At 40.9% G+C, this 576,716-nt stretch overlaps 4 protein-coding genes and 2 long non-coding RNA genes across 13 annotated transcripts; 3 read left to right on the top strand and 3 right to left on the bottom strand.

Moving 5' to 3' along the window:
* The first annotated feature begins 103,509 nt into the window (after positions 1 to 103,509).
* Positions 103,510 to 439,964, top strand: AFF2 (AF4/FMR2 family member 2). 8 transcript variants are annotated; one of them, XM_032124430.1, is made up of 22 exons: positions 103,510 to 103,692; positions 189,062 to 189,182; positions 195,772 to 196,662; positions 282,468 to 282,512; positions 304,481 to 304,567; positions 307,569 to 307,605; positions 307,857 to 307,908; positions 342,861 to 342,912; positions 358,828 to 358,865; positions 398,536 to 398,695; positions 399,212 to 400,231; positions 402,393 to 402,517; positions 408,286 to 408,520; positions 410,408 to 410,547; positions 411,093 to 411,156; positions 414,506 to 414,642; positions 417,886 to 417,957; positions 418,316 to 418,409; positions 421,137 to 421,184; positions 421,689 to 421,738; positions 426,032 to 426,246; positions 430,715 to 439,964. In XM_032124430.1, the coding sequence occupies exons 1-22, from the start codon at positions 103,646 to 103,648 to the stop codon at positions 430,834 to 430,836; spliced, it is 3,852 nt and encodes a 1,283-aa protein (XP_031980321.1). In that variant the 5' UTR covers positions 103,510 to 103,645; the 3' UTR covers positions 430,837 to 439,964. The 8 variants fall into 8 exon arrangements, with proteins under 8 accessions (XP_031980321.1, XP_031980322.1, XP_031980320.1 ...); XM_032124431.1 differs by having other exon boundaries at positions 398,533 to 398,695; positions 402,396 to 402,517; XM_032124429.1 differs by having other exon boundaries at positions 398,533 to 398,695.
* A 51,536-nt stretch (positions 439,965 to 491,500) lies between these two features.
* Positions 491,501 to 495,156, bottom strand: LOC116450767. Its single transcript, XR_004242970.1, has 4 exons — positions 494,958 to 495,156; positions 494,385 to 494,444; positions 493,108 to 493,489; positions 491,501 to 492,054 (listed from the first exon to the last, which is right to left on the bottom strand). It is a non-coding gene; the product is annotated as an uncharacterized LOC116450767 (long non-coding RNA).
* An 11,738-nt stretch (positions 495,157 to 506,894) lies between these two features.
* On the top strand, positions 506,895 to 526,962 carry LOC116451247. The gene is made up of 2 exons (XR_004243148.1): positions 506,895 to 506,984; positions 525,230 to 526,962. It is a non-coding gene; the product is annotated as an uncharacterized LOC116451247 (long non-coding RNA).
* Positions 526,963 to 532,448: 5,486 nt separating this feature from the next.
* IDS (iduronate 2-sulfatase) lies at positions 532,449 to 541,053 on the bottom strand. Its single transcript, XM_032124193.1, has 9 exons — positions 540,864 to 541,053; positions 540,031 to 540,167; positions 538,890 to 539,067; positions 537,938 to 538,026; positions 536,612 to 536,812; positions 535,846 to 536,016; positions 535,134 to 535,260; positions 533,439 to 533,612; positions 532,449 to 533,074 (listed from the first exon to the last, which is right to left on the bottom strand). The coding sequence occupies exons 1-9, from the start codon at positions 540,976 to 540,978 to the stop codon at positions 532,572 to 532,574; spliced, it is 1,695 nt and encodes a 564-aa protein (XP_031980084.1). The 5' UTR covers positions 540,979 to 541,053; the 3' UTR covers positions 532,449 to 532,571.
* Positions 541,054 to 555,047: 13,994 nt separating this feature from the next.
* TMEM185A (transmembrane protein 185A) lies at positions 555,048 to 564,497 on the top strand. The gene is made up of 7 exons (XM_032123710.1): positions 555,048 to 555,216; positions 557,535 to 557,711; positions 558,493 to 558,700; positions 561,319 to 561,402; positions 562,273 to 562,449; positions 562,776 to 562,899; positions 563,411 to 564,497. Exons 1-7 carry the CDS (start codon positions 555,179 to 555,181, stop codon positions 563,653 to 563,655), a joined length of 1,053 nt encoding a protein of 350 aa, XP_031979601.1. The 5' UTR covers positions 555,048 to 555,178; the 3' UTR covers positions 563,656 to 564,497.
* A 1,465-nt stretch (positions 564,498 to 565,962) lies between these two features.
* On the bottom strand, positions 565,963 to 568,934 carry LOC116450843 (protein CXorf40A-like). The gene is made up of 3 exons (XM_032123711.1): positions 568,845 to 568,934; positions 568,210 to 568,498; positions 565,963 to 566,481 (listed from the first exon to the last, which is right to left on the bottom strand). Exons 2-3 carry the CDS (start codon positions 568,460 to 568,462, stop codon positions 566,264 to 566,266), a joined length of 471 nt encoding a protein of 156 aa, XP_031979602.1. The 5' UTR covers positions 568,463 to 568,498; positions 568,845 to 568,934; the 3' UTR covers positions 565,963 to 566,263.
* Between the last annotated feature and the right edge of the window lie 7,782 nt (positions 568,935 to 576,716).

Raw genomic sequence — 576,716 nt, 5'->3', positions numbered from 1 at the left:
GACAAGGAAAAGTTAATTCCTCGTTCTAACATGGGGTGCATTGACAGCTGATATTTTAACTTATATTTCTCAGATACCAAAGTGGTAACTTTAAATAATGACAGAGCTCAGTTTGAAGGAAGGAGCTCTTACGGTCTCTATGAAAAATTGTCAGAAGCAAGGAAACTTGAGAGCCTGGGGAAAAGCAGTAATTGGGGTGCTCTTGACCCATTGTTTTGATGTCACAGTAAGTGACCCAGGTCAAGCTTTTGAGTAGTGGATAAGCATGGCATGTAACTGTTATGGTGATCCTCATTCAGAGCAGTCCTAGAATGCTATAATGAGTATGTTTAAACCATGAAAATCTGGGGTTGGGGCACATCAGCGAAAGACCAGGCTGTGCAAGCTGGAAAGGAGGAGAAGGAAGTTCATGGGAAAAATGACTTTGTGAAAAATAGCATGGAACCTTTCACTAGAATGCAACAGAATGTTATTCATATTTTCCCTTTGCAATTTATTTTAGATATATATGAACTTACTAAAAGTCTGTCACACAACTGCTACAAACATTTATCTTATTTTTCAATCTATAAGCTTAATTGGTTATTCATTTTGGTTTGGAGTTTTTTTGTAAACATAACTACAATTAATCATAACTCATCAGCACAGCTAGCTAGAAAACAAAAGGTTAACAGCAAATTCTGTTTTACTGGTTAAAGATGCTGCTATAGCAGCATTTGCTCAAATGGTTGTTTTACACATGCAGTGGCATCATCCAGTTTAAATCCTGCTGTGTTTCTTTGCCAACAACTGCTAGTGAACATTTGCCCACCTTCCCTGCTGCTAAGTAGTATCAGGATTAGATGCAGGGAGGCGAACAGGCTTACAACTTCATCTGTTGGCACCACAGGAATGCAGGAGCAGAACAGCATGGCAACAGGGAAAACTTTCAAAATCATCAATTTTAAGGTCTTGCCTCAAAATGACTATTTCCTGGCTGGGGGTGGAGGGGAGAATGGGGGGTGTGAGGATAGCTTTCCCCAAATGTGCAAGGAAAAAAAAAAAAGAAAAAGCAGCAAGAAAATATTTCTCAGATAAAGACATGATGGGTGTTTATTTATTATGCAACCTACCAGGCATGTGAATCCCTCCAAAACTGTATTGGGAAGTAGATTTTGACATGGGAGGACTGCCTGTCAAGAAAACACTGAACTTATCCTGCTCTGTTGGGAATAAAAATTTAGGGAGCTTTAATACATCTTGGACTTTTTGAAGATGATGGATAGCTTGCAGCAACAGGCATTTTCCTCCCCTCACCAAAGGATGCCACTTTTCCCTCAGTACTTAGCAAAAGTCTCTTTGAATGACATGATTATAGAGAATCACATTCTGAGCAGAGACTGGTAGAGACAGACAGCTGGGTTTTCTGAGCATTTATATTGGCCTCTGCCTGTGCTTAAAAACAACTGAACCCCTACATTTCTTATCTCTAAGGCTGGGCGCCTCTCTGACCTTTTCAACCACCTGTCTGTGCTTATGGGCAGAGCAGGAATGTAATGTGCCAAATGGCCAGAAGACAGGAAAAGGTGCCTCCTTCCACTGAATGCCTCTGCTGGAAGGTCTCACTGTGCTGGTTAGATCCAAACGTGTTCTACACTGGAGGAGCTGGGCTGCACCCCCTTTCCCAGCAGAGCTTTCCCAGCTGGCTGGCAGCAGGGAGTTGAGCTGGGAAGTGGGGTAGCAAGCAGATATTGCTTTTTAACGATAAACATAGCTTTAATGGCTCCTCTTAGGTTTTTAAAGTAGCAGAGTACAGAGTTAAACAAAGAAATAATCTGTCTCACATCCTCTCTTTTCTCGTTGTTTGTCCTCTGTACACACGTGGTAGGCATCTCTGTTATTAACTCTGAGTTTGAGTCTCCTGTGATTTGTCTGATGGTAGTGATACCTGTTCTTTATAGTATTTCACCTCCCCTGCTCAAACAATGCTCAGCTATGGCACCAAACAATCAATTTAAATTGTGCATTAGCAACTACAAAGTAATCAGGATTTTTTTTTTTTTTCTCATATTAAAATAGATGGTGACAAACTAGGCTGACAGCTCCAAAGCAGCTGTTATGGTCTGAAGTAACAGTGGTGTGCATTAAAGTGCTATTGACCACATATTTATCCAATAGACCTAACAGCTCTAAATTAGCTGTTATGATCTATCAGTTAAGTAATATATACTGTTAAGAATGCCAGGATAAACCCTAAGGAATTATTGTTACCTACTGCAGCAATTTTCATATTCTTATTCTTCAACAAACTTTTTTTCTTAGAACAATTGCTTTTCTATTTGCTTAATGCTGTTAATAAGAAGCATACATCCCATACTGAATGACATGCTTTGAGTTAGGAAAGTCTGCAGAAAATACTGTGGTAGGTTTAAAACATCATCTGTAAATGGGTTAGAGTTCTTACAGCATGAATCTCACATTTATGCAATTATTTGGAACAGCAGCAAGATGCATTAACAAATAACTGAATTTTCCTTGTTTTATGATTGTATCTTTACCATCCAGAGGATTGTTCAGTTTACTGTGATCTTCTCGTGGGTTGATATTCAGGGCAGGATGTTCAGGTCCTAGCCCAAGTATTGTGAGTAGTGCAGCTCCCCTGCCCCTTACCTGCCCCAGCTGCTTTGCTGTTTCAGCACTACTTCTAGTTTTAGAGCTGATCTGGTGCTACCTGCAAGACCAGTCCTTTGGGTTTCCAAACCTTTTGATCATGTGCCCCTATCAGGAAAATGTTTTTGAGCATGCACCCACACTACTACACCCTCTAAATTATAAATGTATTATATACCTTATAAAATACACACACAAAATTAAAAAAGGATGAGATAAAAATGGAATAAACACTGGGGGTTGTTTTTATTTTCATTTTAATGGTGTAAAAACCATTTTCTCCCTTCCAGTGAATTGTCTTGTGTACCCCCTTGAGTGCAAGCACCCCGCTTAGGAGACCATTGCATTAGTGTAGTACAAGGACAGACCTCACTTTCCCTTATTTAAATATAGTCTTCTGTGCTGCAATTCTGTCTCCATTTTTGCTTCTCCCCACATAGACATCCCAGTCGTGTAGGAAACAACGACCAATGAGACAAGTAAATTACTTTTTCTCCCCCATTCACTCTTCACCTTGTTATTAAGCCAGTTACAGATATAGCAACTTAATGACCACTATGAACAAGATAGGTAAATCATAATTATTCTGAGTACATCATGTAGTCAGACTGCTTTAGTAAGCCCCTGTAATCTGTACTGAAATTTGGGGTTACTCATCATTACAGGGTAGGGAAGGTGTTATCTGGTCCTGCCCTGAAGTTCCATATGCAGTCAGCTTCAGAGTCTCATAATTTGCTTCTCTGCTTCTTTATTTTAAGGAAATTTTGCTCATGCTTCCCCGTTAGTGGGGATGGGACGTGCCTGAGCCAGGTCTCATGCTGGCACACATCAAACATCCCTCCAGCCAGTGCCTTTCACATCCACACCTGGCTGGTAATTGTCTTCCAGGGTGTGAACTAGATTTTGACCCTGCATTGGCCTCCTCCTAGCTGTCACTTCCTGGGCTCAGTGACTCCAGGGAAATGAAAGTACTCAGGCCAGGGGTTTATGTCACAGGCTGAAGTGAAGGGAGGTAGAGCTTTCTCTACAGACAAGGCTCCTGAAGGGTCAAAGCTCTTAGGCCTGTTTTACTCATAGTTATTGCTGTTGAGCAAGGAGACAATTCTGTCAGTCTGCCTGAGTTTAGCCTCAGAGGAAAGAGTAATTATTTCTTCATTCAGTCAAACAACCAGCTGAAAAGGGTTTCAGGTCCTTTCAGATTTGATTGTCTCCTTACAAATGCTATGCACCTGTTGACAGCAGTGTAGGCAAAACCTACTATTAGTAGATTTCTCTGGGTTCGTGATGGGCTCCTCCTTGTCTCAGAAGGTTTGTTGTAAAAAAGTATGTTATATAAAAGTATTCTTGGAAGAAGAGGTTTTAAGAAATAGTTTGGAGGAAGAGATTGAGATTGCTGCCTGGAAGGTGTTTTCCAGCAGCCATTTGCTGACTGATCCAGGTGAAGATGATAAAGCTGATTATTAGGCCACTGCACCTGGGTGAAAGGAAGGCAAAAAACAAGGTAGGAGAGTAGAAACAGCATGGATTGTGCAGGGAGGGTAAGGTAAGACAAATAATAAAAGGTGGCAGTGTTGAGGAATACATTTAGTGCAGGTAGCTTGAGGTGAGCTGTTTCTGTGTTATTGCACTGTGAATAAATTCCTTGATGGAATGAGGCATCTGAGACTCTGCTATGGGAACCCTGGGGGCGAGCTGGTAAGGAAACCTGCTGTGACTGTGGGGGAGTCAAGAGGGGACCTGTTGGGTCACTGGAGCTGCCACTGGACTGGGAAGGAGCTGTGGTCCCAGCAGTGAGAATAGAGCTGGTTCTTTTGCTCAGTGATTAGAGGGGGGGGGTGGGGAAGGAGAGTAAACGGAATGAGCTTATATTGCTTGGCTTAGCCATGCACTTCCTTCTGATGGCTTTATTCCTTGTGGTGGTAGCTTGGTGCTTGCTTTATCCCTTTCCCAGAGAGGAAAGGGCAGCTTGGTTAGTGCCAGCTGGTTTATGTGGCCTCCTAGACAGAGTAGGCAACCGAGGGAAGAGTGAGAGAACCCCCCCTTGGTGGAGGATGTGTCTGGGGAGGAGGTGTATGTGGATGACAGAAGGTGGGCTGCTGTTGGATTGGCTCTTGTGCAGGGGAGTTCTCTTGGCTTGCTTGTGTGGAAGGGTGGAGCATTCAGTCTACCTTACAGAGAGCTCTCTCATGGCTAAAAAGAGAGTGCTGGTTGTGTATCTAGAGAGCAGTGAGCAGATTTGAGGGGGCTTGGAGTCCTGCTCTTGGTTCCCTTTTGTCAGCTAGTGAGCTCTGTGATGGATCACAAACCAGTTTGTGACTACAGCAAAGCAGGATTGGAAAAGTCAGCTGTTCTCATCTGACCCAGGGTTTCTTACAGTTTCTCTAAATGGCTTTCCAAGACACCTGGTACTTTCTTGATTGTGATGTGGTACTAAAATCTATTAAGAGGACATCTGAAAGGTGTAATATGAGGAGAGGAAGAAGTATTTGTATTTCTATCATAATCCAAGCAAAAATAATACTTAGTAGATAGAGGTTTGTGAAAATCTGCTAGTGCTGTTAGTCATTACCATCAACTCCTCTGTTTAAAATGATGGGGTCTGGGCTCTGAGACCACAAGGGTCTGTGTTCAAACAACTTGACCACTATCATCCTGAGATATTAGATGAAGGACATATGTTGTTGCAGAATTTAACTGGGAGATGGGCTTGTCAAGATTATATTTGCATATGATTCCACAGGAAAAAAAAGTGTAGGCTATCAAAGCTGCTGCAATTAGGGTTTGGCTCTCAATCCAAAATATTTATGAATTGACACTGGTGTTGTAAGTCTCTAATGAACCATTCATTCACAAGTTTGAGTACTAAAAAAATATCATTTACAGAAGAAATAAGTTATGAAGAAATCAACTTTCATATAAGAAACCCTGGAAAACAAGACCACAAATGACAAAACATAGTATTTAGAGCCCAGATGGCTGCATAAAATAAATAGCCATTTCCCTGGTGGAAGCATAGGCAATTTGGCTGTGTGAAGCTACAATTCCAGCAGAGATCCTTGAAACAGATGTTAATATTGCTTGTGCATGGAAACTTTACTAAAATGCAAGATGTTCAGGTAACATGAATGTAATAACTGATGACCTCGAATTTCTTTGTCTGTAGGAAATATGCACTTAAAACCATAAAGTGGCCATTGTAGAGCCTGGAATGTAAATATCTGTATACATGTTACAATGAGCTTAAGTATGTGGCTGCCTAAAAGATTTGAGACATTTGGTAATTTTCCTTTTGCTGCTGTAACTGGTATCCCAGTGAAATATTTTAAACCAATAAGAAAAATTCAAGCTGAACATGAACATAGATGGATAGGCATAGATGGATATAAAGGTATACTGTCTTTGACTGTCTAGAGAAGAAACAAGAATCCAAACACCTTCTTCATGTCACATTAACTTTAAAACTGCCCTGCATTAATGTGTTGTCTTCATCAAGTCTGCATTATCATTTGTGATGTACCTGGTCAGGCTAAGTAAGCCTCTAATTTTAATAGAAGCCAGCCCTACTGATCTTTCTCTGGTGGTTACATCCTTGACTTAAGCTTAGCCTGAGAAATATGACTGATGGAATACATATTCTGGAGGCAATTCTCAGAGTTTCTCAGTGGAATGTGTTCTCTTCATAGAGTAAGAAAGAAAAGTGGCAAAAATGGAATTATTTTGAAAAAATTATGGTTCCAGTTCTGCGTCAAAAGCTCTCGTGTTGTTTTGGCACAAGACTCCCCTGAGTGGCAGCAGCAAGGCACATCTCTTATGGCTTGCACTTGCGTAACCCTCTGCTGCTTGTTCCACTGGAATCCTGTTCCATGGACACCCTAAATATAGAACTTACACAATGATTTAGTGTGTCCCTGGGTCGCTAAAGGGAGTGCTGTCAGCAGCTCTGGTGCATACAAGATCAGGGAGCAAGGGCCTTGTTTTGGAGCAGTAACGAGCTGCAGAGGTTACAACACCACTGAACAAAGACTACATTAATGCTGCTGGGACTAAGGAAAAGATTGACATTTACTCCATGAATTCTGGGTGAGCTGTCCCGAGATCAGTGGGTAGTGATGAAGCCTGAGAACAGGCTGTTTCCCCCCTTCCCCTGTTTGATCCAGAAGCAGAGGTTCTGAGCAGAGCACTTTGAGCAATAGCCAGTGGGCAGAGCACATACCTAGACTATGAGAGATTAGCATCCAGTTCTTTCTCAGCCTGAGGTGATTCACCCCCCACCAGGGTGTTCCAAACTATGGGTGTTCTAGGGAAATCTGTCATTTGCACAGCTGTGCTCAGAATCCGGTGAGGAAATACCAGAGCTCATTGCAGTGGGGTCAGGATTAGTGGTAGTGTCGTTAAAATACAGCCTACTACGAGGCTGAGTCAGTAAGAATTTAGTGTTCTTGGATGTGAGGGACCACTGTTGACACAGGAAGTCGTGGTATCCATGTCAGTGTCTCAGCACGCTCATTGTCATGATGTCTGAGCTTTCTGGTAACCTCCCAAGATTTGGGCTGATTTCAAGGTCCCCAAAGTGAAGCAAATGCAAAGCATATAGCAGCTGTCTGGGTAAAACAAGAAATGTCCCTCTCTTCTCAAAAAGAATAATATGAAATTCTAGATCCAAATTTTGATTCTCCTATATTGGAACAATTTCAGTAGAAGACAGTTTTGTCTTTACTATGTGGTTCAGAGCAACAGATTTATTACTCAGGTGTGTTTACTGACTTCAAGATACCCCAGTAGTCTCCCACATCAGACTAAGTTAAATTAGGAAAAGGAAAGAGAGAAAATACCCTATAAAGATTAAGGGTGAAAGGACCTTAATGCTTGAGGAGAGATGAACAGGGTATGTAAGGGGTTGTTGCAACCCCCACTGCAAGGGATTTGACAGCGTGTGGCAGAGAGCTGCTGTTTGCTGGATGGTGTTGGAACTGCTCAGCTAGAAACCATGTCCTCAATTGTTTGTGTTGAGCAGCCTCTCCCTTGAACAGGCAGCAGACATGTGCTCTCTTGATAAAGGGGGCTCTGGAACCTCTCCCCAGCCTTACACCTGGTTCTGAGTGATGTCATTGTACAGCTCAGTGGCACAAGTGGGATCTGAAAGAATACCACTTATTGCAAGAGTAAAAACCCTTTGTCTTCCAAGGATCGGTGTCTCTTGGTTAGAGTGGGGGAAAGGGGATAGAGCACTGTAATTCAGAATCCTAAATCATTCACTTGGCTGCTCTCCTTCTGAGTCGTTCCATCTCTGCTACATTTTCCCCATTTGTAATAACAGACATATGCCTATGCAGGAAACTGATATCTTCAGCTAAAAGTCTAGTATAAAATATATATTTTCTAAGAAAGCATCAGAAATCTTTCCAAAAAGAAATAGCTTTACTTCATGCTAAATTGCAGTGCCTCTACTGTCATGATACTGCTTCTCCACCACACCTAAGTTAGCTGAGTCAACAAGCTGAACACTGCACATCCCAGTATTAATTTCAGCAATCTTGACACCTCTGTATCATACTGTTACACTTCTTAACTCAGCTGTCAGCATGCAGTGAATGTGGCAGTACTGTCAGCTCACACAGAATAGGGCTTAGTATCTCAAGGAGACTGTTTGGTACACTCACTCAGAGAAATTTCATTTTCACGTGCTTTCTACATTTACAGTAACAGTGGGCCAGGTTTGCCACTCTTATATGTTAATGTCTAGTGCTAATACTGTGTTAAACAAACATGTACTTGCTGATTCTTCCTCTCTAAAGAGTCCCTTTGTTTGATACAGAACCAAAAAGTCATTCCTTCAGTTTTAGAGGAAACATGCATCTATTTATAACTCTTTCAGCTGGGACACCTGTTAGTCTGACCAATGAGACAGTAAAATCAGACCCAAATTGCTTTATTCAGTAAAGATAAGTAGATAAAATCACAGAAAATAAAGTCACAGCAGAGTAAATTCTTGTTCTGTTCACAGCTGTTTAATGGAATTGCCTCTTGTGAAAGCCACAGCTGCTCCAGGGGGCTCTGGAGCTGCAGCAAGGCTTGGTCTAAGCATCCAGGGCTGCCTTCAAAAGTGACCTTAATTGGAACATGCACCTACAACTAGGCCAGGCTACTGAGCATTGACCAAACCACCCTGGTGCCCTTTGGTTGGAAGCTCAGCTGAGGGCTTTGGGTGCAAAGGGCTGTTTGCTGGCAGATGCTGTCTCTCAGGCTGTAGTAGATCTTGTGCAATTTTCTGTATTCTGCCCCTTAAGGAGCATCAGTACATTCCCCTGCTGCCAGTGAGCAGTGTCCTTACAGTTTGGCAGAGCTTTGCAAAGCAGGCTCTTTGCTTGGTGTGTGAGTGCTATTGGCATCTTGTGTCTGCAGTAATGGGCTCGCATCTTTGCAGGTTCAGTCGCTTGTTAGACATGGATCCAATTCTCCAATTTGTGAGCATTCTCAGGAGTTAAACAGGCTTTTTTTCCCCTGTACTCACTTGGCTTCTACTTTGAAACTCCACCTTCAGCTTATGCCATACACAAAAGGACTCCATTTTCCATTTCTAGATGAGACAATAAACCCCCTTATCTTGCAGGGAAATTGGGAAAATAAGTCAATTGGTGTATTGGAAATGGTCTGACACTGCACTGGAAAACACAGGAACAATGCTGCTTTAGAACTTGGACTAAATAGTATGCAAAAAGTAAGGGTCTAGACCAGTAATGAACAGTGACGGAAGGAGAAATTATTGAATCGTTGCTCATTTAGTGAACGTGATTCCTGCTGTGCACTGGATGAAATTGGCCCTGTGGGGAAAATAGAAAGACAAGGATAATTCTTACAAAAAGAGGAATGACTTACAGTTGCAGAAAGAAGCTTTTATTTAGCATTTCCTCACTCTTGAGTGATAAGTGTGGCCATCCAAAAACATTTCTGAAAATGGCGTGTGGGTATTTGATTTGGGTGATTTTCCAGCTTTTGAAAGAGAATTGACTATAAAGCAATTCTCTCCTGAGGCATTGTCCTAATACCTGCTGGAGGTGCAAGGTGCTTAAAAGTGCTGAAATGCCTAAACCCACAGAGATCTCCCACACTCCAGCTAAGGGAAGCTGCCCAGATGGTGTTTATCACCTTCTGCATGGGTACATATTGGGGGAGATATGAGCTTTGTCACGAGCAAATGGAGCTTTTAACCTGGTGGATGCAGGAGCCCATAGGGGAAGTCACTAGATCTGGGTGGACACTCAACAGAGTCCCCATCCTGGTTCTTTCTCACTTTTAGATTGGTGCAATCAAGGAATGAAGCTGAAAGACTTGACTATCCTTTTATGAATAAATTGGTTTGTGGAAAGCAGAGTGGATTTTAACTTCCTAAATGCCAATGGATTTTCATAGGGACAGCACAAAGCAGCCTTCTCTTAGATTCCAAACCATATACAAAATGTGTTTTGTAATGAAGTGGCTTCATTTGGAATTTTTTTTTTTAATGTTGAAGAAGAAATTGCTAGTTTTTTTACAGGTTAAATTGTTTATTTCCCCTTATTTCATCTTTGGAAAATGCAGCGCTTTGGCTGAAATTCTCTAAAATGCTCACTGTGAAAACTTCAGCCCAAATAGTTATAATTGAGATAAATTGTAAACAATTGAATGCAGGATCTTCTAATGAGAGGTATCAAGGAATATTAATAATAGATATTATTTCCAGCCAAGCTTGTAATAATACATGATAGGATATTTAAGGTAAAGAGATGCAAGCACAAAGTGAGGCACATGTATGTACTCATCTTTTACATTTTAATGGAACTAATTAATGAGGCTGGCATGCGTTTGAAAATGCTTTAATTTATTCTTTGATTAAAAAGTAGAAGTCTCTCATTAGTGCAAAAATATCTTTTCTGAGTTACGCTTCTGGAGTGTATAAAACAGATCAGTGCTGATATAAACTGGGAATTTCAAAATTATTGTTTACACTGCATACTATTTCTGCATCATTCATTGTGGATTTACATCGTAATTAGTTTGCTCTGTTTTCCCTGCAGTGAGCTTGACTTGAAATGGGAAACTCCTTTGGATTTAACTATTGCACCTGATTGCTTTTTTATTTTCATACTTTGGCCATAAGACATGTATGTTATTTTTTATTTCTTTGAGAAGGAGTTAAAAAAAACCAAAACACTTCTTTATTTGATTTAGCAAATTATTTCTTTTCAGTTTTGCTCAGTTTTAGGTAAGGTGACCTTTGCATTTGTGGAATAGTATTTTGATTATAAAACACTGCTTTGGCTAGCTCACAGGCTTTTTTGCATGTACCTTAATTATATTATTCCCCTGAAGACCTCATTTGGGGAAAAAGGATCTACTGCAGCAGTTTCTCTTTAATACCAGGTTCTGTAATTAGTATCTTCCTTCTACTTACGATTTGGATAAAACATTAATGGATATTAAATACCGTGTGTGTGTAGGGCTGGGGGTGTTCCCAGCTGAAGCTGAGTTCATGGCAGTACCAGGGGATGGCTCTGCAGGGGGACTGTAGTTGCACCTTTGGATAAATGTGTGATTCTGATACTTCTCTGTCTTGCTTTAATGGATGAAACTCTCCCCAGGCTAGAGGGTTTATGAGGACTTTACATTGCTAAAACATCCTTGAGCTAAAGCTAGAATCCTGATAGCTTTTGAGAATTTGATCTAGATAGTAAAAAATGTGTGTTACATAGGCCCAGGGAAGCCCTGTCGCTCCTGTGCCAGCCCCCTGCCCTTCTGCAGGTTGTCCCTCCCCTGTGGCTGGAGCAGGAATGTCCCTGGTCCGGGCAGGGCTGTCCCAGCCCTTCTCACCAGCCCTCACCTTTCCTTCACACCTGACACCTGCAAAGCAGCAGGGGAGGGAGGTCGGGGTGCAGGCTGAGGGGTTCCTGCTCTCTGCCAGCTGCCCAGTTCTGTGTGTTGTCCTCTCCTTTATCCATTGAAGCCAGCAGGGAAGTGAGGAGGAGGAGGATGGTGTGCTGACAGCTCCAGAGCGCCGAGCTCCGCCTCAGAGCAGCTGCGACTGCTGAAACCCAGCAATGGATTGTTGCTTTCAGGCTGTCCTTTTTCAGCTTTCTGCTACAGAAAGTTCAGACTCTGAAGTGAATTTACAGCCTTCCTCACCCTTACCTACCCCTGTTTTGTGGCTGGGAAGATGATTGCAAGAAAGGGGGAAGATTTTCCTTCTAGAAAGGCAGGATAAGATCCAGAGCATCTTGTAGGCTGAGCAGAACAGATGGGAAGCATACTGCTTTGCCCTCCTCAGCAGGTTAGAATCTGGTGGCTTGTGTATGAGATTTAATGTGGATATGAATAAATAATAGAGAGAAGTGAAAGAAATATTTGCTCAAAAAGGAGTTTACAGAATGATATGCTCTACTGATAAATCAGTCCAAAAATACCTCCTTGTCAAGACTCATTTTTCAGCTCTTTTGACAGCAGCAAGTGTCCCAATTTGAAAGACTCTCTGTGGATTTCAATCCCACTATTCCTCCCTGTCCCAGCAATGTTACATATCCCAGTTTCCTAATACAGGGCTCTTTCTCACATAAGGAAAATAAATTAGCAATTTAGAAAGGCTGACCAGAGACCACTCATCGAAGAGGAGTCCAGAGTTGTGTGAGTGGCAGCACTATCTTACAAATTCTATAAATATTGGTGTCAGCCCATGCACATCTTCCTTGGATTTTGCTTTTTTTTTTCTCCCTATATTATACACCAACATGGGTAGCAAAATATGAAAAAGAGGAGACAGCCGAGATTAGGGGCTGGAAACATTTTCACAGCAGTATCTTGTCAGCTTTCCAGCACACTCTGACTTATCGAGATCCAAACACTCACAGCTGGTGCATATTTTAATGCCAAATGACTGGCATGGCTGAAATTGGAATTCACAGTCTCTCAATGCACCGTACTAGTGCATTTAGTCAGCACATTGCTTTTGTGTGACTCTTTTAAAGTTAAGTTACATTTCAATGAGGGTATTTTTATGGAGGCACTGTGAACTTGCACGGAAGAGTGTGCAGCTTGGTGTGCCAAGTGGTTCTATGTCTGATTAAAATTAGAAGTAAAACAACATGAAAAACCCTTCTAATTTACTGCCCTAAAATTGTCAATTAGAGCAGTGCCAAGCAGTCTGGCAAGAGCTCCTGTTCTTCCAAAAGGCAGAAGAGCAGTGCCAACTCTGAAGCAAAGGAAAAGGAGGAAATATTTGTCAACTCTATCCAATAACTGGTCACGTAATAATTGGGCAGTAAATTCTCCAACCTGAGTTGTTTGGCTGATGGTTGGAACAATGCCTGTTTGGGGGGTGGGGAAAGTTGGAGTTTGCTTAGAGGTTTTTTGGGTTTCATCTTTTACTTCCTTTTATTTTTTGTGGGGATTTTTTTTTTTTGGTTTTGGGGTTTTTTTTTAGTTTGGTCTTATTTTGAGGGTTTATTTAGTTTTTAAATCTTTTCATCAGTGCATTCTTTTTCATTGGAATTGTGATAGGTTGCTGTGTGACTCTGTGCTGAGATGAATGTTCTACACTGCCATGTTTCCTGAGCAGCTCAGTAAATAATGTTGCATTGTCTATGAAATTTGAAATAACCATCAATTTCCCACATTGACACTAGAGGAAGGGTTTGGGGACAAGCTGCTTTGGCAGGGTGATAGCTGCTGTATATCCATCCTCTAAAATTCAGTGGCCAGAAACATAAATTGTGGCCTCCCAGTACCTGAAGGGAAACTACAAGATGGAAAGGGACTATTTACAAAGCATGAAGCAACAGGACAAGGGGGAACAGCTTCAAACTGAACAGAGAGTAGGTTTAGATTGGATATTAAGAAAAAAGTATTTTCTGTGAGGGTAGTGAGGCCCTGGCACAGGTTGCCCAGAGAAGCTGTGGCTGCCCCATCCCTGGAAGTGTTCAAGGCCAAGCTGCACGGAGCTCTGAGCTCTGGGATAGCGGAAGGTGTGCACGGCAAGAGGGTTAGAACAAGGTGATCTTTAAGGTCCCTTCCAAAGCAAACTTTTCTATAATTCCATGACTTCCCTTTTAGGAAGCGCATTTCAGGTCTGTAGTAAGACCTTGCCTTGACTCTGGGCCCCTGAACACGGACAAGAGTCCCACTGTGGGGTCATGGACCATGGCCCAAGGGGTCCTGCAGCACAGCTCTGGAGATTGTCAGCTGTAGGGGGCTCCTTTGGTATCATCCTTCTAACAGTATTGCTGGAAAGGGTTGTTACATGCAATGCTGTGGTGTTTGGAGGGAGCCTTTCACAGATTTAGAAGGTCCCAGACACTGTCTAAATTATTCTAAAGTCATGGAGCAACTCAGATTTTGTTCATTAACATTCTTGCTAGACTATGAAATGAATTGAATCCAATTCAATGGAAGCAAGATCCCGAAATGAGAGATACTTTTGAACTCTGCAATTCTACAAGAGTTTTCTTCATGCGTTCCTTATGTTTGCAAACAATTATCACACTTGAATAATTTGACACAGAAGCTGGAAACAGATCATTACTTCTATTATGCCCCAGATTGTGTAGAACTCTATTTTTTGACCTGCTATATTTGCTTTTCTTTTTTTAGTTTTTAAAATTTTGTTTCCAATCCTAGATTTCAGTTCCTCTTAATGACTACTTAATGACTACTACTAGATTCAGGCTTTAAGGATGAACGAAACAAAATATATTGCATGTACCAATGTTAAAAACTGGTTAATGAACCATCCCAGCAAAAAAAATTGGGGCTGGAGGAGGTGGGTGGAACCACAATACTGAAGGTAAATTATGACTCTATCAAGAGCAGAGTTAAGTCTGGGAAGTTATTGAAGAACATGTGGAAAAGAAAATAAGCAACAGGTGGCACAGGACACAAAGAAGAACAACAGAGGTATCTGGGCCAATGCTTTCACATGCTGTGCTGAACAGGGTGACTAATCCCTGGCATTAACTTCTTTCCCTTCCCGTGTAAATCTGTGCCAGGAAAGAAAAAGATGTTTGAAAGAGGGGCAGGGTGATATGGTAAAACTCTGACGAGTAAGTGGGAAGTAGAGACAAAGGGAAAGGACTTCAACTTGTCCCACAATAGTAATTGGGGTTTGTTTTGGTTTGTGAGGTTGGGTTTTTTCTGGGAGGCTGGTCTGAGAAAATGAGAACCAGAGCAGCTGGCATTTGTGCCTGGTGTGTGTCAAGAGCTCTTGCCTCAAGAACTAGAGAGGTTCAAAGCTGGGACCTCAGCACAGCCTGAAGTCTGACTACTTGTAAAGAAAAACAAACCACAGTGTCCAGTTTTCGCTCCCTGAGGTTCAGTGCATGTGCACCTCACAGAGGTCTTAAGAGGAGTTTCACCACCTTAAAGAAGCAAGATCAGAATGTGTATTTTACTGCTATTATCAAACATGATACCTATGGCATAGGGAAATGGCAGTGCTGCAGTATGGGGTACCTGGCCTCTGTTGCACGTTTAGACTGGTGCCTCCCAGTGTTATGGGACAACTTGTTAAGGTATGAAATTGTGAGAAGAAAACAATTAATTACTTTGCATCCAGTAGTTGTAGCAAAGCTATCATAAAGACATCTTTGGCACTCAAGAAAAGCTGAAGTAGCACAAGGACTGAATTGTCCCCGTTCTCCACTTGCAGCCTGCATGCTTTGCCTCTTGCAAGTCCCATCCTGCATGAGTGCAGAAAGAATTCTCTCCGTTCAAAAGGCCAAGCCCCTACTAAATAGCCTGGGTCAGCTGTGTGTTTGTGTCCCAAGTTCAGTGGGAGCAGTATTAAGGGCATGATGGGCCAATTAAAAGGTTTTGGCTTAAACATTTGCATTTTACTCTTTATTTCAGATTCATGTTGCCTTCTCAAGCCCCCCCATTCCTGCATCAATTCAAAGACAGAATATGTGCCAACTGTAGTTCTTTATATGTCTCTGGAATTGCAGATATTTAATGAGTTTTAACATAATTTATTACCAGTAGAGAGCAGTCTGAGATTAGAATTAATATCAGACATTGCATGAAGAAAATACCATGGTTGAGCCATCCATACAATACATATTGAAGAATTGAACTTCTTAATTTTTAAGCATACATCATGTGTATTTGTAAAAGTTGCTTATTTTTGCCAATTTGGTCTTTAAAGAGCAAACATTTGAAAAGTTTGTATATAGCATAAAGTGAAGGAAGAAGTGGTAGTGTTCTTTACAGTTTGAATTTTAAAGGTGTGACTGGAGGTAACATTTCTGTCTCTGCCTTACCTTGTTCAAAAGCAGATCTGCTGTAAACAGTATTTGTGGTTCATGGTTTTCCTTAGTTTCTGAGCTTGAAACTTTCCTTGATGAACAGTGTGTAGGACATTATATTGTTGCCTTCATTTCAATTTATTTACATTGTTTTTAATAGTTTTCAAGTTACAAACATGAAGTCTGTTTTTCATCAGTAGCATCCTACAGAGTATTTCACTCATACTGCTGAAAGATGAACGAAATAAGAATCATTGCCAAAATCAATAAACTGAATTATTGACTTTCAATCCTGTCCTGTTTAGAAGGCATTAATCTACATGCTAAATCGTGTCATCATTGCAATTCTGTTCATCTTGCAGTTTTCATCATTTTTTGGACCATGCCTTCTAGTTACACTAGTTTTTTGGGGGTTTTGGCCTTGGGGGTTTTGGGTTTTTGGGGGTTTTTCTTTGTGCTGTAAGGGCCTGTCTTCAAATCCTGTCTTGTTTTGTTGTTTCACCCTATAAGATAGTCAATGCTCTAATTTTACTGCGTTATCCAGCAAACGTATGCAGCTGTTAAAGGTAGATCTCCAAAATCTCTAACTCCTGAGTGGAGTTTTTCTGGAGGCAGCAGCAGCAGCGTACCTAGCCATATCCAGAGAAAGATCTGCTTGTGATGTACAGTAAGTATGCTTGTGTGCCTGGAACGGGATCTAAACAGATTTGGATTTATTTTTGTTGGATTTGATTTTTTTTTTTTTTTTTTTTTTTTTTTTTTTTTTTTTTTTTGGTTAGGTTCCCACTCTCTTAAGACTGAACCTCACTTCTTGTGCACTTTTCTTGTGGTTGCATGGATGGACATCTTGTGCCAGATGGGGATGAGCTCTCCTGCTCTGTCTCATGAATCGTGGGCATGGAAGTGCAGGGTTCTACTTAACCCACCTGCTCCCTGCACAGGGCAGAGCAAGCCCGTGAAGCTCAAGTGCAGTTCAGTCTTTTCACGTAAGCCTCTTACGTGTTCAAAACAGAAATCAGTGCATGACTGAGAGGTTCATATGTGGCTGGTCAGGTGGTTCAGCAGAAGAAAGCGTGTAAGAGCAGAGCCGAATGCAGTGTTAACACCTGTCTCTGGAGAGATGAAAGAGTAGGTGTGTCCTGTGTACAATCATTACTGTAGGAACAAAGAAGCATGACCCATCCTTCCAAATGTCTAATCCAAGTCAGCTCCTTTCATCACAGCCTTTTAAGAACTCTCCAACAAAGTTCAGTTTGCTTTCAACGCCACCAAACATCAATAGGCCCATGTGGGTCTACAGGAATCTTTCTAGGCATAAAAACTTACTGATAACACATCTTCATTTACATGGAATCATTTAGCCCTTAAAGCCATGGGAGGTGTGTATGGCCTGATGAGGAGCCCTGCACAGCTGTGTTTGCAAGACTTGGTGGGATAAAGTGAGGTCAGCACCTTTTATTCACAGACTTGGTGATGTTGAATTGGTAAGGGAAATCAATCCCAAATAAGAGTTTGATTTGTGCTTTGGTTGTCTATAGAACCCCAGTGCACCAGTTTGAGGAATAGCATAGATTAGAGGTGTGTTGAACTGTTATTCACTTACTTTTGCAGGCTTCTAGGAAGCCCACTTGGGAAGTGGCTTAATTTCAAGGGGGTAATGAAGAGAAGTTCTAAAAGAGCACAGTTATAATGGAAAGAGAACACAAAAGTTAAGGGAACTAACCTGGCTTTGGTTTCAGGTTGAATCAGAATTCAACATTTATCCCCGCCATCATTTTTTACTTTATTACTGTATACCAAGGATGCACAGTGCTTGGGTTTTTGTCTGTGTTAAATTGATACAAACTTGAGGTGGCAAGACCTTTTTGTCTTACTGCCAAAAGTACTGCTGAGGCAGAGATACACTAAAAATTTTATAAATTTGAACTGTGTCCATCATCTTGCACTACTGTGCTTATTAGCCTTTAGTCAGAAAATGGTTTCATCGCAGTTTTTTTTTACAGAATGTGCTTGGTATGCCATTTTTTAAAAATCTATAACAGAGGATTAAATAGTTAATCACCAACCATTTGACTCCAATATTCTTGTTTATATATATTAGTTGGTTTTCCTATTTGAATGATATAAATAGCCAAGGCAGAGACCCAGCTTGCAAGAGCCTATCTGGGTCTTTATCACTGAACAGAAGCTGTCACTTCATGGGTGCGGTTCACTTGTTTCTTTCATGTATTTCTTGCTCCAGCGTCAGCCAAGGCTCATCCCATGAGAACTTGTGGTTGCTGTTTTTCTCAGTGCTTCCTTATCTCAGGTTCCAGGGTTGGCTTTTTTTAGCTCTCTTGTTGTGTTGCAATCTCTCCACAGACTCCCTGAAATACGGTGCAATAGGGCAGTTGGCGGGCATTGTTTGACTCGGATACGTTTTACCTCTCTGGTTTTGTGAGGGAATTGATAATTAAAGATGAGAGGCTTATTGCTGCAGCATAATGTAGGAATACTTTGGAATCAGAAGGCAAGCATCACAGCACTCAAGAGGAAATGAAAGTTCAGTAATGTCCGCATTATTAATCACTTGCATTGTTTCTCTGTGACAAAAACAATCTGTATTTTCGACAGCTGTGCATGAATATTCACATTAAAAAAATAAATGTATTCTTTTAACAGTTTCCTCTTAATGGCACTGTTAGGAATTCCTGTATAAGAATTTCATTTGAGGAAAAAATACTTACATCTAAATTCTTCAACAATAAAATAAGAATATCTCTTTAAAAAGATTTGCCTAAATGTTATGTGTAATCGGTAGAATATAAATTCTTGGAGATAGAGATTGCCTTTTATTCTGTACTAGTAAGGTACCTAGAACAATAGTGTCATTGTAAGTGACTGTAGTTGAATAGGTATTGAAAACTAATATTTCAACAGCCACAGTACTCAAAATGTGTTTTGAAAGATGATATATAACAGCTCTATTGCAAGTCTGTAGTTGGTAAACAATATAAAAATAAAAAATATGACACTTCTCTTGCCTCTCCTGTGCCCACATAGTCAAAGAAAACATAAAACCCTAAACCTAGGGAAAACAGCATTACACAATATTCTGCTAACAAGAAATAGTGCGTAGTAACTTGGCTTTATCCTTGTGTATGCGCATCCTAATCCAGCCCTCAGTTAAGGCTGAATGTGACACTTCCTCACTTGTAAAACAACACTGAAGTGTGTTTAGCATCGTTTTATTTTAAATATGGACTAGAAATAGGGCATGTAAACCCAAGGGTGGTGGCAGAAATTGCTGTTCGGGGGGCTGGATACCAGAAACAGTTTTGGGGATGGGGCAGTGGACCGGGATGTCCATCCCCTGCTCAGGGATGTGCCTGTGGCTGAAGGCAGTCAGCTCCTCTGCTGCCTGTACCCCTTTGGGGTCAGCATCTCCTTTGCAGGTCACAACATGCAACGGGGAGAAAAGCAGAGGAGGAAGGGGAAGGCAGTTATGAGGTTTCTGCCATGGTGCATGCTCCTTTTCCTCTATGTACCCACCTGAACAGTGTGAGCAGAAGCATTGGTTATCTTGAGAGATCGTGTCAGGTCTGAGCAGAAGCACAGCTGCTCCATGCAGCCTGCTCCTCTGGCAGCATGGAGAAAATCCAGGAAGGAACACATGCTGGATTTACTGTAGCAGTTTCCTCACTTCCCTTCTGTAATATCTGTCCTTGTAAACGATGGCCAGCCTCTTTCACGGGCAATTGGCCTCAAGGGAGCTGCTTGTCTCTGGGGAATTGCATCTGTTTCCTTCATCTCTCTCCAACTCACACTCATCTATTTGCATGCCAATCAGTTTTTCCTCTTTGAGGGATATTGTCTTTAAGGACTGCCCTTTTGTGTATGGCCCTTCCCCCTTCCTCTGGCCATACAGCGTTCCCCACATGCATACTTTCTCCTTCCTTCCTAAGGAGTTTCCCTAAACAATGAATAGAAACAGGAAGCCACTTACGGCCTCTTTTCCCTTCCCTTTCACTGAAAAGCATTAGGGCTTTTTACACAGTGACCTTGAAGTAGCCTTCCTTTCCCAGCTCAAACTGGTAGTGGTGATTGATGTTCTTTTGAGGGGGGGGGCAAAGGCAAAGAGGAGGTGAAATAATAAAAATGAAATAAAAAAAAGAAAAAGAGAAAAGAAAATCTGCCCAGACTGAGGAATTCAGAGATGAAAAGACAGGGGAGGGAAAAAAAAAAAAATTCCAACCCAAAAATGCAAGGAACCCAGTTCACCTGTATAGGCTTGAATGTCTCTGAATAGCTACCCCATGGAGGTGTGATTGCTCTGTATTATGCTCTGTAGGTCAGAGTCACTGGGTGACTGAGAGCTTGCAGTCAGATGCCTGGGGCTTCCTCTTCCCACAAAAGCAGTAGGGAAAGAAACAAGGATTTTTTATGAAACCAGAAAATTACAGTTTTTTTCTATAGGCTTATCTTAAAATGTTACTCCTATCAGCATCAATGGAAGAGGCTTGAGTAAATTATGGCCATTTTCAGGAGTGCACACTTATCCAAAGGTGTTCAGCTTCACTTTTTCCTTGAGTTCCTGCTGACAAAACTGCACTGTGTAATGGCTGAGTGTCAATCACCAGTGGACGCTGCCGTGTTCAGCAGAAAGTACTGAGCAGCCCTGAGAGGGGGTGTTTAAAACATGAGCAGCCTCAAGGAATAACCAGTGTGTGTTGCTTGTTCCGATTTTGACTTTGATTTTCTACTTTATTTACTTGTTAATTTTCCCCTCTAAAATACACTATTTAAAAACACGTTTAATAGAATACCTGATTAAAGGTTAAGGTAATAAGCACATTATAGAGTTTCAGAGCATGTCAAGTATCAACATATAAGTCAGGTAGTTCACTGTGTCTTTGAAACACTAGAAAATTATTTCCCTTAGACAGGTGAGGACAATGCTGACTAAATGACTTGCCAGAGTCCTCCAGTGTGTCCAGGTGAACTGTCTCCCGAGCTTGCCTCATAATCAGTTCATCGCCTTGGCATGAATATCTATTAAATAGAGTGTTTTCCATTTCCTACAATGTCATTTGCATTTTTCTGCTCTCATTGAGTTGTGTTCGTTTATCCTCTTTTTTTTCCAGTCTTACAAAAATGTGCTTTGCTGGGTCTGGCTGATGCTTTGATGGCTCCCATCCCCTTTCCTGCAAACAGGTGCATTCTGGAAGCAAGCAAAGAAGGAATAGTCTTTTTTGCTCCCAAAACCACAGAGATACAAAATCAACTGCCAAAAACATGTTTGCAAGTAAAATGAACTTCTTCCTTGTTTTTGCTGTTCCTGACCTGATTCCATACTGGTTTTATTAATTTACTTTGGATTCTTGACTCATCTGCTGTTAAGTCCCAGCTCTTCCATAAATGAGCTCTGGCTGACCCTGCTAAGCTCCTACTGGACATGGCTGTCTGCAAATCTCGGAGCAGCACCCTGGAGCTAAAATAAGGCAGGATGGGAGCTCTGATTATCTTCCTGAACTTAAATACAATCTGGTCTGTTCACATGCCTGTTACTAGCGTGAAGAATTTATTTCAATTACTGAAACTGGCTCCTTTTGAAATACAAGGAACATTTATGTTTGTCATGAGACACCCTTTTCTCTTCCCACTAAGCATTTTTGAAACCCGCTTCATTATGCGAGCTCTGTGGAGAACCCTTTGGAGAACAATTATGTGTTATCTAAGGTATCATGACAAATGCTGGATACAATAACTCCTAACTCACAGAAAGCATGAATGCTGCCTTTCTTGATGCCTCACATTTCTTGCAGCTTTACATCCAGATGGATTTCCTCATTGTCACTGCACGTTAAGTTCAAACCCGTAGGGATTTTTCCATTAGACACTTAACTCTTTCTGAGTCAGTTCAGCAGGTATTTCCCTCCTGCAGCTTCCTCTGTTCCACTGGAGGGGTTTGTCCTTCATCACTGCTGTTAATTCAGATTCTTTATGTGGGATCCAAACCAAACAATGTTCTTCCCATTCTAGCAAATGTACTCTCATGGAGATTCTTATCTGAAACCAATGGTAAGCAGACCTCTCAGCATTTTGCAGATTAATGAATTTGTCTTCCCAGTGTCCCCCAGAGGCAAGGAAGCTTTGCACAAAAAAAAAAAAAGAGAATCTGGGAATCCAGTGAGATTAATGGATTTAGCAAAGTTTACAAGAGAGGCAGTGGCACAGAGGTGGGAAGCTCTGACTTAGCTCAGAGTCCTGTCCTCACATTAGGAGTCGCCTTGCCAGGAAAAACTGCTGTTTCTGTTCTTAGGAGTAAATTTGCTATTTAGCCTGGAATACATCCCACATGGCTTCTTACAGAGGAAAATAAGAAACTATCCATTCCCAAAGAAATAGATCATTTAAGGAAATAGCAAATACAGAACACAAGAGGAGATGTCTTTATATTTACAGGTGTCCAGGAGAGAAGATGGGGAGGGGAGGATGTCCCAGTCCATGCGTTCCTCTTGCAAGCAGACTCATAATAATGAACAAAAGTTCAGGTCCCCTGCAGTAGGAAGAGCTGCCTATATGGAAGTTAACTGAGCTACTGGTTTCTGTTTCAGACTGGTATACATTGGACCAAGCACTGTGAGCAGGTGTAATACCTTCCCCAGAATATTTTTTTCTTGATGTGGATGATAAGACTGAATTTTGCTGCTATTCTGTGTACCTTTGCACTACTGGAATGGGTATGCTGGAAAGATTTCTTGTGTTTGTCCCAGGTAGATGTGCAAGTAAATCAGAAAAGATTCTTGAACTAATACAGAGAAGCAGAGTGTTTATTGCTCATACATGACTGAGCATGTTTTACTCTCACAGATTTGAAAAGGTTTTTTAATGGAAAGGGACTCTGTTTTATCAGTTCTCAGCTACTACTGTGTTGAATACAGTTTTGTATTCAGAGATGAAAAGAAAGGGGAAAAAAAAAAAAAGAAAAATTTAGTATTTAGTATTTTCCATCTAGGAAAGGAATCCGGGGTTCAAACTTAACTCTGGCTACAGTCTGTTCTGGCCTGCCAACACATATTGTGACCCTCCTTAATTACACTAAATTTTTTCTTTTTGAGGGCTGAGGCAGCTCAGGAACACCATTGCTTTCCATGAAGGCAGGATTAGGCCCAAGTGGTGCCATTTACTTTGTGGTGATTTTGAAATGACCTTTTCAAATTCATCCAATTAATGAAATTTATTTCAACTTATCCTGTATCGCTGATTGAAGTGAAGAACTTTATTTTTGCCTCGAAGGTGGAATATGTACTGAACAGTCTTTGCCGAAAGCTTTAATCAAATTTGGGTAGGACTGCCTTTCTTCTGTACTACCAGAATTCTGTGGGGTTTTTTTTCTTTTTAACCTTCCAAATGACCTCTTTTGCTTTTAACTTTTTGTCATTTTTGGGGGAAATGCCTGGAAATTCTTGATGCAGGTTTCTATGCCATACACTGGGCCATCTTTGCAAAGACAGAAATCTGTCAAGCAAATTAAAGACTACACTGAATTAAAAGATAGAATTTAGAAATTAGTTATGTAATATTTAATTCTTTTTTTTGCAATTGGCCAACTGTGAAGAAGTAAAATTTCTCTATGCTTGGGCTATAAAATAAGTGACACTTGCTCTCTAGACTCTACAAGTAACTGCTCTAGCAATAGTAATGTTTTCCTGCCAGATGCAGCACACTTAAATCAAGTATGTTTTTATAGTAGTAAATATCAAGTCTGTTAACTTTCCTGAAATGTAGATATGGAGGTAGGAACCCTTATTTGAAGATACCATTAAGTTCCCCTGGTTTGTTCATCTTGTTAAGATTTATCAGGAGCAAATGAGGCCTGTGTTCAGAGGCAATTGCTTTATTTCCTGTGCCAGAGGCAGCTTCTTTGATGCTAGATGAGGTCACTTACGGTGTTGTTTCTGTCATCATCCCACACAGCTTTGCATGAGCAACTTCTGCAATATTAATCTCTTTTGGAGCTCTTTCAACATTTAGGTTTTAGGTAGTCTTTATGCAAAATGAATTCTTCTTCCATTTATATAATTCCTGTACTTCTTTCTTATGCCAGGGATGCAAACCACCCTCACGCCCCACAGTCTCTGTATTCTCCAAATTTACTAATTCTTCTACTATTTTTTTTCCTCAGATTTTTTTGTAATATTTTTCTTGGGAGCTTTGCTTAGTTTAGTCAGCTTGCCAGACTCTGTTCCAGCCTATTTTAGTGTCAACCTGATCCATATGGAGCTTTCATTTACTAGTTGTGCTGTCCAGCACTGTTAATTTCTCAACCACAGCTTGCCCTGTTTTCCACTGAGATCATAGATTTTATTTTTTTTCATCAAGTCCATCTTGCAATGAGGTACTAGGGTACTTTGCCTCCAGCTGTCTTGTGGCTTGTCACTATATCCTACTGTTACTTCCTCTAAAAAAGGCACAAACTGTATTGTGGCTCTTGTGTTGGAGTGACAAGCAGGAAAAGAGCGCAAGTATTAACTTTCATTTTATATTCCCCTTCAGTTTTGCCTCCCTGATGTTTCTTTCTCTTTGTGGCTCATTCTTCACCTGTGTTGCTCAGTATTTTAGTTTTTCCAAACATGTCTCACGACAGGAATGAAAAATGTGTTTTCTGAGCAAGGCCGCAGCTGAACCCTTCTGTGCAGACACCGCCTGAACCACTGAACACGCGGCACAATGACTGCCCATCCTTCTCCTCTGCTCCGGTTCGGCCCGTGCCCCTTGCAGGGAGGCTTGTGCGGGCAGGGCTGGTGGCGATGGCACGGCTGGTGGCGATGGCGATGGCACGGCTGGTGGCGGTGGCAGGGCTGGTGGCAATGGCACGACTGGTGGCAGTGGCAGGGCTGGTGGCTGCGGCTGGTGGCGATGGCACGGCTGGTGGCGGTGGCAGGGCTGGTGGCGGTGGCAGGGCTGGTGGCTGCAGCTGGTGGCGGTGGCAGGGCTGGTGGCGATAGCACGGCTGGTGGCGGTGGCAATGGCACCGCTGGTGGCGGTGACAATGGCAGGGCTGGTGGCAGTGGCAAGGCTGGTGGCCGTGGCAATGGCACGACTGGTGGCAGTGGCAGGGCTGGTGGCTGCGGCTGGTGGCGGTGGCAGGGCTGGTGGCGGTGGCACGGCTGGTGGCTGCAGCTGGTGGCGGTGGCAGGGCTGGTGGCGATAGCACGGCTGGTGGCGGTGGCAATGGCACCGCTGGTGGCGGTGACAATGGCAGGGCTGGTGGCGGTGGCAAGGCTGGTGGCCGTGGCAATGGCAGGGCTGGTGGCAATGGCAGGGCTGGTGGCGGTGGCAGGGCTGGTGGCGGTGGCGGTGGCAGGGCTGGTGGCGGTGGCAGGGCTGGTGGCGGTGGCAGGGCTGGTGGCGATGGCAGGGCTGGTGGCAGTGGCACGGCTGGTGGCGGTGGCGATGGCAGGGCTGGTGGCGGTGGCGATGGCACGGCTGGTGGCGGTGGCGATGGCAGGGCTGGTGGCGATGGCAGGGCTGGTGGCGGTGGCAGGGCTGGTGGCAATGGCACGGCTGGTGGCGGTGACAATGGCAGGGCTGGTGGCGGTGGCAGGGCTGGTGGCGGTGGCAGGGCTGGTGGCGGTGGCGGTGGCAGGGCTGGTGGCGGTGGCAGGGCTGGTGGCGGTGGCAGGGCTGGTGGCAATGGCACGGCTGGTGGCGGTGGCACGGCCTTGGCCAGGTGCGGGGCTGGCCCTGGCGCACGGGAGGATTGCGCGGCGTCCCCGCCGCCCGGGCGGTGCGCGGAGCTGGCCGAGGTGCTGAACCCGGGAACATCCCGGGAATATCCCAGGAACATCCCGGGAAAGGGGCTACCGGCGCTTTTCAAATCAAGTTTTCTTACTCTTCATGCAGAAAAAGAGCAGGTGATGTATTAGACACTGTACTTGAAAATATTTCTCACAACCAGTTTTCAGAGTTGGTGAAGTGACAGGGGGGTTGTTTATTTGTTTGTTTCCAAAAGGATGAATCTTTAAACCTTTCTAAGCACGTAAGGTTAGTGAGAGTGTGCAGCATCTTAACTGACTGTGAAACTTATCTAATCAGTTTCTTTCAGGAAAAATTTATTATATATTTGGTGCCTTATTCTTTTTTCAAGTATTAGGAGACTATTTGTACTAATATAAACCTATCTGTAGAAAACAGAAACCTAATAGAGAATATTGAGCTGGATCTTCTCTTACTCTGCAAAGCAGCCCTTCCATCACACCTAAGTAGAATTCTGCGACCTTGTATATGCCTAAGGCCACAAAATAATTCCGTAATACTTTGGAACAAGAATTTAGTATCCCGAAGTCTGTAGAATATTCAGAAAGACATTGATCCATTGTTCCTGGATGTGCTGTATAACTGGACTTTTCAATCCAAGAAGTTAAAAACCAGCTTGCCAGCATTCCATTTAGACATCTCCCAGCTGGCCTGAGAGGTGACTGTTTATTACACTGATCTTGCATGGAGCTGTGATGGTGACAGAAGGGTGGTGCAATGACCTCCTCGTCTAGCAGTGGTGCCAGTGGAGTTAGGACACCTCTATTTCACCCCCACCTTGGGTAACGCTGCCCAATTACTTTAAAATATGCCACCTGTGACCACAGTGCATCAGTAGCAAAATGGGAAATAAAAGCCTGACTCTGAGATTCTTCTGCTTTACTAATTGCATTTTCACTTCATAATAAAGAATGTACGTGAGGGAGCTGTAATTTTCCCAGTCTAGCCAACAATTTTTTATTCTTGATGAGTGTATTTATTCAGCTACGATTCTGTCCTGAGCTTTTGTAATTTTATTTATTGCTATGCTTATTTGTAAAAATGAGAAAATCAATAGAGCATTGGGGGAAGGGAGGGAAAGGAAAAGAAAAAAAATCACTCAGAGGCACTACAATAAATTTGCTGCAGGATAAAAAACTCCAGAGACAAAAAGTAGATAAAATCCTGATGATAAAGACTGAAGGCAAAATCTGAATCATTCATTGATTCATCATGTCTTTTCTTCAGCATTTGTAGAGCCAAACAAATAAGATAAAGGGAAGAGATAATCCCAGTAGCCTAATGAGAATTTTAGTGTCACCATAAAGACCTATCTTCTGAGGGCTGAACACAGAGATGTGCTCTATAGATTTGTATTTAATAATGAGCTAGAGGGTGTTGTGGACTCACCTGGGCATTAGATTAGCTCAGCTGTCTTTTGAAGCTTCATCAGTTGTAGTGTGAGCTAACTCCACCCTCCTATTTTGTTTGGGGTTTATGATTTTTAAGCCTTATTTGTTTTAGAAATGAGGTGATGTGACCATGTGGTAGAATTCTCCTTCTATCCTCTTTCTATTATCTGGTTTTATTGATTATTTTAATGAAGCAGAATAGAAAATCAGCAATCTCCATGAGCCATGGTTACAAGTTTAATGAAAGTAGATAGTGAAGAAGACCATGATGATTATCCTACTTAAAACAAGACCTGGATTCTGGGTTTCAATGACACATTTTCCAGAAAGAAGCAGCATGTGACTGCCCCATTCCTCTATGAGATTGTTTTAGTTACAGTTTATGTCTGCCTAAGATGACAAATCCACAGGAAGCCAGCTGGCTTTAGCTCTGCTAAAGGAACAGTTACAGCACTCTTTAGGAAGGTTGCACGTGTGTGTTATTTTTCTTTGTTGTGTAAGAAAAGAGTTTGTATTTTTTTCATTTTTTTAAGACTAGGTTGTCATTTAGGGAGTCATAGTTTTCAAGAAGGCCAAAAGTCAGTATCTATTCATACATGTAGCTTTTGATTCCATTTCACTGAGCAGACATGCGTGGTCATCACTGTAGTAGACAATCCTTGCAGCCTGCAGAGACAGCCAAAGTAAAGAGGAAAGGATGGGCTCCAAGCCGTATAACCACTATGGAAACTGGCAAGGTTCTGTTGGTGTTTATTGTTTGCAATGGACCACTGCCAAGTTACAGTTTCTTCTTGTGAACAAAACAAGAAATGGAATTTTTTCCCTGGCTGATGCAGAAGTGAGACTTTCCAAGATGAAAAGGGCTGAGGATACTTGACTGAAGTTCTCCACACTGTAAACCTTTTAAACCCTTCCTTAGCTCTTCTATTGCTGTTCTGCTGCTTTCACTCCCTTGCAGAGCAGATTTTATTCCAAGTCGTCACAGAGTATCTTTTAGGTGCTTGAAATGTTTTAATGGGCACTGCTGAGCAACACCAGTAAGCAGAAATGTCATCAGATGCTGCCATGCTGGCCTTACTGTGAACTGCTGTCTCCTCTGAGGCCCTGACCCAAGGGAGTGTGAAAGAAAGGCATATCAGTTTCTCTAGAAAGGCTACTGTTTTGTATAGAATAGTTAATAACATTGAGCAAACCTCTTAGTCTCCCAAGGATTTCTTTTTTTCTTTACTCTCAGCATATTCTTTTTCTCATTATCTGTGCTTGGCTTTTATATAATAAACTGTTACTAGTTTAGGGACTGGATCTAAAAAGACTGCTTATTTTCCTTGCCTATGCACCCTGATTCTACAGCTGAACCAAAGCTCTTACTTTCCACTAAATTTAAATTGGATTTTTATTCAACAGCCAAATAATTTAGAGGGTTTCTCTAATCTCTGCTACTCTGGCTCATTAGTGCAAAAGAATTGTCACTTCCACTCACCCTCATTGAAAAAACAGCCTTTAGTAACTTTGCATATAGCTTGAAGGCTGCTTTTGTTCCCCAAAATTAGTTTACGTTTAGCCTATATTAGTTATTCCCCTAGATACTGTGTCCCAGGCAGCTCGGTATTCAAGAGTCCTTGCAAATACAGAAGAATAACACCAAAGACTTGCTACAAAGACCTCATTGTAAGACTAAAAGGATTTCCTGTGAATAAGAGCTACACATGGACTTAACACTGCTGGGAGCAAGAACATACAAGGAGAAACTAACTACATAGTGAAGCCAAGACATTACTGGTTTTTAATGATTTCTTTGTAGATAGAGAGAAGAGGTCTTTTCCCAAGGAGCTCATGATAATGCAGCGTAGCCAAGAACACAAAGGAGAATGGTGTATAGAAGGAAAAAAGCAAGCCTTGAAGGAAGAGAGGAAGCTCTGGGCCTTCTTCTCCACCTTTCTGTTCTTTTCTACTCATTTAGATGAGGTGTGAATGTAACTGATAGGCAATGCACACTGCCTCTTCTGCAGACAGGGATTCCAATGGGATATAATGATTTCTCAGTCCTGCATTAGGGTGCTGGTTCAAAGGGGTAGCAGAGCACAACTTAAAGGGACATCATTCTCAAGGCATACGCCATAGGACAGCTCACTACAGCACACAATGGATCCCTGTAAGGAGCCTCTATTGCCAGACCTGCATGGAAGGTGGTGTGTAATCTACACAAACTTCATCTTAAGATATAAAGGAGTGGTCATGATAGAGGAAAGCAGTAGAAACTCAAGATGTTGATTGTGTTGAGCCAAACTTACAAATGTATTAAAAAACAAACAATAAAGTGATTTATCTAAAGCATTTTTTCCTCACAAGTGTTCTCCTACCTTGGATAGCTTTAAATAAACCCACGTTTTTATCAGGAGTGAACTTCATTGTTATCATACCTCAGTGCAAGATAGGAGTAACTTCAGCCTGAAAATACATAAGGAACAAGAGATTTGGGGGTCAGTTTTCCTATATTGAATATAAATACATTTATGCAATTTGAGAAAGAATTAATATACGGTTCAATGCATCTCAGATGGTGGAGGAAGGAAAGGAGTGGATGGAAATGCACTTTCTGTAGTGCTTTAAAGATTAAATAAGAGTTAGGATTGTCTGCTCTATGCAATCTGCTCTGAGTTTATTTGCTCAGTTGCATGACTAAGGTTGGCCAAGGGATGGTTTCTTAACCAGAGAGTATCCAGGAGTAGTCTTTTGATTCTGGAGTGTGACAGGATCTGATACTCATTTTACTGAATACAGACACAGAGCAGTGGACTTGTTTGTGCAACCCTCACCTCTTCTCTTTGCAACAAAATATGACAGGGTTTTGCTGCAGACCAAAAAGCTTACCTATCTCTGACCACAAGCAGTAGGGGATGCTTAGGAGGAGGATGAGAACAACTGCTCTACTCTCACTTTCATCAGTGTACAGCTTAGAAACTCCACAGAAGAGGACAGTGTCTACTATCCCGGACTATGATCACCTCTCCTTTGCCGTTCCACAGCATCCTCACCTCAGGTTTGTCTCTAGCACATGTTTGGTTGGAGCTAACTCTGGAAGTGGCATTGGAGCATTTCTGCAGTGTACAGATGCCAGCTTTGTGTCTGTACAAGGCATTTATTCTGGGCTGTACTTCACCAGCTGGTGGAGAAATTATCATGGTATTTAGAAAGGAAGAGAAGCTCTGAGGATGACTTCTCTGTCAGCTTAAGGGCAGGACTGTCAGGCCTTTTTCATACCTTTTGGTTCTTTTCTGTTTTATCTAATGACACCATGCTCATGTTTTCCCTTCCCTAAAGCTTCAGTGATGAATCTTGTAGCTGTTGGACCGATGTGATTACATGCTGAACCACACTGATGTAATCTTGCTCTTTCTCTTTCCTTGACCTTTCCACCTCTTTCCTCCATGCATTCAGCCTCTCATTTTTATAAGAAAAACCAAAAGCTGCTCATACTCTAATCATAGTGACCTTGGAGTCTCAGTTGGTGAGAAGCTACCTCATTTTGCATTCTAAGCCATAATTAGTGTCAGTCAATGTCAATGGCATGAGAAACAGCTACAAGCAAGAAAGGTCAGAGACTGGCTGTTCCTGCAGCCGAGCACACAGTGGGATAGGTGGGTGTCCACTAACAGAAATTTGTGTCTATGAGTAATCTAACAGGATACTCGACCTCACCATGTAGTTGCCAGGTACAATTTCAGATCATAGTTTTTTCACGTTACAGTATTAGTTTTGATAACCATGCAGAGACAGATGGCATTTTGTCGGCTTTCCAAAGCAGAGGAATAATTTGCCGAGCTGTAGCTAGTGTAATGAGAAGCCAAGTAAGTTGAAGATGAGGTAAAACCAAAGCATCTGTCGGTCCTTGTGTGCCAGCTTTTAGATGCTGCATACAAACTAATATTTCCACACAAAAAAAAGTAGTGACTGTTGCAGATTTGTGTAAAAAAAGATGGCATTTGATAACAATGCCACAACAGATGTCGTTGAGTCCATGCTTGATTTTTACTACTGCTCTGTGCATTTTTGGAAGAGATAGTTGCTCTGCACAGCTTGTATGGAGTATGTTCATTATAAAATTTTATTTTTCAGGAAACAATGAGATGGAAATTTTGTAGCTAATCTGATATTGTCCTTCTTTATCATGCTTCCTTAGTGGTTAGGGAGGAAGAGTTTATTCTTGTTTGATTCTTTTTCAATCTCTTTTATGTGAGAGAAGTGTCTATACCTATAACTATATACTCTATATAATATAAAAATCTTAAAAGAGACTTCTCTATTAAAATACAATGGAAAATTTGAGGTTACTTGCATTATCCAATATTATATTTTTCAGCATGTGTCATGGAAAATGTGTAACTATATCTTCCCTATTCAAAGAAATCCTTCTCTTCACCTTAATCCTATTCTTTCTCATCTTCTTTGATGAGAGAGAACAATGTTTCAAAAGTCCCCCTTTAAGAGCAAAGCTTGTAAAAAGAAACCCATGGAATACTATAGCCTACTTGACTCATTCTCCTTGGCAATAGATGTGGCAACTTAATAAAAGCAGCTTCTATCTAGGTCAAAATTACTTAAAGCATGCATAGTTCACCTAAAATATATATGTTTTTACTAAATACCTGCTATTATGTGGTATTCTCTGCACAGTCTGCATTGGGTGTTGGGAGTCTGAGGGGCCCAGTGGGAGTGAATGAAGGGGGGCATGTACTCCTCAAAGGTGTGAACCTGACAAGGGCTAAACATTTATGTCCAAGCCTTTCTCAGAAGTAGAAACAGCAGGTCCATGGGTCAGTGCAAGGAAGGCTGAGGAGAGAGAAACAGCCCTTGGGAGAGAGAAGAGAGGGGAAGGCAGATCCCCCAGGAGCCAGAGCATCCTGCTGCAGGCCTGGGTGTAAACTTCAAAGGGATCTAAAGCTAAACAGCTGCTTGTTTTTATTGCGCTTCTGCTGGGTTTTGTTTCCTGGTTGCGAATAGTGGTGCAAATGTTGCTTTACTGGGTGCAGGGGTGGGAGGAGGGAACGCAGGTGTAGCTTTGTGTTCAGCTGGATGTCTTGTTCCCAGGGAGAAGCACTGACATGCTCCTGCCAAAGCCTATTGGTAGGACTGAACCACAGCCAAGAGCTAGCAGTCCAGTTTGAGGCAAAAATGACAACAGGTAAAATGGACAGGGGTTGAATCTGAGGGGCAAAGATACAACGTGTTGATTATAGAAGGACAGAGCAGTGGTTGATTGATTCTTTTTACTACCTGGAGCCCCAAAGCAAGGAAGAGTGAAACTCTGAGATTATAAAGTGCTTTCACCATGGGTTAGCAGATGCTCTCAGCCAAGGGAGTACTCTTAGACCTTGCCAATTCTTCAAAACACTTTCCTCTGCCAACCGGCATTACCTCTGCCTTAGCCACGCTGAACTGAAGTCTCACATGTTTTCATCCAGTACCAGATTTTTGCCAAGTATTGTAAGAGCAGACATTTTTCTCACAGTAGATTAAATTCACTGACTTTCTCTCCATTTCATAGCATTCAAAGGGTGTTTACAACACAGAGTTAGGGGCTGAAATTGCCATATTTTGTACAATTATCATAGAGTTTTAATTGATTATCCTAATGGAGATTGCTATTTTCAAAATGTTGCTGTCTCTCTGGCTTTATAGTGCATGTTGCAGACAGCTGATGCCTTATAACTCTTACACATTCTGTTTTCATTGTATGTTTCCTTATGAGTTTGAAAAATTATCCAAGGGCTTGGAGTATTAAAGGCAAACCTTTTTAAGGACTGTGTTCAGTATCAAATGTTAGTACACAGAAAGCGTGCAAGAATGGACTAAATACACTTGTGCTACATGAAGGGAGAAAAACAGCATCTAATATTTTACTTCTGCACCTGTACAGGAAAACCAGGCTCATTCAGTATTCTTTATTGTGCTTGAATGTTCATTTATTCAATACCATCTGCAAGAGCTTTGCTTCCTCCCAGATACTCCACACAAAACCCTTCATTCAATAAAATTAATGCTGATAATATCTTTGGATCCTATCCTTGGAGACAGTTTGGATTTCTTTGTATGAAATAGTTTTAAATGTCTGTAAAAGGCTAGAAATCCCAACAGCTTAGAATATTTGTGTCTTTGCAATGTGAAAACCAGAGCTTAATGGGAAGATGAGTAGGGGTGTTCATGGAGGTCTGGAGGAAGAAATAGTGCTGTGTGTTGAGACACTGCCAACTAATGCTCTGCTCCCAGTCTGTCCAAGGACTTCTTGCAGAATGTTCAACTTTTTTTTCCTCTTTGATCTCCCTATGTTGTGTGGGTTTGTGTGCATACGTTTACTTGGGAAGTGGCTTATCTTTTTCTTTATGGCACAATGAGAGGCTTAAAAAACCACTGAAGGTTCTGAAAGACTTGGATCCAACAGAAAGACCATGACAGCACAATAACAAAGCACACTGTAACCTCTGTCTTTCAGGAATTGTCAACGTTGCAGGTTAGTTTTAAACATAAATAACTAAAGACATAAGGGAAAAGGCAGCCAAATCAACTTATCCTGCTGAAAATAAGTGGTAATAATTGGACTCTTGAATACAAAAATTGTAATAAATCAAAATACAGATTTAAAATTTGCAAGTTTAATTGGAATATTTTTAGTAGATAAGAAGATGAGCACCAAATATCATACTTTAAATTTGGTATCATTAAAGATGATCCAAGAAGCTAATACATTTTTTCTGCATCACTTTCTTTAAGTACTATTTTGCTTTAATGCTGAGCATAATAGATGACTATGATTGTGGTATATCATTTGTTAGAATAATGTTCTGATGAGCCACTTGTACAGTGTCAGCTTGAAGTAGATTTAATCCTTTTTCTTGAACTATCTCCTATTCATCTGCATGTTCTCTGTGCTGTGTTTTCCACTGACCCCTGTTTGCTAATGATACTTTTTATTAGTGCCAGTTAGAATAAATTGGTCTGTTAGGTTTAGAGCAAAGATGTTAATAATGTTTTCAACCTCAATGCAATGAACATCACACAAATCACTCCGCACCCTTCAAGATACAGGGGCACTTCAATCCATGTGGTTTTTGTAATTTGTGTGTCTGGTGCAATATTTTATAAAAATACTATTCATAAACCATTTGGGCACCTAGGATGCATTATTTCCTCTTTTGGGTGATGAATTTCTGTTAGAGGAGCATCTTTTGCAGCAAGGACTAGTTAAGAAAAAACAAACAGCAAATAACCCAAAGATGATAGAATGAGCTCCAGTGGTCTTCCTTCGCTTCAGCAGGTGCTTGTACTGTGACCAAACACTGACACAAGGAAAGAGAGTCAAATCTAGTGCTCTCTGTTCACATATTCAGGAAGTTGAGCAGTAAAATGAGAATGAGGACTGGGTCTACATCTTGCATCACTCTACTAAACACAGCAAAGTTACTGTGTGTTGGTAGAAATGCATATCTAGCATAAAAATTCTTCTCATGTCTGGTATTTCTTTTCCCAGTAGACTAAACTGCTTTTATGGCACTATGGGGAGGTGCCATTGCACCTGACAGCTAATCAGTTAATGGTCTGAAGGACCAGAGGAAAGCAGTAAGCTCTTTCAAAGCACTGGACCTAGTTGTCAGCTCTTGTAAATTGGCATTAGCTGAGTTATTTTTTTTCAGTGATGTCTGATCTATAGGTTGCAGTTCTACTGTTTAGAAATGTTCCCATTACCGTTTTTTTCAGTTTGGGGTGTAGCTCATGGCTCTCAAATGAAATGTATTTAGCTGGGGAGGTGGCTGAGTTCTGCCATCTCCTTTCTCCTCTACGTCTCTCACTCTGGGGGTTGAGCTCAGTGTACTGTCTCTCTGGCTCACCATTCTTGCCATGATTCATTTTCCCTCCTGGTAGGACCATGATCTCCCAAACACAGAGGATACTTTTCATATTTTCAGAGTTACCTTAGGCCTAAGAATTGTATAGGTGTGCACTTCATGTTCATTACCCTGGGATGACCCAGAAACACATCCTTGTGGCAAGGAAGGCCAAGAGCAATGGCCTGGACTGCACAAGGCAAAGCAATGCCAGCAGCTCCAGGGAGATGATCTTCCCATCTACTCAGCCCTGGCAAGGCCACATCTGGAGTGCTGTGTCCAGGTCTGGCCTCCCCAGTACAAGACACACTGGACTGACCCAGCAAAGGACCATGAAGATGATTAAGGGATTGGAGCATCTGTCATAGGAGGAGAGGCCAAAAGAGTTGGTCCTGCATCTTGGAGAAGAGGAAGATCAGGAGGAACTTACCAGTCTGTGGGAATGCCTGATGGTGGAGTAAAGAAGCCAGAACCAGATTCTTCTCAGTGGTGCCCAGTGACAGGACAAGAGGCAATGGGCACAAACAGAAACACAGGATATTCCATCTGAACATAAGCAAAACTTTTTTATTGTGGGGGTGGTCAGACACACAGAACAGATTGCTCAGAGAAACTGCAGAGTCTCCATCGTTGGAGATACTCAAAACCCAACTGGACACAGCCTGCTCTAGCTGAGCCCACTCTGAACAGCAGGTGGGACTGGCTGATCTCCCGAGGTGTCTTCCCACCTCAGCTGTCCTGTGATGAGACCTCAGACCTTGCTACTTTTAGCTTGCTGCAAATTCAGTACTGGATCTCCGGCATCTATCTGCTCTCTTGCCCATCTGCTAGAATGGCATTGTGCCCACTCAGAAGGTGCTATGCCAGTTTCAACAAGGCACAGGTGCCAACCAAACATAGATTTAGAAAGATACCCTGCACAAGATCCTCCTGGTAGTAAGTAATGCCAAATTAGGCCCACATGCTTCATTACGAGGGATCACATCTGTTGAGGCCTGTGGGCATTGTACCATCAATTACAGCCTTTATCCTCTCATTCTCTTTCCTGAAAGCTTTAGTGAATGGAAAGCAAAATTTATGAGCCAATCAAGTGTCTTGAGAAAATGTGGGTTTTTCCCTAGTGATCTCTGTCTTGAAATCTCAAAATTCAAGCTGCTAGTGTTTATTTCCCTCTGTTAGACATAATTCAGTATACACTAGATTTGCTTGTGAAGGCAATAGAAGAAAAAACACTGAAAAACATATTCTTTCTTGTCACTTAATACCATGAGAGAAGGATTGTATGCAATTCATTTGATACTTGTTAGACCCCGAAGAATTATTTGGACTGGTACCTTCATTTAGTAGAAGAAAATGCATCAATTTGGTTGTTGTGCATTCTCGAGCTTCACTTTGGCATTTAAAAGATCACAAGCCTCTGTTGGCCACTGTTTTGTCTATGTTGTGTGGGACCTGGAGATGTTATATTGCTCAACACACTCTATGAGAAGAATTCATGACCCAGAAAAAATTATTAAAAGCTATTAAGCCCTCTTGCTTCAAGAACGTTGGTCCTGTGTGGATAAAGAAAGGTGGTAAAGTGCTGACTGAGTGCTGCCTGCTCACTCAGGAGCAGTTACCTGTGCCTGTGGCAGTCCAAGGGATATTAATTAGTCCTTCATGTCACGTCAGCTGGCTTTGGAGTTTGCTATGCCAGGAAGAGTCTTCTCACTGTTGACCCTGAGTCATCCTGACCTCTGCTCAGGAGGTTTCTTTCAGGATCTCCCTAAACTACAGCATGTGATTTGCTATCAGTGAAATGTTTTAGGAAAGACTGAGAAACGCCAGAGCATTCATAATGTCAGAGCAGGGGTAAAGAAAGCAATGCAACAAACTGTCTAGAGCAGAACAGTCAAGGTAACTGAGTAGGACTGACAGCCTGGACAATGCACAGGGTCTCGTGGTTTACCTTAGGCTGTAGCTGAGGGGAGGTGGGCGCTGCTTTGCACCTGTCTACACCTCATATCTCACCTGATGAGAATTGGCTTGCATTAATTGGCAGTCAGTTTGAGTTACACCAGCCTTAAAGCACAAGCCCCAACACAGCCCTGCAATGTGTCGGTGTGTTCTTGTCCCTGGTTGAGTCAGGAAGTTTGCAAGGTTAGGCAGCCCTGCCTCAGCTCTGGCAGCACGGGGGGCTGCTGGAGGTTCAGATGCTGAGCTCTGACACGTTGTTCTATCCGTGCCTCCTGCTGCTCCGGCTGATGGGCAAACCAGCTGTAGCAACCCCGGAATGTAAAGCATCATAATTCTGATGGTGTTTATCCCGTTCTTACATCATTAAGAGAAATATGTTCTAAAACACTGGCAAGTCCTGCAGACTGGTTTTATTCTCATAATGATCCAAATATTGATATCCAAAGAGTCCGTTGTTTATGCACCATTAGGTATTCGGCTTGTGGCATTTTCCCACATCTTTCCATCCAAACCTGGGGAACACATGCTGTCATATGGTTTGCCTATTCTTTAAGAGTTAAAACAATAAAAATAGCACAGCAGGATCTTGTCCATAAACAATGGAAACATTGCTCTAAATTCAGTACTATTTCTGTTTTTATTATGTGATCGCTTCTTTGTTGTTAATTACTTGCCCTACTTAATTCATTCATTATACTCGAAAGCTTTGAGATTAAACCCCCAGGCAGGATAGCTTCATATGAATCCTTTCTTTTTTATCTGTTCCAACTTAGATTAAGTCTAGGTCCTGTTTAATGAGGTGCCACTTGCTGGCTTTTCATGCAGAAAGAATTCCTCATACTCAGCGGTATGTATATACCATATAAATTATAAAATATTGTACTTTTTTTTTCTGAATTTCTAACTAATATGTCCTGCAGAAAACACTGTTATTACAAGTTCCCTGGGATATGGGTGGTCAGCTACTTCTGATTTGAATTTTCTTTTTTTTCCTTTCAGTAATGAACCTTGCTGTTCATTTTTCAGTTATTTCAGGGTTTTATTTAAATTATGCCATTTCATAGCAATATTAATGGCAGTGATAAGACTTCTTTGTCTATGTTTGCAACTTACTAAGTCAATTATTGGAATGCCTTCACCTGCCATACAAATGTTAACAACCTGCCTATGCCTGGCAATGTTTGGTGTTTATGGATTAGCAGGGCCAATGTGGTATAGACATGGAGAGTTTATGGTCAACAGCAGCTCAGGGAGTGTGATGAGGCTCTCACCTCACAGTCTGAGGGGAGAAGTACTTTAATATGACCATGTTGACTTGGGTTAGGCTTTGTCATGCAACAGAGGTTGGAGTTTGTACCTCTGCATCTTTACTGAACTGTCTTTGTTGCACCACTCTGTCCCATGGATAAGAAACCCATTCCATATTGGCAGACTCCTGATACTCATGGCACTTCCTCCAGGTTCATGGAACTGCTTGTTCTGATCCAATTTTGTCTGGTAATTCCATGCTGCACTCATATCTGTGGTTTTGGCTTTTTCACATTCTTTCCAACACCAAAAAACTGTTTGGTTGAGAATGCCTCACACGTGTCAGCCCCTGTGTCTGTGCTCTCACATGTTGCAGGTGGCAGGTTTTGTTATGCTTACCATGAGTGTTTATATATATATGTACAGGGAGAGTCTGGCTACAGTGCCAAATACCCACTTTCTGAAAATTTGGGAGGTACCTGTTTTCACCCGTTTTTGTTTCAAGACAAGGAATGAGAAAACAAAGCCATAGTTCAGCTATTTTTGTGAAAGCCTGCTGCAGATAAGTGGTAGGTTAGTGGTGAAAGAGCAGCTTTGTCCTGCTGAGAGGAAGTCATCACAAATAACCTCTATCATGAAACAGCTTCTAAAATGCTTTTTTTCCAAAATTTAAGACTGAACACCTCACAGAAATGGGAGGCAGCAATGATGTTCATCCAGAACAAATCATGTTCCATGGTCTCTTCAGAGTTTTTGTCCTTGCCTTGCTTTTGCCTGCTGAGTTTAAGGAGTTTGGTTACCTTGCTCCAAGATCAAGCTGCTCTTGAAATGTTATTCCAGTTGTATCATTTATGTTGAACAAAGCATTATTTATGCTGAACTAGTTATGTTGTAAGCCAATTTAGGCAGGGATTTTTTTATGCAGTTTTTGAAAGTTTCTTCCCATTTATAGAGAAGACAAGCTGTAATCCTCAGCCTGAGTTTCTGGTGACTCTTGAATATTTCACCTGCACTAATGCAATCATTCATTCAAGGTCTGGGATTTAGGCCTTTCTCCAGTGCTGGTTAACTCTGCTCTCTTGTGAAGCTCTTGCAAGAACCCTTCTCAACACCTGGTGTAAATGAAAATTGTGGTTTGCTCTGTGTGCCCCTTCTCTCTTGTCTTGTCATGCTCCCTGATGCAAAGTTTTTGATTATTTCAGCTTAAGGACAGTTGAGAGTCCAGTGTTAAAGAATTTATATACAATAAAAATAAGAAGCAACGAGCTGATAGAGTTTTCTTTTAACTCTGATTCAGACTAGTTCTGCAGATAGGAAATGTTTTTATTGTTAGCAGTACTGCTACTGATATTCAAAGGTAGAATCAACATAAAGCTCCATATTGAAGATTAATATTCAGGAGGAATAGGAAAAGGGCTTTTTTTTTTTTCAGTTCTGTAGGTGACTGATTTTGAGAACAGTGATGGATACTTAGATGGGAGAGAATGGAAGGAACAGAGTTTAAGTACACCTAAATATTTGGTGTAAGCAATGGCTTACAATTTATTCTTTCTTCTGAAGGAAGTCAAAAGAAGTCAATACTAATCACTGCAGGAAGGATATTTGACTCAGAGAGAATAGTAGGTTTAAGCATTTTTTTGTTAATGCTTCTTAGAATCTAATGTTAAATAACTCCTTAATAGTAAATTTTTATATATATGAAAAATATGCAGAAGAAGCAGATGACTCAACATAGATAAAAATGGAATAATTTTACATTTCTGAAATACCTATGGGTAGTCAAAAATTATAAATGCAAGTATTGGTACATAAATATCATCTCTAATAGGTGATCGACAGCTCTCTGCTTTGTGAATCAATAAAAAAAAATTTCTCTATAGGCATGTATTTAAAAAGTACAAAGTAAAAAATGAATTAACCTGTTGTTTTCCTTGCTTCTGCTCTCTGTTGCTAGGCTGTACCACTTATCACCTGTGAGACATCCAGATCTGGAACAGAAATAATAAAGGGAATTGCAACACTTTCAGTTCAAGGTACCAGTGGTGTTTCACAGTAGGCTTGCCCCCCACAGCCAGCTTTAGAGAGGAGATCCGGAGATTTTCAGCTGCATAGTGTGATGTTATCAAATATTTTGAACTGTAATCTTGCAATTACTATTAATGTTGCATTAAAAGATTATTTAATGAAGGAGATCATGCAGAGAACAAGCAATATAATGGCTCCAAGCAGCTTGCCTCCCACATACCTGGAAAAACTCCCTGCTGCTACAGAGGGAGGAAGAACAGTTAGTGCCAGTTCTAAACAATAGGTTTCACACTGTATCTGTTAAGACCTGTTGCTTTTGGCAACAAAAACTGACTCAAAGGCATAAATTTAAATTTTAAAAAGTGGTGTTTGGTGATTAAAGACAAACACAGAATATTCTAGCTTCTGCTGTGCATTGTTTAGCATTCAAAGGCAGTTGTGGAGGTGTTGGCTGTCTGGGTGTTCCTCTCCACCGTGTATTGTTTAACCTCTCTGTGCATTTCAGGACCAGATCATGTTCTGACAAAAGTGTGGGTAATCCAGAAGCAGATGCACTTGCTCTGGTGTAAAACTTGTTGGACTAACTTAGGAGTTTTGGCTTCAGCTGTGCTTCAGAACTGAAATGCCTTTCATATTGTAAATTTATGTGGCTGTTGCTGTGGTTCTCTGTTGGCAGGACCCTCATGTAGCAGATCTCCCTGAGGTATCTCTGAAGATGCTGCCTGGCACTTCCTTCAGCCTTTGCTTCATGTGGCTGTTTTTCTTTTTCCCACACTGAAAGCTGAGGGAAGTGTGATGATGTTAATGTGAGGCTAAATCCTGACAAGCCGCTGGTTGCACAGGGAGTCCTGGATTGCAGATACTTTCAGAAAGTGGTCCACTTTAAAGAACATGTGAAACACATGCACATTACACAAATTACAGCTATGATGGTCTAAGGACACAAGCAGGTTAAGATTTGGAGGAAAACAGCTCTTTATTTTTTAATTTTTTAAAAATTCTCCAGTACAGGAAAATTGGACAAGTTTTCCATACAAAACCTTCCTTGTTTCATGCTTTGTAGATGAACAGAAGGAAAATCCTCGATGCTGTTCCAGCCTCCAATGAACCTGGAGTTAGAGCACACCATCATGTTTCTGGCTTAGCAATCCCCTTGCAGAGGGCTGTGTCTGAAGTAGTGTGTTGTGCTCTAACCCCAGGTGCCAGGGGTTTTTTTTCTGTAAACTGAAGAACCAGGCTGTGATGATGTAAATGTCCTCATACACTGATTGAATTCTTACTGCCTTGCTTGTCAGTACCTTACTCCATCAAGTCTGATCAGATATCTGCAAAATGGTGCCACAACAGTGGGGTTAAGGGACTATCCAGTTTTGGATACCCATTCCTTTGTGTTTTGGACCAGTGGGATTTTGGGTGATTAATATCTGGAGTTTCTTCATCTTCACAATAGAAGATCACTCTGTCCTGACTTTATCTATTCTCTTGCATTGTGGAATTTGGGCACAGGGTGACTGAAATGGCACATTTCATTCTGTATGTGAGAAAGGCCAGGGATTTAACCGGCCTTTTATTCTTCACCTGGAGGAAAACTGGACCTGCTCTGCTGCAGTGCAAATACCCAGTAGCAGCTGTAACCCAAGACCTAGTCTGGATTTCACCCTCCCAGACCTCAGTGGGTTGCTGGTAAGCACTCATCCTGTACAGAATTAATAGGAAAAGTCAATAAAAAGTAAGCACTTTAACCTCTGTTTTTCTGCACTTTTCTCGTTAATCTTGTATTCGGTTCACTGTGAGCGAAGGCCATGTGTGTAAAGCTATTGACACAAATTTATTACCATGAAAAAGAAAATCCTACCTCTGACAAAATCTAATTGTTAGACTGGAGGTATGAGTGTTCATATGAATTTCTATACATCTTTAAAGTTCAGTGTTTCCATCCAATTCATTAAACCGTGAGCCTGCTTTCCTCTCATCTTTATTTGTAATTGCATTTACGAACCATGAATAATTAGAAATAATATTTGAAACAAAGGCCTTTGGGGCTATATTAATCAAGGAGAAAAGTGTTACTCATGATATTTTATGGGATAAGTGCAATTATCAATAGAAGATTATTCCTGTAGCACTAGTCTTTTTTTTATTTATTTATTTTAAGGACTCGTGGTCACATTAGAAATACAGTATTTTGTAGGAAAAGAATAATATTTTCTCACTGCACAATGTATTCCTAAAATTAAAGTAATATTGTGTTTAGCCTCATAATGTCTTTGGGGGAAAGATTGGTTTAATTCAACTCCTATTATATATGAGAAAGTTGCCTAAGTGATTTTCAGGGCATATGGCCTAGGAATGGAACTGCATGTCTTGAATGAGTTCCAGCAAATTTCATGTGCTCTTCTTTTACTGCATCTTTGTTGTTACAGAGGAAAAATTAATTCAGTCTCTCAAGAAAGTAACTGTGAGTAGATTGAAAGAGTGCCTGTCTCCTCCTCTCTAGTCATGATTTTCTAGGGTATCTGCATTCCACTGGGCATTGAAGTCTTCAAAAACAGCCACAAATTCATGAGCACATGAGGGAGTTTTCCTGAGAAATGGCCAAACCTTTGGAATACTTGCTAGAGAGAGAAAAATATGATCATGAATTTCAATATATTGAAAAATATAACCCAATTTCTTTTTGATTATTCTCTTCTACGACACATTTTTCTCAACAAACCGCTGCTGGTCATGTGTTGTCTTCATTCTTTTTCTTACCTTTGTAGATTAAACAAATGGAACAGAGTAAGTGGAAAGGAGCAGGATACTGTAGAAAAAAATAGAAATACATAGAGAAAGAGATGATTGCAGAAGCAACCTGTCCCTGAACAACAGTTTTCACCATCTGTTTATCAATTCTCAAACTGAAGCAGAACACATGAAATACATAGGCAAGAGCAGAGAGGTCCTTTGTGGGAGGTGCTACACTCAGCAGGAGCCTTTCAAATACACTCCTCTTTCTTTTTGTTCTGAGCTTCAGAAGCTAAACGTTTGGGTTTACAGATCTACAACCAGCATTTTAGGGAGTGTATGATACTGCAGTATTTCTTCTGCTTATCAGCTCAGCCAGGAGGAATAGTTGGGCTTTTTACATGACTGTCTCCACTGCATTCAGCTTCTGGACACTGATGTACTTTGTTTCTAAGCCCCATCCAGTCTCTTAAATGCTTTTACAAATTAAGCTTGAATGCAAGCTTCCACCAGTATCTGAAGTGCAACTTATTATTCCTAATGATCCCTCCTTCTTTTGAAATGCCACTCAACTTCTCTTTACTGGAACCATTAAATATAGCTAAACTAAATAAATAAATGAGAAGACTATTTCTGGCATGCAACCTTGACAAATTTATCCCTTATATTTCAACAGTTTTTCAGTTGGCAATGAAATGCTCATCTCTGTACCTCATTATGAAACTTCGTGACGTTTCTTTTAACACTGCTGGTGGTGACGTTACTGGGAAGCTGTGTTAACTAATGACTGTTACATTTATAATTTATTCTAAGCAATCTAAACTGTTGTTGGAAAATAGTGAGCGTCTTCTGAAGCTTTATGAATATAGTTGCAGGTATATGAATAATTTGTAACCATATATTCACTGATTAGACAAAAATAATGGAAGTCTTGATACTAGTTGTCACTGGAGCGGTACCTGTGAAAAATCTCACTTTCTTTTTGAACCAGTTGGGATATAGACAGTAATTTTCCATGAGTGTTCAACAGAAATCCTGCTTCATAGTAAAGTGCATCTTCTCCCACTCCAAAAGAAGCAGTATGTAACCTTTCTTCAATTCCTTAAATAAAAATATGCTAATCAGATGTTAATTAATTTCATTAAAATTTAAGAGGAAACATGTAATTATAGTACACAGGTGCAAAATTATTAGCCAAATTTTCAGTATTATCTACAACTTGAAAACTGAACCTCTCATCATTATTTATTATTGACGACCATGCAGTACTTGGATGCTTCCGGTTTACATCATGTAGTAGTGAATAAGGAAAAGCCCTACATTCTGCTGGTATTTTAATCACCCTTCTTTATTTTAATCTGCGATCAGGCTGTGTCCTCTGTTTTACACAGAGACTTTGTTCTCAGTTTTTATCCTGAAGATTTGTGGAGATGAGATGCGTAACTCCCAGCTACTACTGGAAATAGAGCATAGCTTGGAAAGTGAACTTCTCCAAGTTCTCGACTGTGTTGTTATGCCAAAACAGAATATTTGGCACCATTTAAATTCAGGCACACTGAAACAGGAATCTGATCTTTATACAGGAGTTCAGATATACAGGTTTAAGGGAAGCTGCTTTGGCTTCTTCAGGAAGTCCAGCTGCCCAAATGCTATACTTCGGTCACCAGTGAGATAGTCCAACTGCACAGAGCAGGAAAGGTTTAAGGATGGTGTAAAACTAAGCACCACTGAAGCTTAGGAACACATTGTCACTACTGCCCTCTGCCCATGTCTGTAGAAGATTTAAGCAGGTGAGAGGACATGAACAGCATAGACACCTGAGCAGTCCCACTCCCTGCTTTTAGCATTCTCTGAAATCCACAGATAGGCTTCTTCTGCAAACAGTTGAAATTAATTCCAGTACAGTCATTAAAAATAACGTGAACCAGGTCTGCTTGAAAAAATTCATCTACCTGGACTCAGCATAACCCTGAAGTGATGTTATTTATTCATGTTCTGAGGATTTTATACCCATGCAGCAGAGTGGAGAATCATAGACAAGCTTATTTTCCTTGACTTAGCATGTCTTGCACCTTTCTGTAAAAGAGTGAACATCTGGAGAATCACTGGCTGTGAGTGTGGCAAGTTTGCAAATGTACATATTCAAACCAAAACCTGAAACTTTCATTTCTTCCAACATAGTTTTTGGAAAGATCTCCGCACTTCTAAGTGGAGTTTCTTGTAATCTTTATTTTGGTGCAGTCAGTAAATGTGCTTGTTTTCCCTTTGTAAATGGGTAAATAGCTGTAAGAGCCAGGAAATGCTGCTCCAGTGCTTCTTCTTTCCATTGACATGCTCTGTGCAGCTTCTGCTTTCTGTGCAAACTTCCCTGCTGGCCTCTGAGATTTACCTGAGGGAGTACAGTCCTGGTGGTATCCAGACAGAGTTGCCTTTTAAACATGCATACTGTAATGCAACATTTAGTTTTTCTGAGAAAGTGAGTCAAATTTTGCATGAGAAGGGTTGTGTTAGAATCAGCCTAAAACTGCACTTTGGTCTCTTCTCTGCAGTCCTAGAAGAAATTGTGAGAGTTTAGGGTAAACTTTGGCATATAATATTGACCAGTCTGTTTGCTGATATTTCTTTGCCTTATTATTTCAGAACCCGAGGCCCACAATGTGTCTGTGCTTTTTTTTGTTAAGTCTGTCAAAAAAAAATTAAGAGCTGATTTTTGCCCCTCTCATAGCTCACTTGTAAGATTTCTTTTGTTTCTCCTACTCTTTCTTCATCACTGCAATAGCCCAAGGTGCATTTAATTGCAACCTAAGTACCTTGCATTCCCCTTGCACGCATTAAAGAGTAAATTCTGAGTGATTGGACATAACTGGTACTTATCGTAATAAATAGCATATTCATCTCTTCCACAGTCAGACAATTTCATACTGTGCAACTTCTCTGCCTTCTGAAATGTCACCACTTAAACTGCAGCATGATTTTCCCATGAGGACACATTGAAAAGGCCTTTCCTGAAGCACAGCTTGGAAATGTAACCTGTAATGTTATATTTAAACCAATTTTATAGCACTCAAAAATTGGATGAACAAGTACAATGCCCACATAGTAGAGACAATGTATTCTTTTTATTTTTATTTTTTTCCTAGAAACTGGTCCTGGTTTTAATAAATTTTGAATTTGATTTTTATTTTGTAGTCACTTGCCTGCTTTGTGAAAGCATTTCTCTGTTATTAGGCTTTGCAGCTGCAGAAATAGTTACTTTCAGATATCTCTCTGAGATTATAAACATCAGAGCAAAAACTCAGGTACTGCACATCATTTCCTAACCTTGACCTAAACAGCACCTAAGTCATCCTCAAGTTTGTTGGATCATGACTTTTCAGGAGAAAGCTGCTCTTATACTGGTGAAAGATGATGAGGTGTTTGTTTTACAAAGAACTCTGTGAAGATGGAGAAAGGGGAAAATGAATAATCATGTTTAATCTGAAATGTGTTTGATGCATTTGTTTCAGTTTTTAAGTGAACCACACAGCAATGTGTCTGCAGGTACCCAGCAGAGCAGAACTGTCCTGAAAAGCCTCCATTCTTATTCCAGTATTTCATAAATCCCAGAGAAACTACCGGAAACAGTTTGGAAATACTCACTAGGAGGAAAACAAATTACGAATTAATTAAAAAACACATATTGAATTAAAAATACAAATTGGCCAATTTCTGTCAGTTTTGAACATGGTCATTAAAAGGATCAGCACCAGAACCCCCAGCATGGCCACTGATGTTCCTCAGGGACACCAGAGGAGAAGCTGGCACAACTTGGGCAAAAACATGACATCAGCCCCTGCCAAGTAAGGCCAGTGGGAAATCTCTCTTGAAATGCCTAGAGAATGTTGGATCATGCCAATAAAAAATTTCAGTCCAGAGCTATTCATCATATGCAGGGCTTCTTAATGGATTTGAGTCTATTTCTCCTGTGTAATAAAATACAGAAAGCACAGACTTTTCAATTATTTTTGTAATTAATGAAATGGAGCCACCATATTATTTTTCTGTAGCACCAAAATGGAAGAATGAATCTGCTTTCTCTGCAGTATTTATAAGTTTTCAACTGGATTAATGATTAGGACACAAAAATAGGACTAAGTTTGGACTCATCTGTCAGCTTGTTGGTTTGGGTTCTGAGGGAAAGGAAATTTGGCATTTTATAAAACCATACATGACATTGCTCTTTTTCCCTATTTGAAGATGAGTACCATGTCATGTTACACACAATAATAAGAGAAAAAGTTGTGTATTTGTTACACAAGTTACATAGCTTCCAAGGGCATGGCTAAATCACTGGTGGTCTTTTATCAACACTAAATTCTCCAAAATTTAGAGACCTACAAAGGACAAAACTGTTTGTATATGGGTTAGATTACCAGTATTCCCAAACTGCTGTAAATCCACATGCCAGAACTGGCAGCTGGTTTGTACCTCTGAACCCACCACTGCACAGAAAATCCTGCCCTGGCAGCTGGCCTGCACCAAGGGGCTGTGACCTGGGGTCACTGGTGTGGCCTGACCCAAAGAGCCACCCACTGAAGATCACTGCAGTGTCACCTTGGGGTGTAGTTTGTGTCACACCGAGTGCTGCCAGTGCAGCACAGAGTCACTCGTGTGAACCTGAGAGGCTGAACATCCTGGAGGAATGCCAGGCTGGAGCTGGCTCCTGTTTTGCCTGTTTCCTTGGGTAGGTTGGAGTTCTTCATGCTTGACCTCTCACATTAAGTTTCTCTCTCCTCAATAAAACCTGGGGATAAGTCAGATTAATGACTTTGGTCTGTTTGTCCATTTTTGACAGGAAGCAATTATAGCTGGTGAATAATACGTTGTGTCCTATGTGTGCTTTTACTCTGTGTTTATGGTTACCAAAGGAGATTTCCTCTCCACACACTTCCTTTCACTGAAGGAAGAACAGCCTGATGTGCAGTTACTCCTTGCTGGTTTAGTCATTTAACTGCTGCAATATAGCACTTATTTATTTTATCTGGGTTTATTCCTTCTCTCCTCTGTTCTGATAGCTGAATACCTTCAGTTGTGTGGTTATGTTTCATTAACTGACATTCAAGCTGTAAGTGTTCATGGCTTTAATGGAGAATCCAGTACTGAATACAAAAGGGGCCTGTGATTTCCTTAGGGGCTGGGAGAATTTCGAGATAGCAGAGAGCTTCATGCAGGAATTTGTAGGAACTGTTGTCTAGCCCAAGGGCTGGAAGTGGGTCTGCATAACCATGAGGTAAAAATCAGGGGTGGGGTTCCAGAAACACTAGATCCTACTCAAAGCAAGAGGTATTTATACTTTTAAGGCTCTATCTGCCATGAAACCCATGCAGCTTTGGCCGCATGACATTGACCCTGAATTAGTGTGCCTTGAGCTGACACTGAGCACCCACAGCTACAAAGCTTCTAAGCACCCATCAGTGGCTCATTCACAAGGATTGTGATGGTGCATGCTGTGTTCTCTTACACTCTTGGGAATCTTACAATCTCTTGTAAAGTCCATGGAAACCGCAACCCAAAATTTCCAAAGGTTCCTAGGACTGCCACACTCATACTCTCACACATGCAGTCAGATGAGCAGAGGTTTGCACTGTATCAGATTTTATTATCCACACTAGTGACGCAATAATCAATAACTATCTCAGCAACGTGGTGCTTAATTAACCTAGGACAGTGCTCCTTTCTGTACCTTCCCAGGCCCTTCCAGGGAGCACATTGTCCACGGGGATGTGGGGCACCTACTGCTGCTAAACCTGCTCTGTGGAGCCCAGGACCTGCCAAGGCAGGTGGGTGCATGAACACACCTCTGTGCCTGTGCAAATGACCACTGTGTGTGCATCCACAGTCACACATGGCACACACGAGTCTTTGTTCAACAGTGCAAACAGCCCAGCCAGAATTTCAGCGACTGCACCAGTGGCTGTAATTTAAACAACAGGCTCCAACCTCTTCAGTCTCTACTGGATGGATTTTTGTTTCCCTGCCTATGCATAGGTCAGCCAACCCGTGATAAAAGCAGTAGTTTGTTAATTCATCCACTCCAACCTGCCTTGCCTGAATGCTGTAAACAGTGCTGAAAACAGCGGTAAGAGTTTAAATTACACTGGTTGAAAATCCACTTCTGCAAATTACTGGGAGTCTTTTAAACAGATAAATAATATTTCTCCTAAGTGCAAATCTGCACTCCGGAGACAGAAAAGGAAGAGTGTAAAAATATGTAGGTCTGATTTTGTTTTCAGTGTCACCCTTAGAAAAATTTCTGTGGCAAAATTCTAAAGCAGCTCGATGCCAACAGTCTGCATCAAGTGTGCTGTATTTGAAGCAATTGAGCTAATGTTTGAGATTCTGACAATCGGAAAAATAGGTTGGCATAATTATATTAAGATATCTGAGAGTGTCATGTACTTTGCAAGACTGAATTTTAAACTGTTGATTTAAATTAATGAAGATTCAAGAGTTTATAATTTGTTTATTTATTGAAATCAAATGCAGTCCGTGTTTCTAACTAATTGAAAAGTATACTTGTGATAGAGAAAGTATTTAATTTGGGCAGGCAAGCTACCAGACTTCCAAATAAAGATGATGAATTGCAAATTCTCAATCTTAATCCCTGTAGGCTGACAGTTACCCCTCTAAAAGCAGCATTTGAGTGATATACTATAGCTGGTAATAGCACACAGCTGCAGAGTAGGAAATCCCATTGATATTTTGCAAAGCTTTTGTTTTGCTTCATTCATTTATTTTTCAAAATGATACTTTCCTTATTTAGAATAAAGAACTTTTTTTTTTTTTGTCATTGTGAGTAGACTAGACCTTTAAAAAGCAGTTAGTTTGACATATGTAAAAATGCCTGGGCTCAGCTCTGGATTTACTTTGCTTGCATGTATCATTTTCAGAAGCACAAGCGCATGTGTGATTTTGCAACCTCTTCCCCCCTCCAAGAGTAAGGAACACATCTCTGTTATACATTCCAACATTCAGCATACAAGATTGAATGTAAAAAAGATTTTTTTCTCTCTCTAATGTATAAAGCATGTGTCCAACAACAGCAGCAAAATCAGTGCCAGAAGAAGCAGTCCATAGGGAAGCAGTAATTTGTGTGTCTGCACATTATTCTGTGTCTATGCACATATTAACCCTGGTATACAGTAAATTGTGTTACCATGGCAGCCCTCACATGGAAAGTTATATGCTAGTAGGGTATCTCTAACAACCACCAATGGGGAATATGCATGTTCTGGCAAATGAAGAAGGGTGTAGTTTCTTTCTGTGAGGAAACAATACACTATAATTAAGGATGGGAAAACCAGGTTGCAGAAATGATGAAAAAAACATAACATTTGCCCCAAATGTAAAAAGTAAAAAACAAAAAGCCCTCAGAATTCCCTCTCTCCCTTTTCTGATCCATCAGCACCACCATGACTACCAAGAGCTGGAGTACTGTAGTCTTTGCTCAGACAAAGCTTCCCTTAAAATCCTGTCTTATGGTTTTCATTCCATATACTTTTCATTGAGGCTTTTACAGGGCACTTTGCTTACATTAGTTTTTGTGTCCAATTTTGAGATTGAACTTCTTTCTTTATGATGAAGCTGGTTTGTCAAGGGTGAGCTGCTACAGTTCATCAACACTGCATGCTATCATATGCTGTGTTATATTTTTAGTTGTATATACAACTTTGCCAAACTTCAGCTTTATGGCTGACATTTTGAAGCAGATGCTATTTCCCTGAGTTGTTTCCTTTTTTAAAAATGCTTAAACAAAAAAAAGGCTCAACCACTTAGAGGAGTCAGATTAGAGGAAAAATACTTTTTGACCCCATTAGAAATTTTTTGACCATTCTTCTGGAACATTTAGCACCTGCTGGTTTGAATTGGAGTCTCAACATTAGTGATACACAGATGATAGCATCACTCAAAGAGAAAGTACAACAGAAATGAGAAACCATGTCAGTGTTTTACGATACAAAACTCAGCACTGAGTAAAGGGTCAGCAGATTGTGTGAGTCATCAGTGGTTTGGAAAGAAGAGAAGAAAAGAGACATGATGAGATAGACCCTCCCAAGAGCTACAGGCTTGTTGTATTGGCTGAAGTTTAGTGGGAAAGCGGCGCTCCTGTCAGCTGGTGTACTACATAATAATGTTAACACCACTACAAACAGGTTGTGGTTTATTGCTTCAATTTCTTATGTACTGGCAAGAGAATTAAGAAGATTGATGCATTAGGATCTTAGATCTCAGTCAAATTAGGTGACTAAGAGGGTGATGAAAAAAATGCTTGTTCTTTGAAGGAGCACAACTCCATCAGAAATTTGTTACATCCTAGCATCAGGCCATTTGATGAGCTGCTGATTTAACAGCACACTTAGCAGGCAGTAGTTACATTGAAAGGGGCAACTACTTAATCAGTGCTTTAAAGATATTATGTTCAGAGTGATTTAAAGGGATATTGTGCTTTAGTAAGTGTGCCGTGAGTATGAATATTTTCTGCATGAAGTGAATGCAAAAATGAGGTTGTGCAAGTGTCATTTATATTGTCAGCTTTTTTTATTTGGACATATGTTGAAAAAAGAAAAAGCAACTAAATACTAAACAAATACTAGCATTTTGAAAATATACTTACTGGAAGGGAATAGCCATCAGTGGAGGAGAACAGGGAAAGAAAATAGCAGCTATCACATTCCATGGATTTCTGGAGTAGAGGAAGAGAGAAAATAATGAAGTATTGTAAAATAGAGGAGAAATATTAGGAGTAAAGTGAACAAAGTGCTTGGTTTCCACCATGGGAGTCCTGTGGCCTTAAGCTGAGATGGGGGAGATTCAGATTAGATATTAGATATTAGAAAAAAAAATTTGGTTTGGGTGGTCAGGTACTGGAATAGGTTGCTCAGGTAGATGGTGGGGTCACCACGTCTGGAGGTGTGTACAAGGTGTCTGCATCTGGCTCTGGGTGATGTGGTTTAGGTGTTACAGTGGTGGTGCTGGATGGATGGTTGGACTGGATGATCTTGAAGGTCTCTTCCAACCTTGATGATCCTGTGACTTGGGAGATCTCCCTCATCACCATGAATGTATCCAGGAATGCTCACTGCCTCTCAATTCCTGCCTTCTGTAACAAGTGGCTCGAGGAATAAACCCTATTTACCTTCCCAAACAAGGGCAAAGCTTGCTGCAGAGGGACCTGTCAGCACTTTGAGATCTGATGCTGGATTTTGTGTCTGATAAATATCTGTGGGAAATCAGCATGGGAACTGCTTCCTGAAGCCTCACGGAGAGCATTCAAAATAACAAACATGGGAAAAAGTGAGGCAGCAGTATCAGTGTATTTGGAATATCTGATACTGTAGGATGGCTGAGGTAAAGGGTGTTTTATGCCAAGTGACAGATCCAAGGCTGACATGACTACAGATTTACACAGTTAAATTTTGGGTTGGTGACTGTACTCTGTAGCTCACCCGCCTCAGTTTACCAAGGTGTGCAGATTAGAGCTCCTTCATTCCCTAGGGCCCACATGTCCAAGGCTCTGATTTAAGTCCCCACAACATGCTGCACTTATCCACCTTTGTGCTGCAGTTATCCACCCTCACGCTGCAATTACCCACCTTCGTGCTGCCTGGTGCTTCCCAGTAATAGCTGCTCACTGCTGGGACACTCTGCTGCAGAGAGCAGAGCCTGGGGCCAGCCCCAGGGTCCTACAGGTACCTGTGGTACTCTGGCAGCCCAGGCTGATGGAGTGGAGCTTTTCCTCAGCACCGAATTCACCAAATTTTGAAAATAGCCATATCTTTAAGGTCCACCACAGAAAGCATAAATATAAAGGAGGGAAAATAAAAACAGGTTTTGGTTAGGGCAGGGGAGCTATTCATTTTGTTGGGGAGAAAATGAGGCAAGGCAGAGTCATTAGCAGGGCTCCTTATGAAAGCAGGAGTTGCTTGGGAAATTGCAGTGCCATTGACCAGAATACATGGAGCACAGAAGGGAGATATAATAAGAGGAAAGCAGTTATGCACCTAAGCCCTGAAATGTAGCATTACATCCATCCTGAGAGGTAATCATTCCTGTCATTACTAAGCTGCAGGATCACTCAGTCCTAGCATGGTAGAAATCCAGGAGCTCAACACATCAGTCAGGTAGCTTTTCATAACTCTCTGCTTCTATGGCTCAGCTGGAGTTCAAAAAAAGCCTCAGATAGTGGCAATCACTCTTATGGCTGCTAACAAAGCTTGTAAGTAATAACTCATAAACCTTCTTAATTGAAATAAATTAAATTTTATCTTCATTACTGCTTTGCAGAGTTATCTGAAAGTGCATTGGTTCTTGTTCAGAGCCTGATGCATTGGTACTTGCACTTGTGGCTCTGGAACAGAAATTCTGAGAACAAATGATGTATGTTATTACACAGAGATCTATCTTCTTTTTAGTGGCCACTGGTGTCCCCCCCAGTTGCCACACTCGTGGTTCGTAGTTTTTGTGTATGATCTGTATTACACAGCTGAGCCACGTGTGTGCAACCTGTGTGACAGAGGCAGCAGGTGTGACACTGCCAGAGAGAGGGTGGCAGCTGTGAGACGTGGTGGCTGCCTGAGCATGGCACAAGGATGTGTCTGCACCTGAGATGGGCAGCAGAACAGAAATCCTCAGGGTGAGGGTTTGACCTCCATACTGTCTCTGCACAGCCACTAATGACTTTACCAGTCTTACTCTTTGAAATTATGTCTTGTTCACTGCCATAGAAACCATTCAAATTATTCCTAGTACTGCCTTACAGAAGCAGGACATGATATACTGGCTTGGAGAAAAGGTCCTGCACTCTATCTGTGAAGCAGCCAGCGAAACAGGAAAGTAAATGTTTGAGTTATTTACCACAAAGTTTGACAAAATGCAGAACCTTCTGACATCCTTAGAGGATAAAAAACTCTGAAAATCCCTGCCAAAAAGACAGTCTTGGAGAACAAGATGGAAAATCATATGTTTCGCTGAAAGATTCAAAGTAAAACTGTGACAGAAAAGATACTGCACAGTGGTGCAAATAATTGAGGATTTCTCCCAAAAGATGCATAGGTTCTTAAAAATAGCTTGAATTACTGTGATGACCTTAAGATTACTGGCACCACAGAGTCATAGACTTGCCCCCATTCATTTCTGTGTCCAGTCTTTGCTCTCATATTGTCTGACAGCACATCCCAGAACAGATATACTTACAGAATTCAAATGCTGAGGAATTCATTCCAGCTGTGGATATACAGCCATATCTCTTCATTGTCACTATTTATTACCAAAATTATAAAAACTTCTTTCCTCTCTATGTGAAAACCTAATTTCTGTGTTTCCATTAAAGTCTTTTTCCCTAATAAGGATTATTCTTCCTTACTTAGAAAGCATGAGTGAATCATCCAGTGACCTTCTGTGGCGTAACCTAAACAGACAGAGTTTCTGGAGCACCCAACAGCAGGATGGGTTCTGCAGTCCTGAAATCTTTGCAAAAATGTTTCTGGAACATTTCTAGCTTGTCAACAAGCTCCTGAAATGTGTGGATTGAATACTTAGAATTTTACACTCTGTCAGAGGGCAATTTACTAATTTCCTATTTTATGTCATGTTCTCAGAGGAAGCATTAATGAATATCCAGGCTGTATCTATCCTTATCTGCTGGGATGCATGGAGTACAGCTCAGTTTCCCAGTCAGCAGAACATACAGGTCAGGCAGGCATCTGCTCCAAACACCTGCACCCCAAAACATCTGCCCTCAGGAACCAGATGTGCCTGCTCATCTGGTGGTAGACACAGAGTGCCTGTTCTTTTTTGAGGGAGACTCCTGTCCATCTTACGCCATGCACTAGGGAGTTCATTTACTTTTTCCTTTCTGCTTTGTAGATTGAGAATACTAAAATCACTGCTCACCTGGAGAAGGAAATGGTACTGAACCTCATCCCTATAAATGTGTTCCATCTTGGATGCTTGTCATGACTGCACATAGCTTTAGAGGGCCTGACCATCTGTGGAAGCTGGGGATCTGAAGTCTTAATAATGCTTTGTAAAGGCAAAGATGGGCACCTCAGAAGGGTGTTCACTGAGCAAAAGTTCCTTATGCCAGCCCTCAACTGAGACCATCAAGAATGTGTCTGAGCTCCCCAAGGTGATGGGAGGCACTCTGTGCTTCAAGCAAGTCCTATATAATTTTATTATTCTATCCTTTCCAAAACCAATCTAATGTAAAATGTCTGAAAGATGTTGGGAGTGCAGACTAAAAGCCCTCCCCCTGTTTAAGGTATCTGAGTCACGTATGTTTCAGTTTTCTTCCTTTGGAACAGAAAATTGGAAATATTTTCCTGCACAGAGGTGCAAGTTCAGTTTTAAGAGTGGGGAGTCCCAGAGGCCAGAAGAGAAACTCTGTTTCCTGAAAGGCTGTTTAGTCTGGACCTCCTGCATGCCATGCCAGAGGCTGAGCAGAACCAGTGTAGGCAAGAGGGACACCACCACCCAGCTGAAGGAGAGCTGCCCTCTCTGCTGGACTTTTGTGTGCAACTCATTTGCACCTGTACACACTCAGCTTGGGTTGGGTGTCTGCCTCCAGCTCCTGCAGTGATTTGGACTGTGATCTGACAGTCCAAGTTGGAGAGCCCCTGAGCAGACGAGGCACCAACTTACTCTGATCTTCTGGGAGGGCAACACTTCTTGACAGGCAAGTTGAATGCCTACAGACTTTAGAAATGCAAATTTAGATATCTGGGGACTCCAGCTAGGCTTTATGTAGGACGTTTTAGGAATTATGCTCTTCTACATAAGTGCCTAAATTCCACGCATGTTCCACTTCAGGCTTATTAGTCCCTCTGTGGATTTAGGCCTGGGAAAATAAAAGGCAGGATGCAAGAACCACTAGACTGTACTTAATAACGAATCTCTGAGCAGAGAACACACAGGCTTTGGTTTGAGGTCCAGCCAAAATTGGAGTAAAATAAGAAGAGAAAATACATGTCTTTGGGGATTGCAAATCAGCAAATTGGTGCTGAAGAGAAAGAGAGCAATAGAAGAAGCAGCTGAGAGAGAGGAGAAACCAGTGACCTAAAGAAAATTGTCCATTCTCTCAAAATCATTACCAACATTCTCTACAAGTGTGGGCTATTAAAATACACACACTCAAAGATGTTCCTTTTTGTTTGGTTTGGTAGCGATCTTGAAATTGCAATTTTTATGCATGATGAATGCCTAGTTAGAAACCACCTTGTGACGCTGAAATACTTCACACCTGGATTTCATATATATTTCTTTATACAGCTGCTTTCCACCAGAATAGCTAATGAGGTGAAAACTTGGAACCTCCTCTCCAGTAAGTTTTATATTGTGCAAGGAAGGGAGTTTCCCAATTCAGTGGAAAGAGGGGCTATGGTCACGGCAAGGTCACAAGCAATCTTCACCCACTGTTTGGAATGAAGCAGTTATAATCCGACCACAAATGCCCAGCTAAAGTTTTCCATCTGGAAATGGTCATCCATAGTGCATTTTTACCCACTCTATACTGTTCCTGAACATTGTTGCCTTCAACTATGGCAGTAGCCTGCTTGTGCTGAATTGGGGCTGGGAACATCCAAATCAAGGGTGACCTTCCCACCAACCCCACGTCCTTTAGTCTTTTCAGTCTAGTGAAATAATAATAATAATAATAATAATAATAGTAATAATGTAATCATCAGACTAAGAGCTGTGTTCTCACTTTGTGGAAGCTCAGGCTGATGTTCCAGTTCACACTGAACAACGCTTTAAGCTACAAATGAACTTGAATGAGGGTAATTGTACAGAAAGCGATTACTCAGAAGCCCTGTGGGACAGCCACCATCTCTCTGCTGTGTTTGCATAACACTTAGAGGCACCAAGGTCCAAGGCTCCTCTGGGGGATCACCATCTGTGCTGAGATAAACTCTAACTAATCTCTGAGGCTGAATGCCATCAGCACTGTAGAGTCTGTTTTCTCTCTTGATTTCTCCTCCACCATTTATTCAAAGATCTTAAGCAAAAGCAGGGAGAGTAACAAACACAAGGTTATACGGGAGAATTCTCCATGGTTTTTTGGAGGTGTTGATGCAAAGGGAAGGGGGGATCATCTTTAGCACTATGCTTTCAATCCTCTAATTTTTCTGCCATTGGCAGAAACCTAAGAGAACCTAAGATAGCTGGGCAACTCTTTCCTTTCATGACTCTGAAATTTAAGAGATCAGAAAAAAATATTAGAGAAATAGTTTCATTTCTAAGTTGTAAGAAACAAGCAGTAATATCAAAGATGTTTCAAGAAATAAAATGCTAGTTGTCTTGGTCACTGGAGAATAATTTAAAATTTATTTTGTTTTATGATGGCTTACTGTCATGTGGTTTTCAGTGACTGAATGGCTTTTTATGAGAAATTCTGCATTTTTTTCCAACAACAATGCCACATTTTATTCCTTTTAACCAATAAAGAGGAGTATGAATATTAGAGGCATTGACTCCTTTCTGTGTTCAGTGTACTCCTACTGTTCGCTTTGTAACTCTTCTAACTCTTATGGTCATAGATCCATGCCATAATGCCAGGATACTGTGAAATTCAAATTCATAGGAGTTCCATGGTTGTCCTCATAAATTCGAGGTATGGCTGTATGCACATATTCTAGGGAGAACTGGAACTGAATTGCTTGGGGTGCTGAACAAATGTGGGAAAGATGATTCCTCATCCTTTATTATGGGATTATCTAAAGAGGAAATAGAAATACTTTCTTACGATTAAAATGACCAACAGACCAACAAAGTTTAAATCTTAGATATTGTGTTTCACTGCTGATCCTCAAAATAAAACATTGTAAACAAGTTAATATATACACATATTGTCAAGTTAATTCAATTGAATAATTGGAGAAAATCAGTCTGTTTACATATGCTCTATGAACAGAAAGTGAAGCTGTATTAAATCATGTAAATTATTCTCTGTGAGCTGTTTACTCTTTTCCAGTAATGATGTTATTTGTCACCCCAAGCCCCTGTATGTGGATGTAAACCAAAGCACATGTTAGAAAAAGGAAATAACTACACACAACATGAGCTTTTCCTCTCTAGAGAAGTCTAGTGCTGCCCATTTACTTTGTGGCCTTAATTAAGCAGTGATTTATGCTTATTTGGAGAGCTAAAGATAATTACTACCTTTTCCAAAGTGAACTGGCTATCCCTTTGACCCCAGTATTTTAGCCAAAGAACATTGCAGGGAGTACAGTTCTTTTTTAATGCAAAAGGAAAAGCGCTATTTTCTGTTCTTGTCTTGGGTAAGCTTTGCTCCTGAGGACAAGACTCCTTCCCCCTGCCAGGTGGGTTTCCTGGCTCCTGTCAGACACAACAGAAGGAGAAGGTGCTTCAGGATGATACCTTCTTAAGGTGAAGGAAGATCTGTGTAGAGACTGCCCACCTTTCAAGAGGGGAGAGAAGGAACATCCCAGTGGGTATCTGGTGCTTCTGCCATGTGTTTGGTTGGCTATGAGGGCAGACAGAGACTGCACACGGAATGTCCTTACAAATGGCTTTCACATTTCTTTAAAGTTGAGCATTAGTAACTCCTACAAAGAAACCTCATTAAGCCTCTTTTCCATTTCCATTGTTGGATTTATTTTTTTCATTAATGCACAGGTGTGTTAGTGTCTCAATTTTATGGCAAGAAGGAATGAGAAAAAGATTATGGGCAAGCTTTCTGCCACCATCTCTGCCCATCTGTTGCCTGCTGTCGGCAAGAAAATAAACTTCTCTCACATACAATCCTTTTCTTTTTCCTCATTCTTTTCCTTTGTTGTTTTCCATATTGACATGATGTGAGGCCCTACAATGGCTATCTCCAAAACTGTTGAGCTCCCTGCCTTATCTTGATTTACATTACATGCAGTTAGGTGCGTTTTATTTTAAAACAGCTGTCTGGAGAGATTTAGCCACCTCCAGCTGGCTTCATGCTTCAAATAAAATATGGCAGATACCTGGGCTAGTGATCTGATGGCACATTTTATCATTCCAACGGGCATTTCCTGTCCTGATAACAAACAACTTCACAAGTGCCATCATGCCACTGAGAGTGATGAAAAAATTAATTTGATTCTGATCAAAACAATGGATTGGGGTTTAGTATGACAATAATAATAAGCAGGTTAATTGACTTCTGGGTATCTTAGAGAGTCACGAGAAATCTTTGTGCTTGATATTTTACTCCAGTGTGTGGTTTGTGTGCTCCCCTCCACAGCAGCACCTGCTTGCATTTCTGAAGTGCTGTGCTGACAGTCTAAGAAAACACCTCTTTTCAAAAGCACCTTGGGAGATTTCAAACGCTGTGATAAAACAACTGTGGGATAGAAATTAGAAATCATACCCTAAGTACCCAACTAGGGGTGCTTGAAAAACCATGGAGGTCTGTGTGTATGTATGTGGTATCATTAGAAACTATTTGGATACCTTCCTGATTTTTTTTAAAGTTCTGCATTCCTCATTGTATTCTGGAACAAACAAATGGGAGCAAGAGCAACAGATCCCATCCACAGTTAGGGAAATGCCGGATGCAGCCCCATCTCACATAAGCAGGGGATGCTAATTGCATTTTACAAGCAATTAGAGGAACTTCTGGAGTTTCCACGTGCACTTTGTGATTTGGCAGCATGGCAGAATCGGAGAGATTTTAATGTTAGTGCTGAAAGATTGTAAAATCATGCCTTGCGATGTAGAAAATGGAAGTTCCTTTGAAAGCTGCATTAATGAGCTCATTTTACTAAACTTCATTAAACCAGCCATATAATCTGTGCAAACTTACTCTGCTTCTCAATTACATGGAAATGGAGTGTGCTCTGACGAGTTAGGAGCCAGTGGCCATTACTGATTGTGTCATGCCAGGTAGGCTAAGCTATTGCAGATGTCTTCTTTTATGATTTTTTTTAAGCTGTAGGTGAAGAATTTGGCTGAAAAAGGTGGCACGTGGCTGAGGGTGGATAAAAGACCTGTGGGACACGGGGCTGTTGCATGTGTGGGCTGTGAGGCACAGCAGCACCACGTTTGGGCTGGTGCTTGAGCTGGTTCACAGGGCACGGCCTGTATGGGTAAAGGTGCAAGTGGGCCATGCACAGGGATATTTCCAGTTCTCATCAGAAATGAGCTTAAACCTGTAAAGGGATTAGGAAGATCCTCAGAGAGGGTGGGCATGAGTCAATATATCACCTAGAAAAAAAAAAATGAGCAAAACTTCTATTTAGCTGAATACACTGCTGTTTATCTTCTTCCTACCCTGTAACCTCTGCTATTGTCTCCTGGTGTTTTGGACAAGGGATGGGGTGGTGTCTGCACTGTGCATCCCTGTGCAGGAGAATCATGGTCCCACAGATGCTGTTCTCTGCTTTATGGGGGACTGTATGGGGTAGATGATTTACAAGAAACATTTTATTTCATTTCACATCCTTGAGAGATGACAATCTATCAAATCCAAAATGTTTTGGAAAGAAATCCAGTTTTATGGAATTTCAGAACCCAAAACATTCCTGCCAAAATATATCCTTACAACTGAAGACCTTCTATTGTGAAATTTGAGGGATTTACTTAAACTGAAGTAGAATGGAGTAACAGGAAAAGATGGAAACCAAAATATTGAATTAACCTGTACCAGCTTTATGGTTTTCAGTTAGCAAAAAATTCTGGCAATTAAACTTTTCATCCCATTTGAGGGATTTATTTGAAACCTGTGACATGGGAAATATTGGAAAGAAAACACTGAAAAAATCAGGTGCCTTGTGATGTGTTCCAGCCCTAACCCTATTGGTTAGCCAGACGAAATCTGTGCCTTGCACTTTTGGATGGACTATTGTTCAATTATCTGTTTATTCAAGCTCTATTCCAAACCTATTGTATGTATTAATCACTAATCAGCTAATCCAAATGTCAGGAGCAGATGTGGCTTGCTTGCCTGCTTTCCCTTTTACTGTATCAACATGTCCTTCGAGTGTCCTGGTGTTTTTCTTTTCATTATGTACCCGTTGTGCCTTATTCTGTCTTGTGGGACACAATGTACTGTAACAATTAACACCAGAACATCAAAGCTGACTCAGCTTTTATTGGTGAGGGGATCATAATGTAAGTGGTAAAACAGCACTTCTGGGATACCAAAGATCTCCTCGAATCCCAGTCAGTGAAATCAGGGGACATAAAATAGAGCTGATGACTTGTCCCTTTTCTCATTTTAATGTGACTTAAATAAAAATTGTAAATCTGATACAAGTGCTACAAAATATATAAAATTTAAAAATTACTCAATGGGCATAAAGTAGTTAGAGTATCTAAAAACCAAGTTATTGGTTTAGAGATCCTAACCTAAGACACTCAAAAGGGAGGCAGCTTTTAGACAGAGTTAAGCATCTGTCCATCTAAAACTTTGCTGTCACTACAGTGCTGAAATGATCTGTGCCCTGACCGTGGTTAGAGAAATTGCAGAGTGGCAGATGACTGACAGTCCTGGTGGCTACCCCTGCACCAAACCATGGGTAGATTTACCAGAACACCTCTAGCCAAAACAAATGACATATTCGGGTATGGCCAATGTAGTAATGCAGCCTCCCTGTGGAGGGCTATAGTTCCTATGCTGCATATGGTCTGACTATATCCTGAAAACATGCTGTACATGGAGTTTGGTCTGATGCAAACGTTGGGAAGAGAGCATCTGCTGAGGTTATGTAAATGAACTGGCTATGCCTGTTTTGCCTGCGTGGAGAGTGAGTGGTTTGAGGCATTATTTCCAGAGGAAAGGTCATGTCTTACTGAGAGTTTGCACACAAGAATGCCTTTAAGGACTATCTGCAAAGCTCTGTGTGTTGTTCTAGAAGCCCAGGAGATGCACAACATTATAGCCATATGTTGTGGCATTATTCATAGCAATAATGTTAGGACAGTGACAGCAAAATGGCTTTGGAAACACCACAAGGCCACCAGGACGAGGGGAAACACACAATATTTGAATAGGGACATTTTCAAATCCTTTTAAAACCAGGTTCCTGCAGCTGGCTCTATGCACAGAAGATATTTGGGAAGGCTGTTTGGGGAAAAGAGGTGGGACAGAAAGACTGAGAGCTGGCTCTCAGGGTAGGATGGCAGAAATGAGGCAACAGCAACTCTTTCTTAAATCATTGCAAGGTTTGCTCTGGGCCTGGCACAGACTGCTGTATGAAATGGGGAAACTGTAACTGGTTTGTGCTATTCCCCCAGGCCTCCAGGCTGAGCAGATCTTGTTCAGAAAAGGTTCTCGTCGAAGGCAGTAATTATCTGGTAATTAAATGATGCTATTGCATATGGTAGATTTCCAAAGCTGGATTGTCCTGGATTAATGTAAGCTTGTAAATGAAGAAGGTGAGCAAAATCTTGCAATAAAACTTCCATGCACTTTTTTCTATGTGCCTTCTATAATATAAAGCCAATGTTAAATGAAACTGGAAAGTGAAACTATCAGCTATTTGGCAGTGTTTCAGGCGAGAAATACTTTTCAAAACTAAATTATATTATAAACGTGAAACATCTTTTCTGAGTGTCTGTGTTCAAGGAAAAACAATAGCTGTAAAGCTAATAGCAATTGCATAAGAGGCAAAACAGCATGTTCAGTGTGAGTAAACTTCAGAAGCTGATGTGTTAGATATAGTGGTTGAGGAGTGTCAATAAGATATTAAAATCCATCAGGAAATTCCTTCTCCATCTGCAATTTTTCCAAAGCCCTCCTGGAATTAGTTTTTTTCTTTTGCAGCAGCAATAGCAGAAGCACTTGCATAGGTTAGTCTACAGACCAAGACATGTTAAGATCCAGGCTAGCAATTATTTTTTAACACAGAATGTAAATTTTCTCAGGGCAGTGAGATGTTCAAAGACTGGCCTCAACCTGCCAATAGAGCATTTTTGGGTGGTTTCTAATTTTTACTTACTGCAGAAAGCAAGTACAATTTACATTAAGAATGCATATTATATTTCCTTTTGTTTCCTTCCCAGTAAACAGTGCATCCCAACTGAATCTTCCAATTTTTTTTTCTTTCTTTTTACATTTTTGTGTTTGTTTGGTTGGTTTTTTACTATTTGTAACTATGCTTCTTTTGCCACCCTGAAATATTGACATGATTTCCAACACCATTGGATCATTATTTTGAAAAAATCTGGGTACAGAAATAAAGTACTGTTCTGAAGGTTCTGAAGGTCTGATATAAAGTGCTGAAGGTCTGAATCAGTGGAAAATTCTGTTCCAGTCCAAGGACAGAGATGAAAGGTTTTTTTTCCCCAAGGCCCGAAGCCTCTCAGTGATGGGTCAGTTCTAGAGATGAGTCACTGGGGTTGAGCAAGGGCTGACCAAAGTACAGCCAAATCATGCTGCTGATGCAAAAGTGTGTAGGGAGTGATGACAATTTGGGTTAAGAAATGAAGAATGAACTATTCTCTAATCCAATTTTATTCCCAAAGAGCAACACTAAATATAAACTAAAAACTTTCTCAAGAGGTTTATTCTGCTGTTCCTATCCAAAACAAAGTAGATATGTTGCTACTGAATAAAACCTCTCTTTTTTCTACATTCTCCAGCTCAGTTTTAGTTTCCCAATCTTTCCCGATTTCTGAACCCCTTGTTCAGAAAACATATAATTTCTTTAGGTGTTGGCCACAGTTGTTTTGTTCCTTATCATCTGTGGAGCACAATCCTACTTCAAAGAGGTAAAAAGGTCCTCTGCAAGACATGGGGTGCATTCTTGCAGTTTCCTCTCTGTCATCATGCACAATTTATGAAGGCCTGGGTTTTTTGCAGACTGATGTGATGGAATAGGGAATATGGGGAGGTTTTCAGAGTATTCAGCGAAGTCAGTGCCCATGGCCCCCAGCCTTAAAGGCACCTGTTGATAACCCACGTTGGCTGCACCAAGTGGGGAAATGGGGTGAAGGCAGAAGTCCTGAACCCTGCTCCCTCCAGATCACAAAACTCCATCAAAAGTCTAAAATCAAATTAAATGCACTTCCCTTCTATATTCAAATTCTTGTCCACTTGAATTGCAATGGCAATGGATTGGTTGTCCTTTTACTCAAAGATCTTGTTAAAAGTCAAAATCCATGTCTTATGTATCAGAACACTTGAAGGTGGATACTCCTCAAAAAATACTTACCCAGCGCTGGTAGGAGCAGAGGTCAGAGGACTCCAGAAGAGCTTCCCTACCCATCCAGAGGGGTGGAGAGAAGAGGGTGGGATGTGGATTGTAAAGAGGAGGGAGATTTGATTCATGCTCAACCCTCTGTCAGAGAAATGATGTTTTCCCTGGAGATTTAGGGAGATGAATTAAACTCTCTGCATACCTTACTTCATTTTAAGACTACTTCCTGATAGTCTATTTTGGCTTGAAGAGTGAATCTGTACAATTAATTCTGCTGCAATATTTTTTGTTGTTCTATTTTCACTAGTGTAGCTTTAAAAATCTAGCCCTGTGATAAATAACAGCTCAGTAAGCCCTGAGCTCCCTGTCAGTGAATCTCTTTTAGTGCCATCTGATTCATTTCTAAGGCTCCAGTTTCTCATTGTGGCTTATTATTACATTTTACTGTTCTGAAAGATGATGTAGGTAATTGTACTGGTCCCTTAGCTAACTATAGATTTTTTTAAATTTCTTAATAATAATGAAATTGCCATAGATACCTTCTAATGTTTTTCTTCAGAAACAAACATTTAAGTAGAAGTTCACACAAAGTAATCCGGGGCTGCCCTGTGGCAACAATTATAATTAAAATATAGCTGTTTGATTATATAATTGAAATTTCTTCCAGTTGATTAGCTTGGATCCTTTCCACAGCCATACCCCTGTTTTTGAATAACTCAGCCTTTGTACACTGTGCTGCAGGAACATTACTGCAGTCATGGGCTGAAAAATACCTGCCTGTTTCAACCCACAGGTAAAGGAAACACTTGAATGTAAGAAGAATCAAATAAAATCTGCTTTGTGTGTAATTAGATGGCTGCACAGCTGTGCTAGAAATATAGGGCCAGTGCTTTAAAAAAACAAAGCAGTGAAGAGCAAAGCTTGGATCTCTCCACTCCACTGATGACCAGTCCAGCAACATGCTCAGGGAGTTATGCTCACCCTTGCTCATGGGTGTTTTTTACTCCTGTGTATATTTATCATCAGTAGAGGTCTAGAGATAACCCTCAGAGCTCATCTTGTCCATTACTGTACCCAAACGGCAGAAAATATGGGCTGCCTGGCCTTTTTTCTGTCTGTCCTGAGAACACTGGTACGATGTAGTATGGCATGGCACGGCATGGGATGCTCCCTGCAAGAGAGCCAGAGAGAGCATCTGCTTTGTGCATCCCAGGGAGGTTTAGGGAATGGAAAAACACAAGTTTATTCACCTCTGGGAAGACTGAGGCATTGCTGGCAGTGGAGCCCAAGTGGACATTACATTCCCCCTCAACAGCTGCGTGGTGAAAGCATTTAAGGTTTATATTTAGGGGCCTGAATATAACTCACCCCAAATCATCCCCTCGAGTAGCACCAAGGGGCAACTGGTGCTTTTACCACAGTATAAGTGAGCTCAGAAGCTGTGAAAGGACGCAGCATGAAGAAAGTAACCGATTATTTAATTTACAGAGTTTGCAATCAAATCAGGCTTATCTGGTAGTAGAAACACAGAGCAGCTCTAAATATTGCTAGAAATGCACACAAAGAATAAAAATAAAATTGACAGTATAATTACAGCTTCCCTTTATGATTCCATCAACATTATTTAAGCGCATATGAACCTGTGCTTTTACAAAAAAAGCTTTATAAAAATCCCAAATTCTATTGAAATTTGGAAAAGAAAAGAAAAGTCAAATTCTATGTTTTGATCATTTTATCCTGAATACAGACAGTCTTATTGTAGTTCACTGCATACAAAACATGACATTGAATTAAAGCACTGGTTAATGATTTCTTAATTTAGTGACAATCATATAAACAGAAAAGTTGGAGCTTAAATAAAGAACTGTGGAACAAGTTTCAATTCAGGTTGAAAGCTAATGAATTGAAATGTCAAGTCAATCATTTAAAAAAATTAGAATTCAATAGTTTAAAATCATTTAATCATTTTTATAATTATTTTGTGACATGGAAGGAGCAAAGGGTCAAAATATAAAACTGCAAGCATATTTCGGCTAATGTGAATATTGGAATGAATGGTTTAGTTGCATTTCACCTGGAGTACATTAGTAACTTTCACAATGATTATTTTTCTTGCTTTCAAGAAAATTAAATAATCAACCAGCCAAGACAGTTCTAAAATAAGCAATTGACCCGTCACAGTACAGATGGATTGATTATTCTATAGTCTTCATTTCACTTCACTAAATACATACCCGAGCAGACTTTCACAGGTGTCTAAAGGTTAGCTCAGATGTTTTGAGCCCCAGCCTCAAGGCTGTGAGTACATTCAGCTCCCAGTGAACTTTATAAAAGTGAACCAGAGCTGCTGAAGCACAACCCTCACTCACCTCCAGACAGCGGGCACTACATGGCACCCCGGTGGGGTGGGACAGGAAGAATGTGTCAGGAGCCCCTAAGTCCTTTGCTTTGGAAATACAAATATTAACAGCCTTCCTAGGAAGTACAGAAATTCCAAACTGCTGCAAGAGTCACCAGGTTGCTTATTTTGTGGTTACTATCTTCTAAATATGAGGGGTGATTAATGGAGGAATGAAAGGGTTGGCTAATCTTCAGTGCAGAGCATGGAAGGAAAACCACGTCAGCAGGCTGGGCAGCCCTCAGGTGCTGATGGCTTCCTCGTGCTCCACTCAGTAAGAGATGAAGCTCTATATTTAGAGAGGACATGGATACCACTGCAAAACTTCTGGAAGCTTATTTGTGCTCTGCCAGAAGCGTGGGGGTAACATATTCTTGGTAGGTGCCTGTACAAGAAGAGAGGGTCAGCCACAGAGGGATATGCTTGGTCTGTGCTCTGCGTGCAGAACATCCAGGGAATTCAGAAAGAGCTCTTTGTGGGGCTGCTTGTCCAGATGAGGTTTTTGCTTGTTAGGGTTCTCTGTGTCCTCCAGTATTTAGAGAATAAACACTACAGAACATCAAAACCATGCTTTGGTTTCGTTCTGCGTGGGTTTTTTTAGGAAAAAGAAAATGAGATTGTTTCCTGAGTAATATGATTTCTGACTGCAGTGCTTAGTGCTGGTGGTGATATGGGTTTTTCTTAATAGTGGAGAGCAGAGAAAATAGCATGGTTGATTCCTAGGTACTGTGTGATAGAATTAAGAATACAATGACACAAAATATTTGTCCTTAAAGATGATTGGGTAAAGCCAGACTGGTAGCATCAGTACGAAAGCACAGGAAAGCAGAAATGACCAGCTGAGACAGCAAACAAGATGAACAATCTGAGAAAGTCTATCAGATACCATTCCACGTGACATCCCGACCCCAAGACAGTCTCCAGTGTCACAGAAGAGAATTAAATTCTATTGTACAAACCCACACTGACCAATAGTCCCAGAACAGCTTGTATTTGTCTTGCTGTGGTCAGTTTTGGTAATTTGTGTATCCTCCACAAATGCTTGTGCTATGTGAGAGCTTACAGACTGCACTCAGGAATGACAGGAATTACAGATGGAAAGGAACTGTTAACCTTGGCCCCACAGGACTGCTCTCCACTTCATATTTTAATGCAATGTGCAGTTGGCCCATTCCAGATGATCTGCTATAGATGTTACTGTCACTTTCCCTCTTAGTCAGAAGAGCTCATCAATGACAATGGGATAGATTATGTTGCTGCCAATACCAGCAGCAATAGGAGAAATGCCTGCTGAAAATCTGCACCACGACTCTATAGGTTCTTTTGAAGGAAAACGACTTAATTATAGGGCTAGAAAATTACCATGCAATAATTAATATTCTCGGTATTTACACTTAGGAAAGTGATTGTAACGCATAAAATACAGTATTAAATTGGAATTAGCTACACTTATTTCAGTTACTAATATAGCACCCTCCACACCACCTCTTGTGCGACCTTTCCAACATCTGTTTGAAAAAATGAAACCAAATCAGCCCACGGTTTCTGCATGATCTAATTGTAAATCTCCAGTAACTTCTTGGGCTCTATCCAAAACAACATGAGTTTCAATTTTTTCCAGTTTTTCCTTATGCTGGGAAGTCAACCACCCATGTTATTACTGGGAAACATGACCCTGTGTTATGTTCCCTCACTAAGGTCCTTGAGTCAATAATCCCAGCAGTGCCTCAGCGTTTTTAGAAGTCCTGTTCTCTTCTTTCAACATGCCTTACTCTCGACACAGTGCCAAATGTTGCAACAAGTTTTTAGAGGTGCCAGTGTTATGATAATTAATGCTAAGAGAGTCGTAGAAAGGTCGTAAAAGCTCATACCTCAAAGTTTCAAACACTTTCCCACTCGTAGAGATTAAGATGAGCCCATTGAGGGGGACTTAATTGTTCTCTTTTTGCCAGAACTGAGATTTCTTATGGCTTTATCCAAGGGATCTGGTTCTGGCTGCTATCAGAGACAGGAAACCAGACTAGGTGGACTCTAGCTCTGATCTCATCTAGCAATTCGGATGCTGGGAAATAAAAAAAAAGGGGGAGACAGGCTTGTTCTGTCCCTAGCTTGTGTTTTTTATTCCCACAAGCACAGAGATGGCCACGGCAGCTGCTTCCATGGAAGGGAAAGGGGGCAGAGCAAAGTTGTACCAGGTCATTGAGATTTCCAACCCAAAACTTCCAGTTTCACTTCAAAGTGTGCAGACCAGTACTTCTGAATTCCCCTTTTGGCCACATGTTTTGCATGTTTAAAAGGTTTCGCTCAGAAGACAGCAACCAGAAGTAATTCCATGAGAAAACAAACCCTGACTGCATTTTGTGCAAGTCAAGATCCTGTGCCCCTTTTCCTCACCTGTAGCTGTGATGCCCCTTCTCTAAAGCCCACAGAATCTGCCAAGACTGGAGTTAGAGAAATATTCTCTCATCAGGAGTTTGCTGCCTTCAGAAATGGGCTTAACATACACTTTGTGTTTGTTTTTACCTTTAGTGCCTGTCTAGCCCTGGATCAAGCCCCAGAGCAGATCCTGGTGAGGTTGCTGCCCTTCTCAGGGCCTTTTTCAATAAGAAAGTGCCCAACATGTTGTACCAGCCTCTGGCAGCATCAGTGTGGAGGGACCCTCCATCATAGGCTGAGGGGGGTTAATCTCTTTGGAAGACTTTCATTTTATTACAGAGTGAGTTCCAACAGTTTTTCAGCATTGAGAAAGAGGTTGTGACCCTCTGACAAAATTTTGGCTGCAAAATGAAATTTCCTCTCCATGCAGGAAACCACTGGAGAGAATATTTCTATAATACTTCCATTCAAATAAATCCAGGTATTCCAGTAATTGTATGGTCTCCAGTAAAAATATCAAATAAACCTGTCATAGATTTTTCTCCCAGATGCTCAGATACAGTCTCCTTTCACTGTGTAACACAGCCTGCAATGCCAAGGGACATCCAAGGTTATGCTCCTGTGGTTCAGGCTCCATGGCTTGTCCTGGAAGGAGACAATGGTTTCACTATGCTCCAGGGGCTGCACCTCGGCACTGCTCCTGCCTGCCCACTAAACGAGGTCAGAGCAGCTCTCTCTGCTAATATCTTGGGTAACACAGCCTCTGGGAAAGAGCAGTTTGAACGTGAAGCAATCAAAGCTCATCACTGTACAATTTATTAACTTGCTTTGTAAGGGAAAACCAGCACGGCACAGAAAAGGTGCGCTCTGGAAGGAACACACAGCAGCCACAACACTGTAACTATCTAATAAAATGTTTGTGCTGTTGGAAAGGTTTGCTGCAGAGGAAGATAAAAGACAAAGATCAATAAAATGTAAAAACCTTTACTGGGAAGCCTTCTGTCTTAAGAGGAGAGAGGTCTGCTTAGCCGGGGTGCGGAGGGCGCGTGTTCTCATGGCCGCCTTTGTACCGAGCCTCAGACCCGGCTGCCTTTGCTCCCTTCAGGTCCACAAAAGCTTGTCTTCACCCATGCCAAGGTCTTCCAGTGTCACACCCTGATAGAGCTCTCTTTGATACAGAAGCATTTAACTGACTGTTGGTCATTTACTTCAATTTGCCTCCACAGCAAACCTCTCCACTCACCCACCCACGCGCAAAAGGGCACTTTCAGCCTTTTACATGCAGCTCACAGCCTCAGCACAGCACCACAGTCTCAAGCCCCCCAAATATTTTAAACAAACCACAGATGAAACACTAACACAAGTAGTAAATCTCAAAGACAGCTCAGTGATAGTATGTGCTGCTTTAGCTATGACATACAGTAGCTTAAAAAATTAGAATTAGTTACAAATAGTAGATTTCTCACACTGCCAGACTGTATCATTTATCTTACATAATTTACTATATCATTTTCTCTTATAAACAGCTCAGAAGCCAAGACTCGGTTAAAAACAAAACAAAACAAAAACCAGAAATGGATTTAATATTTAACTGTTCCCTGGGGACCAAACTCATTCCTGATAGAAGTGAATGAGTTTGACCTACTCTGGGCAGTTCCCATCAGCTTTACTAAACTTTCCTCAGGGCTGGGCTCCACCTAATCTATTTTTCAGCTCCTCTCTGGATGAGATCCTGTTAAAATTAGAGTACCTTGACCTCCACTGGCAAGAGACAAAAGCCCAGCGTATTTTTCATACTAATTGGCATAGCCATAATGACTTTCATTTCAATGCAAGCACTTTGGAAATATGAATTGATGGGTAGCAAAGTTCATTGATTAGCACTTGTGTACAGGCACCTTTCCTCCTGGTACAGGTTTTGCACATAATCACTCAGTGGTAACCAGCACTTACTTATCAAAGAGAAATCCAGAAACATATGGCTGAACATCTACATGCAGGAAACATTTACCCAACCACATACTTGAGCATTAATTTTACATACAGGAAGAGGTATTTCCCTTTTGATGGTGATAGTTCCTGTAACAAAGAGATGGAATGGTCTGAACAGTTTATACTATTTATTATTATGAAATGGGCAGGAGAAATTGAGTGACCTTCTGGGTTAATAAGAATTTTGAGCAATGGTTTCATTGAGATATAATTCAGTGTTCAGGAGGCATAAGTCTTACACTTTAATTAATAATATATAGATATTTTAGAATAACATTTTAGGAGTATTAAATCTATTATCACAATAAGACACTTCAGTGTGTGAACTAGTGTGAATTAATTCACACCTAGCTGTATGGATGGCTCTTAGCCCTTTGGCCCCATACTTGACAATATGTTAGGCTTGAATTAATGCACTGTAATTCGCAGCTTGTCATGTCTTTCTGCTGAAGCATATCCCTGGAGTGGCTTCACCAATATACAGGCTGGCTTCACACTTTCTCATAGAAGAATGGCTTCAGCTCCTCCCAGTCACAGCTACTCCCCAAAGCTGTGACCTCTGAGAAAGGCATCACACATCCCACTGCCATCAGCTGCTGTTCCCCATTCACAGAACTGCTGCTCCTGCCTGAACAGCCTCGGTGCTCAGGAGCAGGGCTTCCTGCAAAAAAACCCAGATTACATTCTGCTTCCTTGCTTCCAACATGGACAGGCTGCTTGGGAAACTACAGACTCATTGAGGCATCGGACTGAACCTGGAGTGGGGCTGTGGAATGAAATGCTATATTGCATCAGCACAGGTCTGGCAAATCTGAGGGCTCACAGGCAGGAGAGAATAAGATTTCTCCTCCATTCTTGCTGAACAGAAATAATTTTGAATAAACCAGCCAAGACAACCAGTGACTCATCCACTGCAGGAATTGCTCAAGAGAACTTCATTTTATTGTGTGGGAAAATACTACCCCTCTAAAATTGCTACAGACTGCAGCATCTTGATTTATCCTCGTTCTAGAAGCACAAGTGTTATTTTTTTGCATCCACCTGAATGGTGGCCTCACATAACCTGCTTCATTTTTTGCTTGTTCATTTGTTTGGTTGGTTGTGCTTCAGATGCAGTTGATTCTATTTGACATTCCCAATTTGGAGCTTTATATGGAAATATCAGAGTTGCTCCTGCACTCCAAAAGAGTAGAAAAGCTCCCAGTTTTGTAGTGTGTCCTCAGAAAAACAGCTGAGGCAGTGAAGTTTGAGAAGGAAAAAAGAAGAGAAAGAAAACATGTAAAAGCAAAGAGCTTGATAGGTGTGGTGATAAATCTGAATAAATAAATGAGAGTTGCTGCAAGACACGGAGGTAGCAGTTTTGCTGAGCTGTGTTGGAAGAAAGCCCTGATTGTGTGCCAAAGCAAGAGAGCAGCTGTGAAATGCTGGGTGTGGGTACTCAGCAGTAATCTGGTTTAACCCTGTACATAATGATATAATGCAGTGTCCAGTGCTAAAGCACACTAAGTAGGTGCCACCCAGGCATAAAATATGCATAACCTGTTTCTTTCCTTCTGCACTAATCCACATGAAGACAGTATTCATTCTTCTGTCCATCTCAGGAGCCATGGGAAAGTAATGCTGAAGTGTTGGTGTGATCAGAACCTCTCTCTGCACCAGGTCACAGGGCTGTGTCCTTTCCTGGTGCTCTTCTCAACACTGCCATCTCACAGATCACCAAAGCTACCCTTCAGTAACAGAGTGAAGACAGCCAGAAAGTTGTAAAATAAAACTACAACAACACAGTTTATTGAGCTGCAAATTCTACAGAAATATGCGTTTTACCAGAAAAAAAAAAAAAAACAACTCAGTGGAATTATTCAAATATAAGAGCATTCCCAAGGTTTTCTGCTCTGGTTTTTGTTTTTTTTCCAGTTGTTAAAATCTGTTTTGAAATGTTGGTCTCCAAAATAATTTATCAGCACCTTAATATAGATGGTTTTATTTTTCCTCAGCTGGCATTGATGTCACCTGTTCAGAAAATAAAGACCTATTTTGTTAACAAAATTAAGTACATATTTAGAAAGATGGTATCAGGTATTTTACTTTGAAAATGTTGTCAGTGTTGTTTTTGTTTCAAGGCACACCTCTGCTAATGCAGCATGCATATACAAAAGCTGATAAGTGACTATATACATCATGTCTGAATATATACACAAGTTCAATATTTCTACTTACAGGGTAAAGTAATGGAGTCGGTCTGATCTGAGAGAGGTTCTGCATGTAATTTCAGGGAATCTATGTTTAATTTAATAGGTCATGTATCTGTCTCAAGTGGGGATTACAGTATCTGGTTTAAAGTGATCTACAGTATCAGGCTTATTATGTAGCTTTTATTTTTAGCAAGGAATGGATTTAACAGTTGACAGTCCTACTTAAGTATGAAATACATCAAATTTACAACCCAGGCCAGCCTGCTGGCTGTATTATGCACACCAGCTTACAAACAACCTTGGGACTTCCACTCGCTGGGTAGTTAGGGGCAGTGGGAAGTGGCAGGCTGGAGGCATAAAACCATCAGGATCCTGCAGCAACCTGAGCTGATCTATGGAGCAGTATTGTTGGTGAGGTTGTAAAGCTGATTGGAGGACGGGTTGATCACTGCACTGGGAAAAGTTATGGAGCAAAACAGGGCAGAGGGAATCCAGAGTGAAAAATAGTTCATGCTTGAATGCCTTGAAAAAGTGTATCGTGCACTCTGCTTTATGCCTGATACAGCCAGAGCTGGGCTGCAGTGAAGGAGAGAAAAACAAACAAGCAATAAAGAAATAACATGGGCATAAGACTTCTGAGGGCTGAAGGAGAATGTAAAAATGGTTGCAAGGCACATCAGGGCAGAGGGAGAGTTTTCATATGATACTGTTGTTCTCAGCTGCAATGTTGAAATTATTTGGATACAGCAAGAGATCAAAAGATTATAATATTTCCTGTGATGATTGGCCACTCCCTGGATCTCTCCTTGTCTGTACCTGTCTATTCTTCACTACATCCATCAAGGTAGCTGGTTTCCAGCTAGAAACCAGTAGCAGGAAGTTGAGTGCTGGTACAGTTTTAGCATAATGAGATGACTTTCATTTTGCTTGTGTAATAAGAGTGGCAGAACAGAGGTAAGTCATAAAGTGCTCATCTGTATTCTAATTAACTCAACTTTTGCTTCTGGCCTGGTCTGAAGGTTTTGTTGGCACAGGAATGAATGCTCTCAGGTGCAGAGAGAGAGGAGTGTAATATCTAGTCATCATAATTGCACCAGTGAAAGCTGCTATATAAACAGAATTATTCTGCTAAAATTGCACTTCTTCTAGGAAGCCTATCCTATTCTACTTCTGCAAGTGGCTTTACTGGAGTGATGTGAAACTTTCCTTGTGTGGCTTGGCCACATGAAGACTGCTGTGCCAGGGCTGAGCAACTCTAGCTTGCCTGTATGAGCAAAAGGCTTCCATAGCAGACATCACTTTGGTCACTAGGATAAAGTTTAGGATTTTTCCCCTTTATTTTAACTCATTTATATCTAGCTGAAAAATCAATATCTCATGATGAGAAATAGAGCTATAAAATTTCTAATAAATCCATTTTCAAGTGCAAGTTCTGCTCCTGAGAAGGATTTTGTAACAGAGTCATCACACAGTTCCATGTCTATCACTGAAAAAATATTCTTCATTTGCAATTAAAATTTAGCTTTTCTAGTTGCCAGCTATAGTAGCTCTCTACCCATCCCAGCCAGGGTCAGCCTTCTTCACACATCCTTTCCAGCCACAATAACCTTCCAAGTTGCATTCTGCCCTGCCTTAAATGGATTTGCACACAGATGCACTGAAATAGTGAGAATGGATGGGGCACAATCTCATCTTTCACACCAGTTTTGTACAAAAGGGAGTAAACCTGCTTCAGGTGCTTCAATTCTTTGGTTTTTAAGATTTATTCACTTACATATTTATTCAGGCCCAGTCTCTCCTTGGCATTGACTCTTTGAGACACCACAGTACAAGGAGACCACTATTTCCATGAGGTGGTCATTTTGACAGGGTCAATAATGGGAACAACCAAAATCTGTCTTTAGTCTTCTTCTGGTGCTCTCTGAAAGGATACAGCCCTGAACTAAACTCCAGTTTCCCAGCCACTGCACAGCATGTTGGTTGTTTCTCTAGGCAAGGGGGCATACTGGTGGAAGGAGGACACTGCCAAGCAGATGATGTCCAGGAAAGTTTAATTGGCTCCCCACAGGTCCTATACTTCCAATATCGCTTTTGTGATAAATCCAAAATGTCGCTTGTTAAATAACCCGAGACCTTTCTTGTAATCACCCAGGATTACATTAGAACATTAGATCAGACATAATTGGACTGTCCCATGCAGACATAATTTTGAGGTAAAAATAAAAAAAAATAATCAGACAGTAGTGTATTGCATGTAATGAGAAATTTATTGCAGTTCCAAAAATATCTTCACTGAAAGTATAAAAGAATTTATAGGGTAATTTTTTTCCTGAATATAAAAAGAACTAACTAGAGTGTTTTAATCTGCAGCCACTGAAGTACGCACTCTTTGTGACACAAAGGGTTTGCTTTTACTAACAGCAATTAGATCTTAAGTCACCTGTAGAAGGTAATATTCAAATGTTCTGTTCTTCACTGGCCTTAACTCTTTAAATAACACTTTCTACTTGATCTTGAAATAGCACCAACATTACGGAATCACAAAATCACTGAATGACTTAGATTGGAAAAGACCTTTGAGGTCATCAAGTCCAACCCATGACCTAACAACTCCTCATCACGTAAACCTGGACTGAGTGCCATGTCCAGTCTTTTTTAAACATGTCAAGGGATGGCGACTCCACCACCTCCCTGGGCAGAGGATTCATTGGCTTGGATATTTTGACATATAATAAACCTCACCACTGATCTCTCAAATGAAGGGCTTAGAATTAAACTGGAATCTGCTGAACTGAGATGTATAAAAACACTAATTTCCTTTCTGTAAAGTTTATTATTATTTATAGTCAAATACATTCACCATTAGACTTCTCTGCTGCAAAAGAGATTGAGAAAAGGCAGAACTACTAACAGCATTGCCACTTTCCTGGAAATTTATGTTGTGTAGGTATGTTCAGAGAAGTTTTTTACAGAGATGTGCCACCCGAGAAAAGGAGGAGAATGATTAGGAAACTACCCGGCCAGACAGACATTGTGCCCCCAGGGCAACCCCGCCAGCCGCGCGCGTGCACAGGATGTGGGCGAGTCACAAAGCCCTGGCAGGATGCTGGGGCCGTGTCAGCCCCGCGGTGCTTCCTCGCCAGGCTGTCCCTGGTGGCACCGCTCCCCTCGGCCAGGCACAGCAGCGGGGCGGCCACTGCGATGCTGAGAGGGTTCACCCTCCCTCACAGAGGCTGTCCTGGTGCGGTTATGCCGTCTCACAGCTGTAAAACTAATCCATGTGCAGGAGGTTTTGCTTAAAATCTGTTGAACATTAAGCGTGAGCTTGACATTTTTGTAACTGGCCAGTGCCTGCCTTCAAACAGTTTTGTGCTTATATGGCTCACAGAGAAAATTTGTGCTTCAGGGGGAGTACTGACACTTGAGTCTTTTTCTCATGCTTTCTCTTTTTGGTGTGCTTTGCTTAAGTTTTAAATGAGGTGGTTTGGAACTTCTGGAAGTACTTTTATCTGTGTTTTACAGTCTGAAGGTTACTAAATGCATGCACTTCATATTTATATCATAAAAAAATCTAATAACCTTGTGTTATTATCATTTATTCCAGCTTGACATAAATCAGGAGCCAAACAAAAGGGAGGACAGATTTTTTAGTGTTTAACTAGGTTGCTTCACATTGCTTGACATTCTCCACGACTTTATTTAAAGGCTTCCCTCCAGCTTTGACAGGCAGCAGTTTAATATATACGTGCACACACACATACGTATGTACGTATTCATTTGAATTTGGGCTCTTCCCGTCCAGTCTCTGGTAATCATGATATGTGTCTGGAGAGATGAACTGTCTAAAAAATAATAAATAAGAGGCCATGAGAATTGAAAGCCACTGTTCAGGTTCATCTAGAAAGAAATTAAGCAAATCAAGTTCGGGTTTATGAAAGGAAGCAAATTACCCTGGGGTCTCCACACACTGGACTGACTTGACATATTTAATTATTTTGCAGGTTCCTGCCCTTCTAAAGAAAATTGCACCACTTTTACTACAGCCACCTGGGGAGGTGACAACGAGGTTATCAAGCAGTCTAGAACTGCTGTAACAGCTCCTTAAATACACTCAGCCAGGGAGGGCTCCTCGAGTCAATGACACCTCCCTATACCCACGAATTAAAGCCCAGCTGGCCGTGAACCATCCCATCGCTGATGAAAGCCTCAGCTTTTCACAGGTGTGAGAGGGAAGGAGGGAGGGAGGGAGGGAAGTGCTTCCTGAGGAGATAAAGGAAGAAGAGGTGGCCGGGAGCCAGCAGTGGGAGAAGCTGTGGATCATTCCAAATGTGCCTTCCAAGTGGCGGTGGGCTGGCGTGGGGGCCACCTCTGCCTGCCCCGCCAGTGCTGTGGCTGCTGCTCTGGTATGCTGGGAATGCCGCGTTCCCAGAGGTATGCAAAGGAGATGACTCAACACCGTGCCGATCATGACCCTACAAGCAGCTTGGGGATTTGGTCTTGATGGTGAGCTGATTATTATTTTATCTCTTACCAAACAGCATAATTCACAGCAGTCTAATGTTTGCATGTTTTTCTTGTAAGCCACTCTTGCTATTTCATTAGTAGCTGTGCTAAAAGAGAAAAGTGCCTTTCCCCCCGCAAAACTATTTACTCTCTTTCATGCAGACTGCTCCCAGCCTTTCCACCTCTCCACAGAACCCCGAGCCCTCTTGAAGGGTTGTATTTCTGTAATCACTGCACAATCCATTTCAGCTGGATGCAGCAAACCATCTTTGATTTCAATTCCCCCTGAAGTGACTTAACTAGGCTCCCAGTTGAGAAAACACTTTGAGAGGTGTCTGGAGTGGTTTTCTGAGCTCAGCCACCCAGATGAGAAAGCCAAATTTAAAGACGTTTGTGAGTGTGCACAGTGTGCCCTCACAAGCCCACAGTCACCAGCTGCAGTGAGGGGTTGATTGCCAACCTCTGTGTGTGTGTGTCACTACTGGGGGCTCTGAAGCATATCCCCCACTGTCTGCTTAGGTTCTGACCTTTCCTTTGCCACGAATTTGGCTGAAGTAAATATGTAAGCAAATATGTTATTGATGCATCTGGTCTTTGCACAGTTACCTGGAGTGAAATGAAGATCCTGGTTATTTAAGGGTTTGATTGTGATACAGATTTTTGTGGGTGTTTTCAAGTTGTGACCTAAGGTGTTACCTGAAGCAATGCGAACATGGCCACTCAGGTAGTGACCCACTTACCTTGCTTCAAGGAGAGGAAGTGATTAGACCTGTGTGTTCTCAGGCTGTCCAGGCTTCACTGTCACATTTCTCCTGCCTTCTGTTAGTGATGCTGATAAAATCATGACACCCTCTGTGAGTGTCCACACTGATAAATAGCACTTGATAGTTATTTTGGCAATATTTACTAGCATCCAAGGCTAGGTAATTTTCAGCAGCAATGTCCCTGTCCTGCCATGTGCTTTGGTGTAAGACAGAGTGGGGTTTTTGCTGCAGTTCTTGCCTGTTTTCTCAGTTCTGCAGCACAAGCAATAATAGTTCACAATTTTACATCTGAATGCAGGCTGAGAAACTGCCAGCTGAAGTACACATGACAGGGTCTCTACACAAGGAGGAATGGTGACAAAGCATAGTCACCAACTTTTGCTGGTCAACACACTTCTGGTAGAGCCAGGCTGTGAGCACAACTTTTGGATCACTGTTGTTTTGATGGAGCTTTCAGAGTCTCAAACTGCACTGGGACACTGCATATTTTGTGGGCAGAACTGTACTTTTCTTGGCTTTGCCTGGATTTTAAATGTTAAGGTCACTTTTTAAAAGCATGCAAAAACTCTCAGCCAACCTATCCAAAGGTAATCTGCTTATATGAGTATATATATAGAAATACTTTTTCTGAAGGCAAGTGGTAGTGTCCAAGCAGAACCAACAGTTTTAAACAACCTTAAGTATCTCAGGAAAGTCCTCAAAATTCTGTCTCTCTTGTGGAATGGAAGCTGCCTTCACCCCAGGGCCTGTATCTTGGCAAGCCATGGGGTTTGCTGTTGAGCACAGTTGAAGTCTGCAGTTTGAAAAGACTCACCCAAGTCTGCACAGTGGGAGATGTACAGGTACAACAAGCTCAGAAAAGTGTGAGCAGGATTGCCAGGGTAGCAAGGGGATTAACAAGAGGATTCAACAGGGCTGTTCGTTTTGGGCCATGAACACCAGGTGCAGCAAAAGGAGGACTCTTGGCCTACAGAACATGTGTTGTTATTACCAGTAATGATAATCCATTATACTGTCCTGAGGACAGGCCAAATCCTGCCCACCCTCATCTTGTGATGAGAAACAATAACTGACAGCAGAGAAAAAGGCATGGTATGTGCTGCATTCTTAATGGGAACATCATTTGGCTGAGTGACACTCAGCTGCTCCTGAAGGATTTGGAAAGCAATGCTGTGAATGTGCTGAGCGCCAGCGAGGGTGCAAAGAGGAAGCTCCTTCTGAAAACTGAGCTCCTCTTTGCCACCTTCTTCAAATGGCTGACTCACATTTCATTTGGTCTTTGAGGAGTATTTCTGCATTTGCTTCTTTAAAAGTAAAACCACAAAAGTAGTAAAATACTTGTATCTCATCAGTAAGATCCATATTCTGCTCAATTTGCTCTTTCAACTAGTCCCTAAAACTTAGTATTTACTGCATGCCCTATGAAATGTGTTTAAACTGTTCCCTTGGTTTTGGAGGGGTTTTTGTTCTTAACATTGCATATTTTTACAGCCACAGCTTGTGCCAGTTACTAGGCGTTCCTACTTTACTCACAAATGAGACTTTCAAATTCTTTACCAAATTGTGCAATACACATTCTTTGAGACACTGAGTTAGCATTTAAAAAAAAATTTGGCAGTGGAAAGACTGTTATAGTTGTGTGACAAAATTCAGATTGGAAGGAAATAGCTCACAAAAGCATGAATTAAACATCTAATTAAAAGTGTTAAGTCTCATTTTAATTTTTTTAAAACACCAAAGACAGAAAAGCAGCTGCTTTCCTGAAGAATGTGGTATGATAGGATCCAGTCAAGTATGAACACAGAACTGATGCAGAGTGCTCAAGGAAACATATTTATGGAAAATGTGGGGTTTTGGGATCTTCAAAAACATGATTTATCACAAAGTAGATGTTTGTAAGGACTGCTTATGCAATGGGTTCTGAAATAGGAGTGGCAGAATGGTATTTTTCCTAACTTGTGGTGAACAAATACATATTTAATTATCTTCATTTTTTCAATTAGTGATGACACCCATGCATAATTTTGCACCATGCCTCTAGTTTTGGACTGAAGAGTTCATAGGGGTCTGGCATAAATTAAGTGACTACTTTGAAGATATGTGGTTGTCTCAGCTCAGGGTTGTAGCATCCTGCAAGCAGTGGTTTGAAAGTGTTGAGAAATAATTTGGCTTATTCTCCTGTTAGAATTTGAAGCAAGAAGAAAAATTATATGAAAACCCCTGTAATTTTAGAAGAATAATTTTTAAATATATTTTCTTGAAAAGAATATACAGTGTGACCTAGGGTTGTTATCTATTGTTCAGTAATGTAACTGGACAGTCTAATATTTGCTCTATGAGTATAAAAATTAGAACACTAAATTGCTTGGGCCATTTCATGTGATTGTGGGGAAAAAAATCTCTGCTTAATTACAATTGTAATTCAAAATGTATTTTAAAATATTAAAAAGTTATCTGCATTTGCAAGACTCAATCTAACCAGAAAAAAAAAAGTGTACTTGTAACCCTCCCTGAGGGCTGTATTCTGCCAGGTTCAGAGAGATGAGCAGTGGAACTGTGTGAAATGCAGCTCTCTCCTTGTTTCAGCTCCAAACTGCAAAAAGCCAACCAGTCCACCCTGGACAGAATCCAGGTGCTTCTGCAAGTTGAAAGACTAGACTTGGATCTGCCCTCTAAAGTGGTTTTACACTGGAGCAACTGGAATGGAGCTCCTGATTTATACCAGTTGCTAAGAATTAAGAAATGGGCTGTTGAAATCAAAGAATCTTTCTTTTCAAGCCCACTCTGAGGTAGGGATGGCCCCTGTGCAGAGTTTCCTGCTGAAATAACTAGTGCTTCTAAGGCAGCAGCACCAGCAAAGGGCTGTGCAAGGCTTTGGTGAGAGCCAAAGCGCACATGCAGACTTACATGGGTGCTGCTGTACTTGTGTGTGGTCTTTCTGTGCAGTACGAAATTTCTATTTTTATTTGAGAATGCTGTGTTGGAGAGACTAAAGAAGTTTGTCACTAAAATGCTGGGCAGGTTGTTGGCACATCTGAGGGACACAGTTTGATCTCAGTTTGGAGGAATGCATAAGCTTATTTTGCTTTTATGTGATGAGAACTTGCAAGGCTTTGCTTTTTACTTTTCGAAAATAGCTGGGGTCCGATTAACTGCACATCAATTGGTGCACAATTGCCACAGTAGCTCCATGTGAATTTCATTCTGTGTTTGCAGGTACCGAAACCCAACAGGGCAGGTTCTTGGTTTATGCCTTGCGTGTCTGAAAAGCGGTGACCAACAGAGAAACCACACAGTGGAACTGTTCTGCCCCAGTTCCTCCTCCTCCCCAAGACAGTGATGCAGCTACCTATGGCTGAGTGTTCCCACGTGTGGCTTGGGGAATCAAGCAGAGCAATACATGAATTTCAATAAGTGTGCCCCCCTTTCAGGCACAGTCCCACGTGCCTTTCTCAATTTTTTTTTCTGGTTACGACAATTAATGTGCATGGGGTGTGTGAAGCCACGAGCAGCCAGAATATGGGGGTAATTTAGCACTGCAGACACGGCTCTCATAGACAAGCCTGTCAGACAGAGACTCAAATTCAGTTCTTCTGTTATGAAGTTCCTAGTCAGTAGTCTGCACAGGTAGAAATATGTGCATTAAAATGCATTTAACATTACCGTGGGTCATTCTTTATAAATACTCTGATCAGGTCTAGGTCTGTAAAGGTTGCCTTATGGTGTAGCCAGGGAATCATCATGCATGCCTTGGAGAGAGAGGAGGGGAGGACAGTGTTCTAAGAAAAATCAATGAAATATTTAAGTAGGAAAAAGTAATTTTGTCTCTTTGATTTCATCTGGTAGCAACTGAAAATACACTTTAGAAGCCTTTAAAGTACATCTAATTTCTCTTTCACTGTCAAAAAAGAAATTTCTCTGGCTATTCATAAATACAAGAGCAGTATGAAGTGGTTACTCATTTATTCAATATGGTATTGTACAACACTGTTCTAAAGTAAGGGGTTTTAAAGGGGCTGGAAATACAAAGCATTGAAGCATAGCAATGGTAATATTAATTTGCAGAAGGCAGCTGTATATGACTGTAACAACTGAAAACAGGACAGGTGAAATGGCTTGGATAACAAGATCATTAGCTTATAAACTGAACTTTCCTCCCCCTCTCCCTCACCCCCTCAAAAAAAAAACCCAACCAAAAATCTTCAGTGAAACAGAATCTTCTGAAATTAAAAAATCAAACAATAACCAAGAGAGGGAAGGGAGAGGAGAATTGGCTAAGGCGGGGCTGGAGAAAGGAGTAACACTTATTTCTGGCAGAATGAACATGTGCTTCTCATGTCCCCATCACCAGCAACACAAGTAAATGACTGGTAAAATGAGATTGCTGCAACAGTTCATAAAATGATGATTTCTGCGGACTGACTGTATTTGATGAAGTTGACCTATACACTTTTGTGTTCATGAAGTAAGATCACCCTGATAATCCTGCCTTTTCTCCACATGAATATACAAAGACCAATGATTAGTCACAGTTATTGAAACCACACAGAATTTAAAAAAAACCAAACTAACAAAACAAAAAAAACCACCCCACACAAAAAAAGCCCAACCAAAACCCCAGAATCAAATTTAGGCCAATCTGCTTTAAGTTCTCATGTGTCTGTAGCTCTGCATTTTGTCTTGGTTGTTACCCAGAGAATGTTACTCATAAATTGCATGGCATTTGTGAGCAGGGTATTAGTTTTGTTAGGAGTTGCATACCTCATCAGAATTTCATTTGTTTTATTTGAAGTCCCATTTGTAATTAAGAAGAATGGGAGCAAACTAACTAGAAACAGCATCAGTGCAGGCACTACTGTTTAAGTAACAACCAAATCTTTACAGCGCTCTCCAGGCATTTTGTATCTGTTCAAAAAAAGGTGCCACAGAAGACTAGGTACCATTTGGCCCTCTTTTCATGTAAATTGAGTTCATCTGACGATTGTGGCTATTAATATATTTTTAATTGAGTATATGTTGACTAGGCCAGAAGAGAGAAGTTTGCAGAAATGCTACAGGCAGCCTTGTCTCCAAAGAGCATAGACCAGGAAAAGAGAAAAATTGGTGGCATAAGTTTTGTAACATAGATACATTTTGAAGTAGAACATAAAATTCAGGGCAGGATCATAAAAGCAAAAGTTTCTACGGCATTGTCTTGCTCGGGCTGTTCCAAAGAGAGCAGTGTAAGTGCTGGCCTGGCATGGAGAGCAAAGCTGCCCAGAAGAATTTGCCAGCACTTTGTCTTTTGTCTTAGTGCTTTAGTTTGTTCCCCAGCAGTAGCACCTTGTGCTGGCCCCTGCCTTCAAGCATATAGAAATATGAATATCCTTTAAATGGAGTATGGGGGGCAAGAGCTACTTAAATTAACCCTGATCCAAAGGTGTGTGGAGTCACTGGGCCAAACCCAGCCCCAGCTCCAGCAGTGAAACACTAGCCCCACGGGACTGTGCTGCCAGAGTGCTTTGTCACAGCTGATAAACTTTAATGAGCACTGATGGGACACCTCACACACGTGGCTCATCCCCCTGGATCAGGGTTCCCTGTGCCAGTCTGGGCTCCTCTACTTTGATGTGCATTGCATGGTGCAAGTACATCTGAGGTCAGGCTTTACCCCTGTGAATAAACTTGTGAAGGATTTCTCTCTAGTCATTCTGCTTCAGGAACTATTTCAGTCTGCTCAAAGAGAGTTAAATATGTGGCATATTGAACTTTTGTACCAATATATTTAAAAATAAAATCTTGATAACCATTTGTTATCTGTGTTCTTGGTCTTATACACCATGAAGACGTTACTTTTATTACTTTTTAAAGTGTCTTTTATTTTTATAACTGTACTTGACTGAGTAATTTTGGTTTTTAAACCATGAGAGTTTTATATGATTATATTTTCCACCCTACAAAAGAGAGGTTTGGTTGTCTCACACAGTATAAAATAAAATTACAGCTAGGGCCACCCCAAAACATTGGTTCTTGTTATGTTTGCTTTGGATTATAGGAAAAGCAAAATTCCTGGTGAGATGAGGAGAGGGTTGACCTTATCTCTGGGTGTAGGGGATTTCCCCTGTATCAGGTGGAGGAAGAAGATTGCTAGGTGGAAGGTGTTTGTACCACAAAAGCTGAAAGATAAGCAAGGAAGCACTCTCTCTCTCCAGTGAAATAAAAATTCACCCTAATCGTTTAAAAATAAGGCTGCAAGTGTGGAAATAAAGGATAAGTGCTCATAGCAGAGTCTTAAGGTCCAAGGATACAATTGTGACAGACATACCATAAGAGTAGGGAAAATTATAATAAGCAGGACAAAAACCCCATAGTTTTTCCTTATAAAATGCTCATTTATTCCTGAACCCTCCCACAGTAATACTGGGGACATCATACCTTGGTTTAATTTCCTAAATGGATGGACTTGCTTTCTGGATAAGAGAGTGCTAAAAAAGGCATGTTTCAAACTAGAACTGGTCCAATAACTCTTAGGAAATAAATCGACCTGTAACACAAATGAAGCCTTGGACTAAGTCTCAGCATATGTGAATAAATGTCCTCCCTCAGTGTTGGGTGACTGCCTCCAAAATTCTGCAAGTTTTGGAAGCAATTTGGTCTAGGAAGTTGGTTCTAGCTCTGTGGGAGGAGACAAGTGAGGTAAATGAGTTGGTATCATTCTTACAAGGGAAGTGTTTATCCAAAGGATAACTTCTACCTTTCACTACTGGAGAGTTGATCATGCTGGAGGAATACTGATACAGCTACAAAGGGGGTCAGGGTGGAGTGTTCGGTTGTGTTCAACACTGAATATAGGATAAAACTGAAAATTAATGATTTGCTATGAATTGTACGGCCCAAAATCAGAATAGTGTGAAATAGTGGTACTCGGGATACTGAAGTGGGATTTGGAAGAAGTAGAAAACTCCAGCAATTAAATAAAACATAACTAAGTAGAAGAGTGCTGTGTTGATGTAAAGAATAACTTCTAAATTGCCACAATATTTTAAGTGAGAACAGGCCCATTAACAAAGGGAGGGAAAAACCTCCTGGTTTGTCAATTAATTCCTGAACTATGGGATTTTTAATGAGGAAAAAAAAGGGACTGAACTTGAAGATGGAATGAGGATAAGGAAGGAAAGTATTTTTATCACTGTGGAGCTGCTCTATATCTACAGCAGAAAAGTAGTTTCAATTTTATACCGTTTGCTGTTTGTTGCCTGGGCAGTACTAGTTCAAATACAGTCATATCTGCGCTTCTTTGGTCTTTTATAAAGTGTTAGAATTCCAATTGATGCTTCTGATCTTAAAAAAAGTCTTGTTACTTTTTCTCAGTCAAACTCTTTGTCCTCCTGGAACTGATTTGTCCCCTCTGATTCTGTAGTGTTAGATACAAATCTCCTGCATATCATTTGTGGCCTCTAATTATCCCTGGGTTAATCTGCCTCGTAAAGGGAGGCCATCTCGGTTACCCAGCCCAGTCTGCATGGAACAGAAAATCTGTTTGTGTTGGTCCCTTGGGGCACTGCAGGCAGGAGGTGCCTGAGCCCTGCAGGTGAGGGGATCTCCCCACAGGACACAGGAATTTGCAGCAGCAGCTCTTGTGCCCAATTCACCCCACTCTCTGTCCCAGGCAGATGCACACCCATGCACTGTCACCCACCGCTGGCATTTTACTACTCTGTGCCTCTATTCTGGTCCCAGATGGCAGAAGGCAACGTAAATGAGTTGTTAATTTTATCCCATGTTATGTGATTGTGCAGCTAAAGAATTTCTTCACTGGAGATACCACGAGCTAAAGGTCCTTTTGAGCTCCTCCTTTGCCATGAGCTGAATTTTAACACTATGCTTGGTATTTTTTAATCTGTGCAATAACTGATGGATTGGTTCTGGATAAGGCTATGTGGGGAGAAGCCACTTGCAATTAAAAAAGCTTCAAGATGTTGCTGCGATGTAAACAAGTCACCTTGCAAAAGATTGGTTTTCTTCCCTACAATTCTAACCTGGAAAATATTACCTGGGTTTGGTTTTCATATATTTATCCATTAACTATTTTTCAATGTAATAATTTCCTAAAGTAATAATATGGTAATATTTGTGCAATTAACAACAGAAACATACAAAGTGACACAGCAGTACTTGTCATAATGGTTAAATACAATTTGGCATCTCTGCTGGTTCTGTGCACTCTATGATGGGTAAAGGTAGGCATGAAGTTATAAAAGCAGTAAGTTGATTTGCACTTTGTCACAAAAGCTTTTTCTTTGTGAGTGTGGCATCTTACAAGTGGAGTCATAAAAACTACACATTTTGTACTGTGAAAATGGTGACTGTGACTTTGCATTGCCACCAGTCGTGTCAGTAGCTTCCTCTCCCTAGAAGCAAAGAATTAAGCAGGTTACTTGTAAAGTCAATCAAAATTAATTAACAAATTACAAATTAATCAATAACACCCCAAAAAGTCTTGTCGTGACCTCAGTTACTTGTTTAAGCATAAACAAGCTAATCGGCTACATTTCCTGTCTAGAAATAAGATCATTGCCAATTAACTTAGGACTTAATTAACTCTCTAAGGTACTGAACTTTAGATACATCATAAACTGTGTCTTAATGTTATTATTAGTTATTGCAATGACTCGAGTACATTCTTGATTTATTATTATTGTTATATAACTATTACATTTACACTTATGATGCTATTAAAAAAACCCAAAGCCTTCAATATTACATTAAAGTTACTGCCACATAAAGGACAGAGGCATTAAATAAAAGTGGAATTAAGCAGGATGCCATAAGTTTACATTGGAAACCCACCAGTCCAGCTTCTGTTCTTTGCTGGGAGGCACCAGCATAAGAGATTATACATTTAAAGGTATCAATTTTCCTTTGCCCAGCTAAAATTACTCTTTATTTCTGGTCATGAGCTATTGGATTTGCCATCCCTGTGGTAGCTGGGAGAAGTCACAGTATTAGCACCAATCTGATCCTTACCTTCTTTTGAAGATCCTTCCTGCTTGTCTCTTTTATAACAAAACTTGGGACAATCTTAATTTTTTTTTTCTTCTGTCATGATATCCCAGCAATTTCTTTTTTTCCCTGACATCTCAGTGACCCGGTTTCCTTCTTTTGCTTCTCTTTCTGTCTTAATAACTTCAAGCTGCTTGTTTTCCAAGGCTGAGAAGAATTTGTTCCCTGTTTGCCAAGAATAAACAGTCCAGCAGAACAAGTGATGTGTCTGCTGAACAGAAGAGAGAAAAAGTCGGATCAGCAGAGACATTTAAATCTGTTCCTTTGCTCAAAGTGGATGTTAACGTTAGTTTGGCAGCATATGATAAATGTCTCCAGAACATGGAGTATCTGGAAATAAACCTACACTGGAAGTGATATGCAAGTGTCACTATTGCCTTGCAGGCTGGCAATAACACCACCAGCACGCATCCTTGGTAAATGGGCATTTTGTCTTCTTTACGACCCTAAAAAAGTCGCCGCGAAAATATTCCAATCTTTTATTTCAGAAATACTGTCACCTTGTCTATAAGTCAAACCCTTTTTTGGTGCCTTTATTCACTCTTTACACCAGAACAGTACAATCTCGTCTTCACCTGTGGCTTTGCCACAGTTTTAGCTGGCATCTAGGCTTTGGCCTCTTTACCATTTTATGACTAAGATGGACAAAAGAGGCTAGGAAAGCCAGTGTACCTTTTGGCACTGATTATATTTACACCAAGAGTCGGCTAAAAGAAATATTTTGTTTTATGAAAGAATCATTTCAGCTTTAAGAAAAGCTCACATCTCCCATCTGTATTTCTTTGTGGGTTTGGGTTGGTTTGGGGTTTTTTTTTTGTTTTGTTTGCTGTGTCCAAACTTAGGAAGTAAAACAATCTGGTATTTGCTTCAAATCCGGCAACCTAGACATAGGTGGATTTAGGATTTGAAGGACTTGTTTTGAGAGAGGAACAGGCTCACAGAGAACCGTTTGATAGGCTTGACCCCACTGCTTTACAGTGTCTGAGGATCAGGAGCTTCCTTGTCCAACACACTCCTGGGGTACCTGTTTTGTGACTGACAGTGACACAGGCATATCCATGGCAATGTTGCCACAGGTGAACTGAAGCCTCTGCATTGCCCATCCCCTGGTCCTAGGCTGGAGCTACACCTAAGATCTAGAACTCCACAGCATTCCAGACAGTGCTATATATATTAAATACTTCATGCACACATTTTCCTTTAATTCATGTCTAGATTGGTCATGTAATATTTTATCTGGACCTAAGAATAGGCTCCTTACAATAAAGAGGGTGTCTACCCAGGGAAGAGGATTTGGCACAATCTGCCAAATATAACAGGTGAGCTATTGTTTCTAAAAAGGCTAAAGCAATCCAAAATGAGGTATTTGTGTCCTAGAATAGAAATATCCACCCTGGGAGTATCCTTTCTGGAAGTTAGCCTGGAATAATGCTCTGAGGGCTCACCCCTTTCTGTTGTCTCATGGGTTCTTTCTTCAAAATGTGAAGCAGTCAACACAAACCTAGCACTACACATAGATATGTTCTTGATTATATTAGCATGCAGTCTCTTCTCAGTTTCTCTTGGACTCACTACTGAACACTGTTTCACAAAGCTCCTGGTGTTACCCAAATTCACTTATTGAGTATGTTTTCCACAGAGGCCATACTGTTATTTCTTTGTAGGAAAAGAGCAGGGAGTGAAGAATGTATTTTCCTTTTCAGATGTAGTTCTAAGTGCCAAAGATAAATGGCTAATTAGAGTAATATTATTGTGGGACAAATGGATCACTTCTCACATGCATGTCTGCCTTGGTTTGTATGTATGGGCTTGTTAGCAGAAACAGGGCTGGGAGAAGACTAAGAACTGGTGGTGCTCATGCAGAACACGTTCTTTAGTACTATGACTCTTCTAGGTCGTTTGCCCCTTCTTCATCTAACTCTGAGGTAACTGTGTCCATGCTAATGTCCAGGATCCTGTCAGCCTCTGTTCTCATTCTCTGTGGTTCAGCTGCTGCTTTGCCTCTCCTTGGCCCCAACACTGGGCTGAGCAGGGAAGCAGCTTCTGGACTGGTTTGTCCATGGTTCTTGATGTCCAGGGAGAAAATGATGATGTTACTGCTATTGCTGGGTAGTGCAGAAGTATTAATATCTTTACAGGCATGAAAGTATTGAGTTATGCCCAGGCATTTGCTGATGATGTATTTGTTCACAGACATGCAAAGAGCCTGTTCAGAGATGGAACAGGCTGCATCTACTCTGCCTCCCTTTCCTGTGATTTAAAGGACACTCCTAATCATGACTTTATTATGCCTGCCACACACTGCTTATATGTCTGAAAGGAGCTTGGCTGAGAGTACTGACATTTCTTAATGATATTTTGATCATTTTTCTGTAAATTATACTATTAGGAAACATGCCATGAGGAATAGAGGAGAAGGAATGGAGAATTTTAGTTTCAGCCAAACTTAGATGGGTAAACTTAGCCACAGCCCTGGGTGCTCAAGGTTTTTCTAAGATGCGCTGAAGATATTAGGGGCCGCGTTTGAAACTTCTGCTGAATTTAAATAAACTTTGGGTTAGACCCTTGGATACTTAACAATTTTTTTTTAATATAGACTGTCACCATACTACTTTTGTAGTTTTCAGCTCACCACGTTCTCATAGCCTCACGAGCAGAATAATGTCACCACTGCTGCAGCTCATGAGCGATTATTGTGTTGGGTACAGCAGCACAGAGTTTGGAGATTAACCTCCCCACACTGAGTGAGGAGGGAGACAGCCTCTGATGGGAGGTCAGGCTGGTGGCAATTAATGGCTTTTTCATCATATTCAAGTGCTTTGGTCTATTCTGGTAGCTGGTGGCTTAGGCAGGAAAGATTAAATTTCTGGGAGATAAAATACAAGGGAGGGAGAAGAAAAGGGGAGGAAAAATATGAAATGTGTGACACATTGCAATGATGTAGTTATCTTGGCAGTTCATGAATGACACAGCAAATCCCAGACACCACAGTGTTGATTCTGTGGGCTGTGATACAGACTCCTCATGTTCAGCCTACCCAGATCAGAGGATCTATCATCAGTAATTGTCACAGACAAGCCAAATCTGTTAAAAACAGTCTAACATCAATGCAAGGTAGGATTGGAGCTTGCAGCAGTTTTGGAAGGTTTGTTTTATTTGTATTTTGGTCCATGATGTGTGAAACTGCATGGACCTGAATCTGGGGATCTGTTCAGATTCACCTCTCCTACCCAGTGGTATTTAATCATGGTGCAAAGGGACTTCTCTCTATAAGGGAGAGAAATCTCCACTGACAGAAACAGCTTTGCAAGTTGGAAGGAAACAACTATAAGAGGGTCCTTTATCAATAACACATACTGGATGTTTGCAAAACCACAACCCTTTCTGAAATAAGTCAAGATAATCTTTCAAAACCTCCTTCAGCATTCACCCTGAGACTGGGATTTTATTGTTAACCTAATAAAATGGTCTTTTGTTTTCATGACATGATTTACAGGGAAAACTGCACAACCTCACTGGGTTTTTGGTTGCAGCCTGCATGGCCAAGTCCTCATTGCTTCCAGCTCTTGGGAAGCAGGCACAGCCTGATCAAACATACTAGCCCATACTGCAGCTCCACTTCTGATTACATTGTGGGTCAGCACTTAGAATAGGAGATAGTTTGTTTTACCTGGTGTGTTCCTAAATGAAGCAGGAAAAATTTAATTCTTGACATTTAAGTTCTACTTCCAGATGCTTTTAGAGAACTATCTAGCCCAGACAATGTTATCAAAGTCATGTCCACTTAATGGCATTTAATTTAGCCACTTTCTTCCCTCCATAAGAAAATACTAAAGCTCTCCATTTCTCCCATAAGCACGTTTTTGCAGAGTTCAATTCCAAACTATAAACCACAAAAAGCTACAGCCAACTGCAAATCTAAGGAGCAGCTGGGAAATACAAAATAACTTCTAAATTTCCTGAGGGATAACATAAGCAGGGATATCACACCTGCAATTGTTCTGTCCCAAGTCAATGTACATATTGCCATTTGCAAGTAGTAGTTCAGCCCTTCTGATTCAAAATTCTTTAGTCAAGCAGACCACACATGCATAAATTGAGGTTACAGGAAACAAATATTGCCTCTCCATTTTTGCCCCTCTAAAATCTTCAAATATTTCAGATACATTTAAAATGGAGCTTAGCAGAATTCATACCATTATTGGTGACTAGAGCCAAGCAATCAATCTTAGAATCATCCCTGGAGTGCACATGGAGTGCATTTCCTTGCACATGGGTGCTTTCAGAAAGCAAGTAAATTACCTGTTTAGTGAGATTAAAGTGAGTTGATGTACTAACCTGCAAACTATAATTTAAGGAGTCAAAAGCCATTCTCTCCCCACCCCCTTGCACAGAAATTAACAACTCCAGTAGCATAATGATTTTTTGTACTGCTGCTCTCTCTCCAGTAAAATATACTTTATTACTATTTGGAGGCTTTATCCCTTTATGACAACCAGTATCAAGAGTAATATTACGCCAATAACTTGGTTTGCTAAGTATTAATACAAGGGAAATTATGCTAAGAGCACTGTGTGAGTTTAATTGCAATTCACACTTTAATATTTTGATGCAGCTGTAAAAATGTAGAATAAGAAACATTACAATTCTATTAGATACTAATAAATTGTGTTGTGGAGGAGGATATGAGCTGTACTTGCCATAATGAAGCACATTCTACTTCCCATCTCTGTTTTGATACTGCATGTGCATGATTTCATAGAAAGGTTCAGCAAAGGTTCTACAGAACAAGTTAGAAATGAATGCAGGGTTGTATATTTTTATATCAAATAATCTGAAACAAAGTGAAAATAATGTAAATCATCTTGCTTATGAAGTGTTTATGTCACGCACTTCATTTTCTTTATGTAGAATGTGAGATTGTTTAGAATGAATCCTATTAGTTTTATTTTTTTTTCTTCTTTTCTAAGCTTAAGATTTCCAGGTTTAGATGCATTAAATAAAATGGCATTCTGTGAAATATTCAGAGATTCATCCCCTTCCATTTTTTCCTAATAGAAATGACATTTTTAAACTGCTGTGCTTTTCTCTGCTCCTTCTATTTATAGATGTGAGATGCACTGTGGTAGCAATGCTTCCATGTAGCTGAATCATAGATTTGTTTAGGTTGAAAAAGACCTTTGGGATCATTGAGTCTGAATGTTACCCAAACACTGCCAAGCCCACCACTAAACTATGTCCCCAAGGGGGGGATCTACACATCTTGTAAATACCACCAGTGATGCCACCACTTCCCTGGGCAGCCTGTTCAAGGCTTGACAGCCCTTTCAGTGAAGAAATCTCTCCTAATATCCAATCTAACATCTCTCCTGGCACAACCTGAGGCTCTTTCTCCTTGCCCTATTGCTTGATCTGATGTTCAGACTGAAATACGTAGAACTTTGTGATTTCAGGCAAATCACTCAAGCTCTTCTTAGCTTTTGTTTCAGTAGCTAGGAGTTAGAAATAAAAGTCACCATCCACAGGATACATTTCTGATTATATAAGGGCATTACTTGTATCCATTTTCCTCCTAGATTACTCTATTTTCAGAGAAGTGTGTGTATTGGTGGGAAAGACCCCACTTCCAGTTACACACAGGGAACACAGTCCACAGTAGTAACATCTTCCTTAATTTATCAGTCACAAGGACAAGATAGCCACAAGTTATTTTGGTGCCAGCACTTTGGGACTCCTGACAGCAATCCCAGACTTCATGGAAATCTAAAGACCCAGCTCATATCCCCACAGAGGAGAGCAGAGCACCACTTGAACAGATCTGCTGACCAGCTACATGCAGCTGATATTAAATAGTGGTTTACTCTGAGTTTTTCTTTGAATGTATGTGAACCGTGTGCAGGCAGGGGATGATGCAAGAGTGTGGGCTAATTTGTTCTCCTTTATGAAGTACATATTCAGAGTGAAACCAGGGCTGGTCATAGCCACGTGTACCTTTTCTTATCAGGTTTGACTTTCAAAGGGCAGTGTAGTTTTCCACTGGCTTCAGTGAATTTTTTTTTTTTTTTTTTTTTTTTTAGGAGGTGAGAACAATTTAAACACATTTGTACACCACATTGTCAGCCTGAGTATTCTTATTTGCAAGTTACATCCTTTAACATTGCCTGGCTTGCAACACCTTGCCTTTTCCTCTCCAAATTCTCCTGCCTCTCCTGATCTGGGTATTTTGTTGCACCTGGTTCTCTGCCTTCTGCCTGCACTCTCAGGCTGAGCACAGCTGACTGCACGTTTCTCTCATTCTCAAATCCAAACCCATCCATGTGTCTTGAATGAGCAACTTACATAGGGATCTTCTCAATTAAAATGTTCACAGAGTCATTAAACTAACTGATGGTGGAAACTTCAGTAGAAATGATGCTGTAATGAGACAAGCTTTCATCATCTTGCTGAGGAAAACATATTTCACTTGATTCAGATAAATTATATGCCCCCACATATTATGATCAATATTTTAGCAAGAGTTAGCATTTAACTATGTCATTTTTGAGTAATGAATAATCATGTCGAGTATGTGAAAAATGAGTAATGACAGATATCACTGGACTGGTACGTTTCCTGCTTCTCAGAATGATGTTTAAATTTTTACAAAAATGTTGTATAAAGGATTCAATGACTTCAACTTGTTCCTTCTAATGGGTATCTATCATTTAACACTGTGACTGCTCTTGAAGTACAGGTTAGCATAACTAATTTTAAAATATGTTCAAATAAGTCTATATTGTGACAGAGGAAAATGGAACCCAGTTGTCAGGAAACGTATGTAATAAAACTGGATTTCAGAAATTGAAGACCTCTGAAATGATTCTCTTCTTGCATAGTAGCAGTAGTACCCAGTAGTATTTGGCTTTGCTACTATAAGAAATGTGAAAGGTATAAAGTACTTTTATCAGGAAAAATATCTAAAATAAATAAAGATTTTTAAATAACGTGTAGAAAACTACAGCAGCTGTCCTGACCCAAGTATGTTTTAATTTGTTTAGTTACTTGTGTCTGCTTACCGTATTGTGTCTCTTTTTTGTATACCGTTCCCAAAGGCTCCTGCACTGATTTTTAAAACTTTTATGCTTGAAACTACATTCTTGAAACTACATTCACAAACCAGGACCAAAGGAACTGTTTTGATTTTCTTCTAAAAATGCCAGTGCAGTTTCAAGCACCTACTTAAGAAAATCTTTACCTCTTGTAAGGGCTGTTGAATGAACCATCAGCAAATGTGTACAGGTCTTAGAAAGATCAGGAAGCATTTGTCACTGTAATCCAAAAAGAAACCTCTCTATGCACAGGATACTAATTTTTTCCTCAGTCAAATAATCAGTCTCTTGATTACACTAGTCTGCGGTTGACTTTTTTTCCCTCCCAACAATGATCTGTTACGCAGTTTTAAGGTTGCAATTGGGGTGATAGATACTGTTCTATATTTTTGATACCCTAATGCTATAGTTGGCAGTTCTGCTCTTGATTGACTTTTTTTTTTTTAATGATGTCTACCAGGAGCCTGAAACTAATTCGCACGTATGACCATTGACATGGTGACTTGCTCTTGTAACTGGGTGTAGTGGTGCAATATTGTTCTTCTACCTTTTAAAAAACACATAAATATGGTATACTCATGAATACTATGTTTCAGTTGCATTAAAGATATACATCATTGGCCTCAATTTTTATTTCTGGGTCTTTAAAACTCAAACAGAGTGAACAAGCAACATAAAGGTCTGTGATCACTTAGGTCAATTCTTCTATCAGCTGCTCTGTGGTGGTTTGCACTGTTACCTGTAACAGGCTCTGTTTAGTTTTAGTCACCTGTAATGTAAGGAGAGTCATCTATTCCTAACAGGGTGGACAATAGGCTTTTAAGGTGTTGCCTCAGTGTAGCTGGCTGTAAGGTTTCCTTTCAATATTTAGCTATTTTAGCATAGTTCGGATAACTTCCTAATGTTTCCATAATTTCATGGAAGAATAACGTCAAGGAGATCAGCTATAATCTTGTCATTATATTTACATAAATACTATTCTGCTTTTAAACTCCTTGCCAAGTGTGGCTTTTTCACTCAAAGTGAAATTCTCCCTTTGTCAATATCAGTGTTTTCCTTAGGGATGAAACAGCTAATAATCTATACTATATAATAGGAAAATTCACATTAATACTATCACAAGGATGATGATTACTGACTCTTACAGCACCAGTTTTCCACACTGACAGAATGACATTCTAAAATGCATTTTCCTAAATTAGGTCATTTAAATCAGTTCAATATGTAAGTCACGGTAGCAAATTTTTCACTTGGCAGCTCTTCATTATGTAGCTTGGATTAATTCTGATTTAAGAATTCTGTTTGGTTATTCACTTTTTTCCTCAAAACTTAATTTTCAATAAATGTGGTGACATCACAAAATGGCAAAACATCATTTGGTGCCACCCCCCTCTTCTATGAAATTATCTTCGTGGAGATAATTTCATGAGGCACAGTCACTGTAAGCGGCAGAATCACAAGTGAACAAGGTAAGTGACTAGGCAGTAATTTTTTCATCAGGAATGAGAGAAAAAAAAAAAAAGGCCAAGTGGGAGTGGAATTGCACCCCAGGCCCAATGAAGGGAGTAAATGGAAGTTATACTACTCACTTTTGGAAATAGATTTTAAGAGCATAAGTCATTTAACCACTTTTAAAGACTTTACTCTGGGGTGCCTCAGTGCTAGAGCTGTGCAAACACATGGTAAAAGACAGTCCATGCCCCAGTGAGCTTAATGCCCTTCTTGGTTTCCCCCCGGCAATGCCATTATGCTCCAGCCCTCTTCTCTTGTGCAGGATGAAGGCCTTGCCTCCTCCTCCTGATTATTTTAGCAGACCTCTGGTTAGAGCATGGAACGAACCCTCCAGACTCTGCCGTCAGCACTACAATCCTTTCAAAGCTCACCTGGCAGGTTTCCCAGAAAAGCAAGACACGGTCGTTCAAGCTGGTTGCCAGGAAAAAGACTGAATAATACTCATTCTAGCTATTTGTTTGGGATACTGGTTCTCACTTTATGAAATAAATATGCCAGACATTCATCTCTTGAATGAAAAGAAATTGCTGCAATGGTTTTACACTGTTCTCAGCAGAACCTTTCCAAGATCTGTCAAAGGCCTTTGACAGACCATCTCAGATGCTCCAATCCTGATGCTATTTCTGTATTGAGTACCAGTTTCACCAGGTCCTCCAGGGCTCACAAGGAGTGCAAATGGGGAGTTCTCTGCTCTTGTCTTCTAAGTGGGCCTGAATGTCTTCTTTAATCAGAACTGGGTTTTGTTTCTTGTAAGAAGTTGGGAGGGTATGAACACCCAAACCCACTGCTGATCATGCAGTGTTTGAGTTTGTCAAATGGGTATGTGGGCAGATAGCCTAAAAGTGTATTCTATACCATAACATTTGTCACATCATAGCAAACTAGGACGTAATATGTCTATAGGATCTATCCATTAATGGCCAAAGTATTTGGAGGACTGGCTGTGTCTGCCCATAGAAAGCTGACACTTCTGTTTTTCTTGCAACTGACCCAAGTCTATTGTCTCCCCCCTGCCCCCCAATGCACCTGTAAAATGCTCCCAAAATACTGTGAAATTGATCAGATTTGTGAACAAAACCAGCAGGTATGTATTTGTGAAAACACAAGGATCCTGCAATTAATTTGACATAATTTATGAATGCTTTTTTACTAGAACCAAAACATTTAGTAAGTACTTACCTAACTCTTCTTGGGGGAAAGTCTTTTCTCACAAGTTTCAGTTTTGTCTGACCTCTTCACTGTACACATGGACTATTTTATATATGTTGATAGTATTTGCCCTTTTTAGTGCTTTGTATTTATCATCAAATTCATTTGTTTGGTATTAAACATCTAGACAAATACCCAAGTTGTTGTTTGAATTATGTTTGTCCCTCACTGTTAATCCCAAACAGCTACGGGATCTGCTCTGAACATGTTTGCTAGAGATACCATGTTCTAATGTTAGTAGAAGACAAGAAAGTCTTATTTCCCTAATATAGGGTGACAAAACTGAGATTGAAAGGGATGAACATAACAGAGTGATCTTATCAGAATAACAGAAGAAAGGGGGGAAAGAGAAAGGAAACAAGAGATCAGCTTTTGTTGTCTGATATTCCACCTCTGTGCTAATGCTATGTTCCATATATTATTCTTTTTGTTTCCTTCATAAAAATGAAGCTTTGCCTAGTGTTATGTTTCTGTAAAGTGCATTAGAGACTATCATCATAAAAATCACTGAAGACAAGACAGTACTTCAGCAGCTTATATATAGACATCATTGCTCTAAAGTGCTTCTGCCTTTTGAAAGCAACATGGCAGAAAGCAGGAAACTTGATGTGAAAAGCCTTTTTACCATGCTTTTGCACTTCAATTCTCTGGCTGCGTTTGTGTTTCAAAGTTGGTTTGGTAGTTTTGTTTTACACTGTGTGTTACCTTTAGTTCCACTCATAAGGATCATGTGGTCATGCAATTGGTTAAAAAGCTGCTACAGGGATTGTTTCTGTGTGCCAGGTTAGGAGATGGTGAGGGCCATGCTAAAGCTCTAAGTAATTGGTTTGGTTAAAGGGAAGGACTGCAACACATGGTCAACTCTTCAACTACTCCCTATGACCCATCGTTCACTATCAGTTGGTAAGCATTAAATAAAGTTTTGTTCCTTAAATCTTAGAAGAAGATAGCTGCTTTAAATTCTTCAAAACAAAGCATTGCTCATGAATTTCAAAACAAGAAAAAAAGAAATGAAAAGGGTGGGGGATGGATGGCTGAGAAAGATCAAACTGTGATGATTCTAATTAATTAATGAAATGTCTACTTGAAAGTCAAGGTGGTTTTGATTTTTTTTTTTTTTATCATAAAGCCTCTGTACTTTTGGCCAGCAGTGGCCTCCAAATTCCAGGTTCTGTGATTCTCTCTTTTGCTTTTCACAGTGATTTGCATCTCCTTTTCAGTAGATCTTTTTGGTTACTTGTTTCTGAAATTACTTTATTGTAGCCTTTGACTACAGTCCCTGTCTTGACTAGTTTTGAAAGTTTAGACTATCCTGACTATTTTAGGAGCTGCCTGGCTAATGTGACAGTAATAAATAGGAATCTCATTATTGTTGCCTTTTTCCGTCTTCATTTTTTCGATGGTGGCAAAACATCAAGTGGAGCTGTGCCTTGGCCAGGTAGGGTCACAGTGCCATAGTCCAAACACCACAATGCTTCTAGCAGGACTGCTGAGTTATCAGTGTGCATCTCCTGAAAGCATTAGTTTGCAACCTGTATCAGGGAGGACTTTCTCACCACCTGAACGGCATTCCTGGGGCTTTTGGTGACACGTGGTCAAGAAGTGAAGAGGTACCAATAGAGGGAATTGAAAACCCCTATGGCCAATTCACATCCAATCATTGTGGGACCTTAAAATATCCACTGTGAGCCTTATAGAGTTAGAGTGTGGTGAAACTCAGTGTGTCCTGGCAGGCAGCTGTGGACACATCCTAACATATGTAAAAGCTTGCCATTGTGAACTCCACTACAACAAAAATGCCAAAATGCCACGTTTCCCAATGAAGTCTGGAGAAACTTACTGAAGGAATGATTATTCAGCAGGACATGAAATATTCCCCTTTCTTACAGTAAGAATACTTTATCAATATATTTCTAGAAGTTATTATTGGCTTAAATTAATCTTGTTTCATAAAATAGGAGTAGCAACTCTAATAAGAATAGTTCTGCACAGTTAAATCACTCAGGCAGTATGGAGTTGATAATTACAATTAAGTTGGCAGGAAAATAAAGATTGCCTATACATACACACTTGAAATTGAGTAACAACATGCTTTCAGTAACTAAAATCCTTATGTACTTCCAAAGACAAAATTTAGCCATAGAGGCAGAACATGATGGGTTCCTACTTTATATCTGCACATTGCAATGGTGATTTTTTTGTGATATAGCAGCTTTAGAATACATAAGATTTATGCCAACTCCTGCCTGTTCTCACAGAGTGGAGCTAAATGTTCTTGTGCCTACCTTCAAACAGATGCTAATGTTAACTTAATTTCCAATGTATTAATGTAATCTGTGTGCTTTATCTAAGGTGTAAGTTTGTTCTCTATACATGTTTAGTGCTGTATGAATGAGGCACAGAAAGAAAAATCAATCATTGCTTCACAGAGAAATATGAACTCTGTTAGTTTCATTTTTCACACTGTGAAAATGACTTGACCTTCCTTTCCTCAGAAATCCAAATATCTCCAATCTGTATTCATAGCTGGGCACAAATTTTCCATTAACATTTTCTGGCTAGAAAACTGTGATTTCATTATTCTTGTTTTGGGGGAAAATAAGGTTTTCTTTGGATCAAACGGAGTGTCCTCAGCAGAAAAGGTTTCCGTGCTGTCTCACAAGGGGTGCAATTCACTTAACTTTTGCCTCTGAGGCTGTGGACTGCCGGCTTCAGCCTGTCTCACCTGACCCACCATGGACAGTCTCATCTCTCCTCTTTTAGGAGCAGGGACATTGGGGCAGGTGGTGGCAGCTGCAGCCCAGCCTTTGGAGCACTATACAGGCCCTTGTTACTAGCTGACATTTTCCTCATTGCCTTTGTATGTTCCTTTGCATACAGAGTACAAATGTACTTTGGTAATGAGATTATCGAGCGATGTAGGTAGGTTTGAAAGAGAAAGGATGAGGCTGGGATGTCCCTTCCCTGCTTCAAACCCTCTTCCCCACTGTTTGCTGCTGAACCTGCTGAAGCAAGTGGGAAGTCCGACTTTTGGTGCAACCTCAGCAGCTCCGATAGCTGCACAGTGTTGTGAGTCCACCCATGCCTCGGCCGCAGCAGCCACCAGAGGGGTCTAGGCATTTGTGCCTTCATCAGAGGGACACTCCAGCAGGACTCCTCCTTCTCCTCAGACCCTAAATGGGGACAACCGCCCAAGCCACCCACGAGGAGCAGCTCGCCGGGAAGCCGGCTCTGGGCTTGTCGAGCAGGCCGGGCAGGGCCAGGCCGGTGGAATGGCAGCAGGTCTCCTGCCTGCAGCCTCGTCGGCAAAACCCGAGCCTGGCCCGTGCTGAGCCAGCATTCCCCTTTGTAGTACGCTGCGGGGCCGGGCCGCAGTGCACAGGGCCAGGAGGCCTTGCTGATCTTATTATCCCCGTTCTGAGCTGTTGCAGGTGCTGGGAACCGCAGTTGTATTTTCCACTATAACTGTAAAAGAGGTCACGCCGAGGGCAGCTGAATTTTCTATTCCTGGCAGTTCGGGTAAATGAACCCTTTGCTGTGTGGCGCCGCAGCTGCGGCAGCCTCACGCTCGTGCTTGCCCCTGAGCTGGGGCCTTGTAGGGGGTGCTGGATCCCTGTGCCAGCCGGCGGGCACCGGGGGAATGGTTACACCCCGACAGGTCCCCGCAGCCCTTCGCTCCTGTGGGCCAGGTCTCGGTGAGCAGGGCCAGCTCGAGCTCCACTGCTGTGTGTCCAGGTCATGTGTAGCCAAGCGTGGCCCTGGCAGCAGTGCTGCTGTGTCCCTGGGCAGAGGGCTCGGGAAAGCACTGTCCCTCCACCCCTATGGCAACAGATGTGTGTCCGGCACAGGGCTCCAGTGGAGCGTGGGCTGGGTGTCCACAGTGGTGGCATTCAGGTGCATCCTTGGGGGTTTGAAACCAACTGCAAAAAGCTATTTGAAACTGACTGTAAAAAGCTGCTTCATTCACAAACTTTGTCACACAGCTGAGGGCACAGAGTGCTTGGGGAGCTCCAGGTACCAAACATGCAACTCCTTGAGGAGATGGATTTCCTCTGCTATTGCACTTCATGGGGACAGCAAATTTGCTTGGTGATGAAGGACCTCCCACCCCTTTGCTGGAATGATTTCTGAAAGCCTTTTAAAGGTCTATTTTGTGCATCTTTTCTGAAGAATTGAAAAGGGTTTGCTTTAAGAAAGTGAAGGTGCTTATACCTGGGAAGTGATTTTTCTTTCTGCTGGGTAAGAGCCCTTGGGCTGTTGCAGACTGCTTTGGTGCAGGGGTGACTGGCTGGCAGCCAAAAGACCCTCTGAGAAAACAGGAAGCAGGACTGCCACCTTCTGCAAGTCCCAGTGCTTTTAGTACGTTGTTTGAGTTTAATGGTTGAAGGTCAAGGTACTGAAAATAGGCAAGATATTGAACTAAAGTGATTAGATGACCAACTAGGCTTTTACTTTTGTTAATAGTAAGTGTTTGTTAAAAACCCCTCTCTGTACCTGTATCTGGAGAAACACTGTGAAAACGTGACTCCACCTCCCATGTTGGTCTATTGGTACTGGCCACAAATTATGATTTTGAATGGCGCCTTTAAAACCAACAACGATGCTAAAATAAGAAACAGAGAAGAGAGGGGCCCAACTCATGATGCTTTAAAGCTTGAGGGCCAGAGTAGTGTGTTTGAGTCAGTGGTGAAAACAGAGAGGCAAGAAAGGAAATGCTGTGTGCACCTGCGTGCCCTAGCAGGGAGAGGAGCGGTGCTTTGGGGTTTGCTGGGTGTGAGCGTGGACTGTGAGCAGCACAGCCTTGCCTGAGCTCCCTCCCTTTGGAGGCCCACACGACACATGACGCAAATAGGAATCTTGCAGTGAAGCCCAAATCAAGATGAAGTCTGTCATGTTTGACTTCCACTGATAACAGTGCCACAGCTTTTCCTCAGCAATGTTTTTAACCCAACAGTACTTACGAAACAATTGAGTACTCCTTAGGAAAGCAAAAAATTGTGGAGTACATTAGCTGCTCTGCTAGTGATGTAATTTATAATCTTAGATTTGTTTCTTAATTCTCAGGAAGCCCATGAAGCTGTTTTTGCTAGACGATTCATTGGAGCCTTGTCTTTAGTGGCAGAGCTGGCTGCTGGGACCAGCTGCATGAGTCTCCTGGGGCTGGACACGGCTCAGGAGATGGGACCCCACCAAAGTAAGGGTCATTTCAAACTTCATCAGGTCCTCAAGACTTGCTGGCGTGCAGGGAAGTTCAGGCTGTGACTGGTTCTGTGGAAAACTGGAGTAAAAATGAAGATGGCTTTGGTCTTGTCTTTGCAATAGCAATGAATGCACTTGTTTGCTCAGTGGGAATATGTATTTGGGATTTTATAAATATAAAATGGATGTGAAAAATCATAAGATATTGGTTACTGTTTAGAAGGCAGTTTGGATATGAAAGTGTGAATCTGGGCAGAGAATAATAATTTCATTTAGGAGATGGAGGGAGCAGTGGGCCCCTTTCTACTTCTGGGTATGGGGCAGCTTGTGACTTGGGCTTTGCTTTTCCCTGGGATTGATGGGGGAGTGGGGAGGGCTCTGCAGGGGGCTCTGGGATGCCCCTGTACTCACTGATGCCTGCAAGTCAGCTGTGCCACTACCCATCATTCTTTAAGCAGGTGGGCAGCAGGAAGGGTCATCATCCCAGCGGGACAGCAGGGTGTGCTCCCCTGGATCCAGACCTCACAAGACTCGGGAGGGCCTTTTTTATCCAGCCCTCCCTGGTTGCCCGGGCCTGACTCTGCTCTGACCCTTCCCTGCCATCCTGGATCTCCCAGCGCAGCTGACCCAGAGCTCTGGCCGTGCCAAGTCCGTGCAGGCAGGTTTGTCCACACGCAGGAGCTGGCTCTGGCAATTAAATTATAGGATTATAGGTTCTTGGGATTATTTTTCATTTATTTTTTTTAACTCGCTCCCCTATTCCCCCATCTCTTTCCCCCTCTCCGACCCCAGCCAGGCCTCTCCAGGTCTCTCGCAGGCGCGAAGCCGCGCCGCTCCGCGCGTCCCCGCTGTTCCTCCTTCCAGCTAAACGTCCCCGCGCTCCCGGCGGGAGCTCGCGGCTCCGCCGGATCCCGGCGGTGCTGCCGCGGCGGCTCCATGCCGCGGCTTCGGGCCGCCCCGGCTCCTCCCCTCGCGGTGTGCGAGGCAGCCTGCCTGCCCGCCCGTCTGTGTGTGTGTGCGCCGGGCCGCCGCCGCCGCCGTGCTGCCTCTCCCAGCCGGGCACAGCCGCGCCGCGCTGCTGGCGGCGGCGGCGGCGCTCCGCCACCCCGGGCGGCTCCGCGCGGCCCCGCGGCAGCCGCCGCTCCCCGCGGCGCCGCTGCCCATGCGGGCCGGGCAGCAATAGCCGCGCCGGCTCGGCTCGGCTCGGCGGGGCGGGGCGGGGAGGGGGCATCACTTCTCTGAGTCTCCCCACCACATCGTTATGGACCTATTCGACTTTTTCAGGGACTGGGACTTAGAGCAGCAGTGGTAGGTTTTTTCGGGTGGTTTTTTTTTTTTTTGTTTTGTTTTTTTTTTTTTTTTTTTGGTTTTGGTTTCTTCCCCCCCACCACCTCCCCCCCCCCCCCCCGTCTCTCCACCCCTCTCCTTCTTCCAGCTGCCTCCTTCCTACCCTTCCCTGCTCGCTCCCCCGGTGCCGTAGCCTTTGTTGAGGGGCGAAGCAGCCGGTGCCCGCGGGCAGCGGGGCCGGCCGGGGCAGCCGCCGCCGGTGCCGGCCGGCTCCAGCCACGCTCCGCAGCCGCGCCGCCGGCCCCGGCTGGGGAGCAGCGCTCGGAGCACGGCGGCGGGGGGCGAAGTTGGCCCGCAGGGGAACGCCGAGAGGTGCCGGGTGCCGGCTGCGATCAGCGGCGGCAGCCCCCTCCCGAGCAGGGGCGGCGATGTTCCCCGGGATCGCGGCTTTGCTTATGTTGTGTTTACTGCTGTCACTGACAATGTTCCTTTCACGGGGAGAACTGCAACTGTAGTTTTGCTGTGTGGCACAGTTCGGCTGTAGCCCAGATCGGTGTGGGGGCTTCTGTTGCTGGTTTTGCTGGTTTCCTATTCTAGATGAAGCGTTATTGAAGTTAGTTTTGGAAGTGGGAAGATCAGTACCCGTGGTATTATAACAGGTCTTTTTTTCCTGCCCGCCTCTGCATCATTTTTCTTTTCTTTCTTTCCATTTCTTTTAAGAGTGGAATTTTAGGTTTATGTTGCTCTGCAAATAGGTGCACCTTAAAAAGGTCGGTGCATCTGTTTAAGTGCATTGTAAACTTGTTATCAAAGTGAACGTTAAGGAATTTTTGATGGGTGATAAGTAGCTAGGAAAGTTAGAATTTGGGTAGGTATTTAGTCACTTCCCTGGCTGGTTAATGAGATTATGCTTATTCTTTGGCTGGTTTTATTGGTTCTTTCTTTACTTTTCAATTTAGCAAATATAATTCCTTAACTATGCATGGGGAAATTCAGGGGTTGGGTACTGCTTTGTTAAATGCTTTTAGGCTGGAGTGCAGTTTGCCAAGGAAGAAAGAGACTAAAATACTGTATTTTGTGATCCTAATCTCTAAATGCCACACAGATATGTGTATGCATGAGCATTTGGACTTCGTGTTTTGCAGAGGGTTTACTTTACTTTGTTGATAATATAAAGGTATGTCTAGGAATAGAGTAATATATCTTGTTAATAACTATCATTTTGCCAAACACGGTCTAACAGCTATACTTGCAAATCCATGGTAATCAGAACCAAATACCTGTCACGTTCCGTTTTACAGCAATTGGGAGTAAATCCTTGCAACCATAAATTACACTATATCAATATTAATCTGTAAGCAGGCGTTTTGGATCATGTGCTTGTTTTATCAGCTCTGCATAATCCATTGTATTACATCTTTTTAATAATCATGCTGTTGTTATTTAAAAGTAATAATCACAATAAAATTAGTGCTCAATTAAATATTATGCTTCTACCACACTATCTTTACTCTGCTACACTAATTTATTTTGCAGACAACTGATAACCACCGTATTACCACTCAAATAATATTTGCATACAATTTGCCTAATTTATAATGTGGGTAACATCATTAATTTAATAGAAGCTGTTACAACCCAATATGTGGGTGTAGTTCAAATACTAAGGACATTATAGGTATTGAGTTTTAGTGTTTGCTTAATAACTTACGTTCATTTGACTATGGTTTTATGTGGATTTAGAGATGGGCATCAGAAAGAAGGGAATTCTTTGCCTCAGTTTTTCCATAAAATATGAGCGTGTTGCCCCTCATTCTAGAAATTTCATTTGGATTTTTTTGTACTGTGAAATGTATTGTTTTTAGTGGTTCTAGGGGTCATGAGGAGAGAACATTTTTACTTTGACTGTTTCAAACAGTTTGATATCTGCTCAAACTCTATGTGGCACAGGCATTCACGCACACTGCAGGGATCAAGTTGCATTTACCTTTTAATAATCCAATTAGTATATGCGAGTGCATATATAATATGTGGGTGCATAATCTACTTGTCTACACAAATGTGACATGTATTTTATTATACTTGTAAATATTTTTGTCTCTGACAAGTAGTTGCGTAGCTTACAGAGAGTTGAATTTAGCTCATCTGTCCACAAACATGTGTATGTATGTAGTATGTTACACATACATCATCGCTACACACCCAGAAATATGCATGCTCATCCATCAAGATTTATTTATTTTGTCTGTGTATCCAATATGGTGTGGTTGCTTCATAATATTTGCAAATAGGTATATATAACATGATGTGTGAATTGCTGCTTCGTATTTTGAAGCTGCCCTCCTTCTGCCTGTAAGCTGGCCTTTGTAAAACGTGTTTCACAAGCATTTATAAGGCAATTAGGGACCCTCTTCTGCATTCCTTGCAAACCCAAAACTTCTGCTAATCTGTGCTGTAATTGCCAAGAAGGCAAGCTCAGGCCTACTGTGTGTGTGGGTGTTTGTATTATCTGTATGCAAAGTACAACAGAAACATCGTTAGCCTGAGAAATATATTAAAAAATATTTACAGCTTGAGCAGAATTTTTTTTTTAATCTGATGAAAAGGTGTAAAGGTAAACTTTCTCTACCTTGCCTTTATACCAGGAAATGACTTCGCAAAAGTTTTTGGTTGATGGGAAAAATATGGCTAATTTCCCCCACCTCCAGTGGAGGTACATTTTTGTGTCACTTCTTGAAACATATTTTATCAAGAGCTGTGATTGTTACAGCGTGCAGTGCCACTACACATGTGCTGAAATTCTCACCTGGCCTTCCAGATGATTAGTGGGAGCTTTGTCTTGATACAAACTGCAGAATCAGCCCTTTAGTTTCTCATGTTAGGAGAGATCACAGTAGTACAAGAATGAGGTGCTTCATTGAACCTTCATCAAGAATGTGATTAGGAGGGTAGCTGGGAGTTGTTGGGTTTTTTGTTAACACTGGGGTAGAAAAATAAGGCCACGAATATCCCTGTGGATGTTTTGCCAGACTTGAAAAAACTGAAAAATACCCAAAACAATTTAAATGAATGTAAACTCAGGACGAGACGAAAGGGCCAAAGCTGAAGTCTGCTATGATTCCTGGATGAATAAGAAGTGTTCACCTGGGCTTGCATTTAATATGAGCCATTCTATGAAGGAGAAAGGAAGGGAGATGGATATAATGAAAAGCTTGAATGCCTGTGTGCACCAAGGGGACCACTTGCTGTTAAAAATCAAATTTCATCTTTTAAATCACTTTCCATGCTTGTCTGTGGTAACCAAGTAAATGAAATCTTGCTGTGTCCTGGGACCATGTGGCTAGATTTGAACCTGCTTATGGAGTAAGGTGGTGTCATTAATCAGCAGCTGGGAAACAACAAAACCAACAAAGACCCAAGCACCCCGAATATATACTCCTCACTGGCACAAAGGCAGAGAAAGTCTTGGTTTATGTTATATTTATTGTCATAGGTATTAATATTTTTAAGTCCTCCAATCTTTAAAAAAGTGGAAGTTGAGAAAATACTTAGCGGAGAAATACATATTGAGGTATGTAAATCAAAACCTGGCAAGGGGAAAGAAGATGAGTAGGTAACAGTATCATCTTAGCTGTGTGGTTGTGATGAGGAAGACTTCTCCCTGCAGAGAAACAAGCCTCTTGCTTTTTCTCTTCTTTATACTATGTATCACAACTAGCCTAATTACAGCCAAACCAGCAAACTGCCAGTTATACAGGAAGAGGCTTAAACTCACTAAACTGTTATATAAATAGAAAGTTCAAAGGTCTGTTTGTGGCTGACAAAGCCGAGAACAGGCCATCTGTGGGCCAGGTTCCTCTCCTGTGTGAATGCAGAAACACACTGCATGCCACAGCAGCGTGCTCTTTCAGCATTGTCCTCAACCTGGAGGGTGTGATCCTGCTCTCCAGACAAAGGTGAACTGTTTCAGTTCCAGCCCTGGCTATTTCCCCCTCTTCACCCACCTTCCCGCTTCCCTCTTTGCCTTGTGCCCCTGCAGAAGACCTTCTCAGTTATGATTCCTTCACCAGGGTCTGTAATAATTCACTAAATGAAAAATCTTCTGAGCGTGTGTTGCGTTTCTGATGGGAATGTATGAAAGAGTAGATAGGTCTCTGTGAATTAGATTTAATTTTTATTTTTTATTTTAAATTTTTTAGGAGGTGATGGTGAGAGCATTAGTGTAGGATGAAGTCGCATTTTGAATGGATTTCTGTAAGGTTTTTCTCCCCTCCATTTCTTCTCCCTAAGAAGTATTACAGTTGAATTGCCGTTACTTTTTGGATTTGTATTACAGACATCCGCGAGTAATTATTTGAGAATGTTTCATTTTCAATTTGCTTTGAAAGTGTAAATGGATAGATTGTGTGGCTGCTGGTGGGTGTGTGAGGGGGATTAGATGCTGTCAAAACAAGCAGCTGAAGAAGACCAAAAATAGTCTTGGGCCAAAACCTGTACTTGAAGTACATCCTGATTTAGTAATTCTTCCCTGGCTGATATTGAACTCCATGGAGTGTAAATCTTAAAAGAATTTGGCTGTTTGCAAACATTAAGCTCACATCTATCCTATGAGGCAAAATTACTATCAGTTTAACAGCATTTGAATTGTTTTGCTAATGATTCATTCAAGAATTTAATGACTTTTAAAATATACAAATTGGGATGGAGAGTAGATACTTCAGATACTGTTCAGCTATTCTGAAGCCAGGCAGAACTTAAGAGCATTTAAGCAGTTTGTACATGAATGCCAATTATATTGTTTGGGCTTTTCTTTCCTAGTAAAAGATGGTACTATGATGCAGGTCCTTCAGTAAGGCAAAATTATTCCTTTTGTCTGACAAGAGTACTTCTGAAACCTGGAATTTACTAAATAATTTAAGTGGAAAATGTGACATTCTGTAAAGTATTAAGTTAGATATACTAAATGGTCTTTGAAAAAATGGATGGACACTGCTGGTCTTTTTGTGCTTCTTAGGAATGAGACAACATGCTCTAGCATTGTGGAAGGGGTGTTGTGATGCTTTTTGTGTTACGAGGCCCAAAGTTTGTTTTTATATGGGTAAAGAAAAATGCCCAAGGTGGTGAGATGGGATAAAATTTGCTCTAAACTTAGAAAAAGCGCGTGGGCCTTAATTTAGCAGGGCCTTTAGACAGTTATGTAGTTTTAAGCGCACAAGTGGTCCCATTAAAACAACTCTGATTTCAAGTTAAGTTTCACCAAACTGGGTTTTTGATCACTCCCAAAATCCTCAATGTGTTTTACTAATGACTAAACCCCAGTTTTTGATATATTTGGTAATAAAAGCTGATGTTATTTTTGACTGTATAGTACACATCCATTTCCCTGAAATCTATAGCAGCTTTATGTGATTTCACAAATAACTGGGCAGCCAGAAAGAATGCAAATATTAAATCTCATTTTAAAAAAATCTAGAGGAATTATAGAAAACATTTTATGCCTTAAACTCATGAAGTGTTTAGAATAAGCACCTAAACAGACAGACCCTATCCTGTATTTTCCCTGTCCCTTTAGTTTGAGGTAATGGAATTATTTTTGTGTCAAGGGCTTGAAGGGTTTGGCTCCCGGATACCTGTTAAATATGTATAGTCAATAAATACCATAAAGGACCTGTGTCTTCCTCCAGCTTGGGCCTGAGTCAGTAGCCAGTGATGCCAGTGGAGGTGCTCCCAGTTGACCTGAGAGGGTCCCTGATTTGCCCATTTTGGCCAAAAGGCAGACTTCTTTAAATGTGGAGCAACTCTCTAATGACCAGGATCAGCAAGGCAGTCTGCACATGCCTAATGCTATGCATATGGAAAAACTCCTCAGAGCCCAATTCTGAACCTGTCCAATTCAAATTTACAGCCTTTCTTTTACAGAAAGGAAAGAAAAATGGAGAGGAAAGCTTGAATCTCTTCTCTTGATTGCAGTTAACAGAATGGATTTTCTAAGGCCATCAAACATCTATTAACACTGAAAACTGAGAATGTGCCACAATTCTTGGGTTTGCAATTTTGCAAATTCTTTCTTAAGCGTTGAAAAAGAAGACAGTATACCAAGTAAGATATCAAGTTAGTATAACCTTCCAGACCACTCATAATATAACATGGTCAGGAAGTTACAACAGTGACTCTAAAAAGACAGCTCTTTCATCCTTTTATTGTTACCGAATGTTCTGTGTTGATGCTTTGTAACCAAAATATTTATTTAAATTGTTCTAATAGCTTTGGTCGGAGGTCAGAAGGTACATTACTCCTGACTAATGGACAACTGTAGAGATTAAAAAATGAGAGGAAGGATAGCAGTGTGTGTGTCAGTAGATTTTAAGATCCATCTTGAATAACTTCTGATGAGACAGTTGTTTGACCAAAGATTCTCACGAAGGGCATATGATGTTAAACCTTCATTTGTGAGCAAATTGTGAGGGAATGAGCTGGTGGGCTTGTTTTCAAATACACTGTCCCGGAGTCCAGTCTCACAGAAACTTCATAAAAATTGTATATTGCTGCTGAATTTCAACAGGACTGCTGTTGAGTGCAATCAGTTTGATGGGTTTACAAGGTTGGGCTCATAGTGCTGAAAAAGTAATGTGGAGCTAGAGAGCTGAGGTGAGGGAATAACCCAAAACTTCCTGCAGTTAACTTCCCAGTTGTTACAAACTGTTTTATCATGAAGAGACTATTTCTCAACTTGTACATGGCAGATCAACACCATAAATTGTTACGACTTTTAAACAAAGGTCTAGTCAGTAGTTTCTTCAGAAAAATGTTATATCGCACTTTAATAACATTTTATGAATGTATTCAAACCAAGCCACTGAGAGAAGAAAACTCCTACCTGGGAAATGTTTTCCTTGTGACTTCAGCTGTTGATCTGTGTCTTTTTACTGGGGATTATCATTGAGTCTGTATTTCATGTGATTTGGTAATGGTGAGTTTTAAGGACAGCTGGAGATGATACCACAACTGGAAACTGATTTTCCTTGTAGGTGGAGAAAAGAATAGGGAATGCCATTTACTATGTGTGGTGTGTAAGACTTGTTTAGTGAGGAGCTGTAGTCAGCAGTTCAGATTCCTGACTCACATGCTGCATGGTGCTACCAGTTATAGTAAGACATGAATAACCCACTCATAATTATATGTAGTTATAGGGATGGGGTATTAACAACCAGCAAAGAAGAAAACAAGATAGAGCACCAAGTTAAAAATCACTCAGTTGTTCCTTTGACAAGTATTATAATAGCTATTTTTGTATGCTGTGGGTGTACATGGTGTTGTGGAATGAGTAAATTCTGTAGCTCTACATTGCCAGTGCCTCGGGCTCAAACCTGCAGATGACTTAACTACTGAGACTAGTGCTTTTTCCATTTGGCACTTTATTTACATGGACTGTTGTCAGGATTCAATTGTAGCTCAGAAGTTTTCTCAGACATCCAGGTGTAGGCTCTTTTGATAGGTGATGGTATCTGCATCCTGCAAAGTGATAGACACCTGAAAGTGACACTGGGTAAAAGCAGAGCAGTCCTTGGTGGCTTATGATCCATGCTGAGAAGGTGGCTTCATAATGGAATGTTTTTTACTTAAAATATTTTTATGTCTGAGAGTAAAAGTATATTATGTAAGTCTACTTGTTTTTTTTTTTTTTGTCCTTTATTACTGGTTTAGGTCAAGATTTCTCTTGTGAGGAAAAAAGCATACAACTGTCAGTAGAGAAAGCAAATGCAAAGCTTTAAATATAAACCATCATTAAAGTTTCCAGTTCCTATTTATTTCAGTCTCATGTCATGAGGGAAACTAATGCAGCATTTAGGTGAGTCTGTTTCTATGCTGCTGTCAGTAGCCATGCTCGTATTTGAGAATCCTGCCTTGGAACAATGTATGTCTGTTGGTTATGAACCTCTTTGTCTGCATAGATGCCAGAGTCAGAGATGTTTTCAGAAGGTTGCACATGCTTTAGGTCCCTGTCCTGAACTCTCAGGTGAGACCCCCGTAGCTTGGGGGGCAGCCAGTTCATGTATGAAAACTTTGGGCTGCTCTTTTGAATGTGGGAGTGATTTTTCTTCCAGTTTCTTTCCTGTAGAACAATGGAGTGACATTCTTCCTGGTGTTTCCTATGAAGAATAATGATGAGGAATTATCTTCTCTGTCTACAAGTGTTTAAAAACTCATTAGTTAGGGTCCCTGAAAGAGTTCCAATACAAGTCAGTGGGTGTGGTGAAGCCAGTTGTAATGGGAAGCGGACTGGGCCCTGGGGCTGGTGGTCAGCAGGGAGGCAGAGCTGTAAAGAATACTGTGCATATGCTATAGTAAGCATTTTCATAGATCTCCTCTGTGGGAGAGGACAATGGCTTTGGAGCTCATATTTACTCAAAAAGCAGCCCTTTGATTTTCATGGCTTTCTGCTTGGTTGCACATTGGAAAGCCCATTTGTCTTCACCAAGCCTTTGAAGAGGGGTAGGTGAAGTGATTGAGGCATTGGCCAGTGGCTGACGGGTAGCGGTTGCTTGGAGAAGGAACTAAGTTGCATTGCTTTTTTTGGTAATACTTGAAAGAGTTGTTGTCATTTTTAAGTTTGTGAAATCAGGGTGAATATATATTTTTAGGAATAGAACATGGATTCTCTCACTCGTGCTGTGGCTAGCTACTTTACTGCCTTTGGAAAGTCACTTGGGTGTCTGTCAAAGTGAAGCAATGGTATTTACTTCTGTGGTAATTTGCCTTTTTTTTTTTTTTTTTTGTTCAAGTGCAAAGCATGAGAGAGAAGGGCCAGCTGTGTAGTTACCTTTATCTGGTCTTTCTGCTCACTTTTTCATCCTCCTGGGTGTCAGCTGGGAACTGCTTTTGACATTTTCTGTACTCTGAACTTCAGTCTAGCTATATAGTCCTTCACTGGCTTGCTTGTACAGCATTACCCACAAGAAAAGTAAAACATTGTTTTCTATGGCATAGCTGATGCACAGAGATCCTTGTGTTGGATGCAACATTTGTGCTGATGAGATCAGACACATGTTTAGAAAAACGGGCTGATATTTCTAACCACAGACGCTTCAACCAATATTGATTTATGTCTTTGCTTTACCTCCTTTTGTGAAGTGAGAGGCATAACATCTCCGATTTTTACTGGTAGACTGAGGCATTTTTTCAGAGAAGTCATTGTCATTACACCTTCTTATTTAGTGAGGAATGGGAAGAGAGAAGTGACTTTGCAGAAGGACTTGTCGTTGGTCAGGAATGCAGTTGAGTTCCACTTCACTGCTTGCCAACTCTGATGGGCATATTTTCCTATTCTGTGGGGGTGTGATGAGGTTAAGTCCCTTAATGTTTATGAATGTTTACAGCGATGGAGGAAGACAGAAACCTAGGCAGATATATTAGTAGGGGAAAGGCAAGCCTGTAAAGAGAAATGGTGGGATTTGGGCAGAGCATATCTGCAAGAGAAGGTAATCAAAGGAGAGAAACTCTTCTGAAGGGGAGAATTTATTTACAGTGTGTATACTTCATGTAATTTGCCCTGCTAGTATAGCTGAACAGTGAAGGCTATGGACCTTTTGGAGACAGAACCATCTTGTTACTCCAGAAGACTTGTCATTTACCAGATCTTGTTGCAAAGCTTTGTATATGCAGCTGTAGCTTAAGTAAACGTCGTATCTTGGATGGTTCACTGAATAGTACATCCACAGTTTTTCAGAAGCATTGTTGCTCTTTGAGCCAGCTGCCGTTGTTTCTAGCAGATCGCTGCTGCTTTGTTGGTTAACCCTGGGCATGAGTTTTCTTCACATATGTTATTAGACTGAGCGTATTTTCTATTTATACCACTTGGGGATACAAATTACTGTGTTGCGTTCAGGAAGCACAAGGAAGAGTACATCCTTGTGATTGGAAAAAAAAAAGAATATGGGGCAAAATTTTATTCTGAGGTCCTTTCTTTCAAGGTTCAAGGGAAAACAGGCAGTGAAAACAATTAGTGGTCTTTATTTTTATGTCCCTGAAAAGTAGGAGGTATTTTTATATATGTGTTTTAATAGACTGTGTTGGTGGAATTTGGTTTTGAAATTAACAATGTGCCTTTGAAGAAGGGAATGAATTTTGATGAAATCCTGTGTATCACTTTTAGGCAATTAGGGAGATGATTAGTGTTGTACATATTTGGATGCATTGTCTTTGTGGCTTTGATAGTTGTCTGTGGGCCAGTAAATTTGCACTAGCGGGCTGAGCTGGAGGGCACTGCAGCTGGTTGAAGTTTTTCATTGATTTAGTAAACTCTAAACCATAGTTAGCCACAGCTTCCCTTTCTTTCTCATTCCATTTTGGGAGCAGATGACCTTTACCTACTCTGTGGTAGAGCTCCAGAAATATTATGCAATCTACTGCTATGTTTTTGTTACTGCTCAGTCTTTCCTTCTCTCTTTAAAGAGCCCTTGCCCAAACTGACTGGTTTTTAGTGTGCCTGTGGAGGGATCATAGATAGGGAATATAATTAGAGAGTTTTGATAGGGGTGTAGGGAAATACCTGTGTGCTCATTCAGAATCATAAGCTCCATCAGCAGGGCACTGAGCATGTTTGGATCGTAGACCATGACTAGGTGTTACCCTCATCAGGTTAATGAATAATACTCTTCCCTGTCACTTCACTCTGCTGTTTCTTTCCCCATTGCCCAAGACAAGCTGTTGTGTGAGAATTTTGCCTGGTTGTAGACTGCTCATGAATCTTGCAGTACATGACATGCAGACATCTAACAAACATGAGTAGAAACTGCATAAAATACACAGACATAACACAGAAGTTACATGTTTGAAAACACATTAGAGCTCCACAAATAACCTGATATCTAGGAGGCTTTTTTCCTCCCATATATCTATAACCAAAAATATTCTGCTAGCTGCATTTCAACCAGATAAGGGTTATTTTAGATTTTTTAATGATTCTCGCTTGTGTAAACTCACACATCTGCCTGCAAATTCAACTTCAATGATAAAAGGTCTCATCAAAAAATTGAGGCAGGCTAGAATGTTTGGTTAAGATTTAATATCTTTCTAACTAATTATAACGCAGTGTCAATATGTGCTCTGATATCTGTGGAAAGAAAAGGAACATAAAAAGATACAGTTCCATTGTACTGGGTCTTTTGTAAACAATTAATGGTTAGGTGGATGTCTGAAGCAAGGGTGCGAGAGAATAGATAAACCTGTTCTAAAGGGCTTGAAAAGTTGAAGTGAATTCTAAATGTAGATTAGGAACAAATGATGACAGCCAAGCCAGCATTACCTCAGTTGATTAATTTATAAGGATGCTGGTCAATGATTTTAACCAACAGCTATGCATAGTAGAATCCTAATGGGATCTGTCTGTTAAGATTACATAAAGTAGAGCATTTGATTTATTTCATAGCTTTCCAATGCTCTACTTTAACTTCATACAAATAATGCATTAGTCACACTGGATAAGATGGCGTATTGAATAAAGTTGTGATTTTGTCTGCTGCTTATAATCTGATTTTATAAAGGATTAAATCTGTTTTAGTAGTTTATTCATATCATAAAAGAGATTGTCGGTTGAATGAAATCTTTACATCTGCCACTTTCTATCTCATTAGAAAAGACAGTACCATAAAGTTCCTCGTTTCCTCCCAGTCTGTTTTATCCCCTGGTGTGTCTGAGTGTGTATATCTTCTGTACATGTTTGTATATTATAATGTCAGTGTGTTCTCAAAGTTGTGGTTAAGAATGCGTCACAGCTTCAGAGGGATAATACCAGGGGCTGTAAATGTTCTGGCCAAGAACATACCCAGCCAGGAACAAATGGGGATGTGAGCAAAGGGTGACAGTCAAAAATCTGAAAGTGATGGCTTGTAGCAGCATGGCCAGGTGTGAGCGTGGCAGAATTCAGCAGGTACTCGAGTACGCCCAGCCCTTCACTGTGGGTGTGCCTGCGCCAGTGGGCACTGAGCGTGTGCTTAACGATGAGCGGGTGTTGACTTAAGGCTGATTCAAGAGGATGTGAAGGCTGGGCATTCCTCTGGACTTAAATGTGGATTGTCACTTGTGATCAACTGTCATTCATCTGTCACACTTCCACTGCTTTTAAAAACACTCTTCTAGTTCAGATGCATGGTTGTTGGTTTTATTAAGTTAGTGTTTAATGGAAAGTTACAAATCTAGGCATTTTTTTTATCCATTGTTGCCGGGGGGGTTGGTTTATTGTTTGTGTATTTTTTTTCCTTTTGTTTAAATGTGTGTCACTGGCAGGATGCTGCTGTTACAACTAGCAGTTGTTTCCATGTAGATCTTCAAAAAGTAGTATCAGTAGATGATCTTTCCATAGATGTTTTCTTATTTGTATTTAAGGATCTTGCCATTTTTATTTAATCCTGTTAAGTGTTTAGGGCCAGACTTGGTCTTCTGAACATGAGGTTGTCTTGGATTCTGATGTTGAACAGAAGGTACTATCCAGCTTTTTCAATTGTCTTTTTAGTCAAGGCAGATTCTGAGGATCTCAGTTCCCCCTTCTGAGGACTTGCTGAGGGTGAAACGTCTTCATTCACATTTTCATTTATTGATACACTTTTTAGTTTTACTGGCTCTGGCATTTAAATCTTGGCTTCTTTGCCCACGTACTTTGATTTGGTAGGAGTATTTTGATACAAAACGTGTGGTCAGGCTCCTCTCTAGGTCAGGGATCCTCCTGCGAGCTTTGGTTGCAGATGCAGCAGGAGCCCTGGGGCAAGCAGGGGGCTCATGCTGGACTCTGCCCTCGCAGCAGCCCTTGGGCTGCCAAAGAGTTAACACAGAACTATATCCCTTTGACTTCCAGTGAAGGACTGGGCCTGTCTCTGACTCCAGCAAGGTTCTTGAACAAGACTTTAGGACTCACATATTGTTCATCGTGCTTCGTTTTAGGAGAAATGACAGCGGGGCTTAGCTCTGCTCCACACTGGCCGTTGTCTCTGCAGCAGTGCTGTGCTCACTGTTGAGCCCTGCAGTCACAGCTGAGTCATTTTGTGCTTAAATCAGGTTCGTTACTGAAATTGAGGGAAAAGCTCTGTACTTCTCACGGAAGTGATTTTGGTCGCGCTGCGTTCCCATGATGCAGAATGGTCCTGAGAAGGGCAGTAATGTTTGCTGAGGTGGAGAGTTTCTGGAGCCCGACCTGGGGAGTGTGCACAGGTTAGTTTGCTGAGGGCAAGATAGGGGACACTTTACCCAAATGGAAACTTTCTCAGCTAAATGTTAACGTCCTCTGCTGCAGGTTTAGCTACACACATGAAGCAGCTCTAGTATCTGTGATGTTGCTTTAAAACTGGGTAGTCATGAGAAGCAGACACAGCTCCAGCAGCTCTGGGGAAAGTTGACATTGCAGGGAGCCTTCCACACCCACCCTCCTTCACATCAAACCTGGACTGCTGGAGGTGTCATCCTGGAGCTGGACATGGCTGGAGTCCACATCCATTGCTGCTGTCAGAGAATGTCCAAATCTGGCACCTTCTGTGTGCACAACTATTTTATATGGAAGTATTTGTCAGCTTCCTCATGTATGTAGTAGCATAATTTTAGGGGTGAAAAGCATGTGCTGGTTATGTATTGTTCTAGTTGTTATTCAAGAATGGGAGCTGATGCTGGACCCACAGTCTGGTAACACATTGAGGACTAATGTCATCTTCCAGCCCCCAGTTAAAAAATTATCCTGTGAGATGGTTACAGCAGTAAGACACAGCTTAAGTATTTAAATACGAAAGAGCAGTGCCACACTGTTCATTTTCAGTGAGGAGTACTGACTGTATCTCTAATAAACAGACAACGGCCTTTTATGAGAGATTCTTGTTGTATTTTATTTGGCAGCTGTCTTAATAGGAATTCTTCAATAGTATTTATTGTATTTTGTGCTGGTAGGGGTGAGAGCCAAAGCGGAATCTGAGCAGTTTTACTTGCTTTACTCATGAACAATAAGAAAATATTGCTGTATTAATTACTTTTGTGCTTTATTGGCAAAAATAAAGAGATCCTATAATATGAAATTGCCAATATAAGAAAGGCTTTGATTTTCTCATTAGCACAGGATATTTTGCATCTGTTCTGGTTCACAAGTGCATTGTCGGCACTTAAATAATAATAATGACTCAGTAATGAATAAGAATAACAACAAATAAGCATGTGAGTATTCAGGCAGTCAGGCACCCTCCGGTGTTCATCAGTAGGTTGGTATCGGAGGTCTTGCAAAATGAGCTGTTCCCATATGCCCATTCAGATTTTCTTAGATCATTGCACAGCCTGGAGATTCATTTCGCTGCTGACATGGCTGGGTTATATACAAGCACTTTTTTCATTGTATGTCAGTAGTAAAGTGCTAAAGTTGAAATGGGAAATGTTTCTTCCACTTACAAACATTTAACTCTCCATTTTTCCTCTGTTCATTTTTTCTTTTCTATTTTTTTTGTGTGTGAATAGAGTCTTAAGTATCTCATTGTTTTGAATTTGTGAAAATACCAGAGCACTGGATTGTTCTGCCCGTCTTTCAGGTATGTTCTCAAAAGCATATGCTGGAAACACCTTCACTACAGTTCAACTCAGCTTGTATTAAATTATGTAGGTACTCTTACAAAAACAGAGAATGTTAAACTAATGTTTGCAGTCTATCTTGAATGTTAAAAAGCCCAGGAATCTAAAATTAAGGTTCAGTTTCTGATTTGACTCTTGGTTTATAGCACTGTCTCACCTTCTATAAAGTCTCTTGCCTGCCTGTAGAATATGCCACACAGTGCAATTTATGGATTTCATTTTTCTCCAGGTCTTATCTAATATTGAATAGTTAAGAACAGTGATAAGTGAAGGATAGCACAATACTCCCTTTATTGTTAAAGCAGTGGCTAATTTTGTCAAAGTATATTAACTTTTAGCCTTATTCTCAGAATAATTTGGACTAATGATGTGGCTTCATGGTTATGAGTTTAAGAGAAAAGGAAAATGCTCAGTTCAAGTTGGGGGAAAAAAACCCAGCAATTATGGTTTGAGTTACTATTTTCTTAAAACACTATGCACTGTAAATTATACCCTTATGACCCTGCAGCTCAAGAGGGTCACAAAACAATTGTGTATGTGTATAAACAGTGATCTGGAATTTGACAATTCTTGTTATGAATGGCAGGCAAGAGGGCATCTTCTGTGTGAAGAGTCTAAATTTTACCTGTCCATTAATGCTGTTAGAGGACTACCTTAAAACAAATTACCAAAAAGTGGCCTTATTGACTGCTCCAAGTGATACTTGCTTAAAGAAGTCTTCATGTGTTAAAGTACATTTCAGCAATATCTTTGAAGCAAAGGAAAGCAAAAGTTTTTTTTTTTTTTTTTTTTCCTTGTTGATTAAAATTATTTTTGGTCCAACACCCCTTAACTATTCATGGTAAAAATAAACAGGGAAGAATAAAAAAAAAAAAAAAGCAAAGCAAAACACGCAAAAAAAATCCTCCTCCTACAATTAAAACAGTTTAGCCTTGGATAAGCCAAAAGAAGTTGGTAAAGCAAGTAGTTTAATAGCACACGACCTGTGAAGTACCTAAAGTGATCTGTGAATGGAAGCTACCCTAAGTCTGCTTCTTGTCACAGTAATTTGTCTGGTTTAAGAGCAGAGTAAGTGGGTCTCCTTGGCAGTACAAGAGCAAGCAGATCACTAGGTGAGATCAAATAGGAGTCTCTGGTGGTAACAACTGAAGTACAACAAAGCTCTTTTTTGACACCATTTCTACTGCTGTTACTTCTCTTAATAAGTGTGCTAATTATCATGAACCTGATAAAGCTTATATTAATTGACTGAACTAAATGTAAATTCTGGTTAAATAGAGAATAGTTCAGTAGACTTGACAGGTGCTGATTTGCTTAAGTGCTATGTTCCGAGTGATGGCAAGTTTCAAAACAAAATAAATATCTGTATTCTAACTCTTGAATTTTGGGGAGGCTTAAAATGTTCAGGTTTTACTCCTAAAATAGAAAAACTTAGTTTCCAGAATATCTTCTGCCTTCCTTCCCTGTCATGTGAAGCTTTATGTGAGGACAGTCAGTTCTTAGAGTTTTTGTACTGCAGTGAAATCCCTCTGTAGCCATTTTTTGTGTTTGCATGGCATAGAATAGTGTGGCCTGTTTGTTTCCTGACATTATTACAGTAGTAAATGCTGGAAAATGAATAGCAACAACAGCCAGTGTGATGGCTGTAGGGTAGATGTGGAGTTCCAGGCAGAGGGTGCCCTGCTTTGGGTAGAACATTTTGGGCAGATCATCTCGCTCTGCTTCACTCTACATGTTTGCAAAATGGGCACTGTAGTGTACTGCTTGGCTTTAGAGGACCTTTAGGAGCTTGTAGCTGTGAAGCTACATAAAGACCTCTCAAAGAGCTTTCATATGTCCAAGCAAAACTGTATCAGCATTAAAGCGTTCTTCCTTTACCTGGGAGGAGGGAATTCACAGTTTAAGTGCTCAGTATTATAAGTGGAGACATGGAAATGGACATGGAAGAAGCAAACATGATACCGCTTAGTGACAAATGTCACAGACATTCTTGGGAATGCTGGAATATTTATGGTATATTTTATGTATACCATAATTAGACATTGCCATTAGTACACACAACCTCTTCATTTTAATTGTCGGGAAAGCTGTCACACAGTAACACACTGTAGGAACAATCAGCTTTTATCATTTCACAGCTACATTTTATTACTTTGTAAGATGTTTTAATTCTTTTTCCCCTTCTCCCTACACATGTTCATGTGTAATGCAAGTGGCTCTGGAAACTGGTGTCCTCTGCCTATCAAGTGGCCCTGGCAGAACAAGGTTCTTCCTCTGTGCTCAGGTCTGGCCACTTCCAGAAGGAAGCTGGGGAATCCCTTTTTCCTTTACTTGATGCCCAGTGTCATCTCAATCATGCTTCTAGGGACTGACTTCTGTATTCATTCTTGCTAGATAATATTTTCCTTCCCGAAACACTCCCAAAGCAATCTTCCACCAACCCAGCAAAAGGCAAATGTATCATGAGACTTGTGCAGTGTCTTAGGACTCTGTAATCTCACAGAGAATGGGGCTGGAGTGGTACCTCAGCGTTGATTTTGATGCACGTGGGATAAAAATAGCTGAGTGGTTTTCTGCCCGTGCATGCCACCTGTTCCAGTGAAAAGAGGAAGCCTTAACTGCTTCTAATGGTCATGAAACTAGCTGCTCTTTACTGAGACATACAGGTGCAAATAACCCCCTATTTGAAAGTACATAAGGTAATAAATTGACTGCTGATAAATTAGAATGCAGCTGCACTTCTTTGCAGGGGTGAGGGTCGTTTATTTCTCTGTGTGTCCCCTTCTCTATTAATGCAGGGTAATTATCACACTTTAGTTTGGATTGCAAGATCATCACATGCTTTCATTGCAGGCAGTGCTTTATTGAAACTATCCTGCATTATGTCTACAAAGGTTGAAAAAAAGAAGGGGGGAAGTATAATTACTTCCTGCCTGAGGAACATGCTGCAGGGCTTTTTTTTTTTCCTTTTTTTTTTTCTTTTTTTTTTGTTTTTTTTTTTTTTAAGTTTTTAGTTTTGTATTCACTAATTTACTGTTTGTTCTAGAGCAGCAGTGAGTGGGAGTTAAACTTTAAGTGCACATTTGGCTCTTTAAAAAGACATTTAGTGTACAATTACTGCTGTTTACCATCTTATAATTGTTGTGTGTTTAGGCTTAGTCAGGCTTAGGAAGATGGGTGTCTGTAATCTTTGAGGGCTACAACTCCCTGTCCTAGTTTTTGGAAAAGAGAAAGTAATTATAGATATTGAGATAGATACGTGTTGGACAGATACAGAGATAACATAACACTTTGTGCTGTGATGTTTTAGTGATTAGTGTAAAATTATCACACAGAGAGATTGTGGTGAAAGATGCTGTATGTGGCTGTAGTTTCAGTTAGTGATATCTGAATGTGATACTCAAATTGGGTCTGAGAGTCAGGACTGCTTGTCATGGAGTCCCCAGATTTGCTCCTCTGTACTTACACAGGTGCACAGTTTGCAAAAACTGGGCTTAAGAAAGGGGCTGTATTTGTAGTAACAACTGTACGTTACACCACATCAGAGTAAAACAAACTGCAGTCATGCCTCGATTGGCAGCCTGGCGAACAGGGGTGTCAGCACCTGTCCAGTGGCAGGGCAAATATCTCCATCAGCCTTTTTTGGTTGACATCTTTGTTAGATAGGAAATAGCAGAAACATGGATAACTGTATATCTGGGAAGACCCAGATCTGCAACAGGAGCTCGACAGCGCTTAAAGTGTAGTTTATGGGAGCAGCCAAGAGTTGGAAGGTGCGGGTCTCCCAGTTTGAAGTCCATCACAGGAAGAACAATTGAATGTTTCAATCTGCTATGTAGCTTGTTGCTCAGTAAAACTGGTTGTCTTTTTGATAATGCATGCACAAAGCACTGGAGAAATATGGGTGAATCCAGGTGTAAAATACTTAGACAGTAGTATTTCCATTGTAGAGTTACTGAGATATGGTCTTTGTGGCTTGGCAAGTGATAGTCTGCTGACATACATTGTCTGGATTTTCTTCACAAGGAAATGCATCTGTGAGGAACAGGCTGAGATGGGTGTTCAATGCCTGCAGTGAAAGTATAAATTAAGTTATGTGGGTTGATCTTCCTTTGAACTTGAGTGGAAAAAGCAGTTGTGTGAAAACAAAATGTGGCAAATATGTAACTGAAAATGCTGTAGTACTTGAAAGGCATGAGAGAAAGGTAGCTAAAAAGCATCATAAGCTAAAACAGTATCTTCTTCCTTTAATTCAGTTTTGTGACCCACTGTAATTAGAGGACACAGCTCCACTGTTTCTCTTGAAACAGGAGAATATTATTGGATTTCAGGGTAGTCATCTGAAATTTTTCACTTACAAATAAAATTAATGTTTTCAGCTTTATTTGTCAGAAATGTTTTTGAATTACAGGTGCTCTAGAGAAACAAATCTGTTTGAGGGCTATTTTGTAGCTGAAAGCCTTTGAGAAAATGTTCCTATCATTCAAAAAAGATCTGAAGCTCTGAGTAGGTATTGTGACTGTCATATTAACTTTCAAACTTAAAATGCAAAGGACAACTAATCCTTCCTCCTTGGTAGAAGTCATATGCTGCTTTTTAACTTTCTTCACTGTGTTTTATTTTTAATGTAATTTTAATGAAAAGGTGGATCTGGCATTATAAAGTGGTTGTTTGTTGCTTCTCTTCTGATGTCAGAGTGATAGCAGTTCCAGCAGTGTTACTTTTTTTTTTTGAATAATATTATATATATTCTGCACTTAAACTTTGATCTTGTGTTTAGTCCTACGAGTTGAAATCCATGACACTTTCTTTGGGCTTTATCTGTAGCCTTTTAAAATCAACTGATACTTTTTTAACAGGCTATAATAGTCTCTGGATTGAGACCACAGAGCTTGAGCACTTGGGTGTTACAAAGGTGGAATACTGGGAGGGAGGTGGTGAAGATCAAATCCACCCTCCCATTTAAAGGGTGGAGATAAAGCCTGATACAGTACCCCACCTCTCCTTGATAAGGCTGCTCTGGCTGTGTTAATGCTGCTCCTTCTCACCGTGTTGAACTTCACCCACTGACATTAAATCCTCTCTCATAAGTGATTGGTGTACAAGCCTACTCTGTGATTTCCAGGCGTGTCAAGGGATTTAGCCGTACAAGCTTTTTCTTGTATTTGAAATGCAACTTTTTGATAGTAATAGGAAGCATGGATCAAAATGTATGATTCATCCTTCTTTGTACCCATAAAATCCTGTAACAATAGCCAAGCTAATTAATATAGTTAATTAATTTGTTCATAATAACTAGTAGAAAAAAAACCGACCACCCACAAACCAGAAGTCCTACTTACAAAAAAAAAAAAAAGTGCGGTTTTTTTATATGAATCCAGTTGGGTTTTTTTAAGACTGAACATTTATATGGGAAAATACATTCTTCGGCAAAATATAAAATTTCAGCAATTTTATGTCAGTACTGGTGGAAATTTTTTTAATTTAGAAAAGGATCATTTTTGCCAGTGGAGGAGGAAAATAGTTTTGCTTTAAGAAATAAATCTGAGCATCTCTTAATAAACACTAGCTTTACTGTGGTTTTTATCTGTATGTGCTTTCATAAAAGGTTCTTTTTAGTGCAATGCACATTTGGTTAAATCCTGCAATACCTTAATGCCTTTCATGCTAGTGCATCCCAAGGCACTTTACAATCTGTAAAGTTAACATTAGAAATGCAGCACATAAAATTCCCTAAGACAATCCTTTTTAAAATGCTGAATAAAACATCTTAACTGTTAAGTTTGGATTAAATGGCCCAGCAGTTGGTGCATTTTTTCTTTCTGTGGAAAATATGTTTGAAACAAATGACTGAAATGAATAAAGGCTCTGTAAATAATATGACTTCAAATGATATTCGTGAAGGCCAAAATCTGCCATTCTGCAGGAGGAAGTCTAGACATGTACAAAGTTCAGCTCTGTTAATTAAGAGGGAGCAATAGGCTGCAGTGAGTCAGAGCAATTTTATAATCCAAATGCTGCTAAAAGGGGCTCTTGTCAACCTCAAAATCTTACTTGTTTTGTAATCACTGGGTTAGGGAGACTTGCTGGCTGAGGAGATACATGTCTCTCTTAGGCTTGAATGCAGTCCAGCCTGGTAGTGACCAGAAGCTGTTGCCATCAGATAACTGTTTGTTAGGCTATGCAAAATAATTGTAGTCTCCAAACAGTTCCCAATGTCAGCGTCAAGAAAAACCCACCCCCATGCTTGGCACTAATTATTGCCCTCACTGGCAGCCCTGGTGAGGAGGCCAAGGCTTGACTGTTGTTTCCCCTTTCAGTGCTTGCAGTGGTCCTGCTGAGTGTGTGTGTGTCTGGTTTGTGGTTAAACGGTGTTCGCTCTGCTTTCTGCAGGGCTGCCAGCCCCGTATCTTTTATGAGTACTGATTTTTATCGTTATGAAAACAAGATCCTTCATCGTCTTCTCACTCCACCTTAAGGTCTGCTGCAACCTGATTTTTTTATATTGATGCATTTTTTTATAAAAACAAGAAACCCAACAAACCAGCAGAACAAAATAAAAGCTGTGGCAGGTATGAATTTGTTGTGCAGGATAAGGTGAGGCCAGAAAGAATCAGTGCTTTTAAAACCTTATTTTTTTCCAAACTAAAAGAAATAAAATGTACTCTGAAAAATAAAAAACAAGAATAACAGCCAGCTGATAGCAGTGGAATACATAAGAGAAAGAAAAAAACCAGGATTATGCAGCCTCAGAAAGAGCCAACAGATGTTCAGGGCGGGTTAGAAAAACAACATGATCAACGGTATGAAAGCTGTGACAGATCTAAACAAAACCCCAAAATAGATGCAATTCTAGAATAGGCCTGAAAAAGAGAAATCATTATAGGCTTTCCTCAGCACAGGCGCTGGTCTCTGATAAAACAAGATTGAAACTTCTCAAAAAGGATATTTATACTGACGTGGGTTTGCAACTTCATTGCTAGAGACTTCTTGCGCACCTCTGCCAGCGGGTAAATTGGAAACAGGCTAAAAATGAGCAGTCTGTTCCTGAGGCAGCAGAGGTGCCTGAAGTAAGAACTAATGCTGGCCCTGTAACAGAATGGCATGTTTTTTAGGAATGGAGAGCATAATTGCTGTATCACTTAAAAGAATTTTTTTTTTCATTTTACTAGACAACTTGAGGTGGAAGCAAGTCCACACAGACCACACAGTCGTATACAGTGGCCTCTTGCCCTTGGTACAGAAAGGTGTGTTCCTGAAGTAAAGGAAATGTGAAATGTGGGTGCAGCCAGGTCTGTGTGATGAAGAATGATGATGCGGATGCCTTAGCGGGGCAGGAGTCCACTGGGGAGCCGAATGTGGGTGGAGATGGAGCAGCTCTTTTTCAGGAAACCTGCGTTTTTGGGGGGCTTGTCTGCTGCCTACCCCAAAGTGAGCCCATGGTTGCTGGGTCCAGCCCAGGCTTCCTGCCCATGACTGTAAAGTGCTATTGTGAAAAGGCAAGTGTGTATGGATCTGGTTAAGTTCTCTAAATTTTAGTAAGATGGAATATTGCTCTATCTTTATCATAACGTTGGAGAAGCACCAGAACAAAGTACCTTGACCGCACGTTGTGGGAAGGACAGGATTTGGGTGCCGGTGTGTGGACAGACCCCGTGGCACGGGTGCCATGTCAGGTGAGGCTGCCCAGGCTCACAACAGCCTTCCCTGGGCACCAGGAAACCCTCTTGAAATGCTAATTGTTGAATCTACATTAATTTGTATAAATTATGCAAATCAGCAGTTGTGCACCGCTGTGGTTTAGGTGGTTCTCGTGCTGTACTTACAGCTTCATGTTGGGCTGACACAGGTTTTATTCACAACAATAAATGGTTTTGCTGTAGAGTGTTTGGAAAGCAGCTGTTGGTGGTACTTGGGTTTGTGGACCACTGCCCCTGGCTGCTCTCCTTGCTCTCTGGTGATGTTCAGCCTCTTCCTGTGGTGGCATGAAGAGAGGAGCTGAACTCGGGGCATATGTTTCCAGAAAGAATCCAGCTCTGGCTTGTCAGTGAAAAGGTTAAAGACTTTGACACGAGATAATTACAAAAGGAAAATGAATCTTTTCTTGGATCAAAAATTATTGTGTAAAAGAGTGTGTAAATTATGGTGTGCGAGTTAAGTAATGGCTTTTATACTGAAATCTGGAATTACTGTGATGAAGGAGTTGGTGTCAAACTGGTAATTTATTTCATTTTGGTTTCTCAAATCTGCAATGAATTTAGGAAATTCAAATTTATAGCAAGTGGGTTTTTGTAAGAATTCCTCTGCAAGCATGAGGATACTTTATGGTACTTCCATAGAGGTCATATTCATACCATTATTCTAGCTGGTACTTCCACTTAGAAAATTCCCATGTATGATTTGTTCCACTGGCTTCTGGAAGTGAATTTTTCAAACTTTAAGTGTTACTACCTCATTTAACTTATATCACTGCTCTTCAGTCTTTTAACAGGGATATGGTGATGAGCATAATGCAGTATTTTGCTAATGAACCATAAAACCTTCCAAGTTCTGTTTACTTTTTTTTTTTTCCAGTGGAAGGTTTGGGCTTTGGTAAATTTCTTTCCAAGCCATGCATAAGTGTAGTTTTTGTTACTGCACTAGAGTGCTAAGAGCTCAGTTTGAAGTTTCTCTGGACCAAAACTAAAGTTCTCAAAAATGTATTTTGGGATATTAAGTCAGATTAAATATGAAGGCTCAATTTTATTCCCAGTGGAGGATGGTTATGAAGTGGTTATAAGGATAATTCACCTGCGAGTCACAATACTTCATACAGAAAAGGACTGTTGATGCTGCAGAGCACATAGTCTACCTTGTGCTAAATCAAAACCTGGGGTGCAGAGTCTTTCTCTGTTTGTTTAAAGAACGAAATGAGCAGGCTATATATCTGCTGTATCTAAACCGTGCCCTTTTGTAAACAGAGTGGCTATTTTTGAAGCCTGAGCAGGATGTTTCTGGTGAAGGGATAATGCAGATGGATCCTTGCGTGCACACAGGCGCACTCCCTGTTTATCACTTGGGGAAGGGGCTGTGCTATCGTTCATTTAACTGGCAATTCTTTTGTGGAGTCAGTATCATTTCCTAGGAAAATTGGCTAAAGGAATTGTTTCAAAGACAATAGATGTTTTGAACTGGCCTAATTACTTACTCAACAGCCAATAACTTTGGGAATTGTTTTCTATGTGAATTCTAGATACAAATTGGGATATCTTTCCATTTGTTTAAAAAAGATTAAGCCAATAGGAGAAAAAAGGATCTTTACCCATTTTCACTGAGCAGTGAAGTTTGAATATACAGCTTGCAATTGAAACTATTTTTTTTCCAAAGCCTTTGAGGGCTGTTTCTCAGTCTAGTGTAAACAATTTATTGTTAAAGTCCTAGAATATTTGCATTTTAATTAAAGACAATTTTAATTAAATACAAAACTTTAATCAGAAAAGCAGAGTTTAGGCAGATAGTGTACTTGCATGCTAAGCAAGCTTACTCTGAGGGGACCTCTACTCTGTGTAAAACTGGTTTCTGCGGTAGTTTAAGCAGGAAAGTTGTAAATGCATCTTCCTTGCCTAACTTACCTACAAATTGTAATCTCCCTCCTGCATCTTTTAACTGCAGTAAATATTCTTCCTACAGGCAATTAAATGAAAGAGGGGGTGATGCAGAAAACTTAAAGGGGCAGTGAGTAGGAAAAAGTTCACATGGAACTCCTAAGGATGCCTCTAAAAGTAAATGTTAAAATTACTGTTGCATATTATGAATGCTCTGTATCAATTATGTGTTCAATTTTTTTTTTTTTTTTTTTTTTTTTTTTTGAAGCATAGGCAATTCTGAGTCCATTTAATGTTAGATTATAAGTGTGATACCTGGATTGCCTGGGCCTGGTGATGTTATAATGCTGATGCTAGAACAGCATCTGGAGTTAATATCCATCGGTTTTGCCCTGTTTTCTATCCCAGTCATAGAACTAATTAGGGCCCTAACATGTATTAGAGAAAGTTGCAGCCTGCAACAAGTACATTCTGAGGTCTGACAGGCAGACATATTTTTGGAGTTTTCCTCCTTTATTCTGCTGGGAATTTGCTTAGGCCAAGGCAGCACACCTGGACAGTGGGAGTAAATCCTTCCTCAGTGAGCTATGAACTAATCTGAGAAATACAGTGGTAGCTGTCTCTTACAGCTTTTGGGTTGTGGTTGTTTTATGAGTTGGTTTTTATACATAAGGTTTTCTTAACCTAAGGTAGACAAGAAGCAGATCTTCTGTACCCCTTCTGTCTGTCTGTTGGAATTCACTTAATTCTTTGTAAAATAACGACTAAGAACTGAAATGATAAATAGAGGATATTTCATGTTTACCCATAGCTGCATATTTTGAAAGCAGTACTTCTCATTAAAGTCTCATCATTGGCAAACTGCTCATAAAAAAAAAAAAAAAATTAGAATACAGGTATCACTCAAGATCTGTTTAGGACTGAGACTTCTGCTGTGATTTAGTATAATATTGGCATTGTGTTTTAACTCGAAATGGATATATAGCATGCATACAGAATTATTTTCTCTTAGGCCTACAGTTACTTGTGGTAATGGCAAAGCAGTTAATATATTACCTTTGCTAACAGGAAAAGTGGTGCATATAAATATTTTTAGTCAATAATGTATTTTTAAAAAGGTTTCTCAGTGGGATCAGATTTATGTTGTCAGAAAAATTTATTCCGCTGACAAGTGCGGATGCCCAGCACGTCGTGTGTGCGGAGATTTACAAAGCAGTTTCTTCCTGGACGTCAGTTGGATGTGGTTATGGCAGGGTTATGTAGAGAATTGGGGAATCAGTCCAGGAATCCTTTAGTGCAAAATCCTGCTTTAGATTGGTATGATCCAATAAAGCTCTGCCTCTACATGTCCATAGCAGTTTCTGGTAGCGTTAGATACTGGGGTCAAGAAGGGGCAGAGCACTGGAGTCAGGATCTGTGGCGTGGATCTGAGAATAGAATCTTGCCTGAAGCATTTGAGATTTTCCTTGTATATTAAACGGCCCATTTTCCTCCCCCTGTTACTTGTGTGTTGCTGCCAGCTGCAGTTCAGCAAGGTAGAAGTTGGAGCTTGCTCCTTTGGGTTCCACAGATAAAAAGTAGAGAATAGTAGTACTTGCACATTAGACTTTGCCAAATGTGCATGTTTCAACCACTGTTATTAAAGAGCCCGCATATTATTTGTTGTAAAAAATATGTTTATAGTGAGGAAAATATGCTTGAACAGAGATTTCATTTTGCACAGAGTGGCCAAACCATATAATGAGTAAAAAAAGCACAGTGCTGCTTAAATCCAGTTTAAAACTAATGATCACAAAATAATTTAAATTCAACTACTTCGAAAATTAAAAGCCTTTAACATGTTTTTAAAAAGTCATAATTCCCATTTGTTTTTACAGTGCTAAGATCAGTTTGTGAACTTGTTGCGTCAGGCTTGATATCTTTTGATGGAGCTATATTCAGTTACGCTGAATTTTTTCCAAAAATTTTAATTGGCTGAATGGAATTTCTTCTCCCAAGATAGAGGTAGCTAAAGCTAAGGAGGATTTTAGCTGCTTAATTGGCCTGGTTTGTGAAATGATTTGGTAGAGGGGATGTTATGAAAAATGTGATACATCTGTGGTGATTTTGAGGTAACCCATCAGTTTTATCAAATAAAGAGCCAGAAATTGGGGGGTTTTTTTGATGTATAGGTGTAAAGTAAGCTGTATTTTTTCCCTCCTTCATTTTATGTCCATTTTGAGTAATTCTACTTATCTAATCAGCATAAAATGTGCACTGCAGTTAAATAGCACTGCATGATTATACCTGATGATACACTTCTTTTTTAAAGGAAAAAGAATCTAATAACAGGATTCCGTATTGATTGTGCTGCTAATTCTGCCTCGTAGCCCAGACTGGCAGAAGGCAGGTAGCTGAATTGTATTTAACGGTTTTATTGTGATGTGACTAAGATGGATGTGACATGGTCCTCTATTATTCGTTTGAGAGTGTGGACACTAATGAAGCCATTAGCTGAGCTAAGGCAAGTGAAGAAAATAGGGAAATTACCATTATTCTGAAGCCATTAAGTTGTAATCTGCCACTTTCTCTCCTTACTCAAAAAGGCATCTTCTTTTTAAGGCCTCCCTGACTGTCCTTTAAAGATTCATTAATTCATTAACTTTCCAAAGGAGATGGAGGAAACACAATTGAAATTTTAATCAGCTCAGTGTGTCATATTATTAACATTTTGAGTGTATCTGTATTCACTGTTGCACCACATCAGGTTAAGGTTAAATAAACTACATTACAGCAAATAATGTTCTGTTTCATACTGTAAAACATAAAATGTTGAAGGCAGAAATTGGTTTCATGGTTAAATTAAATTACAATACAGAGCTCATATTATAAATATTGTCATTCAAATGTATGTTCTTTGGAGGAAATGCAATACTATCACCATGTTATTAACATTAATATTTTCAAAATATCCACAATTAGTCTAGTCTGTGTGAAAGGTTATATAAAGCACTAAAAAATTTTATAAATGTCTGCTTTTACTATGTTCGCACTTATGATCGATGCTTTTATTTTATCTTTTATAGAATGAGTGACTTATTTTAATGTCTCTCTCCAAATGGGTCATTTAGACATTAAATACAATTACAACTGCAAATTTTTCTGTTCGTTATTACTTTCATTTAGATGCTGTGTAGTGCTATTTTTATCTATCCCTACTTTCTTAGAAAAAAAAATTCCCTTTTGCCTCAGATGTACTGGAGCATCCTGGAGCACAGTGGTGGAGCAGCTTCTGGCCTGTGCTGTTGGACCTGATTGAGAGACAGCTCAAAATCCATGAGTGCTCTTTCTTAAAAATCAAAATGCCCCAAATGTACAGAGGGAGTGAGTGCCAGTCTGAGCATGGGATCACTCTATTTGATTCCAGATAAGATAACAAGAACTTTTTTCTGGGGACAGAAAAAAGCTTGTTTTGGGCTTTCCAGTAGTGGTTTTATTAATGCCTCAATTTAAAGAAGCCTGAGGTACAGGGACTTTCTGGGAGGTGTGTGTTTGAAGGGCTTGCTTGAAACCCTTTGTTGCAGGGCTAGGACTTGCACATGCACAAGGGTACAGTGGAAAAAGTGTGGGAGCAATAAACAGGGATGCCACAGCCTGCAGGTTGGAGCTAAGATGAGGCACGAAGACAAAGGGGGAGGGTACTGGAGGCCTGAATATGCTGTTACTTCTGTGAACTTGAAAGTTCCTTTCTGGGTTCAGCAAATTTCTTCCTCTTGTTCCTCTAAGTTTATGCTTGGAAACACTTTCCGTTCGGCTTTGGATTGTTTTGCCCTTGTGCTGTATCACACAATTTCTAACAGTAGTATAACAAAGCCTGCAAGCTTGATGTTAGTATTTATGCTAGGCAGGCAAGCCTGGTATAAATCTGAGGTGTTTTTCTTTTCTTTTTTTTTTTTTTCCTAGCTGTGATAGTGTCAGTTTGATATATCACCTTTCATGTTGTGTTTGTACTTGAGGTCAGGAAACTTCTGAGTTGTGCGTATCATCAGCATTGTAAATACAAAGTAGCCTTTGGCACCTTAGTGTGGTGCCTTGCAGTGGATTTGTCAAAACAAAACAAAATCCCCTCTTTTGTTTTCCCCTGGAGTCAATTACACTGAGGATGAAGCAGTTAGTGACACCCAGGATAGCAGCTGAAGCATTGCAGGCTAACCTGCTTATCAGAAGTGCTGGCATTGGTATTTTCTAGTATCACTGGCCAACTTTGCTGGTCCATTGAGAACCTCTGCTTTCAGCAGGACTTGCAAAACTCACTAAAACTTCTTTGCACATTTTTGAACTTCCAAAAAATACCCACCTAAATAAACTGATTCTGCTGTGTCAGTGCTGGCAGTCCCTGGGGGCAGGACCTCCCCCCTTCTGCCTCTGAAGAAACCCTTTGATCAGGGTCATGGATCGGTGGTTGTGCCCTCCAGCCCTGTCCTGCGTGCCCTGCTCCAGGGACATGGGGAGGCATGTGTCAGCCCCATGCCATTCCCTGCCCCATAGCTCTGGGGACGTGCTGCACTTTTATCTGGGATACACTGTCCATAAACAGGCCCTGAGTGTGTGCTAGGGAGAGTTCTTGGGCTTTAGAGATCTCGTATATAGCTCTGTAAATGTATGCACACACCTTTGTAGCTGCTGGTATTGTGTGCTGTATATGTATACATATATGTATATGGATAATATCCATATATGCATTATGTATACATATGCATGGTGTAGGGCATGTATATTATTTATCATGTGTGTACAGTATATCTGTATGTTCTTAAGATGCTTCTTTGCAGCATCACACAGGATGGGAGTTGCAGCTGCTTTCTCCACACAACTGGAAAATGGGCTGGTGATCTGTGGTTTTCCAAGCTTCAGTATAGCCATGTCATAGTAATTTAGCAGCAGTTGGTTTTCTGTGTCTCAGATTTCAAAATGCCCTCTCCTATGCTTAAGTATATATAACTGGGTAACATGAAATAATGCAAGTAGGCCTATTTCTGAACAAAGCTTTTGCTATTGTGAAGGAAAAGTTTGTTTTTGCTCCCTTCTGAGATAGGTCAGCTCATTAATTTTGTTGCAGCTGCAGTGGCATAGGAAATGTGGCTCAGGTGTTCCCATATTGCTGTTGCATGTCAGATTCAGGCTGGCTTTTGTGAGTAGGATTAGATTTTAGCTGTGTTCTGAAAAAAAAAAATCCAATGGAGAAAAATGAGCTGCATGCCTCCAAAGCAGGAGAATGTAAATCATGTATTGTTGTTTTGAAGATAAGTAGATGTTCATTAAACATCAGTAGGTTAAAAAACTACTGTTGGCTTGGGATGGGGTTTCCAGATCTGTCTGCTGACAAGTACGGTTTGGGACCCAGTCACATCTACTGTGATGTGCTTTGCTTTTCTTCCCATCTCCTTTTGCTGGCTGGAGATTTACATAATATATTTGAGTACAGTAAAAGGTCCAGACATCCTGGCCAACAAACAAAACATGCTCTATAGTTAATACTGCCTCAAATTTCTCATAACTGGTCTGTGATAATTCCAGTCACAAATAACCCCAGGAAGCTTTGAGATAGACTTTGTCATATGGTTATGAGTTCTTTTGTAAATAAAGCAAATCCTCAGGAGTGAGTGTGAGGAATGGTTGATCCTGAAAAATGAGGAATGGGAGTGTGTTTTGAAGCTGGGTAAAAAACCCCACATGTTGTTATTTATTTATTTGCATCCATTACTCTGCACTTCTCCAAGCACTGAAACTCGACCAGAACACAAGAACTTATTGCAGATCTGCAAAGTCCTGTACAGTGGGGACTGTTCTTAGTTATTGCTATCAGCAGCAATAAATGTAATAAACATAAACCTCTCATGACAGCTTCATACATTGCTCAATCTGTGACTTCTCCAGCAGCCAGAAAATAGATGAACTTTGCAGGGGGCCCGAAAAGGGGTTATCAGCAAACTCTGGATCTGTAGACTTGAGGAAAAGATCAGGTTTCAATGTCCATGTTCTTCGTGGAAAATACTGTCATCAGGATCTTTGAAGTTTTGGGGGGACTCTGATCATAATCGTTGCTGTCTTCCTAATGAGGAATAGGACTGACAAGATCCAAACAAGCAGAAGTTTTAGGAGCTAAACCCAGTGTCTAAAAGCCTATATCAAAATTAGCCAGCCACTCATACAGACTGGATGGAACATCAGCAGCACTTTGGAAATAGTTAGTCCCAGGAGAGAAACACCGGTATCTATTTTGAGGTGGAAACCACAAAGCATGGCTGTATCTGAAAAAAATCTGTGACAGCTTTCCTGAGTCTTATCCTAAGATCCTTAGGGAAGCTCATACCGTGTATGTTCAAGTGGTGTTTTCCTATTGACCCCCACCATTCCTGACTGTGCTTCAACATCCTTTGATAAAAGGGAGATTCTGGGGTTTGGTTTTTTTCCCCTCTTCCCTTAAGCGTATCCAAGCAGGGATCAGTGCTGTGCCCTGAGTCCCCCGAGTATACTGAAGTTATGAACTGCACTCCTTGTGAACTTGGTTTGAGATGGAAATGTGTGTGAATAAACAATGTGTATGATTCAATTCTCCCTCTCGTGGTCAGATGGGGCCCTTCTCACAGCCTTCAAGCACAGACATATTAGATGTGTCTGTTTGATGTAACTTGCATCTTTTGGAAGCCTCCCATGGTCATAGTACAACCAGGATTTAGTGGGGAAGTTACTGATAGTTCTTGAAATACATATATTGACTTTTTGCCACACCGTGAGTGGACAGATTGGAGATGTGAACTGAGCTGCAACATTCCGTGGAATTGTATTAACCTCTCTTGTACACACCTCCCGTAAGCGTTTCTAATTTGTCTCTGTTTAGGTGTTAAAGTGCTTCTGAAACATAGCTCCGTTTATCATCCTGCTGGCACTCCTGTTGACTCCAGTGGGTGATACAGTGTGAGCTCTGTTGCTTTTCAAGGATGTTGCAGTGTCGTTGACTTTGACAGGAGCACTCCTCGAAAAAAAGGAGAGGAGGATTTACCTCTCTGTTATAAATCCCACTGTTTGGTAAGAAAAGTCCTGAGGATTTTATTCAATGATATTTAAGTCTCCCCAGAAGGAACAAAAGCCTACTTAAGAAAAGAATTGCACAAATGTACAGGATTAAGCATTCTAAAATCAATTCTTAATTATTGTTTAATTGATTTCAGATATAAAAAAGAAACAGAGAAGAAGAAAAATTTTAAATGTATTCTTTACACAGGGCTTAACAGCCATTTTCTGTCAAAGTAGATGTTAGAACAATACCAAAATTCTGTCATGAACAAAGCCCCTGTACACCAACATGCCTTTTGTTTGGTTTTATCGCTGAGGAGCAGGAGTTTTACTTTATTAGTTTTTCCGATTTATGTCACAAATATTTTCTGTCTCATGCATCATTTTTAGTGCTGTTTACACTTATTTTCATCCACTAGCATGCAAAAATAATTGCCACTCTTTAGAGCTCCTGTTAAATTCTGAAGCAATAAGTTTAATTGCTTATTATGTATTTCTAAGTAGTTGGTTTCCTCTAAGAATTGGCTAAAGATTTTCCTTGCACAGATCTTGACTCAAAGATTGTCCTAAAGCTAGAAAATATTGATTAGCTTTTGTTTGGCCCCTATGGAGAGCACCTTATCTCTAGGACTGGGTTTTGTGACTATGAGAATTGACAGAATTCAGATTTAACCAGGTGAAGTCTGTCACGGTCAGTAAAATGTTAAAGAATCACTGTAATAAAATATGATATTAATCTTGTGAATTTGTTTTTTTTTTTAATCAAAAAAGAGATTTTTGGGGAGTTCACGCTTATTGAAGTAATTCATGCTAATTGTCTCATCTGCTTAGTATGTCATTTGTCTCCTATGAATATCAATGCCTACATCCATTTAATCTAAAATAATTAATACCCAAACAATTAATAACGAGAGATAGAATCTGAATTAAAAAGAACTTTAGAAGACTTTAAAATAAATCAATAATTTTTAAGACTGAATGTAAATATTGCGTTACATCTCAAATTATGTTATCAGAAAAATTTTATGAACAACTAATACAAGATTATATGCATCTTTTTGCTAGCATGTGAATATTATTATTGTATATTGTGGCAGGTCAGGGATCAGATTTCTGAACCATAGTTCAGGCCTTGTGCAAGCTTAGTAAAAGTCTGCAGCTGAGCAGCCCAGGCTATTTCAGTGGAGTGCGTGGCTGCCTCGCTGATGTCAGCAGGGAGATAGGTGCCTTTGAAGAGTGATTCAGCAGCTCTCGGTGCTGACTAATCACTAGATTTAGCCACTAGCAAATGCAGGATACACGATGATGTCTGAGCTCCTGCCTTTTAGGGCTGGCATACGGCTCTGACTCAGGGTTGTATCTGCCCACTAATGATCTGGTGCCTACAGCCCTCTTCTGATGTGAGATATCTGAGCCCATCTTGTCTCCTTGAAGGCAGCAAAACCCTCAAAAAACATTGCTGCCATAATAGTACTTTGTGGCTTTACTGTAATAACCTGGTGACAGAGAAAGCATGACTTTGGGAGTCTCAGCACCCTGAGAGGACGGAGGCTGCTGCTCTTGCCAGCAAGAGGGTATCCTGGAGGAACCAGCCTCTATACACCTGCCTGAAGATGAGCTACAACACAACCAAAAATGCAGCAGTCACAGCACCAGAAGTAAGTTTGATCCTGTAGCTTTGTGGCCTGGGATTCACCTGGGGAGGGTGGTTGGGTCTTTGGTCGGAAGTGTTTGTGTTTTCTAGCTGGTAGGAATGGGACAAAATAACCAGGATTCCTACTTCTTGTCTTGGCTGACAGATGTGATCTGCTGTTGTGCCGTGGGAGTGAACAGATTGCCACTGAGGGGCAACAGGACCTGGGTGACCATGGCTTCCACACCATGGTGGGGTGCTTTGCGTCCCAAGCACTTATTGCTTCCCATTGTCATTGGCTGCTTTTGGTTTTAGCAGATCTTTCGTGCTGCTGAGGAAAGAATGTTAGAAACGTGAAGTGGATTGAGTAGATGTGGAGGCATTAGCTGAGGACCTATCACTGGCTGTCAAAACCTGCTGTGCTCACCTGTCCTCTCAGGCACACTTGTGACCTGGTGATGTGGAGGGTTAACCAGGTGTGACTAGTGATGGAACATCACCTGGCACACAATTTAACCACCTTGTCTTTTGCTGTTGACATCTTTCTTCAGTCAACAGGGGACAGTACACCCTTGGTCACTTCTTTGTGAATGTTTTAGGACATTGGCCTTTCCCATTCTCAAAGGATGTTCTTTCTCAGCAGCTTTCTGGTGGTCTAGACTTCAGAGGATTACCCCACCTAGCAAATTGGTGGACTCTGTGTCTGTACTGTGGATGTTAAATTTAATTTTCCTAACTACAGGTGTGCCTACAGGCTGTAACAGAGCTGGCAGAGTTTGGCCATTCCAGTTCAGTAGCAATAGCCTGATGTGCTGCTGCTGCCTGGCACAGAGGACATGGTCATGTTGGTAGCTGTTACAGTGATTTTATATGTGGTTGTCTGAGCCAGAGGTAGTTTGGATTTCCAAAGGTGAGAGTTGGAAAGCTTGAAAAGACAAAGGGAATAATGAACATTGGATATTCATGTAAGCACCTATAAAATATCACAGCCTGGACACTGTCAATTGTAGATGTGTTTGTTCATTGACTTTACATCTGACACATACATGACAAATACTGTCCTGCCTTCTGGTGTTACCCCAGCCATGCATTTGTTCTGTCTGCCTTGTGCTGCTACTGGCTTTAGGATGTCATGTTGTGAATCAGATCAGCTGAATGGTCCTGCTCATTCTCTTTTGTGGGGGTGGGAATGGGAGGGAGGGAAATTGCTTTGCAGCCAGATTAATTTCCTGGTCTATCTGCCTGTGCAGTTGCATGAATGCCACTGCCAACACAAGGAGGGGAGCAAAATTGTTGCTAAATTAAAATGTTTCTGGACTGCCATCTTTAGATATGAAAGAATAAGTATGATTACTTTGTTAATGTTACTTTGCTCTAGGTTTTGACACACCGTGGGTTAGGACCATATGCCTGTAATCATTATTCATTCTTGAAATGTAGAACAGTTATCAGGCATGTTTTGTGGCTTCTCCCAGTATGTATGTATGTGGATGTGTACTGCAGTCCTCTTTGTTTACTGGATGAAATACATTTATTGATGGAAAAATATAACTTGACTTTACAGCACATCAACCTTTAGTGTGAATGATTGCTTGGTGGTGTTTGTGTCTTTTAAACACGTGCTTCTGAAGATGTTTTGTCTAATTCTCACTGTTGCAACTCTGCAAAGGGTGAAGGTGCAGAACAACTCTGTGGTCAGTGCTGGCTCAGTGGCCACAGCTTCTCATCTGGTCATTGACTTTTCCTCTGTATTTTTTCAAAAATACATTTAAAATAAATTTACCCAGCTCTACACTGAAGAGTCTAAGAGTTCTACAAAGTGATCTACATGAATTTATCATACCAGTTCCATGTTAAAGTCACAACTATAGGAATCCTGCTATAGAATTCTGACTGGTCTTTAATCAGTGGCCTGCATATGAAAAGTAAAGAATAAGTAATTCTGGTATATATATTTTAATTCGGTAAACATATTCATAGTAGCTTGCTCACTGAAGCAGACAATTGCTTCAAATACAGCTTTTGTTGAAGTAAAGTGAATATATTCTGGATAAATTTATATCCATTATAAATTAGTAGCTTCAGACAGATATTGTGAAATTCCTTCTGTTCCCATATTTTCTTAGTTTATTAAGACATTATAACTTCAGTGGATGTGGGAGGCATTAGGAGAGAAATCTGAAATGCCTGTGAATAAACAGGTTTCCAGACAGGATGCATTTTTTTTCTTTCCTTGTAATGCATATTTCAAGGTATTAATTCACAAAGTACTTAATAACTTTGTGAATGCAGTTGGTGTTTTATATGCAAGATTCCACTTCCTTCCTTTTTTTAAGTCTTTTACACAAAATTCACTCAGTTTACGTGTGTCTCTTCATAAATACCAATAATGCTTTAATTTATGGGTGTTTGCTGTTGGGCTTTGTTTAAATGAGTTCTGTCCAAAAGGAATCAGAGCCTTGTATTCTTGCAGAAATGAATAAACCACATGACGTGAATTTTCATACAACCCATTTCAAACCTGGAGTTTTCAGGGTATAATTTAGATATTGCATTGGTGGTTTATGACCATATAAAGTGGAGGTGTGTAGGTAGGAGGTTAGATGGATGTACTTGTAAATGGCTAGAAGCAAGGAGGCTGAGTATGGTCTCCAGCAGTGCATTTTTCAGCTCACAGTTTCACATCTCTATCCTAAGGCATTAGATGTTACTAATTCTCCAAGAGCCAAAGATTTGTTTTACAGAAGAAGATTCTGATTTCATTAAGATATTGCTTCAAGACCTAATGTTACTTTAGCAAATCATGCCACTGGAAATGTACATGATTGGAAATAAACTGCGTGTTATCTGAGAAACAGAGAAAGAGCCTCACAGTTTGGAATGATCCTGCAGAAGCAGTGTTTAGCGTAATGACAGTACACTTAGATTAATTATAGCGCTGCTTGCAGGCGCCACTATACACTTAGTGTTGTGTCAGCACTTTTGCTGTTAACCCTGTGTTGCAAAAATTTGTAATTTGGCTCTAAAAAGTGAAGAAATCATCTGGTTTGAATTCAGGCCTTGTGCTGCATGCACTGAATCAACTTCTAGTTAGGGCCTGAATTTTATTTTTGTATCCTTAGCTCTCCGAAGTGTATAGCTGTAGAAATAATCATATCTGTTTAACATTGTGTATGTTTTCCGCTCTGCCCACTTCTGATGGAGAACTTAATTTTAGTAAATGCCTAGATTGTGTTGTGATCACTTCAGATGGTCTGAAATAAAGCGCTGAGATATTTAACCTTGAAAGCTGGAAGGTGCAAGTGTTAAGCCACCATTTCACTACTGAGTAGATGAGTTAAATTTGGCTTAATGTGTGTTTATATGATTATCTGCAATGGCTCTGAAGGATTGTTAAGGTCTGAAATAAGCCTTGATCATGGCTTAAAAGGCTGTTTACACACAAAAAAAATTAGAAATTCTCTACAGAAGCTATTATAATTAGTTATGTAAACACTGCAGAGTGGTTTTTTAAAATAAACACTGAAATACACTATAGGCAAAGAAGTGACAGTGAAATTAAGTAACTTTTTGACTAAGTCATCAGAATGCTCTTTATCCTTATTTTACTGTTGAGAAGACAGTAATAAATGCTGAGCAAATAAACTTGCTTGTACCTAGAACACGTTATCCTGCAAATACAGAAATCTTGACACATTTTTTCTAGCAGTTCTTAGCCTCTTATCCTCTCTTGTTTCTAATTTCCACTCCTAGATTGTATTTTACTTTTTTCTGAGTAGTGCTGGCAAGTGGCTCTTATCAAGAACAAATGATGCTGTAAATCAGGACCAAAATCAATGCTGCTGTGGCGTTGTAATAGCAAGATGCGGTTGTGTGGGCCTGAGTGTTTTACCTGCCTCTGAAGCCAAGAGTGAGGCCCTGGGTAGTGTTCCAACCCTTGGCTTCTAATTTACTGGCAAGTATATATATACAGCTGTTCTGTCTCAGTCTTAGAGTGGTGATATCAATATTAAACTCCTGTTTTAATATGCCTTTTCTCGTAATGCAAACAGTAAAAAGCAAGTGGGCATTCATATTCAAGTAGAATTGCATAGGAATACAGAAAGCACTTAATCCCTCCACCCTTAATACTACTAGAGTAGAATTTAAGATTGGCAGGGCTGGCTGAGCTGCCTGGCAGCACGTATTGGCTCCCTTCTCCTTTGGAGCACACGTTCTCTGTAGGTGCAAAGGACAGTGGGTGTTCCAGAGGCAGGATGGGTTCTGTCGGTTGGAGGAAGGTTTATTTGCCCAAAGCATCAGGGTCCTTAACATCATGGCTGGCCATTTTCGGCTGTAGTTACTGCTCTTCTCTGTGATAGGTGGTAGTATAAACAAGGAATGATTTGTGCCGCTGGAATAAGGCCATGTGTGTTATGCCAAATATAAAATGAGAGGGCTGATATGAGTGCCTCTTGGACATGTCTTTCATTACCCTTTACGCTTCTCTTTCCTAATAGAATTTGGAGGAACCAAACACATGCTGTATGCAGGGTTTTATTAGAGTGCTTTGCCTCGGGCCCTTAACTCCTTTAGCTGGTCATTACCTGACCAGTAAAGACCTCTAAACGGGTCATTAATGCTTAAGTAATAAACTGTTTCACAAGACTGTCTAGTACAAAACCTCTTTTATCATTTTTACAGTTACTGTTTTATAGATAAATCAATGACCAACAACTGGATATTCTTGTTTTGCTATATAATCTTGTAATAGCAGCCACAGCAAACAGGCAGAGGGTTCTGTCACGAGAGCTAGAGGTAGCCATGCACAGGTGCAGCCTGGAGTTGTATGTAGGGTAAACCAGGAGTAAGGTAAAGAAGGGAAGGCATGTTCTGCTGTTCCCAAAACGAAGTATATCACTGCATCTGCTTCTAAAGTTTTTGGGATTTTTATGTTGATATTTTTTTCTCCTTCTAGAAGTTGTATAATTTCAATAAGGTGGCTTTTCTTCCCCCACTGCCGTATTAAGGACACGTAGGCCTCAATATAGTCTAATGTTGGCAAAGAGAGTTTCTGTACTTTCACAGAGATTTCTGAACTAACAGTTAGTTACTAACATAAGTCTTGCACTCTTCCACACCCTGTATCTGTTCACTTTGAGTTTAGCATATATTAAATTCTTTCTAGGTATGACAGTAATAGTTAGCTGTGGCATATGTTTCTTCTGGTCCTTAGCATGAAATTTTCAGCCTCCCCCCGCTTTGACCAATACATCCCTTAAAATAAGTGTCTGTGCAGGAAGCTCTACAGAGCTGTTTCTCTTGGAGAGACAGAAGGAGAAAATGCATAGTAGGTACCATACCATTTTTTGGCAGATCACCAGGCATTCGATATTTCCATTCTTATGAATATCAGTGTATCATTGATGGACTGCTGAGTGCTGGAAAAAGCAATCCAGTCATATACTTATTTTCTTATGTTAACCTTTGAGGAGTGCCAGTCTGTGCTGGGACTGTTGGGTTTTTTTGTTTGATTTTTGGCTTTGGTTTTTTCTCTTCCTTTTTTTTTTTTTTGGTCATAAATATTACTAAGTGAAATGAATGCTGAAAATGGTTCTTTATAGACACAGAACATTTTTCTATGGTGAAATGGAAGAAAACCTCTGCAAATTTATGACTTCTAGTGTGATTAGTGCCTATGGAGCAAACACTTCATAATTGTTTTTCCAAGAAATTGAAAATGTTAGTTATGGGGCAAGTTCTCTCTGGCAATGTGAAACAATTAATATTGAACAGCTGTTTCTATGATAGACTGTTTTGCAAAAAATATAACATTGGCATTTTTTTTATTCATTACTTCTGTGTTGAATTAGTTTTGCATTTGTAGCTGCCATGTTGAATCTAACAAGAAAAAATAGATTAAAAAACATGAGACAAGTTATTTACTGAAAGAAACAATAACATAAGTGCATTTTTTTCCCTTTTTCCTTGAGAAAAAACATCTTTTTGAGCAATAGCCTTAACAGGACCCGCCAAGGGCTTTGAGGTGACTTCAGCCCTGCACATTGTTGTGCTAGACTCTCAAAGCTGATGCTGAAAGTCATAACATTATATATAGTGGTATGAGGATTGTGTGCTGACTTAGAGTTTAAGTAGGGAGGAATCTGACACAGCACTTTGTTCAGTTTACAACTCTCATAATATTCTTAGCACCTGCAGAAGGATTTTAATTCATTTAAAGCAAAAGAGGCTAACATAGGGATTGTAAAACAAATAACACTTCAGAGATTGCAGCTCCACGATTGTCCCATTCTTATCTTTGCTGATAATCTGACAGTGCTGGTGTGGTAGCAACAGTCACAAACCCAGTATTTGTACTGAATTCTTCCTTCAGATGTGTGGACAGAAGCTGTCCTGGGTGTCGCTTTACTGTGTTAGTAAGACATCAGGAATCAATTTGGTCCCATCTGCAATTGCCTGATATAATCAACCTCTATTCTGTTTAGCTCAACTTGCTACCTACAGTAAGTGATTTGTATGTGCATGAATATTAAGCTTCCCAAGTAAACGTGTGAGTAAATATGAATTGACAATAAAAGAAAGTTATTTGTGTGCGCTGAAAATGAGTGCTCATTGTTGTTTTTATAAAACAGCATTAAATTGTATCATCATGGTGTGAATAATGATTATTGCTTCCTTTATTTTGTGATAGGAGAGAACAGTAGATCCCAAATAACATCTCTGTATTACTCCTTTCACTTCTGGCTACTGTTGTCTATTTGTTGTAAAGATTTTCTTCTCTAATTTTTTAAAGTCAAACCCATGTTAGAGCTCAACAGCCCTTATTTTTTTTTATATGACTGACTGCAAGTATATTTGCGTAATGATTGCAACAAGGCAGATAGAATATTTACAAGCCATAGCAATTCCTGTGCAAATGCAGTCTCCAGAGAAGGGCGCAATAACAAAGCAAGCAAACATCACAGTTCTCTAAATAAGAAGTTTCAGGCATTGGGGTGGTGACTCACAACGTGGATGGGAACCCTGGAGTTTCAGAGTAATTTATGGGGATGCTGAGGAGATGGATTTCATTTAAATACAGTAACTGCTGAAATATTTCTAAGTTAAAAAGTCAACTAGTGGTTAAGTAAATATCCTCTTGACCCCTTTTAACTCTTGTGATGTACCGTTGTTTTAAACTATTTACTTTGAAATGCTTGAGTCATAAAATGACCCAGGAGAGATGGATTGACCACAGATAGTTAATGCATAGGACTGAGTTGCTTAAAATTTAAACCTCATGCCCATTTTTTATCTAATCTCTTGTTCTTTAATTGGATGAATTAGGTTAGAAATGGAGGGCTGTAGAGTCTAAAAAATAAAAAAAAAAACAACTTAGAAAAAATTGGTTTCACACAGTCTGCAAAAAGCATTAGGGGAAAAATTTAGAAAAGAACAGAGGTTCCTTCTTGTTTCTATAGAAACCAATAGTGATCAGGAGGGGAGAGGATTTCTTTCAAGTGTACGTTTTAGTGAGGCTGGCTCAGCAGCTCAGCGCTCGGGAGGGCCAGTGTGAAAACCCCAGAGCTCCTGTGGGTTGTGATGTGGTGTCCCTGGGCCTGTGGAACCAGCTGGAACGGGGATCACACATCTCTGGGAGCCCTGGCTGGCACTGAGTGGGTGCAGGGAGCCTTTGCAGTGCCATGTCCCCAGGGAGTGCAGACTGGCAGGAGGCTCTGGAGCTGAGCGCGGCCGCTGCCACTGAACTCGCACGAATCCCATCACAACGAGGGGGAGAGGACAAAAGAGGGGGAAAGACTGAAGGAGAAATGTGCTGCCCTGTGTCAGAATTAACTATGCTAATTGCTTTGAAGTAATAATCTCCTTTGGTTTTATCGTGACAGAATCATGGCCACTGAAATAGCATGTGTTCAAAGCATTGCAGCCAGGACTCAGTGACTTGGCATTTGAATCGTGATGATCTTCTTAGTGTACTGCATAATACATAATGCCCTCCACAACAAAATTATATTCTTAATTATGTTCTGTTTTCCTGATGTTATCTAAGTGTTGCCATAGAGAACAGATCAGGGAAGCATTTGAAAACCAAATTTTAAAGCAAATCTAGGTCTTAATCAATACTGTACCTTTAAAATAATTGCAGGATTCCTCTAAATGAAGTTCAGGTCACATGCAATGTCAAAAATAATACAGTTTCAATTTGCTGCAACCTGACAGATCCAAGGAGTGACTGAGGAATATCTAGTAACTGGCAAAGACACCTCTGTTTGACATCTACTTTCGCATTTAAACAATGGAGCACTGTATATTGGCATCTGAATGTATTAGCTGGTGGCGATCCAAATCCTAGTATGAATTTCGATGGTTTTCCTTTCTGTTTATAAATACATGGTCTTGATAACAAGGGAACATTTACTGCAATCTTGCTCTGCAGTTGTCAGAGCAGAATGAATCATTTTGAAACATAAACCCCCTCAGATCTCAAAAATATCAAGAAAAACATAAAACATAAGGGAAAAGGATTATAAAATACAAATGAAAAAGGTTTTTAACATATTTAGAGGCCTATGGGCTGTAAACACAGTAGATTATCATTAATGAAACTCTCTGCCAAGTACACAAACCACAGTTCGGTAGCAGCTGTTAAGCAAGCATTGTTCAAAGCTGGATAATCCCTTGAACATTATACTTCGTGGCTCTGTACCTCTTCCTATTAGTAATCAGATAATTGCCTTGCATTTTCTGTTACACATTTTTCTTTTAAAATTCAGTTTCATTCCTCTTTATGTCAAAAGGCTTTATCTTGCAATGATCACTTAGGCAAAAATCCTGCAGAGGTTGACAGGCAGGGCTGTGATATTCTTTATTTTTGGGAAGTCTGGTCTCATACAATTCAGCCCTGTGGTGTTACTTTGGCTTCACAGTGGTGAAATAGAGGTGAAGCCTGCTCTACAAATAAGATGCTTGAATTCTATTGTAACTCAGTTGCTACTTTTTCCTATAAAATGGGCTCTTCTAAATAATTTGGGAATTAATTTAAAATACTTTCTACTAGTGTTTTTTATTTTAAAAAAAGTTTGCTTTTGCGTGTTGGGAGAAGAAGGAGAAGGGTGAGAGACCTTCTGATTCCATTTATCCAAAAGTTCAGGCCTCATAAGAAGGCCAGGACATCATATGTAAGTATCTTGCAGAAAGAAATTTGGAAATGATGGCAACTATTTTTTTCCAGCATTAAAATATTCTTAAGTCATTATAGTACAGAAATAGTGAGCTGTAGCCGTGGTAATTGTGAGTTCCCTTGAGCTCCATTGGCTATTAGGGTTGAACCGAGAGAGTAGCTTATCTTGCACTTCTGGAATTTCTCACAACCCTACAACAAAGCACTATTGATTTTTCTCAGCTGGGCAGGAGGGGAGGAGGGATTGAAGAAGGTCATATGTAAATGTGCTATGTGTGATAAACAGCTGGACCAAATATTACTGAGTCTAGAACCCAAAGAATGCTAAGTAAATCCATTTTATAACCCCTGAATTCAGCATTTGCTGAGTCCTTTCAGTTCACATATGGTGTCCCTGCACTGGAGTGTTCGGCCTCACAATATTTACTGACATGGGCCATTCAATTTAAAGCCAGCACATCTCTTTGATGGGCACTGGCTTCACGAGCTGTTGGCACCAACTTTCTTTGTCCAAGATCGAGTTCCAATCCCCAAAATCAAAGCAGATGGAGACATAATTCAGAGAGCAAGAACTATGATTCATCCTTAAACCTGCAGGGTTGCAGGGACTGTTTCTGTCTAGTACTTAAAATTATTTTACATCACATGGCAAAAGCAGAGGTTTGAGAGATGGTGTCATACCCCCCCATGGGCAAGGCATAATGGATATTTTCCAGCTAACATATTTCTGTGGATGTATAAGAAGAAGAAATTGACTTTTTTTTCTTTCCCCTAAATTGCAACATTTTGTTTTCAAGAGAATCCAGTGCTTTCTGTTCATTGCAGAAGCAATATTATTAAACGCCAGTCGGCAGGAAAAATTAGAAAAAGGATGGCCTGAAAGACAAGAAGAAATGCATTTTCCTCCCATTTCCCAAAAATAAATTACCAATGAGGCAGGAGCTGTCTTTAGGCAAGGTTTCAGGAGGCAGATTAGATAGCAAAATTATTTCCTTGTTCTAGTGAGAGGCAGTTTTCATTGAAGACAGGAATTTAGGCGTATTTCTAAGGGAAAAGGTCTTGCAGCAAAACTGCAAATTGGGCAGCACTGAGGTAACTCATTGATCCTCCCAGCAAAGTAATGCCAATTAAAAAGGCATCTGTAACGAACAAAAAGTACAGATTCACTCATCTCAGTTACTGTGAAAGGAAGACATATACGAAACAATATTATTATTCTCAAGTGCAGCTAAAAGGTTTGGAGAAAGTGTTCCTTGGTTGCTTTGTTGTAAGAAGCCCTACTCTGTGCAGAGTATCTGCTGACCAGTTTCTCATAGCATTCACTTCTAGGATATTCTAGAAAAAATGGCTCAGCAAAGATTCTAACTTTTGGATTAATTTACTGACATTAGGATGTTAACATTGTGGATTTCCAGCAAAGCACTTTGACCTCTGTAAGGAGGTTTTCTCAGTAGCAGTTTCTGTACCCTGTTTGGATACAGCCACCTGGGGCTTCCTGGAGTGATCCGTGGCATCAGCTGAAAGATTTTCTTGCCCTTAATCATCTTTAAAGTTGCATAAAACTCTTTCAATGTATTGGCAGTTGTGTATTGGTTTGGAATTACATTTCTGAATGCATCAGAATCTGCCAAACTGTCTCAGGAGTGCTGCTACCCAGGAAGGCCAGGCAGTCTGTGATGAACTGCACACTGCTAGAGGGTATAGTGTGCCGGTGGGATGTAGGGGTTGAGGGAGCCTGCAGGTAACTCTTGGCTGCAGAAGATCAGGTCCAGTGCTAATAACACTGAACAGTATCTTCTGTTGCTCGAGGTAATGGCCAACTGCAAAGGTTACCCTGTGATCTGATGCTTTCATTTTAACTTACAAGAGCGTATTAGTCATAGATGGTCTCTAAAGTTCAGATAGAAAGGAATTCTAATATTTGGGTGTTGAGAGCGGATTTGAGAATGAGCCACTTTGCATCCATAGTTCTGAATTATTGGAATTTTGCCTTCCGTACAAGTGCAAAGGGAGGAAGAGGGGTGGTAAATGGGGAAGCAAGAAACTGGGACAAGGGTCAGATCCCTTAACTATTTCCATTGTAGAAAAGAGTAGACTAAAGGATTGAACAGTGGCTTCCATCCCCGCCTCCTCCTTCTGTTTACCTGACTATATATTGGAATAAAAACTTGTTTGTGAGAAGTCTAAAACACAGCTGACCTGGCTGCGAGGCAAACAGAGTCTGAGACTTTTCTTATATTTTAAAAGAAAACAAACCCCAACTGCTCACAGTTCCCCTCGAGTGGAGTCCAGGAATGCCTTCAGCATTTGACTCCAGATGATGGAAGGCTCACAGCTTTGACTGGAACCCAGTCATTGTGATTTGGGCTGTAGGTTTTGGGTGAAATGAAAGGATTGAAATATCGTTGTCTTATTTGAGGGGGAAAACCCATCATTCTTGTCATTGTCCAAATGCAGGGACTTTGAGCATAGGGTTTTTATGAAAGGATTATTCAAATAAGATAAATTGACTTCCATACTGGAGAGAATTGGCAAAAGTGAGTAGCTGTTATTGAATAGAGTAGAACATAAACTTTGGAAGTAGAAATGAAGAAAGTCCACAGTAAAAGTAACATGCTGTTAATAGGAAGCTGAATTTATTAAAAAACAGAACAACAAAGCTATGGAAAAAATAAATCTGAAAGGAAATGGGGAGAAGCAGTGCTTTCCTACTACTTTGCCCCCTTCGTTCTGTGTTTTAATTTAGTAAAGCAGTCATAAACATTGCTAAACAGTCAAAAAATTAAATGTTGCTGTATAATTTATGGTGGTTACAGGATACATGAGAGTGCACTTTAATTAGCAAATTGCATGTTTATTTTATTTGCTTAGCATATAATTTAGATTGGATAAATGCGCTTTGACTGGCTATGGCACCTAGGTATCCTCATTTGGTATAATTTTTAATCACATTGTTTTGGAATTTTATTGCAACATTATACAGTTGATATAACAGTGCACAATTAAGTATGCTCAGTTCACACCTTGCTCTTGAGGAAATTACTTTTTATCTGTATTTGGATGGAGCACTTTATATGGCAAGTGAGAACTTGGGAGTAATAAAGAAAGCTCACTGTGGGCGCTAGAGCTGCAATCTGAATAGTAAATAATAGTAGTAATGATGGTGCCCTGTTAGTGAAATGTGTTTGGGAGGAAGATTTAAAACAAACCCCTGAAAATAGGCAACTGGAAATGATCATTGTATGTAGTAGTGTATTGGCTGTATCATAACAATGTCTTGATGCCAGAGCTGAACTGAGGGAGGGGTGAGGATTGTGCTCGGTGCTGTACACAGCCTGAGGGGGAAAGATCTTCATCCAGCAAACGTGAGCAGACGTGGAGAGAGGGTGAGTAGGTAGATAGAGTATGTGAGAGATCTCAGACAAAACTGCCGTCTCAGTCTTGGGTCTTGCTTCTGCACCTCCACTGTGCTGTGGCCCACGTCAGGATGCTGACCAGCCTGGACAATGGGATGGGCTGTAAAGATGAACTGTAAAGAGACAGGACATGGGGGAGAGGTAGGCTCAGGCATGGTGGGTGTTCCTGTGATTCTGAGACTTGAAAATATTTCTGCACTTCTTGGTTTGTTTACTATTGTGTATTTGATCATGCTCAGGGAGTGTCAGTCAGGGATGTGTTCATGGTGTTGTGACCTCGATAGGCTTTGAATCTGGAGCTTTGTTTTCCCTGTTGTTCACTTCACTTTTTTTATGTGGTGACAGGGCTAAAAGAAGGCTGTATCCATGCTTTGGGGAAATTCAAATTTACCTTACCAGTTAAATCCCCGCTTTAGGTAAAGGAGCGGCAGCATGTGCAGCAGAGATGCTGTAGATGTTACTGGAGAATGTAATAGAGCCGAACTTGAAGGTTCTGGAAAGAAAAAATAAATGCATTTTCTTTAGCAGAAAAATATTCCTTGAGCATATAATCATTAAAAAAAGAATATTATTTTTGCAGCTAAAATATGGAAGGAACAGGGAGTGTTTAATTGAGATCTAGAATGTATCTTGGCAGTCTCATTTTCTATAGTAGTTTGACTTACAAAACTCTTCAGAAAAGCCCTCATTTTCTCTTACATCCTATGGACTTTTTCCATAAGGGCTGCCTGGGTCTTACATATATGCCAATTGGAGATCCCAGGCGACTCTGTGTCGGCAAAATTGACGCTGGGCCAGATTATGCTTTCAGTCACATAGGTATAAATCTGGGGTAACTCCATTGTTCTGCTCCCACTAGAAGAGGATCTGGCCCACTTTCCTCTCTTCTCTGCCTGTGGGTAATTGGCCCCGTAATGCGCCAGTGCTGCTGTGGTGCGATTGGCACTGATCGCTCCGCTGTGACAGGACGTCGGCGGTGGTATGTACTGCTCCAGCACTGACATTCCTTACTTTGTTACAGCGTGTTTTGATAATGTTATCTGTAAAGAATGTTCCTTGCACTGATTATGGTTATTAAAATATACAGAGATCAACAGATATGGCAAACAGCTGCTTAGTCACAGCTGATGTGAGAAATTTGATTTAATGTAAGTCTCACCATTTGAAACTATATCCTCTAGAAAAACACAGGCGATTAATCCCTCCTGCATGCAAGCTAGTTGACTTTGTTTAAAATAGGATTATATCAGGATGATAAACAGGGACTAGAATTAAAGCACCTTTTTGAAGATTGCGGAAACAGAGAAGAAAAAACACAGAGGAGAGTTTTTCTGGTTTGGGGGTTTTGTTTTGTTTTGTTTTTTTCTTTTTGTACTGATGCACTGGAGTGTTTGGATAATATTTATGGGACCTATCATGCAGATGTCATAGTGCTGTAAGAAAATATCTGTGGTATTTAGAGCCAGCGATGCAGTCCTTTTAAATATCCATATTGCTCTATAAAGGCAGACAGTGCTTCCCAGCATTCCTTATGGAACACAGGGAGAATGGCATGGACCTCTTGAATAATTAATATGGTTTTCAGAGCAGTAGTCATGGAAACCCAGGCAGTGTCACATATATGGATTTTAGGAATTAGGCACGTTTTGAATTGCACATTTAGCCAAAAAAGAGCATGCTGTAAATCTGAAGATCCAGAAGCATTTTCTCAGTGAGTCTCTTGTTTACACTGACAAATACATGTATCTTATGTATTTTTTGATTTAAATAATATTTGGATTCCTAAAAATTATATGATAGCTATGTAAAGGGCTGTTAAAGGCACTAACTGCCATAAGTCATCTTTTAGATGGTTTACTCTTTTCTTCTTTTTTTTTTCTTTTCTTTTCATCCTAGACCCCTGAAGTTATTAGGATGTAGGTTTTAAACTGTATGGCCAATTGCTGTTCACTTAAAGGACCACAGCTTTACCACTAAAGTTGCTAGGCCCTTTCTATTAGTTCAGTTGTGTGGCTTTTTTATCTGTTTCAAAAAATGTCTCTTCAGGATCAATATCGTCATTACCTTGGGTGTGTATGTGGAAGAAGTCAACCAGGCAGCAGTGAAAAGCTATCATCCAGTCCTCAGTAATATTGTACGTGTAAAGAATAAAAATACATGGAAGTTATTTATAGACCATAAACCCTCTGGTTTCATAAACCATTTTATACTATTATTTGCCCAAGTCTACAGAGTCTCTCCTGAGTTCACAGCAAGCTCAAAAGCCTGTTTTTTATTTCTGGCTGTTTGAATTGGGAAATTAATTAGAAATACACTTAGCAATTTATGGACATGAAAAAGCCATTTGGCCCAGTAAGCCTGCTTTCTTTTACCTTTTTTAATCCTCATTTTGTTTTGTCGCTCTCTTTCAATCTACTCTCTACTAATAAAGATATCAATCTGTTTCATAAACTCATTGAGACTTTGTGGCAATAATATTACTTGGCAGCATAATATGGCATGTTCATTACTCTCTAAGCAAAATGATTTTTCTTTACATTTTGTGATCCAGATTCCTCAATTAGATGCACGCTTGCAGCTTTCATTGAAATCAATGGGACTTTTATAGCTGTCACTGATAGCAGATACTGGCTCTTTATTTCCAAATGTGAAATGATGGCCACAGTTTTGGCCTTCTTTTATTTCAACTGGTAATGAACAGGTTCTCCCCCTCTCCCACATCTCTGTGCTATATGAAAATTTTTCCTAATCTGAAATGAAATATTTCCGTTCAGTGGTTTCAAAGTTATCTCTTTCCTAGCAAGAATAAATTCAATCACTTTGGCCTGTCTTGACGTGAGGTCTTTAAGTACCCAAGGTTAGTCAAGGTTTCTGAAGTTGTACCCCCTCTACAGTAAAATTAACTTATCTGTGTGATGCTTAAAATTGTGGACAGTATTCCAGTTGTGAAGTAGTTATTAGAGAAATCACCTTGCTTTCTATGATTTGTATTGCAGCCCTTGGTTGGTGCATTTCTGTGTCCTTGTTGCTGTTTCTTTTACTGCAGCCATACACAGAACAAATGGCTTCAGAGATTTTTCTACACTAAGCTCTAAATACCTTCCCAGTTGCTCTGAGCACTCTTTGCCTGTTTCTTTTCATGTGTATTCCCTCTTTCCTGGCTTATTATGCTACAACACTCCCAGCTAAGTTGTCCACCTGTAGACCTTTAAAAAGATGTATGTTAGTAATAGCAATTGTAATAAAATCAAGAAGACCAACTCAGAAGGGTTGGATATCAGCTACCTGTTGGAATCCTCTTGTAATTCCCCCAGGACTGTCAGGACTCAACCCCAGAAATCCCCTGCAGTTGATAATCTTCTCAGCTGTAGTCTTTGTTGGGAAGAGTCACAGGGAGTTAATTAAAATGCTGAGACTTTTAGAGAGATCAGAGAAGTTAAAGGAGAACAAGAATGTGGTCCAGGACTGTAGCTGCATGCAGGACAATTTACTGGTGACTAAAATTGACATTCCCATAAAACTCCCAGCTCAAGTTACATGGGAATTATAACCACCTGAAGAGCTTGTCTTCACAGCATGTTTGGCTCTCCTTACTTTTTTGCTGCCTTTCAGGTAGGAGTCCAGTATTTTGGTGCTACATACCTTCCTTTTTCCATTGTGAACGGAGACGTTCATGGAACCAGTACTGTCCTAAACTCTTTCCGTCGTGGAGTTGTTTTGCTTCCCCAGTCATAGAAGAGGTCTAAGTTCATGACAACTTCCACAAAAATCCAACTGTCTTCTGGTTTTAATGCAGAAAGTTATTTAGCAGTTTAGTTTCTCCTCACAGAACTATACATATATTTTTATGTACAGAGACACACACAAACACTTAATATTATAGTCTCAAGAAATTGATGCTGCTGTCATATCTGCAAGTAATCTGCAGCACCATCATTGCCGTGACCTTTCAGACCACTGAATGTAAATCAGATCCTTTCCCTCTGGTGGGCTCTGTGGCACACTGAAATTGCTCACAGATTGTGTTCGAACGGTGCCTATCAAGTGAGATGACAATGCAGGAAGCAGTTCTGGTTGCACTGGCACATTTCCAGTGCTACACCAACTGCAGTGTTTTACAGTGCAGTCTGTGGTTTGTCGAGGAAAGTGTCTGTGCACCTCTGTTTGCTGTCACGTGCCTGCTCAGAGCCATTGTGTTCTCCCTGACTTCTACCCCCTGCTGATGGAAATCCCTATTCTTGGTCTTAAGCCATCAGATCTTTGAAAATATTATTAGCTTTGTGGATTTGGGGTTTTTAGATCGATGTTTACAATGACATCGTACCAGGTAATGGAAGATACTTCACATACAGTATTAAGCAAAATTTTCATCCTGTACTTACATAGATATTTTGAAGTCCAGGCAAATGTTTTAACACATGAAAATTCTAAGTGGGATGCAATGCCAGGCTCATGGGAAGAAGGCAGTATGAAACAAGGCAAGTGCAGAGTAGCAGGGTAGTACTGGAAATTCTCCTTGTGGCTTTTAAATCACTGTCTCCTAGCATGATTATGTGGAAAAATGTGAGTGCCTTAGGTTCTCCTCTGCAGAAAGCAAAGTGACCGTGACCACAGCTTTCGTTCATTGCTAAAGAAAGGCTATGATTATAGAGAGGGAATAAGAGGATCAATAAATATGATTTCCACAGAAATTGGTAGGTAGATGAATGAAGAGCACTGTTTTTTAGTTTATCCACTGTTACTTCGCATGTGACTGTAACAGCAGCAGTCTTATCATATCTTGCCTTTGGTAGACCTTTCAACTTCATAATTTGTCAGTTTTCAGCAAAAGATCAAACAACGGGGTAAATAATTGTGTAAGCCAATCTAGTTTTGACCTCTAGGGCTTTGATGATCCGAGCACTCAAACGGGACAGGGGGCTTGAACTGTAACTCTTATAATGATGTTCACCATCTTGGGCTTTCTCCAGGATCCCTCTCTCCTCTCAGACGTGCAGTGGAGAAAATCAGGTAGGACACTTATAGTCCATCCCTTTTCTCGTTCTCTGAAATTCTACATTTAAGTGGATGTGGCTGCAGGAATATCAAGACTTAACACATTTGTTTCTGGCTTAACAGAAGAAAAGATGTGTTTGTTTGGGTATCTTGGTGTTCCTAGTATGTTTTCATCTTCTGCCCAGAATTGTGTAAAAGGGGCTGGTATGAAGCTAGATTAAAGAGGCTCAAAGCACAGCTGATCTGGCTTTTAATACATTGTCAGTAGAAGAAGCTGTCTGAATGCTGCTGAGGGCTTTAGATCTTGGTTCCATCAGCTCACAGAGGAGATCAGGTGAGCCACTGTACCTCATAGAGTGAAAGAAGCTGAAACCATGGTTCTTTGCCACATATCTACATGGCACGAGGCCAGTTAAGAGCTGAAATAGGTTGGTATTAACGGCAGGGAAGTCTGGAAATGCTCTAATCATACCTCTCCCAGCAGGGCTCTTAGTGCAATGACAGGATGATCGTCTTGTCAGACTTTGAGAACTTTCTTCTTTAAACACACAGAAAATGGGGGGGCTGAAAAGGGGAGGAGGGAGAGGGGAAGGCAGAAAAAGCTTTAACTCTGCTGATGTGGCTTCTTTAATTTGCTGTCAGTGATGCCACTGATGTTAATTCTGGCAGGGTTAATTATGAGAAATTAAAAAGCCGCTCAGAACAGACTGTACCCTTCGTACTCCAATAAAGAGGCAGCTCTGGCGTGAGAAAATTTCTTCATTAATATATATCCCCAAAGGGCTACTGTGTTCAGCTTTTGGAATATGAATCATAAACTCCCAGGGACCCTGCAGGAAGCAGGGGAGATAGGATTCAGAGGAGATTGACTGTGTTACTTTTACTGCTTCAGGAGAACGACACTCAGGCTGGCAGGAAATCACCATGCCAGTGACATTTGGAAAGAAAAATTTATTAATTTGCATGTTGGCATGTTACAAGTTTTGAAATATGGTTTTAAATGTGTTCTGTGCAGCCCCTGCTGTATAAATGTTCGGTGTGTCAGTCTGTAATACATGCAGCTGTTAACACGGAGCTTAGCATAAGCATTGTAATTGTTTACCATTTAGTATTTTGCAGAAATGGCTTTAGGGCATGCATTTATTTCTCAGGAAAATTTCTCTGGCGTCTCACAAACTAGGCAGTATATACCCTTAACCTAATACGTTATACTAAATGGCAGTGTGGTTATACCACATGCATTGTAGAAAGTAAACTGCAAAGAATACCACATACAAATTGTGCAGCTCTAAAATACAACTGAAAAAAAGAGTATATCCCAAAACAATAATCTATAATTTATATTAGTATAACTTGGCAAAGCTACATTGCCAAGAAAATGTAAGTGCAAATGGAGTTAGATAATAGTGAAATACCTCAGTGATGTTAACTTTCAGCAGAAATAAAGCCCTATTGTTAGAAAACTATGTGCTTAAACCATTTGCAGTGTAACTCTGATGCTGACAGGGTGCTCCAAAGTGCTGGTGCAATTTTGAAGTCTCTTCCCAGGAAACATATTACGGTCTGTAAGTCATTACTACATAGAAAGGAGCTAGACAAAGTTAGTTTACAGTACAGAGGTCTAAAAAGAGGCCAGAGAATTAATTTTCATAAGAAAAACATGTATTTTTTGCCTCCTCTAACAGCAGTGAAGCACTGATATACAGTGTGTAACCTTTCACTCAAGAACCTCAACAGTGTTCAGAAACATTAATTAATTAGCCTTAATAGCAGCTGCAGTCCATGGGTGTTATTTTGAAATGTGTTGTAAATGGTCATTCAGAGGACTGAAGAAATGCAGTTGAGATGGACCACTAAGAAAAATGAAACATTACTTAGAGCAATTTGAGAGTGCTTGGGAACAACCTCATAGGAGTTGTTATTTCAGCAGATTGCCTTTTCGGGCAGGCTGCATTGAATATTCCTGTTGCAATTAACAACTTTGGGCAGGAATGGTCTGGAATAGAATGTTAGAACCTGTGGGTAACTTCTGCACATCTGCAGTTCCAGAGTGCTGGGATCTCTTTTTTGACAACTTAACCCTGCCTATGGATACCATATTTTTCTAGATGCTTTGTTAATGTGGAGCTAGAGGTACAGGTAGACAACATGACACATACAAGGCACAATGTGATGTGGTACTGTTGTGGCTGAGGAACAAAGTCACAAAACCTGATGGCCATTTTTTTTGTTCTAGCTCTGGAATACTACTTTGTACCGATGTAACCAAACATCTGCTATCAAAACTAGGGGAAAGATTAGGTATGTGCTATAAAAATGGCATTTCCTTTGCCACTGAAAAATGACTTTAACATTTCCAGGAATAAAGACCTCCTTTGTTTTCTCTGATTCTAATCCCTGTCTCCAATTTCACCTTAGAAGTGTATGTCCCTCCCAAACTCTGAATCCCTGCTGTCACCAGCTGTGCATTTCTTGGCAGAAACCTACTTATCAATGTTAAGGATGAACTTTGAGGCTCATTGAATCATTCATTGTAATCACCATGTAACAAACATAACATTTCAGCAAGATTTCTAATTACCTTTTGACTGCTTTTTTCATAATGCCCAGTTGCTGTTGGAATGGCTCTCATGACATACACAGAAATAACATTAGACTGTAAATCTTACTTAGACTGGAGCAGTGGAAGGAAGAAAAAAATGTAGAAGGGGAGAAGGTCGTTCTTATAATTAGTGTAATACATCAACATGCTGGGAAACTGAAATGGGAGAAGTTGTTAGAAATGGAAATTTGACTGAAAGCGAAAGTTCATCTGTGAGTCTCTTCTTCCCCCTTTCCCTACTGTTACCTTACCTCCAAAGCAACCTTTCTGACAGCTCCAGCGTATGCTGTTCTCACAGGCTCGATCTGCAACCCAATCCATGGGCAGGATGAGCTGCTTGTACCCTCCTGAAGGAGGACTGCTTTAAAATATTCACACAGGAGACATGGGCTGTGTTCTCAAATGACTCCAAACCGCTGCTTCCCAAGCCCTGAGGGGCACAAAGCAGCTGGCCAGTGCAGGGCTGGGTTGTGCAGCTGTGTCTTCACTGCTTCCCATTCAGGTCTGCATTGATCAATTAGAGAGCCCTGTTTGTGCCCAGTCCTTGCTAATTGGTGACCAATGGACACCTAGAGGTTCCCAGCATTAAAGGGAGGACGAGCAGCCTGTATGAGTCTGAGATCCATGGTGAGGGTGGTCAAAATCTAGTCAGAAGTGCTAATCCTTATGTACACACAGTATCAATTGGGAATCAATATACAGGCTACTGGAATTGGCAATGGCTGTCCTAAAACCCTTTCAAAATCTTTTCATTTCTAATAGTCTGTCCCAGACATCAGGATATTATCTAGGCAAAGATCATGAAAACTGCCCTGTTTTCAACTGAGTTTTTCATCTAAAATGCAGCTCACTCACAACTTGTTACTGTCTAAAGAGAATGCTAACGCTGCCACATTTCCTCATTAGCTTTGCATAAGACAGACTCCTGTGTCACAGCTGATGGAGCCTTTATGAGCCTTTTAGCCAAATGACTGATGTTTCCCTCGTTATGTCAGATCTGAGGGCACTGCTGGCATCTTTCTTTATTCGCTGTCTAACACCATCAATCGAGCAGCTGCCATGCACCCATGATCAGGCTGATTATTAAAATGTGCTCAGGAGGCTGCTGACACCAATTTTCTTTCATCTGAAGAGGCCAATATACACTGGCTCAAGCCGACAGTTATGTACATGTAATATTTAGTGTAGGAACCAGCAGGTGAGACTGAGGCTAATTCCACAGAATCTGGATCCAGTCCATTGAGATTACCACGAAGACCTTATAGAAACAATGATGATGTTTGCTCTGTATTTTTTTTTTTACTCTTCTTTTATAAATAGGGAATTGTTCTTTTTGTTGGGGAGAACTTTCTCTAAAACACAACCCTTCCTCTTACACCCAGTGTCCCTGCTGATGAGGGGTCATAGTCATTGAAGAGCTTGTTAAACCTGAGTCTTGCTAGAACCAGGCTCTTGTGGGATTGCTCACCCCTAAGGTTTATCACAGCAGTTTTGCTCTGCTGTCTCTTCCTTCACTGATATGTCAGCCTCTTTCAAAGGGAGACAGCTCTTGCCTTCTTTCTGATGATGATAGTGAAAAAAGCCTTCTGCAAACAGCGTAGTTCAGAGCCATGGACTGACCTGGCATGTCAGGGATTCGTCAGGAGCTCAGGCTCACCTGGAGTTTCCCTGCCAACAGCAAACACAGCTTGGCTGCATGTTTAGTTGTGTGGCTGTTAATCACTTCTGCCTTTGGAGTCTCTAATCTTGGATATTCTTAATATGCAAAGAGTAAGTTCAAATCTTTATTTCTAGTGCACTTGTCATTTTGATATTTAAGGATGACTTGTGATGGCTTGATTGACTGTGGGGTTTTTTTTAATCTCAAGGCCATATGTTTTTTAAAGAAGTATTTGAAGTTTAATGGTTATCAGATGTAGTTACATCTTAGTACAGCAATGTGGTTCCGTGTGACTACAAGGTATAGCCAAATGTGTGTCATATTGAGATTCTGTATATAGGCTCATGTAGATACTAGCACAGGAGAGAAGAAGGGGAAAAACCTTTGCAGATGTTAAACAAACCAGGCTGCAGAGCAAGGAGGGCTATCATTGACTCTCACCAAGTTCTTCTTGGAAAAAGTGGGGCAGAAGTTTTGTGCTCAGCTGTGGTGGATCCCCTCCTCTTGCCTTTGTCCTGCCCCAGTCTGTTAATATGCCCAGACCTCCCTTGCTCTTACCTGCCTTTCTGATAGACCAGTGTGCTTCAGAAATGGCTTCTGCCTTTGTGAGACTGTGTGTTCTCTCCAGATGCTGCAGAGTTTAGACCCAGTCCATAAGTTGGCTGGAGAGGAATTCTAGGAGCAGTTCCTCCCTCAGTTTGAGTAATTTTATACTGCCTGAACTGTATCCCACCCTATAAATACATGCATTTTTCCACAATTCCGTTTGTTGCTTTTTTTTTTTCTCAAAGAAAGAAAAAGTATTACTCTGCCTGTGTTCCTAGGGGATGGGGAACCCTCACAGGCCCCATGATTATCAAAACCACCCTTAAACTCATAATACTGCTAATTAGCTACACAGTACTGCTAAGCAGTTAACACTTTTATTGTCTGTTTCAAGCTCACACCCAAGAGGTTATTTCTCTTGAAAAAAGCCCTCTCCTTAGGGGGAGACCAGAAAGGACCAGATGAGTGACTGAATTAACAAGGTGCTGAGAGTGAAGCCCCAAGTTACTCTGAAACCTGGTTTGTTCCTGTGAACCAGGAGGAGGGTTTGCTGTGAGAGAGTATAGGGACTTGTCATAAAGATGACAATTGCAAAAAGAAGAATGTTTGATTATGGTCCTAAATCTCCAAACAACTGTGTGTCTGTGGTGCCTTTATGACAGTCATTTTGCGTGGCTGAGTGTGCGTGTGTGTCTGTGTGATGTGTGTGCAGAAAATTCAGGCCATGGTCCTGTGCGGTTTTTTAAACTTTTATTCTGTGAATGCTTACAGAATCAATCCAAATTCTAATTGCATGATATTCTATGGCATTAAGAGAATATGCTTTACGTGGCCCACCTGCTAGTGTAACTAATTAACAGCCATTCTCATTAATTACATTGATCAGGATCATAAAATAATTTCAAATTGCTGAACATGATCAACAGGAGTGAAATGGTTTCACTTTAATCCCTTAATGATTTTTTCATTATTAATCAAACAAAATATGTAGTTATTTGATCAATTTTTTCTTCTTGGAACTGCAACTCAGGGCAATTACAGCAGACATAAAGTTGGTGCAAACAGAACTACATCTCATCCGGTAGCTAATTAAGCAGTAAGACACAATAGGGTAGGGGGATGTGTGTGTTAGGAGAAAATCACTCCCCTGAGGATTTAAAAAAAAATAAATGAGGACCTTTGCTCCCTCAGGAGTCTGATTATCTTCATACAACCACATCCCTGCGATTGCCTTCTTGCTAGCAGGAAGTTCCGTAAGATTTTATACAAAACTGAATTGAAGGGGTGGGAAATCTTGCCAGAGTCTGAGGAGAGAAATGGTGAGCTACACTCTCAGCATCTAGCTGGAAGACTCACCAAATCAGAAGTCATTTACATCTTGGAAATATCAAGTCACCAGCTTTTCTCAGTAAAACCAGCGTTCGCTGCCTGTTCTTTGGATGTTGTATAGATCTCTCTTTTGACGGTACGTAGCTCTTTTTTGATGTGCAAACAAATCTGGCCTTTGGTCACATTGGCTTCAGATAAAACCTGAACTCTGGCAATTGAACTGTGATGTTAAATATTGGTAGATAAGCTATAAAGAAGCTTTGTTATATGTATGTGCACAAAAGAACATACGAATCAAAAAAATGTTTACAGTTATGTTTGCCGTAATTTACTATGATGTTATTGGTCCTCATTATCCCCAATTACTGACATGTTAAGAGTGTTTTGCATGGTCACAGAGCTAGAATGGTTTATAGCAATTATTTGGTATATTTATTTTTTATATATATATATTATATAAATAGATATAAAAAAAATATATTTATATTTATTTCCATTATATAGTAATTCACAGATAGTAAATAAATAAATATATATATGAAGATGGCATTATTTCTGATAGTTCTGTGCACATGAGCAGAGTTGCCCAGACTTGGAGACTTCAGGTATCTCCTAAAGATTAGCCTCTCCCCTCATGGAGAAACATGCCTACTGATCCTGGCCGTACCTGGAGCAGGTGAGGTGGGCTGCTATTGCTCTCCATGTACGCCAAGGAGAGAAGGGGACGTGATGGATGACATTGTTACTGGACCTGGATGCCCAGGCAAGTCAGTAATTTGTTTCTGTAGAAAAGTTACCGGGCAAACATTTTGTTCTGAAGGCTTGGAGATTTTTCCCTGTTTCGATCGCTTGCGGTTGGACTTACTGCGGCTTACCCAGCTACAGAAATATAATAGCATAGTCTGTCATGGTAATGCTTTCTGTGTGGTCATAAAGATCTACAGTATTTAACCTAGTTTTGCATGAAATAACTAGATTTAGATCAATCACCGTCATTTTGTAGAAGGGAGAGAGAATATTAACTTGGTCTGGGAATGTGATTAATTCCAATTTGCTATTTTCAAAGATAAGCGATGCTCACAATCCTGTTAATTAAAAAATTTGGATTTTTTCATTTTACTTCATGCACGATTTTTTAATGAAATAAGTTTGTCTTTCTTATTATGACTGATGCCTGGCTCACCATGCCACAGGCTTCCTGAAGGAAAAGTAGTGTGTACTTGTTGTGACCCTATGAAATGAAGATAAATGGTTTCATGCAAGATACATTATGGGCTTTATGACATGCATAAATATACAGTAGATTTTATCCTTTCCATAAAAATGTTCTTAGATTTCTAATATTGTGTTTTAATGCAGTTTTGTTAACAGGATGACAAATAGTGAAAATATGTAGGTATTAAAATAGGATCCCAGATTTGTGTGCTGTTCATTCAACTGTCAGCAATTGCTGCTTCTCAAAGAGCAGTCTGACTTTGACCTTGCTAAATATTCATTTCATGTCTCCAGCATTGCTTGATTAAGTCAGGCAACTTTCTGTGTGTAGCTATACTTGGCATGAGTCTGACTGCCATGTGGAAACACTTTTTTGATCAAGGTTAGGAATGAGCAAGACCTTGTTAAAAACTAAACAAGCACTGGAGTTAGGAGATTTGCATGATCTAGAAACACTGGTTTCTTATGAGAACTATTGGTTTCACATCTTATCTTTAGTGCACAGCAGTTGTCAGGCCTGCATTATATGTTAGAAGAGGAAATGTCAGTTATTAACATTTTTATTAAGTGGCCTCACTAGGAATACAAAATGACCTTTAAACTAAAAACCACAAAAAAGAGGAGGGAAAATAAAACAGATTTACTTTCTAATTGGCTTTAGTAATTTTTATTGAGAGTGTTTGGCGTTTGGATATTACGTCTTGCTTACGCTACTAAACTTGGCTAATATTAAAAGCAATGATGACAAAACCAATAATAATTCTTAAAAAAAGTTGTACTGTGCTGTGAGTGTGTATGGAGGGGTTGTGTGTAGAGTTTATTTTCTGCCAGTGTCCACATTGCTCAGTCATGACCTCTGAAGCCCTGATTGAAAACCACTGTTGCTGACAGGCCATCCTGTGCTTAAGTGTAAGTCACCCATTAATTGATAGGCTGTGGGATGAATTCCGAATGGGCAGAAAGTTGTGCAGCTGGTACTCTGCAGTACTCAGTGGAGTCACACTACCTGACATGAGCTTAGCGTCTGATCCTGTATCTTATTTGGAAGATGTTACAGCAAAAAGTGCATTTTTGATATTGGATTGTCTAATTATTGTACTTAACTCAAGAAGGCAACAGAGTGTAGGAATGTTTGTACCTGTAAATATCCAGGTGTTTTGCCCTTTTGAAGTAAGCAGTAGTCAGAGTTGATAAATGTCTTGGCTGGAATTTAGCAACACAATGAACCTCTGTATAGATATCCCACATGGTATCAATTGAAGCTCCATTTAAGACTTAATCGTTGGCCCATACAAGCAGAGGAAAGCTTGGCTAGACAGATGGAAAGAGCTGCTTTAAGAAGGGATCAGAAAAGGCATTGCTACTCGGCTGGCCTAAATCCACTAATCTGATGTTATTATTAGCGATAAGGAGCAGCGACCAGGATAAAATCTCATTCTCTGCAAATGTCATTTAAATAGGACTCTGATATTTTCCAGTCAAGTAGACAGGCTTTAGTCAAATAGTGAGCACTTTATTTGTAAATGCAGGAGGAAAAGAAAAGCTTTAGTTCAGCAAGTTCTTAAGATGTCAGCTTACCAGTATTGATTAATCGTTCAGCAGTGGCAGCTGCTTCTTTATTAAAAGCGTAGCTCTCCATACAAAAGATATCAGATGTAGGAAATGTTTGTTGACAATTTACCTTTTCTCACAATGTGGCAAGAGCTCAGTCTGTTACACATTCCCCTGCTTTCTGGCCCCGCAGCTCAGATAATACCCATGAAGGAATGTATTAGTCCATCTGCACGGGGTAGATTGCGGCAGCTGGACTCCGCTGCAAATGTCATTCTGTTTGAAACAGACCTGCAGCACTGCTTCCCAGCATGGGAATTAATTCATGGAGAGCCAGTCCTGCTTAGGAAAAACCTTTAGTTTGGCTGTGTATGGATGTGTTTGGAGTGTACACAAAAATATGGCCTGATGAAGCCAGAGCGAAGAATGAGACAAATGCCTGAATTTCACACAGTGAGGGATATAAATTGAGTGCATCACTGTCTGTTTGCATTTTGAGTGGTTTAAAACCTTTGATTCCACCAACTGCTGAAACAAATGGTTGGTGTGGTAATTTGTCACACCGTACAGGGAGCTGGATGTGTTTATGGACATAGGGAGCTCTTTACAGGAGGATATTCCAAAATGAGCATTTTCTTCTATGTCTTTGAGTAAATTTCTCCTTGGACTTAGGACATGGCTTCTCTTACTGAATTTATATTGTCTGATCCTGTGAACTCTCTCCATGGAAGAATATAGGCAATTGAATGCATTTCAAGCTGAAATGATTCACCTTTGGGGTCCCCCCTTTGTTGTTTAGTGCAAGGGAAACCTGTGTGTTTAGTGTAGACTGCTGCCACCTCATTTCTTGAATGTATTTCTAATGAACTAATGAAGTTGAATGCACTATTAACTGCTGGTGGAAAAGTGGAAGCAAATATTGTACAGAGTGCCAGAGCACAAGCCAGGCTTATCCTATTGCTTATATCTTCTTTTCTTGCCAGAGCTGGAGAAAGAAAGAGTTGCTTTCCAAGGGTTTATAAGGGATCTTAACTCCCATCAGCATACATAATGTCTTTTATTATAATTTAAGTATAGTTAATAACCAAATATTATTCTGGGAATTTGAATAGTTTCTTTGCTGTACACCACCCTTGGCTGAATCTTGTGTCTCCTGGTTCCTCTTTTTGGCTTCCTCTTTCAATCTGAGCTCTCCTGCCATGTTCCTCAGAAGTAAGGAAATTTGACCGATACCCTGTGAATTTGGTCTCAGCTTTCATGGAGGTAGGGGAATTAAATTGGATTAAAACTGATAAACTGTTGCCTCACCTCCAGCAAATACATAGCTGTAGAAAGAAAAAAAGAAAGATGCTTTTAAATCCTTGTAATTGTTGAATGCTGAGCACTCCTGGTCTTGGATTAGTATCCAGGGTTTTTTGGATGTCGAAGATATCTCAGGCTTGTGCATCTTGGTAAGAACATGAGCATATGAGGTGCAGTTGAAACTGTTCAGTGTCTGAGCTGTGGCTGAATAAACCCATTAGGGACTTACCCAAATCTGCACTGTCACTCCCAAGTCCTTGGGACACAATAACTTAATTGATACCTGTCCTTTTCATTTATATTATTTTCCTTCATACAGCAAGCCAGCTTCTAGTAGATGTTAGATGCATGAGCTTACTCCCTGAAAAACTGATTCATAGTTTCTAAGAGCGTCTGTTCAAACAAAAATCAAAATTAGTTTTTGAGCTCTTTGAGGTGTTCACCTGTGACTAATTGTCCTAAATAGTTTTGCAGTAGTTCACAAAATATCTTTAATTATTCCCTGATGCAGTAACTGAAAATTTTCATCCTGCAATAGTATTTATTCTGTGTTTTCAAAAAATGAATCATCTATGTCAAGCACTCAAGCAGACCAGGTTTCATTTGTCTTCCCTTGTTACTGAGACCGTGATACTCTGTCTCAAATGCCTGCAGGTATAGTTTGGGCTTTAGGTGTTCTGAATGAGCAATTTATGGAGTCATCCAGCAGTAAATTCACCCATTGACCTTTGTTCATGCCGTCCGACTATTTATGGTTAAGAACCCAACTGGGGCGATCTGGTGGATAGTGTATATAACTGTGGTGTGTCAGGCAGTTCTTCTCATTTAGAAATTGAGAGTCATTTGTAAATGGTGTTTGGAAAATGGTACCTTTTATGCTTACTAACTCTCCTTACTAACCTGTTATAGAGCAATCAATAGGTGACACTACTGTATCTTTTTGTCCAAGATTTATATTTTAAAAAGAAGAATACTGAAATGTCAACAAAACTATTCATGACTGATATTATACTAAATTGAATAAGCAGTTCATTAGAGTTGACTATTTCTTTGGTTCTTTCAGTTACTTATAGTTACTGTAAGAAGTAACTTAAGTTCCCACCTGTAAGTCACAGTGAGGTAAAACATCTAATTGTCTTTATAGGGAAGCTGGTAGGATTTGAGGGCCTTCAGCTGTATTTGAATGATGTAATGTATAAAATGAACTAATCACTTGATCAGGACAATAGTATTCAGGGCAAAATTCTGTTATCTGGTATACTTGGTATTCCTTTGTTACTGCAGTACGTGCCCACAGGTGACTGAGGGCAGCTTGTGGTCTCTTGTTTTAGCAGGAGTAAGACGTAAGTAAGTCAGCTTGATAACCAACCCCCCCCTCTGAATTTAACTCCTAAAAGAAACAGATAGTTTAATTTTTCAAGAGCAGTCATTCATGACAGTCACCTGTTTTTAAGTATTGGATATTGTGAGTACTGGGATAAGGAAATGGAGAAGGAGGAGGGAAGTGCAACAGTAAGGTATTTGCCCACCATTTTTATGTGGCAGTCCCAGATACCACACCTCACTCACCTTTAGTAACTGACAAGTCAAAAATTACTGAAGTTTGGAGAGCCTTTTTTTCCTTTAATTAAGAAACAATGTTTAAAATAAAACAGTGTGAGGGACGTGTTTTATTGCCTTGGGCACAATCTGACAAATATTCTGCCAGCAGTGTCACTTCCTAATGGGTGGTGCTCCATAGTGTCCAGAAGGAAATTACTGCAGGCTTGGACTGCAGAGGGATCCTTTGCAACCTGTGCTGATGGATTTTAAAGACACAATTGTGCATTATTTTCTGAAACATATCTCAAACATAAGATGGTTTTGGTGCTAGCTCCTAGGGACTACAGGAATGCAAATTGAGAGTGCTGTATTTATAAAATAAACATAGGTGCTGGTCTGAAGCTGTCTGCTAGAGTAAAAATGAATTTTAAATTACATATGCCTGAGGCTTTACCTTACTTGCCGTGGGCAAGGCAGATCCTCCAGCCATGGCACTGTATGCACAACTATGCTACTAACAAAACACTGCTGTGGGAATAACTGAACCTATACATTTTGTAAAGCTTTTTCTCCTGCTGAAAATATATTACCAGATTTTTTTTTTTTGCCATCTTTCCTGCATTTTCACTCTGTCATGCTCAAGTTAATGCAGAGTTAAACACGAGGCTGAACTTCCACTCTGGCTGAAAGTGGTGCTCTGCTAATGCCATCTATGAATCTGAAGCTATGAGCCAGATTAATGGAAATGAGATGTTCCACTTTTCCAGCAGCCCTAAAAGTGATTCCCTGCTTGGCGGGCTGAGTGCAGAGACTTGCTTTCTGCTCAGTATAATTATTGACTCCAACCAGAGCAGCAGCACTTGAAAATACCAGTTTCCAGAATCAAAATATCAGCCCAGTCTTGCACACCCTGGTTTTTATTTTTCTTGGAGCTCTTTGGTGATGCTTGTATTTTTAAGAGGAGGATATAAAACGCATATGTTCTTTACACAGATTTTTAATCAGTAGTTGTGTGTGGAAGCTTGTAAGCAGGAAAAAAACCCCAAATCTTTAAGGGTTTTTGTTTTTCCTGACATGCTTTCCAATGCCTGGTAGGAAGTGTCTCTGCTTAACTGGAAATGTGCTGCAGACTAGAGCTGTTGGCTTGAGTGGGATAGCACAAGTGAGCCAGGGCAAGTTCAGGTCTCTTTTTTGTTACTTGTGCCCCTGCTTCCTAGGAATATAAAATGTCTTTTGGCAATGGTAATTTCAAATGATGAAACTAACACTGGAGAGTTTAGTATTTACAAAAACTCAGTAAAATAAAGAGCTCCAGAGATTTGATTCCTAAGTCCTGAAAGCAAGTATAAAAACCTCCCACATCCATGAATGTATGTTGAGCAGAAATGAAACATTTAGATTTTGCTTCTCTTTTTCTATTTGTGCCTTTAGGGGGCTGTAGTAGAAATGGAATACATAATGTATTGACAGGAGATATATATTCCACATGTGAGTACCGCTCTGAATCCTCTTGGCTTTGCTGTTTCTGAATCATCATGTCTTTCCTCAGTGGAGAGATAAATATGACATTCACTTCAACCCATTTAGCCCATTATTCATTTATATAAAGCAGGACCAATTAAGACATTCTTTTGTGTATTTGCACATTCTACATATGGAGCAAACGGGAGTTAAAAATATCTGTTGCAGCAAATGTGCTGGATGCTCTCTGAATACTGAACACGTTACTCCTGCAACTCCTTCGAGCTGTAAACTGACATTTGGGAGCTGCTGAAACACACCAACAGACACTTGTTTGCTTTGGTGTTTGCTCTGTTCCTGGATAAGATTCATACCCACTCACTTTTCTAAAAAGTGCATTCCTCTCCACTTTCCCAGCTGCCTGCAAGTGAGTATAGGCACAGCTCTTCAGCCATGGACAGAGGCAGAGGTGACCAAAGAGTTTCCAAGGTAGATGTCCCTGTGCCAGGAGGGATCTGTATTAGGTAGCGCTGGTGTATCAGAATGAATTATTTTACTGGCATAGCTGCTTTCTTTCAGAACATGTGTTTTGACTTCTTGCTCAATCTCTGAGAGTTTGAGAAGAGAATGAAGTTAAAATAAAATAATATAAAAACCCCAAGAAATTCCTGCTATCGCAGACTTAAGGAAATAAGCCAAAATATACATTTTCAATTCCAACAGCATTTCTGAATGGTATAAGACTCTGTTGGCTTAAGTGTTTCTTGGCACAAAATGCTGATTATATATGTCTCAAGGAGACAAACAGCATGTTCATACAAAAGTCTCAATCCCTAAAACACAATAACATGTGGTTGCCACTAAAGATTTGCTGTCGAAATAGATAAGGAAAGTTCTTCTGGATTACAATATGGGGCTTTACATTGAAAAGCTTTGTTTTGCATTAAAAGGTAGTTTGTGGCATTGTGAAGTGATGAAATGGTATGCAGCATAATACAGTTTGAATGGAGCGGAAATATGGTAAGATATAAACTGGTTTGATGGTATTTTTCCTAGCAACTCAGTAAAATTTAACTATTGCATTGCTGTCTGAAACAAGTCATTCCAGTCCTAACTGAGGAAGATGTGGTGCTGTGCAAAGCTTTTCCACAAGGCCTCGTGTACCAGCGCTGTGGCCCAGTTGCAGATGGGGACCTGCTGGTTTTGCAGAAGGGGCTGCCTGGGAAAAGGCAGTGGAATGGCCCAATCTATATTTTGGTGGATTATATTATGCTTATATGAATAACTGCTGTCTTGTAGATTAATATGACAGTGGTAGATTCAAGTGCATCATTTTGTATCTTTTGTGTCTGCTAGGCTGTTTTGTGTGGTTTTTTTTTTACCTAAGATCCTTTCCAAATCTCCTTCTGTATCATGGCGTAGAACTTCAGCATCTTCCCGTGCACAAGTTTGTGAATGTCACTGTCAATGTATGCTGGAAACTTCTGGTCTGGTGGTTTTGTTGTGTTTCTGTGATGTTGTCGAGGAGTTGGATGAGGCCATTTATAAACAAGTCTGAGTTTCTCTGCAGCTCAGGCCAGGAGTGCATCCTTGGGGCTGCTTGGCTTGAGGCTTCATATTTCATCCTTTCTACCTGGGCCTGTGCCAAACCCTCTGTGCTGTAATGTACCTTTAAGAAAGATTTCCAATGCCTGTTTAAAATCTGCACATGGCCGTGAATCCCCCACTTTTTAGTTAAGTTGTTAAAACTGTTATTATTTTGTTATCATTGAAAATTGATGCTGCATAAACTAGTTTGAATTTGACTGGCTTCAGCTTCCAAGCACTGGATCTCATTACACCCTTTTCTGCTAGATTAAATACCCATCTGCTCTCTGCAATCTCTTTCCTGTGTAAGTATTCATAGTCTGTGATCAGGTTGCCTCTTAACCTTCTCCTTTATGAACCAAATAGGCTGAGCTGTAGTCTCTCCTTGTAAGGCAAGTTTTTCCAGGCGCTCTAATCGCTCTTGTAGCTCTTGTCTGAATCCTTTCCAAGTGTTAGAGGAGGTAAGGAATAAACCAGCTAAGCAGGGGAGGCCCACTTTTGTTTGATTGAGCAGTTCGGTGTAAGGAATTGTTCGGTCCTATTGAGAAGATTGAGAGGTACATCACGACGAAGAAGGAAAACAAAGCAGCATGTTTCATTTGGCAAATGGAGGGGAATCCGTGGCTCTCTGTCAAGCATCGCTTTTTTAAGCAGCCCTGTCTTCTCAGTCATTAGCAGAAATTCCAGCTAAACTGTAGCTGCTTTTCCTTCTTGGTGCCTCAGTCATACATATTTGCCATCATGCTCCAGTTTCGAACTGTGTGGATAAGGTCTCATGTCCTCTGATGTCTGGGGTAAAGTTTCCATGCTTTGTCTAATGCCAAAATTAGCACTAAAATGACTGTGAGAGGTTCCCAGTAGAAGCATCTTAATAATGGCACAGTTTAAAATTTTTTAAGGGCTATTCTAAAATAATATCTATTATTTGTAACTTTAAATATATGTAATAGACACCCTATCTGCTTTTGTAAAATAAAGCATCTTTATGCATAGCTTAGCTGGTTTATTAATAGGGCTTTTCTGTACAACTTTAGGGTGCAACTGTCGTAACAAATAATAGTATATATAATATATATAATTTGATATAACTATAAACCAGTGAGTTGAGGAAATATCCAATTCCCTTTTTCTGATTCACGTTTTCTAAATAGAAAAATAACTGCCTGTAGGCAGATGTGGCTATATCCTCATGCCATACAATTAAATAATTTTTAATAATACTTTTATCATATAATGTTCATCAGTATGAACAACAAACGTGAATAATTGAAGATCTTAGTGAGGTCTCCATGTTGATTGTCTTGCCAGTGGTTTGTTTGTGCTGAGTATTTGGGATTCAATGGAAATACGGAGTGACGGTGTTCTGATTTAATGCTGCTCACATTTAAACATGGTACATAGTTAGGATGAAGCTTGAATTATTGAAGAATCAGAACAACTAATCCTTGATAAAATCAGAATACTTTAAAAAGTTTAAGTGAATACTTTGTCCTTCAGATTATATGACTTGAAAATAAAAGTATGCAAAAGGATTTAATAAAACATAGGCTATCCTGCGTGAGAGCTCTCTCAAGGCTTTTCAAGGAGTAAATGGTTACCATTACCAGAGGTAATGTACTTCATTTGCTTTCCTAAGAAGCTACTTTGATATTAAGAGAAACTCCTGAGCTAGGATTGGAATTTAAACTCCTGAAGGGTATTTCATCTTCTGCCCTAACGTACCAGTTTGATTCTGAGGTCAGCTCTATTACTGGCATCAAACTGGCTTTAATAATTTCAGTGTTATTTCCCAATTTTTAATTCTTTTTTTTTTTTTTTTGTTTCTGCAGCATCAGTAACAATTTTTAGCCATTATGTGCTGTGGTTACAGTGTAGCTGGTGATGGCTCTGTTCAGAGTTTCCCATTAAAAAAAATCCTACATGTATTAATATTTTTCTCCCTTACTAGTTCTGCATTTTAAGTGCAAAATTTTTTATTGTAAATAGGAAGGTATAGTAGCTATTTCTCTTTCATTACACAGCTATAGTTGGCTCCCTAGAGTACTTCTCTGAGCAGAATTTCTCAAGGGAACAGTACTACATGGGTATTTTGAGGGCGAAGAGATTCCCCTCACCTCCCTTCTCAATAGTGATTCAGTGGAAATATCTGTGTAAAGAAGGTAATACATATCTGGGTGTGTTTGATTAAAAATCATTTATTCTTCTGTGTAACAGTTTGTATTTTGGTGTGATTTTGATAAGTACTGTCTCTTTGCAAAATAAAGCCATCCTTTGACTGTAGTAGGGCCTGATTTAGTGTTTGCTGAGGTCAACAAAGAGCTCCCACTTCATTTTTGAGGGATTTGGTTCTGATGCACAAAGAGGGATAGCTGATCCACAAGACTGTTCAGCTGTGCTTGGGATAGAAAGAATAGAAACTGCACACTGGAATATGGTACTTACCTTTAGGCACCTGGAGATGATGACCCAATGGAACTGGAAACAAATACATTTTTGCCATTTTTGCCGTTTCAATTCCTATGTTGTATGAGAAAGTTGTAGCCCATTATACTCACTGCTTAATCTTTGAGCTGCTTTTTCCTCCTTGCTTTAAAATGCTGCACCAGTTCCAATACAAAAGATCCCTGTTTGCCTCCTGGGTTTCACAAGCACTTGCATGTATGATCTTTACATGCTATGTTTCTTCTAAATTTTCCCCTTTGGTAGCCTTTGTGGTGGGAAGTGTGAAGTGTAAGGTGAGGGCTCTCAAGGAACTGGTGCAGTGTAAACACATCTTCACATATATACCTGCTTAGAAATTTGGCTCAGATGAACCAAAAACACCCTCAGCAAAGACACCCTCTTTGGTGTTTTATACCAAGCCTTGTGTTGACAAGTGAAGGTATGAACACTGTACATAAACATTACCTCTCCTTCCCTTGCTTTTGGCACGAAGAAATGCCATTGTTTTAATATATAAAATTCTTCTGTTTGGCATGGTAGGCGAGTTTGATTTTGGGGCAAGGTTATGGCTCCTTTTTGTTACAGGTATGCATTGATCTCATTTATTTATAGGTGCAAAACAGAGACTGGAATTTCATCAGGGGCCAAATCCCCCTCAATTTGTTTAATTGGACTTGCTGTATGCAAAGGAATGGCAGGCAAATGCATTAAGTATTCATATTGCACGCTGGTTTCTTAGGTAAAAATAAAAACTATTCTACTCTATCATGGTCAAGTAAAAGATAAGAAAATTTACTTCCAGTTGATGAGTGAGGGATTACATTCTGACCTGCGTGTTGGTTGGTGCTGATCAGTTACTTGGCAGACAGCAGGGAAGCTCCAGTATTTCGTGTTGTATGCTACTGCACAAATAATAATACTACTTCCAGTTCTCACAAATTATGATTATTACCCAACTGCTGATGACTGTTCTGTTTTCTTAGTCTTCCCTGGAAAGCTCTTTTTTGCTGCCATAGGTCTCTGCATGCTTCCCTGCAATCCTGCTGCTCTCCAGTAGGATTCTGTCAGTGTTTGCTGGATTACCGGGATAATTTGCTTTCCTGGCATGTTTTTCTTGTCCGTGAGGACAGACTGCTCAAAAGAAGAGAGACCTAACCTGGCGCATCAAGATGCAGAAACCAGTAACTATCATTAGTTGGGAGTTAAACCCTCCCGGTGCTGAACTCGCAGTCTGCAGGAGCAGCAAGATTGATGTATCTGTTGCTGGTTTAACATGCCAGCCTAGCCTGATTCCAAGCTGAGTTGTAGTGTTATTATCCTTCAGTGACAGATATGTGCCATGATGGTGATCTTTGACCTGCATAAAATAAGTCAAAGGAACAAAGCAAAACTTCAAAGACCACGAGTGTGCCCAGCACTTTCAAGCTTATGAGAACAAACTGTTAGCGTGAGTATTGCAGAGATTTAATAATTTCATCTCTACCTTAGCATGTTTTTGTAATTAGAAATCAGACAGTCAAATTTAGAGGTTGAATTTCTTTTTCTCTCTTTTCTTTTTCTCTCTTTTCTTTTTCTCTCTTTTCTTTTTCTCTCTTTTCTTTTTCTCTCTTTTCTTTTTCTCAGCAATCAATCCTATGCCTTGATTTTCTTTTAACATTTTGCATATCATATACTCTGATTTATCACAAAAAATGCATGTTGCATATGCAACTAGTAAAGAGCACTTATGGTCCTGCTTTTGACAGAACAAGTCATTTGAGCCAGCTGCAGTAAAATTTTCCTGATTTGGATTAATGAGCAGGAGAGTGATTGCAAATTCAAGAATTTTCTGATGTAGGGAGCCTGGAAACAGCTATAAAACACAGAACAAGTGCACCCTATAATGTACTTCGTTTATTTATTTTGTACCATAAGGATAGTTTTGTTTTAATTATTTATGATAATAAACTTGTAAATAAGGCATTCTGCTATATTTTGTAATGATAATGAAACTTGAGTGATGCAGGGCCTCTCCACAGCATCCTGGTATTAAACATCTCTTGCAAACAGATTAAGGAGTTGGTCATGTGCGGTTTTAGGAGCTGGTTTGTTACTTAAGTAGGGGTTAAAACCTTGTTTTCTCTTTCTCTCTTATCTTTCCCCTCCCTTCCAGTTAAGGGGCCTAATGCTGTTTCATCTATCAGAAATAGCCACTGTTACAAAGAAGCTCTTAATTTAGGCTCAGTATCCTGCACCTTTTAATGGATGAGAGCTCAATGAAAGCATCTTAACATTTCCAGACATTCTCAGCAAACTTATAGTGAGTGTCACAAATCTGCTCTTGGACTGCTTTTATTATCATGCTCAGTGTAACAAGGAGGAGTCGGAAATACAATTAAAATGGCCTTTGCAGGTCACCTGTAAAATCTTTATGTGCAAATTATGGCAGGTGCAGCTCAGAGGCTCTACAGTAGTTCATTTCTAATGGCGTGACTTCTTTCCTCTCACTGGTGATCTATTTAAGCAAAAGTTATTGAAGCAAAAGGCATTTCCTGGGGAATTAATGATTGTGTGGGAGGAGTTGATAACCGAAAGTAGAAGTGAGGGCCATCTATCCCAGCCCATCATTAGTCTCCAGAAAATGCCTTGTAAATCAGATCACTGATTTACTGATTTTTTTTCTTTTTAATATTTTTGACTGTTCAATTTCCTTTTTTTTTTTTAAGAGAAAAAGATAAAGAGCATTACCAATTTGCTGTCTGTGTTTTTAACGATGCTCAGATACTGTGCTTATATTTATTTAATCTGTTTTAACCTGGTAGATTGATGATGTACTAAGCAGTGCTTAAAAACTTGACAAATAATAATAATGTATGGACCATTTATCCAGAATTAATGCCTCTCTTCTAGCCACTCGGAGTACTTTTGCATTTGTTAGTATTTTATTAATTTGATATTTATTAGCCTCCTGAGTGCTAAAATTGAAGTGTTACTTTGCTGTTGGTGATAATGCAACTAAAAAGTGAAAACCACTAAATAGAGTATTTATGGGAACATTCAGTTTATGTTTAAACCCTTGCAACATGAAGAGGGGGGTTATGTTTTCTGGTAGGTATTGCAAATAGAGATGCTGTAATACCAACTCCTTATCATTGAAAAGGGAGGTTAATTGAGCTGTAGGTACCAGGACTAAGACATGGGCAATAGGAAATGGTTCCAATCCTGCTGCTGCCACTGATGAATCCTGTGGCCATGAACCAGCCCTTTAATTTCTCCATGCCTCAGTTTCTCAATGCTTGTTGCTAATGGCAATTAACTGCTTAACTAGTGTTTGCATATTGTTTTGAACTAGTAGCTGTTAGGAGAGCCTTTGTTGCCAAATTTGTAAATATTAACAACGGAAAAAAATGGGGGATTTATCTGACAGCTTCCAGGTTTGGTTTCCGTCGTTTGGTGTGACACACAGTCCCAGTTTCTCCCTTTGGCTGATGATTTCTGTCAGCATTATGAGATGGAGGCCTGTAAAATATTAAATCTTATAGATCAGATCTGACTAAAAAATCCTATTTAGACTAATACTCTGATGTGATTGTGTTGTAATCCAGTGAATTAACAGGACGATTTTTAAAAAGTAAGCTATGTTTTATTCAGGGAAATACTTAACCAGAATCTGTGCAGAATTGAGGAGTGTAGTTGGTACAGTTTCCTTAAGAGGGTTTATCCTTGTTGAGCTGACCTGACAGAAACCCATGAGATCAGTAAGAATTGATACACTTTGCTCTCCATAAGGGCAACTGAGATATGGAGGGACCAAGACTATTTCTGTTCAGGTAGTGAAGCACTGACGCATGGGAGAAAAGAATCCAAGGAGCCATATGAGCAGATGCTTTTATATTTATAGAGTATATTCTTCCTGATATTAATTTGGTACAATACCAGTTAAAAGAACATAAAGCTGTAGTTCTGTCTTATGACTGCTCCTTAATGTGTTTAATATCTGGCCAGCAATAGTGAAGAAATCCACACGGCTGCAGCCAGATGACCTCCTTGAAGCTGAAATAATTAATTCAGATGTTTAAATCATCAGAATAAGCAAAGGTAGATGTGAAATGAGGCTATACATTCCCCTCAGAGGAAAGAGTGAACTTTCTAGCTGGTGTTTGACTTCACATTAGGCTCAGTTCATTCTGCTCCTTTCCTCAGCTCTGTCAGGGCTCGTGGTCTGATGTTGGCATCATGGCTCAGGGTCAGGCTGGATCTGTCAGAGCCCTTGGTTTTGTCTCTTGGGATTGTCTGAACAACTGGTGGGTGTTACATGGCTATAAAATCCACTCTGTAGGATTGTTTTCTTGAGCAGATGTTACACTGGCTTTAGAGCTGTAATTATTCTTTATTTATGTCTGGTTGCTTGAAACTGGCATTTAAAGAATGACAGGTTCTGTGGTAATATAGAAATGAGGGGGGTTGAATTACATATACAGTGTGTTAAGTTAATGTGAGGAGAATAATCCACATTGTGAAAATGAGAGAATCCTTCCTAGACCGACAGAAAAACGCTTTTTTTTTTTTAGGCTTTCGGTGTAGCAATGCAAGACTTTCAAGTGGAAAATTGTTAGTTTACTATAATGAATTGAAACGTGAAAAAAACAAATATTTAGTTAATTGCCTCATAAATCTGTCTGTTACTATCAGTGAAATTAAATTGATAAACAGTTCTTTAAAATTAATTTCCACATGGCAATGTGCAGATTTTATTTTATTCAAACCCTATTAGATATTTGTATGAAAGAAAACATAAATTTAAAGGGTGTGTGTGACAAAACACACATTTCCTACCATGGGTTCTGAGGTTTTAATACATTTGGCGTAATGAGGAGAACTCAACATTTGTTATTTTCAAAGGCAATACCAGCTGAAAATTGAAGTACATCATATCCTTGTGATTGTATCATGTCATTTGCTGTCAATACAGCTGAACTTGGAGTCCTTTTGCTGCTGGGGTCAGAGGGCCGGGCACAGGATGCTTGAAGGTCTCATGTGGGTTTGGGCTCCTGCCAGGGCTGAAAGTGCTGCAGGAGCCCGAGGGGAAGGTGGGATCTCTCAGGAGGACTATGAAGCTTATTTCTGGTGCTGAGAGGAGGAGTTTGGTGTTCTGTGGTCCTGTATTGCCTCCACAACCACAACTTTTCCCAATCCTGAGCCTGCTGTAGTAGCTCTCGCAGGCCCTTGTTATGAAAGGAGGTGGGAAGCTGAGTGCTCTTGTACTTTAATCACCTAATGACATTATGCCCTGTGCAGTATCAGTTTGTCAAAGTAAGTGGGGCACTACACAAAATTAAATCATTTGATATACTCCATCCTTCCAGCAAATGTAATAAGAACATCCTTTCTGACCTCTCCCAGTGACATTCAGCAGGAGAAAACTTGTCTCACGGTGTATGACCCAGTGTTCTGGAAAGGCACATAAAGATAATTCCTCCTTGCTATGTGGTGGTGTTAGATAGTCTTAAATTTCAACTTGGTAGTTGTCATCTCAGAGCTCAGAGGTGGATGAATGGTTGCAAGTTACAGCTGGTCTTAGGGTAAAGTTTAATGTCTGAGAGCTGGGACTCCTCAGTTTTCTTTCCTTAGCCATCTCTTCTTGAATGACTGTCATCACCTGGCTTAAATTTTCATTCCCTCAGTTGTTTTGCTTGACAATAGTTGCTCCATCCCAGAGGTGTAATTGGGCATGGCTTGATCTGATTCCTAAAGTGCTTTAAGATCCCCAAAGAAACCAGCTTCAGGGACAAAATATTAGTGATAACAGTGACCTGTAAGACTTCAGAGGAAGGAGGTTGCAAACACATTTTCATTTAACTTTAATAATACTTTAATAATCAAAAGAAGAAATGTAATGTTTAATATTTAAACAAAATTGCATTCCCTTTCTTCTCATGTTAAGTGAATATTAAAGCAGGATGGAAGCTAGTTTACATATTTTTACACTAGACTATTTTATTATTAAATAGTGAAATGCGCTGGAGTTGGCCAGCCTCCAATGAATATGATTCAACTTACATTGCATTTTAATCTGTGCATGTTACATAGTATAATATTTCTATTAGACAAATGGTTGATGGTAGTGAATTAAAAAAGGATGCACTTTTGTTAAGTATCCCATTGTGTTCATGTTGTAAAAATAAGTGATACTCATTTGCTGATTGACAGCAGAAGGGACAGAAATAGGTTTCTGGAGTGCAAATAACTGTAATTTAGGATGCAGTAACCCCTGTGTCTGGTCTTAAAAGTGCAGGGTATTGTTAATGCTGGGGAATGTGCACATGGGATTCTCCAGAGACTAAAGAGCACAGGAGCTTCCTCTCTCTTTGCCTGTGGTGCCCCCCAAAAACACCTGTGAATTCTCTTCTCACGTGTTCAGTACAACAGAATCTTTTTTAAGCAGTGACATTTTTGGACCTGATGTGAGTAGTAAACCTCATTCGAGTTAAGACAGTAATTTTCAGATGAGTTGTGCAACTCCTTGCCACAGCATATTCTGTTTGAGAGCATTCTTTGGAGAAGAGTCTTCTAGAAGTGCTAAATATAAATATTCCAGGTCCTCTGTACTTAACACACAGCTTCATGTGCCCAAATTTTCTCAGGGCCATGGCAGTATTTTGGGGAGTGCTTTGCCCTGTTCCCAGGGGCTTTACTGGGCCTGGGGCCTGGTGCCTGTTGTCAGAGGCAGGATGGGTTAAACAGACCTCCTTCTGGGAGTCTGGCCTTAAGTGGCCTTGTTTTCTTCGTTGTGATATTTCAGTCATTCATGAAGTCAGTTATAGATGTGAGGTTTCAAACACATTGAAAACATAATGGGGGAAACAGATACAGTTTCTGCTTGTCTCTGGGGAGCTGCAGTACTGGGATAATCATTTGCATCACACCCACCTTAAAAATTCAAGTAATTTCAGACATGAGGTTGTAGTTTTAGCCAGTCTAAATAACATTTTTGTTATGATTTTACTCTGTCTAAAGAAGTATTTTACAATATTAAGTGCTCATTTTTAGCTTGCAACTCCCAGAGCGTATTTCAAACTTGTGTAACACCTACATGCCATATCCCTAATTACACAGCATTCCCTTGTCGAGTTAAATTTAAGGGTGTTGTTTTTTTCAGGGATCATGTTACATTTGGTTTACTTTTTCTCTGTGACAGGGTCTGTGATCTGCTGCTTGGTGTGTGTGTGTGTGTCTGTGTCAGTGCTTATTGTGGTATCGAGGCAAATTTGATTATTCCCCTGTCACTTAGTTGAGGTTTCATGTGCACAATCTGTGACATCACTAAAACAAAACAAATATGTATATGTGTATATAATTGCTCTTTAGTTCAAGGTGATAATGGTTTGTGGGGTAGATTAGGAAACTTATTTGGTATCTCACTTGATTTTTTTTTTTTTAAAGAAATTCTCAAATTTCATTTATTTACCTTTGTCAACCAGGAAATCTCTGCTGTCAATATCTATTGTACGCAATGACCATGGGAGTTCTGTATCTCTGGCATGTGCTGATTTGTACTTAGGAGTCTTTAAACTCTTGACAGTGGATAAAAAAAATCTCTGTTTAGCATGAGGAATATAACAGAAAATCTAGTTTATACCATGAAGTGGCTGCGGCTTAGAGCTGGCTGTGTTTTGAGACCTGGCTTTTTTGTCATTATTAAATGGCTTGGTCCCATCCAGCCCTCATTGAATTCACTGGGAAAATTGCCAGTAGCATCAGTTGAAGTTGAACTATGCCCTTAGAGAGGATGTAAACCTCAGCAATGCTGATGAACTTTGTGCTGGTTTGGTGAAATTATTTTGTCGTACTGTATCCAGTGTTTATAAATGAGGAATAAACATTATATGTTTGCTGAAGGGATGAACAGTATTTGTTATAGATTATCTCCCTCACTAGAAGCCAAGGATGATGATAATCCATTGACCTGCTGACTCTGAATATCGTTAGGAAAAATAAGCACAAAATATTATTATTCTCTTTTAAGCTACGTATTGAGGAAGTATACTTACAGCTTTTTACCGGCTAGGCTCATAGTTCAATGCCTTAGAAAGCCTCAGGCAGCCTAGAGAGGTAGCACAGGCAATCCAGCATTTCAGTAGCTCTAAAAGTGGCAAAATGGTAGCTGCAAATCTAATACCACCAGCAGAAGCAAAGAGGGTGATATATAGCTTTCAGCTTGCCTAATTTCCAGTTAGAAGCTTTCAAAAAGAAACAGATGACAAGATGTTTGCAGAAAGAGCACAAGCCAAAGAGGGCAGGCCCCCTCTCGGGTCCTTCTTTTATTGGGAGAAGGGGAAAGGGGCGGGCTGGGGGCGGACCCGGGGTGACCGGCCAATCAGACACTGCTGTTAAAGAGTTTGAGTTACATTTGGTTTTGCCCTCTTGGAACAAAGGGGTTCTGAGCGCATGGCAGAGGCAAGTGTCTTGGAGGGGGAGGGGAAGCTCAGAACAGGCAGCAACAATGTATAACAGGCACCTTGTTTCTGTGAAGCTTTTTAAGGTTTGGCGGAAGAAGGTTGAAAATTCGGAGCTTGAAATGTTCTAGGTTCTTTCCATCCTGATGAGCACTAGGTCTTGTGAAGCTGAAAGATCACTGCATCTCCTGCAATTTGGTAGTGCCCAAGATGAGCAATATATTTCACAACAGCATTGAAAAGCGGATGGAGGTGGACTTGAATTTAAATTGAGAGCACCTTGCATTTATTTGATCATCTCTGTCCTTTCCTCTGGTTCTACTAAAACACATGGAGGCAATTATATAGGGTTTCAACTGAGAGAAGAATAATTTATGTAAAAGATAATTTCTTTGGCCAGACAATGTCTAAATAACAAGCAATTAAATTATATTAGGCTCACAGTACTATTTTTTGTGCACTGCAGCCTCAATCAGCCTGTACGTGTGCACTGCACACCAAGACCTGCGTGAACTTCTCCCTCAGTCTAAAATTGATGAATGAAATAGTCATCCTACTGAATTCTTAATTTTCCTGTGGTGGTATTCTTCAGCACACGTTAAGTTTAAGAACATGTGGTTAAAGAGCTGCACAGCATGTGAAAATACTCAAGGGAGCAGAGGTGCCTGGTAGTAAATGAATGCATTTGTTAGAGCTGTAGCAGCACACAGAAGCATTTCTGCGATAAAATACCCAAGCAGTTGATTCTGCTGATTCATCTGTCCCCAAAGGTTGTGTTAATCAGTGATTGTTTTCTGACTCTTTTAAAAGACTAGATTTATTTCTGTCTATTCTGCCATCTCTTGCATATCATTGCCAAAGTTTCAAGCAAATACAAACATGTAGATTCCATTTTTAAGGAAGCATCCTACAGGTCCCCAGGAAGTTTTGAGTTGCAGTATTAAAATTAAAAAAAATTATATTTACAAGAAAAGATACAGACAAAACTGGAGTTCCAAAATGGTTTTCAGCTCAGGTGTAAGAATGCAATCTGTACATACTAAGTGTTAAGTTAAAGATTTTGAGTTTCTAGATATTAAAATGCATTTTAATCTTTGAAAATGGTACATGTACAAAAATAAATGGACATTTTCAAGAAATGTTTCACAATTTGAGGTGTTCAGGTGAAGGAAAAACAGACTGTAACAAGCACTGTCAGAAGATTTTTATTGATTCAAATTAATGTTATGTCTTGGGAGTAATATATGTAAAATATACTCTTTGTAGCAGTGTTATGCCACATTTGCTATTAATGTGTATGAAGAATAATGCACAGCATGCAACTAAACAAAACTGTATTCATCTGTAGTACATTAATACAGAGTGCTGGTGCTGATGGGCATGTGAAGTATGATGGCAGCTAGGAAGTTGTTAGGAGATATCTCTGAAATATAGTCCATGCTTTGGCAAAGGCTTAATGGCTTCACTGCCTTCAATGAAATCATAACAAAACCCCCGATCCAAAAAACATTTAGAAATCTGTTATGTTCTGTTAAACTCAGGCAATGAAACTGAGAGTTAAGGTTTCCTATTTTCTTTCCTATTCAACCCCTTTGTAGTAATCAGTCCTCTTACAGTCACAGCACATTACCCATTTAATAAACCTTCCTAATCCAGCCCTAGTGTCCTGAATGTAATTCATTTGATGCCAAAAATGCTCTTTAATTTCACATTTATGTAAGTTTGTTAGAGTTTATCAGTGGTTTATTGCAAGTCATAATTAGAACAGTGGATTCCAGGTGTTTCTGGAAAGTTGATATCAACACCTTAATGTGCATTCATTTATTTAAAGAAAAAAAAATACAACAAAAATAACCCCATAATGTTATCTTAACTAGCTCTTTTCTTTATGAATCCGATGTTTACTCTGAGAAATACCACATGTTGGAAAGCTATTTTATGTGACTGATGTTCTAATGACTGTTTGTCTTTTTTATGTTCTTCTGAAGATGTGGTTATAACCATTTTTCTCTTTAGGTTCCTTTTTTTCCCCTTCTTTTTCTTTCAGTTTTGCTTTTGTTTCTCATACCACAAATTTGAACTGACAAGAAGACTGTAATAGGACTCCAAAACATACCTTGAACACACATTGTTAAGCAAATTACAATTGCTGATGTCATTTACACGTGTTGCCTTTCAAAGGATGAACATGTTCATTTAATTTGCTTTTTAAATATCCATAACAGTGTCCCCAAGCATTTTAATAAAACAGAAACAGTTAATTATTGCCAAATAAGGGTACCCAAATATAGTGATCTGCAGCTTGCATTTAAATGTCTTTGACAGCACTTCTCCCTTGAAGAGAAAATTGTGTAAATTGCCAGTTATTATATTTTTTTAATAAATAAGTCTTGACTCTGTTTCTCTTTGCTTCCCCACCCCTCTGCAATACAGTTCAACAACCATACTTTCAGTGGGACCATTTCTATTACAGAGTGATTGAGCTCTGATTTACACATCAATTACCCAACTTCATGGAGATTTTCATGCTCCCCTAGCTGACATCAATGAAGCATAACTGCGTAAGCGCTTTATTTCATCCCAGTTTTTGATAACTCAGACTGATAACTAATCATATTGAAAGACAATGTGCTACGATACAGGAAACAATAAATGCTCCCCTTTGAAACCTCATCCGTTCTTTATATGCTTACTATTCAGGAGCTTATCTCTGCCATCCATTCCCCCACAATCGTTCCTTCCAAATTCATGGTCAGGAAAGGTTTGGGGCTGCACAATACTAAAAACAGGAGAAAACTGATGTAAAAATAACATTTTCTAGGTACTTGGTATGTGTGGGAATAACTAAAAAGAATGAGGAATATGACAAATACTAGCCAAACCCTTAGCTTACATTTCCATAATTCGTCCAGGGGTCTCTTGGGCATTATTTTCTTTGGAGGCTTCCATCTTCTGTATTCTCTATTAAATGGGCTACAGGAATGGCATTGTTTGTAATGCAAATTGTGAAGAGATTTAGGTTACATGGATAGATAACCACTGACCATCTCAAGTGTTTCTCTGCAGAACTGTTGAACATCAAAGTCAGAATATTCTATATTTTAAAATAAATCATTTATCTTGAAGTGCACTGATAGATATGTTCTGTGCAAGATACTCTCAGTAACTATTCATGTTATGAAAAGGAAGACAGCATTAAAGTAAATGTTAAATATGAAAGATACTAAGAACTTGTAAAGCTCTTCTATCATGGCTTAATTTTTCCCTGTCAAGTGGGAAAATTACCAGGACAAAGATGTAAGCTCAATGGTGATAAACAGAGGAAGAGGAATTTTGCTATTTTAAGTGTGGTAGTGCTTATATTGTTTATCATTAGTGAAACAAAGACTTCAGATCAGCAGGGAAGATATGTTAAGTTGGCCATATTTCTGCTTAAATATCAGATTTTGAAATTCCTCTCATTTACTTAATACATTTTATGACCTGCGATGAAATTTAAGACCTGAGGCTGCTTTTTCCTTTTTTCTTTTCTTCCCCCCCCCCCCCCCCCCCCCATTTGGAATGAATGCATTAAAATACCAGTGTTTATACTGGGAGAATCTGCATAGATGGAGGAAAGCAGTTTTTCTTCCTTTGTACAGTGCTGTGGTACTCTGCTTTTACATGAAATCAATGGAGTTACGGTGAGATAAAACTGGAGTTATGTACAGGTGAACTCCCATTGTAATGTATTTGTTAGAGGTAGTCTTTCACCTAGTTTGATTGCCAGGTGAAATGCTTTTTGCCTTACTTTTTAAAGGAGAACTGCACAGGTGTGGAAAAGCAAGTATGTGTTTTAAACATGGGGGATATCCTTGTTGACCTGAGTTGGATTTCTCAGGTAAGTTAAATACACTCATGAATGGATTTTGATTTGGGATGTTTGATACCTTGTGCAGGCAGGCATATGAGTTGGTTTTCAAGGAAGCCCGATTTCTGAGTTTACTTCTCTAACTTCCTGAGTGCTTGTGGGCAAAGTGAAAACTATGAAGCAACAACCTTGGGAAAGGACTTTCAGTTCTCAAATTTGTATAATTTTATATCCACTGTGTCTTAATTTAGAAGCTCGTGTTTATTTCTTGCTTCCACAAATTACAAACATTTCAGTTTGAGAACGTCTTTCATCATTTAGGCATATCTGATATTTTAAGGGGGGGTGGAACTAGTGCAGGGAAATGTTTCATTTGATCGTAGTGTGTGTTTTTGTGAATTGAGACATGTTATTGAGAACAGCAACTACGTCTTCCTTAACTTGTGGATAAATGCTGGCTTTTTTGAACGTCATTCATTTATCCTCATGGATGTATTCTGTCACTGCTATAAAGCCTCTCTGCTCCTGCTTTTTTATTGATTCTTCCCCTATCAGGCTCTTGTTTTGACTGAACCAACAGAACTGCATTCTGTTCTCATTCATGATTTGTCTGCAACATGAGGTGTTTGATCATTTTTCTCTCTTCGACTTTTTCTTAATATCACAGAGACTACTCCCTGAAACTTGTCTGGTCTGACTTCTTTCTTCTGCTCCTTCTTCAGTCTTTCAGGCTCTTTCCTAGTCTTCTGCACTTTGGGAGACTTCGGTGACTTTAGTTAGCACAACTTTGAAAATAAACCCCAAACGCTAGGGCTCAGCCTTTAGCTGGTGCTCTCATTTCATCAGCTTCCCTTTAACTCTTCCCTATAACCTCTTACTTTGTTGCAGTCTGTCCTAAAAGGTTTTTTCTTTTTCCTCCAGATCTTTTGCACCGCATCCTCTCATTTTCACCGCAGATGACTGCGCTGTACTTTCCAGTGCCCCAAATTTTATTCTCCCTCTAGTTTTCCTTTTTGTAGCCAGCTCTCATCTGACTTTCATCTCGTATCACCAGATCCGCATTTTTAGCTTCCAGTCCAAAACCTACGTGCATGTCTGTTATCTTTTGCCTTGCTACAACCTCCTGCCTCAGCCACCTCCTCCTCTTCTCTGTTCTCCAGGGATTGGGCCAGATTGTCCCTGCAGCCGTTGTGGGCTGCAGTGGGGGTGAAGGTGCAGCTCTGCCGTCCACACTGACACCCTGCAGGCTCACACTGTGGCCTGAGCACCTGGCCTGTCACAGGGCATCAGCTCACCGCTGTCCCTTAGGGTGCTGTAGCTGAGAAGAATGACAAATGGATGTATGTTGCTCTGATTGCAAAGCATTAAATACCAAATGCTGTTACTGAAAATGCATTTGCAGCCTGCCCCCAATGTTAACGTACCAAAACAACAATACAGTTGTAGTTGCTATTCTTTCTGCCATATGCAGCACGCTGGTAATTTGTAGGTTGGTGGTCTCATGTGCTCCTGTACTATTCTTACTGCTCGCCATTCCTGATTTTCTCAGATCTATATACAGACTTGCCCATTCAAATTCAATTATTAATCTAATAAGTGGTAACAAAACAGTCGAGCTCATGTATCCAAACCGCATTGTCATGTAACAGTCGTGTCTAGGGAACTGTCCTCTCGGATATAGTGAATATTGTGACCTACAGCTGTTTTCTTCTAAATCTCTTTTTAAAAAATGTTTACAAAAGTCTGTATTGTGATATCCTGCTCTCCTGGCTTTAGAGGAGTCATAGGAAGTATTTTTCATACTAGTGAGAGAGACTGAACTCTGGTGTTCCTCACAGTATCTGACTATAGTTTTCACTGACACCTTCACCACTAATCACATATCTGTATTTCACAGAACATTAGTTAAGCTGAAAATTAAACATAAGTCGCAGAGATTGCATTGTGGCCACATTAAAAATTTCTGGAGAGCATCCCATTAGATTCTCAGTGCACTGGAGCCTCAAGATCTAATCAGCATCTCTCTTTGAATTACAGCATAAATTGTTATCCTAATCTGTGTACAATCTTACAATATTTGACTTCCCATAGCCACAATCAGTGCCATGTCAAGCATTCTCATAGCAAAAGTACATTTGCAGAGAAAGAAGCCAAGTAATGGACCTGACAGGATGAACAACCACTTCCTTTTGCATAGATACTTCCTTTGCTTTGCCATGTGACTCTGCCAGTGGAAAATTTGAAATGCAGAATGCAGCTTTAATTTATTCTCTTTTGTGTTCTCACAAGAGAATATGTGAGAGTGAGATTTGGATTGAAGCAGAGGTAGCAATTTACTTAGGGTTTTGCTTGTGTTGTAACATGGATTCTCACAGTTTTGTAGTCTGTAAACATAGTTGGGGTCTAGGGCTTGAGGTGTGCCTTTGCACTCACCTCTTGGGTGCCTGAAATAGAAATCTTTCATACACACAATAAAAGAGAAATACCTTCACTATGTTGTGTTGGAAAATACTGTATTTTCAAACTTTTAATGTTAACATTCCAAACACTGTGTTAAGTTACTGCCTTTTAAAGTGATTATGCCACTTTGAGTTATGCCAATGCTGTTTTCATAATTTTTGAATTTGTGGTTTTGTAATGTGTCATAAAGCATATCTTAGTAGTCATAGGGTCTTTGCTGCTTTTTCTCAGATAGGATATGGTATAATGCCTCACTTGGTTTCCTAAATACTTTGCATGCTTGTGACCTTAGCTGGCTTTTAGATAACAAAATTCTGGAACCTCACATGAAGGGTGAGATGTGTTGTGTGCTGTACTCTCTGATCTCTGTGTTCAGTGGCCAGATTCAGTTTGATTTGAATGTGTCCAGGATTTCACCCTGAAACCCCAGGCCAAGGAGGCCATTGGGAAGCTGTAAAATGCAGCTCGAAGTTTCATGAATAATTCTTTCTGAAGTGAATGCTGGCAGTCCTGGGATGGGACTGCTCCCATAGCAAAGATTACTTATGCAGGATATAAAATCTTGCTTAGACTAGATCTGTGAGACTGGGCTTATAACTCCACCATGACCCGATCTTGCTGAACAGTCTATGGGTCAAACTGCCAAAGAAATCTCTGGAAAGATCCCCCATGAGAGGGATAAATACAGTGTGTTCCTACTGCTCCTGGGCTGGATTATTTCTGGGTTAACCCCACCCCTGACTCCAGAAAAGCTGTGGGGAGAGGTGGAATCAGCCTTGGCCTCATCTTTGGGTACCAGTTTGGGAGACAGCTTGCATTCACTTACTCCCATACTTGTGGATTATAATCTTGATTTAGTATATGAAAGGAAGGGATACTCATTCCCCCCTTCACCTTTTAGTGAACAGGTTGCCTGTGATTTACAGTGTTACGTCAGCAATGTGGTCATGTGTAGAATAGTAAAGTGACTGTCCTTACAACAATTTCTCTTCTGTCTCCCTCAGGAATCCAGGAAACAGTACTATACCTTCTGCAGAAATACAGCATTGATTATAACAGTGTTCTGGAGCTTGCTTTTGGTGTTAGTGATGTCAGTACATCAGGAGGTGTTATAAACAAGTAAATTAAATAAAACAAAACATGGTGTATTTTCATCCTTCTGATTTGTAGAAGGAAAATGTAGATGGAAATCATTCAGCTCAGCCTATGTAGGTGGCTTTGCATTCAGTTTACAAGCCATAATCAAGCCTTATTCAATCCAAGTCTGAGTGATCTTGAATTGCTTAAACCAATTATTAATTCATATTTTTTATTTAGAAATATCATTGTGGCATGTCTTTTTTTTTTTTCTTTATTTCCCTGTACAAAAACAAATGTATAAGTGTAAAGCTACATGGAGTCATCAGGCAACAGACATATGCTTTCCTGTGCTCTCCACAGGGCTTGCAGGTTCAAACACAACCTGCCTGAATCATAAGAACTTTAATTGAGTAGATAAAGAGGTCCTCATAATTATAAACTGCAGTAGGTATAACAAGAGGCTAAATACATAGCTGTGGTTTTAATTAGCTGGTGCTTCAAATTAGTAATTGTGGTTTCACTCAGAAATCAGTGACTTTATACACTGTTAAAGCCTCATCACTGTGCAGTTCATTCCTCATTATATCTCTCGGTGTGAAGCTTTCAATACAACATCATGCTGAGCTAAAAAGGCAAAAGTTGTAGCTATTTGGTTATCTTCCAAGTGCAGTGGAGCTCTATGGAGATTTAATTCATTCTTGCCAGAGATAGGAGAATTAACTGTTCTTTGTTACAGCTGTAATATGTGTGTTTGTATGTAAGCATCTGTACATACAGGCTGTGTGTTGGATGTGTGCATGTATGGCCAGGATCTATCAGGGAGATAGTGCTTACTGCAGATAACATCAGGGCATGCACCGAATCTGCTATTCAAATTGTCATCTGGAATTCGGCAGCTAATTAACTGACACAAAGCAGAGCCAAAAGCCTTGTAACAAATCAGATGCGGGTTGAAAGCACAGAAGTGTCCCTTAATGCTTGTCACATGAGAGGTTGTCAGTGCAAGTTGAAGTATGCATCTTTTCCTTTCCTCTTTCCTTTGCTATTTTTCCCTCTCCTTCAGGGTTTTAATTATATCTCTTCCCTCAGAGGAGCAGGAGGTAGTTTGCAGAGCCAAGAGACCAAAGTACTTCAGTGCTATTCAGGGGAGAAGTGAGTGTGGTCTCTCAGCCTGTCATCTAGGTCTGGCAGGTGCACAAAGTAAGCTGACACACAGATAAGTGCCACTCACCATTGCTACCCTGAGAAGCTAGATCCTTTTCTGTGTTTGTGTGTAGAGTTATCTGATACTGGAATCAACCATCCTAAAATCTCTTCCAGCAGCCTGCTGCTACAAAAACACTTCTTAACCCCTCCTTGACATCTACAATGAAGCCGTACATAAATTTTAACAAGAAGTGGGACAGAATTAGGTGGTCTAAATCACACAAGGCTGAACTGGGATGGATGTTTAGTGTAATGGATTTGTAGATGTTGCTGTGCTTCCTTGCCTTCACATTTGCTTTCCCTGCACAGACACATGCTTTGTGGGCACACGTTTGTGTGTGTGTGTGCAGGTGCACAGGTGTTTACAGACTGTTAGTACAAGGATGTCAGAATGTATTTTATTCTTCTGCATAATGCTCTGTTAATTTGTAAACAATATTTGCATTGTTTCATTGAAACACTTTCCAATGGGCATGTCCTACTGCCCAATTTTGTGTAGTTTTATGGTTCCGTATTTAAATTTGGGAAAATTATTCAGTGGCTGTTTCTTTCAGAATTATCCTCGGGAGTTGCATTATTTCTGATGTTTTGTTGTCATTACTGATAGTAATAAACGTGTAACAAAATTATGGGGAAAATAATGTGTTGTCATTTTTATCTTTCTTCAGTCACTATGAGCAAGACCGGAGTGCACTTAAGAGGAAGGAATGGGAGAGGAGAAACCAGGAAGTCCAGCAAGATGAAGATCTCTTTGCTTCAGGTTTTAACCTCTTTGGGGAGCCCTACAAGGTAAATTACATTGTTATGTTCTGCATTTTCAGAATGTCTTATACAAATACAAATAAAGCTTCTCATCACCTCTAAGAAATTGAAGTATTGCATCTGCCTTGGTGCTTACACTCTTGAATACACTGATTATCCAAATCAGCATATGGCACCAGACCAAACTGAATGTGCTGCCCAGGTTGCTTTGGCAAAATGAGGAATTTTGGTTACAGTCCAGCTTAAGATTTCTTCCTCTAAACACACAGCAAAGTCCTGCAGTAGAAGTATGTGCAGCTGATATTTCTACAAGTGGGTTTGTACCTACAAAGCTAGCACTAAGTTATTTTATTTTTAAGAAGAAAATATAACTGAGTTGTTAAAACCAATGTCCTCTCTATAAATAAAGAGTCCATAATCTCTCTTGTGCAATCATAACCATCCAAAGAAGTCTTTTGGGAGACTGAATCTTTGGGGAGCATAACAAGGTTATGAAAGGGACTTTTGTTACAAGTCCTATTCTCTCTAAGGAGCTTTGCTGCCTGAGATTTTCATCACCAAGGGATGTCCCCCTTTATGATTTCTGCTGCTTTGATTTTCAGTAAGACATTCCCTAAAGAATTCATCAGAATGTAAATTTCCATCTCTCTTTCTCCTCCCAATCAGTGACATCCATTGAAAGGCTACCACTTCATCTTTCCATTTTACATTGTTAGTAGCTGTAAGGGAGGATGAGGGCTCTTTGAAAATCACCCAAAAAGGAGGAGAAAAGACTGTCATTATTATCAAATGGTGTCTAATAATTGTAGACCACAAAACTGTGACGGATGCACTCGACTTCAGGCTGTACTTTGGTTCAGGCTGGCTGAGGAGCAACAGGCCTTTCTTCCTTGGCGTGAACTTGCCAGCTGGAAAGCCCCTGGCTCATGTTCAAGGGAGTGAAGGTATCTTGACAGGTATTTTAAAAGGTGGTTTTGAAACCCAAAAGCGGAAGATAACCAAAGTACAGAACAAGATATCAAAGCTAAAGTGAAGACATCCATCTTGTCTATTCTGTTGATTAGCAGCCAACTACTTTACCCTGTAAATACTGCCACCAGAATGGGCCCAATTTGGTCTCTCCCTGAAGTGCAGCTGGACTGCACCCCAGGTGGCCCTCTGCTTGAGCTGGGATGCTTCTCAGGGGTAAAGATTCCTTCCTTACCCAAGGCAGAAAGATCCCTTACCCGTGACAGATAGTTGGTAGGTGATTGATACCATGATAAATTAATTCTGTGGAACATTACCAGTCCATGTAGCTAATCAATATTATTGTAAATAATATTGTATGGATAATTCCATTAGACTAATGCAAATGGTCATTTGGATTTCAGGAAGTAGACCAGTATGCAAAACAGTGCAAAATTTTGTGTCAAGAACTAAAATCATACACCACCAATATCTATTGTATAATAAGCATGACAGTATCTGATTTTAGATCTGGTTAGTGTGTATGTATTTACACCAAGTGTACACAGAGCATGTGTTGTTTTTTTTCTTTCAAAAATTGAAGAACTAAAAAGCAAAAATTTAGCCAATTATCCTGGTGGTCTTTCTGGGCAATTTTCTTTTAATTCCTTTTCACCTACTTGGCAGAGAAGTTTGTAAACTTTGTGTGATTAAGCAAAACATAATACATTACCTCCATAAAAAAAGCATTATAATTATAAATTGTGAAAGATAAAAATTGAGAGGAAATTGCATGCAAAAATAGTTAAATAGCTAGTAGTTAAATCTGTCTTAAATTTGAAAAAACAGGTAGCAAAACTGAATAGGAAAGCTAGGTCTTGCCTACACTTTACACTATGAGGAAAAAAGGGATAAAGTGATAGACCACTATTTCCTTTTTAAGTTCTGCATTGCTAAGACCCAGCCACAGTATAGTTTCCTAGGCACTAATAAAAGCTGAATCTAACTCTTAGTGGATATGTAGTGATTTGTATTCTTAAATAAGTGCAAAACTAAATTTAGGGTTTTGTTTGCATTTATTCTAAAACAAAATGAAGAGACCCTGACGTGAGAACAAATATCCTGCACGTGCAGTTTGAATTTCTTCTCTGAGACGAACAGATGTTTCTGTGTTCATGAGACTCGAGGCCTTGCGCGCACAAGAAGCTGAACTTGTTTCTTCTGGTCACACTCAGGGGGAGCAGAGTGAGGTAAAACACTGCCCAGCAAAGTGTTTTGGCCTGTGATGGGCACAAGGTCCCCATCCTCACTGGGCTGGCTCTGCTAATGAGCGTCAGCTCTCGGTACAGCTGGTACATTTCTGAAAGATCTGGGGGCATGAGCTAGCATGGAGACTGCAGTGACAAAGAAGAGGTTGGGAATAGCAGGTCTCAGGAAATCGGAAACATCTCTTTTCTCTTTCTTTTATTCCCAGACCTACTGTCCTTACTTGTTTATCATTTCTTCCTCATTTGCTTCAGCAGTATCCAGAGGAGGGACTGTCAGGGTAGGGAATACCACCACTGCTGTTACTGAAGTTTTAAAGACTGAACAATTGGCAGCTGTTTGAAGATTGCACTAAGGTTGGGGATATTAAAAGTTATACAAAGACAGGAGCTCAGATTTTCTCATGGAGCCTACTGCCATTGTGTATCATGAGATGTGTGGAGTGTCTGCCTTCATCTGTCGTTTCTCTGCTCTAGCCTAGCTGTTACAGCCTCTTTCTTTCCCTCTGTCAAATAAAACATAGGTGTTCATTATAGTTTTGGACAAATGTGTGTTTCTACATTGATTCTTTGTAGTTTATGTGTGTGTGCACTTACATGAAAAGAGATACTTATTTCTGTGGGTGTATAAAATATATTTTTCCATGCTTGTTAAAAGATAAACATCTCCTTTTGAAGCTCCACTGTCTCATGTAGGAAAACAACACCTTTGACAAAGCAATGACATCCAGCATTATTTTGGGAAGGTCAGGCAGCAAGGGCTGTGTTGCTCTTTAATGCATGTGGGTTGCAGGTCCTGCCTTCGAACCCTGGTGCAACCTGCTCATGCTTGATTTTGCAGAAGGGATCAGAGAAGGGCCTGCAGTGTAACAGCAACAGACATTTGAAAAAGCAATATTGGAGTTTTCCTGAGAGAAACTGTAATTTTACTACTGAATTGTTGATATCTTTTAATGTTTTGAATTAGTTAAGAGTTTCAGAGATGAGTATTTTAAAAGAAAACAGTAGGAGTATTTTTGCTACTTTTCAAAGGAATTGCCTCAGAGGAGTTTAACTTAAGAAAGAGAACCCAGTGGGCATCATTTCCATTGCGGAGCCTTTGGTGAACATTAAATCGTTTCTCTTTTTCAGGTAAAGTCCCTCCATGCTTTTCAAGCTTAGCATAAAAAAGATCTCAGCTTCTAATCTGTGGAGGTTAGTTTAACTATGAGGCATAAGGAAGTGAATGAATTATGAAACCTCAAGTTTCACGCAAATTTTCACAAAACACTTGTAAATGGGGCCTATAAGTTTGAGTGCTTTAGTTCTTTTCTTTGAAAAACTATAATGCAATAGCTAGCTAGCAAATTAGTCTTCCAGTAGGATTCTATTACAGATAGCTTTTGAAAGAAATAGAAGCAAATGCAGGAAGATGTGCATTTCCTAAATTAACAGAAGCCTAGAATGAGGGGGAATGCTACTAGCCATGAGTCATAAACCAGGCATATAATTTATGCCTTGGAATACTGAAAATGCTGCATTTCCTTGATAGCAACAAAATTGTGATTCAGCATGCTGTTCAAAAAATAAGATGTACAGCGGTTTTCTTTAAGAAATCAGCCAATTATCTGGAATATGAAGGTAGAAATTGTCCCCAGTCTGGAAGTAACAAAGAGCAAGCAGAAATTATGACTGGATTTTGTGTTTCTCTTGCTGGTATCCAGGCTTGTCAAGAATTCTGTGCTTCTCGTGAAAGCCCTGAATTTGTTGTGGAAATAAAGTAAAAACATTAATGTTATGCCTTATGTCTTAAATGCAGATAGAACAGTGCACTACATGCCTGAGCTCATTCAGGTTGTAATGCCCAAGTCTGGTCTTAGTTGTGTGTGCTCTAGTTTTATTTAAGCGTAAGCCAAATTACCATTCATAATGGTTTTTTTGCTTTGCAGTCTGGTCCAGAGGCTGCTGAAAAGGGTAATTATCCTTCCATTGACTTCAATAGCCATTGGATATGAGCTTTAGTGTACTTAAAATACACTAAGGGTGTTTAAAATAATTTAATCTCCATGGCTTTCAGTAAATATATTTTTATTAATGTTCCCAGTAAGAGACTATGAATAATAATACCTAACATTTATACAATGTCTTTTATCCCCAGGATGTGAACATTAGGCATAAAAAAGAGTTAATATCAAGCAAGGTTATATTTATCATCATGTGACATGTAAAAGAAAATAAGTTGAGAGAATTAGGTACCTCCAACATAAAATTATAGAAAAGATCTACTTTCAAATTAAAATATTTTCTCTGTGAGGATCTAGACAAGCCATGTAGTGTGCTGGGATGCTGGTGTTACAGTGATGATTTGTTGTCAGTACCTTTTTTTTTTTTTTTTTTTTTTTTTAAATTGTGCGTTCTGGAAAGTAAGCTAAATGCACCCTGGAAGTGCAGCTGAACCACAGAGGTGAAGGTTGGTGGTCAGGCTCTTTTTGATAATGTTATTTCCCATGTTCTATCCCATAAGGAGTTAAAGTGTTTGGGCAAGGAGGAAACAGAACAAGTATGTAAGTGTTTAGACTTCGAATCATAATTCCTGCTGGGCCCTTAAGCACAATGGAATCTCCTTGTTTTAAATTTGGGGGTTGAACAGAGAGAGCCTGGTTTTGGCTGCTGCCCAAACAGCTCATTGTGCAACTCAGTTGAAGGAGACTGCTCATATACAAAGAGCTTATTCTTGGCTTAGCTAGAATATAATTTTTGCCACTAAAATGACCAACCTAGGGACTTAGTTAGTGAACAAAAGTGATTCGTGGTTCTCCACAACTGGGATTATTAACTGTGTCACTTAGGAGCACAGGCAAAATGTATAGAGACGGGAACAACATTGAACAGTTAATTTTTAAATCACTGCCTCAGTGCAGTGCTAATATATGTTACAATCCCTGAGAATGAGCAAAAGGAAATTTGCATTTATTATCTTCTTTTTTTTTAACATTTTTTATGGCATGTTCAGTACTCTTCTCATCCTCTGACTAGTTCAGCAGTGGGTAATATAAGTAGATATTTCAGGAGAAATCCATGCATGAATTTTTTTCATCACTCAGACTTCTCCTTAATACTTGAGGAAAATGGGATCAGGGGCCCAGTAGGATCCCTCACCAAGGACTGTGACGCTCTCTAACCAAGCACAAGCTCATAATGCTAATTTTCCCTGTCTTTATGGCATGATGTTAAGGCACCATTGGACTGTGGCACTCTTTGTTTTATTGAGTGAAAAAACACCTCCAAACAGAAGTAGAGCTGGCTGTATCATGACATAACTTTGTCATTTAATTCCAGATTGTAGAAACGAACCATCTGCTTGAACAGGAACTGTAGTTTGGCTGTTTTTATCCTTTGAGTCTTGTAAAGCCGTAAGCATGGGGAATAAGATGTTTTAGTTCTCTGCTGGTCATTTCAGTGGAACAGAAAGGTCAGTAGGAAGGCTGGTGTTTTGGGTCTCTGTGGGGTGAGTTAGAATAGGAAGAGAAAGGAAATCAGCTGTGTATTAATTATAGCTTCCAGCTTATTTGTCCAGCTTTTTACAAGTGAAAGGGAAAAGGAAAAAGAAACTTCATGCTTCAAAAGGAAAAGTATAATAGCAGTGAAACAAAGATGAGTCAGTATTTATTTAATAACTACTGGAAATCAAAGAAAATCAGGATTAAGAAATACAACCAGCCTACAGACAGCGGAAGAGTCCCGATGCTTAAGAATGTGGCAATCATGTCTGTTTATGTTCTATGAGAAAACATTTTTGTATGATCTTTTACTTGAACCTATCATTGCGTTTGGTAGAAGCTTTTTCTTCTCTGGATTCAGATGGTAGATACTTCAGGTCAAACTGTACTTTCTGTGGAAAAGTAATTGAAGTAAAACTGGAGTGAAGAGTTTGGTGCTCTTACAGACTACCCAGCTTCTATTTATGACTGTGGGTCAAGGGGCTGATAGAGCAATAACATACTTACATCAACTTGTCTGATTGCAATTCAAATGTTCAGTAGCCAGTAATTGTACGTTCTCGTTTTGCACAATATGAAATGTAAAAGCCCAACATCTCAGACGTAAACCCAGCTTATTTTGCGCCTAACATCCATAACTGATGCAATTTAAACACTTCTCTGAGAGCATATTTAAGAAAATGGGAAGCAGTAGACAAGTGTTACTGATGCAAGCCTGTTTCAAGAGGTTCTTTGAACACAGTTATTGATAGGTTTGTCTTACATAACATATGCAAAATGTAATTGAAATTTAATTAAATGTCAGCATGACACCATTAAACAGCTAACATTTGCCATCTTCTAAGACAACTATTCTGAGCAGTAACTTGTAAATCAGGAATTTACTCACGCTTTTCTTGTCTTTTTTTTTTTTTGATATTTTAGACAAATAAAGGCGATGCCCTTGCAAACCGTGTCCAGAACACATTGGGAAATTATGATGAGATGAAGGATCTGTTAACCAACCACTCCAACCAGAGCCACCTTGTAGGAATCCCAAAGAATTCTGTCCCACAGACACCCATTGACAAAAATGAACAGAACTTTTTCCCAGAACCGAGAAACAGGATGATCCCATCTCATCAGATCAGCGGTAACACATCAACATCAATGCCTCCGCCTTCTTCATTGTCATCTAATTCTACTTTGCTACACAGTCACCAGAGCAGCAGGAAGTCGAGGACAGACTGGTCACGCAGTGGTCACAACTCTAGTGGGGCCCAACCAAGCCAATCCAGTGGTCAGCAGAGTCGGACAAAGCACAGCTCTTCTCATGACCAGTCACAGGGCAGGTATGAAGATCTCTATAATTGCCAGAGTGAACAGCATAAAAGTGGGGGAACTGAGGAAGCAAATCCTATGGCAACATCTTCACATTCAAGGAGGCACACTCATGCAAAGTCAGCACCTGGAGAACACACTTACAAAGAAAACAGTCATTCGAAGTCACCCACAGAGCTTGAGTTTGTAGGCCATGGTCCGGGATCTCCACTTCCTTCCACTTCTTTGTTAACTGCAAACAATGGTCTTTCGACTCAGAATTTCCCACCAGGACTTCACTGTAAAAACAGCATGGTCCAGCAAAAGCCTACAGCTTATGTCAGGCCTATGGACGGTCAGGACCAGGTACCCAATGACTCACCTGAACTGAAACCCCCAATAGAAATTGAGAGTGGATATGGAAATCAGTCCTTTGGAACACTGCTGGAAGGAAAAGTGAACACACCTAGTTCGAAGAACAAAGTACCAAAGCTCAACATTCCTCCTGTTAGTGAAGTAAGTGGTTTAAAATATCTTCTCTCTAGTACTGCTTGAGTATTACATTCACTAAATATTTTTCTCTAGAAATACGCAGTTGCATTCCCTGGAATTACAGTGTAAAACATTCCTTCTTCTAGAATGTGCATGACTTCTTTCGGCAGTTTGTTGTGATAGTCCCAGTAGCGATATTTAAAGTAGTTTTTAAAGCACAGTTTGGAACACTAACATTTCTGGTTTATGATTAATATTAAAAGGCTAGATCTCTGTTGGGTGTAATATATGTATACCAGCTATACTGGTTCTGGACAGGGAACTCTTAATATCTCAGTTCATCTGCAATTTTCACTCTTGAATTCTCAGTTAGGAGGTAGTTTGATAGACAGATAGCTGTTTTAAACTCTAAGGAAAAATGGCAGTGTTCAAATTTCAGTGGTACTAAACCGTCCTTCCAGTAAGGAGTTTATTTGCAGAGTTTGCTAAATTCTTTTTTTTTTTTCTTTTTATTGGAATTAATGTGACTTAAATTGTGAATAATGCTTATGAAAATGTGTCCCATTGAAGCTTTTATGCATTTTGAAGAGCTCTTAATACTGGGATGCAGTCCCAATCTCTGCAACCAACAGTTTAAGCTGTTGAATTTTGTATTGCTGGTCAGTACAGTAGTCCTGTGAGGAACATTTTAGTTGGTTCATATTTGTGTCCATTCCAAGCACAAATGTATAATAAGGATACAGATTGAACTATTTGTACTCTATATATTTTTTCTCTTAGCCTGAGTTTCTCTAAACCAGTAACCTTTGCAAGGTAGGTGTACAGTGTACATATGAGCAGAATTGCAGGATGTGTTTTTTATAGCTTTCTGTTTTCCCAAAAATATTTCCCTGCTTGGTAATATTTTTGTCCTAGGAATGAGGAGCAATGCATTCTTAAACCACTTTATTAGAAAAGGTCAGCTTTTTCTATTGGAATAATTGTTTCAAGCCAATAATTTGTTTGACTATTTAAAAACTTGATGTTATTTATTAACATTCCAGGCAGCAACAAAGACTGATGTGTTTTGCAGTAGAGCTTGGAATAATTTTCTGGGAACCGCATCTGAAAACAGTAAAAGGCCTATTTATATCAAGTGGAAGCTGAGGGTTGCTTGCAGATGGTGTTTTATTAGAAAATGTATTTGTTAATAAACGTAGCTTTCTGCAAGATTACTTTACAGATGTTTCTGTTTATTTTTACCTTGGGTTAAAAATCTGCTGGTGTAGATGACTTCAGAGTCTGCTGCGATTTGTCGCTAGCATTGTTTGGCAAGTAAATAATTGCATGCAAAGGAAATAATGATGTTGCAAAAGCAAATACTTTTTTTCACTCTTGCCATCTATTAATGCTGTGAGTCAATAGAGGCACTTTAAACTGCAGCATTAATGCGAAGTATTTTTGGAAATAAAATGTACCTTTTGCAGTTTGTGTCAACTGTTAAGAATGCATTTTTAATTTCTTTATTTTTGAGTGAAATCCGGGCACTATGAAATCTATTGAGTTGTTAGCAGTGTTGTTTGGGCGCAGAATTTCACCCACACTCTTCTTGCATACCTCTAGGAACCTCTGAGGTGAACGGTTGTGCTTGGAAAGATTCCTAGTTTGCAAAGATGAAAAATTGCATTATGAATTTGTTGCTACTTCAGTTTATGTCCTGTATAGTGAAAAGTATAGGTGTATAATTAATTTCATTTATATTCAGATAAACAGTAAACTCTAGGCAATTTAGAAATGAACATAGATAATAATCTTAAAGCAGTCTGCATTTTGAGAGTGAATAATAATTTGAAGAGGGAAAGAAAACCCAAAGCTTTGACAAAATAACTTTCCTTTCTGAGACAGAACACAGGACAATAGCCAGACTGATGGATCTTTTACAGGCAAATCTCTTCCTGAGTTTGGAGGGTTGGATTTTTTTGCCCGTGTCAGAAGTGTGAACTTTGGCCCTCTGTGTTTTTCCACAGATGTGTATCCTGAATTTGATTTACCTTGCATTTAGCTATAAAACTCCTTCCAATCCAACATTGTAGATAACTGGTTTAGTTTAAGCTTAATCAGAACTGACAGTGCACACCTGTGAAACCCATAACCTTTTCAGAATGACTGCAGTGAGTGGCTCCGTTGTAATCTTTATACAATTGATGTGGAGGCTTACGATCCTTTGGTGGTGCTTATCAATTTATGAACCTTCCCAAGCCACTTCGAGCCATAGTGATCTGCTTGAAACAATTTTGCTCCTACTCCACAGGTTTCCATCATAACACTGTTCCAGGTGCTGGTGGTGATCTTCTCCAAGCTAGCAGTAGGAGAGTTACTTTTTTGGGGCATTTCTCCATGATTTGTTCTGTGGTTTTCCTGTATATCCGAGTCTGTTTTTTCAAGTTGCTGACTGTATGCAGATAAATGGCACACCAAAAGGTTCATAGTGATTCTCTCAAAATTTTGCTTGCTCTTAAAATGAGGAATTCTGTAAAGAAGTAAAATTCTTAGGTGATGGTCCTGCAATAATGGCACCCATTAGGGCATGCAGTGTTGGAAAAGAAAAAGACAGTTCTTGCTATCTTATGGAGAGACAATGGAATAAGTAACCAAATATTTGAAGAAGCAGATTTAAAAGAAGTGCTCAGACTGATGTGGAAATATGGTGTCATTTATCACAGCTTAATGGAATAGGATGTTGAGTGCCCTGGAAGCATTCTGCCATGTGTAAGGAAGTGATCAATTTTATAACATAATTTGTGTCACTTGAGGTGTTGCTCTAAGAATCTTTGCTCGTTTGCTGGGCCCAATTCTGCCATCAGAGGTGCCCATCCATCTTTCAGCTCCTCTGCAGCAGACAACATTGTTAATGCCTTGCTGCTGGCGTGTCTCTGCCGGGCGATGGATCGTGGGTTAGTGATTTCCGAGGTCATAGAGATTCACAGTAAGTTCACAGAGACCCACCAGGTTGGGTCAGGAGGTAGAGTTAGCAGCTCTTACACACCTGTGGACTAATCCTTGCCTCTTGAGTGGGTGCTGCTGTGTGATTTCCAGACCTTGGCTCACCCCCTCAGAGCCTGTGCAGACCTGACTGCACCATGCGTGGCCATTTCTGGTAGAGAAATAGAGGTACCAGAGCTTCTGTAGATTTTTAGTTATATCATGGAAGTTTTTCTTTGTGCTTTTGTGATCCTATTGATTTCTTTTACCTTTTTGCTTTGTTTTTCATATCAGTACTGTTTTCTAAGGGTGAAGGTAAAACATTTCATGGTTCAGTGCCTTGAGCAAAACCCAGTGTAACCACTAGTGCCCAGGCCTGGCAGCCCCCGAGGTTCAGAAGTTGTGGAGCAGATCTTTATGAACTGGGAAGCCATAGGGCTATTGTGTGAATTCCTGAGGCACATGAAGAAATGCACCAGATCTCATGACATGGAGTTGATAGCAATGGCCTTGGAGCTAAAACTGGGAGAGAAAATGATAGAAAGCCTCAAGCTGCAAATGTTATTTCCTGTTCCCTTCCTATTGACTCTCGTCTCTTCGGTATGTATTACATGCATACTTACATGCACACATGTATATGTTAATTTTGAGATTGCATTTAACATGTGATAAATTGTGGCAAGCCTGGAATACTTCACAGAGCTTTTGTATTATGCAGAATTCCACCTACTTAAATCCTATGATGGCAGATGATTGTTACTTACCACTTGAAGAGAGCTGCATAGTTAAATCCTATGCATTTCTTAAAAAAAGTAGATGTTAGAGACCACAATAACAGCTGATCCTCTCTCTGCTGCTTTAAAATCCAGAATCTTGATACATGTATGTATATTTAAACCTCTAGGAATCAGATGCTTACAAATTATTTCAAATTTACTAACGCAGCAGGTGACAGCTGAAAGCAAGCCTGTGCTTTTCAGACTGGGCTCAAGCACAAATTACTGAGAGCACTGAGTAAAGCAGAGGGTTTTAAGGTCTGTGGGAACATCAGAAGCTGCATTCCTGGAAAACCTTACGCCCAGTTCCCCAGAACAATGCATGGATTTCCAGTAAATGTTTAGGGATGGGGAATCAAGAGCAATTGAGATGATTTTTGATTCTCAAGGCAAAGTTTTTAAAGCTCACTACAGAATTGGCCTCATGTTCCTGCAAAGTAGCAAATGCTCATGTATGAAATTTTCCCAAAAATACAAAGCTAGGAGCAAAGCCAAAAGGCCTACGACATCTATGTCACCACCCACTTAAGGCATAAAAAATTGAGAACTTCTATTTTCACTTTACTTCTAGGAAAATATTTTGACGGGTTCAGTATACTGCAAAGTGATAAGCTTCTGTTACGTGTTTCAAATCATTCTGTTATCGCTGCATGTATTGATTTGCTCGGTGCTTTCTGAGCTAGCTATAAAAAAGGCTGTTCTCCTTCTGCATTAAAGAGCAAGAAAAATTGACAGGTAGATAACCATATTGATTGAACCTAAATAGTAAATGCAAGAGGCTTATATATGACTTATAAAACTCTTTGGAGGAACCAAAGCCAGCATAATATCTTTTTTTTTTTTTTAATTAAATAGAAAGTAGATGCCTTTAACCAGCCCCACCCCTTTTTGATATACATGCTACTCTAGTTGCCAACTGTAGTACATTACCATAGTTCTGGGCAAATCACTTTTTTCAAATGCCAGCTTCAGCTGTCCCCCAGACTTTGAGCTTGGAAGAAGAATGGACTGAATCACGCATTAAGATGAAATCCCTTTGCTTGGTTCATATTTCAAAAGTCTGAGGCCAGAAACAAACCCAAAGAGCAGTATTTCTTGCAGTATTAGAGGTTACAGCCATATGTTTTTAATTTGTAAATACTGTGAGAAGTAATGTTCTTATGATACTTCTAAATGAAGACCATATGACACCACTCGACTGAAGACTTCTTATTGTGGCCTTTTGAAGGCTACTGTCCAATGGTCTGGACAATGGCTAGCAAAGCTGTTTTGCAGGGACAGCAGGAGGACAGCTTGTCTATTTTAAATCAAACATAAATAAGCATATTTAGGGCCTGATTTTGAACCACTGTGACCAGTGGGATGTTTGCATTTCAGAACAGGGCACTTAGAGTCGCTTGAATAAGTGTGGCTAAAAGAACTGACCATGTGTGTTTGGTTTGGAGAAAGAAGGGTTAGGTTGCTTCTTTCCCATTGTGCATTTGTTAGTGGGTTTTTGTTTTGTAAGCTACTCCTAATTTTGACTTGCTGTGAGGAAGAAAAAAAGTCTGAGTGAAGTTAGAGTTAACTCTGTGAAGAGTCAGACCTGTGGTGTCTTGAAGAGTGATTTATTTTTTTTAAAAACCTTTTTGAAATTCCCAGTACCAGAGTAATTGCTTGTCTCATTTGGTGTCTTATGAAATGTCACAAAGTAAAATGACCTCAAAGGCTTTGGGGAGAACAGTAGAAGTATTTGTTTGGCTTGAGCAAAGATGTGAAGGCATCATTCAAAGGCTGCAGGGGGACTGTAGGGTGTCATATTCATAACTTTGGTAATAAATTTGGTGTATGACTATGGAAGAGTCACTTTTTTAAGGAAAATATCACAAGCTGTGTAAAACCAGCATTAAGTCTTGTGTTATCTTAATGTTGACTGTTAATGTACCTTTTGAATAATAACCAGGAGTTGGTAGAGCTAATTTTTCAGCACCTTGTATCCATCCATCTGACATGCAAATGCATAAGGAAGGATGTTCTTGGATCTTGGTAGTCTGCTTAGTTGTCAGCTAACAAGGGCATTCTTTTAGGACCAACCTAGCAGGTGGAACAAAGTTGAAGCCTTTACACTATTTTTTTAATACTTTTCTGGAACATAACCTACTTTAATAAAAAAACTCTCTCTGAACAGTGAAATAAGCAATGCTCATGTAAGAAAAGATGGAAAAATGCCATTTTCATGTATTTGAATGTTTCATGATGTGTGTTTTCACTCTGGGCTGTGATCAGCCCTCAAGTGAACAGAATGCATGCTTCTTTCTGAGGACAGGATGGGCAGATACTCAGGTATCAGCATTTGGCCTTCTGTACTACAATGAATGGCCATTTGTATACTTTACCTTAATCTATGTTAAATTTTATTTTATCTGATGCAACCTCTAAAGTAACACACAGCTACTTTGAAAAAAAACCTACCTACATATTCACTGCTCATTCCTGTCATAACTTTCAGATATTTTTTTCACAAGCCTTATTCTTCATAGAGAAGCTAAGGTTTTAAATAGTCTGAGAACACCGAAGTCACATGTTTTTTCAAGTGCAGGCAGGAGAGTGTGCACACATTTCTGCATGGGCAGTGACAGCTGTTGTGAGTCATTACTGGGACTGAACCTGGGGCTTCTCAGGACAGCTTCTGCTTCTTGAACAAGAGCAGGGACTCTCCCTAGAAGCTATAATTTACTTTCTCTCAGTGCCGCTCATTTGGTGAATATGATGAAAACATTGCATCCAAGACACACCTGTTAAATGTGTAAAAAGAAGCATAAAGAAAATCAGTGGGTGTAAATGCAGACTTGGAGAAGAAAGTTTTAATCCTGATGAAAATGTTAGTCAAGTAGAAAATTAGACTGTGGTATCTGGTAGGTGCAGATCAGTAAGGAGCAACTGGAATGCTCTCTTGCAAATGCCAGGAATCCGGACAGCTGAATGGTGTAGAATGTGATTGGGTATTGTAGACAGAGTAGGAAATCAAACATAAAACTTCAAATGTTACATGAGCAGTTGAGACAGAAATACAGCTAGCGAAAGGCAAAGGAGGAGGGACAGCACCATATCTTAGAAGATGAGTGAAGATTTACAGAGAATATTGCAATAGATAAAACCCAGGAAAATAATCAGAAGAAATGCTTACATAGGTGAGGAGGACACAAAGGAGATGTAGGTGTGATGTGAACATACAGTGCATTCTGATTTGTCTTTCAGTAGGAACATGCTGACCATAGAGCAGAGGATGTACAGTGGGTGTAAGCACAGCGAAACTGGACTCACCTTATGGGAGAGAGGAACTACAGTACTCAGGTGTGGTCACCTTTCTGGTGGAGATCACAAGAACAGAAGTGCTTAACTGCTCTTAAGCTGATCAGACTCCATCTCATGAAAAGCTGGATCAATACTCAGGTCACTGCTCCCTGGTCCCAGGCAGCCTCTCCTGCTTTCTCTCCCGAATTCTCACAGGTGTGAGGTGCTTACTCACATGCACACCTCAGGGTGTTTTCTGTGCTTCAGTTTGTTGACATGCAGAATTACACTTGGATTTTAAACCATTGCAACAACACAGCATGAATCATTTTTATAACATACCTTCAAAATGTGAAAATCAGAGGAGGTCTTACATGAGCATTTCTGGTGTTATGGCCAGAGCCACCCCACTATAAGCTGTAGTCTCTGATTCAAGTATGGAAAAGCATTTAGGAGCTGCAAGTGAAAACATCATATGGGAATACTTTAATAAAAAAAACCCACAGTGAAAGAAAGTTGAACATAAAACTTGGCAATGCTCCATGAACTGCAGATATAGGTTAGAGTTATTTAGTTGGCAGGAGATTGCTGGTGTATTAGCAATGTTGGGGAAAAAATCTAATTTCTGTATTTTGGCTTGTGCAGTAAAGAAATTCCTCCCACATAAATATGTTCATTTCACCTTCTGGGAAGTAAAGAAAGGAAACTGTAGCTGCAGTCTGTTATTTAATCTTCCTGAAATTAGCATTTGGTGCTCAGGAAGATTGAAAGATTTAATGCCAATGCCTTCCTCAAAAGAAAGAAATGACACACCACATATGCTTTAGCACTGGTTAGACTGTTAAATGGAATTAATCAAAATCCATGTTAAAATATTTCCATGTGTTAATTAGCAACAGTTTGGAACATTAAAATACATATTGGCTTGGGAATAAATTAGTGAAGAAATATCAGATTGAGTTTGTGGGTTTTTAATTGCAACATAATATACTGTGTGTTTTAGAAAGGTAAATGTAAATACACTCCTCTGAAACACTGTGGCAATGTGCATTTAAAAATTGGGCAATGAACCAATCTAAAACAGGCTTTTGTTATGGCAGAGAGATACCATTTCCCATTTTAAAAAAAACATTGGATTGTTCCGTCATATAATAAAGCGAGAGAAAAGCAGTTTAGAAATTCTAAGAGTTTCATCTCAGGCCAAAAGAAATTTTAAAATCTCCCCTTTGAAAATCAGTGTGATGTAGCAAATACCAACACCAGGTCTCCTGTTGTGAGTAGAGAAATTCACTTCTGCCTTTCTCTTCCTGCTGGGTCATTGCAAAGTTTGTTTTCCATTCTCTCATACTGAGTCTTAAGAGCAGCAGAATAGCATAAATTTAGGTAAGTATGTAAATGGAACAAACAGTATTCATACTATTAAATTAGTACACACAAGGCAGGTAGAGAAACCTATTATATCATTATAGATACCAAACTCCTAACTGATAAGAGGCCATGGTTGGCCCACAGAGTATCCATTCCTTTTCCGAGGGAGGGAATGACTGTTCTTTTTCACGACAAAAGAGCATATAGAAACCACCTCCAACAGGTTTCTTGGAGTTGCATTTTAGGTTTGATCGCCCACAGTCCCATTAGTGGGGATGATTTTGTGTATGGGCAGTGCAGGAAAGTTAGAAAAGGCATGTGGTGATTTTCATTTTTTCGATGGGTGCTGCTCACCTAGCTATTTGTCCTGTAACACTGAGCTTAAAGAAAAGGTCTTGGGGAGCCAAGGGAGGAAAAGGCAAGATAAGTACAGATTCTGTCACTTTCCAGGCTAATGAGCCTATTTTTGCTTGGATTCACAACGATCTCTGAGAGAAGTCAGCGATCATAGGTCTAAGCCTCAATCCCCATTAATACTGCCAATTAATACTGCCAGTCTAAACATATTTCAGTTGATACATGCTGCTTTCCCTTGCACACGTCAGAATAATTTCCCTTTGTTATATCCCCCAGATGTGTAAACTCGTTGGGTTATGTTTCACTGAACTGCAAGCTGTGATGCTTAAATCCACAAGACAAGCTGGAAATTACTTCTGCTGTTTGTAAATACCCAGGCATCCATTTACATTTGCCAGTATTTTAAATATAAACATTGAGATAATTCTTTCTTAAATATGTTAAAACACTAATATATACTTTGTAAACTTAGAAAATCATAAGGATCCTCAGGTGGCCTGGGGGAGTCAGGATTTGGATTTTCTTACTTACGAGTTCACCCTGAATGAAGGCTTCACATCCTGGTCAGTAACCTTAACTCAGTTTAATCCTTTTTGATGTCAAGAAATCTAACCTTCATGTCACCAGAAACTAGAAACTTCCCCTAAAAATATAATTTGTACTAGCATATGCTACTTACACTTGAACATGGTTAATTTTGAACCTCTCTTTGCATCCAGGAGTAGCTTTCTTAAGCGGCTTCCTTGTGAAGAAAAACTTCACAGTTTATTTTGCATTGGAATAAAGAGAGATTGTAACATCTTTCCTTCCCGCCAACACATGCACTTACACATTGACATGAAATATGGCACAAATTTAGCTAGGGAAATACTAAAAAGGGTACTTTTTATTCCAAACAATTATCCTAGCAGCCACATCATTTGCTCCACAGTCCCGTGATCACGAAGGTCACCATTTAACATGGGTTCATGGCAAGCACCACGCACTGTGGTGTCATGGACCACAAATGGTTTGCAGATCCGAAGTTTGGAAATCAGGGATTTCGAGCTTTGCCAGTATTTCTGAGAGCAAAACTTGGCCATTAAAGTTTCCTGAAGTCTGTGGAGTGACAATAGCCAGTAAGCGGATATACATTGCCTGTGCCAATGGTTAACATTTTTTCGTTGTCATGAATTATTTCTTTCACTACCAGATAGAAAATGACTGGGCAGAGTGGAATGGAGGCAGGGCTGCATTCAGCCAGTTTCTGCATACTGAATACAAAGAAGTATGTTTAAATCCCACTATATTTTACATACAAGTGCTATTGCTTTTTCCCTTCCATGTAGTGATAAACTGGTTCTTGTCAGTTCCTTGACACACAAAATATCCAATTCACTGTGCTAAAGCTAAAGAAAATAAACCAGACTGAGAAGCAGATCCTTCTCTGTGGGGTATCGAGGTGATGGTGAAATACAGCCAGGCTAGACCTGTCCTGCCCTTTTGTGACGGTATTGCTGTGGGTAATCCCAGCAATTCCATATGAGGACTAAGGTTTTCCAATTTTGATTAGAAGAAGTTAAATTGGATCATAAATGATCAGTCTGAATACGACTTATTTAGGACTGAAAGCAAGAGTAGGATGTAGAGAATTATTGCTCTTCAGAGGAGAAGAAAAATTAAAATTTGCAAATGCTGTTTTCGTAAACACGTTTTATTAAGATGTAACTGCACCTGCATTTCATCAAGAAACTTGTTTGCTACAGTTTTTAATATACTTTGATATATTAAATATATTTGATTTATTTTGATAATAATGGGATTTTTTCTGCTTTTATTAGAATTCTACATGCTGTAAGTCCCTAATCCCAAGTATCAGATTCTGTGAGAGATGACCTGTTTACTTATAATTTTCATCCCCCTTTTTCAGAGCCAGTGTTTTAGCTATAATGAAGACTTCAGATAAGCAACCAGGTTTCAGATGCTAAATGGTTTAACTAAATCAGGAATATCCTATTACTATTGACTTTGCTTGGTTGCAAGAGCCAGGTGCTAGAAAGAAAAATACTGCCTTTCTGTTAGCATTTTAGTTTTTCTGAGGAGCACACTTTGCAAACAAATCTGAGCTTCCCCAGTTGCTGGTTTTTGGTTCATTGAGGAGTGGTCTCTGAATATGTGAAATAAAGTTCTTTTGGTTGAAAGGAAAACAAGAGATGTTCTGCAGGGGTGCCAATAACATGCTCCAGCTGCTCTCTGGTGCTCAGGAGGAGTCACACTAGTGCCACACAGCCCCTTCTCCCTCCTCCTTTCCCCCAAGACATGCACCCTGTGTTCTATGGCTTCTTGGCACCGACTCTCTCCTCAGATTGACTTCTGCCATGCTGCATTTCTTACTAGTGGAGATGCAGCTTCCTTCTCTGGCCCTGGGACAGGTAGTGAGTGTCTTGGGATAAATTACTTGTCCTAGTAGTAGAGAAAGGGCACCTGAATTCTACAGCTTCCCTGTAAGAGCCAGAAATGCCTGTATCAGCAGGTGACAGGAATGGAGAGGACTCTGCCTTCTCCTCACCATGGCCTGCACTCTCCAGCTCTTTGAGAAGGGAAAACTTCTGTGAGTGCTAGAGGCAGCTTCCAAAACTAAGCACCTTCAGAGGGAACTGATCTTTACAGCCAAGCATGGAAGATTTTCCATGACAAATCTCAGATGGGGTTTCAGAAGTGGGTGCTCAGAACAATTCTCTGTGTTTTTGGCTGGTCCAGTCATTTTGGTTTCTAGGGCAAGGCAGATGGCAGGTCACTGAAGGATAGAAGGGAACAGGGAGAGGGATTTCCCCTTTATTAGCCACAATAAATATGTTTGTTCAAGAACAAATAGCTGAAATAAGACAAGCAGCTCTGATGCTGAAGAAAAGGCTGTTTGTATCAAATACATAGGAAATACTGTTCCCAGATGAACCACTGTAAGGATTGTCCTTTAATGAAGCCAAGTTCACTTGGGATCCTGTGGAAAGGCCTTGTATTTTATTTGTTTTCCTATTAGCTAACACAGGGTGCTATATGATGAGATGTGATTGTGGGCACCTGTTTCTTCAAAGTACTGGAAGGAAAATTGTCTTCTGCACTGTATTAACTTGAGCTTTTGTGGACTTCCTGGAGGATTATTTTTCTGGCAGTGATTCACCAATTTGTGTTCTTTGTGTGCATATGTATAAATCCAAAATTATAGCTAAGCAGTACATAGACAGTCAGGTGAGCACTTAAAATACAGAGGTTTGAAAGGTTTTTCCTGGTACAGTGCTATGATTTCACAATAGATCACACATGATAAAAGTGGGAAGGAATTACAGATTTTGTTGCTTTGTCTCCTGTGACATGGAGCTACATGGAGATCTTCACTGCATCTGGTTTCTGGTTTTGGCCCTGAATAGATGAATATCACAGCCCCTAACAATTGTCATTTCTGGTCCTTCCACCAGAAATTAGACCCAAGGGAAGCAGTTTTCAGCTGAATGTTCTCTGTTCTGTTCAATGCTTAAATTTACTGGCATTGCTTGCCTGTCCCTTGCTGAGTGGGATCATACAGTTACTTCTTAAATTCTTTTTTGTTCCCACAACTACTTTCCTACTTAGTCCCTTTCCAAACAAGGCAAGATCCCTTTTGCCCACAGTGTTGATGTCCCATTACTCTTGGGACTTACTGTTTCCCCTGTTTCACTCTTACATACCATCAGATGCAGATTGCAAATAGCTGGGGTGTTGTGCCAGCAGCACAACATGTATGCTGTTGTCACAGAAAAGTCTGAAAATTTTAAGTGAGTGCTTTGTACCTGAGAAGCAATCTAATACCTTCTGTTAGGAAGCTTTGAGTGAACAAGCTGCTCTTAAACCTTGAGGTGATTATAATACATGTGTATGAGGTGTGGAGCCAAAGCTTCTGTATTTATGTGCATAAGAGAAGGTATTCAAATGTGTTCTCCCACCATTTTTCGTGTATTTTTAGTGGTGATGGCTGGACTTTGCATATGGATTATTGTAATCCTACATCCTTGTAGCAAAGTCTCACCTTGGATTGAGTGTCACATTGGGCAAAGAACATAGGAGATATTTTGGAACAGTTTTCCTTCATGAATGATTCTTTCTCTCTACTCTGAGAAAGGGGGGGGAAAAAAGCCACAGGACTGCATTTACCACAGCGTTGTGTTTGAGCTAATAAACTGTGCTGGGAGCCTCAGCTCAGGCTTACACTTTATTTTTTCTAGCCTGAAACACAGACTGACATATCTCAGGTCTGCCCACAATAGACAGCACAAATATTCCTTGAAAGGATTCCAAAAGTTTCAAGGCCTGGATAGCTGTGGCAGGAGTTTGTGTATTTAAAAAGATGTGCCATATAGGATGTGTATAAAGGTACTTGAAAATTAAACAAAATATGCACACAGCTCTGTTGAGATTTTGGGAAAAAAATTGGTAAATTGCAGAATTCATTTGAAAAGACAAAACACCAATCTACAACAACAAGAAAAAAGAAAACAGCCCATATTCAGAAACAATGAAAAGCCACCAGTGTCATTTTGCATGTGGCTGTTATGCAAGGCTCCACAGGGATTACCTTTATCACTGGGCTCTCCAAGTTGCTGCATCTTGCGTAACACACTTGCACAACAAGCACCACTTCACAGGAGCAGGTTTAGAGCCAGGGCAGTACTCACTGCCACTGACATTGGCTGCAGTGTTTTGTGAGAATGCTCTGAGCCATTCCAACACTAAGGGTAGAAAATGGAGTAAAGGAGACTGCTGGGGAAAAAGGAGAAAACTAACCCACTACATATCAGTCTTGTACAACTAAAAGAGATACAAGTATTTATTTCAAAATCTGGTGTCTATGCGTATTAGTTTTACCAAAAAGGAAAAATTAATTCATTTTCTCCTGGAGGATCTGTTTGTCTTCCTGCCAAAGTCAGTGTAATTTTTATTTTTGGCTTCATGGAAGCAATTTTTGAAAACAACTTTTAGCCCTTTAGAGTTAAGCTTAATAGATCAAAAGTATTCTGCATGTTCCCCACTCTCATACGTAAGGTTAACAGATAAAAAAGTGTTCTCCACTTCCCTCCTCTCTTACATCTATACCTTCTCCATATTATGCCAAACAGTGAGATCCAGCAATGAATCTACTCTTCTGCAAAGATATTATTTATAAGTACCAAATTACAAACCCACAGTTGCTTACAGAAAACTTGTCATTGTGTTCAGTAGTGGTTGAATCAAGACCTGTAAAAATAAATTCAGAAAGGACCATTCTAAAATTAGCACATACCAATGATGACTGCATTACAGAGTGGACTGGACTATTTATGCTATCCTCTTATGTAGCACTTCAAAACACAATTTCCACTGAAACAAGCTCTTGGGAAAATAAATGGAGAAGTTTCCAAATACTATCACTGTTTCAGTATTCATACATAATAAACCCAGCTTCTGTAAATAACTCATTTTATCTGTCAAACATTGTAGGCACATATGCCACATTTACTGTCACTGGGGTCGTAAATAAACAATGTATCTGTCTACACATTACTTATGTCTGGAGGAAATGAACAAGTACACATGAAGAACAGTGTAGAACGTATTGTAATTGTATAATAAATAGTTGGTGTTGCTATTGCTAATTATTTTAATTACATCTGGACTTAAAAATACAGTTCATAATTCAATGCAGGATGCAAAAGGGTAATACTCAAACAAAATTAAGTACCTATTTGTTAAATGCATATCTACACTCACTCAAGTACAACTTTGGACTTGAGACATTTTGTCTCTTTATTGTGAACAGAACAACAGAAAATAGCTCCCTCCAAACTGCACAAGCAGCACTTGGATCCAGGCGGTAACTGATGCTCTAATGATGCTTGACTTTGTAATTGGAATCTTCTTGAAAGGGCATTTGCAGATTTTCAATCCCATCATGATCAGTGGTGTTCTCTATGTATACCCATATAGAATTTATGTTTGGGTTTAGAGTGTAGGCCCTGACTCTGGTTTACTTTGTATCAATGAGCCAGACTTGTCACAATGGACTCTCCTTTCTGACAGTGTTTGCAAGTTTCTGGTTAAGTTTGTACAGTGCTGCTTGTTTGTGATCACATTTAGGCACCAGAGATAGAAGGAGACTTCTAATGAGATGCCAAAATATCAGGAGTCTGCCTTTGCCCACTGGACTATCTTGGTGGCTAAGATATGTTCTGTACACTTTTAATTTTGCCTTCTGTAGGCAGCATTGTCACTTAAAAGACCAATTTCTGAGCCTATCTTAGAATTATTTGTTTCTTGATATGTGCTAGAAAACAGGCAAATCCAAACCCAAAACTCAGATTCCCTTCAGCCCCTTCTAAATGTATTGTACTTTTGCTAGGGAAAAAAAAAGTTCATCAACCAATTAGGTATGGATAGGGGTAACACATTTGATTTATGATAGAGTAAAATTAAGCTCTGAGCCAAAGTGATAGTAGACCTTGTATTTATATTGTTAGATCATATTTTCATTATTAATTATAGAGTTATGATCTAATGTCTGTACTAACCACTCATACTGCAAGAGAGACAATGTTATAAAACAAAACAAAAGCCTTTATAAATTTTGTTGATTGGCTAAAATACACCTTTTTTATTAATAGTCTTTTACCTAAGCTAATGAGCCAGAATATTAAGATTTAAGACATTAGTGCTATTAATGTAATAGCTAATGATGATAAAATTCAGCCCTTAGGTATTTCCATGGATCTCTTGGTAACTTATGAACGAGCAGAGCTTGACCCTACTTGCTTTGCTGAAACACCAAAACACCGCAATAAAGGACTAAGGTAGATTTAATCCTGGGATGATTAAGTCACAAGGTAGCTGTGTCATTGAAAAGAAACAGATTTACTTCTGTCTGCCATTTATGTGGCAAGAATCTATTGTGTGCATCAGTGCTATTTTCCTCTGACATTGTTAAATATCTGATAAGTTGTTTTCTGACATGCATAACATTGCAAGTGGAGTGCCAGAAAGCATGCACATGTGATCTGTAAGGATCTGGATTATAACAGCATTGCAATGAGAAGAATTCCAGTGCAGGCATGTCTTGTTAACAGCCCTTCCATAAGTGCTTAAGTTCAAATTAACTGTTCTGAAACCCAAATTAGAGTCAAATCTGATGTGAGCCAATTTACTCTGCACAACAATCATGGGCAATGAAAAGTGTTCTGCTAGATTGCTGTTTAAATCGGATCACTATAGCTCCCTCGGTGGGAAAGGAGTGCAGGATAACAATGGCCAGCAGCTAAATGTAATTTAATTATTGGGTTTACATATTGGTTAGTTCTTGCATTGTTTAAAAAGAAACATTTTCCAGCCAGGTGTACAATGTCTGGCCAATGTTAGAAATCATTATAAAAAGCTGGAAGAATAATAGACTGCTGATCTAACACATTTAAATTAAGCAGGGTCTGATCGTTGAATGTTGAAGGGTGGGGAGTTCATTTCCATCGAGGGCTGACATTTTGTCCTCTTTGTGTATTGCATCGTTAGTGGTATAATACATGCAGAAATATGATGATGAAAGGCCTGAAGACTCAGTTTGAAAATACAGCTTCGTTAGGGCTGAAATATCTGTTGTTTCACACAGTTTTTCTGGTTGAAATCACGTGGTGAATTGGAGACCCTCCATTTAATATTTACAAACCAAACAAAAATCTAATAAGATGTCAGCCCAACTTTATCTTTCAGCTGTCCTAGACTGTCTCATAACTGAAAGACACTACAGGTTGCTGAGTGTAAGGTGGAGAAGGGTGTCACTGTACTAATACTGCACTTTTTTCTCCAAGTTCCTTCTTTTGCATCGTAACAGCAAAATTCCATATCACATCCTTGTTTGATATGAAATTGCTTGATAAGGTGTGATGACACATTCATTTTATGTTAGCAGCATAATTTAACTGCTCCATTTTTTTAAACCATTTGCAAAAGTGCCTGAAATGTGTGCCTTATAAAATAGGGTCATTACAGCTATGGTTGAATTGGCATTTCAGTAATAAACCCTTTGTGGAGGGCTAGATGTTAATGCAGAACTTCTATCATTATAAATACGAATCCGTCAGCAACAATATGGAGTGACTTCAGTAAATGGACCTGGGAAAACCTGAATGATGGCACTGTGGCTCTCAAAGCCCTGACATCATGCCACCAAAATGTTTGCTAGGGTGATACAAGTGGAGAACATGATTGGTTGGTTGAGGGAGGAATGCTGCTCATGGATCAGGCAGCACCCTTGGCCAGGAGTGGCTGGCACTCCTGTGTTTGGAAGGCAGAAGGCTGAATTGCTGTCCTCTAAACGTAGCCCCAGTCTGTGCCTGTATTTCATACAGGCACCAAAGCCCATCTCAGTTTGTGCCTCTGTGGCATCAGGGATCCAGCCCTCTGTCTTTACTCAAGTAAAGCCTACTGCAATAAAAATGAGTGTCTCCCAGTAAAATTGATACAGCCCTTTGTGCTCTCTTTCAGGAGAATGTTTTTCATACTGTGCTGAGAATAGCAGTCTCTGGATTGCATATAGAGAACTGAACAAAATGATTTGTGTGCCAGAGCTTCTTGTCTCATTATTTTCCTGCCCTTTTTTTTTTTCAAGGAAGTTGCTTCAGCTGTGCTTCTCTGAGGGATAAAAGGCATCCCCATGGTAAACTGAGAGCATCTGCTGTTGCTCAGAGAAGGCTAAATGCAGATCTGAGATTTGGATTTGGAGTAGGTTAGTGGTCACATGAAGAATCCTTCCAGGTGCAGCTGTCTGAGAGCAGAACCTCATGTATAGTCGCAAATACATTTCCCTCCTCTTTTCCCTGAGATAAGGGATGGAAAGAACAGTTGCCTCAGCTTCACCACCAAAGCTAAGTCCTTAAGGAATTTAAATATTTGCACTGACTTAGATCTTGTCAGAATTTAGACTTTTGGAGGTCCATCTTTGGAGGAGTACCTGTTACAAGTCCAGGAGGGGTGCCAGCATGGCTGGAGATGTAAACACAAGCTCACAAAAGATTTGACTACACAGGTGGGGTGGAGAGAGAGGGTGGCTGTGGATCCTGCCTGTAACAGGGCATGAATAACACAGGTGATAGACATGGTACAAATGCTGCCTCTGGTAATTAGTACCACAGATAAACACTTGCCAGTAATCACATAGTTTATTTTGTCCTTAGGAGATGGAGCTCCCTTTCTGCACCTCCACTAATTCTGTTTTACAGTCTGACCATGACACCAGCTGGTAAACTCAAAAAAAAAAAAAAAAAAAAAGCTTTTACTGCTGAGCTTTTTCTGTCTACTTGTCATTTAGTAGTACCTTTTGTAATCTGTGCCATAGTCTTCTGTGTTCTGTAGTATGATCCCATAGAACTGGTCATGTAATTTCTTTGGTAGAGGCCTTTTCTGTTTGTAGGCTTAATGATTTTCTGCATCTTTGTCAGGCAATGGCATTACCTTCAGTTGAAAAACCACCAATAAAATGAATTTCTGCTGTGTGATAAATTTTGTGTCACTTAGTATGTTGGACAAAAGGGGACATTTATGAATGTTCATAAGGAAAGTCCATTCTCTACTGTATGTCCATTACAAAATGGAATTATAGAATCTGGTCTGATTATACACTCTATTATTTATAGAAATTTTGGCTTTAAAATATCAGTCTTTTGTTATTAGCAAGGCTCTTGTGGTGGAAGCACATACCAGGTACCAGGTGAAAAAGCAAAAGACATTTCTCAATTTCAGTTCATTTTGTTTAAATTTAGAACAGTTTTGGATAGCTTTTTAAATGTTTATTCACACAATAGGCATGTAAGTTATATCTGCCTTCATGGTCTATTTACTTTTTAGGTCAGATTTGACACATGTATGTGTTATTTCAGGAGTGTAATCACTCAACTTGTTGCTGGTTTCAGGGAATTCTTTTATGCTCGGGTCCTTGTGAATTGTGTTAAATGGCTAAAAGATTAATTTATTGTGGACAGTAAACAAATAGATTGATGGATATTATGCTTCTAATTAAACAGGTTGAATCAGGGAGTTGATTCTTTATGTTTCTGACTGAAAGGCCGAATGTTCCAAGTGTTTGAGCCAGCCCTCGTATCTTAAATTTTAAGAAGCTGAAATTAGTGGGGTCCTTCTAATGCTGGTGAAGATCTGCCTGACCTCTGAGGTATTAGCAGTTTGTGAGTCGATATTATTGAAACCTGTACCTTAAATGAAGTAATTTTCCATGTTGAAAGGGAACAGGGCATTTCCAAAATTATAATATTGTAGTATGTATATGCAAAATCTATAGGTGTTCTTGATGAATAACAATGCACTGTGACAGCAAAGAATCAACACAGAAAAATTAGGTCACAGCAGCTTGCTTGCTCTTTACACTGTCATGGTTGATTGGTTATTCTTATCACCCTTTGTTTAAAATCATTTCAGAATTAATTGGCGTTCATTAACGCAAGTCTTTGTAGCAGAATTGCAGAAACAGTCATTAATGTAGCTAATAAACATAAAAAAGAAAAAAGGATCCTATTACCAGGTCCCTACAGGCTGTTAACTAACATTTTGAATAAGAATACATAAACATAAATTAAACATTTTTACAAACTGCTAAGGATGTGGGAATTTAGCATGGTGGTCTGTAGCAATGCTTTGAACCAATTTGTTACATTATGTCGATTTTTTAAGGTTTCTGCTGTAAACATAGCAGTGCTGATGAGCTTAGATTTTCAGTGCAGTCATGCAGGTTTCTTAAGAGGTCTGTCTGCCTCCACCAGCTACTACATATGAGGCCCTGATCCTTCTCCCCTGAGTTCAGTGAGTGTTTTTCTTGTGGAATGTAGATGTTCAGGTTTCTTTTGTGATGTTTTGAGAAGAAACAGAGCAAACTTAGAAGCCAGAAGTTTTGGTTGAGGGCCCAAGAGCAGATACTGACTGGTGCAGTCATCATCTGCTTCATTTGTGTGGCCAAAGGTTGTTTGCTGACTTAAAGGGTGCTCTGTCATGTAATCTCCATGTTCGTTTGAGCTAGACTCAACTCAGTAAAATGCACTCTAAATTTAGTTGCGTGTTAATTACAGGATTTCCCTCGTTTGTGCTGTTGGGCTGATTTGGCGGAGGATGCCATTTAGAATCTCTTAAACAACCACCCCCCAGCCTTTTTTTTCTAATGGATCTCCCAAGTTAAGGGTCAGTAATGGTTGAGAGCAAGTGATGTAGGAAAAGTCACCTGTGCCCTTGCACACGTGGGAGGAGCAGGGGTGCAATGGTGTGTGCACAGCTCTCGGTCTTGGAGGGTGTTCCTGCCTGAACCCATGTCTGTCTGTGGGGATGCAGCAGTGCTCTGGCTCAGGATCCAGGGCTGGGCTGTTTGAGGAAGACGGGCTTGTCCCCGTGCTCCCAGATACTTCTTACCCAAAACAGAGCAAGAGGATGCTTACACTGCCTACTTTACATGGAAGGGAGCTGTGTTTCCTCCAAGGGTGATGAGGGCAGCCAGGGCGCTGAGCAGCAGAGGCTCCCAGCACAAGCCTTGACTGGCTCTTTGGGATCTCCTTCCACCTGCACAGTAGCTGCTCACACTGCCCATGGCTGGGCAGCAGAGCTGGGAGAGGGGCCAGGCTGGCCACATTCGTCTGGGCTGGCACAGCTTCCTTGTGGGCACCCTTCTGTCCCCTGGAGAGTCTGTGGGACATCTGAGTCCCTGATTTGCAGGCATGATGAGGTTCCTTAGCAGCCAAGTGAGCGTGGCCTGGGAACAAGTGAACAGAAATACCAAATTATTTATCCTGAAGTGTTGTAGACATTGAAATGGAGCCCTAGTGAGGGGCAATTGGAAAATGTGTCCCCTACTATTTAATTTTCTAATGTCTTTGCTGCAGCTTACTGGATATAAAGAGGGCAATTTGTAGATGAAGCACCAAAGCTAGTTAGTTGGTATATATTGAGGGCACTGTAATGGTTGAGCAGTATTGACTGATGCACTTTTAACTTTGTGTAAATGCAGTCTCCATGCAAATGCAGCCCTGGCATACACAGTAAGTTACAAAAACATTTCAGCTACAAAATCAACGAGACAAATATATTGCTTTGTATGTCTGACTTTTGATACACGGTGTCTATATACATTCTGACATACGCAGAGAAACATGAAGGCTTGCCAGTGATCCATATACATTGCTTTTTATAGCATACCATTTAAAAGAATTCAAGCCTTAAGTAGGATACAATTGGTAAGGGGACAAAACATATATTTACCCCTGCAATTAAAATATAATAACAGAAAGACTAAAAATTGTTTTAGTCTAACTTTTGTTTATTGACTAGAACATATAAATGGCTTTAGGCACTACTAAACAATAAAAAAAATGTGGCTCACTATTGGGTCTTTTATCCATTTTAATTTATTTTGATGCTGCATGCAGTTTCTGAATATCTTTTGTGGGTTGTAATAAAATAGCCGCAGTGCAATTTTGCATGTATGTCAAGCGGTGCGTGACCTGATATGCAAATTTAATACCAAGGTGCCAAAACTGAATTCATAATGTTTCACATCTACAGAGCTGTTTAAGGCAGTTTAGAAATCAATGAATATGTAATATGAAGGTGATAAGACCTAAATAAAAACCTTATTTATCTACTATGAAAAGTATTTATACACAGAATATTTAGCACAAGCAGAAAATGGACAGAGTTTCCAATTATATGGTTTGCATAAACAAATGTTGAACCATGTGCTTAGAATAGATAATAGCACAGCTAGTTCCTTTGCATTATACTTTAGAAATGTTTACAGATGTCTCTCTCTTAGTGTATATATAAAATGAAATACTAAACTGAAGCAGCTTTTGAAGAAAACCTCTTTGAGGTCTCTTATTTATTTTTAATTTACAGTATATGGGGTGCTTCATTACAGGTTTCTGTTACTAGTGTTCAGGTTATTAAAGATCAGTGAAATAAGATACAGTTTTGTGAAGTCTTGTAGTTTATGGTGAAATAAGGGACATAAATTTAACTGGTAATAAATAAGAATCAAATGTTTTCCATCTGCTTACCTTTAAAAGCAGAGAAGATCCAATTTTGGAAGCATTTAGACTTTTGAGCTCTTTTCCTGCATTGATGAACTGATTATTATTTTGTCTAAAATGTTAATCTAATAAAGTTTCAGGAGTTTACCAAATGATACTGAGTTAGATTGGCCTTTCACTCACCATGTATGTGCTGTGCAGATAGACTGGGAATCCAAGTCTTGATTGATGGCAATCAGTCCCAGCTATACCACTGAAAATATATACTGTCACCCCAAGGAGGAAGAGGGAGTGTGTGTTTGATTGGCTGGCAGCGTTGTTTTACAGCACCCTGCCAGTCAGCACAGACAGACATTTATATCTCTTGGCTTGAAATAAGTTGCTACAGTAATGACTACCAATGTGTTGAGCAATCAAGAAAAATGTAGGGGTGCAGTAGATTTTGAAAAATGTCCATCATGCCATATTGTGTACTGCTGGTATTTGGAAGTGATTTTTGTGTTCACCTTGCTAGAGGCCAAGGTCCATTGTGGGAAAAGTCAGAGTATTAGACTGACAGATGAAATAATGATTTGAAATAGATAGTAATTAATCTTTGTTCTTGTGTAAAAAACTAGAGAAAACTCAGCCCCAGGAGAGTATGCTTTTTTCCCCACTCCTGACCATAAACCAGCTCAGGTATAGTTTTCCACTCTTGGTCAACAGCCTGTTGGCTTAGTCTTGAACCTCAACAGGGGTTTAAAGTTCTAAATAAATGTAAACATTTTTGCTGTCTGATCAGATACAGATGAGCAGAACTAGGAGGTGGATAATAATGAAGAAGATCTTAGGTTTTGTCCCTTGTGTGGCTACTACCCCGTGAAATTGCTGCCTCCCTCTGAGAAATGAGTGGTGGGGTCATTTTTTGTTTCTGCATGAAGGATTGTCTATGTTTCATCAGGAAGTGCTAGAACCATTCATTTTTATGAAGCTTTCTTTGGCTTTTGCCACTATTTATTAAAAAGAACTTGTATGAAAATCTAGTAGCCAGCATACTGTGTGTTGTACTTTTCTGGGAAGAGCCTCAGGTTAATTCTCTCTACAAAAGATGCTGCACTAACGTTCCTCAACTGAGAGCATCGGGCTGCGTTCCTGACGGGGAGAACATCCGAGTTTCCCTCGCTCAGAGATGCCCCATAAGAGGATAATTTTAAAAGGATACATATGGATCCTTCGTAAGGAAATGGAAAGATCCCTGAGGCACCCCTCACAAAACTCTCTTTGCATTGTCTTCATGGTCCTGGGGAGCGCTGAGCTCTCATAGGAGACCACGTCCTTTCTGGTCCTAAAAGAAGCCTGCAGCTTAGGGCTACATTCACATGAACCCTGGAGTGGTACTGTGGAGAGATCTGCCTTCCTCCTCGGTGTGCTTGTTGGAACTGTGCAGCTGTGTTCCCCTCTGCTTGTCACACAGAGCTGCTGGAGGGGCTGAAAGGCCAAAACTTAAGAACTGATACAGTAAATAAATGAAATGGAATATATGTGGTTGAGTAAACCACTGAAATGGAATGTACTGGTTTTTTTTCAAATTGAAGTAAAACACATTTAATTCTCAGATAGAAATATTTCTAGTTCTTAAATCTTTTTTTGGAACATAATATCATAGTATTTGTGAATTTATATATAATATTAATGGACATTGTATTGGTTTTCTGAGAATTTTTATTTTGATCTTGGCTGTGTTTTTCCCTTTCTGATTTTTGGGGTTTTTTTGAAAGCAAAATTGTAGTTCCTAACCAAGTCACAGAGCACAAAATGATGACATAGGAAGCAGTTTGGGTTATTTTTCTCCAGAATTGTCATTTCCCTTTGCAGCCTCTTTCACAGTTTGGAGAACAGCAGGAAGAGTTAGTGGTGCAGAAGGACCTGGATGGGGCAGGAGACCACTACTTGTCTTTGTGCAAAGTCTGGCTTCCCACCAGAGTCTCTGGGCTATAATAGAGGCTTGAGCTTTAACTGTTTGTTCCTGGGTTCGTCTTTGAGGTTAGATGAAAACTCCGTTCTCATACCAAAACAGAGTGGCTTTGCACTGACCTGAGCACTACAGCAGCTGTGTTATGTGTGGCTTTGAAGTTTTCCTATATTTTGGACAAGCAGTTGGACGTGGTCATCAGTGCAATGACTGATGAGTCAGTGCCTCTAAAAATATGTGTGAAGTCTTAGTCCATAAGGGAGAGCTGGGACCTTATCTGATACTTGTGATCTGACACTTGGCTTCCCTTGGGGTTTCTTCTTGTGCAGAGAGGTATAATGCACCCTTTATACTGATGCTGGCATAGAGACTTGAGCCACCAGCTCAGGGAAGCCTGTGCTCAGAAAATACCTTTCTGTAGGTTCATTGTGTCATCCTGGATTCTTGTCCACTTCATTATTCAGCAGTATCTAAACTAAAAATTAGGAAGACTGAACTATTCCTAAAACTGGGAGTATTTTTGGGTTACAGATTTGTTTAGTGACAGTTTTGCTGCTTTGGAGAACATCCATCCAGAATAACTGTATTAATAAAGAAATAATTCAGTACTTAAAAACATCTTTTTCCTGGCAGCTTAAATGTCTTTATTTGTGATTTTCCTGTCTGTGTCTTTTAATCAGTGTCATGCTGTGAAATCTGCTATTTTTGCCATGACCAACCCATGAAATTTGTCATTGCTGTTTCTGTGATTTGTATGGGACTTGCTTTATGATTAACAAGCAAAATTCACAAGGGTGTGTTTTATTTGCATGGATCTCATATCTCAAAAAAATGCATGGCCTCTCAGTCTGGCCCCCAAACTAGACTGTAGACACAAGGCTTAATGTTTCTAATATTAATAGAAAGTTATTTCTGGTGATCTCTGAAAGTACTTATTAGATTAGGCAATGAGGTGCTGTCAGTGGAGCTTACCTGAAATGCTTGAGTTCATCACCTTTGTTTTGCAGCTTGTATTTACTCAGGTGTGGAGGGAAGCAGCACAAGAAGCTCTCTGCTGCTTGAACAGGATTCAGACACTTCAAGTGCGTGTCACACAGCAGAGCAGATTCACTGTAACAGGCTCAGCTAAGGGTTGAATCCCCAGTGTGGAGTGCAGAATCTGTAGGAGAAAGCAAGGTTTTTACTACTTGATATATAGTGATTGTACAGTGAGTTATATGATACATAGTGGGGTTTTTTTTTGCACTGAAGCACTGTCTTACGAGTCTTTTGGCCCAGCAAAAGATAAGCTTAGTTTAACAGTTAAATGATACTTTGACATTTATTAAAAAAACCCAACAGGCTTGGCTTCATTTTAAGTGTGTGGTCAGAATGAATTAATTTGCCCTTACTGGAAGAATACTTAACATAATGGATTCATGTGGTATCCATGTGCTTGTCACGTGTTCTTTTTTATACACATCCCTCTAATTCCATTTCAATGCCACTCTAATTTAGCATTAGTTAATGGACTCCACATAAAGGTTGCTCATTTTTTATCTGGATTCTCCAGCTGAATTTCTGGTTTTTAAAACTGCTAAGCTGATGAGGAGAGCATTAAATATTAATAGCAGCACTTTGAAAAATTAGCAGAATTATCTTCCTTTTTGTCTGTTGATTCCCTTTTACTGCTTTAAAAGTTAACAGGCAAAACAATAAGGAATAGAGATTAGTCATGGCAAATGAAATACGTAGTTGGAGGATAGTATGCACATACCTACATGCACCAGTCATGAGTGTCTCCTGGGCAGCATGGGGAGATGTGCAGATCACCAGGGGTGGGCATGGTGGAACAAGAGCGAACAGAGTCACCAGTTCAATGGATCAGAGGTGCTTATATTGGGAACTCACCTCTCCATGCTTTCTGTAGCTGACAGAAGTCAGCACTTCCTGAGGATGAATTAGGAGCCTTTCTGCCCAAATTGTATGAGTTCATTTCTGGAGACACCAGCTTACCCTGGACACCCAGCTAACACTAAAGTGAGTGGTAGGAATGTCTCCTAATATAGAAAATCCACAGAGATCCATAGGAGTTATGCAGTTTAATTTCGCTTAATCTAGGTTTCACTCAGCGGCTGAGGACCTGAAATTCTTGAGAGGACTTTGACTTCACTAGGATTTAGCATAGGTTGGACGGGCCCCCGGTGTGGTGTGAGACAGCCCAACACAAGCCAAGGTAGAAAAGTTCCATTATGATAGTCAGTCAGGAAAAGAAAATACTTCAATGAGTAAATTGGCTCCAGTTTTTTATTATCTATTATTTATTATCTCATAAAAAGGCTTTATCCAGTAAGGCTGTAGCGGAGTTTTCATAGGGAGTTTGAAACAAAAGTGGCTTCATGTCAAATTTATGCTGGAAAGGTCAACATTAGTTTACATCAAAGGTTTGGGTTGTTGAGAAACAATAACATAAGGTCATAATTTCAGCTTGTTTGAAGAGCTGCAATGAGCTGTTTGCCAGAGATTCGATCTCTGGTAAACAGGCCCCTCTAGGCTCACTTGGAAAAGCTTGCAAATGCACGGATGCTCTTTGCCCATTTGGTTCAGGATGAATAGCAAGCCTGAAAGCTGCCATTGTTTATATACAGAATTTGGTTCTTGTTTCTTTTCTTTTTTTCTTTCTTTTTTTTTTTTTTTATTTCATCTTGAGTGAAATCACTTAGAGACAAACAAAAAGATGATGGAAGGTGGAGAGGAGGGAGAGGAAAGGGTCGTGACATTTAAACCCCAGCTTAATCTGGCTTTACAAGAGCACGGTGCAGCTGAAAGTTGCAATAAAAGTTGTTGATCCTACGGGGCTTTTTTAAAATACATGTTATAAAATACAGACTGGAGCCCCTTTACATCAGGTTGAGAATGGGTCAGAATTGAAAGCTTCCCACCACAGGGGAGGAGGAAGGCCTTGCTTAGCTGAGGGAAGGTTCTCTGAAGTGCCAGGCTGGCACCTCTTCCCAGAGCTGGGATGAGCCAGCTTGGTCTTTTCTGGAGGCTGCCCTGGACTGCTTGGTGTGGGCTGGTGTACCATGGCCAGTGGTCATTCTTTTTTGGGAGGGGTAGTGTACCTGTTTTGCAGCACCTTTGCCTCTCTGTGCCACTGCTCATGGGTTGGTGGAATGGGTGACCTGACTGCTCAGGTAGGAGCAGGTGAAGGCTTTCTTTAAGGCTTTCTTTACATGGTCAAGGTCTCTCACCATCCCCTGAAGAGTAATATTTCCCTCCCCACCTTTCAATTGCTTGGAGACCATTGAAATGTTTGAAGAACCTTAGCACAAATACTGCAGCTGTTTGTCGGGCTTTAGGAGTCCATGTGGCCTTGCACATTTGGTTATTGGAGTGATGTAATTTCCATTCCTTCACACACATGGAAGCTATAATATCTCATTACAGATGGAGGAGTCCAGTGATTGACACACAAAAAAAGAAGCTTTTCTAATTCCATGCTGTTTAGTTTAAGAACCACCTTTAAAAAAGGAAACAAGAACAATAGACTCGCGATGCTATCTTTAACTCTGAGTGAACTTTGTGAGCCTCATTTATTGGGGTAGAATATTGGGCCTCTGGGGCTTGTTGAAGTCTTAGAGTCCCTTAGGGTCAAGTGACAGACCTTATATTGGGAGTAACCAGTAATTACCCAAATCCTTTGAGTACTGTTACTCACAGTTCTGATTTTTACTCTAACATTGCTAGTGGTACTAATTTTCAAGTTTCTTCACAGACTTCTATTCATTACCCCTTAGTGATGTGCTAATTAGAGCAGCCAAATGCTACAAATGAGTCTGTGTTTGCGATTTTTCAAGGACTGGAGTCTAATCATTTTCTCCACCACTATAAAGATGTCATGAGGTAATGTGTAAAGTTATGCTGTGGGAAACCAAACAGAGAGAGAGGGAGATAAAGCATTTAAGGGTGTCTGATTTACCTCCTTTGAATACAGTCATGCTCATGCACTCTGGGTTGGAATGGCTGGTGTGCACAGGGTGCTCTGTAGCCTTGTACTTTCCGTTGCATCAGTGGTTTTCCCCTCCTAAGAAAGAGGCATACTTTAATACTCATAAACATCTATTTAATCATTTGAGTCTGGAAAGTGGCACCTCCAGAAAAGTTCCACACAAATGTCTGTTTTTCAGAATAGGCAATAAACAAAGTCTGCTGCGAGTCTGCCAAAACCCAAGGTCCACCTAACTAGACAAAAATCTATGAATAGAGAAATGCCCAAAGAAAATACATGGATTCGGTCTCTCTTCCTCTAAAATACCTTCTACAGTAAAGCAAAAACAGTCTATTTTCTTTCACAAACAAGCATTCCAAAGCAGAGACACTTCTCTTGCAAGCCTGGCACAAGTTTGGAAGCAACTGAGTACAGTATAGCAGCTCTGTGACACGTGGCCGTTCCATCAGCCTCTGGAAAGCATAGGCTTAGGAAATTCTGCTATGTAAAGTTAGATTTAAATTCTAGCAGTGTCCTTCATCCCAGCAGATTTTAGTCACTTAAAATACTGAGTATTTCGTCCAGAGTTAGATTGTCTTAGGGTGAGAAGTGTAGGTGAAAGATCTCACCTGTGTTGTCAGTGTAGCTTGAGACTACATTTCAGTGTACGCTGACCTGGTACTGTAACTTCCAGTAAGGGTTTAAAGTTTTAGGTGAGTTTATTCATAGGAAGTAGCAGTATCTTTCAATAGTGCAGATACCTGTTCTGCATGAAGAAGGTTGGTGGGATCTGGCCCCCAAGAAGCTAAGCACTCACACTTTGTTAGTGGGTTTGTCTGTGCTTGATCTAATGGCACAGAGCAGCTCTGTATATGTGTTAAGTTTAGAATTCTTTAGTAGAGAAGTGAGCCTATGCCTCAGCACAGCGTGCAGACTTCCCATTTAATGCCATGGGAGGCTTGCCCTCAGTGCATTTACCCCATCCTAGAGCATCACACACACGCAAAACAGATACAAAAATGAAACTATTTACTCATCCAATCAAGGACTGAGCAAAACCCTTTTGAAAAAAAGTCATCTTGCTTATCTGGAATGTATTGGAAAAAATCGCTGTCTTCAGCAATTCAGGATTGAAAACTTGCCTCTCCATTGCCCTTTTCTGTATGTTTCTTGATGCTTTATAAAAGGGTTCCAAATCTGTTCTGTAACACTATTTGACTAGATCTATGATGATGTATGCCAGAACATGTCAAAATAATTGTGTGGTGACTATTCTGGGTTAAGAAGAATCATATTTAATGTTACTAATTTTCACATTATTTCACCCATAAAAATCTTTCTAGCAGCAAAAGTTTTATTGCACTGTAATTCAGAGTCTCTAATTTATTCATGGAATAAATGTTTCATGTAATGAATTTTCTAGTAAATGTATTCTGAAATTCATGCAGAAGCAGGACCACTGTAAAACTGCACACATTTATGCTAGAAGAGATGGATTCCCCCCATTGGAAAGTTTGGAGGGCAAATTGTGTTGCTTTCTACCCTTAATTCGTCTTTTTTGCCCTAGTTTCATCTTTTATTAAGGTTTTGTTAAACTCTTAACAGCTTTTTTGTCAAAATACTGCCAGGTAAAGTGTAAGTTAGGTTTTGAGTTGGTTTATTCATGCAGTGCTTTGCACTAACAGAATATTTTAAGCCTGATGTTTTTCTTGATCATGAGGCCTAACCACATTTTTAGTGTTTATTCTGAATTGTCTTTGTTCCTGTTTCACATCGTGGCACTCACAGGTCACAGGAGAGAGAGGTCTTGAAAGCTCATATTAGTGTTGCTAGAGTAAGGCCCTCTGTTACAGATATGCTGAGTGTTTAAAGAGGAGGCAGGGAAGAGCTCTGTAGAGACTGATTTTACAGTCTTTTGCTGATGTCCTGGGTTTTTCATGCTAAAAATGGCACCTCTGTGGAGTAACAGGTGCAGAGCAGCACACAGATCTTAAGGAGATGAGCACAAATAGTGTTAGTGCCCTTAGGTTTTTCCCTGAGTCATGTGAACTCACTTGACTAAACTGCCTCTTGCTGTGTAGACCAGGTAAACCCAGTGTTTCCAGCAATCTAAAAACTTCACACTATTACAGCAGAGAAGTAACAGATGTTTCTCAAGTGCATCACCTGTTGGCACCAGGCAAAATTCCTTACCTGAGAGATTGAGACTCTCAGGTATTACTAAAAAGGCAGCTGTAACTGTGTTGGGCTGCATAGGTGAAAAAAGGTGTGGGTAAACCTGCTCTTTAATAATAAAATTATGTCACAGGGGCACTTATCCTCAAACTTAGTAAGTTTCAGGGACAAATTCACTGCCAATAAAAGTGTCTATTAACAATTTTCAGCAAAGTAGATCTACACTACTGCCGTGTCATATAAAATACACACAGTGATCATCACTGACACAGTCATTAACTAGTTACCTCTCTGGACAGAAGTAATACCCATGTATTTTTGACTCTAGGTATGACAAAATACTGAATTTTTAAATGTTCTCTATTTAATAGGGTTAAAAATAATAAAGAATCCAGATCCTAAACTGGAGTCAATCAATGTCAATGATACTAGTTGAGTTTATCAAAAAGTCTACAGTCCACTATTCCCAATTAGATACAGTGCTGCACCATAGTCTACAAAATGGTCAAGGCAAACGTTAGGAGTAATCAGAAGAAAGAAGTATCACCAGTCTCTGTGGTGAATGGAAGGGACATCTGTAATGTGGATGGGTATAGTCTCCTGATGTCTTTTCTTTAAGGCTGCTTCTTAAATAAATGAGGTAACCTTAGCCCATTCCAGGGCTCTGCTGTAATATTCTTTTTAGGGTATGGAAATCTTAGATGTGAATCTCTGAGTGACCAAATGCATAGCAGCAGATATTAAACTGCTGCAGTCTAATTGATATATGCTGCCATCAGTTCTGACCCAGGTAATAGCACAGCTAAAACAATTTCAAGTGGGTCGAAACATCCCTGGAGTACTTACTGCAGTGATATAAAAATCTTGAAGCAATGTGTCTTAAGTCCTGTAAATCACGTTAGACTTAATGAAAACTCTGCAAGAGTATTCTGTATCCATAATGCATTCAGCTGCAGTCTGTTGACATTTTGTGTCGGATTTTAAGAATTATGTAAACTCTTGATGATGTGCTATAGCTGATAGGATTGGAAAATAGGAATTGCTTTTTAATGGTTCATTTTTGTGGAGATCCTAGTACTTGCAAAGGAAATTCCTGAGATCCAATGTATTTCATCCCAATGTTTTGATTTCTTTTGCCCAGAGGAATTTTTCCTTATGAAAACTTTGAAACCAGAGATGTGTCTGTTGTGTACACAATATCTGTTTCAGCTGGTTTGATGCAATTGAGTCAGACCAACTTCACACTCATGTTGCTTCAGTACATAAAATTTATCTGCCTTATATTTACCAGTGAGCTATAAATGTTGTCCTTTGAAAGGGAAGTTGCTAGATAATGGCAAGAGAGAGATAACAGGTGAGACTGCAAACACATAGGCACACATTCTTGCTTCCATGTGCACACATAAATCCTTTTGATGTTAATGAGGACAACATTGATGTAGAGAGGAAAGCAGGCAGGACTCCATAATAAAAGTTATGCAATGTGAAGCACGTAAAACACCATATCAGACTTTCTGATTTCACATGTTTTTCTTACCATTATTACTGTGCTTAAAATACAGAAAAGTCTTCATCTCTTGTAAATTAGGGTTGTGCTATGGGTTTTCCTAATTTATCCTTCCACAGTTTTTAGCAGTAGGCTCTTGCTGCTGGAAGAGAAGCAAATTCTGCTGTTATTGCAGAATGCATCTGAAATAGTTGATTTCACCAATACCAGTTCCCTGGTGTTGGTGAAATCAACTGGTATTGGTATTATTTTTTTCCATAGTTTCAGAGCTGTGTGATTGAGAGGTGTACTCCACCCTAATGCACACTTCTATCTCATGTATTTGGGTACACTGCACAATTTCAAATGCTTATTTTGGGAGGCAAGGGAACAATCTAAGGGATTATAAAAAGAGCTTCAGTTTTACAGAAAACGTTCAGTAATTTTGGAATTAAAGTTGGACTTCCTCTAATTAAACCACACAGACCAATAATAATTTTGGAAAATGTGGTTTGCAGTGCCAGTCATCCTACACTGCTTTTGCAACCAACCATTTATCAAACTGGATTTTGTCACTGACACACACTTGGAAAAAAAATGGGGAAAAAAATAAAAGGAAAAGAAAAAAACCCAAGACAAAACCCAAGAAAACCATGAGACTGGCATCATTATCATGACATTTTAAAATGTAATAAGTTCTTATGTGCTCCTATTTGCTTTCTGGTTTCCAAACGAATAAGAATAACATTCTGAAGCTTTTCTTCGGGACTATGTAAGCTAGAAAACTCTTAAATAAATTGAAACTGTGTTCTTCATGTGAATAAATGATGTAGTAGCTTAGGCTTTAGGTGAAACACCAAATGTCTCAGAACTCTGTGTAAATCTGGTGGGCTATCACTGTTTCTTCAAAGTTGGTAGATTTATTCTAATTTTTTCTAGGTGAAGGTGAATACCTTTAAAAAAAATGTCATTGCTATCTTAAAAATAAAGTTCCTTACTCCTGCAGTCAAACTGATAGCAAATAGATTCTGCTTGATTCCATAACTAAGGTGTTTTGTTTTATAAAGGGTCTCAGAATGCATCTTTTTTTCTTTGATTACCTCAATCTTAATGAGCGTCGTTGTTGTTTTACTCTGTAACTCAAAGGTGTTGTACACTGAGCTGTTCTAAAGGGAATGGACATGCATGTACATGGAGAGGAAGGTGTGGAAAGAATCTGCTATTTAATGGAAAAAAACATTCTGGGTATAAAGCTTTCCAGTGCTATAAATATTAAGGTTCATAAAACCAGACCCTGCACTGGGTTCCTCAGTGTCTCACTGAGCTTCGTTTTTAGGACCATTATGCCAGTATTCCACATAACTCTGACTTCTTGTCAGTAGCAGTTTTGCTCTCGAGCTCTGCTTATGAACTATAAAGGACATGGCCCTGGCTTTGCCTCATTGCATCTGGAAAGGTCAGAAGAGGGGAGCAGAAGCAGCAGAGCCCTCGGTGTTGCAATGCAAGAGGGGGCACACCACAGATACCTACTGACCTTGTGAAGACTGTGAGATGCTGACAGCTCCCACCACTCCATGCTGTCTGGAATTTCTCCTCTGTGTAGGCTTTATTGTCCTACTGCCTTCATTACTGCTAGTTGAGTTGGTAAAAAGTCTTGAGCTACCAGTGGTGTGCCAGCTACATCAGAGAGAGCACAGGTCACTTTGGTTCTCCTGGGTCAGTGCGAGCTGAGCTCCGCTGGCTTCCGGCTCTTGCACTGCTGTGGCCAGAGCCTGGCTTGGGCTCTGCTGCTTCTCCCTGGGCAGGACCATGGCTGTCCTTCAGCTGGTGGCTCTCCTTAGGTGACATCCTGCACTGCTCTGGCTCAGGCAATGAGTTCTGCATGGAATGGTGTGTGTGTGTGGCACCAGGGGGAACTTACGGCACTGGGTCTTCTCCTTGAGTCTGTGCCCAGCTGCGATTGTAGTAATGAGACAGCCATTATTTGGAAACAAAAGTACATTTTGTTTTAATAGTATGTGAAAGTGGTTAGAAAGAGAAGGATGTAGAACAATCCACATGCATTTCCATCTAACCATGGGGCTGTTTATCCCTTTGCAGCAATCCAGGCTGGCCTAATGCCTTTCATCACTTTCTGTATATGTAAAAGTCAATACAGAAATCTGATTCCCCTGAGCAGTTACCACTCTGAAGGGAAATCTTCCTTCTAATCAGCAGTGGTTTCATGTTCCTGGCCATTCTGGGAGAAACCTGTCAAGTGTGCTTACTAGAGATAGAACTGTGGGATCTCAGCACATCAGTGCTGTGTGGCCATGGCTGACCTTGAGCACTTTCCTTTCTTCTTTGCTTCTCCTGTGTGTTGACATCACCTTACACAACCTGAATTGGCATGTTCATACTGTAAAATTGCAACTGAACAATCTGGTCAACTTATAAAATCCTTTGCATTTCCCTCAGGTTTAGGTACTCAGTAGCTGTTCTTGGGTAATCAGGCCTTCTTTGAAAATCTGCCCAGCATCACCAGTGAAATGGATTGATGCTGAATGTGTTTGAAAATCTGACCCTTATGAGAAGGCCCTGGAGTAGAGGCATTCTGTGGTAGGGTGTTGAGGTGGTCCAGACCCAGGTCACAGTGTGAGCACAGCTGTATTCCGTAGTACTGTCTACAGAGCACCTGATTGATTAAGCACTGAGTTTTATAGTTTCTGGTTCAAGCCAATTAAAGGATCCATCCCAAGTACAGTTAGATGTGAGAGATGTCAACAGCTATGGTAGAATACATGTCTGAAAGCAGTGAGACTTTCTGCATAAATGCCACCATTTTAGATCTTAGTCAGTCAACACTGTTGATAGCTAAGGTTGCTCTCCAGGTATTTCTTGCCAAAGGCAGCTGGGCTCATTAATTAATAGCAGGGTTTTACAAATCCTTCAGTCATTGCCTTCTTAGCTGTTCTCTTATCCAGAGAACATCACTTCTGCCTTTTCTGCCCTGAGTCCCTGCCAGGCTTACAGTGGGGTCACCTGGTGGGAACTGATCAAAACGAGTGGAGGCAACCAAAATCTCCCTCCCCATAGATGCAGAAAAATGGTTTGAACATGTTGGGGGTAGGGGTAGTTACTGTCTCAAAGCAGAGTAAAGCTGTACTCTCTTCCCTCACTTGGTAAATCCTGTGGAATATAATCACCATCCAGAAGAGTAAATCCTCCCTAAAGCCCATTCCAAAAGAAGTCAGTCACACTCAGACACTGTAAACACTAACCTCCTTATCCCAACGTTCTCTATGTACCCCCTCCACATCTCTGTCCTCTTCTCTGCTCATGATATCCGGTTTTATCTTTCCTGTTACATCACTCCCACAACACTTTTTTAATCATCTGGCCACTATCACATTACACTTAATAAATGAACAAGATCTAATACAAAAATCCCTCCAAACCAGATGACTTAATACTCTTTTATGCTTAACTCTTTTTTTTTATTCCACAGATGTGTTGCAAACACTCATGAGCGTTCTGTAGTAGATGAAATGTTTTTAGCAAAGATAGTTGAAAATAGATGTAATTTATATAAGCTATTTAAGTTCATTTCTGTTTGATGAAGTACTGTACATCCTGTCTTCATTGGAAAAAGAGAGAAAATTGCTATTTTTGTGTGCCGAAAAGGACAAACCCCACTAAGTTATGAGCCTAGTTTAACGTGTGTGTCTAAGGTTAGGAGATGTTCTTAGGGCAGTCCATGTCAGAGCTGGGACAGGCACCACTAATCATAGCCACAATATTCCCTTTTATCTAAAAGACCCTGTTTTCAGGGGCAAAATGAATCACCTTCAGGAGTGCAAGTTCAGCTCTGTGGGAGCCACAGGCCCCTGACTGAGCCTCTGTTTTGTTCTGCTTTCATGTTTCCTGACACAGCTCTGCCTTCTCGTGTGTGTTTTGTACCTCATGCAAAGTTGAAATTGCTTTTGGTAGTTCTTTGCCCTGCAGAGTTCCCGTGCCCAGATGGGATTCCCGTCCCTAAAGCCGAACCTTGGCCTTTAATAGATGGATCTGCTATTCCATCTCCCCTGCAGGATCTTGCAGTTGGGCTCTGTGGCCGTTTCTGACCTATTTTCTTTCATCATAGAATCATAGAATATGCTGAGTTGGAAGGGACCCATCAGGGTCATCAGAGTCCAACTCCTGGACTTCATGCAGCTTCCCCTCATGAGGATGTTGGAAATCTCAGTGAGGCTCCCCTCAGTCTCCTTCTCTCCAGGCTGAACTGACCAAGTGCCCTCAGCTGCTCCTCACACAGCTTCTCCTGCAGACCCTGCACCATCCTCGTGGCCTCCTCTGGACGCTCTCTAACAGCTTGATGTCAGTAGCTTGTGCACCCTCCCAGTGCTTTCTCTCTGTGAACACTCTGCCTTTTAACTTTTCTTTCCACAGGTGCCCCCAGCTGAGCAGGACACCCTGGAGGCACATCTGTGCAGCCCAGTTCAGTGTCAGCCAGCTGTGCCTGATGCAGACAGGGGCCAGGGGAGGTGCTGGGTGCTGTACAGGGGTGTGAGCCCTGTGCTTGGCCTGGGCTGATGTGCCTGCTGCTCCAGTGAGCTGATTCACACAGGTGGCATTAGCAGGCATCTCTCCATCCTCTTTAACTGTTCTCTGTAGATACACCACATCAACAGCTCAGGTGATTCTCAGTGTTAATTCCAACTTGTCAACCCTTACAGTTTCATCCCATAAAGGGTATAAAATGAAACATGACATGATGGAACTTTTGGCCCGAAATAGATACAAAGAGAAGGCCCCAAAACACTAAAACTACCAATGAACCCTATGTGGACATGTTGTGTGGGCTGTGACATATCACCTGTGCTATGGGAAATAAGTCATTAATGAGGAGATGCCTAGGAGAGAGCAATAATAAGGATTTCTGAGCAGGATTTTGATAGAGCTATAATAGGAGATTAAAAAGCCCCCCAATAATCCCCTTTATTTACTCACAAAAATATTATTGCTTTCATTTTTAAGCAAGAGGATTGTCATTTATGTGAAGCTCACAAATATTCACTGTCTTAGGTTTCCCTGGGAGGTCCTTATATTTGTGTGTTATTTGCTAAAATAGACATGAATTTTCAATTCTCAAATTGCAATTTGTTCACCCCAAAACATTCTACAGAATATGTAAGATTTCTAAATTGAAATAGTAATGACCCTTGTGTGACTGTGAAAGATTAAGCTCTGGGCTTTGAACACACCAGAGGCTTAAAAACACTGGTAAGTAGCTATAGCTTTAGGTGATTAAGAGAGAGAGGTTGAACTTTGCATCTGGTGTAGCTGCCATAAAGCTTTCCTGGAAAATGCAAACCAAATTACCCGAATACTGGAAAATTGCATTTGAAAATAATAACGGTTTCATTTAGTTTTATCATCAAGACTGACAGCTGGAGGAGACTCGGTCTATTGCTGAACCCCCAAATCAACAAGTTTTTTCTCATGACACACACAGGGGTGGGAGAAACTGCTCATTTAAGAACAGTAAACAGCCACTGCTGTGAATTTCTAATCCTTTCATTAAGTCGTGCTCTCTGATTGCTGGTTACATTCACTTTCTTTTAATTCACTATCTCTTCAATTATAATAATTGAAAACACGTTAGGACCAAGAAAGAGAATGGAAAAAGCTAAGTAGACAATCACCTTGTAAACATCTTGTGATGGTGATGGCTATTTAACAGGAACGTTCAGTACCAACTGAGGCACAGGCGAGCTTATCCAAGCAAATCAATGCAAGTTAATCTTTCAGTGTCAGCTGGCTGAGTTTTGGACTAGTGATGAATGCCTTGACTGGAAAGATGAAATGCTGGAATGCCAGGCACTGCTCTGACAGCTACAGATGGTGCCAATTACTGCCAGTAGAGCCTGTCCTGCTGTGAGCCCAAGATGTCTGATTTGTGGTCACAGAAAAATGAAAAAGAGGTTTCCCAGCTGGGCCTGTCACCTGTCCTATATTGCTCTGTAGCAAAAATGGTATTTGTGTTCTAAAATCAAATTTCTTTGTATATTTATGCTAATGATCCCACCATGCTAATTGCCAGACATATGCCTTGGAAAGATGCAGTCACTATCACAAAGCAGAATTTTCCTTTTTCTGGTTTAAAATAAATTTCAGAAATTATAGAAAAGTTAGAATAAAATGCAGTGTCGAAATAAAGGGGAAGGAGGTGAAAGGAGGAGGAGTAAGCAATTCAATAGAGCAGGCAGACATTCTGTGCTTAATTTTTCTGCATGCAGTTGAAAGGGATTTACAGGCTGTAAATCAGAACAGGATCTAGCCCATGGTCTCCAGTCTTGCCATAGTGAGCTTGAATGTTAATATAAGCCTTTATTTTTCCTTTGTACATTTGAGCCTTTTTGTGTTTGTTTTTCATGTGCCGTCTTATTCCATCCCTACCCAAACTATACAAATTGTCATTTATTGCACTTTCACATTATTTCCTGCCTCTGTGATATTTAAAAGGATTAGTCTAGACATCTGTGATCTGTAATTGGCTTTTTCCATGAAAGGGGATCAGCTGTAAGAACTTAAGCAACCCAGACTTATTTTACTTGTGATACTTGAAAGCCTTCTGGACAGAGCACCTTTGCTGCAATGATTTAACACCAGGTTTGCTCAGTGTGCAAATGCAGCTTCAGTCAGTCCTTTGCCATTGAATCCACTGTGATTTTATCCACCTGAAAATAGCCCATGTGTTTTAATTAAAATATATATTGAAATAACTGGTTCCAGGTTTGTCTTTCTTTAGCATTGTGCTGTGAAAGGGGACCCTATAGAATACTCTAACTCTGAAATATATTTCCATTCTGCTTTTATTTATATATTAAATTAACAATAGCATGGTAATTATCCTTATTGGAGCATGAAATACAAATCTGCCTCTTTTTCCCCTGTCCTTGGAACTCATCTACCACAGTGTGCCTAATTGTTAAGAGCTTGTAGGTGGGGGTGTTGGGGAGCAGACAGCCTATTTCCATTTTATTAGATTCAACCTTTGCTAACGAAGCTATTTTTCCCTCAACTTCAAACACAAATGTTTAAGCAAATTTTAGAATTCATTTAACAATAGTAGTAAATCAGTAGACAAACTGTACTATAAAAATAACTCTTACAGCAGCTGTGGGATGGAGCCGGCCAAAGTACCTTTAGGTCCTGGCTTGAATCAGGGAGTATTTGCTGCTCTCAGATAAGCACTCAATTGCCAGTTGTAATTCCACCATATAACTTGGAAGAACTGGCCCTGTGTGTTCCTGATAGCTGTGAATAATAAATTATAAGCTTTCAAGTGATTGTTTCTTTAAATTTTTAGGAATTAAATCGTGATGATAAAATGAGAGATGGGAAGACACCACAAATTCCCTTAATTTTTGTCATTTTACGTTCTGTCAAGCAATGAGGAAGGTGAAAACACCTGGCAAGTCTGGGAAGTCTTTCAGTATGTCCATTAATTGCTGTAGCTTTCACGTGCCTGTTTGTCTGAGTGTGCCATCTTTTATTTTTCACTGGGTTTGCTTTCCCCTGCCTGTAACTGTTAAAATCAAACATACAGGTTTTTCTGCCAAAGGTCTCAGTTTCTGACAGAGCTTCTTCTTTTAGCACATACCAGTGAAGTCACTTGCCATGGTTGCCTTATTCTGTGTAGGTTGCCTGTATTTAAGGACATTATCATTAGTATAAATGCAAAGGAAGTTTGCTGGAAGAACCACATAAAAGCCATTATCTGAGTGGGTAATATCCATAGGCTCATTCTCAGGTACAGCTATGGGGATCATAGATTTGATAGCATAAAATAAAAAGTCTCCCAGGTTCCCCTTTTATCAGCGAAGTGAAGGTGGTGAAGCAGAGATGTGCTGCCTTGGGGGCTTTGTCCTGCAGCCCTCGGTGCCAAGGCTGTGCTGTGGCTGTGGGTGTGTGGCACAGGTGAGCTCAGGGCAGTGCTCACCTGGCTGCTGCCAACCTCTCCTTGCCACCGTGTTTGCTCTGCTCTACCCTGAATTATGTAACAGTTAAGCCCATATATATAGGGTTTGCTGCCAAGGGCCTCAGCTTCTTGTAGATAATATTTTGGGTGTTTCCTGAACCGCTTTTTCATTTCCTGACTGCTGGGAGAAGAAGGCTATAACGAGTGAAAGCCACAGCGGTGCCCTCCCCCCACCGAGTACAGCATTTTTCAGGGGGCAGATACACTGTTTTGTGTAACATTCAACCTGGGGAGATACTTAACCACTTTGCCTGAGTTCAGCATGTCTAATACTTGGCACAAATCGGTATATTCGTGTTTCATTCAGCTTGGATAACAGCCAGCATAGAGACTCTATTTTCATTTTTGAATTTCACTTGGCAGATCCTTAAAAGTCACTGGAGAACTTTGCCTGGCTAATAAAAAGCAACTTTTTTTATTGAAAACTAATTATTTTTTCAGCTCCATGTGCCAGCTGTTTAAAAACGTTGTGGTCACGTTAGCGCATACTTTAATTACAGAGTTCTAGAAAAATGCAGATCCTATTGTGAAATGTTCCTCACAGCAGCTGATAAGCCACTTATTTTTGGCCACATCCAAGCTGTTAAAATACACAGATAGCTTTTGCGACTATAATTAAGTATCATTTAACACTAAATGCAGAAATACCAGGATAAAACATCTACCTGTTTCGGGTGGGAAATTAAGTTTAAGGCTAGAAGAACCAAGCTTCTGGGTATATGGAAGATGTGGTTAATGCTGAGTGAGGTTTTCAGAAACACTCAGGACTTTCCAAGTCACTGGGAACACCAGGCTCAAGGTGTGTTTGAAATTTCTTTTATCCCTATGCATCCTTAGGCACCTAAATGCTTTTGAAAATCAGGCGTGGAAAGACTCCTGGGATGTTGTAATGGGCCCTGCTGGCTCAGGACACAGCGCTTGGCTTGGGAGGAGCTGGGCCAGGAGTGCAGTGCCACAGACCTCAGTGCCACAGACCTTGGCAGTTGTGTCCCTGACATTGTTTCGGTCCCTGAAAGAATAAGGCGGGAAGAAGAGGATCAGCAGGGAGGACAAGTGCTACATGAACCCAAGCAGGAGGTCTGTTCTCCTTTGAAGTGAGCAGTGAGGGGATGGTGGGAGTTGTGTCCCTCCATGCAGCTGCAAATCCCAGCTTTCCTGCATTCACCCTTGCCGTGTGACCTGGCCTCCTCTGTGCAGGAAGTGTTTCTTCCAGCATTCTGTGTCGTATGAGGCTTCATCTTTCATAGTGCCAGCGTTTGCAGAGCATTTGGCCTGCCAGATGCTGCTTCAAATTAAGGATGGTTTTGAGCCAAAATCTGTGGTTCAAACACCTTCTAACTTTGGGAAAGTTTGTATCCCAGTTTTATGGCTTTGCTCTATCCCTGCTTCATTTCAATCTTACCTAGTTACAGTTTTTATATTCTCCTGCAATCAGAAGCTGCAAAGAAATGTAACAGGAACAGAGTGGGTGGATGTTTCATGGGAGAACAGTAAAACTTTGCCTGGCTGGAGGCATGCTCAGTTTCCTTGGTCAATTTATTGGACATATAAAAAGGATTATTCAATGGACAAGAACAGTCCTGCATCCCTACCTTTCCTACACTCTATTTCTGGTCATACCTTTCATATAAAAATAAAGTACTTTTTGCTATTATTTGATTCATTCCTGTAAAAACTAATCTGTTGCATATATATATAACCAGAATTTTTATAAAAGTATATAAACACTAAGGGAAAATGGCAGAACAGATGGCAAGTAATAAAGCCATTTAAAGGTATTTGCTGGACATGCAAATACCAGACATGTATGTTTCTCCTCCATAGCTTTTTAAATTACTCACTGAGCTTGTTTGGATTCCATCTGACATAATTTTTCCTCTCACTGTTTTGAAATAGATTGACAATGTGTTTCACCTACATTCCCACATTTTAAGTGTAAGCATGTAGTAATAGAGTATGTTATCACAGCAAACTGTAGGTACAGTATTTGGTTATATTAATTTATATCTCGTTTGTGTCATTATAGATAACTGTAGCTGTTATAAGCAGCCTGTCCTAGAAATAAACAAAATGGAAATATCAAATCTTTCTAAACATGTGAATTTCAAAACCATTTATTTGACCACAAAATGTATCAGAATAATGCATCTAAAGATGTCTTAAAAACAAAAAAAACCCAAACTAGAGTGGCTGTTTTGATACCGTGTAATTTGACATTTTCTCCTGTGAAGTGGTGAAAACCAAGGAGATGAACCAGTTTAAGGTGAAGAGGGAAGAAACAAAAAATACATTTTAATGAGACATTTACAAATTGTTCAGCACAAAGAGAGGCACATTAGCTAGCACTTTGTCACTGTAAATATTGCACATGTTGTTCGTCTGAGTTTGTCCTGGAGCATTATTAGAGCAAAATACACAAACATACAGCCAAATCTTTTTGTGTTGATATTAATGCCGTTGACTCAATCAGGCTTGAGCAGGGAATCCAGATCTGCCCTACAATCAAATAGTCATTAGAGGCCAAGACTAACTGTTGCAGTGATTAATTCCATGCAGACACCAGTGCTGGTGTGGTAGGTACCACTTGGCTGGTGGTGGGTTTTGCCTCAACAAACAGCCAACACCAAAATCCAGTGGAGCTGCAACCCACAGTAGGTGATGACTGTGGATTCCCTGTGTGCCTTACCTGGCCCAGGACACTGTAAGCAGGAGAGAAAGCAGCCGGGCATCCAGCAGCCACACTCCCACCTGCACAGCACCGGCACCTCGCACACCCGGACACTGGCTGCTCTTGTCCAAGGCGAATTTTCCTCTACTGCTTGTCAGATGTCCCAGGCCTGTTACCTTGGGCAGATAGACCCCATGTCCGTGACTCTATTCATTTATTTCACCATCCTTCCACACTTCATTACCAGATATTTTAGTTAAACAGCAGGAGCATAACATATTTTGTTGTTGTTCCTATCACCATCAGGCCCCTTTGCCTATTTCTCTCATGGCTGTACTGGTTCAACAGGATTTGAGCAGTGTTGGAAAATGTACAGGCATAAGCAGGGAACCAGGAGTGAGGATGGAGGATCTGGTGGTTGCTTGCCTGGCTGCATTTGGCGTGACTGAGTACTCTGTAATGTGGTACAGGGAACCTGTGGTCCTTGCTTTGGGGTGAGCTTCCTCGTGAGGTTTCTCAGGGGGTGCCTGTCCATGAAGTCCTGCGGTGGATGTCCTGCAGGCAACATCACCAGCTTCCCCATGGTAGGTGGCAAAGCTCCAGCTGAGTTTCACAGGGGTGAGAAAGGTCATTAAGAGGAAACATAACGTCTTTGTTGTGTTCCTTTTTATCAGACACCCATAGTTTCATGACGGCTACCAAAACCAGCGTACTCCTGGATGTTTCAAGAGCCCTATTTCCCTCCACAGATTTTGCCAGGAAGCAGGGGGTTTTTAATTCATGCTATGTTTAAAAAATGCAGTTGAGCAAAAAGTTATTATTTTCTTAAAACTCAGAATCATTCTTTATAAATTAGAAATGTTTGATTTTTTGGGGCTGCAAGGCATTTTTGGAAAGCTGCCAACTTCTTAATGTATCAGTGTGTATGTATGCACTCACTACCACCAGTGAATGTAATTAATGTTTGAAAATTGTGGCTTTCAGTCTCACAAGCATAAAGAAATGTTTTAATTTGACAGTATGGCTGACAAAATACTAATTTGTTTTGGGACAGACCCTTACCTACTTGCAATGGAGACAAGTGAAAGAGGAAGGAAAGCCTTTCCAGAGTTTACAGCATGAATAAATATCAGATTGGAACCTGTATTCAAAAAAAATCCACATCCATTATAATATGCATTTGTAATATTAGCAATTTCCAGTAGTAAAATTTGCTAAAACACTTATGGTACAATTAACTATTAGGGAAGAAAAATAAAATTAAGGACAGCCTTTGAGAAACATTTGCTTCTTTTATTTAAGGCATTTTGGTGTGCCCAGGAAATATAAATGTATATTTCATTTGTAGCACAATGAACCAAAGCTGTGTAAGTGCAAACAGAGAAAAATACAAATTTTGTGAGAAAGATATGATGGACTGTTTTTAGGAGGCAAGGTAATTGTAAAAGATCTATCTGGGCTAATGTGACTGCTTTATATTTTTGTCATGCCTTTGTAACACTGAAGATCATTAGGAACTGTCTCCAGGGAAAGGGACCTGTGTCTAAAATCAGTTTGGGCCCATTATCTTCAGTAAGAGACCGTCTATACCCCAGGCATCCTGAATCCTCTATTTACTGGGGGAGGAAGCACGTTATGTAATGGGTATAAGTACAGTGGGACCCCACATTTCTAGAGCTCATTAATTTGAATGGTTCGGAGAGTTGAACGTCAGTCTCTTGGTACCTCTGCTGTGCCTGCTGCTCCTGCTGCTCTGTGGGGCTTTTGTGTTTCCTGCCCTTGCTTCAGTTATTGTTTCTTCTGTTTTGTCTTCTCCTGAAACACTCATTGACCATGAAAAATCTTCAGTACTCAACTTAAAGGCTGTGTCCTGGCACACGCAGGAGCCATGGGATGAACTTTGGCAACAGCGTCCCCAGGTTTTGCTGTTAATGAGGTTCCTCTGCTGTTGGGTGCATTACATGAGGAGAGGCTGGAGCCCAGAGTGGCACATCCCTTCCTGCTATGAGCAGCCAACAAGCTGCTTTAGGTGTTGACTTTGAGGTTACCAACAGCCTAATTTGTTACGTGTTCGCAGGGCCAAGTTTCTTCCTTTGCAGTAAGCTATCCTTAAATACATTATTTTTAAGCTATTCCTCTAAGCACAGTTGTAATGTTAAAATAATGTAATCCACAGATATGCTCTAATGTATTCTGAAGTAAAATATTACTATGAAATGCTAGCAGAAATGTAAAATCCACATTTTTGAGGTATTATTTAAAAATTCATATAGCATCTGAGGCTATTTCCCCTCCCTCAAAATAGAATTTAGATGTGCAAACAAAACAAGAGCTAGAGGTGACTGTTAAAGGTATGCTTTTCAACTCTCTGTTAGGAATTTTGTGGTTTACAAACAGCTGAAAATGTCTTCTGCTTTTCTTTTGAGTCTGTAAACACTATGAATTAGCAAGTAAAAAACGTAGTGGTCCCCTGTTCACTAATCCAGATCTGTAAGAATTGGCACAGTGTTATAGAATCAACATTTAAAAAACATAAACTTTGAAAGACTTCTTTTTTACAATCTGACTATATTGCTTTATGTGCCTCTAAACAGCTTTAATAGCTGTGGAAATAGACCTTTCAATGTCACGATGTCTTTAAATCCTACTGGTTACGTCATCTGGCACGTTTCATGAAGGTGTAGATAACATGAAGCACACGAGCTTTATAATGACTGTACAAATATGTACAAATGATACAACTTGAGATCACACAGAAATTATAGGTATAAGCACTAGCTAGATGTTATCTCTAGTCCAAAAATTACCCTAAATCTGGTCAAATAGTTATTCACCAGAAGTACAATAAATAACTCCTGGGTTTATCTGTTACAAAGATCTCTTCTGAGGTCATCTGTGCAGATGTCTGTGCTTTCTCTTGTAATTTGATGACTGTGTCTTCATAGGAAGGTCCAGGGAAGCCTTCAGTGCCCTTCTGACAGGTGCTGAGGAACTGCAGGATTAGTGGAGCTTCAGTAAATTGAAATGTCAGTGATGTTGCTAAATTCATTTGCCCCCTAAACAAAAAGAAATTACCAAGATAAAAAGTATGCCTCTAGATCAGTTTAATGCTGGATTATTCTTTCACACAATGATATTTTTTTCTTTAATTCCTCATCCAGATGATGCTGATACTAGCAAAATGAGAATAAATAGATCTAGGTGTCCACATGCTAGGCAGGCATATCCTCATATGATTTTTATAATTTTAATTAAACTGCTAAAATAGATACGCGTGTTTGACCAGGTCATAGGGTACAGTCCAGCAAGTATCTGGGTTCTGGTTTGTCAGCACCCAAGGTTCTATGTTAAATGCCACCCAGTTTTTGGATTATTAAGCTAGTCTGCTCTAAAAAATGTGTTGTGAAAGACATAGCAGCCCAAAAGGACATTTTGATTTCAGTAGCAGCATGTCTATCAGAAATGTGAAGTCCGATCTTTACAATTCAGTGCTCTGAGCTGATTTCTTTTTCTTCTCAAAGAAACTGAGGCTCAGTAACTTCCATTTCTCTTCCTTAGCTTTCAGTTCAAGTCTAAATAAAACCCAAAACTGATCTCTTTGGACTTATTCCATGCTACTGACCTCATGTCCATCTGCTCACATACCCTCTCTCAGCATGGTCACCTCCCTGTGACAGTTTTCCCTCTTGTGTATGAGCTGGTGCAGTGAAGAGAGGTCATTTTTCCTCTTACCCTACAAGTGGGGAACCTGGTCTATCCACCCCCTTCGACTACAGAACAAGATCATTTCTTCAAACACCATCGTAGTTTTTTTGTTTGCGGCTATTTCTACTTTCCCCCCTTTCTTTCCATAGTGTGTTTGTGAGATTGTGTCTTCTAAATACAATATGAAACAAAATGTATAGTAATGTTGTAAAGAAAGCTGCTACTTGAATGAGGTGCTTCCCAAGGAGTAACAATATTTGTTGAGCAGATGTTATTTAATTCTAAATAATGGAAACCATTTAGTGTCCTTCAAAATCATCATGAGGGCAGTAGACAGGAATAAAGAAAAAATCAGCAGAGACATAACAGCTGGAGAATTTCTTCCCCTCTCCCTCCATCCCCTGAATAGTAGCTATTGCAGATGTTTCAAAATGGCCGAGGTGCTGTTCAGGAGAAAATCTCCACAGCTTTCTGCACCATGTGAAGCCATGCAACTGGCTCCTGCACCCTGCTGAGCTATTCAGTAGAAAGCTCAGCTGGGTCATGGAGTTCCTGCCAAGGGGCCAGAGGGCAATTCCTGTAGAGAGCATCAAAATCAGGGCAGGAAACTCTACTCCCTGCGCTCCTCTGAGTGTAATGCAAAATGTCCCACAATGGGCAGTTTTGTTTTTATTAGACAGAAATGCTTCTCTGTGCCAGCAGATCATCAGTTAGGTAATTTAGCAGGTATGGTTACACTTCGTTTACCAAGCTTATAAAAAAAAAAAAAAAGTTTTGTTCCCTGCCATGGATCAGAGGAAAGGCAATATGCATTATTTTTACTTTAAGAAGCTTTTAAAATATTTAAACTGCAGAGCTGATTGGCAGCTTTCTGCCAGCCAGATACTTGCATGCTTTCCTGCACAGGTATTTGTGAAATCTGGAACTGTTGGCCTGTTTTCCTAAGACATACTCCGAGGCTCTGTGGTTGTGTCTAGCTCTATCTGATAGAGAGGGATCAGAAAGTTCTGTAAAATAAACTGAGCCTGGTAGCTGGAGTGATTTATGTCAGGAGTCCCATAAGATTGGTTGGATCTGGTTACCCTCAGTGTCCATACACCAGCTGATTTTGCAAAGCTTAACTTGGTTGCCTGCAATAAGCAATATATTTACAAACCAACTTCATACCTGCTGTCCTCTGTTCAGGAGTCTGACATGTGAATGTAAAGAAGTCATAATACAAATTTGTGAAACCAGCTTTGTGTGGGGACCTTTTGGTTCTCCTGCAACTGTGAAGCATCTCCAAGCTATAATGAAATGCATCATATTTAGCAATGTCTTTTATGTTAGAGGGCAGTACTGAAATAACACATATTTTCACATCCCTAACTGCAGGATCACAAAATACCTCTTCAATTAAGAAATGGTAGAGGAGCTATAATGTAAGAAATATCAATCTTTAGGAGATAGTGTCAGAAGAAATGGCTGCTTTATTAGCAAAAGTTTGATGATACTACAGCCACTCAAGTAGAATATTCATGTACTTTAGATCTATTCTTAATTAATTCTTGAATACTTGACAGGCTTTTTCATTTAAAATTCTGTTTTCCCTCTTTGAATATCTGTCCTTGTTTGTGCATTGGTACTTGAGTTTCTTACAGCTCAGCCTAACCTTTCTTTCTGAGACTTTTTCTTTTTTTGAATGAATACTTTATATCATCGGACTCTCACGCAGAAGTTCCAATGTGGTTTGAAAGTAAAATAAGAAACTGATGTTACTTTACAGCAGAGAACAGCACTTCTGACACAGTGAGTGTCATTGCATCAGCCAGACTAGAGTCCAGGTTATTTTCATATTATGAAAAAATTGTTAAGCCTGGACAACTGAGATTATGCTACCAAGTCAGTTTTACGATAGTCTGAGGATACTGTTTGCAAATGATGGTGGAAGAACCAGTTTAGGTAAGATGAAAAATGGACCTAATGCAACCCTTTTTTGATGGCTGAAGAAATTAAAGTTCTTTTTGCTTAATTTTCCTAAGGGATAGATGAGGTGCTGTCAGACCCTCTGGAAAGCCTCACAGACTGGAGCAGTTGTGTGATGTCTTTGGTAGCGCACATTTGGTGTTAGCCAGGGGTACTGCACGGGCCCTGTCTGCCCAGCATGAGTGCGGGGTGCTGGGCTGTTCTGCTGTGCGAGGACTGTGGGCCACAAACCCAGCCCTTGGCATTCCCACAGCTTGTGGAACAACTTGTTCTGGTTGGAAAAAAAAATGTATTTTGAACAAAGAAAGGACCTCCATTCAAAAATAATGGAAAACCCAGGCTGGATGTTTTTCCTAAACACCATTTCTCTTCTGTCTTGTGTCTCTGTTCAGGTGTGCATACATGGATCCCTTGTGTTCCTTGGGCAAGGTGTCCTTCACTGTAGATTCAGGGATCCCAACACAAAATGAGGGCGGCTGGGGATGGGGCATTTGCATTGCTGAGCTCCACCCCCTAATTTAGAGGCTAAATTAGGGAGAGTCTCCTTTGCTCCCATGGATCAGTATCAACAGAGATAGGCATCTCTACAGTGTGAACTGGAGCAGTTAATTCAACTCCTTATCCAAATTCTTCCCAGGAGGGGCCTCTCTCTTCCTACAACTCTCTAGGGAAGGTGGGGAGGCTCAGTCACATCCCAGCTTCATTCCTAAACCAGCAAACCTTTGGTAACGTGGCCCCAGGGTAAGCTCTTCGTGATCATTTAGAACAGAATTAGTTGACTTGGAACCCTAAAAGGTGACAGTTTGATTTCCTGATTTGTTCTTCCAAAGACAGGGAAATTTCCCTAATACTTCTTACTGAGTCTCCCAGCTTGTTGTTTATGGCTTTTGCTGTCATTTTCATTAACAGCAAATTGTTCAATATGATGCTAAACTGAGCTATATTAGATCAGCTAGAAATCTTTGTAGGCTCTCAAAGCATGGGCATTACATATTCAAAACAGGACCTAATGTTTCAGAGATTCATATTCTACTATAATTATATGGTTCAATGCAAGTGATTATATCTCTTCTTCAGTATCGGACTGAAAAGTTTTGGTTTGCTGGCTTCCTCATAATTTACTGCTGAGGCATAATAGGCCAGTCTTGCGGAAAAAAAGATGATAAATGACGCTGGCAAGGATTCATAGATTTATTAAATTTCTATCAAACAGTGCAACAAAAAAAATCTGCTTAAGTTAGAAATGGGCTCAAATTTTTTAATCAAAATTCATGAGTCCTGATGCTTGGTTCAGTAGGTCCAAGGAAGGCTTGAATTGAGGACTGATTAAAGAAAATAAAAGGCTTATTTGAAGTAATTTTTCAATGACGGCTTTTAATTGGATGTTAAATCAAATTCTTATCTGCTTTTCTGCAGATAGCACATTATATAAAATACAGTTAGTGGCACTACCACTGTAACTGATACACTGAATAACAATTGACTTCTTACTTTACACCAAGAGGATAGAAGGACTGCTGTTGTCAACCTGTCAGAAATTAACTATGTAAATTAATGCTTAAGTATATGAATATGAATATGATTTACAAGAGGCTCTGAGTGCTGTCAGTAAAAGTACTGATTTCTTTCCCCTCCAAGGTTAACAATTACTCGCTGACCTTTACAAATTTAGGCTATATTTTTTCTTTTATAACTGATATGATGTTCCAGAGATCTCAATAATGCTGAAATAATCTGAAGTAATCTGTCATGTACCAAAAGAAGTATCGTACTAATACCTATTATATTTCATGTGTATAAGGCAATACATTGCTGAAGATAATAGACTTATTATTTAGTTTGATGGTTACAGTAACTGTGAAATTTGTTGCTTGCTTTCTTTTCAGACTGAGTGGTAGGGTAGCACTCTTTATTATGGGGATGTATTCCTAATACTGTCAATTAATTCTGTAATGTTTTACTGCTGCGAGTAACATCTGATTTCTTGGGCTTAGGAAAAAAATCCCTCTATCTCACCTAGATCAACCAGGACCCATAAAGAGAAGTAGAATATGCTGTAGAATTTATGCAGTCCAGAGTGTGCAAGAAAGAGGAAAACCAGAAAGGATTAAGCCTCAATGTTACACTTAGTTTTTCTTCAGTAGAAGTGCATATGTGTGGGTTTTCTCTGCTGGAGTTTGCATCGTGCTCAGTATAATCACTGTGCTGAACATTATGATTATTTGTACCACTGGAATTCACATCTCGTTCTTATGTATTCCCCTGCCTGTTCCTCCACAGAAGTGTTCCCACAGGAAATGAAACTCCATATTAGGATATCCTCCATAAGATTTTGTTTTAAATTCAGAGAAACTGTCCTGCAAAACCAGATCCAAAGCTTCTCTGAACAATTAAACTTTACTATGTATAACAGCATTTTTCCACAAAGAGGCAGTATCGAACACAAGGCAGTGTATCTGAATTACAGGATTCCCAGACCCAGCATGGAAAACTAGTCTCTCCTCATGGTTTCCATGTGGTTTCTCATGTTCCCCCCATCTCAGATATCCAGCACACTGGGATCCCAAACCTCTGTGCTTGGAACAAGAGTACTAGGAAAGGAAAGCACACTGTAAAATTGCTGCATGCTAAAATGAGGTTAAGCGATTGCAACTTCTCCCAGTGCCTCGTAAAATGGACCCCCTGAGTGGAGACAAACCATCTTCAAAAGATTCTGAAATTTGGTTCGGATAATCGTCAAGAAATTCAGCTTTTTCAAAGCTTTGAAGTCCCTTATTAGTCATGCCCCAGAGCACATGGAGCTTCAGTGGCTTGTGGGCTCCTATAGGTACTTCACACATTGCGGGTGGAACAGATCTCCCGCCTGGCCTGGCAATAATGGGAGAGCCACCGTGCCCTGGGCAGGTCCGGGTGGCTCTGACAGTGCTGGGCATGAGAGAAGAACCCAGCTTGTTTCCATCAGGGATGACCACGGATGGCTCTCCCTGCTCCCTGTCAGCACCAGCCCCTCTCGTGTCAGCCCACAAGGGATGGCTCAGAGGAGCAGGTGGGAAGGTCCTCCCTGAGCGGGGACACTGCTCCCGTTTGGGAGTCCCTGATTTCATTACTGCCTCAACCACCTGGCTCAATCCTCAGTGCTGGGCTGAATCTGGGCTTCACTGCTCCTGAGAGAGAGGTTTGTCATGAGAGTAGCTTGCATTTGATTTTAAATGTTCTCCTCACATGTCTTCCTGTATCATGAAAATGCCATTTAATGTTTGTGTTCACTAACTGCGAAGTGTGAACTTTATTTTTGAGACAAATTCTTAGCATTTTACTACTTCCAAGGTTTCTGCATTACAGTGCATGATAGAGATGCCCTATTTTGTTATGTGTAGATGAAATTTGGGCTCCCTGTAGCACTTCTGGCAGGTTTCCTATGTTCTGCTTTAAATTCCAGGCTGTTTCTCAACTGGTGCAAATTAAGCTGTGCCGGCTTAAACTGCACAGAACTCTGACACCTTAGCGGGAGCAGGCCTGAGTTTGCATAATTGGAAGGGGGCCTTGGTCATTGTCCCTGTAAAATAACATAAATATATGGATATGTGAGTCAAGTTACTTGTGGGAGGTAAATGAATATCAGAGAAGACCCTTTCAAGGTACAAAGGTGGATGCAATTTTTCACTTAATCTTTATGGTAACAAAATTCATCTTCTGGCCAAATCTGTATTATTTTGTAAATACCCCAATAAATACTGGCAGCAGTTCATGGGGATTTTTTCTTCTAACAGCCTGGAAGACAAATAGTATGTTGCTCAACCAGATACGGTTCTAATTATAGCGTTTGCATTATACTGTTTTAATTGTCCTCTTAAATGCAGTTTTTGACATCCTGCCAAGAACTTCTCAATGATTTCTTCATTGAATAGAGGACTTTTAGTCATCCACTACATTTCTTAAGGCCATAATTTTCAACAGCATTAAAACCCACTTTTTCTTCCTTGCCTTGTGCTGCAGTTAATATCATTCATCTCAAGAACAATTGTCCTGTCACACGTTTACCTGGGAAGCACAGTCTCCTTTTTTCTATTAATCCACAAAAGGTAGTTCAGGGAATGGGTAGCTCTGCCATCTTGTTTGGCTTACATCAGGGAGGTGGTGGAGAGTTAGCTTTTTGCTCCTGGGATAATAAGGATTTAATAAATAGGAAAATGATGGAATTCATTCATTTCCACAGTTTTCATACTATGCATTTTTAATTATATTTCTTTGTATGCAGAACTTATGGAAAATACTGTTTACTTCTGTTTTATTTTAAAAAGCTGCTTTAGGGTGGCAGTATTTTAAATTCTCCAGGAAAAACTGTGAGTAGAAACTATTTCACTTGTTGTTTTAGCTCTGTGGTTGCTTTGTAGTCCATGCTTTTCGCACAGAAAATTACACACTATGGGGTAAATTTTAAGTGTGGTTATAAATTGCCAGAGTAAACTGCTACTGCAAATAATAAGCATGAATTTAAGAGGTAACTCAGTAGTTCAGAGCAGGGGGCAAGGCTGTAGAATTAGGAAGAGGCATTTAAGGTCATTCAGAAGCGATCAACCTTTGTCAGTCCCAGATACTTTTGTTGTGTGTTTTTCTTTCCCCTCAAAATATATTTAGGAAGTAGGGGCAGCATGTCAGTGTTCTTCCCATTACATTTGCATCAGTCCAGAGGTTCTCCCCTGAACAGAAGTGGCTGCTGAGTTATGGCTTTACAGAGAGCACCACAGAACACTAGATTTTATCTTTTCATACAAATTGACTAATGCATTTGCTGAAGTTTCAATTATTATTAATCTGTTTATGTCCTCAAAGCCCAAACATTTGCAAGATGAAAAAATGTGTGTTAGCCCCCTCTCCAATCAAACACTTGACATAAAAGCTTAACTTGGACTATTCAAGCAGTTGAATTGAAGTGAACTATGTTTTTGTTAGACGTCTACAGGTACTTGCCAAATCAAGGTCCTAATGTAGAATCCACATTTGTTGGAAAGAGCACTCAAGCTTGTGTTTAAATGCCTTCCTAAATCAAGACCTTGTTTCCAAATAATGTATTTTCTAACAGATAAGCCCCAACAAATTCTAATGGCCATTCTGATCAGGCAAGAGCTCAGCTAATCAGGTCTGCAGCAGAAGGTAGCAAGTATCCTGAAGGAGCTCCCACTGCTCATTTTTTAATGATGTTTATAATGATTCAGAGATATTTCAGTGTAAAAATGTACATTATAAAGTTATGGTAGACATTTTTACTAATGTGTTCCTTTTAATCACCACTTCAATCACTTTATTGCATGCTCTCCAGGAAAGCACATGCAGCCAATATTCATCTGCAGATGGATACAGTCCAGCCCATTTCAATAAAAGTCATTCATTTATTTAGGAGTATTTGGGCTTTTAGGTAAAATCTTACAATCCAAATCCTTTCTGTCTCCACAGTATGCAGAATATTTTTCTGGTAGCAATAAATATCTGATGTTTTTAAAATATTAACTAGACCAAAATTAGTAGGTAAATTTGGCTATTACAAACTGTTGCTGCAGTGCCTCTTACTGTCTGTTGTTGTTTGATAACAGAAGTACTGCTGCAGTGATATTGTAAAGTGTTTGCACACACACACATCTCCAGCTGGATTATTGCAGCAATGAACAATTAATTGGAGTTTGATCACTGAAATTCATTAATTGTAGCCTAATTTGCCACTAGTGAAAGCTGACAGAAATCTGTGAGATCAGCATAGTTCTGGCATTTTATGCCAACAGTGGATTTGACCCATTATCTTTTCTTGTTAAAGCTTTATTTCTTTTGAAGTAGTTGTATCCTTTGTCCGTAGTTAATTATGATATTAAATTGCAGAGGAATGTTTCCATTTTCTCCAACTGCCTAATCTGAGCCTTTGGTCTGACACATCAGATTAGTCGAGATTTAAACCAATGACCTCCTGGCTCTGGATAATGTCATGTTGGTTCCTATACAAAATAACAGGGCTGTCCCTGTTCAGGTTACACTAAATCACAAGCTGATGAGAGGTGACGGGTTCTGCAGCAACTCTGAATCACATGTTGTTTGATTTCTGCTTCTCTGGGCCAAATTCCTCCAGATAAAAGGTACAGAAGGTCACCCCCTGTCCAGAAACACTGTGCTGAGATCACAGCAATATTACAGCAGTATATTCTTGTTTTGGCAAGTAAAGCAGCAACATTCTTATAAATGAAAACAACTGAAAAACTGTATACCAGCACCAACCCAAACAATATTTTGTGTGCATCCTTTCTTTAATTTATAAATGAAATAGTACGAAGTGGTGAGATGTTTCATAAAAACACTCTTAGGCTTAGTTTTTCTCTATGCCATAGAATAGCCAGAGGATGCTGTAAATATATTCAGAAGACAATAGCCAGTCAGAAGTACTTACATGCCAATTTGCAGCTGTGACATGCTCAGAAGTCAGCCTCTAAGACAGCAGTTGGCACAGATCAAGTGGGAAGTCTAAATGTCAGTGAGTGGTAAGTGTCTAAATCTCGATCTCTCAAGTTTTTAGACTGTTTATCTGAGTGGTTGCCCCTTGAAGTGGACAGAAATGTCAGGAGAAAACTGTTCAAAGAGATGTTGCACCACTGAGCTGTTGCATAACGGCATTGTTGAGTCTTGGCTGTGGCTATAAAATTGCCATAAGTATTTTTAAAAGTGTTTTTTTACTATTCAACAAAAATTAAATTTTTTAGCTTTCTAATGAATCCTAGAAATTGTATGTTTTTAAAATTATATGCAATCATCTGTTCTTTGTGAGTCGTACAGCAGAGAGGTGTGCACAGGTCTTCCTGTGGAGAGGGAAGGGAAATGAGTTCTGGGAGGAGACAGCAGCTTGGAGGATGAGCTACAGACAGACTTTGCATGGAAAGCCAAACTTCTGCAACTGCAGAGCAGGACCTGCTACAACACGTGCATGCTTCAGTGAAGCCTTCAAAGCCTTCAAGTCTTGCTAGTAAAACTTGTTAAGAAAGGAGAGGTTCATGTCGGTGGTTGTGTGCTAGGTATCAAGGCTTTGATTCCATGGGGCAGTATCACCCAAATGTCAGTGAAGCTGTTGGATACTGTTAAGGTTGCTCTCAGTTTTGTGAAAGCAGTGGGGTAAAAGACTGTTTACCAGCCCTATAAGGAGTAGCACTGGAATTTGAACAGTTTATGTCAGAAACCTTTCTGAGCTGTGCCTAGAGACCTGACTCTGCAGCCAGCTAGCCCTCACTTCTGATGGTTTTGGTGGAAACCCATGTCATTCTAGGATGCGAATGCAAGCAAGGTTAGACACAGTGGGCTTTGGAATATTTGAATCACCTCTTTGCCAGAACATACTCTGTTGCTGCCTCCCGAAGAGCTTTGTCAGAAGACATGGCCACTGGGTCACATCCCTTTTTCCTCAAACCCAGGACTAGTCTGTGTTTTTGAAGTATTCCCTTAGTGCAGGCCTCACAAAACTCAGTATTTAAATAGTTTTAGGTGCTTGTAAGGGTGAGACTTCGCTCCAAGTCTGGACTAATCCAGCAGAATTACCCACTCACTATTTCTGTTACCTTCTTACTGGGACGTCCACACAGCATGGATGTGCTCAATGATAGAAATCTCTCTAGACTATTCCTAAAACCTTGACTTCAGACAGGAAAGTATCAAGGAGATCTGTTCCATGTTAGTCAGAGATAGAATGATTTTTCTGTCCTTGATAAATCTCCTATTCTGCCTACGAGGTACTATTCAGTATTTTTGGTGTGCTCAGGTTCAAAGCCCATAAAGGTCATGTTTCCTTAGGAGTACAGAGAGCAATTAGGGCAACAAGTTTTATTTCATTTGATAAAAGTTCACATACTTTAATAGTCAAGTAATAATTACAGTAATTCATGCATTAGTCATCTAAAATATTAATTCATTTGGCACAGTCCTAGCGTACACTGTCATAACAGTGCCTGACAGGACTAGCTGAAATCCTGTAGTTACCTTTTTAAATACCAAAGAATTTCTTCATTGTTGTGATAAAATACAGATGCGCCCTCAAATGAAACTTGCATGGTGAGCAGAAATAGAATATATAATTAGAACAAAGAGGGCTTAAATCAAATTAATCTTTATCTGACAGGAACATTTACATTTACATCACTGAGTGCAAAGTCATAGCCAAAATTGAAATTAGAAACAGATAATTATGATAAGAGAGGACACTTACACTGACTTTTCTCATGCATAATTGGAAAGCACACAAAATGCACTGCTTGTTATAATTAGAATTAGTGTTAAAAATACACCACTTTTGATGAATGCTGGTTTGTTGCAATAAAAAGTCGCTTAAATACTTGTCTGGTAGAAGCACAAGTTGATTCTGATTAGAAGACCATAAAGAGGGCAGATGGTTTACTATATTTTCAAAAACAATAGTAATAGAACAGACTTGGCGACACTAATTCTAGTGTGTTGTAGATCTTTGAATGTGCAGGTTTTTTCATGCAAGGCCTAAGTCCTGCTCCCTATGTCCCAGGGAAGAAGTATGTTGCTGCAAGAAAAAAAAAAAAAAAAGAACCAACCCAAAAAACCCAAAAAACCAAAAGCAAACTAGCTTGAAGCCATGGAGGGTGTCAGTATCAGAACAAAAATCAACACTGAAAATTATAATTCACCGGTGTTCAACTACACCCTTGCTCTGCAGATCACTCATCCTTTTAGGAATGGTTGAAAATTGGAAGGCTGGGTTTTCAGGTGCTGTAAATCCAATATGACTCGCTTGACATTCTCAAATGTGACTAATTTAACAGGCAGCTGAGGATCAGAGCCTGTGTATATATAATACTATGGATAGACTCACATTTATGGTGTTTGGAAACAGCACTATAATTGCCCCCAGCTGTAAAAAAAAAAATCCAGATGTTTAAATTTTTACATTTCAAAAGAAGTATAGCTGGAGCTCTAATGATGTTTGTCTGCTTAACACCTCCCTGGCACAAGGGAAGCTGTTTCCACGACATTAAGGATGATGGGAAGAGCTGGGATGTGAAGTTCAGCCTTTGGGTGGATTCTCTCAGGCTGTGAGCAGTTCCTCCTTTGGCTTTCACTTGCAACTTTTATTAATGAAACAGATCCAGAGGGTCTCTGGGAATTCACCACCACAATAGTTTAGCATGCTGTCAGAAAGTAGCTTGTCAGATGGCTCTATTGTACTGGGATGTGATTTTTAGTAACATGTAGGATTAGGGAAGCGATTCATGTATTGAGCACTGTTGAAAAGAAGGGTAATTTGAGGTAGCAGAAAGGATTTTCAATGCCAAAACAATAATGATAATTCATCCTGTGGTAAGGAATTGTTATGACACGTTTTCTATTATTAATTTGGTTAGAGGGTCTAGGTTAAATGACTACAGTCGATTAAAAGATATATAGATAGAAAAGCTTTATGTATTTATTACCTGCTTAAAGAAAAGGGAATTTATCTGAGCAAATTACAACATGGAAGAGTGCACAACTGTGATTTAATGAGCTGCCTTTACATGAACATCTGGAATTACTATTCTTATAATGATTATTATTTTACATAAAAACAAAATAGTGACAAATATAAATGAGAAGGGAGTTTTTTATGTTAGCTGTAACAAAAATAACCATGTGGCTAAAACAAATATAAACTGTAGCATTTCTATGGGCCCTGTGCTGCCATAACTGCTGTAAATTAGTGCTTTTTCTCCTGAGGAGTGTCCTACTTAAATCAGGGAGTGCAAAGACACTTGGTGCAGAGTTTGTACAATGTAGTCCCTAAATGATAAATATGAGCTGTGGTAATTTTTGAAGAACACTTTGCTAAAGGAAATAATCTAGCAACTTGGAATTTCATTCAGCTGATGCCATAGGATGGTTTGTTGGAGATCAACTCAAAGTATACACAGTGGTATTAGCTCTCTGAGTCTGGCTTTTGTCAGGCACAGTGAAGCATAGTCCGGGCACTGCTCATCTGTGTAAAACCAAAATTTATTCTTGCATATATACTATTTGTCCAAAGCCTAAAAATGGCCACATGTAAATTTATATAGCTGCATGAAGAAGGGCTGTTCTTTCAATTAATTCTCATTTCCCTACATTTTTTTCCAATTACAGAACTTCACTGTAGCTATAAAACTTGAGTTAAGTCTATGCCTAGGTAGACTTGCTTGTGAAACTAATCAGTTAATTTTCAATGTGTTTTATTGTTACATTGAATAGAGATTTAGAGTGATTGTGAAGTCTTTAGTGTAGAACAGAACAGTAGAGACAATAGGATCATTCTGATGAAACAGTCATCTTGCAGCTTTCTAAAGTGTGAGCCTGGTTACAGATGAGACCCAAAATGCAGATGTCCTTAGGCCAGCAAGAGTTCATTGACCAGAATGGTCTATTAAATGCCTAGTTTTCTTTAAAGCACAACCCTTATTTGTTGACTCTTGAAATTAACCTTGCCTCAAACACATATTTTAAGATACTCTATAAAGAGCTGAGGAAGATAAGACAAATTTAAATGACACACAACTAGAGCAAGCATGAATGTTAAACCAAAGCATTCTTCTTTTTCTCTCTCACTGGCTTTGCCCTGTGCAATAAACTATTGTGAACACATTTCTTTTTAGTTGGAAAACAGGACAAACATCCACTAGGTTAATTTAATACCTAATTAAAATCCCTTAAGGATAAATTATATGAATCTTTGTTACAGTATTTCACAAATCAAATTAGGGACTCAACATTAATAGATTTTGATTGACACATCTGATATTAAACACCAGTGTCTCTATGGACATTAGCTCTTCCTCATTAAGCAAATTATAAAATTTCACTTCTTGATCAGAAAAAGAGTCTGTTTTGTCTTTTTTGAATGGAAGCAAGGGCAGATCTTTAGCTGACATAAATCAGCCCATCTCTATTGAAGCTGACTTGAGGCAGAGGTAAACTGGAGAACTTGACAGCAACTCTTTTGAAGGAATTCATTGAACAGGAGAAAAGTACGAGGGATTGCCACTGTAACACATGTCCCTGCTTGGGCAGGACAGGGACTCCATTTGGTAGAGGATGGTGAGGAACCATCCAGCAATTGAGCACTCTTGTGGTATGGATGGAAAGCTTTGTGCTCCAAATCTCTTGAGTTCAACTCAGAGGCTTGAACCTCTTTGTTGAGCATGTTGGAACTGCTCTTCTCTGTGCAGGATAATTAAAGGTCAGCTGGGGCTGGAAATTTGAAATTAGTTGCCCAACTTGTAAGAGACTATTTTGGCATCATGACTGGTCTGGTGTGAATGTGAAGGAGAAACTTTCTTGGCTTTGTTCTGTGAAACTTGGATATGTTTGATTCTTAACTTCTGTAGAAAGGCACTTCAACAACACTTTGAGGAAAAAAAAGAAAAGCAGAAGAATTAATAGCAATCAGAGCTCCTTTCAGAAAAGTGAATCTTGTTTAGATGCTACCTACTGGTTTGTGGAACTAAAGCCTGAAAGCCATGAATCTATTAAGGAGAAAAGATGACATAGGTAGGGAGAGAATCAATACCTAATTTCTTCTCTGGAATTGCTTAAGAAAAAGAAGGAACACAGAGGATCGTGTTGCTATCATCATAACCATTTGAAGTGTGTTTTTCTTAAAAGCCATGTATGCAGATACAGATATGCATAGGGAAACAAACAATAGATACTGGATTTGTTAAGCCTTTGTTTGTTGGACCTCTGAGTTACACAAATTGTTTCCTTGAAGAAAATTATTTTTGTTTTGATTTAGTGTTTGCCCAACAGTCTCACCTCTGTGATGATTATGAAGGTGACTTACTCCCTTAGGAATAATGTCTTATATGACACCTGATGTGTCTTACAAATTAAGGTAGATAAGTGAGCAATTTATCTCTGCAGATATCTCTGCAGAATCATTTCACTTTACTGACCAATGCTTTAAACTTCTCCTGCACTGGGTGGGAGGCTTCTCAATTTCTTTTGCTGTGAGCAACATACCGGTTAACCCAAAACAAATTTATATGATAGATGAGACTAATTCTCCAAAAAGGAGCTCGGCCTCACACCTGCTGCAGACAGGTTTGTGGCCAACCTTCCTTGACAGAGCTGGTATGAATTCAGATTCAGCAAAGAGACTGGAACATCTCTGTGCCTCCTTTAATGACTGTTATTTTTAGAACAGTTAAAAGCCTGCTATGCAGCGTGAAGGATATAAAGGAATATGGAGTATGTTAGATAAGAATAAAAATGTAATAACTCTGAAGGAGACAGAGGTGGGTCTTTGTCTGTTACCCGTAAAACTGCCTAGTCCAGAAAGTATCTGTATATAGATGTTTTTTTCTCAAAGTGTATGCTCTTTCTCTGATGGATACCTTAATCAAATCATATTTTTAATAATGTAAATATATTTAAAGATTAAATGCTTTGGCCCTGGGTCTTTACCTAAATGTGTGGATTTTACACCATTAACTCTGGTGACTTAGTGTGGGTTTCTCATGATTTATTCCTGTGTTGCACAGGTTTTTTTCTGTGCCCCCTTCAGGGGTGAGACCCTTCACAGTGGTCATCGGGCTTAACTCTGTTGAAGTGACTGCAGTTAGAACCATGGACACAGCAGCTCCATAAATCAGAAATGCATCTGCTTCCCACACTGGGACAGTCTTCAGCACTGAGGTGAAACTGTTTACAAGGCATCAGTGTTTCTGCCTCAGTTCTGTACACCTGTATGAAGGCAATACTTCTCTTTAAAAATTTGCAAGTTTAATTACAGACTCAGTCCTACTGGGATTGCCAGGAAAGAGCTCTGGTGACTTCCATGTAATTACTTCTGAGTAGACCTCTGGTGCAAGTGAAAGCAGAATCAAGCCCAATGTAACCTAAAAGGTTATCTGGAGTGATCCCTAAGGAGCCAAAAAGGAGAGGCATTCTGAGAAACCTCTGTGATACCTGTGTGTTTTAGCATGTGACATAAAGCAGATTTTTTTCAACCCATTTGTTGCAGTGAGTACAAATGAGGCAAAATATAATCTAAACTGGTTCAATGAGGTCCTTCAAGTATTAGAGGTGCTTACTGAAAATGAAGTGGTTTAAATCAATCAAGAGGAACATCACTCACAAGTTAGTCACAGGTAACGAAAGTTGCATGCTAATTTTCTGTTTAATAACTTCAAGCTAATGTTAGAAAATGTCACAAAAAAAGAACTTCAGAACATTTACAAGATTTTTATTTGTCTGTATAGACAGCTGGGTCAGATCTTGATCATCCAATGCAGATTTACCCTACTAAGCATCAGGTACTTTGTGTAAGATGACAGACTAATGACATTATAAAAGGACCAGTAAAACAGCAGGGTAATGATGCTCTTCTTGGATTTTCTTTCTTATTTTGTGTCATATTTGCTATTTAACTGTTCATATATGGTGTGTTCTTCTGCATAATTTTGAGGAGACATTTGTGTGTGTCCTTTGCATACGTGTGTCAAGTAACATGTGTGTGGATGGTAAGAAGACAGTAACATGGCAGGAATGAAAAGGATAGATTTCATGTTTATTTGAAAAGGACACCTGCAGAATTCATGCTAGATTGGCCATTGCCATGAGCCTGTTGGCCCTACAAATGTGTTTTTTGACCCATAATAGGTTACAGCTTGATTTAATAGGTCACATTTCACTGCCTTTATGGACACCTTTACATCTTCTTTTCAGGGTAATTATCTTTACACACATCTGATGTGGCACTGTAATTGACTCCTGCTTTTGTATGGCTATAGGTTAATGAACCAAACTGATAATTTCTTTAAAGAGAATAAATCACTTGTGTATTGTTTTTGAAGTGATAGTGAACCTGTATGTTTAGAGGGCTGCTTTTGATTTAGCAAGAACACTCTGCAGAGAGGCAGCCACCATCTGGGGCTCTCTGCTGCACAGTGCACAATGCACAGAAGTGTGCTGGAATGGTATCCCTGTCTCCAGCAGGCTAGATCCTGCAGGGATAATACCCCTTAGAGCTCATCTGAAGTAAGTAAAATGATGGCAGTCCACATCCACATGGATGCTGATCTGAAGACTGGCTGGGAAAAAGACCCTCTAAAAACCAGGAATTCATTTAAAAAAAAAGATCACAGCACTCCTAACAAGCCCCAAATACATGCCTTTTATTCCAAAGCCAACATTTTTCCTCAAAATATGCACCAATGTGAGTTCATTCATTTTTCAGTTCCTCATGTAGTAAAGTGTGCAGTTTGCCGTTTCGACACTGGTTTGTTTTCATACAATTTGAAAGGAGTCTTTGATTAACAGCAATCATTAGGCATGGTTTCATAGCAGTTTTAAAAATCTGTTTGAACAGTGGAAGCACCCGAGCAGGAAATGCCAAGTTTGCAGGTGCCTTTAGCACTTTTCAGAATTTTAATGGACACTGCACAAGTCATGACACTTTTTTTTTTTTTTTTTTTTTGCTATGCCCTGTACAGAATCCAGAAAATCCTATTTGTTTTCTTATAAGAGAAGAAGGTGGTATTTATGGAGGGAGGGAAGCATGCTCTGATATGAAATATTCCTTTTCTCTGAGAATGTCCTTGTATGTTAATTTTTTAACTTGTAAAACTTCCCTGTGGGGTTTTACTTGTACATTACTGCTCTTCCTCTCTGGCTTAAGGATCAGTTTTGCATCAAGCATTGGCTACAACCTGTGCACGACGTGTTAAGAAGCCAGTTAAAATCTACATTAAAGTCCAGATGGACTGCAGATTTTCTGCATATTTGTTCATGTTTACTAAAACAGCACCTCTGTTTCTGCCTAAAGTATTTTGGGGTTTTTGAGGAGCTGAAGACAGGGACTAGGAGTCTAGAACATGCTTTTACAGATGTTACTCACATGAATGGGCCTGTTAACTTGAGACTACCAGTTTGAGAAAAGACAGCTTGTAAGCAAGGTCCATGCTGAGGGCCCTAATTAGTGAATGTGTGAATGCAGAGCATGTGTTCCAGAAGCCCATTCTCGTTATTATTCAGGACATGTTGGCCTGTCTTAATAAAGATGTCACTTCCACTTTACTATCCCTAATTTACTTTATTAATGATTAAGAAATATTTGATAGATTAATGGTACATAGAGTGCCGGAGCTTGTCTGGCCTTTTGATCAGAAAGAAGATGCAAAAGGGTCATAAACCTCTGGGTCTACCCAGCAGAGAACAGGTGCATTAAGTGGGGATGCAGCAATGTTGTCTGGCTTTATTTGGTACTTTAGTAGCCATTGGTAGTGAGGGGCAGCTGAGAGTTTTGGGGATGGAAGTGGATGGAGTCACAAATGGTTTATCTCCCATCTGCTCACTGGTGCATAGCTGAAAACGTGGACACCGGTGTGTTCAGTCTGCTAAACATGCACTTCTCAAACCATGCTCATGGCTGAGTCACCAAATTCCACCACTGGCTGGTAGGAGTGGGGATTATGCATTTGAGGGAGGGGTGTTTCTGTGGTTTTCCCACCCAGCACCTCTTGACCAATTTTCACCAAACTTGGAATAGATGGCAGCACTTTCAGGATGGAAAGTTTTATGAAGAGCAGCAGTCAGCAAGGAAAGAGAGAGCCCAGCGAGGCTGTGGTGGAGAAAAGGGACATGGTATGAGCCCAGCTCTCATAATTTGTTAGAGAGCCCAGTCACAGAGAAGGGGACAGGCAGATGCACACTCAGACCTGTGGGAAATCCACCTTCCTCACACTGGTCAAAGACTGGTGGCTGCAAGCTTTGAATAACTTCTTCATCTTAGTTTTTGTACTGTGGGACACCTTGGCATACTTAGGAAGGGTGTACTGTAAAACTTTGGTACATGGTATTTTGGAAATTAGGACTTGGAAAATATCCTCCATAAAAGGCATCCAGATGCAAATCCAGGTACTTTCTGCAGCCCTCCATCACACCCTGCTCCCTGCTGCACTTCATCTCTGAGCAGGCACAGCAGCAAGCCAGCAACTTCTTGTACAGGAGCAGACCTGCTGAGTTCAAAGGAGCTGGGCATATATATGTAAATGTTTGCAGGATCAGGATCCTACGTATTGCATGGAATTTGGCCTGGCTTTCTGCTTTCCTCTAGGATTTGACCTATTGTTTTTAAACACCACTGTAATTGATGCATTTTAATATTGCTGTGATGTTATCCTGAAAGGCAACTGGGAATTAGCATACTGTATTTCATTATTTCATGACTTTTTATATATTCATATTTAGACTGAGCAGTGTTAAAAAGAATACTTTATTTCATTATGCAATTTTTAGTGAGCTTATTATCAGTAATATGTTTAGCATAAAATTTATTAGTGACATGCCCTTTAATTTAGCCTGTCTAATTGGTGCTAATTTAGTTAGATTGCATTAAATTACACCCTTTAATGTAGCTATGTGTGGGTCAAGAAATCCATTCCAACAGGTTAGGTAATTTTTCATGCAGCTGAACAGTAAAAATGGTATTAAGGTAGCTGAAAAATGCAATCATGTTCCAAAATAATAGTTTTCCTGGATATTATTATCAGGGAAACAGGATTTCTGTTATAAGTGTTCTTTGTTTGAAGACTTACAGGGTTCATCTTCCATCTAAACTCATGTCCCCAATCTCCACAACAAAGACAAAGGGTGGAAATTAAGATCATTACTCTTACGTGAGGGGGAATTATTAAGAATGATCTTAATTTCAGCCTTCATTCCTTCTTTATCATGCTCAGCACAAAGATAACAGTGAAAAATATGTTGTCCCTTCTTTTATCTGAGTTTCTGCTTTCTGCTCCATTAGAATTACTTTGGTGAGATGGCTGGAGTGGAAAGTAATTGATTTGATCTCAGCAGTGTACAAAGAAGCAATCTAAGCCTGACAAAACAAAACAAAAAATCTGACCTGTAAGAGTCATCGATCTCCAGCAGTAAGAGCAGAGGGCATGGGCAGGACTCCTGGGGGTAGGTCCTCAGCTCCTGTAAATTGTCACAGCTGTTACAAGTCAATGGTGTTTGAAGTCACTGACAGTTTTGCCAGTGGAGGTCTCAGACGCTGGATTCAGTTCCCAGTTCCCTGTTCAACCTCCAGAAAACTCTTGCTCCTCTCAGGTCCCTGGATATGTTGCTGTCTCCTCTCTATGGAGCAGCACTTGTCGCATTCCTGTGCCTCCATTCTCTCCCTCTATCCCAACTCATCTGCTAGGAATTAAGTCCAAGCCCAAGGCAAACTTCTACAGTCTTTGGAGGTGTTTTACTTCCAGTGCATCAGGAAGCCCCTTCACATCTTGGTGCTGTTGGTAGCAATGGTTCCAAGGAAAGGTAGATCAGGAGGGAAAGGCATTAAGGCTTTCTCTGAATGAGTATGTGTCAGTCCAGCATATAGAGAGTGTGCTCTCAAAGGCATGGAGATCAATAAATTATCTCCTTCCAACTCCTTTTTCTTATCCGGACATCCTGAGTCTTATACAAACATGTCTTGAGCCTGCTTCTGGGATGGCCCGTGTAGCACAATGGTTCCCTGATCTGTTTCTGCAGTTGTTTGCTGAGGTTATGGTATGGTGTTGTCATTGCTGAAGGAGTTATGTTGTTAAACTTCACTTTCCAGTTTTATTGGCATCATCCTGTTCTCGTTGAGCTTAGTTTTATGATAGACTGCCTGAATAAGTAGAAACGCTTGCTCTGTTTTCTTGTATAACCCACTCCTGACAGAGCCTTTACGTTTATAAACCTGCATTTGTAAAGGTTTCAGGTTATAATCTCGGCTGCCCCACATCCTTGGAGAGCATCTAGACCACCAAACACATGCAAATGGGGTGAGAAGGAGCAGTCAGTAGGAGCTTAGATGCAGAGCACCACTAGGAAGGAAAAACAAGGGTATCAGCTGTTTTTTTACCTCTACCAGCATATGTGATATTATTGGAGCTAAATCACACGTTATTGGGATTTTGCAGGTAACCCATAGCATACACTCAAATAAAGCTGTGGCTGAATTCAACTCCTTGCCTGTCCTATGTTCAAGTGGTTGCAGTTTTCCCCTGCAGCACCAATGGAGAAAAATAACTTGAAGGAGCAATACTCACAGCAAATTTCTCTTCCTACTAAGTGCTAATACCTAGGGTATTTTGGTACAACTGGCAAAAAAGAGCCAGTTGTACCAAAATATTAACCTGAGTTTCCTAACACAGCCAATTGAGCATTAAGTAAAAAGCTAAATGCCTTTTAGGTCTGATCCAGAAGACTTTTTAATTCCTTGGAAAAGACTACCATCAGATGTTAGAGCAGTTGTAGGGGATTTAACCCCCAGAAGGCATAGGAAAAGCCCTTTTTGAGATTGTTATCTGGGCTAAGCTGTTACCTGTTTGATTTTGGGAAGGATGTGAGATCAACTTTGCCTAACAACCAGCTGTCAAACTGGCAGGAAAAAAGAGCAGCAGCAGCCCAATTGCGAACATCATACTAAGTATTATGTTTTGGGTAAATAAATACAGAAAAGAATAAGTGGAAATCTTCCTCTAATAGGAAAATACATCAATGATACTGTAATTAGAACCAACATTATTCAACTGCAAGAAAGTATTTATTTTACTGTGATTACAACAGTTGTTTATTCTAGGGAGCTCTATCCAGAAGCAGAATATCCAAACTGGATATCCAGCAGAATATCCAGCAGCTGTCTAAAACAAGTTTGTTAAAATTCTGCATAGTGGCTCAATAGATACTTGTCAGGAGAGCCTCAAGACAGTGCAGCTGGGTCACAGCACAGTTACAGCCCTGTGCCTCTGAGTGGGTACCTGGGGAGCAACAAGGTGGCAGCCCGGGCCGTGCAGAAGGAGCAGGCACAAGGCTGGTACAGCTGCACATAAAATTAGTCTTTTCCAGTACTGCCGTGTTCCTGCCATGCATTCAGCCATGACAGATTTTATCCCAGAGATGAGACTTAATAGCCTGGATGTGTTTTCAGAGCTTTAAGAGTGGATTTTTAAAAAGAGGTGTGTTTATATATTGACTTTCAATCTAGAACGATGACCACTCTACACACACTGGGGCGGAGCATCCTCCTTCCAGTTATTTAAACATTCCCAAACTAAACACACAGTTCAGTTCCATTCCTGTGCTCTGTCATCAGGCGAAAATGATCAGCTCCAGCAGCAAAGCCAAGTTTACAGCCAGACTCATGAGGCTGATCCCAGGTACCTTGTTGCCACCACCTGCTTAGTAGACCTTCCTAGAAGGCAGCGGCTGAGGAGACCACGGTGGCTGGACAGACTGGCTAAGGATCTCTGCCAAGGAAGGGAGAGACCAGGTGTCTCTGCTTCATAGACTCCTGCCTGAAATCTGGAGGTCCTGATAACCCCCAGTCATTCAGAATATTCAGAAACATTACCAGGATGTTGGATGTGAATTAACTGTTTAATAAAATGTTGTGGGTTAGTTCTGAGGCTTCATGTCAATGCCAGGGAAATTAGTCTCCCTGTGTCCTCCCCCTCTGCCCTGCTGTGAGTCTGGTGACTGGGCTGGTCACTCTGGGCTTTGTCCTTTGTGTCCAAAGCAAGCAGAGAAGTGGTGCCAGCCCAGCCCATTGCTCTGACAAGAGCCGAGTGTGCTGGAGCTGGTGCCAGGGCTGCGCTGCCAGCCCTTCCTTAACTGCATAAACGGAGACACGGGGAGGTGAGGCAGGGTTGTGCTGGGACACTTCTGCTACAGCTATCTAGGCCACCGAGAGTGTCCTCAATCTCATGTTAGACTTACAGCTTTTGGGTTCTTGCTGTGAAGCCAAAGCTCTCACAAGGAAATGCTCCATGACTGGCTATGTGCCTGCAACCAAGGTGCTGTTGTAGGGAATCCTGAAGTGGCTTTTCCCTGTCAGATGTGATGTGGTGTTCCCAGAGGTGCTGTGCCATTGTTCTGGCCTTTGGGGAGGAGCTGAGGGTCAGACAGGGGGTGCAGTCTCCTGGATTGCATGGGAAGCATCTGGTAGAGCAGCAAGCTGGGGTCTCCCGAGAAGCCCGTTGACACCTGGCACGGCCATTCAGGCACTGGGACAGTCCTTGGGGAAAGCTGTAGATTGCCCTGAATTGGTTCCTATTGCCGGCAAGCAGCAGGCACCAGCTTCTGGCACTTGCTCATTGTTTTGAGTGCTGTTAGGTGGGACACTGCAGGGGGGATGCAAGCCAATACTTTGTATGAAAATATTTAGAAAGAGATAAGAAGAACCTGCTTTTCATCTAGTCTCATTCTTCCCTGCCAGCCTGTGCTTTCTTTCAGCTCAGGAGACTGAAGTCTTCTGTTCTCTTGTAAAAAGAAGTCACTCTGTGAGCAGAGGAGCTAATGAAGCCTGGCTTGTAATGTCTCTCTCTCTCATGTGGATCCTCTGATACCTTACAAAGGGTGAGCTTTATTAGCTTTTCCTGAAATGGGACAGCAGTAGGGTCCTTCTCCTCTCCCCCACTGCCTTCTTTTCAAACTCTGAAGAGTTTCTGTATCTTTTGACCTTGATGCTGGACAGCAGGGGTGAGTTGAACACCCTTTTTGCGTGAGAGCATAAACACATGCATTATTTCTTACTCCCATGACTGCAATCCGTGGGTGTCAGGAATCAGGCTAAAAATAAACCAAACATATCCTCTGAAATTAAAAAGAAGCATAAGTGTTCAGGTGACTTCATGGTATAAACTGAGGAATTGTCTAAAAAGGTGAAAAATAAGGCCTGTAGAGGGCTAAGCTGAAATCTGCTCACTCATAGCGATAGGAGTCGATACTTTATTAGAAGAGTGGGGTGTTGCTCCTTAAACTTATATATCTGTTAACACATACACAAGACAACCTTCTCTGTTTAGTCCATGTGTCAGCTTTCCCTTGTTTTATGGTTAGAATTAGTAAGGCAGGAAAAGAATGGTTCATCCCTGCCACTAACAGGCGGAGGGAGGCAAGGGAAGCTGAATGGGTTAAAATCAGTGCTGGCTTGAAACATCAGATTTTCCTTGTCAGTTTGTCACAAACACAACCATATTTAAATTTAGCTGCTTGGGTAACACCCAAAAGCTATCATTGCACTAATGCAATTATGATAGTGCATCAATTGCTGTAAATCACAAAGCTATAGATAGGGTGTAGTTGTCATGTTCTTTGTGATTAAAAGATGTAGAATCTCTAATCACTGCAACAAGAGAGTCTGTCATCGATAAAGGGAATCTGGAGCTGGAGAGCAGTATTGATCGTGCCAAGGAATTTGCAGACTCTATTTCTCAGCTTTTTCACACTTTGAACAGCATTTCAAGATGCGCCATCAGCTTCATACACGGCCCCCACACCCACGCCCCCTGGGCTGGGGCACTAAATGAGCAGGTTAACATCTGCCTTGCTCTGGCTCTCTAGCAAAAGGGCATTCAGGAGATAATAATTTTTTTGGCAATTTCCTGTCCAAAGGGGCATGCTTTTGGTATGTCAAAATCAGAAGTGGTGCACGGGAGTAATGACCATTCCCCAGCACAGCCTCACATCACGCTGGTGTTGGGGGTCTTGGTGCCAAACCCGTGTGAGCTGTGTGTGGCTGGCAGAGGTGACCTGCAGAGCCCACAGCATGGCCTGTGTGCTGGGCCCAGCCCCAGCACAAGCCAGCCTTTTCTCTGTTGTGGCTTTTAATACCTCTTTGAACTTCTGTGCAAATGACATGACTCCTCTACCTGTAACTGAGAATCAAGGCTTTACCTTGTGGCATCATGTCAGTTCTTATCATCCATGTTCCTTTTCCTTAGGAAAACAAAACCAAAACCACATACACAATAACCCCCCCAAAATAATTTATGGACAATATTCATAAATTATTTACATTCACACTGTAGAATTGTAGGGAAAAAATGAATATTAAATGATCAAGTATGATGAAAATGGAAGGATAGTGCTGGATTGTCAGGCTGCTTGGTTGTTTTTCATTCATTTGGCTGTTTGTTTGCTTTTCTGTCAAGAATCTCCATGGATCAACATAGGAAGAATTTATGTGATTTTTTGATTAATATGTAGCATGTGGTTAGAAAGCTTTTATATGTTTATAGTTTTCGTCTACAATCACACAGTTCCTTGTATTGGTCTGTGTGCATATGGATGTGTGTATATGCACAGTATCTGTATGTAAATGTTTTTAAACTGATATTCTTTGTATAGAAATACTATACCCTCATGTTGCAATTTTTCTGGTTTTCACCACTCTCTTCTTTATGCTTGGGTGGTCATATTTTGAAATTTCCCCAGGACCAGTTTTTCATGCAGTCACGTTTCTCATCACATCTGAAGGATGTTGTGCTTCGCATGGTAATTAGGTCCTCTTTGTTTCATCTGCTGAACCGCTCTCTGTTACTTCCTGCAGCACGCTCACGACTGGAGGCTATTGCTGAAATGTTAGAGCAGTGGAGATTCTCTAGGAGTAAACAGCTTCATGTTAACTTGGGGTTTTTTGGTTTTTTTAACGCTGATTTACATCCTGTTTAAACCTTGTGCAATTATATTATCCTTCTTGCTTTCTTAGAATAATGCCATTTATTGAAATAATTTATTATTGCATTGTGTGGCTAGTGGGCGTATATGGAAATCATCTGAGTATTTACACAAATGTATGACTTTATATATAAAATCCCACAAGTATCTCTGTCCCTCCCTAAGGCTTGGAAAGGCTCATGGCTTAGCTGGGAGCACAAGCTGCTGTCAAATGTTGCAGAGTTTTTGCTTTCATGGCTGAAAAGAAAGCTGTGATTGTTAGTTATTCTGACCCTGCTGAGGGCAGGCTGAGGGTGGCATTGGGCTGTGTTTGGGGGCCTGAGCAGGCTCTGGGCAGAGGTGGCAATTTTCAGGGGAGCCCCTCTTTGTGGATGCTGGGGACATGGCTCAGCAGGGACTGGCAGCCAGCGCTCCTGTGAGCTTGGCCAGGCCATCTCTGAGAAGGGAACTTCTGCCAGCACAATTTTATTACCTCCCTTCTAGCTGTCAAGTTACAATAGAGAATCAACTCCTAAGTTTTTAGCTTTTGTTGTTTAAAAGAAGACTTTCCAAACCTGCACGACCCCTTTTGCTGGTGTGTCCAGCTCACGCACTTTAGGGCTGGCAGGTTGCTACAGTGGGAGCCAAAGGGCAACTCATGTGAGGCAGCTCAGGTTGTGCTGCTGCACCAGTGAACCCTGATGGAGCTGGGGAAGGCAACAGAAACCAGGTCAGGTTTGCCCTGAGGCTGCTGGGGAACCCCTGCCTGGGGTCCCTGCAGAGAGACATTCAGGGCAGGAGCACTGGAAATGCCTACGGTATCTCAAGAAATGTGAAGTGATCTAGTAACTGACCCTGAATTCCCTTTGAGTCGGTACAAAGCTCTGGAATGCCTTTTTGCAAAACATAACCCACTGCTACACCAGGAACCAACACATGTCTGACCTGCCTGGCTGCTGGAGGCCAGCAGGACGGTGGACAGGCACGAGCCCTCCGAGCAGCTCATGGTGGCAGGGCAGGGGTGGCAGCAGGAAGGTTTTTCACCCTGTTTTGTTGAATAACAGAGCTGGTATGTGTTGGGTATGCTGCTGGCCCAGGTGGTGCTCATGTATAAACATGGGGGTGCAGATAGGATTGGGAGAGATGTGAACAGCGATGATAGACAGTGAGTGCTTCTGCCAACACATGGAATTCCTACTGGTTGATTGTCTTTTCCTTGTTTTCCCTGTCATAATTAATAATGCTGCAGTTACTCTGATTATAATGATCGCATATCCCTTTAAGTGGTATCGAGATGGAGGTTTACATGGCATTTTTTCCTTGTTTGTGTGTTCTGCAAGCATATTAAGAAAGTATCTAAAATAATATTAGCAAACATCAAGTAAAATCCTCTCTGCTGAAGGGCTGATGAGATCATGTGCGTATGACTGTGTGTTATCCTGAGCTGACACATGGAATTAAGTCTTGGACTATGCTCACCTAGGAAGACATCATTCTGCCAGCTTTTTCTCTCTTCTGGCCATTTCAGACACAACAGCTTTTTCTCTTCATCCAGTTAAAGCAGGGCTGTTCTCTGGAAAAGCCAATGAGAAAAATCTGGCAATTCAATAATTTCTGAGAGTTTCTTCTATTTCATTTTGTTGAGCTTACTGGTTGCACACAAACAGAAGCATTTGTGTCAAAACACCACCCACACAGTTAGCCCTGCAACAATGCTGTGATTTTAATAAACCGAGTTGTATGTGGAAGGGAAACTGGATTTTCTGTTATCCCACTGGCAAAGTTGTTGGTGAGGAAAGCCTGAAATTGAGCCTTGCAGCTCTGCAACTTGGGGGACACAGTTTGTACAGTGGAAGATCAAATTTAGCAGTGCTGCCACTTCTTTTAATATTGTTTTATTTTATTGGGTTTTAAAAATTCTAGGAACTTGTGACAATCAGGATCAGACATTTAGGCATTTTCTTAATTGGCTTTTTTATTTACTAAAACAAATTCTGTGTTGTTTCTTTCTGGAGCTCCTGCCATTATTTTGTTTTGTTTCCTTCATGAAAATGGTTTAACAGGTTGAAATCAGTAGGAAACCCCTCCATTTTGGTTTTTTTAAATCATCAAATAATTTCAAAATTTCATCTTTCTGTAAGGGGTTTAAAATATTGTTTTAAGTCCAAATCAAAGCAATTCCCCTTCCACCCTCCAATTCAAAATTATCATTAGGCAACAAATTGCTCATTGTGTGGCTTAACGTGAGTGTCAATCTTGCATTCAGATCTCCAAGTCACTGTCTGATGGGGAAATTTTTCCCCATCTGTTTCCATTTCTACACTGCAAGTTCAGCCTGGCACATGAGCCTGCTGCAGTTGTGGGGCTTGTGATCCATATTTAATTCACCTAACTTTCAGTCTTTAGCTGAGACTCCCCAGTTAAGCACAGTGATGACCCTGGCCTCTCTCTGTAGTCAGTGCAGAAGTGGGTTCACCCAGAAGGTGACTCTGCTCATGGAATATCTCAATTAAGTGCCTAAAGAATAACTTCTCTAAGATCAAGCTGCTATGTGCTTTAAGCAGTTCCCTAAAAGAAACCTCGTTGGCTTACAGAGACATGCTGATAATGGGCTCATTGGCTTGTTAGGTCAGCCAGCAAACGGATGCTGGAGGTCCTTGGGGCTTAAGTACCAAGACAGCATTGTATTTCTGGGGGGATCATGCATTTCAAGGGTGTGATGTGAGACACGAGACTGAAAGTCATCCCCAAGCTGCATTTATTCCCCTGAAATGTTCAGTGTGTCAGACCTGATTTCAGTTATAAAATGGAAATAATAGATAAAAAAGGTCAAACCATTTATTGAAGATTGACATTTACAGCAGTCAGGAATCTCCAGTTGTATACAGCTTTGTGTATATATGTCACTCCTATGTGACACCATCCTGCTGAGGATCTCTAAACCACTGTTTCCTGCTACACCTAGGTGATGGCAAGTTATCTGTTGCTTTTTTTTGTTTCTACGGATGCCTAAACATAGAAATGCAGAGTTAATTAACTTGCCCAAAGCTGCAGTACACATCTAGCAAAATGAAAACTCCTGAAATCTCTCTGTGGCTTCAAAATTCTTTTATCTCTTACTGTAATAAATTTTGTTAGAATAATTTTGTGAAATAAAACTGCTTGAAATTAACTGTTTTCATTGAAAGCTGAGTGTTAAAGCACTTGTGTCCTGATTCTGTTGCAGGCACAGGAGTTGTGCATTGGGTCATTGACAATTTGTGGATTGAGTGCAGTGCAGGAAAATAGGTAAGCCCAGACAGGGATGCAGAGAGCAGTTGCTACTTGTGTGGCATCCAGGACCTGGACACAGAGTGCTGCAGGAGCATCACACTGTGTGTGTGAAGTAACTCTAGCAGCAGTCCAGAGAGCCATAGGTGATCTTTGCCATTGGGATCGATGGGGGAGGAAAGGGAGAGAGAAATACACACTCAGTTACATGCACAAACACCCACGTGCAGAGTAGGAGACACCTCATATAGGCTGGCAACAGCAAAGTAATTAAAGGTGCTGAAGCCGGAAGTGCCAAGTCACCCTCACCAAGGGTACAAGAGGTTTGCTAATGTCACTGCTGATGTCCCAAAGGTATCTTGCAATTCTGGTATTTGTCTCTGATGCCCTCTGTGAGATTTGCATTGCCCTGGTCTGTTTTCTCATTGCCTTAATGGTGTGACTTTGAGAGCTGAGATCACTGTTCCTCAAGGAGACCCAGCACACCCCCACTAAATGTGGTCTGCAGGGCTGTTTTCTTCCCACTGCTCATGTATTGCTGCAGAATTATTTCTCGGTGCTTTGAATTAACGGGTTCGTATCCTGGCACTCAGGATTTAAGGGGCCTTGTGTAGATAAAGACAGTAGAATTTATAGAGCAAATACAACAGTAGTCTTGAAAGCATTGATAAAATGACCTATCATTGGATAACAAGTATTAGAACATGTCCCTTTTTCGCCCTTCCCGCTCCCCACTTGGAAGCTTTTTAGCCTCTGGATAAGATGTCAAGAATTACTTGTCAATCCCAACTTCAAAAACAAAGAAAAAAAAAATGTTTAGACTTAATGAAACATGTCTTCTAAGTTAACTTAAATGCTTGTTTAGATAGTTTTTGAGATTAGTCTAAGAATAATAAACTGCTCTTTATATGGAACTTCCTGGCCAGAGACCTCTGGGCAGCTCCAGAATACCAGAAGAAAGGATTTACAGCCCACTGACTACTTAAAATGGTGATGTTATTTTCAGATGCAAAATCTCAGATTCCTTTTGCCTTTATGACAACTTTTGGTGAAGAGGAAAAGCTATCTACTGTTCCTTCAGGTTCTGAAGTTACTCTTTATAGCATGGTGCACATAGGTCAGGTTATTTAGCTGGAATTTGGACCTTTTACAGATCTATGTCATGTCTTCTATGCAGATTTGTTTTTCTGCTTATGGCATTGGTCAGAATAAATGGAGGGATGGGATCTGCCCTGGCTGCTGTAGGGGGTTTTTTTGGCATGTCCCCAGTCTCCTAATAAATCAGTGTCTTTCCTAGTCCATTTCTGATGGGATTCGGCAGCAGGTCAGCATCCTTAGGTAAAGAAAGGCTTCCTGAAGTGAGCAGCAGTCACAGAAGGTAAATTAATGGAAGCTGGCATCTGCTGATCTCTTTGACAATAAGGAATTTCACTGCCAACATTTAAAAACCATTGGAAATGGTCTCCATTGGAAACCAGATTTCGACTTTCTGCCCTGGGCTGCCAGAAGTATTTCAGCATAAAATGCTAAAGTAAGTTGAACTTTCAATTATAATTTCAATGACTGTCTAGTGAAATGGATTAATGCTCTGGCACTGCACCTTTGAGGCTTTGGCTGGAATCTTGTAGGATAAAAATCTGTCTGCTTTGACAGTTGAAAAGGTCAGAAGTGAAATAATGTCAGGTGGTCTTAGCCCAATTCAATGTCTCGATTTAGAAGTAGATGTAAAAGTTGTTGATGTGGGGTATCATATGAGATCTTTTTCAAAAATACAAATATTTTTATTTACATTTTGTCATCAAAATTAGATGCAGACAGCTGCATTTGGGGGAGCTGGAGCTTAGTTCACCCTTCAGGAACACTGGATTGCAAAGTGAGCAAAATGCAGGTTACAATATGCGGTACCTTCAGCTCAAAAGCTTGATTTCAATCAACTTGAAATTGATTTCCTGATATTTGACTGTGTCAAGGATAGTTCACTTAGATATTTTTAAAGTTTAATTTGGGAATTTTTATTAGCTGAGAGTGTATAGAAAGACCATGTTTTTCCCACTGTTGAGGCAGGGCAAGAGGTCTCTTCAATTTACTTTTTGAAGCTGCTGCAATTCAATTCCTAATCTTATTAAATAGGATTGTGGTTAAGGAGCAAAATACGGATATTTGCAGAATGCATTTTTCTCTTATTTGAATACATACTTATATAATTTTATATGATGATAATGTATAAAAATAAATTGCTTCTCCAGACATCCCTGCAGAAAGGTCACTATGCAAAAATGTGTGGCAGCAGTAACAGGAATTTCTGTTGGGAAAAGGAGCAAATCGGGGCTTGGGGCTGTGTGTCTCAGTGATGGGGGCAGTGGCTAACAGAGCTCCAGAGCATCTTTGCTGCTTTTGATCCATCCCAGCCCCGCTTCTCCCCAGCCCTCCTCACATGTCGGGCAGCCTTGGCCCTGCTCCACAAGTGAAGTCGCAGATTTGCTTTGCTTGTTTCAATAAGAAACACATACAGGACAGTGCAAATTGAAAATCAGCCATCATGCATGCTACATAAATTACCCGGTTCTGCTTGGTAATCCATTACAGATGATTAAATAAATGAGTGGCTGTGTCCTGTTCAGCACTGGTAAATCTTTGTTTTATTTAATTCCTTGTTCCTTGTATGTGTGTGTGTATGTGGGGTGTCGTGGGATTTTTTCTAGTTGGGTTTCCATCTTAAGGCAAAGAAACCACAGTCTCCATGTGATCATGATGCAGTGCAAGAGCTGGTGGGACTGTCCATATGTTGTAAAGATTAATTGGTATTCAGTTAGGGCCCATAAAGCAGGGCATTAGCCTCTGCTTTGCCTTCAGTTCATGTAGTGGGCACAGACAGAAGTCTGTTTCTGATGTGTAACATGTACTTTTTAGCAGGCTGATCCTCCCAGTTGCAAAACCTTAGAAGAGCTTCAGAGATTCAGGTACTGCTTAATGTGGGGCAGTCATAACACTTTGCTTTGCTCTGCTGAGATCTGCTAAGTGGGACCCAGGGGACCATTGAAACCACAGAATTATCTTTTATTTGTTCTATAGATTTTTCTGACCAAAAAAAAATGTAATACATCACTATCTTCACCCTTCCAAGACGTGTGGTTTAATTGCGGCGTGGACCCAGGGGGTTGTCAGTGTTGCCCATGGTGGGTGCCAGGGGTGGCAGAGGCCAAGTGCCCCCACTGCAAACCATTATTTATAAAGGAACAAAGTGGTAATTTTGCAACTATCACTGCTCAAATATGGGGCCGTTTCCCTAGTAATAAAACTATTACTCTGTAACTGTTTACTTATCAGGCGACCATTATGTGATTGATGACCTGAAAATGGAGGTTATCTTTCAATTCATTTGAAATGCAAACTGACTAGAAAATCTATAGTTATTGCCTCGTATTTTTAAGCAAAATCAGGCACCTACATTGACTTCCTATTTACATTTCTTTGAGAAGAAAAATCACATAAAAGCTATCAAGAAACACATTTCACAGCAGGCAAATTAATTGGTTTTACTGTATTTGAATGGAGGGTTTGTCAAATAAAACATGCCATGACAGTTAATAGTGTCATTTAGAGGCAGAAAATTATTGGCTTATTTGTTATTGGATAAAAGGAAGGCAAACACTTTGTATTAGGAAGTTTTAATGTGTTTAAAATGCTCATTAGGGATTTATGGACATTCTTGCTTAGCATAGCGCCTCATTAATTTGAGGCTAAACAGTTACTTCTGTGTTTCAATTGCAATTTTTTTTCCCTTTTCTTTAATTAGATCTCGCATTAGAGTTTGGTCTCTACACCACTGGAGATGTAGAATTAATTAATGTGATTTATAAATCTAATGGAAGTGAGTTATTCTTAGATATCTTTTCATTTTAGTGAGCAGTTTAACTGCACACAGCATAAGTGCACACAGATCTAAGAGATTTGGGGAGCTCAGGAAAAGTATGCAACTTCTGCATTGAATACATTTAGCAGTGTCCCTTGGCATTAATAGATCAAAGCATTTTAATTAGAAATGTAACTAAAAGAGAGACCATAAAGATCTCATTCAAAATCAGATTTTCCTTGTTCTAAGTTCTGTACTGTCCAAAAAGTGTTATTTTCACTCCCCTTTTGTAGACGACCATGACATTCAGTGGCAGTTGGGATAATTGCATGTCTTACTATTTAATGAGCATAAGATTTGATTCTTAATGTATTTTGAGTTTGGATGCAATCACAATAAAACCATCTTCATTAATGGTACTACTTTGTTTGTATTAATAAAAGGAAAATATATTTTATTTCCTATAAGAATTTAATTTGATTGAAGTTTGTGTTAAAAATGTATCTGTGTAGGCTAGTTACGCTAACAAGTAGAGTTGGTGTTTAAACCCTAAGATATTTCAAAATACATTTGTTTCCCCCAGAGCAGGAACGGGTCTTTGCCCTTTGAATTCTGGCCTTCTATTTTGGAGACAGTCTGAGGTTGCGGCTTGCACGTTGCGACTGTGGTGGAAGGATGTATGAAAACAACTAATTTGCAAACAAGCTCTGAGCAATTAGTTTGCGTCCCAGCACTGGCCTTGCAGCTGTGCAAACTGCCATACAAATTATACCCAGGAGTACATTCTTCTGTGAGGACATTCATATACCTGCTTTAAAAAGCAGAAGTGAAACAGGTAACCAACACAACCACCCACTGTATCCGTGTAGTCGCAGGAGAGGTACTGCCAAACGTAAATACACATTTAAGAAGGTTCCTCTTTAAAACCTCCAAAGAAATGGTACAGTCTGAATTCACGGGGTCAAATAATGCTTCAGGTTACAGTGGTGCAATTTCACTGACATCAGGGGAGTTTTGGTCCTGTCGCAAAGGCCACAGTCTGAGCTGGTGACTTTGCTACTATTTTAGCAGAATTTACACAACTCTTGTCTGATGCTGCTCTTGTGGTGGCACATACTGGGAACAGACACCACATTCCACAAATGTGAAATAGATTTAAAGGAGATCCAATTCAAACTTACATTAAATTTAGGCAGCCGGGTCTGTATAGTAAAGGGATTTTGCATTATTTCCAAGAGGTTCTACTCAAACGATTACACTGAGAATAAATACAGTGTCTAATTTACATTCCCCTAACTGAGGGCAAATGGACTTGTAAGCGAAGCTCCCTTCATGCCTTTTATACTGCTTCATTGTCTTAGGAGAAGTTAAATTTCATTGACACTGGCAAAAGGAGGAAAAGAAACAGACACTTGATCATTATTTGTGCCACACCGCATATCTCACCGCAGCAGAGGGTCGCACAGTCTGTTAGTCAGGCTTGAATGTTTCAAGTGGACAAGTGCACGGTGGCATTTTAGGTCAGGGTGCCTTTTATCATCACTTTAGTGGAAATGTATAGGGTAACGTCTTCCAGAATAAGGTGAAAATGCCAAGGCACATAAGAAAATGTATGTATTTTATGTAGGTAAATAAGTACTTGGAAGTTATTAGAGAAAGAGGAACAGAAAGAGAGGAAGGAAGAAAAATAAGTTTGACATTCCAAATTTCCGTACTCTTTGTCAGTATTAAATGATTGTAAGAGTCTTTATGCAATCCAGTGTTTTGGTCATAAATTAAGTACTGCAAAAGCCACTTTTGTTGGGGCCTGGCTTAATACTGACAATATCAGATACTCTGGTATTATCACTATGGTGTTTGTCTAAAATACTACATTCAAAATATTCCATAAGTAAAATGTGCAGCCTTACCTACATTAAGAAACTCTCAAGAGACCCTGAAGTGAGAGATCACTTTATCAGTCTTCCCTCCCTATTAGAGTTTGGCAATTTACTGCATGAAAATAATGGTGAACCATTGAGTTTAAATTGAACATCAGCATATTGTGCTTTCATGGAGACTGTTTTATGCCGATCAACACTGAAATGGTATTGTTAAAAGAAAACACCAAAGAAATGAAAAAGGAAAAAAATGGACCAAATACAACACATAGTGGGAAGAGCAAGGAAAGTGTAATTGTCACATCCATGTCAGTCTGGTTTAAAAGTTGCTGTAGCAGAACTAAATGCCAGTGAAAAAACATTGTCCTTGTAGTTGGATTTGCTCAGACTGGTAAAAAAGGTCGTTGTAAGCTGAGTTCTTTGTAGGGAGATGAAACTGAATCCCTTTCAGTGTGGGGTTAGTCACCACTCCTGGTGTGACTGCACAGGAGAGGAGCATACGAGAATCATTGGCTTTTGTATGAAACTAAAGGTACCCACTGTGGGCAGCTTTGGCTTCTGAACTAGAGACTTTTTGGGAAGGCCACTAAAATCAGTGTGAGTCTGATTCAGTCATGTTTTGGACCACACTAGTAAGTTGTTTTTCCTAGCTAAGGTGCTTTACCTGGGGGAAAAGGCATAAACTTCTGTAGCCACCACTGGAAGCGCAGCTCTGACTACAGGCCAGGCTGCCTTAGCTTAACAAATGAATTAACTTGCTCCTTAAAATTCTGTGTTTTCAGGTTCTCCAGTAAATGCATATTTTACACAGCTTCTGCAGTATTTGTATTAAAGGAGAAGGGAGGAGCAGCTTTCTGTGTTTTGTTTTAGGCAATAGTTTTTCTTTCTCAATTTTTTATATATATAAAAAGCATATATTTCCACAGACATTTTAATCAGCCCCAGGAGATATTTCTGGGGTTAAAATAATGGGAAATGTAGTCTTCTCATGGTATTTTGGTTCCAGGATGGTGGAGGCACTAAAAGAAAACAGTGGATATACATTATTTAGGAGCCACAAATGGCTCCCTTGAAAATGAATAAGCCTGTGAAAAACACATGTATGTATTTGAATACCAAGGGAGCAATTTTGGGTTTGTTTTTTTTAATACCACCATGTTTGACTTCATTCAGTTTCCTCCAAAATGCAAACATACAGCCCTAAAGTATGTTGGTGTTATCTCCACAAATATCAAATACACCAGAAAAAAACTACCATCAGGTTGCAATATTCATTCCTTGCTCTTTTGCTGCTCCCATTCTGACACATTTGCACTAAAGTTAGTAAGGGAAGGGCCAAGAGCCTCCCAGCTAGTGAGATTAGTTGGCATCTATTCCAGGTGTCTTTAACATGAGTGACACTTTTTGGACACAGTATTGAGATAGGAAACAGAATCATGAGCTGTGAAACAATCCAAGGAGGTTTGAACAGGGGGCTCTGAGCAGCGGTGTGAACTTTACTTGAAGTAAATGTGGAACAATCTTCTCAGAAGAAGAAATGTGTAGTCAGATGGCAGCTGAGGGGAACGTTGGGAGCAACTAAAGTGGGGAAATGAAGCCTGAGTATGCAAGAAAATACTGATGGTAGTCAAAGGAGAGATGGTGATGGAAGGACATGGGTGCGTGCTCCACATGCAGGTGAAGTATTGCATGTTCTTAGATTTGTAATGAGCATATAGCAAGAATCGAACCATAGATTCATATAGGTTTGGAAGGATGTTCAAAGATCATCGAGTCCAATGTGTTGTATCTGGAAACTCTGCTATTTGTAGTACTGCCCCATCCATTTCCCTCTCATATTAATCACAAAAAATCAGAAAAACCAAGCATTCTCTGTTAATGGGAAGCCTGGCACTCAGAGGACAAGGCTTGTGCTGACTGTCCTCGTTTTGCTCTTTCTGGTTTTCTAAGTATTTTCCTCTTATCACTGTGTGGTGCACACTGGAAATGATCAGGCATTTCCAGTGAAGGCACTCAGAGGACAAGGCTTGTGCTGACTGTCCTCGTTTTGTTCTTTCTGGTTTTCTAAGTGTTTTCCTCTTATCACTGTGTGGTGCACACTGGAAATGATCAATCAAGGCTCATGCACTGGATCTTTTTATGGTGGCAAGTGAAAAATCAATTTGTGTTTGAAGGAGTAAACAGTAGCATGAGTTTCATTTCCCCAGAGTCAAAATGGATTCCTTGATAAAGGAGATGACAAGGAAAGCTGAGCTCTTGATGTATAAGCACACAGGTGCTCATGTGCAAGAAATGAGTGGGCTCCTACATTCATTTTACATGCTACACTTATCTATTCAGTAAAACAAAGATAGGAAGAAGAGATTACTTGTTGAATGCCAATTGCGTGTCAATAAAACCGGGGGGATTGTTCATGAACAGTTTATCCAGATGAAAATGTAGTCGGTCAATTCCGGCAAAGACATTATTCATGCTGTATTTCTGCTTTATGGCACTACATTTGAATTTTCAGAACTATTCTCACAAGTCTGTTGGAAGATTGTGTTGCTAACATTTCTGAGAAATGTCTGCTATTGGATGTAAATTACAGGGAAAAGAGTCTTTGTATGATATTTCTGTGCCACGAAAACAAAATCTGATCTCATGCAGGTTAAAAATTGTCCAGGAGGTAAGAGTAGTCAAGGAACTTTAGAATGAATAAATGGAAGGTTAGACCAACGTGACTCATCAGATACTGTAACCATTCACCCAATGTCATTTGATCTGTATAACATTAAAGGCTACTGTTCCCTCACTCTTAGATTTCTGCCCTCCTTCCCTCCCTTTAAACTTCAGCACTGAGCCACCCAAGCCATACATTAAACCTTTGGTTCCACATCATTTAAGCTCTCTCCTCTCTCCTGTGAGACCAAAAAGTGAAGGAAACTGTAGAATACTGGCTTGTATTAGGTGGAATATTTTGACCATCTGACCTTTCCTTTTCTCTTTTCACTTTTGTTTTAGCAAGCAATATTTAAAAGTAAACATGAAGCTTTTTGATGCAAAAGAGTTTTGCCAGATTAAAAGGAAATTGGAAGATGAGTTCAGTGTAGCATGTTGCTGTTGTGAAATCTTGCTTTGATTGAAGTTTTATTACCTCAGGACGTCAGTCTGCAGCTTGTGTAGCATTCACTGTTCTTCAGTGTGGGGTTTGTGAATGCACTGCCAGCCGAGAGAAGAGCTCATGATGTGAATTGCAACCACTCGGTCTTGCAGAAGCCGAATTCCTGGAATCTGCCCTTTCAGCTGAGTTAGACCATGCTGCTCACAAAGGAAGAAAAGCACCAAAAGCATGCACAAGTGCAAGCTGTGCCCTCCTTTTTAGACTCTGATTAGTGACGAAAGCTGAAGAGGAGAGAGAGGGGATGGAGAATCACATAATGGGTCCTAAAATGCTTGATTTTTATTAGATTAGGGAAGTAGTAGTATGGGATGAATGTCCAATCTTGGCTAAACTACAGGAGGAACGTGGCAATTTATTAATGGCAATTCTAATAACAATTTGCTGTAGCGCTAGCACTTGAGAAAGTGATGAATATTGTATCTGCTCAGTTTCATTCTGTCCCAGTGAATCTCTGCTTGGATGCCATGGTGTGCCATGTGGGCCCGCTCACACTTGTTAGCTGAACGCGAGTGTTTATGGACAATTAAACTCGCAATTTTTAATTCACACTTTGAAAGGTTGAGAGGTTGTTCTTTCTTTTTTTTTTTCCAAGACAGACTAAATTTCTAATAGATCTGTGCCTTTCAAGTCTCTTAGAATGTGCAACTGCAGCATGAATTTAGAAAAATGGTCTCATTTCTTTAGAAATCCATTAATAGTAATGTACTGAAAGACTCTTACATTGATCTTCTCTCTGATAGCCATGTTGTAATAATTATTCTTTTAATGTTTGCATCAATCTAAATGTTTTCCTCTTTGTGCTTGCTCCTACTTGGATCTCCCTATATGACAATCACAGCACTTTGACATCTTGCAGTGCTTTAATACCAGTGATTGAAAACAAAGCAGTGCCAAAGGGAACAAAAGTTCTGTCAAGCCATTAAAATCTTCTTTGCCATTAACACAATTAAATTGATGCATGAGCATTTGAAGTTATTAGCAAGTGCTGCCAGCAGAAGCTGGTTGCGGTTGCATAATATATAGTGGGCTTCATTAAAAGTAAAATGGTATGTTTATTGTTATTATCATCATTAGTTCTGAAGTAACATAAACAGGACTGTGAACTGAGAGAGGACTGTGAGACAACTAAGAACATACATGTCCTGTATTGGGACACAGTCATCACTTCTCTAAACAAAGAAATACATGTGGTACTTTGGCTAACCATTACAGCTGGCATGTGTAATGGCAGGGAAGGGTGTTAAATAAAGAGAGCTTCTGTACCTCTGCTGCTCTCACTCTTCCTAGTCTGACTCACTGAGCTGGATTTTGGGCTGCTCCTGTTTCTGTGGTGAGAAATTTTGTGGTTGATGTGTACACTGTAAGCTTTTGGGGGACTATTTGTTTTGTTTTCTCATATTCCAACGTATTAGTTTTTCAACGAGAAAAATGAGGCGTGTATTAGAGACACATGTTCTGTCCCACTGCACGGTGCAGTAATACCCCTGCTTGCTAACCTTTTGATTAACCATATTTCTCACTGAATGGGGAGCTGGTCTGAGGGATGGAAAACAGATTAGCAGAGAACTTAAAAGGTATTGAGAGGGAAAATAGTGATTTAAGTGAAAAGGAGGGAGATGAAGGAAGTCTCATGAAGTCCCAAGTCCTGTGGTGTAAGGATGGACTGCATGCCTGTTGCAGTTCATGCTGACCACCCACTGGCAGTTCTGAGCCAGGCTTGTTAGGTAATTTGAGCTGAGTAGAAACTGGGGACAAGAGGTAAGGCTCTTTTTTTGGTTGTTTGGCAGTTTTAAAGTGATATTGTGGAAAATTATAATCTTTAATAGATAAAAATCACTAATACCCCTGTGGTGTCGTCATATTCACTTGTGTAATCCTTTACCAAGATACTGGTGAACTGTTGGGAATTCAGAGAGCAGTGATGAAATAAGCCAAAGGGGAGGAAAATCTTGTTTATCAGGAAAGAAGGTAAAAGTTGAAAATACAGCATTTGAGAAAAATGGAGTATAATTCTGCATGTCTCTGTATAGTGTAAATGTGAAGGGAAGTAATGAATTACTTCCAGTAGTAGGAAGAGCTCTACAAAAAAGCTGAGGTGACACTGAAAACAAAATTTTAACCATTTTAAAGAAAGTACCAAGTAGTTTACAACACTCCAAATTTTATTAACGGAAGGGATGGGAGATCCATTTCCCTACATTTTTTGGGTCAGGCTAGTCATAGTACTAGAAGATACGGGGAAAATGTGCTACATTAGCAGAGCATGAGCTTGGTGATCTAAGAGGTCTCTGTGGTCTTTGACTTTTGTAGCTGTGTGGATTTATTCTTGAAGCTTAGTGCTGGCTGAAATGCAGGCAGAAGGCCATGGTCGCTGCTTTTGGTCAAGCTCTATAGCAGATTAGGATGACAGGGATTAAGTTTAGTCATGAGTATCTTTCACCAAACTAGTTACTAAGGGCAATAAGGTAGAAGAATCAGGCAGAAAAGTCTCACTGAATATTTATGGCACAGAGGACTTACCTGTGCTTTGGTACCTTCCTGAATATTGTCTCTTCCTCTCCTGCTTTACCCTGTGATAAAAGCCACCATAGCTACCTACAAGTGCCACAGAATGGTTGTATATACAGGTCACATCTGCCTGTTGTTTCTGTAATTGTTCACAGTTTAAAGATTTTGTGCTCTTTCGTATCCTTGGAATGAGGGATTGTGGCAGATGCTGTAAGTACCATTTAACAAGTATTTTCAATTGGAATATTTTAGCAGCATCATCGTGTGTGTGCGTGGGTGTGCTTGGGTGCAGAGGTAAATATCGTCTTTCTGAGGGGAGAAGGAGCAGCTGTCAGGCCTCTTGAGGTGGATACCTGTGTGCTGTGCAGGCTGCAGAGGACACTGAACCTGCAACAGGCTGATGGAGTGAGGGACAACAAAATCAGCAACCACCCTTATAGTCCAACCAGTATTTTACTACAGTATGTATTTAAGTTTTAAGAGCTGTCTGGGCTGTTAGCCTATTAAGCTGTAGGATAAGATAGTTGATGATAACAGCTTTCTCCTAACTGCTATCATCTCTGTCCTTCGCTGCAGCATGTGGCAAGTTAAACCAAACCTCGCCCTCTCTCTGAAGGCTGCCGATAGGAGTAACAGTGGGATCTTCTTCAATTACAGAAGTTTCAGGCAATTCCACTGCCAGTTCTCAACTGTGAGGAAATCAGAGTACTTTATTGCTTCAAAACTGTCGTTAGTAACACAAAGCAGCGTGGAAGAAAAAAACAACTTTTGACAAAATGGGTCCTGCTGATGATTTATGTTGATCTGAACTGGAAAATTTGGTAGGCAGCAAGCATGGATACAGCAGTCTTCAAACAGAGGCAGTTGCTTGTTAGCTGTTCACCTGTGTGGTTGTAGTCACTGAACTTTGCATCCAGCACCTGACTAAACATTTCTTTTTTTTCTTTAAACCTAGGTTGCCCTTCCCAATGACTCCAGCTGTGTGGAAGAAATACTGCGGGTAAGTAATACCCTTTGCTTTTTTATCTCCTGTATAATTGTAGTGCTGTTATTTTCATCTTCCAAGGAGAGAGCTTATAGGGCTGTCTTTAACACTGTAGTTAAATAATAACATATCAATGGGTCTGTATTAAGAGACACAGACAAGGGGTAGGCCCAGGGTGCTCCTTATTAAGATCAGTTCACCTAATACTCTGCATCTGCCAGCTTGTTTGAGTCAGGATTTACACATGTTCCTGCTCTTTTCAAGCTCTCAGTCTCTGAGTCTATCCAGGACACGTTTCTCTCCTACCCTGAGGTAGAGTTGCCTTAATTCTCTCACTCACAAACTGACCTACAGTCTACCTCCTTCCCCCAGACTACAATTGCTCATCATTCATGGTTTTGTTAAAGACTTACAGACGTTTTTTCTGTGGTCTTTGGTCAGTGATTGAATACAGAAAATTGCAACTCCAAACTGAGAATGGCTTAATTGCAACAAGATCATGTAATAAAAAGGGAGTGTGCACAAGTTATATGCCTTACTTCAGGTGTAAGATGGGCTTTTCTTCAGACACCCCAACTTTGGGGTTCCCTGTTGGCAGTGAGATTTGCCTGGGGGCAGTTTTGCAACCCACCAGTCCCTCTCTCAGATTTAGGTTTCTGTCCTCATGGGTTGAGTTTCCCATCTATCAGAGCTACCTCCCTGGGATTGCCAGCCAGCCTGCTGGTTTTAGATGTAGAAGGGATAAAATTTCAGTGGGAATTTGTGCCAGCCATATCCTTATAACTGGGAGGTAGTGCTGCAGACTTTCCCAGACCTGAAATCATGTGTAACAGTCATGCCAACTTGCTTGCAAACACTTACTCTTCCTTTTAAAGTAAAATAAGCTTCTCACTATTCACTGCAATTTGGAGTTAAATAGTTTGGAAACCTTGCTCCTGCTTTGTGAACACACATTATCTTGGGCTGCTCTAGATGTCCTTATGGGTTGGCATAAGTGTGTTGAGGCAGCAGGCAGGCATGCTCGTGCACACCTGCAGTAAGGGAGAAGATCCTGCATAAGCACACAGGAGCAATGAATGCAAGGAAATAAATAACATTTACTTTCAACCTTCAAAGTGAGCAGAGATTTATTACCTACAGAACACTAAGGGAGCAAAAGCAAAGGAAATGTTGAAAGGCTGTGCAAGATACTTGATACATTTTCAGTGTCTTCTTCCCCTCTTTATATATTTCAGTTAGGTTCATTACTATATTTGGAATGAATGACTCGTTGGCTGGGGAAAGCAGTTGTTTTCAGTAAACAGCATCAAAAGAAAATGTGATGTGGTGAATTTCAGATCAATCATCCAGGTGACAGTTTTAATGTGGGAACAATGCGCATTAATCACAGGAAACAGAAATGTCTTTTTTCTAATCAAGAGTGGTGACCCTATTTCCTACCCCATGACTGTAATTTGGGTCAACAAACAAGCACAATATGCTGGGCTTCCTTTTGAAACCTGTTGAGATTGGAGCAGGACTTTCTGTTGCCTTTGGAGGATGGGGATGAACTGCAGAATCCCTGCTCCTGCCACCAGTGGGCCACTGAACTTGGGGCACTCTTGGGGTGGAGAGAGCAGGAATTTAGTAGGTTTCCATGTCTCTGGGGATCTCTCTCACAAGACATGTAATGGGCATGGGAAGAAGGGATACAAACCAGCAGATCGTCCTGGACTAAAGCTGCAGGTGCCCAGAGGCATCCCCTGTGCCCAGCGTGGAATAAACCTGTCCACCAGAGCCACTGGCATAGCCAGAAGGCACCTTGAGTACGTGACACCTGTGATGGGGTGCAGATGCAGTCTTGGCACGTGGACCTCAGCCGTGGTTCCCCTGGGGTTCTCCCTCCCATGTGCAGGAGGGTGGTTTGGTGCTGCTTCACGGGGTCTCTGTGCCCTTGGGGCAGAGTTGGGCTGTTCTGGATAGCCACAGGCTGCCTGCAGCCTTTGGTAACCTGCCTGCACTGGGCTGCACAGCCCTGCCTGGGTGAGCACAGCAACCACAGAGCTGCTGTGGGACTGCCCAGAAAGACCCAGCAGACCCCAGCCCCAGCTGGAGGCTCTCAGGGCAGCAGCTCAGGATTCCAACTGCGTGTGGTGCTGAAGCACACCTGGCAGTAGAGGTACCTGGGTTTTGTCAGAGTTTTACTTTGTTCTTCTCAAATTTATGCTGCAGAACAAGCTAGCAGGAAATGTGTTTTCACTGCATGCAGGGTATCATATTCTACTTGACAGGCAATGGAGAGAAAATAAGTAAGGGAATGTGATGCCCAGCAGTGGTCAAAATCCAGTCTTTGGGCTCCCCATGGAAACCCCATGTCAGAAGATTAAGGTTGGCTGCTCCACATGAAAGAATGACCCTTGATTTCCGCAGAAATTTGCACTTTGAGAATCTAGATTAAGTTTCCAGCCCTGACAGGTACTTTTTGGCCTTTCAGGGGCATTTACATAGGCTCTGATTAACTTTTGGGAGTATGGGTCTCAGCTCCCTCGGTAAAAAAAACAGGTTATTCACATTTCTGTCCTGTCAGGGGTGTTACAGAGGTAAACACAAAGGATTCCAAGAGAGTCAAGCCCCAAAGGTGGACAGCTGGGCTGTAATTGTGCATTTTGCCCCTCCAGACCACTGGCAACCCCTGGCAGTTTCTGCTCTGGGCCATGTCTGCTGCCAAGCTATGCTCCCTAAAGGGCTGGGGAAGGGTGCTCTGCCTGCCAGCCTCCCTCCCTTGGACCAATGCATACCTTGAAGTTTCCCCTTTTTTTCTGTTTTTGTTTCTGATTCGTTTTGGCTTTTCAAGTTGGGGAATTTAGTGATTTAATTCAGTTCCATCCCTCAGAAAGACACAGTAACTCTCAAGGGTTTCTTTGCTGGGCTTTACAAGGAAGAGGTACTCCTGCAAAGATCTGTGACCTCTGATTTTACACCACTCTTTTTTCAAACTGAACTTGATTAATGGTTTCTGTAATTGTAGGGGATTCTAATTCCTAATCTGTCTTTTTTTTTTTTTTTTTCCATCTTGGAAAAAAAAGGTTTAATTGAATTTATATTCTAAAATTTTCAACTGAGTGAGGGGAAAGGTCTTGACTCCATTCAGACCCCTGAGTCTTCAGAGACAAAATTTCACAGTCCTTTAGATTTCCTGAAACACTTAGCTACTTATGTCATCTTGTGTAAATGCTTTAAGGACTGCTCCCAATACTACAGCCAAAGGTTAATGGCAGACCAGTCTCCTGTTGATTTTACTTTTCTAACCAGAATGGCTGAGATGGTTGTGAAAAATAATAATAAATAATAGTAATAATAATCATCATCATCATGTCTTATATAACTGAGGCCAAACAGTAGTGATAGCACAGATTGCATTTAATACAAGTTGCTAATACCAAACTGAATGATAAAGGAAAATACCTGGTGGTCAACACGTTCTTCTGTTCCAAAATGTTTGGGTTTTTTTTTTTTTTTCCAAGCCAATGCAATGGTTTTGAAAGTGTGGAATATGGAAGACAGGCAATTAAAAGTATGTGTGTGTAACTCACATTTTATTAATATGGATTTAAATTAAGTTGTCACTTGCTATGTACATCCATTGAAAAATGAGTTCATTGAAATGTTGTGATCCAAAGTGCAGATGGGCCGGGAGAGCTGACATTTAAAACCAGTCTCCAAAGCTGTTACTTGTGCCACTTGTACCAGTGCTTTACATCAGTGTGCCTTGCTGTCACTGCATGTGATGTGAACCATATGCTGGCCCAGGCAAAGGGGGTGTGTAGGTGACACTGAGGGTGAACAAGCAGTGATCCTTTTCCTATCTGTGGAGAGCACAGAAGGGACCTTCCTTAGCATTGGTTTACCTCTGGCTAAAGAGTTGATAGGCACACAACATTGCACAGGGGAGAAAGGAAATGTTATTTAACTAAATTTTCTGGAGGACTCGCAGTGTAAATTGGATGTTTGGGCTGGGTGTTCAGGCAATCCATTGGACATAATCCAGCAGCAGCCAGGCCCTGGTCTGTGCACTGCAGCTTTCACGGCTGTGTCGTAACCATCTGGGCAGGCACTGCTGTCTGGAAATCCGTCCCTGCTTAGAGGAACAAAAGAATTCTTGTACGTGCATATTCACTGTAGGAAGGCTTCAAGTAACTAGATGGACTTCTGATGTTATGTGGACAGCTGTGATACTAATTAGAAGCTGTCTAGTCTGGAAGCAAAACAGATCCCAAATATAGTTCAGATTGTAGTAAGTGTAAAAATGACTGGAGTTAAATGAGCAAAGTCTGTAATTTGTATGGTCGTCTTCTGATGACTAGCTCCTGTCTAATGACATTGGAGAATATGTAAATTGATCAGCAGGTGAAAATGCCCTTGACTCTGCAAATTATGTGTAGAATCACGTTCCTCATGCCAATTGAAAGCACTAACAGATTTAATTTCTCACCCACAGCTGAAGTGAGCTGTTCACATAGCAAAATTAGACTGTAACAGATACAGCCCATTATTTGCCCCTCAATAATTGTTTTCTCTTCTAAAATACAAACCAACATTGAAGAATGATGCTAAACCTAATTATAATAATTGTAATTTGAAAAATACAGGTACGCTGTCCAGTGTGGTTACAAATACACTTAGTAGCTGACGGGTAGTTTAAATATTTTCATGTGGAGTCTGGGGGCTTGCTGGGGAGGACATGATGTGAATTTAAAATGATTATCTAGATGTCATTGGACAAGTGAATAACGAGCTGACTGGCCTAGTAAATCATGTGAACCTGTCAAATGTGGGAACACGTTGGGGAGGAGATGATGTCAAGTAACAGTAACTTAGCAACCTGGCATTTAGCTGTCCAGAGAATGAGTAAGAGTAGCCACTTTTAAATAGCTGAGTAAATAAATGAATCCCTATACGTCTTAGGTGTGCTATAAAAATAGCCTAGCACCGTATGTTTTGTGTCAAGCTGCTTCTTTCTCCTGGATAAGGTGATTTATTATTTCTATTGAAATGAAAAAATGGATTGAAAAGTTAACCCACGTGTAAATGTGGATCTGTGGCCTTTGTCCCTGCTCTGGCGTGAAGCCTTTGAAAGCGTGCAAGGAACGGGTAATAGCTTGCTTTGAGAGTTGTTTTTTTCCTTCAGACTTTGTTTATGTACACAAAGATTTGGATGGATAAAACCAATTAATTTCTTAGCAATTTCTAAGCCATTGCATTTTCAAGCTTTTTATCAGCATTTTCTCAATGGAGGCAGAACCAGTTTCTGCTCTCACATCAATATAAATCAAGGGGTAATTCCACTGACCTCTGATCTCATATGAGTTCATTGAATTCTTCTTCCTCCCACACTGGTATAAATTGGCAGCAGCTCCACTTGTGTTGCTGCTGCTATTAAATAAAAAGGAGTTACTTCTGCATTACTTTAGGTATACATAAAAGCAGAGACCAGTTCTTTGCTCTGACGACTGTCTAGATGTGGTCTCGCTCCAGCAAATGGAAATGGTGAGTATTTCTTTGAGAACAGCTCCTTCCTGGTTTGATAGGTGATCAGCTCAATTCTGGTCTCAGTATCACCACAAACATTATCACCATAAGCATTCAGCAACAATTCCAGGAAGGTCAAAGGAGGCCTTTTCCCAGCATTTTGTGCACTGTCCAGTATACACACAGGAAGGATGAGATCAATAGCTGGAGTCATTTGAGGACAGCCTGGTATAAGCTGGGAGTGCAGAAGGCTCCTTGGGAGCTGGAGAAGGCAGTCTCAGGTCTTCCCAGCCTAGAGCACACCCTCGGCCCCCGTGTGCTGCACCTGACCGTGGCAGAACAGGATTATCCAAATTTTTGGCCATTCCCCTTTACAGTGACAACATTATGGTGGCACCCATGAGAAAAGCGCCTCAGGAGCACTATGCCAAAGCTGTCTGCATTAACTTGAGGGTCCAGCACATCTGAAGCTCAGAGCTAACTTTGGGCAGAGTGGGAAGCTGGCGCGAGTCGAAGCCGAGTGCTTGGTTGAGGCAGGTGTTTTGTGGGCCCCCGGGGGCTTGCACGGCTGGCACGGCACAGGTTACACGTGAGGGGAGTGATGCTCTTATGATGTAGATCTGTGGTATAAATCTGCTTTGTGCTGCCAGCTGAGGGGCAAGGCAGACTGCATGCTGCCGGGGAGGTGACGGGGAGGAAAGGTTGACTGCCTGATCTGACAAATGCGCGTGGGTGTGCAGAGTTTCCTGTATTCCAAAGCTGGTGTGCTGCACCTGCCTGTTACAGGGATAAATGCCTCTTCAAGATGTAATGCAGCAAAAGATTAGACCTTTGTCAGGACAGACAAGCAAGGTCTGATTCCAGCTTGCAGGTACATTTATCAAATAAAGGTTTTATTTTCATAGCAGTATTAAATAAATTATTTAGCAAAGAACTTTGAAATGTAAAATCTGATCATTATGTGGGTCTATTGCAGTCTGTCTACACTGTAACAATAAAAAAGATTACAAAAGGTATTCAGGAAAAGCAAGAGAGATTGCTGTGCACCTATTTCAAACTCACTGTTCAATTCTGTTTTCTTATCTCCTTTACCATAACATTTTAACACATATTTTTGTACTGCCAAATTGAAATATTGCTGATTTCAGTAGTATTACATAGTTCTGCCATCATTGCCAGATTTACCATTACTGCTAAAATTACTGTAAAGTGAGCTGACATCACAAGAGTTCGGACATGTACTGCTGCTCCTGAAGAGAAACAAAGTACTCCCATGATAAATGATAAGTGAATGACTGCCAGTGAAGAAGTGAAGTTTGTGTTCCTAGTTCTTTAGCATCTCTTTTGCACCAAAACAACCACTTGTAGTTTCTCTCCCTCATAGACAGTCAGCTCAGAAACAATCCAGTATGTATTGCTATGTTACATGCTCAGCATCCTCACTCTGATTAAGTACTCTGTTATGATAAAAATAATTACTTTTTATGAGACTATACGAAGTAATTGTTTTAAAGCCAGTTCAAACAAGGAAGTAATTGAAGCAAAGCCATTGTCTTAGAGGAAAAGATAGTAAGTTTTGCAACCCATGTGGAAGATCAGATGCACTCTCTGCAGCACTTGAAAGCATTGGTTATTTTAGATACTACTTTTCCAAATACTACTAAGGTTGCAGTTCCAGGAATAAGTGAAAGAGACAAAAAATGTGGGAAAACAATTTGGTGGAGTCTTGCAGTTGAGTGGAGAATGTCATAAAACTAAGATTCCTACTCCTGATTTGGAGACCCATGGGACCTGAATTCCCATCCCTTTTCATCCTTGTAAATAAAGAGTAACTCCCTTATCTTGGAGTGAAAGTGCGAAAGAAAACAGACCCAAGGAATCTGGCATGTAAGATCAACTCTGACCTTTTGTATGCTCCATGAACAGAAAAAGGCCCCAAGTGCTAAACTGGATGGAAAAATTTAAACACTCTTACAGTGTTATAGTGTTTGGCTCTAGCTGTACCATCTATCCTCCCCTAAGGTCCTTGTGGGCTGCATGAGTTTATGTTGTATAAAAATGTGATTAAGACCTTCAGAGCCTGTTGTGTGTCTGTCCTAGAGTGCTGCTGCTGATTCCAAAATGACTGAAAAAAGTCTGAAGTGTAGCCAAGCAGAAGAGTCATCTGAAGCTCCCATACTCCACTTACACTGCTTACTGACAGAGCATTAAGCAAAAAAATCTAGTCCTATTTTGAGATATAGGTAGTAAAATATTTCTCTGGTTTCAGATTAATCATTTCTGTTATTTCATCTTGTCCTGTCAAAGTGAAACATGGTTAAATATGGCCACTGTGTGTTTAAACTGCTAGCAATGTTACCTTTCATTTAAATAGATTAATAATGTGTACTCTACATAACAAATTGCTTTAGGCACAGAATGAAGACAGTGGAAAACATATTAAAATTGAGTGAGGCTTTTTGAAATGAATGCATGCTTTAGAAACAATTCTGGTTTGAAATGTCTGTAACATCTTCTGTGGCTCTTTCTCTCACAAATGGGAAGAGCTCCATTTTTGCAGCCCTGGGGGAAAGTGTTGCAGGGTTTAAATCCTGGTAGAAAGCTTCCCCATAAGTCAGCACTGAGGAGACCCATGGGGTCGATGAAGGATAAGTTAGCCTAATCACAATTAGTCAAGAGAAACAGACTAGGAAAAGGCTGGGACACTTGCAGTGTCCAAGAGCAGACTGGACTGGGAGACGCAACTAAACAAACCTTCAGAAAGAGATTCAAGAGCTTACTTTTTTGACATTTTCCTCTGAAGTTAATGGCCATGACAGTCAAAAAATAGTTGATGGTTAAAAGAAACATATGTAAGGGAAGGACTAGAGAAATTAAAGTGATGGACCAAAAAGACACCAGGTACTTGAGGCATGCTCAGTTTCCCCCTTTATGCTTTATCGACACCCACACGTTGCAACTTTTAATGCGTTACTGCTTTGTGGTCCTCGAAGTAAAGAGAACAGGTCAAAGTTTACACCTGGAGCAAACCTGAAGTTTCAACTTTGAATCTCATTGTTGGGCTCTGAGGATATGGGTGAAAGTGTTCTGTTACAGCAGATACCAGGAATGCTTGTTGCCATTTTCTTTAGTGCACTGCAGTCTAAGTTTAACTGAAGCCACTCCTAATTTCTTCTTAAGGCAAGAATACAGACACCAACTGTATGGACCAAAACTTACTTTATTTCCTCCTGAGAGACCCCTTGGACAAGCAGGTGGGCTTTTCCTTGGGAGGAATCATGTGGTGACACACAGTCAGACTGGCCAGCCCCCATGAGGTTTCTGGAAGCAGCCTGACATGGGCAGGCAGCCGTGTGGCCGTCATCTGCTTTAAGTTCAAGTTCTTCCAATTCTGCAGTGAGAACAGTTCTGGAAGCTGCCTTTTGGGGAGGAGAATTCATGTCTTTGCTGCATGCCCTTGGTCTGTCATGCACCATAGTCAGTAGAGCTTTTTCTGAAGGTGTTTCCTTCTTGCCTGTGGAGATGGTTCCAGCTGTCAGAATGTTCTGAATACACCACTTCAAACCTGCAAGTGAAAGACTGGTGTGGTTCATCTTCTCATGTCTTTGAACACCCTCTCAATAAATGCTTGAATGCTTAGACTCAGATAAAACATCGTACCTTTAATCTTCCTGAATAACCTTGAGATGCCCCTTTGCTCCACTATGTCTCCTTCTGTGCAGCGGTGAAATAGAACCTCATCCATGCTGCCGTTGTTAGAAGTTAAATTAGTTGTTAGCAAAATGCATTGATGTCTTCAGCTGGAATTACTGGTGTGATAATTGGGCAAAAGCAAGGCTCAATCAGATATTTAAAATTATGCTACATACTGTGGCTTATCTGAATTTCTAACATTTCTTTAGAAAGTGTGTCATTGAATTTAATGTTCTGAGAAACCTTATGAACTTCTAATCTATTTTAGCTGTACATTTCAAATTATGCTTATAATTATGTTTTTATTGAATACGTAAGTTCCTTTCAATTTCTTATTACACTACATGGGTTTTAATGTACGTTTGAGAAGAATGCACACTGTGGATAGGTGGCACTTCTGAGTGTTTTCAACTTGTCACAGTAAAAGTGTCACATTTGTTTAATTAACCAGTAGATCCTGCCACATTGATTTGTCAGTGGTGTAACAATTTCTTTGGATAGATGGAAAATCTGACCAGAATGGTTTTTGTATTTTCTTTTTTCTTTTTCTCTTTTTGTTCTCAAGGAATTTCTCACATTTCTTTTTGATTTAAAAGCAGTCATACAGGCACAAGTCTTGCAGAAGTCAGATGAAGAAAATGTCAGGTTCTAGCATTAGAAATGAAGATTATTTTATTTGTTCAAGGCATTGAGGTGTTTGTTGACCATTGTTCAGAGGCAAGAGGGAAAAACTGTCTCCAAACACGAATCTTAAGGTCTGACCCAAGTGCCCAGAATTGTTTTTTCAACATTCTGCATACCCTGTGTATTCTACCTGCTGCAAGTGTTACTGTATGGCCTTCCAGAGCTCCTGGGGCCAGGGCTCTGGTGTGGCTGTCATTAGAAACCCTGTTATCAACACTTTACAGCTCTTGTTTAAGTGTTTCCTATATTCCAAAATTTCTGTGCAATGTGTAAGCAAATATTGTTTGGGGGAGGTGGAAAAACCTATTAGTACTTTTCAGGGTGAAACAGGAGCAACATGAACCCACAAGGGCGTAGGAGACTGGCATGGGTGGTTAAAGGGAAAAAAAATGGGCAGAGTAGTATTCATTGTGTTTACTGTGGGTTGATTGAGGGGTTTAAAGTGTGGACCAAATTTCATCTGTAGGGCCAAGCTGGAAAATGGCAGGTACTGATCTTTTGTGAGGAATGCTTTGAGATCTTCTGATGGCATTTATTGCGCAAGCGCTCAGTGTTAAAAGCCCCTTTGGGCTTTGTAGTCCATTAATTTCTTTGCCATGAGTATATCCTACTGAAGAATATGTTGTGTACACCAAGGTACAGTAACCTTTAAAAATACTACTCTGAGCCTTAGGATAAAAACACTTCATGTTTGATTTGTAGGAGAACATTCCCAGTAGTGGCTTGTTGTTTTTTGTTTTTTTTTGTAAATAAAGCCAATTAATCCCTTCCCACTTATTCCAGTATTTTATCATTTCTAACCTCTTGAGTCCCTAATCTTTTCAACAAGAGGTCTGAACTGCCAGTTTATCTGAAAAAGTAGTGTTGTACCAATCAAATGAAAACTGATGCTCAGAATTTTTTTGAAGAGCAGCCCCTTGTCATTCCTGAATTTAGACAAAAACAAAGAACATAGCTTCAACAGTGAGGCATTCACTGGAGGCTTCTTTCCATGAAAATAGTTGTCACTCCTTTTTTTCCTTGGCAATTGAGTCATTGTTGCTTTTAAAAGAGGTTGTCATGATCTCCTCATTACCATTTTTCTTAATATGATAAGTGTAAACTACAAGAAAGCTATCATGTTTGAAAGGATACAGGAACCCTAAGGAATGTTGCACTAACTGCTTGTGTTCTTTGAAAAGGCTTAGACTGGGGATTTGACTAAATGTATCATTCTGTCTACTTTGCAGCAGCATTGTCATTTTCTAGCGTCTTTCACTTACAACACAAGTTACCCTTCAAAAAGAATACCATGTTACTGCATGCAGCCTTTGTACGTCTCCAGCAAAGTGAGATCAACAACTCCTTTTGGTAGTTGCTTGAACATAACAATACATCGCACTTCGTACTTAAAAAAAACCCCAAAACCATCCTTTGACAGGTTTACTCCAGTTCATCTTTGCTTGGTAACTGGTAATTGTCAGTGTTTGACACCAGCTGGAGCTGTGACTTGCTCAAACTGCTTGGAGCTAACTAGGCAGCCATGGGTCTGCTGGGTGGTCTTTTCTTGGGCTTGCTCCAAGTTTGTTCCAAATTGCTCACAAGATCCCTGATAAACTATTACTAATGAACAGTTTGCTATTCCTTTTCAGCCATCTCAAAGGAAAAAAGACAACACATGTCATCGTCTAGTAATGTAGAGATACGATTTTTAAATGCTGGATCACTGAATTTACAGCATTTCAGTGCTGTGGCTTTTGTGTCCTATTCATTGATTTTCCTGTGGGAAAAAAAGTAGTGTAGTGCTTTGAGACAGGAAGGTTATGGACTTTGCCCTTTTTCAGCCCTGTTTTTAGGAGTTAGTTTGTTTCAATGTAGTTTGCTGTCAGAAGTTTTTAAAAAATGCAGACACAGGAGGCTCTATCAATCTGGTGCACAGTCAGAACACGCTGATTTCAGACTCTAGGACCGCTCTGTGTGGGACCAGGCATCCTCAGCTGTCGTATGTCTTAGTGGCAGTTCTGAGTATTTAATGTTTCCAGCCTCCAACTAGCTTTGTAAGAAAGAACATGCTGGGAAATGAGGAATCAAATGTATGCAACAGTAGGAATCTGTCTACCAGAAATACTCTGAAGCCTCCATACCTTAAAGGAGATCAAAAAAGACCTCAGCATGTTTTGGCTTCGGTTTTCTTTACTGTTTAAGCTGGCTTATTTGGGTAAGGCTGACATGCCAAAAAAGTATATGTTGTATCAAAACATCTTCTATAACATACATCCATTTTTTTTTCTACACCTGTTAGCTTAGCAGGAGTGGATCAAAGGGGAGTGTTGGCATGATTTACAGGACACACAGATGCAGGAACAGACCTGCTTCAAGGCACAAGTGAGGAAAAGGAAATTCAGACTGAAATGTTTGTTCTTTTCTTAAGGCTAAAATTACTATAATAAATGCCAGGTTGCATGAGAGGGTTTCAGGTGGCTGCTTAGGTCTTACTGTAAGAGAATAGAATTAGAGGGTTGAGCATGAGAGGCAGCAAGGACTCCACCTCTCTCTCATAGATGAGGACCCATAGTGTATTGTTTGGAAAACATGCTAAGCTTTCTAACTTTACAAAAGAAACCAAGGTGACAAAATTAGAGGAACCAATGATCAGGCTTAAGTTTGGAGTTTCTTTGTACATCTAGGGCTTGCTGAATACTGATCAAGCTGTCTGTGTTGTCCATACATTTTGGACACATCCATTGGATCTTTCAGCGCACAATCTCTGTTCCAAATTTCCAGCCGATATTCAGAAGTTCCATCACTTCCTAGGCATTGCATAAGACAAAAAATGAGATGGTTTGTGCCCTGCAGAGTATTCATAGTCTCTGAAGTAGGCACTGGGAAGGTAACCATGCTTCTTAGGGGAAAGTGAGTTCTTCATACATGAAGGGAGAAGCAAGTTCTCAACTGAGACACATGGCAGGGAGGGCATCACATAGACGAGGAAAAGGAACGGTGAAAAAAGACAGCTTTTTAAGGGCAGGTTTCAGCTTTCCTAGGACTTCACTGTGCCTTTGCTTCAGCCTCAGACCGCTGGTTTAGCAGCATTACAGTGGAGGTGTTGATGAGACTGTGTAAGAACAACATTAAAAACAAATGCTACCCTGGCACACCCACGCAGGAAAACCCTGCTGCAGTACTTCTTGTGTGGTAAGCAGAATAAGAGATCTGGCAGAGTCTTGGTTTGGAAAGCAAAGAAACAGCTTTTGTAAAGGATTTCAATGTGTATTGTACAGCAGCGTGTGGTAGCTTCATTTCTTTGTATTTGATGAGTAACAACTCGGAGTCCAATCTTAATGAAAGCAAATCATGGCTTAAACAAAAGAATTAGGCTTTAAACTCAAGTTGCCTAACCTGGTTTCTTAATTTCCCCTATATGCTATTTCAGATAATTAATGTTCCTTTTTTAAGGCCAAAGCCGGTGTTTGCTGGCACAAGTTAATGCTTTCAAATTCCTGATGATTTTTGGACTCAGTTTCATCATATTGTCTGGATGTAAGTTATAAGCTGGTTACATGGGTGTAAAAATTATTGCACAATATAAAACTTAGTTTCTGTGCTAAGCTTACAGAACAAGAGGTTTAGTAGTTTAGCAATCTAATTTTGCCTGATATTGAATTTGGAGATTTTGTTTTTTCACTGTGTTGCCATAAGTTGCTCCAGAAATTTAATGCATTTTATAATAAATTCTATTGATAAGGTCTTGTCCTGTGAGTATATAATTCCCTGTTGTATGAAAAAACCCATGAATTGATTACATCTGGCAATGTAAAGGAGATGATGTAATGTATTGTATAAATGTGCACAGTGGAGTGCCTCAGGGTAGGAGTAGTCTTGTTTTGTAACTGTAAATTATAGTTCTACTCTCCTCTTGGTGTGAACCCTAAGTTTCAGAGAAGAAAACAGGCAATTCAAGACATGCTTTCTTGCTTGTGAAGCTCAGGATGGATGGAACAAATTACCAGATTCCCTTAAACAAGTGCCAGCAGTGAATAGTTTCAAAACACAGTTGCTTATTTGCTTGGAGAATGGTTTTTTTGCCAATGTTTTTTAAATTGCAGAGATGAAATTATATGTTGGTACTAGTAACTTTTGAAAGAATTAGCTTTTTATGACTTATTGTGCCTTTGTTTATACTATACTGTTGTAGAGCCAGGATGTTATGTTGTATTTAACAGTTCAATGCATACTTCCTACCTCGTGGGGCCCTCGTGAAAATGAGATGTGCCATCCCTGGGAATGGTTACCAACAAGTATTATTTTGAATAAATAAAATCAATGGGATATGGCTGTGCATCTCAGTGGGGATGAGAAGCTGCCAAGAACAGGAGGAATTGCATTGGCCATACTATCCACAGCAGGGCTCTGGTTCTGTGTACTGGGCAGCAAAGCCATTAGGTTACTCACTAGTAGTGACAGCTGAAGGATGCCTCACTTCTGGAACTGGCTTTGGTACATGTGACTGCAAGTACCTGAGTATTTATGGGCATATCATTGCCTTCTAAAACTCTAGAACTGGTGTTAGCTGGTGTGAACTGAATGTCCAGTTCTGGATGCCATATTAAACAGAAAAGGTCTCAGCACAGCTGAGAATTCCTAAGTATGGAGGATCAGGATTTTACCCTCACGATTGCGGTGGTGTTCCTGAAGTGCTCTGTGAAAGACACAGCACCAAACACTGTCTGTAGCATCCCAGAGGAGCAGGACCTCGAGTCTGGCCCATTCTGACAGTTCATGTCCCTGACCCCTCAGTAGGTCTGTGCAGAGGAAGAGTTATATGGAAATAGAAATACCTTCCGTGGCCCAGCATCTCATATGTGCCTGGCAAAACTTTGATCATCCTCTCTTTGCACACAACCATTATGGCCTGTCCTTAACAAACCCCACATTCCTGCAGCTTACAGGATTCCTCCTGCCTGTCCTGGCTGGGAAGCAGAGTTACCACTCCAGTCAGTGTTGTTATTCCTGGTCAGTACATGCCTGTCTTTGGACCATTTGGAAGCTTGTGACTTGTCACAAAGACAGCTCTGGCTCCTGCTCATCTCCTGGACTTTGACTGGAAGCTCAGACAATGTAAGACAAAGACATGACGGGTCAGGAAGGTTGTCTTACATGCAGGGTGTATCTACCTTTGACTTCATGGAGTTCCAAGGCCCCATTTGCCACACAATTCTCTCATCACATAAAACTTGTCAAAAAAGCTGTCCTGTGTGCTTGCTGTAAGGTCCTGCTTTGTTTTTTACATTGTGTGATTTTTTTTGCTGATTATATTCTGTGAACTCCCCATGTCCTACATGCACTTTACTCATACAGGGAGCCTAAGCCTGGCAGGAATAGGGATACAGCTGCTGCAGATCCCTGGTTCTGTGCAGTTCACCATAATGGTGTTTCTGTAGTGGGTCCATAGAGGATTGTGCTGCATGCTCCTAAAAATGCCAAGAGAATGAGAGAAGTGCTGAAGGGAACAAAACCTGCTTGTTACTGAACTGAAGGATTGTCCTAGTCAGTGTAAGACATCCAGGTCAGTTTTTCACCATATAATCTTCTTGAGGTGGACCCTGAAGAAAATGATCTTGATCCACTTTGGAGAAAAGTACTCAACCTGTTTCACAGAGGATCCTCGGGAGTGAACTGTGGTATGCACAGCGGGGGCCATTTGGGGCCAGAGCCAGCAGGGAGCTGAATCCTTTGACAGGGTACACACATTGTTAGATGGGCTATGGTTTCCTTTGGGATTGTGGCAGACTTGTGAAATTGAATCCAGTAGTGGGTTCATGTGGTGTGGCTTCATTACTCTCCCCCTAAAACAGCCTCTTGAGCTGAGATAGCTTCTCACTGTAATGGAGCATTGTTTTTCTTCCCATACACAAGCTTGGTTAGAGCACTAAGTGCATCAATCATGATTTTACTTTTTTTTTATTGTCTTGTAAATGCTCTAAGCAAAGAATATGAGTGTTATTACTTATAAAAGCTACAGGATGAGGAAAATATGTTGAAAAGTTTGAGGTACACAGGAGTCATAGAGTACTGAGAAACTCAACAGAAAAAGAAAATACCCATATTTCTTTGTGGATTTCCAAATGTTAACAAAGTAGGAAAGGAAAACATATGCTGTAAAATTTATAGTCAACCACAATTGGCTTCTAAAGCAATTTCTCTATTCATTTTCATGGAATATAATTTTTGTCTGTCCCCTTCTTGTTAAAATGTAAAGAAATATTAATTTACCATGGGATGATATGGAATGCATCCCATTTCCCAGCTGGCAAAGGGAACTTAGTAGTCATCATTGATAAAGCCCACAGGTGAACACTGTGCTTTAGGCTGTGGTCAGAAAAATGGTTGCTTTTTGTAGCATAAACTTTAGCTTTTCAATAATAAACTCATTTATGCACTGTATTTCCAATTGTCTTTCAAGCAGTTTTTGGGACAGTAACAAGATAAATTCAAGTATGACAAAGACATCATTGTAGATGCCACCACATTGTGCTGGGCATTAGCCACTCATAATAAATTTGCTAAAACAGTTGCATGAATAAAAGGTTTTCAGTTTTAATATTTATATCAGGAAGAATAGCTTGCTTTGGAGGCCATCACCGAAGTCTTTTGGATTTTTTTTACAGGGAAAAAGGTGTGGTATCCCTTTGATGATGAGATTTTTTTTAAATGCTGAGACATCATAATCAAATGTGTATTAATGAATTTGTCTCTCATGTCCATGTCAATACCAACAATGTATCACAATCCCTTCCCTAAGGAAGCCTTTGACCCAGTATAAAGCAGGCCAGATTACTGGTCAAGATATTCCCAACTGCTTGTGCAAATTTTGCATTCCTTCATAAGGAGTATGAATAAAAACAACCTGTAGGTTTATTGTCTTTGGGTTCCTTTAGGCTTTAGTGTCATTTGCTTGTCATTTTCATGTATAAATATATATCTATATATTCATTCTTTTTGTAGCCTTTACCCCAAAGATGAAACAGGCTGAGATGGTTTTTAATTCAGTATGCATCACACACAGAAAATGTGGCTGCCCTTCATGCATTACTGGCTGCCTAGCAGAGAGAGTTTGATCAGGTTTGCATAAATGCAGAAACCAGAAAGATGCTGTGAAACAAGACAGGCTTTTTACTAAGGTTGCATTGATAAATAGTTAATAAAACATTAATAAATCATTAATAGAGTCTTTAATAAATGGTAAATCACTTGGCTATCTTTATTCCATCAAGGCTGTAGGTTGCTTAGCACCAGCTGTAGCATCAAGTTTGTAATAACCTCAGAACATGTATTCATCACATACTTTTTCTGAATGCAGCTTTAACATACTGTCTCTCCAAAAGTTGGAGGAAGTTTAAAGCAGCAGATTTAGATAAGATTTAAAAGGACCGAGAGAGGAATTTGACAAAATATCACAGATAAGGTCTCTTAAGCAGCAGTGGCCTCAGATAGGATTTATTGCTGGTGATATGTGTGGAGCTGGTCCTCCTCCTGCTCCGCTGGCTGCCCTCTAGTGTCGGTCCTGAGACTGCCTTTGTGGCCCCAGAAGAAAAAAATGTTTCTTTTCCTCTTCTGCCTTTTTGTGGATGTATCCACAAGAGAAGCAGTAAGGGGAGGGCTTGGCCAAACCAGTTGCACACTGTCAAAACTACAGAACAAGAAAAAGGGCTGGGAAAGGTCTTAGAAATCTCATCATCTGCTACACATTCCCATCCCAATGTAGGAATCAACTCTGCCTAAGCCATGCCTGACTGATGTGTGCTTATCTGTTCTTAGGCATGTTCCTCCACAAATGGGGTCCATGTAGCCCTCTGAGCAAGCTGTTTCAGTCCTGCAGGATCCTTACCATTAAAGAGCTTTTTCTTATGTCTAGCTGGAATTTTTCTGGCTGCAGTTGAAGTTCATATCCTCCATAAAACTGGAGAACAGATTATTCTCTCCTTTAGGAACAGCTCTTTCTGTAATTGAAGGCTGTTCTTATGTCTCCTCTCAGTTCTCCCAAGGGAAGTAGCATGAGCCCTGTATCTTGAGAGACTTCAAATTAGATCAGGCTAAGCAGTTTAGAGCACACTAGGAAGGGAAGCTGCCTCTGTAGGAACGCAGAGTACACAATCCTGCTCCTTTTTTTCATAATGACCTCTTAGAGCCTGGCTAAGTGCTTTTATCTATACTTAAAAACACGGCACACTTTCTTTTGAACAAGAAGGAAATGATGGAAAAATGAAATACAGAGACAGGAAATAAATCTTGAAGATGGCTATTAATTTTAGGGACTGATTTTGTAAAGCTATTTACCATCTGTCCCATATCTTCTGTTCTCAGTTCTCTCGCTCTGACCTTTTCCTTAGAAACTTGCAAGTTTAAATCCTTCCCCAGTCCTCTCCTTCCATTTAAATCATTACTTGGCCTTGTACCTCTGCACCCCTTAGAAGGTTTGCTTGGGGTATTTGTGTTTTGGGTGATTCATTAGATCGCATCTGCATGTGTCCTTCTTAGTTACTTACCTGAGGGCTTTTATAGCCAAAAAAAACCAGACTTAGCTGAAGAGACGAGCATGTCTAACTCTAATAAATAAAACACATGGAGTCAATTAAAACAATGTTTAAATAATTTTCAGAAAGGAGAGTGCTTGATGTTACTACATCAGAGGATCACAGTGACTTCTAAGCCAAGAAATGGTGCAGGTTTACTTTCTCATTTAATATCCAGGTCTATAAAAAAAATGCATGCTTCTATAGCAGTCATCTACCCACTCCAACAGTTAACATGATTTTGGAATTCTTTTAAGTCCAAACCATGTGAAAATAAATCCTAACTCAATTTTGTGGGATTACTTTGTTGCCATTAAATTCCTCTTTAAAGTGTTTCATATGCTCTCTTTTATTATTTTACTTCCAGGAATTTCTGAATACTTCCAAATTTGGATTGATTAGTGTTTTAACGTTTCCTGGAAAAAAATATTAATTCAATTCCCTGTCTATTTTACCAGGTATTTATGAACTAAGATGGTTATAGACACATCTTAATGGATGCATACACAACACACACACACTGTCTATGTGGTTCTTTATAGTCTTAACATATTAGAAGGTAGATATATCAGATTTCAGAAGCTAAACAAAATAGAGCTTAGCAAGTACTTAAAGATGAGGGACCTCCAAAAGAAATTGGGGCATAAGAAAGAATGGTGAAGTCATGTGGATGATTAAACAAATGACATCTTTTCTTCTGATGCTCCAGAGTAACCTATCTGTGCTTAAGAAACAGAGTGGCAACGAGCTAAGCAGTCACATCCCTGCAGGGTGTGGGGTTGGGATTTTGACCCTTCACTGGCAGCAGTGCAGTGCCATTTTTGCATGTCCTTCCGTAGCTCAGCTCTGTGTGAGTGGAACATGCAGCCTTGTGGTGCTCGGCGTGGGGTTGCTGCCCGGACATTTTGAAGTGATGTTTTTCAGATGAGTAAACTCAAAACTTTCTCTACCACCGTTCAAGGTTCTTTGGTCAACAGTGCTCTGGCACCTGTCTTTAGGTAGATGTAGGTATGTTTCTTTAGGTAACTATAAACTTTCTCACTCCTTCCACATGCAGTGTTTGTCTATACACTGAGCTTTAGATGTTTGTGCTGTTATGTGTGTGTGATCCTATCTGGGATTTTCTGTCCAATAATTTTCATTGCAGTGAGAATTGAAGTGAAATGCTTCAATGTAGCTATCTTGGACCTTTGTAAGAGATTTTGGTGCTCACAAGGTCACTCTGTAAACACAGAGATTGGATAGTCCTAACCTCAGTGGAGTCAGGATTTCTTACCTTGTAATTGAATTTCCTCAAATAATAGCAGCCTCTTTTTCCCATTGTTTTATGTTCATGTGTCCCCTAACAGGGAGATGACTAGGTTTGCTTACACTTCAGCCTGCCAAGTAGGTAGGCAGTGGATTATACATGTGTTTTGACAGTCAATATTCTGAAATGTTTGCCAGCATCACCTCCCCATGAATCCCAGGCCCTCTGTACAGCATTTTCTGTGTGGGCAGGAAGAGACTGAGGTCAAGCCTATAATTTCAGTTCTAGAATATTCTTCATTTCTGCCTTCAGTCAGACTGCCTAGCCCTCTTTCAATTATGTGATACAGTCTCTGTTTCATCATTTCGCTATGAAGAGATTTGCCACAAAGCAACCTCTTTGGCATAGGCTTTGGCAGAGGCATGCAGGATTTGGATTATATTATCCCACAGAAAAGTTCTCGGGATGCTGAAATCTTTTTCCGCCTTCCCTGTGTGGAGGTCGGTCAGTCAATGCCATTTAATAGTGCTCTTCTTGTCATGGCACTGAGCTGCCACTGCCTCACACACCAGGAGGGATGAGCCATTCCACAGTTGCTCCTTTCCTCCTCATGGCCACTGTTTGGGCTTTGTGCAGTGAAAAGAGTCCCTGTGCTCTACAGCGATACCCAGAAGTTCTTCCAGGAGTGCAGAAGCCCTCCCCTGCTCCTGGCCCATCTGCCCAAGGAAGTTTGTATGTCTGCCTGTCCCACTGACTGAGGAAGGACCATAGTGCACAGCTTTCCTTTCTCTCTCCTAACCTCCTGTATGACATGTAATTTGGGAGAGACAACTGGAGATCTGAAACTTGCTGGCTCTGTCTTCAGTGAACTACACGTTACTATCAGCTGTCGCCACCCAGGGCATGTCTTTAGCCAAAATGGACCCACCACAGTGCCCTTTTGACAACACCTATATTTTCTTTAATTAAGTGTATTATGTTATGTTTTTATTTGTGGAGCATTTGCAGTGGCTGTCATCTAGCCTACAGAAACTGGCCTGTTTATAAGCTTTGTTGTGACTAACCCTGGGTTTGACCAGTGTGTAATAGCAGCTGGGAAGTTTAGTTTACTGCAGTCAGGCCATTGCACAGATTTCTGAGATCGGATGCTCTTCTGCTCTTTGGCTCCCTTCTCTCAAGAAAGAATTCTTTCTGAGCTTTTTAGGCAAAGAAAGACAAGCAAGACAAAGATACAACAGAATGCCAGAGACAACTATTACTGCCTCCCTGCATATTTATTAAATTAAAAACAAAGATAAGAGAGAAAGAAGCAGTGTCTCCCATAAAACACGCTCATTAGAAGGGCATTTACAAGCTCTGCCTTAGCCAACATTTGTGCAGTTCCTGGGTTTTAGTGATTTTCCCCTTGCTCCAAGCACAAGCCCCAGTCTGCTCCTGTCAGGTTTGCTGGGGCAGCAGTTCCCTGCAGTGGGAAGGAGCAGATGTGTGCTGCTCTTCTGCTGCTGTTTGATAGCCATGGGCACCCAGGTTGTTTCTTTGAAGATAATTGGGACATGAGTGTACAAATGATGGATAAACACACTGATACAGAAAATGGATGCCTTGCTTAGATGGTCTGGTAGGCAGGATTCACTGGAGACTTGGATTTCCTGGTTAAGTATGGACTTTCTGAGTAGCTCTGTGCGAGTCACCTGATTTCTCAGTCCCTCATTTTAAAGTGGAATCAGTAGTGCTCTGAGGCTGTGACATTGCTTACCTCAGTAAGAGCCTGTGGCCAGTGCCACGAGAAGATGCTGTGATGCGCAGGACGCTGTCCCTGCTCTCTCCTACTCCAGGCATTCATGCTGCAAGCCCATTCCAGATTTTTCTAGACCTGCCTCTTGTTTATTTTCCCACTCTGCAGTCTTGAATAGGGCTGCATCCTGCCACCATGCACTCCCCTACAGGGTTGCACCCAGTGCTGTACCGGAGGGCCTCCTTGCTGCCTGGGCTTTGCAGGTAAAATCCTGCTTCTATTCATACAGCTTGGCAGGCTGACCATGGAGGTGGCCTCAGTTGATGAAGACATGGATGGTCACAGTTTTAAAGAGTAAAACCTGTCCTCTCTCTCATTCTGAGGAAGTGCTGCCTGTGGGGTTGTTAAGGTGCTCATCTGCAACCTAAGGGTGTGGGGTGGTGGGGTTGCTTCCTTGGGCAATTGCATCTCCAGGCTCAATGGAACAGATGTGACCATTTTTAGCTCTCTTTCTTCTTTATGTACATGAATTTGTTTTCTAAACTTTTTCTTTCTTCTCTAGGAGATGACCCATTCCTGGCCTCCTCCTCTTACTGCTATTCACACTCCTGGCAAGGCTGAGCAGACCAAGTTTTCTATCCCAAGCAAGGTACAAGTAGGCTATTACCAGTGACCTGATTAGCATTCTGTTCTGTTGAGTGCTCTTTGCTGGAGAGTTTATTTTTGCAATTGGTCCCACTTAAAAAAAAATTCTGATACTATTTTGAGTTGGAAATTCCCAATCAGACTGTTGCTACTAGTAGAACTACTTATTTAAAGCTGCTGAAGACCCAGTGGAAGCCAAGTGAACTTCTATCTCTGTTGTTATAGGAGTCTTTCTACGTCAAGTAAACTATATTTTGTTTGGTTTTCTTCCATTATTATTTGTGCAATGAAAAGGTTTGAAATGGACTTTTTTTCCCCACTTACTGATTGATTGCATGGTGAGGTTTTGGCTGCATAGTCAAATTATGGTGGCTAAAAAGGTCCCTGCATGTGAAGAGCATGATGGCATCTGTCTGTGTCACACCCCACAGAGTCAGGCCATGTGATCCTCAGTACTGGCCTTGTTAAAGGCACACACTCAGCACTAGCCCAGAGAGGGCCTGTAGTTCATGTAACACACACTGAATTGTTAAATTGTATGACTTGAAAATGCCTTTAGCCCAAATTCCTTTATTGCCTTCTTGCTATGATTCTGGTAGCACTGCTAGAGATCAAGCCCATACCGGGGACAGGTTCTGCCAGAGGTATCTCATGCTGGGACCTGAACAACACTGAGCTGATGATGTTTGGGGACGAGAACTTCCCCAGGTTGGGAAATTTATACCATTCTGTCATGGAGCTACATAAAAGTTTCTTTCTAAAGGCAGGATCTTGAAAAATAGCTTATAAAACTGGTACTGCTTGACATTATAGTTCAAGCAGTCATATCCTGGTTTAGAAGCTGGAATGTGATTTGCCTCTTACTGACTTCCCCTGTCTGAAATATAGCTCCCATACTTAGTTGGAAAGAAATGAAATTAGCGGTATCTGGGACTTAAACAAAACCAAAGCCAGTGCCCAGAATGTCTTACTTTATTGGAATGTGATTGTTACTGGTCTAGCACTGCCACTGTCACTGCATTTTCCTGCTGCATTGTGAAGCATCAGAAGTCACTGAATCAGAGAATGGCCTGGGTTGGAAGGGACCTTAAAGATCATCTGGTTTCATCTAGTTCTGGGCCATGGGCAGGGACACCTTGCAGTAGACCAGGTTGCTCAGAGCCCCATCCATCCTGGCCATGAACACTTCCAGGGAGGGGGCATCCACAGCTTTTCTGGACAACCTGTTCAGTGACTCACCACCCTCACAGTACAGAATTTTTTCTTAATATCTAATTTAACCCTTCTCTCAGTCTGAAGCCATTTCCCCTTGTCCTTTCACTGCATGGGCTTGTAGAAAGCCCCTCTCCATCTTTCTTGTAGGCTTGTAACTGCAAGAGCATAATCCTCATTGGAAATTGGGTAAAAGTCAGTTGAACCCTGTAAGGTGAATGTGTGAATACAGGTATTTACCTGCTGGAAGCTGGGTTTTTTTAATTTATACCATCTCTTAATTTAGTGTTCTGTTTCTGATGAGCCCTACAGAAACTGGTTTGAGTCCTGCAGACTGACGCTCTCTCCACTGGCAGCAGTATAAGCATAGCTTTGGAGAAGCTAAAATTTTGGGTTGCTTTTCTGTTTCTATTAAATTGGCTTTGAACTTTTATGATCCACATCAAAGTTAATTTCTGGGCACATTAAATGTTGATCCTGAAATTCTTGACCATATCACTTCAATGCAAAATATAAATTAGATTTTTTTTTTTTTTTTTGAGCTAGCATTGCAGGAAATAGGCAAGCACATAAATGTTTCCATGCTTCTTTGTCTTACTTTGAAAAATACAACAGAAGTGTCTCTTCAGAACATCACATTAAATCAATTATGGCTGGCCAAATTATACATCTAGGACATAATGTGGCTAGGTTGTGCAGCCATATAAACCAGAGACAGGCACTGTTAGAAGTTTTCAATTTAGCTATTAAAATAAAGGTATTCTCATGAGAAACATGTATTTTAAAAGTGTGATAAAAGAGGTGGAACTTATCAAAACAATTTATCCCTTTGACATTCAAATTTAAAGTGCCATGTTTACTCTTAGGGCATTATTTACTTCACAAGGGACTGACTGACAGCACAATATAATATTAGGAACTAATAATGCCCTAAGAGGAAGTGCAGTGAGGGCTTTAATGACTTTAACATCCTACAGAACTAACACTTCCAGCAAAGTAGTGCCTGGCTGTAAGATGAGGTTGTAAATAACACCTTAATTTCAACTGATCAAACTGCTTGGAAGGAAAGTTGATGACAATCACTGTGAACTATAGAGCCTAGAGAAAAACTAAGCCAGAAAACACTGTGATATTAAGGAAGCAGCTTAGTTATTGTGAGCCAGCAAGAATCCTGGCATTAGCATGCTCAGTGTTGCAAGCCAGATTCTTTGCTGGTTTTAAGTTGTTGTACTTCCATTGATTTCATTGGATTTGGACCAATTTCCATCAGGTGAAGATCTACTTCCCGCGTCTTTATCAAATTCTGTGTGTCACCGTCCAAATAAAAACAGTGACTATCAATAAAAATTACTGTATTTCCAGTCAGTGAGATCAAACAAAAGAAAGGCAATGGCACTGAATTTAATGCATAGCTGCATTCATGCTGTGTTCTAAATTGTGCATCCTGGATGGCTCATATACACATCCATGGCCAAGCCTGGGGAAGGCTTGGGCTGCTGCCGGTGTAAATCTGTGCCGTGTCTCCAGAAAGGGGGGGTGCAGATTTACAGCAGCTGAGGACAAGCTCTTGCCTGAGCTCTGAAGGGTCCCTCAGTGGTGCTCTGTCTCCACAGTTAATGCTTTTTTAAACTAATGTCACTGGTGCTGCCTTAACAATCCCATGATCTCTTCCCTGTGCCATCTCCTTCTCTGTTTGTGTAACGCCAGTGCCCTTAATCTAGCAAGCCAAGATATATCTTACCTTCTTCATCTTACTTAACTAATGCTGACATTTTGTGTGTTCTTCTTTGTAGGACTCCCAACATCTGACCTCAGGATACAATGTACAAAGTAGGTCTTTATCGTCCTAGTCCTAACAGTCAGGGTTGGGTATTTTTTTTGTCTGCTTAACATCATTAAAACAAAGGCTAAAAAAATTAATTTCTGTGGTGCTAAAGCAGATCAGTTCCATTTTTTATTACATGTTATGCATTGTGGCATGTTGTGAAACCAAGTATAATTAGATGGGCTGACAGCTTTGGGTGCATTTTAATTCTACAGTAATCTTTTGACATTTGAAAATGTGTTTCCTTTGTTTGCAGAGTGGAGTGATCCAGCAGGGAAAGTTGCAACTAAGTCAGTGCCACAAAAGTCGTAAGTATTATTATTTCCAGCTTTAAATCTCATTTTATATTTATCATAAAGAATGAGCTTATTTCTCCAAAGGTAACTAAAACCTAGCTCTGCTCATAATCTTGTCCTGGTGTTCAGGTGTCCTCTGTAGTCCTTAAAAATTAGCCACAAACCAGTTTTATGTTTCCAGTGCTTATTACTGTTTCTTCTTTTTAAGCATTAGCTAACAGAGGTATGTGTGAAAGATGAGTTTATTAAGCAGAAATAATGCTGATTTTAGTTCTACAGCTTGCCAAAATTAAATCACTTTTATGCTTCTCTCATCAGATACTAAGCCTCTTACAATAGAAAATGCAACCCAATGAACAGATGATGCAGGAATTTTAACATTCATACAGTGAGAGAGAGTAAAACACATCATACGGAATGATTCTGCTAGCTGGTGTTGAAAAGCTGGTCTTGAGTTTCATACACTTTGAAACAGCTGAAAATCACAGATGATCTATAAATATGACAGTTGAAAATTGTGAAGGAGCTAATTCTCCATTGTGCTAAGCCATTTTTCTTTGGTGCTTCTCTGGTGTAAGGCTGCAGTAGTGTAGCAGTGAGTGGAGACTGAATTGTTTTTTACTTTTATCCCAGGTTCTCAAAGGAATTTACAAACAGGAACTAAATAGCAACTTTGAAAAGTAGGCTGTTGTTTCATAGTTATGAAAATGTGTGGGTCTGATTTCAGTTCAGAGCTGCTGAGTTTTTTAGTGTTAAGTGTTTTAAAGTACTGAATGCAGTACTGCACTAGCTTGACTGACAGTTGTGTAAATAAAATATGTTCATTTAAAATTACTTCAGAATTATTCTAGTGGTTGCCCTTAATCTGCTAAAGACACAATTTTTAAAATCCCTAAAGGGGAAGAAAAATCAGTGTGGAAATAACCTACCCAGGCTTTTTAAATGAATTTAAATATACTGATTCTTAGTGCAAGTTTGTGTACACAAAAGGACTTGTTGGAGTTCACTGATGTGTCTGTGACTGTGAGAGATACAGGACTAGAGCAGATGTGGGTGCTGAATCCATTGATGTACTCAGCAGGCTCTGAAGGTCCCATTCTTTACTCATAAACTCCAGTCGTGGGAGTACTCACCCAAATATGGTTGGTTGAGTAAACCTTTACAACATTGTGGCTGAGACAATGATTCAATTTTAAAATTAAAGAGTTGGGGTTTTTTTTCAGATTAAATGAGAATCAGATAGGAATGTTAATGATATTTAGATTTATTTGCATGAATAACATTTATTTATTAAACTTAGTAACAAATTAATTTTTTGCCCTTTGCTGTTTGGTTTCCGGTAATGACTTGGTTTTTTGTAAAGACTCCAGCGAACTGTACCCACAGTTCTTGGTAACAGAATGGGTGCATTCATGTTTCAGAATATGTAAGTGATGCAAATCTAACATCAGGACCATTCCATAATAAAAAAAAAAAAAAAAAAAAAGACAAAATATTATTGCATCTTAAAATTATTTTTTTCTTAAAGCAAGTGTATTTGGATTCCACTCTGAAAAATATTTTAGTGAGTATACCATAAAGTACAATATTTCAATAGTTTGTAACCAACAGTAATAGACTTGTCAATCATGGTTTATAGTTATAAGCTGAATTTCAAAAGAACAGTGCTTCAGAGCTCAGTGGTATATAGTGCATTTAATGGGACCAAAGCTCTCTATAGGAAGCCTGATATAAAACCCAAAGACACTGAGTACATTTTATGAACCAGTTGTTCTCTGTTCTGCTGCTTGATCTAAAGTTCCAGTACTATCAATCAGATTTCTGCTGCAATGAACTGCCTTCTTACGGTAGGTGATAGATTTTACACATGAGAGATCAGAGCTGCAATAAAGCTACTTTTATTTTTAGCTTCCAAATGAAGATCAGCTAACCCATTACTATCACTTTTTCTCTTTTACTGCAGAAAAATTGTTAAGGCAGCTTCTAAGAATTTCCACAGGGCTTTGGGAGGTTAGAAGGCAGTCCGCTGTGAGGCTTGGTATTACGAGGCCAATGTGTTTCTTTAGATCTGTGTGTGCAGTTACCACCACCTTCACGGGGAATTGCAGTACTTGAGCACATAATGAAATTAAACCAGGAGTGGGGCAGAAAGACGTAATGGTATCAAGCAGAGCTGGATAGTGCAGTCCAAACAAACTCTGATAGGTAGACAGCTCCTGCAGTCATTGTGTATTTTAATATAGAGTGTTTATCAGATTGCAGTTGTATTAAGAAGGATTTAGTCTTTCTAACATTGGTCAGTTTCAGGGATATTGGAGTGTGTGAGTGAAATGACAGTCCAGCTTATCTCCAGTAACATCTGTTGCTACACTCTCAGCCACACAGTGTGATCTTACTGACTTCAAAACTGTATCCCCTACCAATTACTTATTTTGTCAGTAGGATCTGTCGTCCGTATTTCAGTTTGATCAAATCTGACTGAATTTGACTCTGTTTATCTGTATGATATGTTAGAGTCCTTTTGACCTGGTATGTTTCTAGCTGTTCCCCAATTTTTTAAGTACACGTGCAATTTAAGTGAAACTTAAATTATCTTTTCCATTTACATTGGTCCTAGTGACAGTCCTGTAGATTCCATTGGCTTTGTTAGAAATCCGTAGGGGTTGGTAGAAATGTGCTTGCATTCACCGTATCGCTGGCTTATACCATGACTAGTTGAGGGATGAATGCAGAACAGAGATACTTTACCTCCCTGATGCTGCATCCTGCTCCAGCAGCCAAGCTGTCTGTATGTGATTACAGAGTTCAGGTGTAGGGACATTGGCATCACAGAAGATCAGATCTAAGAGATGTATGATTTTTGCAAGACAACCTTTCAGGTGCACACTTCTGGGGGAAAAATGAGGACAACATACTGCAAGGTAGATTAATTTACCAACATGCTGCTAGTGTAGGGGGATGCAAGATGCATGGCTTCTTGTTCAAATAAAGCTTTCTGAAATACAAATTCCATCCTTTTTATAAAACTTCAATATACTTTGTTATGTCCACATGCTGAAGAAACCAAATCCCCAGTGTTCTGCAACAGGTAAAGTAGAAGACAGAGTAGTTAGGATTTGTGCCTAAATTCTGCACCTATGTTGTACACGAGAACATGTACATATAACTAACCTCAGATCCTAATTTACACTCAAAAATCTTGAAAATGAAATTTTGAACACTGATGTGCATGCGTGTGTGTTTACCGTGATGAATTTTTACAGCTGAAATCAAGCTATGTAAAACTGCAGCACTTGGCTTCCCTTTTTTTAATTTCAAATTCACTGTAAATCTCCACTGGGTATTGTGCGGTCAGTTTTCAGCCAGTCTGCTCTGATTAGTTTACTATGAAGCATGGTAAGCAGGAACAGATAAGGTGCAACCAATTGCGCTGCAAAGGATTTTCTGTCAGCTTCCATGAATTTGAGGGGATGGATTCAGCTCATGACTTGGGTTTCTGTTATATAATTGCCATTGCAAGTATGTCATCCTCAAACATCCAGTCTTTTTGTTCTGTTTTGGTTGTTAGCATTTGGCCTTTGTCCAGTTGGAAACTACCCAGAACCTTTTTAATCAAGCACATCCTGTGTTTTGAAATCATAGTGCAGAGTAGTCTTGGGTAGTTTCCATAAAAGCCTAGCTAAAAAGAAGAATGTAATCATAATGGTATTCTTCCCCTGTCATAAAATTACTTCCTATACTTACTGTATTAATACAGTATTAAAAGGCCCTTCTCATGGGCTCAGTGAACTACCGGAAACCATTAAAAACTTAGAGCAGCAAATTTTTATGGATCAGACAAAACCAACTTGTTTTATCTTTATGGAGTTTTTGTTATCCATCATACTTAATGATACACAACCTGTGTGGGGACTAGAGAGCAGCTAAATACAGTGAGCTCAAAACTAAAGCAAGCAGCTGAAAATATTCTTGTGATACTTCAGTAAGGATTTTCCTAAGTGTGTTCAGCACTGGTTTCATGTTGGGCCAGGATTTCTCTTCACAGTTCTAAAAAAATTCAAATAAATACCAGTACTTTTCTAATCCCAAATATTATCATAATACTTGATGGAAGCGTATTTGAAAATGGAAATGTGCTTCTCGACATCTAATTACTTTTCATAAGTATCTAATGGCTTTTTGGAAGATCTCCACTGTGTCAGGGACAGCCACCTGGGAACATAGAAAACAAAATTTGGCAGCATGTGCAAGCTATGAATTAAAGGTAATTCACGGTTTGAAATGAATCAGCATGAGGTCCTTATGAAGAGTAATCAGACATCAAGAGGATTTTACACCAAGCATTGGATATTGCAACAACAAGTAATGTTGTTATTCAGAACATTCAAATCAAGAAGCACTGATGAATTCTTAACCTGGAAAGAAATCAGCTTAAAAAACAACAACAGCAAAAAAAGGGATTCATTCAATGTTCATGCATAATTTCCAAAAATGTACCAGGAATCAAAAATGCAAAATTCATCTCCAACTGGCATAGGAAGCATGTTTCTATTTATGTATCAACTCTCTATCAGTGTTGCAGTCACAATGCAGCCCAGGTGTAATACACAGGAGAAGCTGAAATGCTCCTATTACTAATTACAGTTTTTAGCCGACCATAATAAAGCGTGAGAGCAGCAGTTGATCCCGAAGTGGTGACAGCCAGCTTTGTGTCACAGCCTCCCTTCACGTGACAAGCCTGAATCTTTACACTAAGTGCTGCCTGTTTGTTAGAAGTAGGAAGTTCCAAAGATATTCCCTCTGGGTAAACTGGGAAAGTCATGACTACAAGGGCCTCGCACTGCCACGTACAAATTATGATAAGTGAAACAACAGTGGCATGTAATTGGAGCTCCATTAATCTTTAGAGAGCTCCAGTGCACTGTATTAAAGGGACAAATAGCAGATGAAAATAGAAGGGTCTCTTTTGAGAAGATGTCACTCATCTTTCATATTTACTGTTTTGTTTTGTAAGTTAGAAGTTTTCTTTGAATCCTTTTGCCTCATAAGTTCTTGGGTTTGAAGCAATGATAGTCAGTCCAGACTGTATTGTTTTGTTCCTCACTCCTGCAGGCTTTGCCTTTTGAGCAAAGTATGAAGTAATTTGGGATAAAATATACAAGTGTTTCCTGTGGACAGTTGCCTATAGAAGCAAACTTGCAAAATACTTCAGCTGATGTGAAATATGTGAAAATCCAGTGTCATAATTAAAAGCCCTGTATCTTTGAAGATAAGCCCATTATTCAAAATAATTTCTAAATTAGACTTTTAATTTGTTTTCATTATTCAGCTGGCTCATATACAGTTTAACCTCCCTGTCAAAATAAAGTTATTTCCTAATACATTTTTTTCCATGATCTCTTTCTCCTGACATGTTTATAAATCAGTTTAAAAAATTGTGGGAACAGAACTAAATTAATTCTGTGATATTTTGCTGATCAATTTTTAATAATTTTTCTTGCCTATCAGAGACTTAATGCCTTAAAGGCTGCCTGAAACAAGCTACCCAACTGCATTCTTGCCAGCATTGCTGATTGCGACTCAAGTGAGCACTGAACCATTTGAATTTCCTCTGATACTGTATAACCCTCCATTAAAAATTCAACATTTATTTGCCCTAACTAACGAGTAGCAGTTGAAATACTTTGTTCTCAAGCAGGATGCACTACTGTGTCACTGCCAAGTGCATGCAGGCACCGAACTGCGACCACTGAAATGTCAGCATTAATAGAGAGAGGTAAACGACACACAGTAACATGTTTGGATTCCTGATGTATTTCCCTGTCCACTACATATCACTTCCCATTTTGGAAACTGGTTAGACTGTAAATCTGCCACAGGTTTCCTTGTATTTAAAGAGCTTTTTCACAGGCAACAGCATATGTTGTGCCTTTATGGCTTAAGGCCAGTCTCAAACTGACCTCCCAATTTACATTTCTGTGGGATGGAGTCACTTCCGAACTTCAGTGCGACTTCAAACATTCATTTGGAGAAACAAATGTACTCAGTAAATCTGAAAATGTAAATCAGGATAGAGCAGAGGAAGCCACCACACTCAGTTCCTCTCCTACCCATTTGTTTTGTGACCCACACACTTGCTGATAAAATACACACAAACGAACTTCTTGCTTGGCTTTCTGGCTGCCATAATTTGGACCTCACTGTGCTCCCTTTGTCTTAACTCTGATCTGTCAGTAAATTTCTGATCTAGAGCCAAGCCATTTTTCTCTCTGGCTTTTTTCTTCCTGATGCTCTTTGCTCCAGTCCCTTTCATTCTTCTTGTCATGGTTTACTGGTTTTGTAGACTTTAGTAGCCTGAGACAGAGAAAATTGTCACCCAGATTCATCTGCACCATGCTGCAAAATAGTCATAATCAGAAATGGGTGATAAGTTTGAGAGAAGAATGGATTTTACCAGGAAACTTGGCATTCATAGTACCAGAGTGGGCTTGAAACTCCCAATTTGTGTCCTAAATACCCTAGGTAAGACTAACAGCCACTTTTCCTAATATCCCAACTTAATCCTTTGCATCTTTCCTCTGAATCTCTCTGACAATCCCAATAATCCACCACATGTTTCTCAGCTTCACATTCTCTATCCAGAGGAACTTATATTGCTACCATTATGCTTTGGGCAGAGGGCTCAGCAGGGCTCCAAAGCCTATCAATTTTCTGGCCAGAGGGCTTATTTTTTATGAAGTGAAGTTCTCACAACACCCCACGGGGCTAGGCCACGCTCACTGCATTATCCTCTGTCTTGCATAGCCCTTGGAGCCACAGATTCAGAATAGTTGTACCTTACAAATACATCCTCTCAAACGATGAAAAAGGAAAATATTCCCCACTGCTGAGCTAATTATTGCTTTAAATTCCCAGAGGAAGAGCTGCTTCCCTCAGTTGTGTCCATACATCTCAGAAAAATGCATTTTGAGACCTTCCTAATGCTTCAAATGCAGTGTTCCAAGAAAATGATGTAGCCCCGGAGGAGGAGGGAGATGTCTATAGCCTTACTCCAGTAGGTACAAACCGAGTGTTTAATTAATATCCATGTTGTGGAAACACAGGAGGAGGTGGTTTAGCTTTAATGAAATTGTCCCTTACTGGAAAGTCTTGTTTAGTCAAAATGCTTCACAAAAAGATCTTTACAGGTTTTGAAAGAAAGATGTTGACTCATCTACCTCTTATTGTCAAGAAAGATGTAAGTGTAGCTGTCAGGGCCATCTGAGTCTGCAGAGGCAGTAAATGTCTGCAGTAATGAGGGCATTGCTTGCACAGCTATTTACCTGTTAGACTCTACAAAGTATTTGCTTTGTGGGTGTCCCTGCTTACTTAAATGCACACAACTGTGTTTTGAGGGCATAGATGTGCTTTTTTGCAGAGAGAGGAGTGTGAATCAGTGCTGCCCATATTTGATTTAGCATGAATTTCTGTAGTTCCAGACAAATCCGAAAGCCTATACAAATCACAGAGCTTCAAGTCTGGCTGTGTGCTAGACTGGAATTTTTTGTTAGGTCAGACCTTTATCTCAGCTTCTTTTTGTGGCTCCTTACGGGGAGATTGAAGAGGAACTGAAACTGGTGACCTGTCTTGACCTTTAGTACTGGATTAAAATTCCAACTTGCTGCCATGGTAACGGGGCCTTGAAAATTAGATCCTGAGAGAAGCAGGGAGAAACTTAAAACTGCAACTGCTGCACTGAACTGAAGAAAGGTTGCTTACAAATGTCAGTGACAGGCTCTTAATTGAAATAATCTGCCTCTCCCTGTACCAAAAAAAAAATAATAAGGAAGAGAGAAATGGAAGGCAAAAAACAAACGAACAGGCAAAACCCGAAAAAATTGTGACTTGATTTTTTTAGGCAAAAATCTGTTGCAATTCAGAGCTCATGCGGCTGAATCCAGCAGACTCTGACATTTGAGGTGGCAGCAAGAGAGCCTGCATGGTGAGAAAGGAGGCAGACATGCACTTGCAAAGGTCTGAACCCCCCAGCCCAGACTGGCAGCAGGAGCCAGACAGTGGCCAGTGTTAAAGCACAGGTTAACTTTCTATTTTCTTCTCCTTTAACCTGACACAAGGGATCAAAAGAGACATCACAGTGTCTCGTCTGACTCCAAGGATCCGTGCAATTATCTGTTCTGTAGATGGAAAGGGATAAACATAAGCTAGATAGTGCTATTTCAGATCAAGTGTGATAAAAGTTACTCATTTTCCAATCTAATCAATGCAACAGTCAGAGGGAGATAATGGTGCAAGTCCTTCACTGCTAAAGGAGGTTAAGTTGTTTTTTTCCCCATGGAGAGCAGAATGCAGTTGTAGCCTGAAGGGAGGAGGTGCTGAGGGTCACCTAAAGGATTTCCTGCTCTTTTTCACTTTATCCAGGAGTCTCCCTCATCCCAAAATCAAATAATCTTGAAGATCAGTTTGCAACACAATCTCATGTAAACCAGTGGCTTTCCTCACGCTCCCCTGGGTCCTGAGGATGCTCTGAGGGCCCTGCTCACCTTTCCAAAGTCACAAAGGACCAGAACTAGCCCACATCACACAGCGGAATGCTGCCTCCTAGCAGTCTATCTTTCTAGAGTCCTGGTAGGGATTGCTGGCTTCTTCACAAAAAAAACCACACCAAAAAAACATAAAAATGTAGATTTTACATGTCAGAGAAAGGATGTTTCTTAATGGACAAATGGTGTTGAATTGGATTAGATGTTCTGTAGAGTTAGATAACTGCTGCAGAATCAGATTAGATTGCAGGTGAAATATAGACACAGAGCTAGGTGAAAATTTAACAGCTATGGGTAAAAGTTTGGAAGAGATAGCTTTGCCAAAGCTTAGTATCCAAACTTACTGCAAAATCCCAAGACCATGTTTGGAGTCTGAGTTCAAGTTGAAGGCATGCACAGAAAAATACTACCTTTAGTTCTCTTCAGACTGTACTGCCTAAGTATTGGATTTGTTATGTATTGGTGTAGTATAGAATTATAGGATCAGAGGAAATGTTGCAGATGTTTACAAACGCAAAATTTTGCGTAATGTGGTTTGTGTTGTTCATTGCGTGGTTTAGAGATAATGTTTATCACTAATACTGTCCATTATCAAGGCAGATAAGCATTAAGCAAGTGCAGGATGCATTGAAATAATTCATTGTATTATCTTAACAAATAATGCAATATTGTCTTAACAAAACACCCATTTCTGGAGTAGGAGCTTGATGCACGGTAGAAAGTGAGTGAGTAGATGAGCAGTTTTCTAACAAAGTGAAGTAAAAGCCACTTAACATTTCTCAGGCTCTGAGTTATGTACTTCAGACAGTTAAAAATAGAGGCCATTATTTGAAATTTCAAGTGTCAAATTAATTCCTACAGTAAGTTAGTTATTCCAGAGGAGTTGCTGTCAGAGATTAATTTGGCCCATCTAGCTCTACACTTGCCACTGTTACCATTTCCTGCAAAACACCACTAATTCTGCCTTAATTACTGTCAGACTGGACTATGGAGCCCTGGAGTATCTGGCAATAAACTTGTGTTTTGCTGGGAGGGAAGGTAAAGAACCATTTAAATAGGTTTTTGAAATAAGCATGAAATCTCTGAAGATGTACTGTTGTAGTGCTGACTGTATATCAAAATATATAAGCATCTAGTTGCAACAATGGCTTTGTAAACACATTACTGAGCAAACTATGAAAAGTAATCCACCAAGGGGCTGTTTCCTTAACTCATAAGCATGAAGTTAAGAGACCAGTGCCATAAACTAGATGTGTGCTGTTAAAAAATACTTCCTTTTATGTGAGATTATTTTGTGTTAAGCCCAATGGATGATTCCTTTTTTATTTTTAGGTACCTATGTTTTAATACTTGAAAATACTTGTGTTTAAGGCAAAAGTCAGCTGTCCTCAGAAGATCTATGAATACTTCATTAGTATGTGATCATGGGGCAAACCATGCTTGAGGGTGGAATGAAAGTGCCCCCATGCACCTCTCGTGGGCAGAGTGCAGCAGTCCTGCCACAGCTATCCACTGGCTTTTTGTGGAATTACAGTATTGTGAGGGATAATGAGAAAAGCCTTCAGCACTGTCATTCCTTCCAGCTGCCTGCAGGCATGGCCTGAGGGTGGTCAGAGCTCCCCTCCTGGGGCAGGCAGAGCCTCCTCACTCCCCAGCCTGCTGGTGCCTTGGTGAGCTCCCAGCTGCTCCAGGGCAGCAGAGCTTCGGCTGCTTCCTCAGCAGGAGCACAGTGTCTTACAGATGTTTTGGAGGCCACAGTTTCCAGCTAATCTTGGCATGTCTGTCAATCATGTGCATATCACTTGCCTCCTTGTCAGAAGCCTGAACCAGCTCAGAGCAGCCTGCTGTAAATAGAAAAGGCATGAGGGAAGCTGTGCTACAGGAATAGTTCTGAGCCCTTGCTGGCATCCTGCCTCCTGCCTGGCTGGGAAGCCTTCCCACCGCTTAGCGGGCAGGGATGATGTCAAGAAGGAACAGGAGACCACAACCAGGGGATGGTCTGAGTTGCGGGTTGATAAGCTTGCCTGCATTTTCCCATCGTGTCTTTCAAAGAAAATAGCAGTGCTCCTGGTGACAAGGGGAGTTTGCTCAGAGAGAGTGCAGGTCACTTGCGAAGGGATTTTGTTCAGGAAATTGCAAAACTTGAGTAAGAAAGGGTGTTAAGTGAATTATATACAATCTGGATATGGAATTAATCTGCTGTAGCCAAAACCCAGTAAGAGCTCATGTATTGCCAATTGCTGACATTTCTTGCAGTTTTGTAACTTGTGCAGCTATGCAAACACTGACCTAAAAATCCAATATCACCTTCCTTCTCCAAAGGACAGAACTTTCCGTGCTCCTTTGCTGCAGCCAGAATGTTACCCACTATTCTTATTATTATTAATTGACTCTTGTAAGTTTAAAAAAAAACACACAAGGACTGATGTTGCTTGGATCCCTGGCAATATATGGTACACAACTCAGACTGATTAATAACAACGAGAGAGCATTCATTGATTTTGTTTGCTTAATCTAAGTCACTGGAAAAAGAACCTGTTTGGGAGATTAGAGAAAATTTATACAGTTGAAATCTCAGGTGTGATTGGTTGAGGTGCTGTCCTTAGAAGTAATGGGAGACTGAGACTTTTCAGAAGAAAGGCCAATATACTGGGTTATGAAGATTTTGCTGACTCGTTAATTAGTATAATGATATGGTGTTCCACCACTGCTGTGTTTTTGGAGACTGGAGGCCTTAATAATCAGCTGCTGTTCCCTGGTAAGTTTTTTATAAGTCCATTCTGATAGGTAAAATTACTCTATGTGTAGCCTGCAGAACATGTGCCATGCATTGTATTAAAAAAAGAATAGAGCAAACACAATGAATCTGTTAAATCATAATGTCTCCCAAACGTGAAAAATTTGCAGATTAAAGCTCATTGAATACACATTTAAATGATAAATGATAATGGCTTGGAAAGAGTCATTATGATCTATTTCATCAATAATCCACATTTTTTGCCTTGTAACTACACAAAGGATTAATATAATGAATACTGCCTGATGAAAAAAATATTTTGTTTATGAAAGAGAATCAGAGAAAAGAAATTCTCAGATTAACAAATTTAAGTGGTTGTTACTGTTTGCTTACATTGTTTATACATAACAGATTTTTCCCATTATTAATATTAATAATTTATAGCTTCAGAGCTTGTACTCAGGAAAAATCCCCCATGTTTAGACTTAGTATCTGGATACTCAAACTGCAGTTGATTTCACTGGGTTTTGAACAGCATAACTAAGCCAAAAGAAGCAGGGGTGCAGAATTAAGCATTTGAGGTTTTCAGCTGCAGGTTATTCAGCACTTGCAAGCACCAAGTCCCACAGAGTTTGTCAGCAGAGTGCAGTAGGTTGGTCACAGGTTTGTGATGTTTCCCTTGCAGAAACACGGGCACATTTTCTTAATTTACTGTGTGCTGGGATTTGCTGTGCCTGCCCAGGACAGCCCTCAGGGTACTGCAGCAGTTCCCAAGTGCATTCACTTCAGTCCAGATGGTGCCAATGTGTTTTGGCACTCACAGGCATGCACCTGTAGGAGACCTGGTGTTGTTTTGTCAAGAAAATCTTCAAATTGTGCTAAAACAAAATTTCCTGCTGAGAAAAAAGGAGGAGTGAGGGTAGACCCAAGTGTGCTGGCTTGCCACCTCTTGTTGTAACCTCATGTGCGCGTGATCTCATGCCTGACCAGGTTAAGGACTTGAGTGGGAAGAACCTTTAGGATTGAGTTCCTGAAGACTGTTTATAAAGCAACAGCAAAACTCTGTTTGGTATGAGGGATGACAGATTGCTTCTTTGTGGTATATTCTGGCTGAAATTAGTGGTTAAAGCTGAAATTTTTGAAATCAAGTTCGTATTTTCATATGTGACACCCAGAAGCTGAATCTGCTGCAAGTATAAACTGTGGTGGCCTTACTGTGTTGCTGGATAAACTGAACGAATTAACAGTGCAGCAGGATTCCAGTACACTTAGTCATAAAAGTCAACTCAGTGAACTCACCAGAGTCATTCGTCTGAAGGACATGAAGGTCCTTTTCAAGAACCACGTTTATCAAGTGCTTCTGGGCATTTGCTGTTTTCTGGTAACATACCATTGCAGATTAGCACCATGGAGCTATTTAACAACAAAAGACTGTTGGAATGTCATCTGCAAAAAAAGAGCAAGATCCACTTCTCAGGCCCAGATAGCCCTCTTAAAAACATCCATGATTTAGGTAGTTCTCTTAAAAAAATTTGCCAGTTTTGCTCTTTGATGTTACGTAGCATATAACTCCCACTATTCCTCTTAGATATTTTCACCATTCAAGTGCCTACAATCTCAGGCAGTGGGTATCTGTATAAAGGCAGCATTAATAGTCTCCTGTACTACCACAATGTTTTGAATTACAGAAGTGGAGGGCTTTTTAACTTTGGCCACATGCTTTATGTAAATACTCAAGTAAAACATAAGTTTGCAATGAATTTTTGTATCCCCTCTCCTGCTGAAAGCCATATGCCAAGTTATCCCTAAAGCTTGTGGCTGAGCCTCTGCAGCTGGGGTGATGTCCCAAAGTGCCCGCGAGGATGAGAGCTGTGGGCAGAGCTGTGGTGTCCCTGGGCATTAGAGCTTCCCAGGACAGGGCTGGTGTGTCCCCATGATAGCCCCGGGAGCGGGACAAGGTGCTGGGCTGCCTGTGCTCCGGCCCCATGTGCTCAGCACCAGGTACAAACACCCTTTTGGCACACCAGGATGTGCTGGGGACACGGCCTTACAGCCTCAGAGGTGTGAAGGTGGCCTGGTACAGGAGAGCAATTCCTGCTCCTGCCCTGGCCACCCGTGGGTGCTGCTCCCACAGCCCCGGCAGTGCAGAGCTGGCCCCGCTGTTTGGATAACCTGGTCACTCTGTGTGTGGCCAGCTCCAGCCTCCCCAGGCCCTGCAGCCCAGCCAGGCCCTGTTATGGCTGGGCTAATGACTTGAAAACTTCTCATTAAATACTCCTCTTGGCAAACTTTGGTTCACAGAGGGTCTCAGGGAGGAAAGAGGGGGGGGCTTTGGTCCCGAGTGTTAAAAAAGCAGCTTTATTTTTAGGCCTTTTTCCATAATAAGATTTTCTCAAATGACTGCCTACGATAAATGATTCTTTTTAAATTTGAAATGTTCAGTTCTAAGTTCAGGGGTAGCCCTTGGGCACTGGGGCGGAAGATCCTTGTACATATTACAGAGTGATTATTGACAGAGTTTAACTGTACTGACCCTGCTCTCCTAATTCCTAAGAAATTTTCTAAATGTGCTCTTTGAAATCCCTGCAAAACACTGCAGATTTTGTGTAATTCCAGACCAGCACCTGAGATTTTTGCTTTATTGCCTTCTTTCTTTCTATCCCCTTTCCCAGACTGACCAGTCCTCTGACATTTCTTTTTCAATGTATTCTAAGCAGAATGTGTGTGTTTGTCCTTCCTACAGCTTTGACTTAGCGTTGATCCAGCACATCAGATCTGTTCTGTTGATTCAGGCACTTTCCACTCCTGCTCTAATCCGTTTCAGCAATGGGCTTGCCTAGGCTAAAAATAGTAAAATAATTTTTCTTTTCAGCAATTTGATAGCTTTGCCAATGGGTTCAATGAAAACAGATGACATGTTTATTCTTGTATTGACAACTGAGAATGCTCTGAAAGTCTGTAAACTTTCTACCTCTCTGACTTCTCGGCGTCTCACCTCCTCCCAGCACCCTTCCATGATACAGTTTCTTGCTGGAAGATTGACTTGACTCATTTTCCCCCACTGTCAAGCTTGCACAACTGAGAGATAAAAATCCTGCTTGAATTAGTAAAGAAAAACTGAATATGTAATTTCTGCACAGGATTCTGGGGTTGATAACTTTTAGCTACTCATCATATAAATTAAGTACGGTTTGTGCTTAAGTGGTTTTTTATTAGGCACTGCTGAGATTGTTAATAGCAGGTACGTTCTGTAGGTTTTAGAGAAAGTTAGTTGCTCTGAAGTGATTGAAAATCAAGTGATATGTGTATCTTTAGGTAGGAAATAATTCTGAAAATTAGAAGGAGAGATATTTTTCCTTATTTACTAGTTCCACCTTCCTTGGAAATAATTATATCACATTAATACTCAATATGCCTAGCAAATTACTAAGGCATTTTCTTTAATTTCAATCTTTTGCTATGATGTCAGATGCTTCTTTTAAGGGTTAGCCTTAATTCATATCAAGTTTTAGAGTTCTCTCATATGTGAGTTAATAGAAAAATATTGTCCATAAAACATTGCCTAAAATTTTATTTTTGGTCATAAATTGTCACAGAACATTCACCTAAATATTGAGAGGAAATATTTACTTAGAGAAAACAGTTAAGTACTTTGGGTGCCCTCATGCCCCTTTTCCCATTTATTTCAGGGGAAAAAAAAAAAAAGAAATCTCAGGTTAATTACAGAAATTCTCCCTGATTTTGTCCAAGAGGGATGTGTGGTTGGAGGCATGCAGAGGAACTCCTCTGGGTGGTGGTTATATTTCAGGTTGACCTTGGCAGCACAGGAGGTTTGAATGTTGCCTGTAGAGTCCTCACAAGCGTCATCATGAGTCAGATGATGTTCAAAGAAGAAAACGGGAAAGCAGGAAAGAAAACAGGAAAATCAGCTTAACTGTGCCCAGCCAGCATCAGCTCCGCTCCTGTTTCTGTTGCAGCTTTCTTTGTGAAATTGCCCTAGGCTAAGGTTACCAAGTTTAGGTGCCTGGTAATGGTTATTGTGCAAAACTGAGCTGTTGTTTCCTGATGCACCAACTGCCTGACAACCTTATCCATGCTCCTCACAAGGTGGCTTGTCCAGGTGTGTGGGGGGATATGTGATGCTTTAAGTCAAAACAGACACTAATGATGTCTCAGTGCTAGAGAGAGATGTTTAAATGGTACAGGAATGTGCATGGAATACAGTAGATGAAGAAAAACACATGTTGGAGGAAGATGAGTTTGTTGTTAAGGCATTAGATTGGTGCTTAGGAGAATTTGATTTTCATTCCAGCTTTAACAGGGACTTCCTGTATGACCTTTAGGAAATTATGTCTCTGTTCTCAGTCTGTAAATAGGAACAATGTTTTTTCCCATTCATTCCCTGCCTTTTCAGTTTAGAGAGCAGAGTTTCTAGAGCAAGGACTCCTATACTCTGTGTTTGTACTGACCTCGCACCAGGGCCTGTTTTCTCTCTCCATGCAGTCACATGTGTGTGATACTGCACAAAGTTGTGCACAGGGAGAGGAAAAATGTAAAATTGCAGAGAGGATATGCATGTCACTGGTTAAGAATTTACAGAATTTAATACAGGATGATTAGAATAAACCTAATGAAAACATTGCCTGTTATAGACTAAGATTTTTGTAATTTCTGTGGACCTCTGTACTATAAGAGGCTTCTGTAAAAAAATCTGTTAGTTTAATCTCTGTTAAACTCTAATAGGACTTTTTACATAAGCTGAGGTTTAGCATGCATTTGGGATGAGTGCATTACCCACGAGTAGTGAACTCACAAGTGAGTTATGCGGGTAATCCCAAATGAGTGCCAATAAAAATTTTATAACACATAGCATCATTATGGAATTCATTTATGCCACATATTTTACAGGGGAAAAAGCTATTTTGGTCATATATTAGAGAGTTTATAATTTTTTTTACTGGTGCTGTTTTTCACATCCCTCTGCCTCTAAAGCCAAGCCAAGTGAATACCAGCAATCCTAGAAGGAAGGGAAAATTAGAACAAACACATGTTTGAAATCTCTCTGAAAATAAAGCAAGGGCCAGATTCTAATCTCCTTACTCATACCAAACATCACCATACCCCCTGAATAGCTCCATAGATTTCTTTGGGACCATTTGTCAAGTGAAGTGCTATTTGACATGTGTGGCAATACCCAGAATTGGCTCAATCTAAACTAGCTTTTTCCATTTAAGCCCTCCAAAGCTTGCTGTCTTCAGTGGTTAGAAACACATATTTACGGTTTTTATCGCATCAAAAAGAATTCTCACACTGCTTAGAAGGGTTTTTTCAGCCCCTTTTTAGAAGAGTTGGGTGATACAAAGCAGAATCGCAGCACTTTTCTAAAGCTGAGACAGAGAAAAGCCCTCCTAAAGGGGTGGCTGGCAGGCTGAGCACACTGCTTCCCACCCCATTTGACAGGGCATGTCTGGGCAGCAAAGACTGAGGAATTTGGGCCTTCCACTCTCACCTACTGGAATCAGCAGCTTTGCAAACCCCACCTCATACAACTGATACAACACATGTAAGCCTGTTGCACTGATGTAACACCCTTGTCCCCATCACTTCATTATATTGGCTGCCATGTCCCATATCCAGTTCCTCTCCTCTTGGGAGCAGTTATTTTACCTCAGACTTGAATCCTTTATCTTCCTTAGTGTAAACACAGAGCATTCTAAGAGAGAATTTTTCTGTCTCTCTCTGTTGTTTTCTGTTGCTGTGTTAATTTTATTGCCAAGATCAAAGATCCTGAACTAGTAGGCATAAGTCAACAGAAGAGCTTGACTTGACTTTATTGAGAGCAGGATCAGGCCATAAACGTTCCGGGTTTGTTCTTTTGTCTCACATAAAATAACTGCTCCGATAAAATGCACTGTCTGATGATGGCTAATCAAGGATTGCTGCTTAAAGCTCCACATGTAACCTAGCTATCTTCACATTAACCTCCTGCTTTCATTTCCTTGGTTATGTTGAATAGGAAACAGTTATTGAACTGCAGTGTTATGTTCATAGAAGCCATTTGATTAATTGACTATGTTTTGAACTCCTGTGACCCGAGGCTGAAATGTAGCTCAGACAAAAGTGACAGAAGCCCAGCGATGGGTTGGGAGTATAAAAGAGCACCAGTACACTGTCCATGGGCAGCCCACATTCATGTTCATGTTTATCCTTGTAGAACTTGCTAAAAGTAAAGACAGATGTCCAGCTTATCTCATGTAGTCAATATCAATAATAAGCACGGATGCTGCTCGCTGCGAGTTGAGCCTACTCCTGCTGTCACTCTGTCTTTATGTATCCACAGGGAGAAAACCTGGAAGGCAGGGGGAAAAAGAAGTATTGCCAGAAATCCCTGTAGGCTATCTGAGAAGGAGCGGATGTGTAAAGCATTTCTTTCTGCATAAACATTTAGAAATCAAGCTCTCATAAGTCAGGGATCCACCAAATGTGGTGTGAAGAGGCAGATGAAGCCTGCCTTCTGGCATGCCAGCATTTGCTGACTGATTTGGAATGCAGAAGGACCCTTTTTATTTTTATTTTAAAATTTGAACCACATCTTAATACAAATCAGGTGAAAAATAAATTGAAAAATAGCAAGCCTGAGATTACAGATGTGCCAGCTTCATATTGTTCAGTTTAGCTGAGGTCATAGTCAAGCCCATCAAGTTCACATCGTTTAGTGTGCGGCCACTGAGGTAATATTCAAACAAAAGAAAAGCAGTCAGAATGCTGATACGCTCCTACTCTGCCAGCTGGCCTCATTCAGCTGTGCAGAGCACACTGGATTCAGCTATGTAAGGAACTTAAATCAGTAAGGAATACAGGTTTTTAAAAGGATATGCTGTTCCAAACAGCCCATTCGTGCTCCAGCTCTCTGACTTTAGATCAGTCATAAAGAGGAAATACCTCTCCTAATATGCAGTTTCATATTCTGAAATTTAGAATGTAAGAGCTATGCTAATGATGGTACAGTTAATTTAGATGGAGGAATTTTTTCAACGGGGGACATTTGTATTCTGCTCAGTACTTAGAGAAAGCTTGAACTTCCTAGAAAGACTACAAGTAGAATTACTGGCATCCATTCCTCCTCCATACTGGTGATGTTACCATGCTGTTTCCCTGCACACAGGTATAGATTTATGTAGATTAATTTGGTATAGTACAGTGAATTGCCACTATGATATATATTTTAGAATTACTTCCTAGCACAGCCTAATGGCTGGAATCAAATAAAACATAAAAGTAGATTTATATAGATTGCTGTATAAATCAGATAAAGCTTTATGTTACCTAGCATTGGTAATGGAAGCTTTTCCTGCAAATAATATAGAAGTTTTTCATGTAATATTTTCATTATTTCTGTGAGAGTAAAGCAACAAAAAACAAGAAAAGAAATAAACAAGTCTATCGGGCTTAGCCACCATTAAACATCATTAACTACAATTTTACCTGACAAGTTCTCTCATCTGGTGATGGGTGAAATGGTAGAAAAGTAGACTGAACAATTGCATAAACCCAAATGAAATATGCCCTTGTATTCTAAGTGTGCACAGTTCAGTCAGTTAAAATAGAGCAATTTATTATGCTTTAGCAGCTTGAGCTTAATCTAGTTTTAAATAGATCTCTTTTTTTTTTTTTTACTTCTTGCTGAGATTTAACTGGTTTGAGAAGACACATGATATAGTGCTACACAGTCTCTGCTCCCTCTCTCTCTAGTTTACTTTGAAATAACTTTAATAGAGTGCTGCTGATGAAAATAGCTCACAGGAAATGCAGATGAGGCTTTAAACAACAGTGAATATATTTGTTTTGTTTGAAATGAGCAGATAAAGGCTTATGGGAGAGACGAGTACAGAGAGTGGGGAAAAAGGAGCTGGGTATAGCAGGCAGAGTGGAGTGGTCAGCAGCCCCCTCCTGGGGATGTGGGGACTCTCCCTGGCAGTGGTGCCTGCCCAGGGCATCCCATTTCCAGAAGCTTCTCAAGGTTAATAACTCTCAGCACTTTGGGCCAGCCTATCAAATTCCTTTCTGGTCAGTTCTTAATATCAAACTGCTACTGTGAACCACAGTGAACCACTTTGCCATATTGGCCACCCGTTGTCAAAATAGGTTGGAATGTTTATCAAAATCTCCTCACATAATATAGGCAAAGCTCTCACCTGCCTGCATTCAAAGTGTGCTCTGCTGTTCCTCAAGGCAGGGAGTATGTGACCTTTACCAAGTGGAATATTTTGACAGTAGACATTTTGTTTGATATTATGCTGTAGTTTTCCACTTATTCATCAGATCCCTCAGCCTTTGTGGGTTTTCACAGGTAATTCTGTAATTACACCAGCTGTGATAAATACTTTCTTGAAAGCTTGCTTGAAGAAATTTAGCTCAGTCCCTTTGCATGTGGAAGGAAACAAGCATCTGTCTTGGTGTTTGCAGTGTTGATTGATACAAGCACATAAATTTCTGTGCTTATACCAAATCCCACAGGGATGGAAGAGGGTTGTGTTTTCAGGGAATTGTGTGTGTCCAAGAAGTTCAACCATCAACTGACACCAAATTCTTGGTGTAAAGGGTACTCTGGCTGGCACAGGCTGCCCTGATGATAAGGCTGATGGATACTTTCACCTTCAGATTACCCGTTCAAATTCAAGGCAGGTTTGTAGAGAACAAAAGTAATCACACTCTCAGAGCTAGTTAATGTCTTTGTGAAATGAAGTTCTCTCTTGGAGTCTAACTCACATCCAAATCCACGAGCTGGAATGCTAATTGGCACTCTTGATAGTGGTGGCATAGAGACCAAAGGCTGAATGGACATAAAGACAGAATTTCCTCTCCTTGTCCAGAGCTGGGTTAAAGACCAGTAGGGTGTTTGTGTTACTGCTGCACACGATATGAATGTTTTCTGGGTTGAGAAGGGACTGCAAACTTCAAAAGCATTCATGGAGTCTTAAGGCTTCCAAAATGCCCTAAGCTAACTTTTTTTAATTTAGAGAAAAAAATATTGCTAGCAATGTTTGTTGAGCTGAAGCTTTGAGGTGTCTTGAGTAAAAAAAGGAGGAAGAAAAATGTTTTAATTAAAAGTCAGAGAATACCAGGAAAATCAGTACAGAGAGACTGTGTGTACTGTTCCTTCTCATGAATGACTGTTTAAACAGAACCAGATTCTCTGGTCTTTAAATTTTTTTTTTTTCTAGAAGAAATTTGTTGTTTCCTTTAAAAAAATTAAAATTAAAAAAAAAAAAAAAGAAAAAAAGACAGCACCCCCCCAGCTGACTGCCTGCAGCAGCTCCATGACCATGAGTATGTATTGTGATCAGAGACCATAGATTGCTAGAACTCCTTGATGGAATGAGTTTTAATTTGGTTTACAGAAAGCTTTAGGGGATATGGCTCTCTACAAATTAGACCACAGGAGCTATAAAATGAAGGATGTCCTCTCTAATTAGAAACAGTGGAGCAGTCTGGTGTTCTTCCGAGTTGCAGCCTCGTGGGTACTCTCTCACAAGTGAACTCTGGGCAATAGATTCTTCTCTAGTAACTATTATCTGTCTTTTTACTGGAGTTTATCTGTTATCTGATTTGCTGTCTCCGTTTCTGTACACACCTTTCTATATAGTTGTGGTAATGTCTTCATGCAGTTTTGAATGGCTGCTGCAAAAGAAAAGTTCCCGTGTTGCTCAGTGTTTAGGCACCACTACCAAAGTAACTTACTTATTTTAAATATCAGGAAATTATTCTTAAACTCAAGTGAATATGGAATTCAATTTAGTGGGTTCGTTTTCCAGCATGCAGCTCTACCAACTCTGTTTTCTCATGCTCCTTCTGATGAAGTTAAATGAGAGTTAAAGAAAGGCATATAGATAGACTGAAATAAATTATGCTTTGTGGTAATCAAATTCAATTTTCTAGACATTTTTTTTAGCAAGAGAACATTCATCAAACTGGGAACTGATATTTTGGACAAGAAAATAATGTTATTTAACTGGCTAGGAAAAAAAATGGCACCGGGAAATCTAATAGTGGGACATCTACAGCTTGTCATTTATGCCAGATGATGAAACCAGATTTAAGCTTAAATGCATAAGGCCATTAGGCATAAATGCACAAGAGCTAAAAATCAGCTACAAATGTATTTCCACAGCACATATGAAAGGAAAGCTGAGTGTGGAACTGAGCTGGGAAGTATTCAGGGGCTGTGCTAAATCAGATATAATTTGACTTTTTAAATTGTCAATAAGGGAGGACATCCAGGCTCTTAATTCATCAACATCTTTTCATGTAGACTTACATGGAGTAGGACCAACGACTGGTCCAATGAAAGCTTTAATTTACTTGTGACATATTGTTTCCACTAAGAGCTGTTGTAGATCAATCTGAGAACAATTACTAGGGGAATAAAAGAGGGAGGGAAAAAGTCAAGTATTACTCTGGAATGTAAGTAAAAAATGGAAATTTAGAATTAGTCAAAGTATTTATTTTGCTGTCCAGTGTGGGGTATTAATGACAGGAAAGGGCTGTATTTTTAAATGTGATTGCTGTTTAGATTTTGCCAGAATATATAACAGAACATGTCTCATGACCGTCTTATTTTCATGTAGTATTTCATCCTCCAGCTTTGTGGGGGAACTTTATGCCAAGAGAACTCACTGGAGACTGAGTGACAGATCAGGCTGTTGTCCCACATTCCCTTTCTACTAAATCACAGTTTTCTTTAGATGGAAGGTGGCTATTGTGAAGCTGTCAAACTGAGGAAAGTTAAATGGGCTGAAGTGAAGGCTCCTGCTAACAATAGCAGCTATCTCTGTCAAATGAAAGCTCAGCAGACAGTTACAAGGCAATTCGGCACTGATGGGTGGTCGATTAAAAACAACAAAAGGCAAGATGAATGAAAGGGGAAAATCCCTATTACTTTGTGGTAGGAGCTAGGGGAAAACCAAAAATAAAATAAAAAGCCCACTTCACCCAACCCCGTAGCAATTGGAACAGACTTGTAGTTAGCATGACCTTCATCATCTCAGATATGGCACAATAAAACTGACAAGATTATTTTCTCTTCAAGCAGTGCTGAGGTATTTTCATTGGCAAAAATCTGGAAAAGTAAAATAAATGCAGAGTTCAAGGCAGTTGAAAAATTCTTGAATCTGATAACAGCTGGGACATAGTGCTACCAGGAAAAATAGCTAGGTTTTGTGCTAAAAAATTACGGCTTGATCATTTTTTTACAGTGTCATTTCTGGGATTTTGAAGGTTACCCTATAGACAACCAGAAGAGGATTAGAGAGAAATTATCTTTAAGCTAAGGGAGTACCAATTTAAATTGGATTTGAGATATAACTTCTGCATTACCTTAGGAGATGAAAGGTGGTGTTGTGCCCTGATAGTTACCCAACTGCCTAACCATATGTATCAACTGGATTAGTCTGTGGATTAGCAGCTCATGCACCAAGTACAAGGTGTATTGTGCAATTTCCTCTTGGTGGGACTCATCCTTTTTCAATGGAACTAACATCAAAACTCAGCAAACGTGGGGAGGGCTTTGCAGCTTGCAAGTCAGGCGTAAGGTGAATGTACACACTTGTTCCTCAGAAGATCACTGTCACTAAGATTTAGACTTGCTATGGCAGATGTGTAGAGTAAGATGAGAAAGTACAAAAGAACAGTCTTAGGAAAAAAGGTGTGTTATGTCCTTTTAACTATTCTGACAGAAAATGAAGTTTTGAAATTTGATGGGAGGCAAGCACGTAGACTCACTTAGAACCTATGAAATTCCCATTTATTTTCTCATAATTTAAATTTTAGGATAAAAAGGCCAGGAAAAACAAATAGGTTCTTACACAGCTGAAAGTTAGGACTCAGGTTCCTGCCAACAGTGGAGCCAGGGTTCAAAGAAACTCTGAAAAAAATTGCAATGAAGAATTTGGGGAGACATATGTGCTTCACGAGCATAATGAACCGGTGTCTCATCCCAGCTATATTAGGAAAAATAGTTCAGTACTAACAAATTGTTCCATTGAACAACCTCCTCTGACAAGATGTAGAACTAGATGTACCGTGGACCTGATCCAGTCTGACAATTTTGACATATTATTATTCTATTATTTGTCCTTGTAAAAGTCATGATGTCACTAGACTTCATCAATTAAATTAAGTCTGCATCATCCCTAAGTTTTGCCCTTTGAAGTAAAACATGGGGTATCCATCTATCAATTTTATGTACTAATTTTCTTGTTTATTTGTCTGATAATAACATTGAGGTACTGAAGTCATGGACAAAGAAACCAAGTGCCAGACATGATATAAACGGTCAAAAAGAAAGGCAAAAAATTGGTAGTCTTGAATTTTCTTTTTTAGAATGTTTTTAGCACTGAGGACCGTATTTTGAGGTTTTTTCCAATGGTAACATGTATTTCATCTCATAACTAATTTGGTATGAAAATAGAATTAACCTACCTCAGAGAATCAACCCTGATGTTCCTCAAAGGCTTTGTGGTAAAGGAAGACCAGGGTGGTCTCAAGATGAATTTGGGAGAGAAATATTAAAGCAGAGAGGGCAAGGGACAGTGGATACAAACCGAAACACAGAAAATTCCATCTGAATAGGAGAAGAAATTTTAGTGTGAGAGTGACTGAACATTGGAACAGACTGCCCAGAGAGGTTGTGGAGTCTCCCTCCCTCACTGGAGATATTCAAAATCTGTCTGGATGTGATCCTGTGCAACCTGCTCTGGGTGAACCTGCTTTAGCAGGGGGGTTGAACTAGATGGACCCCAGAGGTACTTCCCACCCCAGCTGTCTGTGATTCTGTAACTGGACATAAATCATGTCTGTGAGTATCTCTAATGCCCCCATTTGAACCAACCACAGAATGTTCCTTTCTTGGTTCCTCATAGCTTCATTCTTCCAACACTGTAGAGGGCTCTGCAAACACGAATTAGCAGAGGGCTCAGAAGTAACCTGGGCTTCCTAGGGAATATAAAGATTGGAGGGTGTGTGTACATAGGGTATGCATGGCTGTGGGGAAATGCTGGCTTCTCCAGAGTTACACCATTTGCAGTGATACTGAAAAAAATGCCCTCAATTTTCATGACAAAGAATGGTTTAACCATGTGGCACAATTTTTAGGGTAAGCAAACTTTCAGTAAGAGCTAGCTGTATCAGAAAACTTGTGTAACATGCACAGAAGGCACTGTTAAATTATTTCAGTGCCATAATTCAAAATGCTGAGGAAAATTCTCCTGTATTATAGCCAGAGCAAGATTGGATCTGTAGCCAAGTACATCAACGTAAATGTTCAGCTGTCTGGGGAAATGCAAGTCTTATACTGTTACTTAGGGGAAAATGTGCACAGACATGGTGGAGCCCCTTATGAAACAATCTTCATTTTGTTAAACAATAGGATCAAATTTTCAATCAGGTTATCTAGCATATTGCATTCTTCAAGCTTGCCAAGCAAAGAGAACTATCAGCATGAAGATGGATATATTTTTACAGAATTAATGATGTATGAAATCTGGAAGTGGAAACATACATTTTCATTTTATCCTCTAATTTTTCTTTTTACATTATAAGTGAAAGGAAATGCTTGGAAGTATTTGCAGTTATTCATATCTGTTTATCTTAGAGTGATTATCAGAGCAAACAGTGTCAGGCATTGTGTTTGGATCTGAGCCTGAAAAATAGTGCTTGCAGGAGCAAGGATTATTTGCATGAGTCAGTGTTTTCAGGACTGTGCTTAGTACTTGATTTCTCTCATGCATATGCAGTGCCTTATAAATCATCCAGATTCAGAAATCATTTAAGTATTTTTTTCATTTATCCGATCTATTTATATTAGTTTTAGTCTTGCTTGGTTTTATCCCCTCTATTTACATTAGTTTTAGTACTGCTTGGATTAATCTGCTTATACATTTTTAGACTGATCAACAGAATGTTCATTTAGGGACAGAAGTGAACAGTCTTACTGAAGATGCATTTCTCTTTGCAAAGTCTGTATCAGATCAGTGTGATAGCTGTGGATTCTTGATGTAGGATTTTGCAGGTACAAAAGTGCCTTTAAAAACTGAACACAAATTAGGGCAGTGAAAATGAAGGTCACCTTCCCCAAGATCACCTTATGTTTGCTTTCTGTGGGGATTTTTGCTGAGATCATCCCTGAACTACCCTGTGTACCTGGCATGGTCCAGCAGTACTTTTTGTAGAGGTGTAGTGCCTTTGCAGCCCTGAAAGGCCTGGTCACTTCTCCCACGCACACACAAGCCCCTGGTACTTGCTCATCTTCTCTATGGCTGACCCCTGCTCTTTACTCACCGTGCACCATCAGAAGGCCGTAACAGAGGACTTGGATTCCTGCTTGGAATTCTGCTTTGGTAATGCACACCCCTGAAAATCTGTAAGTCAGCCACTAAGCTTACAGCATTCTTTAAAAATCAGACATGGCAAATTTCACTTTCCTCCATATGCACAAGGACTGTTTCTGAAGCTAAAGGTCCCATTCTCCATAACATATCACTGAAAGCCGTGTCACAACTGCATTGTGTGGCCTTTTCAGTATCTGCTGCTGGAAGACCTCCTTCTACCAGTCTTTATTAAACATCTTGATTCTTCCTTTTGAACAAGTAAAGAATTACTTTACCGTTTTATTAAGCTGTTGTTCTTTTGCACAGAAATGAAGAAGCCAGACCCAGTCAAAGGGTCACAGGACCACTCCTCCCCAGCAATTCATTCTTAAGGACTAATTGACTGCAGGGATTTAAACACCTCTCAGCCTCAGGACACTGTCAGGGGGTCTTTGTTGCTATTCCTGCAATCACCTGGTGAGCTGCTGTGTTGCCTTACTCCACAGCAAGCATGGAGGAGTTTCTTCTCCTCATCACCCCCTGCCCAGCTCCACACAGTCCTTATGCCAGAAGAGCAGAGTTCATCTCAGTCTGTGCTGCCTCTGCAAAGGGCCTTCAGGACTCAGTGTCATTCCCATCACTAACACTGAATTGTGGTCTCTCTTCATGGCACTGAACTTCGCAGACAGCAGGTGGAAATTAGAGGCAAGTAGTTCAAATGGCAGAAGGAGATGCAAAAATACATCAGTAGAAAGGTTTTAATGAGCAAAAAAAGTTGCTTCCACTCTAGAACAGGTTAGTGAAGCTTCAGATTACCAGACACAACTGATTTTCAATCTGCAGAAACAAAAGAACTCTGGTCTTCAGATACAAAGTTGGTCTATGTAAGGGGGAAAGAGTGCACAGAGGAAGATTTGTGAATGTCATGTTGGTACTGGCAGCTCATCAAACAGCTCGTTGAAGGACTCACCTTTTTACCAGATTAAAAAAAGAAATAAAATGAAAGATAAAAGAATATCATCAATGAATAAAACTAATGTCCTTCCATATGCAAAGTGGAGCATTGGATAGATGAGCCAGTCCTGTGTTATTTCATTCCTTGTTGAACAAATTTCTTTATTATATTTTCTGGTATGATTTTTTAAAGTCACCTTTGCAAGTGGTGGTAGAATTATCAATCATTGTTTAACTGTGTGCTAAGTTCCTGTAGCCCTTGTGTGTAAATATGCCAGCTGAAGGCTTGTTTACCAGAGAAAATACTGGTGCTCTGGCTAGGAGACAGTTTTAATCAAATATCGTTGGAGTAAGCAGGTGTTTTTCATGTGGAATGTATTGGAAATGAGTATGTATCACAGAAATGACTCTTGGACTATATATTGCTCTTGATAAATAGCAGAACCCAGAATTATATCAGCCATTGCAGTTTATCAAAGGGAAAATAGTAAAAGCTTTGTGCACACTGTCAGAACTGAACACACTAAAAAAGGTGGGGTACTCATTTTTATTCTTCACAAACTTTAAGAATGGACATTTTATACTGGCATTTTTAGAAACTACTAGTCCCTCCCAGTGTTTTTCCTGGACCCATACTTTTCTTTGTTCTTGCCTGTCTTTTCTCTCATTTTTCCCCCTCTTTTTGCTTCAGTGATACATCATACTCTGAACTTAGCAAACAGAGATGTGCATTGTACTAAAGAGTCACTGTGCAGTGAGGGAAAGAAACACAAGGTGAAGGAGATGGAGCTTTGCTAAGGCAGAAGGCATCAATTCACCAACTTGAAACAAAAGGCTACTGCTTTCTGTGATTTTTTTTTTGCCACTTCCCATTACACTGTTAAGACATTTTTACCCCATTCTGGTCCCATTCTGTTGGAAGCATTGTTTGCAAGCAGGATTGAAGCTCAATAGAGCTGTGAAGTTATTGGATATACCAGAGTATTGTTTGTATTCTTAGTATTATTTAGTATTATTAGTATTATTAATTAGTATTATTATAATAGAGTATTATTATTTGTGCTAAACATACAGATTCCCATAAAAGTTGGCAGCAGGTTTCTCCCTCCTCCAAAAGTTCTTGTCTCAGCTTTAATGAAACACAAAATGTCTGTCAACAGAGCAGTAGTTATAATGCAGTTAGTAGCAACTTAATATCTTAGTTGCCTTGAAGAGCTTTTTATACATAGACATTAATGGATGGCTGGATAAAGAAATTCTTCTACTGAAAGAATTAATTTTGCTTAATCCTTTTGAAATTAAGAGATGATACAGAGAGATGAGTAATGAAGTGCACTCTCTAATTGTGAGGTACCTAATAGAAAACCACAGGGGTTACTTCTCTCTCACCAGCTGTAATTACACTAATTACTGATATGGTGCCAGGAACACTAAGGCAGGCTGCATGTGACAACACACAATGGAGGGTGTCCTAGCAAGCCATTGTTCTCCATCAGTGGTCAGAGGGAGGCTGACCATGTCAGCAGGATAATGAGTGCCTTTCCTGTGGCAGGAAAGAGAACAGGCACCTTTATTGCTCACAGGTTGTTTTGCAATGAAGACACAAAACTTGACTTCAGCCCTTTCTAAGGGGAGGTGATTTCAGGCCATACACTGAGGAGTTGATCTATACCTTCAGCAAATTAGCCCTATTCAGGCCACTGAAACTATGAGTTAATGAGCAGAAGTTACTTCTGTGAGTAACAGTTTGCAAGACTGACTTCATCATTATTGACAAAAATGCAATGAAAGAAAATGGTGGATGAGGAGAAGGGAAAAATTAATACATTTTATTTAAGTATGTATAAAATTGCTGGACAAATGGTCCTGACTATTAAGGTAAATGGTGCTTGTAAATTCCATTTAATCTTCTGAGATTTCCTTTTACCATAACTCTTACAGTATCTCAGAGGAAATAATGTAAGGATGACTTGCACATTTCAGCAAAAGAATAAATGTAAGGTTTCAAGATTTATTGATGGGATGTTTTAAAACAAAAGATCTTCTTTTTTCCTTTGGAATTACTCTACCATTTATTTTCATTTCCTCAGTTTTTTGTTCACTGTATTATGAACTTCTCTGGGGAAATCTATTGTTAGATGTTTTCACACACATAGGCCCCCTTCTTCCCCCTTGATAAATGATAAAATTGTGCTCCAGTGTGTGCAACACATTCTTGAAATACATCTGAATTCCATTATACAGTTTGTCATTTGCATGATACCTTTTGAGTTACCACTCTCAGAGAAGCCTTATATACTACAGAGAAATGCACTAGGAAAATGAAAAACAAGTTGGGTATGAAGTCCATGGGGTAAACCAGCAGAGATTGTGTTGAACTGATGGCCTTATTTCCAAGCAAGTGCAGATGTAGAAAAGGTTGCATCTCAGTGCTAGTTAATATTTGCATGGACCATGTTCCCTCCCCAGGAATATTGCTGCTAACAGGAGTGACAAGGGCATCATAGCTCAGGCTGCAATGTACCACTTTTTTAATCTCAAAGACATTTATTAGATTCCTGCCTGTTCTGGATTAAGTCTTACTAAGTTTTAAAAGTTTGAAACTTGCTGTAACAGTCTAAGCTGTCTCTTTAATATCGAATGGAATAACTAGTAGCACGGAAATCTTACAAATGTATTCCCATTTTACCAGAGACAAACCTGGCAAGAAAAGAACAGCATGTCTGTATGTCTGGTTAACACCACTGCCTGTCCTCCTCCTTCCTGCAGAAGCAACACTTGTGTTTGTTGTGGTGTGACTCAGATGGGATATGCATTTTGTACAGATGTGGTTTGACGTGAGCGAGTTAATTTTCTGGGCAGCTCAGGATCAGGGAATTGCCCAGTATTCCCTTGCCTGTCTGCTTGCAACACCCTCATCACTTTCCTTCATCCTTTTCATTCCCACAAGACTTTTTTCACATTGGAGTGAGCCCCAGTGCAGTGGTGAGCTGATCCCAGAGCAAATTAGACATGCAAAACCTTGTCCTGTCCATGCTGCCTTTTAAATGCCTCCTCCTTAAGGAAGCTGTATCACCAAACATGTTACTATAAACACAGCAGACTCCCATCCCAGCCCTCCACAACCAGAGCAGGAACAAATGCATAGCATTCCCAGATGTCTACCAGCAATCAGGACCTTATTCATTTGTTAAAAACATTTAAATACGTTATACATTAAAAAAAAAAAAAAAAAAAAAAAAAGGATGCCATGAAAATCCTCCTTTAAGAAGTTCAGAGTCTTCTATAAAAATAACTGAAATGGAGTGATACTGTGGTAGTGCTTTTTCAGGGAGTGAATTCTCTCATGTCTCCTAATCAAATCTTCACTTGCTCGTTGACAGGATCCCAAACCAGCAGGTCTGGTGTGCACAAAACATCTGCTGAACTCAAAAGTCAGGATGGGCTACAAGTCCCATTTCAGTGATCATGTTCTTGCTATTTCTAGTGCGACTTTCAGAGAACTCATCCTAATAAAGCCCTTGTTCAGCCATTTGTCTAGTTAAATTTGTAATGTAGGAACAATCTGCTTTGGGAGCAAATTCATCCCTGGAGGAAGTGGATATTGTAGTCAGTCAGTGAGATTGCCCCTACTTACACCGGAGATAAATGTGTTGCTTTGTCCCAACATTCCTGCTTTGCAATAATTTCAAATTCCAAATTATAAACCTCTGAAAATTATAGATTATAATAAATGTGCTGACACAACTTCTGCTGTTAGAGTAAATGGCATTGCTCTAATAATGAAATAAAAAATCCTTCTTAATCCTGTTCTTTCCCTAAAGTGGTGTTTTGCATTAGCTATGGATGAAAAGACAAACAAGTACATGTATATTCAATAATAATGTCAGCTGGGTCAGAGAAGAATAGGAAATAAAATGAATTCATAACACCCCTGGAGATAGCTTTCTGATACAGGCAGTTTTCTCTTTGATTTGCCCTCATTGACAGTATTCATTGTAATTTTAACATAGCCTCCAAATTGGCCTTTATTAATAGCTGTCCTGATCTTAATAGCAAATATACTCTGTAATCTCCAGTCTGGGTGCTTCTGAGATGAGCAATTACACAGAGCAGACTAGATCATATGGGTATTTCCAGGGACCTTTCACTCAGGAGTGCCTAATTTCATGTTCACACCATCCAGACGGTGTTTTGGAGAGCTGAAGATACAGAGCTCTTCTGTCTCAGGGCTTTGAAGCTGAAATACCTTTCTAGATATGATAGTGAAATAGTCACCTTGAATTAAGATTGCTGGCAATCTAAAAAGTCCTTATTGGGCTTTGAGTGCAATCAGATGGTACTTGCTTATAAATGAGAGTTAATAGAAACATTAAACAGTACAAGCTACTGTGACCCATGTCTTCAGAATATTAAGCACATTTTAAAATTGTGGAACACCATCTAGTCCTCTGCATTCTGTAAAATACTGCTTTTTCTGACCAGTATTCTCTGGGAGTAGGTTATTTGAAATGTTCGGCATTCTACACTTGCACACACTGTGTATTTTTAATTTATTTCCTTGCTTCTCTGGCTACCATATATTTCTGGTTGATACTAACTCAGTTTCTCTTTAATTATTCCATCTGCCAGAAGAGCATGATGCATTTTAGAAGCTGGTTGGTTTAGTTGTTTCAGCTTTGAGTTTTGGAACTGAATGGGATGACATATTCTTCATTTAGCAGAACGGGCTGAGAAGAATTATATACTCCAAGTGATGAGCTTGGAATTACTGAAGAAATGCCAAAATCCAATTTGTTTCCTCTCTCTAGTCGTCTAAACATCTATTAGTCTCATGAAGGGAATTCATAAATCCTGCAAATTTAGTTTCTCTGAAACCAACTCTAACAGTTGTCCTTCCTACTAATCATGTTTTATATCAATTTTATATTTTTCAATATTCAATAAACATGTCTTGCGCTTACTGTACTTGTTAGAAAGTATCTGCAGTATAGGCTGTATGAGGACAGTTATTAATCAGCCATTTCAGATGGCTGTAGGGTTAGTTTAGTAAGTGTATCCATTTATCTTTTTTATGTTTTCTTCTTTGTTCTTTCCATTTATCCAATGTGGAATTTCTTTTGTCCTTTTTGGTTTATTTCTACCAGGGTATGTCGAAAAGGAATTTAACATGTAACAAATGAAAAAAAAAACCCCAAAACCAAAAACCAAACCACCCAATAGCTGAAAGAAAAAAAAAAAACCACATACCACCCTTTGGGTTTCATTCATGAAAAGATCTTTGCATTATGTCCACTTAAATCTGCATTAAAAAATAACAATAGAATGCATTATCTAGCAGTGATTCTTTAAAGCAGTGGATAATTTACACATTAAAGTGAAATGTAGGTTTAAAAGTAGGAGTGTAGGATTGAATTAGAGTTAAGAGTCAAAATGATATAGTCCTGTATGAAAACGGTCTCGGTTTCCTGGGGGTATTGTCCTTCTGGTGTAATGAGACTTGCAGATAACAATCAGGAACTGTGGATAGATCAAGGCACAGCGATACATTGAGAATGGCACAGCAAGTAATGGCTCTGGGGAAACAAATGAATGTGTCTGCTAGATAAACAGCATTAAAAGTTTCTGTTCATCACCAGAGTCCCGGCCTCTAAAGATTAATAATTCCTGAAAAATTGAGTATTGGGTTTGAATGGCAAGGTTTTGGTAGCAGAGGGGCTGCAGGGTTGGCTTCTGTGGGAAGCTGCTGGAAGCTTCCCCCATTTCCAACACGGCCAATGCCAACCAGCTCCAGGATGGACTGCCACTGGCCAAGGCTGAGCCCAGCAGTGACAGTGGCAGTGCCTCTGGCATAACAGATTTTAAAAAGGGAAAAGAACTGCTGTGCAACAGCAGCTGGAAGAGAGGAGAGAGAATATGTGAGAGGAACAGCCTTGCAGACACCCAGGTCGGTGCAGGAGGGGCAGGAGGTGCTCCAGGTGCCCAAGCAGAGATTCCCCTGCAGCCCCTGGTGCTGCCCATGGAGAGGCAGCTGTGCCCCTGCAGCCCAGGGGCTCCGTGGGGAGCAGAGATGCAGCTGCAGCCCAGAGAGGAGCCCAGGCCAGAGCAGGGGGATGCCCGAAGGAGGCTGGGACCCCATGGGAAGCCTGCACTGGCAGGACCTGTGTCCGTGTGAGAGAGGAGCCCACGCTGGAGCAGGGGGATGCCAGCACTTGTGACCCCTGGGGGACCCACACTTGAGCAGCCTGTGCCTGGAGGATGTACCCACAGAAGGGACCCACTCTGGGACAGTTCCTCAAGAAGTGCAGCCTGTGGGAAGGGCTCGAGTTGGAGAAGTTTGTGAGGGGCCGGCTCCTGCAGGAGACGCCCCAGGCTGGAAGAAGAGGGGAAGCGTGGGAGGAGTCCTCCCCCTGAGGAGGAAGAGCCTGCAGAGACAGCGTACAATGAACTGACCATAACCCCCATTCCCCATCCCCCTGCACCGCTGTGAGGGGAGGGGGAGGCAGAGAAAACTGCAAGTGAAGTCCAGCCCAGGAAGAAGGGAAGGGTGGGGGGACGATGTTTTATCATTTGGTTTTGTTTCTAATTGCCCTACTCTGATTTCATTGGCAATACTTCCAATTAATTTCCCCAAATCGAGTCTGTTTTGCCCATGACAGTAATTGCTGAGTGATCTCTCCCTGTCCTTTTCTCGACCCACGAGCCTTCTGTTACATTTTCTCTCTCCTGTCCAGATGAAGAGAGGAGAGATAGAGCAGCTTTAGTGGGCACCTGGCATCCAGCCAAGGTCAACCCACCGCGAATCCTAACTTTTAGAAGAAATTTTTTTTTTTTTTTTTTATCCATGCTGCAGACGTACTTTTATGGGTTCACGTATTACAGGGAGGCATCGCCATTTATCAGGATGCTAATGACTGGTAGTTACGTGTCCAGATACTTTGTAACCACTGGGTTGCCTGACGACAGAGGTCACTAAAAGACAGATGACTCACAAACCAGTTTAAAGATCTCCTTCACTTTCTCTTTTTGAGGCCACCATTAGGGCTTCGAATGTCCTGATATTTGCACATTTAGGATTATTGTCCCCTCCCCTAAAATTCCATGTATCAGGAGGCTTCCATGATTTACTGGTAGTCTTCAAACAAAAAAAAAACCCTTCCTAACAGAACATCCATTGATTGCTAGAGTTATTTAAAGGCTAACAATAAAAAATCATAGACTTCAGTCTCTATCATGGCAGAAAGGAAACAATAATTGCAATTTGCAAGCCTCCTGCAGTGGGTAGAGGAGCTGGGGCTGGCAGAAAGGAAGATGTGCAATTTTAGTGGCTGTCACAGCAGATGGGAGGGAGATGTGCTGATTCATTCATACGTCATCCTGGGATAAGACAATTTGCCAAGGTGAAAAGATGGGTGTGAGGTAGAAGTGAGCCCAGATGATTATCAGCTCAGATAAAAGTGTGAATATATGGGAAGCTATACGGGAGTGTATTTGGTGACTGCTCGTCTTTTTGATTAGACAGACCCCCAAAGAAGAGACCTTTTCTGTCTCTGTAGCAGCAAATAACATGGTTTCTTGCCCCATGAATTTTCCCATACCCAAGTCTTGGATTAAAAGAAAAAGAAGTCATATGAGTGTTAATATAGTAATGTGCAATTCAACTCTCTCTTCTGCCAAAAGAAGGGAAGGAGGCATAGGGCCAGCCACATCTTTTAGGAGCGTCCTTCCCCTTTAACCAAGTGCAGGGCACAGAAAATCTCACACAACTGTGAGATTTCCCTGTATTAAAAAATAAGTACATAAAAATGGGGATATGAACTGGCAAGTTCCCAGATTGGAAAAGGTTTGCTCTGCCTTTGGATACTAACGACTGTGAGGTCCCATCAAACCTCAAACAAGCACCTCCTCTTCTTGCTGTTCTCCACTTTGCATTCTCAGTTTGATAAGGTAGAGGGATTGGTACCAGAAAGGAAATTGGTGGTGCCCCAGATTGAGAATGAAACATGGATGACTTTTTCTCCGTTTTTAGCAGTCTTGAAGCTGAATTTCTCTTCTGATTTAGAAATACATATAGGTGTATATGGACTAATCCCTGTGAGACAATAAAAGAGGACATGAAAGAGCAGCTGGCTGCCAAACTTCATGATGGATGAGTCTGAAAGTCATTTGTTCTTCCCTAGCATCACAAAGAAGCACTAATACATACATATATGGGGTATTCATCAGTTTACTTACCTCAGGTCTGATTTTCCTGTTTTGAATTGAAAGAGAGTTTTTCCTTTGACTTTGCTGAGGTGTAGATTTGGCTCATTGTACATGAAGTTAATTCATTAAATATAATTCTGTATTGTTTCTCTTTTTTTTCAGAATGCTTGAGGATGATCTAAAACTTAGCAGTGATGAAGATGACAATGAACAGGTAAATACATCTAATATAAGTGCACAGACCATTTAATCTGACAAAGTTTTTCATAGGTTGGATCTGTTTGTATGCTGACTTACTATATTTGCATGAAAAGCATTTTGGTGTGCTGCAGAATCCATTGGCTTAAACCTTGTTTGCTTCTTTCTCATTGGAGGAAACTTACTCTCAAACAGGAATGCATTTCAGTTTTGTTGGTTAACTTTGTGAAGTGGATTAAACTAAACCAAAATATGACTTACTAACCTTTGAATTAGAGACTACACAGAGCATCACTCAGGAACAGCTAATGTGGTCTGAATCCCTGTCCTCCATTCTACCAAGCTAACTGTGGAACAGCCTCCCCTTGCTTTGCACCCATTTTCTGACTTGATGAGCTTTTTGGAAGCGTGTGTAAAATGACCACATCAGAGCACCAACACAACTACAGAGTTGGTTTCCGGTTTGTAATCCATTTATACAATCCCACACGAGAAAATTTCGCCGGTAAGATTTTGTTCCAGTCAGAGAGTGAAGGGCTGGGAGTCCACAGTAATCCAGTGATTCCCATTTGTGAAAGGGAAAGCCCTCAGCATGTAGCTCTAAATCAATACTGAAAGTTTCTCCACGTACTTGGGATGTTAATGAAGAATCATTTTCAGAAAACTGGCTCATGTCATTCTCTATTGTTCCCATTTATAAATATGTATGGCTAATGCTGGGAAAGAAAGCTGGTGAAATTCATACTCTCAACATTCTTATCGGGAAAAAAAATGAAACTTTGTGTTAAATTCATCCTTTATTTTACTTCATATATGCAGCAGGCTCAAATGTTTGAATGTCTGCAATAGAGAGGAAGGTGATGCTATAATTCAGCATAAGATCATCTGCTCAGTCTGGGAAATGTTAATTATAGGCCAATAGTTCTTTCTTATTTATTTTTAAACCACCTAAATGTTCTCCTTCAGCCTACCTAATCCATCCTTTAGGATCATGCCAGGAAAGATTTACCTTCTGGTGAAAGTTGACCCCTTAGTCATACAAGTCAGTATTTTTTAGCACTGTCTTCTGAAGCCAAAGGGTTGAAATCCTGTACTTGTGCAATGCAGTGTTGTGCAAATATGGTGATGGCCCAAATGGTCCTGTAAAATGACACTGTGATCCTGAGATGCCTAAAATACATAAATGGAAATACATTGGCAGGTAGCAGTTACTGTTGTTTTCCCACAGTAACAGTTTTCTAGTGACTTAAGTAGAATTTGCAGAATTCTGAGTTTACACAGTTTATACTGCTAGGATGAAATCCCTTCTCACTGGTGAATGAAGAAGCAAATGCCTGGACCAGTGTTTGCTGACATCAAATGAAAAGCCCTCACTGACTTGAGCAGATGTCATCTCTGATGTTAATCCTGAGCAGGAAAGAATACAGTGCACAGAGGGTACTGACAGCTCTGGAACGTCTCTGCTGTCAGTGTGGGATATGCCTCATGTGTGTGAGCAGTGTCACACTGCTCCCAGGACAGGGCTGCAGCCTGGGCCCTTCTGTGGTGGGGATGTGCCCGAGCTGCAGGAAGCCTCAGACTGCACCGAAGTTCCACGTGTCTTCCCAGTGATACCATTCACAGCATAGGCTGCAGACAAACAAGAGAGCACCATAGGGACCGTTCATGTAGTTTCTCAAAATTTTGTACTACTTAGAAAATTTCTGGGCTTTTTTTCATACAATCATTTCAGTAAGAAAATATCTCTTAAGATCATCAAGTCCAACTCTTAACTGAGAACTACCAAGCCCACCACTGACAGCCCAACTTGGTGTCATCTATAAACTGACCTGTATCCTTAGGGATTCCAAATAAAGTAACTGGACACAGGCACAGTGAGAACATTTCTTAAATGCCCTGCACTTCAAGGGAACCTTCAGCTTTCCTGTGTACCCCATATATGTATGGTTGCATCTCTTCTATTTGTGTTACAAATAGGGTATAGACAAAATTATACAGCTCACAGCTTTTTAGGTTTCCTGAATGAATGACTGTAAGTGTCTGCCTTTATATTTTTGGCAGGCTAAGGCCTTGCAATGCTGAGCAGCATGACTCTGCTGCATCTCTCACTCATTACACTTCAGCAGCCTCTGCCACATCTCTTTAAGGAGAGGGGATTGGAAATTGGAAGAAAGGTTGATCTGGCCCACTGGTCAGACACATAAACATCAACAAAGTAACTTCGAGGGCTTTTTTAACCTAAATATTTTGCAGTCAAATGATGATTGTTATTCAGGTGTACACATGTGCTCATTCTGGCAGGAAGAGAAAAGATTAAAACTCTCAGCTCAAAACCATTCTAGCAGTTTATGCAGCATTTCTATAAGGAAATGGAATCATTGTCTTTACAGTGTTTATGATTTTTTCTTCTATAAGCCTGCAGCCAGTGTGAAGCATGAGCTGGCATTTACTCATTTGTATTCAAAAAACCCCAACAGAGAATGTAAAAATCAAGGTTTTCTTCTTTATTTCTACTCTAATTTCAAGGAAATTGAAATTTGTTGAGATCAGTGGTGTGATAGGGAGCCCTAGTATTTGTCCTTTGGGAATTACTAGAAACCCTTCAATTTTTACATGGCAGGACAGTAGTGACACCAATCTATAAATGCACTTGGATATCAACTTTTAGTGAAAGTCTACAATATGTGGAGAGAGTTTGATCTATCAGCCCATCTTCTGAGACTACCAGTAGTGCATTTGTCATGGTGGAAGATTGTTAGAAACTTGCTGCAAGAAACAAAGCTCTTCTGTTTTCCTCCCTCACTCCTATGAACAAGCACCCTTATTTATGAACTGGATTGCATTTACTCAGGGGTCTGTGGCCTTGTACTATTTCAGGTGTTACAGATCTCCTTCTTTTTCTCCCCACTGCTGAGGAGGAGCACAACACACAATAGCTCCAGTCAGTCATGTAACTGAGAAGTTGACCTTCATTTCTGGATAGGATAGGAACTACCAGGTCGAAGTCAATGGAAGGTATTTATTCTACAGATAGCATCAGCAAGGCTGTTACTGAGTGTGCTGCCCAGTTTTGGCATTGCCTTTTCAAACAGAATTTTGAATAAGTGGAAATTGCTCCTGAAAGTTATAAACATGATTTGGAGAATCCTCCTTAATGGAAGTGTTATGTCTATTTTGGTTAAGGCACATATAATGATGGCCTAGCAACACATCACCAAGAAAAGATGAAGGAGGCTGTACACTTTAATTTCACCCCAGAGGGCTTAAGAGGCTTCAGCAAGTGAGAGCTGACTGCAAATTCAACCTACTTGTTCCAAACTGCTGCAAATTGCATGGAAACTTTGTGGGTTTCTTTTCCATTTAGCCTTCTGGCAGCTGTGGGCCTGATGCAGAAATTGTTGAGTGAATTTTTTTGGGCTGTGACCTGCAGGAGGTCCAGTGAGATATTCACTGTAGGTCCCTTCAGATTTCAGATCTGTAAAGCTTTGGACCATGTTGGTCATTGCAGTAGAGCATGAGACAAGTTGCAATGACTCCACCAGAGCTGCAAACTCCTGTTCCCACCTTTTGGCCCTGGCAGGGAGAGGCTGCATTTACCTCCTGCATCTTGCACGTGTAAACACAACCACAGTGCCTCCAGTGCAGACACTGTGGAGCTGCCCATGTGACACATGCTTTGTCCCATAGATAAAAATGCTGATTCTTATGTCTCATTGTGGGTGATTTGGGATTAAAGACACACAGAAAACGATGGGTTAGATCTGGAATCAATTTTCATTTACAGCTGAGAAGCAGTTATTGATGCTGTGCTCACAGTTCAATAAAAGATCTGAAGATACAGACCTTGTGTTTCTCTTTCAATATAAGCAGCATAATCAGTGTCAAATGTTTTTACAAAGAAAATTGTATTGACAGTTTTATTAAAATTGCTGTCTTTAAAGTTTTAAGTTATCCACAATTTGACCTACTTGAATGGTTTTTAATATGCACACTGACCAACCCAATAGAATTTTATGTCACATATTTATAATATCAGGTACACATCTGTTTAATGTATTATTTGAGAGGTACTGTTACATGTAAGCATTGCCTGGATTGTGAACTCTTTTGGTGTTGCCACTGAGAGCAACATTGGCACATGCATCAGTATTGCATTCAGTATGGCACAGGATGTTCAGACTGGCTACAAGAGGTACAACTAAGGCAGATGACAGACATGCTGTTAGTAAAACCAGGAGATGACAAGGTATTTCAGAAATGCTAATGTTAACACTCTTCTCTGAGGAAGGACACAGCTTTTTAGATGGCTTTATTACTCTGTTAAAAAAGTACATCAGAAATTAGGAAGAGTAGTGAAGATTTTTAATTAGTAGCTCAGTTCAGCTGAAAGAGCTTAGATAAAACACAGGTTGGTATTTTTGTTCTCTGAAACACCTCTGTATAATTCAAATTAGCTTTGAGCTCAAAGGCATCCAAATGAGTTGTGCCTGGATACAGTACTTTAAGTAGCTGTAGTGTACCCAATTTTCTTTAACCAGCTCCTCTTTGTTCTTCTGCCTAAGGAATAGTCCCGTTAACCTTTTAAATGTGTACTTAATTTAAAGCACATTGGTAGTGTTCTGTGTGGTTTTGAACCAAAGAAACTTTGATACTCGTTACAGACCTGCTCCATTTTCAGTATTTCATGTATATAGTGGTTTTGGCAGAACAAATCACTAAGATGTTTTTCTTTTCTATTTGATTTTTTTTTCTTCTCCCCTTAGTGATTGCCACTTCTCTGAAAACTCTAGAAACACAAGACATGCATGTAATCCATGGCCCCACTCTATTGTTTGTATTTTACATAAACATAATTCTTTTTTGACAGGTCAGTATAAGGTAATTGAATTCAAAATGTTTGACTTTTTAGCTGAGTCTAAAAAGGTAATCAGCCATAGGCTGAGCCTTGAATTCTTGTACTACATGCTGAGCTTTCATTGCCTTTATTCAAGTTAATTTTTTTAAAGTTTATGAGGTTCTAAGGCATAATATGCCTTCATCATATCATGTAAACACTTTTTAAAGTGTTACTGTTTAAAGCAACAGTGATCACTTTCCTTGTAACAATAGATATCCTTTCCTGTTGTATTTTTCCCATTTTTTTAGCTAGATCCTGAACAAGCTGTTTACCTCCCCAAGGTTTCTCTACATTTCCATTTACTTTGTTATCAGCAGAAAGGCTGAAGAACAGCTCTTCAGTAATGACATCAATACTGCACACACAGTGAGAGAGGTCATCTTGTCAAAGCTATAGAAAAATCAGATGGATTAGGATGAAACTAGGTGCAAAATAACTTTGATAGAGTCTTCTAATGTAAACAGTTTATCTGTCATTGGGTTCCACTGAAATCCCAGAGTGGTGCAGCATCAGTTGTAGCCACAGCAGTATGTGTTTGATAAAGAACACACATTGCAGTGCTTAAGATCTGCAGCCATGCTTTATAATTGTAGGGAAATGTTTCCATTAAGCCATTAATGAAAACAGAAGCTATTAGGATAATACAGTCATTCTCCAACCTTGTCAGTCTCTAACCATGAAAAATCTTTCATGGATATATGTCCCTTCTTGCTACCTCAGTCCATTTTAATTGTTATTCGAATTATTTTATTGTGCACAACCCTGGTTGAAACAACAATATATCATCAACTGTGTAAATTAATACTCCATTTTCTGTTAGGCAAATCTTTGGTAGTAAGAGATTTGATGACTGACATATCTAAGGTTATAATTCACATGGTAATCACATAGGTTCATATCATTTGTTTATTATCAGCAGAAGCTTTCAGTAGCCACCCTGAGATCTGGGCTGAGCTTTCTGCAAAGAGCATAGCACACCACTAAAATACACTGTGTTATCAAAAGCTTTTAACTTGTTCAAATTCACAGAATCACATGTAATTTTTTTCACACGTGTTGTTGTTGTGGAGGTCATCCATCAGTGAGGAAGGGGATTAACACAACCCTCAGCAAAAATGGTTGCTGTAGAGTGCAGAGGAGTACAGATCAAAGAAGGACTTTGCCCCTGCAGGTTGCAGCTGTGATCTTACCTGGGCTCTGGGGCAGCAGCTGCCCAGACCAGCACAGGAGCTGGAGGAACTCCATCCCTCCCACTGCTTCACCTTTTCCAAGTGTTTCCAAGTGTTGACACTGGCAGCTCAGTGTCAAAAACCCTCCACTGCAGTAGAGAAAGCAACAGAGGAAAAGAAATGCTGACATGCCTGTTAGGCAGCCCTAACGAAGTGGGAATGAAATGCCTTCGTTGAAAAGAAGTTTTACATGATACATCTTCAAGAAGCCCTCTCTTCTCTTCCCCACAAGTAAGCAGGCACTCCATAATCCCCCAGAACTCTCTTTAAGATGGGCTGCTCCTGCATTCACTTCTCCTGCCACCAGCCTGAAGCTGCCAAGCTCTGTAAGACGTCATTCAAGTGAGGGAGAAGCTTTAGAACCCCTGATGCCTCTGTCACTAGTTAAATAGAGGTTGTTCCTCAGTGTAGCCATAAGAACCTGATGCTGGAGATCTGCCAACCTTTTTGGGTTGGGAGAGAGGAGGGAGATGAGGCTATCAGTCCACAGGACGGGCCATGTACTCTGTGTGTGTGCGCATGGTTGTACGCACAATTTTTTGTAAAGGAGTCTTTATTATAAGCATGGAGGAAAATATATTTCCCCAGAGCCTCTTGCTATGTATGCTACTTATGCAAAAGCCCCGTAGTGTTTTGGCAACAAAGCAGAGGCAGCAGCAGGTGAGAGAATTGGTCAACCCCAGCATTGTTGTTGCTAAGAGAAAAGCCAGACTTGGCCAGACTATCCTGTAAAATAAATCTGAAGTCTGTGATACCTGCAGGCCATCTCAGTGCTCAGCACTCACTAATCTGACCACATAGGACACATTTATCTCCCTTTTCTCCTCAGAAGGAGAGTGTGATTTTTATCATGAATGTCTCATGAAGCATTTTGGTGAAGAAAGTGTCTGGTTTTCTTACACTGGCCATCTGCAGAGTTGCTCTTCTGTAAAAGCCTAAGTAACCATCTATGAACTTCAAAATCTGAATTCCTGTGAGTTTTTTACACCAATAGAAGATAGTGCTAGTTCTGGGTTTGAGACAGGCAGGGTTGCAAAAGGCTGAAGGAGAGACTCATAGGTGGTCAGAAAAAGTGTAAAGTAGGTGCTGAAAAGGGCATGATAAATCCAGTAATTAGCCTCTGTCAGCCAGAATAAGGAGAGAAGTGAAATTTGATCTCCCCTGGAGGTATTCCAGAAAGAGAACAGTAGTGAAAACTAAACACCTTAATTTTTCTTAGGATGAATTCATCTGCCACTGCAAGGTTTGCTGAGGTTGTAGGTGCTCTGTTCTGTGCTGGCAGGATGAATCTTCCCAGAACAGATCTGCCTGCACACAGGGACAGGTCAGGACCACAGTGTGACAGTGCAATTTATTTGAGCAGGGTGTTCTCATGGAGAGTGTGCCTGCTTTGCAAAATTACCAATTTCATGGCAATACAATTAAGTATAATTTTTGGAACTGTGCAATTTAGTAATTAACTAAGTCATCTGAGCAATGTACTAAACCAGACCAAGGTCAGCAAAGAGTTATTTCATGTTTTTTTACCTCTGTTGTGTCTGCTTCCTGTTTGTAATACATTTAACATTCAGTATAGATGTAATGTTCAGTATAAATTAAAATCCTCAAAGTCTTTCGTCCTACACAGGAAATAAATGGGTAGCATGAACAGCAGAAACATCAATTTACTGCCACTGCTGGTACTCTGTGACTCTGCCCTTTTGCTTCTTAAGTCTAGGGAACTATTCATTTATTTAAAGTAGGGAGAAGACTAAGGGTGGGTTGGATTCCCAAAGGAATGAGATAAAGGCCTTTATCACAAAGGAAAACCTAAGGGCATGAAGTGCAAATGAGCAGGAGTACAAGGGGCTGTGTCTTGAGGTGCCCACCTGTCCATTGTGGCAGAGCAAGTGAACATTGCAAAAATAACAATCAGGCACTGTACTCTAAAACTACACCTGGCACAGAGAGAGACCTTAACAATAGACCACAAAATATCAGCACTCTTGAGATGAGTTTCAGGGATACAAAAGATGGTTCTCCTGCTAGAACTGGGAAACTGAGGAATACACAGATCATGGTGACTGTCTGTAGCTGGACAGTAAGGTCACAGGATATTCTTTGAAACAAACCTTTTGCTGCTTATTCCTTGGAGGAAGTTTAGGGAAGACTTTTTATTTCTCTTATAAATGATTCTTGACCTTTTCTATGTTTCTTCTGCCTCCTCAATTTTTAAATCATGTGATTAACATGATGAAGTGCAGCTATAGAGAAAACCCAACAAGGAATGGATTTTTTTATTATTTATTACCTTTCTGGAGGGTTGAACCAAACACACATTTTAGAAAAATCATCAGTAAATAAGACAATGGCAAATACTGAGTTTAGTTACAGGTGGATCCTTTATATTTTCACAATAGGACTATAGTCCACTAAGCCTTGGTCATTTGTAATCAATTTGAAACTAATTATTTGGTAGGAAAGGATGTTCCAAACCAGAATTTCAGTGTGGAATTTTTTTCTTAAAAATGGACCATTCAGTACAGTTTTCTGAACTTCTGTCACCAGGGATGTATAGTTGTTCTCCAAATAAAACAATTCTTATGAAATATCAGGCCTAGCTCTAGATAGAGTTCTGTTCTCTCCTGTAGTCAATTGGTGCTGTCAGAACACTTAAATCTACTGGGCTTCGTGAGACACTGGTTAGCATTTTTAAATTAACTTGACAATCACAGAATTTCAGGATCACAGAATAGTTAGGGTTGGAAGAGATCTCAGGAGGCCGAGTCCAACTCCCCAGACAAGGCAGAGTCACCTGGGGTAGGTTACAATGGTTCATAGGGCTGCAAAAGCAGAATAAGTAGAATTTGTAATGTCATGTTAAAATTTCTCCTTTGTTGAATTGAGGACTCAAAATTAGTACAGGTAGCGACTTCCTGTCAAGAGCATTTTTTATGGGAAAGGAAGACACTGTTTCAAGCCTCTTTTGTCTAGGTACATTACAGTTGAAGTCCTAAAATAAGCAAACATGTTATGTGAGTTATTTTTGTAGTACAGCTGCTCACTGACAGATAGCTGTAACAGTTTGTATTGTAAAGTTCACCAAAGACACTGAGTAAACTGAAACCTGTGTGGCAAAAGCAACAATGTTCACAGAAACCACACCAGCTAATTTAAAGCCAGCTCAGATATGTCTACACAAGCAGCCAAGCACTCCTCAGAGTGCAGTGTGTGCTCAGTGTGTGTAGCTCTTTTCTCTCTTAAAAAAAAAAAAAAATTAGAGAATAGTTCTTCAAGAATTGGAAGTGGCCACATTTTTTAATTGCACACTTTCTCAGTTTGATTTCGACTGTTAGCCTGATGGAAAACAGGGATTTGGAAAAAATTGCTAGTAGAAGCCCAAATACATCTGTGTTGTATCTCAGTTAAAAGCAGTTCACTTTCATCAACAATGAGCGTGACTCCTAAACCAAAGACAGACTGGTTTAGATTTGGTCACTTAAACACTTGTTTTGTTTTACCCAACCTCCACTGCAACAATTGAAATGAAATTTGCAGTATTTCAAGTACTCCTGAGCATCTCTCTGTGAAGCCGTGAAGGTTACTGCATCGCTCACAGCAATGATGGGAGCTCTCTGTGGTTCATACACAGCGAGGGCTCAGTGAACCATTCTGATTTGCAGATAACCACATGCTTGGTGACTTGATATTTCAAAAAATGGTTTTTGGCTAATCCATTCCACACATTTGAATCCTGAAGGAAAAATACTCATTTTTAAAACTGTGACATGAGGGGGACAGTATCTTCTCCATTGTTTTTGGTCCGAGATACAGTAACACTGGGCTTTTTGTCCTCGAGGTGAGACTGACTGGGAACATCACACACACAATCTCAAATACAAGGTTGCCAACTTCATGTCAAAGGCAATTAGCAAGAAAGAAATACAATCTCCTCTGTTGATGTTAGGGGACAGGTAGAGGAGAATGTAACCAATGAAGTAAAGAAGAAAAAAATATAAGGAACACAACACATGTTTATACATACACATACTGATACTTCAGGCCTTGGGTTTTGGCTTTCGGATTCCCAGCACAGTCCTGGATGGTTTGTTTGCTGCACACCATGTTCTCCTCCACAGGAAGTCGTATTTAACACCAACTATATAACTGGAGAAATCAGAGCACAGCGCAGTCGGTAAGTCGTGGGTCTCAGTTGATTACTGAGGATCATAGAGAAGGCATTCTGTATAAATAAGAGCATGGTATAAGTTCCAAAGCAAATTATAATCTAGGAGGAAATATAAATGCTATATATATATAACTTAACTAATGTGGAAATTGTCTTTGTTTTTACTGTACTGTTGAATTGAGTCTCTGAGGAGTCTCTTCTATACCTACAGCACAGAAGAGTGTGGTGGGTTGTAAACTTTTTTGTGTAGAGTCACTTGGCTGTTCACCCAAGCAGACAGAGCTGGTTAGAAACTGGGAGATAAACCTGAGTTAGAGTTGCAGCAGGTCCTGGAAAAAGGGGAAAAGTTTGAGCATGAAGGTCTGCCTTCTTCTGCCAAGACATACGATGGCATGAAGTGTCATCTGTCTCACCCTATAAGATGCTTTGAGGCTCAGCAATTGCCTTCTTAGCTGGCTCGCCAGTGCTTCTGAGTCAAGAGGGTGAGGGGGCATTCTTGAGAAAAGTTTTGTATCTAATTTCACTTTCTTAAAGTCAAATACTTCTCGATGAAAATCCTGGATTTTCAGTTATGCAATGGAAGATATATCTTTACTTTGGATAGCAGACACTTCCCCTGTAACACTTCACCAGAAATATAATTTGCCTTTTGCAGACGCCAACTATTTTACTTGGTTATTTTTGAGCTGTCCTCTTGTCAGTTCATTCTCCTCTCCTTTGTGATGTAGGAAAGTTGTACTGACTGGAGTACTTTTTCTGGTTCATTCAATCCAAAAGCCAGTCACGTAATTGATAGTGATGAAGAAAAGCATCATTTTCACATTTTGCAGTCCTTGTGCACAATCTAGAAGCAGTTTGTGCTTATTCCCATGTTTAATCTTTTGTGTAATAATTAAATACCTTCTAACAAAGTAAGTTTATGGGTAAATCCACACTACAGAGTGTGTAGTACAGCATGGTGCAGGTGCCTCTTCAGATAATGGTAAAACAACTAGCAGCAAAATCAGGTGTAGAGGTAAGAGTCATTCACAGCTACAAGAATCACGGTAAAACATCTCTGGGCAAAAATTCTCTGAGGGGTGAGCCTCTGTGTCTTACTGTTTTTCACATATTCCTCATCTTCTTCTTTCTTATTCAACACTGGAGTCAGCTGCTGAAATAAGGTCTTAGGGAGCAAAAGCACAATTATGGAGAGGCCATAATTGTTAAAAAAAAGTCAGAAGAAAATTACAAATTAAAGTGGAATGATTGTCTGGTTCACTCTGGCTTTCATTTTCTAATCATCCTAAATTATTTTAATGCATGTTTTCAAGCTCAAAATTAGCAAAGGTCCCATGATGTAATTCTCCTAACACCCATTGAATATTACATTATACCAGTCCAATTTCATTTCAATCTTTGGCAGCAGCATCTGTCACTCAGGGCACATATATGGTGGTTCAGGGACCTCCCACCTGCTCTGTTTCTAGGTAATACTTTTAACACATGAAGTTTAGGAATCATTGTGAAGTCAAAACCAGTTTCTTACTTGTTGTACTAGTTTGAAAACAAACCAGTGGGAGGCACCAAGTCAGAATAACAATTTAATGGGGAAATAAAAGGGGAAAAAAAAAGAAAACACTGGTTCAAACTGACAGAGTCAGGATACAACCTGACACCCTGTTAGGCAGGGTGGTGGTAGCAGTCTGGTAGAATGGTGGCTGCAGTCCTCCTGAAGTGATGGCTGTGGTTCTGTTGAAGCAGTGATCCTGTAAAAAGGGTCTGCTCTTCCTCAGAAGGTCCAGTGGTGGCTGTGTAGCTCCTGTCCTCTGGAAATCCAGTGGAAAGGGTGTCTCTGGTGTTCAGAATCTCAGATTATATCCATGATGGGATGCTTGGTTCCTCCCTCTGGGTGGAGCATCTCACAATGGGATGATGAGTCATGAGGCCAGGCGTTGATGGGCTCATTAACAGAAGATAGTCCGGAGGGAGTTATCTGTGAGTCATGGGGCAGGACAGCGATGGGCCATTAACAGGAAGATAGTCTGGGGGCAGGAGGCAAGGAAATACTGCCCCACCTGATTTCAACAGCTCATGAGGATGGTAATAGAATACACTGCAACCCAGGACATTGTAAAGGCCTAGGAATGTAAGATTCAAAAAATAACTCTTAAAACATGTTTGTCTTTGAAATACCTTAAATTAATAATCAAAAGTTTGCATCAAGTCTAAAACAAATCAAACTCAGTCATGAAGATGAGAAACAGGAATTATTAACTGAGTAGCGAGGCTGATGGGGGCTCAATGAGATCATTTTGTTCAAAGATTAAAGGCGATGAACACTGAAATAGTTGAGGAGGATAGCTATGAACACATCTGACTAGAGCTGCTAAATTCAGTAATGATCAAAAGTTAATTATCAAAGCAGAGAGAACTACTCAACACAGACAATTTGAGTCAATAGCTAAGCAGCCGAGAAAAGAAGTAATTTGGAAGAAGTATTTTCCTATAATGAAGGTTTATAAAAGACGTACATTTCAAAGAAACCTGCCTAAAACAAGATTGCATTCTTCCTGATCAGAGAAAAATAATTAGCTCTAATTGACAGACCTGCTGCACACCAAATATTTTCAAACAATATGTTTCTGCATCAAAGCTTAATGTGTAGAGTTACTCAATGTCACTTTGATTTTGCCTTCCTTTATCTTCTGCCACTGGGCATGCTCATGATATCGCAGCAAATACGCTTTGAAAAATGAATGAGCAATACCTAGAAGACAAATAAAAGCAGAAGGACAGATCCTGCATTTCTTTCTCAGACAGAAGCCCTGACATATTGTGTGCTGTGTTTAACATCACTGTGATCCCACTCAAAGTGAATCCTTTGTAATAGGAAATGACCAGTTGTCTAATGATCCAGCTTTAAACTGGGCTGGCATGTAGATTAACCTGAGCACTAGAAATGGTTTTTCAGTTTTGTATAAGCAGGCACATGTGTGAAGGACACTGTTCTTCCAGCATGTGCATTTCCTTAAGAATTAGGAAAGTGCCTTTTTCTGGTAACAAAGGAAAAAAAAAAAAAAAAAGGAAATTCTCCATGTAAAATTCTAGGGAAAGATATGTGCTAGAATGTTCATGGTCCAAGAAAACAAAATATATCTATAATTCTTTCTTCCTGAAGCTGCTACATTTCTTTCAGGGTAAACAGTTGCAATCGACGTAGCTAAGTGGTCAAAAATCAAACATGCAGTTTAGAGACCCTGCTCTTTAATATTCTGTGACTTTGACATTGCCAGTTCTCACTCTCTGAAATATCTTCATCTTCTTTAATCTTTCATGTAAACAGTTTGGCTCACACTGTCACGCACGTGCTCTCCAGAATATGTTCTGCTGTGCTTTGTATTAAATCAGCTGCATTATCATTATTTGTTTGTGATCCTAGACACTCTCCACTCTGCTGTTTCCTCTTCTTTATCTGTATTTTGATATCTGTTTTTGTGTAGTGATTTTTAAATAATTCAGGAAAAAAACCTTGATTTAGTTGCAAGCTTCACATGCTTGAACTCAGAATTGTTACAGCCCAGCTATTTGGTATATAGAAGAGTTAAGGAAAATAGCACTCTAGAGTCAAAAAAAAAAATCTGACATTGTGGAAGAATGTTTATGAGCTTTAAAAATAATTTTATTTTCCTGCAGGATGGGACTGAAACTTGGCATTTAGTGGGAAGCTTGGGAAACTGAAATGTCATTTTTGATGGTGTTTCAGTTCATTTTAAATGAAGCATTTGTGTGTTGTTACGTGTGGTTTATTACTTAGAAAGTTTCTTAATAGCGTGCTTCTGACTCTGTATTTGCATATGGCCACTGAAAAAGGGAGATTTGGGAGAGAGCTATTGGAAAGAGACACAATCACATTAGCTCACAGTTGAGGCAGGGACCCCATTTCATCATAGGCTTGTTTGAGAAGGCATAATTAGGCTTGGGTTTTTCACAACTACTTGTGCAATCTGAAATTGAGCATTTCCTGAGTTTTAAGTGTTTTATCTAGCACCCCTACTGTACAATTAATATAATTGATTCCTATCATGCATTTGTTGATTTATTCTTTAGATGGAAAATAAAATCCAAATGAAACAAGCACATTTTTCTTTGCACACTGGGAGCCAGCCCGGAGGATTGCTGTTCCCTCATCCAAGCTCTCACAAGCTTTCATTCTTTCTCCCAAATTTTAAATTCTTTATTAGGGATTTCCATGGATTTAAACACAGATATTACTATGATGGGAGGCAAAAGTGCCAAAACAGCAGGTATTTTGAAAAACTAGCCCCATCATAGAGCCCAACGGAAAATTCATTCTGGCAAGATTTGAAACCCAGTTGTGCAGATCCCAGAGGTTTCAAAAGTTCATCAGCTTTCATAAAGGATTTAATTTGTCAAGGGCTTGTATGAGCATTTTTCTGAACCACTAATATTAGCACTTCCTATGTAGGAACCATTTTATTTCCATCCCTAAGTATAGCAGAAGTTAAAGTTCCTCACCAAAACCCTTCTCTTAAATGTTGGCAGGCTTTGTAAAAATACCTCTGGAGGTAATTAGGCACTAAAACTTTCCTTTCGATAATGGGTTTATGGATCAGTTGTCTTAATTCTGCCTTTCACCGCTCTCTGTGCTTGTAATCTCACCAACCATCTGACTGCTTTCCACATTTAAATCTATTACAGCCTTGTTCTGCAAACACCAGGAGGAATTCTCTGAAATGATACAACACTAGCTTTTTCTGCCAGTGATATTTCCAGCCCTTTTCCTTTAAAATTATTTACCTATTCTGAACAAAGCTAGAGTGGGATGCAAGGTCGGTTCAGATTACATAATTATGCCAGAGAAGCATTAAAGGGAAAAGTCTCCACTAACATCTCGAGCGGCTTAACCAGTGTGATAGACTGGCGCAGCTCTGCCATCGGTGCCCCCAGCTGTGTTGCTTAGCAACATTTTAATTCAAGAAGAATCGAAGGAGATGAAATCCCCGTGGAGAGGGAAACAGAAATAAGAGGGCCGTTGACAGATGATCTGAGTTGTTTCTTCTAATATACTGTGAAGATCACTGGCTCTTTTCATGAATGATAAATGGACTGTACACAGATCAATGGGTTCAGCAATAAACTGGAACCAGGCTCCATGTCTGAGGTGGTGCAGGCCGAGAGGCCCAAAGATTTACTCATTTAGATGATTTGGAGTGTGTTTTCTCAAAGGTTTCACAAGAGGAAATTGATCTGAACATTTGGTCATCTCTTGCCCTTTTCTGTTGCTGGTGAATAAAAACAGTTTTGGAAATGGAGTCTGTTCTTCCCTCTGTTTTTTCGTGTTGTTCTTGCTCCAGATAGGGACAGATAGCTTGTGACAAAGGGGCCAGACCTCGGAGTGGGAAATGAAGTAACAGCCCTGAATAAGCAGTTCCTAAACACTCGTGGCCATTAAAATAAACAAACCCCACTGATACCACAAATTTCAGACCCAGCACTATCTCTCTGAATGGTCTTACAGCCCATGCCCCAGCTCTGGGATGTCGCTGATGAAGAGCTCCCATGAGCTAATGTTTGCTTACTTTGGTGTGGCTCTTTCTTAATGATTTGTTTCCCCCACCCCTCTTGTGTTTACAGGCTGCCGAAAAGACAAAATTGAGAAACATTCCTGTAAAGTAAGTTATTTTTATATCCCTTTGAAAATGCAAGTTTAACGACATGGTTGTGTACTATGACTAAAAAGACAGTAAGAAGGGTGATGAAGGAGATAATAGAATTCATGTTGCCTCTAATCATAGCTATAAAAAGGTCAGTATCATTGAGGAAAGCTTTCGATTTCTCGTGTGTCCCTAATGACTGCACTCCTCAAGTTTCATCCAGTTTCCATAAATTAATGTGTTGTCTATGAATAGCTGCCAAATAATCACAATCATACTCAATACATAGTGCTCCTAGCCTTGAGGAGGTTTGTACATGCTAAAAAGATTATGGTTTTTAATTGCAATTCTCAAGAAGGTCTGACAGGGGGGAAATAACTAGGAATGTGCCAAATAATTTCTGGACACATGGGAATATTTTGCACCTATGTATCAAGGCTTTGCCATCCTGTTGATTAAGAGCTCTTTCTCCCTCTGTGCGTGCGCCTCTCACACCATACACACATGCATGTTTCTGCTCTTTGCAGCAGGGCTTTGTGAAGGATGAGCAAGCTACCAAGGAGCAATTTCAAGGGCATTTTATGATAAGTTCTTAAATCTTAGGGCACTAGCGGCAACACTCAACCATATATCATTGAATTAAGAAAGTTGCTATATAGATGTCCTGGCTCTTTGAGAAAAAGCATTTTCAGTTGAAGCTAACAGCATCAGTTATTCTGTTTAAATAATGAACACTCCAGTCCTAATGGGCTCTTATGTACCAATAAAAACACATATTTTGACTTCAGTAGGTGATCATAGCAGTTTAACTACATCCCAGTAACTGTATATTCCTGTTACAGACAGAGGAAATGTTCTTATTTTTATAGTAGTTTTCTGATCATGCTGACTTTTAGACTGGAATGGGTTTGTGTTTATAAGAACATGCACTGACAGGACTCCCTGATCAGTGTGTTCTAGCATAAGACATAACAGAAGAGTACAGTTCTATTTCTCACTTGGCTTCCATCATGTGTAGTCATTTACACCTTATAAAGTGAACACAAAATGTGTATGAACACTCCTTGGAGTGATTAGGCAATATGTCAGATGACCATAAATCACTCTCTCTTTATGTTTCATTCAGTCTGATAAAAATTAGAAATAGGATCCAGCAGGGACCTGATAGCATGTGAAACTTGTAATAAGGCAAGGGACCTTTCTTGCCTATAGGGCTAGTTCAAATTCAGAGCAAGCTGAATTAAAGTCATTGTTAGCTGGTGGTTGTTTAATGGAGAGTGAAATGAGCTATGTTTTCACCTCACATTACACAGGATCCAGGACTTGCACGGTTATGAAATTCCTGGGGAACAGCTCCAAAATAATCATTTATCATTCATCCACTTTTTAATGTATTTTGAGTCAAATTCTCAAGAATGACTCAACTGAATTGTGTCTTCCCACTTATAACAGAAACATTGAGCACTGCAGTTATTAAACAGCATGTATGTGACACTGATGCCAAATTAATCCACCAGAAAGATTTGGGAGATGGGGGGAAAGGGTGATTTAGGTTAAGTAGTTTTTTACAGGACTTGAGTAAGTGTAACATTTTGAGATGGAAGAAGGCCAGATGGACGGTCTCGCTCTTTCCACCTACATGTGTGTATTTCACCCTGTCATGTTTCCCCCAACTGGTTGTTTAACTTCTCTTTGACTATGTTCATGGTGGCAGCTTCAATTAGTACCCTAGGGGATCCATTATACATATTAATTACACTCTGCATAACAAAACAGCTGAAAAATCTGCCTAGTTTTGTTCAGTGACATGTAACTATTTAAGGTACCTGTATACAATTATGATTGTATGCAAAAGCTCTCAGGGCAAAAGAAAGAACAGTGTCTTCAAGATAGCAGTAGTAGCCCTGGATTGCATTTGTATAAGTGTCAGAGCCACACTTAGTACGGCTCAGGCTTGGCCAGCTTTTACTTGCTGCTTTTGTAGCTCTCAAATGTCAAGAAGAATTTCACTTGAATTTTAATGTTCTTCAGCTATGCAAAATAAAGTTAGTAGCTTCCATTGTCATAAGGGCTGAAAGCTGTACAGATTCCTTCTACCATATGTGACTTATCACATACATTTTTAAAAACACATTTTTGTTATTAAGACATATGTGGTAGTACACTTCTGCAAATGTGAATTGCTTTTGGCTAAAAGCCATGCACTAATAAGTAGAGTTGAATCTAACTGCATTTGACATCTGCTATAATATATATTTTTTTTTACATATATAAATATATATATATAAAATATTCGCAGTTGTCATTAGCATAAAAAATTTCCTTGTTTTTACATTATGCTGACATGTTCTTGTGTTCCAAAACTGGAAGCAGAAATTACTCCCTTTTAAAGACTGTAGGTTATATAAAGTCCTTGGACAGAGCCTAATACTGCCACCATTTAACATATTAGTTTAGGAGCATGATGAAGATTTCTGTAGGAATGGTCTATTTACTTTTCATTGCTCAGTTCATTAATGTTGCCGGTGTAATGTTTGGCAGGAAGTTTACTGTTCTTTTATGTTCTCTTGAATCCCTCCAGCATTAAACAAGGGAGAAATACAAGGAAAGGGGGAAAACAAGGAAGTTTTCTTTTTGCAGTTCAGTAAAGCAACCAAGCAGCTGGTTTCTTAATGTCCAAGTGTGTGTTGGTGCTCAGACTATCTTGTGTGAACTTCCTGATGGCCCAAGTAGGTGCAGTGGCACTAGGCTCCTTCAGAAGGCTTGGTCTCAATTCCGTGGTGTTTGTAGTACTGGAAGGCACAAGGCATCCTCAGAACTCATCTTTATGTATTGGTAGCATCATCTGACATAACATTACTATAAATAAGCACACAGAAAATAGCTAAGAAATCTCTGTGTCTGCAGAACTGTTGGGGGGGGTTTTTTTGGTGGAAATAGTGTAGTTAACTTTCCCAAAAACGTAAGACCCTTTTCTGTCTGTGTGTGACACCAAGGTGGGCCCCATAACTGCTGAATCCATGACATTTAACTGATTTATGCTCTCCTGACCTTGTTATGTAAGGAGCACTTGCTTTCTCCCATTGGTTTTATCCATGTTTACACTGAGAGTCTGTGGTACAAAAGGGATTTCTTGGATGTAAAGTCCTACCTGCTTATTTATTTGCTGGTCCTTATCAAGCTGTTCCTATCCCTGCATCTGAAAGAAGTACCATGACTTAAACAATTTCATTCTGTGGAGGGTTTATGATTTCTAAAGAGCTGTTACATGAGAGATGTTTTTGAATTAGGGCACATCCAGAGGAATTAATCTTTTATACACCCTATTATTTGATGCAAGAGGGGAAAAAAAGTGATATCATTAAAACCCCACAATAGCTTTGTTCTGAAATGCAGATTTTTTCAAAACTTGAGTGGACAATGGAAGCCCACATCAGCACAAAGCCTGGAGGAATCATGTTCATGTTGGCTTGTATCACATCACTTGTCCTGTGTAGGTGGGTTGAGCTGCAGGATCCCCTCATATCCAGGGTAGTCCTCACTCTCAAGTACAAATGCGCTTGGCTTGGCAGCTTCTACATCAGCGTGGGCTGGAGGTCAACCAGCGCAGTGCTTTCTCTCTGCCAGCAGCAGAAGGTGGGGGGCAAAGAACAGCAATTACAGAGGCGTCAGGCATGGGGAGTATCCTCCCACCTTCCTGCACACAGCGTTTTGCACTTCCAGAAACACACATCCTGTGTTTGGGAGGCACCAGCGGACTTACTCTCCTTGCAAAGTCTTTCCTGAAATCAGTTTACCAGAAACCTCCTGTCCCCACAACATCGTGTGACATTGAGCATCACAGTGTGGGGAAAAACAGTCTTTTGTTTGTTCTAAATGCTTTCCCTCGTATTTTCTCTGGAATCCACTCAAGTAGTTATTCTTTCAGAAAAGAGCAAATGATTAGTCACTGTTCTTATTCCTGATATTACATGCCTCTGTTGTATAGACCAAGAAGTCTTCCTACTCCAGATCCACTAATAATGTGGATTAGCCCACCAGTGAGCTAATACAGACACAAGGCAAGTCTCTATGCAATTAGAAAGGAAGGCTCTATGTCTGCTCTGTTGGCAGAGACAATGTTAGGAAGATAAACATGTTCTTTCCAGGTTTTCCATACAAAGAGATGAGTTCTTTGCATGGCAATGCCCTTCTGACTAAGGACTGGGTATAATGTAACTCTAAACAAATGTCTCAGATTACAGTCCTTTATGAAAATGGCCAGATGGATTCCTTGGGAATATGTGGGCAGGTGAAAGAATGATTTGGTTAAAACCTGATGTCCTCCAACACTATGAAATTACCAGGGTTTTGTAAGAAAGAAATTAGAATTTTTAAATGGAAAATGAAAGCTTTTAGGAGTGTAGTCATGTAATCCATGAAATTCTGTAGAACTGTGAAAATATTGGAAGTGACTTCTTGCTTCAGGGAAGAAAACATTGCCTTACTTGAGTGTCCTTTATACTCCCTTCTTTTATAGTACCTTTTAAAATCTTCAATAGAAAGTAATGGCATTTCCCCCAAACACCTGCATATGCTTAAATTTGCTGTAGTTTTAATGACTTCCAGATACATGTTTTGAGATTATAGCTTGTGTTAAAATCCCGCTGCTTTTTGTATTTTCAAAATATATTTGTTTTCCATGAGCCACAAGTTTGTTAACCAGCAAGATTTCTGGTGTTTATTGCCTTTTCCTGCCATAAAATTCATCTTCTCCTCTGAAGGGCATCTGACTTGACTTGGTATGGTTTTCTGTCCCAACCATCATTGGAAATGCAATCCATTAACATTTGATATCTTGACATTTCAATTGACCTCTCATTTGCAAAGCGCAGTGGTATTTTTCGTGGCCTTTTCATCCTTGATTATACATGGGATAGGAGTGCCTGTTTCTCCTGACTGCACTTTAAAAATATCTTTGTTTTACCAGCTGGAGTGGCACCTTGTTTTTGCTTCCCTGGCTAGACCTTATTCTGCATGGAAGGTCTGAGGTCTAAGCAAGTCATGCAGAGCCAAAGGATTTTCTTATTGACTCACTAAGCAGGAGGGCGAGCAGGTCAGGCTCCGAGGGTCAGTTAATGTATGCAGTAATAGCAGTAACCATAAACAGATCTCCTGCTCCCACTGGCAAAAATGCAGGCCAGTGGGCTGGCTCTGAAAGTTGGGTTTTTTTGGCGAGACAGATCAGGCACTTGTACCCAATAGAAATAGAGAAGAGGCAGCATACTATTGGTACACATGCAGCTCTTCCACTGCAGGGTATCTCCTGGCCTGTGTTTAAAAAGGGATGAAAAAAGTGTGTCATGACGAGGTTGATGGCCACATATATGTATGTGAAAGAGGGTCAATTTAAATTCAATATAAGGAAAAAGGTTTTAACATGAGGGTTGTGAAATGCTGACACACGTTGCCCAGAGGCGTGGGGATCCCTCTTCCCTGGAAGCATTCAAGGGAAGGTTGGATAGGGTTCTGAGCAACCTGATCTAGTTGAAGATGTCCCTGCTCAGTGCAGGGGGGTTGGACCAGATGAGCTTTGAAAGGTTCTCTCCAACCCCAGCTCTTCCATCATTCTGTGTGTATGTATGTACATACATGGATACATAGGCACCTGTGGACTATAGGTACCTATGGACATTTGTCTGTACGTACCTAGAGGACATTTGCTAAAGGACTTAAACCACTTTTAAAGAAACAAAAAACCCAAACCTGGTATAAATCATTCTCAGTAAAACTGCCAAGCAATTTCCACGTGCCACCTGTTTGATTCTAAACCTTCCTTCCTGACATTTCTCCTCAGACTATTTCTGGCGAACTACTAAATCAGACAGCACCAATTAAATTAGTTCTAAAAATCCATTATAACATAGTGCCTAAACTGCCTGCCCATATTCATTTCTCAAAGAAATCCATTCATATTTATGTTTTAATACTTTAAGTCTAGCATGCAAAAGCACTCAAATCCCCAGCAGAAATCCAGGAAAAAGGCCTCTTACAGGCAATTATAGACAATGTTCTTTAGCCCCTGATCCTCCTAGTCTGTCCACTTCAGCATCTGCACAGGTGCAGTGATTGGTCAATGGGATTAGTTTATTGCACCAGCAATAAAGCCCCTCCAAAATTTCACAAAACCCCCAAATGCCCCAGGCTCTGCCAGCTGGGCCCCGTGGTGGAGTCTGTGCAGACCGACCACACTCACAGCAGGGTCAGCACCTGCAGTGTTGCTGTGGAACCAAGAGGCACAGGCTGCTGCTGATCTCCAGTGAGCTTTATTTAGGGGCTGCATTTCCTCAGCAGAATGTGAGCTCTAGAAATGTTGCAAAGGATTACTTTACTCTCACAAGTTAAAGGTTAGTGTTGGAAATGGATTATAGAACTCCTGCTTTTAAACTGTTTGCAAAGAAACGCACATATTAAATCTTTTTTGATGATATTGCATTAATCCCTAAATACTGATTTTTATGTAAATTTTGACTCTTGCAAAGCTCTGACAATTCAGCTATCCCCATGTGGTTTTATCAGAGCTCAATTGCTCCTTTAGATCTTTTTTCCTTTTTGCAGTACCTTTTGCTTTATTCCAAAGTCATCACAGCAGCTAGAAGATGTAGTACTTTAGACATAAAATAATAAGTCTATTTAATATTTTACCTTTATTTTCTGAATTTGTTCCTCTGACACATCTTGTTAGATAAATTTTTATCAGTCCAAAGGATAACCACAGTAGGGCTATTTTTATTTCTAGGGAAATGATGCATGATAACTACTGGCAGGGCCCAAAGCAGTAAATCAGTCCTGTTCCAACCACAGAATGTATTAAAAGTCTGTAGCCTGTAGTAATAAGTTATAATTTAGTTGACTAGCAGTTTGTTTGGACTTAAAACTGTACAAATGAGTCACATTGGCTAAGTCCTGAAATATGGAACAGGTAGTGCTTTATTAAGGTTTTCAGCTACCACCACAACAGCTACCTGGAGAGAGCACATGTTTTTCAAATGGGCACAATGCACTTTTATGGTGAAACGCTTCCGAGTTGATGGTGTAATTTATAGGAGATGGTTAAATTACCACATGGCCTGCGTAGTGCACAGCGTTTGCTTACAAGACAGTGAGATGGACAGACCCTGAGAGCTCATTCATCTCATCTCTTACAAACCTGAATGCACACCATCAATATCAAGCACCACTGGCTGTATCCAGCCATGAGATGCCCCTCAGCTGCCGAGGTGCTCGGTGGCCATCACAGAACCTGAAGAATTGTTATATTTGGATCTTTGTATTTACAGAGACATGTATATGCCAGTAAATAAAGGCTAATCACACATTTCTGTAAAGTTTGTCAGGAATCTTGCAGCTGGGGGAAAAAAAAAAGTGTTTACATTTTAACTGGGTCACTTTTGTTATTTTTCAAAACATTTTTACACCTTCATTGTGATGCAGCTTGTCAGAATTAAATTTAGGTCCAGTTTTAAAAGTTCTGAAAAAATGAAAGTTAGAGCCAAACAAAACCTTGTTTTGCCTGACTCTTTTTAATGAGAAAAAAAATTTAGTTAAGGTCAATATTTTTTTTTCCAGTTTAAGCATGTATCTGCTGTTGATCAAAGGAGTACCCATTTGTTCCTCCTCACTCATCCTGTGGTTTTGATCATTTTAGATTTTATATTTATCTTCCTGAATATTATATTTAATTTTAAGTTACTTAGCATTTATTCAAACTATTATTCCAAGTGTTTGCTTTGGGTGTTGCATCAAATAACAACTATTTTCTAACTACCTGTGATCTTTTTTATATTAATGCTTTAAAAATGTGCTTCCAATCTTGGAGCCAATCAACAAATGCTAGGAAAACTGAAGGAAAGTCCTGATCTTGGTATAATTGGGAGAACCTGTGCTGCTGGTTTCAGTACAGCTGGCTGAATCCAGCATAGGAAGCAGCATTCAGATCTCATACCATTTTTGTTTTGCTGGAAGAGAAATAACCAGAGCAAAACTGTAAGCAGTGTTCGAGTATGTATAAGGCTATATGGTTTAGTTAGATTCAAGCATGTTATAGACACTCTCCAGATGAAGATCCCTGCCTTGGAGAGCTTGGTAAGAGCAGTGGATAAAGGTACATGGGATTTCACTGAAGCTGCCAGCTGTATCTTTGAAATCTGTGGGCCTGTGTCTGCTGTCCTTTGGACTGCAAAACTCTACCAATTTCATTTCTCCTACTTCTCCTTGGTGTGCGAGGAGACAATGAAGATTCCTTTTCTTTCTGGCATGTGGCCTCATGGTAATATATCTAGTAGGGTTCCTCTGTTTAGCATGATCAAGAAAATAGGACTGAGAAAATGTGGTCCTCCTTGTTATCACCTTTTATATGCCCTGAAAAACATGCTGTTATACAGCAAAAGGTCCTTTACTTTGGCAGTGAGGAAGTGAAATAAAAGAAAAAACAGGTGTCTTTCAAGCATTTAATTTTTTTAAGTAGAACTACAAAAAATAATGATCTTGTGCTAAGTGAAAGAAGTAGAAAAAATTCCAGTCATTTATGATCAATGAATACGAAAGAAAGGCAAAGCTAGATAATGTTTCAGGAAATAACACTGCTACAAGGTTAATTTTGCCTAGTACAACATTTCCTAGTATTGAATTGCCTGATATACTCCCTCAGGGATTGCTCCTGCGCTTGCAATAATCGAGGCTGATTTTATTGGAAAATCACCTCTGGATGAAAGACATACTCTAGAGAGAACTTTGCATGGGTACAAATAGGTTTTTGGTGCCAGTGCCATGTTGCCCAGGCCAGCACAGTTATAGTTCCCAATCTGTCTGTGCATTCAAGCAGCAAATTCATTAGCAACCCTTCTGGCAGGATAGAAAAATAGACATATTAGGGAAATTTACTTTGAATTGTTTTCAGGATTTGTTGGATAACAGTTCGGTAATCAAATTGCGCCTCCTAACACAAGTATTAAACATTTTTATTAATAGTGGCAGGGAAGCTGCAGATATTCCTTTAAGTGCAGAGCGCTTTGCTGTAACACTGTGTGTCTAGCAGAGATCACGGATGAAAGAGGAGATTAGCATAGCTGGAGCGGGGGTGCCTGTGATGCCGGGGCTGATTTCTGCGTTGTGTTCTGCGCCGGGGCTGTTGAGCTGCACAGCTCTCCGATTACCCTGTAATGGGAGCAGCGGCTCCTCCAGCAGCTCCTCCAGCAGCCCTGCCACTGTGGAAGGGCCGTGTCGTGACAGCACGGCGCTCTCTGGCCATGGGACCCGAGTTCAGATCTGTGCAGCAGCTCCCAGGCCTCGTCAAGTGGAAAGTGAGCATATTGTAAACAGAGCGCGTTCTGCCTCCAGCTGGGAGCGGGGACACGTGGAGCGCCGCGGACCAGGGCCCGCCGCTGACCTTGGAGCGACTTTGAGCATGGGGAGGCTGCAGGAGCGCTGGGAAAAGGCTGATTCAGTGAGACAGATTAGTGAGGAAGAAAAATCAAGGAGATTGGCACAAGGACGGTGGAAAAAAAAAATCTTTCTAAAGAAAGAAGGGAAATTTTTTTGCACTCAAGGCCAACAGTGAACCCTTATAATCAGGCTCATCTGGCCACACACCAACAGCAGCAAGAGAGAAAAATACTGGATGCAGCTTGCACACTAAGGTCTGTGCAAAAGCTAGTGTTCTGCTGGGAAAATACAGAGCATGTGCTAGAATTTATTAAAGAATAAATTACATTAAGCTCAGGGAAGCGACAGAGTTGAAAATTAGGATTGTAAAAAATAATCTGTATCCACTGTACCCTAATTCCTGTTGTTTTCATGATTGTTTCACTGTGAAGAGGAGAGCCACTCTCAGTATCAATCACAGTAAGCTATTTAGACACAGAAATAAGTGGCATATGGCTTAGCACTTTTGGGTCTAGCAATCAAGTAGCAACCTCCTGCAATACAACTGTAGTTTGGTTCCCAATGGGTTTCACTTTGATGATTAGATATATTGAGTTCCCTGTGTCATTCAAAGACAGCAGAATTTCATACAAGTTGGTGTTAGCTTCCTCTCGCTTCATTTCAATTTTCAATAACCAGTGTCATCACATGTAGCAGTTTCTTTGTAATGGAACTCCATGTCGAATCAGATTTGTCCTTCAAGTGAAAGAGGGCTGTAAAAAGTCTTCTGAAATACTGATCTCTGGAAAAAATCCTACCACAGTGAAAATGGGGAGAGACTTTTTATTTATTTCTCCTAAAGACGCTTAGGTGCCCAATCCCCAGATCATTCAGGAAAACTCAAAAACAAGGCTTTAATATTGCATTTGGGGATGGTCTTAGAGTGCTTCACAGGATTTACCCAGGTGCTTGCTGAAGTTGTTGTCATGATAAGTAAATAGAAAATATTTGGTCAGTCATATTTGAAATCAAAACTATGATAATTAAAGCCAGGTTCTGTGTAAGTGGAGTTAGATTAGAGGAGAATTTGGACTTCAAATATTAATTGATCCCTCTGTATTTCAGCATGGCGTCTGTTAAATATGAACATGCTTCACTAACACAGAACTGCTGTTTCTCTGGTCCTTACCTTCTCTGCATCAGCTCTGGCCCATCCCCAGGCAGTGGAGAGATGTCCTTGCAGGCAGATGGAGGGAGCCAAGGGTTTTGCCTGCTGGAGGATGAAGGCATAGACCCTGCTGGAGGTCAGGGTATGGAGAAGGGTGGGAAGAATTCAAAGAGTAAAAAGCCCAGACCACACATCATGGTGAGCATGAACCTGCAAGACAAGTCTTCACCTTTTCTGCCAGGGATATTTCTGGAGAGATCTGGTGCCTTGGAGAGTGTTCTGCCCATTCCAGGGCTTGAAGCTGTACTCCCCCTAATGGGCCGGCCCCATTTTCTTTTTGTTGCCCTTACTCTGTAAATTTACAAAATGGAGGGATTCTTTTAAGCTCCACCAGTGTCACACACACAACCTATGCATCAAGATTCACCTGGCAGCTTTCCCTATAGCATGTTCCAGGCATGTGAATTGTGCCAGAGACTGTAACAGCACAAGCAGTGTCTTTAAAAAGAAAATTCTGGGTCACACATTCACCACGAAGCACTTGCTGTAATTCACAATTAGTCTTAATATGCAGTAAGAAGAGCAACTGCAGACAAATACCTCACAGCTTTATAATCCCGACATGTACCAAGCAGCAAAGATGATATGGCTGCCTGTGTCACATACCCAAGACTGCCCATCCCAGAGTTTTATTTCTTGGCAGTTTCCTACAATTTTGTGAAATATTTTTTAAATGTGAAAAAAGTCACTTCAATTACACAGTCATTATAAGTTTTGCCAAGGTTGACTATGGATCGTTTTGTGTTCATTAGAGCACAAAATTAGAATTTTCATTGCAGCAACTGTAAACAGTATTGGCTCAAAGGAGTCAAGCTTTCTTCCCTCCATAAAATCTTGGATAACCTATAACTGAGGACTTCCATTTTTTTTGACAGATTTTAATTTTTTTTAAACTGCCTTCTGGGTTGTTGGATTTTTTTCTTCTTCTTCCTAGTTCTTGATGTATTTGTTTAACTGAATAACCAGTTCCCTTCAAAATGATGACATTGCCACTGTGTGCATGAACAAGCAGGTGCAGTCAGTGTTTCTGAAGCTGTGAATATATTATTTCTTCAACTTCTTGAATGTTACTGTTTGGTGCTTGTCACTTTAGACCCAGTCAGGGCTGTAAAAGCCATGCACGGTCTACAGGAAATAACCCTATTTCAAAAATACTTCATCATCTCCTTAAGTCCCACTAAGCCCCATTAAGTTTTCACTTAACTAATATCAGAGTTTATTACTTAAGTAATAATTAAAGTCCTATTTCATATTCTCATTAATTTATGGATATATGTGATTGACTTTGCTCATCACACTGATGTAAATATAGAGAAATTGCATCCAAAAAAAATCAATTTATATATGCAAAAATTAAGCAAATAGCAAGTAAATCTAACGCAGAGTGTTTCATGCAATGGAATAAAAAACCGAAAGGTTTCCAGAGAAATCCAGTCTTCAAAAGCTATTTGGAAAACATAAGACTGCCTCTTTTTGCATCTATCTTTAGGAAAATAAATAAGGTCGAGAGAAGCATCTTGGAGAGAAGAAGATAACATATTTCCCTTGATTATTTTAGTAATTTCTTTTAGGTTAATTTAACCTTTGTACTGCTAATTTAGCATATTACAAAGAGTGGTGTAGTGGAATACTGCTTGGTAGAAAATATAACCAAAATATTTCATCCGCTATTTCTTTGAGCTGAAGGTGAACCAATGCTGCTCTACCTTCCTTTTCTTAGGATTAGGGAGCTTGTGTGGCTCCGTGGCTCCTCACTTGTGCTTCACTTGGAGGAATTTCTAGGCTTTGTTTTTAAACTAATAGGTATTTACAAGGAACAAGAGATGACAGAGACTATTATGAAAGTAGCAAAGAACTTCAACAGACATCCCTGTCAGAGCTTGCACAGCAGCAGTGCTCTGCCTTGCTCCTACAAATCCGTGGAGCGCATGCTGCTCTTGGCATGTGGCAAGCTCGTGTCTTGCCAATGGGATGCCCAGTCCTTTGCAATTTATTTTTTTTAGTTATAATATGTCATGATAATGTCATTCAGGATAAGATATGTCAGCAAATGCACCAACAGGCTTTATCAGCTTATACCTCTTAGCAAAACCTGGAGCTACAGTGAGTGGGGACAGCAGACATACAGCAAAGGCATATCTCTTCCTCTTAAAAGAAATGTGTTTAACAAGGTTATATACTATTTGCATTCCAAATTTGCAATTATCACCCCATGAACACACAGTGAAATCATCCAAGTGACAGATAATGTGTGAGATATATGTAGTCAGACTTTTTGTAGATTAAACATGCTGTTAGATGTAAGGAGGCACAGCTACAGTAATACATTTTATAGGCATCAGTGTAGTCTGAATAATGTGAGAGCTCATTGAAATACCATTCTCTTGTGTGAAGGATGTATGTTTGTGAATGCATGTGTGTGCACGCAGGAATGCAAATTGCTAAGTGGAAAGATTAGCAAATTATGGATTGTGGAAGTTTGACTGTATATAGTAGAAAATTTTCCTTCAAAGCACATATAAAGGTTTGATTCTGCAACTTTATTTTCTACCGTATAATTTTACACTAGCTGGCATAAATTAGCAAGCTAGGAGTCTAAATATACGTGTCTGACGTGCCTCTCAAAAGAAATAAGATAAATGCACATGGTGAAACAGGAGTAGTTGTATGTGTAAAGTATCTATGCTTTCTTGCACATAGGTTACATTTAAGTTAGAGAATGGAAAGGAAAATCCTTCAACTGCACTTTATCTGTGTTGATTGTAGTCTGGAGTTCTCTGAATGTATTTCTTTTTAACTTCAACATAAAGAAACTGGCTATGCCAAGCATTTTTTCTCTACCAAATGTGATAATTTCTGAATCCAGGCAGAGGCTTACTTGCATTAATGTGCTCAGTGGTCTGGTGGAAATCAGTAATATGATGAGGTACAGTGAAGGGGGAAGGCGGGCCTTCCACATTTATTTATTCTGGATAAATGGTGCCCATTAATCTATCAGGAAAATATGGAATTAGCAGGGAAGAAACCACAGTTGCAAATTTGGCAGTTGCTAGCATGCACAGATGGTCTTTCAGTGTTTTAAGATTTTCCAGTCTTTTGATATTGATACCAACATTGAAAAGTAGCCCATGTATTGCTAATGTTTATCTGGAATAGCCATAGAAAATTAACATTGTGTATTTTGGGTTGTTCAGTTTCCTCTTGGTGTATTTGCATAAAGTTTTTTAATCTGAAAGGTAAAGCTTTTATGCTCTGTCTTTGGTTATTTTAAGAAGCATAATTGGAGTATGATTTCCTAAAATAAGGACAGCCAGCACATCCAGACAAAGGCATTGGGATGAAAGAGACTCTTACATGGGAATTTGCTTGAACAAATTTTGCAGGTTGGTAGTCCAAACTGCCTTCCTCCTGTTACAGACAGTGTGATTCTTTGTAAAGTGGTGTTCTCAAAGCCAGGATGTTGAGTCCCTCCTTGATAGAGTGTTGTTTATTCTTATTCTGCTGACAAGCACTGATTTTTCAGTCACTGTATTTCCACTGGAGCTGGGAATCTGACCCTGGCAATGTCTCCATTCAGTGTTTAAGGGCATGAAGTCAAGAGGGAAGGATAATGTCATCTGCTTAATTTGCTTTGGGAGTGTTTGGTTGAGTCTTTAAAGACCATGTTGAAATATTTCACAGAGGAAATCACAGAATAATTCTTGCCAACTCTACTTTGAGTTTATTCTCAGCTGACCCAGGGGATATAGTACCTTAATGCCTGTTCTGAAATGTGCCTTCAGCAGTGCTGTAGCGCACAACTCGCATCTGCACAGGACAAAGACATCTTTAACTACACACAGCCCAAGGTGCTTTGTATGAAAAATCAGTAAAAACTGTTGGGGCAAAAAATAAATTAAGAAAATTAAGGAAAAAATTATCTCAGTGCACTATGAATTTTAATCTGGTGAAAAAAGGTCTGAGATGAAGAGTAAGGTGAAAGTTTTAGATGTGTTACAGAAACACTGTATGCTGCTATTTCCAGTGTATCCAGTTGTATAGGTCTGCTTTGACAAGCAGATGGGCAGTCAGTCAGTCAGACAGGTAGATATGGGTATTAGATAAAGGTGTGCCAGACCAATAGGACATTAGGGCATATAGGTGTTCTTCTAAGATTTTTTTTCTTTCTTTTTTCTTTTTTCTTTTTTTTTTTTTTAATTTAATAAAACAAGGCAAATGGGAGAAACGTGAAGAATTAAATATTAGCTGCTAACAAGAAAAATTGCTAATTATGGTTCAGCAGAAATCTTCCTCAGCATCTGTGGGGATACCATAGCACAGACCTGGAAGCATCTTCTTGCTCTGGACAGTAGTTCCCATCTTTGCACAGAGGCAGATTTCATGTACCACCTCCAAAACAGAACCTGGTTCTGTTTTACAAGCAGGGAGGCAAAATTTAGTTTTATTTCCCCGGCAAACAGGTTCTTTAGCTTAAGCCATACCTGTGCTATCGGATAGAAGAACTATACCACAGATTTTGGAAGCTACACTTTCTATTTATTCATGCCAAAAGGATGGATGTTGCCTTTTCTGCAACCACCTGATACTGTTGACTGATGTGTAGTGTGTAATCCATTATAACCATCTGATCTTTTGGTAGAAAACTACCTCACTGGTCATTCCCTATCTTGTATTTTTGCTGTTGAATTTTTGTGATAAACTGTTGTGTTTTCTGCTTGCCCACACTGAATTTTACCCAGTTTCTTTAGATCTCAGCTCCACTTCATCAGGATCTTTTCATATTCTGACCCATCCTCCAAAACACTTGTACACCTTCTCACATGGTTGTTATTTGCTAATTTAGCAAGCCGTTCTTCGATGCAAACTATTCATGATATTTTAAAATGTTCATGTTTATTGTATAGTTACTGTGGCAGTAGCTAGGCTGTAGTCTTGGCAGATGTTTCTTGCCAGATCTATAATAACAAAGAGATATAATACTGATGATGATGATTTGGGTGATTTATGTGGTCTATAATGGACAGTTTACAGGAATGGATCAACTCTTTAAACTCTTGAAATGGCTGCAAATCTTACAGGACTTCTTACGGAAGTCTGAAGATCCTGGAGGGTATGAACTTTTCAGGTTTTTTGCACATATGTGAAACTTACATTTAGCAAGCTGCAGAAATACACAAATGACTCCCTGCAATACATTTCAAAGTCCCTCACCAGCATTTAAAGGCTCTGTAGCTCTGTTTTCTAACCTACCACATATGAATTTCATGAAATACTGCCCACTGTCAATGTTCTTGCAGCACTTGGCAATTCTTTAGTTTTATGTGTACCTATTTTGTCATGAAAATTGTATTGAGAAAAATCCCAGATTTCTAGTCTACGTGACATTTAAGAGATTAGTGCAGATCCTACACCGCTGAGAGGCAAAGAAGCAAAAAAATAAATACGGGAAGCAGAGAGAAAGAAGTCAGACATTAGGCCAGACTTAGAAATGAGCATGCAAGATTGTTGTTGTGTAAGCAAAAGCTGACCCTGGTCTGCTCTAACTAGTGTTATCTTCACTTATTCCAGATATTGCTAGAGGAATTTCTTCATTTGTTTAATATCAACAAGCAATTCATCTAGACTTCACTCAGCAGTCATATGCAATCATATCATCACTCAGGCACATAGTACAAAATAAATCCACACATTTCAATAATAAAGCCATGCATCTGATAACATATGTAGTGAGTTGTTCCACACATATACTCCAGCATGTGTTCTCCAGCTTCTCTTTTAAAAGGAACCATTTAATTCTTTTTTTTGGCATATGATGGTGCTACAGTCAAATGATCTCCGATCACTGCTCTAAGTGTCTTGGCTACAGGATGAAGGATTCCCCACTCTGTCTGTTCTGTACATTCCACTGCTGTGAATTTCTCAGTTCCTCTCCCTAATTTGCCTCATACAAGTCTATAGAGACCTAAATACTGCCTCCAATCCAGAGCTGTCTCAGACCCTCATTCTCCTACTTCTGCACCATCCTGCAGGAAGTTCACTTGCATTTGGGGAAAACTGGAACAGACATGTTGTCTTGGGTATATGTACATTGATGTTCATATTTATAGCATTTATTTTGCTTCATCTTCTAAACAAAATGTCCTGAAACTCTCATTGGAACACTCCCCTCCTCACTGGGTGTTCCTCATTACATTTGTGAATACCTGATTGTTTTATTTTGCTGTGGCTGAGTTACCTGGGTCCATGTCTTAAATTCATAACGTTCGTCAAAGTAAAGGTAGAGCCATAGGCTTGTGGTTTGGCCCCCAAAAAAATTGTCCTTCTGTGCATAAAGGCCTTCCTGACTCATTTTTATGCTGTAACTCCATCAAAGACTGTTTTTTCTTGGCCTGTAACCATTTTACAATGATCAGACTATTAAGGAAAAGTGCATATCTCCAACACCAAAGCCCAAAGAAGTTAGTTTTGTTATCAGTTTTTTAGTGTCCCCAGGAGTAAATCTATCCTCTGCCGTCCTCTCAAGTGGGAACTCTGGGAACAATCTCACATACATTTTTCCATTTAGGTTCCCATGTGCTTTTGTGTATTTGCTCTGACCTTATGTTGGGAAGATTTACAAGTTACTGGCAGTCATCTTCTCCATACTTTTTCTGTGACCATAATTCAGTGGAATGGAAACATTCCAAGACAATTAGAAATGCAGTCCATATAGCAACCTGCCTTCAGAAATTTGGGGTAAAACACTAACTTTCTTTAAAGAGGCAAACCCCATCAAGAAAATGGGGTTATTGAAAGTCCTGAATCTCCTCTTCATAAGCTTTACACTTTGTTCGTATACTAGACTGCATCTTAAATATAAACCTATCATCAGGTTTAGCAAATCAATGCCACAAGAGTGTGAAATGGTCCCCAGAAATCTCCAGAATGCCATTTCACAGTAAAAGCAATTGAAAAAGAAGCTGCAGTGGAATATCTTATGAGATAGCCATTTAGATCACAAAAGGATCATAAAAGTCAGAAGCAGTTTGTTTGAAGCTAGGTTCATAATATAACCATACAGAGCTTGCTGGGAAGAAAGAGGAAAATTGCAAACCAATTTGTGGTTACAGCTTTTTCTGTCAATTCTACAGGGATTTAAAACTTGTAAAAGGTGGAACTTCTGCCATCTTACATTGCTCAATGAGAAAGAGATAGCTATAATCATAGTAGCTAAACAAACACCAATTATTGAAAGGCAATATAGTCTTCATTAACTTCAATGCAATTAGCACTTCTTCAGTTCATTTACTACTGAGCAAGGTGGTGTCACACAGTGGCATTTGTCAGTAATAATCTGAGCATCTTTTGAGGCTTGCCTTCCTATATTCTCATAATACTTCTTCAGTGAAGTTTTCATACTTTATGCACAGTAAGGACACCAATGAAAGCATTAAAAGGAATGTTTCTGTGAGCAAATGCCACCTGGGCATGCCACCATGTTTCAAACATGTTTGTATCACAAAACTACATATTTCTTAAAAGGTGATTGTGTTTCAGTGCAGGGTTTCAGTGCAGCAGAGCATACTGGAGGAAGTCGTATGTCACAAAACAAAAAAAAACACAACTAATTTTGTCACACCCATTAAATTCTACAAGTGTCTTGTGCACACCCTTTGATTTAATGTGTAATCTTTGTCCTTTGGTAAGAGCTAACAGATGGCCTGGCCATTGAGAATGATTCAGGTCAGACTTAAATCCCCCCAAAGGTTGAAAACTTAATTACATTGCAGTGGCAAGTCCTTTACTATTTTTCTAAAAAGCCTTCATGATTCATGGTTTATTAGAAGCTAATATGGAGCCAGTCTACCTTCTTCTTTTCTTCTTTTTTTTTAAAAAAAAACTAGACAATAAAAATAGCTTCTGTTTATTCTTCTGCTAACCTTTCTCTTTAAAGAGTGGTACTGCTTTAATAAAGATATAGGAAATGAAATTTTAGCTATGTTGCACTCAATCAGATTACTTTGTACAAATGAAAAGTAATGGTGCCTCCTTTAATACCATTAGAAGGATGGATATTGCAGGATTCTTTTCAGATGGCCATGCACTGGCCATTAGATGCCTTTACCCTTTTGTGACACCCTGTGCTGTGTCGCTGGGAGATCTCTCAGTGCTGAGCTGTGGGCACTGGAGGTGCAGGGATCAGATGCTGCCAGACTGCGACACTTCCACTTTTCCTCACTGCTGCCACCTCAGGAGAACCCAGAGCCCAGGGCAGGGAGCAAGCCAGGGCTGGGCTGAGCAAGGGGCTGTGCATGAGTGTGCCTCATGCCCAGGGATGGTCCCCACGGTGCTGCCTAGTATGATCCAGGAGATCATGAAGCATTATTCAGTTATGCAGGATCAGGTTCTGACTGCAGTATTTTAAGTGATGTCAGTCCTAAAGAGTTCCCATCTCTACAGTGGAATAAAACCACGGAGGCTGCACTTTTTCTCTTCCCTTCTGGATGGCCACCACAGTGAGGACATCCAGCTCACCAGCTCTGGGACACCATGTGGCTGCCCAGTTGTGGCAGCACTACAGGTTTTTGCTGCCCACCCCTGTGTGGCATTGCCAGAGTCTCTTCTCCATGCAGATTCCCAGTTGCTGCCATGCTGGGACTCCACAGGAAGCAGGCATGAGGCAGAACAGGCCTCCAGCAGCTCCACAGTGGGACAAGTATTGCCCTGGGATCAGGATAACACAGAGTTGTGCTTCTGATTTCCTAAGCTGCTGCTGTTCACTCCTCAGCAGTTCAAGTCCTGGGCTGTAGAACACTGAATGAGTGCTTGAAGTGATTAGGCATTATTTATCTATGTTTATGAACAATGCATTTCATTTATGTCATCATTTACTGCACATACTGGGAAAGTTATTGGGCTCTTTGGGCAACTTCTGTTCCAGCAAGTGAGTGTGGCATTTTTTTGTCTTACGTAACCCTCCATTTATCTCCCAGAGCCTGCTTTCTGCATCACCACTTTTTTATTTCAGTTTTACGCATATTTTTGTGTCTGAAGCAATGAGGAAAAAAAAATGACATTAAAACATCTGTTCTAATCCATTTATCAGAGAGGAGCAATTACAAATAGCACTTTACCAATTAATTAGTAACCTTATTCATCGTATACACTCAAATCATGCTAAGGCAGCTTCTTTTCCTTTACATGATTTGCACCATTTTTATCACCTTATGTGACTGATGCTACTGAAATAAATTTCTCAACATGGCTCAGAAAGACAAAGGCAAATTATCCCTTTCCCCAAGTGAATGTTAATGAGCAGGAGGCTGGTGTGCATCATTGCTACCGCTTCTAGCAGTGTCCCTTGTTGCAGGCTGAAAAAAAAGGAAATCTTAGATGCCACTAGAAAATCCTTTGCCCTGGTTTTTAGGGAGCCAGAACTCTCAATCTCTGTTGGCCACATCAGGGCGAAGGTCAGTGCAACGCTGCACCTGGGCTAACCACCATGTGAGAGAAGTTCACAGTGTTTAATAGCAGCAAATTCTCCTGGCTATTTAAGTTGTCCACAGGCTGGACACAAAGGACCACAGCTGCTACTGATAGTTGGTCTGTCATTACACATCTAATGCATTTACTTCTTTAGATCAGCATCATTTTACACCAATTAACGGTTTGCCCCATGAATCAAAACCGTTTCTGGTGTATCTCTATTAATTTCTTTGGAGTTGCCCCAGCAGAGAATTTTGCTCCAAAACATTCTAAAAATAGAGAAAGCTGACAAGATGATAAGAGGGAATAACAGCTGAAGCCATGAGGTAGAAGACATAGAGAGAAGACAGACAGTTTGTGACTTTGGGGTAAGTGAGCTAATTCTCCAATGAAAGGGTTTGGGTTTTTTAATCCTACTTATTTAATGTAAATAAAATTTTGCCTTGCATAGCTAAGCTTATAGCATTAGACTTTCAGAGTAGGGCCAGGAGTCACAGGAGTCAAGATGGTGTAATCCAAAACAATTCAAGTTTAGTGAAGGAAATATCTATTACATTTTGAAAAATGCTTCTTTCTAACTCAGTGTTAGGACTTGAGTCAAAATAAACTTCTTAGTACTAACACTGACTTCTAGAGACAGTATTGACAATGAGGAATGGGCCTAAGGGCCTGTGTCAATGACATGAATCTGTTGCTCATGTTTTGAGGTAAAGGTTAGCCACTTTACAGCCACCAGAAGGATTTGTAGATATCTTCTCGTAAAGCTGTGAATACTTCCAGTAAAGCTGAACGGAAAGAAAGAACAAGGGTCTGATGCTTCCCTATGAAGTTGCGGAAGTTTGGTGGTTTTGCATCACTTTTTTGTACTTCAGAGCAGCAGCACTTTGGGGGTATGATTTGGGATCAGCTCCAGCCCTCAGTCAAGTTAATGTGAGCTGGATCAGTTCCTCCACAACAAGCAGTTGTAGTTCAGTTCTGTGTGGAAACAAGCAAATGTGATGGAACACATCCCAGGCAGCTACGGCGGGACCTTCACACTTCACATTTTGCAAAAGGCAGCTCTTCACTGAGCACTTAAAAAAATCTTTAAAATGTGAAGTGAGTATAACTGATACAGAAGTGTCTGGCTGGGTTGTGAATAGCCTGAAACCATTTTTCTCTGAGCGGCAAACAATACTGGGCAGTGCAGTGCAGGCTGATAGAGATGGTGACAGGGATGTTTCAGGGATCAACATCTGTTACCCAAATGGTCTGCATGGCCAGAAAGGAGGGAACATCTCTCCAGGAGATAGTGTGGGCGTTTTTAGGGTGAGTTCCCCCTGTGCTGTGGGAAGTAAATCTGTGGCAAATATCAGTATGGTAGGTACATGTGTGGGAGAACTGGACAGGAACATGTGCAGGCATTTAACAAGATATAAATGGTATCCTGGATGTCCCTGGTTGCATTTTACTGCAGCAGCAGTCTGTGTTTACAAAGCAGGAGAAACTGGAAAAGTCTAATCCAGTGGCCTAAAAACAATACTTGAAATAGGAATCCTAATTTTCCATACTTGCCTTTTTTCCCAATAATCTCTGTAGTATTGGTCAGACAATTCAGAACTTTCCAGCCTGTGTGCCAAGATGTAGACATCCTAAAAATCCATACAGAAACAAGAAGTACTAAAATATTTACTTGGGATTTGGTGAATTGTTGTGGGAAATGCAAAGGAATTTGGAATAAAGCATTTTGTTGAAGACTTCATATATGAGTGTGTTCTCATATATGAATAATATATACATTCTGCATGACATGCCAGTGTGCACAAGAAAAATACTTGAATAGTTACATTACTGCAAAACCCTAGATGTAGAGAAGAGCCTAGAAACTCTTAGCAGATTCCTCTTGGTCTTCTTGTGAAAGTGTGTGAAAAAACCTATAACTATTGGTCATGCATAAGAATAAGGAAAATCCTAGTGTAGTCTGAAAAACTGACAACTTTTTACAGAAAAGAAACAGAAACATATGAATTCAGCTATATTAAGTGCTTTTTCATAAATATCTCCAACGAAATCAAATATTTTGACAGACTTGAAAGCAACACACTTTTATTAAATTGATCGAAAGGTTCCACAGGCTTTGCATTGCACTGCACAAAACATCCCTCACAGACAGGATGCAGCCAAGTTAAGGCTCTCAGCAGGGACTACGCTCTGGACTTAACTGATTACATAAAACATTTTCAGTCATTTTAATGAAACAAAATATTTCATTGCAGATGAAATTAACTCAAAATATTTTACTTGAATTTTCCCAATAGAAATGCATTACTTTGGATGGGAGTTTGAAATTTTCCTGTGCGTAGTAACGCTGATTTTAATGAGAATTTGTTTTTGTCAGGTTATCCTGGGGGAGAATTTCTAAGAGCTCTGCTATGATTTCCATAGAAGAGCTAATTAGGATTGTACTTCCCAAGATGGCAGGACCCCTGGCTGTGACACAGGATCAGGCCAGGGGCCTCTCCAGGCTGGGAATTGGGGCAGAGCTTTCAGGTGATTCTGCTTTGCCAGCAGTGGAGGGTGAGGAGCTCTGCAGATGCTCAGCTGCTGCTCGGCTCAGGCAGCTGGAGCTGATGTGACAGAATAAAGAGGATTTCTTTCTAGCCCATTGGGCCTGGGGTGATTACTGAACACTACAATCAGGGTCTTTTTCTTTTTCTTTTTTTTTTTAAGTTTGATTGCCCTTGCATGAGGCTGGAAGGCAGAGAAAAGGCTGTGGCAGTACAGATTCCTGTGATCTCCCCTTGCCATGTAATCAGAAGAGCTCTGCAATTGAATATTTTGCAATAATCACTGCATTTTCAATGGGGATGATATAAAAGCAAATATCAAGGCCTCTGGCTGACAAAAGCTGAATACAGAGGGAAAATATGAAAATAGCAACTTACTTCAGCAATAAAGAGAGTATATTTTATACTGCAGTTTTTCTTTTTGTTAAATCATGACTTTCTAGTAAATGACATCCCAGAAGATATTTATCAAAGCAGGAAAGCACTAGAAAGGAGCACCCTGCATTCACTTTAATATTTCTCCTTTTCTTCTGACATTTTCTTGCCTAGAGATCTAATTCCATTAAATATGTACATTTTTGACTGGAAGACTTCTTCATGTATCTTTCAGATGAATCTTAAAAGTACATAAGGTCTGTAGGGCAGGTTTTTTTAAGTGCAAATGAGGCGCACAGTAGAATATTGTCTATGAGGCTTTTCAAATTATTTATATTCCTGCAGTGCTTTACCTTTCTCTTTCTGTGATAATGATAAGGAAGAAGCGAGACTCCAATGCACCTTCTGTGGAACACTGTCAAACAACATTAGTCATATTTAATATCTGACATGCAGGAACTTACTTTGGCTGCTATCCATTTTTATTTGATTTATTAGACGTTATCATGTCTATACCTTTCTCTGATCCCACAGCGTATCCAGGTTTTAAAGCCTGGTAGGCCCCCGATTGGTCAGTGTGTGAGCCCCATTATGCTCTTGTGAGTGGATATAAATTAACATTCCCTCATTAGGCCTACTGTGCAGTACATGGGAATCTGCTGTAGGAATAATGACAGCTAAATGCTCTGCTGGCCCCCAGCCATGCCCACCTGTGCTGTTCTCCTCCAGCCTGTTTCTGAGGCTGTGTAGAGCTGCGTTTGGCAGGGCTGGGGAAGATGCACCCTCGGGGTGCCTCGGGTTCTGCAGGTGCTGGTAGGGGCTGACAAAGTGGCTGCTGTCCCCATGCCACCTTTGAAACAATGACCTAAGAGCTTCAGATTTGGTATAAAGCAAAGGTCCTCCCATTTAAGATTTCATTGCTTTCTCATAAGAATTTGAGTGAAGGGTGTTAATCCTGGTGTCCCAGCCAAATTGCCACTTAAGTAATTATAATCTGCCTGTACTGCTGTTAGTGTCACCCTCCTCCCATTATCTTTCTGCATCTCAAGCCTTATTTTAGATCCCACATTTAAATAACTTATCCTCTCCATCATGCAGTGGTCCTAGCTCTGCTCTACCAAGAACTATACAGAATTATGCTGACATAAAGATGATGATGGTCAGACATTGCTTCCTCTGCTTGAGTTGAGATTTTCAGTGAATTAAATTTCTGTAGAGTAGGGAGAGTCTTCAGCAGAAGTAAGGAGTGATAGAGTGACCTGTTAAGTCTCCCTAGCAGGAATCTGAGGGCCGAAGTCTTCCTATAGCTTTTGCTGGGCCAAATGTTTATACCTTCCATAGTGTTACCTAATGGTAATACTTACAAAAAATCGTGTGGTCAAGGGCCATGTAGAATGTAAGGCCATCTTCAGTCCACAAACTCTGGGCTACTCCTTCCTATCCAAACAAAAATGTCAAATTGTTCATGAGTCTCTACTTCTCCTTCCCTGGCTGTGGCTACTTGTGTTCTTGTATGTCCTCAGCTCTCCTCTCAAGACCTCACAGTTTTTCTGTCCTATTTCAGGCTTTGTCTCACTGCCCTTTTCATCAGTTGCTTCCTTAAGCTCTCATTTTCTTTTCCCTTGTGAATTCTTCCTTAAAGCCACACTTGCAAATAATCTCTTTTTTGTGTTCAATGCCCCCCACATGTAGCATCGTGGGTCTTGCATAACCCAGCACTGGAGCACTGTTGTCGCAGGTTCGAGGTGTGCCACAGAGGCTGGGAAGGTACCCCATACCCACACCAAGCCAGTGCTCACACTCCCCTTCTCTTAAAGCATAGATTCTATTTCCCCTCATACATTGGCCAGCTTTACTGAGAAGAAAGAAATGGCAGTGGCAAGTTGTCTTGCCTATCCCACTTAAATTTCTGTTCTTCAGATGATGAGCAGCTCCCCCACGTGTGACCAGCAGTGGCTAAGCTGAGCAAGATGCACAGAAAATGTCTTTCTCCTGAGTCTCTTTTATTGCAGTACAGAAGTGCAAGTGACTGCAGGGATGGCTGCACTGAGTGCGTGTTTGTACAAGTCAGACAAAATACAGCAGAAATCAGGACTGTACCTAGTCCCAGAGATTTGAACTATTCATCTCAGAGTTGATACATTTTCCGGGAATTTAGTTTACTGCTTGCTTACGTGTTGCAGCCCAAACCTCGACAAATAATTGACACCTGTGTATTAAGACTTGGCACACTCCTAGGGAAGAACAGTACCTGGATATAAACTCTGTAGCTTTGTGGTTGCTCTTGGAACTGGTCTCCATGTTAGACTTGGAGCTTGAAGGCCGGCATAATTTTGGTCTCCCCCAGGAAAACTCCCTTTTGTTCTTCATCCTTGCATATGTTGTTTTGCTGTTGAACTTAATTCCATGTGTAATCTGTTGTGATAATACTGCCTTCACCTCAAGTTCCTGAAGTGGATTTGAACTGGTAAGTGCTCTCAGCTTCCTTCAACTTCTTCGTCATTCTCCTCTTCCTCTTCCTTTTTTTCCTTTTTTTCTTATTCTACTTTTATTCCTCTTTCTTCTTTTCCTTCTCCTTTTCCTTTTCATTCTCCTTTTCCTTTATCCATGTGTGGCTAATTGACCACACATCTGGAAGAAATTATCCACTGCTGCTCAGATTCCTTCAGGTTCCCTGGCTGGGAGGAGGATTCTGCCATTCATCACTAAGTCAGACACTGTGAATGGGATGCCACTTTGTCCCTCACTGCGAACCCAACCCCCTTTAGAAGTCTGTAGGATTATCCTGTGTAAGTATGGTCCCCTCCAGTGTTGCCAGCCAGTTTCTAATGTAGTAAAACCCTCAGCCCTGCAGCCCAGTGAAATCCCAAGATTTTCTTGAAGGTCTGTTTTTGCGGAAGTTCAGGAAAGTAGTTGTCTTTCTTCAATTTTTTGTTTGTTGCACAGGATTATTTCCTCTTCCCAGGTCTTGACTTTCAAGTGGCAGTAAGATCTGCTGTTTTAATTGTACATGGCTTTTGACAGAGGTTAATTCAGAGGATAAGTAATCTAACTTAATCCAACTTTGGTTGCTGTGAGTTTTGAGAAATCATATTGCAGGTGTTGAATTATAGCTGAATCTTTGACATGCTCAAGGGATTCTTGTGCCTGCTGACTTCTGCAAAGTGTAGTCCGATAGCATCTCCTAACAGCTCGATATATTCCCAGGAGTACTTGAACTGAGGCACTTTTAGTTGCACTGCAATCAGTGGGGGCAGGGGGGGTAAAAAAAAAGTGCCTTTAACACTGAGACTGGAGGAACTTCCCCTCCATGTTTCCTTCCAGCCTTTGGGCTGCCTGGCGGCTGCTCTCCACATACTCCATCCCCAGATGTTTTGATAACATCTCTGCTGATAAGTACTAGCAATATATCAACAAATAAAAGTGCAAAGTAAATAATCACTGTCACCAGAAATATATGGTTGAGACAGCACGTTTTGAAATATGCAGAGGTGAGAGTTTGTCATCCTCAAAGAGCCCAGACCCACGTACACACTGCCATATGGCTGCAGGCACCTGTGGGATCCAGTAAGAAGACTGTCAGCAGTTTTTCATTTGCAAGGTGTGTGCATCTCTTCATGTATTCCCTGTAAAACATCTGAAGACAATGGGAGAGGCATTAGCAAGATAAATACATGGCCAAACCCCAAAGAGAGAATACAGATTGGTTTTAGGAGAAAATAATTAATTATATTTTGTGCTTAACAGCCTACCACAGGAAACTGGTTGAGAGGGGGAGTGATGCTAAGTGTGAAAGCAGTTCTTTTTTCACAAGGTTTTCTCTGCCTGAATCTCATCAAGCCAAAAAGAGCTTCTCTAAGACTTCTTGTTCCCACTACATAATGGTTTCATCCTTTGTTTTCTTTTGTTCCTGCTTCCGCCATTGACAGCAGCCTGAGGGAAGAGGGGTGGGATATTATGTTGCTTCTGCAAAAATCACTGTAGGAAGAATAGCCAGAACATAAATGATACTGTTTTGGCTTCTAAAGGGTAAGCAGGTGTCTTAGGAGTCCCAGAAGAGCGATGTGCAAGCTTGTACAAACAACCTCCGAATCACGCCTGTTTGTTATTCACACAAACAGAGTTGAAACTGTCTGAATTCCTCAGTTCCCAGAATTCAGATGGTGCACAATGGCCCATAATGAACAGCACCTGTGCTTACCTCAATTACTACACAGAGCTGAACAACAGCAAGAAGGGCTTTCAAGAATATTTTTTCAATAATAGATTTAGTTATGTCTTTCATAATTGGATTCAAAAGCTCAAAATTTCATTTTGCAACTTGTTCATGAAATTTGTATGAAAAAGTCTGGCGTTTATTCAAAAGAAATACTCTATGAACAAGAAATTGCAAAACAGCCAACTGCTGGTAACTAAGCAGCCAAATTATAGTCCATGCACTTGGCAAATACACCATCTTTTTTATTATTTCAGTAATTGAATTTCTGTTAAAGCGTGGAGCATAATTTAACATCAGGAATTTATTTATAATACAATAGTGTTACAGTAATAAATGCATTATTATTGTCACTTTTAATGGAGTCTTATGTATTCCCTCAGAGACTATGTGGCAGACTCTGAGACAACCACTGCATCAGTGTTGTTTGTAGACAATTGAATTAATTGGAGACAGGGTCATTAACTCGACCTGAATACCTCTGATTGCTTCTGTAAATAAGGTTAGAGAGCAAATGGCTAATCTTTGTTGTCATTATAGATTCTTTTTACATTTTCACACTGCCTTGTATATTAAGATCATTTTGCTAAGCAGCTTTCCAGGCTGTCGTCGTGTTTACGGTATTGTCTTGCATGGCATACAACCGTAATTGTATCAGACTTACATTTCATTTCCCATATCTATATAAAACATGATACTAGAGAGAGACCTATTCTGAATTGCAGCACATAAAAACCATTGGACCAACAAATTAATAAACCAAAATGAATAAGCTGTGGCATTAAAAAATAATCAAATCACAAAACAAAAGTTGATTTTGTTTGCTTTTGTTTGAAAATTCCAACCTGCAAGACTTGCCAGGGATAATATAATGAGTCCATTACTCAGTTGGGAACATGACCTGCAAGGCCAGCTCTGTGTATACCAGCCTGTGAGTTAAGTGTTATCCGGACTTTTGGCATGGATTCTCTTGGAAAATGAGCAGCAGGCTGTCTATTAAAACACAGATAGAACACAGATATTTCTCAAGGAGAGATCCAAAAAAGGGTTGTGAGCATACTGTTCCATTTCTCAACAAACTTAATAAAGAATGTAGCCTCAGAGTCCTAGGAAGGCATGTGTCAGAAACAAGAGACACCCTAAACTTGAGAATGTCAGGTTCACATTGAACTCAGGGATACCAGCTTGTCATCACTCCCATATTCCACCCTATACTTAAAAAAATACTTTGCTTTCTCAGAAACAGCCTTGTAAGTGGAAGAAAACAGCTGGCAGTGCCTTATAATTTGCCTGCTATTTGCATGTATTTCTTTCATTCTAAACTTACATTCAAGATGGGCTTGAACCCAAACCCCAGATATGCAGTGTGAGTTATCTACACTCAGGAGCCAAGTGTGGGATCCTGAGTCCATCTGTAGCCTAGACGTTAAGCGATGTTGTATGAATTCAGATTCAAAAATAACAGCCTCTCCACTTCAAAACTCGCAAGTAGAGCTTTCAGCTTCAAAACTTTGCCCATGTCAAACTCCATTGACAGTGTGTTGGTGCAGGAATCCAGCCTGACTGTGGTGGGAGGAACATGCTGCCACACTATGCTTTCTCTCAGCATTCTCTGCACAAATCACTTATAAAAACATTGAGGGACGTTGCTTCACTTAAAAAGCAAAGGAGGAAACGGAGTAGTGAATAGGCGCTGAACTGCTCCCGTATTTTGAAGGCATCATCTGAATTTACTGACTGGCCTTGTAGATTTTGCTGTGCAAAAAAAGAGGGATCAGCCAAACAGTGTTATTACTGGGCAAGATCCAACTTAGTACTGATCTGAAATTCAGGGTGAGCGTTTTAGCCCTGGGCCAGAGTGTCTGTGTCTGTCCCTGCGTTTCTTCAGGGATGCAAGCACTGATGATATTCACCTTAGACCTTGCTGTTGAAGCAATTGGTTGTGCTCAACCTTGGACCATTTATGTTACAACCTGCTGTAGGGGCTGACTTTGGAGCACTGTCCCTCATTAATGTAGCTTTATTGTCTGTGATATCCCAAATAGTGCAGGTGAAATTCTAGAGGGTGGGGTATTTTTTAAGTGTAAGATAAATCACTACTTCTCCACTTCCCTGTTGGTAGAGTGACATCTCGCTACTGATTTTTGTAATTAATGAGCAAAAGAGTTTCATGTAATCAGTAACCTCCATGCCACACTAGAACATTAAGAGGTTGGGGCTGTCTAGGGAGATGTGTGAAGAGCACATTTGCACCTTACTAAAGGAATGCTTATCAAGTAGAAAATAATAGAAAGTGCAAGAGTGATCGAACTTTGCCTATTTACCTCTGTATCCATGAGGGGTTTGGGTTTTCCTGACCTTTGCTTGTTGGCAGAGCTTCACCAAATCATTGCTGATACAATAACCCTTCCTGAGTCTGGGGAAAATGGGTGGCAGTAATGTTGAAAAGTCCATTTCTGGTCACTCAGGAACATAAATGTCCAGAAAGAAAGCATCTTAGGTGGAAGGTTTTTAAGAAATAATAATATAACTAATCCTAAAGATCTAAATAATTTTGTCCATATTGAAAGGTCACGTTTTTCAGCACTCCCTTGACAAAACCCACTTTATGCTCAGGATTATGGTCACACTTTTCCTGAAGCCCTCTTGGGGAATACAGTGTTTGCACACTCCCAGGCAGATGTTAAGTGCCCCTGTCAGGCATCCCAGTTTCTCAGCCTGGGTTAAGAAAGAAGGCAGTGTGACACTTCAGGAAGACATCCAGTGTTAATTCTGGCAGTCCCAGTTGCTCTTTCCTGTCTAAATGAAAGCTGGCTTCAAACTTGTCCTCATCCTGCACACAGGCAGTGCAGTCCCTGTGTTTGCACTGTTTTGGCTTGGCTTCCGCAGAGTCAAGTGGTGCTGAGCACCACCAGCTCCCTCTGGCAGACATGGAGCTCTGTTTGCCCACAAGATCCCAGCAAGAAAGTGCAGAAGCTATTAGGAACTTCCTTTTATTTTGGGATTGATGTAAAAGGTGGAAAGGAAAGATTTTCAGCCAGATAAGGTTACAGAATTAAAGATTCTCTGTTTCCTTTTGCTGTCATTCAAAATAACAAGCATAGAAAATTCTGTTTAAAATAGATGAGCCTTTTGACTTAAAGGGTTTTCATGTCAAAGATTTAAGATGTCAGGTTTAAACATGACAGTGATAGTATTAGGCAAAGTATGAGAGCAGATACTTGTAGCAACTGTCATTTTTTTTCTGACTGTTTATTAATGGTCTTTTGTGATTTATAGTGAATGTTGTGAAGGATTTTCAGGTCCATTTATCACTCAGAGAAGCACCTTTTTTTTCTTAATACCTATGTATGTCATAATTAAGGGTGGATGCTGCTTAAAGATTTAGCTCTGTTCTTAACATAACATCCTTCAAGATGATATTTAATCCTAAGTAGCTTTGATACCATTTTAAGTCTATAAAGCAAAGTATTATGTAACTGGCTAAAATCAGCAGCATTAAAAGGAGATCATATTAAACAGAAATATACAAAAGGTTAAGATTTTCACTGCAAATGGAGACTTTTACCCCATTTTACAATGAATTTTAAGGAAGATACCTATGTTTCAGCATTCAGCTTTATTAATATTTTACTAGACAGCTTTCTCCTTGTTCAAAAAACAAGTCGTGTGCTGAAGTACATCTTTATATCCATGAAAGGCTCTGGTGGTGTGCCATAAATTCATCATGTGCCTTTAGGAATACTTCTTCAAAAACTATTTCAGAGTAATTGCCCATTATTAATAATGATGATTCCTTTTTACTGTTATGGCAGTAGCAGTGAAACGAAGTGTCTACTTGTGGTTTTCATGAGTGCCTGTGTACTTCTGTGGTCCCTGTTATTACAAATTCAATCTGATGAACGTAAATATGCTTGGAGTCTCACAATACTGTATGTATTAATAACAGGGCAAAGTGCCAGGAATTCAATTATTTTGCCCATTGAATCCCAGGGAGACACAGGAATTGAACCAGTATTCTGAAGTGTGGGACTGGTTCTGTAACCACGGGGCTGTCTCTCTTTACAAAGGTGCAGCAGTCATCTCCACAGAGGTGGATTATTTGTGCCTTAGTCATTTGAGTACATGCCTATGAGCCACCCATGCCTGTAGCACCAATCCTGCTGTTTCATGCTTTCTACAGTGCATAATGCATGGAGATTGCTACCAGTTTGTGAGCAGCTGAAGCTCATTGAGTAGAATATTACCCAATTTGTTCTGATTGTACTCAGTTTTTATCTCTGCCCCTTTCTGTATTGCTTGTTCTACTCATCGTGCTCCTGACAATAACCACAGTTGGAGCAATCTTGGGTCTTTTCTAAATAAGGACAGCATTAACATCCTGCAACAGGCTTTTTTTCCTCCTCTTGCTTGTGTTCCCAATTCCTCCCCTTTGCTCTGGTCTGAAACTGGTTGTATTGCTGGTCTGCTCCCAAGGGATTCCCCTAGAGAGGAGACCCTCCAATGGTTTCGTGAGCTCATGTAGGACACTTGTTCAGTGCGCAGGTGTAAATGACTGCATGTGTGCTGTAAAGATCTGGAAGATCAGGATATGCCTTTTGGCACCTTTTCAAGCTCAGAGGAGTTGTTTTACATGGGGAAAGAAAAAACCCTCCTACTTTCTAATGTTTTCTTACTCCTTGGTTGCTCAGCATAGTAAAATTAGCTTTCCTCAGATAACAGATGAGACTGGAAATGTTGAAGAGTTGGAGGTGTCGTGTGGATTCATCTGCACCAGTGTGATTTGGTGCCATAGCCCACAGTTCTCTTCCCACTGGGCTCTGCAAGCTGTATTCTGTTTTCAGTTAGAACTGAAGCAGAACTGAGTTAAAATGAGAAGGGTAATTCTTTTAGAATGTTACGTGCCCAAGTTTCTGCCATACATGAATGAGAAAAAAAACACAACACTTTGCTTTTAGAGGTTCTCTTTGGATGGTTTTTATCGTGACCACACTTGGACTTTCTGCTGTAGTAAAGAAAATCAAAGTGTAAATAACTGACTCATTAAAAACCATTTTATGTTAACTTGAAATTGTGAACAGTAGAGGGACAAATATGTGCTTCTACACTTCCACAGAAGATTCACAAAGTGTACTGAAAGATGCAGTATTCCAGGATTTCCTTTGCGGAAAATAAAGAAGTTCCTGTGTATCAATCCTCATATCTAGCTTGATTCAGTGGGGCAATATTGATATAATAAAGTGGTTCCATTTACATCAAATGAGACCCTTTGGAGTCTCACAGGAAGAGAGAGTATTCTTGTTCTTCCAGATGCCAGGCAAACAGTAGCACATCAGGGCACACTACAAATAATGCTCTCTGACACTTGAATCTATTCACGAAAATATTGTACATCAAAAAGCCTACATACATTGCATTCCCTGAATAATATTGTGCTCACAAAATTGTTTCTAAACTCTGAGGTGAGTGGAGTGATGCATGCACGAATCATGGATACAATATTGCTTTTAATATGCAAAATCCCCTTCTCTTCCACATCAAGTGTGTATAACAGCGCTATGATATTGGAAGGAGAGTGATTACCATACCAACAGTTCAGAAAGTTTTTTATGTGCACCATTAGAGATGTGGCATTAAAATTCCTCCTCTTCTGTTTGTTTTTTATAATGTCATAGTTTGGTATGTTACACCTGTTCTTTATCGCAGGTGTGATGGAGTCAGAACTTACTGAAGACCAGGAATAAAACCTAGAAAAGAGTCAGAATAGGACAGGAGAAACAGTGCCATGGTTAAAGTCACATTGCAGAAGTATATACACAGTTCCACCTAGGATTTGTGGCTAATGTAATTCTTTATTGGAAGGCTTTGACCTTGTTACGGATTCTTGGCAGCTTTTCCCCACTCTATTCATTACTAATGCAAGCTGTCAATCACTTTAGTTCTGCTTTGACATAGATTGTGGCTCATAGGAGTTAGCTCTGTCATTCTTTTTATTTCTTTCATCTTTACTATCCTTTTTTATGGTCTTTAAAGCTGGAAGTATAAAAGGGTTATATGTATATGAAAAAAATCTGTTTCAGTAACTCTATCAACCTTGTTATAAACAGTCTTTGATTAAAACAGTTACTTTTAAACACAGTAAAATGAGACTGTGGCTTTTTACATACAACATCTTGTAAATTACCCTCCCCCTCAAAATAAATCAGAACTGCTACTTGCATTACAGTGCTCAGCATTGATACAGGCAGATCAGCTGCCACATCGTGAATAACATATTAGAGACATTTTCCCTTTCCATGTGTTTTGACATGAGAGAGCCATCATAAGTGATGTCTTACTACACGTGCTAATGTTAGCTGAAGCAACAATTTCCACACCTTATTTCATTTCATTGACCTGGGTGCTGATTAATATTTTAAAAGCCTTGATACAGGTTTTCAGTTCCTGTGTCAACCCAATCTTTGAAAGTTTAGATTTGAATTCTACCAGCCTGATGTTAAATAATTTAATACTAACCAGTGGAAAGGCAGTGAACAAATCATCCAGAGCAATCCTTTTCTTTAAAAAGCAATCTAATGGCAGTCGTATATAAGTTTGAAGATAAAGATATGAACAATTCATTATAAAAAAAATGGCAGCTCACTTTCAAATTAGAAGAGAATATTACTTCCTGATAATGGTGTAAGAATAGAAGAGAAATAAAACTTCGTTATTGAACAGTTATGGTATTAAATTCTGACACTAAATATTAATCTGCTAGATGCTGCTCTATTATTATCTGCTAGAATAATGAAACAGCCTTTTTTATGCAGAATTCAGTGAGTCCAGTAACTCCCAAGTAATGCCCATCAGGTTTGCAGGTTTTCTGTAGAAACAGATCCAAAGGAGAGATAGGGCTGGCTTCTAAACAGCTTGAGAGGGTTTGTTCTTCTGTCTCTTCAAATAAAATGTAGGGAGTGGAACTACAACAGTATGCAAACAAGAGCAAGTGCTGTCTGCTCTGGTAGATGCTGCAGTGTGGTTGAGTGCACAAAAGTCTTGATCAGAGCTGGGCGCCCAATTTTCAGTGCCCTTTGTAATCAGACTCTTTGTTCTCAGGAATCCGCATTTTAAATAGGCAAGCCAGATTAAGGATAGGCCACATAGCCTCTCTTTTACTCAGCAGGAACTGATGCACAGACATATTTTCTTCTCAGACACAAAGCAAAATTCATCTCAGTCCCAATCCAGTGCCTCAACAGGAAGATCAGGCACTCTGTCAAGCCTGTAGTCAGTTTTCCGGCATAGACCTTGCTCTTTCCAGATTTCATTGGTTGAATTTTCCCTAAATATAGGCTTGTGCAGTAAAGCAGCCTTTGTAGAGTGCTGCTTCTAATGGAAATACATTACCAGCGTGGATGTACTGTTGACTCACTGGTCACTTCCCATCTACAATTTCCCACTGCCCAGCAACACTCTGCTTTCTCTAAGTTTACATTTTGATTTCTGAGTAGAGCAGTGGAACAAGTGCCCAATTCATCATTACCCTAAAAAGGAGGGGTTGGAATGAATAAACCTATTGTTGGAGAGCAGCATCTATTTGCCAGATTCTCTTCACAGCAATTAATATGACTACATCTAATTGGGAGAAGGTTCAGGGAGATAGCTAAGGACTTGTTAGGAAGTTTTGTTCCTTGATGAGTTTTACTGCGGTAGTCTGAATTATACCTTTTTTTTTTTTTTTTACATCTGTATTTACAAGGTTAAAAGTTTATTATTTTTCTTATTAGAGGTTAATGAGCTTGAGTATTTCACATTATCTTTGTTGTAGCTAGCAGGTTTAATTTTGAAGATCATTTATAACAACAGTAGAGTAAATTATATGTTGAAAACAATATAATGGTCTAGATGACAACAAGAACAAAAAAAGCGTAAGCCATGTATCAGGCCTTTGGTTCTCTATGCAGCATAATGATCCAGACACATAATAATTCTATGTCTGCTTTAATTGGCTTTGGAAAAACAACCCATGACTTGAAAAACAGACGAGCTTCAGGCTGACATTTGAATTTGGGCAGAGCACCCGTACCAGTGAACTGCAGTGAGAGAAAGATGGTTGGTATGTGATGAGGTCAGTGCAGCTCCTCACCAGGAGCCATCAGCAGCCACACACCTGCAAGTCTCAGCTGCTCTGTAGTGAAGTTTGAGCTCAGCAAGAGCTGAAAACTACTCCAGGTACTGGTGGTACTGGCGGTACTGGTGTTTGTCCCCTCCTTCAAGGCATTTTTTGTCTCATACTTTGTGGCCATGCTGTGCACAATCGTCAGGGACAAGGGAAACGCTTGCTCTGTGAAAGCACAAGAAGGGAGATGGGTGAAGGTGCTGCAGAAGAGCTTTCTTCCAGATTGCTTCCAGATGTGCAGGTCTCTTCTGTCAGAAAGGATCCCAGCTTACCAGTCTGCAGGCAGCTGGAGACATCATCATGGTGACCTTTGCAAGGGACAGAGGCCTCGTTCCCCTTCCCCCTGCAGTGTGGGTGTCACTCCAGGGCTCTCATCTCCACAGCACAGGAGGAGCTCCTCGGGACAGGGGTGAGCAGGCACTGACCCGTCTGGCCTGAGTCCCGGGGGTCTCCCTGCCGAGCCATTGCACATCTCTGCTCTGGGTCAGGCAGAGCTCGTCTGACTGCCCTGCAGGACTCAGCTCAAGTGCTGAGCACAGGGCTTGGAAAATGAGGAGAACAAACCTAAAAGGAGGGCAAAGCTGATGTTTCTATTAACTGCAGAGAGGCCTTGCACTTGGAGAATGTGACAGGCCCACACTGAGTATGAGGATGACTGTAATACCTCGGCTGTTTGCTTTGTGTGTTTGCCTTGCAAGCTCTTTGGCCCAAGGACTGTGCCTCATCATGTATTTACACAGATCCAGCACAGCAGGTCACTGGTCTCAGTAGGGGCCTCCAATCTCAAGTGATAATAATGAACTGGCTTTCTTCTAAGTGTTATTTACCCAAACAATGCTGTGTTCCATTGTGCAGCATTGTTTTTATTAATTTTTTTTTTCCAGTTCACATGAAATAAAAACATTGTCCACTCAAACACTGAGGAACAATATGAGTGCTCATCTCCTGCTGGGAAATAAAAATTCAATAGTTTCAAATACCAGTCCTTCCTGCCCCCTTTAGTCACTTTGAGGACTTGTGTCTGATGATAAAATGCTTTAAACCCGTTTTAAACCTTGTCTGGACTGGCATTCCTTGTCTGGATCTTAGCAACATAACAAAACTTGCTTTGAAAGTCTCTTCAAGAGGCAATCCCCAGTACCTATGTGAGGAAGCCCAGTTTATTTGTATAACAGCTGCTTGAATTGCAGAATCTAGCCCAACATCTTTCAAAACATGATTGAACTTTAAATCTGCAGAAATCTCTGGAAAGAGTTCAAACCAAGTATTTTTGAACTAAGAGATGCATTTTATTTAAGGAAAAAAAATCACAAAAGGCAATCCAGAATATCTACTAAACTCATTTTATTGGAAGCAAAGATTTCTTTTTCATGCACTTATTTGTGAAATGTATGTGTACTTTTTTTCTTCTCTGCTGAACTGCTTTGTAAGAAGTTGATTGTGCTTGTATCTATGTACAAGGATCTGTCTTTAGTATGGTGAGATGCTAAGAAAGGCATTTTGGGTCTTATCTAATTGTTTTGCAAAGCATACACAGTTGCTCTCAACCCAAAGCACATGATGAAAATGAATGCTTCTACTTTAGTAATGAGGATCAGCAATGATGCCTTCAGCATGAAACTGCCCAGTGTAGCCAAGGCATAATTTTATTATCCCAGATGAAAGACAAATATGACCTCATTGTATTTTGTATGAAAAACATTATTTTGAGCCTGTCTGGTTCCTGCATGCTTGCTGAGCTGTGTTACTCAGTAATGTTTGGCACACGGTAGCTTTTCCTGAGGCTGGTGTGCAGAAAGAAAGAAAATAAGGCCAGATTGGAGCTGCTATCTATTTCTATGGTTTTATTCTGCCCTTTGAGTTCTTTGTCAGACAGTTGCAGTCTGCTCCAGAACAACTCCTGTTGTTTTGTGAGCACATCCCAGCTACAATGTTAGTCCCAGCGTGCTGAGAGGTAGGTTGTGTTTAAAGGCTGGAAAGGTCTGGCTGGGGCACTGCCTTTCCCTTCTTTGATCTAATATAAGAGGTGTTATTCTTTACATCAGTTGTCCTAATGAGAGCAGACGTGCCAGCCCTGAGAGCAGAGCATGTCCTTAGGCAGATGTGCACAGATGTGTGAGCAGCCCCACACACACCCCTCTGTGTGGAGGTCGCCTGGGCACAAACCACTGCAGAGAAGCTCTCAGATTTAGGGGAGAAGCCGTTTTTAAATTAAAACTTCAGTCTTCTGATAATTCCATAAATAACACTTTTTTTCAAGGCTGGTGCTTCATTCTGGCATTGTAGAATGGAATTCCCATGTCTGTCTCCTCAGTTTGGGTATCCTTGTGGTATTTTCTATTTTATTCTATTCTTCTTGGAAATATTTGCAATGAAATAGAAAAGCTCAGTTTTCATCTATTATTAGTTTTCCAAGTAGAAAATACAAGACCAAAATTACAAGATACTGATGTGAAAGGCAAACACCCTTACAAAAACATTTCTCCACTTTTCTGTTTCCTTGTTTACTGTTAAAAAAATTGCATGAAAAATGTGTTTTCTTGCACTTTCTCGAGCTTCACTGAAAAGGAGGGGTAAAGGAAGAAATACAAGTGCACAAATGGTTTTCAAAAATAATTACATTAAATACAAAATGTAAGATCCATTTTAATTCAGCAGTGGTTAGTTTCCCGTAATACTTTTGGAAATGCCTATATGTTTTCATCGTCTGTTCTTTGAATTGCCTTTTACTTCCAGTTGAAATTTTCTGAGGAGCTCTACTTGAGTCAGTTGAGTAAGGAGCCTCTAGAAGAATTAAAAAAAAATAAAAAAGTGTATGGACTTAATGAGCAACAAAGTTAGTGATCTGTAGCAATTACCCAAGTGAGTAATTTTGTTTCATTAATGCACCCTAAAGCACCAAGCTGTTTTGTCAATGGGCACTGCAGGGCCATTGCAAGGCTCAAAGAGACAGTTTTGTTACCAACCGCGGTGTAAGCGATAGGTTTTACCAACAAGGAGGGAGAGAAAGTAGCTTAGTGTAAGAAGAAAATTAAAGTCCATCTATTATTGTCACAGAAGCCAATGGCAATGCTTGTAAAGATTCTAGCAGAGCAGGGTCACACATCAGTTTGTTCTGGCTTTTCCAGTTTTTTTCTTTTTTTCCTGGCTTTTCCGGTTTCTTGGTTACTGTGGTTTTTTAAGAGGGCATCTTGATGCACAGAACATCTTGGTTTGAAAAGGGAAGGAAGGCGTGGACTTGGCTTAGTTGAATCCTTCTTGGAGGAAAATAGAAAAGCAGATAGAAACAGAGGCAAAGCTGTATTATATCTTGTAGGCATCTATGGATCACTCAGTATGGGACACACACAGTGTATGATATATTAAGGTGAAGTATTGAATATCCATAAAGGTATACTAGCAAATGGTGTCAATTTTCAAACACTTTGCTTTGTCAGCTTCACAAATTTAAAATCAATCATCAAAAAGTCCCCGTATAGATCAGCTGAGGAGACATAAAACCTTATGGTTATCTCCCTGACAAAAAAGTTGAAATTAAAGATGAGTTTATAAAGACTCAGACCGGCAGAATTCTGTAGTGCTAAAAGCTGGGGTCATCTGACCTCGGATTAGAAACAAATGCTGAAGAAAAACAATGACACTCAGCACACTGCTAACAAATACATCTTGGAGGACAGTTGAACATGCAGAAAAATAGGTTTCACAGAGAGGCTTATTTTCAGCATGAATGCTATTTTCTCACTGCATTATCATAAATATGAGAGGGAAAAAAGCGATAAATAAAAAATTCTTGGGCACTCCCTGGAGGCTTGTCAAAAGTACATAGTTTTTGTACACTGCAGTGTAAAAGTATTCATTAAAATTAATTTTTAAAATGTCCTGTCCAATATTAGTTGCCTGATGTCCTTCCTTTGGTCATAAATTATAAATGAGCTGGCAAAAAATGAAGAAACCATGATTCCATTATTGAATTATTTAAGTGTGATTGTTAGTTTTTGCAATCATTGGCCTAATAAGCTCAGGCTTGTGACACTGAGGTGTTTCTTACTGGAGGGTGATGATGATGGTAATGTTATTAACATAATCAATGTGTCCCATGAGTCACAAACCCAACCAGCTCCTCTGGTGACTCCACGGTGGCACAGCCCCTGGAGCTCTCATGGGTCTGCACTGCAGGAGAGGGAGGTGACGCTGAGGACATTCGGTGTGAACGGGGTTCACTGGGTGGTTTCCCCCAGGGCAACACTTGCAAAAAGCCAGGAGCACCCTAAGAGAGGCTCTTGTCCCCACAGCAGCCTGCCCGTGCCAGCGGCACACGCCACCGGCTTGGCCCATTCCAGCGGCGGCTCCGGCAGCTCCAGCGAGTCCGAGAGCAGCTCTGAGTCCGACTCCGACAGCGAGAGCAGCTCCAGCGACAGCGAGTGCAACGAGGAGTCGCGCAGTGCCACGCCAGAGGTACGGCCATCGCAGCTCTCTCCAGAGGGGGAGGCGTGGAGGGGAACAAAGTCCTGCTCCCTCTTAGGGGGATGTTGGAGTTCTGTGCTGTTTGATGCTGTTGACTTCTTTTCCCTTTGCTGTTTCACATGTGTGGCCCACATACTCATTCTAGGTTTTGGAAGAATCTTTCTGGCCTGCATTTGAATTGCTTTAAAGAAATATTTAGATTTTTGCCAGTAGCTAGAGAAGATTTTATTGACACAGTATTCAGCTGGGACTAAGGAAAGGCAACATGACAAAACTATGTCTTCAGGGACTAGCTAAACTTTTTAGTTGTATTAAATTTCTCCAGGGCCACATTGTAAACCAGATAAGGAAGCCTAATTAACCATAAATACTCCATAAATACTCCCATAAAACTAGCAGTCACCACTAGTTGACTGAAATAAAAGGGTACATTAAAAAAGTTCTCTTTTAAAGGGAAAAGCACTGCTTCTGTCTGAGATTTGTTCCTTGTCATCCTTCAATCTGCAGCCTGAACCCCCCTCAACAAACAAATGGCAGCTGGATAAATGGCTAAATAAGGTGAACCCCCACAACAAGACCATCATCAACAATCAAAATGAGCCTCACAGCGAGAGCAGCTCCCAGGCCCAGAGCAACCAGCAGGCCGAAGGGCCAAACAAAGGGAAGCTCAACAGCAGCCTGCCCCCGAGCGATTCCAAAGACCGGGCGATCCTTAGTCCCATCCGAGAGAAAGCCAAACCACGGGTTGCCCAGAAAACCCCAGAGGCAAAAAGCTCCAAGCAGAAGTCACCAGCTCATAATGAGCCAGCTTCACAAAGGACTACTGGGAAAAAGCAACCCAAAAAGGTAGAAAGGACTTCCAGTGTAGAAGAGTATAACTGGCCCAAACCAAATAATACCAGCAACACTCCCAAAGAAAAAGACACACAGGAACCCCCCGAGCAGCCAAAGGTTCGAACTAAAGCAGCAGTTGGGAAGACAGCTCCAAGGAAAGAACCACGAACTAGCACAGGTCTCACTTCAGAGAAGAAAAAGTACAGAGGCCCCAGCAAAATTGTCCCAAAGTCCCGGGAATTCATTGAAACAGATTCATCTACTTCTGACTCAAACACAGACCAGGAGGAGAGCTTGCAGGCGAAGGTGCTGCCAGCCTGCACTGGGTCTGGCACTGGTGTCAAAGTGAAGGACTCTGGCAGTAACATCCTCAGCGTAAGTAGCTTAACGAGCAATGGCAGCAACACATCCATCGACCAGACCAGCAATGACCTGGAGGAGCAGCTCTTTTCTCCTATCCCAATTGTACAAAATGAGCTTCTGTCCCCACTGAGAGAATATGAAGAACTCAAATCTCTGTGGGTGAAAATAGACCTTAGTTTACTCTCTAGGATACCTGGACAGGAAACTTTTGAGACCACGTCTGTGAAAAGCGAACCAAGAGAGGCAAATGTGAAACACAGGCGACCATCTCGAGAGTCCCCTACCCCAGCAGCTGAAAAACCCTCCACAAAATCCAAAAGGAAACACAAGGTAAGTCACTTTCATTGTTTAAAGGAAAACACTTGAGTTTCTGTGCACCCTGGAAGTCAGGACCACAGGCAGTGATTCGTCACTGCACCTGCAGCTGGGCTATGGGGAGGCATCACAGCACTGAGGCTTGATTGGTTTTACAAAGGACAGACATTTACAAGTGCACTCCAAATTAACATCAGAAACTAGTAAAAAGCAAACCCCAGCCGACAAAATCAATAAACAATGTATTTTTTGAGATTTGTCTTACAAGCTTTTTCACTGTATTTGCTCACTCGCCTGTTAGTTTCCAGTGCTCTGTAATCTGCAGAAAGTGGTGATTTCATATTGGTACAGTTTCAGCCATACTCAGAAAATGTGACTTCTGTTTGGAAGGGAGGGGTTCATTGTCTGCAGAATTCAGGCATTTTCACTGCTGGTTTAAACAAGCTTCATCAAAGTCAATGGAATGGTGCTTGCTTATGCTCCTGGTGAATTTAGTTTTTATATTGTTTTGTGGTAAAAACAAATGTGATTCATAGAAATATAATTTACTTAACTAGCTGCTTTCTCTACACAGCTACCTGAAAAAGCAAATATATTTTGACTGAAGGCATTATGTTTTATCATGTGTTTTATGTTATTTATGCCCAAGGGTACCCTATCTTGTGGGATATGACATTGCACTTCAAACTAAATGTGTTTTCAGAAAAGAAACTGAAGTTTTATGTCCTAAATGAATTTTTGTAGTCAGTTTTTCCAGCTGAAATGCTTGTACTCTAGTCTGCCAGTGAGAAGTCATCAAAATGTATTTTTTTTATACCCCAAATTTTATAAATCATCGTGAATATGACTTCAGCTCTCTGTTGCGATGGACTTCTTGAAATCCTGAGTTTGAGCAGTCCAATGGTACGAGAGAATTAATGCAAGACAATAACAGACGATGCCAGGCAGACACAGGGTCTGCACCCCTGCCTAAATGAGTCACTGCACTGGCTCCTTCCCTGTTGAATTAAGTGGAAATAATCACATGAGTAAACTCAGCAGGTTTTTATTCAATATATCTTCTAGCTGCACACTACAGAGATGCAAGAAGGAAGGAGAAAAAAAGAGGAGAGGGATGTATAAATGTCCATACTTATGTGTATGTATAAGTACACCGGGGTGCATATTAACTATATATTAATAATATAAATATAAATATAAATATATATATATATATAAAAATTTATATATAAATAATTGTTCCTGGGTAACTTAGTGGAGTGTCTGTATCATGGAGAAGGAATCTTGACTAAAACACAACTGTAGTATTGGCAACTAAAGTGAGGGCTCCCAGGGGAAAAAACAATAAGGGGGTGTTATATGAAAGTTGGAGCCTCATAATTTCCTTAACTGAGACTTTGATTCAGAAAGTAACAAAATGCAGAATCTTGCTCTGGGCCTGTGCAAGCATAAGCTGGACTCTGATCAGCCCCTTCAGTTGCAATGTGATTGTTCACGCTAGCCAAGGGGAAACAAGCCAATTAGGATAACTTGAGGGTATACCAAGAGTTAAAGCAGGGTAGGGAGACACTAATTTGTGTTTCTAAATCATGCTATTAAAAGATTTATTTTATCCATCTACTAGTGGGCTCAAGGCTGATATGAAGGTTCCAGCGACAGAGCAATAATCAGCTTTGCTTGTGTCATCCTAGGTCAGGCACAAAAGTCATGCATCAGGGAGGCTTCCAAAGCAAATTTCAAATGAGCTATTGCTGTTAATGACTACCCCAGCTCAGTCCTCTACTCCTAGTCCTGTGAGGAATACTTACTCAGAGAAGTTTTCCCATCAACATCTATTAGGTCAATGAGTAAAAGCTATTTACTTGAATAAGGTTTGGTGCTATCAAGTCATTGCATCTGAATTATTAATTAAATTCCAGTGCAGTACAGAAGATAACTTTAGCACATGAGACATTTTGCTTCCTAATTATCTCCTATGTCACTTGTTACATAACTTCATGTCATGTGTTCAGAGCACATTTAGCCCTGATTTCAGGTGACTTTCACTTCTCTTAGACCAGTAGTTTAACTGCTGCTGCTATAAAGGAAATACACTGAGATTCCTGAGGCCCTCTCAATGGCCAGTGAAGTTGTGCATAAATGCTGGATCTTTTATTCTCCATCTTTTTTATTAAAGCAGACGGAAAGCCTGGATACCTTTGTTGAAAGCAAGAAGCAGCGCCTGGAGGACCCTCCGGCTTCCTGCCTGCTCCCACCTTGTATTTCTCCAATACCGAACCACAGAATAAGCAGCACTAAAGAGTAAGTGGATTTTTGACATAACATTCTTGAGGGATTTCATAGTGCTGTTCTGTATGTCTTTGTCCGTAGAGTCAGATGGGCTTGGTATTCCCATCCATCAGGAAGAGAATCCACATGGTTTTGGAGGAGATTCATTCCTCCTTCTGATGGACTGCAGGACTTCAGGATGCCACCACAGTCCTGGTGTACTCTTCAACCCCCTTCCAATGTTCTTTCTTGCCTCTATCACCTTTAAACTCTATGGATAGAGAATCCTGCTAAAAGTGGTATTTATTTGATTGCCTGGAATTATTTTTTTTAAATCATTTTCCTAAGAGACAGTTCCCAGTTTTATTGAACAAAATAGTGACTTTGCCTCATGTTCATTGCCTCTTTGTTTTAACTGTGTGTACAGCAATGCCAGGGGTAACCATCCCAAGTGTCTCAGATACGTGCTTTGTGTCTCAGCAGGTACACCATCCAATAGTTTGTGCCTTTCAGAGTGTCTTTCAGAGATGGCTATAATGCTTGAGCAAACAGGTGCCACATAAATATTGATTCTGATTACAGAGTCACAAGGTTAACATTCTATAAATAGCCGAAGAGTCCAGTTCCCTTCTGTTACCAATTTTGTGCTTTTATGATTTTGAGATGAGTACTTCTTTCTGCTTCGCACTAGGATAAGTGAAGAATCAAAATCACAATGTGCTTCTGAAAACAATGTGAGGATAGCTAAATTTAGATTAAGTTTAGAAATAATTTATGAAATAGCACACTAATTTTAAAATCCCTAAAGAAGGTTGAGCATCGTTTTGTTTATTCTGGTGTCATTATGCAGTAACTTCAGACTGTGGACTAGCCCCTCATTCAGCCACTGAGAAAATCAGAGTTGGAGTCTGGAAAAAGAAGATGAGTTAAAAGTTACAGTGGGATCTGTAACATGTTGCACATTTGATACAGATCGTGATGGGTGTTGCCTGATTGTCGTTGCTAGAAATACAATGAGCAGAGATATATTGCAGAGGGAATCAAGGATTATCCATCCCCAACACCTCCACAATCCATTAAAAAAAAAATCTTTCTATTGTTGTCACCATCAGGCCCTAAGCATCCACCCCCAACCTGATGTTTCTTAATTTGAGCTTGTTTTCCAGGTCATTAATTTGATTCCTCAGAGCTTTCAACCCTTTGGTATTCTCTCTTAAAACATAATTGTGTCCATCAATAGTTATTTCCATATGCTGGCTTTTTCTCTCATCTGCCTGAAGTTTTGAAGCACAATTTTCTGACTTCTTTTCCACGGCAGTAACTGAGGCCTGGATCACACTGCATTTTTTACTAGTGTTTTCTGAGTTTGCTTGAAAAAATTGCAATACTTTTTGATAGTTCAGGTTTTCAACTCCCAGAGACATGCAACTGAGTACAGATCAATGTATTTCCCAAAAGATCAGGGACCTGAATGAACTGTGTGAAGACAAATTTCTAGAAATTGAAAAATTTCATTTTTAAGCAGTCAGGAGTGGTTCTGTTCTCCAGAGAGTTAAGTAAAATTTTAAGGGGAGGCAGAAGAAAGTCCACTGTTCAAGAGCATGGGGGAAAATAAAACTTCAGGGGTAAAAGGTTGAAAGACAGGCTTTCCCATTTGGCCTTTTATTCCCAAAAGTTCTAAGTTTTCTTTTAGAGCTCTATATAAGGACTTTGAGAAATGAGGGTGAGTCAGCTGCAGGTGTGATGATGATCTTCATCCCTTAAGAAGGTGTTAAGTCTCATGGTGGATGTTGTCACTTCGTAGGAAATGTAGGTCTCTCCCATTAGAACTTGATCACTGTGCCACTAAGCCAAGTTCCTCAAGACAGGCACTGGAGATTTTTATTAGGCTTTTTTATAGATACGAGAGTGTTTTGACAGAAAGATGATGATCTCTGGGCCAAAATTTCGAGGCATTCAGGAGTCTGGAGGAATCAGGGAGGTATAGGTCACACCTGTGCTTTCACAGCTCCCATTGTCTCCCTTGCTATAGTTTAGGTATTTGGATACATTTCTATCATTGTCTTTCCCTAAATATATGGGCTCAATAAAGCAAGCAAAGATGTACAATTAATCTTTAAAGGGTCAAGTGTCTAATAAGGGCAATTCTATGCCTAATTTCCACAAGTTTCTATGACTGCATGTACAGTTTGAGTTCAGAAATTTCAAATGGTCAGTTGTGAACTCAAAAGGCGCTTGCACAACCAGAGGGCAGGTTTGTATTAGGTAGTCATTGTATAAGCCATAGTTACCTCTCTGTTCCTTCCCTCACATCCTCAGGGGCTGATGCCTTTCCCAAAATCTGACCTGACACTTAAAATATACTATTCAAACTATTGCCACTGTATTTCCCTTATTTCTGATGCTTACAGCAAATGAAGGAATAGGTGTTTCAGTGTTTTCATAGGAATACGCTGAAACACTTCTGTGAAGCTGAATTTTTGTCAGATCAGCTGCCTGCTTTGCAACAGAGGATTGCTTACTTTCATTTACTTGCTTGGCACTCTAATTTTAATTTAAGCACTAATTTGATGTGCTGCTGAATACCATTTATATCTGAATATTTGAGTGGTAGACCCAGTCCAGACAGAGCACTACCCACCAGTATTTGGCTTTTTGTAACAACACAGGGAGTTGCTTGGTGGTGCAAACTGTGAGTCAAACTGGACTCGTACCAGTGAAACATGCCCACCATCTAGCAGGCATGCTAGAAATCTGTCTGAGGCAAGCATTTCTGCATTTCTGTTTTTTGAAATTTCCTGTTCCCTTTTGTTTGACCTTTAGTTGAAGATGCACCTTATTTGGCAATATGTATAAGTTGATCCCTTGGGTAGTCACAGCAGCATTCATTGGGGTTCCTTCATGGCACAGGCAGCCTTCACATCTATGACAATGACTTTAGCTCCGTTCAGGTGCTGCCATATGGTCCAGGCTAATTTGGGAGTGACCTTTCCCTGCAAACCCCTTGCAAAAAGTCAGATACACCATCAATGTGCAGCATTTGATTGTGGGCTGGGGGAGTAGAGGCAAAGGAAAGCCAAGTGTCTGGTACAGACAGTGGCTTTGTCTCACTAACAGGCCAGAGACACCACTGCATACCACAAGGAGAGGATAAAGAAAGGGCAAAGAAGTGCAGCTTGAAACATGAGAGTAGCTGGAAATTCTCCCTTCTTCATGCACTGACCTCTTGTTGCCTACTTGCTTGCTTGCTTTCTACCCTAAAAGAAACCAGGCTGGGGAAAAAAAAAAGCAGATGGGGAACCTTCTTCTTTGATAATTGGCCTTTTTTAGACACAAAAAATTAAACCCTGCAGCCACAAGACCATCAGTTCTGCTTGTAGTTTTTCCGTGCACTTTTATTGTGTTTCTCCCTAGATTTTAAATATATTTTAACTAACAATCATGTCAGCAAATTAAACCATTGAGTCTCAGTAATTATTGCAATAAATTCATTCAAAATTAGCGATTCCTGCAATCAAAGATCAGTTTCTTAGGCCATTAACAGCCCAAAGCAAAGTGACAATCTGGTTAACTGCTGGTAACAACCTATTTCATGGAGGTTATTGTTAACATAAATGCTTTAGCGTAAATCTAAGGGAGGTAACATTGCTAAATAAATTATCAGCTTAATTCCTGCAAAAACTCGTAGGATTAAGTGGCCAATAGGGGAAGAAAAGAAAGAAAAAACCAACAGACAATTAAAACTGTGTTGTTGGGGGGGTGGAGTTAAATGTAAGTTATGTAGAAGAAATATCCTCCAGTGCCTTTTCTTTTGTGGTTAATTCTTCCAACATGATTTATGTGCCAGAGTTGAGTAGCTGCACCTGTTCCTTGGTTTGCCCCATCTTGTGTCCGAGCCCAAAGATGAAGTGAACTGGTGAAGTTTAAAATAGTGAAGAGCTCCAAACTGCTCCGTGCACAGCGGCACAGAAAACCACTTTGCTCTGTGTTCCCACCCATGAGTGCATGTTCAGGGTGCCCTGTGCAGGGCATGTGCTTGGGAGGCAGGGGTTTGGGTTCTGCTTCCAGGTGTTTCATTAACTGTGTCTTTGCTGCTGTACAATCCAAGAACACTTGCAGGCTTTGTCAGGGCAGTGCTCACCCTCCTTTGGAAAACTTTCCTCTGGAAAAAGTTCAGAGTGTTGCTGTGCTATAACTATGGTAGCTTGTCTGAGTTCCAAAATGCCCTTTGGGGGTCAGAAAGCGAACAGATGGAGCTTTGAGTGAGACCTTTTGGAGGACATATTGCAGGACCACATGTGCATAAAATCCATCTCCTTGAAGAACTGCCGGTCTATTCCAACATGGTTCTTTGTCTTTGATCTTCTTCAGACCCATTTGTTTTCCAAGCAGGACAGCACCCATCCTAGTAAGGCAATATGAATTAGAGCTTGTTTTATTTCTTCAGTCTAAGATCTTTTATATCAGAGGGTTTCAAATAAGATATTTTTAACTCTGCTTCAGCTGAATTAAAGTAGTTTTGGGTAGAGGAGCTTTAAAACATGAGGAGCTTGTTTGATTTCACTCTGTGGTTTCACAGATAAGCCTAAAATATTTCTGTATCATCAAAGGTCCCAAGTAGGGCACTGGCCAAGGTGTAGATATTGATACTGTCAGTGAAACTGCAGAAAAGGCCAGACTGAAATGAGAGAGAGCACCAAAAAAAGAAGTAAGGAAACCTGGGTCGCTTTCTCCTCTTTCCCAGGTTACTTTGAGGCAAAGTTGATCTATAATTCCTGACACTGACCGAAAGTGGGAACAAAACATAAATTCTTGTTGACTTGATTTGTTATTGAAATTTTAGTCAATAATCATGAAAAGTAAATGATCATGTAGTACAATATTAGATGTCTAACAAAAGATTAAAATTCAGGTTATCTTCATTGACTGAGCTGGGACAGAACCTGAAATAAAAATCTATGAGTAGAGTAACATATTAAGCAGTCAGTGAGGTGTTTGGTTTGGTTTTTTCTTTTTTGATGAATTTAAGTGGAGAAAGGTCTATCAGGGTTTTTTTCTGTTTTTACTGTGCATCACAGCTGCTGTTTCTAGCCAGCTAACAATTTCTGTACATAAAACAGACAATAGTTTATCATATTACTTGAGATTTCATGTCAAAACCACATTCATTTTCTGAATCACGTTCAATTCATCAACCAATATTTGCTCAAGGGCTTTTGCCAGCTACAATGTATCATTTTAATATAGTGCTGAACATTGGTTTTATTCTAGAGGTTAAATAATTTTTATCTTGTTATGGTTATCATTTTATAGTTGTTATAAATTCTATTTTTGGTTCATATGCTGCCATGTGCTGTTTGGGTTTTTTTGCAAAGGTTGCTTATGTGGGCCCTAATCCACCTCTTAAAAAGATGCTTAATGTTAAACACATAAATAGTCATACTTGATGTCAAAGGAACTAACCCTGTGCATAAAACTTTCCAGCACTTTGCTGAGTCAGAACCTCTACGACCTCTCAAATAAAGACTGACTCAAATTAGCATTTAAATTGGGTGCAGTTTGTACTAATGGACTGCAAGTTGTCCTCCAAAGCAGAAGGTTTCTGCAGTCATTGAAAAGGCAGAGGCTGCTCTTCTGTTTTCACTGCTGTCCCCTTGTGCCTTACCAAGGAGGGCACGGGACTGCAGGACAGATTGGAGGGCAGAGCTGGCTTCCCAGTAAATAAAATCTAGAGTTTTGTGCTGTGGGGGATTAACCAATATTTTTGAAGTGAGTGCAACTGGTTTATCTCTGTGTCCCAGGAGCAGCAGTAGCTCGGTGAAGAAGGTGACAAAGAAAAGAGAAGAGAAGCTGTTCCCCCCTCCGTTGTCCCCACTCTTGGACGAGCCTGTGCACCGGCGGCACAGCAGTGACAACAGCTCCTTCAGCCAGGAGCCCACTGTCACAAACACCTCACAGACCAGCAGCTCTTCCTCCTCTGTGTCTAAACACAGAAAAAATGAAAATAAATCTTCTTCAAACCCCAAAGGAATCTGTGTAAGTAACCAGCCTCAGCTGGTGGAGGAGAACAAGATAAAATGAAATTAATTCAGCTTTATTCTGTTAGGGTTTTTTTTCCACACAGTACCTATTCCTAAATGCTTATGTAGCCCCACTCAAAAGGAGCGGATCTTTGCAGAGCCAGGCATAAACAGCTCCTGCAAGCTCCATTTTTAGATCAGCATTAGGCATCTACTTGGTGTTGTCTATCATTCCCTAAAGCACTTGGACCCTGAGCCTCAGAGAAGAGCCTTTGCAGCCACCAACTAGCTGCAGTTAGTCCCTTAACTCTGTAGCTGCAACATACACATTTTGAAAATACAACTTCCAGAGTATCACCTGAATAACTGCCCCAAATTCTCAGGCAGAATTAAGCACTGTAGTCATACTGAATATTATGACCTAAACTAAACAGACAATAATATAACAAAACACTACCTGTCCATAGTACACTCAGCATGTTAATAACATCTCTTAGGTTTGCAGGCTCACAACCGTCAGGTTTATTTACATCTAAGCTTCGTTAATTAGGTGTAAGCTTTTAGACACTGTGTAAATAGGGATTATTTTCCCCCCCAGAAAAATATCACTCTGTTAGGGCCCTCTCCCCATCAATAGTTCTCACAGAGACAGTTCTTTGTTGCTTGCTTTTCACCAGATTCAGGTGGGTTTTTTTGCTGAAAATACACAAAAATAGCCAAAACTGCATAGCAAATTCACTGAAAAAACATAAAATTTCACATTAGTTTGTTATCCTCTTTTTAGGTTAAACAGGGAAACTCCAGGGTTTTGGCTCATTTTAGAAAGTAGTCCTTCCTCTGGAGTTTCAAACACATCCTTACTTTTATAGTATCAAACTGTATCTCAGTATCACTGTCAAAATTAAAAGACAAGTAGAAAATTCTGCCACAGAAAAGGCCATGCATAGCCCCATTATTCACAGTTCACCACTTTGAGAGAGGTTGTTACCCTGCACTGTAATAGTAAAACTCACAAGTTGCATTGGATTGTAGGTGACAAATCACTTCACCTTATTCATTCATCCCTGTTGCTTTCTGATATCATCGTGTCACTTCAAGCTGCGCCAGTAATACACACGCCTTCAACTGAAATCAATGCCAAAATGAACTGCATATGTCAGCAAATAAACAGTGCTATGTAAACAGCAGGGCCTCTTCCTCTCATCCCAGCATCTCTAGTCAGATTTATCCTTGGTTAATCTATTATCTTGATACATGAAATATTTTTCCCCTAAAATATGTTAGACTTCTTTCCCTAGTTCATTGGTTCATCTGTAATTTAGTTTATCTGGTTGGGGACCAAGCTTGCAAGTTGCAAGTGCCCAATTTAAAATCTTCTGTTATGTTTCTGGTTTTAATCGTTGCAAAGTCACAACTCCTGACTTGTGCTTTTCATTCTCTCTGTAGCAAGGGTAAGGAAATTGCTCCCTGCTGAAATCCAGACTCTTCAGTCACATTAACAGTTAGTTCCTAATAATGTAGAAAAAAAAGGTTACATTAGTGTGATACACCTTGAAGGAAGTTGAGTTTACATCTAGCCCTGGCACATTAGATCTCCCCACCCTTGCTTTAACCAGTATCTATAGTCAGTAACACCATGGTATCCACCTAAAATTTACACCTAAAGCTGTAAGTTACTGAGTTCAGGTGAGAGCTCAGAAGTGGAGTCACACTCCCTAATTCATCTCTTAGCCTCCTGTTACAAAGAAGGGAAGGGTGGTTTGGTGAGGTGACATGAATGTAGATGGGTATAGATGAGGGCTGCTTTGTGCTTGTTGGGAAGGGTTTTTGGCAGGGAGGGTGAGCACTTACATTGTTGGAAGGTGTTTAGTTGAACTATGAGTAACAGTCTTGTGTTTCCTAGGAGGAAGAATCTCACAATACACCCACAGCCAACACTCTTCTTGACACCAGCCATCTAGAACCAGACATCTGGTCTGCAATGCCAACGCTTTCCAATGGGAATTCTGAGCCCAGAAGACCCAAAATAACATTTGATGATGTGTAAGTTTTATTGACTTTGTGCTCTGTGATTGGGATTTTCGTGCAAGCAGAGGTCCCAGTGAAAGAGAAGAGCTTTGATTACAGTGCTGGCATTGGGCACCTGTGTGGCTAGTGCTGCACAAAGGCACACACAGTTTTAATCTTGGCAAATGAACTGTTGTCGCTGATTAATGAAGATTCTGTTGATAAATGTTTTCAGATCATGAATGTTGGTTCACAGTAATTCTTCTTCATTTTTTTATTTAGCTCCTCTAATGGAAACTTCTTATACTTAATTAGTTTAAAATATTTTTCCTTTTCCTCTGTTCAGCACACATTAATGGGTCCTTTGGGTGGCCAGTTTCTATAGCTACTTATTTTACATTCTGGTCAGCCATCATATCTCTGCATACAGCAGCTTCAGATTGATATCAGGTTAAGATTTAAAGAGATAAGGGGGCATATATGTCAAAATTGTTCTTTCAGGCAGTCAGCAATTTTTTCAAACAGTTTTTGTCCAACTGTATGAAAGCAAAGACTTGAATTAATTGGTTATGTCTCTTTAGGCTTCACAATGCAGATTATTACATGCAAGAGGCTAAGAAGCTGAAGCATAAAGCAGATGCATTGGTAGGTTGTCACAGGTTTTGGGGTTTTTTTGTTTCTTTCCACTGTGGAACTCTGTGTTAAAAAATGGGCATTCTGCACACGATCTAAAGCCTCTCAAACCAAGAGGAACCCTGCTATTGACTAAAATGTGCTTCAGTTTGTGCTCCATAAACACACTGTGCACAAGTTAAAGCCTGAACACCATTCCTAACTTTAAAGTTTTCGTTCCCAAAAAAAGAACTGCTTACAATAGCTGGTGTTTCTTCCAAGGGGGAGCAACAATCATGCTGTTTATGAAGTATGTAAGATGGTTTTGTTAAAGTTGATGTGTATTTGAAATTGGTTTTTCGTATTCACTTTGAGCCTGAAACAGAAGTGTTGAAATATTCCATAGCAGAAAGACAGGCAAATCACCCCACACCCCATTATCATGTGGTGAAACTGTTTGATATGTCCAATCCAATTGTTTAAAATCTGAAACAATTCATTTTTATGTAGTGCATTCATTTTTATTGCATGGTTTTAGGCCGATAAAGTCTCAAAACACTTATTCCCAAAAAATCTGGCAGTGAGGTATTTCAATGCTGGGAAAGCTTTTTCACTGGCTTTACCCCAGATGAAATTCCAGTTAGGTTGGTCTAATTTTGCCAAGTGTTTTTATTTTTATGAAACTACATAATCTGACAGATTATATTCTACCGTGGTTTGTTCTACACAAACTGTTGCCAGTTCTGAAGTGTCCTTAATAAACATTTGCTTTGTAGGTAGGGACTTTGCTCCTCTATGTTACATAGGGTGCAGAACAGTGGCTCATTTAGGCAGGCTTAGTGGAACTTGACTCCTCTACTTAATTTAACTAAAATGTCTAAAATGGAGTGTGGCCGTTCACTTTGCCCCTCAAAGAGCTGGGTGATTATTCACCTCCAAACTTTATTATTTTGCAGGTATATTCTGTCATTCCACATTAGAGATTTTGTGCTTATAAATCTGTGTTTGTCCAAAAAAAATCCACCCCAAGACAATCACATGCTGTGTTTTTAAAAAGCAAACTAGCCAAACAAAAAAGTGTCTCTCCTCTGCCATCGGTGAGCTGAAGGAGAGCTGACATTTCAAGCTGTCTGCTTCAGCTCTCCAGGCTCTCTTTTGGCTCGAGGCACAGTGTTTCCATGTGTGCTTTCTGTGTGGGGGGGGTTCAGGGTTTTGGCACCTGTTCTGACTGTCAGCAAGGTGACAGTCATCCCTCCCAATGTGCCCATTTACAGGAGGTGGCCTGATGGCTTCCAGCCGGCTCGGCAGAGCACATCCAGCCACAGCCTGGCGTCTGCAGGCTCACAACACCTCCCACAGCTGGGTGACATTTAAACAAAACACACATGGTGCTGGCACAGGGATACCTGCTCCACACTAGCAAATATTTACAGGCTCAGGCTCCCGATGATCTCAACACGCTCTGTCAATTCCCCTCCCTCTGCAGCCGGACACGCTCACAAGGTGTTGTCCCATCTCCCCTGCTCTCACCTTTGGCTGTGCCTGCAGGATCAGGGGTGTTTCTCAAGCAGCACTAAGAGGAGCAGGCACAGCACATCCCACTGCTGCCTGTGGGCAGGCCCTGCCTGTCACCCGCCATTGGACACCCCGAGTGCCCCAATGTGAGGCCATCCGCTGCGATCAACTTGTTGGCAGGCATAATTATCATGAACAAAGTATCTGCTTCTTCCTTCTGCTATTTAGATCTCAAGTCTTTCCTTTTTTTCCCACCCAGTGCAGCTGCACACAAATTATCTCCATGTAACACATTTGGTGTGCAATCCTGTAGTGTTACTTGTCCTATGGAAACAATTGCTGCTAGTTACTTGGTGCTGACATGACAGAGCACAGGCAACATTGAAAGATGTGTTGCAGTGGCTAGAAAGATAATGCATGTGACCTCAAAATGTGTCAGCAAATGTTAATGGGATTTGTGGCAGCGCTGTTCCTGAGCTTGTAGAGAAAATAGATTTCTGGTGAAGGGCAGGACATTTCATGTCTTACGGGAGCGACCCCATGGAAACCTCTCCTTGTCTGGAGCTGCACTAAGGGATCAGCTAATTTGGGTGGGCTGCTGCAGTGGCAACTGGCTGTACCATATGGAAGAGATCTTGGAGACCTCACTGTGTCCCTGTCTGAGACGTGACGAGCTGGAATAATTCCACCTACTCCAGAGAATCGGATCCCATTGCTGGCTCAAGCTCTGTGTCTGTACTAAATCTGCTTGCAGCCAGATTCTTTTTTCCATACCACAAAAAGTGATCTTTGGAAGACTTTTTGTCTTCCAAAATGAATGGAAATTCTTTCAAAGTGAAAAAAGGAATTTAAAGAATATGCTGAGAAGCAGCCACTGGAACAGAGAAAGCAGTCAGAAACATTTCCCCTTTTCTGATCCTTCTCTTAATACCTGTCAATTATACAAAGGCTTTGTACATAATCAATGCACAAGAGCAGAACTTGAAATTAAAGGTGTGTGCAGAGAGAACTAGTTATGGCTTAGAAGGAGCCACAAAGATAAGTATACAGTTATATTGGACTAATAATAAATTCTATGCTTAATATGTTGCTAGAATAGTCTTCTGTTTTGTGAATGGAAACATATGCAGATGCATCAAAAATATTTTGATAGAGACATAGAAAGACATTTTAAAATTATTTAAACTATATTGGATCTCCTATAGCAAATGCCACATTAGTAGAATTCTTACATTCAGCTATCAAAAACTGAAAATGTTGAATACTATTATAAAGTACGTACTATAAAAATGTCATATATAATATTCATTACACATAAAAAAAGAAATCAGTATGTCTAAGTCAGTTTAATCACAACCATTACGAGGGCTAAAACCTTTTGCAATAAAATCCTAGTTAAATGAAATATTAAGCAGTGCTATATTGTCTCCCTTTTTTTTTTCCTGCTCTTTCACTCATCATGTAAGTGATGAGATTTTTTTTTTTTACCAACAGTTAACACAGAATATGACATCAGTCAAATGGCATGGGGTTGTTACTTAACCCTTGCATAGTGACATTCAAACTTAGTTCATCTGTCAGGAGCAATATGGATGTGCACAAACATGCTTGGTGCTCTTTCTTGCCTGTGTAAATGCCTGTTGTCAGTGGATATACACTGACTTTCCTCTGTGGAGCATCCAGTCACATGCTACTCTGAAAAGATTTGGTGAAAACATAGTCCCTGCCTTAATTACTGTATGAATTCATTCTTAACTACCGGTGTCGCTTTGCTTTCATCCTAATGCTGGTGTTGCTTTGTAGAATAATCTGCCTACCTAGAAATCAAAGCTGAAGGATTTTCTTGACAGTGTCATTCCCATTTCAGCTGGAGAAGTTCGGTAAAGCAGTGAATTATGCTGATGCTGCCCTCTCCTTCATCGAGTGCGGGAACGCTATGGAGCGAGATCCATTAGAAGCTAAATCTCCATACACCATGTACTCAGAGACTGTGGAACTCATCAGGTTAATGTCCTTTCTGTGATCGTTTTCATCATCTCATTTCAGTCATAATTAGAACCTGCTATGTTTTAAAAAATACCATTTCAACGTATTAATGATTTGTCCAAGGCATCTTCATCTCAGAAGTCATCATAATTAGTTCTTGCCATTTTATTAATGTCATGGAAAATTTATAATTGATGGACACTGCTTTTATAAATTATGCCCTTTAGAGGTTATAATGTGAGTGTTATAATTTGCAATATTCATAAAATTAAAATTGAAATGTAGTGGGTGGAAGTAAAGTATAGTAATTTCACTGTTTGGCAATGACACTTGTCTTTTAAAAGGTGTAGTTTTATAATTCAAAACATTAAAGGGAGTCTATCAGGATTTCTATTACAAACCCTGGTTTTAGAGGTTTATAACTTGGCTGTTAAAAAAGAGAAAAGCTGAAACTTGGGACATACGATCATAGCCAGAGAGGAAGCTTCTGCATATATTGTCTTGAAAACAATGTATTTTTAATGTTAAAGGGATGTGAACCAGCTGAATTAATTTTAATACAGTTTAATACAGTAGATTTGTAGGCTAGAATATGGATGAGAGAGCCTTTACATACTAATAAAATGTCTGAGTTATTATTCTAAAATCTGCTACTGTTCCTTATAGCTGTTTCAGTGTTGGCTCCGTAGAAATAATAGTCTCCTGAGTAACTAAGTTTGCTTTACTTGAGCAAATTATCAAAGTGAAATCAAGCAGGATTAGATTTACCTGTAAGTAGAACAGGATTTTTCCTCTTCACTGTGATGCACCTTTGCTTTCCCCAGTGTATGCTGGGAATATCCTTGTTAATGTCAGTGTAATTACTGGCAGTTTGCACAAGAGAAAGAAGAAGAGGCAAATCAGGCTCTAAATATTTGGTTTTTTATATGTCAACGGTGGTTTTTATAACATGCCAGATTAGCTATTAGGGACTGCCAAGATAATGCATGTTTTACATTTTGAATATAGAGGTATTTGCATAATAAAATGTATCAAATCTTAAGCTCTTACTCTCAGGTAAATAATATGCCTGTTAAATATTTAAAAACATGGTTTTTACATTCTACACTTCATAAAGAGAAGAAGAAAATCTAAAGAAATCACTCAAGAAAAAAATTATGTTCACTCAACACTTGATCCATGTTAAACCCTGGAGAGCAGAGGACTTCGAAAAGGAGCCACCTGCCTCTGCTCTGCTGTGCCCAAATCATCCTGCAGCCTGACAGCGTGTTCTGAACTACACAGCTGCAGCTGCATGGCAGAATAAATTGTATTTAAAGAAATATTCTTTAAAGAGGGGAGCGCTTCTTCACAGGAGCCTGAGTTTGGTTTTGATTTTTTAAGAAAATCACACAGCCCAGTTGAAACTGTTGCTGCTCAGTCCAGCAGTCTGTCTGTTCTGAGTGCACAGACCAAAAAGCTTGTTTACCCAGGAGCCACAACACGTGAACCAGTTCAATCAGGGAATGGCAGCTCCAGGAGTGGCTCACAAAAGGGCAGGACCTGCAGGAGTCAGGTGAGGGCACGGCTGTGTCCTGGAGTGACTGGCAGTCCTGAGCATCAACAGCCCTGCTGCCTTGCTGCTCCTGGCACAGTCCTGCTGCAGGCTCTGGGACAAATAGACCTTGCATGGAAGCAGCAGCTGAACTCCTTCTGGAACTGCTTTTGGCTGTAGAAGAATCTGGAGAATTTGTTATAGTAGATCTCCAATATATAAATAGCTTAAGTCAGGTGAGATTAATTCCATCACCTACCACCAAAGGTAGAGTTTAATTCACCAATTGTTGCATGAAGCATCTTGTAGCAGCCAGTGAGACTGATTTGTCCATTTAATTGCTGTCAGTGGCCAGACCTGGACAAAAGGTGATTGCCCAGGTGAGCAGCAGGCGGGTACAGGCTCAGTAAAACTCCATGGACAAAAAACCAGTTCTTGTGGGCTACAGTGGGTGCTGGATGTACAAAGTATGTGACTGTGCACACAACGCTTTCTCAGTGTAGCTGCTAATATTAACGTAGATTTTTACTGTGAGATAACAAATAGAAGGAGATTTTTCTCACTTTTACTCCTCCCTTCATCAGAAGCACAATTTTCCCCTTTTGCATTAGTGGTGCCTGCCCTGACTATCTGCATCAGACACCTATTTGTGAAAGCAAGTGGAGCATCAAAGAGATGGGGAATATCAGAGATCTGACTGTCAAATGTGTTTTAAGTTAATGGTAATGCTAAAATCCCAAAGAGACACAGATCTTTGTGCTTGATCACATTCATCCAGTCTGACTAGAACCACGGTTCCCAAGAGCAGGTGGGACAGGACATGGAGGAAGCACTCCAGGTGGGGTGGTGCAGCTGCAGGCTGGGGCTCAGGATGGGTGGTGGGGGCGAGGCAGGGGAGAGCAGCACAGCTGCCTGCACTCCATTACCTCCTTGTAAATGAGAACTCATCAAGATTGCCTGGATACCTTAAAACTTTCTTACGCAACGCTGAACCCTATTACTTATTCCAACACAAGTACCTGTGAAATTGCATTAGGGCTCAGAACAATGATTTTATGCGATGAATTGATTTTCAAGAAACTAATGCATAGAATGGAGTGTGCTCAGTTAAAGGAAAACAAAGACAGAGGAGGTAGGAATATTCAATCCTTGATCATCCAAATGCTGGATGGCAGCAATTAAATAGAGAGGGAAGACCAAGTACACAAGACTCATAAATGAATGAACTCGAGAAATAAAAAAGCTGTGAACGTGACCTTTCCTGTATTTAAAACCATTTTCTGTACAAAATATATTAAAAGCTTTGAAGAAGAATTTATGAGAAGGATCTCGAAGATATTTTTCAAGCCCAAAGTATTATATGTAAAACCTTATTATATAATACTTTACACTTCAGTACATACAGGGCCAAGATCTTATGCTTCTGTTCAACACTCATCCCAAATGTTTGCAGGACTCAGCCTAATTGGTTGGATATAATATCATTAATATGCCCAAGAATAGTTCACCATGTTGGCCAGAAATTGGTTGGTGATTTTCTTTAGGCCTTCAGATTTTAAGTGATGCTTTCTGTTTAATTTTACATTGATCTCTTCATTACAGAACACTGTGAGCATTAACTGTTGCAGTTGGAGAAGAATATCTCTGTGGCTGTTGGTTTTTGGTGTTACTGTTATTTTTGTAAACATCTTAACTCTCAATTTCTTATCTCTCACCTTTCTGACAAGGTATGCAATGAGACTCAAGAATTTCACAGGCTCTTCTGCCACAGAAGGGGACAAGAAATTAGCAGTTTTATGGTAAGTCCCTTTGTGACCATGAGAGAAGCAGCTAAAATCTTAAGGAGGACTTTAAAAGTACTGAATTACTTAAGCAGCTTACAGAAGATCATTATTCTTGTTTTCCATTAAACTATTAAAGGATAACTAATGGATTTCTTCAGCAGCTGACTAAACATTTATTCTTCTAATTTATACTCTTATCAAGATGGGATTTTAATGCTTTTGACCACTTTTTTTTTCTTTCTGCATTTGCTTATGTTTCAAAATGTAACCTTAGACCAGAACTGTAAAAAATAGGTCAGCTTTTTTTTTTTTTTCCAGTTTATAGGTTTCATTAAGCAATGGAATTAACATAATCCTTTCCTAATTACCACAGCTACCGATGCTTATCACTTCTCTACTTGAGAATGTTTAAACTAAAGAAGGACCATGCTATGAAGTACTCCAGATCTCTGATGGAATATTTTAAGGTAATCTTTGTTCTGTTTAATTTATTGATATGAAATGAAATTCATACCAGCACTGAGAGCTCTCACAAGTGTAACTGCATGACTTAAAAGTCCCACATTTAACCCCTCCCCTGGGAAATGGAGGCAGGATGGCTACCAGGGAGTGGGGACAGAAGTGATTTGGGGGATTTTTGGATTAGTCACTTGATTCAAAGGACCATGCTCAGTAATTCTACTAAAATAACATTATTCTCAACACCATGTAATGTTTATGCAAGTTTCTGGTTCTTTCAAGGTTTCAATGTGCAAGTGATTATGAACTGACCCCCAATGAACCATAATAAAGCAATTATTTAGGTTATAGTTAGTTAAGTTTAGATTTTAGATTCAGTGAGATTTCCTGAAGCTTATTGCAGTTTCAGAGATTTCTCCTTTTATTCCTATGGAACTTCCAATTGCCTTATCTACATATTGAAGGTTTGTCTTTACCTTAAACTGAGTGGAGATCCGATGGTCGTGACTTTGGGGATGTTTTGTTTTACCTTGTCAAATGCTGTTTACCCAGAGTACGAATGACAAATCCTCGCTGTTCCTGGATTAAGAGAGAAATAGAATCTTTCTTCAGCTCTGCTGAGGTTTTGATATTTATATTTCACTGGTTAATGCTGTTTGAAGCGTACATTAATTCTTTTACTTTATTACTACCTATTATTCTATAATTATGTAATTATACTGGCTTGTCAGCCCATCAGTCTTTTTTTGTTGGTGTTTTCAGCCTCTGTGAATTTGTTCCAGGCTTTGACATACTGGTACTGCAAACCAGTAAAAACCTCTAACACTGCAGTTTTCATATGTTCATGTAAATGGTGTAAAATGGTCCTTCTGCTGTAAGACTCCAACACTGTCATGGTAGTAGCCGTAGTCCTGGCTACCAATGTCTCCTCTGTGTGTGTCTCTGCGCAACTTCAGTAATGTTAGTCCTAATCTTGTGCTTAAATGGAGGCTCTCTTGTACCATTAGGAGTGCCTCTGTTGTGCTTTTGGAGTTTTCAGTCAGGGATTTGCACAACAAATTAAATTTGAACTACACACATTTGTAACCTCAGCATTTTCATGAAATGTATTCCACCCGCTTCAGATTTTATCCAGGATGAATGTAGATTGTATCTTAAAAAAAGGATTATTAGACAAATAAAGCTTTTCTGCAGAAAGTAATGATTTCTTAAAAAAAAAAGAGGCAGGAGCAGGGGAGATTCTCTTGCCTTAAAGCCACTTTATTTTCTCTAGCTGTGCAAGTAGGTAAAATGAAGAACATATTTACTACTCCCAGCATAAGAAAATGTCTTTTAATGTAAATTAAAATAAGATTAAAAAAATAAAAATGCAATAAAATAGACAAATCAGGAATGCTGGGCATAAGCATCCAGTTGAAGCCAAGTGTTTCAGTTGATGTTACAGTGTGTGTACTATGGGCACTGTAGCTCGTTTGCTAGAAGCAGTGTTTGAGTGTATACAGATTATATGTTCAGGTTGTAATAAAGGCACAGGAGGAGAAAAGAAAAGAATGGGAGCTGTTATCTATGTGTTAGTTTTGTATTGCTGCACCATGTTCTCTGTGTTCACTAGCAAGAATCTGTAATACAAATGAAACAGATTAACTGAATAGAGTTGTTACTCAAAATTTTACACAATTTTAACTGTGAAAAGCAGCCCACTGTTTACAGCAGAGCTGGGGAGGAATTTTTTGGCCAAATTGTTCTTTATATTTTTCTTCACAAATGCCACTGTGTCCAAATTGAAACCATTTATAGACAGAACTGGTTCTGATTAATTTCCAATTAAAAGCGTCAAAATTACATTTTTGACATTTCAAAGCAGAATATAACCATTTAATCATGAAAGAATTTTTGAAATTTAGAGACAACTTGGAGTAAAATACCACCAAAGTGATAAATTTTTAAAATTGAAATCAAACCTTTTTTGATTAGAAAAAGTGACATCCTGTGATATATTTCATCTGAACATTTGAGGAAGATTCATATGGTTTTTAAAATGTCAGTAGTCAATGAAATATTTTTGGTAAATATTTTCATTATCAAGTAACTGCTTCCAATTGAGATCTAGTCTTAATCTTGACAGATCTATTATTTGTCTTCAGACACTGTTGGGAACAATCCCCACACATGAGAAATTAACAATAAAAGCTTCTTCTCCATTTCTGAAGACATTCCAGGGCAGTTTAGGATCTCCCTCTTTCCTACATATGTGTGGCTGGCAAAAATACATACTCCATATGCTCTGTGCTGTGAAACACCCCAAGTCATGCTCACATCCTCAGTGACAAGCAGTGGCTGCTGTGCAGGAATGCCCAGGCCAGGCCAGTGCTGTGGTTTGGACAATGTTTTCTGCTTTGGTCAGAAATGCTGGGCTGTGAGCTGTGGTTTAGAAGTCAAGGGCACTCTCTGTGCTCCACTGTATCTGTGGGCCTCCCATGCAAAGCAGCGATTACAGTACCCAGATGAGTGTTGTAATAATGTGGGTAATACTTTGCAGAGAACTTGTAAAACTTGATTGAATTTTCACTGTGCGTGCTTCTCAGCAAGGGAGCTGAGTGATTGTTTTCAGAGGGCACACATAGATAGCCTCAGCTGTGATACTGCCACTTTGTATGGGAACTAAGATACCACTCAGTCTGAGCAAGGCTGGAAAAACCTGGGCTTTATTGTTGCTCGGCAATCTTTTTGTACAGGGTTTTACAAGGTGCTACACAGACGTGAAAGGCAGAATGAGTAAGCAGGTAAGGAAAGTCAATTTGTGCAACTAAAATATATAAAAACAAAGGCATTCAAGCAGATCCTTACTAAAAATTTTATTTATACTACTGTCTGAATCCCAAGCCACCTTCCCTAGCAACCTGGGAGGGATCAATTTCATTAAAGCATCAAGCCAAATTATTTTTGTTTCTTATTAAAATATTGAAGGTCCCCCTAAAGATAAGCAGTCGTATGCACACTGAAGAACTTACTTTGTAGAATAAGTTTCAGTGGTAATTGAACCACTTCTTTGTGACCTATATCTGCTTTTACTGGAACTTATTCCCTCTTTCATCAACTGATTTTCAAGCTACTGGTTGGAACCTACCAATCATCCACCAGCCATTTAATTATGGGACCGATGTGCAGAGCTGTTCTGCTCCATGCACTATAGCTCTTGCAATGAAAAGGGGAAGTGTTGAGCCTTGTATCATCAGTATTCATGTACTTACATCACCTGTATTTACATTTTGGTTTTGTACTTCCAGAACTCTTCAAAAGCCTCACAGGCCCCCTCACCTTGGGGCGGCAATGGAAAGTGAGTATTTTACTGCTGAGTACTTTTGTCTGGGAACAAGTGGTTCCAAGAGGAGGGGAAGTGGTTTTGTGCCTCTAAAGGCAAAGAAAAGGTCGTGGGATGAGTGTTTTGGGAGCTACAGGTATATTTCAAGTATGTATCAGGTAGAAACTGTTCTGGGCTACAAAATTGATCATACAGCTGCCTTGGGCTTGTAGGGGTGAGGGGCTCCCACTGGACTAAGTCAGATCCCCATGTGAGCCACCCAGTGTGGGTGGGAAGGAAGAGCTGAATCACATCTTCCTCTGTGCAGAGCCTCCTTAAGTCTAAAATCAGACATGGTGGGTCAGTGCTGAATTCTTTGACAGTTTGCTTCTCAAGCCAAATGAAGGCCATAAAAATATCAGTTAATTAGCTAGCAAGTACCATGTCACTTAGGAAGCCAAAGTAAAGTTAACCTTCATTGCAATGATTTTTCAATGATTCGTTCAGCAATGAAAGACCAATGAATATTTCATTGATATATGGTAAGTGCTGTTTAATAAAACTGAAGGTATAATAGTGGTGAAAATGCAAGGGCACTTAGCCAATTATCAGTGGCTTCATATTAATGTTAAAACACCCTCACCTCAGATACGAAGTCAGGGTAATGCAGTCATGATCTGCTGTGCAGTGGAGGTGCATTGCTGCTGCATCCTTGCCTTTATCTTGCAATGGCCGTTGCCAGCTGACATTTCTCCTTCTCCTTTGTCCTGGTCACAGCCAGATACAGGTAAAACAAAGGGGTTTTTTTCATCTTTATTTGAGTAGGTTAAATTCTAGTTGAAAATTATTATTGTTAATGGTCTCTTTTCTGGTGGTTCAGAAGAAGAAATTACTATTAGACATGCCAAGGAAACAAAGCTGTAGGATGGGTTGAAGTTTAGCACACAACTGGAATTTTCAAACAGACTTTGTTCTCCTCAGTGCAAAACCAATAATTCCAACATTTTTCTTGAAGTGAAATATTGTCTAATAATTCAAAATATTTTGGGGTATATATAGGTATATATACACACCCCGAATACTCAAAGTTATTTTGAGTATGTATGTATAGAGCTATTTAAGTATAGATTATAAACAGAAACCAAAGTGATGAAATAAGGAATCACTTTAAATAAAAATTGAAAAGATATTGTAACACTGGAAAAGCAACTACTAAATTAAATTATTCATTATCTGCCAGTTTTTCCAGGCATTTAAATGTCAGTGAAACCTTGTATTGTAATAAAAATACATAAATGTTAACATAAAGTTTTAGTGATCAAATAGACCACTGGAGCATAACATCTCTTTTGTTCCTTAAGAAGGGGCTTGTACATAAACATTTCATGGAGCAGAAGTTATCCTTTTATTCCTGTCCTATAATAGACCCCTATGAAGTGTGTGCTCTGCGGGTGATGACATCTCCCTCGCTATTTAAAGGAGCTATTAGGTGTCCAGGATTGAGAATAAGTGGGTTTTGACTGGAGGAGAAAATTCTTGTCTGGCCACAAAGTAGGCAGCAGAAACCCAGCCTTCAGGTCAGCATCACTTCTAACATAACACCCAGCTGATCAGTCTCTTCCCACTAACTTTGGAGATAAGGAAGGAAAGCTCTGAAAGTGCACATCTCTGTCTTTTATTCAGAGCAGGAAGCACTTGACATGTGAGAGTGACTGAGTGACAAGGCCTTGTTGTAACAGCATTATTGTGACACCTGTGACCCAACACACAAAGACCACAGTCCACACTCAGGTCTTGTGTCCCCTCTGTGTGGAGTCTCAGAAGAAAATCTCTCTCCAGCTGGCTCACAGCTGCCATCTATCTCTGGGAGCTCCCAGTGGCTCCAAGGTTTGTCACAGGCCTGGTGCTGCCATTGGCAGCTTGTGCTCTGCCTTCCCCAGGGCTATTCACTCTACAGTTTTCTCTTAATCCCCTGCAAATTTGTGTCAGATGGGAATTCACACCCCACAGAAAAAAAGACCGAACACCATCCAGTGTATGGCACCACTGGAGATGGAGCAGTAGCCTGATGCAGGACGGGGAGACAGTGGGGTAATCTCAAAGATTTTTTTTTAACAAAGCAAAGCTTATCCATTGCCATGGAGTGTAGTCTACTCAGGACCTCAGATCCATCAAAAATCACAGCTTGGCTTACTGGAATTTCTGCCTACTCGTTTGAAAGGGTTGTGAACCTCTACAAAGTTGGCCCGGGTTCCAGCCTGGCAATGAAACAAATTTTCCCTGGTTTCATTACAGAAATGTTTCCCACCTCTAGCGACAGAAAGCACAAAATACAGAGATTTAGTAGACTCACCACAGTAATAATGGCTGTGCACAACAGGGTAAATCCAATGAACAATGTGCTTTATTTGGCAGAAGTGCGTCAGCTGGTAGTAAGTGGCTCTAACAAAATACTCTTGGTCTCCTCAGATACTTATCATTTTTAACTGCTCCCAGACCTAATCTAGTATAGTTCAGCTCTTCTGTGCATTAAAGACACTGTGGCAAGTCAGGTAACCAGGATGTTTTGAGACTTAAAAATAAAGCGTTTGTGCATTAGGACATGCTTAAACTCTAACCCGTAAGCTGGGTAAAAAGCTACAAGCTGCCAAATCAATGTGATCTCTAGCTCTGGAAAAAGAATATATCACATGAGCCTGTTGTTGAGCACAGGTAATAGCAGGGCACTGCTGGAAAATGTGCAGCAAAAGCTGTTGCCATCAGTGCATATCAGCCCAAGGCTGTGCTGTGGTGTCAGTCCTGCAGCACCTGTGAGGTGTCAGCAGGTCTGTGCCCAGGCAGGGCCACTGACAGTGGCCTTTAAACCCAAGAGGCCAAGCCCTTCTGTCCTGGGCTTTGGATCAGGCTCAGTGACTGAGCTTGATGCTGTTGCACAGCACGAGGCATCTACAGCTGCATGTCCAGGGAAGGATTGCAACATCCCTGTCTGGAGAGTTTTGGTCTCTTTGCTTCATGCAGAGAGTGCCAGGAGTGCCTTGGCCCTGCATCTCAAGTGTATTCCACAGCAAATAGAATGCTTTTGTTCAGGCAAGTGCTTCCACATGGGTGAATGAAGTTACATCCAGTTGGGGCTGGACGCCAGTGGTGTTCCCTAGGGCTTGGTACTGTTTCATATCTTTACTGATGATCTGAAGCCCCCTTGAACTTGAAGGGGATCAGGGGCACCCTCAGTCAGTTTGTGGATGACACCAAGTTGGGCAAGAGTGTGGATGTGCTGAAGGATGGCTCTTTTTACTTCTCCCAAGTAACAAGTGATAGCGCAAGAGGAAATGGCCTCAAGTTGCACCAGGGGAGGCTTAGATTGGGGATTAGGAATAATTTCTTCACCAAAAGGGTTGTCAAACACTGGAATAGGCTGCCCAGGGACTTGGTTGAGTCACCTTTCCTGGAGGTATTTAAAAGTATCCTGGTGTAGACGTGGCGCATGGGGACGTGGGTTACTGGTAGACTTGATAGTTCTGGGTTAACTGTTTTGACTCAATGATCTTAAAGGTATTTTCTAATCTGAACAGTTCCATGATCCTACAAATTTTCAAAGAGAATAGCTGTTCTGTGAGCATTCAGCACTGCACAGCTCTAAACAAGAGCGTGCTGTGCTGACCACCACACTGCCTGCAGCCAGCAGGTGATTCCTAATTGATGGTGTTAGAATTAACGGAAAATCTATATTAGGACATTAGTGCCTCACTAAGTAGGTAACTTAAAACACTGCTCTGTGCAGAACTGTGTGGATGAACTGTAGGCAATTAGAACAAATCTCCATAGCCTTAAAGAATCCTATGGAGATATTCATAATCCTACAGTACCCTCAGGTCCTAATACTGCTCTGCAGGGTGCTTTTAAGACTTGCTCTTTACTTATTGTGGTGACTGTTTTTGGAGCAAACTGTCATTGTGGTTTCCAGAAAATACTTTGATAATAAGCCAATATTGCACATTGAGTGTTTTCTAACTGCCATTGCAGCTTCTGGCAGCAGGTAGAAAAATCATTACAGCTGTGAGATGCTTCTTTCTCTGAAAGATTGCTCAATTTTTATGATAGATTTTTATTTTTTTTTAAGTAACAGGTTCATTTAAAGGGAGAATTAAATCCCCTTTTATTTTCAGTCATTCCCAGTTTATAAGCTGTCCTTTCTCATAAAGTCAGGAGGTACCACTGCACATTCTCCCTTGACTGGGGTGCAGAGTTAACTTTTCAAGTGCATTTAGGATGGCAGTGAAGTGGGGGGGTGTGACGGGACCTCACTCTCTCTCTCTCTCCCTCTTGCAGGAGCACAGAAACCCCCTCGCCCATGTCCCTGAGCCCGTCCCCCGTCAGCTCTGCTGGAAGCAGCACGGGCACCGCCGGCTCGTCCTCGGCGGGGACCATCACCATCCCCCAGCGCATCCACCACATGGCTGCCAGCCACGTCAACATCACCAACAACGTCCTGCGCAGCTACGAGCACTGGGACATGGCTGACAAGCTGACCAAGGAGAACAAAGGTGCCCCGCTCTCTGCTTTTCCTTTGTCCCCTTTGGCTCCCCAGCTTTAGCTTTCCCCGTGCTCTCTGGATTTGGACTCAGAACCACCACATCTAAGAGCACAACTGTGACAGCTTGAGCAAACAGACCAAATCTGCTTGCTAGTGGCTGTAGCCAATGCGTATCTTCTCTTGTCAGGCACAGAGGGGGATGTGTAACACACGCTGAACATGGGGTTATCAGAGCAGCTGGCAAATAATTTAGCGAACACGAGCCCCAAGTGATGGGAGCTTTTAAGTCTGCAAATTCGTTCACAGTTTCAGCCTCTCGTAGAGCACTGGGGTTATTTTCAGACTGCTCTGTCAATGGGTTTAAGACTATTAAAATGCTAGCTAGGATAATAAGCAAACATTAGATGTTATGTTTATGCGGGAAGTCCGATTAGGAGATGTCCACTGAAAGCCACGACCTTGACTCTCCTATGATTGGATTGGAAATCTGCTTGTTTATTCCTAACAACAAAATATAAGTCTTTACCACAGTCATTTCAAAGGAGTTTTGGCAAGCAGTTTGTGACTGGGTTATATCAAGTATAGTGGAGTGGCTGAGATATAACTAAGGGGACAAATTTGGCCTACTGCTGGCCAGCTGTGAGCTTCCCCGTGACAATGTAATTATTCAGATTCCAGCTTTGGGCTTACACAAATCACTGAGAAAGCTTCCTTTGACACTAGAGGTGCAGAGCCTGGCTAGGAAATACTCTCATCATGAGTTGGCTCATTCTCTTAAATTATAGTGAGATTTCAGATGGCCGACTTGTCCTGACAAATGTGCTTGCTGTATGCAGTTTGATCTTACTCCCATTAATGTCAGTGGCAAATTTCCACTGATTTAGAGAAACTGAGCTTGAGATTTATAGAGTTTTATGTCTGAATTGTGGGACATAATGATCTATCCCTGGATGAGGAACAATAATAGAAGTTCTGTCCAGTCCTCCCCACTGCTGCTTGTCTTTGTTCACATTGATTAATTTAGTAGCAGTGCAGTCATTTTGGATTTTTTCCATAGCTGCATCCATTTTCACAAAATGTGAAAGCGATTCCCTGTCAAATGTAATGCAGAATGTTACAGTGGGAATGCAGAAGGATGCCCTGATAGGAGGAAGAGATGGCGATAATCTTGTAATTAGCCCTGTGTGTTGTGGAGTTGTTAAATGTTCTACTTGGTATTAAATCAAAATAGCTCAGGCATTCAGCCAGCAGACAGAAAATGTACCCAGCCACTGCTGTTATCAGTCCTAGAGCTGGATGAGAAAAAACCTGCTGACTCTCTTTCTGCATTTTCCTCCCTACTCTCTTCTTTGTTCTCATTTTGATTTACGATCAAATAAACCCAATTCTGCAAAGCCATATAGGAATACTCTTTATTCAGATGAGGAGTCCCTTTGACTTTACTGGGACTGGATGCATGAATAAGGGTTTCTCACATGAGCAAGGCATTTAAGGTTGTGACCTGTTCTTTCATATCTTGTTTCACAACCTGCAGACATGTTACAGGGAATGCAAAGTTCATGTTACTTCAAATTTCATTTAAGTGTTACAAACCACTGGAGAGAGATCAGAGTTTCATACATGCTATAGTGTCTTTATATTTTGTATGGAAAGATACCTCATTTCTAATTAAGTACTTGATTTAAAGTTGCATGCTTAAACACAAACTGCAATTTGAAAAAATTAATGGTGTAGCAAAAGGTATATGAGAACTGTTGTGGTTCTCTGCAGGTGTTCATCATACCACATGAGAGATTCTCTTTAAAAAAGGATGTATTCACGACACTTTGATTTGAGAAATGTTACAGTGTTTCATGAAACCTTGTTGTAATTGTTTTAGTAGATGTCATCTGCACCTCTCAAATAATTCAAAGCACCTTTATCTTGTTGGCTGGAACAGGACTCACCCTTTTCTCCATAGTGATCTCCAGTCCACCTTTGCCAGCTGTCTCAGCTCTGGTGCACTGCCCAAGCTCTGGTGCACTGGCCTGTGGAATGGGGGTTCAAAACTGCCCCGTGACAGCAAACAGGACAGTGCAAACCCCAAACTCTGCCGTGAGTCCCAGGTACAGGACACATCACTTGGCCTCTCTCAGGAGCTTGGGCAGTCAGTTCATTATAAAAAATGAGATTTTCCCCCCTCCCCTTGAAATAAGAATGATCTCAAAACCAAAAAAAAACCACAAACCTGCAAAGAAACAATGATTAAGACAAAAATTTAGTTCCTAAAGAAAAACAAAACCAACCAGATTCAGTCACTTTTGTGGGGTTTTGTGGTCAGCTCTCATTGTTTCTGTTGTCTTCTGAATCACAGGGTGTGTCTTGCATAAGAAAATGTCCTTGATGATCTGTCCTGCGATGGGTATAAAACTGTGGCCTCATAGCAATTACCTCTGGGTCCTACTGCTGTCATAAATGTTTCTTAGGTCATGCCCATGTAGTCACAAGAAATTTCCTCCACACTGTAGGAGCTGTGCAGCCTCCCCTTGTCCACGGCTGTCAGCTTAGGTTTTGTGCTCCTGAGTCTGCCTGCATGCTCCCGGTTTGGATTTGACTCATGTCCAGCTGGCTCAGAGCAGCAGACAGAAGCCTTTCTTTGTCAGCCTGACAAAAGATGTGCCATTAAAATAAAAATGCATAGCAAGAGGGAGGACAGCAGAACTGTGACCTGCCAAGCTGATCTGGTTTGAAAAGGAAAGCAGGAACATACTGCCATGTACCTCTGGTGGAATTTCCCCTGGTCAGTGGAGTTGAGAGTGTGGGGAGAATAGATGGAGTTGGCATAAATCTGTGTCTGTAGCAGGCCAAACTAAACTGTAGAATTCCCAAAGCCCATGGGATGGTTTTTTGTGTTGGATCACCTAAAGTGGTGTTGTTCACCACCTATAACATCAAACTCTCAGCTGACTTTACAAGATCAGATCATTTTCTTATGCTTCTGAAGAAATCAGGACTTTTTCTCTACAGTAGAAAACTCAGCTCTGTAGGGAGCAAGACCTGTTCTCTCACACATAAATTTATTAAGTGGCTTCAGTGCTTGTAGCTTTTTCAAGAAATATTAACTTGAAATTAGGCTTTAAGGTGAATTCTCAGTGCTTAAAGAAATTATTGTTTATTTGAGCCTAGAACGAGATCTCTAGAACGCAAGCAAGATAGTGCATTATTTAATTTCTAAATGTATTGATTTTACACTGGAGGAGGGGAATGAAAGACAGAGGAAGGAAGATTAAAAGTAGCTGCTGGCTGCAGCATCTGAACAGCACTGGTGCTAGCCCTGAGCTCTCATTATGCTTGCCTCCAGCCAAATCACTTTGTGCTCTGATACTGCTGTAGCTCCCAAGCTGACCAGGGTCAGGCTGTCAATACTTGGATAGAAGACCTCAAAGCAGCACTTACTTGCTGAAGAAAGTACTGATAATGATTTTGCACCCGGCATCTGCTCTCCTGAAGTGCAGCCAATGCAGTGCTGGCTGGCTCAGTGCACTGGATTGCAGACAGGGTGAGAATGTGAGGGCTCAGCCATTCCTTACTGTGATTGTTGGTTGTTATCTGAGCTCTGAGGGGCTTTAACTGAGAGAGAGTTCCCACTTGCTTAAATATAGTGTAGGGGTTGTATATGTGGGAATGCCTGTGCCCCAGCGAGCATAAAGAGCTGTGGGAGCATACAGGGCACAATTCAGTTCTCCATTGACAGCAATTAGGAGAGGTCTGTTGGCCCTAACAGGATTAGTCTTTCACCCAGAGAGCATCTAACATGACATAAAGTAAACTGGTGTGTCGCTTCCTAACTGGGGCTCTCTGTTTAGTGACCTCCTGTTAACCCTTCCCAACAAGGAATCCCAGGGTTGGGATTCTTCCCCCTTATAGGTTCCCGTCTTCAAGGTGTTGTTTTCCTGCTGTGTTCTCTCTCTCTCCTCTTCCTCTTCCCCTCCCATCCCACACTCATCCTCTGGGGCCTGCAGCAGCAGCAGGATGAGCAGAGGGCCAAAACTGCTGCAATGGCAGTAACAGAAATTAGAGGGTGGGGAAAAGAGCAAGAAAGGTCTTCTAGTCTGGAAAGATCCAGTCTAGCCCTTCATGTCTGGGAGAGAGCACAGTGTGGAAAAGTAATGGAAGATTTAATTTCCAGCTATTTAAATCATACAGTCAGCAAACCTAATCTCAAAAAACCAACAGTGGAGATTATCAGAGTTAAAGGAAGACTACTGGCAACCACTCATACCATGCTGTGGTAGACTTCCAGCATGGATAATCTAATTTGTTTTGTTTCAATATATTGTTGTTGTTCAAATTCTTTCTTACGGACCGTGTGCTCATGTGCACAACTGTCTTGAGAACTCACTAACTGCACTGTGCTGCTTCTGAGTGGGAAATCATGGTAATTCTGTATTTCTGTACCATTGCCTGAAACAATTGCTTCTGTTTCTTGTGTATTGCAGAGTTCTTTGTAGACCTGGACTCAGTGATGGGACCCTTAACACAACACAGCAGTATGACCAATCTGGTTCGTTACGTTCGCCAGGGACTCCACTGGCTCCGCATTGAGGCTCATTTGTTGTAGTGACTGCTGCCCTGTTCATGACATCCCCATTCTTCTACCTCTACCAGCACAGAGACGATCACTGGTGGAACTCCACTCATTTTTGGAAGTTTATTCATGTAACTTCATTTTTATTGCCTTTTTTAATATCCTATCTATTCGAAGTAGAAGTCACCATAAATGAAACTTATGACTCAAGAGCAGTATGTGTTGTACCATCTAATCATTTTTGACAATTTTCTATGCCTTGTGTCTCCTGGATCCTGCCATCCTTATGTGCTTTATGGAACGGTACATTCCCTGCAGTATTGTTTTAAGTCCATGCTGCCTTCAAGTGAAAACAAAAAAAAGCACTTTGAGAAGATATGGATTCCTGAGAAATAGTACAAAGCGTCTTAAATATTTGAGGGTATATATGAGAAGTCCCTTCTGAAATAAATTAGTAGAAGTTTTAGCTATTCATTCAAAATCATCTTCTGAACCTGAACCAAGCTTTTCGACGCTTAATTCTGGCATCATTACCTGACTCAGTACATTCCTAAGATTTCATACTTCCTCTAGGTTAAATCTCTAAAAGAGAACATTGAATATCTTACAGGTACCTAATGTAAGATCACCAAAGGTGTTAAGAGGTAAAAGGTTGAAGGAATGCCTCATTAAAGAATGATGACACACTATGCAATGAGGTTTTGATATTCCATTCTTCCTGTTTATTGTTGGCTTAATAATTTCAGTAGGCAGCAGAATTTATTGCAGTTTTTAGGCAGTTCCAAAATATTAGCTTTCTTAGTCTTATCTACCATTCCTGCACTAAATCTGTGAATTTTCTTTCTGTTTTACTGTTTAGTCTCAAGCAAATACTTATCTAAGATTTTTCTTCATAGAACAATCTCTCCTTGCATAGTGACTCACTGAAAGCAGATTTTAACAGGGCTGCTGCACTCTAAGCATTGATATTGTATGTAAAAGTCCATTAATAAGTGTATGCAGATTCTTCATGAACTGTCTAGAAGTTTAACTAACCAGCTACTGTTGAAACATTATAATTCCATGTGGCATCAATTTTCACCTGTTTTGTTCATTTCAGAGCATTAGAAACGAACAGTATTATCTTGCTATCTTGAAAACAATGTCAAATTAAATAAAATCACCAGATTTACCCAAAAGCAATATAACATTTGTCTAATAATGGCCATGAATACTTCAGTCAGATTACCTATTTTCCAAGCTCTGCATCTGTTTACCCATGCTGTCATGTTTTGGACCATTCTTCTAATGCGTGAATAATAATGAGACAATTCAGATAGAATTTCAAAGCAATTGTGAATAAATTGCACCATTTCACATTTGCTCTTTCCTCTTATTTTTTTCCCTGTTATAAACTGCACTGCTCTTCTGGTGCCACTGCAAGAAGCGCTGGTGCATGAAACAAAACAAAATGAATTTATATCAATAATTCACAAGACTTTAAATGGTCTCATCTCATTCTTGATATAACACCTGCATACCTTACTGAACTGTAAATTCCATTTCTATAACCAGAAAATGCTCATAGCAATGTAAATATTATTCTGTCTCATCTCATTGAAATAACACAATATATGTATTAAATGCCATCCAGATATTAGTTAATTGCAATTACCTTCTGCTATATAAACCTGTATATTCTTTAATCTGGTGAGTTATTGGATTCTACTCACTGGGTTGTGACCAGATAAATAGGACAAATTTGCATTTAAAAGGTTCAGACTGTTAAGATTTTTAGAGCAGGCCTTGGATATTTGCAATAAGAGCAGTTTAAGGACTCTGCCCAGTGCACATTTAAGACAAACATTTCTGTAGCTGTTGTATATTAGCTCCCTGTAGTACTACCTTTTCTTAAAAATCAATAATTCCTAACATTTTGTTCCACAAGACTGTAATGTAAACATAGCCAACGTGCATCATTAGAGAAATCATCCAGTGTAGGGTTTTCTGCAAAGGACATTTGCAGAACATGCACATCCTGTATTATCTGCACATTCCTGTTGCTGAAGTGGTCGATTCACCCTTATCTGTTCTCTGAAGGTTTCAGTAACACAGCTGAAACCAGAACCTGACACATTAGTCACGCCAACTCTGGCCCCAGTAGCTAATGAATAAAACCAGGGCAGTGAGAACTATTCAGAAATGTAGATGAAAGGTGGTGGTTGGGGGGTTTTTTTAAGAAAAAGAAAAGGAAACATTTGAAATAATTTTTTTAACAGGTGAAGTAGGGTTGGGCTGTTTTTGTCATAAGCCAGAGTTTTCCATTCTTATTGCAAGTAACTATTCAGTTAAATTAAGTGCATTTTCACCACTTGCTCCTTTAATGTAGATTGAAATCCAAGACTTCCATGCATTTACAAGGGATAGCAATGTCTTAAAAGACAGTCTTCAGACACAGGACTCCTCAGAGTTAGCTGCAGTCTCTCAGTGATCCCCATGTTTTATCTTTCCCCTGTTGCTTGTGGTAAACAGGCTCCTATCTCTAAATTTACCCCATGTTCACAACCTCGTGCTTAAACAGCTTAAGGAATTAGCCCACCTGATTTTGTATCCTGTGACTTAGGTTGAAATGTATGCTGAATCAATGGCATGATGATAGTAAGTCCAGCAGTCAAGTCTGGGATCACAAGCCAACTTACTATTTAGCAGTCTTGTTTCAAAAGCGGCTTAGAAACAAATTAAATATGGAGAGTAAATTACTGTCTTATCCCTAGGGATGATGCTTCTTTTGGGTTAGTTATTAAGGATTATTGCACTTTTACAGGCACTATATTCATCTCATTTCAGTTGCCAACATGTCCTCTTTGTGGAATCATTTTACCCCTTAAAAAATTACTTCCAGCAGAGCTAATCAAATGAGATTGTTTGTTTGTTTCAATCCATGGAGAAGCAGCATGTCTGTGCTTAGGTGTTTGCAATGTCTGCACTTAAAACTGCCCAATTTAGGCTTTCAAACTCATGAACCAAGCACCAAAAATTACAAGATTGGCTTAAAATTGTGGTTTGGTTTGGTTTGGTTTTTTTTTTAAATAAACTCTTTGGTGGTTCTTGTATTACCTTCTGGATGCTGAGCTTTGGGACTGATTTCATGACTCATTTTCAGGCATTTTAGAAGCATGCCAAGGGCTGGAACTGGCACATTTGTTTTTAATAGTGATAAACTGGAACAGTGATGTAATCTCTTGACTTCTGTCGCTGGGATTTAAGAAAGACACCAAGCTTTGTAAAACATTGCCAGAACTGACAAGACTGTTGTTTGTGACCCATGCCTGAGGAGGTTTGGAGCAATACCAAGAGTTCAGCAGCGAAGAGAGCAGGCCAGTAAAGAGCTAAACTCAGGCATTTGGGGTGCAAGACACAAGGGCAGCAAAGTCCTAAACGCTCAAGAGAGGCATTTACATAGCACTTAACCTCCACTTCAAGGGCTGCAGCAGGTCTTCAGTATTTGACAATGTGCAGGCAGAATATCTAGCTCCAAGTGCAGTGAACATCTCCAGCCACGTGATGTGTGTTGGGTGCTCAAGAACAGGGAGCAGAGGGAAAGCCTTTGTGTGATAGTGTTGGTGGAAACTTTTACAACTTGCTTCTTACAGCTTAATTTTACTTTTTCTTACATGTTCCTTGGACTTTCAATTATTTAAGTATTCTCTTTGTGAATAGATTGCCTCATTTATAAATTATCTCCTTTGAAAGGTAGAGACAGATCTGTTGATAGTTATATGGGGGGTTTTAAAAAATAGGATTTGAGATCTTCATTCCTCCTATAGAAACAAAATGAGACAATTGAATCTGGAATTTAATTTCCATACATTTTTTAATTTCACAGATTTTATTATGTTCTTCTATTATGACAGTTTAGATTCACTGATGTTTTTAGTTACTTTGGAAAAAACTTTTTCAGTGATTTTTTTTATCAGCATTTAATGCTGTCTAAATCCAATTATTAGTTTTGTGAGTGTAACTTAACAGATAACAAAAATGGGGCTGGTAAGGATTCTGACTTAAGTATTAACATACTTCATTACTTGGAGTTCAGGAGAAACTCCATGCAGCATTGAAGGCAGCCCATGAGTGTGAGGGTGTGTACACATCTGTGTGGATTTATGTGTGGATTTGCAGCAGAAAGTCCCTGCTCATTACTTCATAGCACAGGAGAAAATATATGGTAGCTGTAAACAGAAAACACGGCAGTGGCATTATTCAAGTGTTCCTCTGTAGTTTGTGCATAGTCCTGTTTGCATCTGCTGCCTCCTGCAGACAGTGAAGGTGTGGCAGAAAGCAGCAACAACTCTGTCCTCTTAGTCCTGTGGTCCCTCAAGTCAGTGTAAGAATGTGCTGTCCGTGTGCGGTTTTTCAGGTTAACTCATTTGCCATAGAGCAGTGTCTTGAAGTTTTAAGAAAGACAAAATATTTAACAAGTCACCAAAAAAATTAAGTTGTCATTCTGAAGCAAATGTAGAAGTGTCCCAGCTGTAGGCAGGCTGCAGACCAAGGGGTCTTTGCAAAGGGCCTTTCCCTCTCAGCATCTCACTGACCTCACCTGAATGCCCTGGGAGTGAGGCAAAGGGGATGAAGATGGGAAACCAATCCATTGTCCTTATGACATCTTCCAGCTTTACTTTATATGCTATTTTATAAATGCAAATAAAACAAGTCTTAATGTTGGGAGAGCTCAATTCCTCTGTTTCCAATAATCCTCCTGAACTTCCATGATATAACCAGAGCACACCAATGCATATAGGCATTCTCTATTGTCTAATGAGATATGTCTATATAGGGGCATATTTTGGTTATATCACTTGATATTTAGCCTAAATGTATAGGCTAAAAGCTGTTAGGGTCTCCATTATTGAAACCTCTCTGCCACTGAATGCAAAATGTTCCTGCCTGACTTAGAGAGTAGTCATCTTCTCCCTGGTATCCTTGTCAGACCTTCCTTTCCGATGGCCTTGGTAGCTTTACTTAAGCCATTTTGTTTCAGAGATGTTTTGTCTTCCAAGATCAGTGATTCTGATCATCTCACACCAGTTTAAGCCCCTTGTGGTGGCTGCTGAAGTCAGGATAGATTGAGTTCAGATTTTGTGTACAACTCGGGGGAGGACGTGACTCTATAGAGAGAGACAAGAGCAAGTTCAGGTGCAGATGAGTTACTGCATAAAACTGGTGTCAGATGGGAATCAAACCTGGCCTCATCAGGAGGCACCACAACAGAAATACTGTAAGGAGATGCTGTTCCCAGAACCACAGAGTGTGTCATGACACATCAGGCAGCTAGCTCACTCTAATTGTCTTAGGCAGTGGTAAAGATGTCAAGAGTGGTTTAAAGAAACTGGGGCAAGCTGCTGTGGTCTGGCATTGTGAATTTAAGCTGAGTGTGCTTCTTGAGAAAGGGGACATTGCTTGGATATGTCCTGCAAAATAATACCTATACCGTGGTATCCTGTGAAATCAGAATACAGCACCACCACATCCAATTCTTCAGTCCACCTCAGAGTGCCACCTCATGTCACAGAGAGCTAATTCTTGTCACTGTCCTCGAGTCACCATCCAGTTAAACCAATATTTTTACATTATTTTTACAACAGGAGCAGGGGCCAAGCCCAAAGGCCCAGTGGCCACCTCAGGCAGCGTTGTGTGACCTGATGTTGCCTCCCACAGGCTGTGGAGCCACACAGAGCTCCTGAGCCCTCAGCTTGCACTGGGTGGTGGATTGCTACAGGTCTGTGTGGTGTGAATCCCCACATAGCCCTGTCCACTGCACTGGGGGACCAGTGCTGTGCCCAGGGGGATTGAGGAACCCCAGCCCCACCACCTGGGTGAGCAGAGATGTGGCTCTGCATTGCTTTCAGGTCTTGGTCCTCTGCAGCTGCAGATGGACTGGGATTTGAGCACTGGTACTTGCACTGCGTCTGGAAATGCCAATCAAGTTGATAGAAGCCGTGCACACGGTGACAGTGTAGAACTCAGTCAATACCCACTGTACACAGAATTGGAATTTAAACTGTAGTGTCCACAGGACCACTCATGCTTACAGGACTCCAACTGAGTCCCACTGATGCCAGTCTAAAAAGTCACATGAGTGGACAATGCAGCTGTTTGAGACTTGTTTTCTTCTTTGATTTTAACTGAGTTCCTCTGTCGGCAAGTTCTGTAAGCTCTCTGTGCTGGATATAAGTTCACTCACAGAGTGCCACCCTGTTGTAATACTGTTGAAAGACCCTTCAAGTATAGATAGCCCTAATTTCCACTCAGTTATTTTCTTCTCAGAATTCAAGTGAAGGTCAGATTCTGAGGTGAATTTGTTTTATTGAACAACAGTAACTACAGTGGACCAAAATTTGAGCTAAGCAAATGTAAAGTAACTTGGCTCAACTGTTGGAATTCATGGCACCAAATTCTGTTGTCATGTGGCAGTAGTGCAAGTCTTACAGAGCTTGCTGAGTACTGTTTATCGAAGGAGAAGCTGGATAACAAAAATGACATCGTCTTACTGGAGTTAAGTGTATTAGGCCAGAACTTCAGTTGCATTAACCCAATTAATTGACTGAAATTCCATCCATTTTTGTTCTGGCTGGGCACTCATCTCCTGCAAGTAGTTGAAGGTCTCTGGACTAGAGCTGGAATAACTGCAAGCAGATTTGCTCTTCAACCAGACCATGTGTTGACTCAGCCCTTGCTCAGGGAAACCACCATTGACTTCAGTGACAAGTAACACGTTATGGACACGGAGAAGCTTTGACCCACTGGCAGGAGACATTTACCCTTGAATTATGAAAGAACTGAATAGTGGATAGCAACACAAATGTTTTATTTATAACAGAGGTAGAGTACAAGTTCCTCAACTGGTGTAAACTGGTATAGGAGTACTGGTTTCAGTGGAGTTAATCCAATATGCACACACCAAGGAGCAAACCCTCTAACCCCAGACTAATTTTTGCCAATATATCTCTATGCAGATAAACTCCCAAAGCTTTTATCGTCATGCCTTTTTACTGATCATGCCATTGAAATGATTAATGTACCATAATCCTTGCCTCTGAGGAAATACTGTACTTTGCAAAGCTATGCAGTGTACAGCACATCATAAAACTGCTTTAGACCACCCAGCCTGGAGAGGTTATCAGAAACAAGACTAACAGAGCATCTTTGGATCTGATGTTGATTACACCTCACTCTGCACTTCCACACCTGAGTTTTTCAACCAGACTGAGTGATGGCTGCATGTTTCTGATGACTGTGGGCCAGAGCTTCAGCTGATGTGCCTCTAAGTGGCTCTGTGGATGTCAGTGCTGATTTACACCAGCTGAAAAACCAGTCCTCTCCCTTTTCATACTGCACTGCGTGCCCTAATGCAGCTTTATAAATGCACACTGAGGCTGAGCGGATATTGAACTATTCTGATTCAGCACCAGATAATCCCTGCTAAAAAATTGGAGGGTAATTTCTGCCTGCCATCTAGGCTTGCATATGTTTTGGTTTTAACTAAAGGCATGTTGCAATTTCATTACCTCCCAGTTTAAATATTTACTGGCATCAGCATTAGCTTGCATAGAAAAATGGCAAATAAAGTCAAACATGTCATAAATGCTCTCAGTCTAGAGATGGAATCTGTTACTTTAGTTCAAAGACATTGCAGCAGGCTAAAGACGGTTTTCTAAGCCAAATGGGTTCTGTACATTTAGAAGTCATGGCAAATATTTATCTAGGCCCAATTCTGCTGTTCTTCCCCTGAGCAGCCTGGTCGGCAGGTTGCTCCACTGAAGTGCACAGAAGTAACTGTGAATTGGTGCTCAGCACACAGATTGCAGACGCAGGCACTGAATATGTTAGGTTGCTGCAATCAGGGGTTTAATTTTAGCCATATGTATCATTTGAGGACACTTAAAAATTATGTACATTTTATCCAAGCTGACAGTCCTTTTATTTCCATAAAATATTGTATAATTTATTCCTGTCTGTATTTTTGACATCTCTGGATTGCATATCTTCTACTGAATCTTAAATGCTGGTTTTTTTAAAATCCACATTCAAAAGGTCTAGGACATATCATCACAGAATATGAAAACAAGTCAAAGATCTTGTGATGTTTTGCTTTGGTTTTGAGCTCTCCTTTGGTTTGTGTTTTGGCTTGGCTGTGGTACTCCCAGAATTTTTGAAATGGCTCAACTCAATTCAAGTTTCTTCCTGTCTTTTGGGGGAAAAAAAAGCAAAATACAACTAAGGTTCAGGAAAAGCAATCCTGGCAAACTCGGTGGGGGTTTGCTCTCCCTAGCTGTTGTGGTTTTTTAACCCTGCCATGTTGGGAGTAGTCTAGTGTGTGGGTTCTTTCACCCACCATTTCTGGCAGTTGTGGCAAATACTATTTTTTTTCCTTTTTTTCTTTTGTGTGTGTGTGTGTGCGTGCGCATGTATAATTAACCAAAATATCAGGAAAATTTATATATGCTTTCTTCTGGTTCCTGGAAATAGAGCAACATTATGACCTTATGGTCTTCCAGCAAAAGTCAGATTTAATTTCTGCATTGCAGTGCAACTTAATTAGCTATTGGAATTAGATTATGGTTTACTAAATGGCCTTTTACCTTATGTTCTTATGTTCTTACTTTTTATTTACTATTGAAGTAGCCTCTTTTTTTTCCTCATGTGTGCAAGTATCATATCAATAATCATTGCAATTCCACAAGGTGTCTTTGTTCTGAACAAGCATGTTATTCTTGTAAAGTTTTAAGTATAAGTTAAGATGTTTTGTACAGACCAAGGTAACTGTTAAAATGTCAAGCAATTACTGAAATGTTGTATAGTTACAAAAGTTTGATTTCTTTTGCTTTATATGTATAAAATTGTATCTTGCCTGTTTTGCTTTGTATTTCCAACGTGTTGCACAATTATGCATTTTGTTTACATTTGTTCCTTCTTCAGAAAAAAAAAGAAATAACAGTAATACTTTATGTACAAACATTTTAAATGTACTTTTGTTGTTTTTAAACACAATGTCTCTGTATAAATAATATTGGTTGAACTGGTACATTCGTGTCTCTCATAGAGGGATTAATTATACTGCCAGTGCATTGAATTATTTAAAAAAAAAAAAAAAGTAAAATAAAATTTTTATGAAAATGTAACCCATTTTATCACTATAAATTATTCTGTCTTCTGCTATTTTCTCATTCTCCTCCCAGGATGCAAAAACTATGGTACAGTAAGTACTGTTTGTGGGAGAGCTGTCATTGGTTTTAATTTTTAATCAATGTGTTTGTGTCATTGTGGCGACTTAAAATGACTTGATGTTAGAAAATAATGTAGTGCTGATACCAGCTGTGAGGTAACGGGATCAATAATGTGCTTTCCCCATCCCTGAGGGGCCTCAGCTGCAAGACAGCAGCCTAAATCCTGTCTGTCCCACACCTAACGCAGAGAGCAGAGGGGCCAGGCTTGGCAGGAGGGGTTTTTTGGACAGGCAGCCCAGCGTGGCTCAAGTGGTGCCACTCAGCGCCCTGCCCGCTCTGGGGTGCCTCGGTCCCCGGGGGCTTCCTGGCATGACCAAACTGGAAACGCCAGGTTTCGTATCATCACTGCAGGAACATCTCTGAGAGGCAGTGCCAGGAATACCAGCTCAGAGGAGATGTAAAGAGCTCTCCGAGGTGCAGAGCAGCGTGTGCTGCAGCTGCCGGCGCGGGGCTGAGCGCTCGCTGCCGCTGCTCGCGGAGCAGCTGAGGTCGAGGTGCCCGCGGGGAGAGACGAGCGCGGCTCTCCCGACAGAATCCATCTCGGGCCGCTGTCTCCAAGCGAAAGAAGGCATCGCTGTGGTTTGCTCTGCGGCCCCTCACGCTCACAGTCCTGCTGAAAACATTTTCATCTCCGTCTGGAGCGTTGCGTGCGCCGGAGGTGCTGCAAGAAGGCACGGCTGGGCGGCGGCGGGCGGGGACATCTCATCCCGGGGTACAGGTGGTGTCACAGAAGGATGCCTGGAGAGCCACACCAGTAGGTGTTAGTCTGGATTTGAGGCTGACTATCTGTAGTAATGTCCCCCTTAGAACAAAGGGCCAGAAGGTGATAGCTTCCAGCTTCTCAGCACCACTCTGACCTCATGAAGCAGCTTAAAACTCTCTGGTCTGACCAGGTGACAGCTTTTCCAGTTCATCATCCCACTTGTGTGAATGATTACCTGTAAAATGGGTGCTGGAGCCCCAGTCCTTCTTAGGCATAAGTCACTTCAGAAGGAGATCTGGAACGGGGTGTTTGGAGCACACTGTGTGTCTCAAGTGCCCATTTTGTGTCCAGGGAGACAGAAAACATCCTCTGTGGCTATGTCAGAGAGATGTCTTTTGGGTCAGCAGGAGGGAGGGCAGGTTTGAGGCTCCATGTGCCGTTCACTCCCTGAGTTCTTTTCATCCTCTGGGTGTGCCCAGAAACCAGCTTGAAGCTTGACTTCAGACTGGCAGCTCATGTCATTCCCTGCATGTGTAACCTTGTAATCAGCTGTGAAGTGTTCTGTGATCCCAGCTATGAATGATGAATGGCTCCACATAAACCTGTGCTATACAGCACTGTTAGTGTGACTGCTCAATTCAGAAAAAAAACCCCAAAACCTCTGGAAATAAAAAAGGAATAATTTTTCATACAGCCAGTATGTGGGATTCCCACAGGAGCAAAAGATGCCACCCTGCTGAGAAGAGGGAGAAATGTCTCCTCCAAGTGTGGCAATGACAGGGATAATGGAAGATGGGCATTTGGACACTCATTTTTATACACAATTTCACAACAACCTTGGGCAAGGTACTGTGTGCCCTGTTCCACAGCCAAGGAGGCATCTTCCCTCCCTCCCTGGCTGAGGCTGAGGCAATGGAGTAGGATGTTCGTAAGAGCTACGAAAGGCTCAAGTGAGAGAAGGAAGCACTACAGTCTGGCAGCCAGTTAAGATGATTTAACTGCACAAGTCCCTCAGGGATGAGTTTGGCCCATGACAAGCTGCTCTAGACCACAGGATGTTTCATTGCCAGCACGAAAGATGAAGAGCTTGTGAAGCCTTATTTATATCTGAAAAGTCTGGCTGGAGCTTCCCGTGGTCTGTAGAGCTAAGGAGTAGAAAGCACAGCCCAAATACTGTCACTGAAATGCTGAGACTCCTCTGCCCCTCCTACACACATGGTCCAGAAGGAAAGCAATGCAACATCAGCTCTACATAGTAGGGAGGAATTTCACTTACCAGCTGCATTTCAAAGTTATTTTAGATAGCTTTTTATTGAAAAAAAGCACATGTGCATGGGGGGATTTTTTCCCTCCATACTGCATCCACACGTTTGGAAGGACTTTATTATAGCTAAAGTAAATGTGTTCAGCAAACAAACCACACATCAAGTTAATGTTGAGCAAAAGTTCTGGTCATATGAGCAACAGAGGAGCCCCTCTAGATATTTTTTAGGCATGTGTGTAGACTGGCCTTGTGAAAGAGACGTGTTCTTCTCTCTTTTAGGGACCTGTACACCTGTGAGCACATGAGACCAGCTAAACACAAGATGTGAGTTAGTACATCACACCTCAGGAACTGGACTGCAGAAGAAAAGACACTGTCATAGAATCATAGAATAGGCTGAGTTAGAAGGGACCCATCAGGATCATCAGAATCCAACTGTAGCTATTTGTAGGATTATTTGCTCAAGAACTTACATTTTGAAAGGCAAATCTGAGTGAAAAAATAAAACAAATACCCAACAGCCACCACTACCACCACCACCATTTGTTCCCCGTTTCTCAGCCAGCTCCAAGCATGTGGGGTTCACCCTTTTGGCAGGGGGTACTGTGAGAAATGTGTGCAGCTGGAAGTGATGAAGCCACATGAAAAATGCTCCATTTTCTGCTAAGAGAGCTGAGTCATGCTGCCAGGGTACCAGGGTGCCAGCTTCCCTCTCAGACTCAGCATGCCAGCTCTAATCTGCTGGGAGAATGAAGCCCTCAAATGCCTGCTGCGTTTGAAGGGCAATTCCCAACTGTGACAGGGGCTGCTGGAAAACTCAGCACGTCCCGAGTACCCCTTAGTGCTGATCCGAGGATTTGAGGAGCATCAGGAGTTTAACTCTCCATTCCAAGTAATTTCATCCTTAGGTGTAAGAGAGATCAAATTCTGCAGCACTTTTTTCTTTTTAGGATTTGTTTTGGTTTTTGATTTTTGCAGGGCGTTTGTGTGTGTGTGTGTAGTTTGGGGGTTTTTTCTTGCAAATCTACATTTGCTGCCTATCAAGCAGGAGCTAAATAAAAAGGCTTTAAGCCATCAATTTAAGAGTGATCACCTGTGTGTTCAGGATATGCTGGCAGGGAATTATCTGCAATGAGAAACTGCTTGCCAATCAGCCTTGTGAAACTCCACTGGCTTTATCTGTACCTGGAAGTGGAGGCAGCTCATTCACTTAAGCACAGCACTCAGATCTCTAACGTTCTTTATGGTCTGGGAGCTGATTAGCCAAGAGAAGCCTCCTCCAGATGGGTGTCCAGGGCATTTCCAGTGCCCCAGCCACCACCCAGCACTGCTGAAGACCTGAGGCTGAGCTGCTGTTCCTCAGTGTCCTCCTGCCTGGTTCCACACACCCGCAGTGGGAGGCAGCAAATTTGCCCCTGGGGAGCACAAAGGCTGCAAAATCATGGCAGGGACAGGACATGCCAGTGGAACAATATGGCCAGGAAACTCTGACATTGGCATTGAGAAACCATAGAGGACCTTGAAGGAAATACTTTCAAATGAAATATTCCCCAGCCAAGATGACATGATGTCTCTGGCTTGCACCAGGCTTTGGTGAGCCTCTGCCAGCTTCAGGAAGAGAGATGAGTTTCTCCCTAAGGACTCCCATGACTGAAGGTCACTTGGGTGTCCAGAGACTGGATACAGACATTTTGACAGCAGGCTCTTTTCCACACTACTCAGATAAATCCCTGCTTGGCTCCATAGAGCTGGTGTTGACTCAAGGACAGACCCATATTCTCCAGATTGTCCCAATGTGATGGTGGTGAGGGACTGGCCCTGCAAACCATCTAATTAGTTCTAGTCTAGGCAGGCAAGGCCTCCTTCAGTGCTCAGCACAGCAGATTGCTCTGACATTGGTGTCCCTGTCACCAGTGGCATTGGGAATATGCAGATCCCCCATGGCCAGGGCTGCCCCCATCATTATCCCAGCAGCTGCTGCCCTGCTGGAGGAGTGGGCTTGTTCAGCCAGTAAAGGAAGGTTTGAACTAGCACTTAGCAGGTGAACTTGGTGGCCTGTTTGTATTAGAAGTAGATGACCACAATGACTAAAAATCCATCTGTTTGTTAATCAGGTCACCTGATCTCACCACAGGGAGAGAGAGCCTAAGCCTAACTACAGGTTATTCCACACTAACTTAAAATGTCAAATCCCAGGGTAAGTGAAAACAGACTTGGGCCTTCAGTTTTGTAACACCAGCATGAAAAACAATGCAGCTGCATTGACCACTCAGGGTTTACACAGGCGTAACTATGATTTCACTGTCAAAACTGGCATCTCCTGTGGTGAACACTGGATCAACAGAAATGTCACCTCTGTGTCTCAAGGAGGCATTTCAATCTCAATCATCTCTGAATCAATCAATGAAAAGAGCACATCTATGTTAATAATGAGGTGCTGCCGTGGGCCAGCACACAAAGCTCCCAGTGCCTGGCACTGGGGCTGCCGATGATGCGTTGCCAGCCCATGGCTCAGGCCCCAGCTCTCTAATTGCCTCTGCCGGTGCTATCAGCCCCCTAAAGTTGCTGTTTGTGTGCAATTCCAGGAGGGTAATTTATTACCCTGAAGAGCCTGACTCTTCTCTCCCATCCATCTACACCCCTGGGTTACATTGTTTATGTTAGCATAATCATTTCTCATGGAGAATGTCAATAAATGCTGGAGACAAAAGGAACACCAACACCACCACCAACAAAAAGCCCAACTGCTAAATAATTCCTAGAATGAGTTGTCAGAAACCTTTTATTTACTGATTCGGCGCATTTCATTTATTCCTGGCAGTGGGCCAACCTCTCTGACAGTTAAGATTTATTGATTTAATTGCCTAGGGTAACCATGCAATAAAATCATCTCAAAGATAAATTTTCATGGCACTGTGCAGCATTGAAGTAATTTTTCAAGTGCTATGGCTATATTTCTGCAGGTTACAGGTGCAAAATTTGCTTAAAGCAGAAATGTCTCATTATTGTAACCCCAGCACATCAGTGTGGTCCCTCCTGTGAAACTCTTTTCTTCTTTTCTTTCCCCTTTCCTTTCCCTTTCTTTCTCTGTCACTGGGTCTTTCCGTATCTCTCCCCCTTCTTTTTTTTTTTTAAGAGGTGCAGCACAGGTCTCTCAGAAAACAAATTATATTTTCTTAATTGGTTCATATATTCAATGCCCAGGAGAAGAGAGGCTTCAGTTTAATTAGTAGTGGGCTTAGAGGTTATTTACAATGTTATATAGAAGCATTTGTTTCCAGCTGTGAGATGCTTTTTAACACTGAGGCCTCACAATGTAGCTGATTGCTGTTTGTGACATTATAGTTTATTGAATCTTTAGATCTTTTTATTTACACTGTTAAAGGGCTCATTATAGTTCAGAACAAGGAGCAAATGAAAATCCCTGATTAAATCCTAGGTTAATGGCAACATGTCTGAAGTCAGAGATAGTCTAAACTTTTAAAAATGTGAAACATTTTCTTCTTTCTTATGATTTATTTGGGGAGGAAGAAGCTGTTTGGTTTCAGTATGGGATTTGATGACATATTGTTCTGGCAGCCTTGGCAGTTTCCCTTGCCAGCCCGGAGTGTCTAATTCACTATCCTGCCCCGCTGAGGACATTTGGCTGAAGGCAGTTCCGAGGTGCCACCAGGAGAACGAGGGCTCCCAGCCTGGCAGAGGAAGGGGTGGCTGCCAGTGGCCGCCGTGGCCTGGGTGAGCCATGCCAGAGCTGAGTCCAGCAGCCCAAATGTCACAAGATCAACCAGGAAGCAAAGGAGGGTTTTTGCTCTGCCAGCCTGGCACGGATGCACAGTGAGGACAGGACACAGCTGTGCTGTGAAGATGCTGAGCTGCCAGCCACATCCTCAGGTTGACCCTGTCCCTGGAGGTCTGTCAGGCCTGCGCTGCTGTGGGTCAGTGCAGCTTCCCCCACACCTCTGGAGCTTTCTGGAGCCCTTAGCAGAGCTGCTACCACGTTTGCTCATCTTGAATGGCTCTTAGCCCTGTGTGCCAGTGGACTTTTCCCCACACCAATCTCACTCTGCAGCTTTCTCCTCCCTGCACAGCCCTGATCCCGGCCCTCAGCACCTCCCTGGGACTCAGCACCGCTCTGCAGCCTCGGATCTGCTGCTGCTGCCGTCTCCAAAGACCTGCCTGTGGAGAACTTGTTTTCTGCAAGGGTGCAATGGATTTCCAGCTTTGCAGCTGTCTGCAGGGCACAATGCGTGACCCAGTGGCTGCCACGCTGCCCAGGTGGGCCACTGGCCCTTCCCTGTGGTGAGGGTGCAGCACTGTCCCTCTACCTTGCAGTGCTGCTGCCTGCATGAATGATGCACTGCTGAGCACTTCTGCTGCCACAGCACTGGAGGGCTGTGCTGTATGCAGGCAGTGCCACAACTGTCACAAAAAAAACCCAACCCTATATATAGAAAATGCACAGATGATCTATTAAAGCTGAATTTAATATACAAGCAACACAACTACATGTTTGGTCTGTTCATTTGGATTTACTCCAAGACAAACAGCAAGTGAGTTGTGTTCCTATCTCTGAGGGATAATTTGCTCTTTCTTACCAAAGATGGGCAGATTAGGGTCTTTGTTAACCCATAAATGTATCAGATGGAGCAGTTTGCAAAATAATCTCCTTTTATTTCCAATTATTAGTAGTAAAATGTGAAATTGACTTGATGGCTTATATTTTCTAGGGGAAAAGAGAGCTTGGACTTGCAGATTTGCTCCACTGACGAGCTTGTGGGTCTCCCATAGCAAAGTTTGACTTTAAAGCCCAGGACCTTTATGCTCACAGTTTAACCTCTTCAACCTCTACCCCTCTGACTTCAGCCTTTCATTAGGTGAAATACGAAGACAGGTTGGATACATTAAAAAGAGAATTAGTGAGAAGAGAGGCAGTTGAATCAATAATGTCAGTAAAGGTAGACCTATTTATAGAGAAACAATGTCAGCATATGATAAACCTGTGAGTAAATTGGCTGAAAGCCCAGAGCTTTGTACTGGTTTGGAGAGCTTGAAGGGATCTGAGCAGCAACAAGAACAATCAGTAATCCCGGGGCTCAGATGTCAGCCATGCCAAACGGGAATCAGAAAACCGAAAAAGTGTTCTGAGGTGGGAGAGGGAAGATGGAAAGGTGAGGGAAATTTGGCACAGTTTCAAGCATTACCAAAGGAAAATGCCAGGTTATCAAGGTGGGCAGTGATGGGCAGAGCTGAGATTTGTGTTTTCTCTCTTTAAAGCTGCTGACCTGAGCAGACCTCCCACCCTGCAAACACACATAAGCCTCCAGGCACCTAAAATCAACAGGCACCTCCAAATTCAAGACAAAACCTGTCCAGGTATTCAGAAAAATATCCCACATTTATTGACTGGAAGCACAAGTCCTTCCACTGATCACCAGGAGAAGAAACTTGGCAACTTCAGAGAATCTGTTTCACCCTAACCAATCTGATACTCGAGTTTGGCTGTTTTTCAAGATAAGAGGCCACTCAAAGCAGTCTGAATACAAGTCTATACTCAGGCCTATAAATAACTATTATTGACCAGATGTTACGTCCTCTTTCTTTTCATTGACTCTATAGAAATTCAGGGGATGTGATTATTAAGGGTTAAGTTAGTGTGGTAATATCAGTCCTAAGGGTCTGCCGTGGAATCACATGCTCAACATACTCTTGGTAATTAGCATTAGTTGGAAAATTTTAAAAGAACAGAATTTCTGTTTCTTGTGAACACTTGAGCAATTCTTGTTCTAGTTCCAAAGCAATTTTTTTTCCCTCAACTGTCAAAATTCTCCTTCTCTTCACTCTGACCACAGACGTTCCCCAATTTTAGAGTAACTTCTCTAGGTTCTCCCCAGAGCACTCAGAAAACTTCAGCCTGAGTTACAGCATGTCCTTTATTCTGTTTCCTTAGGTTCTGAGATGGCTTCAGTGAAGTAGGACACACCAGATGATGTCAACCTAGGAATGTGAGAGTACAGGAAACCTGATAGACTTCTGTTTGTGGGGGGAGTTCAGAAATGGCAACCAAACCAAGAAGCCCTCAAGTGAATAAAAACTCATTCAGAAATTACACTATTTCAAAAAAAGAAAGCCCCTGTCCTGAGTTCCAGGTATATAGATCCAGATGTGTACCATAGAAACTGTCTGTCCCAAATAAACTGAGAGGAGATGGGCCCACATCAGCACACACAAATCACTTGAGCCCTACCAAAAATCTGCAGTATTGAGCCATTCCAGGTGATCTCAGTTATCCTCATTTGAAGTGAGTGATCAGGTAAAACAATGGTGTCAGGTGGCCAGGTTTAGAGTCTTGTGAGTGGTGGCCTCTGGGAGCCATGTCCTAAACCAGGCTGGGGCTGCTGGTTTTGCTGCAGTAGCCTCAGTGCTCAGTCTGGAGCCACGTTAGCCCAGTTCTGGTTGCACAGTGAGTGTGTGCTAGAGGTCCCAAAAGAACGTAAATAAAAAGGGAAAGGACTATCAATCATGTTAAGACACCTACTGGCCCACACTGTGTTCACACACATAGCATAAACATCTCTAAAAAGCACACTTTTAAAGAACCAGAATTGCAAGCTGTTTCAAAACTACTGCACTTTATTAACATTGAGAATGTGTCCTTTGATATAAACTCTTCTAGAAATGATTCAGATGAATTAGCACAGGAAAATCTTGCTGAGTTGGAAAGCATTGAATCGGAAGCAGTGCAGTCAGTGAATAATGAAAGTAAACCATCATTCTGAAGTATGACTAATGGTGACATGGCCTGTCTAGAAGAACAAATAGCCAAGACGTACTACTTGGCCCCAAAACTGGGCTGAACATCTTTTGAAATGACTTCATTGCTGTATGAAGACTATTAACAAAACAGGAAACCCTGCCAACTTGTGGACTACGACTCCAATGAGAGAGAATTTCACTTGTCCACAGGAGAGACAGATGATTCACGTTGTAAAGGAGTGGGACTTATTACTCTTAGAGGCAATATTAATAGATCCATCCAAAATCGCCCATGGAACAGATCTATTGACGTTGCCAAGATCTTCAGCTGAAAAATGTGCAGAGAAACTTGAATCTGCAATGTAGAATGCTGCAGTGAAGTGATTACATTTCATGGCACCTAAAATGCTTTTATCAAAGGATGACTTGACAAGACATCAAGATAGCTAAATGCTTAGAACTGCATGTCAATCAAAAACTTACATGTATTATTCAAGGTGCAGACTGAGCTTCAGTGAGGCAAAGGGAAAATTCTAAACTAAGGCTTATGGAGAGTGTGTTTGTGTAAAGATAGGGGATATCTTTTGCAATCTGAGTACATTCATTATGCTTCTTGGGCTGGATGCACAGGGTGTGACTTTCCCAACTGCACGGGGAATTAACCCATAGTGTCTCATTGAGCAGGTGGGGTAAATGCATTGTCTCAGCCCAGTGTAGTTGCAGGTCCAGAGCTGGCTTGTATAAAATTCCCAGTCATTCCATTGGCGTTGTTTCCTGCAGACCTCTCATGGCATCTAAAATTAAATTATTTTTTACTATGGAAGTGATCAAAATACTGGCAAAAGGATGTGACAAAGAATCAATGATAGCAGAGTCCAAGCTTGGGAATAATCCACCACAAAAAGGAGGAACTCATACTTTAACTCCCTCCCTCTGTGTGGCACAGCTGAAATATGGGGCATCACCTGAGAAAAGGACAGGGTTGAGTTATTGCACTGTTAAAACCAGGAGTGAAACAAGGGTAAACACAGCTCATGTTTGATTTGTCATCTCCTTGCAACTGTCTAATTGCCTTCTATACTCAAAGGGTTCGCAAGGCAAGAGTGGGAGCAGGATGAAAGAGAACTGCCTTAAAGACGTTAAATATACCTATTATGGGGGTAAAAAAGCAAATTTTCCTATAGGACACATGTATCAATTAAACCTTTCAATGGGAACACCTCCCTTGTGCTCCCAACATTAGCCCAGTCTATGTTACAGAACTCTATTTATGCCTTCAGTTAATATGAACGAGCAGTTACCACAGCAATTATTACTTTTTACAGTGTACATAAAGTTCTTTTTACAGTTAAGAGATAGGGTCAGTGTTTAAGCTTAGCTCAGCATTTAGCAAGCTTTCCTTCCTGGATGTTTTGATTACTTAGGAAAGCTTTAACCTCTACAATGTAATGAAAGCTGGAAAGTTGTAGGGTAATTTGTAGGAGAAAGGGTGTGCATGAGAATATCTGCGCTATTATGAAGCTCAATAAATAATCACATGAAATTGCTGGCATTTAGGACCCTCTAGAGAGGAGCTTTCCCAGCCGGCTCCTGATCCCTCATACCCTGAGTAATTCCAGATTAAACCCACTGACTTTGTGGAAGTGTATGTGACATCAGAACCCTGCCCTGTATTTCTGCAGTGCATGTTAATTGTCTCCAGACAGCGGCAAGGGGGCTGTACACGGCTCCAGCTGTGGGGCTCCAGCTCCTCCCTCCCCAGAGTGGCTCCGAGGGAAAGTGGTGCAATGCCCAAATGGTCAGAGCTGTGGGAATGATGCAAGATGTCTTCCACTTGCATTTTATTGAGGGAGCTTATAAAATTCAAAATCCAGCTGTGCGGGTTGGTTCGGTCAGCCTGTTAAAAGGACGGCATTTCTCATGCTATGATTGATATGGTTTAGGCACATCTGTGTACTCACTTAACCATTCCCTCCACCCTCTCCATCTCAAACCACTGCCTACACATAAAAAGTGGGAATTTGTCTTTTGTACGTGAGGGTATAAAGAGCTTATTGACTTCCACTGAAGAACAGTTCACTTTGATTCCCTCTCAATGCTAATTTTACCTTAGTTTTATTCAGGGAAAACATGGAAGCCCACACCAGGATAATCAGCCCTTTTTCTTTCTTAACCTCTAAGGCATAGGGAAGGGGCAGCTTGGTAAAATTACCTGGACACATGTTGCAGCAGATAATCAATGGCTCTAGTAAAATGCACGTGAAAGCATTCCAAGCCCACATTTCAGTAAACATTCTCCAGAATCTGTGGCTATTTATCAAATATGAATGTACTCTTCAGGACGAGGATCTCATTTCCCCTGGTGTTTTTGTTCCAAAAATAATTGGAAGTGACAATACAGAGAAAGATGATGTTTCAACTTCATGTTTAAAATAAATATTAGGCTGTCATCAGAGCCGAGCTGTCTTGTGAAGATCCCTCTCACAGGAGTCAACAGGCAGCTCTACTGATAGAGAATCGTGTTCCATTATTGATTAGCTTTTAAGTTCTTGTTACATATTAGATTAGGATCGCTGTATGCATAGGGAATGAATAGCCCAATTACAGACTAAAATAGCTCATCTCAAAGTGGTTTAGGATTTTGATATTATAGAAAGAATTTTAAGGAAATTACAGGGTTTATTAAGAAAGCCTTTAAGGGAGATATTTACATTTTTATTGCATGGCTTTTTAGGATGGGGAGGGCAAACTATCATTCCTTATTTACATACAAGGCTGGTTTTAGCTCCCTCCCAATTAGCTTTTCAAATCTTTGGGAATAAGTGGTTTGCTATATTCGGTTTTTTTCCTGCACAGAAAACACCAGACTAAGAAGTTCCAGAGTTACACCTCCTGATTCTCCCAGTTTAAATGAGAGTATCCCACACAAGGCTCTGCTCCAAGTTCAGCTGTTGAGACTCCAGGGCTTGTTTCAGAGGCAGTGATGGTTCCCAGCAGAAGCTGGCATTCAGATGCTCAGGACCTGCTACTTCTCACTCTTTTTGCAGGAGGAAAATCTATCAGTGGTGCTAAAAGAGTCACTGATCCCTCAAGGGCACTGGGCATTGACCACAAGTAACTTGGAGTGGACAGGGACAGTGCTGCCTCTGAAATGCCAGAGAGACCAGGTCGGCTGCAGGGCAGTGTGAGGCAGGAGTCAAAGGTGTGTGTGGCACTCGGCATCCTTCACAGGATGGACTGCTGGAGTAATTTCGGGCCACCTGAGGGATGCCAGGCTTGAAGACTGCAGGAGGGTGAAAAGGAGCTGCTTCCCACTGCTGTTGGCACACACATGCACACAGAGTCATGCCACCCTTCACCCTCCCTCACTACCCAAATTGTTAATGTTGAAAGACATTTTCTGTAGTTGTCCAAAACAAAGCCATCTTTAATTTCGCAACGAATTATAGTTTTGAACTTGAGCAGAGAAGGCACAGAAGCCCAAACTCAAACCTCAGCTCTCCATATCCACCCATTACAGCACTGACAATATCACATTTCACAGTTTTCACTCCATATAACCACCCTGCATATTTTGGTATAGAAAGGAATCACTCTTTTTCTACAGAGAATTTCCACTCTTCAGCAAGGTGGAACAGTTTAAAAATAGATCTGACTTTCCCTCAAATTTGCCTAATTAATCATTCTATTCATAGGTTAATTTGAGGCTAGCATTGACCACATCTCCAACAAAGTATGGAAAAGGTCACCAGGAATACATTGCCAAGGCCTTGAAGGGACTCTGTGGACAAATGGTTGCCACTATCCAACACTGTAAAAATATGATTAAAGGTAAAAGAGAGACCCAGGTGGGAGAGTTGCATGACCCCAGGATCCTTGCCAGTATAAAACCATAGTGAAAACATTCAGTAAGTACTCCAGGCCTACTGACTCCTTTTGGAAGATAATATATGGAATCTTTAAGGAAAAATTCTGCTCACTGAGTTGTACAGCACTGAGAGATTCATAATACCCATATTAGTTTGCCACATAAGAAGCCCAAGTTTCCTTATTTTTCCATGGCTGCAAGCAATGAAAGCACATGGAAGGCTTCCCTTCAGGAATGAAAGTCTGAGTCCTCATATATGCATGCACACAGGGTCCCACTGGCCACTCAGGTAAGATATTTCTGTTCCTCTCCCCTTCTGGACTGTATGCTAAGATATCCCACATGAACTTACACTGTCTTTCCAAGTAAGGACCAATTCTGTGAGGTGCCCAATACAGTAGTTTAATCCAGGAAAGTATTTTTTCTGCCCACACATGTTTAAAATTAAACAGGCTCAGGACAAATTACCTTATGCCATCCCACAGATGGACACTTGCTGGCTGCAAAATCCAAAATGCAGCCCTAATAGATGAGTGCTCTGCTTTGTGCATATCTGCAACTTAGCAGGGACATCTGTAGCTTCATGCAGGAAAAGTACAGCTGAACTCAGCAGGAAAACAGGTTGGCTTGAGCCCATCCATCTATGTTTTGAACCTGGGACACTCCTATCTCAAGTGCACAGGTACAGCTGCAGATCCCAAGGAATGGGTGGTGGACATGCCTGGGGAACGTCCAGAATGAGTGAAAATAAATTACATGGACTACATGAGAGATGAATTCCCAGATCAACCACTTGTTCTTCAGTTCTCTAAGTTTGAAGTAATCCTTGGTCCAGGACAGTCTGTGAGGAAATGCTTTCAGAAGTTCACTGAGTTTGCATCCTGCTCCTGCTGCAAGGAATGGGAATTCTATCATTTGGTCCATTGAGACAGACCCATCATCAGCACAGCAGAAAGTCCCACCTGAGGTGGTTGTTGGAAAAACAGATGGGGCAGGTAAAACCAGGCAGTCAGTGCCTTTCCTTTTCCTAGGTGATGAGAAGTAGAGAGGGAGTGCATCTGCAGGGCATCTGCACAGCTCAGCCAGGGATATTTTGACGCGTGAGTAAGTCCAAGCCTGGATATCACCTGCCTCAACTGACCAGCTCTAAACCTGAAGTTGTGAAGGAAAGCAGGGCTTATCAGCCAAACCTCAAGCACTGTGCCAGTGCCAGCAGGCTGCAGTTTGCCCTCACAGGTGCCTTGCCTGGCTCTCCTCACACAGCCCCAGCCCCAGCAGCTGTGAGCCCAGGGCCAGGGACAGACAGGCTCCTGCCACACTGGTGTCCTGCACCGTGACCTGCAAGGGGGCTGAGCAAAGCTCCCGTGCCTTGCTCTGCTCCAAAAGCTGCTCCATCACTCAGAAGCTCCATTAGCCCCTCCGGATTTTTGTGCCTAAATATCCCTTTACTCAGCCCACAGGGAGGATGATTTCTGTTAGACAACAAAATTTTTAGAAGCAAACAGACCAAGCTGACAAATGCACAGAGGATGTGCTGCACTCTCACTAGAGCATCGTGTCTTTGATGTGGTCCATCACCTGCATTAAATAACTTCAGTTAAACACATGCACAATACTTACCTATCCAAGTGGAGACTGTACTTACTTTGTTTATAGTTGTACATTTTGCAGCCCTTAAGCAAAACCAGGGTGCTCTCTTAAAAAGAAAACAAAATATTATCATCATCATCATCATTATCATTATCATGTTGTTGCTATCACTACCTTATGCTTAGAAATGTTCCTTTGCTTTCCTTTACTTCAATAAAGCAAGAGCAATTATGCCAGCTTCACCCATTTCTCTCAAGGGCTCTGGAAAAATGTTGCTTTCAAGAAAAAAACCTGATAATTTTTTACAAATATATGAAATAAAATACTCAAGGCGTTTTTGAGAGGCATTCTCACATATTGCTGAAATTACAAGCAATGTGTGAAAATTTGCATAACAAATGTGACAAGATGGTTACTTAAGGGACTGAAACAGAAGGAATAAAATATATATTAGATACCTCAATTCTCATTAATTATTATTCTGAATAAGAAATAATGCCAGGAGCAAGAGGGGTGCCAGAAGAAGCAATGGGGAAATATATTATAATGTATCTAAAACCCTTTAAAAGGTATAATAATAATTAGGAAATTATTGCACTGCTGATCTTTTTTAGTAGCACAGCAACCACCTGTTCACACTTTTATTAATTGCCTGCTCTCCTTTTTCTTAAAGATGATCTGTGAAGATCATTAAAGGAAAAGCTACCTGAGCAAAAAGGAGGAGGAAGAATTCATGTTATTCAGCCAAAAGAAAAAACAACCCTATAAAATTCATAACTTTAATTAAGAGTCACATGTGAAAAGGCTTTAAGACTGGTTTAGAGCTAAACTTAATTTACCTTCAATCAGTAGTGATGGAAGGGAGTGAATATTATTCTGTTGATTTTGTTAATTTGCTCCAAATGCCCTGTGTCTCGCAGCTTTGCTCCCTGAGGTGTCACTGGGGCAGACAGGTGGCTGGGGCCAGGGGAGCAGAGGCTGCAGGAGCTCCTGGGGCAGCACCCAGGGCTGATCTGCAGCAGCACAAGGCCTCAGACACAACCCTGGGTGAAGCTGTTGCCCCGTTGTTGCTAAGCTGGGAAACTGCAGCCTTCCTGTTTTGGGAGATAATGCCATTAATGTGTGTTTGTTGTCAGACACAGGTTCATCTCCTGAATCACAGGCCCCGCTGCTCGCCTCCTTCCTGCCTGCCCATGGATGGAGGTGAAGGTGTCCTGAGGCTGGACTGACCCCTTCCCACTGCTGCTGCAGGAGGAGCACAGCACAGCAGAGCCACCGTGGGCGCTTGTGCACACCGTGCGCCATAACTATGGCAAGCACTTCTGTAAGCATTTCTCATCATTCCCTCCTTTAGACTTTGAAACATTTATGCTTTATCTCTCATAAAACAGAGAAATCCATTTTTCTGTCAACCTGTTTCCTTCAAACACCCTGTGGAAGCAGCACAGAATTTCCCATTTACCTCTTGCTGCAGCCAAATCTTGTCTTGGGTTTCCCCAAAGCTTTTGTCTTGGCCTTCCCTGGAATCAGCATCTCCCATAGAAAGCAACGTTCTTTAAAACCAAAAGTGCCAGTCCATTTTCCCAGTTAACCTCCCTTATGTTCCTTTTTTTATATTCCCTTGCTTGAACCTCTTCTCCCTCAGCTTCAGTGTCTGGAGAATATTTCCTCATTGTTTGCTGTAGGGAAGCTCTTTGGAAGGTGCTGCTTTGCCTGTGTGCTCCATCCAGGAGCTGCTGAACTCAAAATTGAGTCCAGCGGGCCACAGTATAGGTACCTCCATCCATCCCATCCCATCCCATCCCATCCCATCCCATCCCATCCCACTCCCCTAGCCCACCCTCACATGGGAGATGGATAAAGTAAGCTCAGTATGGTCAGAAATAGGTGAGAGCAAAACCTGCTCTGCAATAGCACTCATAGCTTCCCAAATGTCTGTTACCTCATTGTCCTGGAAATAACTCCATTCCCTGATATCTTTCCCCTTTGGAGCCTGACAGCTGGGGCAGGAAAGCTGAAGGGGAAAGGAGTTGGAGAGGGAGGCAAAACACTTTGCCAAAGGTCCTCTGCTGGTTTATTGTGCCATTGCCTGCTCCAGCTATGAGAGGATCCGTGTCTGCCCTTTGGGCTCTGAGTGCTCTCACCTCTGCACAGCCCTGAGCTATGCTTGGCACCTACACTGAGTATCTGCAGTGGGTCATGTGCAGGGCAGGAGCCCCATGACTGTATCAGGGGGCTGGAAGTGTAGTTTCACCTCACAGGCCTCCCATGCTGAACGTGAGTGCAGCAGTTAGTGAAAGCTAAATCCATTTAAAATCATTTTAAGAGGGAAAATAAGGCCCTTTCTGGAGATATTATTCCTAAGTCATGTTTTACTCTGCCATTAATATACTTTTGGAATGCATGAGAGCTCCTGGCACCCAAGGCAGGTAATAATGGTCTATTAAAAGACACCATCTCTGTTTCCTAATGCTCTATCGAAGGTTCATTGATGAAAATAACCATCTGGCTGCTCTCATCAGCTTTAAGGAATTCCATAAAAGTATGAAATATGATTTCCTCATAATTGCTTTTCTGTAAGATTTATGACAATGTGAGTAACGAATAAACTGGGCATTTGCTGAACAAGACTCAGATTTAAGATGTGCTGATGCAAATGAGGAAGTGGCCAACTAGGAAATGCATTTCTTGGGAGAAATTTGAAAGTGTTTGTAAAAGCCACAAGTTACCACATGCACTTGGCTATACTCACTGCTGGTGTAAACACATACAGCTCCAGGGAGGCCAAAGGTACTGCATCAGCTCTAGCAGTAAATTTGGGTCTTAGAGATGAGTTATGTTAACAGTTCACAGATGAAAAGAGGACCCTGACAGCATCTGGAAGATGCCCTGGGTGCAGCTGATTAAGCAGTAGCACATTCTTTTGCCACCTGCACCTGATGATGTTGTATGTGCAAAGAACATCCCATGCCTGGAGGTAAAAAATAGGCCCTTAATGCCTGGCAGCACTGCTCATACTCCTGCCAAGAGTAAAAGTGGGAATGGACTGTGTGATTAGTGTTGTGGGATAATGAAATCCCATTTGCCAGCTTTTCATCGGTCAGAGGTGCAATGGTCATTGCTGTGCCTGTTTGCCATTACGTCACTTATATGGGCCTACGACTTTTTGACTTCAGGATCATCTAAAGAGTAGGACTGACACTGAGGAGATTATTTATTCCAACTTTGGTTTTGGTTTTTGGTGTAACTTAACTTTTTTGTCCTCATCTTTTCCATCTCCAAGACAGGAATAATCATAGAATCATTTAGGTTGGAAAAGACCTTTAATGATTCCTTGCCCAATTTCATTGCCCTTTAGGAGGCAATCAGACACTGCAGATTAAGAGCTGCTTCAATACGTGTAAACATGCCTGTCTCACCCTGGATGAAAAAGCAGCCACTACCCTCTCCCTCAATGCAAGCAAACTATTTACTCATATGCAGTGAGGGCCTAAATTGCCAATGGATGCCCATTTCTGAGGCTGTTCCACATCTGTGATGTTTGACATGCCCACCTACAAGTCCCCAGCAAGTTCAGGGGTAGCCCAGTCCCACAGGGAGGTTGAGATGTGAGTGATGGGAGGTTAGATGCTTTTTAGATTTTCACTCTGCCAAAACTGGAGTCTGTACAAACACATACACTGTCTCAAGCACCCTCCCTCAAGCACTTTCTCTCTTTACCACATGCATTTTAATACTTTCAGTATGCATCTATTTGGGTATTATTTGCACACAGAAAAGCTAGCAATCAGCATCAAAAATTTTACTACATTTTTTACTAATTTTTTACTAAATTTTATTAATGATTTGAAGCTTGCCAGAGCCATAAGTGAGAGCAGAGCATAAGAGGGCAAGAGCCAGCCATTTTGGTAAGATTCAGTACTACAGCCATGCTTTTAACATCCCAGTTACTCATTTGGCTTCTCCTTTTAATTTTTTTTTTTTTTTAGTTAATTATACTAAGAAGACTTTATAAAAACTGTTGCCAAATGTTTAAAATTGGAGCAGTTCAGTTGTTATTTCAATCCCAGGTTACTGTGCTAAATTGCACATGCTCACCTTGTGCATTCATTTGTGAGCACTGGGCATATCAGTGATTAATTAATATTAATGGCAGAAATCACTTCAAAGTTACTTTATGCTAGAAATCACACACAATCCTGACTCTAATCACTCGGCACATAAAGAAACTTTAATTGATAACCCAGCTTTAATATCCATCAGGATTGGATTCTGTAGGAGGAACAGAGCAATGTTCCCTGTAATCATCCTAGAAGAGATGGAAAGCTTGTTCTACCAACATCAAAGAAGATTAGGCAGCAGAAGCCTGATAGTAAAGTAGCAATTATGGAGGGTTTTTTTTAATTCTGTGCACCTGCTTCATCAAAATAATAGGCATCTTTTAGCAAAATAACCTGGAACTCAGTTCACTGACTTTCAATTATCTTATGCCGGGAAATGTATCTGGAGAGACATGAAAAAAGGTGATAGACACACACAGAAGTAAAGAGAAGGGGAAAATTAGAATGAGGGAAAATATGAGGGCCTAAGTAAGTGGGTGTTATAAATATCCTGTGCCTTGGGATGAATACAGAACAGGAATACTTTTGCTGAGTTAGGACCGTGGCACCAGGCACATCTGACCAAATCAGTCCCTGGTGGAGTGCCTATGAGTGCAGCAAACAGCTTACACCAGGGACAGACTTGGTTCATTGCTTGTAAGGGGAATTTTAGATACCAAACCTTAATGCCAGCAGGGGAAGCACATGGTAACTTCCCACAAACACTTCAGGCTGTATAACTCAAAGCAAAAATTACTATCCTCAAATTCCCCTTTATCAGTTTGTCTTGCTTTGCTAAATGAGAAATGACCCTGTAATTTTCTAACAAAAGGTGAGTCTCAGCTTAGACTAGAGCCTATCTTCCCTGGAGATGGGAAGAGGAAGAAAACCCATACACTCTCTATGGAACGGCATCCCCATTTCTGAAAAAGCAAAAGGCAGACCCTCAAAGCCAGGCTTAAGAAGCCTGCCTGGGGCTTGATACCCTTACTTGTTAGGCTTGTTTTTTAATACATCCCAGTCTCCTCTGAAAACAATTTTTAAGAGATCAGTGGGCAATTCACTTCAACATCTCATGATCTGCAGCCCTGGTGCCTCCAAAGGCAGAGCACAGCAGAGCTCTTACCAGAGAAAAGCCTCATTATCAGCCCCATTACCATGTGGGGTCCCTGCCAGGCTCAGGTCAAAATCAAAGACACCATTTTTCCACCTTTTTGTCCAGCTTTACATCCCTGTTGAATTCACTGTGCCCTCTTACACACATCTCAGTCTCTCCTCCTTTACATACAACCACTCCCATCTCATTGTGACTCAGAAATGCTTCCCACATGGATGCTGGTCAGGAGGGCTGTTCTCCATTTCATCTCCCGACCTCCATCTCCCTGCAGAAGACCCAAGGCAGAGGGAACTTACCACCACATCCTCCTCTGCACCTGTCCTCCTGACTCTGCAGTTCCTTCAGTCTGACCACAGCCCTGCCTTTAGAGCTCTGCCTAAAAGCTGGTGGCCTTGGAAGACAGCACTGTGGGTGGACAGGGGCTTTGGGCACGTGCAGCCCTGCACAGCACCAGAGTACAGAAGCAGATTCTGTGTGAGGCAAGCAGAGCAGGTGCCCTTCCTCCCGCCCTGCTGCATCCTGGCACATCAACATCCAGCAGACACAGCCCCGTGTGCAGAAGCCCAGAGGATCATGAACAAACACCCATGACTGGCAGAGGCTGATCCTCCAGCAAGAATCACACCACATCCCCCTCCATGTGAGTGAAACAGAAGTAATTCCATTGTAATTAAATTGGAATTTTGTGTGAATTTCAAATGAACCTTTGTAACATTTTCATTAGTCCTCAGTACACCTCTTACTTTACCTCATTAGAATTATTGGTAATAAATGGTAGTAACTGAATTGTAATTAAATAGGAATTAAAATTTGACTTCCTAATGAACCACGGCAAAGCAATCACTATTTCAATATACATTAATTGCTGTTCTGTTAGGAATACAGACAACTTATTTTTATTGAATTGCTACAAATTATAATGAATATATGGCCTGAGCCTACAAAATGGTCTCCCATCAGCAAGTGTGTCTGGTAGATGTCAGCCAGCTGTGCAGCCAGCAGATCTACCCAAGGAACTTGGGACATGCAGCATGCCAGTAGAGAATACATTGAATTATGACAATTCCAGAATAAATTTTTGTTTCAGAATCTCACAATTAATTTACAAACACAACAGACAAGATGCCATTGGGAGTGCCATTGGGGAAGTAGACTAAAAGGTGTGAGAAACCAAGAGCAATAATACCAGACTAGTGCTGTTTCATGTAATTGGCTCTAGTTTGATTATAATAAAAGTGCTCTGTAATATGTACAGGGTGCAAAACTGCATATAGAAAGCCCCATTTTATTATTTATACATTTTCTCTCTGTAGATAGATATATAAATATAATATATGTATGAATAAAATTTCACTTCTATGACTGTTCTAGATTTAAAAGCCACAGAGAGCTGTCTCTTTGCATTACTGCTGCAGATGAAGCAGGCATTTGGTGTAAGAAGGTGCAAGTGATGAGAGCATGTCTGTAAAAGGGGGTGCTGAGTGTCTAACAGAGGCTGGTATCTGCATGCAGGGCAGACATTCTGGTTCAGTGCAATAGGTGGGGGAACAAACCCAAAGCTTTCTGTTGTCCCTTTGAAAGCTGGCAGCCTGTGTCTCACTGAGCACCCTTCTATCTCTAAAGCGATGGACTCTGCACTGTATTCTCCAGGCTTTCACAGGGTGTAAATTCCCCCATTAACTACTGAGCTTTTTCTGTGCAGGCTCCTCATTTCTGGCCCATCACTGTCATCTCACACTGTTGATTTCTAGGGGACAGCAGCAGCCAGCCATCACAAACATGGGACAGATTCTCCTTGGGCATGGCATGAGCCAAACACGCTGATGTGATCACAAGGTCTGTCTCAATGTGGTTTTACATGCCCTGAAATATCTTCATGTCTCCATTTGTTCACCATTGCTATCATTATACCTCTCATTGCACTGCAAAGTCAGTGTCTGACTGACATTTAAAATCCCTTTGGATTTCCAGACCCAGCAAGGGAAATTCAGAATCAGGCTCTGGATAGGAACTGCGAGAGCCAGTGAGAGTTTGGGAGAGGGCAGCTCACTGCTTAGGCATCTTTGTTAGACTGAAATTTAAATCACAGAGATTGAACAGGGAAAGCAAACTCACTTTTTCAATTTTGTTACCTAATCAAAACTCTGAAGCTTTCTAGTGCTGGAGAGTGTTCACATATCATCCACTTTCCATATCCAATGCTGACAAAACAATAAGGCAGGAATAACATAAGTCGTGAGAAAACTAGTCTGTCTCATAAATCTTCACAGGAAAGTAGCTGCTGTTTTATGTTATTGCACTGTGTTGTTTCCAATGAAGTGATTACTGTTAGATGTATTTTTAAATTGCTTTTGGTATTTTTAAAAATACATGACTTTGAGAGTGATAGAAATGAGATTGAGTGGCGGTAGGCAGTGCCTAAAATATGATTAACTTTTTCCCAGACCAGCTACTTCTGAAATTAAGGTTACCAACACAGCTGTTGTCAACTTTCCCCTGGCTGCAAAGGGCTCACTGGAGTCTGTTTGATGTATGCAATTATCCATCAGCCCACCCAAACCCTCCTCCTGCTTCAGACACTACACGGGCTTACATTCTGCTTCAAGATGTTTGATCGATATTTGCTAGTGTTATTTCAAAGTGTGAATGTGCATGTTTATGCACTAAAGCCCTGTAACACAGAGTCTCCATTTACATCCCGTTGTGGCTGGGCTGTGGTTTCTGTCCATGGAAGGGCAGAACTGCTTGGTGTGTTAACAGTTCCAACCAAGCCATGCACGCTTCCAAAAGGGCTGAGCTACATTTTAGATAAAGTTCAGTTGGAAGACATTCAAGGCAATAAATATCAAGTGAGAGGTTTTCTCAGAGTTTTACAAGTCATTAAAACTCCAGGTAGATTTTACCTACCAAAGGCTTCACTTGTGGCTTGCTGAGTTCACATGGCCCTTTTCCTGCATATTGTCATGTCCCTTCCAGGGGCTAATGAAGCCTGTAACCATCCCAGGGCCCACCTACAGGGTGCCTTGGATTGTTCTGTGCTCTACACACCAGGCACTACATGGTTAAGCTTACTCAGACAAGAGGAGACTCAATAAGAGGCAAAAGGAAAATGAATTAGGGGAAAATCAACAGGCAGCAAAGGAAAAACTAAATTACGTTTCATGTATACACATGCACTCTTTTGGCTGGAAGGGCAGAAAATGTAGCCAAAACCAGGCTGTTTTTATTCTAAACAGTGCATCAATCCATTGATTAATTTTACACTTTGTTCCTTATGAACCTGGGCTGGGGCCATGAATGGTGCTATGAAAGAAGAATACAGCCAAAAAGGAACTCTTAAAAAGTTGGCAGCCGTTTCAAGGCAACGTCTGGCCAGCAGGAAGGAGATGGCTCCTCCAGGGAGTGTATGGAGCTGTAAAACCATTTGTGAACTGGCCCTGCACAGTTTATAAGGTGTGTGACTGACTTAAAGTCAAGTTTCTTGCACAAATCTGTGACTTGTAAATCGAATTATAAAAGCAGTCTTAAGTATCATTTTTCCAAAAGGGCATTACAAGATTGGTTAAGAATGACTGTGTTTCCTCACTAATACCACTAACTTTGGAATTGTTTCCATCCATTACAGAGCAGAACAAGGACAGTTTACCATAAATTGCTAAATGCTGTGGGTTTCAACTGGTCAGCTCTATGGTACAGGAAGATTAAACAAAATAAAATCAAATAAAGGAATACAATAAAACACCATGGACCAACTTCAGTCTTGGTGTAATCAAATGCAAACGGAAATTAATGGAGTTGCATTCACTCACACCAAGGCTGACAACATCCCTTGCCATACAGCAAAGGGAGGCAGACCTCAGCTCTCTGTGGTGCTTCCCAGGAACAGCTATGGTGAGCAGGAGCAGGCTACCAGCTCATCATTTTCCAGTTACCTGCCATCTGCTCCCTAGGTGTTTTCTGGAAAAATTAATTTACCCAGGATTTCTCTTTCATATGTATTCCTTTCAGCAAGGTAGGAGGTTAAGGAATGATTTGGGAAATACCCCTAAAACCTCTCCAGGATAAGCCAAGAGTGACTTTAAGTAGGCAGAGATCTGGTAAGATCTCAAAAAAATCGGACAGAAAGAGTGGGGAATTCTGCCTGTCATATATCTTATCATCCAGACCACAAACAGGGATTCCAAAGTCTCTTCACAGAACCAATTCTTTCCCTTCTCACTGCATTTCAATATTGCTAACTGCTAATTAATCACAGACTTTACACAGCCTCCCTCTTGCCCAAGTTTTATGGTTGAAGTTTTGTTCGAACTATGCTTCTCCCAGCTGAGCAGTGCTTGAGGGTCAGCAGAGCTGTGCCATGTGCTGTGAAAAGTGATGCTTCTTTTAAGAGGCCTCGTTATTGAAATAACTTTTGAGTTAATGTTCGGAAATAACTCTGAAATGAGGACTTGCACAGATTTGTTTTCTTAGTGCAGCAATTAGCTTCTTGAGCAGTGACTGGCTGCAGCACCTTCTGCCATGTCTGACACATTAAATAAATTATTCACTCAGTTCATTAGTTAGGAATACAGTTTGTAATACCTGCCGAGTTACAGGACACACAGCAAAGCCACGGATCACTTCAACTAGAAAAATGAAGTCAGGTTTTGCTGCTCCTGCATAAACAAAAACAAGGATGGGGTGGGGGAAAGGTAAATAAGATACATTTTTTCCTACCACTTGGCTCAATCCATTTGTTTCAGAACACTGCCCCTCTGCCCGGTTCCCTTTTTAATTACCAGGTTATGATTCTCTCCACCAAGTTGGACTACCACAGCAAAACCTCCCGTTGCTTCTGGTGGGAATATCCTCAGAACTGGTTACCATTTTAATGAAAGTACAACGTCACAGACTCAAGAAACAGCGAAGTATTTTTTCTGCCAGTCTAGCTCACTGTTACAAGCAGGACTGTTGTAAGTGGTCTCTTTGTCAGGCTTTCCATGGGCAGGCAGCAGCCACCAGACACTTTTGTGGAAAGGTAGAAGCCCAAGCAAGGAAAAGTGCAGGTTGTCCTTCATGCTTGCTGGTCTCCAGTCAGTGCACTGGGACAGACACAGCACCAGCTGCTCCCATGGGACATGGGATGAGCTGTGGAGGCAGCACCTATTGATCTAGCAGCATTTCACCCACCCACCTGTATGGAAACAGGGCCGTGGCTGGGTCTGCAGTCATGCAGTGTGGATGGAGGCACAGCTACAGCTGGTCTGGATGCAGAAGGTGCTTGCCATGAGTGGGTGTGTGGTGGCCTTAGGGCAGGGACTGCAAAGGACCACCCAGACACGCAGGTCTGACACCTTCATTGCTGTCCAGCAGCCTGTGCAGTCAGTGCTCTGCCCTGGGGCGACACAACATCCAGGAACTTACCATGCAGGGCATGACATTTAAAGAGAGAAAGCAACTTTTAAATAACAGTCAGCAGTTGAGCTTAACTAGAGATGGCAGGGCAGGAGGATCGGGAGACCTTTGGAGCCTTACCCTGCTCTTCCAAGCCTCATCATTCAAAGCAGCCCTAAAAACAAAGCCCAGATCAGCCAGCTTTAAGTACATCCTCCGGCTCAAGATTTCCTCATCCAAAGGACAGTCCTTTCTTCAAAGACACTGGAGCCAGTCCCTAATGGTCACTTGTCAGGAAACACTGTGGGATTCAGGCCAGAATGCTGGGATGCATTTTGCAGAGAAAAATGCCTGTAATTAAGCTCCTAAATACATGCTCAAGCATCAAAATTGGTGACATGATTTTGCAGAAGTGACAAGCAGTGATGTCAGTGGAGGCACCAAGGTGAACCCCAGGACATGTGGCAACCATGTGCTGACCCCCAGCAGAGCTGCCACCCTGAAACAGGCCTTGGATGACTTACTTCTTTATTTTGTCCAGTCAGATTCCCCCAAGTAGAATTAAAAGGTTTAGCCACTGCAGGCCAGCTGCACTATTCCCTGTCACATACCATGGGTGACACAGGTCTGCTGTGCTTTTGCAGTGTGTAAAGAAGAGGACAAAGGAGAGAAGAAATCTAATAAATACTCCATTATCTCCAGCGTATATTATGCAAAATTTGGCATGAAATCTTTATCTCACGTAAACATGAAGGTCACTTATTTGTTCATTAAATTCTCCTCAGTCTACATCATTATGCTCATAGTTTTTCGTATACTTAATGTAGTAGGGGCCTGCCAAACTCATTAGACATCAGCTGATAAATGGATTTGAACTCACAACCTGTTAAAAATCACATAGGCACATTAGAGCAATATTTTCATGGCTTAGAGACTGTATACATTTAAATCTTCCCAGAGAGGATTTTGAACATTTTTGATCCAGTGCAGCAGACTCAACACATAATTCAAGTCTGCTTGTTGTAAAAATTTACAGGCTGGGATCCTAGTATCACTAGTCATAAATCAAAGCTGCACACTTAAAAATGTGGTAGTGACAAAACTGTTGGATAGGGTGTAAACATCATCAAGCTCATTGACATGCAGCACTTGCATTGGAATTATGGGGGAGATACTGTTAAATGTTGTATATATTTTCACTCTTCTGGCAGAATTTGTACCCATAACATATAACCCTGTGTAATTTCCAGCCTGGGCTAATCTCTGGATGAGAAAGAGCTTCTGACACTGTCCTGGATTCTCACCCTGGTGCTATGACTTCAAATAAGGTTTTACATGAAACGTGGACAGAAGGGAACATGGGGCATGTTTATGCCATAGTTTATGTTTCACTTACTCATTGCTCTTTATTGTAATTTCCCCCAACTGATGATAAAATGCTTATATAGCATTGGGCTGATAATTTGCAGGCTCTCCTGCTTCTCTGTTTGTTATAAAGCTACTCATGTCTCCAGGAGAGTCTTTCTTCCTTTTGGATTTATGAGCTTAATGAACCACTGTTATTCTCCATCACAGGAGCCAGTGATGCTGTGACATTAAAGCAGGAAGATTTGAAAACTTATGAGAAAGCACTTGAAACAAACTGCTGCTCTTAATAAGTGCCTCTTGTCTTCAGTGTGGTCTGAGGAAGATCTAAGCGAGCTAATGAATGAAAAGAACAACCCAAGTCCTGCACTAATCCTGCAAGCTCTGCTGCAGGGTAAGCAGTGCTAGTGAGACAAATCCTCTGCTGGGATGAACAGTATTTATCAGTGGCAGGATGCTGATACATGGCTCCACTGACGGGCCCACTTTGCATAAAGGAGCCCGAGTCCAGGTCTGCTTAGATTCTCCAGATGAGGGCAGTTGGATATATGAGATTAAATACAATTAAACTTAACTGCAATTAAATTTAACTTTCACCTTACTGAGAGGCCTTTCACTGGAGCTCACCTGGCTGACTAGGTGGCCTTTTGCCCCTAAGAGCCACAGATTCACTCGAATACTTTTTTTCTCAGGGCCATTCTTGAAAATTTCTTCCTTGATAATTTCAAACCAAGGAAGTGGAGGTGGGGGAAAAGGGACCCCTTCCTGAAGACTGGCTGCAGACTGCTGGTGACCTTGTTATTTCCATTAAGGAGCACATTTCTGCCTACCATGGCAGGACACAATGCAGAGAAAGGCACGGCTAGGCCAGCCCCAGGCTATTTAGGAAGTTATAGGTCATAACCCACACCTTCATCTCCACCTGGAGACCATTAAGAAGCCCATGTAAAACCTGGAGCGCATGATTCATTGGCTCGCAGTGAGAAGCCCAGAGTTAAAAGCATGTCCTGTTCAGAGCCCCATTGTATAACCTGCTGTTATCAAAGAGACAGTTCTCAGACCCAGCTATTTCCTTCAGCTAAAAACGCATGGAGAGCAAAACAGAAGTGACTTGCCCAGTGCTCAGCAGTAAGTCAACAGCAGCACCAGACACAGAACCTAGGCGTGTTGGCTGGGCCTGCAAGCGAGACACCAGCATGCTCTGGCAAGGCTGCTGCTGCCTTTGGCTCTTCTGCTGGGTTCCCAGAGACAAATGCGTTGAGCCAGTTGGGCCATGCTGTGTGTTGGGGCAGAACTTGAGAGGATGCCAGTCCCTCCCCATCCTAAATGTCCCTGCCTGCAGAGCCAGCTGGCTCCCTCCAGGCCCAAAGAAGAGTGTCAGACAGCTCCTGCACAGCCTGGCTGGCCAGGGCACTTACCTGTAGGGCCACCCCGCACCATGGGCGTCTCTGACAGTCTCGACATCCCCAGTGCTGTCCAGGGGGGATGCTAGAGGTGGCTGGAATTTATGTCTGTAGGTGAGCAATCTTGCCAAAACAATGAGAACTTCCACCACACACGATGCTCAAGCAATGCTGTCAACTGCGTGTATTATTCATAAAAGATCTGCTGTCTTCAGTTACTCTGTAATCATCACATCTTTCATCATGGCACACATATCTCAGCAATTGTACTCATTACAAAACCACCATAGCAAAATGGAAAACAATGACATGCTCCTTGTTTTGAGCTGTGATTCGGTGGGATGGGAACTCAGTGCAATACAGATCATTTAGCCAGCAGTGGAAGATGGATGGCGACATGCCAGTCAGCGCTTTGAAAAGCTCAACCTAGGTGACTCTGTCTGTTAAAAAGTATTCAAAAGCCCCAATTACAATCAGTTAAAAGCAATAAGCATGCAAATTATTTTAAAACAAACTTTAATTAATTTCAGCATATGTTTCACTTAGGCTGATTAGTCAAATCTGATTTTCTGAAAAGAAACAATAAACATCTGCTAATGATGATTTACATATTACCGCTCACATGGCCTGCAGTGTGTTCTGAGGTTCTGCACAGCACAGGAAAGTGACGTTGGGCTGTGGCAGCAACCCCCAGCCTGCACCACCAGGTACAGAGAGCAACAAAAATAATTCTTGGATAAAATGCCTAGACATGCCCTAAAAGAACATCATGGTGTTGGTATGAACAACTGTCCCAGAAGAGCTTTCCTTTTTTTTTAAGTGCTCTTTGAGAAAAACAGGTAAAACAGCCTGAAGTCTGGGCTCAGGGGACCCCAAACTGAAGCTCTGCACAGCCTGACCTTGGTACAGACCTGAACTCGGGGATGCCAAGTGAGAAGATTTTCAGGTGGCTGCATTCAGAATAACGAGAAGGGCCTAACCTATTGTTCAGACACCACTTCCCTCTAAAACCAGTGGGAAAAAATTATCATTTGCTATAAACACATAATTTAGCCAACACAATTGCTTATTCTCCCTTCATTATATAGGGAGACAGGATGTGATAATCCTGCATAGTCAGGAAGCTAAATCCCTCTTTACACCCAAGACTCCGTCGTGGGAGGCCTGAATACAACCCCTCATACCTCTGGGCCTGAACCTTGCAATAATGTAAATATTTAAAAGTCCATGGCATTTTATATTCACAAGGCTGATAATGGAAAAGCTTTAATATCCTTACAATGCCAAATCCAGATTAACACAATAATGGTGGCTCCCAAGCAGTTTATTAGCACTCATACCCAATATGTAGAAATCCTGGAGGGGAAAAAAAGGAAAAAGAGAAGTCCTGCCAACATATACTGCACACCGAGCAGCAGGATGTTGTATTCCAAGAGTTATTTCAGTTGTAGAAACCACGCGGCACCATGACTTGGCATGAAGAGAGGATAAAGGGAGACCGGCCTATGACAGGTGTTGCTTTAAATATTTTGAAGATATGCATCAGGAATAGTTCATAAAAGTGCTTCCAAAGTAGCTCTTACACCCACTGGGCTTGGCAGTCCTGACTCTTAAAAAACATGAACTTGGCGCAGTAGTCTCCTAAATCTTTTAAACTGGCTTAATCCTCCCAGTAATGAAACGTGCAGTCAGCTAGATGGGTGCATTTATCTGAAACTCACTTATTTACAAGCAACTAAAACATGAAATTAGCTGGTCCTGGAAGGCTGCTTTGTACTTCCCAACTCCTCTGCTATCATAAATCAACCTGTTCAAGAGGGTGCCACATTTGTTTTTCCCATTCTCACATTCTGTATGAACATTTATATGCCAAAGATGATCCTCTAGAGATGTCTCTGCACGATTCAGTGATTTCTGGCTTCTGTGGGACTAGAAGTGCATGTGTGTTGGCAGACATCAGGAGGTTTGCAAAATCAGGGAATGTTTCAAAAGGAGGCTTTTTTACCAAACAGTGCTACTGGTGCAGGCATCCAATGTGAGTGGTAACACCACATTTCCATCATTCCCTCTGATGCCTTAGGTTTTAACCTTTACATTTTTCAAATCCTGTACTGCTTGGCGTGTGACTGTGAAGTTTCTTGTAGCCTGTTAATTTCTGCTCTCTCATGCTAGGTAGACATAACAAAGCCTCTCCGGGCCTGCTCTTCAAGGATGCCAAGACTGTCCTAAGCCAAAAGTATAAACCAAAGAGCCTCTGGGGGGGGGCGTAAGCTGAGGGGAAAACTGAAGTTTTAATTGGAGAATTAACCCTGCTATGCAAATGAACCAAACCTATAAAAGGGGGAAGAACTCGTGACCTGTTGTCCATCTTGGGGTCCATTTTTGAGAATAGCTTCAGGCTCCCCAGGGTGTACCTTTGAGGGCCTTTCAAATAAATACCTCTTTTATTCCCTTACTCCTGTCTAATCTCTGTTTCTAGGAGGCCTCTCAAGGCATCACCTCTTTGCAGAGAGCAATCCAGTGAGCAGGAGATTGAGCTGTACTCCACATTTGCTCCCTTTGTACCAACCGAGGAGGCTCCAGTGCCCAGGCAGAGATATGTGCACCCATCACAAACACTCCATACATTCTGGGAATGCTAATTCTGGTATCTCCTACATCGGGAGGGAGAACAGCCTTAACCTATTAAATGCAAAAAATTCACTCCTCAACCTTTTGCCCAGCTTGGTGAAATAAAGGATTTTCCAGGATTCCTCACCATTATATTCCCTGGTGTGTTCTGGCCCCATTCTGCATAACAAAGTGGTCAGTGGTCAAGTAGCACTGATATATAAGATATTTTCATCTTTAGGATTCAAAATTAGTATTGAATTTTCCCTTTAGGGAATTCCTTCCAGAAATTATACTACCACAGCAGGGATCACCAATTCATGACTTCAGAAAATAACACACCTTGGAAGGAGGAAACACTGGAGCAACAGGAGATCAAGGCTCACAACTGGTAGCTGAAAACACCATCACTAAGCCAGCCAGGCCCTGGGCCATCACGGAGCTCCTCCATGCTTCACCTCTGACTAGAAGGTTATTCCAGTTGGCTTCTACCAGAAAAAGTGACCAGCTCTTGCAAGGGTAAAACATTTGATGCTAAATGGTCTGGAGATCAGAATTTGCCTTTTTCTTCTTTTATAATGTGGCACATAAGAAAGGTGAAAAAAAATAAAGAAGGGCTGCTTTTCTTATTTGCCTGAGAGAATGGCACATTCATAAATATACCTTCATTTGCCTTCTTACACCAAATTATTGCCTGTCACCTGATCATTTCAGCTGCACAACTACTACAAGGATTTTTCTTTATTCTGGAACTCTTTCAAGTACAGGACTTAAAACAGCACAAAGAGCAGCATGAGGCTTGAAAATGCCATCAGGACCACAGAAATAGGAAAGAATCTGTTTCCATATAAACTTTTAGAAAAGAAACAGCAACTCTTCATTCATTCATTCCTGTATCCTCTTTGAGGTCTGGAGTAAAGATTTGCTGGAAAAATGAGTTACATATGATTATACCATATGATGAGTCAGAAAAGCTCTGGGCAAGAATTCAGCAAACCTCAGTTTTACCACTGTTCATATGCTTCTAAAACAAGATCCCAAGGAGCTTGTTGTCAGGCACGGAGGAAACAGGGCATGCTGGATATGCAGCTTTTTCCAGCCAGCAAACGGGATGCATGTGTGAGATGGAGGTGGCTTCTCACAAATTCTACTCTCCCCCAAACACAGGGGTCCTCAAATTTTGTTGGCCTGGGAACAACTGTTAACAAAAACCACTCTGCCAGAATCTCAGCCTGTTCTCATCTTGCTTGCATCAATTTGAATGTTTTAATTCCCTGATGGAACAAGCAACACTGGAGGGTCTCAAAGGCGACACAAGAAGCTGATGCTGTAAGAGATGAGCCCTTTTCTGACAGGTATCAAATAACACCTCAAATCTACTCTGGAAAAAGTGAGAGAGTGGAACAGAATAAAATATACAACGTGATAGCAAAGCTCCTTGTCTTGGAGAGCAAAACCCCCATCCTGTGTGAAGAATATGAAGGAAACAGATGTTCCCGTGTGGAGTTTAATGGCTGGATTGTCAAAGGAATAACATAATTTCTCCTTATATGCATGTCCCTTGCTCAGACTAGTAGAGCAAAACTTTTTCCTCTTGACATAATAATTCTTGATTAAGGACCAGATCCCAACCAGTTCCTCCATAAGTACCCTACATTAGAAGCTGCAAAATTAGCCCACGTGCCCAGGAGAGCACAGATACCTTCCTCTGTGAATTTCTGGAAGCAGGCATTTTCTGGGAGGAATAACCCTACCAAGGGCAGGATGAAGGAGAAGGGGTTTCTGGGCAGCTTCACTATAAGCAGTTATGTTTTGGGTCCACATCAGTTGCAAACCCCAGTTATGCAATTGAATTTCCACCAAACTGATTTTGAAGTGTCCTGACCACAGACAGGTTCCAGCCCTCAGGTCTGAGAGCCAACCAAGGCTGCAAGTCTCTCTGAGCCCCTAAAAGAGAAGAGTGCACAGCACTAAACCCTCCATGCTGTTCCATGCTTCCTCAGTATCTAGAGGCTGTAATGAACAGAGTCTGTCCTCTAGAAGGTCACAATTCAAATTTTACTGCCAGTCCATTCACCCCCTCTCTGTTTTTCATGTTAGGTTTTGAGCTACCGTATTGGGTACTTCTCAGGTCAGCTCCTTTACTCTTAAGTGATCCTCGATTTATTTACAAACAAAAGCAGAGAACACCAAGTGCATTGCTGGGGAATCAGTAGTTAAGAATCATCTACATGACCATGCTATGACCACGAGAGCTCCTACAAAAAGGTCACCACATATTTATCCAGCTGCACACTCGGTAGGACTGTGCTCTGTAAGAAGTGCTTTTAGCAACAGTTAACATTTTCAAGACAATATGTCAGCTAACGTAACCTTTGAGAGGAGGGTTCGAAGAAAGGTTAAGGGAAGTTAACCTAAATAGCTTAAAGAAATAAAGAGAAGTGTTGGAGGTAATTAATACTTGAGAGGAAATAATGTAAAGGAGAAGAAAGACTTATTTAAGGTTGGCCAAGTGCAATGTACTACAAGAGGTAATGGCTTTAAATTAAAGAAGGGCAAGTTTAGATTAGATAACAAGAAAAAACTTTCCAACAGGAACAGTAATTCAACAGCATAGCAGTCTGGAGAGAGAAGCAGCACAAGCATTATCAACAGACACATTCCAGCTGACGCCAGCGAGTGCTCTCAGAGGGAAAATACCTGGGGTAAACCACAAGAGATCCCAGGGATTTGACTCAACAGTCTATAAAGACCATTCCAAACCCAACATCTATGATCCTGTAATTAACACACACATCACCTATTAATCTTACATGTTCCAATGGCTACCACTTCCCATTTAAACCATACTCACCTGACAAAGATGGATGGGGGGACTCTAGAACCGTAATGTAGCCCTACCATGGATTATTGGGCAGATCCTCCCCTCAGCCATGCATCACATCTCACCTCATATATGTTATGTTACAGTAAATTTTCAAGGACCTGCACCCTCCCCCAGAAAAGCCAGATGCAAGAACCAAGTTGAAAAAGCTAAAAAGTTTTTCAGGTATTGATTTAGCAGCATGGTTAGCTGACCACAGTTTGTAAATGTGCTGAAATCTTTCAAAATAAAAATGATTGGATCTGCTAACAGCATGGCACCAGATCAAATTTTATGAGTATTTGCCATGATCTTTATAATTCTGAAAGATTCATATTTTCTTCCTCAGTCTCATGATTTTCCTTGAGCCTACAATATCATCTGTTAACCTCTCCTTGTTTGCAAGGACAGTTGTTCAAGTGAATTTCAAAAAGATTTGATGGCTTCTGGCAGGGAATAGAAAATACAAGATGTCACATAGTATGCAAGAGGAAACTGAACAAGATCTCCTCTATCACACACTACACAACATAATTAGCAGAAGCATTGCTTCATTCTGATTAAAACCATATTCTTCACAGCACAGTTGTTCTGTTGTGCCTGTTCTCTAAACCCAGACATTCCCTCAAGATTAAAACTTCTCAGAAAAGTACAGGGAATTTGAAGACATCCCACAGCAAATTAGTAATTGGCTCCAAAAGTACAATGAGGGTATGAGTGGGGCAAAGAACTGCGGGATTAGGGCCAGATGAGCTGTGATATTTCTGTGCTTAGCCACTACTGAAATCTGAGAGACACTGTCCTGTGCTGGGCTAGAATGACAGAGTCAGAAATCCAGCCACGAAATGAAGGCTCCTGGTTTTTCTTCCCAGCTTCAGCATTTGGTACCCACAAGGTTGCAAGCCTAACAATTCAGTGCAGGCTTGCAAAGGTTGGTTTATGGACTTTGAACCACTTGACTTAAGGCTGGGTCCTGCCTCCCCCCAGAGCTGTGAGTTGAGGTAGAATGAAGCCTTAAAGGGTTTGCCTGAGGGACTCGGATGCAAGATGTGTAGCCTTGGCTCTCAGCTGAGGGTTGAAACCCTGATTAGGTTCAGAACCACAAAGCTTTTCACTGCTGAAAGTAGAGGTTGCACCTCTGAAGCAGATAATAACAAAATCATCAGCTGGTAACAAATACTGACCTTCTGACAGCCACTCATCCTGAGATGCCTTCTCTGTCATCACACAGGCAACTTCTGTGTCATGTCCCTCTCTTCATGGACTGTCCCCCATGGCCATCATGGGTGTAGATTCCCAGATGAATTCCTAGATGAATACAATTCAGCTCGTAAAAATATAAATTTAAGCTGAATAAAGTTGAGTAAGAAGTAAGTTTCATTTCTGCAAAGAAACTCAAGGATCATTTCTACTGGCCAAGACTGTCTCAACACTGCACCTCATCATGTGTCTGCTGAAGAAATTGTTCCCTTTACAACCTCTGTTGCCTTAGAACAGGTGTCACATTCTGCCCCACCTCTGTCACTCTCTGCAGAGTATTTCACATGCTCCTGTTCATCCTCAGAGTAACTGGAATCCTTCAAAGGAAAATGAAAGAGAAAAGCCCAAAGCTCCAAGTTCCCGTGGCAAAACTGACACACTTGCTGGTCTGCTCAGGGAGTCAGAAACCAGAGCTGAAGTATAAAATTCTTTCTGTAAGTTAAATCACCTTTCCTCTGAGGAAAAAAAAGCTGCACAGAGTTGTATTAAATATGGCTGTCTTCAAAGACCACCTGACCATACATTTGCCAAAAATTTAATGGAGCTAAGTTGGCTACAAAGTATGAGCTGGATATTTGAAGAGGTTTCGGCTCATCAAAGGAATAAGATATTTAGAACAGCTGTTTGACAGAAACCAAGCTCACATTAAGGTGGAGCTCAATAAATGAATTGAAGAAATTGCAGGATTAATTTATCAGCAATGAGATTATATTTGGGAAAATAAAGTGTTCTTGTAAGTCATTGATTTGCTTCCTGGCATCAGTTTAAGAGATGTCCAGAAATGTTACAAGGTGATCTGCGATTTCCAAGTTTAGGTTAAAGGTTACAGGTAACATGGTCTTCCAGAATAAAAGCTCTATTTGTGGTTATAGCCAGCTCAGACTTTGTCTATGGTTATTTTTAGTTCTTGCTGCATCATCTCAGATGCTAAATGCCTTGAACCGCACGTATGAAAGGTAGGAGTCAAACAAGCATTGGTTGGTGACATTTCAGGTTTCCTCATGAACTCCCCTAGAGCCCACAGCCTACACACCCACATCCACCCCACAGTTCCCTACATCCATACCCTCCAACCACAAGCATTCACCCTGTTGCTCCCAGATGACTCTGGCTGAAGCTGATGAGACACTTCCTCTATGGCTGCATTGGGCACTGGCTTCAGCTCTTCCCTCCCAGCAAAACAGTGGGCAGGGCCATGACTGATTTGTCTGCTTTCCCCACAGCACAGCCTGTGTCTGGGTGTACCCAGTGCCTGCCCAGAGCCCCAGTGGCTTCAGCAGAGGGTGGCTCTCTCTGTGCCTCAGAACACAGCTGGGGCACTGCCAAGGTGTGTGCAAGGGAGGAAAATGGGCAGCAGAACTCTGTAGCTGCTGGCAGTGCCTGTACATCACACACACACACCCCCCCCCTGCGTGGACTGATTCTCTACAGGAGTGTGATTCCTCCCCACACAGCCCCACCAGCCACTGCCACTTGCCCCAAGGAGCTGCCTTCAGGAGTCTGGAGATCAAAACCCACCCCGTGCCTGGAGTCCCACATCAGACACCAAAGGCATTCACACTCCAGAACAGGTTTCTATGAGCCCTTTATTAATACTGTACATTCCTTTGGTGCCCGAAATGACTCAGTTTCTAGCTTACTGTCTCACAGCTCACAGGGGCTTATTATTAATGGCCCAGTAAAACAATATACAGCCTGTTGTATCTTAATTCAGGAGTAGGTAATGACCAACTTAGAGAAATCATTTTAGACCTATGGGTTTTCTAAGGCCTTTTGAAGGTAATGGCAGTAAAATATGCATATATTAATGTTACTTGCAGAAGGCAGAATATAGTGGCAGTATAAGCAATAATGCAGCACTGCATAATAAAAATTGAAAATTCTTTTCCCTAAGTGTAAATATAAAATACCTCTGGGGGACATATCTAAAGGAAGAGTGTTTCAATAACACATAGTTAAACTCAAAATTATATTTTTCAAAGCTATCCAAGTATAGTCTAATAAATAAACCATAAAATAAAACAACATTTTACAAGGAAGACTCATACTGTATTTCAAGCTTTTTGCCACTCTTAAAATCATTATTTAATACAGACAGTTTTAGTCACAAAATTTCAAGAGTTTATTCAATATCTTTTATGTGCTTTACAAGGTTATTAGAGAATTTATTTTCTCTTTCCCTTACAGATTGGAAGGTGGGCAGTGATATATGAGCTTTCACATTTTATTTATTCACCAAACTGTTCCAGATGTGATCCCATCATTTATCCACTGACACATCAAACCTGCTGCGTGACCTTTACAGTGACCTCTTTACAACATTTGCTTTCATGCTCTAAAAGTTATAGCAGCTTAACAGTGCTTGCTTCAGTGGGAAGACAAGAGAACTGATATTTGGGAAGGGGGGGGGGTGTGCTATAATTTAAAAATAATAAAAATTTAATTACTCTCCTACAGTATGAAAACTAAGTCCAGGTGGTGAACTAGCCAGTGGAGTTATATTTTCAGAAATGTTTCAATCATATTTCACTCCAAACAGTATTTCACTCCATGGATTTGGAATGTACTGGATTTGCACAGGCTAAATTTAGCAAGCACTGTCTTTCCCCCCTTCTTGTGATTTGTCACAGCAACAGGCGTTCTTGGGGTGATACACCTTTCCTTATTATATATCAGCAAATAGAATGAGAATCCATCTGCAGTTTTCCTTCTTAAAGGGAAAAATTGCCTACAGTGCATCCAATATTTCCGTTAACTAAAAAACATCTACATCACTGTGACCTTAGCATTATGCAAAAAACCCAATTTTGGCATCAAATCTTAGGGAGTCAGTGAGTACACAAAATTATTCCAGGTACAGATCATTCATTCCAGGCAGCTCCCAAAGCCCAGGCTTGGTCAGCTGGGACTTTCCAAGTGTGGTGAACTTTTCCTTAGTACTTTTTTTGTTTTATGTACTTCCACAATTGGGCTAATACCAACAGTAGACAGGCCTCCATTGTGGTTCACACAATATTTATGGCCCAAGAGGTAGCAGAGAATCTCAAGAAGCAAACGCAGACACACACACACAGAGGCAGAGGTACCCACACACAGTCTGAATCCAGGAGAGCTGTAGCCAAGGGATGAAGCTTTGATAGCATGAAAAAGATGCTGGAAGCCTTCCAACTAACAACTCCCCACACTTCAATTTCACTCAAAAGAATTCCTGCGGACTTCAACAGAAGAACATGCAAGTCAGAAACAAGTAAAACCTGGGAGAGGCTGTGTTGAGAACTTCTGGATAGTCTCTTGGTTTCCACATCATCAGCTGTTTGCTCTACCCATCCCCACTTCAGGTTCATTTCACAGCGTCTGGATTCTTGAATTCCTATCAAAGCAAAACCTGAATTGTGAGGCACCGGAGAACCCCACAACCTTTTTACTGGTCCTTGTCTCCCTTCCCTCTCTCCTGATCACAAAGATGATCACAAAGGTCATGTACCACTGCAGTGCAGACATCTGGCCAGTTGAAGGTACCCAGTGACCTGAGTCCACACTGCAGAATCTGGGTATAAAAAACAGAGGAGCAGAACAACCCCAGAAAACCCTCCCAGAGCTACACACAGACACCTGTGGTTAATCCAAACACAGGCTTCTATTTCAGTGACTTTTAGCACAGAACTAAAAACCGAGTGGAAGCTGAGCCTGTAAGATTTATGCTTGAAGTAGGAAATCAGATTCACTCCTGCAACATTTCCCCCACCTCTGCAACACAATGTTCTGAAACTGGATTTTACTTTTTTTGTTTGGTTGTTTGGATGGGTTTTTTGCTTTTTGTAGAAATAACAGGGTTTCTAAGTTAGATCTTAAACAGCCTTGGTTTTGTAATATTAGGTCATCAATAATGGAAAAATTACATCAAAGAAAATACACTTGTTTCTTTAGGTGTAAAGCAAAGCTGGTAGAAAAACAATGCATTAACCTCATGTGCTGTGAAAACAGGTGAAGGGTACAAATAGTAGATCTGAAGGTGCCAGCAGGAGAATATTCCAAAGCTCTCTGGAAGTACTGCTTCCAGGTTAAGTGATCACAGGAAGATTACAGTAACACACCACCACTGAGTGATTAATTCTCAGAAAAGAAAAGAAGGTGAAGTCCTGTTTTGATCACTTCTCTGGTTCACAGACTTACATTTCAGCTGGAGTCCTACTTTAAATAAACAGAGCTGAGATTTGAAACTTTTTAAATAACACGCAGAAATAAAATTCAAGTGAGCTCCCCTGCTCGCTTTCTATCACTTATCCCTGCTGGCAAAGGAAATGCAACTGTTGGCTTTTGAAAGCCACAAATTTGCAAGGGTCTGGGGCATGAGCTGGCAGGAGGCTCAGACTCCTTGATGTTTGTAATTGAAAAGGACATGAAGTAATGAAGTAATTTCCCTGTCCCTATTCTCCATATTTATCAGAGGCCTGTCTGCAGTGGAGGAAGGGTGACAGGGTAATCTGAGCCTCCACAGAAAACCTGCTTTTTCTCCAAAGTTATTTAGATTTCCATGAGCGCTGGCAGAATTTTGGAAGGAGTCCAGGCGAATGAAGGAATTTGGCTGCTCTGAAAATACCATACAGGAACTTTAAAAATTGAACTGATTTATGCCCTGTAATGTTTTCAATACTGTATAAATTAAGTTTGAGTTCCTAGCCTGGATTTTAAGAAGAAATTTTATATGTTATGATCCATGAAAGAACTAGAGGAAAAAATATCTTATTGTATGATAATTCCACCTCTCCCATAAGAAGTGCTAGACTTTGCATATATAATGTGTTCAAAGGAATAATATGGAAAATGCATTACTTTGTAACATCAAAGGATGTTCCAGAATACCTTGAGGTCCTGACAGCTATTTGGAGTTTGCTAATATCACACAGCACTGTGAAATATATTAGCAATAGAAAGTTTGTATGTTCTGTTCACCACTGACTGACTGTAGAGCTGGGCCTGGGAAGAGAGGAGGCTTCTCAAGTGCAGCACCTAGAAAGTGTAAGCTAATTGATGGGGAAAATTATCTCCTGCAGAGGACTGCTTGGAGCCACCTTTAGTCTTTCATGTGCAGATGGCAGTGCCTGGGTGCTGTCCCCTGTGGATATGCCTGTGTCACACACTCCAAGTGGAGATGTCCACAGCACGGTCCCGGGAAGTCCCGTAGCACCAATAAACAGCCCTGTGCTTTCTGAGGCTTTATGATAAACTGTGAGGTTTTCAAAGAAACCACAATTTGCACATCTAACAAATATAAATATGTTTATCCATGGTGCCTTGTCCTCTCACAGAGGGAGATACAGCTATAAATAGCTAAATATTACTTTCCTCTTTTAATCAGCCATGGACATAACCTCAGCTGGGGATCTGAACATTGAGTCACAGTTGATCCCTGATTTGATTAATAACCAGTCTCCTCTGAGGTCTGAATCTTGTTTCTGGTTCAGAGGTCAGCACATACAAAGGTCCATTACCGGTGAGCCATCCTCCTCTGCGCTAACAAACACCCACTCCAACCCACAGCACAGCTGAACACCCGAGAGCTGCAGAATAGGCAGCTTGGGGCTCAAGCTGGTCCCCAGCTTCAGGCCCTGAGGAGGAGCATCAAGAGGCTGAGATGAAGAAGCTGCCTTCAGAAGTGTGAAAACAGAAGCTTAGGAGGAGATTGCTTTCATCTGGAGTCTGAAAGAAAAATTGTGAAGTTAGCAGAAACCAAGGGAGACACCAGAGAAGTGAAATTATAAAATTAAAGCTGTGCTGGCTGTCAAACTCCCCTCCAAAAAAATAGGACAGTGAAGCAGGTGAGGAGCCGTTCACCAGGCAATCAGGAAAGAAAAAAAGTTATTCATCAGGAACCTCTTTCAGAAGCAGACATGTACCCTCAGCATGCAGACACCTGTGGGGTTGTCACCGACATTCCCTACAAAGTGGAAGGGAGCAGAATCTATTGTCCATAACTGATGTTACACACCACCATTCTTCTGTCCCTGCACTTTGAGTCATCTTTGAACTAAAAAGCTCTAAATTTTCTGGTTGCAATCTTCAGTCCATGATTGCTTGTAACCACTGTCATCACCATGCCCTTCCACATGCAAATGACACAACTATTATACCAAAGATTTGGTACAAATGATTGTGCATGGGCAGATTAAATAATATTTTTTAAGATAATAAAATTAACTTTAAAAAAAAAAACAAACAAGGCCAAGAGTCCTCTTCCAGGACAGATGTTTCTCTCTCTTTTTCTATACTGTGTGCCACTCATGGTGTTTAAAATATATATTGTCACACAGTTCTTTGAATCAAGGCAACAACCCCTCTCATCCTGCCTTTTGTGTCATTAATAGTTTCAACCCCTTTTTGCCTGTTGGGACAGGTAACAATCCCACCCTTTCAGCAAGACATCACATTGAGCATATACCTTTATCTTTTTCCAAAGTGCAGAATTCTTCTCCCCACCACATGTCCGTAATCAGGGCATGCCTAAAGCATGAACCACAACTAACCCTGGACAAAACCCCCACCTGTCATACCTGTGAAAATGGAACAGTGATAAAATACAAAGCTGTTCTTAGTTCTGTGGAGAAATTTAACCTATTGGGAATGGGTATTTTCACAGACACTCCCAGCAGAATGGAGAGAGACCCAGATTTACAGTGTAATTAAAATTGTATTTTTCCATTTTATTTTTCACTACGTGGCTTCCTTTTTTCCTCTGCTGTAGTATTCTGTGGGCCTTAAAGAAGTGTCTCTGTATCTTAGTACACAGAGGTCTTGGGATATTACTTGAAAACAGTACACCAAGAGGAAATTGTGCAATCAATTCCATGAGAATGCCTCCCTCAGCAATAAACACTGCCTGTGCCAAATAAATGGGTGATGTGCGTCATAAATTTCCTTTTCCTGTCAGAGCAGCCACAAGAAATGGATGAAGTTATGCACATTTGTATAAAAATAAAAATGTGTTATTTGCTCTAGCGCGCACTGCGGACAGGACACTGGGAGCTGCACCGTGCCTGCCCGGGCTCCCAGCACCACACAGCCCAAGGCACAGCTCCTCACACACAAAGGAAAGCACAGTCAGTGTTTCTCACAGTCTCACTGTGCCATTTTACAGCCCAACTGTTCACAAACAATGAGGAATGCCCGATTTTTTTGCGTTCAGCTTTAGCCCCTATCAGAGACAACTTGTTAAAGCTGAGGTGTTTACCACTTGCTGCAAATCAGACCTAGGCACACAGTCTTGGCTGAACAGCCCAAGCTTGCCAGTCCAAAACCACCAGCTGCTGGACTGAAAAGTCATGATCTTTTCTTCCTTTTTTCTAGGTCGTATTTTTCCCACTGACTGAGCCTACAGAGTGAGAAACGCCTTGCATTTACATCCCAGCAACCTCACCCACCACCCTTACGCAAACTCAGCTCCTCATCTGGCATAGATAAGCACAGGACACCAATTTAATGCAACTCAGAAACCTCACTCCAAGTGGGGATTCAGACTATGGCAGCAACATATTTTGGATTATTATTCTATTTATTTTACTATTATTCTATTTATTTTACTACTCTTTATTGTACCCCATTCCAGTATTATTCCCAAGTGCAGATGTGTCACAAAGTGCAGTGAGAGCCTCTGACCCTGAGCCCCTCAGGGGCTGGGCAGCAACACCATCCACATCCTCTCACTTAAACTGTTCCTGCCCAGGACACACACTGACACTAATCAGTATCAACTCTGCTTCTCCATCACCTCTGCTCACATTCCTCCTCATCTCTTCTTTGCCAGCCACTTCTATAAGATTCCTGGCTCAACTGGAGGAAAGAGAGAGCTGTCAACACTGATATATTAGAAGTACAATTCAAGCAGCTGCTATTTGTGTTTTATTTTTAGACAACTTTATTTTTCCCCTCAGATTCTATAATATTATTCTTTCTCCTGGGTCAAACAACATCTGTTGTATAAAAAGTAAACTCATTTGGATTATCAAGTTTGCATCTTTCCATTTATATTTTACTCTAGTTGCCTCACTAGGAATTGTCCTGCGCTGCCCTCTGATATTTCATGAACAAATGGGTCCATAAGAAGATCTTGGCATGACTTAAGCATCTGCAACCACTTCACAGGCCTTAACCTGATAAACCACAACTGCTCCACAGCAGGACTTACACATCCATACTGCCCTAAGAAGCAGGGAGCAGAGCAGCAAGGGGTGCAGCCCCCTCTTCCTACCTTTGCTGCCTGCAAGGTGCAAGGGGCTGCATCAACAACCTTCTGTACTGCTGCTGCCAAGGGCTTGCTCTGGCCACAAAAAAGTCACCAGTGACTGCCTTTAACAGTCCGTGCAGGCGTGACTGTAATGTGTCGAAAAACATATAGACACAAAATGTCAGCAACTGTAACCTGGCACAGGTGTCTAAGGTTTGAGGTCACCTACGCCAGCTGGGCATCTGGCCCTGGGCTGGCTGCAGGACTGGTCCCCCCAAGCAAGGGCATTCTGTCCTGTCAGGGCTCACAAATAGTGAATCAAACCAACACTGAAAGTGAAAATCAAGTTCCTACATCCGAACCTGATTTAGTCCAGCAAGAATAAAGTTATTCAAACTCATGGAGGGCTTTGCAGCTCTGGCTCTGGCCCCTGTGCCTGAGGACCACTGGCAGCACTCAACGCCTTTGTTTCACTCTTCTCAAAGAATAGAGCTAGAGGAAAAAAAATTAAAAGGAAAAATCCCAGCTCTTTGGAGACACAAGATTAAATCAATGCTATTGATTTGATCCCAGCTGGCATTTTGTACACTGAAATGCCAATCTCTCCCCCTCCAAGTCAAGAGTTAGGGCAAGCAGGACAGAGAAAGATGACAGTGGTTGGCCAGATGTGATCCTCACAAGCAAAGCTGTTACTCTCATGTTTGGTTACTGCTGAGAAGAGTTTGTTCAGCCATCAGAGACAGATCCACACAGGAGCCAGTGAAGAAAGGACTCTCTTGCCTGGAAGGGCAGGAAGGGACCTCAGGAAGCCAAAGAAAACTCTGATGAGCCCACATCATTTTTCCTGTGGCTCATACCTGACCTTTAGTGCTTACTTTCCTCTTCTGTTGCTACCTCTGTTTTCTAGCAACAGTGAGGATCAGAACTGTAATAGTTTCCATCATGTCTTTCATAAAAAAAACCCCTTGACTTTTCCATAAGGCTTTGCTCTAAGAAAATGACAATTTACAAACATGAAAATCTTTGCTGGTACTTCCTAAGGTTAAGGGAAAAAAAAGGCTATCTCCATATGTTCACATTTGTTCTTTTAGGTAATATGTTCCCTCTAATTCTTCTAAATTGCTAGGACATGATGGATTTCCACAGCAGACTTTCTCCCCCTGAAGACAGTACAAAGAGCCTACAATGTGAACAACCACTTGCAGAACTGATATTCACTCTGGTCTGAATCTTCAGTATATTTTTGAACAGCAGCAAAACCCTTACTGCTGATCATGCCAGCAGTAATTTTGCCATCACACAGCCGACCACAAGCACACCCCTCCAGCTTTCTGCTAAGGATGCAATCCCAGAGGAGCACAAGAACATCTCTACATGCCCTCCTCCTCCCAGACACAGCCCAGGTAGGAACATAAGCAGTCTAACTTCACTTCCAGAGGCAACATGAAGGACACTGTCCTGCTCCTCACAACCAGATTCCCTTTGGGAGACCAAGCTCAGGTGTGTCTCATGGGTGAGGGTGCAGCCTGCCTGCCATCCCACTGCAGCACAGAAGCACCATCTCTCATGCTCAAGGGTTGTTGCCAAACCCACTGAGGGGCTTACACCCAGGCAGGTAAAGACTTACAGGCCTTCAGTCAACACACAAAGACCAAATATCTACAGAAATGAAATCTTCCCAACATCATCTCTTCCAAGCAGATTTTCTTGTTAAACCTTGACAGGGAACAGGCACTTTTGCTGCAGCAGTAACAGTCAGCATCCTGTGCTGAGCACTTGCCCCTTTTCTCTGCTGTCAGCTCCAGCTCATGGCAAGGCAAGAACTTCCAGATTCTGTTGTGTCCAAAGCCATCCTCTGTGAAGACACCCAAGAAATCAAGGGGGATATTTTGGAGGGAGATTGTGGATTTGCATCTACACCCTAGAATTACAGTGCTCCTTGTCTAGAAAAAACTGCTGGAGTTGCGAAAGAGCAGGATTTTGTACAATGGTTTGAATAGTTGATGGTTCCAGTCCAGTCAAAAAGCCTCACAAGAAGGGCCTGACTTTGCAGCCTGAAGTATTTCTGTTCCCAAGGGGCACGACAGTATGGAGAATCGTGACACAGTTTTTATGGCTAACTGAATATTTCTGTTCAATCTCTGAAGGGCTTGGGGTTTGTTTGAATTGTGAATGATGGCTCCTATCCCAGCTCTGTGTGTGACATACTCCTCTAGTGACAGAGTTCACACACTGAGCCTCAGTCAAGAATCCACACATACCCTGAAAGTTGCTGGCACACACAGTGTATAATTAAGATCATATGAGACTCTGAATTTCTTTCCCTTGCCCAGCTACAACCAAGAAAAGGGCCAAACAAATCTCTTTGCCCTTAAAAATTGGAAGGTAAGTCCTATAATTTGACTTTTCCTTACATGCCTTCATTTCTAGCTGTAATTTCTATTTAAATGTTTCTTTACACTCTCCAAAACCACCATTGTCATGGTACATTATGGCATGTTCATTTCCTGCAAGATAGCAAGGCAGTATTTTCAAAAGCAGCTAAAATAGTTAAAAGAACAAGTTCCCAGTCAAAATCTTTCCAGGTTGAAAGGTTCTATGAGCAGGGAAGTTACGTGAGCAGCACAATGTGGATCCTCACCTCAGTGGTGCCAAGAGATTATTTTGGCAAGTTACTCTACAGACCTGAATGTAAAGGGATAAAAGGCTGGTTTGGCAAGTTGAAAGAGCAAGGCTAATTCCACAGATTTTACAGCAATAGGCAATGCTGCTTCAGGGAATTCAAAAAGCAAGAATAGATTTTCCTCTTATTAGAGGCCTATTTTATAATTTTATGCATCAGTCTGTTGACTGCTGTATCAGTCAATGAAGAGGAAAAAACCACTATTTTTGAGAAATACTAATTGCTGTCATTTAAGGTGCTGTCAGGATTGTGACTTGTAACTTCCAGCTTAATGTACATACAAGCCTAAGATGCTCAGCCTTCCTTCAGTGGTCAGGGCTGGTTAAGAGGGGGGGCAGAAGAAATGAGTATTTTGACAGTTTGACAAGTGCATTTCTTACCTGGCACAGCTGTGTTGTCTGGACTGGCCCTGGGCATTGATTGACATGCTTACCATAATCCAAGGGAAAGCAAAATAAGACTGCCTCTTGTACAGCTCAAATGAAATCAGCTGTCTTCTATAGCTGGGTAAATTCAGAGCAACTTGCTGAACTTGCTCTGAATATTCACAAGGGGAAAAAAATAAGGAGGATTTTAGTACTTAATTTTTATTATTGGAAACAGCCATCACATTGCAAACTCCTTTGAGTGTGGAAGGAAAGCCACATCTGAGAGTTTCAATGGTCAGTTTATGTAATATTCCATGCCCTGCCTTCAGTTTGATTGCTGAGCTTTTCCTCTTCTACAGCAACAACTTTGATTTCTTTTCATACAAATCTACGTAGAAAAAAGTATTCTTCATCCTGCTGCCCAGCCTGTAAGTAACAACCCCTTCACTGGAGATGTGGCTTGTTCAGGACCCAGAAGCAAATTGACTAAATAGCCTCTCTTCCCAGGCAGGGGTGGAGGAAAAGCAATGTATTAGGGAACAACAAATCAACCCCAGGCTGGGGATAGTAGAGAAAGAAGGAAGAAAAGAGGAAAACCAAAAAGAAAAGAAGAAATAGATGGAAGAGAAAAAGAGAAAGACAGAGAGAAATAAATAGTCTGTAGAAAAATATAATTGACTTCAAAACTCCCAGCCTCTGTTAAAGAGAAAGCCTTTGTGCTCCTCAGATTTCCTCTTTAGATGATGAATGTATGGGGTTGGAAGAAGCCTGCAGAGGAAGACCCGGCACTCTCACCTTTGTGCACAGGTTCTGCAGGGCTGCTCTTTGTTGCCTTATGCTACAACACACTGGTACAGTGACCAGCACTGCTGACAATATTCCAGGTGGGATCCAATGCCTTTCCCAGCAACAGACATATTGCCTCTTTTGTTTTTTTATCCTGCCACTCCATTAATGCAGCCTTGTCTCTTGCTTGTCCTTTTGCCACAGATGTGATTTAGGCAGACAGTTTCAAGGCTTTTTCCAAAGGAAACTAACACCCAACACATCAAATCCCTCTCTTCATCCCTCTCCTGAATGCTTGCTCTGTTAAGGCATATTTCCCAGACTGATTCCCTGCTTCCAGATTAATTACTCTACATTTTCCACACTGAACTCCAGTTTACCATTTGTTAGCAGAGTCATTGAAGAGATTTTGGCCCTGGTGAATCTGCCTAGGCTGTGCCCAGTCATGGGGAGACCTTACACCATATTATCTCTTCCCTCGGCCCAGTGCAAAGCTGAAGTAACTCCTCAGACATCAGCAGTGCACATGCACAGTGTTTCTGAGGAGCAGGCTCGCTCTTTTCAAGGTCCAGCAAATAACAGACTGCTCTGAAGCACCTGGCAGCACAGCAGGGCTGGCAGCCCCTTGCCACAGCCCCAGAGGCACCCGTGACTCCTGACCTTGCTGACAATGTTTCCACCCAGCAGAGACATGAAAGGACTCCTGGCTGGTCGGGCTGGGAAGTCAGAAGGGGGTCTTGCTAGGATGCTTTGCTGCTGGTGGTGCCAAACCTGGCTGCCTTAGAGACATGAGCATGGTGGGGCACCTTTGTGCTGTCTGGATTACACATCAGAGAGATCCTGAAACAGTCCCAAGAACAGCCTTCTGCCAGCTTGAAAAGTTTTCATCTGTGCTTATTGTCTCATATCTGCCCTCGAGCTGGTTTTGATCCAACAGCCTCTATTACCACCTCTTCCTTTACCTTTTGCCTTAGCTATTAATCTCTGATGTGGAACTTTGTGAAATGCTCTTTGAAACTCTAAGCACACTGCTGAATTCCCCTTATCTAGCCTGGCAGTAATATCTTCAAAGAACTCCAGGAGGTTAGTTAAGTATGACCTCCTCTAGCTTCAAGCTCAGCTTCCCAGCAAGCCCTTCACTCCTTTGCTAAAGATGAGAGGAAGAGGACGGGGAACTCTGGGACAAAGAGGCACATCACTGTTACAATGCCGACAGCAGCAGACACAGCACCACTCCTGCTGCCCAGCACATTTTTAAATTACCTTGGCGACACCAGGCTCTCTGACTGCACCGTCTGTTCTGCCAGGACCCAATGCAAATCATATCTCAAAGGCAAGCTGCCGCTACCCACACAGGGGTGAACTTCCAGAGAGGCACCAGGGATTTCTGAAATTAAGCTGAGGACCCAGCTGCACATCCTGCACCTTTGGGTAATGCCTCAAGTCCCTTTAATTTCTGCCTATTGTCAGGTTCTCATCTTTCATGCCCTCCAACCATGGTGCCATTTCAGACTCATGTAATGCTACAGAAATGTTTTCACCATGAAATTGCCCAAATACTAGAAGCATTCCAAGACAGGTATCTCCATCCTTTAAGACACCTGAAAATCAGACAAAGTCCTGAGCAACACTGCCTAACTTCGAAGTCAGCCCTGATCTAAGTAGAAAGGTGGACCACAGGATATATCAGAATAAGGCTTATTGGGGATTTTTATCTTGCCTTTGGACCCAGTCCCATCTTCCAGCTCTTAACTAGTGAGCCCAGGCACCCAAGCCTAATTGTAACCCAACCACTGCCCTGCCAGGACCTTGGCTGAAGTTAGGTATAGCTTGGTGAGTTCCCTCCCTTCTGCATCAGCCCAAGCAGTATTTAAAGTTTATCTCTACTGAAGCAAGTCCACGGTTTAATTTCACCTCCACTTGAAATGTGCAGAATTTCCCCTTGCACTGTGCTTCCTGCTCCCCCAGAGCACCTTGCTGTGTTTCCATTCACACATCATCTCTTGCTGGTTTCTCATTTACATCATAATACTGGAGTTGCTGTTTACACTGAGCTGCACAAAGGTATGTTTTACATCTTACTGTGGTGTGATCATTAACATCATACTGCTGGCCCCAGGGAGTTTCATGACTGGATTCAGATCCATCTGTCCTGTGTTCCCAACAGGGGTTCCCGCTGCAGGCCCGAATATTTTGGCAGGAGACAATTCAAAATGTGCAAAACACTACATGTCAGGCAGAATGTGTTACCTTAAATGATGATCTATTATATGAATGTTCTTGTTGTTTTGTATCTTATCTCTTTAAAGAGCAGCCTCTTCAGAAATCATGGTGCAGTCTATGCTCCATCACAACAAAAGTGCTAGGTACACCTGCAGTGAGGTAAACTCCCTTAACATTCTCAACCTATAGATAAAATCCCCTCAAAAGAATAAAAAAAAAGTAAGATATCATTCCTTATTTACAACTGATACAAAGTTACAAGATTTTGGTGTATTCCCTTTACAGGCGTGCATCTCAAAGGTATATATATAAAGTTTCTACCACGTGTATCTGCATAGCTTGTCTGGAAACTAAAATACAGACACACATGGCAATGCTGCAGATTTCACCCACAGAGCTACAGACTGATACAGCCCTAAGCATTAATCATGGGGGGAGCCAGGTGTTTGAGTGTGCCAGCAGCCATGCTGTCCACAGGCAGTGGGATCCAGGCTGGGAGAAGGAGACATCTGCTTTGGAAGTAAACATCCACCTGGCAGCCTGGGTGAAAACATGAGCTACAGAGAAAAATGAGGATGGTGAACATGCCTTTTCCTTTTAGAAGGTCCTGTAGAGGTTCTGTCACTTTGAGGGTTGGCTTCAGTAGGAAACAGTCCTTTTTATATTTCTCCTCAGTTGCATTTACACCTAGGACTTACTGCAGCTGCCCTTGAACTCCCTTCCACCACGTCTATCTACTGTTTGCTCAAGTACACTAGAAAAGATACCTCAAGATTAGATTTTAAGGAACATGTGTGGATGGACAAAATCTGGCAACTTTTTATCTTCAAATGTGAGAACATAACTTAGTTCACTTTCTGCCCTCTTCTCCTCTATATCCTTGGAGGAAAGAGGCACTTTCATCTGCATTGGTGGGAAATGTCTCCTCAGCATTGAGGACAAAAAGTCATTCCTGACACTTGGCACAGAGTAGGCTCAAAACTACAGCCTGAAAGTGACTGGGTTCTCTAAAGAAAATATGAAAAAAAATTACTACCTGAATAATAAATTTGACAGAACTTATCCTAAACAATAGCAATCTCTGTAGGCTTCTCAGAAGTTGCAAGGCACACACTTGCAATCAGAGGTGCCCTCAGGAGAGATCCACAACACAAACTGGGCCCCTAGGCTGGCTTTGGGCTGCATCCTTTCATCTGTAATACACAGCTCAGGCTGACCTTTAACTAGGAGAAATAAAAAAGGGAGGTGACTGTTACTGAGTCACAGAGAGGGGAAAAAAATAAGGTGTGAATTACGATGGGGATGAATGGAGAATATTTAGAAAATCCTAGGAGGCAGAGTATTTTGAAAAGGCTTCTGGATGGGGCAAACACACTGGCAGCACTGGGTTTGCAGGAGTTGCTTTGGTGCAGATTTGCCAGCAGGTTTCCCTAGGTTTTCTCAGGATAGATCCCTGAAGTCTGAGGTTTCAAACTCCACAGACACTTTTGAAAATCTTGGTTCCTTACAGAGTCCCACAATGCTCCAATAACTGTATAGCCTTGAATTTCCATAGCACTAAGTGCTGCTACAAGAGTCAAGACAGGTATTGCTGGGTCCAGATCTGGCAGATTCAGCATCAGGATTTGGCGGGGAAACTCCATCTCACCATCTCTCCCCCACTGCAAGTAACAAGCCCAAAGAAAAGGAGAATCCTCAGCATCAGTCCAATGCTCACAGATGAAAAAGAATAAAAAAAAAAAAAATCTCAGGGTCACCCTTTTTCTTTCAGTGTAGGACTACAAAGTCAATATAACAGTGTTGCATGGACACTCAACGTGACTTTAAACAAGCTGTGGTACAGCCAGCAGCACAGCGATGCTGGAAGTACATTATCCAGCAGAGGCTGGATAATAATCATCACCAATTCATCCACTTTTTTGGGAGAGCGTTGCAACCAGTGGTGGCCACTGTCTATCCTTTGCTTCTTAGCTCACCCTGCCCAGGGTAGGTGGCTTGAAGTGAGTTAAGCCAGGCTTGTATCTACTCATGGCTACAGGAGGAGCAGAAGAACCCTCGCAGCTGATTTATCTCCACGTGTACCACCTACCTGGCCAACTCACAAAAGGCTCCAGGATCCCTGACCTTGCCAGCAAGCCCAAAGCTGCCTTACTTGGGCCAGCAGGGGAGAGCCCAGAGACTGTACCTGCTGCAATGTAACTTCATGCCAGTCAGAACGGTTGTGTGGAGGAAGATGGAGAAAAAAAAAATCACCGAGAATTAATCAAGCCATCATCAGTGGCTCCAGGTGCAATAGCTGTACAAGAAAAACAAATAAATCAACCCACAGTTAAAAATAGCCTTTTTGATTACTGTCTTCAGTCTTCGTCTAAAGACAGAGTAACAACATAACGTTCTCTCAGGAACTAACCCCTGGCCAATATTTTACAGCTCCTGCCCTTAGAGCAAGTCAATATGTGCAGAAGATAGAGAGGTGGATTGATGAGAGGTAAAAGATACCTGTATTGTACCGTACACATTTGCTCCTGCTGGGCCCAGGGAGCTGCCCGCGAGGGCACAGGAGAAAAGGGCAACACCTTGACGGCCGTGCACGAGCCCTCATGGCCAAAAAGCCACCTCAGGCGAGTCGAAGCCAAAGCTTGTGAGGGCTCACTTTGCACCACTGACCTCTTAGAAATGTTTTTATCGATATCCGTGTCTCACAACAGGGGCTGCAGCACCTCTGGGCACCCGCCCGGATCTGCAGTGTCACACCTTCCCCCAGCCCTCGGTGCCGGGGGTCTCTGCTGGCGCTCGGGTCCTAACGGTGTCCATAAAATGGGAGATATATAAAAGATACAAAGCAAGAATACAAGTAACACGTTGTCTATTTTAACTCCTTTATATTAATTGTTAAATGTCACCCTCAATAGAAAAACCACTGTCACCAGCGCCGGCATTTGCAGCAGGTTGTCACTGAGGGTTCTCTAGCCGCAGCAGAAAATCTGGGTTCAAGGCTGAAAACGGAACCGCCCGGCTCACGGGATGGGCCCTCAGCTCCCCGCGGCTCCGGGGATCGGCCCCTCAGCTCCCCGCGTCCCCGGCCCGCTCCCGCTCCCCGACCCGCGGCGGCACCGGCGGGGGACAGCGCCACCTGCTGCCATCGCCGCGCGCTGCAGCCGCGGCGGGAGCCGAGAGGGGGCCCGAGCCGGGAGCCCTCACAGCCCGGCCGGCTCCCAGCGCCTGCACGAACGGCACATCCTTCCCGCAACCCGCCGAGACCCCGGCCTCAGTCACAGCTTGAAGAGATAAATGCGACCAGCGACTCGCGGGGCTTGTGGCTGAAACGCCAGGTGGCCTCTGGTAATCTTAACTGTGACATCTCCTCCCCTGTCAGTGTCTTCTGGAGAAAGGGCAAACAGGAGTAACCAGAGCCTGTATCCGTCTGGGTAGTCCCTATTTTGATACAGTCCCTGTTATATTTCCTTTCTTGATCATCTCAGTTAATAGTTATAGAATCATAGAATCTCCTGAGTTGGAAGAGACTGACAGGGATAATCAAGTCTGACTCCTGGCTCAGCACAGCACAGCCCCAAGAGCCACACCATGTTCCTGACAGCATTGTCCAACGCTTCTTGAACTCCTTTAGGCTGGTGCTGTGACCACTTTCCTGGGAAGCCAGTTCCAGTGCCTAACCACCCTGTGGGCGAAGAATCATTTCCTAATATCCAACCTAAACCTTCCCTGACACAGCTCCATGCCATTCCCTCGGGTCCTGTCACTCGGCACCAGAGAGATCAGCATCTGCCCCTCCACGTCCCCTCATGAGGAAGCTGCAAACCATGATGAGGTTTCCTCTCAGTCTCCTCAACTGGCCCAGACTTTTCAGTCTCTCCTCACACTGAAATTTTCCCCTGAGCTTCTATTTAAAGTGGGAAAATCACTCTGATTATGCTCCTTGCCTGCAGTTTGTGTTTGGTTGCTCCAGCATTCGTCTGCAGCTCAGTGTTTACATGGGATACACAACTTGTAAGTCTAAGATTTGATTATACAGAAAGATGTTCCAGGAACGTTACACATAAATACATGGACTCAGTGTAGTCTGATTCATCCAGATTAATTTTTTCAGACTTCTCACCTCACATCATTTGCCCAAGAATGTTCTCATTTGTCCAAGAAGCATCAACACTGACAGCAAAAAGTCCTCATCCCATAACTATGGGCCATCCTGCTGGCATCTGGCTCAAGGAGTCTCCGACAATTATGAAGAATGAGAGTTGGAGCATTTCTGAGCCTGCAGGGAGAAGGTACAAGGACCCTACTGGAAAACCCCAAAAACTGGGTAGCTCTTCTGAAATCACACTCCGTATTCTTCTGACTCCCCCCATAGTGAGTCACTGACCTGGCTCCACAGGAGGAGCCACAATCCCGCACTGTCCAGACCTTCTTCATTGGCTCAACACACCACAGCCACCCAACATAAGCAGCCACGTCCAGCCAGATACTCACTGCCAAAAGTCTCAGGATCTGTGCAATGGTCTCCTCCCTTACACCAGGTGAGGCACGGTTTTGGATGGTGGTGTGCTTCCTCCCATCCTCCATCCATTAAGTATCCTGGCAAAAGTGCTGAATTCAGTGTGAGGATAATGGGAAAAATTTAAGTAATATTTAGATATTTCCACAACGTAACAATCAATAGTGATTGTGTATCTCAACCCTCTTGTAAACAAACAGCAATAAACATGCAGTTTGACCTGAGCATGTCAGCAAAGTCCTGTCTCTGGGTTACTTCTTGCTTTTTAATCTGTGCAGGTTGATATAACCCACCTCTGCTGTAAATATCCATCCATCTAGCTGTTTGTGGGACTGGCATCTCTACACACTTCTGCTGCTGAAATAAAGACAGGAAAGAAATGCATTTGGAAATATGTCTCAAATCTTAAACATAACTTGACAACTAGTGGGCAAAAGATAACAGAGTGACATTTACAGAAAGTTATACATGATGCAGGTGTATATGAGTCAAACCATAAAAGGGACACGGCTCAGATCTTTTGTGTTCTCCTAGAGGACTTTGATGTCATTTAATGGGCCATGCTCCACTCACAAATCCATTTTCACAAGCCTTTTTTGGTCGCTTTCATATTTTGTGTATTTTAAATTAAGACTTAAGCCATTGTGAAGGACCTGAGTGGTGCACAGACTGAGGCCCATCATCTCCTCATTTCCCCGATGGGCTTTCCAAGTCAGATGCATTTCTTGCAGCAGTCTTCTCTCGCCTGGCTCTTCTGCTACACCTGCAGCAATATTCTGCTTCTAGTGACACTCTCATCTTCCTCACATTCAGGTAACTTTGCTTCAGCGGGGGGGATGAAGCCTAGTGATCAATGACCTCAACTGGCAGTTAATTTCTTCTAGCAGAGGCCTGCCCATTCCCCGTGGTGTCCATCTGTGGGTGGCACAGTGGCCTCCAAACACTGGAGTGTCACTGCCCAAGAGTGTGGCTCTCATTGAAAAGTTTGGGCCAACAGTGAGAAATGTAACCACAACCTTGCAAAAGGCTGGTTAAAACCCAAAAGTATAGCTGGTGTATTGCTGGGGAAGTCATTACGCTCCAGAGTTTTCATGGAGTCAGTGGTGCAGATATGTACCACCTGGAATTTGTGAAAGTATTAAGGAAGTTGTTAGAAAAAAAATACATCTCTTCTCAGTGGCTGCATTCTCCGATGGTAAAAACCAGAAAAACTTTATTCCACCTCACAAGGCTGCTGGGAAGAGAAACTCACTGAAATCTGTGATGCCATGGTAATGATTCTTGGCTACTTCCTTCATCAATGGGCTTATTACTGTAAAAAAATTAAAGAGAAAAAGAAAATACAAATATTTATCAGTGTGTTCCATTAAAAATTCAGAATATTACCATTGTTTTTAGCTATGTTAAAACCAGCACGTATTTCAGAGAGGGATCACTTATCCATCTTTATTAATAATTCCCTATTGTGAACAAGAAGAGTATCATTTTCTTTACACCTTTAGGGAACAAACAATTTTCCCATTTTCTACGACACTAATACACTTTTAATGGCTGTAAATTGTGCACACATAAGAAGTGAAAGATTCCCATCATTTCAATCTACATGAAAATTTCAGCTGCAGCATTTACCTTATTCTGACTCACTGATTTTAAAATTACATTAATGCCCCCACAGATCTTTTGAATTAAAGTAAGATACAGCTTCTGGTTTAGAGTGTAAAGTTAGCCTCCTGAGGAAGGCAAAGTAATACTGTAAAAATCCCGATTCTAGCATTTTTTCCACATCAAAATTAGCATTTCTTGAAAAAATTTGACTGGTACTCACCCACAGCCCACAGGTATCAAATGACCTGATCTGGAGCAGGACATTGATTCATCACCACATCAGGAAACAAATTTCCTTGGGCCACACCAGCAGCAAGGGTAGCTGAAACAGGGTCAGTTGAATGAACCCATCAACCAGTAGAAAGGAGAAAGCAGCAGCTGTGATGAGAGTCAAGGCTACACAAGTTTCTCTTAAGACCACTCACACTGAAAAATAAAATCCACACTTTTCATCAGCATTTACATTGCAGAGGCAGACTTAGTATTAGCTTGTGACTGCTAATAGTAGATCTGCTGCTGCAGTCTGCAATCCACCATTAACACATTTCTCTCTCTGCTGGCTTTCTGCAACCTAATGGTGAGACACCGACTGTTACTAATCAAATTATTAGTAGCTGGAATAAATGCACAGCAATGGCCTATCCTAAAATCTTTCTGTTAGAGAGACCTTGCTGAAGATGAGAATATGCAGCTGTGTGAGCAATTACAACAGCATGGACAATGTGTCACTTCTGAGTCTCAAACTTAGGGTTTCCAAAACTTCTCCTAACACCCTTCTTTCAGCCTCCACATTGTGGAGTAACAGGCACCCAAGATGTAGAAAGCAGGCACGGGCTATTTGCACTCGGTGCTCGAGGAATGTGCTTCCATACTGAGCCTGTGTCCTTTTATTAAAGGTCATTCATCAGCTGCAATGTCAAAACACAACTTGTCTTCTAAACTGGTGGTACAAAACGTCTCAGAGGTACCTGTGAAACCCCCAGTAATTGGGGAGGAAGAGTACATTCCATCTTGGGGGTTGGGGAGAGGAGGAAGAGAGGAAGACAGAGACAGATGTCACCACAGAGCAGATAAACTCAGAAAGTGCGGCCTCTGGAGGAGAACAACACATTCGTAATACAATTATGACAGGATGGGAAAAAGACTGATAAACTAAATAGCCTTAACTCACTCCCCAAGTTCTAAGTGGTGATGTGTTCACTGGTTTAACTTTCCACCAAGATTACAGCTGTGTGACATTGGAGCCTATGAATTTAGATAGCTCATTGGTTGTAGGAGACTAAACACGTACCCATATCAAGTATGTTTTCAGATCCTTCAAACATGAGGAGAATTCAGGTAGAGTATCATGTGCTGCTGCCGCCTTGAGTCTCTGACACAACTCTGAATTTCTATTACAGCTTTTATACATAACTTTCAGACTTCATTAATTCTGGTGGAATTATGATTCGTCTTTCACTTTTTTTAAGGTTATGTGTGACAAAAAAATTATGCTTTCAATTTGTAAAACCAAATACCTACGTGGGACCTGTCGCCACCAACAGAAGCTCCAAACAATCACACTGATGGGGTTAATTGGCATTTTAAAATAAATCACTGCCTCCAGATTGATTTATTTTCCCCCTTCTCTTTACACAACATTACAGCGTTTCTCTATAATTATTCAATGCTAAGTTCATGGGTTTGAGGCAGACGACTGCAGACTTAGGAAATGGTGTTTGATTTGTTGCCATGGAAACATCTTGCTGTAGATGTACTCTAATCCCATGACAACTCTGTCTCTCAAGAACCATTTTTTCTGACATAATAAAAATCTGATCAAGGTCAGATTTAATAACAATCTCAGTTCCCAGACTTTATTTCGTAAAGCTTTAGCAGAGTTATTTTTTTTTTCTGAAGGGATTTTCTGGAAACTTTGTTTATTTTCTTAGCCGGACTGGAATTTATGCCCTAAAATACATAAACCTGGTGTGGTGTCATGTTAATTTACAGTGCACCTTATGTTATGGTTTAATTGCATCATTAAAAGAAAGTTACTTATAATTGTTTATATTGTCTTGACAGATGTTAACATTTTACCAACATTGTTCCCACTAATACATACATTTGGGATATCAATAATGCTTATCATTTCCTAACAACTGGTGTTTACATAGTAGCAAATGCCAATGTAGTTTAACTTTTTGTTGAACTGCACGTTTCATTATACAATGTTTTTCTGAACTATTTATCACATTCAAACCTGGAGGACTGGAGACAAGCACCAGTGCTTTATGTGTTCCACCAAAAAAGAAAACCAACATACATGCAGGAGAGTCATATTAACACAGAAAAAAAGTGACTTCACAGAGGGGAACTTGTCAAGGACTCAGGCTGAGTTTGGGAATATTTCCCCGCCTTGGCACAAGTGTATTTGTCCTTTGGCAGTTGGGTACCACTGACACCTTTGAGCAGTAACAGCTCCCTGGGAAGAGAGACTCAGCTAAAGCAGCTCAGCCTCACATTCAAGGCTGGGCTTTCAAAAGACAGCACCTGGAAATGCTGAGAGACAAGGGTGTTTCAGAAACACCTTTTCATCAACTCCTATCCAGCCCTGGGCAACTGAGTCCTGAGTATTATATGGTCCCGACAGGTGGGGGAGGAACCAAACTCAGATTACCAGTGGGGACTTCTCCATTCATGCTACTTGTCCAGTATGACTTGATAGCCCCTAGAGAGAGATTTTACATTTTCATCTTACCCTAATGCACGTATCAAAAATAATCAGGTAAATCACAGCCTAGAAAACAGATCATTTCTATTGACTGTAAAACTAATCCAAACTAATTCAGAAGCAAAGGTCTCACATCTTCTGTCCCAGAAGCTTTGTCTGCAAACTAGGTCTGAGACAGTGAAGAGAATGTTTAGAAAGAATTCATCCTTCCTACAGCAAAAATTTATTTTCCAGTGTCTGTGTAGTTTTATGCCTATCAATGGTTCCATCAAAGAAAATATATAATTGACTTCACTCTGTCAAAGTGAATGGTGATCCTGGAACTCCTTAATACATTGCATCGTAATATTTTGCAACACAACTACCCATATTTTTTCTTACTTGCCCAAACACAGCTTCACACATATAGATGCCTATTTTGGGTCTGTATATTTTTAACCACCAACACTGGACTATTTGACCTGCTCCAGAAATCAGAATTGCATCCCTGTGACAGGTATTCACCAGCCTGTGTTACAGCCCTGCTTTGGATCCACAGTGCATTACGCAAGGTACTCTACAAGACACATCACAGAAGGGCCACCAAAAAAGGATGGGTAATGGTCTCTGCCCAGTGATGGTCTCTGGAAATCAAGTTCAACCAGTGACCAGTATCGTGGCAAAGACAATTTCTGTGACCAATGTAAAAATGTAAGGAGTTTTTTCAGAGAAGTTTTACACTGTCATGCACTACCACCACAAAGATACATGAAACCACAGAAACCGTCATTTAGCATAAGGATTGTAACAAATTTTGTACATTATCAACTTGCTCAAAACCAACAGCTTTCCATATTGATTTTCAAGTGTGGCACCACAGGAAGGATATAAACCCTTCTTATAGCCCAGAAAAAACTGAGCTACATCTGTTCTTTGACATTACAGGTGATAAAGCATCACTTTGATGGCTCAGCTGAGATCAGAGCACATCCTAGGTACCACATAGGCACACACTAAGATACAGCATCTGCCCTGCAGAGCTTTCATTTTAAGTACTGCAAGACAGAGTGAAAAAGGAATTATTCATATTCCTGTACTATAGGTCAGAAAGCTGAACTTCGGGCTTTAAGTACAAAACTGTCCTTCTTTTTGCATTATCAGTATAAACAAGGATTATTGTCAGTATTATTTTGACCAAATAAGAAAATCTGAGGCAGCTACAGTGAAGATTATATTGTGGCATAGAAACCATTTAAAGCATTCATGCCTGGCTCACAGGCATGGAGACAGAAAATACTGATGTCACTGCTGTCGAACTTTAAGGTGCTGATCACAAACCCTGTGCCTTTCCTGCTGATGTTGTAAACACACACACATTTACACACACCAAAAGATGGTTTCTGCTCTGGAAAGCAAAGGGTCCCAGGAGGGCAGAGCAGCAAGATCCATGTGTCAGTAAACACAACAGCACCGGCCCGTCACTCTCAGCATTCAATCTCCAGGTGAAAATGCAATATAACAGAAAAGGCCACCCAGCAGGACAAGTCAGGCAGGCACTCTGCAGCAAAGGCAACAGCAAATCCCACTCACCCAGGCTGCCCTGCCACCCTCTTCAACAGAGTTAGCTAAAGGATTTGTGCTCTTCTCCACGCCTACCTTCAAGCCTAAAGAAAGAGGTTTTTAGTGACTTATCCCAGTGAGTGGACCAAGACTGTACAATAGCTGAGTGGTGTGCAAACACAGAACAAAAGGATACTACTGAAACCAAAGAGCTCAGAAGTTGCTTCTACATTAAAGATTATCAATGTCTATTTTTCTTCTTCTGTGCACTCCAAGCAGGATCCCCAATACACCCTGTTAAACACTAGACCTTAATCACTAACTACCAAGAACAAGTTACAGACAGAAGCATCAATTCCAAATATTGGCTGATTTTTCTATTATTTCCTCTTGGAAAGAATGTCAATCCTCAGCTATTTTTACCCAAGGTTTTTCAATGGAAAAATAAAGATTATCTAAAGAAATCTGTGTGGGTTGTTCTTTGGGTTTTGGTTGGGTCCAGGTTTTTTTTTGGGGGGGGGGGAAGGGGAGGGAAGAGGGGGAGGTGCAGGGAAGGAAGGGATTTCAGAGCCCGTATTTGGAGCACTCATAAAAGCAAAGTTGCCTTGACAACTGTAGCCATCTTTATACAGTAATTCTCTTTGAAGAGTAGAAGGCTGTTTTAATTCCTCATTTTTCTTCTCTGTCTACAAGGAGATCCCCTCCCACTCCCAGGTAAGATTCTGTTGTCATACACTAGTTTTACTTCAGTGTATACCCAGAGTACAGCCTGTTCTCGTTGACTAAACCCAGAGTTTTAATAGATGTTATTTGACTTTTAAAAGCATTTCATATTAAGATTTTCAGATTTAATTGACAGATATTCAATTTCAAAGTCTTACTCTCCTCTTCATAAATTGCTAATAGTATTTTATCCTAAACAGAGCTAACCTAATAGACAGATGAAACTTTGTTGTCATTTCAGCTGCTCGGAGCTCTGGGCTATATATAATTGCTCTCTTCATTTTACAGTTCTTCTGCTTCAGATTAAACTTTTTCAGGATGTTGCAATGCCAAAACACACGTTCTGACAGGAAACCAGCATCAAAGGTAAAGGGCTCACAGACATCTTTGGTGCTTTGAAACTGTAGGAAGAGAAGTAACTGCTTAATTTACAACAGTTATTGCAGGGGAACAGAGGAGAGGAAGAATAAAACTCTGTGACTGAGGGACTCAATGATGCTCAGTGCCGGCACATCAGTGCCACAGGAACAGGCACAGGCTGCCAAGAGAGGTGGTGGGTGGATGTCTCATCCATGGGAACACTGGAGGTCAGGTTGGACAGGCATCTGAGCAACCTGATCTACATGAAGGTGATGGACTAGGTGGCCTTTAAAGGTCCCTTCCAACCCAAACTGTTCTGTGATTCTCCCTGTGGTATTCTGAATATCCTTCAGATTGAAATAAACCAGTTAGGGAGGGAAATTCTTTTCAAAATAAAGATAAGCCAAATAAAATAATTCATCATGATAAAAATTGCTTCATGCTGGGGGCTGGGAGGTGTATGTGTGTATGGCTTCCTATAAGGAATTAGAATTTTTCAAGGAGAACAGACATTTTTCACCAAACCTTTCATGCAATTTTCCACTCCGTAAAAAACGCTTTTCATAGATTGTCTTTAAATAGCTCCAGTTACAACAACAGTACCCACACATCTTCCTGCTCACCTGGAGTATGAAGAAATGGAGGTATAAATTTATAACAGAAGAATAGTGGGGATGTATGTTAAATCATGCAGACTCGACCCTTCCTGCAGCCCTCCCCAAGGAATGAGCAATGGGCTAAGAACAGCAACTCTTGTTACACACACACAGGTCCCTCAAACACAAAGCCAGATGCTGCATCATGGGACGTGGGCACACACTTTCTTCTCCTCCACCTCCAACACCCAGTGCCAGCACTCTCAGAACAGATTCATACAAAACCTGGCCCTTTCCAAGTCAACATACGGAACTGGAAATTCAATTTCCTCAGTTTGAAGGCTTAAGGCAGACCCTTGTGGGTTAGTCAAGGGAATTAGGTGGCACATATGGTTAGGAAGGGATATTCCCCCCACTGGCACCTGCAGCTAAACTCACCCTGTAGGGCACTGCTGGATCCCCACGTATTGCTGGAAAAAAAACTGTGCAGCACCAGTTCAGAATGAAGCCAAAGTAGATTTGTGTGTGTGTGCACATGCCTAAACACAGACAGAAAAGCAAACATAATCATCAAGTACATGAACTTGAAATATAGTTTTAAAATGCTCGAGAAGAATTGTAGAATGTCCTGGTTAAATACCATTTTTGTTCAATGAAATATTTTGTTGCCATCAGATTTTGAATACGCAGAAACTTATTTATGGCTTTTTTTTTTCTCTCCACAGTTAAGAAATTCATGGGCAAATATTCCCATTTTTCCAGTTTCAAAATGACGGATTTTTTTTTTAATTGAAATTGTTATTTTTGGTGAATAACATATATATTTATATTTTGATAATCATTTTTAACCGCACTTAAAAATGCTTGAAATGCAGACTGATCCCTAAGGAACTGGATACCCATATAAAAGATTTATTTCATTTTTTTTTTAAATAGGCCTTTTTCTAGGATCAGTTCTTTGGTCAAGTGACAAGGGAATCCTTAGGATGGCCTAAGACGTGATCCACTGACTTGGATGTGTTGAGTAATCCACTATAAGCCCCGAGTCACTCGGAGCCTCAGTTTCCCTCATTGTAAAAGGCTACAACTGTCTTCAAAAAGCACTCTGAGGTCTGCAGATGAAGCAAACCATACGATAATTGCCATCAATCAGAGCAGCATCCAAGCAATCAACAGCAAAATGTGGCTCATCTCCCAGATTAGTATCTGGATAAACAAAGATAGAAACAAATAATCAGACAGGAGAAACCTGTTTCCATAGGAATCACATGTAATAATGATATTTATTATACTTCTGGGAGGATAAAAGGAAATAAAGATGAGTGGACACACATCTAGCTTCTCTTATAGAGTTGTATCTTGTGTGTAAAATCAACTGGCCCCTATTCCTCCTACTCAGAGGAATCTTTGATAATTCACATGTGAAATTAAAGGCATCTTATTTATTCAGTTATTTATTATTCTCTGTAAAATGAGTTAGGAATTTGTCCCTGTGAATAATGTTAGCCATAATAGTTAATTTACTCCTATTCATTGGCAGTAATAAAAATGTACAAGGGGATGCAGAAACATTATTATTTCTTGCTTGAAGTGCAATTTCATGTGGCGAGAAAAACATGCTAATATGCTGCAAAGTGCTACAGGAATTTAGTTCTCAAAGGAATGGTGGTATTAAATGTATTCTGACAAGAAGGGGCTTTGGAAGGGAAACATTTATCTTCATAAAGTCATTAAATTTACTGAGCAGCACCGCATTCTTACTGCAATCTGCTCACTCCATTAAAGGCAGAGCTGTGGAACAGTCTCTTCTGTATGAGGAACATTTAGGAAATATCTACATTTTTGAAAATTGTAATAATGGGGGAAAAGAAGATTCAAGGAGGAGGAAATAATATGTCCTTCTTTAAAAAAACCCTCTGCATTAAAAAAAAAAACAAAAAAACCCAAAAAATGAAACCAACAAAAAAACCCCAAATACCAAAAAATACAAACCCATGAAAAGCCTCAGAAATTGCTGCTCATAAAGAACAAGTTTCACTGCCTACCTCTGGAAAGAAGCATACTGTAGGGGAACTCTGAAAGATAAGACTTCAAAACAGTGCAATGAGGGCTAATGGCTTTCAAGGCATTGGCAGCACATCACTGGCATGTGAGGGATGCTCAAAGTAAAGGGATGGGAAGAGCAGCTTTGCACATTCGTATGTGGTCTGTAGCTACCTGCTCACGTCCACACTTATGGCAGTGAAACGGAATTGGAGTTCTTAAAGTTGGAGATGCTCCTCTCAGCGTCATTTCCCATGCAGTTGGTTACTTTATTTCTCTTTGTCCTTGATAGTTAGATGTATTTTAAGTAAAAAGATAAAATCTCTGTGTGTATTGCAGTGCTTCAGTAACATTTTGGGTGAAGCACAAAGTTCAGACAACCCAATCCAAAAGCTTGGGTCAAAGTCACACCAAAATAATCTGCACAATTGAATAAACAAGCCCTTCCTCCAGAGGAAGCAAAATTTTCTCTGGACAGGAAAAATCTAGAAAGGGTGTTTTTAGAGAGACCTCAGCACTCTAACTCCAAAAATGAACACAGTCCTGAAATTAGCTATGCCTCAGATGTGGAAATTGTTGCATGAAAGGCACCAGAACCAAGCACACACATTATTCTTTTGTAGCTCCCTCATAACCTCATTAATGACCTCCAATGCATCCACTGGAGAAGGAGACTACTTGTGCATGTTCTGACTATGGCAAACATCAGGAACAGAAATATTACAGTCAAATATGACAGTAATTCTGTTAAACCATATTTCTGAACAACAGCCAGAGCCATCAACATCATTACTGCAGGCTTTGTACATCAATATCACAGAGTGCCAAAGCTCTCTGGGAATTCATTCAGAAACAAAGCAGCACAAAACCATAACATAAACACCACAAACCCACCTGCTCTCCTAACCACAAAATGACATGGCATAGAGAAACACCTCCACAAGAACAAATGCACAAGTATCAGAACAAGAACGTCATGCTCAGTATGATTGAACCTAACTAAAACCAAGGAAGACCAATATTCTTAATGCTTTTATTCACTACAATGGGGATTATCATATCTCCCTCAACTGATTTTGCTATTATCACACCCACAGTTTCTCTCAAAAACTCAGAAATGTTTTTGTCTTGCTTGTGAAAGCAAACCAAGATATTGATAGAACCAAGCGATCCCATTTTCACAGAGACTGAATGCAAAAGGTTTCAAGTGGTGCAAGTAAACTTCTCCTCAGCTTTTCCTTTGTGAGCAGACAATCATGATCAGGGCCCAGAAGTCTAAGTAGTAACTTATTTCTGGATCTAGTAGGTTTGAAGAATGACTTTCTAATGGCTTTACACCACAATTCTGCAGATTAGTGTTTGCCCACACTTAACAACATCTGGGTTAAAGGGCTGAACCTCCTGGCTTTGTCCTGTCTCTAAATGTGCCAGATAAATATAGCGGGCAGAAGTCAGATAGCCTGCAGAATAATTGTACAACCATACCAATTTCTAATATACTTGTAGCCAGTTGCAACCTTGCTGTAACACAGAAGAGGAAAAAAAACTACATCAGGAAACCACAGACTTCCCTAATGGGTTACAGTGCATAATTGAGTATAAAGAATAGTTATTGCCTGAACTACAGTTGAACTGAGATTTCCAGCTTCCCTAGCAAATGTTCTGCTACTGCTGCTAAGCTACAGCAATAATTTCTAATTGTGTGGGTTTTAAGTGAAAAGAGCAAGAAATCCTGTTCGATTGGTTACCGTAAACTATTCCTGCCAACAGTACCAGGTCATTGGAACAAGCCCTGGAAATCAGAGGTCTTTTACCTAAATAACAGTAGCAGAGGCTGGGAACTAATGAAGCAGTGCTGCAGTAGCATCACGCCCATTACACAATTAGAGGGACAGCATTGGACACCATGAGATTGTCACACACCTTGCTAATGAACCATGTTTTACACACATTTAATTAATTAATTATGGCTGAAGTCATTCACTGCTAGCCAGCAACTGCTTTATTATACACAAACCTGACCACCTTACTGGAGTGCTAATGAGCTATTAAGTGGGACTGCACGTTACCAGCAATTTTGTGGGAAATCAAGTAATAAGAGATCAAATATCAAATAAAAGAGCTTTTAATCCAAGTGAGATAATTAATTGCACCTCCTGTCTGACAGCTTTCCTAGTACTTTACAAGAAAAAAGAGCTTTCTCATCAAGTTAATTTGATCCTATTGCCAAAAACTTTTTTAAAATTTTGAGTGCCATTTAGCAAGTAAGACGGGAATTATTATTATTTACATAGCAGTTTCTCCTTGGAATTCCAATATACTCCACAGACATCACTCCAACACACATCGAAAGAGGGTCAGCAAACCCCAAGAACTGAATAGGCTGGTGAGGAAGCAAAGAAGGCAAGGTTACAGTTTCTGCACAGGAGCTAACTGCTTCACTCCTTTCCCAGATCTCTCATTCATTTCTCAGCCATCCATCTGCTTCTCAAAGCCATGGAGAATATAAAGGTGCAGAGAACTTGCAGTGCACCCTGCCAAAGGCCAGTAAGAGCTGCAATCCTTGCAAGTCAGGCAGCTCCCAAGGGCAAGGCAGGGGAGCAGGGTCAGAGCCTCCCCCAGCAGCGGGGCTTGGTGGGCTCTGCTCAGAACAGGCTGCAGCCGCCTTCGTGTCCCCCTGCACTGATTTGCACCCCCAGCACCTGCTGCCCCTGCACACCCCAGCCTGGAACAAGAAGGCATTTAAGAACACATTTCCTTATGCACCAGCTGGATTTAAACAAACAAACAAAAAAAGCCACTAGTAACACCTCCCAAACTTATTTTGGGTGCTCCCAGTTTAATAAAGAATGAATTCTGCTCTGACTTCATTTTTCCCTTTATCATAAGAGTCATAAGACAGTATAGAAGATGATCAGGACATTTGAGGAGGTTTAAAGCAAGCTGGTTTTTGGAGTCAGGGAAATCAATAGCCAAGAAGGTCCCAGCTCAATTTTGGAGCCTAAATAGCATTCTTCTTGGGCTTGTATGTGCAAATGTGTTATAAATCCCTGGGGCCTCAACAGAGCTTTTTTCCTGCAGTTTCAGTCAAATATAGGTTGGCCATGACTTCCATAACATCCATAAACTGTCAAAAGCAATGTGATGAAAGTATACTTTACTTCTCCCTGGGTTCAAAATTAAATGCTCACCATGCTTAAAAGTCTTATCATGTTTTAGTCCACTGGCTCATACTATCATCTCTGTTATCCTTCTACTTCCTTTCTACATGTTTTTTTTTCCCCTTAAACCTTCTAGTCTTTCAGCATTCTACAGCCCATCATTAGTTAACTCCTGTTGAATTTTATAATTTGTACTGTCCCTAATTGGTTTGTCACATTCCTATTTCCTTCTCAACCCCTTTCCATTTTCCTACATTCTCGCTTCCTCATGCTTATTTTCCTCCTACACAAACTGTGATATTTATTGATGCTGAATTCAGCCCGCAGGCCAAAAATAATAGTCAGTCCAAAACCAAGTGGCCACAGTTCTTCAGTTTTTCACATATTAATTTCAGAAAAGAGGTTAGATTTGGCTAAATTCCCTCTTCTATATTTCTAGCTACTGAAGAAGCTGCACATACAATAAATATTTAATAGGAAATCCCCTCCAGCTGAATTCAGGCCCCACAGCATCTCATTACCATGTCTTGGAATAGCATCCTCATTGTCACTTGCTTAATTATGCTAAGAAAGAGTTGAATTGTGTGGCTGTTGGGATCAGAAAGTGATTAAATTCACTTGGCAAGACTTTGGGTATCTCATTATGGTCCTCATTTAGCACTTCTAATTGAGTCCATTTTTAATTTTTTTTTTTTTAGTTTTCTAGAATCACAATTTGGAAAAAATACTCCCAACAACAGCAAGTATTTCCTTAAATTTTCCTTATTTAATACAAATTCCTGCCATGAAGAAGAATCATGTAAAGATTAAAAGCAATTTGATGGCCTACTGCACCACTAATCCTCTTAAAAGACTCTTACCCTTACAGAAAAGGGGACTGAAACTCCCTAGAGCAGACACCTACTTTCAGACGGAGTTCTCTTTCCTACACATTAACACTTGCTGAGGATCTTGCCCTCTATAAATGATCACAAATGACAGCTTGCTCCCAAGCAATCCCCCTGACCTCTACTCACCAGCAGTTTTTTGAGAGCTTGTCTCCTTATTTCAGGTGGGAGCATCAGCACTCTGAAGGTGAAGATGAGGATGCTGCTGGGCAGGAGATGATGAGAGTATGTATGTAATCTCTCTGTATGAGAGTTGCTACCTAGCTTGCAGGAAATTCAATTCTCTGAAGTAAACCAGCAGAAGCATTAGATATCATTTCAATCACAAGGTGTCAAAAGGCAACTCAAGTGATGCACAAGTGCCAGATATCTGCGCAGGGGGTTAATTTCATCCTAAGAAGTCAGATGACAAGAGAGTGCTCTATTAAAATCAACACACATACAGATTATCAGCAGAGATACAGTTCTCATATTAGTATTGGGAAAGCCTCTTAATAGCATCATAAAACAAATTCTCATTGCAACAGTTATATACAGTCAGAAATAGGTTGTTCACAGACTCTGATTTGTACAAAACTTTCCAAAAACAGCATCAGGAAAGCACACCATTGCAGGTAAGGTCTGTGCTGAGTATCTGAGTGCAGAAACACTGATGAAAGTCTCTCCCTCAGAGTGAGATGTAAATAACATACCTATAATCCCTGAAATTAACCATAATCAAAGAATAAAAGATTTCAAAAGTCAAGAATAAGGACTGAATATCTTAGGACTTCTCCCACAAAAAGAAAACAAAGGAAATACTTCCTACAAACATCCTTACCAGTCTTTACAACCAACAGCCACTGAAGTTGAAGCGTGGTTGCTACAACTTCATTTTGCAGAGATGTAGGCAAACAAAGGAAGGTACTTTAAGAAACTCTAGAGCAATTCTTCTGTAAGAATAACAAAAATAAGTGATACAAATGAAACATATCGGAATCCAATAAGGCCTGCACGTGACATTTCTATTTTGTAGATGCAAAAAACAGAGAGGAGAAAAGTTTATGTGACTTTGTTGATGCTTACACAAAAACACCAGTATGACCCTAGAAACAGGCCTTTAATGAAGCCCTTGTCCATGCAGAGCCCTATTGGAAGGCACGAGCTCTGCCTTAGAGTAGCACCATCACTTTCAGTCTGCTCCAAAACCTGCTGTTCTAAAACAGCCAACTCCTCACTCTCAAGCCTCATCCAGAGAATTACACAGAGCAAAGGTACTTAATTTTCCAAAATCAAGTAATTTCTTTCTTTCTTATCCCTGTAGAAAGACTTCTCTTTTGCAGAATCTCCCAAGCACATGATCCCCTTTTCAACAAAGCAAGAAACTTTACAGTTTCCTTCTCTGCAGGTGTGAACCTGTCACAAGAGGGTCAATGTCTGTCCAGCATAGCCGGGGATTTGACCCTTTACTTCGAGCACAATTGCCACAGAAAAGTTTCCCTTCTACAGTACCATAACAATATCCTAAAGACATTCTCAGCTACTGCAAAGCCTGGATTTTGGTAGTCTTACCTAGTTTTGTGAACTTTGAAATATTTACAGGCATAAACATCTCTTCTACCAGGTCTTTAAAGTCTATTCAGAGAAACAAAGGAAGAAAAAGAAATGGCAGAGGAAAAACTCAAAGCCTCAAGGCCAGCATCAGCCCAAGGATTTGTGGTTCTCCTGAGTGCATTTTTTTAGTGTCTCTCTTCAAGCTGGTAAAGGAGATTGACTTTTAAGGTTGATGGTATTGATCTAATTCACAGCCCTATACTCATTTATCATGATTCTTTAATCAATAGCCCAGCTACTTAAGATACTGGGAGTCCGGGTCCTTATTTATCTAGATGACATTTTGATAGCACCTATCTCCTCGGGGGCTCTTGTCTTGTAGGTCAGCGTTTCATTACACCTCATCTTTCCCCAAGGTGTGTGAGCAGTGGGAAGACATTAATGTTTCTCACCCCAGCTATGTTTGGGTGTGGCAGGACCACATTTTGGACCCCTTAGCAGGTTTTGCCATTGTAAGGACAGATGGATCGGGTGCTGAGCTGGTCAAAGCTGGCATTCTTTTAGCAGAGTCATTCTTATTTTCACCAGTCTGAGCTCTCTGTCTCACAACCCACACAGGTGCCTTTACTTCTAACACAAAAGGAGCTGTTGAAGTTTAACCAAAAGATGCTCCCAAGTACAGCAGGTCTCATTGTTTCATCTCTTCACCTTTTCCTCCCTTAGCATCAAGAGTAAGCTTCAAGAGAGAGCTCACTGTCAGACTCTTCAATGAGAGCTTCAGTTCTCCAGAATGAAGCAGCCTCAAATGTCCCTGCTTTACACAGATCCTCTCCACCATGAAGTTCTATCAAAACACATACTGGCAATAAGATTATGACAAAACCACACTTGTTTATTTAAGCACAAGTTCCTGGTTCAGTTATTCATTTTAAAGATCATTGCTATATTCATGTTTTTTGTTAGGATGGAGGATTTTTGCTTTTCTTCCAGGAAGAGGCAAGGTTAGTTGGCTTTCATTGTAAAAGCAATGCACCTGAACTGCAAAAGACTGCTGAACACCTCAGTGAAAGCAAGCTAAGAATAAACAGAAACCTGCTGGTCCTTCAAGCTGAGAAATAAACCCTCTCAAGCTCTGAGTCTTCAGAGTTGTGTGCTGCAGCCCAGTCTCAGTGTACAGCACTGCATCTTCAGCTGGTGGGAGAGCAGAGAAGCAGCTGCAGTTTCACAGCTGAGCATCTGGTCGTGCAAACAAGGTTTGCATGCCCCTGGCTGAATCTCCTTCAGCTCCTGTAGCATGCAAGATAAAAAGCACAAGCCTTGAATGTGGCTGTGTCATGAATCCCTTCAAAACTTACCTTTTTCAAAACTGAATTCAAGTGTCTGCACGCCTCAGAGTAACCAAGACACAAATATCCTGCAACTTTTTCCCCAGCTCAGGCCAGCCTCACCAACTGCTACCTAAGCAATTCTCTGACTGATTTCATGCAGACCAGTGTCAACACTTCCTGGTCTCCAAACTCTTCCAAGATCAGTTGAGAACAGAACAGCTTCCCCCAAAAATGGGCTTCACAAGCTTCCAAACCACGAAAAAAATTCTGTAAGTTGCAAGGGAAGGTTTCTGGAGAGAAGGCAAGAGAGCAGAGACAACGAGTTTTCTCATCTCTAAGAAAATTATCTGTAAGATTTTACTATTGTCTATGAGAAACCATTGCTCTACAAAAGAACCCCAAACTTCCTAAAGCTTCCTTTGATTGGATAAGTTTTAAACAATTTACAAATGTAAGTGCATATACAAGGACAAAAACGCTGTCAGTAGTGCTGCTGTCATTCTGAGCATTACTTTGTTTTGAAAGTAATTCCACCTGCTGCAGTGAGGTTCCTCAGAAAGCACAGTGTTACTGCAATCCAGAGCTGTGGGATTCCTTCCTCTCCCCCATCTCTCTCCTGCTACAGACATGTCTTCTGTCCAGTGTGGTGACTGTACAGTGAGTGTCTGTCTGGCTGCTACTGAGTTTTCAATATGTCACCATAATGGCTGTGTGCCACCACAAGGCTCACTCAGTACCACTGCTCCCTCGTCATTATGAAGCCTTCCTATCCCATAATCTTCCCTGCTCAGCCTCACTGTTAATTATAATCTCACAGCAACAGAAGGCAGGATTATGTCCACCAAGGTCTGTAAAGTTACAGTGGCACAGTATGGTCGTGCTGCATCCAATCCACATGTGCCTATGAACTACAAGTCATTTGCATCTGAAAAATAGATCTGTTGCTTTAGACAGAAGAGCAAATACAGTCACTTCCCACTACCAGAGTTTCTCTAAACTCACCGTAACACTGTGGATGAAATCTAATCCTGTACACAAGGTCTTCACAATCCCTTCCACCATTTAAATAGGTTTATCTATGAGGGAAGTGGTGCCTGAACCTTCTGCTGAGGTGAAGGGTGAATTTCACCAGACTACTTACCCAAAGCCATTGCTTCTCAAATCAGTCTAACAACTACAGCTGCTCCCTGACACGCAGGGAAGTGCTGTCTTTTAGAAGGGCTGCTGCAGCTTGTATCTCAAAGGCAGAATAAGTAATGTGGGGTGACAGATGCTTTCAGAGCTGTTTTTGCATTGTAGAACTTACACAGCACATACATAAATATATCTACTACACATGCAAAAAAGACTTTATTTACACATTTCCTTCTTGTCATATTTAATTCATACCCGCATACACTCAGTCTGCTACGTTCCAACTTGGCCAAATCCTTGTTCACCGAACTATCTTCCCTCAGCACTGCAACATCCTAGGGGCACACAACTGAGGGAAGAGGGAAAGCCTATTAAGTGATGAGGATGCAGTATTTATAAAAATTAAAATGTGAGCTGGGTGTTTGGGAAAGAATGAAAAAAATTCAAGAGCTGCATTGAAGTATGCTGAATAAATTTAAAATATTAAATCAGGGCCTTAATTACTATGTCTCTAATCTCATACAGTCACACTTCACTTTGAGGCAATTTCTGATTAAATAATAATACTTTAAGGCAAATAACAACACTTGGCACTTTTATAGTGCCTTTTGCCTAATTAGTTTGGGATTAGTTCCTTCACATTGGGTATGGGGCTTTGAAGATATAAAGTGCTAAGTATCATTATGACCTGAGGATCTCAAAGCATTTTACCCTACGCATTAATTAAGCCTCAGAGCACTCCTGTGAGGTAGGTAAGTATCCTTCTGCATTTGGCAGGCCCAAATGGAGAGAGCCTTGGCTAGTGTTTTCAAACTTGCTGGCACATTCTGGAAGCACTTCTGTGCCCAAGCTGCTTTCCTGAGCTGGGCACTCCCATGGCCCTCAGCCAGAGCAGTGCCCACATGAGCGTCCTCACATTTCACTGCAAGGCTCCCGGAGCAGACAGCTCTGCAGGGATGGCTGGGCATGCCCAGAACTGCTGGGAAATCAGATCACTGCTTAGGAAAAAGCCATTAGAGTTCATTCCCACCTGCAGGAAGCCCAGTGAGAAAGCTATCCTCAATTTCTTGCTCAAAAGAGTGAAACTGAAATATTGCAACAGCTCCGATCCAAGGATTTCTGTGCTGGAGTCAGACACAAAGTCATGGCCCCCACTGTAGGTCATAAAGCCCTCAGACCCTCTCAAGAAACATGAGTTTCTTTTCTTTTGTTTGTTTCCTCCAAACACCAAAACTCAAGAGGCAGGCTAGCGATCACAGGCTGTTACCAAAGCAAAAAAAGAGGCAACTTATTTCCTTTTAGTTCATCCATTATGAAAACATAAATCAGCAATAAGAAGCTACAAAATCTTCATTCTATTTATAATTAATATTGTACCTGAAGCAGTCACCTGCAGAAGAAAGAGGTTTGAAAGGATTTCAACTTACTTTGATAATTAAGGGTATTTAGTGTCCTTTAAACATAAAGTTTAAAAGAGAGGAAATCCACAATCTGCCTGAATGTTCTTAGTTCAACAAAGTCTTTGAGTTGACAGCTAATAATTAATTAACAATGAATGGTGTCTTTCAGGCTGTCACGGTGATTGACACTATCATCTTCTGAAAAGTGAAAGATTTGTTAATGTGGCAGACTACAGTCTGGGAAACATTAAAGCTTCACAATTCCCACTGCTTTCAGCTAAACGCTTGACATGACAGGTTACCAGCTTGAGAAGAGGAGGAGGTGAAGAGAACAGCAGCAACCTCTGCCGGTGGAAGCCTGGCTTCCCCTCCAAGCACTCATTTCCTTCAGAGATGCAGGAGAAATTAGGGAGAAAATCCAACTTGCTGGCAGCCGGGTCAGCAGGCTGGGACTGGAGGGGCCCTGCAGATTCACTGGAAGAGCTGCTGCAACCACCTTCCCTCCACTGGGATTACTCCACCTGGCAGTGTGACTCTGGATTTATCCCTGTATTCACCAAATAAACACCCAACAGCTGTCTAGGTTAGTAATTGAGAGCTCATTTTCAATTATATGTATTTGATGATTTCTTTTTAAATCCTACTTTTACAGACACTGCCAAAAACAATTAAATTCTAACTTAAAACAACAGATTAACTAAGCAGCAAAGATACTTCATTTTAGTAAACAAGGAGTTCTGCCATCTCTCCTCCTCAGTGTTGCTGTTTGCTACCTTGGATCCAGCTTCATCATCCACCTTCCTCTGCCTCTTGGCTCTCCTTATGCTTAACTCAAGGACAACTTCTGTACTGATGAGCTACCTGTGCTTATTGTCACCTATCTCCCTGGTATCACACCTGCAGGTCTGGCTTGACTCTCCTGCTGCAGAACCCTTGTTCTACAATGCCTTTATTAGCACTCTGCTTTCTCCACCCCTATCCCACTTCATGACTGTCAGCTTTTTCACAATTCAATTGCTTCACATGTCCAGTACACAGGAAAAACTTTTGGTTTCAGCCTCCTCCTCACTGCCTTCCTTTCCATTTATAAGATCTCTCTCACTCTTTCTCACTTAAGATCCAATTTCCCAAGCTTCCATCCCAGATCACCTTCATTTACACCACATCAGTTCAGTTCAGAGAAGAAAGCAGTTCCAGTAGAATTGTGGAGACCAGAATTACCTGCTCCTTCAGCTCCTCTGGCATGTCTCTAACGAAGTCTGCTTTTCTGATAAAAATAAATCCACCTCCACAATGTATTCTTTATCCATACAGGCTTTTGCAAACTTTCTACCAAGAAAAAGAAAGGACACCAGACTTTTAGATATTTGAATGTCTTACTCTTTCTTCTCCCTTCCCTTTTCCCATTAGACATAGAAATTACTTTGCTTCTGCCGCATTTTAGTTCTTCAGGAATTGTTCTCATCCTCATCCCATTTCCTATTTTCCTCTGTGTCTCCTTACACTCAGCATTACCATATTCAGTTTGTCCCTGCTCAGGAAATCTCCACAGTGACTCTGCTTGCTTCTCCACCTGTTGGTTCATCCCTACTCAGTCTTTTGCTGATTCTGTCAGCATAATGCTGGGGGGATTCCCCCCTGCTTTTTCACACAGGAACCAGTCAATCCTACTGTAACATCAACATTCTTCTCTCTGGCCTTCCGAGCACAATTGTTCCCCAATACCATTCCCTCCCAAATCTTGTTGCAAATACCTTTTTTTGAGTTCAAGTCTTGCTGTTCTTCCCCTTCCTCCTTCGGCTCCCCCTTCTCTATTATTTATGAATTGCTTGCCTTGAGTTTTAAGGCTGTTCGTGATTTACTGACACATCCCATTTCCTCTCATCTGCTCCCAAGATGTCAGTTCTTGCCTCCAATCAGCCCTTGGCACCAAACTTCTCCATTTGTTGCTTTTTAAAATCAAGCCTTTTTTTGCTTTCTTTTCTTCCTTCCATGTTGTCCCCCCACACAGGAAACAACCTAAAAATTATTTCATTCTGCTTTTCAAAAATTTTCCTTTCCATTAATGCCTGCAAAGAAACTGACAACAATAGATCACTTTTTGCTCAGATCTCTTCACTTAAAATATTGTTTCCTTATACTGTTTACACTGCTGCCTACCAGGAGTGGTCAAAATCCCTAAGTGGATCTTCTAGTTGCTATAGAAATATAAATAACAAAAAGAACTTAGACCTAGAGTAGGCAAAGTACACACAATTTATACCAGTTGCTCCTTGCAGAGAAAACTCCAGAGAGCACCTGCAAATAAACTAACAGCCCCACATGCCTAGCAGGCTTACATGCCAATATTGATGATGGAGATGCCCAAGCTCTATACATTAGTTTACCATCCTCCTTCAGGTGTTATTTTCTTTCTTATTTCAAAGAAAGAAGTGAAGGGGAGAGATGGGGGAGAATGTTACAAGACACCCCCCCAATATACAGCCTCTCCGAGGATGAAACTTGGGGAGCCTAGCATTAAGCATGTTCAAACCACCGTGAGCTAACAGATGCACAAGAGCACAACAACTTGACTTCTGTGGGACTCCTGCAAGCACAGTCTGCTTAATAAAGGCCTTAATTAACAACTTTGCAAAGGACAATGAGATTATAACAATTATTCACTGCAGGCAGCCTGTTTTTTCATCCTCCAGTCTCCAGCATTTGCTTTAGCCTGCATTCCAGATAAATATTTTATTCTGTGCAAGCAGAAGGTTCATTATGTAAGTGACAAAGAGAAAGCATCAATTGCCATACACACAGATCCTAATGCACCTGGTTAATGTAGTTATAATATGTCACTGCAAAACATCTTGTCAGCATTTCGTAATTAAAAAAGAAAAGCTACTACAATAATAAAAGCAATGTATTTAACAGAGACAAATATCACATGTAAGATGATCTTCCACAGCAAAAATAGACATTACCAAAGCAAAGCCTTGATAACCTTGCCCTACATACTCCGGTACCCTCGAATGCTCTTTGGCCCATAAAAAACCCTTTTCCTCTCTACAATAGCACTATTCAGATAAGTAACACTGACCAACCTACAGGGCTGCAACATTTTTCAAAGGACAAAAAGCGTTTCTTTCCCATTGAGTCAGCAGGATATTTATTTCCTTATAACAAAGAGTTTTCTGAACTGCTGAGAGATTTGTCAAAACGGAATCACAAGTGATACATTAAACAACCAGAGGGGAGAACTTATTATTAGGCATTAAAAGAGAAAGCTGCAAGTTTACAAAAAATAATAGGACTGTGTATTTGACTTAGTAAATTCTCAGTTAATGAGAAATCAAACATGAAAGGCAAACATTTAATTGAGAGTAAATTTAGTCATTTAAATCACAGCCACTCACAATCCTGCTGTCTTACACTTCATAATACACAGCAAAGGACAACTGGCAGGGCATAAACACATGCCTGCTCAGAGCTCTGGAATATGCTGCAGTTATTTAAATACCACTTAGAAAGTCTATTCTGGTGGTTTGATATTACGAAAATGCCAGCTCCCTGCACTGCAACCCAGCACACAACAAAAGGCAGGGCACAGCACTGGCAGCAGTGCTTCCTGTGGCAAGGCAGCACCTTTCCTTTTCCAGGGACACGCCTGGCTCAGAAGGTGGGAAAGCCTCATTGCCTTCCTCCAGCACCCCTGGGTGGTGAACTGCAAACGCCCAACCAGTCACACCCAGTGGAGTTTAAGATCTACTCCAGAAAGAAGGAAAGGTGGGTTTACCTTTTCACAAGCCAACCATATCAAGCCTACACCCCCGATTGCAGCCATGAAAAGGGAAAGGCACAAGTAAATTTTGTTTCCTCCATCAGTCTGAGTATCACCTCCTGTATTTTAGTAAGGCACAACACGATACAGGCAAGACTTCACTGTACACACTGCTCTGACACTGCTGCCTTCTTGCTGCCACAACTCCAGAGAAACAGAATTAAGATTTGCTCATTCTTGAGCTTTCCCCACTAGCTAAACTAAGCACCTCCCTGCTCAGGCAGCCCTGTATCCAGGGTCCACTGGGGGCATTAAGCTTTTCCTGCACAAGCTAAAGCCCCCAGGAGTCTGCTCAGGCTTGCACCCAGGAGCCTGGTGTCTCCACGTTCAGGGCTTGCTCTCCCCTAATGATTCTGACTTTCCTTAAAGACTGCAGAGCACTGGGAAAGGCCTCCTGGGCCACAAGCTTTCAAAATCACAGTACTGGAAGACACCCCAGAAGGCCATTTAGTTCATCTTTCTATTCATGGTGAGATGAACTGTAAATATGGTATTTGCTCTTAAAGGTCTCCAGTGATGCAGCCATCACAATTTCCCTGAGAAATTGAAAAGGGATGTCTCCCCTTTTCACTGTCCTTTCCAACAGCGAGGGTTTGGTTTTTTTCCTTCATATTTAGCTTGAAGTTTTAGCTTCAGTTTAAGGGTGTTACTTCTTCCCCTCTCTCCAAGGACAAAAAATATTTTTAAAAACCACAAGTTTAAGGACAATAGTGCACCTCTTATATAGAGAAAACAGTTTGCATAAGCAAAAACCATAGACCTACCTTCTCCCAGATTTGACCTATTAGTCGCTAACAGAAATGAAAGAGATTTTTAGAATTAAAACCTCTTTCTTCTTTTCAAAACAAGCACTATGTGATATGGGAACAGGATAAGGATCTGAGAGAAGAGAGAAGAAATACAAAAGTGATTCAAACTTTGTCCTCATATTTCCAAATGCCTATTGATGGTAAGGACACATGCATATCTTAGTGATGGAGAGGAAGATTAGCAATAACAGAACTATTACCATTATTTGAACAGCGTCTTTTATTCAACATTAAAAAGGGACTCCTCTCACCAATTCAGAGTTTCACTCTCTGTGGTTGGACCATGCCCTGGATTATCACACATTAACACAATTATCCTGCAGGTAGTCAAATGTAAGCCTTCCTCTCCTTTCCTGCTCATTCTTATGTACATCCATGGTGTTTCTCTCTAATTTGGTACACCCCAGCACAAGCAGTTCTTCATCTGTTACTGCAATCAAGGCTGGAGGATAAAACAAAGAGAAAAACCAATACTGGAACTTGAGGAGAACCAGTCTGTGCCATGAACATGTATTGAATGACAATACAAGAAGGAGTGTATTGGTATTTACTGCAATCTGCCCATGGCCAGAACAGCTGAATAGTCCCTATTATATGTCTATTTTAAGTGTTTTATGAACTTTAAAATGGCATTGATCAGAATATATAGGCTATTTCAATCCAGAGAAGATTCATCTAATACAATATTAGTATGTGGCAGTTGGAAACATTTCCCTGCTAGGGACTCCCTCTATCCTAGATGCTTTACTTACTCCAAGGACATTTCCTAAATGGAATGCCTGGGGCTTTTGGGGTTTGTTTTGGTTTTGTTGGGGTTTCTTGTTTTGGTTAGGTTTTTTTGTTGTTGGTTGGGTTGGTTTTGGGTTTTTTTTTGGGGGGGGGAGTGTTTTGTTTTAATTTTTTTTTTATTCTATCATCTCTCCACAGCAGCAGAAAGTTAATCTTGACTTGACAAATGCAAAAGCTTAGACAAATCACAAACACACTATTCAGCATGTCAGGCTTACAAAGAAAGTTCTGGTTCTATCAGATTTCCACACCACATACAGCTGCAACATTGGCTTATATTACTAATCACTTGCAGTATTTGTGTCTTGGGTTGTAACAGATGGTGTTTGTGAGGCATGCAAAAGCTTCAGATAGCCAAATGGTACAGCAGTTGAGATAAGGAAAAAAATCCTCACAACAAAATACCCATCCCTACTGCGGAGGCAGGAATGTGAGCAGTGTTTAAATTATTCCTGGTCTCTGCAAGCACAGTGGACTTACAGACTCTTAACCCTAAACAGGACTAGAGTCAACCTTTCATATTTCATTACCCCAGTAAATCCACACAATGCCAGCTCATAGATGAGATGCACAGAAACACAAGACAAACCACAACATAGAAAAGTTCTGTTCTTGACACTTCTTAGGCCTGGGCTCCAGATTGCTCCAGTACAGCTCAGGTGTAGTACACAGGTGTTTTGGCAGCATCTCAGTTCTGATGGCAAAATGCAGTACCCCATATGCTAGGGCACTTCAAAATTCATCAGGGACGCCCTGTTAATGCAATCCACTCAACTGCAGAGAGCGCAGTAATCTGTTCTACAGTGACCCAATGAGCCATAATTCTCAGTGCTGAGCTGTTGGCAGGTAATTTTTAGGGGACTTGTACAAGCCTCCACCTCTGGGGAACTATTTTCAGCCATGAGCTTTTTTGTCTACATGCTGACATGGCTTAACAGACATGGAATGGATGAAGGACACAAGGCACATCTTCACACCAGCACTTAACTTCCTGACATCTCAGGAGACCTCTTGGCAGTTTCTTGTGTTTAACAAAGAAAGAAAGAAGCTAAAGCCCAGGGCAGCTGCCAGTCAAGACCACCTAGTCTTGTTTTGAGATGAAAGAATAGAGACAACAGAACTAATTTCTGTCAATGCTTCCCTGGATTCAAGGTCTTTCTAATAGCATTCTCAAATAATACAGTTAAAAAATCATGACTGCCTGTTGCCTGGGGTTAATAATCATTCAACAACATAGTATGAGTATTAGATGGGGGAAAAAAGCATACTTCTTAACTAAAAATTGTGGCTGATACTGGACCTTTTTGGATTACAAAAAAGCCCTCCCCCAATTTTTATTGTTCACTCTTTATCTTTCTTTTACACTAAAAATATAGGAACAAGACAAAGATTAGTTTTTCTTCATTCAATAAAAGAGAATGCCTCTAAAAATAATTTGGAAGAAAAGTCCTTTTATAAAACTTTCAGAAGATACTCAGACCACTGCTCAATACCATTATGCACAATTGACTCACATTACATTGAACACAGCTGGGATCACTTATTTCTCTATTTCTGAGGGGTTTTAGCACTGAAAAACCAACCTGCATTGCTTTTAGAACTCTTCCAACATACAGGCTTCAGATTCTCTCACCACTGGCTAGTGGGCTTGATTTTATGGTGATATTCATGCTGCCTTTGCTTTTAGAGCTGCCTAGTTTTGTTTAAATGATGATAGTATTTAAGCACAATGCCAGCCTGAACAGCCCTTACTACAGGTTTATATGACCTTGACATGCAGCAGCACTGACATTTATTATCAGTGACACCTGGATGATACTTTTGATGTCTCACTATCAAATTTGGAACCACTGAAGAGAAAAAGATCTTACTATTACACTTAATTGAAGCAGGACTTGTTCCACAGAGGGATGCCCAAGAACATCACTACAGAATCTTGTTACTACAGAACTCAAAGCACAGAAAATTAATACAGTATTAAAATAATATTAAAATACAGAAAAATGTGCTTGACTGGGACACTTCAGATGATGCAGAGCTGGAAGTGGAACACGACACTCATGAAGGATTTATTTGAGCACCCAAAAGAACACACCTGATCTCTGTGGTAGCAAAACTCCAGTCACCTGCCCAGATAATCAGCACTTGCCTTTCTTTCTCTGCATGTCAGGCCCACAAAGCAATCAGTCACTTGATGCTTCCGTGAGTGCTTTCAAAGCATCTGATCCTGAAAGCAACAATGCCTCCTCTCCGAGAGGCCAGAAGAGAGTTGAGATAAACCTCAGCACCGCACAGGCTGGTACACCATGTAGCTCTATTTGCTCCTGCTGTACCACAAAATTATGGAAGAAGTCAATGCAAGTGGGAAAAAATGGCTCAACATATACAGCCCACAGAGAGGCTCTCAATAAACCCAGTACCTACTCCTACAACAGGCAGAACACTCAGGCAACACTTCTGTCAGTCATGTCCTCCACTGCTACCGTTAGTGACTGAGTGAGCATATAAAATTTGGGTTGAAAATCTCTCTACTTGTAGAACCAAATGTGGAAATAATCTTTTGCCATAGAAATAGACCAAATATTGGCCTGAGGTTGTTGCAGATCTGAACTGGAGACTTTCCTACATGGCAGAATCTTGCAATAGACACATCAGCATCTTGGGAGTACCAACCACTAGAGATGTAAAATCACGTGCTATGGGAACACAAGCTACATTCTTGGTATTATTAGACAAAATCCTGGGCAATTTGATCTCTATTAATGGTTAAAGTAGGAAACAGCTTCCCAAAGAGGCAATCAGTCTTGCTAAAGTACATGAGCATAAACTGAATCAGAGCTTCAGAAACTCACTTTACATTTTATGTAAAAATAGAAAAAGTAATATATGCAATAGAGCCATTAAAATGCATGTGCATTTGTGTGCAAGTTCTCTTTCTTCTCTTCCTTTCCTCCCCAGCTTGATAACTATATTGTTGATAGGAATAAAATATCAGCCTTTACTTGTACACATACCCGAGATCTTGTAAGCCATTACAACGTGTTTTTGAGATTTGCCACTTCACTGCTCTATAAAAAGCTTCCTGAAAAAGTATTAACAGATGGCCTCTTACTCTCTGAGACTGTTCACAATACACCAGATGGCAACCTGAAAGAGAAAATCCAACTTACATTTTCAAAACTGAAAGAAATGTGACAATATCCTCACAATAAATATACAGCATGAAGGTAGCAATAAATGATCCGTTTGAAGCAAACTGGCTTTCTTTATTTAAGCAGTGAATCCAACCTTCACTTTAAAACATATTGCAGAATGCTTCATATCCAATGCTGGAAGTAATTTCTGATGCAAGCACAAAGTTTGCTTTAAATGAGCAACAGATTTATGAGAGGCAAGGTTATTTGAAAGAGTGAAAAAATGGCCCCATAGCCTTGGGCATTAAGACTTTCTGTACTGGCTCGCTGGTATCTGGTTTGTGTCCGAGAACTAGTCTGTAAATTGCAGCATTTTTGCTATTAATGTTAGAAGTATTAAACCCAACTTGCCAGTCAGGGTCTTGTTAGGGGAAGCCAGCAACTCTTCCAGATCCTTACTGTTTCCAAGCTTTCTGATTCACCTGCCAGACAGCAGCTTAGCTCAGCTCAAAAGACCTGGAGAGCTCTGCAAAATACAATCAGCCTTTCTCAGTGTCAGTGGCTATTCCTTGGGGCTGGGACTGCCACTTAGATGAATCAGGGTATCCTTCAGATAGAGGCAGTAATCCCTTCCCCACAGCAAGTACCACTGAAAACAAGGACCACTGATGGGGTTAGACATGCCTTCCAGCACACACCAGGAAACCCCAAAAAAGATGTCTTTGTATCTGCACAGTATCAGTATGATGGGGCTTCTTTTCTGGATAAACTTTTGAGTTGTTGCTGCAATTTCATTCATATCATCCTACTCCTAATTCCAAGGTCACAAGATATTCTTAGGAGATTGAAACAATTCTTATGTGGAGGGCAGGTAACTTTCCAGCTCTCTCACACCGTGGATCATTGTAATTGTTCCTAGCAAGTTCACCTTTCACATGCAGGACACACCTGGAAAGCCCACTGATTTCTTCCTCCAAAGCCTCTCCAAAGAGGCACCCAGGGATCTGGCAGTAGAAACACAAATGCCTACACCTGCCTTCATGGAAATACAGAGTGATCTGTTGTGCAATCAGGTTTTCAGCAGAATTCCCTACTGAAGTCAATATGCCATAAGCACAAAATTGCCTGTAGGACAAATTATAAAACTACAAGCTAGACAGCTGTCCTACCCTTGCCCATAAAAGGGAACCCACTCTATAAAACTGCTATTTATTATTAATAATATAAAATATTTATCATTATACCAGATGTATGAAAATTGTCACAGAGTTTTGCTCTTTGCTTTCACATTGGCAACAAGCCCATTTCCAAAAGCTATAAACAATAACGAAATTAGTCTATGGAGATAAGACAATTACAGGACTAAAGCTGGGCTTTCTGAGGCAGTGTACTACCACAGATCTAAAAGACCTCTTTTGTTAGTCCAAGACAGTGGACTGTAAGAGCAGATTGGAGAGATTTAGGGAAAAGGAGAAGAAATCTGCTAAGTTTCAACCTACAGATTCCACCTGGAGCTGGAACAACTCATTCCCCCTAAAGCAAACATCAGCTTAGTAGTCTGCTAATATTGTACAACTTTATCATTTTCTGACTAAACTATGGATCCATAATGGTAAAAACCATACTATACAAAAATTAATCTTCAGAACAACACAGGATAAAGCAACATTCCAATGGGAATATTATTAATTTTTTCAGTTGTTATCCAAGTCACCAGTAATATGCTAAAGCAGCAGTGTTTAAATGGTCTTTTACACCTGACAAAAAAGTCTGGTTTTGGATCTTGATGCTGTCCACTTTGGAAAGTGATAGTATCACTATATGAACAGCTCATCCAGTTCCCACCTGCTGCTCATCCACTTCTGAAATCTGGCCAGGCTACCATCTTCACCCTGGCACCAAAATACTAATGCACATCCCTAATTGCACTTCTGCCTCCATACAACCACCACACTCCTTGCAAAGCCACTGGAAAAGTTCAGACACATTGCTAGGAAAGGGAAGGCAATTGCCTTACTTTGATCCATCTTTTTCACAGAGGTGCCAAGTTCTGCAAGACAGGAGATGTGTCTGAGACCACTCACTCCTTCCTGTTCTGGCCCTACTCTGACTTATTGGTGAGCTCAATCAACAGGAGGAAAGGCAAAAAAAAAAAGGTGTTTCCTGTTGGGTTATCAAGCTAGAAGCGGTTTCCAGGGAACCAGACATGCACCAACAGAAGGGCAGAGCCAGCCAGCTGTGAACAGCAGCTCAGAGGTGGGACAGTCCCTGCTCTTGGCAGCTGGCTCAGTCACACCTCAAACCTCCCCCCTTGATGGTTTGTACAGTGTCTGGCACTGAGAACAGGAGATCTGAAACACTGAACATTTTCTAGGAAAAAAACCCAAACCACAGCACCACTTAAACTAGAAATCTACCTCTGTCATTTGAGTGAAACAATGCAAATCTGTTAATCCCAGTGGCTTTCGTGCAGTCACACAAGCAGAGAACTTGATTTACTTTATGAAAGAGGCTAAAAAAAGCAGAGTTCCCATTATATTTCATTTCCCCAACTCATTCAGTGATCAAACGCATGAGAGTCCTCGATTCTACCCCGCAAGCTCGGGTTTCCACTTTAAACCTGCTGCAATGACAGGGTGTAACTGATGATGACGGGCTGTCACCATTCACTCTGGAGCTGGCAGGCTGCAGGGGAGCGCTCTGCCAATGTACAAACTCAAGAAATAGAGATGCCAGACCTGAAGAGATGACTGCCCTGGGCTTTTAAAAGCACTTGAACTGTTCAGCGCCCAGTCAGTGACTGCTGGCTGTGAAGATCTTTTTGCCTTGCTGGTGCGAAATAGGGAGGTGCTGGTATTGCACCAAGTGGGTCAGGGTTACTGACCAGGACATCGAAATCATGGCAGTGCAAGACGGCCACAGGAGTGAAGGTGCTGTGCAGCCTGAAGGCTGCCTGGCAAGAGAAATGAGGAAAAGGACACATCTTTACAGCCTGATCCCCATTCTAAATATAACTATTGTTAATAACATCCTTAGAAAGCTAAATACCATCCCTCAAACTCATCTCCATGTCTTGCATGAAACATTTCCAAGGCATAATCATTTCTTAAAACCAGCCACTTTTAGACTAATGCATTTTGCTGCTCCAGCACGAGAGGTACCTGTGCTTTCAGTTCATAGCAAGAGCCCCACTCACCTGGTTTTATTTCTTTAAATTTTCAGTTCAAGATACACTGGGAGTTTTTTAATGCCAACATGACTTTACATTCTCACTATTCAACAGGTTCCCTATGAACTTATCCATACAGATAGTATTTTTTTGGAATACTACTTTTGGTTCTACTCTTACTAACTGTAGCATAAATCATAATATATCTTGCAAGTGTAAAAGTGGTTTGAGGGGAGGAAACAGGACTTGAGTAAAAACACAATCGAAATGCCTTGGTCTAGGTTTCTTTCTGCAGGGGAGAAAAAAACCAACTAAACTGGCACAAAAGGGCTGGAAAACAGAGATTTCTCCTTCATAAAGACTCAGAGCACATCTCTTAGGGGTGCAGTATTCAAACAGGAATCAGCATTTTAGCTGGAGACAAATGCACTAATCACAGTCATGAACACAACTGAACTAAATGCCTCAGCAAAACCACTCAGTAATGGCATTAGTCATGATAAAGGAAATTTGTATTTTCAGGATAGGACATACTCAAAGAATACAAACAGAATCCTTTGTGCCTGCTTTTACGAAGAAATGATGCAGAGTATTTATTTGATCAACTTGCTATTAAAATGGCAGCACAGCTCAAGACATCCTTTAAAGAAATGTGTCTGGATGAGAAAGCTACTCCATAAATTGCTTTTAATTGTCCAGTTGACCAATTCCTCTACCACTGAGCAGAAAGAGTTCAGCACGGAAAAAAAAAAATAGAATTGAATGATTACAGAACAACATGGTTATTTTTAAAGTAAATTGAAACAAACAAATCTCTATTTTACCTTTATACATTCCTAAGCCTGTCCTTTATTAAATAGTGACTGAACTATTCTACACTTGAAGTTGTAAGGACACAAAAAATAGGACTTTGAGCCTATCTGTGATCTACTTTTAACCATCTCTGCTTCAGACACTGATTTTCTCTTCCAAGCTAATTAGCTAGCCCCGTGAGGAGAAAATGCCAATGCAGCTAAAGTGACTATATCAAGAATTAGCAGTAAAAATTTCTAAAAATCAGATTTGTTTTCTAAACTACATATCACACCAAAATTTACAAATTACTACATAAGACCAAGTGATATTAAAAGGGGGATTTTTCTTATTGTTTAAAATTTGGAAGCACTGCTTCCAACATTCTTCTAATACCAAAAAATAATTTTAAAAATAGAGACTAGAAGCACTCCACTACTCTTATCCCATAGCTGTATGACTTATAGCTGCTGCAGATTAATCAAATCACAAGTCTTTATTTCAAATGCAAAATGAAATGTTTAGTGGCAGCTAATATCCCAGAGTTTCTGTTTTTCAGGCTCCTGTTCTTTGATGTGTTACTGACCTCTAGTCGAGAAGCTCCGGAATTACAGAGCAGAGCCGCTCCCACATTGCGGATGGCATCGGAAGAACTGGTTCAAAATCCTAACAAAGCAGGGCAAATCCAGAGGAATCCTGCTCCTCCCGGCTGTGGGCTCGAGGAAGAGGCGATGCAGCAGAGCCAGGCACTGTCGGTAAAGCAGAAGGAAGGTTTACACGAGGTTTGTGGGCGAGACTTTATGAAGAACATTGTGTGTTTGCACTTCCCAGTTTTTAACTTTAATGTCTTGTGACTCATTTAAACCCCTCAGGAGAAATGAAATATTACTGGTCTGTAATCAAGGATACAAGAAATTTTGAGAAATCCAGACCTGGCTCTTCTTTTAAACTAAAAAGTAGCAGAAAGGGTTTGAAGGGAGAGGTGCAAGCGAGATGTGGGAGCCTTATGAAGCCTAACTAGCACAGAAATTCCATCCTGTGCTCCCAAAACCTTGGCACGTTCACCCATCACATTCCTGAAAAGTGAATGACTGACCTTAAAACACGGAGCACCAAGACAGTGTTTTTTCTAGCAGAAATGAAATCCTGCTGATTAGCACTCGGTCCCCCACTCAGGCAGGTCTCTTCAGCCCACTGGTTCTTTGGTGGCACTAGTACTTGTGCCACAGACTTCTGGCCTTGACTCAGAAGAGCATTTTAAACTCAAACTTAGTTAACACACTTTTTTGTGTGTTTTACTGACTAGGAATGTACTTAAGTGCATGGCTTAGTGCTCTACTAGGCCAGGCCCTCACTCTATTTGATAAAGGTAAATGAAGGTTAGCACTTATTCCTTTCACAAAGTGAATATTAGAAGAATCCTTAGACAAACCATCCCTTATTAAGGCAGTGAAAAATTCACGTCTCATTTGCATGGCTTTATATCAGAAAGAACATCATTGCTTTAACAGAGCAACACGGAACAAATACGGAAGATACTTGGGTGTTTCCACCAAGTATTTTCTTGGAAAAGAGTAATTGCAAGCAAGAGGAGCAGTTATAGAAACAAACAACCCTCAAAAGAAACGAGGGTTTGCAAATTCTTGAAACATGAAGATCCTTTTAAAGAAAAACCCATCACAGCTTCCCTGACCAGAATGCTATACCTCCAAAATAAATAGCTTTAATCTCTGCTAATCTTATTTCAGCAAAGAAAAGCTAAAGGTGGTGACAAGAAAATTATTATTCTATCAAGTTCAATAAGTCAATCTATTTTTAACATCCCTGATCTTGATTTTATTTAGTAAAACAAGGTATCCAAGTTTTCCAGCAGAGCAGATAAAGGAAAAAGATGAGCATCCCACAGCTGCACATAATGAGGGCTCCTGAAGTAATGGATCACATCCTTCTTACTGTGAAATATTCAAGAGGGCTCAAGTGAAAAGAATCATTTCCTTCAGCAAAAGATCAAACTCACTTTGAAAGCAGGAAAATGTGGGAAGTATTAGGCTAGGCTGTAGGTTCAGTCAAGGATAGGTATTATACACTTCATACCTGCCAAGATTTGTCTTCTAGGAATTATGTCCTAATTCTATTACCAGGAAAATGTTTCAGAAAAGGCTCTGTTCTTCAAAGCTGGAATAGCAGAGACAGAGATCAAAACAAACTTTTTCCAGACATGTGATTAATATTTGCCCTCTTATTAGGAAATTTGTTAAGGGAAAAAAAAAAAAAAAAAAAAAAAGCCCTGCTTAAAATTAACCACAGCTCTCTGGCCAGGGGAAGCATTTTTTGGCTGTGCAGAGGCTGTGTAGCCTGGCTTTCCTGGAAGCAGGAGAAGAAGTATCTGACAGCAGCAGGGGGTGAGCTGCGAGGCAGTGCAACAGAGCTTGACAGTGGCAGTGAGATGGGAATTGGAACAAAAAGCTGCTGCTCCATTCCTCAGAGAAGAACGAGAAACACACAATCCCTGAGCTGGAAGGGACCCACAAGGACCATGCAGTCCAACTCCTGGCCCACTCTTCCTAGGGCACTGCAAACAGAAATGGCCTAAACCCAAATCCAGCCCTCAACACTCTGCTAATGTGAATAATTATTTGTGAAGCCAGATTAGAATTGGCATTTTAATGCCATAAGGAGATGCATGAATTGGGATTTTCCATCACTTTCTTGTTGCCAATATTTCAAAGTTTTCCCTCAAGACAAAAATTCAAAAAATTCTGGTTCAAAAACTTGAATTGACACTTGTGAAATGAGTAGCTTCATTTGACAAAGATGAACACTCTCCTTCAGAGATCAAAATTTTTTGTTTTGACTTTATAATTCTCACAAAGTAATTGCATTCCCATTTGTTATAATACCCTTTTAAATTATGTCAAAATTATGCAATATAATAAAAATTGAAATAAAATTGAAGCGAAGGTTCCTGATCTTATCAAAGCTAAACTTTTCAATATAGCTGTCACCAAAGCAATATCTCTACATAAGACAGTTTGATTTAATCAAATCAACACTCCCCTCACACAAAAAAAAAAAAAAAGACTGCAGTCAGATAGTCAGATGATACCTGCAGCCACACTTGCAGCCCAACACAGCAGGAAGCTGCAGCATGACCACACTGATGCCATTTGTCCCCACCTTACCAAGCAGCCTCAGCAGAAATCAACCCCAAGGCTTGCCAGACATTTAGGGCAGGGTGACCATGGAGCACAAACCATTACAGGTTTGTAACCTACAGGGAACTGCCCTTCAGTCACAGAGCACACAGGGAACCTTCAGCACAAGTGTGTAACACACTAGAAATTACAGACTTTGATTCTACTATGGCATTGGGACCAAAAGAAAAGGGCAAGGGTTTTGAATGCATGGATAATGCCAGACTGAGTATACTTGTGACAAAAATCACAACATACTAAAGCAGATTTTCAAAAGTGCTTTAGAGATAAATTCAAAGAACTTATGCAAACACAACATTTACAAGGCTCACAGATTCTAAACTTAAAACACAGGAAAAAATTAGAGCAGAAACAGCAAGATCTGAGTTCCCCTAAATATCTGCAAAGCCTAAAACCAGAGTTATAAAATATTTCCCCTCCCAATCTTGTTCTCTTTCGATTTCTGTTCTGTTTTCTTGCTGGATCCTAATCTTTCAGATCATGACTTTATATCTGATTTCACTGTTCATTACATCTTACTGTTCCTTTCCTCTCTGCTCCTTCACTCTACTATCCCACTCCCTGTCCAACTGCACCTACAGAAGCATCTCAAACTTTGCCATTTCCTCTTGCTTAGTCAAAGCTCCATTATAGCTGGGGCCTTCACACACTGCTGGATAGAAATGTTTTTCTGCTACTCAGCACTGAGACAAGTGTTACAGATAGAGGGCAAAAAGCCCTTTTTGCTGCTTCCTATGGTGGATCTCGACATTGGTAGTCTATCTTTTTTCATATGCAGAACTCCCACAGACTTTAAAAGGAGACCTGTACATTTAGGCAGAGAAGAACATTGGAGTCAAGATCCCCCCACGCAGATCTGAAGATAATTTTCATTAGCTAGGAAGTCAAACACAGAGACATAAAAAGTTTTGACACAGAGTCATCTTAACTTGGTTGGGAGTTTCTGATGTGAAAAGCAAGAAGTTCTATAGCCTAGAAAACTGTAAAGCACTGGAAAACCTAGTTACCAGGAGGGCAATTTCATTCTTTATGTAGCGTTTCACATTTGAATGCTAAGTAACCACTGGAGGGGAGAAAAAAAGAAAAGAATTACACATTCAACAAAGGAACTCAGCTGCAACTACCAGGCACTTCCCAAGTATACGAAACATAAGCTTTGCAGAGTGCCCTGCAAGCCTGGGTGCCAAGCATGACGTTATGGTCCTAGCACCAGGAACTAAGAAACATCCCTGATATTGAACCATCACGGCCATATCCCATCCTTCGTGCTGCGGAACACTAGTTCCAACAGGGGACTCCACTTGACCAAGACAACACAGCAGCAAGTCACTAATACATAATTAACACACAATGTTGATTAATTAGGTAACATCTGACCAATAGCCAGGACTCTCAGCTGCCTTTGCCTGCCTCAGCACACAAACACATTTGCAACTCTCACATTAATCCAAAATGTACACCATTTCCCCCAGCAAGCACAGGCCAAAGGGGGGATTCCAATCTGTTGCACAGCACAGTGTGTAGCTACAGCATTTCCATCTACTCCAGTGTGCACAGCATGCTTGAAATTAGACCCAAATCTTTGCTTTGCAAACAGCATGCCATAAACATTCCTGTAGTGCTACAAAGAACACCCAAACACAGCTACCTCCATTTTTTTTAAGATTCCCATTGCTTCTGCTTTGTACATAGTGTATTTTTTACTTTCCTTCAAAAACTTTGATTTTAGGGTGCTGTGCATCCATACACTTGAAAAAACATCATGAATTATGATTGACTGATGTACAGCTGTTTAGGGACCAAAATCTTAATTCCATTGCTTACTCACTGCTGTACATTAGCTTATTAACAGAGGTCTGTTTATTGACTCTGCTTTGTGCCAAGTGCTTACGGCGACTACTCTGCAGTCCCCAGTGGAGGCTCTCCATACATGTACCACAGGTAACAATTCCTGCTGAGGCAGCATCACGCTGTTCTTCCAGCTGTTCTGGTGCCATCCTGAGAAATAGGGTCAACACTGGCATCTCATTTATTTCCTGATGCTTGGCTTGCAACCTCTTCCCTCTAGAGACAGTGCTGCTCACAAGAGCGCTTTACTTTTATTGCTCCTGTTAAGCTCTTCTGTTCTTCAGTGGAGGCTGCTCAGCCCAGCAAGACCCACAGCTCAGGCTCTCCAGCAGAAGCAGGGTTTTGGTTTGCTTGAAAAAACCAGCCTTCTCCCTTTGTCACTGCTGGATTTGCACTTCGCTCACCAAGTTCCATAACACAACCAACTCACATGGCACTTGCAAGAGCAGAGTGGTTTTTACTGCTGTGCCTCTCATCCTCAGAAATGCTCTGCCCCACTTCAGCAGCAGGCAGAAGGGCCCAGCTCTCCAGGTGGACTGTAGAAACCTGCTTAGGGACTTCTGCAATTACTCAGGAACGTCCTTGCCCTGAGCTTGCAGATACATCTTGATTCACTGGCTGTCAGAAACAATTCTGTTTCGTGTCTCCCCAAAAGATTACTGGATTTTGATTAAGAAAGGTCAAGGGCAGCTTTTCCCTTTCAATATAAAGAGAATGACTTGAGGAAAAAAATACTCATCACCTAGCACCAGGACTTTTATCTCCACTTGAAAAATTAAATTGCCTGAAGTGATGGAAGGCTTAGGGCAGGGTATGCACGGAAAAGTTTTCATGCAAACAAAATCCTAAATAATTTATCTATATGCTATAATTTTACATCCCCCCCAAAAAACGTGGGGTTTTTTTCTTTTTTTTTCAGATGTGTTAGCAGGAGAACAGAAAACACAAAGCTCACGTAGCCAAGTCTCAGATAATACCCATTTGCCAGAACAATTTTAAATGCACATTGTATTACTGACCCAGCATACCAGAGATTTAGATTAATCCTTAACGCTTCAATACATTCCCCAAAATAACTTTCCCAATATTTGATTTTCCTTTGAAGGAAAGTGTGTCAGAGATATAATTAGCTCTAGCTGCAGACTCCAAATCTCTGCCTGGCACTGCTCTCAGGAAAACACACCTTCAGCCAGTGTGAAATTGGTATAGCTACATTGAATCTGCTACATACAACTGAAGTACTTCACACCAGCCAAGGATCTAAGGATATATGTATAAATGAGGGAAAAATACATTTTTACCTGGAATAATAGTGCTGCAGAACACACAGGATCTTGGGCTGAGAAAAAAAAAATGGCAAGTTCATGAGAAATACACCCTTGTAATTGAGTTTAAGGCACTAAATAACCACTGTCTTCTAACAGAGAAGCAGATGCATGGTGGGTACCCTACATTAATCAGGAATAAGACTGTCACATGGGTTTTAATGAAATAAAGTCATGTCTATGGCTTCTCTAGAATATTAAAGTCAATTTATCTGAGGAAGACAAGTAATGGCTGGCTTTTTGTAGGAACTGGAGCAGTTCATTAAGGAAGGTAGCAGGAGTTAACACTATCTGAACAAGCTCTTATTTTTTAAGGTACAAATTCTGAGACTCTCGATTACCAAGACAAAACTGCAGAAATCCAGCAGGCTGATAGAAAACAACACAAATTACTGCCTTCACACTAAAGCACCATGTACCTCGTGGCTGTAAGCACAAAATACAGACAACACTTAAATAAAATACTCAGCAAAACCATTTTTCTCAGATTCAAGTTCCCAAACACATTTACCTTAATGCATTTCGCCATCTGGACGATGGCATATAACCCACAGCATAGTTTAGGACAACTAATGCTCCACATCCTGTGTTGCTAAGTGCTACACAAAAAACTTAAAACTTAAATGGGAGGCTTTTAGCTCTCCTAGTCCAAAACAGAGACTGCCAAGCCCATTAGCACATAGGAAGGCAAACATCCAGGTCTCTGTCACTGAATGTGACAACCCTCAAGTGCACTGAGTAGTTCAACAAGCAGCCAGCTCCAAAAGCTAAAGGTTTCTATCCCCTCTCACCTGTGGAGACCCATTAGGCCAATCCTCAGGAAAACCCACAGAAAAGCACACTGGCGTTAATTACCTTAACCCCCCAGTCTTATTTAGTGTTTCAGTGAAGAAAGTACTCATTTCACACACATTAACTAAAAATTCAGATTCTCCCGCTGTATGAGAAGAAGCATGAATTCCAAATTAAAGCTTTTATTAGAATTATTAAATTTTGGATAAAACACATGAAGTTTCTCTTTGGGCTCTAGTAAGATCTAAGGCTAATGAGAGAAACACCTCAGCCCTTCCCACTACCAAACGACCACTCCAGCCTCAAGTCTCCTAGGTAAAGGGGACAGGACCTGTGTCATGACTTATATTCACTGCACAGCCACTCAAACATGTAAGTTGCTGGTTTTCCACCTTTCACACCAACAATTTCAGCACAGATAATGAAATTTAATTCTTCACTCGCTACAGAAGACCACTGAGATGTTTCACAGTATGGGCCTGATGCTCTGTGTGGCCTTTTCAGAAGTGTTACAAGCTTGTGTTTGAAAACATGGCCGCAGAAGTTCCCTCTGACTACTTCAGTGCAGTAAGGGCTGTAACAAGACAAAGGCAACGGCTAGTTTTGATACAAGCAGGATTTTAATTCAATCCAAGTTGTTTTCTATGCAAGAGAAAAGTTCTATACAAAAGAGGAAGCATTAATTCAGCTGCAAGAACAGGCACGAAGAAGTTTCTGAACCCTAATGCTTTAGAAAGCCAAGAATTTTTTTTAAAAGCCAACCATGTGAGGTATTGTTATAGATGTTATAATCCTGGTTTGGGTCAGTCTCCATCATGTACAACTCTCCTGCATGGACATCCTTGAAGTCAGCACTGAAGTTGCTGGGGTCAAACTGAACCCACACAGTGTACCTGCAGTCAATGGTACGCACGGAATAGCCCATGATCCTGATGTCTTTCAGCTTTGGCTTGTCAGAGTTCCACTGGGGAGTGTCTGCAGGCCGGGGATACTGGCTGAAAGCAACAGGTTCTTCATTAAAACACCTGTCAGTGTCATCACACCCTTCCTTGCCTTCCTCCACCTTTTCTTCAGAGACATTAAAATAGTGGACAATGCTTGTCCCCTCAGTGCACAGCACAACACCAAACGACGTCTCTGGACACGCAGGAGGAACCTGCAGGCCAGCAAGTTCTGCAAGTGTTGGAAACACAGACACCAGCTCCACCACTTTTTTACTTTGCCCTAGAAGAAATAATATCAAAATATAAGTTATGGAACAGAATGGTTGGACAACAACTTTTTCTAATAATTCAGTTGGTGTTTTATTCAAAGTGCTCTGTACTGGATTTTTGGGGGTACCAAAATCAAGGCAATTAAGGGCTGGAAGTCAGCTCTGAAGATGCTAGTCTATGCACTTATGATAGACTTTTAACAAGAAAATTTTTGCACTTCTGTTTTTCCAATGTGTAGCCTTAGAGACAATCATATCCATTACTTTGAAAAAGAGCTCTTCAGAAAGACAAAGTGAATTCTCAAGGCGGATGGAGACATTATCAAAACCTCCATGTACCCACTGCAAACAAAAAAATAAGCACTGCAAATTTACCTTGAGGTGCTGAGCCTCCAATATGGCTAAAAGGGTCGAGGTAGGGGAAGACCCTTGCTCCTTGACTGACAGGGGGAGTTGTCATTCCTGGGACATAAAACATCAGCGGCACGCGCGTAGCAACGTCAAAATTGCTGTATTTTGCCCATTCACCATGTTCTCCCAGGGACCACCCTAGGTGACAAAAAACACAATTCAGAGCAGATACTGGGTTGCAATTTAGTAGTCATTTCTTTTTCACTGTAAATTGACTCTGACTGTTGAGGCCACTACTCTATTATAAAGGTTACATTAAAAGGTAAATAACAATCTGTGTTTAGATATAACAAGACTTTTCTCTAATGTGAAAGCTATTTCAACAGCCATCTAAATCTTGCAACTTGATACTCTTTTATAAAGGAAATAATTACACCTTTCCTTATTTCTCCTACTCTAGATTAGAATTAGGAAATTAGCATTAAAACAGCAGAAAAGAGGAATTGGGGTGTGTCACAGTGCCTGCAAGAGTCTCCAGATCAATTCCACAAGGCATTCATTTAAGTTTTGGGCTGCTGCCAGCTCTCCAATACTCCTGTTAACACTGTAGCTGAACATCCCTTGGAGCCAAGGCTGCTCTCTATGCCAGACTGCCATATCAGGATGCTACCCCTGAGGAAACAACAGAGATAAAACTTTTCAGCTCTCCTCTTCCTCTTGAAAGAGATGCCAACATGACTTCCCTCCAGGCAGATATACTGCCAACTTCACTTTGGGGGAAGACAAAGGAACTCTATGACAGCTATGTTAACACATGCTTTTTCTTGATCACTTTGCCAGCCATGGTACTGGAAACACCTACCGTTTACAGTTATCCACAGCAAGGAAAAGAAAAATTCAGTTTACAATGGAAAGTCAAGTCAAAGTGGCAAGTCAGAAGGAACATCTAGAGTCACTTTAGTACTAAAAGTATTAATCCCATTGCTATAAAACTCGTAAGAGCTTGTTTATACACAACTGCTCACAGAAGTCAACTCAAATTAACTAAATGTGTGACTCTAAATTGATGTAGTTAATTCACATCCTAACTGGTTTAAATCAGCTAAGACATCTCCCAATTAAAGGGATCATGACAGGGTTATTTTAATGAATATCAGAGCATTGAAACAAGCATTAAATCCTTGATGCATTTGTCCCACAATTCAAATTAAGTTTTTTACTACCAGGATCCAGAGTGTGCAGGATATCAGTCATGAGAGGGACCATATCCCTACCAGTTTAGATGCTCTGCAAGCAGCAATGACAAGTGTAAGAAAACACACTTGAGCAGTTAATGAGAAAGCCTGTTACCCACTGTACCAGATGGCTTTCTACAAATGGTAAGGGGGGAGGAGTGGTGGCTCCTTTCAGAGCACTGTTCCCAGCAAGAGTCACTCCTTGGGCAGGGGGTGGGAATACAGCAAGCTCAGCCTCGTGTCCTGACAGGCAGCCTCATTCCTCACCAGCAATCCTCAACCTGATTAAAGTGCCTGTGGGGGGACAGAACAGTGCAGCCGCAGAAGTCAGTGCCAGTCCCTTCAATCTGTCTCTGAAAGCCAGAGGTACAAGGTATGATAGCTCTGCTGGACATTATAGAAACACACACTGGATTAATATGCCAGCACTGAGTTGTACAATGAAGTTCTTAACAGTAAGCTTGAGAAAGATTTCAATGCTTACCATGATCAGCAGTAAAAACTACTATTGTGTTATTTGAGAATCCTACATTATCCAAAGCATTCAGCAGCAGGCCAACTTGCACATCCAGGTAAGAAACCGCTGCATAGTAACTCTGACGAATCTGTCGCTGCAAGTTAAGAAAACAGGAGAGGAAAAAAAAAGTTTTTCCCCAGACACATCCAGCAGAACCAGGGGGTGGGTGGCTGTGTAAAAGAACTAAAGGACTCTACTTGTAAAGCTTTAATTTTCATTGTCTGTAGCCCAATTAATGTCCCAGAAAAGGTAAATTGGGAGGGGGCAGTTAGAAAATTCCACCTCCCAGAAGTGCTTTCAAGCAAAACATTGCAAACCAATCCATTCTGCTTCCCTTCGTCTAGACAGTGCACCTAATTTTGGCATAAGCACTGAAGAGTCAAGAAGTCTTGCAAAAGAAGATACATTGGGTGCTGGCTTGAAACAGATAAACAGACTCAGATAATGAACACAAACACAGCACTGGTAGCTGCTACATACATTCCTTCACACGCAAACTGCTGCAGTGACAGTGCAGGTTTGCCTACAGAGCCAGAGGTGACAGCATGCAAGGGAATTCATAATATTTGCAAGTGGTCAGTTGCTGAGTAACTGGGAGCATCCAAGAGCAGCCAACTCCTCCCTTGCATTTGAACAAGTGAAGGCAGCTTGACTTCAGAGCACTGTGTTCACAGCTTACCTGGAAATCATCTGGAAGTGGTCCATACGGGAAACTAACATTTAATGCTTCCACATCATCCCTTTGCCTGATATCCATCCAGGGGTTGTATGCCACAGAAGGTAGTTTCTTAGGCACCCAGGGATCTGGGGCTAATGTGATATTTTCCAAGGGGTACAACTTGAGAAATTCCTTTACAACACAAAACACAGATAAAGACTGTCCTCACCTCTAACATATACTGCGAATTTTGTGTTTAAACAGCAACTATTCTCCCTTACAGGGCCCTTTAACATTACAGTTTACAAGGCTTCATTCCCCTTCTGTCAGAGTGTGAAACACAGCCACACTAGTCGTCCCCAAACAATTCCTCAAAAATACTGAGTTAGTAAGTACCCAAACCCAGCCTCCTGTATGTCAAAACAACACTTCCAACACCACTTTTGCTGAAATCAGTAGGAGTTTTGCCACCAAGTCAAACAGGGAATGAAATACAAGATCTTGTAAGGCCTCATTATGTCATACTCCATTAAGCTGGAGCCCATCTCCATGCAGTAGCAGTCACCATGACAGTGGTAGAAGCCTGGCTTTTGGCTGAGGAATCATAATTCATTCTCATTAAACATTCTGAAATGCATCACAGGTGACTCCTGAAGTTACAGCAAATCAAGGCTGGTTTCCAGCTTGCTTTCCAGAAACAGCAATAAAGCATTTGTGGGACCAGCTTTTAAAAGCAAAAGCAACATTTGTCTTAAGTTCCCTTTTCTGCAGGCTCCCGTCTCCTCACCTGTGGGTACCTCAGTGGGATATGTGGTTTGTGGTAACCAACAGCCAGGAAGAACTTTTGCCTGTTGGTTTTCATGACGTTCAGTAAGCGTATGGCCTCCTCCGTGCTCTGAATATCAGGCAGAGTCCCCCCAGGCATTTCTGTCACATTCACCGGGCACACCAAGTTCGCATAAAGTTTCCCATCTTTTCCTCTACAAGTCTTCATGAAAAAAAAAAAGTAACTTCTGTTAAATGCAAAGACAAAATTCTCTGTTCCATAACTTTAAAATCAATTTGTTTCTACCAACAAAAGAATGCAACTTCCATGCCTATGAAAACGCAGAAATCCTCTCTAAATCCTCTTGGTAGAAGCCCAAATTAAGTCACATAGGGCAAAAGCCCACAGCTTCTATGATGAATCTCTGACCTATTGGAGATCCAGCAGCATTTGGTTACCCTATATATATGCATTTTAATTCCTTCTGATCCCAAGAGTTCATAGAAAGCTGCCTAGAAGCTACTGACTTAATTTCTGAGCAAATGCCAGCAGTGGCTGAAGTGTAATCAGTGAAGAGAGATAAATTAGACTTAACAGTTGCCAGGGAAAGGTGGCCTCAGCAGGGTGTTTGGGAGGGTTGCTAAATGAACATACTTTTCTTTATGTCACGGATGCAAACATTGCTGTTGTTAAAACCAGTCTTTTTCCAGCAGTAAACCCAAGACCAAAGCACTGCCAAGGCTGTCTGTACCCTCATGACTGCAGCTCCTGCTGGGCAGTGTACAGACTCCAACACACGCTGCTAATGCAGTGTTTGCATAAAGATAAATCAGATTCTTTTGTGCCACACTTAAGAGTAACAAACACTCTAGAAAACTGGATCAGATTATAAAATTTCAGATTCAAACATTAATTATGGCCCCTTCTCACTCAGTCCTGAGCTGTTTATCACATTAAGTTCACCAAGACTACTGACAATGTTTCGTCACTAAAGTAAAGCCAGATCAGTTGCAGGTGCATGTTGACAACTGCACTTTTCAGATAAAGGAATTCATGACCTAGACACAAATTAAGACCATGCTTGCTGATATCTCAGTAACTGAAGTTTCCAAACGCCAATTTAGAAATACCTAAAACATCTGCAGGATGGGCACATTGATCAACAAAACACACATCTGATAACCTAGGCCTTCTTTTAGAAAGCACAGAAATAAAGCATTGGTTAGTTGTTTTCTTGCACAAGGGTGCAGCCTCAAAACCCACAGAGCATAGCCTGTACTCGACACAAAGAACTTGGTTATATCCTGAAAATCCTTCCCTGTTAAGAGTGCCACAAATCACACTTACCTTATCATTCTCATACTTTTCAGCTGAAGGATGAAAGGGTGGAATAGACCAACTGTAGGGATAGTCATCACTGTAATTGGATGAAACCCCTGAAACAGATAAAGGTATTAGAAATGCTCTAATAGTTCACTGAACCAGGAAGAGCTCAGACACAAGTTTAACTTGTCTTCAATTGTTCATTTTTCTTTCAAATATGCTAAATGAAGAAACATTTCAAATTAATCTTTGACAACTGAGGAAAAGATAACCAAGAAATAGAAGTCAAAAGGCTTAAGACAGACTTTTTTCCCTGAAATACACCTTTTACTAGTGATGGAGACTCAAGCCTGTCGAAGAGCCTTACTTCAGGGAACAGCAACAAAAAACCCAAAAAGCCAAAAAAAGCAAACAAAAAAAAATTTAAAAAAAAAATAAAACAACCCCCAGGATTAGTAACAGTCTTCATGCATATCCTTGATTAGCTCTACTATCAACTGAAAGTTTATCTATCAACACAAATTTAGTTCTAGGATAAGGAAATACCAAAAACAGGATCAGTATTACAGTATGTTTCAACTCAGTAGTGTTACTGCTTTTTAACTAGTGAACTAATTTCTTACTGAACTTGAAGCATAGACTCACAGCCTACTAGGAAACATGAAGCATGTACAGGCAGAACTAAGCCAACAAGTAATTTCATTTGTAGCAGATACCTAACTTCCAGATGTATTTTTAGAATGTTAGACTTTATTCCCACAATTTCCAGACAAGATAATACCCATTAGATAAAAGTAATCTAATACACTCATCTCTAACGCCTTGAGACTTAATGACATCCACTGTAAAATCTGGCTTATGACTATGATTTAGCTTCTTAATATGGACCAGAATCACACATCAATACTTAGGGAAGTTTGTGAGACTATACACATCAAGTATTTCTATGTTAAGCAAATGACAATACAAACCATACCTGGATGAAAAACTTTCCCCACAGATAATGTCACATAGCCATTTTCCTTGAAATACTGGGGCATGGTGGAATAGTTTCCAGCATGGACTCTCCAGTAGGAGTAGAAATCATAGAGCCGGGTGGTATCAGGCCTGCGGCCAGTGAGAAATGACACTCTGCTGGGAGCACACAGGGCTTGCTGAAGAGAAAGACAGCCAAGGAGAGAAATTTGGAACAAAAACCAAAACACATGTACAAACTGACACGGGCCTAGCTGGGCCATAACCATCTGAAAGCTCAGGAATCACAGGGAAAGAGTTTCGTATCTCTTCAAGCTGGAATGAATAGTATCCTTATTAAGCATATCAATTCCAAACTGCAAGCTTTTAAAAAAGCAAGTCAGGTTCCATAAAGGCAGTGCTTTTGAAATCTGGTTGCTCACATCACACAGAATTAAGCAGCAGTGGCAGGTGGACTGTGCTGATAAAAGCCCACAGTCTAGTTGATCTGGACTGCCTTAAGAATAAAGAAAGGATAATCAGAGAAGGTCTGGGTTACGGTCCAGAGGCCTGACCAATTCTGCTTCAGGGTGACAAAACCCAAGAGTTATTGCTTTGAAGTCCTATTCCCTAGCTGGAATTAGACACAAACTTCTAATTTCTCAGCAGAGAGAAACTTGGGAATGTAGACATGTTATGAAGAATAGTCAAGTGAAGAGCAATTAGTGAGATTTTGAATCCTCTATTTTAGAATGATGCTTACCACACAAACTGCCCCTTTATAGCAATCTATAGAATTGATTCCCTCAAAAGATTAAAAAGTAAAACAAGCTTTTGTAAGCGGTAGAAAAAGAGAATTCTAATTTAGTAAAATGGCATTTTTAAGCAGCACTTGGCTGCTAACAGTGAAAATGCTTCTTGAGTGGCACTCTGCTCCTCCAAGGGCTACACAAATACCATAATTTAAATGCCCTGTTTTCATTTTTTCTCACCTTAGTAAAGATAGGTTCACACACTACAGTTCAGCCCAATCATTTATTTCCTACTGAAAATACTTAAAGTTAGTAAATACTTGCTTCGTCCACTGGCCTGCCTAACACCTACTGTAACAAAGCCAGTAATTATTTTGCATAGAGAAAACATGTTTAAGTCATTTGTCTCACCTGGGCATATGCATTGCTGAACACCATACTTTGAGAAGCAAGTTGATCAATGTTGGGAGATTTCACAAGCTTATCTCCATAACAGCCCAAAATAGGACGCAGATCATCCACAACTATAAACAAGACATTCATGCCATCTATGAAGAAACACAATTAGAAATAAATTAAACTGAGCTCCATTAAGCAGACATTACTTCATACCTATTTATCAGTTTTTAACCCTGAAATATACCTGAGAACAAAAATAAAATTAATAAAATGAGCAAGATTATCTTTGTAAGGGAATGTAAACAAAGGGATTAATTTTTCAAAGACAGAAATTCTTATTTGATCTAGACAGAAATACAGTGGTTTTCATTTCCCTTCCTATTTCATTGCTTGCACCCTTGATATTTTCTCCAGGTACTACAGACGGCATCTCCTTGCAGCTGCCTAAACAAGGGTGGTGCAAAATAAAGAGGCACTTTACAGGTCTACCGACTACCGAATTCTACAGCCTGCAAGCTTTGAGAGGGGTGCTAAACCACAGGTTAACAACACTGTTGTCTTGCATAATTCTGCTCTGAAGAGATAAAACAATTTTTCTTCAATTAATTACGCACGTATTTTTAAAACGCCCTCTCAAGGCGGCGGACTGTACTGGGGGCTGGGCCCGGGCTCGACCCGCTTGCTGCCGGCGAGTGAAGCCGCGGCCTCCCCAGGGACACACCGAGCCCCTGGGAACACGCCGAGCCCCTGGGAACACGCCGAGCCCCTGGGAACACACCGAGCCCCTCGGGCCCGGCCTCCCGCCGGCCGCTCCCCCCAGCCCAGGCCCCGCCGCCAGCACGAACCGCCGGGGCCGCGCCCTCCTCCGGGCCCCGCCGCCGCCGGGCCGGCCGCGAAGGCATCGCGGGGCAGCCGCAGCAGGGACAGCACCAGGCACATACAGAGCCGGGCCGCCACCATCTCCCAGCGAGGCGGCGGGGCCGGGCAGAGGCGGCCCGGGGGCGGTGTCTTGAACCATCGCCGGAGCCTGAACCCCGCCGGGAGCGGCCCTTCCCCTTCCCTTTCCCCTTCCCCGCGCGGGGGCGCCGTGGGCCCGCGAGCGAGCGAGCGGCCGAGCCCGGGCGGAGCAGCGGCTCTGTGACCGAGGGGCTCAGCCCGGCCGGAGGAGCGGCTCTGTGACCCGGGGGCTCAGCCCGGCCGGAGCAGCGGCTCTGTGACCCGGGGGCTCAGCCCGGCCGGAGCAGCGGCTCTGTGACCCCCGGGGGCTCAGCCCGGCCGGAGGAGCGGCTCTGTGACCCGGGGGCTCAGCCCGGCCGGAGCAGCGGCTCTGTGACCGAGGGGCTCAGCCCGGCCGGAGCAGCGGCTCTGTGACCCGGGGGCTCAGCCCGGCCGGAGCAGCGGCTCTGTGACCCGGGGGCTCAGCCCGGCCGGAGCAGCGGCTCTGTGACCGAGGGGCTCAGCCCGGCCGGAGCAGCGGCTCTGTGACCGAGGGGCTCAGCCCGGCCGGAGCAGCGGCTCTGTGACCGAGGGGCTCAGCCCGGCCGGAGCAGCGGCTCTGTGACCGAGGGGCTCAGCCCGGCCGGAGCAGCGGCTCTGTGACCCGGGGGCTCAGCCCGGCCGGAGGAGCGGCTCTGTGACCGAGGGGCTCAGCCCGGCCGGAGCAGCGGCTCTGTGACCCGGGGGCTCAGCCCGGCCGGAGCAGCGGCTCTGTGACCCCCGGGGGCTCAGCCCGGCCGGAGCAGCGGCTCTGTGACCGAGGGGCTCAGCCCGGCCGGAGCAGCGGCTCTGTGACCGAGGGGCTCAGCCCGGCCGGAGCAGCGGCTCTGTGACCCGGGGGCTCAGCCCGGCCGGAGCAGCGGCTCTGTGACCGAGGGGCTCAGCCCGACCGGAGCAGCGGCTCTGTGACCCGGGGGCTCAGCCCGGCCGGAGCAGCGGCTCTGTGACCCGGGGGCTCAGCCCGGCCGGAGCAGCGGCTCTGTGACCCGGGGGCTCAGCCCGGCCGGAGCAGCGGCTCTGTGACCCGGGGGCTCAGCCCGGCCGGAGCAGCGGCTCTGTGACCCGGGGGCTCAGCCCGGCCGGAGCAGCGGCTCTGTGACCGAGGGGCTCAGCCCGGCCGGAGCAGCGGCTCTGTGACCCGGGGGCTCAGCACGGCCGGAGCAGCGGCTCTGTGACCGAGGGGCTCAGCCCGGCCGGAGCAGCGGCTCGGTGACCCGGGGGCTCAGCCCGGCCGGAGGAGCGGCTCTGTGACCCGGGGGCTCAGCCCGGCCGGAGGAGCGGCTCTGTGACCCGGGGGCTCAGCCCGGCCGGAGGAGCGGCTCTGTGACCCGGGGGCTCAGCCCGGCCGGAGCAGCGGCTCTGTGACCGAGGGGCTCAGCCCGGCCGGAGCAGCGGCTCTGTGACCCGGGGGCTCAGCCCGGCCGGAGCAGCGGCTCTGTGACCCGGGGGCTCAGCCCGGCCGGAGCAGCGGCTCTGTGACCCGGGGGCTCAGCCCGGCCGGAGCAGCGGCTCTGTGACCCGGGGGCTCAGCCCGGCCGGAGGAGCGGCTCTGTGACCCGGGGGCTCAGCCCGGCCGGAGCAGCGGCTCTGTGACCGGGGGGCTCAGCCCGGCCGGAGCAGCGGCTCTGTGACCCGGGGGCTCAGCCCGGCCGGAGGAGCGGCTCTGTGACCCGGGGGCTCAGCCCGGCCGGAGCAGCGGCTCTGTGACCGAGGGGCTCAGCCCGGCCGGAGCAGCGGCTCTGTGACCCGGGGGCTCAGCCCGGCCGGAGCAGCGGCTCTGTGACCCGGGGGCTCAGCCCGGCCGGAGCAGCGGCTCTGTGACCCGGGGGCTCAGCCCGGCCGGAGGAGCGGCTCTGTGACCCGGGGGCTCAGCCCGGCCGGAGCAGCGGCTCTGTGACCCGGGGGCTCAGCCCGGCCGGAGCAGCGGCTCTGTGACCGAGGGGCTCAGCCCGGCCGGAGCAGCGGCTCTGTGACCCGGGGGCTCAGCCCGGCCGGAGGAGCGGCTCTGTGACCCGGGGGCTCAGCCCGGCCGGAGCAGCGGCTCTGTGACCCGGGGGCTCAGCCCGGCCGGAGCAGCGGCTCTGTGACCGAGGGGCTCAGCCCGGCCGGAGCAGCGGCTCTGTGACCGAGGGGCTCAGCCCGGCCGGAGCAGCGGCTCTGTGACCCGGGGGCTCAGCCCGGCCGGAGCAGCGGCTCTGTGACCCGGGGGCTCAGCCCGGCCGGAGCAGCGGCTCTGTGACCCGGGGGCTCAGCCCGGCCGGAGCAGCGGCTCTGTGACCGAGGGGCTCAGCCCGGCCGGAGCAGCGGCTCTGTGACCCGGGGGCTCAGCCCGGCCGGAGCAGCGGCTCTGTGACCGAGGGGCGCACCCACTGTTCGGGGGTGTTCGGGGCGCAGCGCTGCTGCCGCGGTTCCTGCCCGCGTTTGTTCTTGCAGGAGTCTCAGCACCCGCCGCAGCTCCCTGGTGCTATTCAGTGCTATTCTCAACGTTATTTCTTTCTCGTGGAAATAACATCGGGGAATGATGAAATCAAGGTTTAGTATTGAGAGAAGGTGTCAGAATACTTCAATCGTATTTGTTAATCAGTTAACACTCTGCTTGTTTTTCAAACAAACGTTCAGTATTTCAGGTCACCCCGATCTCCCGCAGGCCGTCTGCGGGGTGTGCACTCTGCAGAGCGAGGGAGTCGCCAATGTATGAAAAGTTACACAGGCTAAAAAGCTCCTCATAACACTTAAAGTTTCTTTAAGAACTAGTTTTATTAAAAGCTCTGCAATTTTTCATGGTTTCTATCTTTAATTGCGGTAGAGATAATAGATTTATTGTCAGTATTCCTGTACAAAATAAACTCACTGTTAACTACGCAGATGCTTCCCAAAACTGTAAGATTATCAAAGACCAAGACGTATAATAAAGCTGCTCACAGGAAGATTTTAAAATAATTAAAATACTGTGACTATGGCATCCTACACATTTAACAGGTAAACTGATGACAACCAATATTGAAAACAGCCAACATGCACTCATTTGAATGTGAAAACCACTCTGATACATGTGAGGATATGTGCATTTTTCTATTTTAGCAAGTGATAGGTGCACCTTTGAATACAAATGAAAGTTTAACAGTGAAATGTACTGGTAAATATCATTGTCTTTGGGACCAGACTGTTTAAAAAGCTCAAAAAACAACTTGAGAAAAAAGTGCCACTTGCAGAAAACTAATGCATCTCTAATGGGAATCTATAATTTGGTTCTTTCTGTGCTTCAGGACTTTATTGGTTCCTCTTTCTTATCAAAATTAAAAGTTCTGAGACAAAAATGCTCTCATTCGTCACTTTTTCGTCACAGAGAATAGGATAGAAAATAATCTGCTTTTCTGCTCTATTAAGATTCATACCTGAGGCCTCAAATGCTCTGTGTATGCACTCACTTACCAGGAACGCTGGCTACAATGGTCTGTCAGAATGCTATTGTTCGGTGGGACGTGTGACTCAAAAGTGCAGTACATTGTGTATTACACAGAGTGTGCATACATATTCAAGCACGTGTACTTCCTCTAAACTATTACAGTGAAGTTTATTTTTATGTGGATCTTACACTTCCTTCCTGCACATGCTGGAAAAGCTTGAATCAAATGAAGAAGACTGTTACTACAAGTTCAGCTACTACTGAGCACACGACATGCAATCAACTCATGAATATTATTCAGTATATTTGATGTTTGCATATTTTGGAATTAATGTTGTGTATAAGCAGTATATCTCACAGGTATCAGCAACTCTCCTAGCATGGATCAGCTGCTGGAAATGTATTGAACATTGCATCCCCAAGTGACATTTCTCTTCATTTGGAGACTTTTTATGCAAAAAGCCAAGGAATTATTTCTATTGCACATGCATTTAATTACCATAACACTTGCCTCTTTCAAATGCAAATACGCTAAGTGGTACTTGATACGAATTTCCTGGTTTGCCTAACATGAGTATATAGCAATCTTACTAAGTTCAGTCCACCAGAAGAACAAATTACAGAGGAAAAATCTTTTTCAAACAGCACACAAGTTCTGATGCTCAAAAGCAAGTTGGGATGATGCCAGTGAATAATTGCAGACACTGAAATCACAGACCTTGGACAAACTGGTCTCACAGCTCAGCTGTCCACTCCACCCCGGATGTATGGGCCTTTGAGCAGCCTGTTCAGCTGCTGGGCTAAACCACTGCTGGATGCAGTGTGATGAGTTGGGAGTGTCACAGGAAAGGTTAAACTCTAAGCCTTGGCTGAAGTGGCAATACCTTGTACTCCACTCCTTAGTCACTCCGCTGGAAGTCCCAGGGTGAATGTCAGCCTTCTCCACCTACCACCACCACTGAATATCAAATCCATTTTAAGCTTACCAATATGCCAAGGCACATACCAAAAGTCTGGGGACTTTGCAGCAGTGCTTGCACAAGTGTTAGCAATGTAGGTGAGGCCACCAACATAGCAGCTAAATATCTTAAAATCAACTATTTTCTATGACACACATTAAGACATGGTAAAAATTCAGCACAGCAGTATTTTTAGTGGGAAGAATCCTATTCATAGGACTCTGTAAGAAATGGCTGTACTATCAAACTCATAGTAGATCTTATAAAGTATCATTTCCATGCCTGGGTATGCTGTCCAAGAAAGTTTCCTCTGACAAGGAAGATAAAGTGTGTTTTAAGACTCTGTGAATATGGTCAGGCAGTATAAAATAGCCCAGGTGTTGAGCTCTGCCTGGGAAGGATGTCTTGACTCTTCACGTGTGAAACCTGCCCTTGCACATATTCCCCAATAATTTCACCAGAAGTGGCATTTGGCACAAAAGCAAGTCTAAGGAATTTTTATGCATCACTCAGTAAATTCTAAGAAACCAGATTTTCACAAATGGTTGGGCACTGTGGACAGTTTACTCAAACTCCAAAAGAGCAAAGCAGTTTTCAGTGAATCAATATAAGTAATCACAAATCAATTTTCATTTAATTCTCATGAATTATAGAAAGTGACTAATCTCTACAGGAGGCTTCTGGTTGGCAAATTTATTTATCCTTAAATTGATTACTATCAAAAAAGCACTGTTTTCATTTTATGGACTGCCATGAAGAAAATTTTACAAGCTGCCATGAAGAAAATGAGAGAGAGATATGTTAAAAATATTAACATCTGCATTAATATCTGTATTCTCCTCTGGCACATATGGTGAGGAAGTGAAATACTTATAGCAAACATGAAGCCCTGAGACATAATATTGATATATCTCTAAACAGCATTTTTATCTTTAAAGAATTCCATAGCTGTACTTTCAGAATCAAACCAATCATTCTTTTTAAGCCATGTGTGAACATTAGCACTCAAGGGTAAGCTAAAAAATTTGTATCAGAGGCATCTGCATAGGCTTTCAGTTTGTTAACATTCTTATGATAAGATGGTGTCATTGTAGTCCATCCTTGCAGCCTGAATTGCAGAGCTGTGCACTAGGAAATACATTGTAGACCTTAATTAATAACATGACTAATCCAAAAATACTCATTATAAGCCTTCATTTCATATACAGTCATTTCTCTAGGTCTGAAGTGAGTCATGCAGATCTGTTCACCTGCAGCATGCTCCCTCTCTCCCCAAGGCCCAGGTCAGTGATCTCACACCATGAGCTTTCCCAAGGACATCAGAACTGTTTCTAAGATACTATCTAGACTTCTCAGTACTGGACAGTAGGTAAGGTAGATGCCGATATCATCACCAAAAACAATGAATTAAAGGCACACCTCAGTTCTCACATTTCCTGTTTGGGCCTATAAACATGGCAAATCAGACACTGGCTGCTCCGGATCTGATGTGCTGGCCAGAGAAGAGTTGGGTGGATTGAGGAACTGGAGTTCTTTCTGACCCTCCCTACACCCAGTTCAGGAAATGTGCCTACAACTGAGGTACTGCTCAAAGAAATCTCACTGTCCCGAATACCTAGTGAAGGCAGGCAAGCACGGTGCAGAAATAAGAAACAATTTCATGCACATAAGCCCTGACACAGGCAATTTCTCAATTTACATGGTGAGTGCAATAAAAAGATAAGGCCCCCAAACAGGAAAGCCTGTGCAAACAAGATGTCATGTAAGGCTATTGAATTCTTAATGTGGATAGCTGGCAAGGGTTGGTCTATTATTTAAACATCTACAAATTCTGTTTTGTTTGTTATTCGGGATTAACAGTTGCTCCAGATTTTAGAGGGTATTTTGAATGGCATCCTCAGCATAGTAACAACATGCAGTTGTAAAAAACTCCAAAATAACCTGTCCCCCATTTATTTTTAATAGTGAAATCTACTCCCTCTTTTTCCTCTATACCCTCTCATGGCTGCCTTAGAGGGGAAGTGAATAAGATCATCAGTATCCAGGTATTGCTAACAGGGAGGTCACCTTCTTCTGTTAAGCAACTCTCAATTTCAAACTTTAAAACCTTGCAATTAGTAATTTGACAAGGACACCAAAGTACATGACTACTTTGGTCTGACTAAGGTGATGTTTTCTGAGTGTAATTCTACTTACAAAGCATGAGAGGAGTCATTCCTGCAAAGGGGCAAATTCTGCCTCTCATATATGTGCAAACTGTGGGATGCAAAGCAAGTGTCGTGAAGGTGGAAGCACAGGGGAGGATAAACAGGGATCTGTAACTAGGCAGAGCAAAGTAGAAATAAAAATTGCTCAAGGTTAGGATAAAGGGTTTTAGAAATTAGCAAGGACTTGCTAATGAGGATTCTTTTAATGACACATTGTATCATGCTTGACTAAAACAAGAGTAGTAAGACCAAGAGACATAGAACAAACAATTTTAATAGTGTGTAACAGTGTCTTTTTTATAAGATCAAAGTCTTCCTTTCTCTACTATCTTCTTTCTTCACAGTTCACCTTAGGGAACAGAACTGTGAGGCAAAAGATTCAGAACTACAAAAACATTTTTCTCACAACCACTGTAGACATTTCCTGCACTGCTCTGAGTTTACTGTGTACATAGTAGGACACTGGTTCTGTTACTACGTTAGTATGTTCCAAACTCTGATTTGTAAGACCATACAAGGTGACCTACAACTACTCATGAGAAACACTGCTTCACGTGCTGAAAATGGCTAATAACTCCAGGAGCATCCCATCAACATGCCAGGGATGACCTCAGTACACAGCAAACTCCACAGGGGGCCTTCTGGTCTTTGAGAAGCACCACAGTAATTTTCCCAAATCAGTAGGTAACATATCAAGATATAATCCACAATGTGTTCAGGAATTGGTACTACTCTGAGTACAACTACAGGATGGAATAGCTTGTGTCTGGTTACTAAAATAATTATTCTACATTTCATTCTTTTATAAGTGCAAAAGCAGAAAAACCCGGAGATTATTTCTGTCTAACCTGCAGCCTTGATCTCCTACCATAATAAGTGTAGTGTACTGGATCCCAAAGGCCCCATGCTGAATTTACACTTTTAAGCATGACACTTCAGCAAAGTAACTTGTCTGTTCTGGATACCATCATTTTCCCTTCAGTCAGTGAGACTCGAAGGTGTTTTGCAGGAGCTGATTGATGAACAGCTCAAACTAGTATGTCCTTTCCAAACACTCTTTTCCCTATAATTTGTCAATAATATTTTATGGTTCAAAAGGTTCAAGCAAAAACCACAAAGGGAGAAATGTGTTCTAGTATGTGTTAGTTCAAGTGAATAATGTCTCTGATCACTTTTTATGCAAAGGACTTTCACATGTACCATGAAATGCTCTAGTAGCAATAAGCTTTGGAAAACAGATTTGCTGAGAGGAGGTAGCCATAGTGATGGCAGGGAGCAGCAGGATATGAAAATTCCAAATATCCATCAGAAATTAGAAGGAAAACCAATGTCAAACTGAATATAAGGATTTGCAACCAAAAATAAGTATTGATCTTGCTGTCAACTTCCATGAAGGTGATAATCTTATGAACCTTCTTTTAAAAATAAATTAATAGAAACCACTTTGCACATGATCAGCAGAAACTCCAGCCTCAGCTGAGCAAAATTTTCTGCTGCTCCTGGCAATCTCAAGAGAAGCACAGAACCAAGCTGCTAAGAAGTGAGCAGTTGTGATCTGGTTACTCCTTCTGCACTGCTGCCTCTTGGGCAATGCTCCTGCCTGCCTTTGGAAGCAGGCCAGGGAGTGGGGAGGCAGCTGGAGGCTATCATGCTGTTTCAATACTTGGAGCACAGAAGTGTTCATCTCTTCACTAAGAATATTTCATCCCTTTGATAAAAGGATGGAATTACAGAACAGGGAGAAATGGGAGACAAACAGATTGTGACCCAAGTTCTGGTCACTTATTTTGTGTACCTAGAACTTGATTTTCCAAACTTACTGTTGTTACATAAATAACCCTGTAATAGAGGTTTGAATGAGCATAGCTACTCATCACTGCTGAAGGTGTGAGTGAAGTAGGTCCCAGGATCTCCATCACAGATACCCTGTGGGTATGGAATGCAAAGGAGAAAAAAGGACCAGTGAAGCCTGGCTTGTACTCACACAGACACAAGGTAAAATTTGATTGCCTTAGGGAGGATCATTCTTTCTCTTCCTGAAATTCCTTGACTCCTTCACAGAACACCTTTCACCTTCAGCAGCAAAACCATACCCAAGATGATGCTTCACTAGACAGCTCCAACTTACTGCAGAAATATATGGGGGAAAGCAGCATGTGATCTTGTTGTTGAAGGTTGCTTTGCACAGCTTGGCTGTATGAGAATACTTATACTTTAAAATACTTATTTTTTTAGGGTTTTTTTTTTCATTGTAAGATATACACATGTTCACTACAGTACAAGTTAAAAACCAAATGGCTGGTAGACTTTTGTAAAGCCGAAAGCCCAGGGAAGATAAATCACCTCATGCTGTCCTCTTACTGAAGTCATCCTTTGCAAGCATAGAGTTGGTAATCCAACACTCATCTCTGGGCCGCTGAGCTGAAGCTTTCTGATTTTCTCTAATGTTTAAACTGGACAGCTCCCAGATGATTCCAAAGTGTCATCTTGCTAGACCTCAGACCTGAAGCAAAGGTAAAAAAAAAAAGCTAATCTCCTTTGGTCTTGTTCACTTTCATTCCCTGTCTCCCATCCAATTTGGTTAACAATTGGTCTCTTATTTTATGGCTGAAACATCAGAGACTCAAGTGAGCTGTATTATTTTTGGATATCTTTGTGTGCCTTTTCAATGTGGTGAGATGTAAGTCCTTGTCACAGAATAAAATGCAGCAAGTAGCCGGTTAAGTGTTTTATCTCTGTAAAAGCCATGTAAATTTGCCACAGTCATATTGACATTTAACCCAATGCTTTTCCCTGAATGCATTGCAAAAGGAGATATGATATATCCACTTACTGATAAGATGAAGCCTGATTTATCCTTGTCTTGAATCATTGGCTAAAATATGTGTTACACACTGTTAGTACATCAGGGTGCCAGAGCTGTAACTCACGTGCAACACTGCTGCAAATGATTACACTGCTGCGAGGCACCCTGAGTGGAACTCACCTCTTGTGTCCAACATCCAAAACCTCTTATTTAATTTGGAGATGTTTAAGCATTTATCTTGTTCTATCTCACTTGACTTCCGAGAGATGCCCAGAGGAGTCACGGACAGAAATTGCATTTGAAGTCTGTGTTATCCAGACACACAGATCCTTGAGATTCTTGGAACACCTGACCCGTGTCAGTACTAAAGTTCTTAATCTGAATAATGCTGTAGGTACAATTTCTAGGTGCCTTTACTCAAAAAAGCAGTAATGTAAATAGTCAGAAGTTTAGTGCTCATCTAGAACATGTAGCTCAATAGGGCTGAAAGTAAACAACTGCAAGTAAGTCATGTTTTGTGCTGGGTGGATTTTAAGAATAGAACAATGTATTAATTTTGCCAAAAAATATGCATGATCTGATCCTTCATCAAAGTATTGAAGGAAATTAAGAAGGAAGGAACTAAGAAGAAATAAATTATAAAGGAATTAAGAAGGCCTTGAAGGAAAAAATCAGCTCTGATAAATCACTGCCATTAGGAAATTGATGGTATTTATTTATAGAACAATGATCCAATGCCTTCTTTTCGTGCTTTATCTTCAACAGCTACTAAGAACAGAGAAAGTTGTGCAAGAAAGCTCAGGTAGAGCAACATAAAAATGAATCACTTTGAAGCTGTGGTGAGGCAGAAGAACCCCACAGACTGCATAAGAAGAGGGGCATGGAACACAACTTGCTTAAATGAGCTTCCTTTCAACAGGAGAACGAGTAATGAGTAAAACCAGCTGAACAGCTTAAGATGGAAACATAGAGTATAAACAGACACATCTTTTGCAGGTGATGTCAAATCATTGTGTCAAATCCTGGTTAGGCCAAACAGCTGCACAACAATGCATTTTCCAGCATCCAGCTGGCAGAACAGCCTATGAAATTCATCGTGGTTAAGTATTGTAACTTGCTTCACATCACAGTCACAGCTGGCATTAATATAAACAGCAACTTGCTGAACTGCTACAACTCTACAAATAGGTTTCAGGCTGGAGGACAGTAATTTAGAGGCACAACATCCGACAGACAGAAGCAAATAGAATGATTTAAAGCCTTTGTCCTTGAACTAACTTCCCAAGTAGGACACAAAACGATATTATTGCAGAAATTATTGAAATTTCCATTGAAACTGAAGGCCTTCATTTCAGAACCAAGCAGCTGTGTGAAATGCCAATGACAACAACCCATATGTAGATATTAGATCATTATTGTTCTTAACTGTGCAAAATTACTGGCTGGTATAAAGATGTTATGATAGATGGAACGATCTCTTCTTTGTCAATTATTGGTCAAACTCTTTATTCTGGGATTAAATGCTAACAGTAAGGCCTACAGTAAAATCAACTGAAATTCAAATGGGGATTTTCAAACCTGATGATTTGTTTTTGTAAACAATTTGGTGTTCTGTCATAGACCATGAAAGATGATCCTAAAAACAGTTCACGACTCTGCTGTCAGCCACATCAGTCAGTTATTGCTGAACTGCTGTCCTCCTTTTAAATGTTGCAGTATTCCAGTCACCTAACAGTGGCACTTTGAGAAGTCTATAAAGCAAATAGGACATGTGAATTATATGGTATGTTAGAAAGGAGTCAAGGTTGATTGTCAACAGAAAAGCAAGCTTTTCAGATTAGAAGGCTGATTCAGGTTTTGTTTCCTGCATTTAACTTTGGCCTGTCAAGGATAGGGATGGTCCTAGTTTATATTTTTTAAGCAGAATAAGAATACAAGTAGATGGCTTATGAAAGCAGTAATGGCAGTGACTATAAAAGAGACCACATATACGTCTTCTTGAACTAATTTGAGATAATAGGTAAGTGGAGTAAAACCAAAATGTGTGTTTGGTCTCCAACATAAACTGTCTCAGGGGATTCACTTCCATTCCCAGCATTCAGGTCTTGATCATCAGTAGACGCAGTCTTAACAGGAAGCAGATGACTTGCTGCTTCATTTATCTGCTGCCCATATTACTACTCCTACCCTTAAATTACTATAAAATGTAAACTTAAGATAAATCTTTTAAGTCTTTAAGTTTAGACAAGAGCTTGGGTTTTCTTTGCTCTCTAACTCTCCCCATCACCGTCACGTGTAGTATCTGGCCATAGCAATCAGGAAATCTGAGACCACCAAAAAACTCTAAGAAAGCTCCTAAAATTTGCAGTTGTTTGACTTCAAACCAAAATATTTAACTCTAGGTCTCCTGAAGCACCAGTACAAAAGGATGTTCCCTGAGCTTTCATTTCTGTAACCAGGGATTTCTTTCCTTGTTCTTTGTCCCTCATAGGAACTATTTTGCTGCCTGGGCAGTCAGCCAAACATTGTAACCGCAGAACATATCTTTCTTAATTTACTTCTACAGAACTTCATGAATATTCTTAGAAATGCCAAGCTGCTTTATTAGCCTTCTGAATTATTAAAAATTCTCAAGCTAATTCCTTGTTATTAATATTTTGATTTTGTTTTATGATTGCATCTGGCTGCAGATTATGCTTACAGGTACTGTCTTGTCTAGTAGCTTCTTTATGCATTGCAGTAGATGTATTTTATCTAGGACAAATACATTATGCATCATTGTTCTCTCTTCCAAACTGATGAGGCTCAACTTTTTCAAAAGCAGAATGAAAACCACCGTTCCAGTTTCCAATTTTTTAAGCCTGTTAATTCTTTGGTTCCTTACAAGCTTTTTCACTGCCCTGGTCCTGTTGTGGCCTTTTCCATCTTATCGGGCTCTGAAGAGTGTCTAGCCCTCATCCTTTCCTTCCCATTTCTTCCATTATGTGCTCTTGCTTCTCTCTTATCCTGATTTCTCCCCAGTCTCCTCACACCCTCCCCACTGCCATGCCTTGTGCTGGCATGTCCTTGCTTTCTTGTGGCCTCTGACATGCCCGTGCTTTATCAGTTGAATATGTGGTGTAGAAAGCTCCTGGTGTGGATGTCTGTCAGCTGTTTGTGCTCTTGCCAGTGGTGTTACAGTTGTATCTACAATCTGCCAGTGAATATCTCTAGATGAATCACATCTTTGAGTAAATCTGTAGTAACTAATGAGTGCTGTCAAGGGATATGTGTAGCTGTGTATTTAACAAATCACACTGCATGTACATCTAACTTCTTAGTTGGTATAAATTACCAGTCCTGATAGCAGGTCGTGGAAGATTTAGACCATTTACTTAATTTCAGCTTTCTGCAAAAGCTGAAGCTTAAGACATGATTGATTTTTTTTTTTTTTTTTTTTTTTTTTTTTTGTTAGCATTTCACTTGCAATATAACCCTGAGGGAGGAGCTCTGGGGATTTTCAGTTAAAAAAAATGTCACCAGATAATCTACCCTGACATGGAGTCATCGTGTAAGGTATCCTGATGTGCTATAGAATTTCGTAAGTCTTGTCAGAGTCACACTCATCGACCTGAGTTAGATTAGCATCTATCTCCCAGAGAGCCATACGGACTTTATTTAAAAATGAAAAATCTCCTGTTTCTCAGGGTCATTTGTTCCAACAGTTAATTACTTTCACTTAAAGAAATGAACAAACAAAAAACCTCAAACAACAGAAAGCCCAGTTCTCTCCTTTCTGACCACAATTTGTTTCACTTAAGTCCACCTTGATTCTTTTTATGTCTTTTCTAGCTTGGCTGCAGATTTTTAGTACCCAGTATTTTGTCTCCAAGAAGGTACATACATAGTTTGTTTGGGTTTTTTCAAATTTGTACTTGAAACATGTCTCAGTGAATACTGGACTATGACAACTTTTTGTAAAGCTGTCCCTAAATGCCCGGGGATTTAACAGACATTGAAATGTCCCAGAGCTGCTGAGAGATTGCGAACCTGTCATCCGAATTCTGTTCAGCCTGGAGAAGAGAAGGCTCCAGGGAGACCTTAGGGCACCTTCCAGTACCTAAGGGGCTCCGAGAGAGCTGGAGAGGGACTTTTACAAGGCCGTGCAGCACCAGGACCCACGGGAGTGCCTTCACAATCGCAGAGGCAGAGTTTGGGCCAGAAATGAGGAAAAAAATCTTGGTGACTCCAAAGCGCCGGGGAGGAACTGCCCCGCCCCTCTCTGTTTAGCCACGCCCCGCTCGCTTTAGCCCCGCCCCTCTCGCTTTAGCCCCGCCCCGCTCGCTTTAGCCCCGCCCCACTCGCTTTAGCCCCGCCCCGCTCGCTTTAGCCCCGCCCCGCTTGCTTTAGCCCCGCCCTGCTCGCTTTAGCCCCGCCCCGCTCGCTTTAGCCCCGCCCCACTCGCTTTAGCCCCGCCCTCTCGGTTTAGCCCCGCCCCGCTCGCTTTAGCCCCGCCCGCATTAGTCCCGCCCCTTGGGACCCAGCCCGCCCCTTCCTGGCCCGCCCCGCCCCCGGCTCTGCCCCGCCCCCCTCCGCCCGTCCCGGCTCTGCCCCGCCGCCTCCTGGCAGAGCCGCCGCCCTGCCCGGCGCGCATGCGCAGCGGCCGCCTGCGAAGCCCGGCTCTGTCTGGGCCGCCGGGTTCCCGGCAGAGGCCGCGCGCATGCGCGGGGCGGCGGCGAGGCCCGGGCAGGCCAGGCCCTGGAGCGGTGGCGGGGCCGCGCCATGAGCGCCTGGTAGAGGGGCCGCGATGAACCTGCGCGGCTTCTTCCAGGACTTCAACCCCAGGTGAGCGCGGCACGGGCAGCGCCGGCCCAGCAGGGTTAGCCCGGGGGCCCGGCCGGGAGCAGCGCTGGGTGCGGGACCCGTCAGCTTTGGAGCAGAGCGCGGCCTCGGGTGGCCCTTCCGCACCGCGAGCTCGGGCGGCGTTTGGAGCACGCCGTTCCCGGCCAATTTCCTGCGTAGAATCACTGAATCAACCAGGTTGGAAAAGACCTCTGAGATCATGGAATCCAACCTTCCCAGCGCCCCGGGTGTCGGTGCGTGTTCCCCGTGGCTGGTTCACGGTCAGGGGGCTGGGAATGCGAGCGCTCTGCATCTGCTTTCCAGCCCCACTTCCAGTCATCTGCTTTGTTGTTGTGTAACTTTCTCAGATTACTCCCAGACTCTTTCTGGTGTTTGAGTATTTCACCGCGGTGCTTTGGGGTGCGGAGGCTCTGACCATGCGGCGGAGGCTCCGTGTCCGCAGGTGTGAACAACCCTGGGTCACACGGGGAGCACCGGGCAAGGCCAGCCCTTCCTTTGGGCTCCCTAACATTAACAATGTGATGGTCACTGCAACCTGGGGTTCTGCTGGCTCTCCAAGCACGTACGAACGTGTAACTTTTAAAGGAACTGAGAGAAGGAGTTAAGCTTTACCGGGTTTTACCAGGTATTTTAAGACCACAGACGAAGGGTCTGCAAGTAAGTTGTACAAGGTGGCTTGAGATGCTGAGAGTCCTGGAAAAACCTTGCACGTGAAAGAGGCCTTACATGATGGCAGTTACAGCAGGCTGTGTTCAGTCAGTTGTTTAGACAAACAAAAGGGTAACCAAAGCTTCAGGAAATGCATTGTTGCAGAGGCTGAAATAAACAATTGAAATATGTGTGGTCGGAGTAATGGAAAAGTAAGAGCAGAAGTCCTAGAAACTTATAAAGTTTTGTTACTGCAGAGCAGTGCTTGCAGCTTATTTGGGTGCTGAGAGATGATTGAGCAAACCGAATGTTGCACTGGTGCGGCTGTCTTCGTGTTTTGATGCACCTGGAACACTCAGCGAGCCTGATTATTTCACTGCTGTGTTTGTTTAGGAGCCAGGGAAAGTACAAATCACACAAATATTGTATGTTGAAAAAGGATGACTAGCCGAGATGCTGAGACATCTCTTTGTTGCTATGAAGTGTGACAAGTTTGTATCATCCTATCCCGAGGTAGTTTCAAGCATGCAGGGAGATGCTGATACAATAAATCAGCATTTCATTATTAAGGGGCAGATGAGGTACTTGTTGTGAGTAGAGGCAAAACAGCTTGATATCTAAACACAGCAATGCTGATCTGATGAATGCTTTGTTATTTGATGTGAGTGAAATTGTGTAATTTGAGTTGTGCTGTTGGAGAAATGGTAGTATTCCTGACTGTTGCTGCTTTATTCCTTAGGTTATCCATGTTTTAAAATACATACGATTACTTCACTAAAACAGTGTTGAAACCTAATTATGTGTTTTATAAAACAGTCTGTGAGCTTCTGGTGGATGGGTGGGAGACTTTTTCCTTCCTGTCCTGTGAGGAAATCACCTACTATGTAATTATTTTGTCTGACTTTTGATGGTACAAGCAGTTGCTGTGCCACTGCTCAAGTATTCCGGATACATTTGTTCGTTGTTAAATTGACTATGTTATAAATATATATGTATCAATGTAGCTATTTTAAATTTGTAGGCACCATCCTCAATATTCCAGTTAGAAACCTCAGTGTAAAATCAGTAATTTTGCTAAAAGTTTCGCCTGTTGGGTTTTTCTTTCCTACAATATTGCTTTTTTAACTGAATGTAAATATTAAGAAAAAAATTCTCTGAAGTCTGCCCTATTACAATTCGTAATAACTTTTATTGTAATAAACTTTTAACCTTTAGTTAAAAGTGATGTGGATAAAATTTCATAAATTATGTAACTCAATTTTGAATATCAAAAACTGCTTCATTTGATTTGTATGACAGAACACATTTTTTAAAAACATGTACAGCTGTTATATTTGTGACCCTCTAATAATATAGCTCCTGACTGGATGCTTGTGGAAGGGAACTATTTATCTCAGTCCATTCACTGAGACTGTTATGAAAAAATGCTTTTGATGTGTTTCCTTGAAGCAATGGTTTTATAAGCAAAAGAGATGATATATGGTGTATCTGTGATGAAATATTAGGTTCTTTGTAAAGAAGCTTGACTCGTTTTCTGTTAGGAAGTATTGCAATGACATTGCAGCTGTGACTGATTTTGTTGTCCTCTACAAAGTTAATGTGAAGTTGCCTGCCTTGATTCCTGACTGGATTTTTTTTCGTTTGTTTAATAGTAAATTCCTCATTTATGCCTGCCTGCTGCTTTTCTCTGTGTTGCTCTCTCTACGTCTGGATGACAAAATCCAGTGGAGTTACTGGGCTGTGTTTGCTCCAATATGGCTGTGGAAGTTAATGGTGATTGTTGGTGCCTCAGTGGGAACAGGGGTATGGGCCCGAAACCCACAGTATCGGTAAGTTGATGATGTTTGTTTGGCAAAGCAGAGGGGACATTGTGTCTTGTCAGTCTAGGGCAAAAAGACTTTCACATCTTTAAATACATCAGTGTTAAATTTTTTGGTAATTTGAGTAGAATGCAAATTTGAAGATCTCAGGGCAAAAGAAAAATTACCTTAAATGAAGCGCAATAAATGTCTTTTCTGTCCATGGTGAATATTAAATGAAAAATTTTGGTGTACAGATCTCCTGATACACCCACATTTTGTGTGGTTCAGGTCTTGTTTGCCCCTTCTAGTAGTGGGTGTGCTGGTGTAGGGAGAAGCTCTGTGTGTGCTGTCATTTTACAGGCATTTTATTTTTAGTAACAGAAAATATCTGTTGCAATACTCTGGCTTAGGTAAATAAAGAAATTCTGGGGAAATATGTTGATTCAGTAAAAGCTGGTGCAGAAATCAAACAGATCCTTTTAAATTTAGCTTATTTCCTGATAGCCTGCATGATAGCTGACTGTTGATATAGTAGCGAAGAAACCCTGTTTTAGCTGCCCAGCTGTGGAATCCTTAAAAAATTTTGAGATTGTAAAAATCCCACTGCACCCTTTGAGTAATATACTTTCAATGTGCAGTTTTATGGGCAAGAAATCCTATTAGGTCATCAGGAGTGGAGTTTAATGGGTATAATGTCTATGTTTATTAAAAACAAGTGTTAATATCTGAAGCTCAAGCAGGTGTCCTGGAATGTTTGCTGGATGTGCTTTCTTACTGGCAAGTAAATTCTTCCTTATCCTCTCTTCAGAGCAGAAGGAGAAACCTGTGTGGAGTTCAAAGCTATGTTGATTGCAGTAGGCATCCACCTGTTACTGCTGATGTTTGAAGTCCTGGTGTGTGACAGGATTGAAAGAGGAACCCATTTCTGGCTTCTGGTCTTCATGCCACTGTTCTTTGTGTCTCCAGTCTCAGTTGCAGCTTGTGTGTGGGGATTTCGACACGACAGGTCTCTGGAGGTGAGGCTTCATTTGTGATGTGTAAAAGTCACAGCACTGCAGAACTTGGGGTCAGTTCTGTGGCAGTGTGTCTCTCAGGAAAGCACAACACAGAGGACTACATCAGTCCAATTAATTGCACTCACCTGCAAACGCACTCACCTGCAAATGGGAGTGAAATCAGGATCAGGAATAATATAACTTTTTATATTATAACTTAGTTTTTTTAACTACCAAATTGCAGCATGTTTTAAACCTGCTTTTTTATTATTTTGTGTTAAAATAACTCGCCAGGAACTCTGCAATATGGACCAATACCAGACACTTACATGGAAACAACAGAAAAATATTCCACTGATTGCAAGCACTGTCTCTAGGCAGAATTGAATTTCCAGAGCCCTATGTAATTAGGGCTGAAAATGTCCTAATACCACAATCCATGTGATTAGTCCTTAATTTGGGAATGTGAATGGTAGGTAACATTAGGGTTTTATTTTCTGCCTCTATCTTCTCTCTAAGTTCCTTTGGTTTTGGAAGAACCTTGGAAAGATTCTCAACGTGCTCCCACAATTGTGGCATTTTGCAATACATTTAGAATTCATACTGATTTTTTTAAGGAGTTTTTTGTTTTGCTATGTCCTCAAACTACCCCATGACAATTAAAAATCTGATTTTTAGATAAGGCTCAGCATTCTCAGGTATTTTAATTTCAAGGGACTATTTCTCTAACATTACCGTAAGAGTTTTTCATTAGAGAGAAACATTTTTTTGTAGGTGATTGTTATGATGGCTGGTAAACTGATATCCTAAGTTCACTTTGAAACATTTGCCAACAGAATTTTATTTTGCAGGGTTCTATTACCAGTCAACCAGTGCTAAAAGTAAAATCTGTGTGGAAGTGCTTGCCTTCTACTGGATGATGCTTGATTGCCCATTGATTTACAGATGACTGCACAGCTGCTAAGTACTGGCAGAAGTGGAATCCATAAAAGGCAACAGCTGTCTCAACTAATTTTTTTTTTTTTTTTACTCTTAGTCATCTTCACTTAGTGCTGTTCTCCTTTCTCTTCTTTTTACTCTGTGAAGATTTCATTATTTCCCTTTCATTTGCTAGAAACATGAGGGGTCTGCCTTTAGTCCAGGACATCAATTTTTGACTTGAGTAATCAAAGCAGTTGTTAATCTATTATTATTTTCATAACTATTTAATCTGAAATACATTTTCTGCTCATTCCTGTTCTGCATCTGATTAGGTGATCAGTAAGTACATGCTGGGGTTTTTGTCTCTGTATCATGGTGGGCTCAGGAAAAGATTCTTTTTTTGTGTTACACTATTTTTATAGTCAGTAAAGCACTATTTATTTAAAGCATTTTGAATTCATTAAGTTGTGAGCCGCTGCAAATGTACGTGCACTTGCCATATAGATCTCATATAACTTGATTCTAAAAATTATTTACAGCAATTGATCTTCCGATTTCTCTATTTTTCTCTTATTCTTTGCTCTTGCAGCTCTCTGGTTGCTTGGTCTCACACTTGAATGTAGGGTTTTTTTGGTGGTTTATTCTTTAGAGAAAGCCAGTTGTACAAAATTATTTTAAATCTACTTTTTCAGTCTTTTCAAAGTAACTTGTAGTTCAACAGGGGAGACTTTGGTGTGGTCCCTGAAGCTGGCAAGCACCTGCTGCCTGTTGGATTTTTGTCTCCCTGTACTGTAACTTCCAAAGGTGTTTATCCAGATCACAATCTACGCAATCGTGTGTTAGTGAAAATTTATTAAAATGAGTATAATGTTTCTAACTTGCATTCACAAGCTTCAGTCAGACTTTTCAAATACTAATTCTGTGGTCTTTGAAAATCCTATCCATTGTAGGGCTGCCCATAAACTTTAGAAATAGAATCTTGCCAAGCCTGATGGTGTTTCATTGTCTCGCTTTGTTCAAGCTAGACACAGACCTTTTTTTAAAAGTATAATGATAGGCTGTTTCTCATAGTGGCAAGCAGGACTCATGAAAATCTTTCACTAACATTTTAATGAGAAGTATTGCTTTTCTCTATTTCCACAAAGCCCACGTCTTCAGTGTAATTTAAAATATCTCTCAATTATACAGTAAATTATTTAATGTGGATGTCATATTCTAATATTCCATCTATTTCTTTTTTCCCCTAGATAGAGCTTGGACATTTAAATTGGACTGTTGGTAGTTCTGTCCATTACTGAAACTATAGCAAAATTAATCTTTTAGAGTATCTGATTTTAAATTGAAGGTCATTTTAGTACTTAATTTTAGCAGTATTACTTATATGAAGATTATAGTTGTTTTCTGATGCTTTGCTTTTTCACACTGATTAGTTTGGCTTTTCTCATTTCTCTAATCACTCTGAGTGGCTTTTTTTTTTTTTTTTTTTTTTTTTTTTTAATACCAGGAAGATCTTGGAAACAGGTGACTCTCCATTATTGGGTTGGGATCACACCCACACAAATTTAGGGATGTTTAGTAATAGAAAATGTAAATGCAAATGAATTTTCATATTTCAGTGGTAAGTATGGGGTCAGAGAAGTGCTTTGACAGATTCATTGGTTATCCTGGAAGTAAGTTTATCATACTAAGAGTTAACTAATGTTTTTTTCTTTTTCTAGCTGGAAATCTTGTGTTCAGTCAATATTCTACAGTTCATATTTATTGCACTCAGACTAGACGAGATCATCAGATGGCCATGGCTTGTATGTAATAAGTGTTTTCTTCTTATCTTTGTTTAAATGCTGAATTTCATAAAGATATTTATTCTAGGGAACAGTTAATGTGTGATCAGTCCATGATCCCATTTTTGCTCACTTAGCAATCCTTCACTGAAGGATTCACATTCAGTGGTCATGGGAATCAGAGGCTGTTCTTGGGGCACTTCATCCTCTGAGGGAATGTGCCATCAGCTGCAGTTAATCTCTGAGCAGCAGTTGAAAGAGAAATCCTCACCCAGAGTTCCCTATGGGAACACTAAACAAGCCATGAAAATGATTGGTGAGTTAGAGAATGTGTTGGTAAATACAGTGTGGTAAATAACTAATTTTATTTGTTCTGTTACCATGCATGTAAATCCACTTACTGTGCAAGTAGTCACTGTCAGAACTGCTGAGATGTCCTCTCCCAAGTTTCTTTAGAATACAAAAGTGCTGTTTCTCTGTCTGGGTTTTTGTAAACGACTATAAAACTGACAATCTGGCATGGTTATGTCTGTCCTTTCTATTGTCAAAAAAACTTGAGAAAGGATTGAAACCCTTTAAAGTAAGGTATCTAGTGTAGGAAGTACTCGCTAAAATCAATTTCAAGTACAGTTTGAGCCCACACAAAATCACAAAAATCTTACTAAAGTTGAACTACATTGCCTTAATTTTGAATTGTTTCAGCTTGATGGGGTTTAGAAGCTGAGGAACCCCTGAACTGATACGGCTCGAAACAACACACACACGAGACTGATGCTTTTCTGTTAGACATTATGTTAAAGACTTAATTTTCTTATTTAGACTTAGTATGTAGACTCACTTTATTTAAAAGAAACCCACAACTGAAACAAATCAAATGTGTCTTTCTTTCAGGTTGTTTGTGTTCCGCTGTGGATCTTGATGTCCTTCCTGTGCCTCGTGGTGCTCTATTACATCGTGTGGTCCGTGCTGTTCCTACGTTCCATGGACGTGATCGCTGAGCAGAGGAGGACACACATCACCATGGCTGTCAGCTGGATGACAATTGTAGTGCCACTGCTCACATTTGAGGTAGGAAATGCCACAGTGAGTTTGATGTGTCTTCTTTTGTCAGTAGAATGAATGATGATTTTTGGACTTACTGAAATGAGAATGCTGCTCTTTGTTTTGGAATAAAATATTAACAGCAAATGTGAAACACAAACAAGAATTCTATGTTCCTTTAAAGTTTCTCAAGCAAAATCTGCATCACATTGGAACTATACCTGCTTCTGTGAAGGCCATATTTTCCTTACAGATGTGTGAAGTTAAAGATTTGAGATCAGCATATGCTTTAAGCAGTTTGAAAGTGAGTATTGCAATTAGACTGACATTGTATAATTTTTTTTGCCATTTAGATCTTGCTAGTACACAGACTGGATGGGCATAATTCTTTTTCTTTCATACCCATATTTGTTCCTCTCTGGCTTTCACTGATAACATTAATGGCAACAACATTTGGACAAAAAGGAGGCAATCACTGTAAGTATTTCAGAATCCTGGAAACAAATTGAAAATTAATGTATTTTATTAAGATCTGTATTTTCAAAAATGGCTTTTCTGTTACTACTGTTTTCAGGCAGTTGTAGTAAGGTTTCAGTGCTTACAGTGTCCTCCCCTGTGGCACTGTTTTCTTTGGTTGAGATGCAAAATCTTTTGTGTTCCTTCTCTGCACTGCTGTGACCCAACACCATGTAATGCGTGAAACGAAATGGATTCTTGCTGGGGCAGTGTAGCTGTAATTTATACAGATGGATATACACTCAGGCATGCACATGCAGACATGGAACTGTGCAAATGCTTGTCCAGACACTGTATGTGTGTCTGTGTGTATACAACCTGAACTGGAATGTTATGATACGCGTAAGGAACGCTGAAAAGCAGCACTAACAAATCTTACTTAAATGCAAACAATCAACAGACCTTAAATAGTCTGTCTATTTAATTAAGTGTGCATTCTGTGAATAATGTAAAATGATTTGGTTTCTTTTAGGGTGGTTTGGAATTCGCAAAGACTTTTGCCAGTTCCTGCTTGAAATTTTCCCATTCTTACGAGAATATGGAAATATCTCTTATGATCTTCATCATGAAGATAATGAGGAGACAGAAGAAACGCCACTGCCTGAACCGCCAAAAATTGCACCAATGTTTCGAAAAAAGACTGGAGTGGTCATTACACAGAGTCCTGGAAAATACGTGATTCCACCTCCCAAGTTAAACATTGATATGCCAGATTAAGATGACAGTAGCATATTAAACTTGAACTGGTCATCAGCAGACAGATGTATTTCATCTCATGCCTTGTCCCAATTCCTTTAAAATAGGTATTGCTGAATCAGTGGCTTGGATTACACAAATCAGAAATCTTGAAGATAATCTGAGAGCTTTTCCAGAAATATGTGGTTGTCTAATTTGTGAACCTTCCTAACAGGTTGGTTGCACGCTTGCCTGTATAGTATTTATATGAACATTTTTAGCAGTGTAATATATTGTTTAAAAGTCCTGTTGTGTACAGTATAAGTATTATCTAAAAGTATTTTTTTAAAAACCCTGTATGAAATGCCTATGCTATTCCAGGTGTCTTTTAGGTCCTAAATATACACTTGATTTTCGTGTCTCTTTTAAATGCTTTGGGATGCCTTAGCATAGTATCTCTTTACTTCTCCGTTCAGCCACAATCATTGTCTCAACCACAGAGGCACAGGAGTGTTGCATTTCTCAGGCAACACTGGAAAGCTTTTTGAGGGGGAAGTAGAATGTATGGCGACTTACATGATGCTTTTGAGTTAGCTATGTAAAATTTCATGTAAGTATTTCAACTTTTGTGCTGGCTTGGGACTTACATGTTGTTTTTGTTGCTTTTCCAGTCTCATGTTTTGATTCTTCTTGAGCAGCATGTACCATTCTCCCATTAGACTGGCTATTTAATAAGCTGTTCCCCCTTGCATTGTGTGGTCTATGCCAGAAACATTTGTTGTAGGTTTCGCAGCTGTTGGTTAGCTGGTGTAAGTACCATAGCTTGGTCTTCATTACCAACTTCGTGTTGGTCAGTGTAAATGATTAAACTTCTCAAGATAGGATCTTGCTGGTGTTGGCATAGCATTTTCTTGTCTGAAGGAAGACCTGCTTTGAGAGTGTGCCTTGCACTTACAGGTGCTCTGGAGAAATGGGAGTCTATGAAATGTATAGTCCTGTAGTTTATAAAAACAGATGTGTCATATTCCCAAACCCTTGCAGCTGCTCTCCATGTTTAGGTAACCTACATTTTAGGTAGCTTAAATACCATGGATCTCATTTCTTTAGTGTTAGCAGGGCAGTAAGAGCAAGGAGTGTGTGGACATTTCTGCATGTGTTCAAGGTGTATGCCTGGAAAACTTGGATGCAGCACTTCCATTTCTGATACTCCAGAGCTCCCTTTTCTAGCCTCTGGACCAGCTACTGCCTGAAACACAACCTAGCACTATCCCATCCCACACTTTAAATCTTGTTGCAGTTTTATTTTATGTATCTTATATATTTTTTTTGTTTACATATATTTTATTGTATTCTGGTGCAAAAAATCAAACATCAGCAGGATTGTTACCAGACATCAATTTGCCTGCACACCACCATGGAAAAGAAAACCAGACGCTGAGCTTGCGTGAGAAACCACTTCCCAGGAGGAGAGCAGTCTGTGCACAGCAGGTCCGAGGGAGAACAGGCAGAGGGGAAGGCCTCACCTGCCAAGCACGGTGCCAGGGCAGGTCCCCGAGGCGCTGGTGCCCATACAGCTCCATGTGCTGCTGCTCAGACAAACACGGAGAAGCTCCAGCCTCTGCACCTTCCCTTCAGCCAAGGCACAGCAGGGCCCAGGGTGCTGCTGCTGCTGCTTCACCCAGCACCGCCCTGCAGACATTTCCCCCCTCCAGCTGTGCTGGAGCAGCTGCTCCTCGGCCTGGGCGGGGGTCAGGGCCCAGCTCCACGTGTGGTTCAGACAGTGGATCCACAGGCACTGGGCCCCAGCACTGGGGGTGCGAGGTACCTTCCACAGCTCTGGCAGAGGTGGGGTAGTCCAAGGGAATAGTTCCCTAAGTGCTCCACTGAAGTGTCTGAATACAAATGCTCTGCCAGTTGTCCTGTCCTGTTTTTAGAGCCAGGTCTAGGCGTGGCCTTGCTCCAGAAACTCAAAAGGATTTTCACTGTAATGTAGGGTGTTAATTTTGAAATACTCTTAAGAGTGCCAAAACTTAGTGACTATTATTTGTAATTCTTCACACTTGTCTTGAGTTCACTAATAGATTTTTTTAAGATAACTGGTATTTTTCATCTCAAGAGGAAAAAAAATGTAATAGCTTGTTCGATTTCATTTTGTACAAGCACCTTTTCATAATGGCTTTCTACAATGTCTGTCAGGTCACAGAGCTATATCCATCATATGCACATCTTGTGTACCTGAAGTGTGAATGAAAAGAATCTATCTTAAGGCAGGACTAGGAGTGGTCTGGCAAAGATGTCCGATTAATTGTGGGAGCCTGCTTTTAAGCACTGTTTTCCTATAATGAGAGATGCAGGTATCAAAAAATCAGTTTAATTTACATTTAAATTGGCACACAATCCATAACCATGCATTTACAAAAATGGCATTTACTTAGTTGTTCATACAGGAAAAATCTAGAAAAACAATAATTTCCTGTAATAGTCATAAAAAACACATCTCGTTTGTTTTGCCTCAAAAAAGCAGTTCTTCAACAGTATTTGTCATTTCAAACAGTTTTGGAAGGGAATCCTAAACAAGGTGCTGATGTAATTCACAAGTCAGCATCTTGAATACAATTTAGGCAGGAAAAATAATAGTAAGGGGCAACACCTACAATTCTGAGGGGATCAGTTCTTCAGGGATGTCCACCTGCCACACCCCTTTTCTCCCTCTGGCAGGAATTGGTTCCAGGAGCCATCTGGGATTTGAAACAACAGTCAAGTATTTCTGTTCTAGATTACTGAGGACAGCTTTGTTTTCCAGCTCCAGAATCTCTTCAGGAGGCAGGTTTTCTGGATATAGTGATGTCTCTCCAACGTCAATTAATCCTGTATTTTAAAATTAAAATACAAAATTAGTTGCCAGTTTGATCTGATAGACAAAAGTTTTCCAGAAGTAACCCTGAGGACACAGAGAACAGCCAGTTTGTTACCAGAAGAGCACAGTCAGAGGGAGGCACAGCTCCCACCTGTGCTGTTTCCTGCAGGAGTCCATGTGACTCAACTCAGGCGAGTGAAGAAAAGGAGGAGGGCACAGTTAAAATCACCACAACCCAGCAATGCAGAATTCCTTGAAAAGCAGCCTGCATCTAAGGAGACACAGCTGCTACCAAAATTCCTAGGCTACATCTAGCCTTGGAACAGCTTCATTAAAGCATAAAACTCTCTGCTCCTCTCAAGCCACTATTTTATTAATATTTTTAAATAATTAAACTATTTGGAAATTCTTGCTCTCCAGAAGCCTCTTAATGTCACAAATATAAATTAAGCAATACAATTATGTATTTCTTAATCATCAAAAATGTTAAATATCAAAGAATACCTACTCCACAATTAAGCATGCAATTTATGTCAAGGCTGCAAATCTACATTTTATGTAGGACCTACAGTTTTCAGCACTGTAGAACCACAACAACGTTCAGTGTATGTGATATAATTAATTTGTTGTGCAAGAAGAGCTGAAAGTGTTCAAATGACAATGAAAGATACCTACAAGGAAATAGTGCAAAATGAGTGCTGGATAAAAACTTTGTGAGTGTACAGTGTGCAACATCTGCTGTATGTCAGCACAAGTTATGCAGTGAAACATCACTGCCTCTGCACTGTGTGTTGCAGAAACTTCTTCACTGCTCAGATACCAAAAGCAACAGAGGGGGTTCGTAAAACTGAAATAGGATTTATCTATGCAATTATTTATGTATACTCTAACATGACATGCAAAGCGCTGCAACATCATGAATTCGTTTGACCGTGAGTACTGCAAAATGGTTTCAGCAGGAGTTCCTAAGCTCAAAATGCAAGTAGTGTGGAATTAACATGTATAATGCTGAAACATGCAGGAATTTGATGAGCGGAAAAGACTCCACTACTAAGTAAGTAGTAAAGTAGGTATGTTTATTCCAGCGCTGGGACGCACGGGGGATAACTCCTCCAAAACCATGCGTGCCCACAGCTGCTTTTAGCTTAGTATTTATCGGGTTACAAGTTCCATATTCATTAAGTTTTGCAACACGCCTATACATATTCATCACCTAGCCCCGCCCAGCCTCGCTTCGTATTATAATGAACCCAAAAGTCATTTACATCCGCGTTCCGCTTGCGCAGTGTTGCCTTTTGGCTGCGGCAGGGGTCTCCGAGGGTCGTCCTCCGATGGAGTCAGGAATCTTCCTCATCCTGAACCTTTCACCTTTCCTCCCTGCGCATGCTCTTTATACCCTTGCCCTGAGTTCAAGCTTCGAGACTGGTTTAAGCTAGTTTTGGGTTGAGCGCAGGATATCTGTCTGAGACTCCCCCTGCCCTTATCAGTGGTCCCTTATCTTTTCTTCCTGCCTTGGCATGCTGACCAAGCTAGATGCATTGTTCCTAACAAACTAATTCTCCTGCTTCCCATCCCCCTGATTCAAATTGAAATAGATCCCCCACCACAACTCACGCTCCACTCCTTCAAAGTGTTAAAGAAATGTCATTATGACTGCAAACACGTAAAGCAGACACGTATTTGAGTGTCTGTTAAGGGACTGAAAGTTTGCTTAGAAAATATAACCAAAGAATGCTTACCTGCAATAACTCCTCTGCCAAATTTTTCCCCTTCATCCAACAAAGCTTGGAGTTGTTTCGGTGTCATGCCCAACCTATTCAGAAGAATTTCTCTCCATGTATCATCTTCCCAGTCCTTAACAGCTATATGAATAGCAATGGTGCGGTTCTTGTAGACTGCTAGCAAAGGACGCCAGCGAGTCTCTACTGTTTTGACTTGGTTTAGAAGCAACCCTGCGTAGGGCTGTCGGAAGGAAAGGCATCCGAATTTCATCGCATCGCGCTCCTCGTATCAGAAGCCGTGTATTTCCTGTAAAAACACAGACGCCCGGGGATGAGCCTCCAAAACCGGCCGATGCCCGTGACAAGCTCCCGGCTGTGGAGCCGCGGAGCTGCGCGGAAGGAGCTGCGCGGCCTCCCCGGGGGCGGGTCCGCCCCTGCGGGCCCCGCTCTGCCCGCGCCGCGCTCCGGGCTCGGGCCGGGCCGCGCCGCCCGAAGAGCCGCCCCCGCGGCCGGGGCTGTCCCCGCAGGCGCTGTCCCCGCGGCCGGAGCTGCTGGAGCCCCGCGGCCCGGCCCGGCCCGGCCCCACTGCGCCGCCTCCCGCGGGGAGCGCTCGGCCGCCGCGCGGCCATGGAGGCCCCAGGGCCGCCGCCTACCTGCGCCGCCGGCGCCGCGCCCTCCGCTCCGCTGCCCCGCCGGGACGGTGGGTGCCGGGAGCGGGGCGGGGCGGGCCGGGAGGCGGTGGCCCCGCCGGCGGGGGCGCGGGGCGGGGGCGGTGGCCGAGCCCGGCTGCGCTGAAAGGAGCGCGGCCGCGCCGCTCCTGCGGGCTCCTGGCCGTCCCTGGAGGAGGGATGGGGTTATGGGCTGGCCTCGGCGGTCCGGGGGGGCGGGTGCCCGGCGGTGGGCGCTGAGGGTAGCGGGGAGCTGCTTGTGCCCTGCGCGGGAGTGTCTGGTGCGGTGCTGCCAGGCTTGGGCGAAGGGCTTGGTGCCATCCTGCTCCGGGAGCACGGCGTTCGCAGCACCTCGGGGGTACCTGTCCGGCTCTGCGGCCGGGCGGTGCAGTGCTCTCGCGCCTCTGGTCATAGCTAAAAGTCATTTAGCGCGTGAAAATTCCGTGTCTCTCACTTCCCTGCTTTCTTTGGCCACTAGGTTGTTTGGGGCAGAATTTCCCAAAGTGCTCCCATCCAGCCCTACTCTCTGAGGACAGTCTCACCTGTATCCTGTTGCCGTTCAATTGTGTGTTTTGCATCAAGGGTTTATCTTTCTAATACAAACGTTTTAAACAACGCAGTTACTGCTTGACAATAGGTTTTGTGACCCCTGGCAACAGGGAGCAACGTGTGAGGGCCTAGTGAGCACAGTAAAATTCAGAGACCTTTCAGGAAAGGATAATTTGGAAAGGGAGAGAGTTAGAATAGATGTATAGTCCCGCTGTTTGTGGTCAGTTTTAATGGGCAACCTATATATATTTTATATCAGTGAACACGTGTTTGTACAAGGTAATTTCCATCGTATACAAATGAAAGTGACCTCATTAAGGCAGACAGTGATACTAAAAACGGCTACTGACACAGCAAGTTGAAGAGTTGAGTCCTGCCTGAATTTCTGCAGGTATAGAAGATTAAAAAAAGTGTGTCCAAATAAAAATCACAAGAGAGTCATCTCTCCTGTAGACCTGTATCTTTTAGACGAAGGCTGTAAGTACAACAAGTATTTGGGGAGCTTTGCCATGCACGCAGCATTTAAGAGAAAGAAAGGGAGGAGAGAATGTTGTCCAAAAGGAGTGAGTTAGGAGAGACACACAAGAGAACAAAAAGAAAAGTGGTAGAGAAGGAAAAGAAAAAAAATGGTAGTATTTACAAAGGGGAAAAGTAATGATGACCTTTGTTTTGTCTTTTGCTCTGTTGAACCACGTTTCTTAACCATGAGAAATCTCAAAGTTACTTTAACAATTCCAGGAACTCACAGATGGAAAGAGTGATCTGCTGGAATTACACTGAGAAAGAGAGATGGGCAGATCCTATACTTAAGAAAGGCAGAGGAACTTCATATGGCGAAAGGTAAGATTAATTATGGCTTTTTTTTGTCCAGGTCTCTGACTTTGTGAATAATGGGTATTTATTGGTAAAACCTTATAAGTAATCGTAGTGTTCTGTAACTGCAGGGTTAAGCGATCCTTTTCTGATGATAAGCCCTTCACATAGCTTTTATGAGAGACAGTTTTGGCATATGCTTTAAATACCTTCAGTGAATGTTGTGTATTCTGAAGTATTTTATGGCTGATAGAATTTAACTGTTACCTAGTTTTACTTATTACCATTTTCTGAAATTTCTGGTTCATTATCCCTCTTTTCCCTTGGGTACTTCCAGTATCTTGTTCAAAATGTTCCAGATGGAGTCATTCCAGTCGTTCATATAACATCATATTAGGAAGAGAAATTAATAGATGATATGAATTTAAATTCATTTTTACAGGGTTATTACTTTAAATGCTTTTTTTATTTTAAGCTGTTTTGGTCTTACTAGATGTGCAAGGTTAGTACAAGAACCTGTTGAATCTGTTTAGAGTTGCAAGTGAGTAATGAGCTTTCATGGGGGGTTTGGGATTTGCTTTTGGTATTTTTCCACTGTATAATTGTATTTTATGTGGGGATTATTTATTTTGGGGAAAATATAGGCCAGAATGTTTTCATGTTCTGGAAGCAGCTTTGTTTTACATTCAGGTACCTTATAGCATGATTTTGTATCATGTGTTTCATCACCTAAATAAAATAGGGGTTTTCTTTCTTGATCTAAGGAAAAATCTCCAGGGTACTTAAAATCTCAAGTCTAACAATTCTAAATAAAATACAAATATCAGAAAATGTGTGCTACTACCAAAGGTGAATAAATATTATGTTGAGAATCCCCTGTCACAAAACTGTCTTACTTGGTTTGTAGAAACCTTGTACTATATATTGGAGCACTCACCAGAAGATTTAACAATTTCTAGCAGCATGTAAATAAGGCCTTGCAATTAGCAATCCTTGTGTATTGCTTAGCCTTTTGTGTGATGAGTGGTAAAGGGACTTTAGCAGGTTTTCTCAGGATTGAAGATAATCATTCAAAGTGTACAGCAGTGAATATGAAAAAGAAAATTCATTCTGATCTTAGCAGATGATCAGTTTATGTTTGGCATCTTAGATGCACTTTACTGTTTTCTGTTCACTGTGGCTTTCACATGCTAACACCAATCCCAATTTATCTCCTCTTGGTGCAGTACCTCACATCTCAGCAACAGGAAGTTCTGCAACCTGTGTCTGTACTTCTGTAACATCTACTTCATTTCGTTGCCTCTATCTTAGCTTTTCTTAAGGTCTCCCTAAATTTAATTTTGATAGAACAAAGACTACATAATTCCCATTACAGAAAGTGTTACTGCTTTCTCTGGAGCTAAAACAATGCCTGGTACATCATTTATAAGGACTCAGGTCTGATCTCATCTAGATAGGCAAGCATTGCTGTGTTCCTTGTCACATTCACTCAGTAGCTGATTTTACAGGGGTCAGTACACAGCAATAGGGGCTGGGATATCTTGTGTCAAAATCAGGTCAAGGGACTTGATCAGCTGCAGTTCCTTTCCAAAGTGGGGACAGATGTGGTGCAGCATGTTCCAGGAAACTGGGGGTCAAAACTGAAATTTCAGCTGTTAATAACCCATGAAATACAATTCAGTACAATTATTTGTATTGAATGGTCGCTATTTAATAGTTGAAATTCATGACAATCTGTACTGTGTTGGCATTTGAACAGAAATTGCCTTTTACTGCATTTTAGAACATCAAACAATGTGAAATGTGATGCTGCAACTGTATTCTTTTGTCAGTAATTCCATCATAAGGACTTCTACCAGCCTTCTACATTTTGCCCCCTTTGCCTTAATTTTATTCTGTCTCTAATTCTAATATTATGGTTGAAATATTGCATAATACTTACATTTTGCCATGCTGTTCCATTTTTCTCTGTACATATCATAAGAAATTATGACTGTCTTACGTTTGGTTCAGTGAACATATCTCCAGTTTCTTTAGATCATTCTCTTATTCTCAGATTTTTTGCAACACTGTGTTTTCTGAACAAGTCTCAGAAAATGTGAATCTTTGGCTCTTTTTTTTTTTTTACACACACCTTGCCCCCCACACCCTGCAAGTAGAGCATATTTCTGTTTTGTAACACATCACTGACATCACTAGCCTTGTCAAAAATTTGGGCATTATGAATAGTCATAGATTGTTGGTGACTTACAGCAAAGTTTTTTTGTGTCTGAGAAGTGTTTTAAATAAGAGGTATATACAACAGGCCAAAATGTTAAGTATTCTTCTCAGTACTCTGCAGTGTGCTAGACACCCCTAGGCCCCCACTGCCCCCAACACATGCACTGTCCTGCCTTGTCCTTTTTACATTAGATCTTGGTGCTGAATTTTCCATGTATTTGCACTGGGCATCAGTTGTGTGAGCATGAGACAGGGCAGGTCTGCTGCTGACTTTTGTCTGCTAAGTGACTTATTTCTAACCTTATAGATGGCTAATATTCAGAGACCATCCTGGTCCTTCTGCTTTTCTGAAGGTTAAAAGAAGGTTGCAGCTACAGGCTGAGCCCCAAGCTAGCTGATTTAGAAACATCTTGTGTAGCTCTCCGTAGCAATCTTTTTTGATTGAGATACATGGCTTCATGCTGAGGTAATCTGCAGGGGAAGGAGAGCTTGTAGTAATGAGCTCTCCTTCCCCTGCTGATTATTATGTCCAATCCACAGGCAACTCTGCAGTATGTGGCTGCATAAAACACTTTTAAAGATAAGACTGATCAACACCTTTTTATGGCCATGAGTCCACAACCAGGGTTCATGCCCTCAGAAATGCTGAAAACTTTTTTAAAATTAATCTGCACTCCTGCTATAAAGGGAGTAGGTATCTTTACTTCATCTAATTGATGCTGTCTGTCTAGGTTTATAATTATTTGGGGGTTTAATCTGTTTTCAGATGCAAGGTGTTACTGCAAGTTTTAAAAAAATCGTGTAGAACTATTTCTAATAGGTAAGTAATAGAAAGTTTGCACTACTAAACTAAAATATTAATGACTTCCTTTGTTCCTTAATAAAATCTACTTTATATGACAGTTAAAATGCTTGGGAATTCTTCAACAAATTCTACTGTGTTTGGCTAAGTACCTTTTCATTCCATCTAATCAGGAGACACTTAAAGAAGAGAAAATGAACTGCCCTCACCATTTTGAATTAACCACAAAAGATATTCCTGACAAGAACTGTAAGGAAAAGAATTCATGTTCAGAAGAAATTGCATTTTTCTAACTGGTCCTGTATGTTCTTTTATGACTAAAACATTACTTTTTGACTATTGATAAAACACTAATAGAAATGGAAAATGCAGTTTTCCTCTGAATTATCTTCCTCTCTGAGCTATTTTCCCTGAGAGAAGTGCTTCCACATCAGGGGTCAGTTTAGTTCTGTTTCTTGGCTTTTTGGTGGGAAGGTTTTTTTACTTGTGTTTTAGGGGGTTTTGAGGTCATTTTGTTTGGTTGATTTGGAATATTAGTGTATAGTCTGTTTCAGAGCAGGTACCAATTATGATTTGTTATATTACTGGGAAGAAAATTAATAAAAAATTAAGGAAAGATGTTGGTTCTAGCTGATACAGGTTGTTTTTCTGTTCTTGCTGTCTAAAAATATTTGTGATAAAGGGGAAACTTTCAGAACAGATATGCATATAGATGTCTGTATAGAATTGCTGGGCATGTTTATGATTGTGATGATTAGAGAAATGTATAAAAGTCAAATCTAGAACTGATTGGTTTGATGTGTGATGATTAAAACTGGTTTTAGCATTCTATGTAAGATTTAAAAATAGTTAGCTTCTGACTTGCTCTTCCTAATAAGCTCATGTGTATATTCCAGAATAAGTTTTGTGATTTTCACTGCAGTAGTAACCATTCTATCTGTTTGTGATTATTGGTTTTATGTATGTTGAATTTTAGGTCATATTTTGAAGTACACCATCTCGTATTTTCTCTGTATTTTTTATTTCTTTGTTTTAAGGATTCTTTTTTTAATATATTGGACTTAATTGCTTTCTTAATTGTCTGTCTTGATTTCCACCTCCTTATTGTCCCCATTAGCAAATACAGAATATTTTAATCACATGTTACTACTTAGGTGAAGGGTTACCTTTCTTTAGGTATACTTGCAAAGAGAAAGCAGTCTGCTCTCAGTTATTCCTACCGTGTTAATCTAAATGTACACTGGAGTACTCCATATTGTGTTTTAATCATTAATAAACATGTCAAACGAACCTCATTTCTAGTACATCATCAAGCAGAAATAAAAATATAATATAGGTCTATTTTGTCCAAAATCAGAACATAGTTTTGAATTGAGAGCTTATATCCCCTTCATTGTGGATAAACTGTATAAAATACATTGTATCCTCTCACAAAATGAAAGTTTAACATACATCTCTTAGATGAGTTTTTTTCTCTTCGAAGTTTAATATGCTTTCTTCCTTTGATATGGCTGGGTGAGCTGTTCCAGGAGGGTTTTTGCTGGCTCGCTGTGGCCGCTGTCGCGGTTGCCCAGCTGGGTGGCGCCCGGACGCCGGGAACGTTCCCGAGCTGTGCCAGGGGCTGATCCCGCAGGTGGCTGTGCCAGGGCGAGCGCTGCTCGCCTCCTTCCTTGTGCCGCTCCTCACAGACAGCGCTGGTTCTGTTCTAGGGTAGAAGCAGCGATGGTTAGAACAGGGACAACAAATTATTTTCGTAGCCTGCACTATAATTTACTTGAAAAATCAACTTGAAAGTATCTCATGTGGGTAATTGAATTTCTTTGCATTAAAGGGAGGGAGGACGCTGACGCCTTGTGCAGTGCAATAGGCTGTGGCACAGCTGTATATTTCGGTAACCAAGAACTGTCTGTATAGAACTTCATGTTACTGTGTGCTTCACTTAGATCTAATTTGGTTTCCTACTCCCAGCTCCAATTGATGCCATGAAGATTTTTGCCTTTTCTTTTATACCCCTGTTATACCTTTTTACAGCTTCTGTATTCCCAGTGCTTTTTGCCTACATTCTTGGACCTGTTTGTCAAGCTAAGAGACTAAACATTTTAGAAGCTTCCTAGCTAGGGATCAGTGTGCCCCAGAGCCCAAGGTCCTCTCCAGAACACATTCTGTAAACCAAGATAGAACCATCCAGGGGAAATTTCCTTGGGGAGGGGGGCTCACTTGAGCCTCTCATTGGGGAATCTTTGATAGATATGCTGATTAGTAAAGCCTATAATTTTATACCCAATGTTGGGGGAGACACAAGGAGGAGAGACACAGAGACACAGGGAAAGACTCGGTGGGGTACATCTCGATGCACATGACCTGGACGTGTACACCTAAGGATCCTTAAAATAAATACCAAGGTAAAATCCCTTTTCCCCTTCTAACCGTGTATGCCTCTTGATTTTAAGACCAGGAAAAGGCATCACAATCATAGTCCTTCTTTACTACCAGCACCACAACTCTTCTGCAGCTCCTGCATTGTTTCGTTACCCTGTAAGTTCAAACACCTGTGGAGTAGCTGTAAGTCCTGCTCCTCAAACATGCTAAGATTAAGTAAAAATAATTTATTCTAATGGTCTGAAAAGCCACATAATGTTATGGGAGGACTACACTGTGTAATCATTCAATAAATGTATTTTCTTCATACTCAGAGTGAAGGAAGGATGCCAGTTCTTCGGAGTAGAGGGCAATAGTGATTTAATCACGAGGAAAAAAGAGAAAAGCTATTTTCATTAGAAGAACCCTTGTATCTCTGACATATATGACAGCAAAACAGTAGCAGAATTTTCTGGATAAAGAGGTGTCATGAATCTTCAGTGTTTTAATGAGAGTAGAAGTTTAGTTGAAAGGCAACATAATATCCACTGCCCAGTCCTACAGGTTATTTTAAAGAAAGAGGATGTCTGGACAGTGTAGCCAAAATGATAAATCTGGAATGGGATGATCAAAGTGTTCTTTTCAAATAGAGAATTCAAGGTTTGGTGCTAACTTGAGCATGTCCAGAAATGTAGTGCTGGTAGTGCCCTGTGAAGTTAGTTTGTAAGGCTTCTATAAAATGTAAGCTCAAATGCTGCAGTGGTACTAAGTTCAGTATCTCTGCTTCCTTTATTTTGTCACTTTTCTTTTTTCACCTTGTTACATTATTCAGTAATTTCTTAAAGTTCATTTTTTTTACGAATGGGAGGGGTTTTTTTAAGGCTAAGTTTATTAGGTTTGGTATTTTGTAGGACTAAGTTCATATTTATACTCAAGTTTAAACTTTGTGATTAATTTGTTCACGTTCCCTTTTACATTCTGTGTGAATTGTGTTCTTTGCTATCATGCTTTACTGTGAGGGTGACCAAGCACTGGAACAGACTGCCCAGGGAGGTTGTGGAGTCTCTTTCTCTGGAGATATTCAAAACCTGTCTGGATGTGACCCCGTGCAACCT

The sequence above is a fragment of the Corvus moneduloides genome, chromosome 14, assembly GCF_009650955.1.
Source record: "Corvus moneduloides isolate bCorMon1 chromosome 14, bCorMon1.pri, whole genome shotgun sequence".
NCBI classification, from domain to species: domain Eukaryota; kingdom Metazoa; phylum Chordata; class Aves; order Passeriformes; family Corvidae; genus Corvus; species Corvus moneduloides.
Note: the sequence above shows the minus strand (reverse complement) of the source record. Positions and strands in the feature narration are given on the sequence as shown.

Bases quoted from the DNA above. Each gene is read 5' to 3' on its own strand.
- AFF2 (XM_032124424.1), top strand. From the start codon at position 103,646: ATGGACCTATTCGACTTTTTCAGGGACTGGGACTTAGAGCAGCAGTG. The intron at 189,183-195,771 runs GTAAATTACATT...TTGATATTTTAG, and splicing joins TCTTTGGGGAGCCCTACAAG to ACAAATAAAGGCGATGCCCT. The intron at 411,157-414,505 runs GTAGGTTGTCAC...TTCCCATTTCAG, and splicing joins AGCATAAAGCAGATGCATTG to CTGGAGAAGTTCGGTAAAGC.
- IDS (XM_032124193.1), bottom strand. From the start codon at position 540,978: ATGGTGGCGGCCCGGCTCTGTATGTGCCTGGTGCTGTCCCTGCTGCGG. The intron at 540,168-540,863 runs GTTCGTGCTGGC...GTTTCTTCATAG, and splicing joins AGGAGGGCGCGGCCCCGGCG to ATGGCATGAATGTCTTGTTT. The intron at 533,075-533,438 runs GTAAATTTGCAG...TATTTCTTCTAG, and splicing joins TGGAGGCTCAGCACCTCAAG to GGCAAAGTAAAAAAGTGGTG.
- TMEM185A (XM_032123710.1), top strand. From the start codon at position 555,179: ATGAACCTGCGCGGCTTCTTCCAGGACTTCAACCCCAG. The intron at 557,712-558,492 runs GTAAGTTGATGA...TCCTCTCTTCAG, and splicing joins GCCCGAAACCCACAGTATCG to AGCAGAAGGAGAAACCTGTG. The intron at 558,701-561,318 runs GTGAGGCTTCAT...TTCTTTTTCTAG, and splicing joins GACACGACAGGTCTCTGGAG to CTGGAAATCTTGTGTTCAGT.
- LOC116450843 (XM_032123711.1), bottom strand. From the start codon at position 568,462: ATGAAATTCGGATGCCTTTCCTTCCGACAGCCCTACGCAGGGTTGCTT. The intron at 566,482-568,209 runs GTAAGCATTCTT...TTTAAAATACAG, and splicing joins TGGCAGAGGAGTTATTGCAG to GATTAATTGACGTTGGAGAG.